A 576716-nucleotide genomic window follows, 5' to 3' on the forward strand; every position below is an offset into this window, starting at 1 on the left:
GATTGTGTTGTAACTAGCAATTTAGAAAGTGCCTCGTGCGAAAGCATGATTGCAGATGAAAGCAGAGATAAATCCAATGGCTCTACATTTCCTTTTCATTGCATGAGTATCCTGTCTGTAATTTAAAGTCATTAATAGTAACAGGAGTTACACATCTGTATGTCAGGAGGTAACTAGAATCTCACATACAGTGCCATGCTCCCTCTGAAATAGGGAGCCAATGTAGACACAGCCCGGGTGTAGTTCCTGACCTTTAATAGGTTCATTGCATAGTTGATGACCCTTGAACAGGATAGGTGGTGCTGATAACAGACTGACTAGGGTGTAACCCAGAGACACAGCAAGAGTTTGAGAAAGGAAAGAAGGACAATCCAGGGAACAATAGATCGGTCAGACTTACCTCAGTCCCTGGAAAAATCATAGAGGGGATCCTCAAGGAAACCATCCTGAAGCACTTGGAAAAGGGAAAAGTCAACATGGGTTCACCAAAGACAAGTCATGCCTGACCAATCTGATTAGCTTCTTTGATGAGGTAACTGGCTCTGTGGATATAGGGAAGTCAATGGATGTGATGTACCTTGACTTCACCAAAGCTTTTGATACAGTATCCTGCAATATTCTTGCCCACAAGTTAAGGAAGTATGGATTGGATAAATAGACTGTAAGTTGGATAGAAAGCTGGTTAGATGGTCGGGCCCAATGAGTAGTGATCAATGGCTCGATGTCTGTTTGGTAGTCGGTTTCAAGTGGAGTGCCCCAAGGACTGGTTCTAGGGCCAGTATTGTTCACCATCTTTATTAATGACTTGGATGAGGGAATGGATTGCACCCCCAGCAAATTTGCAGGGGACGTTAGCTAAGGGGACAGATACATTGGAGGGTAGGATAGGGTCCCAAGTGACCTAGATAAATTGGAGGATTGGGCCAAAAGAAAGCCAATGAAATTCAACAAGGACAAGTGCAGAGTCCTGCACTTGGAACAAGAGACTCCCAAAAATTGGTACAGGTTAGGGACTGACTGGTTAAATAGCAGTGCAGCAGCAAAGGACTTGTGAATTAGTGGATGAGAGGCTGGATATGAGTTAAGTGTGCCTGTGAAGCCAAGAAGGCTAACGGCATATTGGGGTGCATTTGGAAGAGCATTTCTAGCAGATCTAGAGAAGTTGTTATTCCCCTCTGTTTGGCACTAGAGAGGTCACATCTTGAGTATTGCATCCAGTTCTAGAACCCCTCCCAGTATAGAAAGGTTGTGGATGCACTGGAGGCAGTCCATCACAGAGCAACAAAAATGAGTAAGGGGCTGGAGCACATGACCTCTGAGAGGCTGAAGGATTTGGGCTTATTTAGTTTGCAGAAGAGAAGAATGAGGGGCGATTTGATAGCAGCCTTCAACTTCCTGAAGGAGGGCTCTAAAGAGGATGGAGAGAGGCTGTTCTCAGTGGTGATGGATGGCAGAACAAGGAGCAATGGTCTCAAGTTACAGAGTAGCAGGTAAAAGTTGGATAGTAGGAAAACTATATCACCAGGAGGGTGATGAAGCACTGGAATGCGTTACCTAGAGAGGTGGTGGAATCTATATCCCTAGAGGTTTTTACATCCTGGCTTGACAAAGTTCTGGCTGGGACGATTTAGTTAGGGTTGATCCTGCTTTGGACAAGGGGGGTTGGACTTCAAGAACTGCCAAGTCCCTTCCAGCCCTAGGATTCTATGATTCTAAGTTTGGAAACACAGATATACCGTATATACCCGTAACTCCCAAAACAAAGGTGATGCAAACATATAAAAGGCAAATAATGACATTTTCAGTGACTCCTTACACAGCATAAATGGCACAATTCATTGCAATTGTACAATATCGGTGTTGAAAGGTCTCACAATTACATATGGCATCACACTTGCCAGAGAAATTTTTTTCTCATATTCTCTTCAGTTGTGGAATTCTCTTCCTCCACTACCAAAGTGCCTTGGCCCAAAGCCCAGGACAGGCAAGATTCTGTCCAGGAGCTTTCCAGTGGGACCCAGAGATTTGTTTCTAGTTCAGACTGTAAGATGCTAGTTTCACTGAACTCAATAGCAAAATTCTCACTGATGTCAATGAAGCCAGGGTCTCATCCATGGCCTCTTTATGCACAGAGAAGCTGTCTTCATACTTTTTCAGAGACATTTAGAGTAATGCTTATGGGGCTCAATTCTGTAGCCACTGATTACATAAATAGGTAACTCCAAGGAAGGGTTGCAAAAACATTGTCCCAATTATTTTTTTAAAAAGTGCCCTAAGCATTCCTTAAATAGTTTTCCTGTAGCTTAGGTGCTATACTCACAGCTTTTTATCCCCCGTTGACATGTCTGCCATCTCCGTCCATCTGATTACATTTTCAGTATCAAGAGTCTATTACATGCTTTAATCTGTGTGGCATTTCATATTCTTGAGTGCTACTGTTTGAAAAAGGATTGTGTAGCTGTACAACAGGGCAGCCTGTCCCTTTAAGGGCCAGAAGGATGGGGCCAGGCAGCCCATGGATGCATCTACACTACAAGATAAATTTGAATTTATTCATTTTGATTTTCCAGTTCTGGAATGTATAAGTTTAAGTTTGACCATCTTCACGGCTCACGTGCTCCTCACAAAGTCGAGTCATTGCTGCCACACTCAAAGTGGCTAACATCAACCGTCGCAGTGGTGCATTGTGGGAAGCTATCCCACAGTTCCCTCATCCTCTTAGCATTCTGGGTATGCTCACTGGTCTTGACATCATCTTCCCACATTGCATTTATCTCATTCCCCTCTGGATACCTAAAAATATGCCAAGCCCTGGAAATAATGCAGGGACCCTCTAAGTTAAAAGAAAGAGGATAAAAAAAGTCTAGGAAAAAAGAATTTTTGGTTCCCCCCCGCATTACATTGCCAACATGAGTGCAGCGACTGTATTGCCAAATGACCATCCACTTGTCCCACTTCCCATCATTGCATGCATGTGAGCCCTGAAAATAACACAGGGTCCTGGACTGTATTTTAAAGTGAGAAGAAAGAGGATAGAAAAGTACAGGAAAAAAGAATTTTGGGTTCCCTGTTCATTATTTTAGTACTGGGGAGAGTCTTTTGCTTTCCCGTGCGCTATAAGGCTTCTGCACAACGACTTTGTTCTCAACCGGCCATCCACTGAGTATTCCACCTCCCATCATTGCATGTGATCCCAGCATGGCATCATGGTGAGTACGGAGCAGTAGGCACATCCTTTTATTGGCTTGGGGGCTGCCCATGTGATGTGGCTGCGCATGGGAAAGACCCAGACTGTGGAGCACCTGTCAGGGAGAGAAGGGGGTTCAGACACAAATGTAAACTGCTGAGAAGAAGTTTCTCAGCGTGTTAGGCAAGCATGACCCCTAGCACAGCCTTGTTGACATGTGGTGCGGCGAGGCAGCAGCTGGTGCCAGGCAGCACAGAAAAAAAACCGTGTACAGACAGAGCTGCAAACTCCCTGCAGGGCTATTTCAATAGGCAGATGCACTCACAGCACTAATAGTAAAGAAAGAAAGAGAGACATTTTTCAGGTTCTCATACTAACGTGAATCCACACCTAAAAGTTTGCTGCTCCCGCTTAGAAATTCAGTGTTCCTGTTATTGGAGAGCAGTGGCCAGAGCGGAGCTCTGAGGGGTGTGTGGGTTACATATGGGACACCTCTGGAGGCTAATAATGTTGATTTTAAGATGTGCTTCCACACTTGCTTTTAATCAAATGTCTGAATTCGAGCTTGACGCTATACCCGTCAGGTAACCACAATTTTGTAAGCTTGGTATTAGAGCACCCTCAATCGAGCTAATGGTATTTACAGTGAAGACAGCCATGTGGTAATATCAGTTTACCTGCCTTAAAGTTGACTTTATTTCATAGTGCAGATGCAGCCTATGTCAATTTCAGACTGAGCTGGAAATGCAGATACGGAATGGTTATGAAAACCTAGCAAGTGAGTCAGTTGAGGGTGGATGCAGCGTGGCACTATTTCAGGATCAGTACAGGAAAGAAGCTGTCAGGTGATAAATTCTAGGAGTTGTGGTTGTGTAGAAAGCCTTAGATGAAAGTTGTTTGTTTCCCATTTATGGTCATTTGGACAATAAAGGGAGCCCACAGCCCAAGGCTAATGACTAATTTATTGTGGCTGGTAATTGGTGGGGCTGATGAAAAGGGAAGCCATATTACAAGCTAACCAAAGGAGCAGAAGTAAATGTCGCTGTCTGAAATTGTAGTCAGTTAAGGAAACATGACGGCACAGATTTAATAAAATTATCCTACTAGCTGTCCTAACTGAATCGTTATTGGCTGTATCGTCGCTGGCTATGGAAAAAGCCTGTGTGGGTGTGACAGACCAGTAAGCAAGATGACTCAGTAACTTCAGAGCCCTGGGATTCTCTACATGCTGTACACTGGGGCCAGCACTCTACTGATGGCATGAGGGGAAGTGCAAAATTCATTAGAGGGCAAAAATATTGCACAGATGGCAGTGGCAGAAGCTGCGGCAGCACAGACCAACCCTGTGTAGCCACTATTGGCTGGTGGTTGAGGAAGCAGTGGTGTATGCTTTAGTTCTGAGTCACTGATGTGGCTGATTTATGGACACAGCATATTGCAGACAGCAGAAGGGGAAGATGTGTTGTCAGGTCAGTTCTTGCCTAAGTGCTGGGGCAAGAAGGAGAGAGAGATCCGTGATGAGCAGGTTTTGAGTAGTACCACGTGTGGCCCATGAGTGAAAAGGACACAGAACATTTTAGTCCCATATTATGAATCTGCTGAGACAACAGTCCTGTAATCATATAGTTTCTTGTGCCTTTCCTATTAACTCACTGCCTGTTACCTAGTCTATGGCTCCCCTCACACACAGGGCAGTCAGACTCCTATATTTGTATTGTACCTTGCTTTGTAAAGAAGTGGCCATGGGGAGGTTCTGGCTGCTGCTTCCTGCAGTCCCTGTGGAGTGGGAATGGCAAACTGCAGCCACTGGGAGCTAAGGGTGGGGGAAAGGGGGAGCATGCCTGTGGAGTATCAATGTCAGCAAAATGTCTTGCGGCATGCAATTAGATTACCCTGATGTGCTGCATGTACCAGGCCTAACCAGATAGGGATTACATAAACTGCCTTGGAAGCCTTTTCCAATTCTGACCTATCTGCCGTTAGAAAGCTTTTCTTCTATCTAATCTCAGCTTCCCTTGCTGCAGATTAAGACAATTACTGCTTATCCTGTCTTCAGGGAACATGGGGAAAAAATCCATCACCATCTTTATAACTGCCTTCATAACGCCATACTTTACCAATCTACCACCAGCACATTCGGATAAGAGGGCAAACTTTTAGAATAAGACAGTACTTGACTCTGTGTTTATCTTGTGTGTTTCAGAAGTGGAGAGAGAACAAGATGCCTTTTGTTTTGAGTTTTGGGTTTTGGTTTTTTTTTTACACTTTTGCTATGCCCCATAGATAAAAATGAGGGTATTCAGAAGCTCTAGGCTTGACAAATCTGAAGGGATTTTTGACAAAATACTAAACTTTCTTATCAATGAATACAATACTTTTCTCTGACTCAGTAAAAGCAGCTGCTCTCGTGAGTACAGTAACTTCTTTCTGATTACACAGGTCTTTCTTTTCAAATAAAGCAAGAGGAACTGTTTAAAATCTCTGAGGGCTTGTCTAACGCCACAGCTGGGGCTGTTTCCTGGCATAGAGGGGCAGACATGTGCTAGCTGAGGTCAAGCTAGCATGTTTAAAGACAACTTTGGGGCTCTAATATGAGAGGACTCCTGAGTAAGTCCCCTGCGGGTTGAATAGCGGCTGACTTGAGATGCCACCTGTACTACATGGCCAAGCTGCATATTTAGCACACTAGTCTGAAAGAAAGTAGGATAAGTCTGTTTCCCCAGCATAGCCCCAGCTGCTGCATAGGTGTACCAGTAGCACAAAAATGTGCACAAAGAGGAGGGGACAAACATACTGTGTTGAGTACCAAAGCTTTATTTTGTTAGGCAATTAATACCTTTGTTTCTTGCTGCACTACTGTCCCAACGCTTGTCTCGGTGCGGTGCCTGAAAGCAGATTGGCGCAGGAGATGGAGTCCTGCCTTCATGGCCTGCTGTGCATCAACAGAATCTCTCTGCTGCCGCTACCGTGACCAGGCTGCCAACTCTCCAATTGCACAGAACCAAACGCTCCTGCCCCCCACTTCTCCCACCCCTTCTCTAAGGCCCCGCACACTACGCCATTCCCCATCCCTCTGTAGCTTGTGCTCCCCAACCTCACTTGCTCATTTTCCCCTGGCTGGGGCAGGGGATTGGGGTGTGAGAGGAGGTCAGAGCTGCAGTGGGGTGGGGGGGCTCTGGGGGTAGAGCCAGTAATGAGGCATTCAGGGTGCAGAAAGGGGCTCAGGGCTGGGGCCAAGAGGTTTGGATTGCAAGGGGTGTAGGGCTGGGACAGGGGGTTGGCGCACAGGAGAGGGTATGCAGTGCAGGCTGTGAGCAGCACTTACCTCATGCAGTTCCCAGGACGTGGGGACACGTCCCTGCACCTCCTAGGAGGAGGCGTGGCCAGTGGTTCCATGTGCTGCCTACACCCAGAGGCATTTGTTCCACAGCACCCTTTTGGTTCTTGGCTAATGGAACCTGGAACTGGTGCCTGTGGGCAGAGGCAGCACCCTCGTGACCTCAATGCCTCTAGTCTACACCATCCACTAAAGTGGAAAGAGAATCCATACATCTGTATGCAAGGGAACCAGAGCAGCTGAATGTTCCTTCCCCGCCATGCTATTCCCCTCTTAGCTGTTGCATGCTGAGGAACAACAGGAGAGGACTTCAGAATTCTAAAAACTAAGCCGGCTGGTTTTTTTTTTTTTTTAAGCAAACTGTCTTTAGAGGTGCTGCATTTGCAGCTTGTGTTCTAGCCGTGTCACGTGCCCACCTCAAACTATTCCCTCCTGCAACCTATGCTCCTCTGACCAGCTTCCATGCAGGTTGCTACGCTCACCTCATGACTGTATTTGTTTTGCCACAATGAACTGGATCCTGGTACATTTCAGTATTTTCTCTGTTTGCTGCCTGGAGAAAACAGATGGTGGGATGAGAAAATGTGCCTATGAACCAAGAAATCTAAATGTGTGCCTCTGAGCCTAACGGTGCCCCACTAGATATAGTGTTGATAATAGACTATATAGCTGTCTTGCTTTCAGAGGCAGCATTATGCATTGCTTATATGGTGCCTCTAGTACTGTATATTGTAGCAAGTACTGTTCTAAACTGAGTGTTCTATTTGACTTTGCAGGAAAAAAAAGCCAAATCCAATCTAGCATGTGAAATTTAAGCTTTCTTCTTTATTATGTAAGAGAATAAAACTGAAGACAAACATGATAGCCAGTGCTTATCTGATTCATAGTTCCTTTCACTAATCTTTGTTCATCAGCTAACTATGGAACTGATGGGCATAATACAGCAGGTAGTCTCTAGCTTACATGGTAGCTTAATCTCTTCTCATAAGAATAGCCCTTGATAGAGCAGCTCTTCTTCTCAGATCTTTATCATTAGTTTGCAGGCAGGGAAAAGCACTAGCTTTAGTTACAGCATTACTGTCTGTGTGTCATATGGCACTGCAATCCTTGCTTGTACAAGGTTGTTGTCTTACCTTTTCTTTGTAGATATCTCTCTTCTGTGTTTTGAAGAGAGGTTCCTATGTGACAAGTGATTTGACATGAAGAAGAATTTGTCTAGCAATGACAACCTCCGTCACCTGTTTGCAGTGTTGTTGTAGCCATCTTGGTCCCAGCATGTTAGAAATACAAGGTGGCTAAGCTAGCATCTTTTACTGGACCAACTTATGTGCTGAGAGACAGAAACTCCAGGCTCAGTGTAAGACTGAAAATTGGTCATCTTCACCAACGGAATTTGGCCAGATTAAATTACCTCGCCTATCTTGTCACTTCAACATCTATCATTTGAGCTCGTGTAATGATACTGATATTGACTAAGCACTGTTATACAAAACTGATGGCTGGTTGTATCATGTGATATTGAGGCACAGAGCTAAATGGAGTGTATTCATAACAAGGTCTGCTTTCTATATCAGTAAGGGATAAAACATCTCACTTTCAACACTAAGACCAAATTCCAAACACTGTGCAATCAGGAATTTAGTTTGGCTCAATGCACCTTCTAGCTTGGGGTTCCAAAGTTCTGATTTGGGGATTTAACTTGGGCCAGCTCCTAAAGATATGTTTCATCATAATCTAACTGAAAAGGCTTCTCACATGAAAACAGCTGGCTTGCTTATCCAGATTATTACAGACAGAGGGAATAGGATGGGGAACCGGATGTCTCCAACAAGAAGGCATAATTTAATGTCTTTAGTAAAGAACAAAGGAAATACAAAGCACAGAACAATCACCTTGATTTGTGCAGAGATTCCATGAAACCCAGGAGTGCTTTTGAAATACTAGGACTTGGAGACAAGAAGGTGGGGTGACTAGAATACAATGGTCCTTTATATGGGGCAGGAGGGTATTGCCTTTCTTTCAGATGGGGCTTGTGATCAAATAACATCCCATTTCCACAGGATTAATTTCACCTTTATATGGTAATGAATTCTAACACCAAGGACTTGATTAGCAGGTTGGGGAGGAAGATAGAATTCCCTCTGGACAGTACTGGAAGGGTAAGAAAAAGGGTTTTGGTATCTAGTCATGTAACATCCTTCTTCTCTGTAACTGAGCTCATGGGAGTCTAGTTCTCTAGGCTTGACAAAGCATTCAGATGAGCTATGTTATGCAAACTATTGTCTTGATTTTGATTTGATTCTTCTCTGCTTTCAATATCTCTTGTTTGTAAAGCAGACAACGTTGTGTAGGTATTTTGCGCGACCTGCCTTTCCGATCCCCCCTCTCCCTACCAAAAAAGGCCAAGATCTTCCACCGTTGTGGAGACATAGTGAAGGCAAAAGGTATATGGAGTTTAAAACCACTCTAACAGTCTTTGCAAAAGGGGGCCGAGGTGTGTCCTTACACTGTGCAGCAAAAGGCCAACTATAGGCCGCATGAGGGGATTAACCAAAGGAAGTGTGATTTTGAGGAGATGCAGGTGACAGATATTTTGCCCTATCTCCCAATTGCTTCTGACAGGCTGCTTTGGGTGGGGGAGGGAGCAGGGATGGTCATATATATCCCTTGCAGATCTCAGAATAATAATGTGGTGTGACAATTCTGTTCAATTGACGTAATACAATAGCAGGTCTATTATGTAACATTATACTCCTGGTAGTTTCTAGACGGCAATCAAATCAGGACCTCGTTTTTGCAAAGGGCTGTACAAACATACACTGAATCACAGTCCCTTTCTGAAAGAGTGTACAACTCTATAACCGGTGGAGTCAGTGCTGAAACACCCACGGACTGCAAGGGCGCAGGATCAGGGCCTCAGTGGCTAGGTGGATGAGAAAACAAGTGGGTCAGTGCAAGGTAGAGGAGATGGAGTAAAAAGGTTTAGCAAAGCAGTACCAGTAATCATGACTCATCAGTTGGCTCACACCTGCCTAGATGCTTCTGTTTCCCTAAATTATCGCTAGTCGGATTCACTTTAACACCCCCTCACTCCCCTTCCCTGTACCTTGACGCTTGCCATTAACTGAATGGGCTGTATTTGGTGACCTCCACAGGGGCTTGTCTACGTGGTGAGGCAGGCTATGTGCAGCAAGCTGGGGTAGAAATGTAGAGGGCACTAATGTGTCAAGCATGGACTGGCCACCAGGCCCTTGCTACTGTGCGCTCTGCTTTGCTGTGTGTCAAAACCAGACAACTTTTCATGCAGGGCAGCAGGTTCTGCATGGTTGGTTAGTATAGGACAGTGTCGTTAACTGTAGAAAGACTTACACCCCAACATGTCAAATGCTAGTTGTCAAACAAGCCCCGAGAAACATAACCATGGTGGATCGCTATCTAATTGTGTGGAGAAGAAATTTTTTCCTTACAACATTTTTGAATTTAATTATGTCACATGAGAACCCAAAGGCCTCTGTGGCAGAAGAAAGCTGCCTTCTGTCTTGAATGATTCACTTCAAACTAATATGCAAAGTATGGGAATTGGAAATGACAACTTCTGAATCCAAAATATGCTGTGGAATTAGTCGGTCTTATTTAAAAAGTCATGAGTGATACAGTTACCTTCTAACTGATGTAGATGGGTTCTATGGATTGTGCTTTAGAAACAATTTCCAGTCTGTTCTGAAATAAAAAAACATGAAATTATCTGGAAGTGCCCCATCATGGCACAATCTCTAAGGAACATAATGCAAAGAATCCCAGTTCCGTGGAACAAAGGGGTTTAGCAGAAGTTATGCTCTTCCCCTACTACCCATTGCCGTTGACTCATTTTTCTCTCCCCAAACCAGAGCCAGATTCAACGTATCTCAGGCCCTTTACAATATGACCCTTCAGTCTTGTTTTTAAAATCCCACTGAATGAGATGTGACCCAGCAGTCCGTCACTGCAGTCCTCCTGGTAGGAGCTGCGCGTTAGTTTGCAATCACCCACCTCCACAGAAAAATAAACACACTGTTAGGTATAGTTTAAACAATCTGCTGTCAACTACAATCCACCATATGTAATGGGAGTTTCAAACTCAGTTTTTCGCAGAATTACCTTGTCTCTGTTCCCACTTCCAAGCCCAGACCTATGTTCCTGATATCAGCCTCCATCCTTACAGAAATTTCTGTAAGAAAGATTAAGATGCCACAGTGAATAGGTCACCTTATTTAGAGCTAAGTGGATACTGCCAAGTTTGTGGATTCATCTAGCAACTGCACCAAGATGTAAACAGATGTTTGGGGCTGGGCAGGGGGTGGGAAGGGTTTAAACAACAATCACTGTGGTCCATGTCCGCTATATAGGGTGACCATATTTCTCCCCTGCCCAAATATGGGACAAGGGTAATGATGTTGTCCCAGCCAAAACAGGACAGATGGTCACCCTATCTGGGTGCCTGGAGGTGGTTGCCCTGAGGGGGCTGTCACCCTGCCAGTGAAGCTCCCAGCTTCCCCTAGCTGGAGCAGCAGCACAACAGCCTCCTGGCTCCCCCAGCTGCGGGAAGCTGGGGGATGGAGCAGCCACGGCTACGTCTGGTTCCTGGCTCCCCCAGCCAGGGGGAAGTTGGGGAACAGCCACACTGCCATGGGTGAGCCGGGGGAAAGTTGGGGGGCAGTTGCTCCACTATGTAGTCCAGATCCTGGTTCTCCCAGCCAGGGGGAAGTTGGGGAACAGCCACACTGCCATGGGTGAGCCGGGGGAAAGTTCGGGGGCAGTTGCACCACCATGTAGTCCAGATCCTGGCTCTCCCAGCAGGGGGAAGTGGGGGCAGCTGCCTGAAAATACGGGGCAATTAGTCCCTTTGACAAAATAAATCAGGACGCCATCCTGGCATCCCAATACAGGATGGACGGTCGCCCTACCTCCATACTGTGACTAACCCAACCATGTGGGCTTGGCAGAGTAGCGTCGGCCTATGGCATATTCCCACTTGCAGGCTGGGAATAGCCAGTGAATCCACTTCATCATAGGTCCACCAACCTTGCCCTCACCCACCCCGAATGTGTCCCTACCCCCTGCCTTACTGGAAAGCAGAAAACATCCCTGGAAAGTTGCTGTTTGGCTGCACGGACACCAGGATGACCCTTGGCACACACATTCACCCCTCTCCACCATACACATGCTGCCTGGCACCCTTCACTTCCTGCCCAGAGGAGTTACACCCCTTTTGCTGTTGTCAGGGCTCTGTATACTCATGGGCAGCTGTAAGGGCAGATTTGCTCTTATGGGCATTTGTGTCCGAGACCCACTAACGCTCATAGGTTGTTCTTGTAATACTGGGTTAATACAGACTGGTAAAACACTGTTTCGCTTACAACAGGTGTTTCTGTCCTGCTCTGCAGTATATGTTCCTAGAGAGAATTTCTGTGCAGCCGTATAAATACTCTTTTTAGATTCTGGGCTCACATCTCAAATTTGACGAACATTTTTAGTTTGTGTCCCAATTTTTGTTTGTAATTTAAGGCCAGATGGAAAATGGAAGATGCAGGTGTATTCCTTCCCCTTGGAATCTATCTTAAACTACACTTGCTCTTTTTCCTGAAAGAGGAAATACTTCCCAGAGTGCTGAAATGATTCATTGCAAACTGAACCAGGTATGTCAGAAAGTTACTGTGTCAGGGGGAGGGATAGCTCAGTGGTTTGAGCACCAGCCTGCTCAACCCAGGGTTGTGAGTCCAATCCTAGAGGAGGCTTTTTAGGGATCTGGGGCAAATAGATTAAAAAAAATCTGTCAGGGAGGGTGATAGGTCCTGATATGAGTGCACGGGACTGGACCTGATGACCTATGAATGTTCCTTCCAGTTCTCTTAGATGGGTATATCTCCAAAGACTCTTGTGTAACAATATTTAAACCAACAAAAGCAAGGAAAGTCAGCAGTTAAGGTTTCATTTTGTGTTAATTCTCCAGTCTGACTAGCTTTGTTCTGAGGTCTTAGAAAAGCAAATGATCCAAAGCCCTGTCATCCATTAGGAAAACTTTCAGGCTTTCCAAGGTCCTGATTCAGCAAAGCACTGAAGCACACATTTGCCATTAAGTGTGTGAGTAGTTCCATTAACTTCCTGGGGACTACTCACAGGCTTACCGCTAAACACACATTTAAAGTACTTTGCTGGACTGGAATCAGTTGCCAATGATACGTCACACCTAGCTTCACACTTCTCAGAAATCAGGTTTGTAAATAAACTGCCAAAATGCTGACTTTTATGTAGTAACAGCTACCTGGGCATCTCTATTAATGCCTGCCTGTGTGTGCAGGGCTTCAAAAAAAACAAAAACAAGCAAACAAACAAAAAACTCCAACTGTTTAACTTTCAAAGCGGGGCAGCTTAATCCAGGATGTCGCTGCCCCACATTCGGACAAGCCACTCAGGGTAAAGTCACATAAGATGACACATCATGCCTAAAGGCCCAATTTGGGTGTTCTGTTTAGGCATCCACGTTTACAAACTCCGCCCCCCCCCACATGCCATATTTGCAACATTTGAACCTAGTCACTTGCAAGATTCGCTCTTTTAGTTTCGGAGGGGAAGCCATGTTGCAAAGGCACATCTGTAACAGCAACGAAGGGTCCTGTGGCACCTTACAGACTAACAGAAAAGTTTTGAGCATAAGCTTTCGTGAGCACAGACTCACTTCATCAGATGCATCAGAAGTGAGTCTGTGCTCACGAAAGGTCATGCTCAAAACTTTTCTGTTAGTCTGTAAGGTGCCACAGGACCCTTCGTTACTCTTCTAGTTGATACAGTACATTATTTCATATCCGGCACTCTACCAACCAGACCTCTCCAATAATCAGCATTTTAACCATAAGTAAATTTTAGTTATGTTTTCTGTAAGTACAGTATAGTGAAAGTAAATACAGCAAATAGTATAAGTTTACAGTGTACAATACTACTGTTGTCGGTAAATAAAGTACTCTGCACACATCTTGGTTTGTTTCTTAATGCTTAATCTTGTTTTTCTGTAGTGTTGTGCATAGCTAGGTATACCTCTCTGTTGTCCAGAATACTTAAATATCCAGCAACCTCCTGGTCCCAGGGCTGATGGATATGAAACAGTTTACTGTACTTAGTAGTCAAAGATGTTCTGCTTGCACCTCAGCTAGCTTTTTCTGTAGCACCAGGAATACGTCTGCTTGGTTACTGTATAAATAACTGTTAGCTAAAAATGCTTTTGGTCTGTACAGGATCACTTTTTCTAATGAGTGACTTGGTTATCCTCAGTACCCTAAGAGTGTAGTAGGCATCCTTCAGTCTGCATAGACGATGGATCGTGCCCTTTAAAGTTTCAATTGAGGACTTCATTTACAGCGTCTATTGTGACTATGAAGACCCACACAAGAGTGACAGTCCTTGCTGCATCTCTTGCAGATGTAGTGGGTGTCTGGCAAGTCCTTAATGTGCTTTCTGTGTGCTTGCTTCTTCTCTGCTAGCTGTCTGATCCTCATCTTGCCCTTCTGAAGGCCCTTGTGTAACCCCTGCCTCCATCTGCTGCGGTCATCTGCTAGTTCTTCCCAGTTGTCCAGCTCGATGTCTACCTCTCTGAGGTCTCTCTTGCAGACATCTTTGTAGCGCGGCTGGGGGTGTCCGGGAGGTCTTTTGCCAGAGGCTAGCTCACCGTACAGGATGTCTTTTGGAATCCTTCCATCATTCATCCTGTGGACGTGGCTAAGCCAGCGGAGTCGAAGTCACCCTAAGAGTGAGAGATAAGAGATGCTGTACTGTGCCTTTGAGCTGTTACACTCTGATGCACCCCAAAAGAGTAAACCTCAAACATGCAGCAAAAGCACAACATGCAGGCAGATTGGCAATCAGAACATGTAACAGCCACAGACGGATTAGGTTAGCAAGTCTGCACACACCCAATTTACATGCACACGCACTCAGTGTTCCTGCTGCTGTTTTAAGGCCGAGTTCAGGGAATCGGAAGGAGTATACATCAGTCTTCAATCTCCTTCCCTTCTCCCCCGAAGTTGAGTGGAACTTGGCTGGAGGCACCACATTTGCTTGAGGGTCATAGATGATACCGCTGATCCAGCTCAAGGGTTGTGTGGTACTGTGGTGCATTTTCCCCAACTGGCCCCGTGATAACATATGCAGAATGAGCCTATGAGTCTGTTCCCCGTTCAGTAAACAGTTAACCATGACTGTGCCGTGTGGGAAAGGCACTCATTGCCTTCACTATCCTGCAGCCTGAAAGATCACTCATGAATATGGAAAATGCCTGCAGGCCCTCCCTGAACATATGCAGTTTCTCCGGGGTAGCATGCAAGGAGTCTTGCGTAAGTATGCCTATTGAAATGCTCATCTTTTCTAGTCATGCTAGTTGGCGTTGCAGGTGGTGAGGAAGTAGGATGAATGTTTTCCATTAGCACAGAGAACTTGGTTCTTATCAGTCACTTGAAGAGCTAGTTAAATATTGTTTCTCCAGTATTTTTACAAGGTGTGCTGGAAAAAGCATATGAAGCAGGAACTTAATGCAACAGGGAAGGGTATATCTTGATGTTCCTCCAGCATATGAGCTAAATATCTCTTCAGCATCCCACTTCATTGAGGCTAGTACACAGCAGATTTAAAATGTATTGTACCAGTACTTGCCAGCTTTCGGACTCTGATACAAAAGGTGTTCCATTATCTGACATAAAACTCTCTCTTGTAGGCTAAACAGTGAATAGAGGGGTCAGATGGGAAACAAAATTACGAATGCAAATGAGTAGTGTGACTAACAGTCTATTACAGGTAACAGGAGGTTTCCATGCAGTGTAATTGAAGGGGCAGTGCTATCCGCTGCAATTCTTTGCCAAGGTCTAGCTGACTGCTGGTTTTGAAGGAGCCAGAGAAATTAATTCTGTGCATTGTTTGAGAGCATAGCTTGTAGGAAAATCATGGAAAAGAACTACAGGCAATGTCTTCAATGTAAAACATTTCAGCCAAGGCTATTTGTAGAGCACAGAGGATGCAGCTTCACCCACCGTTTGCAAGGTCTACAGCTTCCAAGCTTTTAAAATCACTGTAATCAGACAAGCGTTCAGATTGTGAACTAACCCAGATGGTGAAAGTTAACTTCAGCACCACATCCACCATGCATTTCAGCCATGTACCATCAATCTCCATAATAGAGGATATCTGCTCCAGCACCTTTTCACATATGAAGCTTGTACGAAAAGAAACATCCAGTTCCTGGGTAACAGTGGTCTTGTATGCATGTCAGGCTTCTATGGCTGTGTCTACACTAGCCCAAAACTTCAAAATGGCCATTCTGAAGATTACTAATGAAGGCCTGAAATACATATTCAGTGCCTCATTAGCATGTGGGCGGCCATGGCACTTTGAAATTGCTGCGGCTCGCTGCCGCATGGCTCGTCCAGATGGGATCCTTTTCAAAAGGCTCCCGGGAACTTCAAAATGCCCTTATTGCTATCGAAGAGCCGTGGTCGCCTGCATGCTAATGAGGCGCTGAATATGTATTTCAGCGCTTCATTACTAATCTTTGAAATGGCCATTTGTATGGCTATTTTGAAGTTTTGGGCTAGTGTAGACGTAGCCTATGTATGCTATTGTACTGCAGTAAATTTGCTTCATGTCCTCCTTTCCCAAGCCAGCATATAGCATTTCTAATCAGGCAGGCAGGAAAATTGGCCAAATGACCCATAGTCCCACAGTGAAAACAGAGAGGTGCTGACACCTTTTGCTGCCAAGGTCATGTAGTAGAAGTAGGTATGTATGAATCTGAGCATCAAGAGAAGGAACAGCTGATAGCTTAAGTGTAGGTTCAAAGGCGGCAGCTTTCTGAAACTCAGACACCCTTTTGGCCTGAGGCCTCTGAAATACAGTAAACTCTTTCATGCCCCCTTCTTTAAATCCTCCTCTGAAACCCCCACCACTCATGCATCTGACAAAGCGGGTCTTTGCCCATGAAAGTTTATGCCCGAAATATCTGATAGTCTATAAGGTGCCCTAGGACTTCTTGTTGTCTTTTCAAGGAAGTCATTTTGAGGCACTTGGAGAAGGGGAGAGTGATCAGGAATACTCAGCACGGATTCATGAAGGTCAAGTCATGCCGGACCAATCTGATTAGTTTCTATGAAGAGATAACTGGCTCTGTGGAGAGGGGAAGATCAACGGATGTGATTTATCTGGACTTTAGCGAAGCTTTTGATACAATCTCCCCCAGTATTCTTGTCAGCAAGTTAAAGGAATGTGGATTGGATAAATGGACGGTAAGATGGATAGAAAGCTGGTTAGAAGGTCGGGCCCAGAGGGTAGCGATCAACGGCTCGATGTCGGGATGGCAGTCGGTTTCTAGTGGAGTGCCCCAAGGTTCGGTTCTGGGTCCTGTTCTGTTCAACATATTTATCAATGACCTGGATGAGGGGTTGGATTGCACCCTCAGCAAGTTTGCGGATGACACTAAGCTAAGGGGAGAGGTAGATACGCTGGAGGGTAGGTCCAAAGTGACTGACAAATTGAAAGACTGGGCTGCAAGAAATCTGATGAGGTTCAATAAAGACAAGTACAGAGTCCTGCACTTGGGCTGGAAGAATTCCAAGCATTGTTACAGGCTGGGGTCCAACTGGCTCGGGAGTAGTTCTTCAGAAAAGGACGAGGGAGTTGTAGTGGACGAGAAGCTGGACATGAGTCAACAGTGTGCCGTTGTAGGCAAGAAGGCTAATGGCATATTAGGTTGCATCGAGAGGAATGTTGCCAGTAGATCCAGAGAAGTGATCGTTCCTCTTTATTCAGCTTTGGTGAGGCTGCATCTGAAGTAGTGTGCCCAGTTCTGGGCCCCCAATTATAGGAAGGATGTGGATACACTGGAGAGGGTCCAGCAGAGGGCGACCAAAATAATTAGGGGGCTGGAGCACATGACCTATGAAGAAAGGTTGAGGGAATTGGGACAGTTTAGTCTGCAGAAAAGACTGATGGGGGACTTGATAACAGCCTTCAACTTACTGAAGGGAGGTTGCAAAGAGGCTGGAGAGAGGCTGTTCACAGTGGTCACGGATGGCGGAACATGGAACAATGGTCTCAAGTTGCGGTTGGGAAGGTCCAGGTTGAACATCAGGAAAAACTTTTTCACTAGGAGGGTGGGGAAGTACTGGAATGGTCTACCCAGGGAAGTAGTGGAGTCTCCATCCCTGGAGGTGTTTGTCTCGCCTCGACAAAGCCCTGGCTGGGCTGACTGATCGGTTTGGTCCTGTTTAGAGCAGGGGGCTGGACTCGATGGCTTTTTTAGGTCTGTTCCAGCTCTATTGTTCTATGATGCTATGCTATCTCGCATTCTGTTACGGGAACTCTCAGATAACTGGCATTTTTACCATAAGTACATTTTAGTTACGGTTTCCATATGTACAGTATAGTGAAAGTAAATAGAAATAAATTCAGCAAATGGCTTAACATGGGATCAAATCAAGATTGTCGGTAAGGATCACAAGAGATGGAGAATGACAGTGTACAATACTACTGTTGTTGGAAAATAAACTACTTTGCATACATTTTTGTATGCTTCTCAATATCTAACCTTGTTTTTCTTTAGTGTTATGCATTGCTAGGTATACCTCTCTAATATCCAGAATATTTGAATATCTGGCAACCTCCCTGTCCCAGGGATGCGGGATATGAAAGAGTTTATTGTACCTCACATTTAGCAATCATGATGGCATCAAAAGTTAGTGTTTCTGTCATCTTCCGGCAGATAGTCATTGACTATGCTAAGCACAAAACTCTCCCAGATAATGAACATCACATTGTCCCTAAATTCACAGTCCTGGACCAACCACCACAAAAGAGACGCAAAATCAAATTTAGCTTTATTGGGCTGACTTAAAAAAATTCTTTCCTCTTTATCGCAACAGATTCTACAATCCCAAATACCTATTGCAGTACTGCACATTTGTATTAAAGGAGGAGTTGGCTTCAGGCATCCATTCTAAATACCAATGCTAACCAGTGTTCCCTCTACTTTTTTCCATCCATGAGTGGAATAAATTTTACGTGCACCAATGCATGTGCAGATGTTCACCACTCTAGAAGCACCTGCGGCTTGCTGTGGACTCTCTGATAATCAGCTGGGTTGCATCTGAATCTCTCCTGGGTGCGAAGTGCTAAGATTACAGGGAACACTGATGCCAGCCCAGAACGAGCAATTCTACAGTAAGGGTAACCTAGTAGCATTGGAGAGCTGCGTGATGGGCAACACTTCATTCAGCATTTTCAGGACTGTGCGCAAATGAACTGCTGAAGGATGTGCAGGACCTGGAAGCATGGAGTTGCAGGAGACAAGCGCTCATCACCAAAAGATAGAGTGCATTGGAGCACAACAATAGCCACCCCTCCCCGCAGAAGCCAAGATGGGCAAGTAGGCTTTCAATCAAAACGTGTAATAACGATGAACTTATTAGTCTGCAGCAGACACAACAGCACCACGAGTCCAAAGAGCAGATATGGAGCAGCAAGCCCTGAGTTGCTGTGCACATGCACACACACACATGGAGTCATGAATAGGAACGCTGAGTTCAAGGAACAGGAACACACGCCAGTCATCACAGCTTTCTCAGAATTCCGTGTGAGAGCTTCCAACCCTCCGTTTCCCAGGGCTTCGCATGCCTCTCTTTTTGTGGCAAGGCAAAGGAGCAGAAATTGTTTTCACATCTAAAAACTTGCAAATGTGAATTGGCTGGGGAGCACAGTGACTCAAAGGAGGCAGCCAGGACTCCACCCTTGGCTGCCAACTGGCCATGTGGGTTAATAAACTGCATTCAGTGGAGTGTAGGAGTGACGATACATCATAGTATTCCTCCCACCCTATTCTTCCCTCTCCCCATGCGTTGGCAGGGCCTAGTTATCCCACTGCACAATGGTACATAATTCCATGGTAAATCCCCCAAAATTCTGCAACAATTAATTTATTCTATCTCCATAAAGTAACCTACATTCTCATACTCCCTGTGCAACAACAAAAACACTATGGCTTCAGAAATAATCACTGATACAGCACCAGTCAATTATTTTTAACAAAAAAAAAATTGTTTTTTACTGTGCTTTCTGCATGGCCCATCTCCATACACCTTGGTTGTCTGGTTTCCCAGATGACACAGCTGAGAACCACCTCCTCTCACTTCTATGCTAGGGAGGGAAGGATCTTGTTGCCAACCGCATTTGCTCATCTCTCTGGGCATTGCATGTTGTGCTGTTCTCAGCCAGGCCAGTTGTCCACATTTCTCCGCTGCTTGCCCTTGTTGCCTGGTTCGAAACTAATCCAGCTCTGCTGCCTGACTCCATGGTACAGTGAAGGGAGCATGCAACATAATCAAACTAACTGTCCCTTATGGGGAAAGCCAAAGAGCAAGAGAGGGCTGGCTGCAGGCTGGATCCTAGCAGGACAGGGAGAGGGAAAACAGAATTTCAGTTGACTGGTTGCTTTTTGTGCAGGTGGGGGAGGGGGGCATTGTATGGCTATAGAATTGCAGCATCCTCTGGGCCCTGTTTAAGATGAACGGGGCAGACCACAGTTCTCAAAGATACCAAAAACTTGGGGAGAGGGCATTGCATTGCTTTTTTTTTTAATATTTGACTCATGCTTTTGAGGTTTTCTTCAAGGAAGCAGGCTAGCAACATACTCTTTAAACATGAAAGCTAAGCTTCTAAAGCACCAATCTGTGGGGCTGAGTAAAATCTGTAGCTGAGGAATTGCAGGATCCATGACCCTCTGGCCACTGTATGTTTTAATGGCACAGACTAGCCCTGAGTTGTCATAGCTGTCAACTTTTTTCAATTTAATGAATCTCGGAAAGGCCACTAGTCTCTCCTATACCCATGGGGCAACAAAGGAAAGCATAAGAAAACTTGTAAGACTGATACATGCCCTGATTGTATCTAATATTATAAGGTAGCTCTGATTAGAGCATCCTCCTGATGCTCCTTTTCACTACAAAGCAAATGACTCAAACTTTGGGGAAAAAAAAACACGTTAGTTTGACTTACACATTTGAAAGTTCAGGTGCTGCCAACATGCCCTTCTATAAACAGGCAGGAGGGCATCTAATGAAGTGATTTACACATGTCTGTAATCTAGCCTGAGATAATCTCTTCATGGTTGCCAAAACCACTTAAGCAGTTAAGCTTTACCCTGTAAGACTGTCGTGCTGGTGCTGGGCAGCCTACAGCTGGAGTACCAACTGCTTCCACAAGGATCTCAGACAGAATAATTCATGCATGCCATATGCCATCTTTGCTCAGAACTTGGCACTGGGCAATTGGTTTCCTTTCTTTAATGCCAGCTTTAAATAAAAGTCATCTAAAGGCATCCCTTCTTCAGTGACATTTAAACAGTAGAAAATTAGGTTTGACAGGTGACAAAAGGTAACAATTACAGTAAATTTTTAAAGAAAATATGACCTGCTTCAGGGCTCTATTAGTTATACTCCTTCTGACTTGAAAATCCTGATCGGTCAGCCATAAGATAATTACAATAAAAGTTTTTGGGCCTGGACAAATTGCCTGGCAAGGATTTGGTGCTAGATCCTTGAAAAGTAGATGAAGAGGGATGCCCCCACCCCAGATTGGAACAGCCTGAGGAAAGTATTATTCTGAAATGCTGTTGGTACTGTCTCTAGATTGTACTAATCGATAGTAGTAGTGGGGTAAGAACAGATTCATCCCTGGTCAATGTAACTAATGCTACACCTGGGATGAATGTGGCCCCACTTATAAAATTGGTCATGACCCTCCTATGCGGCTCTACACCGGATGGGAGTAGAAACTCCATGAAATTTCATGCAGAGAATCTGGTGGACTCCACCCTGCTTTCACTTGTAGAACTTCAATTTATCTGCACTCCATGGAGCCAAGAATAGCTGAGGAGAAACAGGATTTGGATAGGGCACTTGTCCTTTCCATCATCCCCACTCATGGGATCTGCACCCTTCCTCTTAAAGACACATCAAAACAGCCATCAACGTTCTTTCGATCATCAGTACAATGGGCATTTTTGTGCTACTCATGATCACCTGCCCGGGTTAGGTCAGGGGTCGTCAATCTGTGGCTCTGGAGTCACTTGCGGCTCTTTGAGGAGTCACTTGTGACTCCGGGCGCAGACTCCTCTGTGGCTCTGGAGGCTGGAATTAGGTGTAGTGTACATCCGGTTAACTCTCTGTCCAGCCAGGTTTTTACAAACTCTGAAAATGTCCAGGATTTTGCTCAGCCCCTGCCAACTCTTTCTGCAACCCCAGAGTTGTTCCTGGGTTGTGTTTGTCTCTGCTCAAAGCTGCTCCAGCTAATCAGTAGGGAGCGAAGTCAGAAACAGAGTGGGCAGGAGTGGAGCTGTGCTAGGAGACGTAGGAGGGTCCCCCCAGCTCCCTTTTTGTTTAGGGAAATAAAATCTGTGGAGGACGGGTTCAGGCTGGGTGCTCAGCCCTTCCAGCCAGCAGTGTGTTTGCAGCCCAGCCACTGCTCTCTCTGGCATGGTCAACATCCTCCTGAGGGGGAGGGAGGTGCCAGACTGGGCGCTCAGCCCCTCCAGCTGGCAGCATGTTTGCAGCCAGCCCGCCCAGGCATTGCCACTCCCTGGCAAGATAAGTCCTCCCTTGTGGGGCAGGCTCAGGCTGGGAGCACAGCCCAACAGGCAGAGTGCTTGCAGCCCGGCTGTGAATGGAGGCAGACAGTCTAGGGCTGCGGAGAAGCAGCTCAGGGAAGGCTATATTGCTACAGTTACTGCACAGAGCGGCCTTGGCCTGATTGCTGTACAGTTACTGTCAAGGCTTTGGACTCGGAAGCAGGGGAGAAGAAACAAAGTATTCGGCTTGGATGGCAAAAGGGTGCTCACGTTCACTGTCTCTTCCACCTACTTCCTTAGGTCTGTGGTGATCTAAGGTTCAGGGTCTGCCCACCGCTGATGGGCTTTCACCTTCGCTTCCTGCTCTTGGCTGTAGGTCCCAGCATCTAGCATGCATCAAGAGCAAGTTTGCCAGAGGCTGCTCGTGGGGATCAACCAGATAAGTTTTGGTTCACTCTCCCAATAGCTTTGTGAGACAGGAATTATTATCACGCCTGTTTCACAGATGAGGCAACAGAAGCTGAGAGTGAGCCCGGCCTCCCAAGTGCTCCAAACCAGTGTCTGAAAAACCAGGCTTGGCTAACTCTGTTTTGCTGCCAGTGTATTTTGAGAGCCACGCTCAGTCGTGGTGTGCTGTTTACGGACTGCTGCTTACATTGAACCAATGAAATGCTGGGAAAAGCATTCCTCTCCAGCTGCCTCAGCTTCTGCTCTAAGCACTAGGCAGGGGGCCTGAAATTTCATAACAGGAGCATAGCGCAATCAGCGTCCTCCCTGTGACCTCTGCTGGCTCCCCTCCTGACCCCCACCATTGGCAAGGGAGCATGGTGCGTAACTTACAGGAGACTGAAGCTCGCTTCTGGGGCATTGGACGAGCGGGGGGAGAGGTCCTGTTAACTGCGGGGACAAAAAATGGGACCCAACATAAAAAAGTTTGCTGACCCCTGCTGTACTGTAGGCACTTAAATTGACCCCCTTTGCACCACCAGTTAATTTCTGGTAGTCATTGCCACTAGATAGGACTGATCTTGGTGCCTACTGGGACTCAGAAAAGGGTTAAATATACAGATCACATTACAAATTATTGTGTGCGTGCTGTTCTTAAAATAGGGAAGACAAGAAGTACGGTTTGTCATTGTTTATTAAGGACTGTCTCGTATTGACATGCACCGCGGATCCTGAAGTATTGATTTTGTAACCAAATTTGAACAAATGGCTCTTCTTGCTGATTTGGTTGCGGACCCCTGCGATAGGCATTTTCTCCCACCAGTGCAATATACAGAGGGTGATGAACTGCAGGTTTTTCTACTTCTGGAGTATTAGACAGTTCTTGCTTTCTCTCTCTCTCTCTGTCCCCAGTGACCCCCGCTCCACCTCCAGGCTTCTGTGTCTTCTTATCTGCTCCATGTCAGAATGCGTCTTTTTCTTTTTTCTGAATGTTTTAGCCCCTCAGTACAAAACAAAAGCTACCCATTCAAGCCTAGCTTTGTACTCTCTCTCTTACCATCCGTATCATGTTACCTTCTGGACCACTTGGAAACATTTTGATGCGTTCAGTTGATCATAAGCATATGCTTTTCGTTGCTGGGAACCCTTTGGCCATGGCTACACCAGCCCCCTCCTTTTGGAAGGGGCATGGTAATGAGCCACTTTAGCAGATGCTAATGAGGTGCTGCCATGAATATGTATGTGATTTGAAAGTGCCTCTTTCAAAATGCAAGCCGCCTGTATAGCCGGGGGCCTTTCAAAAGGACCCCCGGACTCCGAAAGCCCCTTCTTTCCAAAACCAAATGGGAAAAAGGGGCTTTCGAAATGGGGGGGGGGGGTGAGGGCATTTCAAAAGGCCCCTCTCTACATGGACAGAATGCGTTTTGAAAGCAGCGCTTTCGAAATGCATGTGGCTGTCTTTATGCTAATGAGGTGCTGCATATTCTTAGCAGCGCCTCATTAACATCTGCTGAAGCAGCTCATTACCATGCCCCTTCCCAAAGGAGGGGGCTAGTGTGGTCATGGCCTGTGAGATTGGCACTGGTGAGGCCACATCTGTAGTATTGTGTCCATTTTTGGGCCTTCCCAGTATAAAAAGGATGTGGATGTGCTGGAGCAGGTTCAGGGGAGGGCAACAAAAATGCTTAAGGGGCTGGAGCCCATGCCTATAAGGAGAAGGTGAAGGATCTGGGCTTATTTAGTTTACAGAAAAGACTGAGGGGTGATTTAATAGCAGCTTTCAACTGCCTGAAGGGGAACTCTAAAGAGGATGGAGAGAAACTGTTCTCAGCGGTGACAGGTGGCAGAACAAGGAGCAGTGGCCTGGAGGTGCAGAGGAAGAGGAGTAGTTGAATACTAGGAAAAACTACTTCGCCAGGAGGGTGAAGCACTGGAATGTGTTGACTTGAGAGGTGGTGGATTCTCCATTACTAAAGGTTTTTAAGTCCCAGCTTGACAGGGTCCTGACTGGGATGACTTATTTGGGATTGATCCTGCTTGAAGCAGGGGACTGGACTAGAGGTCCCTTCCAGCCCTAGGATTCTATGATTGTCCTGTATTCCCAGCATAACACGTTCAAGAACAAAGTATTGTCTAGTGCAGGGGTAAGCAAACTTTTTGCGTCAGGCCCCACTTTTTGTCCCTGTAATGAGCAGCCCCCGCCCCCGCCACCCGACCTGTCTGATGTAATCCAAACTGATGGAAATTTTGGTTATGTTTGTATGAAAAAAAACCTTTCAGCAGGTGTCAGAAAATAAGTGTAGAATGTAAAACTTTATTAATTGCTATATACATGTGAATACACATGCATAAAAACAGTGATGTATTTCAGCATTTTTAATGAGCTGCTTGAGCCTGAGACCCAGCAGCTGATTGGGCTGCACCCCTCTTACAAAATTTCACACCTCCCTGAAGAGGCCTGCCCCGCCCCCCCCGCACACCCCTGTCCCACTGTGTGAAGTTATTGCTGCTTACTGATACAGCAGAGCTCAAGTGAGACTTCTTTTCCACAGTAATGTCTTTGTGTACTTTCATAAAAAGGGCTTGCTAGTGACTTTGGAGAAGGTAGAGCACAAAGATAGTTCAAAGCAAAGTGAGGAGAGGGGAACACTAGAACACAGCGTTAGTTTGCGTTTGCCTTTTCATGGCTAGTAGGGTTGGGTCTCTTTAGTAACCATGAATGAAATTACTTCCTCTTTTCCAAGACATGAGGTTGACTATTAGCAACTGATACCTCTGAGGCACCTGCGTGGATCTGTGCAGAAAACTAAAGTTGTTCAGTTTTAGTTTGCCTGCAATGAGATGAGTATTAAATTGTGCATATGCTGGGGAATCCTTTCGCTTGGAAGAGCTTCAGTTAAACTTCATCGCATCATATCTTCCCTCACCTGGAGTCTTACCAACACAAGCATGACTAGCGCAATGTGCACAAAAGCGCCAGTTAAACAAGTTACTGAGCAGTCTTCTCTACTGAGGTGTTGATACAGTCCAGGAGCAAAAAAACTCCATAGCATGCTTCCTTTGGCTATGACTGGCAATCTTACAAGTGTAATCGGTGTCCTAATTAAATTTGACAGCTGCATTGCCACCAAACTGATCAGATGTCAGCTGTAATCATAGAATGTTATTATTGGTGTCCGGGTTCATAAATATATTAAATACCTTCACCATATCAAGCTGAAATATTGTCACTTTCTCTTTTACATGAATCTTCCTCAGAGGTAAAAGAATGAGGAATTTGAATAAAATTGCCTCTGCAAGAAACAAATCAAAGGGCAAATCACATTTAGGGGAATAGAAAGAAAACTCAGTGGTTTTTATATGCAAATAAATTCAGAAGGATATCTCAAATGGTATCATTACAGAAATTAAACTCTAGATAATACTTACACATATTTATAGCAATAAAATATGGAACCGGAACCATTATGCAGCAAGAAAATTCTTGGTGACTAGGCAGAGGAGTCACTTAGCTCACAAATTAGTCCACAAAGACAATGTGCTTCGTATTTTCTTCTTTCTTTCCCCAGCACCTTTGGGGGGGTTTTTCAGGGGCACACTTGAACAACGTGGAACTGTGTATATTGCAAATAAAATATCCTCTTGGGGCAAAAAATTTTGCACCAGTCTAGATTTTAAAAAGGTAAAAAATGAAATAACAATAGAAATGATAAGAAGTAGAGAACAGCTCTGCCAGGTACTTAGTGAAAACTAACGTGTAAAATGGAATAAAGAATGAAACATTGTGTGATGTTTTGATCTTGTGTCTTTCAATATGGAATTAAAACATCTGCCAGATCAGTAGTACCTCCTCCCTACCGGTGCTCACCAAACAAAAATAATACATATTTCATCCAAACTTAAATTGGTATCTCTTCCTAGTTTGTCTTTCCTTTATACTGCTTGTAATAATTGTACTGGTTGCACAGGTCTCCTGTTTACCTTCTGCATGATTCAAGATGGCATGCAATGTAAGACGCTATAATTGTTTTTTTTTTTTTTTTACTTTGCACTCTTACTGCATTGATCACATGTAGATTTCTTGTGGCTGAAGGAATAGGTGTATCCGCTTGGTACCAATCTAATAAGTGTTTTAGAACAAAATGCCCTTTCTATACAAATTTGACCAGCCCACCAGTGGAGAAGCTGCAACCGCAACTTGAAATGTCAGGACTTGACAGATCATTTAAGAAGCTGCAAGAGAGAGCACACGAATTGGTGTCTGAGCCTCCTTGTTCCAGTGATTGCCCTGACCTGTGAAACTAAAGAGAGCTGCCGAAACACTTTTGGTTTGATTTGTCATCAAAGCAGATGTGTCGCTTCTCAGACAAGTGACCAGTATTTATGGTAGTTGTAAGAGATTGGTCTGAGCTTTAAGCTTCAGATCCAAGGGTTAGATGTAGGCTTAGGTGCAGTTAGACCAGAGACCAGCAAAAATATAGCCTGCAGGCTGCATCTGGCCCACCAAACCACTGGATCTGTCCTGCCACTGTCCTACAGCTCAGCTGGAGCCTCTGTCAGGCTCTTGCATGCTGCTCAAAGCAGCCAGCTGTGTGGGCCATGTGTTTCTGTGCACTATGTCCCCCAGGGGGAGGGGGAGATGTGTCTTCGCACTGCCTCCAGCATAGTCTTGCAGCTCCCATTGGCCAGAAACTGGGCAAGGAACACGTGCTATGCGGAGAAGCACATGGTCCTCACAGCTGGCTGTTTTGAGTGATGTGCGGGACACAGCAGGCAGGGAGTCTACTCTAAGGTCCTGCTGGGCTGCTGTCCAGGAGCTGCCTAAAGTAAGCACCTCCTACCCCAAGTCTGCACCTGGCACGCTCCCTACCCACAACCCTCTACTTCCTCAGTTGCACCCCTGCTCCAGATCAGAACCCAAACCCTCGGCACCCCTCCTGTGCCCCTCCTCCAGGTCAGCACCCTTTCCTGTACCCAGACCACCTCCCAGACTCCATATCACCTCCTTCACTCCACTCCCCTGCTCAAAGCTTCCTTCTGCCCCATCCTCCACCCCAGACTCCGCACCTTCTCCATTAATATCATGGACAAATGTGGCCCTTGACCGCGTTCCAAATTCTTGCAGTGGCCCCCGCATCAACAATTGTTGCCCACCACTAGTCAGACAATAGGTAGTCTTTTAGCAGAAATTCTTGTCTCTTCCTTCTATTCTTTCTGAGCACCTTCCTGATCTCCACCCCACTTCCCTTCCCCATCTCGGCACTCCTCGTGCAGCTAGGACCAGAGAAGCTCCTGCCTGAGTTGCAAAAGGGCGGAGGGGCTGTGTCCTTCAGCAGCATTTTACATTTGTGTGCCCCTTTCACTGGAGTTAGAGCTTTTCTACCTGCTACCTGTAACTGTAAACGCAGTGGCCCCAGTTCTTTGTTGTGGAACCAACATGAGCCTCTCTGCCTGTAGGATTTCCTGAGCTGTTCAGTAAATGTGCCTTGAGTCGTCATAACTTCACTGGGAAGGGCAGGTGCTCAGTCCCTGTAAAATGGAGCCATTTATTCAAAATGCCCATTGTAAGGCATGTGTTTGAAAATATGGCTTATTAACATGTCTGTGCCTTAGTTTTCGCCACCTGCAAGATACCTAACCGCTTCTGTAATGCACTTTGTAGATGGCTCCTTTGAGGTAAATATCACGTACAAATTATTATTAGTGATAAACTTAATGTTCCTGCTGCCTGTATCACTACTGCTGACTGGCGGTGGGTGGTCAGTCGTGGTCTCCCGTTGAGAAGCTTCACAGGGATTGGGAAGGAGCGGAAGTACTGAGCAGCCCTACTCTAATGGAGATGTTAGATATGAAGTGCGGATCAGTTCGTTGCCTTGCAAAAAATGGTTCCAGTTTGAGCTAGATTCCAACTTGACTGGGTCTCCACGCAGGTACCTGGGCAGATTGGTTTGGAGGATATAGCCCTTAATCCGTAGACTTCCTCCCACCGGATACTGGGAATGAAACATTCCATTGGTTAAGTTCATAAGTTCACTCTTGTAAATTAGAACTTATGAGAAGTGCATAATTTGTGGGGAAGAGGGTTTGGGAGGAAAGAATCCAGCCCATTTATTGATAAACCAAAGGAAAAGCTGTAATATATGATACAATACACGTTTACCATGTATAAAATCCAGTGACTCTCCAATTCATGTTTGGTTTTCATTTAACCCAATTCAAATGCTGTCTTGTATATCAAACATTGACTGAATGGTTGCTTATGTGCTGGAATACCGCCTCTGAGGAGTATATCAGAATAACCAGTCCATGCCATATTAACTGTAATCAGCTGTGTACATACCGTCACCACCCTGCTAGCACTCACAGAAGATTTTTGATCAAAGCCCTTGAGTTTTTAATCATCTTCCCAGAGATGAATGCTTTTTGTGAAATGAGTTAATGGAGGTTCCTCTCACAAATGGATATGATGGTTCAGACATGAGGAAATGCTGGAGCTCAGAATTCTAAAACGGTTATCGTGAGCATAGACAAGCCTACAGTGGTAACACAACGGGGCCACTGTCCATGAAAAAGCAAAATGTGTCTTCTCTGTAGAGCAGCACATTCGAAAGGCTGCCACAAAGCATCCCTGTGAGGCACTAACCCACCTGTTATCTTCCTTTAAGGTCCTCTGGAATCTCTAGCAATGTAGTGATGAGGGAGAGGTGTAGTCCCAAAGGGTGTTTTAGAAATAAAAATAGGTGGATGGGAGAAAATAATATAAAAATACCTTTCCTGAGTGTGGCAATACAGTAGGTGCCCCAGTACTAAGGTGTCAGTAAGGATCTGCCTCATCTGGGAGATGAGCTGGGGCTTCATCCTCTTTTTTTTTTTTTTTAAACTTAGAGTTTGGACAAAATGACTAGGAAACATTTTGCTGGAGATCACGCCAGCCACAAACTGCTGTCAATGAGTGTCTTCTCTGGCAGCTCCCAGTAGAATAGCTGACTTGATGAGGTAATGCAGAGCAGCTGATCTGTTCAGTGGCGAAGGAACAATTTTTAGATGGGAGGAGCTGATTTATGGCCCCTTTTACAGCTTTTCATGCCCCTCCAATGGTTGCCAACTCTCCTGGCCTGGCCTGGTTAGATCCCTTTTGTGGCAATGACATTTGGTCCATCTGATCGGGAGAGCTGGCAACCCTAGCCCCTCAGGCTACATCTGCGCAGCAAAGTTATTCCAAAATAACAGCCATTATTTCAAAATAAGTTTGTGAGCACCGACACTGTACACAGTATATCAAAATAAATTCGCAATAGAGGGTGCATTATTTCAAATTTTGTAAACTCGTTTTGTAAATCTCAATGACTATTTTAAAAAAGTAGGCACCGTTAAGACACGGAACAGCACTGTTTCTAAATAAGCCGTAATGGAGTCCAATGGCATTATTTAGGAATAGGCATTGTGTCTGGACATACTGAAAACCCTTGAAATGTGTGCATTAGAGTTGCACTTCCCACACTGCGATGCAATGCATTCTGAACTTAATGCCCATGGAAAATGAGTGGATTGAGGTGGGGTTCACTGATGGATATCAAGATCTAGAGAACAACAAGAAGTTCTTGAAACTACAGACCAACACGGCTATCCCTCTGATCTAGATCACAGCAAAGATCTAGAGAGTAGCACTGCGGAGTTGTTTGCAGCACCAGAGTCACTGCAAAGCATGGAGTGCAGGTTCTGGGCTCGAGAACCAAGTTCAGGCTGGTGGATCGCATCATTTTGCAGTCATGGGATGATCAGCAGCGTCTGCAAAATTTCCTCCTGGCTAATGCCACTTTCCTGGAACTTTGTGAAGTTCTGTCTCCAGCCCTGAAGGTCAGCGATACCAGAATGAGACCAGCTTTGATGGTTGAGAAGTGAGTGGCAATTGCTCTGTGGAACTTTGCAACACCAGACAGCTACCAGTCAGTGGGCAATTAATTTGGAGTGGACAAATCTAGAGTGGGGGCTGTTGTCGTCCAGGTAGCCAAGGCAATTGCTAAGCTTCTCCTGTGAAAAACGGGGAGGAAGAGGACTGCCGCATGGGCTTCCTAAAGCAGCACTGGATTTTAAAGCAGGGTGCACCAGGATTCAAAAAAATAATTCAAAATCACTGCAGGCGCACTTGTGAAACAGGGCAGGGTCTGATTGCCTGCTGGCCCATGGAAGAGAGGGAGCTTGCCACGCCCTGATTTAAAAGTCATTAAGGCTGCATGAGTTTTGCTCTGTGCTGGGTGGATCACAGGCAAAAAATCATTAGTGACTCATGAAACTTCTCTTATATTCTAGGTTACCAAAGAAGATATCAGCCTCCTTAGAATAAGAATAAGGGGTAAGGAAAGATTGTTCGTTCTGTCTGGGTACAGTGCTGGGAAGTTTGCAAGAATGCTCTGTGGGGCCATGATTTCAAATTACTCATAGGTGGCTTGGTGTGGAAAGAGGAATAAGTCAGGTCTCCCCCAAAATCTCATGAGGAGAATCCAAAAGTGCCTGTCTAAGACCTTCAGTGAGATGTCCAAACAGGATCAGCGCTCCAACCCCAGAAATATTAACAGGCTGTTCTACAGGAAAGGGGCATAGATCCTCCCCGTGACGATTGCATCACACTATTATCAGTAGGAAAAAAGCACACTTACCAGAAGTGCCCTCTCTAGCATTCCAATTTGCCTCTGAATCCTCCTCCTAAGATGAGGGGATGGGCTGCAAGTCCAGAAACAGCTCCTGGCTTGCAGGATCAGCTTCTGCACTTGACTGCACCCTACTGTTGTCCACCTCTTCCTTGTCCAACAACTCAGACCCCACTTCATCATCCTGATGATCAACACATTCTGAGGAGCCCATGCATTTTCTGGGGGATGAGGTTGCATCTGTCCCCAGAATAGCATGAAGCTCATCATAGTAGCAGCATTTCTGGAGAGGTGCCTCAGACTGATCATTAGATTTTTGCACATTTGGTAGTTTTGCCTCAGCTCCTTGATTTTTAACACGGCACTTCTGAGCATCCCCGGTGTACCCTTTCAGAATCATGCCTTGCAATATCTTCGCATAAATATCAGCACTTCTTTTTCTGGCTTTGACTGCAGGAAGATAGCTTCTTCACCCCACACTGTGATGAAGTCCAAGGTTTCCTGGTTGCTCCATGCTGGGGCTCTTTTGTGACCCTGGGAACTCATGGCTACTAGGTGTGCTGCAGAGGTGTGGTCCTGACATCTGCTCACCATGCTGGCCAGAGAGGAAAGGAAATGGATTCCGAATTCCTGGGATGATGACCACTGCTTCCTGTCACCTACTTCCTGCTCACCTAAGCTACGTCTACACGGGGATGCTACATCGAAATAGCTTATTTAGATGTAGCAACATCGAAATAAGCTATTTTGAAGAATAGTGTCTACACGTCCTCCAGGGCTGGTGCCGTCGACGTTCAACGTCGACGTTGGGCAGCACCACATTGAAGTAGGCGCTGCAGGGGGGCGTCTACATGCCAAAGTGGCCCACATCGAAATAAGGGTGCCAGGAACAGCTGCAGACAGGGTCACAGGGCAGACTAGCACTTCCGGGGCAACAGCTAGCTGCTCCCTTAAAGGGCTCCTCCCAGACACACTCAGCCTGCACAGCACGCAGTCTGCAGAGCCACAGGCATGCACACCCCATCGAGGCAGTGTGGATCCCCAGCAGCAGCAGCAGCAGCAGCAGCAGCCAGAGGTTCACCCACCCACCCCTGCAGGAGCGGTGAATGCCCTGCTCAATGCAATGGAGGAGGCAGCTGATCACCTTCTATTCGCAGAAGAGGAGCTGCCCTCAGGGGAGGAGGAAGCAGCCCCAGACCTTGCTGCCCTCCGATCCCCCCGCCCCCGCCGCACATACCGCCGGCTGTGGAGCTACCCCACAAGCACTGACTGGTGGGAGCGGCTGGTGCTCGGCGAGTGGGACAACGAGAGCTGGCTCCAGAACTTTTGCATGAGCTGGCAGACATTCCTAGAGCTCTGCCAGTGGCTCACCCCCGCACTGAGGCACCAGGACACCTCCATGCGGCGTGCCCTCACGGTCGAGAAATGGGTCGGCATCGCTGTCTGGAAGCTGGCCACTCCAGACAGCTACAGATGCGTGGGGCAGCAGTTTGGTGTGGGCAAGGCCACCGTCGGGGCTGTCCTCATGGAGGTAAGAGGACCCAGGGAGGGGGGGGAGCCTGGGGGGGAGCCCTGGGACGGAGGGCAGTCCTGGGGGAGGGAGGCCTGGGGTGGAGGGCAGCCCTGGGGTGGAGGGCCAGACACACCCTGCACACCCCTCACTGGTGCTCTCCCATGTCCTTCCCCTGCAGGTCATCCGAGCCATCAATGCCCTGCTCCTCCACAGGCTCGTGCAGCTTGGGGACCCGGATGCCGCCATCGCGGGGTTTGCCAGCCTGGGCTTCCCAAACTGCTTTGGGGCTCTGGATGGGACCCATATCCCCATCCGTGCTCCGGAGCACAGTGGAGGACGCTTCCTGAACAGGAAGGGCTACCATTCGGTGGTCCTCCAGGCCTTGGTGGACAGCCAGGGCCGCTTCCTGGACATTTATGTTGAGTGGCCTGGCAGCACCCACCATGCCCAGGTGTTCAGGAATTCAGGCCTGTGCTGTCAGCTGGAGGCAGGGACCTACATCCCCCAGCGGGAGGTCCCTGTGGGGGACACCACCATGCCCCTCTGTGTCGTCACAGACGCGGCATACCCCCTCCGGCCCTGGCTCATGCACCCTTACATGGGCCATCTGTCAACCAGCCAGGAGCGCTTCAACACACACTTGAACCATGCGCGCCAGGTGGTTGAGTGCACTTTTGGCCGCCTCAAAGGGCGCTGGAGGTGTCTCCTCACCCGATTGGATGCAGGCCCCACCAACATCCCCCAGGTTGTGGGCGCGTGCAGTGCACTCCACAACCTGGTCGAGAGCAAGGGGGAGGCATTCTTCCAGGGCTGGGCTGTGGAGGCTGGCAGGGCTGACGTGCAGCCACCCACTGCCCCCAGTTGCCAGGTGGACCTCGAGGGGATGCAGGTCCAGGAGGCCCTGCGGGCCCATTTCGACCAGGCCACGGGGCGAACGCTGGCAGGCCCCCCCACTGCACCCCCCCATCCTCCACAACACTCCCTGCCCCCCACGCCCACACCACAGAGCACCCAAGAGCACCCCCCCGCAACTTTTCTTGCAAATAAAAATGGACCTGTTGTTTTTGAAACCAAAAAAACAGTGAATTCTCTTATTATTAATACTACAAATATATATATGTATATAGTAGAACAAAAGGGGGGAACTATTTACATGGGGGGACAGGTACCATAACAAAACAGGGGTCTAACACAAACTATATACAAATATATGATGGGGGATATGTACAAAGTGGGGGGGGCCACGTCCTCAGCCCCACACCCCTCTACTGTCCGGCGCCCGGGGTTGGAGGGCGCAACCCTTGCCTTGGCCTGAGCCCTGGCCGAGGCTGGGTGGGGGCTGAGCAAACCGGCAGGTATGGCCGGCGGGTGTCTGCAGGCCCCAGGTCCCCCTCGGCGGACGGCCCCAGGGTGGCGGACGGCAGTCAGAGCAGCGGGTGGAGCGGCGGGCAGGGCAGGCAGAGCGGTGGGCGGCACAGCATGGGGGGGCCAGGTATTCCGCTATGCGCTCGAATGTACGCATGAAGGCCCCCCATGCCTCCTGGCACCAGGCCAGCGCTTGCTCCTGGAGCTCTAGCCGCCACTCCTCCACCCGCAGGCACCGCTCCGACACCTCCAGCTGATGCTGGAGGGTCACGAGCGGCTGGGGGTCTGTGGCCATCCTCGGGGGGTGGCTCCACCATTGGCCCTGTCCTGGGGCTGGTCGGTGCTCCGCCGAGGGGCTGGCCTGCAGTGATGGCCCTGGTGGGCTCTCCAGGACCACGGAGACATCGCCGGTGCTCTCTAGGCCCTCCGACGGTGCAGCTGCGGAACACGGGGGGGTGGCGGGGGAGAAGAGTGGAGACAGCCGTTAGTGTGGGCCCTGAGCTGTGGCCCTTGTCCCCCCCACCCCTCTGCTGCTGGTTCCCCGTCCCCGTCCCCGTCCCCGTCCCCGGGAGATGCTGCTGCTGCTGGGTGTCCCGCCCCCCACCTCACGGGGGACCCTAGGTTCCGCTCCCCCCATCCCCAGGGATGGGGCATGGCACTGTCCTGCTGGGGGGCAGGGGCTGATGGACTCTTCTGAGGGACATGCCACTGCTGTCCTTGGGGCCATGGTCATCTGGGCATGTGGAGGGCCCTGGTTATGTCTCTTGTCCCCGCCCCTTAACCCTGGGGGTGTGCATCGGGGGGGGTACATACCTGATGGTCCACTCCCACGGTCGGGGGACACCCTCTGGGCGGACGCCCTGCTGGAGCTCTGGGATGGGATGGTGATGTGGAGCCCCCTGTCGCTGGAGGAGGATTCCCCCTCCTCCTCCTCCGGTGTTCCAGGGGTGGGCTCCTGGGGGGGCTCCTGGGGTGTGGGGCTTGCCTCCGGGGCGGACTCCGCCTCTGGGGCCTGCTGGGGCTCATCGGTCGAGGTGTCAAGTGTGGCTGGTGGGGAGGAGGTGTACCAGGGGTCCAGGATGGACCTGAGCTCCCTGTAAAAGGGGCAAGTGGCGGGGGTGGCCCCAGATCGGCTGGATGCATCCCGGGCCTGGGCGTAACCCTGCCGCAGCTCCTTAACCTTACTCCTGACATGGTCAGGAGTGCGGGCAGGCCGACCCCAGGCAGCCAGGCCCTCGGCCAGCCGAGCGAACGCATCTGTGTTCTGCCTCTTGCTCCCCATTACCTGGAGCACCTCCTCCTCACCCCAGAGCCCCAGCAGGTCCCGGATCTCGTCCTCCGTCCAGGAGGGGCCCCGCTGCCTCTTCACAGACTGGCTGGCTGTCTGGGAGCCCTGGCTCCCCTTGGGGGGGGTGCCCTGGAGGCACTTGGGGGGCTGCCTAGCGGCCATCGCTCTGGGGGTGGTTGCTTGGGGCTGCAGGGAGGCGTGCAGGCTGGCCACGTGGCAGTGCTGCCGCCTGCATGCGCTCTCAGCTTCCTGCACAGGAAGGCAGGGGGCAGGGAGCTTTAAGGGGCTACTGCACGTGGCGACCATAGAGCTCGGGGCTGGAGAGAGCGTCTCTCAACCCCTCAGCTGATGGCCTCCATGGCGGACCTCGCTTTTTCGATGTTGCGGGACACGGATTGGCTACACGTGCCCTACTTCGACGTTCAACGTCGAAGTAGGGCGCTATTCCCATCCCCTGATGGGGATAGCGACTTTGATGTCTCGCCGCCTTACGTCAATTTCAACTTCGAAATAGCGCTCGCCCTGTGTAGACGTGGCGGGCACTATTTTGAAGTTGGCATGGCTACTTTGAAGTAGCTGGCACGTGTAGATGCGGCTCTAGAGAGCACCAAAGGTGAAGCAATGACCAGAAAGGACACATTGAGGGGAATTGTGGGATAGTTTCAGAAGCTAATAAAATCAATTTTAATAACTCTGCTGTCTCCACTTGTATGGGTCAACATTTTAAGAGTTACTCCCTGTGAATTTGGCGTTACAAAAGTCAAACTTAGAGCCCCTTAAAATCAACCTATTGAGTTCTGTGGCAAAAACTGGTGGGTTATAAAACCTACCTAAGACCCCTAAATTTAACTTAATCCCCTAGTGTAATTCTGGCCTTAGAGAAGTGAAATGGAAAATATTGATCACCTACTCTAAAGATGACATTATTTTATCACGGTAACCTGGATTTCTCTAGTTCATGTGTGACCATCTGAACTAACATTTGCATATCTAGAATCGATGTGTCAGGATCAACTTTCTTCCCTGGTGTAGATCTGGGATCTTCGGGTTTGTGCGGACATCCCTTACACCACACGTCAGCCTGGAGTACCAGGGTCGACAGCTGAGCCCAGAGAGAGAGATTTTGCCACACCTTAGCACATATGGCAAAATCGATCCTCAGAAGATCGATTGTGGTGCGCCCCGCCCCTGGCTTAAGTATAGATATACGCTCTGAGTAAACACCATCAGGGGAAATTTCCATTGATGTTGAAAGATTCAACAACACTCAGCTGATCTTTACCACACACAGGCAATACTGGGCTTTCTTCAGTTTCTCTTTATAAAACAATTAAAAAATACACTAGTTACCAATACCTTTTGATGCAGCCCAGTGTCTTACAAAGTTAAGATCTAAAATAATGCTCTCCCTGGGATTTACACATGCATGACATCAGGCACTAGCAATTTATTTAATCAATTAGTGCCTTGGGCAGAAACTTGGAAATTTAGTGGGCTTATCAGAAGTTTGTCTTTTCTTGTAACATGAAACTAAACTTTTAAAGACCTGAGCCAAACCCTCATTAATCTCGCATTGAAGTTTAATGTAGCCTAAAGCAAAGATATAAATGTTTACTTGTAAAGCATCTGCTTTCATTATTTCTAACTAGAAATTAGAGCAGATGAAAACCTTTGTGGATTAGAATTTTGATAATGGCCCCTTTAAAAAGAGCCTCCTAGCTGGGTGTAGCTATGCTGGTGTTAAGAACCCAGATACTCCTCTGTAGCTTAAGCCTATCTCTGATTTAATGCAATATTATGACCTGATCGAACGTTAAACATGCTCACCGTAATTCCTTTTTGTATAATAAATATTGCATTTATTTATTGCACCAGAATGTACTAATGGGTTTTCTACTAGACTATATCCAAACTGATGGGTCTTATTTATGTTAATGAAATCGCCAGATGGCATTTAAACTCAACAGTAGACTGGGATTCAAAAACGAATGTCTGCAGTTCTTCATCATGCATGTAGCTAAATCTTCAAACTGGGACTTGACAAACTTGCTAAAGAAATTATGAAATGCTGCAGAATATGAGGTGTCCTTTTTCTTTTTTTTAAGAAAAAAATAAAGCTTGGTTTCTGTGTGCTCCTCTTAGAGCTATAATATAAAACCCACCATCTGTAGACTTTTTGTTCCTTATACTTTTATTGTATAAGAAATCCTTAATTTATCTTGGCTATTAAGCAGATAAATTCAAGCTGTTCGAAACCCACAGAGTGCGTGGTCAATATACTGTGGAGTGCTAGTGGTCACATGGTTCAGATGTCTGATCAGCTCCTCCCAAAACAGATTCTGTTTTCCAAATGGAGCAGGAACAGAGGAGCATTGGGCGGGGGACGGGCGGGGGCAGTGGAAGAGACATAAGGACATGCTGAAGGGACATATAAAAAAGTGCAGCATTGGTGTGGACACTTGGGAGAAACTTGCCCAAGACCATCCCCAACAGAGAAGAATAATCCTTGAGGGGGTGGTACAATTTGAGAGGTTGCGCCACAGTGCAGACAAGGACAGGTGGAAAAGAGCATTAAACCCCCACTCCAACAGCAACTAACACCTGCCTCTCCTGTGATAAGATCTGCAGCTTCAGAAATGGGCCGATCAGCCATCAGTGAACTCACAAATAGGAGGGTGACATGAAGATGTCCGACTCGTTATTGAGTGACCTCGGAGAGAGAGAGAGAAGAGACTGTACTTATGGGAAACATAGCTAAAATGTATTTATGGTTAAAAAGCCAGTTATATGACAACTCGGGATGATGGAATGCCAGATATGAAAGAATTTAGTGTAGTGTGTAACCACTTTGAGCTAGTGAGCGCAAATGTATGAGCACTCAGATTTTGTTGCCCTAACTAACACACAAACATAACCTGAGATTCGCATAAGTATTTGTAATGTTCTGTAACATGCTCTGCCACTGGGATTTTTTTAAGGACTGTGATAAATTCCCCTGGCCCCTTCACAAAGCTGCAGCCCATGCAAGAATTATGCCCAAATAAATTTGTATATCTTTAAGGTGCCACAGGACTCCTTGTTGTTCAAACCAATGGAGTTCATTAATGCAGAATGCATAATGGACATGGATGGGGAGGGGAGTTCAAAATTTCTAACATTCCCTGTAGTTATGTTGCCTCTGAAATTTCTAAGGCATCCAGACCAAACTGATACAGCAGCAAATATCTCAGGGTATGTCTACACTTAGGAATAAAGTTGAATTTGTTAAAGTCAAATTTTTAACACTGGATTTTATAAAGTGGAGGTTGAGTGTCCTGACCAGCTGAGAAAGTTGATTTAGTATGTCCCCAGAAAGGTGCCTGAGTCCAACTGTGGACACAGTACATTCTGGGCACCTGTCCTACAGTTTCCACGCCTAAATGCATTTTGGGATTTTGTTCTGGTGTCTTATGAGGAAAAAAGTCACCGCAAGTGTTTCTGGGTTTCTGATGTCACCATCCCAGAATGCATTTTCTTCACTTCCCACTTCCACCTGGAAAAAAAAAATTGCATTTTTGTGCACCATTACAGACACTAACATGGATCCTGATACATTTAAAAGTTTGATGCAGTATTTTGTGCTCAGTTCACACACTGTGATGCAGTATCTTCTGAACATTATGCCCATGCATAACAAGCTCACTTTTGCTGTGTCCATTGATGGACATGAATCTTTGATGAGAAGAACCTCAGATTTTCTGGCAGCTCTGGAGTCACTGAAAAGCATGGAGCAGAGGTTCTGGAGCCACAAAGCCTGCACAAAGGGTGGGACTGCATCATTTTGAAGACATGGGATGACCAGCAGTGGTTGCAAAACTACCGCATGCATAAGGCCACTTTCACAGAACTTTGTGAACTTCTGTCTCCTGCACTGAAGCACAGCGATACCAGGATGAGACCTGCTTTGACAGTTGAGAAGTGCATGACAATTGCTTTTTGGACGATTGCAACATCAGACAGCTACTGGTCAGTGGGCAATCAATTTGGAGTGAGCAAATCTAGAGTGGCAGCTGTCTTTATACAGGTAGCCATGGTGATCAGCATGGTTCTGCTGTAGAAGATAGCAACGCTGGGGAAAGTGCAGGAGATAGTGAATGGATTTGCTACCATGGGGTTCCCTAAATGCAGTGGGGCCATAGATGGAATTCGAATTCACATTCACATCCCCATCCTGGCATTCGACCACCAGGCCTCAGAGTACATTAACTTCAAGGGAACTTCTCTATAGTGTTGCAGGTGTTGGTGGATCAAAAATGTCATTTCACCTACACTAATGTGGGATGGTCAGGAAGGGTGCGTGATGCACGAATCTTTAGGAATTCTGGTCTGTTTACAAGGCTCCACAGGGGGCACTTTTTTCACAGACCAGAAAATGAACATTGAGGGAGTGGAAATGTCCATAGTGATTTTGGGTGACTCTGCTTATCCCTTGTTTCCTTGGCTCATGATGCCCTACGCAGGCACCCTGGAGTAAGGAGCTCTATAACTACAGGCTGAGCAGGTGCAGAATTGTGGTAGAAAGTGCCTTTGGCCATTTAAAAGTGAGGTTTAGGTGCCTTCTGACCCACTTAGCCGTCAATGAAGTGAACACTACCATGTCCTGATGTATTCAGTGAGGAAAGTTTCATGCCTGCGTTGGAGGCCAAGGCAGAGGTCCTGTAAGAAATTGTCAACAGCTGACCCCAAAGGAAAACAGGAAAGCACAGAAAGATGCACTGAAAATCAGGGATGCCTTGAAAACCATGACTGCAAATGAGCATGTAGGGCATTAAGTGCCCCCACAATCATCCTGTTTCCTTGCCCTTTACGAAAATGCCCATAAACCACAAGACAGCCATCACCAAGCACCAAACCCCAAAGCATGTTAGCCAATAAACCAAAGTCTTTCTTCAAAAATATAGTGTGTTTATTTAGGGGACACTAAAGTAAGGGGGGGTATAGGAAAAAAGGGTTCTACCTTAATGGTTAGTCAAAGGTTAGCCTTCTGGTGGGTGTTGAGGTTGTGGGGCTAAGAAGTTGGGCTCTCCATGGCCTTCCTCCCCTCATTCTTGGTCCCTGACAACAGGAGGGTGCCAAATGTGTGGAGGGATGGGGGTGGGGGGAATGGTTGATGGAGGGTACTGAGCCGGGGCAGAGGACTGGGCTGACTAGGTTGAGGGAGCTCTAAACTGATGGTGCATGGAGTGACTGGGGGATTCAGGGCCAGGAGCAGGGGACTGGGTTAAGGGAGGTCTGCAATGATGGTGCCTGGAGGATGCTGTGTCTCTAAAAGGGGAAGGTAATGTGTATGGGTAGGGGGACATATAACAGTGTGTTTGTGGGGGAGGGAATGTATGGATCACTGACTCTAGCAGTGAGATAATTAATTCTGTCTGCCTGCTCCTAGTAGATCTGTGCAATTGCAGTTTCTCTCTCTCTGATTTCAGTTACTTTGTCTGCTTGCCATAAAGGACATGCTTGATTCATGCATTCGTTGTTGTGACTCCATCATTTGCTTCCTCCAGTCACTAACTTCACTCTTTTCTTTTATCAGAGGGGTAGCCTAGTTAATTTGTATCTTCAAAAACCACAAGAAGTCCCGTGGCACCTTAGTGCATCTGACAAAGCAGGGCTTTGCCCATGAAAGCTTATCCTCCGAAATATCTGCTAGACTATAAGGTGCCACAGGACTATTTTCTTTTGAACCTGCTTGCATATAGTTCTCCAACAAATTATTCTTGATCTTCTTCCTCCATGTTGTAGGTAGCTGGCTATCTGCTGAACTGTGCACTCTTGGTCTTTTTTCAGGGTGGTTTGATGATAAAACAAATTTAGAAATATGCATTAGCAATAGCAACATTTTTATCTTTACTCAAAACAATGACCACAGTCACAGAAATAATGGCTGCTTGTCTTGTATTGAAGAACACATTGCAACTGCAAGGTCATGCTTGTAATTTGTCAGGTAGAAAAATTCATGATTCCAAGCAGAATGCTTTGAGCTGATCCACAAAAGAGGTTTATGATCAACACTATGGCAAACTGTCCTTGGTTTCTCTGTTCATGGGAAAAAAAATTATTAAAGCAATGCCAGGGTGTGGGGGCAGAGGCGTGGCATGATGTATAGGGATGGCTTGGCATGTCCCAGGGATGCTGGACCATGAGGGGAGCAAGTGTAGGCTGCTTAAAGTAGAAGCCATATTTTAAATTCCCAAGCAGCTTCTGAACAAATTTAAAAAATCATCATAAGTCACTGTGGGAATGCACGTGAGCTAGGGGAGGGTCCAATCACCTTCCAGCCCTGCAGGGAGGGAGGTGGGGGGGTTGCCATGTGCATGATTACACACATGCCTTGGATTTTAAAGCAGCTGCACCAGGAGCTGCGTGAGTCTGCTCTGCACTGGGTAGGATGCCAGGCAAAAATCATTTGTGACTCATGAAACTTCCCATGTGTTCTAGATGGCCAAACAAGACATCAGCGTGATTACACTAAGGAAAAGGGATAAGGAAAAGTTGCTCATTCTATCCTGCTACTGTATGGGAAAATTTGCAGGAATGCTCTGTGGTGCCATGATTCCAGATCACTTACTGGTGTCTTACCATGGAAGCAAGAATATCTCGTGATGGAAATTCACAAATGCCTATCTAAGAGCTTCAGCTCTTTGTCCAAGCAGAATCTGCACTCCATTCCCAGGCACGTTAACAAGCTGTTCTAGGAAAAGGGGCATAAACCCTCCACAACATGACTGCAACATACTATTATCAGTATAGAAAAAAAAGCCTGTTTACCAGAAGTGCCCTCTCCAGGATCCAGGCTGGACTCTGAAACCACCTCCTGAGTTAAGGGGATGAGGACAGCTCCAGCTCTAAGAAACGCTCCTGGCTTTCAGGGCACAAGTCTAAGCTGGACTGCAACTTGCTGTTGACCACCAGTTCCTCAGCAGCACGTGCTTGAACACTCTGCCCATGACCAGAGCTGTTGATGCCACTTTTAGGGGAAGAGGTTGCTTCTGTCGCCAGAATAACGTGCAGCTCGTCACAGTAGCAGCATTTCTGGGGAGATGTCCCAAACCGATTGTTGGCCATCTTATATTTCTGGTAGTTCTGGTGCAATTTCTCGATCATCATGCCGCACTGCTCAGTATCCGTACTGTAGGCTTTCTCAATCATGCTTCGTGATATTTTGCCATAAATATCAGCATTCCTTTTGCTGGATTTGGGCTGGCTCACAATAGCTTCTTCACCCCACACTGAAAAGAGGTCCACGATCTCCTGATGGCTCCATGCTGGGGCCCTTTTGTGATCCTGGGAACTCATGGCTACAAGATGTAAGAGGTGTGCTGCAGGGATGTGAGCCATACGCCTGCTTGCCACGCTGGCCAGAGACGAAAGGAAATCGAATCAAAATTCCTGGGCTGATGAACTCCGCTTCTTGTCACCTATTTCTGGCTCATCTGGAGAGCAGCAGGGACATGGCAACGACCAGAAAGGACACCGCAAGGGACACCGTAGGACAGTTTCCAGGGCTAATAAAATCAATTTTAAACCTGGTTAATCTACATTGTTTTAGCTCAACATTGCAAATTGGATCTTTTGAGTAATTTGATTGGGAAGTCAGCAGTACAGAAGTTGGCATGACAGCTTCTAATTGACTTACGGAGAGTTTTTAAAATCAACCACAGAGCCTTAAATATGACTTTTTCTCCTAGTGTAGACCAGGCCTTAGTTAAGTGCTGTTATGCCGCTAAATGTGGGGGGTCATATTGTGGCTTGAAAATGTATAAAGCCTTCATCACTGATGAATGGGAAGACCCATATGCAGCCTCTGGTCAGCTAGTTCAGCTGAATTAAAAGTTAGTTCCCAGCTTGAAAGCCTGGGTCTCTCTAGAAATGTTTTCTGTAATAATCACTAAGAAGCAATAGAGAGATGCTACATGTGAGTTTCTTCTGCAGTTCTCCTGCAACCTTATTCCCTCCAATGGAAAGCTGTGTAATTTTGAACAAAGGGAACTTTTAAAGACTCCCTTGAGATTCACGATGCACAGCACACATTTTCTTGCCTCTTATTTTGGTAACTCGTTTTTGATGAGGCTGAGCAGCAAATAAGGCCACCTCTGGATAGAAATAAATAAATTACATATTGGCTTATCTGGAAGTGCACCAGGAGACCTTGTTTCTACCTCTGGATTCTCCACTGACTTTATTGGCTAAAGCCTACATCTTCACAATTTGTCCTCTTCTGGGGGCACTTAGTCCTGGGTGTCTGGAAAATCAGAACTCAAAAAACTCAGGCTCCAAAAATCAGTGGATATTTCTGAAAATGTTTTTCAATTTCTGCACAGAAGCGTTCACCCAATTGTGCACTTTGTTTTCCTGTGTAATTATCACAGCTACATGCACTAACCGCTGGTTAGATTCATAAAAATGCTGGTATCCTTTCAGCTGCACTCCCTTGGGATTCCTGTGTCATTAGCTCTAAGAAAGAATGCTTAGGCACACTTGTCTCCAGTGTCAGAACTTAAAGCTATGAGTCAGAGACCCCAGTCTCCTTGAAGCATCGTTATTAATGTTAGTTGATGGGTAAGCTGTAAATGTAATTTTATTAAAATCTCTTCTTAAGAATGACTCATACATAACTGGAGAATAAGTCATTTTAAATGCTGAGGATTTCCCCACAATGGTGACGCCATTCTCTTGGGAAAAGTCCATAAAAACCTCACGATATTTTAGAGGTTGCATGATACAGACAGCAGCACTATGGCTTTGAATTGAGTGCTTTCAGATCGCCCTCCGTGGAGTCCTGCTCCTGGCCTGATTTGTATCAAAAACCCCAGAAGCAGTTAATGGAAAAGACCCAGAGTGTTAGATCCCACACTCCACCACCACCTGCCAGAGCAGGAACATCCCCTACATTGTCAAGTTTCAAAGTCCCACTTCCATTGGGATACTATTGTACAGCCAAGACAAATCATTCTCAGGAAGTCTTCCTAATACCCTTCTTTTTTCCCTCCCCCAGTCAAGTGAGAGCTCCAGCTGCTACTCTCAGTTCAGACCTATGCTTTGGGCTAGATAGCATCTGGCCCATCATGAGTTTGGCTCAGCAGGGCGAAATTTGCTGCCCACTATCAATACCCATCTCTTTCAGCATCACTGCTTCCCAGGTGTCTCCATGCCATGGAATTAAATGTGTCCTGAGGTTCTTCCCCAGATGAATTGGTATGCAGTTTCCCAGGCTGAATCTCGCTGTATTGTTTGCTGCCCTTTCTAGGTTCTCTAATGGTGGTTCTGTGTCCTGAGAGGTGCCTGTACCTCTACACTTTCATTAACCTCATTTTCCCTCCAGACCCCTCACCTCTTTGGTATTCTTAATGAAGATAATAAATAAGCCTGGAACCAAACACTGATTTCACCCAGACACTTTCCCAGAACTTTACATTTCGTTTCTCTTCATGACTCTCTTCCTGGTCACTGAGTCAGTTTCCAGTGCATCTGACTGGCCAGGGCACATCTCCAAATCAATCTGAATGAACGTTCAAGATTTGATGACTGTCAATCTGAAATGCTTTATGACCGATGAAGCTTCAGTGTACTTCAAATCCATTGGATAGCGTCACACGAAAGGAGGGCTCTCCTCATAGGTGCTGGAGCTAGCAGTGGGGGGAGTGCGGCATCGCCGCTGACTTGAAGTGGTTTCTGTCATATATGAGGTTTGCCGTTTGATTCACTAGCTGTCAGAACCCCCACTATACAAACTGTTCCAGCAACGTGGGCTCACCTTGTGATCCAGATCAAGATCATTCTCCAACACCTATGGACAGCTATGCATTTATGTCTGAGTGGCTTGCTGAACCCTTTAGATAAGTAACAGAGAGGTCGCCGTGTTAGTCTGTACTCCAACCAAACAAAAAAGCAGAAATGTAGCACTTCAAAGACTAACAAAATGATTTATTCGGTGATGAGCGTTTGTGGGACAGACCCAGGATCTGAAGAAGTGGGTCAGTCCCACAAAAGCTCATCACTGAATAAATCATTTCATTAGTCTTTGAACTGCTACATTTTTGCTGCTTCCTTTAGATCAGTGGTTTTTCAGAGGACACTACTCATACTTGGTTGTGGAATGTCAGGCACTTGGGTCCCCTTGCTGTAGGGGGACAAGGAGGGTGTTAAGGCAGGCTTTCTGCCTGCCCTGACACTGTAGTCCATGCTGTGCCCTGGAAACAGCCAGCAGAAGGTCTGGGGTGGGTCACTAGAACTTTGTGCCTTGCCCTAATCATTCCTGGCCAACTTGAGGTGGGGAGATGGTGTCTGCCGGTGAGAGCTGGGTGCAGAGCGACTTGCACTCCTCTGCCTCGGAGCTGCACCTGCAGAGGTCACTTCCAGGATGCAGCAGGGTCCAGGGGCCCAGGACAGTCAGGAAGTCACCAACCAGAAGCACTGGAAGTAACTCTATGTCCCAGCACCAAGCCCCCTCAAACTTAGTGCTCACTCCTGCATCCCAAGCCCATCATCCTTGGCCCCTCCCTGGAGCCTGCATTTCAGTCAGACAATAGAATTTTTTTCAACTGAGTCATGAGGGAAAAACGTGTGAAAACCCACAGCTTTGGGTGAGTTGTGACCCACGCAATAAGTGCTGACAGTGCAGACCTGGGACCCCTTCACGGCCGGCACAAAGCTTCCATGCCCATGACGTGACATGTAGAAGGGCACGCTCAGTGAGGGGTGAAGATGAAGAAAATCCAAGTATAGGCTGAGGAGATGAGAGGATGAGGGCAGAGATTGTCACAGCTTTTCTCCTGCCTTGGCTTTGGTTTTTGGTCTGGTCAGTGGAAGAGCTGTATCAGCTCCTCTGCAGCAAATCACAGTCTCTGCCACTGCCAAGCTGTGCCTGCCTAAACTACTGCATCCATGTTAAAAAGTGGGGGTCTGGTACTCCCGGGTCTGGTACTTCTAGGATGTGGGGACCCGAAATGGCTTTTGCCTGGGGCCCCAATAAATCTTAATCTACCTCTGGGAGGCAGAGGCTGCCTTTTTGTTCTGGGGTTGTAGAACACCTAACACAATGGGGTCCTGGGCCCGGATTGGGGCTCTTAGGTATTGCCCAATATACAAACTTTTATGAATGCTCCTACTAGTAGTAAATCATTCCTAGAGTGGCTGAATACAACCTGCAGAACTTCCCTTTCTTAAAGGTAACTTGCCATTACTGAGCTGTAATCTAGCAGCACAAAGCCATGTACAGGATCCGTTCTAGTGGCAGCATACTACTGCACTTCTTAGAGGGTGGAGACTTGAAGTCTCTTAATAGGTGCAAGGCAGTCATGAACAGTCTATCAAGGCAGGGGTGAGCAAACTTTTTACTTCCCCCCTACACCTTTTTATTCCTGCAATTAGCTGGGGGCCAGCAACTTGTTGTTAAAATCCAAACCAACAGACATTTCTGTTACGTGCATAAGAATAAAAAAAAAGAAAAACAAACCCCTTTTGGCACCTGCAATATACACTGCAATGGTGCAATTGGAGAGAGGATGTTCACTGTACAGATGGAGGCAAAGCACATTTGAAGAGCACCTTCCCCAGCCCTCCCAGGCAGATATCAAAACAAAAAATCCGCTGTTTAAATAGCTCTCCCAAATTTAGCTGCTCCGGGTAGTTATCGACAGTACCAAGAGCTTCATGCTGTTTGAAGAGGTCCTGCCCACTTTTCTAGCCCTCCCGGGCAGCATTTTAACATAAACGAAAGAACTAAACAAAAGATCAACATACTGTAATTGCACTTGAAAAAAAATCCTGAACTCTCCTGGGGAAACTGAAACCAGGGGCTATGCCAGTGAAAGCTTACCCCAGTTCAGCTGCCACTGCAAAATGTGAGGTGGAGTGGGGGCAGAAACTACAGCAGAGACTGCAGGGGGCAGGGAGGCAGGCAGCTGAGCCAAGAGAAGCTGCAGGGAGGGAACCGAAGGCCCCCGCAGGGGGAGCAGGGGACCTGCGAGAAGCTGGCAGGGAGGCAGGCAGCTCGTGAGCACAAACACAGTACAACTGTGCACAGAAGCTACCGGGAGGGAGGAGCAGGCCCCTGCAGGGTGAGCCAGTTGTGCTGCATCCCCATTTTGAAATTTCATGCCCCCCCCCCCCAGAGGGAGTGTACCCCAACCAGTTTGCACACCTCTGTACTAAGGGACACCTCCCTCGGCTTGTGGCTTCAGTGGAAACGTAACTGACAGAATTACTGAAGCGACAACCTTCTTACTGCCAGACATTCCGAATTTTATCACAGACTAACCCTTTGACCCAGTTACTTCAAGTGGGATGTAACTTATAACGTTGAATCCATATTTAGGAATAATGTTTTCTTTTATGGAATGCAATAATTACAATTTACAAATGGCTGATCTGTTCCAGTAACCTTACATTGGCATGGTGAATAGCTGCTCTTCAGACATCCTTGCAGCTGATATTAGGGTACAGTTTTTCTCAGTCCCTCCCAAGGAGCATGAGAAAACTCCATATAAGAATGTGGTATTTCCTATGACATAACTACATTAAAACAGAAACAATTCCCTCGTATACATGGTGATAGCCCTCCATGCCTGGCTAGTATGCTCCAAGAAGAAAGTTGGTTTGTTTTCACTCTTTGTTTCTGGCGTTCTCATTACATCTGGGGCCTAGAAGACCAACGCAAACATGATAGGGTCCAACTATCTATACTGCGACCACAAAGACAAACCTACTGGACAAATGACATTGGATTTATAATTGGATGCGGGTAGTAGCAAAAAGCACAAGACTGCTCCTGAACAATCTGTCTAATGTATTTCCTCAGGTGCTTGTATGGCCCCCCCATCCCTATGATGAGAACCACACAATCAGTACTGCACTGAGAACCAGCTAGCAAGTGCACTGAGGGACCTCTGGCAGTGTTGCTTCAGAATCAGCAATTTTGAGGTACCCCAGAGGCATCACTTCCAAAAGATTTGAGACAGTTTAAAGTGGAGGCTTTTAAACATAATTGTAAGAGATGTGCAGGTGCCAGTCACACTGAGTTCCAAAACCTTTTCACAAAATGAGTGTTAAGAAGGTACTAAAGAGAAGGCCAGATTCTCTCCTGGTGTAGATTGGCATCGTTCGGCTGAAATCACTGCAGCAGCACTTAATTATTCCTGGCGATGATCAGGCCTGTAGAATATAAACAGCATAAGATTTGGCCTCAGTGTGAGTATAATAACTAAACAGTTTCCCATTTATTTTAACAACAAAGGAAATATAACCATTTACATGAATATAAAGCTTTGTATCTTGCTTAATGAAGTTGAAAAAAGTAGTGGAGGCACAATCTGAAACCTAAATATTATATTCTTTCTCTCCCAGGACAGTTGTGCCCTACCCCAGCTCCTGCTGCTGCTGGTGGTGGTCAGTTGTTTTGATTCCACTCTTCCCTGAATCAGCACTGCTGCTAACGATACCATTATAAATCGCTCCCAAAATGCAGCCAATTCCATTTTTGTAGAGCCCACGTGTGAGACCTACAGCTAGAGGTGAAAGGATGTGCACATTTATGAGCATTACCTTTACAGCCTCTCTCCCCATTGACAGTCATAACCAGGAAACCACTGCTGAACTGTAGGCTACATCCCCATATCGAAGGTTAAAACCTTATAAATATGATTCATTCTTGGAACACCTTGAATTCCTGTTTCCTATGACAACAGTTAGTACCCAAGCAGTGCAAAATGCCCTGAAGCCCCTTGTCCAACTGAAACTATCCAAGAATACAATCAAAGACAGATTTCCACAGTTTGCAGACTTCTTCTCAGCTCTCAGTCAGCCCAGCAGGATACAGCATACTCACAGCCTGCAAACCAGCAGGGTGTGGAGCATAGCTTTCTGCTACAAGCTAGGAGTTGGCAAGCCAAAGGCATATTTTAAACTGCTTCCTCTGGCAAGTGCATAGCTAAGATGGAATTGTTTTTAAATATGGATTACAGACTTCACGAAGATCTGACTAATATTTTTATTTCTTTAAAATCCTTCATTAAGAACACATGAGGTGTCCTTTTATTATTCTTAAGCTATTTAATGTACTAAGGTCTTCTGGGCCATCTTTCATTTGCTTCAGAGTTGTGAATTTAATTGGCTGTTGAAGTTTATATTGCTTTTCAAATTTGCTGAGGGTGCATTAATGGAATTAATGACAAAACTTTTACATAATTACAATAAATTATTGGCTAAAGGTGCTTTCCAATGTTCTTTTAGAGAACTAATTTAAACTAAGTAAAAAGCATACATTATTATTTCAGAGCTTTCAGCTAGAGAGATAATACAGGTTGCATCTCTCTCATCCAGCACCCACAGGACCTGACTGGTGCTTAGGGTTGCCAGATGTCCTGCAATGTAAGGGACAGTCCTGAATTTCCCTGACAAGTCCCACATCCCACACACACACACACACACACACACACACACACACACACATATATTACATTTTCACTCACTTGTCAGGCTTTCTAAACTTTTTAAAAAACATTTTTGTTGTTCGCCTCTGTTGCATCTCTCCAGTTTGTTCCTGTCTTTCCTACTTTGGGGCACCCAGACCTGGGCACAGTAATAAAACAATCTCAAAATATTTTACAGATTTAGAGCTTAGATAGATAGGGATTATTCGCAACTGAAATACAGCTACTTTGGGTGGAATGGTGTATGACACAGCTTTTTAAGAAATAAGAATAGCATCTTCAGCTGGTTAGCAGGAAGAACAGGGAATCAAATGAAATAAACTGGAATTTAGCCAGATCACCAGGATTAAGAGTTTCCTGCTCTTATAAAATGTGTCTTAACAAGCTACCAAATGCCATACTGCAGTATTGGGTCAGCACCCGCAGAAGTGAGAGAATCACTCCGTAAATTACCATCAAAACAAAGTTACTATCAGCAGAAGTGGGTCTGTCCCATGAAAGCTCATCGCCTAATAAATTATTTTGTTAGTCTCTAGAGTTCTATTTGACTGCTTTTTTGTTTTGGTAGAATACAGACTAACATGGCTATGTCTTTGTCACTCAATAAGTTACTACCACCTATCACTGTCACCAAAGCCCCTGGCTGATCCGTGGAGTACTGACCAGCACAGACACTCTTGGGCTTATGATATGTGACATGATTACCTCCAATGCAACCAGACCATCTCTGGCTGCAATGTTAAATATATCACAAGAGATAGTAAACAGATATATTACAAATTCAATTTAAAAACAACTTTGCTCTTTCTTAAACCTACCTAGACGTTGCCGGTAACTCTAAACCACTCCTGTTTCACTGAAGAGCCATGCCTCATTTTGAGAGATACTATAGCATGTGAACAGCCCTTGTGGCAGCAAACCAAAAATAACACCCAGTCCAAGATTTCCATGAATCATTTGTAAACGCTAGCATCCTTCTTCTTTCCCTTTAGCCAGCCACAGTTAGGTTGCATCTGACATCACGATATGCAAAGATAGGCAGCTCACTATTCTTTCACTTGGAAACCTCGGCTCCCAACCTATTCAAGAGCAATAAATGATTCTGGTAATATCATCCTTCTCAAGCAGATATCTGTCTACATTAAAACACCATCTTAACCATTCAGAGAAGGGGAGACCCAGGACTGTAATAGAAGGAGTACTGCTAACAGAGAATGAAGTGATAGACCCAGTTCCAGAGGAGCCTCAGGTCCTAACATTTATACTCACCCAGTTACCAGTGGGGGGGAAAGATTGCACCTGTGGTTATTTTGTTACTTGCATATCCCAAAATAGGATCAACTGATTTACTGAAGTACATGTCCTTCAGTCTGTAAATCAGAACGCAACACTACTTATAGTACTTCAGCAAAATATGAAAGAGCACCTACCTCCCACAAGACTCCTGGAACATAAATTAAACAGGGCAAGTGGAAGACATGATCCAAAAGCTGAAAATAACTGAATTAAAAGCAGAAGTATCATATCGCGGGGGAGAGAAATGCAGATTGACAGTTGTACAGTGTTGATGGAAAGAAGGTTAAGGGCAAAGAGCTAATGCACATATATAGATATGTTCTAGGAATTATTCTGGGGAATTTTATGGGCAGTGTCATACAGAGGGCAAACTAGAATATCACAATGGTCCCTTCTGGCCCTGTAATCTTTGAATATATGTAACATGCAGCTCTAGAAAGAACCTGCAGCTAAAGCAGAAGACACAGAAGAAAATTATTTAAAGTAACACCTTGTCAATGGAAGGGACATATTTAATCAAAGACGAGTGAAGGTAAAACAAATGTATACTATATATAGAACATTAAGACTATAGCTGTTCTTATTCAATAGACAAATGACATTTGTGTTGCATTAATGTATGTCACTGGGCCCCAAACTAGGGTGGTGACCCCAAATAGGGGTGAGCAGCAAACAGAGTCACGGCTCTCCATAATGTTTGATGGTGCCATTTTGCTCCTCATAGTGTGACCTGACCTCAGAGGAACAGTGCATGTGATGTCGTGGTACATGAAGGCTGTCTTTTGATTAAGCAAACTGTCACCCTCCACAACTGTGAGGTCACACTATGCTGAGCATGGCATTTTGATAAGAGCTAAATCGTGTCTTCCATGCAGCCTGACCTTGCTTGCACCATTCACAGGCAGTCATACCATGTGGCGGATGCCATTTTGTTTTTCAAAATGGCATCTTCTGGGCTGTCTGCAGTTCCCAGAAGGCAATACTTTGTTGAAATGGAGGTGAGCTGACAAAAAGGTTTGGGGATCTGGTTTAAGTTAAATCTTGATTCTAGTGGGGTGTCTTTCAGATCTGTTCATATCAGTGTAATGTGCACTTACCTCTACACCCCTTACCAATAAATAAAAATGGAACTAGGATGTAAAAAATTGTGCCGAAATAGAAATGGAATTCGGCGCTTTCATCTGATAGCTAATAGGCTGGTGTAGGACTTGTTACCTCTTGCTCATTAATTTTAAGAAAGATCTAGTAACTCATGGTGAAGTTTTTCTCTAAATTAAGTTTGGGCATCTAAATTTTCTGACACTTATTCACCTAAAGTAGTGTTAGCTTTGCTCCTGCCTCTTTGCTTTCACATACACGTTTTGCTCTTTTTTTGTCAGAAGGCAGACATCAGACTGTGTATGTCTCTTCTCTCACAGGGATATGCCTTAAGATACTCAGTTTTTCATTTCTTTGTTTCCAGCAGCCGTAAATTCAGCTAAGACTTCAATGGAACCTGATGGAGTCCAGGTTAACAGCATTCAATATGCTAATACAGAAAACATCACTTTCATGAAGCAGCTTGTGAGAGGAAACATGGTCTAATAGTTTCTGGGAATTACAAATATCTTCCAGGCCTTGCCAGCAGCTCCCTTTCTATCCTTTAACAAACCACGTAGAGAGTTTAATTACTTTGTAACCTGTAAACTTTATACTTCCTCTTATTACAATAGCATTTGCAATTTCTTAAAGGGTGAAGAATTAAAGAAAAACATTTTCCCTCTGCTTCAATTTTATTGTCTACATTTGACACCACTTTGTCAATGTCACCAGTCTGTAGCTGGTGAGTTCACGTCTTGGCTCTCACACTAGTCTGCAGATCTGACTCTCATGCGCTGATTTTTGTGATGGAGTCTCATTGGCATACACTTTACCAGGCCATGAACAAATCTGAGGCATAAGAAAGACATTCTTTAATAGGTATGTGACCCTTTTATTAATGCCAGATGCCTGCCAGAAGGGTCAGGTTTAACTTCTGAGGGGTTTCCTGTTAAGGATACAACCAACTGGCTTGAGCCCCCACCTAGTGGCCTGGGACAATTTTACCTCACATGCTGGGTGCCTGTAAAGCAGTTCCCCTCCACCCCCCCTGCAAGCACAGAGTCTGAGATAGAAACAGCTTGTTTAATGACCATAACCTACCCCAAGGTTACAGTGACAGATGCAGTATATTTAAGCAAGGAAGAGAGACAAACCTCTTTACCAAGATACCATCCCCATATGCAGTAGAACCAAGTCTTTTGCTGGGGCTCTTGGCCCTTTACCCCACACACAGTTACAGGGTGCACCTCCCGCGGTGCAGTTCCGAACCCAGAGCCCACAGATACGTCACCAGGGCAGTACTAGCTGTTCACTTGTTTGCAGCATCCCCTTGCTGCCACCTGCTGGCCGCTGGCCACTCCTTTTACTGGCTGCCCGCCGGCTGCCATCATCTGCTGCCGCTCCTACCAGCCACATGCCAGTCCACCGCTCCTTCTACCAGCCGCTTGCCGCTCGCCATCGTTTGCTGCTTCTTTTACCGGCCGCCTGCCGGTCGCCATCATTTGCCCCTCCTCCTACCAGCCGTCCGCTGGTCGCCGTCATTTGCCGCTGCTCCTACCGGCTGCCCGCTGGTCGCCGTTGTTCCTTCTACTGGCCGCCCACCAGTCGTCATCGTCCCTCCTACTGGCTGCCCGCCGGTTGCCGTTGTTTGCTGCTTTGTTTAGTGCCCGCCTGCCGGTTGCCGTCGTCTGCCGCTGCTCCTACTGGCCGCCCGCCGGTCTGCCGCTGCTCCTACCGGCAGCCTGCCAGTCGCCGTTGTTCTCCACTCCTCCTACTGGCCGCCCACTGGTCCACCGCTGCTCCTTAGCCAGGTACTCCTGGTGAGCACCTCTTGCTCTGTCCTTGCAGGCACTACTATGGGAGTTGTGCCCGCATACCTCAGGCACCCATTGGTAGTTCAGGCTACTTCTGTTTAGAATTCTCAATTTTCTTGTAGGTTTCAGCACAAAGTGCATGAATCATCAGGGTGCTCAGGTATTGGTCCCCGGCCCATCGTCTGCAGTATTCTGCCAGTACTTTAAAGAGACTGGAGTTGGTACCTATTAGCACCGACACATCAGAGATCCCCTTGGGGTTGGGGCATATTAAGGAACCTGTGTCTACCTCCTCTATTACCCCCCCGCCACTTCTTCTGGGAACTCTAGGTGCACTATGATATATCCCGCATAGGGGTATTCATTCATGCTGAGTCCACACAGGCTGAGACCCGTCAGTGGCTGGATAGGCAGGTGCCCAAGCCTTTGTTGATAGAATGACTGGAATATGATAGTCACTTGAGATCCTGTATCAAGTACAGCTCTACATGTAGATAGAGCCCCCACCCTACCATTAATATTTTGCTTTAGAAATTTCTTTTGGTGAGTCATGTTGCTCTGAGCCATACCCAGAGGGCAAAGTCACAACACTTGTGTGGCCCCTTACATTTTATAGGAATAAGTATATGAACTATTTCAATGTCAGAATGATTTTTTTTTGCTCTTTCCAGTCCCACCGGTGTCTATTAAAGCCAAATCTATGTTGATTCTAATTTGGCTGTATGTTTTTTCTAATTATGGGAAAAGCCTTTTGCAGTTTTAATTGATTTCTCCTTCATTCGGACCTATCATGCTATATTGCAATTATATTTGTGTGTTCAATACATTTTATCAGTGAATTTAATTCTATTTCTTTTGCCTTTTTGATTTTGTGCTAACTAAAATTTGGAAAAAACGTTGTGTAATACCGGCAGCATTTTTCTTTAATATTTTGCAGCCCTTGGGTTGAGCTTTTTATTGCAGCATGAACTTTGAGAACAGGCTCAAGAAGAGTTCACTTATAGTACAGCCAGTAAGCACCACGCCAGGTGAGCTTGCCTGCATTGTCATTAAAAATTAGTATTTTTAGTAAGAGAGGTTTTTTTATCTAACTTGCATGAAGATAAATTCTTGCAAAATCACAATGATTTTAAAGTGTAGGAATGAAAACAAAATAGGATTCATGCAGACGGGTTTGCACAGGTCTTGCAGATGCAAACGCAAAATCTTGTTGCTTTTTTTTACCGTGATGATGAATAAATCACAGAATACTTGCCCATCAAAACAGTTCTCCCCAGTTTGACTCAGAAAAGAGAAATTTTGCAAGACCATTATCTGTCTGTCTATCTATGGCTATGTCTACACTAGCCAAAAACTTTGAAATGGTCATGCAAATGGCCATTTCGAAGTTTACTAATGAAGCGCTGAAATACATATTCAGCGCTTCATTAGCATGCAGGTGGCCGCGGCACTTCAAAATTGATGCAGCTCGCCACCGCGCAGCTCGTCCAGACGGGGCTCCTTTTCGAAAGGACCCCACCTACTTCGAAGTCCCCTTATTCCTATGAGCAGATGGGAATAAGGGGACTTCGAAGCAGCCGGGGTCCTTTCGAAAAGGAGCCCCGTCTGGATAAGCCGCGCGGCGGCGAGCCGTGTCAATTTTGAACTGCAGCGGCCACCCTCATGCTAATGAAGCGCTGAATATGTATTTCAGTGCTTCATTAGTAAACTTCAAAAAGGCCATTTGCATGACCATTTTGAAGTTTTTGGCTAGTTTAGACATGGCCTATGAAAATAAACCTGAGTTTCAGTATTAAAGCAATGGCATGGAGGGAGTGTGTGTGACAAATTTTTTTTTTGTGGTAAGAAGAACAACTTTTCCTCTCCCCTTCCGTTAAATTTTGCTTGTATTGATCATGCTTAAGGTAGTAATATATTGCATATTGAACCTCCGTGAATATATTTGTGTTCCAGGAATAATATTGACTTTATTTCTCCTTCTATTCTAAGCATACTAAAATACTTCCTTACAAAAGTGTTTAGTCAAAGAAAAAAAAGGGAAAAACACATTTACTTAATAGAACCAAAGATTTTACAAAAAATCAGTAAACCCTCTTGTTGTTACAACTGTTCCACTGAGTGTGGTCCAGGAATAATTCTACAGTTTTAATAATTTATGACTATTTCATGTGGAATGCCTAAAGTGTACCCGAATCTAGTCAACAGATGGTCTATGACAAGAAAGTAACAGAATCCCTGCCTGGAGTAGGGCTACTGATATCAAGACTGGAGCAGTAACACTATGGTGAAAAACACCCATGGGACATGAGGCCTTTGATTTATATTTACTGGTTGTACTGTAATGCCGAGACACCCAGCTTGGACTGAGGCCCATTGGGCTAGGCACTGCAGATACACATAGGAAGAGACAGGTTTCTCTTCCAAAAGTCTTACAGCTGAAATAAACAAAATGAAAACAAAACGGAAAGTATTAAAGATATCAGAATGTGTCTCAGACCCAGTTGGTTTCTTTAGGGAAAGCGAGAGAGGGAACACCAGTGCAAATTAATTGGGAGCAGAGTTTCTTGCCTATGGAGCAGTGTGAATAATACATAATGTTGAATTTTTGTTGGAAAAATGGTCAGATTTATGGAGCAAGATGAATGCTGAGGGTAGCAGTAGCTCAACTGCACACAGCTGGGGCCTTTACGTGAAAAAGCAATAGCCTTCTGTCCATAGTGGAAACAAAAAAAAAAAAATCTAGAAGACAGTGAAAAGTTGCGGGAGATACAATCTCCCTCACTTCCCAGCAAGCATTTTTGAAAAAAAATATACTATGCTATAAAAATGTGTTAGAGTTTGGAGGAAGCAGAGGATGGAGGAGTATATTAAGGGGCTGAAAACAGGTATAATGGGTGGAATGGTTTGCATCTTCTGGGCTGCCAGCTGAGGTGCACAGGATAACCCTGAACTTGCCTTTTCAGACAGCTTGTGCTCCCTTTTACCTGGGCTTGCTGGGTTCAAGCCTCTGGTATAGACATAGACGTCTATTCTGGGAGGACTCAGCATCCAGAGGTTCACCCCTTAGGGCTACAAAATTCTAGCCACTCACCCTGCCAGTTAGAAATCACATAACCCGGGTTACGTTTAAAACCAGAAATTAATTAATTAATTAATTAATTAATTAATTAATTAGGAAAAGGTGTCCTTTAATTGGGCAAAGAAGTAGCAAACAGAACAAATCAGATTACTAAGAAAATATTAGCAAGCACACAATCTAAGCTAGATTAATTAAAAACCTGGTTATGTATAATAACATCTCACCCAGGTTATTGTTTCTGGTGGAGTCCTTCACAGCCCAGTTAACTCTCAGCCTGGGTCCAGCAATTCTTCTCCCCGCCCAGTTAGAATAGCTTTTTCCAAGTATACCTATCTTTGGGGAAGGGAGGCAGGGTTAAGGCAAACTGAAGACAGTAATTGTTTTCCTCCCTCCACCACATATAGATTTTTCCATGAGGCAGAAAACTTTTGATTCCTCCCATTTGCCTGTGGAACAGTTAAGGAATTCAAGACGCAGATTAGTATCAGGTGACCAACTCAGTTGTACATGAGTGAAAAGCACTATAAAAAGTTCACTGGAAGGCCAAACTTACATGCAGTCCATTTTTCTTGCTGATGGGCCATGAGCTCTGCCTGGTGTTTCCACTATAGTCCCTAAGTGTCAGAAGTTAGAGTGACCTAAGGCAGAAGGTATGAAATACAGATTCAAAGGTCAGTCTTCCTAACTTCATATACAAAAATTAGACATGTACATGAATGGGATAACCATATTCAATAAATCTTAGCCTTTCCCATGGTACCCTACTTGAACCATCTTTCAAAAAGCGTCTCAGTTATTTCATATCGATGTTATCAGCATATTTGCATAAAGCATGTGGAATGCCACATCACAGTGGGCGAGGAGGTGTAGATGACAAAAGCAGCAGCAAGGAAAATAAGTGTTGTGTGCAAGGAATATCAAACTAAGGATTTTCTGTCGCATTCGGTTACTGTAAAATGAGTGATATAAACACATCTCAGGCCCAAATTCTGCTCTGTTACACTGAAGTAAACAGTATATAATGCCACAGATGTCAATGGAATTACTCTGGATTTATACCAGTGTAACTGACAGCAGAATCTGGCTCAAAATGTGTAAACAAGCTGAACTATGGCACAGAATCAGTCATGATCTCAACGGCAACACTCGTTTTTATGGCTTATTACAACAATCTGTACCCCATTAATCCTCCTGTGTTCTATGATGTTGGAGGTGTTAATTGCCCGTTTCCTGAAACATTATCCCCTCATGCTTTACAAATCTTGTATTTGCCTCAGACATTGTGATTACCTTTCTCAGACCGAGGAAAAGCTCTGTGGAGCTCAGAAGTTTCTCTCTCTCACCACCTTAACTGATACATTTTCCCATCCCTTAAGAAAGAACTGTTCATTGGAGCTGTATAATCATAGCCCCTTACATGCCAATCGCATTTCAAATCTTTCTGTATGTACTCTTTGTTCACAGTGTTGTAGCTATGTTGGCCCCAGCATTTTCAAGATACAGTGTCTCCTTCTGACTGGATGCAGACCTTGCCCAGCCAATTGATAGCAGCCTTAGCGCTACAGAGCCCTTGGACTGCCATCAGATCTGGTCAGAGGGCAGTGTCGGAGAGATGTAACATAGGCTTGTAGTAATGAGAGGGCCTGACAATCAGGCTTCGCGTAAGGCCTGAGGCCTGGAGAACATAGGGTTAACTACGCTAACATAAAAGTTAAGCTGTGAGCAAAACTCAAGTCCTGCTCACAGGAATTTGACAAAGACATGGCTGATATTGCAGAAATACGCATATCTGGTAACAGAACATGTTGCTTGGTACCAGAGATAATGGGACATGCTAATGGATAGTGTTGTTTTTCTTGTATCACCTTCTACAAGGTAATAGGTGGTATCTAACTATGTCAAGGGGTGTTAATCATATACATTTAAGGGGTTGCACTTGGAATATGTAACGTAGAAGCAATTTGTTTGTGCCCGTGTATAAAAGTGTCACTCAGAAGGGCTGCGTCAAACGACCGAGGGAATGATGGAACCCCCGTGCCATCAACTGAGTCGCATCCATTGTCAGGGTGTATGCACGTACTAGTGTAAACTGTTGATGTCTAATCTAGACATCCAGGGAGCTAGAGCCCATGTGCCAATTGACAATAAACCTGGTTCCTGTGCCCTTGTACCTTGTCTGGTTGGTGTTTTTTGGGGCTCTCAGAAGTCTGCGGTGTGGGCTAACTGCAGAGCATGCACTGCATTCTACAGAGCGCACACACACACAGCTGAACGATTATCAACACAGAAGAGAGCAGAACAGATTCCGGAGCACCACACCGGTAACAGCGTCTGACTACATTGGTGACCCCAACCATTGATCTGGTGAACAAGCGAGACGTCCGCCGTAGGTATCGCGATCTAACATGACTGAAAAGGGAGCAAGGGAATCCCTCATATATCCCTCCCTTAAAATCCTCACAGAGTTCAATGCTATCTGCAGGGGAAGGGCGGGGGGGGGCGTCCATATGAATTTACAAAAAGAAAGTGGGGACACTTGGACGGGCATATGTAAAGCAATGATAGAATCTGAAGCTCTAAAGAATAGTAACAAACACAAAAAAACCAAAACTTTGCAAATGATGGCAAAGGCTGTGACAGGGCTTAAACCACGTGTCACTCTACCTGCCTCCTATGTGAAGGAAAAAGACAGAACGAGAAAGGAGGTAACATAGTCAATACATCACTAAAAAGTGCTAACCCTGCAGGCAGGGCAGCAAGCATTCTAGACAAATAACATTTTCCTCCTTTAAGTGTTCAAAAAAATAAGAGATTGAAAATAGCTGTTAAGAACTTGAAAACAAAAAATGTGCCATCCCCTGTTAATGAGCAAAAATATCAAAAAACCTTCAGATGCTTTTCTAGTGCCTGAAGGACAGGAACAGAAATAGAAACAGTTGGCTTTAGCTAAATTAAAGTTTGAACATGGGACAATTGTAATGGATGCTGCACTGGGGCTATACTGAATGACCCAGTTGGACCACCCTCTGTTGACCCCTGGGCACTGGCTACTGCACTAAAACCACCACCTTAAGGCATGAACCAGGTTTTGAAAAAATATCGGCCAAAACCTAGGTCAATTCCTGTTTAAATGGGAAGAATACCTGGTCAAGGAGAGAGTCAGCCTCCTCACAGTTACCGCCTCAACTTATTCCTGAGGGCTCCCCTGTAAATAGACTATTAAAACATACACAACATACTGCCCAGGAGAAAGGGATGTCTTTAAACAACCTGGCTTAAAAAGGGGGAATACAGTAACAAAGCGTTTAACAAATAAGTCAAGGGCACCTCGAACCAGAGGGTTAACATACAGGCTCAACGTTTTAAAGATTAATTAATTAACTGCTTTAGTAGGGGCTGTGGGGGCCCTCCTCCCTCTACAATTTGAATAAGTTTGGCACGGTTGCATGAATGTACACAGCTATTAAAGACAGTGGGAATTAATATTGCCCAAAACCAATGTTACACAAACTTTGTTGTGACCATTAAGCAGCCATACTCTGAGTTTTCATAATAACGGTGTGCAAATAGTTAAACATGGAGCTCAAAAGCATTTTAAATTATCTGGTGTGATTGCTACTCTTAAAGGAACAGCAAAGCTGCCAGGGGAACCTCCTGCCAAACTGACAGAGAGGATTCAAACATACCTTAGGATAACAACAGGGGAAATCGATACTGAGGATTTAAAACACATGGCGCTGGATGCACTGCCCCCTCCTCCCCGCCCCCGCCCCAAAGTGGTGGAATGAATGACTGCATGGTGTGAGACTTGTGAGAATTTATACCTTGGAATGACTGGATGAAAAAGGGGGAAATTCCTTTTAAGCAACAGGAGGGAACCCCTGTGCATGAGTTAAAAACTCAGTTAACACAGAGAGAGAGAGAACAGGATATTCTCCTGGTGGCTGCGGCTGAGGTTGTGGAAAGACAAGAGGCAGAGGAGTGAGTCAAGAGAATGAGTGGGTGCTCCCTGAAATATTAGAGCAGGAGAGAATGAGAATCAGCAGGCATGCATGATGAGCAAAAACAAATCTAAGAAGTCGGAAGGGAAAAGCTGTAATAAAAGTTGCTAAAGTAAATATGTTGATCTGTGGATTGCATGTGTGCTGTTGCAGGGAGAGAAAACTTAATTGAAGCAAAAACTATAAAACTATTGGGAATGATTTTAAATTTTCCAAATATGTGTATTAAACAAATTTTTATTGCAACAAAGGAAATTGATGATGTAACTGATCCCAACGGGACTTGCTACTCAGATTGTAAAAGCAATAAAATTAAGACAACCCCCGCCATCCCCCGTGCCAGAAGGCTGGGAGGATTGAAATATCTGGGCAGCAAAACTCCTCAGATACAGGAAAGGTGCAGACCTCAATAACATTAGAAGGAGATGTGCCTCTGTATATTAAATAATACCCCATAACCTAGGAAGCTAAAGAGTCATTGAGACAAGTCACTGAGGAAAAGGAAAAATGAACACTAATCCTCAGTGTTCAGCTCCTAATGCAGCACCACGTTGGCTAGTCAGAGAACCTGATGGTACATGGAGATTAACTATTGACTACTGAGGGTTAAATAAAACTGCAAAGCAGGGCGCTTCTGTAGTAGCTGCCCCTGAAATGAAGTGGTTCACAGTGCTTGATGTGACAAATGGATTTTGGAGTTCACGTCTGAATCCAGAATCTCAGTACTGAGCAGCATTTGTGTTCCTGGGGGTGCAATACTGTTGGATTGTTTTGCCTATGAAGCACTGTGATGCATCCACATTGCTGTGAAAATATGTGGAAGAAGGAAGGATTGTTGCAAACAGAAAAAATGGAGCAGTATGCGGATAATATCTAGGTGGTCAGAGAAACAGAGCAAGAGAGAACTTTCAAACTGTAGCCAAAAATATGGTTTGAAATTTAGCTCCTCTAAGTCCCAGTTTAACCAGAAAGAAGCAAGTATCAGAGAGGTAGGCGTGTTCATCTGTATCTTTGAGAACAACAAGAAGTCCTGTGGCACCTGATAGACTAACAGATATTTTGGAGCATAAGCTTTCATGGGCCCCCACGAAAGCCTATGCTCCAAAATATCTGCTGGTCTACAAGGTGCCACAGGACTTCTTGTTGTTCTCAGAGAGAGGCAGTATCATGGAATCAAAGTAAGTGAAAAGGGGAAGGTCTGTTAACCAGAAAGAGTGAAATGCATTGTTCACCTTCCGATGCCCATGGGCACTTCATCACTGCAATCACTGACTAACTTTTGGTGGTTTATGAAGAGAAAGCCAGTTCCTTGTATGCGGTCCTCAAAAGCACGCTTTGGACCTGGACTGAGGCATAGGAGAGCTTGAAAAAAGGGATAATGGAGGCACTGACATTGGCCTCTTCCAAAAACAAATTCTCATTCTGTTTGTATCCTGGTGGAAAAAGAATTCTGTGATGTTAGCATGATCACACAGGATACTGGGGCTGGGGAAAGACCTACTGCATGCTACAGCAGAGCATTAATGGCTCCAGAAAGTAAATTGGTAATCTGTAGAAAAACTACACTCACTGCTTATTGGACACTACAGAAAGCCCAGAACCACATTATGTACTATAAGTGAAAAAAAAAAAAAAAAAAAAAGAGTCCATGTAGCTACATAATCTTATAGGAGAGAGAAGCATTTATTTGTTTTTTATTTTCACAGGTATGCTACCACTCTGGCTTTGGATGCTGTTGAATGCAGCGTGGTTTATCCACCACCCAGAGGGACTCTCTGATTCCGCACAGATTAACCAGACCTTTGCAGTGGTCCGGAATTTACAAACTGAGACCTTACCACCTACCACTATGATTTAGACTGCAAGACAAACCCACACAGTTGGAACTGTTTTACAGTTGCTGTGTGAAACAGAAGGGAGGCAAACAAGCAAAACATATCCATGGAATAAGGCCACCTGATCTTAAGATGGCAGGAGGATGGACAGTTGCAAATATAAAAACTTCCTGTACAAAAAATTGATGAGACCAGAAGACATGTAAAAGAACTGACTTTACAGGAAAGTATATGGGAAATGTATGTTTGCTGCTGGATGGTTCACTATGTTCTGAATTGTGACTGGTCTAGTTTTTGTTTATTTGTTTCTACTGTAATCTTAGTAAGGTTCCAGTAACACCTCCAAACTGCATACGCCTCCTTAACAGGCAAACATACCAAATAAAATTAAGCGGCAACAAAATCGGCCACAAATACTGAATCACACAGCCATCCTAAAACACATGCAAAAACAAGGAATAAGTCATATTGATCCAGCGTTTTTACACTGTGTTAAATTTGACAAAATACCTAAATTGCATGCTGTTACATGCACTGGCAAGCGAAAAGGGCTAGATTGCAACATAGAATTAGGAAAGGAATGGAAGTAGCTGTTAACACCACCGTTGTGGAAAACCATCATTTTTGGAATTAGGTACGTGAATTAGGATTAAAACAACCGAGGCCCAACACAGATGATTAATAAGTAATCATAAGCACTCATGTTTGTTTATATTCACATTTATACCTTTTACTCACATTTATGTGTTGTATAGATATATCTGATGTGCCTAGTCACATGGCAATATCCCTTTTTCTCACTCACTTACTTATCCATATATGCATTCACATAGCACTATCCCATGCATATTATTTACTCACTTTTAGATTTATAAAGGTTTGCCCAGTTTGTCAATGTACATAATAGGGGGCTGGCACGTGATGGCATATATAACATTGGTTGAGGTACAGGAGAATGAGCCCCCGATCTTGTAATCAACATGGTTAGGTCCAGTGATGGTATCTCCAGAACAAATATGTGGACAAAGTAGGCAAGGGGTTTGTCACAAAACACTTAACATCCCCCACCACCTTCAGTTCCATGTATTAGATTTGTCATTTTTTATTGCAATTTTTTTGTACCTCTGTATTATATAATTGAGTCTGGATTGGCAATGCTGTAGATCTGAGGAAGTGGGTGTGTCCCACAAAAGCTCATCACCTAATAAATTATTTTGTTAGGCTTTGAAGTGCTACATAGCTACTGTGTTGTTTGTTAGAATACAGACTAACACAGCTACCTCTCTGTTACTATTCACAGGAATTTGGCAAAGACAGGATTGATATTGCAGAAATACGCATACCTGGTAACAGAATAACTTGCTTGGTACGAGAGATAATAAGACATGCCAACTCAGGTTCAGCACAGGGTCAGAATGACAACATGCTGGATAGTGTTGTTTTCATTGTACCACTTCCACAAAGTAATGGGTGATATCTAGCTACATCAAGGGGTGTTAATCTCATAAGTTTAAGGGGTTGCACCTGGAATGTGTAATGTAATGGTAATTTGTTTGTACTTGTGTATAAAAATGTCACTCAGAAAGGCTGTGTCAAATGACCTCAGGGATCACAGAGCCCCCGTGCCGTCAACTGAGTCGCATCCATTGTCAGGACATATGCATCTACCAGTGTAAACCATTGTCGTCTAATCTAGACATCCAGGGTGCGAGAGCCTATGCACCAATGGACAATAAACCCGGTTCCTCTGCCTTCGTACCTTGTCTAATTGGTGGTTATTGGGGGCTCTCAGAAGCCAGTGGGATGGGCTGCAGAGCGCGCACTGCATTCCAAAGAGAGCGCACTCATGCAGCTGAAAGCTCATCAACACAGAAGGGAGAAGAACAGATGCCAGAGCACCACACCGGTAACGGCATCTGTCTACAAGTCTCAAAAGGGTAGCTGTGTTAATTTGTATTTTCACAAAGCAAAGCAAGCAGTCCTGTCGCACCTTAAAAATTAACAATTGTATTTATTAGGTAATGAGCTTTCACAGGCTAGACAAACTTCTTCTGAAGTAGAATCTAATAAATAAAATTGTTAATCTTTAAGTTGCTACCACAGAACTACTTGCTTTGTTTTGAGGTTTAACATAGTTTGTCTAGTTTTGGCCACAGCCGTATGTGGGATCTTCTCATCCCCAGGTTGGAAGGCTGTCTGCACAAAGCTCCTGGCCCATTCAGAATCCATACAGAAGGGCCCATGAGTAGTTTGGCAAATAAAAGAAGGGCACACAAGTGGTTGGGTCAGTTCTAAGTGTTTGGTTTGAAGTTGATGTTGGAAACCATTCTAATGTCACATTAACTTCACAAAGAACCCGGGGTAGGGAAAGTGGGCTGAAAGTGGGTGCCGTGATCTTTTAAGCACCCTTTTAAGCAGTCAAAACGGTCTGTATATGGCTGTAGGCTCATACTTGCCATGAGCTTTTCAACTACTCTTGATGTTGCATCCTCACAATGGAGGAGTGATTTTGCTTAACGTAAGGAGGCCATGTACTGGTGTAGGGCAAAGTGTCATAACTTCAATGCTCATAAGTGAGTATATGTGTGACTCAACCAACTTGGTGTGAGACAAACAGAGACCAGACCACAATATTCCACTGCAAAATAACAGAGGCTTAAACTAGATTATCCAGAGTTTGAGCATTTGGTTCTTGTGGGTCAGTTTACTGAGAAATCTGGTAAACATCACGTTAGCTGCAGTTTTCCTTAGGTGAGTCAGATAAGTGAGACATTTACCTAGGGTTAGATTGGGTGGGCTTTGTGTCTTGAGCAGTGTCCATTGAGAAATGGAGACAAGGTACATGAAATAATAGCTTATAGTTAACCACTGTCTATTGGGCAAAAAGACAACCTTTCTCTCTCACCAATAGAAGTTGCTCCTATAAAAGATAACCAAGCCACAGTCTCGGCTACTTTATATGCACACTTGGGGCTGTGCATGTATATGTGCATAATTTGTTATTATATAATATCTGTCATTCTTCATATCCCTATTGCAGTTTCAGTTTTCAACAATAGAAATGTTCAGCTCCACAGGGCAGCTGGGGCCAAGAAAGGGAGAGGCCTTAGCGACACCCAAGATGAACAAGACAAAGAAAGCAGTTTGGAGGAGGAGGAGGAGGAGGAGGAGGAGGCGGCAGTGGCAACTAGGAACAGCAGTAGTGTTTTATATACCAATAATCTACCAAAGATTATGTGATTACCGTGAATGGGGTTTCATTTAAATAAAAAAAGAAGAAAAACAGCCTGCTTACCATGGCAACCTTTTTTGTTATATAGTTCATATGATTCTGAACTTAACAGAGATACATGGCGCTTTGCTCAAGAAACACCCACACACATCTTTGCAATGAAACACTGCATTTTGTTACAGCTTTTTAGAGGAACAGACATGGGGATAGACATCGATCATTTAAAGAAACCATTTCTGGCATCCTAATGCAACAGTTTTTTTTTTCCGTTTTGTAGGGTTACGCATTTTAATAAATTAAAATATGTCAATTGTGAAACAACAAGAGGAATAAATAAAGAGAGAGTGTGTAATTTATCGGACTCATTCGGCCCTGTCCCTATGTTGCGTTTTGTAGAAGGGAAGATTGTGTGTATCTGACCCATAGTCTGTTTAAGTCAATTGAAGACTCCTATTGACTGCAATGAGCTTCTGAGCAAACTGAATGAGTATAAAGCATTAAAAAGCATGGAAGTAGTCCTAAGAGTCATTACCATCATCACTATCATCAATAACCATGGGCTCAGCTCCCGTTGGTGTCTGATGCCTCTCTAAATATTCCTTTCCATCTTTCCCTGTCCGGTGCGGGGTGGCTTAGATTCTGTAGACTAGCTGTACACCAATCTACTACATCATCTATTTATTCTCTGTTGGGGGGGGGTGTCTGCCTCTCCTATTCAAACTGTCCATTATGCTGAGTACCAGAGTCTTGATTTTTCATTCATCGTCATTCTGCAAATATGCCCAAAAGAGCTGTAGCTTCCGTTTTATAACCTTCTGCAGCAGGTTCTCTTTCGACTGTATCTTTCTATGTAATTCCTCATTGGTGACCTTCTGCATCCACCTTATTCTTAGAATCTTTCTATAATGATGCCTTTCAAACACCAATATTCTTTTTTTCGACTGTTTTGTTATCATCCATGTCTCACATCCGTACAACATGCTGCTGAATACACACGTTTTTCAAGATGCCCAGCTTTGTTCCTAAGCTAATTGCGTTGAGTTTCCATATCTTATCCATCACCTTCAAATTCGCTCTTGCTTTTGCTATTCCAGTCACTATTTCCTTCTTATAGTCTGGATCATGCATTGTGTTGCTCCCCAGATATGTGAACTTTTCTACACTTTCTAGTTCACTACCATCAACACTGATCTTCCTTTCTATGTCCTGATCTCCAAATACCCTTCTTTTTGTTTTATCAATGTTCATAATCAGTCCGTACCTCTTCCCTTCTTCGTTTGGCACCTGCGTCATTTTCTCTAGCTTCTCCTCATCTTCCTCAATGGTAACTATATCATCTGCAAACCTCAAGTTGTTAATTATTGTCCCATGCACAGATATCCCTTCTACCTCTTCCTTGATCTTGTCCATTGTGCTCTCCAGATGTGCAATAAAGATACTTGGTGATACTGAATCTCCTTGTCTCGTACTTCTACTTATTTTAAAGCAACTTCCCACCTCCCCATGTTCTCACTGCTGCCTCCGGATTGTCATTGATATCCTTCAACAGCCATACCAGTCTGCTATCCACTCCATACAACTCCAACACCGCCCAAGTCACTTTCTGATCTATACTGTCAAATGCCTTGTCAAATGCTACAAAGCAAATGTGTACATTCTTGTTCTTTCATCGAGCTTTCTCTGCTATCAGTCTTATTGCCAGTATCTGCTGTATGGTACTTCTGTCTTTTCTGATCCCAGTTGAGTAGTCCTCATTCAATGCCCAACACACACATTTCAAAATGGCTGCATCTTTGGATACTTTGGTACATTCTGAGATCAAAATCAAGATGATGCTTATGCATATATATTACTTTTTACACTACTGCCCCAGGTCCTGCCTGGGCCAACTGTATTAGAACCTGTGCAACTATCTCAAGAGAAATGGTCTTTACCCAGTAGAGGTTATTATTTAAGATCTGATCCCCTCCAGGATCTGCTAGAGCAGATATTTGGGATTCTGCTCAGGTACTGTCGTCAGTGCTAGCAGGTGCAGTGCTGGTTGGAGCCATAGTTCCACAGACAGATGAGAGGGTTACAACTGTAATATGTACAATTTTTCATAAACTATTTGTGGATATTTTTAATAGTGAAACAAATCAATGAACATTACAGAGTGGTGCTACATTACTTGCAGGTTCTGACACAGCTCTGTGGCTATTCTGAGTCCTTAAGAATGGAAACATTCCAGCCTCCTCCTGGCTGAATGTCTTGCTGCTGGCAGGGGACTTGGACATGGAGAGACTTGATTGCTTACTTCTTTTCTAACTGATTCAACTCTTGGGTTTCAAAAATTAAACTGGCTATAATGGGCTGCTCTCCCTGAGCTACGTCTCACAGGTACTGCCTGCCGGCATTAATGCAGGGAGACAATGGCGGCACTTTGTGGCCAATCACAGTAAAGAAGGCTGGCCTTTTGAGCTGTAAGAAGGAATCCTGAAACTGAAGGGGAAAATGCTCGGCCTATGTCTACACTAGCACCCCCTTTCAAAAGGGGGATGCTCATGAGACACTTTGAGACATGCTAATGAGGCGCTGCAATGAATATGCAGCACCTCATTAGCATAATGGCATATGTTGCACTTTGGAAGTGCCGCCTTCGATCGCACGTGGCTCCTCTACACAGGGTCCTTTTCAAAAGAACCCCTCAGAAATCCCCTTAGTCCTATAACCAAATAGGAATGAGGGGATTTCGAAGTGTGCTGGGTCCTTTAGAAAAGAACCCCCTGCAGATGAGCTGCGTGCAACCAAAAGCAGCACTTTGAAAGTGCTGCAGCCACCATTATGCTAATAAGGCATTGCATATTCTTTGCAGTGTCTCATTAACATATCCCGAAGTGTCTCATTAGCATCCCCTTTCGAAAGGGGGTTGCTAGTGTAGAGACAGCCTCAGACACACAGTGGTTTACTGCATACTTCTTCATGGGTGCAAGATGGATGAATATGTCAAAAGGAGATGCCCTGCCCCATTTCCTTGGTACCTCGCTCCAGCATCTGGGCAAAAGGGCAACTGGGTAGCTTTCTGACAACAGCGGAAAGGGAGGGAGCGTGTGACGTGCCAGATCAAGGAGAAAGGCTTGTCCAGGAGTTAGGGTCATAGTCTGAGCCATTAAATATTTGGCTTCAGTGCCTTGTTCTGTAACAGACTTCCTGTGCGATCCTGGGCAAGTCACTCAGTCTTACTGTGCCTCAGTCCCCCATCTGTAAAATGGGAATAACAGCACCTTCATGCTTCGCAGTAGTATTGTGAGGGTAACTATATTTAAAATTGTGAGGTGCTCTGATACCGCAGTGGTGGGTGGTCATAAACGTACCCCAATTTTTTAAAAAGGTCATTTGCACTCCTAGAGCCACAGGGCTGTCTGAGGCACAGAGCTACCTGGGCGTCCATAAAAAGCTGTGCTTCAAATCCACAAATGAGCTCAAGGATTCTTTTGAAGGGTGATTGTCCTTCTCTATCACTCCCATTAACTGGTAAATTTTGCCTGTGCTCTTGTGATTCCTCCCACACTAGCTGACCTATTAAATGTTAACCACTACTGATGGTAGTAAAATGACAGCTCAGGAAAAAAAGATATGGCTCCACATTGGTAACATCCCTTCCCTTGAGTCCTGGAATACTCTAAACTAACCTGGGAGCAATGCAGGGCTTATGGCTTTTGACTATCAGGACACAATTTTGTATTTAGATTCCTTTCTCTGATTGAAGTTAGGCTTCAAAGAGACATCAGCCACCACCAGAATGTTTAACCTAAAACATGTGGTTAGTAGCCTCATTTTTGTTGTTTGCTGATTGCAAAGTGATAGCACTTTGTTCAGAATTAAAGCATAAGATGGATACTTGGAAGAGCTGGGGGTGGGGAGGGGGGTGTCGCTTAATGACTGTGGCCTTTAGTTACCTGTCATTGTAGCAAATAACAACCACTGTTTTTTTGGTTTCACATCTCATGTGGGGGTGATTCTCCCTGAAATCTCTTGAGTGGTTTAGGAGTTGATTGATGAATGTAAAGTGCTTTGAGAGCATCAGATGGACAGTGCTCTAGAAGTGGAAGATATTATTTCGAGCAGGAGTGGCAGCGACTGCTGCAGTTAAGGTTGTATAACCACTTGCAGTCTGGACATCTGTTTTCCAGGCTTGGCCTTTGCATTGGGATGCTACACATGTATGTATAAAAAATGTTGCAGCATTCTGAGAGTGCAAGAAGAGGCTAAACATATGCATCCCCCACTATAAATGTGTGACTTTTTGATCCACTCCAGCACCAAAATGACTAAGACTGGAAAACTAAAATTTGGCAGTAACTACACTGTCACTGTAGCCATGTGTCTTGAAATGTTAGGGTGAAAACTGGGTTTGATTTGGCCATGATTTGTGTGCTGCTAGTTGGAAAAGTGCCACTGAAATATTTTTCCACAAGAATTTCCCAGTTTTGATTTTAACAAACTCCTTGCAGTGAACTTGATTTTGACAAGTATCTATCTGAAAGGTGCCACAAGACTTCTTGTCGTTCTTGATTTTGACAAAGCCCTGCCAGAAACCACACATTACCCCGGCCAGCTCTTTTGTGTTTGGCTTACTGTGGGGGAGGCCAAAATCTCCTCTGGGGACTTTCCTACCAGCTTGCCCACCCATCTCCTCCGCACTCTTCCTGGCAGGCTGCTGAGGATCCAGGCTTCTGAGGGCTACAACCTTGCATTTAAAAAAAGAGGCCAAAATTTTGAGCAGTGATAGTTTTAGGCAGAGGAGGATTAGGACTTTTTTGGGGCCCTGGGTAGAAAGAACATTTGGCCTCTCCACGTCCTGACACCCACGCCCCCTGGCCAAGAAAAAGCCTGAGACGGACCAAGACAGCAGGTGCTCAGGGAGCCCATGCTGCTGAGGGGAGCCCTGTATCTTTCTCTTGCCTGGTGGCACTCATTGAGTGGTGGAGGGGCCTGAGGATTCAGCCCAGGGGCTGTTCCCAGGCACACCAGCCTCCTCCCCAGGTACGTGGAAGATCCCTACAACAGCCTGGCTCTCCATAGCCGCCATAGCTCCTTGAACAACTCTTACCACAGCCTACCTCTTGCTTCCAGGCTGGCCAGGGGGCAGGTGGGGCACAAAGGAGCAGCCCTACCACTCCTACACAGGTTCTGGCACGGCTGCAAATTAGATGGGACTCCTGGGTACATTGGATGGTGCTCCATGGCCTATGCATTAATCTGCCACTGGTGCTGATTTTGGACAATGCAGACAGCAATGTGTGTTTTTTTTCCTTTAAAAAGTCATGCATGGCCACCAATCACCGCAATCATTGCAACGTACTAAATGCCACCGGGCTGCCCCTTCTTCCAGTTCCTGTACTAAGCACAGCTCAGTTTGGCCTCAAGAATTCTGCCCATGAGTCCGACCACCACAGCTCTAATGAAGGTGCATTTGATTTTGGCCTCCCCCTAAGTAAGCCAAACACAAAGGGGGGTGACTAATTTATAAAGACAATTCTGATACCACATTTCCGCATCGAATATGACTGGTCTGCTTAGACAGCTATTTTGGATAGCTGGGCTCATTCCCTGTCACCTCTCTGCATACAAATCTTTTCAGAGAGTTGTGCAGAATTAAAATCCAAACCAGAAGGGGCCTGCTGGTGCTTTAGAGCCAGTTCAGGGGCCAATTTCAAAGACTCTGCATTAAAAAAAAATCCTTTTCTCTTTATAAATTAGTCATTCTTTCATTAAATATATATAAAAAAGTGAAGGTTTTGTGTGTGGTACTCCGCTAATAATAAATGTGCAGAAGCAACACACACAAACCAAGCTCTGAACTTGGCAGTGGCTATTGCTTTCTATTTTTTGCCTTGTTACTTAGCACAGGCAACAAACTGAAAATCTCCCTGGTGACCTGTACTTTCCTGTCTATGGGGACGGAGTTGAGGGCAAAGCTCTGGCTAAAAGATGAGTCAGTTGCGCTGTAAACTAAGCTTTGCTCTTGAGCCCACAATGTCAAATGCCATCTCTCTGCTTGGCAGTGAGGCTCCTCTCTGGTCTGTCACCTGTTCGCGAGGTGTTATCATCATTTGCATGTCAGGTGGGCTTGTCTTGAAAAGCAGAAATCGCTAAATAAGGACAACTGACCTTTCCAATCAGGTGAGGAGGGGAGGGATAGCTCAGTGGTTTGAGCATTGGCCTGCTAAGCCCAGGATCCTTGCTGAGGCCACTTAGGGATTGGAGCAAATCGATGTCAAGGATGGTGCTTGGTCCTGCCAAGAGGGCAGGGGACTGGACTAGGTGACTTCCCAAGGTCCCTTCCAGTTCTAGCCAATGTGTATCTCCAATTACTTTAACTTATTGGGACTTTTCAGTTTAGAAAAGAGGAGACTGAGGGGAGACATGATGGCGGTATATAAAATTATGACAGGTGTGGAGAGGGTGAACAAGGAGAAGTTATTTACTTGTTCCCATAATACAAGAACTGGAGGACACCATATGAAGTTAATGGGTAGCAGGCTTAAAACTAATAAAAGAAAGTTCTTCTTCACTCAGCACACAGTTAACGTGTGGAACTCCTCGCCAGAGGAGACTGTGAAGGCTAGGAGTATAACAGAATTTAAGAAAGAGCTAGATAAACTCATGGAGGTTAGGTCCATAAAAGGCAATTAGCCAAGGGTAGGAATGGTGTCCCTGGCCTCTGATTGTCAGAGGCTGGAGATGGATGGCAGGAGACAAATGGCTTGATCATTGTCTTCGGTCCACCCCCTCTGGGGCACCCGGCACTGGCCACTGTTGGCAGACAGAGTACTGGGCTAGATGGACCTTTGGTCTCACCCAGTAAGGCTAGTCTTATGTTCTTATGTGAGCATTTAAAAGTTCCTCTAATTCTACTCAGGCTTGTACAGAGCTTGTATAGTCAACAGTGTCTGAAATCAAAAAACTCACTGTGTGGGTGCGGAGTTGAAAATATAACAGCACACGCACCAATGCTGAGTTCCTAGGCGCAGCTGCTCTCATAGGCCTATTTTAGTTTCTGTGTCTTGTCTCCAGTTTCATGGTGACTTCGAGGAGCCCTTCCAAACAGCTGTTGCATTCAAAAAGAAAAGATGCTTTGTTCCTGACACCACTGCTCTAGCCTCTTGATGTACTAACTTAAAAACCCATGTAGTGTTTCCTTTAATATCTGCTTTTCAGAATGTGTGTGTGTGTGTACCAGTTGGAGTTAACTGAATCTCACTCAGACTTGACATTGGGATTGTTGTTATTTATAGTAGCCTAATTTATTTAAGATATGGCTAGTTCAGACAAATACTTATCTTAAAGTTTAGAGGTGCTTTGGGGTCTTAACAAGAGTCTCAGTTTTCCCATCAAGAAGCATCTGCTGTGTTTATACTGGTTTGCCAAGGGCTGTGACAGTTTGGGGACCAAGGGGAGCACCAATTGTGAAGCAATAGCTTTGGACTTTATCATTAGAGGTTTTGCCTCTTTTTAAAAATGACTTCATAGAATCCTAGAAACCATAAAATCCTCAGGAGGTCATCAACTCCAGCCCCCTTCCTAAAGCAGGATCAACCCTAACAAAATCACACCAGCCATGACTTTATCAAGCCAGGACTTAAAAACCTCTTCAGGCAGAGATTTCACCACCTCTCTAGGTAACGCATTCCAGTGCTTCACCATCCTCCTAGTGAAACAGTTAATTACGGGCATTCCTGCATGGTTTTAGAGCTTCAGTTGCACATTGACTAATCTGTTGATTAAATGAACTTCTGAGGGGTACACTAATATTTTAAGCTACAAAAGTGCTTATTAAATTACATAAAAGAGAATATTCCTTCATTGCTTACTCCTGGCAAGACTTTTTCTTTTCTTTTTTCTTTTCTTTTCTTCCCCGCCCCCCATATGTAGTAAGGAAAATTTTCCAGGTTGTGGTACTAATTTAAGAGTGGTTAATACCCATTTAATTTGGTAGTTACTGAAATAAAGCTTAACTGAAAAAAAAAGGCAGTCGGGAACCAACTAGTGTCCACACAACCTTGGTTACATCAATTTAATTAAGTCAGTTCAGCACTGATTCCCTTAAAATCCATGCATTGTCTGTCTGCAGAATGAGGCTAAATCACTCTTCCCTGTTTTTCAGAGGGAAATTAACGTTTTGAGCTCCTTTAACAATACTAATCTCCTGTCCTGTGATCAGCAGTGTGTCATGAGTTGATGGAACTTAGTTGCTAAAAAGAAGAAGAAAACTTGCTCCTATGCCTTGGCTGTCCCCATTCAGCTCTTCAGCTGCCTGCGTTGGCCTGTGTAAGTGTAGGAGCGCAGGAGGGCATGAGCACGTATGGGTTTGTGCCCGGAAGCTGGTTCCTCCATTTCCTTTAATCCAGTTGTGGCATTTAATAAAATCCATCTGAGTGTAGCCCCAGGGTAGTCTCTGGAGTAAAAACAGGTAACAGTTACTCCTTAGGGCATTGGAGCAGATCATCTTCTCTAGTGCTTTATGAGCATAAAGGGCCTGATAGAAAACCTGTTGTAGCTAATGGGCATGGATTAGCTTCACTGATATTTGGATCAGGTCTCCAGACTAGATTCTTCCTCTGCTGTGGCGTAAGGGAGAGCAGGATCTGGCTCCTAAACAAGTTTTTATTCTCTAGCCACATCCATGGACTATGCTTAGTCATGCCTGCATGGAGACATTTCCCAGCAAAGCTATACAATTATACTGCTATATAAACCCAGTTCCGGGCTAGGAGATTTTTATTCTGAAGTAACTCCCTGCTAAAGGAGTTCCACTGATATAACTGTAGTGGAATAATTACTCTGATGTAGATATGATGAGAAATGTCTCCATATAAACAAGCTCTTAGATCTTGAAGCTATTTGTTTTGCAAAACTAAATATCATGGAATTATTCTTAACGACTCTCAGCTGAATGCCTGTTTTTATCCAAAGAGCTGCCTTCTGTTTTATACCAGACCTATGCTTTTCAGGGTGATGCAAGAGTAGCTCTAATGTGAAGAACGATGAAAACGCTTCATTTCCATTGTAGTATATTTTGCTTGCACACACAACGACCAGGCCCTTTCGGTCAGAACAAGCTTTTTGTATTACGGCCATACAAGAAGGAATGAAAGTAAGAACCCAGGGTGAGATCACAGGGCATGATCACAGTCTCATTAGCAGACTGCCTGTGGACACAAAATGAAAGCTGCCTTTCACTAGGATGGGGATTTCTTTCCAGTTAAAGGTGCTGAACTCTGAGAAGAAGTTATGAGTGGTGCAAACGGTACATTCACCCTGTCAGTAGTAGGTCTGAAGAGAAATTCTTGCTGAAGCACAGCATAACATGGAAGTATGGGGAAACCAAGCTGCGTGCTAGGGAACAGGGTAACAGCATATCCCAGCAGGCACTCAAATGTCAAATGCACAACTAAAGCGGCCTGTGGAGTTCTGTAACATAGGCTATGGCTGCATTCATTTTTTTAAGGGATGCTGAGTCCGTAGGCTACAGCTCTGTAGTGAAGGCACAATGGGCTTCTCTTATGCTCAGGCCAATGTGGTTCTCAGTTACTGCATGTGCTTATGCTATTCTCCAGGGTCCCAAACAATGCTTCAAATCCCTGAGAGTGACAAAACTGTGAAAAATCTTTCTCCTTGTGGGCTTTTTGTCGCTGTGGTGACATTTTATTTCACAATATAATATTTGTTTTGTATTTTTCAGTAAGTGTTATGCCAATTCGTTCCAAGAGAAGCAATTCTACGGCAACCACAGGAGATGGAATTATGCCTTCTTCTCTCTCAAGTAGCTTAGTGAGAGACACTATTCATCTGCCTGGTGATAAGAAGGCAAAATGGGTTTTGAAAAAACATCCAATTTGTTGGCATTGTTTCTTTTCTTCCTACCTACTGCAAACCTGCCAACTATTCAGGAAACATTAGGTTCATTTTAAGGGCTCAGGATTTGTTCTTCTACGCCTAACCTTGTGCATTCTATTTCAAGAACTCTTCAAGGTGGCTAGTTTAGATAGATATTGTCTATCTTACATTACACAGCTCTCAACAACCCTGCTTTCTGCATTGCTTATTGTACCCAATCCACTTTCAGGAAAAAAACAGGGTGGGATTGTCTCACTGTTATTTCTTTTTTTTTTTTAAAAAAAGCTCTGGATTACATTTGTTGCCTTGTTGCAGCTCAATATCATGTAGATATTCTGTTTAGATTAAATTATAGCTTCTTGAGTAAAATAGCCCTCAAGAGATGACCCCCTTCCCCCGGGGAAATCAGATCTTAGTGGCCGTAACAGCTGGGACGAGAAGATCAAGTGTGAACTTTTCTGGGGGTGCAGAGAGAGAGAGAGAGAGAGACCCCAAAAGGTGAGCACATGGAAACAGGCTGTTTTCATAGAATCATGGGGTTGGAGGAGACTTCAGGAGTTCATCAAGTCCAACCTCCTTCTCCAAGCAGGAGCCCAACTAAATCATCCAAGCCAGGATTTTGTCAAGTCTGGACTTAACAATTTCTAGGGATGGAGACTCCCTCCAATATGTCACCATCGTTTCTGTGATGGGGTGGGGGGGGTCACAACTGGACACAATACTCCAGATGTGGTCTCACCAGTACCAAATGAAGGGGAATAATCACTTCCCTAGGTCTGCTGGCAATGCTTCTTACAATGCACCCCAATATTGCATTAGACTGCTTGGCTACAAAGGTACGCTGTTGAGTTGTATCTAACTTTTCATCAAGTGTAATCCCTGGTCCTTTAGTGCTGTACTACTGCCTAACTAGTTGGTCCCCAGCCTGTAACAATGCATGGGATTCTTCCGTCCCAAGTGCTGGACTCTGCACTTGTCCTTGTTGACCCTCATCAGATTTCTTTTAGCCCAGCCCTCTGATTTATTCAGGTCAGTGTTGGAACAAAGTCTGGACACCACGTATGAAGCAAGCAGGAGCGTTTATTACACACAGTGCTGGTGGAGTGCCACTTCACCCATCAAGACTCAGTGGAGCACTGCCAGACAATAGGTTACAACTGATTATATAGATTATTAGCGGGGCAGGGGGAACTACATCCTGGGTGTTACCCAGGCCTGGATAGGTCCTAGCAGCAAGATGAAATGTGAACCATAAACCAATAATCTAAAACGGTTACAGAGTATCCCTGCCCATAGCTTATAGAACATCTTATCTCTAGTACAGGTGGTTTTTCTTAACAAATGATTTAAACAAAGCAGACGTGCAATAACATCTGTGTGTCTGACCGGATGGATGATGCATCTGCAAGAGTAATGATGGCGCCTGCACAGGGGCACATCATTATCTAGAAGATTAAAGCAAAAGCAAGATTTAGATCTAGAAGATCTAGAAGATTAAAGCAAAAGCAAAAAACAGCATTGAACAATAACACATTTGTTTTGAGTACCAGACTGGGATAGCAAATGGATGATGCTATATGCTGGTTCTTATGTGCATGGTCTCTTCTTGGAATGGGGTTGCCGGGGCAACTACCCCTCCCTTCAAACTCCAAGGCCCTGTCCACGTTGTGAGTGAGATGGGGGGACAGGGACAAGCAGGATAACCTTCCAATCATGCTAACTGAGTTTTTGAACTACAGGTTTATAGGCCTGCTCCAGACTTTACGATTCAAATAGGGGGTCTTTAGCAGAATACCATAACGTGCCTCAGAATTTCCATCCTATGGTCACTCTAGACCCTACCTCCACCCTCCAATGTATCTACCTGTCCCCTAACTCAGTGTCATCCTCATTCTTGCTGAGGGAGCAATCCATCCCCTCATCCAGGTCACCAGTAATGAGTTTTGCAACTGATCAATACTCCACACTTCAGTTTTTCTGTATTCACTGGAGCATGAGTCATTAATTTAACGGCAAAGGGTTTCAAACACAGAAACCTAGTTCAGTCCTTAGGAGGTGCAGCTTTAGTGTCTGGATGTTTCAGCAAGCTAAGCACACAGATGTTAGAAGCTACTAGCAGGGGCTCAGCACTTCCTGAGATCATGTTGGTTATTTCCATCCTCCTTTTTAATAATCCAGGTCGACAGGAATCAGCATTTTTTCTTTGGATAAAATAGATTCCATGTAATTCAAACTGCAAAGCGAATAACAATGACAGAGTTTTGGAGCTTGAGGAATATGCCCACAATCATTTGAAAGTAAGATCCTGCACCAAGGCTGTGGCTGGTTGAAAGTGATCTGTCAACAGTGTTTGTCGTTAGATAACGGCCGAAAAACCTTCTGTCGACAGGTCGTGGCCAGACAGCAAAGTGGACAGCTCTGTCAATCTGCTTTGTCGCCGGACAGCAGTCAGACTGCCCAGATGCTCTCTCAGCAAAATGGTCCCCTCCCTAGAACACCACCAACAGGGGGCGCATGGCCGACTATCCCTTCCGGGAGCTCCACCAAGATATGCCCTTAAAGCCCCCCACCCCCAGATGCTTGTTCTCTGCCCATGGTAAGACATGCCTACCTCTGCAAGGACCAGCACACCTGCTAGAGCAAGGCTTCGATGCTTTCTGAGAGCCACAGCTCTTTCCATTGACCGACGGTGCCACACCTGGTGCACCTCCTGATGTCTAGCCTCCTGGAGGGTGGGGTTGACACTACTTTTGAGGCACTCGCCATGGCTGCTGGACAGTCACACCTGCTCCCCTCCCCCCCCCCCGCCCCATGGGTGGATAGGCAGATCTGGAGGCCCTGCATTAGTTCAGACTGGTGGGACTGTCTGGTCATGGGGCAGTGGGATGACCAGCAGTGGCTCCAAAACTTCTGCATGCAGAAGGCCATGCGCCTGGCTCACCTCCGCCCTCCAGAGACAGGACACCTGGCTGTGACCTGCCATCCCCATGGAGAAACAGGCTGTAGTTGCCTGCCGAAAGATCACCACCCACAGCAGCTACCGCTTGGTGGGAAGTCAGTGTAGTGTGGGGAAGTCCACCGTTGGGGCTGTCCTCGTGGAGGTAAGGCACATTCAGGCTGCAGTCCTGCACAGAAGTGGTGTCCCACCATATGGGGACCATTGGGAAGTGGGACCAGCGGCGCGAGGAGTATGGAAGCCCTCCCATGCCGGGGGGGAGCCATGCTATCCCACCCTCAAACAGCCCTGCTGCTGGTGGGCGGGGGCAGCCTCACGGGCAGGTAGCTCTCAGAGAGCTAGGGAGGGAAGGGGGCAGGGACCTCCCCTCCCCTGCAGGGGCCCAGGGCCACCCTCCTTCAGTCCCTGACTGTGTTTGGGTCCCCTACCTCTGCAGGTCATGGTGGCCATCAACACCATCCTGCTGCAGAGGGTCATCCAATGGGAGACATGGACACAGTCGTGGCTGGATTCACCACCCTAGGGTTCCTGAATGGCACTGGGGCCATCGACAGGACCCACATCCTGGATCCATGCAGTGGACCACAGCGCAGCCAAGTACATAAACGTAAAGGGACTCTTCTCCATGGTACCGCAGGCCCTGGTCAGCCACTGTGGACAGTTCATGGATAGTTCTGCTGGGGGGAGGCGGGGTCAGGCTGGGCACATGACACCTGGGTGGTTCGCAACTCCGGCCTGTCCTGGAGGATGGAGGCAGGCACGTTCATCCCCCGCCATGAGCTGGTGGTCAGGGACATGCACGTGCCGCTGTGCATTGTGAGGGATATGGCCTAACCCCCTCATGCCATGGCTCATGAAGCCTGACACTGGCTAGCTGGGCTCAAGCCAGGATCTCTTCAATGCCTGCCTCATCCAGACGGAGCGTGCCTGCAGTTCTGGTCACCCACCTGGATACTGAGTGTTCTGTGCTACACCCCATAGTGGTGGAGAAGGGGGGAGGCCTTCCTCCCAGGGTGGGGATGGGCTGCCAGCCACAGGTACGAGCAGCCAGGTGCACAGCCCACCCACCTGGCCCATTGGGACGGGTTGCAGAGCTGTGAGGCCCTGAGGGAAAGCTTCTCCCATGGCTCCCAACAACCCACTCCCAGACCCCACTCACAGCAGAGGCCTTGGGCGCACAGCCCTATCCCAGCCCCACAACAAGCCCTCCCTTCTCTCCTCAGCCCGAACCCTTGCCCAATAAAGAGGGACACAGGTGAAGTGAATAAGTAACTATTTCAATGAACCAAATAAGAATGTGTGAAAAAGAAATGGTGCACTAGCAAACTATGTGCAAAACCATTGAACAATATACCGGGGGGCAGGGGGAGGGCTTTGAGATGGCGGTGGGGGGGGGCTTGCATGCAGGAGCAGGTGCTGCCTCACACCTGTGCGCATGCCCACATGCTGGGAGATGCACTGCCCTTGTGTCAGCCTGCTTCCAGCTGGGGCAGGGACTCCCCCCAGGGCCTGGGGCTTGTCTGGCCATCCGGGAGGCTGGCAGCAGGCTGGCTGGCTCCTGTGCGTGGGGGGGCTGGCTGCTGGGCCCAGGCAACACACACTACCTTGCACATCAGTCCACGTGCTGGGACCACAGTGCGAGGTCCCACCTGAGCTGGTCATGTGACACACACAGCGCACCTCATCTGCACCCACCTCCCATGCCCTGGGCTGTGTGATGTGTGGGGTACGCACCAAAGGGACCCTTGCCCAGCTCCAAGGATGCCAGGAGGTGGCCTGGTTGGTGGAGACCAGCTCCAGGCTTATGACCAGGGTGCTGCAGCTGGCCTCCAAGGCCATGTCCGCCTCTGGCTCCCCAGCGGTTGGGCCTGCTCCTCCTCCTCCTCCTCCTCCTCCTGTGGGGGCTCTGGCTGTAGTTGGGGGCCCCCAGCACCATATCAATGGCACAGGCTGGAGATGATGTGTCCCCGCCCCCCCCACCCCCCGGATGCCATGCAGCTCCTTATACTAGGGGCAGGTGGCAAGTCCTACCCTGGAATATTGGCCAGCATCCTGGACCTGGATGCAGCCCTGCTGGAGCTACTTCACCTTCACCCAGCGTTACTCCATGCTGCCGGGCAGGGCTGGGGCGGGGGGGGGGCATGCCACCATCCAGACAGTGGCCATCCAGGCATAGGCGGCGGTGGGGGGGCATTCTGGTGCTTTGCCTTGGGGTCTTGGAGTAGCTCTTCCTCGCCCCACCAGTCCAGGAGGCCCTGCACCTCATCTCTGGCCCAGTCGGTAGCATCTGAGACCCCCTGACTGCTCCCTCAAGGACTGCTGGGGCGGGAGGGAGGTGTCTTGGAGTGGCTGGAGTTCTGCCATCTGCAAAGGCTCTTGAGAAAGAAATGGCTGCAAGCCTGGGCAGGGGGAGGGCGGGGGGGGGGGGGGGGGGGGCCAGGGCTGAGCAGGAGACCTGCAGGTGCTACTTCTGCTTCTTCCACAGTCTCAGCTTCCTGCCACAGGGCTTCTTCCCAGGCTCCCTGCAGCCTTAAGAAGGGCCGGAGGCAGGTACCATACAGCACTGATTGCTGTGGACAGGGTGTCCTGGGGAGCGGGATATGGCTGTTGACAAAAGTGCTGTGTTCTGTCGCTTTACTGTCAACAGAACACCCTGGGACTCTGGACGTTCCCTAGGGTTTTGTTGAAAAAAAAACACCCACGTGCTTTGTTGACAAAACCCTCTAGTGTAGACATAGCCTTAGACTCCAGCCTACATACATGTGGTGCTGGGGACGTGCTTTCCAGCTTGCATAGACAGCCACACATTAGCTTTCATTGAGCCGGTGCACTGACAATAGGAGTATGGCTTGGGTAATTACGAGCATCGACACAGGCTAGCGGTCCCCCGCTGTGTACACACCCAGACCTTAGCAGTATAAACTCAGGGCAACTAGCTTACGGTGGCACTAGCTGTTTCCCAGGCTGCTGCAGTTAAACTGCAGGTCTGAGCACCCTACCTGATAAAAACTGGGAATCACACCCCTCCCCCACACAGCACCAGGTGTACGTGTTGGCTAAGGTAGCAACAGTACCATTTAATGTCATTAAAATTCCGCATGTTATTCATCATGTTTTAGAAAAACCAAATCCCTTTCCTCTTAACCAAGTAGTGTAAAATAAAACACCAAACTGAATAGTGTACAAAGCTGACTGCTGCTTAATCTCTGAGCTCATGTTTTTGGTTCACTTATTTTGCACATACTATCTTGGCTGGACGAATTTGTTTTCTATTTATGACTTGCAGCAGTTACAATCAGATGTTCAGTTTTTAATAAACTGGCTCTTTAATAATGGCTCCTGGAGCATGAGTGTTCTAGAAAGGGGCGTTCCTAGCCGGGCTGCTGAACTCATTCTGCAAGAATCCTCACACCCGGGCAGTAAAATGGATTATTTTGGTGGGGTTTAGAAAAGTCACAGGGAGCGGTTTCTCACACTGGCTAAGCTTTCAACATTATGGGCTGATTTTCAAGGGGAGCCATTTAAGCAGCATGTGCCAAAAATGCATGTACAGAAAACCCACATTTTAGATCACAAATCTGGTAATAATACAGGTAAACTGGCATAAACACATGCAGGTGCCAGGCTTGAGTATGCAAAGATAGGTTTTGCATGTGCAATGGGTACTTCACAGACGCTGGCCTTTGAAAGTTGGTTATCTAACCTAGCTTTCTTACACCCTGGTTGCCTTCACTATAAGCAGATCCTGCCATGCAACAAACATTCCCTGCTGTGGGGAATGAGTGACTGTCAGATGTGCTGATCTGTTGATATGTAATGTGTATACAGCCGCTGTTAATGTTTTCAATTGGACAGCAAGTTGGATTACAGTACGTATCTTTTGACTGGGACTTGAAGAGTGTTGTGGACAGTGTTGGAGGCTATATGAATACTAGTGAAAAAGGGGTAGGTTTAGAAGTTGAAACACGAAAAGAACAAATTAAAATTTACTTAGAAAAATTAGATGTCTGCAAATCACCAGGGCCTGATGAAATGCATCCTAGAATCCTCAAGGAGCTGATAGAAGAGGTATCTGAGCCTTTAGCAATCATTTTTGGAAAATCATGGGAGACGGGAGAGATTCCAGAAGACTGGAAAAGGGCAAATATAGTACCCATTTATAAAAAAGGGGAACAAGAATAACCCGGGAAACTACAGGCCAGTCAGCTTAACTTCTGTGCCAGGAAAGATAATGGAGCAGGTCATTAAAGAAATCATCTGCAAGCAATTGGAAGTTGGTAAGGTGATAGGGAACAGCCAGCATGGTTTTGTTAAAAACAGATCATGCCAAACCAATCTAATAGCTTTCTTTGATAGAATAACAAGCCTTGTGGATAAGGGAGAAGCGGTGGATGTGATATACCTAGACTTCAGTAAAGCATTTGACACAGTCTCACATAATATACTTATCAATAAACTACTCAAATACAACTTAGATGGGGCTACTATAAGGTGGGTGAACAACTGGCTGGATAACCATACCGAGAGAGTAGTTATTAATGGTTTTCAATCCTGCTGGAAAAGTATAACTAGTGGGGTTCCGCAGGGGTCTGTTTTCGGACCGGTTCTGTTCAATATCTTCATTAACGATTTAGATATTGACATAGAAAGTACACTTATTAAGTTTGCAGATGATACCAAGCTGGGAGGGGTTGCAACTTCTTTGGAGGATAGGGTCATAATTCAAAAGGATCTGGATAAACTGGAGAAATGGGCTGAGGTAAACAGGATGAAGTTTAATAAGGACAAATGCAAAGTGCTCCACTTAGGAAGGAACAATCAGTGTCACACATACAGAATGGGAAAGGACTGCCTAGGAATGAGTACAGCAGAAAGGGATCTAGGGGTTATAGTGGATCACAAGCTAAATATGAGTCAACAGTGTGATGCTGTTGCAAAAAAAGCAAACATGATTCTAGGACGCATTAACAGGTGTGTTGTGAACAAAACATGAGAAGTCATTCTCCCGCTCTACTCTGCGCTGGTTAGGCCTCAGCTGGAGTACTGTGTCCAGTTCTGGGCACCGCAGTTCAGGAAGGATGTGGAGAAATTGGAGAGGGTCCAGAGGAGAGTAACGAGAATGATCAAAGGTCTAGAGAACATGACCTATGAAGACAGGCTGAAAGAATTGGGCTTACTTAGTTTGGAAAAGAGAAGATTGAGGGGGGACATGATAGCAGTTTTCAGGTATCTAAAAGGGTGTCATAAGGCAGAGGGAGAGAACTTGTTCTTCCTTGCCACTGAGGATAGAACAAGAGGCAATGGACTGAAATTGCAGCAGGGGAGGTTCAGGTTGGACATTAGGAAAAAGTTCCTAACTGTCAGGGTGATCAAACACTGGAACGAATTGCCAAGGGAGGTGGTAGAATCTCCATCACTGGAGATATTTAAGAAGAGTTAGATAGATGGCTTTCAGGAATGGTCTTGCAAGCGCTTGGTCCTGCCATGAGGTCAGGGGGCTGGACTCGATGGCCTCTCAAGGTCACTTCCAGTCCTATTCTTCTATGATTCTATGAAGAATAAATGGAATGTGGCAGTCTTTCCCTTTAACTCTTATTATCAGCTACTTAAGGTGTTTAGGGCAAATGGGTTATGTCCTGCTGCATGCTTAAGTGTCACTAAATGCAGTGTTTATTTGGTACTATTACACATTGGGGAAATAAAACTGTGACAGTGGATGTGCATCAAGAGAATATAGAATATGTCATATTCACAATGAACAACATATGGAGGCATTAATAAGCGTGACAGGTTTGGGGCCTCTTGGATGTCACTAGATGTGCCGAGATACCACTGAGCTCAACTTTTCTGTCAGCCTGGGCACCCTTCAGTCCTCGCTTGCTGAGACAGGCCCTTAAACCTCCTCTAGCATGCACACAGGTAGGGCCATGCTCAAATGCAGGACAATGCAGACACTGAGATCAGCTCTGGGAAGGCTGTTTAAGGGACTTGCCCTAGCATGCAGTGCATGCTTCCCTCAGGGTGTAACCTCCAAATTATATGAAATTTGCCTCCTCCCTCGATGTGGAGGAAGATGTGCACAACTTTCTGCCTCCCCAATTAGCAATTGGGTTGTATTATAAACAGGAAATGTCTATTAGTTACAAAAGGGGGATTGTAAGTGATTGACATGGTAGCAAACAGAACAAAGCAGATTACTAAGCAGAAAAACAAAGCATGCAAACTAAACTTGACTAACCAAATAAATTGGTTACAAATATTAAATTCCTCACCCTAGATATTGTCTTAGGTAGATTCCTTCACAGGCCAGATATCTTTGCAGCCTGGGTCAATCTGTTCTCACCCTGCCTCTCTCACCCTTCAGGTCTTGGTTCCAGTGTTTTTCAGTGTCTCTTCGGGTGGGGAGACAGAAGAGAAATGAACCAAAGACCTTGATTGTTTTCCTTCCCTACCTTATGTAGGGTTTCCATAAGGCGGGAGCCCTTTGTTTGCTTCCCCCACCTCCCAGTGGAACAGTTGAGCAGGCCAAGATGGCATTCAGTATCAGGTGACCAGCTCACCTGACTTTATAGGATCACAACACCCATGAGTCAAGACATATGGAGCACATGCAGCAAGGCCAAGTCTTTTCACTGGCCATTGTTCTCACCTATGGGCCATCAGCCCTGTCTGGCTTTTCCATTGTTGTACATAAAATGTTAGCAATGGTGTCACCCAAAGTAACACTGGACAGGCCTACACTTCAGCGGGCCATCGAATTAAAGTACACAATTCTAACTACGTTAATTACAAAAAAGCACTCTAGTAACACTTTAAAGACTAACAAAATAATTTATTAGGTGAGCTTTCGTGGGACAGACCCACTTCTTCAGACCATAGCCAGACCAGAACAGACTCAATATTAAGGCACAGAGAACCAAACATACTCTGTACCTTAAATATTGAGTCTGTTCTGGTAAGGCTATGATCTGAAGAAGTGAGTCTGTCCCATGAAAACTCGTCACCCAATAAATTATGCTGTTAGTCTTTAAAATGCTACTAGACTGCTTTTTTCTTTTGATAGGATATAGACTAGCACAGCTATCTCTCTGTTACGTTAATTACGTAGCTGGGGTTAACGTACCTTAATTCAGGCTTCTGCACTGTCTCCACTAAGGGAAAGCCACAGGAGCATTCACTTCCATCGACTTCCCTTACTCCTAATGAGGGCAGGAGTACTGGTGCTGATGCAGCCACCCTGTAAGTTTGATTTAGCGCATCCCTTCTAGGCATGCTGAATCGAACTCTGGAAGATCAACTGCAGTAGGGTTGATCTTCCCTGCAGTAAAGATGTACGCTTAGTTGGAATACATTCCTAACTTCAGATACAAAAATGATACATACATACAAACAGGATTGGCCTATTCGGTCAGTCAGCCTTTCCAATGATACCTCCTCACATGAAGTATAGCTAGGTTAAATCATATTCATATCAGAAGCACATTTTCAGAAAGCTTATGGAGTGTCATGTCATTATCAATACATGGCAAGCTCAATGCCTATATAAAAGTCCCGGTCTGGACTTTGACAAAAAATGGAGGAAGCAAGGGTGAGCTTTCTTCTTGGAAAGTTCTCAGGCCATGTCTACACTATGAAGTAGAGTATTGTGTTACTCTGAGGGAGGCCAGCACTGTAACTGAAAAGTCATCTATCCCCACACCAATCTTGTCCATCAACGTGTGGATTTTTCCACCCACGCCCACTGAGGCACGGGCAAATACGCACCACCAGAAGACACAAAAAAGCTTAGTTGTGGGTGCACTGCTGATCAGCTGGGCAGCATTTGAATCTCTTCTGAGTGGGTGCACAAGCACATAGCTTACAGGCAACATTGCCTGCCACCCATGAGTCCTTCTCCTGTGCCAGGCTCACCTGCGTTTGATAGGTGGAATTGATTGGACTGCGGTCAAGTCAAAAATAGGCCATGGTCCATGGTGAAGCAGGATCCCCCAGATGTCTGTCCATATACTCCTTTTCTGCCTCCTCACCGTTCATGGAAGGGGCCCGACCCTGAGGCTCTTCAGAAGTATCATGGAGCCTTGGGGTGGGATGTCTCTGCCAATTATGGGATGCAGCAGTTGGTAAGAGTGGCTGGTCTGTGGTTCTGGACCAGCTTGATTGTTAATCTCCCTGCCCTTGGCTTGCACGCAGTGCTGTTGCTGGGCCCTGTCAGACTACTTCTCCTGCAGCACCTGAGCAATATGCTTGTAGATGCTGTTTGCACAGCTTGTTTACACTTGTGCCTAGACAGACTCTTATTTGTACAGGTCCAAGAGAGCCAATATCTTCTGCCTATCACCATGGTCAGCTGTGTAGTGCACTCAGGGCACTCCTTGTGCTGGCCAAGCCAGGCAGTCAGGAAAGGGAATTTAAAGACTTTTGAGACTTTAAGGTAGGAGGAATCTTCTGATCTCCACAACCCCCTGGGCTGTATAGCTGCGTCTACACGTGCACGCTACTTCGAAGTAGCGGCACCAACTTCGAAATAGCGCCCGTCGCGTCTACACGCGTCGGGCGCTATTTCGAAGTTAACTTCGACGTTAGGCGGCGAGACGGCGAAGTCGCTAACCTCATGAGGAGATAGGAATAGCGCCCTACTTCGACGTTCAACGTCGAAGTAGGGACCGTGTAGACGATCCGCGTCCCGCAACGTCGAAATTGCTGGGTCCTCCATGGCGGCCATCAGCTGGGGGGTTGAGAGATGCTCTCTCTCCAGCCCCTGAGGGGCTCTATGGTCACCGTGGGCAGCAGCCCTTAGCCCAGGGCTTCTGGCTGCTTCTGCGGCAGCTGGGAATCTATGCTGCAGGCACAGGGTCTGCAACCAGTTGTCAGCTCTGTGTGTCTTGTGTTGTTTAGTGCAACTGTGTCTGGGAGGGGCCCTTTAAGGGAGCGGCTGGCTGTTGAGTCCGCCCTGTGACTCTGTCTGCAGCTGTGCCTGGCATCCCTATTTCGATGTGTGCTACTTTGATGTGTAGACGTTCCCTCGCTGCGCCTATTTCGATGTTGGACTGAGCAACGTCGAAGTTGAACATCGACGTTGCCGGCCCTGGAGGATGTGTAGACGTTATTCATCGAAATAGACTATTTCGATGTCGCAACATCGAAATACGCTATTTCGATGTTGGCTGCACGTGTAGACGTAGCCTATAGTTCACACTGGTGACCAGGGCAGTCCGTGTGGGCATTGTGAAGTAGCTGTTGGAAGACAAGTAGGGTCACCATAAGTAACAGAGTCTCCACTTGCAGTGCATTGCCCTAAGTACAGGAGCTCTGTGCACAGGACGGTGAGGTTACTATGGCTGTGTAACAGTGCACTTACAGCCATGGGAGACCAATTGGAGTGTAGACACCTGCACAATAAAATCAATGTACCCTGCAGTGCATTGAGCTGTGTAATGTACACCAGGCCTCAGCAATGTTTAGCAAACTGCTGCTAGAAAATGTAAGCTGGGCATGGCACTTTAACCTAATATATGCGCACTGCTTAGTGACTCCCAAGGTGACAAGCCAGGGCTTCGTCTGTGCTATCCTCTCCTTGCTGTTAATAGCAGCACAAGCCTTGACTTGATGTTATGTGATAGCTTACACTGGTATTAATTGGGAACAGATGTACCACATTTTTCAAATGGTCTTTAAAGGCCCCTTACTGCACACATATGAAGGATATGTACTCTGCGATTCAGGATCAGCTGCTTAGTAAGCAAATGCCAACATGTACACGACTGGTTTGAAATCCTATATTTGTCACGCTCCAGACAACCCGCTCTTAGTCTTTAGCTCGGTTAGCATGTGTGTGGGAGGGAACCCGCCTTTCTCCAGAGTTTAGTAACAAAAAAGTTGATAGCTATGAAAATCTAGCTGCATGTAAGTAGACAGGCTGCTGAGGTTGTACGAGCTGCCCCAATGAAAGTGGTTTTAATATTTAAATTGTTTACACTGGGAATTCTGCGGTATTTGCTACCAGGAGATTATGGCTGGCTATGTGCATGTGGCGGGCATAGTCAGCAACCAGGGAACCTTCTCCTTCCCTTCACTCTGCAGCTGCTTTGCCCCACCTGCAAATGGTGTGGATTTGATATGCTTTTTATGCTGTCACAAATTACAAAAAACATCTTCTAATACGGTGATTGTTTATCCTGCAGTGCAGGACTCCTAATTAGCATGAACACTTTTTCCTTTGCTTGTTATTTGAGATCAGTTTTGTTTTGGAATCCAGGCCACAGATTTTCCTAGGAGAGTAACAGCTTATTAAGTCTCCCCTCCCTGCTTGCTCTCCAGGGACAGTGATATCAGCTCCGCAAGACTCCAAGGACTCAAGTTTCCAAATAAGAGTTTGAAAAGCAAAGGCAGTTGGTGTAGAAGGTGACAGAAATTGAGCGAGAGCCAAGCGCACTCATATTATTCAAAAATCAAAGGGGAGGTACAAAAGACTGACTAAATTACTGTTCACTGGCTCATAACTACGATTAACAAAGCTCTAAAGCAAGGCTAAGAGAGCAGGTTACAGTAAAACTGGCAAACTTTGATTCAAGAGTCCTCATAGTTTTTATAACCTTACAAGTTAAGGGCCAAGAAAGACGATGGAAGCCACTGAGCTGATTCCAGTGGATTGGAGATCAGGCCCCCACAAAGCAGATCTTGAGCTGATATCAGGTGAATTTTGTTGAACTATGTTAACTCACTTTAGCTCATGATGTGGTCCTAACAAAGAAAACTGGGGGGAAGAAGGGGCTGCCGGAAGGAGGGTTTCCTTCTAGATCCCCGTGGCCATGTGTCTCTATGTGTACTTAGAAGTCTGGAAGAGCTTCTTCCAGACTCCGAACCATGTGCCGCTATGCTAATGAAGTGTGGAAAATTTGCATCTGCACCTCATTAGCATCTTCTGGTTAGCTCATTAGCGTCCCGCTCCTTCCGGAAGAAGTGGCACATGGAGACACAGCCTTTCAGATTGTTGCATGTAAGGTGGGGAACATAAGATTTCTGTCACTGTTCAGTGAAAAAATATCGGCTTCATTTACCTGTGGTTGCAGAGGAAGATTGCAAAACAACATCATCAGGCTTGAGGTACTGTATTTGAGGAGACACTCATCTTTGGGGACATGGCAGGCAGGTTAGAACTGCTATTCACTCATAGACATTTCAATAAGCAGTCGGTTTTAAATTTCCATCAAAGCTCCACAAGACTCTACCTAGACAAGAATGCCTGGTGAATGTATACATACCTCTTGGTCACCATCCCTACACCCCTTCTCCAGCCCTCTGCTCCATTGCTGGGGGCTGCCGGACTTGGCTATGTGCCTGCTCAGGCAGTGGGATTTGTATGTGCTACTGCAACTCCCTTGGTAACAGACCTGCTGATGTGGTGCAACCTGCTGCTTCCATGGTTAGGCTAAGCCAGTCCACGGAACAAGAGAATACCATGAGCTTGCACCATGGGATGTGCCCCATGTGCCTAACAGAACAGGCTTCAACTAGAAATGGATGTTCACCAACAGACACGTGAACCCCTCCAGCATAAAGCGAGACTATAATCAAAGTTATTGGCACAGGCGTGGTTGACTTCAGTGATCCAAGGCTCATGGTCAGTTTGCAAAACACTTCCTTGAGAGGCCAGAAGACTGGCTTGGGAGCATGGAGGCCATGTTCTGTTCCTTGCTGTGCTCTCTCACTTCTTCATGCCTTTTCCCTCCCTTCGTACCTGTTTTGTTTGTCTTGCCTATTTAGACTGTTAAGTTCTTCTGCACACAGCCTGCTTTCTCTGTGTTTATGAAACACAGTGAGGCCCTGAGCTTGGCCAAGGTCTTTAAGTGCTAGAAACGCTAAGTATAAAATTACTTTCTGGCCAAAAGTGAAAACAGATTATTGCTGATTTGCAGGTGGAGTGAAATGCGCATGAAAGTGCTTTTGCACTTTACAGTCAAATTGATGCAGGGCTCCTTTTATACTGAGAGACACCCCGAATAATTAATATTGCTCTTCATAAAAAAGTGAAATTTTTACAAACTCGATTGGAACATATTCCCTGCTTTTCTCCCCATTCATCATTCTCTGCTATACAGCATTACTCCCACACAAAGACACCTCACAGAAGGCAAGTGCTTTGTTAGCAAATAAAGGGCTCCCTTTTGGTGGTCTGTCATGTGTTGGCCGAGACAATTATTAGCAAGTACTGAAGGATTTCAGGGACAGAAGCACACAGTAGTTGAATACAGACAATGCAGGCAGGCACCTGGAGTCACAATGACTCAGACTGCTTAGCAGGCTGGTGGGAGATAGCGTTAGCACCGCCCCCCTCCCCCACGTAGCAAAAGGAATCAAAATGGAGGAGGTGTCTTACGCTTTGTATGTTGATGAGACACACTGTAGCTGGACATCAGGCTCATGGGGTGGTTATGCAGAGGCTTTATGTATCGTTCTTTAACGTGCTGACGGATGTCTGACAGCTTGAAGTCTGCATTAGATAACCACTTTCACGGGCCATCTGTATATCTGTTCAAATTTGACTAGTTTAGAATAGACCAAAGATAATCCATGGACATAGTGAATGTGCCTAATAACATGAAAGAAAAATCAACAAATATTCTACATGTACCTCCATGAAATGTAGATCATTGTTCCTTAAGATTTTATTTTCTTAGCTGCATTCAGTGTAAATAGAGCTAGTATGCAAATTAAAACCTCCCTGGGCTTTTGAACAATAACATTTTTGACTAAAAATACTCGTTGTTGGTTCAAATTTCTTAAACAGATATAGAAAAAGTGGTGCATCTTTTTGGGCACCCCAGGGAATATGTGAGTCTTTCACCTAACGTATCAGTACCAGTATTATTCTTAGTTTACTTTTATCTCTGAGGCTGATATATGTTCTAAAGGAATGGTTCTGGTGCAGACAATTTTTTTAAACTGTATTTGACAGTTGAGTCATACTACAATGCAATCTGTGTCTAAGCCCAAACGTTAGCTACTGGCGAGTGTCTGTTACAGGTTCTTGTTTGTGTCCAGCCCACAGAGAAGGAGTCTGTTACAGACCCAGTTAGAGCCAGAGCTCTTTAGCACCTCAGGTCCGCAGTTCAGTCTTTGGTACATTGCCCAAAATGGCAGCTGTCATAAGCGGGGCCACATCTAGGATTTAAACAGCTGTGGGCCTCAAACACTCAGGGCAAAGAAACACATTCCTCTTCTCTCCTCTGTAGGCATAAACCTGAAGAAGAAACAATGTGGTTCTTGAGAGTGGCATAAGGGTGCCCAGATCTATGACAGCTTCCTGTACACCACTCCATTCAGAAAATGTCTGAAGCAGGGGCAGTTAGGAGATGTTATGTGTTATCCTCACGGCCTTACGTAGGTGGTGTGCAAGTACTGCTGGAGGCTATTGCAGCTTCCTGTGGGAGCAGTGGCCAACCCAAGGCCTCGGTTTGAGACCCCACAGAATCCCTGACGATCTCTGTTTTGGCAGTAGAACTCTCTTCCTTCTCCCCTAAAGAAGAGAAATGGGACAGAGCAGCTGGCCAGCCTCAGCTGTTGAAGAAGAAAGCCTCTAGAATAGGCATGGGCAATAACTGTTGATGGGAGGCCACTCCAAGAATTTGGGAAGCGTGCAAGGGGTTGCACTCTTCCATGATATTAATGGAGAAGGTGCAGTGTCTGGGATGGAGGTTGGGTACAGAAGGCAGCAGAAAAACAGACAGTAGGAGCTGAGAGATTTTGGAAAGGGTTGGAAGCAGCACACAAAGCCTCCCCGGCGCCCGTAGCAGAGCACTCCAAGGAAAGGAAGCTGTTCAAGCAGCGGCTGGCTGCTCTGTGCCTGAGGTGGTCCGCGGGCTGGATCCAGTGGTGTGGCAGGCTGGATGCAGCCTGTGGGCCATATTTTGCCCATCCCTGCTCTAGAAAATAAAGGGAGCTGGAGGCCCATATGCATATGCGATGCTGATGGATCCAGGATGTTGGCAGGAGGGATTGAACCATACAAGTGACTAGTAGCTGCCAGACTAATAAGTGACTGGAACATGCATTTTCCTTAATATTGATACAAATAACTAAACTAGAATGTTACAAATTTCATCAACAGGTAAAAATCTTTACTTTATGGAGGAAATCTTCGTCCTGATGTCTGTCTACATACTAGCACTATAACCTCAAGGCAAAACCAGAGGAGTTAGCAGCTCAGAAGTACCACTGAGCAGGATGATAGGAACATACACAGAACAAAAGGAAGCATGTTTGTTTTCAACATAAGAAAACAGTTAAAGAAAAAAATTAATCCACTGCAGTGTCAAATACATGTACTTCAGGGGACTAAGGGTACGAAGCCATGCCAGCAAGAATCTTTTCACTGTTTCCAAGGGACTTTAAGTCACAAGGGTATGTCTATTCCGCAGTTAGAAATCTGTGGCTGGCCTTTGCCATCTGGCTCAGGCTTGTAGGCTGTTTATTGGCAATGTAGACATGCAGCCTTGGCCTGGAGTCCGGCCTCTTGGACGACGCAAGGTGGCAGAATTTGGGAGCTCAGGCTGGAGTCTGTGTCCAATGCTTACACAGCAGTTAAACAACCCCTTAGCTGAAGCCCAGGTCATCTGGCACAGGCCAGCTGGAGGTTTTTAGTTGCAATGTGGACATACCCTTTGTGGCGTAAGGGCTCCTCGCCTTTAGGTTGCTCATTGAAATCCAGCCCACTTAGCTAATTGCAAGCAGAAGGCATTGTCATCTGACAGTGGATACACAACTTAAATTGGCTCAGAAACAGCCCACCCTTTCTAAAGGAAAAGCACTTTTAGAGCACAGCATGTATCATTAACTTTCTACAGTCGTTCAGGTAAATAAAATGCAGTAACAGTGATGCTATTTTATTGGTTCTTTCAATATAACCATGTACTTCTATGGTCCTCATCACCATAGTATCAGGGCACTCAACCACCACTCCTGAACTGTCCTCACAACATTGCAGTGAAAAAGGGATAGGTATCGGTCCCATCTTATCACCAGAGTACTGAGGCATGGAAAAATTAGGGACCAGAGCCACAAACTGACACAAATCCAAAACACAGAACCTTAAGCTCCCCTGCTTGGAATTGGATTGTTTAGTAGCACACCCTGTAGTCTATTGCTACAGAGTCTCAGAACAGCCCTTCAGAGATGCTGGCTTGAAATAAAAGAATCATATAACCAAACATACACAAACAGTGAATTAATGACACGTTTTATACTCTACATAACGTATTTCAGTTGGGCCCCAGGACACCTGTAGAGGACTTAGCTAACTGGAGGAAACTAGAAGTACCTAGCTCAGCGGCTGTCAAAACCTGTACGCACCTAATGTCTTTAGCAGGAGTGTAGTCATGGGTGGGCTGTGACCCACGCACTCTGCATCCAGGCCCATGCCCCACCAGCTCACCCTTTGCAGCAGCCAGAGAGCAGGATTGGAGCACAGGGGCTTTCCCCGCTCTGCTCACCCAGCCAGTCAGGAAAAGAGGCCAGGGCACTGGGGCTTACCTTGCCCCATCCTGTCATTCCAGCCAGAGTGCAGGACCAGGGCTAACCCCACTCTGCTCTGCTGCTCTGGCAGAGGCATGGAGATGGAGTTTACCCTGATCCCCTCTGGCACTCCGGCTGGGGAGTAGGAAGCTTTCCTTTCCTGTCCTGCTCCCCCCCATTCTTACCCACCCACCCAAGTGGGCTCTTCTGGCTATGCCACTGGTCTTTGAGATGCCTGTCACAAAGGCATTTAGGCACCTAACACCTGTTGATTCCAATTGGGATTAGGCACCTAAGGGGGCCTTTGTAAATCCGTCCTCGGTCTCTGCCAGTAAAGTCACTGTGGCACTTAAATTGTGGCTGCTGGGTAGTGGGCAGGTGCACAGCCAGCTGCGTACTGATGCCCTGTTCATACCTAGGATGCTCAGACTAGGCAGTGCCCTGCCTCTCTCACATGCGGAGCCTGATCTTGTAACCGTAGTCAAAGATCACGGCTGACTGGGCCTTGCACTAAACAAAAGCAGAAGTGGTCCCCCCTCATCCACCATCCTTGTTCCCTATAGTAGAGATGTGCCAAGTGGAGGGCAGCATAAAATCTCACGGGGGGGCGAGGTGGGGGGTAACGACTCAGCATGATTGGCTGTGGGATCTCAGACTCAGCCATCTCACTAAAGTGTTGAATTATGTTACTGTTTTTATTTATGTGGATCTGTGCCCTTCAGAACAGCATGTTAATGTTTCTTGGCATGGAGCGCTTCTCTTTTTTGGAGATCTCCTCCAAGGCCTCATCCAGGCTCTCTTGCATTTTTTTCATAAGGTTCATGGGCAGGCCTGACTTCTTGCGGCGTCCATGGTAGCACACCTTGCCGTGCCAGGCAGCTAGATAGCCATATGGTGTCATGGCATCACGCAGCATTTTAGCAAATTTTCCAGACTTGTGGTCACACAGCATGAGCAGGTCTTCTTTGTATTTGCTAGTTTTAGGAGGATGATGTCTTCTTCGGCAACCTACAGAAGCATGGGAATTTCATCAGATTTTTTTTTTTTTTTACCATGCTTCCTGCCCTTTTATTTTTCCCTGAAGCAGCTGGTGGATGCTCTGTTCCCCACCCCACAACACGGTTTTAAGGCACTGCAGGGCGTCTCTCCTCCCATGTCCCTTTCCACCCAGCACTTCTTTTTACTTTACAGGGATCCCCTTGCTCATTGGGGAAGATTGTTCCAGGACTGACCGAAAACTTTCTTCTCCTGCCCCAGGACACCTGACAGCTTTCCCTGCTTTGCAGCCCTTCCCTTCCCCCCGAAAAGCAGATAATTGTTTATCGCTTACCATATCCACAAAGAAACGTGCTGGATAAGTGACAGTAAATGTCTTCTGAAATGCACACTTAGCATCCCATCCTTAATAAGCCTCTAGCGCCTTCCAAAAAGAAACTTTCCCTGATAGTACACACAGAGACCCATTTGAAAGCACATTATGTGAATTGTATCTTAATTTTAACCTTCACTTTCCAGCTGCCATGCCCAGCATGGGAGACATGTCCAGAAAGAGAAACAGGTACAAGCAGGATGTCATTCTGCAGCACATGGAGTGGAATGAAGCAGAACCCAGTAAGCTGACAAAGGACATTGCTCAGTGGCACCATAGTACAGCTCAGTGACACCAGAGTCAAGCTGAGCAGCAGCAGAAAATGGTGGATTTCCAGCAACAGTGAGAAGCAAAGCAGAGTGAGTCTGTGGCAAAGTTCATAATGGCAGTGACTGAGCAAACGGAGGTCCTGTGCTCCCTGCTGCAGCTGCAGAGGAACTCTGAACACAGCATTGCCAATCATGATTTTTCCAGTCTGGGAAAAAAGTCCCATCCAAGAGCTTGCTGTACAGCTCAGAATTTCATGCATCATGAACCCTCCCTGATCATCCAATGGTGATGTCGGTGAAATGACCATTGTGATCTACCAATCCCTGCAAAACCATTGAGAAGTATCCCTTTCTGTTTATATACTCAGAGGCCAGTGGTCCAGGGCTATGATGGGGATGTGCATGCCATCTAGTGCCCCATCACAGTTAGGAAACCCCTGGGCAGCAGCAAAGCCATCCACTATGGCCTGTAAATCTCCCAGGGTCCTGGTCTTCCTGAGGAGTCGCTGACAGATTGCGTGGGCTACCTGCAGCACCACAGACCCCAATGTAGATCTGGCCACCCGAACTGATTTGCCACTGATGGGTTGGGCTTTGCTGTGCTTCAGGGCAGGGTCAGCACAGCACAAAGTTCCATAAAAGTGGACTTGCACATGCGAAAATTCTACAGCTACTGCTGATCGGCCCAGAACTCCAAAATGATGTGGTTCCACCAGTGTGTGCTGGTCTCACAAGTCTAAAACCACCACTCCACTGTCACCAATGCATCCAGGGCAGCCAGCAGCTGAGAGTTCTTGGACCGCAGTCTTGAAATTTGCTCGTCAAAATCATCATCACAATAATGAACCATTGAGCTTTGTAGTTGAAGGCAAAATTGCGCAACAGCCAGTGTGGTTGCCAGAATGATGTATGCTATGAGTTGACGCATTTGGAGATCCATGCTTGCGCTGGCAGAGAAAATGCTACAGGAAATGGCATGATCTCCAGTTCATTTTCATGCAGTTACAGGGTGCTCTGAATTCTGGGACAGTGCTCTGCATTCTGGGATTCAAACATGAAACACCCATGCATGTTGGAAAAAATAACCCAAATTACACGTACTACATGATGGGGTCAAATTTAGCTACGACAGATCAGGAAAGGGATCTTGGAGTTATAGTGGATAGTTCTCTGAAGACATCCACGCAGTGTGCAGCGGCAGTTAGTAAGGCAAATAGGATGTTAGGAATTATTAAAAGAGGGATCGATAATAAGACAAAAGATATCATACTTCCCCTATATAAAACTATGGTACGCCCACATCTCGAGTACTGCGTGCAGATGTGGTCTCCTCACCTCAAAAAAGATATATTGGCAATAGAAAAGGTTCAGAAAAGGGCGACTAAGATGATTAGGGGCTTGGAAAGGGTCCCATATGGGGAGAGGCTAGAGAGACTGGGACTTTTCAGTTTGGAAAAGAGGCGATTGAGGGGCGATATGATAGAGGTATATAAAATCATGAATGGTGTGGAGAAAGTGAATATAGAAAAATTATTTACCTTTTCCCATAATACAAGAACTAGGGGACACCAAATGAAATTGATGGGTAGTGGGTTCAAAACTAATAAAAGGAAATTTTTCTTCACACAGCGCACAGTCAACCTGTGGAACTCCTTGCCCGAGGCGGCTGTGAAGGCCAGGACTCTATTAGGGTTTAAAAAAGAGCTTGATAAATTTTTGCAGGTCAGGTCCATAAATGGCTATTAGCCAGGGATAAAGTATGGTGCCCTAGCCTTCATAACAAGGGCAGGAGATGGATGGCAGGAGATAAATCACTTGTCTTCTGTTCTCCTTCTCTGGGGCGCCTGGCATTGGCCACCGTCGGCAGATGGGATGCTGGGCTTGATGGACCTTTGGTCTGACCCAGTATGGCCATTCTTATGTTCTTATGTTCTTATGTTCTTACAAGGAACCAGGGCTAGGGCACTCTAGGATAGGTACCCACAATGCACTGCTCACACTATCCAACTTGCATAGGGCAATGGGGATGTGGAAACTCGACGTGGAAAAGTGGTGGGCTGAATTTCAAAAAGTGTTGTGGACACAAATGCAAAGTCACAAGAATGAGGTTAAAAATCAAATTTATTAAAAAATCAAATTTCTCAGTGTAGAGGCAGCCTTATTTTTTTGCACATGCCAAACGTTTTTGTTTTTCTTTTTTGCCCATATGAACATAAGCAAAACTTCCATCGGTTTGGATTACATTAGACAGGTTGAGGGGAGGGGAGCCCTGCTAAATGCAGGGACAAAAAGTGGTGCCCAACATAAAAAGTTTTCTCACTCCTGCCCTACAGCACAGTAGTGAGAGCACTTAGTCAGGAGACAGGAAATAAATCCTCCCCGACTGATGCAGAGCAAGAATTTGACTAGGTCTCCCTCTTCCCAGGTGAGTGCCGTGATGCTGGGGCAGTCTGGGGTGGTCTAGTCTCTCATGGCCACTGTTCTTCTCTGTGTAAGAAAGTGTGTGAGATTCTAAGGCCCAGTGCTTAGACCACTTCATGGGCGAGTTAGGTTCCAGTCCCTGGTCTGATAGTTATTGAATATATTTTATAAAGTTTGATTTGAAATTATAACCTTTATTCTGAAGCAGAGCAGCTTCAAGCAGAGAGCCAGAGAAACCAGCTCTCTTGAATACCCCATAGGCCAGTGCATGCAAGTCTAGGTTGGGAATCCGAACCTGAGGCTTTGAATCTCTGCTCTACATTCGAGACAGTGTTTGATACTATGGGCCAGTATGCTGGGTGAGTGCTGTAACCACAGGCTATATGGGAGCTGCCCCACCTCCTTGTTTTGCAAGGAAGGGCTTAGGCACCTAACACCAGGAGAAGATTCAAAACTGTGGATACCAAGCTAAGGACAATGTTGAAGTCTGGGCTTTACTTAGGCACCTAATTCCTTCTCGAGGAGCAAGGCTTAGGGTGCATTCCCCTCCCCTCAGCATTTCCCCTTCGCTATCTTAGTCAGATCCTGCTGAGCTGGCTGGCTTCTGGGCATGTAACGCTTAGATGCCTAAAGTGTATTGTATAGGGAGTCCGGGCATCTAATTTAGGACAATGGATTCCACTGGGTGATAGGTCACCTAAATGTTATGAGTTGTAACACTGACCCTGTGTCCACTTTGCAAATCTAGCCCTAAACTACTTGCTCAAAGTCCCATGGTAAATATGTGTCAGAATCAGGAACTGAATCTAGGTCTCATGAGACCCCATTCACTGCATTACTGCATGGCCATAATTCAGGGTTGGGGAATCCCCAGCCTGCAGCCCAGACCCAGATGTAGTTCACCTGAATCCACACCCTGAGGTTTGGGGGCCCCCTTCCCAGCATCTAGCCTGTGGAAGCCCTGAGCCTCATGGGCTGGAGCCAGGCAAGCTGGGACTGGATCTGGCCCAGGGGTTCTGATAGGATGCCGGGAGACAGGAAGTGGCTCTGTGCAGTGCTTCTGTCATTCCCCCAGCTCAGGAGAGTGGGGAGGGAGCAGCAGCAGCGGCAGGGTGGCCTGGAGACTTTGCCCCACTACTAATTGGCTAGAATTCCAGGCAATCAGAGCAGCAGAGAGTGGCACCTGGAAGTAGGGTGGGAGGGGCATAGAGCCATGTGTGTCCAGGTGTGCTACACAGGTAAGCTGCACCCCTGTCACCGAGACTGTGTCCCCCAGACAGCTCCTGTACCCCCTTCCTAACCTGACCCCCACCCACTTCCTGCACCCTCCTTCCCACACTGACTCCTATATGCCCACCCTCCTCCTGCCCTCCCACATCCCTCACACTCACCCTGAACCCCTTCTTTCCAGACCCTGCACCCAAATCCTCCTGCACCATTCCTCCCACCCAGACCCCATACTCCCAGCCTGCTCCTGCACAACCCTCCTGCCTAGACCCAACACAGACCATTCCTGCACCCTCCATCTCACCCTGACCCCACAGTCCAAGCCCACTTCCTGGCAGTGCCTTACCACACTGAACCCCTCATCTTTGGCCCTTCCCCAGAGCCTCAAGGGGCCCACAAAACGTAACAGCGCTCGGCCCCTCAGGCTGGTGTGCAACAGGAACGAGGGAAGGGTCTCATTTGTGTGGACCTCGATTTGTCTATGTGGCAGTGGCCTCTGACCCCAAAGAAGTTCCCCACCCCTGCCATAATTCCTTCCCTGCGTATGAGGCACACCAGCTTCCTTGCTCTTTTCATACTACAAAATAAAGCATTTTATTTAAAAAATGGAGTACTCGTCTCTTCTGTTTGGCTGGGGCTGTGAATTCATTCAGTTCATTCAAATTCATTCAATTACCTGTGCCACATATCCCTTTGAAAGTTGCTCCAGACCCTGACAATGTTGTCAATGTGCCTGTATGCATGATGACATATCTATGTCTTTCACCTTTGACTGTCTCTTAAATCAGAGACAGGCTCAAAATAATCTTTGCTGCCATGTTGCTATACATGCAAGCGAGTCTTTGTCGTGGTGAGCTAATTGGACAATTCACATTGCAATTCTTCCATATCAAATTTGCAGCAAAATGGCAGTTAATGCCTTGGGACTTTAATTATCACAACCAAACACTCATTCTGCACATTTACATGCTTGGGCAATTTTACCTCAATAAATGTAACAGCCCCTGTAACCACAATTTAAGTGGCATTCAGTTTAATTTTGTAACAGTTTTATCCTGGAGGCAGCTATAAAAATGTGAAAACCAGCTCTGATGTATTGCCTACATATTCTCATCCATTGCAGCCTAGTACACAGTAAGAATATAAATATATTTTGCTAATGATGGAACTCCCAAAAGTTCTATTCTTGGCATTCAGTGATTTCTTAGCCTTCTCTTCCCAAGGCAACAAAGTATATGGTAGTAAAATGCAGTCTTTCAGGTAATTTGTCACACACATTCCATTCTACCTATGTTTCCTAACTAGCGGTTTCTGTTACACAAAGTGACCCGGATACTTGAAAGAAAACCAGAGATCAATCAAAAAGGGCAAAGAAGATGGTTATTAAACGGCAAAACTAACAACAAAATACTTTATTTGGGTATAAACATCTGTGTTTGTACAATTTATATTTATTTATCCAGTTTCATAATGACAAAAATATAATTTGTATTGGTGTTCTACAGAATTTAGTTCCCATGGACTGATTTTGATATATGGCATGCTTGTGCTGACCCAACCCTCTTATCACCCACTTTGTTACTATTTATTTATATTATGGTGACACCAAGAGGCACCAACCAGGGATCAAAGTTCCATTGTGCTAGATTCTGTTCATGCTAACCCACCAAAAAGAAGGTCCCTTCCAAAGAATTTGCACTTCAAGGCATTTTTGCATGGTATTAATGGTTATGCTGCTACCGTGGGCTCAGATAACACTATTTGTTATATACTCGCCGGCTGGATGGATGTAAACAAATTTTGGAGACTGACCAATGTGTTTTTTTAATTGTCAAGCCAAAAATCTGGCGACCTATCATGTCTGAGACATTACACAAGGGTTAATTTGTTTATGAACCTAGATATTGCTGTATTGAAATATAACATCAAAAAGCAAAAGGAGTGACCTATGGAAAGGAAAATCAAATAAAGATGCCTATCTTCACTAGCTAATTCTACAAACAGCAAATAGGAAAGTTGCAGATTTATTTTCAAGTAAAATAATTGGTTGAATTTTATTTTTCAAGTAAAAATTCTTCTAAAATGATGTAGCATTTTTAAACGGCAAAGTAAAAGCACATGGTTTCTTTTCCTCAATACAGGTTGAACCTCTCTAGTTGGGCACTCTCTGATCCAGTAACATCCATGGTCCAGCATGATTTTAGTTAGCTGGATGTCCACTTACGGGCATTGCCAAGTTTCCTGCGGTTTCATTACATTTGTTTACAGCCACCAGCCCTGGCTCTCAGTATTCTGTGCTGTTATTCCACTGCAATTTACCCCAAATGTCTTGTAAAAGCCCAGGAAGCAATGGAAGTGTTGGTAATGCTGCTAGACAATATTCATCTCTGCTGGTTTGGCAAATTCTCTGGCTTGGCACCTGTCAGGTCCTGAGGGTGCCAGTCACAAGAGGTTCGACCAGGAATCCCCAAAGAAATTCAGAGTAGTATTATCCAGAGACCTTCAGGATGCTTGGTGGTCTCTGTTAACTGAGCTGCTAAGTACTGTGAGACTAATTCCTAATTTACAAAAATCGATACCCATTTTGCAGGCAACTCGTACTAATAAGGCCAAGACTGATTGGCACATGGGCTGACTTCAGGGCTCCTCACGTCTAGTAGCGATTCTTCTACAACTGGCTTGAGGCTCAATAGCAGGGCTCTTTGTGGAACCTGCACAGCTGCCACCTTTGCTGTGTCCTTGCCGTGGTGAAGTCCACGTTCAGGAGATAGTCACATGACAGCTCACGTAAGCACTAGAGTAAGGTCTGTGGGAGATGAATAAAGAACAAGCATCAGATATTTTCCTCACTCATGGAATTATGGCTTAGCCAGAGTCCCATAAGCTAGACTATAACTCAAGACACAACCCTGAGCACCAAGGGGCGAATACATTGATGTGCTCCAGGTAGAAACTGTAACTCAGGCACCTCTGAGTCATTGCTCCACCCTGCTTCCTCCTTGATTTGACAGTGAGCTGAGGTTGGGGTGGCCTACATTAAAGTTGTTCCCATTCCCTGCCTTTCCAAGGCAATTCTCCACCCATATTCTCTGTGAGGAGTATGTTGGCATTACCCAAGTTCCCAGTAACTCACACGGGGGTGGAAGATGGATTCTTTCTCCCTTTAGTCTCTTGCATGGGTATGTAATGTGAGTCACAATCCAGCCCACTGCTTTTTGCATACATTCCGCATTCTAATGCACTAGCCATTCCCAGAACAGACTTTCTATCCAACAGTCTAATATATTAAAAGAGGTCTTTGTATAAAGACTATAACTCTTTTACATAACATCAGCTAAACTCAGATCCAAGGGGGAAATGACAGAAAATAACATCTTCCACCAATCTGCCTGTTATTTAGAAAAAGCTTACTGTAGAAATGTCATGGAAACAAGCTGTGCTTAGTGAAAAAAACCCAGCATATCGCATCACACTTTCCCCTTCAATTTTAATCTTTTCAACACAAGGACAAAACAAAGCAAATGTTAAATGTTTAGAAGCAAATGTTTCTAAGGAGGCAGTGAGGTGATCGCTGTAGTTTTGCCTGCTCAGTGCTGAATCCCATGCATTTCAGATGGTGATCTCTAGACGGAAAACAAAGTAGTGTGATAGGTGAAGACTGAAGCATGGAAATAAATACTGCCAGTGCTTGGGAAACCACGTTAGAAGGTCTATACCCGATGGGGCACAAGCAGCTGTGACAATTATGAAGATCCAACCGAAAGAGGTACTGAGGTACTATGAATTTGGATTCAGAAAGTTTAATATTGAAGATTTGCTTGATCACCCACCCATATCTTATTAAGCCCCTAAACTTTAGGCACCCCAATGGTATCTGTTTACCTGGTCCCCCTAATGCCGTCCTTGGTGAAAGCAGAGTCCCAGCTGTTTCTTCTTCTGCCACCATCTTCAGAGATTCCTGAATCATAGTGGGACCTGGAGAGCCAATTTTTTTTCTGCCCATTAAAGAATGGGTGGGCTGGCTGGCCAGCCAGAAGCCAGATCTGCTCTTTTAATCTCCTTGCAGAAACTGCTTCCTGGAAGGGAGGGCCCAGGACCCAGCATCAGGATTGAATGAGATGTACTAATGATTAGTTAACATCCATTCCTCTCACAGAGGAAGCTGTGTTAGTCTGTATCTTCACAAAACAAACAAACAAACAAGAAAGCAATCCCATAGCACCTTAAAGACTAACAATAGTATTTATTAGGTGATAAGCTTTCCTGGGACAGACCCACTTCTTTAGAGCTGGAGAATAATAACTGATGACTGAGTGAAAAAAATTTAAAACAGAGAAAAAAAAATGAAAGAATGAAGGAAAATGAGTGTTCATCATCCTTTGTCTACCTTGTGTATTCAGAGTGAGTTTTCAAGATAATGGGTAAAGGCTCTGCAATGACATTAGTCGATTCCCTCAGTAGCCTTGGAGTCATTAAATCTGGACCCATGGATTTGTGTATGTCTAGCTTTGCTAAATAGCTCTTAACCTGTTCCTTCCTGACCAAGGCTGCCCATCTCCTTCCCAAACTGCACTGCCTGGTGCAGTAGTCTGGGAGGTGACTGTGTCTTTGAACATCGTTATTAATGACTTGGATGTCAGGATAGTGAGCATAATGATCAAGTTTGCAGTTCTATAAATCCAATAACAGGCACTGACATACATATAATCCTGCAAGGGAACGCTTGGACCTCCCTTGACATTCAGTAGAGGATTTAAAAGTAGCCATTCCTATACAAAAGAATTTTACCACAAGATTACAGAGGGAGACATCTGAACTGGAATTCATTTGCAAATTTGACACACACAAATTTGGACTTAACAGAGATCTCAATTATCTTAGGCTTTACAAGGGCAATTTCCCCACCCTTGACGTTCACAGGAACGGCACACGTCCTACTTAATTTGCTTCATCTACTGGTTCTAGTAGCGACAGTTAACCTCTTTTTTCCCCTTCTTCCTTCTCCTCCCCTGCAGTAAAACCCCTGGATTTTAACTGTCTACTCCAATAATCTGAAGTGGGTCTTAGCCACAAAAGCTCACGACCAAATGCATTTCTTGTATTTAAGGCACCACATAACTGCTTATTATTTTTGAAGCTACATACCAACACAACTACCACAGCTCTAAAGTCTTTAACTGGTTATCAGTTTAAAGATGGAGTCCTTCAGACCTTGTTACCTATGCCTCCTACACTTGTGGGATGCAGTGGATTATTTCTGATCATCCCCTGCAGTGGTGGTGGTGGTGGTGGAGAGGGGTAGCATGGAGGCAGTTAGGGTTTCCATAGTAAATGGCAGTCTGAGAAGGTGGCAGGGCATAAATTTGCTGTTTCTATGGCAAAGGAGCAGCAAGTTTTTAGTGTCTTCACAGCAATGGCAGAGTCACAGAAATTCCCCTCAAATGTCCAAGTCAGACTACATCAGACCACATCATCTGCCATTGGTGTTCATTTTCTTCCAGCACTCTGTCACAGATCACACCAGCCCCACAGCAATCTCTGTAAGGGTGGGAAAGGTCACTTTGGTGCTAGATTGCCAGTAACAATAGACAAATTATTCACCAACATGGAACTCGCATCCCCTCATATGTTGCCTCCCACTTTGCTTCACTGGAGTGTATAGGAGTTTAAGAAAGTGTCTTACGCATTGAGAGGCCAGATCTGTAGGGTGCAGGAAGACATGTCATATTAGCTTATACACTTGTCTAGGTGTTTCAGTATGTGATTTACCGCAGTTTAAACTCCCTTACATATTGCCAAATTAATGTAAAATGGGCTTAAAGAACTCCAAGTGTAGGGAAGTCAACAGTATTATAGGCATTTTACACGTCACCTTTGATATGTGTCCCAAAGAGTTGATTGCACTTACCCAGTTGTGGTGCTATAGCCATGCATACAGCAGCTTTGAGCCTTCTGTCTGTGGCTGTCATATGACTTCCTGCTATCAAACCTCAGGAAGGAGACATTTTCCAAGTATTTCCCCACCTCGTCTTCCACTCTGTTCATGAGTCTCATGCCTTACAAGCATCACTCTGATAGGCTGTAAGAGCTGTTTTTTGCCCATTGATATTTCACACTTCTGGCTTTAGGAGAAACCCACTTTGAAGTTAAGTTTCACCTTCTTGTCTTGACTTACCTTTCCTCAGCTAGTTTCTTTCTATCTTTTTTTTTTTTAACTGTATGATTCTGCTATGCTGGCAAAGATGATTTGGTTAGTTGATAGCACTTTAGTTAGAAAACAAAAAGGCAGAATAAGGTTAAGCAATTTGCATAATGATGTCCCAGGAATCAGAAGCCAATAACCCCATTCTGTGAACTCTGAAACACAGGCTGGGGAGGACATTTTGTAATGAGGGAGTGAAGGAACATTATTGCTTGACATGAGTTTATGGGTCAGAGCTATGGTACATATAACCATGCCTATCCTCTAACATAGATGAATTCAGGCAAAAACAAATGTTACAGTTGTGAAAATCATTCTTAAAAAAGGACAGAAATTGCTAAGTAGGCCTAAGTCCTGCAACTTCATCCATGTGAGAAGATTTTTACACCCCTGGGGAGCCCTGTAGGGGCAAAGGGGTTGTAAGCAAGTGCCGTAATGCAATTATGGGTAGGAAGTTGGAGTACCTGGTCTATCAGGAGTACCATAAAAAACTCCCACAGCTTGTTGGCTTTGTCCTGACCCTGAACCTTTAGGAAAAGGTGGCCAATGAATGCATTGCCACCTTCTGTGCTGCTGCATCTGGTTCTTGGGCTTACATTGAGCACGCCCTGAAAGGGAACCTGTTATTTATGTGAATGAGGACAATGTGGTTGCTCAGGGATAGCTACGAAGCCCAACATTTTCAGATTCAAAACCCAGGCCTATGCTTAGGCATCTAAACAGATGCACTGAGCACCTGCAGTTCCCGCTGCCTTTAGCTGAAGTGTGTAACTCAGCTGCTCTGACAATCAGGTGCCCACATTTTGACACCCAAGTTTGAAAGCTTAGCTTCAGTTAAAGATGAAGAAGGACTCTCTTCCCCTAACACAAGGAACAAATTTTAAAACCAAATAAATATAACTACAATAGCCCACGTTAAATTTCTTTGCTAGTTCTCTTCCAAGAAGACCAGTCCTGTCCTAAGCAACCTGATTGCCCAGATCTTGATTTTTTTTTTACCTCAGCTCTTATTGCCCTGCAATAAGAGGAGAATCCCATCCCCTGCTCCTGCATCAGAGATATGAAGTCTACTCCTGGACCCTATGGTAGGTGCACTAGCTTTTCTGTGACCTACTTCAGATCCAACACCTCCATCCCAGACAAGCAGAGGGATGCATTGAATGACCCTACAGGCACCTAAGTCCTTGTATAACCCAGCACCTCTGAAAACCCAGCACTCTCTGGGACAGCAATATCCATGGTCCAGCAGGACCATAGATGCTCCTGTACCAGAGAGCCCGAGGGCAGCAGGGCCAGCCCATGGCTGGGGGAACAGAATTAGCAGCCTGGCTGGGGGTAGTGTATGACTGGGGCCAGAGCCCCTGTTACTTACAGCAGCCTGCAGCAAATGGGGCCACGGCTCTAGTCCCTGTGGCAGTGGGCAGGGAATGCATGACCAGGGCAAGAGCTCCCTGGCAGTCATGGCAATCCAAAGGAAGCAGGGCCATGGCTGGAGTCTTTGTAGAAGTGGGTGGGAAATGTGGGGCCAAAATCCCCGTGGCAGCAGGCAGAGAATATGAGGCTGGGAATCTAGAATATTTTGTAGAGTTGAAATCATGTGACCTGTCTATTAGCAAATACACCCGGCCCTTTTCAGGCGAAGAGATCACCCAAACAGTTGAGAATAAGTCCAAGCTTCAGAGGAGATCAGTGACAACGACAAACAATGTGGTGAAAGTGAAAATTTAGATTCACACCTGACTGGAGAGGAAAGCCCACGTGTGAATCTCCACACACAATAGCCAATAATATGAAGTGAGTTGGTGCAATCTGCTAAGAAGTAAAACAAGTGAAGGATATACTTAACAGAACACAAACTACAGTCCTACAAAGATTTACACATACACTTAATTTCATATACTATAAGTAATCTCATTCATTTTATTGGTCTACTAACAGCATGTAAAATTCAGCACTTGACTAAGTCTTTAAAAGAACTGGGGTCTTGGTGGGGTGGATGAATACAAATATCTGAAGGATAAGACACCAGCATAGCAACAGAGAGAATTCAGATCAGACAGCAGTGAAAAGATACATGAAAGAAATAGGCTTTGAAGAAGCAGCGGCATAGGGTATGTCTGCCTTGCAGCGAAACAGGGCTCTGACTCTGAGGCTATGAAAATGCAGTGCAGACAACACGGCTTGGGCTGGGTCCTGGGCTCAGGAACCCCAGGATGGGGAGAGGATCTTACAGTCCAGGCTCCATACAGAACATCAACCCTGCAATTTGATCTTCCAAGTCGGCTGACCCACACCAGCCCAGGGTATTTTACTGCAGGGTAGACAGTCACTGAATTGAGAGTGAAAGAAACAGAAGAATTGGGACTGCACTGAGGGCTGTACCATACACGATTCCTTAAAAATTGTAATATACTAGATTTATTGTGCGCGTTGCTGTAGCTCTCCTTTACGACTTGCCTTCAATGATTATTTGTCATTGCATATTTTTAGCTTTGGAAGATGTTTTGCAGATCTGTGACAGTGCCACTTTTGTATTTTGGTGAATGTAAGATGCTAAACAACTGAGAGGTGAAAAAAATTGCCTGCTCTAGTAAAGATTTGAGAGATGGGGAGGGAAGGATAGAATGAGATTCAAAACAAGAAAAAGTGACAAGTAATTCATTTGGGAAGTGAAAACCAGAGGCACAGATATAGGAACAGATGATTTAAGACAGGACAAGAGACAAAACACAGCCCTTAAACAGGATAGACTTATGTACCTGCTTAAACGCTTTCCTGAATGTTGGCAATACATAGGGCAAACACTTTCCTTCCAGTTTTACTGCAAAAAGCCAAGACAAAACAATAACCAACCTGGGGCTTCTAGTAAATAAAAAAATTGACCTTCAGTGCTCTGGGTGAAACCATCATTAAAAATACTCTATCTGGTCCCAGTCCTGCAATTCTTGCTCATTTGAGTAATCTTGTTGAAGTTAGTGAACTTACTTGAGTAATGTTATGCAGGTAAGTCCCCTAACTTCAACAAGATTACTCAAATGAGCAGAGTGGTAGGGTCACTGATGAACTGTATGGTATAAATAGGCCCTATTCAACTCATGGTCCATTTTGGTCAGTTTCACAAACATTGGGTTTTAAAAACCATGAAATTTCATGGATTTCAGCTATTTTAATCTAAATTTCACAGTATTGTAATTGTAGGGGTCCTGGCCCAAAATGGAGTTGTGTGCAGGCGGAAAATTCTTGTAGGTGGAGTTACAGTACCTCTACCCCTACTCCTGAATCGCTGCTGGCATCAGTGCTGCCTTCACAGCTGGGCCCCTGACAAGTGGCGGCTGCTGGCCAAGGGCCCAGCTCTGAAGTCACAGCCACCGCTGATAGCTGCGCAGAAGTGGCTGCTGCTGGCAAGTGGCTGTCTTCAGAGCTGGGTGCCCAGCCAAGAGCAGCCACCCTCTGGGTACCCAGTTCTGAAGGCAGCACAGAAGTAATGGTGACTATGCTGTACACCCCTTCCCCCCACAAAAACCAACCTTTGTGCCCCCCTCCCTGCAACTCCCTCATGGGTCAGGACCTCCAATATGAGAATCACTGCTCTCACCCATAAAGTCTGTAGAGTATAGGGTAGAACCATACAAAAGATCATATTTCACAGGGAGAGTCCAGATTTCACAGTCTATGCATGATGTGTTTTTTGTGCAGCAAAGGCAGCAGAATTACCGAGTGCAGTTTCAGTCACCTTACTCTACACACACACACACACACACACACACAGAGAGAGAGAGAGAGAGAGAGAGAGAGAAAGAGAGACAGAGAGGCAGCAGAATTACTGAGTGCAGTTTCAGTCACCTTATTACACCCCTCCACCCCAGACTTCATGTTGACAAATGGGGGAGAGTCAGACATACACCAAAAGTTAATGAAAATCTTCAAAATAAGACCTAGGGCTTGTCTATACTACCACCATCCTTCGAAGGAAGGATAGTAATTAGGGTGTTGGGAGTTTACTAATGAAGTGCTGCGCTGCATACGCAGCACTGCATTAAGCAAATCCCCACCCCCACCCCGTGGCAACTCCGAAGTTTTAAACTTCGAAGTACCAGCACTCGTCTAGCCGCGGTTCACACCCACTGGTACTTGGAAGTGCTGGGGCAGCATCGAAGTCCCTTTACTCCTCAAAATTTTGCATGTGAGCCACGGCTAGATGAGCGCCGGTACTTTGAAGTTCAAAACTTTGAAGTTGCCGTGGGGGGGAATTTGCTTAATGAAGTGCTGCATATGTATGCAGTATTAAGAATAGTTGAGAGAACGGAATTTGTCCAGATTAGAGAAAAACAGCCAAGAAGACACTTGATAATATTTTACAAGTGCAATAAAAAAGTTTTATAAGCAAAAAAGGAGTCGTCATTCTTGCTTCCCCAAGATGACAATAAGTAACAGGTCTATACCACATCTGAGGACGCTTCAAATTCAATACTAGGAAAAATGCTCTAATAAAAGAAATCAATTAAAGAAGGGAACATCACTGAAAATTTTCAAGACCTGATTTTATATGTAGCTATTACACATTAGAAGAAATATTAGGATACGGTCAAAGCAGGGATAGGACTGACATGACCTTCCAGAGGTCCCCTCTAATCTATATGATCTATGAATACTAACTTCAGAATAATAGCATAGAGCTAGTAGAGCAGCAGCAGTATATAACTGATTGAGGACTTAATTCAGTTTTTCATTTTGAACCTTGAAAGAGATAAACACAGAGTTGGTAACCCAGACATAGCTAAGAGCAAGTGCTACACTGAAATGAATGGGATTGTAAATACCATACCTGCTGCCCATTACTAATCACCACAAAACACCACCCACTAATTATTGGAAGCCACATTGTGACATTTGGAAAAGCTAAATAAATTACAGCAAAGGTTAGAGAATTCTAAATTATTCCGCTCTCACAAAGGTGGAATATTTCTTCTCACCACGACCAAGCAATCCCTCCAGACTGCTTGTATGTAGTAAGAGTCATTTATGCACAGGCAACAAGAAAGTAATCATGTAACAATAAGCATACAAACATACAAGCTTAACTATATTTTGTACTACTTTAAGGACTAGGAAAGATTTTTGTGTTTTGGAAGAGGAGACTAGCTATTGCATGTTGCTCAGTTTGGGTACATCAAGGATTTTTGCAGGGGGAGGGGAGCCTCCAAGAACTTGCTAAGTGGTCCCGAGTCACACTTCCCGATAATGTTAGTGGAGGAGGTGTGGGGTCTGGGATGGAGGTTGGTTGCAGGAGGGAGCTCCTGGCAGGGATTAGGGTGCAGGAGGGGGGTGTGGGATTTGGGTGTAGGAGGGGTTTTGGACCTGGGATGGAAGTGCAGGGTCCAGGAGGAAGTTATGACCTGGTGAAGGGAGTTGAGGTACAGGAGGAGTTTGTGACATGGGGCAGGGGCATGGAAGGGGAGCCAGGCTCTGGCCCTTAGGGAGTTCTGGCCAGTGGTGCAGTAGGGTGCTCAGGCAGGCAGCGTGTCTACATACCATGGTGGCTCCATGTCACTCAAAGCTGCTATTGGCAAGCCTACCTCTGGTTTCCAGTCAATTCCAGATCCACTGCTCCCCATTCCCAAAGACAGATCCCCACTCCGGCATCTGCTTCTGGGAACCACGTGGCTGGGGCGGCGGCTGCGGCTGCGGCTGGCAGACGGTGTGCCTGCTCACCTGCTGTGCTACAATACATTCTCCTTTGGCTCCAACCCAAAACATCACAGCGGCCTGGAGGAAGTTGCTTGGTGGGCCCACACCGAGGCACATCCATCCCTTGCTGCATGATTGCTTCTCTCTACCATAACTATCAGCTGTTTAAAAAAGAGCTGGATAAATTCATGGAGGTTAGGTCCATCAATGGTTATTAGCCAGGATGGGCAGGAATGATGTCCTTAGCCTCTGTGTGTCAGAAACTAGGAACGGGTGACAAGGGATGGATCACTTGAGGACTACCTGTATTGTTCACGCCTTCTGAAGCACCTGGGATTGGCTGCTGCTGGAAGACAGAACACTAGGCGGATGGACAATTGGTCTGACCCAGCCTGGACATTTTTAAGTATGTTTTCAACCTATTGGTTTCTGAAAGTGAAGAATGAAAGGAAGAGATAGATAATAAGACAGAAAATATCATAAAGCCTTTATATAAATCTATGGTACATCCACATCTTGAATAATGTGAGCAGATCTGGTCACCCCATCTCAAAAAAATACATGAAAATTGGGAAAAGGTACCATGGCCACAAAATTATTAAGAGTGTGGAAGAGCTTACATGCAATAAGATTGTGATTTTCAGCTTGGAAGAAAGATGAATAAGAAGGGATATGATAGAGATCTATTAAATCTTGACAGGTGTGGAGAGAGTAGATAAGGAAATGTTGTTTAATTCTTCTCATAACACAGTTTCACTGGGTAACTCCTGGCTCTTAACAGACATCTGGTTTAAAACATGTAAGAGGAAGCACTCTGTGAAACACATAGCCAACCTCTGGAATGCTTTGCCATGGGATGCTGTGAAGGCCAAAACTATAATATCCTTCAAAAAAGAATTAAATAAGTTAAAGGAAGGTCTGTCAATGGCTACTAGTCAGAATGCTCATGGCTGCAAAACCATGCTCTGAGTGTTCCTTGTCTCTACTTGCAAAGAGTTGGGAATGGACAACAGGGGATGGATCATTTGATCGATCACTATTCTGTTCATTCCCTCTGAAGCACCTAGCATTGGCTACTCTTGGAAGATAGGGTATGGGGCTAGATGGACCATTTCTCTGACCCAGTATGACTATGCTTATGAGAAAATAATTGGAAACTACACAGGGACCTCACAAAACTTGCTTCAGCCATATACCTTGTCACTTAAAAACTACTGTGTGCCACCTAAAGGAGAGGAGCTTAAGATCATTATTACTCTAGTTTCTCTTATGGCAGTGCTACCAAGCAGCCAGAACATTTATGGGGAATTCAGGAGACCTGGGTTCTATTTCTGGCTACATCACTGGCCTACTAGGTGACTTTGATGTTCCCCATCTGCAAGATGGGGACCTCCTTTTGCAATGCTTTGAGAGCTACTGACAAACAGCACTATATAAAAGCTGGGCATTCTTACTATGGGTTCTTCTAAAGCTGTTGTGTCCAACACGCTGGCCGCTAGCCACATGTGGCTGTTTGGATGGTTAAGTGTGGCTAGTTAGCTTGAACAATAAATATATCTTCAGAATAATGTGGCTAGTTCACTATAGCTGTAGTCCCTATAGTGGCTACTGCTTCAGAACTTGTTGGATACCACGGTTCTAAAGAACACAGTAACTTAGATGTTTTTCAGTCAGAGTTGTTTCAAATACAAAAGTTCTTATATGCAGTATGTTATCAGAGGCAGGCAGAAATATGCAAAAATGAGATAGCTTTCATATTTTTGGGAAAAGAGATCCAGTACTTAATTTGGAGATGTGGGTGGCCAGGTTTCTGAAAAGCAGGTCAAAAGGGTCTTAAGGTGGGCAGCCACGTGTAACCACTCAAAATCAGACACCAATTTACAAAATGTTGGTCTCAAACTCCATGCATAAAAAATGTGGATTATTAGCTAGAATCCTGAATGGGCACACAAAAGCATTCTGGCAATTACGTGCTTTTAACATCATGAAACAAGCACAAGGCTCATGGTTCATAGTTTGTTGCCATGAGCAAGCTGACCAGCATAAGTCATCTGTTCAGAAGAGGAGTAATAAATGCTCTGCAATCTATTCTAACTAACAGCCTGTGCCAAGGCATGGCTAATGATCCATCACTATGCATGTCACACAAGAGTTAGCTCTTGTAAGGGTAGCATGAGGCCCTTAACTGGGCAAAGATGAAGCTGCTTAGTAGTGGTCTGGGTTTCCCAATCCTGAGGTGCTAAATGTGACAAGCAGTGAAATTCTCCAAGCAAGAGCGTAGTCATGAAAGGATCCATCCTAAAAATGTCCTTGTTTTTCCAAGATGAGAATAGCAATTCCTTTTAAATGTTTTCCAAAAAATAAATTCTGTAGAATGGAGCTTACAATCTTTTAATATAACCTCAATTTCCTCCCACATGCATAGAGTTGATATGTAGCTCTATTTAATGAATATCTTTTATAAAAGCGTGAAATAGATATACTTACCAATCATCCTCAAGTTCTCAGGTGTGCTACATTCCAATCAATAAAGATGATACCAACATAGCGAATTAAAGCTCCCTGCAGCCTGTTTTTATAAATGGGAACCATCCATGTAGTAATCTTTTGTTTCACACAGACAATTTACTTGGGATTGCCACTCATGAATATATACAACAGAAAAGCCAAAGAGAACCCTTCCTGAATGCCTACCTATGCTTTTCAAAGTATGAAAGAGACTTCGTTATTAGTGAATGAAAGGAAACAATGGAATACCCACCAGCTGAAGTTCATCACCTGGAATACTAACTTCCAACAGCTGTTTTATAAGCATCATGAAGAGCTTCTTAGGTTAATCCTCACTTTATCTCTATATTGGCTTCCTAGAGCTGCAGTTGAAATCAGAGGGGTTATCTAAATGCAACATGATATTTAGCAATGTACTGCTACTGCACAGTAACTTAGGCTTTTCTGTGTTGCTTGTACCCATCATCCAAAGATATACAACCAAACAAAACCCAAAACAGAAGCCACACATCCTTTTGAAAGGCAAATAGAAAATGCAGAATAATTTAAAGGAACACTATCATCTCTTGCTCTGGAAATACTGTATCTGCTATAGTTACAAGTCACTCTCAAAAAGATTATACTGTAACTGCATTAATTAGAAATAATTTCCCCCCTGTATGTTTTTACTGTGCTTACTTTTGTACATTTGCAGCATTTTATGAATATTCAATTTCACTGTATAGGAAGATAAATAGTCGTTTTCTCACCACTGAAAAGGGCCTTTATAAACAAAGAGGCAGGCAGACACCTCCTCTGCCCAATAAAAATAATACTTTTTTAAAAAAAATTGTCGAACAATTTATAAAGGATATAGCAGGTTTTTTTAAAGAAATATTCACTTTTTTTAAAAAAAAATCTAGCTAACTTTAGTGGTTATACATATACAAACTGCTTTAATGTTCATCTAGCAATTATTTTCTTCTTCTCTGAGGGAGAGGTTAGAAAATCAAAGCCCATCTCTGAAAGATAATAAAAGCATAAGCTCTCTTCTTCTTTATTTAGAATCATCTTCTGTATTTGGCCTAAAATAATGGTTAATAAATCTTTAAGAATGTTACAGCCAAAGTGACCAAGCCAGTATGTGCAGAAATTAACTTTTTTATTATATTATATATTGTAGTAGTAAAGTTGTTTGAAGTGCATGAATAAAAAGTTAGTGAAATTACAGGAGGAATAATCTATATAGCAATAATAGGTGCATTCACTTTGCATCTGACAGGAAAAAAAAAATCACTCATTTTGGCCTAAAACTGTGTGTTCAGGTTTCCAGGATTCTGACATCAGAACCAAGATAACACTGATTAGAACGGTAGGGCTTTACAATAAAAGCTAAAATATCGACCATATGATGGCAAAAAGTCTTTATTTTGTGGTTAACGTATTCTCTTCTAGCTACTCTCTGACGAAGTCGGTGGTGCTGTGGAGGAGGATCTTCGTCTCGACAAAGATCGTGATCTCTCAGCACTGTAGGCAACATGCTTGTCATAATTTTGTATCTGAGCTTCCAGGAAATCCCTCTGTTGTTGGCTGATTGTCTGGCTAATCAGTCCTGGGAGAGCTTGAATGCTACCAATTAAGGTTTCCAGTTTAGTTTCCAGAGTAACAATCCTCTTCTCAAAATCCTCACTTCTTTCATTTAAGTCCGAAATCATGTCGTACATGATGTTTTGAGTCTGAAAGGAGAGGATGTAAGCAGAGCTTTACACCTGGTTTGCAAACATTGCAATACGAAGTGTTATTCCAATAGGATTACTGAAAGGGTTTTGTTTTTTCCCTGCCCTTTGCAGCTGGTACTGAAACAAAAAGGTCAGCATGAGTGGAGGACTGATGATATTATAACAAACACCTGCTTAATGAAGTAATTTTACTCAGGGCTTCTGTACAAATCCCCTCTTGGGGCAACACGCTAGGACTAGAAACTGACATTCATTCCTTCATGAAGCAGACTTAATATCAAACTGTTGATGAATTGGGTAAAACGGTAAACCTGTCAGAAATATGGAGGTTTAGAAATTTGCTACTCTAATAACAGACTTATTCAACAAGTGGAAGAAGACCAGAATTTCCATTGTCTATGGAATAAATTCTGGTATTATTAACATTTTCTATTCTTGTGCTAACTAGACCTTCATACTTCTAAGCAGCACGTTCTCCTTTTGATAAGCACATGGAACTTTTGTTGGTATTAATGGAACTCATGCTGACCAAGGAGAAAAACATACATTTAAACTACAAGCATCCCTCCCTCTCCCTCCCGCCCAGAAAACAAAAATGTAAATGATAATACAGGCGATTTGTTTATATGAAGTGCTTTAAAAGCAACCAGATGCTCTATCTTAAATATGAAACACATAATTTTTATACTTCATTTTCACTGCTACAAATGAAGGGTCTACACTGGCTCCTGTTGAACCAAGGATCCTTTAATAAAATAGAGTTTAATTTATTTTCAGAGTTCACTAGCTTTATGAGGAAACAGAAAAGATGTGCCTTGAGGATTAGAATTTAAAAATACATTTATATTTGCATGACTGTACTGCTAAATCTCTTTATGAAACACTATTCTTTTTCATTAATATTCTCTCATTTTGCTTACTCTACTGTATTTATTCTTATGAGACTGCAATGCTCTATTTGAAACAGAGGTAAGAGTTAAGATGGAGTTAAGTTTGTCTGTGTCCACAAGAGGCATGAGTTCAGTTAAGACTTAGGTTTAGACATTTAAAGTGATGTGAAATGAAAATCAAAACTTGTATTACCTTGCAGGCAAGTTTACTGCAGTGACATTTATAGCACACAGAAAGGGAATGGGCTATGTACGACGCAAGGCAGTAATGAATCAGCCCAACATCCATATTCTTTTTTTGCTGTGTAGCGTTCAAGGGTTCATGACTCTTGAGGACAAGCTACTACATATATCTCCTATGGGCAGATTTGTTGTCTTTATTAGTTGACGTAAATAGGGAGTGCTTCAATTGCAAAGTAGTTAGTTGGGGCCCCTCCTTTTACTTTTAGTTCTGGCAAATCAGGGAGTTTTGCATTGCAAATGTGGGAGGCATACTGAAGCATTCATTCTTGGTGATCATAAAGGCAAGCCCTGAACAAATGTGTACTCAAAGTACTTGGGACAGAGAACTGAGATGATATTTATTTAGAAAATATACACATCTTGCTAGTGACATAAGAGGTTCAGATTGAGCAGCTGCTAAAGATACATATGCTGATGTGAAACCTTGCACATTGTGGCCCCAGTTATGTGCGTCTGATTATTCTCTGCAGAAAGCACGTAACATAATTGTACATTGCACTTGAATAGAGCCTTTCACTTGAAGATCTCAGAGGCTTCTACGAAGTTTAATTAATCAAGCTTCACAACACACCAACCAAGTAGGTAAGTATGGCTCCTGTTTTACAAACGTGGACCAGAAACAGATGTGAAGTAACTTGCCCAAGGTCACTCTAGCAGTGCTGAACATGAACCTAGAGCTTCTGATTGCCAATCCTCTGCTTCAACCAGCAAGCTATACCCCCTCTCTTATAATATGAGGAAGACTTGACTCTCTCACATACATAGCATCACACAAACACGGCCCATTCCTGAAAGAGGCTAAACATCCACAGCTCCATTGATGTCAGTTCTGCAGCTCTCAGGAGCAGGCTCCATGTTGTGTGCATTATTTTAAAGGCTTTTCCTTTTTTCCGAAGCATCAAATATTTGCCACTTCAGACACAACATCTGGTACCGATGAGGCCATATCTGGACTACTGCATCCAGTTTTGGGTCCCATGCTACGGAAAGGATGTTGACAAACTGGAAAAAAATCCAGCAGAAGGCAACAAAATGATTAGGGGCCTGGGCACATAATTTAGGAGACCCTGAAGGAACTCAGCTTGTTTACTCTGCATAAAAGAAGAATGTGGGGTGATTTGATAAGAGCCCTCAGCTACCTGAAGGGGAATTCTAAAAAGGCTGGAGCTAGGCTGCTCTCAGGGGCGGAAGATGACAGAGTAAGAAGCAGTCATTTCAAGTTGCAGTGGGGGAGGTCTAGGGTGGATATTAGGAGAAACTATTTTCCTGGGAGGGTGGTGAAGCACTGGAATGGGCTCCCGAGGAAGGCGGTCTCCATCCTTAGAGGTTTTTAAGACCAGGCTGGAAAAACCCTGGCTGGAATAATTTAGTTGGATAAGGCACTGGATTGGATAACCTCTTGAGGTCTCTTTCAACACTAATCTTCTATGATTCTATGATACTGGATTTAACAGAATTTACCACAACAGATAAGACAATCAGTTTATTTTCCTATGACACACTGGGGAAGAATACGTATGTGTACCTGTGAACTACAGTGGAGAGAGGAATCTTCTATTCTGAACTGTTCATTTAGAATATAAATATTAATTTACAAAAGAACAAATGAAACATTTGATAACTGCCTACTAACCTTTGCCAGGTCCACCAAAGTGTTTGCTTGATCGTTCAGTTTCCTTTGCTCCATTTTTACACTTCTTAATCTAAAAAGGCAGAATTGGAGGTCAGATACTTTTCCCCCCATCTTAGGTCTTCTAAAGAGCATGCATATAACTTACAAGAACAAATAACTGCATGAACAATGCCTTGGGTACTTTGTGTAAAGTCAGAACTGGTTATGTGTCTGGTACAATGAGAAGCATGCTTCCTCAACACCGCAAAAAAAGAAAGAGCAAGAAAATGTGATGTCCTCAAGACTGCTATTTGTCATGGTTAAAGTTGAGTTCAAAAAGGGAGGTAAAGATTTACTCATATTGTATGAAAGAAAGCCAAAACATTCCTTAAAGCCTCAGTATCATGACAAGTAGATATAGGAAGAAACATAAAACTGGTCAGATTTCATCAATTCTGCTGTAACAGTCAAGAATCTTCCTATGCCTACATGACTAGATACAGGTATTAGCCCTGTTCAGTCTGAAATGGATTGGGTTAGAAGGTGTTTGAACCTGATGAAGATACAGTGATAAGTGAGTTTCTTTTTAATTAAAAAAAAACTTTTATCTGACCAGCAGCTAAATAACCAGAATATTTGTTAGAGGTTGAACTTCTCTAGTCCAGCCTCTCTTGTCTGGCAACACCTGTAATCTGGCATGATTTTAGTTAGGTGGATGACCACTTATCATGGATTGGCCAAGCTTCTTGCAGTCCCAGAAAGTTTATTTTCAGCCACCAGTCCTGGCTCTCAGTGTTCTGTGCTATTGTTTAGTTCTTATTTACCTCTAATGTCTCCTAAGAGCCCAGTAAGCAGTGGAAGCGTTGATAATCTCCCATGCTTTGGCAAATTCTCTCTTTGGGCCCTGATCAGGTCCAGAGGGTGCCAGACTAAAGAGGTTCAACCTGTACGATAGAAATATTGCTGTCCCACTGAATTTAACTTAGAACTTACCTTGCCTTAAATTTTAAAATATATATCAAACATGTTTTTCAGTGTTGTGCTGTTAATATGTCAGTATGTAATTGCACTGCTTAAACTAGAGCAGTTTAAAATATCCTGTATTTTTGACTCTGCATGCTTGAGTAATTCCATTAAATTAATTACAGTTATGTATACATCAAGAGAGGAAATGCAAATTTTCACTTTCTCACACTGTACTAGGAAGAAAATCTGAATGCTTTATTAAAAGGCCTGTACTCCAACAAGGCCTATGCAAATGAACAATTTTAATCAACTATTTTGTAAACTCAAAAAAGTGAGACAGAAAGACCCCTTTACTCATTTGATAACATTAAGTTATATTACTAAGCTTTACTGCAAATGGAAACTGATCAAACAGATTAGCTGACTCTTTTTTTGGTGACAGAATGAGTCATTTAATAATTTTTTACACAAAACACAGAGGTGTTTTGTATCCCAAATGTAAATTTCAGAATATAAAAGCGTTTAAAAAACTTGACTTTTGATTTCTAATATACAAAAAGTTAGGGGCCTGAAACTCTTATCACTTATACTGGTTTTACCCTGGGTTAACACCATGGTCGTCAATGCTCCTGGGTTACATCAGCGTAATCGAAAGGAGAATTAGGTCTACAGACAAGATAATTTCAGTTTTCCTGGTAGAGACTCAAAACTCTACTATCAGTGAGATTTTTGCAATTAATTCCATTGTTGGGCAGCTCTCTCCATATGATCAAGGCTACAAAACTTTTTTCACAATCTTCCCTGTCACAAACTCAGGTTTCCAGATCAAGCTAGGGAAGTGGTTTGCAGCTGTACTCATCCACAGTAGGTTTATGAGAGTTTAAACACTTAGGTGAAAATTGTTTGCTAAGGTTTCACCTTTAGCTGACAACTACAACTGGGCTATGCAGCCACATCAAGAATCCTAATGGATATTCTTAAAGGAAAACACTATTTTCAAAAAAGTCACAGCACATGATACAAGTGGAGAAATATCATGCACTGCAACTAGCATGCTAGACATGTATACGTAATTAGGGAATAGATTTCTGTTCAGTGGCAGTTCCTACTTTTTGGAAATTTCAACAGTGTGGACTCAGGAAAGTGACTCAAGTTGCAATTAAAATAGCAATGAAACATATAGGAGCTGGAAGATTTATTCTGTGTCTCAAGTCAGAATTTTTATATAACCAAAAGATTTCAGGAATTTTCCAAAATCCACAAGCAGCTATCAGATGAAGTTTGTATTCGGATCTTTGCATTAAAAATGAACTTGTACAAAGGTTGTGATTTCCAATTTCATGCTTGAAAGAAAGCTGTGAAGAGTGAAATATCCCACTGAAGGTGTGTAATAATTTCTGTTCCTGAGGTAGCAATCAGTTGTTTTCAGATGATAGACATTCAGTTGGTGGACTAGCTAGCTCCCGTGTTTGGGAGGGCAAACCCAAACCTTCATTGCCTGATGGAGCTTCATCTTCTGAAACACAGTTGGTGCACAGAGCTAGAGATAAGCACTTTTGGAATATGGAAAACTCCTGAAGAACGTGAGTTAAACATTACAACCCTGAACAGACTCACTCAAGGCATTTTTCGGAGATAAGCACGTAAAGATTTGACTGTAAAATTATAACCTTGGTATTTTGTCGGGACTTTTTTCACACAATTGAAAACGTACATATACATTTTCTTTTCTAGCTTCTGAAGATTCTATGTATGTTGTGGAGAATCCAATTGCCAATTCTTTACACTGCAGCACACTGGACTAATCTTTGTGCTGACTTAAAGCCCATGCAATTCCATGGATAATGGAACAGCAGAGATAACGGCTGACGACAATGAGATAGCAGTGTGTAAATCAACACAAAAATTTTGACCCGAGAGCTGCAAAGGTACATCTGTTACATAAAGATCATTCTTTAGCTGCAAGAGCCAGATTAAAGGAAGTTGGCAGATTTACTTTTTTCTTAGAATACAGATATTCCAGTTCCTTCCTTGTGAACTTCACTTATCACAGCAAAGATTATGACTTTGGATCACATTTCCACGCCAGCAATCAGACCATTAAATTCACAAATAAAGAATCTATTTGTTGCATGCAGACAGTGGTAAATTCTGCAAATTTGAAAGGAACAGCCCATACAACTTACTTCCGAGCTCTATTTTCATTTTGTTGAAATAAAAAGACAAAACAAAAGAAAACAATCTGTAAAATACACTAGAACCAATACAGGGAGTGGTGTTCACAGGCACATAGTAGGTTCAGTTCAGCAGGTCCCATGGTTTCACAGTAGGCTTCTACGGATCAGCAACAGCCAGGGGTTAAGCCTGATTTGTTTGCACAATAATGATAGGTTTGCAACAGCATTACACATCATTAAGCCTTCCATTACTTTCCCGTTTTACTTTATGCCTGTCTGTGACCCATGGCTCCTCTTTTTCCATCATACAGACTATACTATCCATTAATTATGTACAGTGAGTCCTATGATTCTCCTTCCTACTGCACCTGAGTTAATTTACATGAGTTACTGACACAGAGCCAGAAACAATAATTTCACGGATTTTGTCGTTTTTATGCATCAGAAAGGTTCATTTACTTTGACCTCTTGTACAACACAGGCTACAGACCTTCAGCTATTGATTCCTGAAATTAGCCCAACAATTTGTGGTAGAACAAGAGACTGTCTTTTAAAAAAATAAAATCTAACTCAGAATAAAGATGGATATGGGATGTATTGCCATGAATCAAAAAAGAAGAAAACCAAAGCCAAAACATTTCATCATCCCCAGGTACGCTGACTAAAAGAAGAAGAAGAAGAAGAAAAAACCAAACCAACAGAAGTTGGAGCTGTACTCCCAACACTGCATGCACAGAGGAAACCTTCCAATCTTTCATTAAAACATAATATAAAATGCAAATACCCTTCTAAATCTGAAGCAAAGTGCTTCAGGGCAAAAGGAAACTCATTAGCATGAGCTCTCAGAGCAATGGACTGCTATGATGATTAAAAATGATGACTGCAATCCAACTGAACCGCCTGCTGAATAGTTGAGGCAGATGCTGAACAAATATCTACACCCTGTGACCCTCTTGAGAGTTCTGAATGGCGTGTAGGGCCGCAGACTGAGCCATGTGAACTTTATATTTTAAATTCATTTTTTCACATTCATATAATAAATGGCTAAGCTAAAGTGAAGGAAGACCCTATGTGGTCAAAGGACAGGTGTAAAACATGAGTGCACGACCCACAGCCCCAACACCCCTCCATGATGCACAGGATGAGAAAGCTGCATAAATACATTTTAGAACACATTTTCTTAGCCTACCAAATCCTGAGTTTCTATGGGCTTTTTTACTACTATAGATGTTTACAACAGCTCTACATTTAAACTTGGAACTTTGCTAAAAGCTACAATGTGCAGTATTTGTAGAGTATTTAAAATATTCAAAGACTGCACAAATATTAACTCATCTGCAGGGAGGCAAATATTATCCCCAATACACAGATGAGAAAATTAAGGGCTGGACTGCGCTCCCAGTCCTTACACTCACACAGAAAGAGGACTCCCCTCCCACAGACCTCCCACCTCTGAAAAATGAGAGTGAATACATGAGCCAGCCCAACACCCTCCCCTCCTGTGGCTTGGACATGTGAAGACACAATTTGGAGGGCTTTGAGTGGGGGAGCGGGCATGAGATCACACACGCCCACACTAAACCGGCATGTAGAAGTTATGAAAAATAAAAGCCAATACAACCAGAGGTTGAGTTAACTTTTTTTTAAGCTCCTCACTATGTTAATGAAGTTCTGCTCTGGGCAGTCAACAAAGGCTTCAACTGGCTGTACTGCCATGCATCCGGAAAGGTCCCAGAGCAGGTGAATGTGCCAGACCGCCTCCCAAACTTCTGGGCTCTGCAATTTTGGGGACAGAATTCCTCTCAATCCACACAACTCAGGGAAATCTCTGTTGGTTGGAGGAATGCTTCTCCCCAGGCACTATGTCTTTACACTTAAGCTCAGAACTTACTGATGTGAGGAATCTAGTTGGGAGAAATCTTGGCCCTCCCTACAACTTCCCAGGTGCGGATCTGCTTTATGACACTTACTGTGAATTTTAGATCAAATAGCTAGAACATGACAGAATTTCATGGGTTTTATGATGATGATTCAGCTTACTACTTACTACGACTGAGCCCAGGAAAGTATCCGGTCCAGTCTCTGTCTTTATTGTTCCTGATTGTTGACTAGTGTTATTCCCTGGACAGTCTAGACAATGATCTACGTTAATGCTGGTAAAAAATGTCTAGGTGCCATCTGGGAGCACAGCAAGCTTTCTTCCCAGATGTCAACAGGTAGTGTAGGAGTCAGCTATACGAGTTATACCAATATGGTCTCCCCCAGATCAAGGAAATCCTCAGCTGAGGATAGCAATTAAGTTTGTATCCTTTTTGAGACACTAGAACAGCTGTAAGGGCCAGAGAAGCTAAAGGATGGTCCATTGTCTTTCCATTAAATATTAGCTGCAGTAATAGCCTCTATTTTAAAGTGGCTAGATTATGCTAACATGAAATGATTAAAGTATTTGCTTTAAATGACACTGACATACTTGCTGCATTTCTGTTTTCTACTGTGAAAAAGGAGGCAACTGCTTTTAACTAAATTCATACAATAGTAACAACAAACTACTAACAACATAAAAGTCTCCATGCTATTTTATGAAGCATGATAGAGAATTCCAGGAAAATGTTGACAAAAATTCAGATCATAACTATACAGGACATATACTGCAGCCACTATTGCTTCTGTAAATAAACACTACTCTAAAAATCTTATTTTGCTTTATTCTAAAAGAAAGAGAAAATTCAGAACCCAGAGAAAAGTTCTGGGTGAGGATAGATAAATCTGGACAGAAAAACCAAACCAAAATAGTACTTACTGATGAATAGCTTGCAAGAATTTGCGTTGATGTTTCCTTACTTTTGCATGGTCTATCTTTTTAACCAGCTTTGTATTTTTATAAATTAACCATGTTTCCCTGAGTACATTGGCAGCTGCATTTTTCACCTGTTTAATAAAAGAAAACACCAGGCTCACAAAAGTAGCATTAATGTCTCTGATTTTTTTTCTGGTGTACACCATCTTTCAGAAGTGATTATGGTCCTATCTGTGGGTCTGAAGCTACAGCAGTGATGCAGGAAATGAGATGGCATGACCAGGGACAATGAAGCTTCGCTAATAAATCTATGCCTCTTCTAAAAGTGGTACATCTGACAGCTTTCTTTGTGGCTGAGAATCCCATCTGCATCTAATAGGAACCTCATTCATTTGGTGCTCTCTATGTGTAAATTATACGAAGCACACATTAAAACATTAGAAAGCCAGTATTTTACTGGACACATCGTACGGGACCAAAACTGGATTTCTCTATTACAAGTTTGTCTCTTCTGGTCACTTCCCTCTTGTAAAATTTCTCCTTCTCACTTCTAAAAGTGATTTAGCAGTTCTTCACTCTATAATACACTCTAGAGATGCTCAAATAGGAGTTTCTCTTTTATGTGTTCTGGTTTTCCCATTCTTGTCCCTCCAACACCCTCTGGGATATGCACATTGCCAAAACTTTATAGCTATGTTTACTATAGGTGATTCATGCCTGCTTTGTGTGTTTTCTAAAATGAGAACCTCTGTGAAATAATATTCACAACATAGAACGTAGGGATACCTTTCAATTCTCTGGGCCCTTTGATGTCCCCTGTGTCGCACTGACCATACTTACAGGCTGTGTCTTCACTAGCAAGTTCTTTGGAAAGATTTTTTGAAAGAAGGGGGCTCTTCCAAAAGATCTCATGGAGCATCTACACACAAAAGCGTTGTTTTGACAGTAAATTTAAAGAAGGCAGCGCTCCTTTTGAAATAGAATAATAGAATCATAGAACACTAGAACTGGAAGGGACCTTAAGAGGTCATCAAGTCCAGTTCCCTGCCCTCTTGCAAACACAATCTAGACCATCCCCAACAGGTGTCTGTCTAACCTGCTCTTAAATATCTCCAAGGGTTGGAGATTCCACAACCTATCTAGGTAACTTATTCCAGTGTTCAACCGTGTCTAATCTAAACCTTCCTTGCTGTAGTTTAAGCCCATTGCTCCTTGTCCTATCCTCAGAGGCCAAGGAGAACAATTTTGCTCCCTCCTCCTTCTAACCCTCTTTGAGGTACTTGAAAACCGCTATCATGTTCCCTCTAAGTCTTCTGTTTTCTAAACTAAACAAGCCCAGTTCTTGCAGTCTTCCCTCATAGCTCATGTTCTCTAGACCTTTAATCATTCTTGTTGCTCTTCTCTGGACCATCTCCAATTTCTCCACATCTTTCTTGAACTGCGGTGCCCAGAACTGGACACAAGACTCCAACTGAGGCCTAATGAGCGCTAAGTAGAGCGGAAGAATGACTTTTCGTGTCTTTCTCACAACACTCCTGTTAAAGTATGCCAGAATCATGTTTGCTTTTTTTTTTTTTTTTCCTCCAACAGCATCACACTGTTGACTCATATTTAGCTTGTGGTCCACTATGACCCCTAAATCCCTTTCCACAGTACTCCTCCCTAGACAGTCACTTCCCATTCTATATGTCTGAAGCTGATTGTTTCTTCCTAAGTGGAGAACTTTGCATTTGTCCTTATTAAACTTCATCCTGTTTACCTCAGACCATTTCTCCAGTTTGTCCAGAGAAATTGCTCTTCCTTTCCTGTTTCAGGAAGAGCGCCCCCTTTTGAAAGCTTCTTTCCAAAGAAAATGTGTGTAGACACTCCACAGGCCCTTTTTGTCGAAAGAACAGTCCTCCTGGGGTCTGATCTTTCGACCCTTGGCCCTTTCTTTTGCAAGGGCAGGGGCTGTGTGAACGGTCTTTTTCGAAAGAGCGGATCACTCTTTTGATCTGCTTTTTTGCGTGTGGACGCACTTTTCGAAAGAAGTTCTTTCAGAAGAGATCTTCCAGAAGGGCTTCTTTCAAAAGACCTCTGTAGTGTAGACGTAGCCAGAGAGAAATATGGACAAAGCACTTCAATGTATTGGTGACTAATATTTTAATTGCTAGGCTACTTCCTAAGGTAAATATAGAATATTCAGTTATAACTCTTATCTCTCTTCTCCCTTTCTATGTTCGCCTCTATCATATCTGCCACATTCAAGCTCAGTCACAGTATACAGAAGGGAGTAATGTTGGGCTGTAACTGGATCCTGCAATTAGTAGGTGCTCCCGGGGCAATGGTCCCAATTGTGTACCACCATAGTCAATGGGAGTTTTGTCATGTTCTTCAGTGGAAGCAGAATCAGTCTCACTGGACTGAAGTCCTTACTCCGCTCTTAACTTTGGGCAGTCAGTTTGTGACTTGTGGCAAAATTCAACTCGTGCTATTGTTCTGCGATTTGACAAATATCCTGAAAGAAAAGGTTGTTGGCCTTCCTTTGTACTGTATTATCCGAGTGGCTGGGGCTGTAGCACAAGTATGCTGTGAGGCTACCTTAAATATTACACTGAGCTGATACTTGGAGATGGCAGATGGAGTGGGGATAAAGACAGGCTAGTGAAATGTTACAAATCACAAGAGTTAGCCAATTTGCATGAATTCATTTCCCTTCTTTCATTTTGAAGTGTTGAATTCCGAGGTGAAAGTAATTTTAATTTCTTACTGGTACTGTTGTACTACACCTCCTGGGGGTGGGTGGGGGTAGAGGATTCATGGCAGAGGCTGGGGTTGTGATACTGCAAGTACCTGTAAGAAATTGAAGTTACTTTCACTTCTGACAACCACTGAAAATCAAGGAAGGAAAATGGACTTGTGCCAATTTGTTAACTCTTATGATAAGGTGTCGGGGGTGGGGGTGGGGGCTCAGGGCAGGATGCGGGGATGTTGGGGTGCAGGCGTCAGGGCAGGAGCTAAGGAGTGTGAGGACTCAGGGCAGAGGACTGGGTTTGTGTGAGGGTGCCAGATTCTGGGTTTGTGAGGAGGGGCTCAGGGCAGGGGGCTGGGAGTGTGGGAGGATCTCAGGGCCAGAAGTGCAGGGGGCAAGAACGCTGTTCAGGCAGGGTAGAGGGGGCTCAAGCTTCCTTACCCACAAGATTCATACTAGGAGGATGCTTGCTGTTCTCTGTCAGTTTCCTAACTCTCAGAGAGTGAGAGGGAAGCTCAGAGCATGGTCACTTACTCTTCTGCTGTGTGTTTTGCTCTGGCTTCCTGAGGAGAAGGAGAACAAACCGCAGCCTCACTGTATGAATCCAGGGGGAAACCTTCACGCCCTCGCACCTCCTAAATGGCTCACTGGGTGGAGGGATCAGGGCACTCTCCAACCAGTCAGGGAGCACAGCCCCAATGGGTCCCTCTAACCTGCTTGCCCTTGCCCAAGTAACACATGGGGGTACACTGGGTTACTTTCCCCTCTGAGCGTTGTTATCAAAGAAACAAGGTAGGTGAGATAATATCTTTTACTGGTCCAACTACTGTTGGTGAAAGCTTCTCTCTCTCACCATTAGAAGCTGGTGTAATAAAAAATCTCTCACCTACCTTGTTCCTCAGTGTGAGCAGTGAGGAGATAGGGAGAGTTTCACCTCCCTATTACTCACGTACGTGGTTGACATGGTTCAAGTTCTTAATATCTATGTGACTACCGCCAACTTCTTCCTAATCTGCCTGGCTGTTTTTCCTTGATGTTTCTCTAAGATGCTTCTGGGTCTGACTGAGCAGACTTTTTTCACATAAATAATCCCCCTGAAATGAAAGAAACTAATCAAATGAAAAGGATAAACTCTTATTTGTTCCCTGTACACGCATATTTTTCCATGGTTATTTTTAATCAATTAAGAAACAATATTTTTCTGATTCAATTTTAGCTTCTCTCCATGAAACATCTTTAATGGATGTATGAGATTGCTTCATTATTGTTTCAAAAAAGTTTGTGAACATTTTAAATCATATTTTTAACATATTCTCTTGTGTAAGGAAGTTTCCCTTGTTCTTTTACACAAAGCAACCCTTCTACTTGTATTTCAGGATTTCGAACTATATCAGTCAATAAATTCATATAATTTAATAGAAGTACAAGAATTACATATATGCTGTAATTTTCCTCTCATACGCTCCTGAAAATACAATCTAATTTAATACATCATAAACTCTTTGTTCAGAATGATATTCTGTTCTTTGCTTGTTACTCAGTTACCTTCCAGCTTTGTTCTAGTTTCTATATGCCCCTGTATGACAATCTTCAGATCTACTGCCACTGCACCTCCACCAAATCCTCATCAGGAGGGAGAACCTGCAACTTCTGTTGAAGTCAATGGAAGTTCAGGTGCTCAGACAGCACCTAGAACCTCATAGGAGAAGGCCCATAGGTAAGCACAAGAAAGAAAATTATAGGGTTTTTTCCCCCAATCACTCACAGAAATGCATTAAACAATATTCTTTTTCAGTGACAAATATAAAGGTCCCAAAGGTATAAACTTACTCTTTTCGTTAGTTGGGTATCCATCATGAAATTATGAACATGTTTTTCAGCTTTGGTAAGTTCTAACTTCCTTGCAACCACAGCTACTACCAGCGCAGTGCACCCAGCACCCTGAAAACAACAATAAAAGAAACCCTAAGGAGTTACTCCTGTGTGTTTCAAAAAAGATTTTTAAAGAAGTTTCTTCCTTCACTGAAGAAATATGAAAGGCATCAGATGAATCACCATTACTGATAAACGTGATGAATATAGTACAGCTATTTTAGTTCAGGGTTATTTAAAGAGTCTGTTACCATAGACTGGTAAACTGTCAAGGCACCATCAATTGCTTACTGAAGAGCATCATTTTAAAGTCATGATTTTTCCTTTAAGGTTTCAAAAAAGGATATAGATTTTAGAACACATTCAGTTTCTAATGTCTAAACAAGAGCAGCCAGAAACAAACATTTACAATTTAACATATATCCATAAATGAATCCAGAAAGGCACGTTCATAATCCTTGATTCTGCAGCTGCTAGAAGAAAGAAAGACAGCATTAATACCTCGCACAATAAAACCAGAATCAAAACAGTTTGTGAATTCTGGTTAATTTCACTAAATCGTTTTGGACGAACAATAGAAAAAAAAAATCAAGAAAAATCTAAGTTTAGTTTTGACATTTTCAAACAGTCAATTTTTTAAATTTGAAATGCCCATCTGTTTCAATTTTTACTGTGGTTTTATAGGTGGGAACAAAGATTAAAAACCCCTGAAAAGAAAAAAAAAATTCTTTTGGGAAGAAGAAAATATCTAGTTTGGCTCACACAAATTTTTCCCACTTTTTTAGATTGCAAATAAGCTTTTGAAAAATTCCTCTTGGGTCATCCCAAATGATTTCTATGCCCTCCCACTCACATTTTTTTGGTTTGGATAGTGAAACCAAAGATATTTTTTTGAATGACTGTTTCTATGTTCTCTTCTGACAAAAAAATACTTTTTCTACAAAATTATGTTCAGTCCATTTTACCACTTTGAATAACACATGTCTTGCAGAAACAGAGAAACAGCTTTGTAACTGGGCTGGATGTTGTTTTGTGCCAAGTATATGCATATTTGTAACTATAAATATTGTTCCAAGTGCAGCCTGGAATAAGCAGGTACAAATCCCATGGAAGAGAAATATAGTGGGGTACATTATGTTTCAAATGAGTAGGAGGCTGTAATATGTAAAGCAACTAGCAGGAGGGTATCATATAAAGCAGTCACCAACTACAAATTAATCCACCAACTCCCAAACAGCCCCGTTGTAATACACCTGACAACATCTACAGATGGTTCCCTATCCCCAGAAGTTTTCTGAAATTATATGTATATATATATATATATATATATAATGTGTGAGAGAGGGAGAGAGAGATTATTGGCCCTATTTAGAGCCACCAGTGAACCTATATCAGTGCTACCCCAAGTACAAGTAGGCAAAGTCTCTCTTTGAACTTTGCGTCTTACCCTGGTTTCACGCCTATTCTTGCCTCCAGTGTTCCTTAGTCTAGATTTTTCCACTTCCCTCACTCTCTCTTTCTTCCCTCCAAAACAATCAATTCCGCTACTCCAAAAAAACACAGATATTTCTTCAATTAATTAGCTCCCCATAAATTCACGTCAGAGAATTTACTTGTCCCATACAAAAAATCCACAATGAATTCACTTGACTCCCTCTTTTACATAGACTCCTCAGTGAATTCATTTACCTGCTTCTCCCCATGTACTGAGAGAAGCCAAATAAATTCACTCTCACTATCCTGTCTTTCAACAGTAGCCAAAGTCAGGTGCCCCAAAAAAAGAAGAGGAAACCATCAAGTGATTGATATTCTGTTGCCAATTCCCACCTTCCGGCAAACAGAGGTCAGGGACACCATCCCCGTCCATCCTTGCTAACAGCCAGATGGACCTATATTCCATAAACCGATATAATTTGTTTAATTCTGTTATTGACATATAAAAGTCCACCCACCTTACAGAATTGTTTTTGCCTCAGTCTCTTGCCATGTGTTTGCTTAGTACAGATTTCATTGTAAATTATTCCATTTTATTGCATAACAAATAATCACAGAACAGAATGAAGTATGACCAGATATGCAGTTAAATATTCCTATCTAAGTGTTCAAGAAGCTCAGTAATTGCAGGGCAAGATTGCAAATAGCACATGTATTTTATTTAATGCAAGTGCGTGGCTCTTGCTGTCCTGTCATTTATGCATTACAGGGATTTCCAGCAAACTATATACTAAAACGATGATCTGCTATGATTTTTCTAGTTTCCAAAGCCGTGTCTACACGTGCACGCTACTTCGAAGTAGCGGCACTAACTTCGAAATAGCGCCCGTCACGGCTACACGCATCGGGCGCTATTTCAAAGTTAACTTCGACGTTAGGCGGCGAGACGTCGAAGCTGCTAACCCCATGAGGGGATAGGAATAGCGCCCAACTTCGACGTTCAACGTCGAAGTAGGGACCGTGTAGCCGTTGCACGTCCCGCAACTTCGAAATAGCGGGGTCCGCCATGGCGGCCATCAGCTGAGGGGTTGAGAGACGCTCTCTCTCCAGCCCCTGCGGGGCTCTATGGTCACCGTGGGCAGCAGCCCTTAGCCCAGGGCTTCTGGCTGCTGCTGCTGCACCTGGGGATCCATGCTGCAGGCACAGGGTCTGCAACCAGTTGTCGGCTCTGTGGATCTTGTGTTGTTTAGTGCAACTGTGTCTGGGAGGGGCCCTTTAAGGGAGCGGCTTGCTGTTGAGTCCGCCCTGTGACCCTGTCTGCAGCTGTGCCTGGCACCCTTATTTCGATGTGTGCTACTTTGGCGTGTAGACGTTCCCTCGCAGCGCCTATTTCGATGTGGTGCTGCGCAACGTCGAAGTTGAACGTCGACGTTGCCAGCCCTGGAGGACGTGTAGACGTTATTCATCGAAATAGCCTATTTCGATGTCGCTACATCGAAATAAGCTACTTCGATGTAGGCTTCACGTGTAGACGTAGCCCAAAAGTGTTAAAAGATCTGCTTAGCTTACGCGTTCACACAAATGCAGCTTTCACCCTCTTTCATAGAAGTCAATGGTAAATCTCCCATTGACTTTAATGGAAACGGGTCTTCCCAGGTTCTGATCAACACCCATGTTTTCACGGTATGAGACAATCATTCATGTAGGGGAAGACGATGACCCTGTGCTGATGCAGGTGGGTGGCCACTACCACCAGAGTCTTGGAGAACACCCTGGGCATTGTGGAGAGCCCAAACAGGAGGGCCAGGAACTGTCAATGGTGGGACCCTACCGCAAACCAGAGGAAATATCTGTGCGCTGGATGGATTGTGATGTGGAAATAGGCATCTTGTAGGTCACGAGCTCACAGCCAATCATTTCTGTACTGTGCTGGAATAATGGTTGTGAGAGTCGCCATCTTGAACCGTTGGTAAAAAATGTATTTGTTGAGCCTCCTGAGGTTGAGGATGGGCCTCAACTCACTGTCCTTCTTTTGAGTTAGGAAGTTCATGGAGCAAAGCTTCCTGCCCCAAAACTCCACGGGGACCGGCTCGACGGCACCCAGATGGAGCAGGTGCTGAACCTCTCGCTTGAGGAGATGCTTGTGAGAGGGATCCCTGAAGAGGGATGGGGTACAAGGGCAGGTGGTGGTGGGGGAATTAGAGGTAAACAGGATATAAAATCCCTGCATCATTAGCTCCAGGACCCACTTGTCTGAGGTAATGGCAGCCCAGCAGTGGAAAATGGGGTGGGGACAGAAGTGGAACGGATGGCATCCATACTGTGCAACGGTGGGACTTCCAACCACACCCTCTAAACTGCTATTTGAATCGTTGAGGGTGGGACGCTGTGGGTTGTTGGTATCATCGCTTTTGGGGTCTTCATTGCTGGGACCTGTGCCGCTGGCGAGGTTTAAAGCATTGCAGTTGCTGCTGGAACTGCTTCTGTGGTCTCTGATAAGGAGAGTGGCAGGCCTGCTTGAATGGGGGGCAGCGTACATCCCTACTGTATGCAGAGTGGTGAGAGAATCCTTCATACAGTGAAGGACCTTGTCTGCCTTTTCATTTAAAAAATGGTGCGTGTCGAAGAAGAGGTCCTCCACCTTTTTTTGCTGCAGGTCCTTGGGGACCCCCGAGGGCTGAAGCCAGGATATGCACCTCATGTCCACAGCAGAAGCCATGATCCTACCCATCATGTCTGCCACGTCCACTGCAGACTGAAATGCTGAGTGAGCAATGATGTGCCCCTCACGGATGACATTCATGAGGGCTGGGCGCTGTTGCGCAGATAAGGCAGGGTTCAACTCCTGCAGTTTGGAGTAATTTAGATGGTTATAGTCAGCCAGCATGTCGGATGAATAAAATTTGCACCCCATGATGTCCCACTTCTTACTCAACTTGTCCTGATGGGTGGAATGAAAGGACTTGGTCTTAATGCAGACAGCATCCACCATCGCTGAATTTGGCTATGGGTGGGTAAATAAGAACTCTGCATCCTTGTAGGCCATGAAGTAGCGCTTGTCAGCCCTCTTGCTAGTAGGAGGGATGGATGCCAGTGTCTGCCATGTGACGTTGGTGGAGGTCCATGATGGCCTCATCCATCAGCACTGAGATCCTGGAGGAGGAAGGAGGCTGCAGGGTGTGGAGAATTCTGTATTGTTTAACCAGCACCCCCTGCAGGCCCCTTTCCTGGGCCTGGGCCACCCATTGGAACAACTCCTGGAATGCCCTTGTGTCATGTGCAGGGTGAAGTGACACCGAAAGCACCACGTCGTCTGGTGAAGATGAGGAGTGGTGTATGTGTGGGGGGAGACTATCCTCAACCACTGACAGGGAATCCTCAGAATGCTGAGACGGTGCATACATCACCGGTGTGGTGGACTGTGGTGACATGGAGCAATCCCTGTCGCATTGGCTCATGAGGGTATGGGTAGTGGTGCACAAACCACAGTGGGAGCAGCTGCAGGGAGGCCATCCTCCCAGTTGGAATGCTGTGATGAAAAGACACTCCTGCAGTCAGAAAAGCCCCTTCCTGCGCTGAGTGGGTTTAGCTTCCAAGCCCTTCGAAAACCCCAAGCGTTGAGACAAACACGGGGATGCAGGCTGCACCTGAAGCACGCATTGTGGTAAGCTGGGCAGTGCTGGCATCACGCACACTCTCAGAAGTGAGTCTTCATGGTGCCATTTCAGTGCCAGGCCACGATCTGGTGCCGGGGGCTTTGGCAAAGCCGTATCCAGGTACTGCTTCTGTGCCAACTCCAGCACCCATGAGAATAGGGCGGTGCCTTGGCCCTGGACTTCTGTGGTGCTGAGTCTGGAGACTCGTGCAAGCAGTGTGGAGACTTGCAATGGTGCCGCTTGCACTCCAGGCCTGGCACTGAGGACAGGGTCTTGGTTTTGGAGGACCTCTAATGCCTGGGATAGAAACAGCCAAAGCCGACAGTGCTAATGGTGCTGAAGCTGGCAGAGGCGCTGAGTGTTGGTGGCTCAGTTCCAAATGCGCTCTCTTTAGCAGTGCCAGCTTAGATGGTGTGGGGGATACTGCAGCAGTCTTTCCAACTGGCGCACCCCACGAAGACCATGCTGGAGGCCAGGAATGTGCTGGAGAAGGATCCGCCATTGCGGGTAGGGTGCCAACCGAGGCAGAAGAATGCACGGAGTCCATACCCTTGGTTTCCCATGCCGATTCCTTAGCAGAAGGCTGCTCCGGGGTCGGTGGCTGGAGGGACTTTTTGTAGAGGTAAATCTTGAGCCTGTTGGCCCAGTCCCTCCTGGGCCTCACCATGAGGCTGACGCAATGGTTGCAGGACTGGGTTTGGTGGCCCTCGCTCAAGCACTTGAGGCAGGAAGCATGGCTGTCAGAGACCAGCATGGCTTCTCTGCACACTGTGTATCGCTTAAATCCCAGGGAGCCAGACATGCTGATGACACAGCAAGTATTCCAAACGCTACTAGTGATCTAAAGAACGTTTGTTTGGGTTTTTTTGAAAGTTACACAGGACAAACAACTTGGAGGAAGGGTATGAAATACTAAACTAACCAACTCTTTGGTCTTTCAGAAGAGAAAGCAAAGCTCCATCAGCAGTGAGGACAGGAGAGAAGGAATTGAGAGGTCCACACCGTGCACGTGCCAGATAGGACACTACTACTGCACACGCACTGCATGGGAAACCACGGCTAGAGAAGAATCTCTGAGCGCCAGCGTGAGGATGCACCGACACCCAGGGAGGAGCACTACTCGAAGAAGAATTGATCTGTGCAGGGTTTAGGTATTTGTTACAAATATGGAGAGCCTAATTCTTTACGCATTTGCACCAGTGTAAATCATGAGTTGCAATCCTGAAGTGCATGGACTTGCAACATTGAAAAATGGACCTAAGTGAGGGAAGAATCACACCTGATTATCAGAATGTAAGTTTCTGGCATCTGTCTGGATCTTTGAAGGCCTACAACCTTCCAGTCTAGTAGAGAGTTAAAATAATATTTAAAATTATTATTTTGAGGTACCCATAAAAGTGAAGCACGGACACCTTCCCCGTCAAAAAAATTGTACAGGCTTCCGTCTTCAAACTGGATCGCTCCCTAGGTGCTCACATCCAGACTGTATCTAAATCTAGCAGATTCTTTCTGGATGGCATCTGCAAGATACAATGTTTCCTACCATCTACAGAACTAAAACTCTTGTCGTTGGTCTCGTCATCTTAGATCTCTATTACTGCAACAGCCTCTTCTCTGGAAATTCAGTTTTGCCCCACTCATATCCATTTAGAATGCTGCTGCAAAGATCACCTCCCTAGCTCATTGCTTTGGCCACCTTGCTCTCCTCACCTTCATCATTGCTACTGCATTAAACAAAAGCTGCTTGTCTTCACATTTCAAGCTTTGGTACCAGCCATCCCATCACACCTATTTTATCTCACTAGTACGATGTATCAAACAAGTATCTATGTGATTTCTCTTTGTTCTCAGAGGAGAGCCTCTAAACATAGGTAAACCTACCTCATTATCCTACTTCAAATCCCTCCTTAAAATCCGCCTTTGCAGTGATGCCTACAAAAACAAAAAACCAGACAAGGGTTAGGCTGCCAGTATTCTGAGCCCATTGCCTATCACGCTGACCAGTCTCAGTTTTTCATTGTACTCCTCCCCACATCTGTCTGTCTCCATCTTTCGTCTACTGTCTGATACTTAAATTGTAAGCTCTTTTGGGGCGAGGACTGGCCTGATTTACAGCACCGAGCACAATGGGGTTCTGGCTCAAGACTCAGGCAACTAGGTGCAACTTTAATACTAATTGTAATCATCAGCAACTTCTGAGCAGAGCACAATAACAAGACAGCAGCTCTGGTGGGAAAAGGCCAATATCACCCAGAGGAGCCAAGGTTACAAGACGCGGTTGAGATGAAAAGTCTGGATCAGTTTCCAAACTCTCTTCAAATACAGAGGAGTTCAGACATGTTTTCAACTTAGGCACGATCTAAGGAAAGGCCAGAACTGTAGTGCTTTGATCAGGACATTTACAAAGTGCTGCGCGTTTGGATCTAGGCTGCTAGTATGGGCTCAGGTTTAGTGACAGCCAACAAATGATGCTGGCAGCTCTTAAATAAAAGGTTAAAAAAATCTACAATGCTAAAATAAAAATGAAGAATCAACATAAATGAAGTATTTCTATGGATGCTCCATGACCACAAGAACTGCCTGATAAGTACAGAATAAACCCAGTTTTTAAATTTGATCTGAGAGAGAGAGGGCCCAGATTCACTTCCTGATAGTACCAACTTTTGCAGCAGAGAGTCTAGTAGATGAGCAAGGGATTAACATTTTGCAAGAAACATGTACTCTACCCTGTACCAGGCAACATGCAAATGGTGAGTGGTACTGACTGAGATATGGTCCACTGATTCAGTATTTCCCAGTGGTGGGGCTCCTATGGAATCTCTGATGGGTTCTGAACTTTTAATGTCCACTGCAAAGAGTGGTGGAGGAAAAAGTCCTTGTCTTCCTTGGAGACTTAAGACTTCTTTCGCTCTGGCTACAGCTACACTAGTTTTGTTGACAATTCCCTGGTTTTGTCGACAAATCTGGTGGAGCATCCACACGCAGAATAAAAAACTAGTTAGCATGGCTATCTCTCTGTTACTACACACACAAAATTTGTTTTCTCCACAGTATGTCAACAGAAGTCAGCGCTTTCACCAACAGTGTTCTGCCTCTCCCAGATGAGGAAGTGTGCTTTTGTTAACAGAAAAGCTGTATGGACACTCTGTAGGACCTTCTGTTGACAGACAGGGCTTCCAGTTCACCAGACAGCTTTGTTTGCTGAGCTTCCAGTCCACCGTTCTGTCGAGAGAGGGCTGGGCAGTCTGGCCACTCTCTCTCAGCAGAGCGGATCGCTCATTTGATCTGCTTTCGTGTATGGCCTCACTCTCTCGACAGATGTCTTCTCGGAAAATCTCTTACGATAGCAGCATCTGTCGACGGATGCTTCTAGTGTAAGCGTAGCCTCTGTGTGCAAAACTCTTTGCAGGATCGAGGAGGTGCAACTGCCTTCCCTGGACCAGAAGAAGTGAATCTAGCTCACTCCCAGTAAAAGGAGGGAAACGTCAGTTTTGTTAATTAAAGAGAGCAGCCACTCTCACTGATGGTGATCTGCAGGTTTCTGACAGTCACATGACCCATTGAGTTTAAACGGAGTTTTCAGTTCAACCAGCCACACCTACGTGTTCAGACAGGCACCTACTCACATGCACATGTAGATTATTAAGCATCACAGGTCATGTACTACTGGGAAATAAAAAGTATGTTCTTTAAACATACAAAGCATCAGTTTTCCCATACCATGCAGCCAACTTCACTTCATTCGAGCTAGTAACTATAGACCTTTTTAACTTGCTGAAATTTGATTTTGACTCCTAAGGGCTTCAGCTAGCAAGCTAAACATTATTTATTTCCTCCCCATTTTACGCTTCTGCATGATACGTGTGTATCTGGTGCATACTGGGTAAGAAGAAGGATATCTTTGGAGGAAACACAGTGTTCAGAATTCTGAGGTCATTGATATCTATCATTAAATTCTCAAATATTAGCTTGTTAAATTCTTAGCACAATCATCTTAGTAGTCGATATAAAATACCACTAATGTGCATGAGAGACATTTTCCCTTGCTCAAAGGAAAATGAAGCTCTTAGAACTTTGTTTCCATAAACGAATATGGGTAAAATTTAAAAATGGTAAGAAAAAAAAGATATTGAAGATTTCCACCAACACTTACAAATGAAAGGAGGGAAAGCCTGGAGTAAATCTTTAATTGACAATGCCATGTATTTTTATTTTGTTAAATAGGACACAAAATTGACTCCTTTCACTTCAGTCAAACGTCTGCCACTTGTTTTAATGATACATTCCTTGACCATGACTCACTGCTTTACATTTTTGCACTCCAAAGTTACAGTATTTAACTGTATACAACTCAGTTTTCTAAAAATCAAAGGTGAGTTTTTAATTATGATGATTTAGGGTAATTCATGACTTCACTGTGCATTATGCATAAATGTCAGTTCACAGCAAACTGATATTTATTTTCTCTTTTGTTTTGGGTTCTTAACAGAAAATCTGTACCCAATGTTAACACTGTTGCTAGATTCTCTTCTCTCTCTTTCACTACCTATCTTCCATCATACATTAAATGCCACAAAGCTATATTAATGGGATGATAGTGTTAAAATTGTGCTACATGCATTCCAAAAAAATTATGAAATTCAAAGTTATTGTTTCCAATGCTAATTCTCTGAAGTATTTTCTGTTACATTATATAATGGCAGTATATTTTTTCTGCTGCAATACATATCTGCAGGCCCAGCCACAATGAGGGAATTTCAGTTAAGGGGCACAGGGTTGAGCCCATAAGTGTTTGCATGTATTTTCCTTTAAAGGAAATGCAAGTAAGGCCTAGAATCATAGAACTGCAGGACCATAAGGGCACTTGGTAGGTCATTTAGTCCTGCCTTTGGCATTGAGGTAGAACTAAGTATTATCTGGGCCACCCTTGAGAGGTACTTTACCTTACCTGTCAACAACCTGCAATGATGGAGATTTCCACAATCTTTCTAGGTAATTTGTTCTAGTGCTTAAATGCCCTTACCATTAGGAAGTTCTCCCTAATGTCTAACTTAAATCTCCCATGATGCAAATTAAGCTCAGTACTTCTTGCTTGTCCTCAGTGGAAATGGAGAACAATTCAACAACTTTGTACATACTTAACAAGTACCATGTTATGCTTCAGTCTACTTCTCTCTACGCTAAAAATATACTTTTCTTCCTCCCCAATCTCTCATCAGAGGTCATGTTTTTTAGATCTATTATCAGTTTTGTTGTTCTCCTCTGAACTTTTTCAAATTTCATAGAATCACAGAACACTAGAACTGGAAGGGGCCTCGAGAGTCCAATCCTCTGCCCTCATGGCAGGACCAAGCATCATCTAGACCATCCCCGATAGATGTCTATCTAACCTGCTCTTAAATATCTCCAGTGATGGATATTCTACAACCTCCCTAAGCAATTTATTCCAGTGTTTAACCACCCTGACAGTTAGAAAGTTTTTCCTCATATCTAATCAAAACCTCCCTTGCTGCAGTTTAAGCCTATTGCTCCTTGTCCTATCCTCAGAGGCCAAGGAGAACAAATTTTCTCTCGCCTCCTTGTAACCCTCTATGCGGTACTTGAAAACCACTATCATATCCCCTCTAAATCTTCTCTTTTCTAAATTAAACAAGCCCAGTTCTTTTAGTCTTCCCTCATAGCTCATGTTCTCTACACCTTTAATAATTCTTCTTGCTCTTCTCTGGACTATCTTCAATTTCCACATTTGTCCACCTCTTTCCTAAATTACAGTGCTGAGAACTGGCCACTCCAGTGATCACATTAATGCTGAGTGGAGTGGAAGAATTACTTCCTCTATCTTACTTTCAACACTCTTGCCAATGCATATGAGAATGATGTCCCTCCCCTTCCTTTTTTTATTCCCAGTGTCACACTTTTTGTCTCATATTTAGTTTGTGGCCCACTATCGCTCCCAAGATCACTTTCCACAGTACTTTTTCAGATAGTCATTTTTTGTTTATAATTGCGCAACTAATTATTCCTACCAAAATGTAGGACTTTGATTTGCCCTTACTGAACACCACACTATTTATTTCAGATCATTTCATAGCATCCTAGGGCTGGAAGGGACCTCAGGAGTTCATTGAGTCCAGCCCCTTGCCTAAAGCAGGATCCACCCTAACTAAATTATCCCAGCCAGGACTTTGTCAAGCCAGGACTTAAGAACCTCTAGGGACAGAGATTCCAACCAGTCTCTAGGTAACGCATTCCAGTGTTTTACCCCACTCCTAGAGAAATAATTTTTCCTAATATCCAACCTAAACCTCCCCCTCTGTAACTTGAGACCATTGCTCCTTGTTCTGCCGTCCATCACCACTGAGAACAGCCTCCCTCCACTCTCTTTAGAGCCCCACTTCAGGAAGTTGAAGGCTGCTATCAAATCACCCCTCACTCTTTTCTTCTGCAAACTAAATAAGCCCAAATCCCTCAGCCTCTCCTGATAGGTCATGTGCTCCAGCCCCCTAATCATTTTCATTTACCTCCGCTGGACCCTTTCCAATGCATCCACATCTTTTTTATACTGGGGGAGGGGACAGAACTGCACACAATACGCCAGATGTGGCCTCACCAGTGAAGAACAGAGGGGAATAATAGCTTCTCTAGATCCGCTGGAAATGCTTCCCCTAATGCCCCTCCCACGCAATATGTGGTTAGCATTCTTGGCTACAAGGGCACACTGTTGACTCATAGCCAGCCTCTCATCCACTGTAAGCCCCAGGTCCTTTTCTGACGCCCTGCTATGTAGCCAGTTTGTCAAGATCATTTTGAATTCTATTGCTGTCCACTGAAGTGCTTGCAACCCCTCTCAGCTTGGTATTGTCTGCAAACTTTAGATGTAGGGGACTACCAAATTTGCCACTGTGAAAATCACATCATGGATCATGAAACCTCTTTTTTCTTCATGAATTCTGGTCTCTGGTCCCCTAGCACTGAAGGCACAGCAGAAAGCAGCAAACGCTGGCTGGTGCCCACCTCTACAGGTAGCACTGCTAACAATGGAGAAGTAAGGATAGCATAGTATTGTGGAATAAATGTGTCTGAAGTTTGCAAAACTGTGACAATGATCTTATCATATACATGCCCCTTTTCCTGATTCTCTCTCTCAAAATAGATCACATTAAAAATACTCCAATTTTTTTTTACTTTAAACCCAAAGCAGAATACTTCTGGAGAATTAAGAACACCTGAAAACAGTAGAACAGAATAAAAGTTCCTCTAACTGCACAAGCATTGAGGAAACCAGTTATAAAGAGATATGTGGGGACACATTCTTTAAAAGTACGCAAAACCTGAGTATGTTTGATTTATGTAGGGGAGTCCCACAGAGCTTGAGGGGATGGAATTATTTCCCCACAGGGATGAAGAACATCTGTGCTGCATCTCCTCCCTGGCTTCCTTAGCCCATGGGCCTTAATGGTATCTAAAGGCCTTCACAGCCATCTATCCCATTCCCAGTGCTTTCTTGGTCTTCCCCCAAGCCCCTGTTTGGAAGCATGGTTTGAGGCTGTGCAAACCATTCTCCTTCCCATGTAGCGGAAACACAGCAGTTCTGTTGCTTTTAAGGTCCTAAACATGTATGAGAGAGAAGGTAAGGTGTGCCCTTTTAAGGCAAATACAAAAAGAAAAAAAAATCAAAAAGTTCTTTAAATTCTATGCATATCTGATTTACTCCTGGATTTTGTCAGCTGCTCATCAACAGGACAGGCCTGAATATTTGTGCCTTACCAGAGATTTTCAATTGGCTCTTAAATTTAGTGAAAGCTAGCATGTTAGCATCAGTTTGCCACAGCTGTTTTCTTTGTGACTATTCCTGATAACTGTTCACCTCTGTGAGGAAAGGGCTCATGACCCAGCCCTTAGAATGTGCTATCTAAAGATTTTCCTCCTCCTCTTTCTACTATACAGCTTAAGAATGTCTTCTGTATTAATTTGGTTCATCTTTAAGCTTCATGGGCTCTCCAGCACAGGCATTTATTTTAATAAGAATGGCATTCAAGTTTTGCAATGAGCCTTACTGAAGATGCTAAAAAATAGTTGTTTCAGGAACACAGACCTGGAAGGGAACCACTGTATCACCCGAGTTCAGTCCTTTGCTACTGCAGGCCACCGTATTGTATAACTGACAAGATAACTGTCTGAAAGACGCCTTCAGATAATTATTTGGTTACAAGCAACCCTCAATCAAGCTACATCAGACATGTGTGGGTATCCCACGGTACAGCAGTTACCACACATTTCATTCTCTCCATTATTTTAGAAACATAGGCTCTGACAGAATAGGTCCATTAAATCCAGTATCTTGCTCTTGCAGTGACAAATACATGGTACCTCAGAGTAAGGCAAACCCTCTTCTCTTTACCACCATAATGTCCCCTCCTACTCTGCAGTGATGCATGTCAGAGGAAAATACTCCTTCCTGATCCTTGCAGCAGGATTTTTGCGTATTTTCTCTTGCATGACTACAAAAATGATAAATTATATCAACATATTTTAGGGGTTTTACACTATTAAAACTTTGAGAGATTTGGGAAATAATGGGAAGGGTCATTAAGTCAAAAAGTTAACATTTATAACCATTAAAGCACAACCTATCAACATAATGTTGAAACAGACCAAAGGAATATCCTTAAATGAAACTCTAATAAGCTCTCAAGTAGCATTTTCCTTACCTTGCCTCTCAATATATTTCAGTTATTAGCAACAGGAGTATTGTTAAGTCAGCTTGTGTGCGGTGAAATCAACAATCACCAACAAAGTCAAATCCGGCCAAGCGTACTTATACTCATTTATACAGTTATTTACACTGACTTGCTGACCACCCATGAGACTGAAGTCCAAAGATCACTATGTGCGCAGGAAGGAGTATTTCTATTTATTTGTTCTAAGTTTACTGGCCCTTAATTGACATGAATACATCCCCTGTATGAGACAGTATAAAAAGCGGGGACTATTCAATTTCATTTGCACCTTTCATCCACATTGAATAGCTCTGGCACACGCTCTCTCTCTTCTCCTTTCCACACTGTAATTCTATGTCTTCCGAACTCCCATCGAATGTACGTCTCCCACCAGCACTAACACTGTTCACTTCTCTTCTTCGACTCTTTGGAGCTAGCTTCACAAAGAGGGCTCAGGCTCAGCAATGCGGTGTCTAGCGTCAGGTGCTCTGCTACTGAGTGGAATCCAGAGTTCCAAGTCAGAGACCCAGGCTCCCTATGAAGGGCATGCGGGGAGTTAGGCACCCAACAGTGAGACTCCCAAAAGCCAGCATTGTGTGGGTGGGTGGCGGGGGGAGGGTGAAATAACATCCTGAATCTTTTTCAGTTTCTGGGGCTTTTCCTATCCTCCACTGTAGCCCTTGGACAGTGGGAGCAGTGCAATCTCAGGTGACTGGCTTCTGCATGGTGACAGGTGGGACACCACAGTGTTACAGTCGGCTTGCCAGGGTGTGTATGTGCGTGTGAGAGAGAGAGAGAGAGAGACTGTCACAAAGTGGTGGGTTCAAGTGTAGCTGGTGGACTAAGTAGGGTCTAGCAGTGCTCCAGGCACACTGGCTGAATGCACTCCCCTTCCACACGTAAGAGGTCTGACTATGCCTGGGACAGCACATGCCTCCTCACATCTACTACCTCTGCCATGGAGGAGGTACTCTATTTGGGATGCTAATTTGCACCAGGGTCCCTTGGTCTGACACAGGCTTTACACTCTCTCAGGTTTATAGTTCAACTGGCACCAATGGCTCGGATGAAGTCCACTCTGGAACCACCCTCTGAGTAATTTGAAGTGGCTATCCCAGTTAGGTATAACTTTAACAAGTAAAACCTACCTCATACAACACAAAGGGACCTTGAGAGGTCATCGAGTCCAGTCCCCTGCACTCACAGCAGGACCTATCATATCCCTGACCAATTTTTTTTCTTTATACCTAACCTGCCCCAGACCCTTTGAAAGGCCTCCTCAAGGATTGTACTCACAACCTGGGGTTTAGAAGGCCCTGAGCTATCCCTCTCTTTTTGGGGGGAGGGCTAATCCCAAGGGGGGGGACCGCAAACCCAGGAGTTCCTGGCTCCCAACCCACTGCTCTAACCACTAGGGTATGCTCCCACAGCCTTTGCAACCTCCATGTAGCATACTGTGATGTCTGTGTTACATTGGTTCTATGTTCCCATCTACTGCACTCATGCACAGTATTTCTAAATGCACCATGCTTCTACGTGATGTTGAAGTGATAACGTGATAATCGATTATGTGTCACTTCTCTCAATTCCTGAAGTCTTATATCCTCTTCATGCTTTGCACATACTGATATTTTGTTTTTTTAAACTGCTCCTGCACCTAGAACCACCTTTTAAAATGCATCTAGTTTTGATAATTTCTGAGGTCTCCCTCCAATCTTCAGTTACCCTTGAAGTTCAGAGTCTATCACAGGGTTGCCAATTTTGAAGATTTATTCACCTCACATAATTTTTAACTCCTGGACATTCCAAGACTGGATGGTTGCCATCCCTAATCTATCAACGTATACTAAAAGTTTAGGTTATTTTCTGGCAACAGGTGTGAGTGGGATTTAAATGATGCCATCTAGTTCAGTCTTCCAAGACACTAAAATCCATCTAGAGTCTTACACTGCTACATCACTAGTTTTAATATCGAAGACAAACTTCAAACAGTGTGGTTCTTTAACACATCATTATTAGATATTAACTCTTGGGGTATGTTATAACTGCTCTTATACCTCCTCACCACACCTGTCTCCCATTATTAAACAGGCTTCAGTTAGTAACAATATTTTCCATTTTAACCTACCATTTACTTATTTCCCTATCTACACCTTAGCCAGAGTTTCTGAACATCCAATTAAATTACGTACATATCACAGCTATCTACTAATTTATTCCTTTTTTTCCTCCAAAGTTTAGTCATGATTTTCCTCACAAAAATGTTGGTGAACTCAAGTGCTGCACTAATCGATCTTTTAATTAGACTACCAATCACTTCTATTGAAGTGAGGTGAGGTTTGGCAGCCGGTAATTCCTGGAATCTTGCTTTTTTCAAAACAGACAAAATATTAGTAATTTTCCAGTCTACAGAAAGAGTTGCTGTTTTTAAGAGGTTGTGGCTAAGTGTTGTAAGCACTTTCTCTTGGGATTCATCATGGGGGGAGGGAGAGCTCCCTTGTAAACACAGGGTTGTGAGTTCAATGCTTATAAGGGTCTGGGGCAGGTGAAATTTAAAAAAAAATACTGCGAGGGATGTGATAGGTTCTGCTGTGTGGGCAGGGGACTGGACTCGATGACCTCTCAAGGTCCCTTCCAGTTCTATGAGCTGTGTGTATATCAAGGATCGCATGCTCATAACTGTGCGCACTACTTTATGCATTACATCCTGCAGAATTCAAGCACGAAAACCGTCTGCATTTACAGCATGGAAATTTCTCTAGTTGCTCCTGAGCTGCCCTCCGTGAGATGTCAGTCTGTCAGAGCCAAATTTCAACTTCCCTTAAAAGGCACAGGGGACAGGAATTTCCATATTATCTTATTTTAATGTCACCATTTTTTTTCAACCAACTCTCTCCTTTTCAGCAGCTTCGAGTGTTTAAAGTCCCTCCATCCCACGCATCACCGTGCTATCTGAGACTGACTGTATCAGTCACATTTGAAGCCTTAGAGCTTTTCATGCATTTGGAGAATTTTTTTATTATTTACTTTATCCCTTTGAATACTTTCTTCATACTTCCTCAGAACTTTATGACCCAAATTATCAAAAGGGGTCTTACTTGGCCTGGCCTCCAACTGTGTGTATAACTTTGCATGCAACCACTAATCGTTGAATGGTAATTTAATTTTTCACCAAATGCAATAAAAGCAACTAAGGCAAACTGTTTTATGCTTGCAGGATGACAAATATTGCTTATCATTCCAGCCTTACGTGTGATTAATTAGACTATGGAGAAAGATACCTGCCACAATTTGGAGTGTGTTTTTCATTATTTATTTTTTTCCATGTTCTTACCACGATAGCTATACAGCAGACCTTTACCCACCAAAGTCCTAGAAAAGAGTCCTAATGCCAAACTCAGCTTTGTTAGCATAAACCAGTGGTAACTCCACTGCTGTCAATGGTGTTGTGTTGGTGTAAAAGATCAGAGCCAGCGGCAGTGCACTTACCACTCCTTTCTGAGGATAGGAAGCCCATCACAGGAGTTCCGTATGAAAATTACTTCTGCACTAAAGGATTTTTTTCATTTTGCAAATATTAACCATATTCCAAAGTTGGCTTTGAATGCGCGTTTGGATTAATTTAAAGCCAAAGTTTGACTCAGTAATTCTTCTAACAAGTAGGAAGAGGCAATGTTTTATCCTTCTTCAATACGTGCAGCATGAACCAATCAGTTGCTGTTGTTTTTCATTTCTAAAAGGGAGTGGGAGATTGCTTCTTTTCGGTTTCCCTCCATACTTGTGAGTGATTCTTTTCTCCCCTCTTCTTCCGAATCTACGCTGACTCCCCTATGTCAATTTTTATTTCCATTCCCCTCCTTGGTATCAGATCCCGTATTGTACAGAGGGGGACCGTGAAGCACCCTGGAAGATGGGAAATTTGAGCTTGCCTTGACACACTTTACAGAAGCTTTCTGTTTCACTCCTTGCTCTTCCAGGTGTGCTTTAAAACTAAATTGCCAACTGTATTTTAAAATAATCTGCATTTCCCAATACTAGCAAACTTTGCTAAAAGAACCTGAAGACTTTCTTATCTCAGCCACTCTAAGTCAATGACAAGAAATCTATGGTAAGCCAAAGAATAGTAGGCTTAACATCTCCAAGCCTTCCTGAGTGCATTAGTCTACTTCACATTTTAGAAACAGATGTAGATGTCATTCTAGGAAAAGAAAAAGGTATTTTCCAGATGAATTTATTTGCCAGAATAGGCAGGCTTTTAGAAAACAACCCTTAGTTTTCATTAGGTATGAATCAAAATCAGAACACCTGTTTAGTATGAGGCAGATGTTCAAACTGCATATTTTTATGCGTGAATACAAGAATAGAAAGTTATTTTAATACCATAAAAATATTACAGTATATAAGGTTGGATTACCATTGGTGCTGATTTAGGGCCAATTTACATTACATTTAATGGGTACGTTCATGAACAACAATTGCAGGGTCATTCTGCAGCAAAATAAGATCAAATGAAATGCATGTCACTGTCATTTACTGCGCTACCCACTATTTGGCTTTCACTGAATACCACTGTCAGTTATGATTCATTCGCCAAATATTAAAATTAGACATTAGGTACAACCTTAGCAATATAGTACAGTATATTAATATAGTAATAAACATCACTTTAGCATTGTACTCATGGAAAATATATAAACCTACTTATTAGCAATATGTGAACCACCTTAGAAAACTCGTGTGCAGAAAAATGGGTTACGGGAGACTGCCACAGTAACGTTTTTATATAAATAACTTCTTACGTTTAAGAAACAAATTTGCAATTATAATTTTGTTATTACTGTTCTACTTACATAACTCAAAACACAAAGCAAGATCCATAAAAAGGCATTGTCATCACAGCATAACCTTTAGAGACAAGTTCCACTGAGACTCGGATTCGCAGCATTACAGAGGGTTAGATTCCGACTGTCATGCTGAAATGCTGCATTTGCCTGTAGAATGGTGAATACTAACTTGTGCCAGGATGAAAGATCTGGGGAGTGGCCCAAAGTAGTCCGCAAATTACTGAAAAACTTGGAAGCATTTTATACCACCATCAAGTGGGAGGGACAGCACAGTGGTTTGAGCATTGGCCTGCTAAATCCAGTGTTGTGAGCTCAATCCTTGAGGGGGCTGTTTAGCGATATAGGGGAAAGGGAGAGGAAGGATGGTGCTTGGTCCTGCCAAGAGGGCAGGGGACTGGACTCAATGTCCTTCTGATGTCACTTCTAGTTCTATGACATGTGCGTTTCCATATAATATTATTATCATCAAGAAGTGTTGTTTTAAGCCAGTAATCTTGCGCTAGAATCCATTTAACTGAACACATGGCAAGATTCATGAAGAAAGTCAGGGACACTTACCATTATTCCAGTAAGTAAACAGACTCCTTTCCCACAGTATGTATTAGGTACCATGTCACCATACCCAATGGATAGGAAAGTTATTGAAATCAACCACATGGCTCCAAGGAAGTTGCTGGTGACATCCTGTTGATCGTGATACCTGAAAGAAGGAAACGTAGCAATCACTCTCTTATAAATACTTATGCTAAATGTCTGTGCCTTTGAGAGAGAGCTTTCACTAGCAGGTGTCTTGGCTTTCCTTATCAAAGCTGAAGTGCTATTTTTATTTGTGTATTTAATTGTTTCTGAAGACAAGCAGTTGCCAAGATTATATAAAGCTCAGACACAGCCCCACAGCTGAAGTGTTTGTGTGTGCTTTTTAGCTGGTATACTTTCACTAGCTAACATGGTGGAAGCCTTTGGCTGAACAATTCTTCTTTCTCCTCCTTCCCTGTGTACACGCACTTCACTGGGGGCAAATTCTGCAGCTCTGCAGGTGCTGAAGCTCACTACGCACTGTAATCTGCCACCTATATGGAAGTAGCAGTGGGACTCTGTAGGTGCTGGTGAGGCCGGGATATAGGCTGAGGGCTGCTCATCTCACCAGTGACTGGCACAGCTCTGTAAGCAGCAGTTCACCATTACACTGACATGTCCTCACTGAAAAAACTGAAGCAGTCTGGCATCGTCACTCTACTTTATTATGTTCAAAACAGCTGTAAGCATGCTGTTGCCTGGCAGTGCATTTCTACTTGATCCTGCAAGTTTTATGTAAGAAAAGTAAATATTCCTTTCTGATAAAAATCACCTACTTACTATACATTTACTTTCGCTGATGTGCGTTTGGTTAAAACATGTTAAAACAAAACCACGATTCCCCATCACTAGCCTCCAAAGAGACAGTTGCAGAGAGAGAGTTAAACAATACAATCAATGGACCTTACATGACAATGGAATACAATCAGCAATGAATCCAGGGCGATCTGCATTCAGACCAACCCTTGTTGCCAGCGCGCAGTCTGAATAAAATGAATGCTCCCCAACGAAGCTGGTGGCGATTAGGCAGGTGGTGGAAGAGCAGATACTCTCCCTTGCTGTTACTGTGGCCCTTAGGGTAGGGGTCTGCAACCTGCAACATCGGAGCCACAGGTGGCTCTTTAGGGACTTCTTTGTGGCTCCCGACGCTTTAATTGCAAAGTAAAAAGCAACAACAAACACAACCCTCCTGATAATCTTCATAAATGGTGAACGTCTAAAAGTCCAACAATGAAGAACTCTATCCAAATAGCAAACAAGAGGGCTACATCTGCAAAAGAAGCCTCTGTCAACAGAAGTCGCTGTCAGAAGGGATTTCCTGGCAAAACTGCTGTTGACAGATTGCATCCACATGTAAAAGCAGACCAAAAGAGTGGTCTGCTCTGTTGACAGAGAGCAGCCAGACTGCCTGGCCCGCTCTCAACAGAATGGCTGACCGGCTGAACCAGAAGCCCTGTCTGTCGACAAAAGGGCCCTGGAGCATTTATATGGATGTTTTGTCGACAGAACACTGTCCAGAGAAGTGTTATACCTGAACGGGGAGAGGTACAACACTGCCAACGGATGTGCTGGGTTTGGCGAACAAACTGTCAACAAAGCGCATTTTGTCTGTAGACACTCTGTGGTTTTTTCCACAAAAGGCCAGTTTTGCCAGGAAAAACCTCTCGTGCAGATGTAGACGAGATGATCATGAAACATCGGATAACTCCCCCTTTAATATGTGCAGTGCATTGTTGGCTATGACACTGTATCTGTGTTTTAGATGTCAGGGATGGTGGTTGGTCCTGCCAAAAGGGCAGGGGACTGGACTAAATGACCTCCCGAGGTCCCTTCCAGTTCTAGGAGATGTGTATCTCCAATCACATTACACATTTGATCATGTTGGTAATAAAGTCTTAAGTTTGAAAAGGAAAAGGAAGCTGCAGCATTCCTGCTGTGAAGTGCATTGTGCATTTTAAGAAAGAAAACTGAAATTAAGTGTAAAGTAAAACTGGCATAATTGAAGTGGGGTTGGAATGGCTTCAAAAGAGAGGAAAATCAAAGATTTTTTATGTCTCATTTGCAATGAGAAATTCGCCAACAATAAAAATACAACCTTAAGAGGCATTTTCTCAAAAAACACACTACTATTGCCGAATGGTATCCAGCTGGAGATGCCAGGATAAAAAACGTGGAGGCGCGGCTATGCAAAGCAGAGCAAAATAAGAACACATTTGCTAAATGGCTGAAATCACCAAGTAGCATAACTGGGGCCAGTTCTGGGGGCAACTCAAGAGATGGTGAAACGAGGAAAGGCGTTTGCAGATGGCAAATAAATAAAAGAGGGTTTATCAATGCATCAGAGCAGCTGCACAGTGATTTCAAAAACAAACATGACATTGTTCAGAATCTAGCATCCTCCAGAGATAGAGAAGGTTCAAGGGTGAAAGTCAGAAAGAGAGTAGGACACACACACGTAAAGTGTGAGGAAATAAAACATGTAAAAACTTTGTGAATGTCCTGCAGTAAACATGCATAGAGCATTACAAATCATTGTGTGTGCACTGTTCCTAAAATAAAAGTTATCAAAAATATGATTTTTGACGCTATTTATTAATGACCATCTCGTATTCATGCACATTGCGCCTCTTGAATTACTGAGTTTTATGCCAAATTTGCAAAAAAAAGGCTCTTCTTGCTATTTTGGTTGCCGACCCCTGCTTTAGGGTAACACTACAACTACAGCCTACACTGGTAGGCTGACCAACATGAGTAGTTTGAGCTGCTGTATTCTAGCTCTGCTGTCCTCATGGCCTACCCTGAGCCACCGTCTTCACTGGGAACAAGGATCATTTGTAGAGCTATGCTCCATGAAACGCACATGCCCACTGACTCTTATCACAAAAGCAATTTCCTTAGCTTTATTTCCTTAAGAGTCTCCCATGCCTGTGGAGGTAGGGAATGCATCAAAAGCTCTCTCCTTTACAGAGTGCAAACCTTCACTGCACAGTGATTTCAAATACGCCACAATGAACATTTTTAACAGCACAATTATCAATGGTAATTTTCCAGATTTCACTAGAGAGGCACATGTTAATTAATAAGGTCCATCAGACAATATATTCATTAAACCTGTCCGCATCTAGATTTAGCAGCGTACCACTTTAAGGACCTGTTCACATGTTTTTATCTGGTTGGCTCTCAGCAACAAGCTGAGTGATCTCCGGGATTTCCCACTCTGGTTACAAAAGCAAGGAACAAAAGAATATGCTTAAATTTAAGTGTTGTCAACTCTTGCAATTTCACCATGAGTCTCATGATCATTGTTCCCTGCCCACGAGAGATTCCGGAGCCACTCAGCTGATTAGCAGAGAGCCCACAGCTGCCCACAGCTGGCAGCATGTTTCTACTCGTGGTGCACATAGTGCCTGTCTCGGTGCACATAACAAAATTTATTCCATGTAGACATGGAAAATTAGAGGGAACACTGCTGATGATACTTGGTGTTTTCATGATGGACCCTAAAGCAATATGGCTCAAATCTCCACATGTGAGAAAATGTCAGCTCTCCTAAAATAAGAAAAGGTGTTAGCCCCAATGACTGCAGAAAAGAAGTTTATGCAGCTGACAAAAGCTAAAGCCATAAGAAAATTGTTAGTCTTTCCAGTGCTACTGGACTCCTTGTTTTTGCTGTAACAGACTCACACAGCTTTAGTAATTCATCTTTAAACACATGCTTAAATCCCACTCATTTTAATAAGACTACAGGTTGAACCTCTCTCATCCGGCACCCTAGAGACCTGACTGGTGCTGGAAGCGAGAAGTTGCCGGACGATGGGAGATTAATATTTTCTAGCACATTACCAACCCTTCCACTGCTTACTTGGTTCTTAGAAGACATTTAGGGGTAAATTAGAGCTAACAGCGCAGAACACAGAGGGAACCGATGGGCAGGATCCCCTTCACATCCCTTGCCATCTGCAGTTCCAATTGTGCTTTCGCTTTCCTGATTACTGCCTGGCATTCTCCAGCCATATAGTTATACTCCTCCTTAGTCAACGGTCCACCTTTCAATTTCTTACATACTGTTAAGAATACCTCTGTTAAGCCAAGCTGGTTGCCAGTTGCCTACCATAACTGCATTTCTTACAGTGCAGCGGGATGGTTTGCTCCTGTGCCTTTAGTAAGCCGTCTTTAAAATACTGCCAGTTCTCTTGAACTCTTTTCTCCTTCATCTTCATTTCCCAGGGGATCCTGCCCGTCGGTTCTCTCAGGGAGTCGAAGTCTGCTCTTTTGAAATCAAGGGTCTGCATTTTACTGCTCACCTTTCTTCCTTCTGTCAGGATCCTGAAATCTACCACTTCGTGGTCGACAGAGGGCCCCCCTGGAGCATCCACACTTGCTTTCTGTTAACAGAAGCAGTTGAGAGAAGCATTCTGCCTCCTGGGCAGAACGCTGTCAACAATAGTGCCACGTTCTGTCAATTTACTGTTGACAGAATACATTTGTAATGTGGATGCTCTGCAAATTTTGCCAACAAAACACTTTTGTATAGACATAGCCGAAGAGTGAAAGGTCAGATGAGCTCTGACCATCGTATCTCTCCTGAGCCTGCCCCTGAGGGAGCCAACTGGATTGGAGATCACTGTGGTGAGGGCAGCTGCTCACCAGCAGCTGGAATTAGCTCCCCAGCATCACCCATTCACTGCACAAAGGCCACTGAATTGCATTTGCTCAATATAAACCTGGGCTGGATTCTGAATGGCAGAACTAGATGTTAAATACACCACAATCCAATTGTTTTCCACTCCCCTAAGGTCTGAGATCTCTAGCACATGACCGTGCATTCACCAGTGAACAGTTTAGCTGCTGCCATATAAAAAGTTTAAGAAAACTGTAGCCATACAAAAGGCAATGGTTAGATAACATTGTCCTAACCCAGTTTTGCATAGTGGATTTTGCATAGGCTGTCATCACAACATAAGCAAGCCTGGAGAAGAATCACCCATTTGAAAGCAAGGGTAAGTGCTAACACATTTTAAACCCAGCTCTAACACCAACAAGAATTGAACTTAGTGAGACATAACTGTCCCGCTCCCACAGCACCAAGGGTGACAAATGTTTTTCCCCCGATGTGTGGGTATCCTTGGCTGGTGCAAAGCAGACATAGGCATCTTTTGTTTGCAACATCTTCTCCTTTGCCATGTGAGTACACTAAAAGAAGGGAGGGGGCACAGCCTGAACACATTTAACTCAGCCACTGTAATGCACTCGAGGGGGCAGTTACACATGAACACAAACTAAAGTAGTCCTGAGGCTGCTGTAATGATGCTGAAGGCTGAAATGATTTTCCTTTGCAAAAAAAAAAAAAAAAAACACCAGAGTAGGTGTGCTCCTTCTCACATTAACATTGAAGAGTTTTGCCACTGATTTCCAGAGGAGTCGTGCTCCGTCTACACTAGGAGATGAAATCAACTTTAAATAAATTTGATTTTTTTTAACCTCGTTCTTATGAATTCGAATGTGTCCTCAAAAGTTCCAGAAATTTGACCCACCGTTTCTCTGTGTTGATTTACCGTGTCTCCATTGCCTTATCCAAGTTCAACTGCATGGGTATCTATCCCATAGTGCCTTAGCCCTGTTGCATTCCAGGGGTTTTGTCCCACAGAGATGTTGGGGGGAAAAATTGCTGCATTTGTTTGTGGGAGTTTGATGTCACTATCCCAGAATGCAAAGCACCGTCCCAGAATTCAGAGCACCCACTAACCATGCAAAAATGAATGGGAGATTGTGCCATTTTCTCCAGCACAGCACTAGAGCAACCATGGATCCTTGAATGCTTCAAGTCATTGCACAGACCATTACGGCAACTTTCCTGAATGTCGTGCACTTTTCCTTTCAGCTACAAAGGGAGATGAAGATTGAGGATGATGATGACGATTTTGAAGAGGAAATTGCTCAACTGCAGTCCAAGAATTCAGAAATGCTGGCTGCCCTGGACAGTGGTTTGGACTCATGAAACCAGCACATACTGGTGGGAACACAACATTTTGGAGTCCCCCTCTCCCCAGAATGATTTCTGCTCTCCACCAAACGTGAACCAATAAAAAAGACTGTGGCTTTCACAGAAAGAATGCTGCTACTTGTGGGGTGCAGGGTTAAGTTGCAGAAAGAAGGATGGATGTAAAGGGAGGGTTACTCACTTTCACCAGAACATGAGCAGCTGTGTGATCAGCCCTCTCCACCCCCGCCCAGGTGCCTCTGACTTCAGTCCTCTGCAGACCTTGGCATTGAGACAGATAACTGTACTAATGACCCTCTCCACCTCCCACCAGAGTCCCTCTCCGGACCTTGGCATAGCAGAAGGCAGCTGTGCTATTGGCCCTCTCCACCCCCGCGAGTCCCCACAGTGTTTTGTGCACCCCACCCACACATGGGTACCAAAAAGAAAAATCACACTGTGGTCGTCATCCACAGAATAAGTTTATTTGGGGTCAGGAAAGAGTTAAGTGGCAGGGAAAAGAATGGGTGTCAAGGATGGTGGAATTGTCTCTTGCAGTGGCTCATGGGGGTAGAGCGGCAGACTGTCCTCGCCCTCACTCCCTGTATTTGGGGACGACGACGACGGGGGGGTGGGCAACCTGTATTCAGGGGAGTCTGGGAAGCAGGAAGTGGAGCCTGCAGCGCTCTGTAGGCAGTCCCTCTGCAGCTCCAGCAGGACCTCAGTTTGATTGACCATTTCTGTAATGAGCTTTGCCACGTCGTCCCTTCGCTGCACTGTTTGCTCTCTCTTGAGCTCAAGCACAGTCTGCCGCCACTGTGCTGTGTCCCTTTTGCTCTCCATGGTTTCTGCATGAGCCTGCTCCATGTGCTGCAGGATAAGGTCCTGCTTGGATCTTTTGCACTTCCTTACCCTATCTCCCACCCTGGGGATACCTACTGGAAAGCGAAGGTCGAAATTGAGATACAGTTCACACAAAGCCCTTACCCATGGAATGAATGGGTCTCTGTATTTACCACAAGTAAAACTTTCTTTGTGCAAGGCTTCCTAAGGATGACAAGGATTCAAACTATGCACTGCATAAGCCATCATTTTAACAACACTATTTGACTGCGCTTCTTGGGGAGGACCCAACCATGTCGCCCACTCTGAATTTTGACACTTCTGGAGGCCCGGTTTTGGAGTCCGGGATGAGCTGAGAGGAGTTGAGGGGCCAGGAGGAAGAGGTCAATGGAGACGAAGGCTGGGGCAACCTGTAGGGGCCCGAGGAAGCTCTTCCCAACAGCCTGGAGCTCAATGGAGAGGAGGGCTCAAATTTACTGACTTCCTGTGACCTGCTTCTTGCACACCTGGACAGCAGAGGAGATGGAAGTGGCCATACATTGCAGGTAACTGTGTAGCTTTGTGGGATACATACAGAACACTTACAGAGGCTAAGAAATCTGATTTTTAAGACATGGCCCTTCCACACCAGCCTTCATTTGGACTTTTAAATTCAAACTTGAGGCTACACGCAGCCGCCTTCCACGATGTTGTATCAATATTAGTGCTCCCTAAATTGAGCTAATGGTATTTACAGTGAAGACAGTGATGTAACATCGAGCTAAGTGCCTTAAATTCAAATTTGTCTCATAGTGTAGACATAGGATCAGATTCCTCAACTAATAAAGCTGCAGTAATTCAAGACGCCAGGTTCCTTACCAAGTCCAGACCTACAGAGAGGCTGGCTAGATCTATAAAGCAGCCATGTTTCAAAATAACAGCTGTTAGTTTGAAATAACTATCCTAGCATCTACACAACAAAACCACTCTATTGAAGTAATTTCAAAATCATGGTCGGCTTATTTTGAAATGGGTAAAGTGCATTCTATGAGGAATAGCACCTATTTGGAAATAGCTATTTTGAAACAGATGCTGTTAAGACAGGAAATGCCTGGGTCCAACGGCTCTGGGTTGAAACAGGCTCTAGGTGTGTCGATGCTGTATTTCGAAATAGCTAAGTACTATTTCAAAATGCACGCTCGAGGGTAGCAGCATTATTTTCAAATAAAATAGTCCAGAACAGCTCTTCTGGAATAGCTTATTTCCGAATAAGACTGCTATGTGGACACACCCTCTAATAGTAGTGCTCTCTCTCTAGTGTGGCTCAAATCAATATCAAGAGCTAAAATTATTTTCCTACATAATTGCATTTGCATTTGGTGATATCTCATTTTTTAATATCAAAAATATTCTGGGATCAGCTTTTTTGACAGAGAATATAATAGACTATTTGCACGGTAATCATAAAAATAAATAAAAATATTAGCTTGAAATAACTTGTCAAGCCAAATATAGTTTTGTTAAATTGTAAAACTTAGTCAAACAACAGCTGAAAATGTGTTCAGTCTACTCAGTCAGAAACCTGTTAAGGCTCAGATAAGACCCTGATTTATTTAACTATTGAAATTCTCCCAGTATAATAATTCTTTGTGGCTGTTAAGTGCCTTTTCATCTTAAGTTAGACAGGAAGATTCCCCCACCCCCCAACTCCACTTTTTAGTACAATGTTGCTCACAGATAAAGCTTTATTTTTCCACCATTTCAAAATCAAAATCAAAATCAAATTATAATTAAAATAACTATAGGCGAGTTGCCTCAGGGAGAGGCCACACCTGCTGCCTACACGATCTAGTTCTGGGGCTCTGTCCTGTGTTCAGGTGTCAGTGGGCTGAGGTCTGGCTTCTTGGGCAGGCACCACAATCAGTTGAGCCCCAAAGTCAAACCGCCCATGCCCGGGTGCAGTGTGGGGCAACAAACAACCATTCAATACACAAAGCAGGCCCAGGTCCTGGGGTGCTGGGGAGGGGCAACAAACAACCAGTCAAGGTACAAAGTGGGCCCAGGCCCTCACAAGCAGTGAGAGTGGAGCCACCCAGGCATGTACCCTGACTAGTGTGTGTGAGGGAGACTGCCACCCACCAGTTAGGAGCTGCAGGTGGACACAGGCCCACCCACACCTCTGCATCCCAGCTCAGGGCCCTGTTGACACCAGTGATTTGCCATCAGGGTCAGCGGGGCTCCAGACCAAAACATGCCGACCCCTATTTTCTAAAGGGCCACTTCCAGATCTCTGCCTCTCATCTTTGGGGTAATGCTAGTTGGCTTCTCTAGGGTGGGTAAGGTACCCCACAGTGAGTAGTTCCTCCTCCCGGTCTTCCAGCAGGGGTCCCAGGGGTCCGAGTCAATCCTCAACCTCCTGGTCAAACACTGGTTGGAGTCCTGTGGGTCCTGGGGACTGTGGTGGCTTGGCCACAATTGGGAGATACTCCTCGGGGTCATCTGGCAGGTGTCCCAGTGGTCCAGGCCAGTCCTCAGCCTCCCAGAGCAAAGGATCCTCCTCCCAGCCCAAGAGCTCAGAGCTTCGGTCTAGCCTCCCTGGTGGTTAAGCCCCGACTGAGCTCTGGGCTGGGGTTTTTACACGGGTAGCCCCACCCCTTGCCTTTCAGGCAGGTAAGGGAGTGAGGTTAAATTCTGCTCCCCAGAAAGCAGGGAGGGATTCTTCCCCTTCTGCGTCAGAAGCGGCCACAACTGTTCCTAAAGGAACATACACCATGACTCAAAAGTTTGTTTCCACGAAGTCAATGGAAGAGTCTTCTGTCAATGGGCTCTGGATGGGTCAGATGGTTTCAAAGTGGTTGACGTTCTACTTCCTTCTTTTTTTCTGTTATCTTTTCTGGCCTCCTACAAAGATTTATCATCAACAGCAAGATTTTTCTTGCAAGACAAATAATTTCACAAATATACAGGGTGTTAAAGCATATGTCTGCAACTCACACAGATGGAAAAATATAGCAGTTATAAACAGATCAAAAGGTAAAAGGTATAGGCACGTGGTATGGTTTCCTGCCAAGATCTCTATAGGTATTGAGGTCAAGGTGTTGCATGTAACTATAATTTCTCTCTCTTTAAATTATTTGTCAATATAAAAGAATATATGTAAAGCAACAAGGACAAGGAAATACAAGCAGAGGAACATTCAAAGACATCAATAATCGGCATCTATGTGCCTTTCTGTTACGGGAATGGAGATAGCTAGAAAGTAAAAGACCAAGGAAAGAGAAGAAAGTGGCTGAGAATGGACAGGGAGCCTCCATAAAGCCATCAGCAGGGAAACAGGAGGCTGAGAAGACAAATGTTAGACAATTATTATAATGATATTTACATGTAAAATCATTTTCAGTGTTAAAGATAAATGGGGAAGCACAGTTGGATATTCAAAACTGTCCAGATGCCATTGAAGCCTTTGGGAGTTAGGTGCCTACACACTTTTGAAAACACCACTAACAGTGGCTAGGGTAATGGTTAGCCTGAACATAGGAGAAATAAAGACCACTGGCCTGCTTTTCAAAGGTGCAACTTGCAACTTCCAGGAGTTTTGAAATCCCACCAGAGTCCTGAGACATCTGAAGTTCTTTCCATTGTTTGTTAAGGAGTCTGTCAAAAACTAAATTTTCGTACCAGTGCTCAGCCTTCGGGAACAAACAGGATCTCCACTTTTGCAAGAGAAGCCATTAGACATCAAATGTTGCCTGAAGGACCCAGAGTTTCTAAGAGTTCAGAAGACCCATTTTAACTGTCAGTCCTAATATGGAAGGTCAACACTTTACATCAGTCATATCTAAAATCAGTGCTTTTTTGTAAAAAACAGAGAGAGAGGAGCTGGTACTCAGCTGGATCCCTGCCCCCCTCTCCTCTCAGGGTTCCAGCGACTGGGGCTGCCCAGGGGGCTCTGCCCCCAACCAGCTCCCCACTGTGAGGCTGCCAGGAAACCCTGCCCCTCAACTAGGTCCCTGGGACTGGAGCTACTGGTGGGGCTCCCTTCCCTGGCTTTGGCTGGCTCCCCAGAGACAGAGCTGCCAGTGGGGCTCCACACACCCTGGACAGCTCCCAGCCCTCGGGCTGCCATGGTGCCCTGGCCTCGGCCGCGTCCTGAGGGCTACACCTGCCAGCGGTGCTCCATGCCCCAGCTGACTCCCCCTGCCACCCAGCTGGGGCTCCCAAGGTGTCGTCACGAAGTTCTGGCTGGTATTGGCACAAAAAAGCACCGTCTAAAATAAAATTGGCCCCAGCACACACATCTTTTTCCACACTGTTCACAAGACAGCAGCACAAGAGCACAAACACTGATGAATCACAGACTTAGCTGACCCAACCGCATCTCTGCCTTAAGTACGTGCGAATGGTTCCTGTATACTAAGGAGCATCTGCTGTGGAACCACCATTAACTGTAGATCGGTTGAAGACTATTTAATATTAGTGACAAAGATTATTTCATTAAGATGCAGTTAAGTGCATCTTTCAGGGAAGCTAGTTTATCAAGTCTTATTGCTGTTTCCTCCACCAGGAAGCACCATGTACCATATGAGAAGGCCTTGCATATTCACCATCTCCTTAAGGAGTTTTAATATATAGCGATGACAGAGCAGTAAGACCGGTTTGGTGTTCCAGAACATGCTTTAAATGTAGGTGCTGTCAAGAGCATTCTTGAGATTGTACAGGAGAAGATCCTTTATTAGATTGGATCAATGACAATTTTCAGCTTCTTACAGTCTGCCCCCAGGTCTCCTGGAGGCCTTTGGATATGCTGGCTTGAGTTAACTCGGACAGAGTTACAACTCTTTGTCCTACTTCGTGTTTCCATCTTGTTTGTTTCCAGTACGAAGGGCTGAGTTTCTCCAGAGAATAGAATCCTCATGCAACAAAGGCAGTTTTACGACTACTTATGACTACGTCCATCTAACTGCTTTGTAATCTGGGATGCAGACCCTGGGCATCTAGCACAGGAAGAAAATAAGGACTGTTCTGAATTCTAAATAGAGTTCAGATTCACATATATTTTTACACAAGGGAATGGTCTTTTCTTGGCTGTACCGAGTGCACTGGCTATTTCAACACGTACTAGAGAGAGGTGAACTCAATGTAATATAAGCACATTTTTTCATGACATAGATTTCACCCCTTCTTTTCCTCTTTTAGGAGGTTCCAAAAGACAGAGTTATGAGATAAGACAGAATTTTTAGACATTCTGCTAAGTATGGATATAACACTTTTCCCCACGCCCCATTTGGAAATAATTGTCAGTTTTCACTGTTTACAACTATATTCTGTACTGTAATGCTTGTGCATAATCACAATTCAGTAATATCTACCCTTTTAGTTTCCTTTTAGAGTTCTCCTTGGATAATGCAAATGAACTTACTCGTCATTATTCCTGCAAAAGCACTATAGTGCTGCTCATAAGACCATCTAAATATTGATAATCTTATACAATTATCATATGTTAAAATCAATTATGAACAACAAACCCCCTCATGGGCCGCATATGTGAAACTGATGTGCAATCATCCAAAACATCACTATTCAAGAATAGCGGTATTTTACTTCACTATAGTGTTCAGTCATTGTAAATGACCACTTTTACCACTGTACTTTCTCTAGCAAACACTTAGAAATATTTATATGTATCCAAACAGTGACAGAACTGCAATTTCAGCTGAGTTTGAGCTGAACAGTGACAGCATACAAAATTCAATTGGTCATTTAGTGCAGGACATAAAATGGAATATATTTCAGATATGGAAGAATTGTTCCTTTTGGCTGCATCTACACTAGCAAATTCTTTCGTGCAATGCACTCTTTTGATCTGAAATAGAAAGAACGTGGCTCTTTTTCTGGGAGCCCTCTTCCTCTCCCAAATCAGTCAGAGCGCCTTCTTTCAAAAAAATAAATAAATAGATAAAAGGGCAGTCCTTATGGAACTGGATTTTTCGATCCCTAGCCTGTTCGTTCAAAAAAGCAGGGGTTGCATGGGCGCTCTCTATCAAAAGAGCGATCGATCTTTCGATCCACTTTTTTGTGTGTGGGTGTGATCTTTCGAAAGAAGTGTTTTGCGGAAGATCTCTGTCAGAAGAGCTGCTTTGGAAGGAAGGAGAGCTGTAATATAGACGTACCCCTTGATTTTACAGCTTGCTTGCTTTCACCAAACATACACAATGTAACACCTAATCAGCAATAGGAAAAACTCATTCCTCAAAGGCACCCTTTCAGGAGAGATTTTATAATTGGGTTTTGATGACACATTTACTAAGTTAGATGCCCCACTCGATCCAGCTGTTATTTCTCTATTGGTAGATAACATTTGTTCTTATGTGTTACACTGGGTTATGCCAGTGAAGTCATTCTGCTCAAGACAAGACACACCTTCTGCAAACATAATGCAAGAAAAAATACATACAATTTTATTTAGTGCTAAGGAAATATTCTGAGAGCCAAAAATAGAACTGAAACTGTCACCCCAGTGAAGTAGACTTTTCTGCTGTCCCACTAACAGAACAACTCTAGAAAGCAATGTTGTAATAATCTGCAAAGGGTGACATGCACAAGTAGAGGATGTTCTAAGGACACTGCTAATCAGTCCCTTTGGAGGCAGCAGGATCACAGAGGAGACCTGTCTCCAACACAGGCAACTCCTCTTTTGTGTACTCTAAATACCCCCTAGTAAAGAGCCAGGACTGATGGCTGTAACACACTTTATGGGAACATGGAAAACTTGTCCACACCCATGACAAGTGGAAGTTGCTGCATGAGTGTCAAGCTAGACAGGTTCACTCTCTACTAAACACAAGATACAGGACTACTCCTGTTGTGAAGCAATTCCCACATACTATAATCCCAATGCAACAAGAACATGAGAAATCCAAGCATGAGAAAGGCTCCCCTATTTCCTAATGCACTTCTGCCACCAATAAGTAAGATCCATTTGTGTGCTCTGGTCCCACTCGTTAGGAGCATGAATTAAAAATGTCATTGGCTTATTGAGGACCAACCCTTGGAGAAACTAAACAGGTTTTTTGTCACAGCTTAAACCTCCCCCTCTGCCTCACTGAGGACAAGAAATGGGAGAGGTCTTCTCCCAATTCATCCCCTAACATACCATCCACGTGCTTCCTTAATGATGATGAGAAATAAGGCTTGCTCTCCAAGCCCAGGTAACTTTCCTGAGTTGCGAGAGGAGTGCTCAGTTACACAGCAGAGCCAAAAGTTATGCAAAACTCTCTCTCTCTCTCTCACACACACACACACACAAATGAAATGGTATGTTTACTTACATTTTGACACAGCAAAAATATGAATGTCAGCTTTTCACAAGATACAGTTAATGCTAAGTCAAAGTCTGCACTAGATTTGTTGATGCAGCTCTTTTCCTGACCCGAAGCACTGGAAAACATCTTGCCTCGCTATGCTCAGCACTTCCTCCTCTGGCAGAAGGGAGGGGGAGCAGCCTCTGGAGTAAATCAGTCCCACACCACAGAGCTTTCACTCCTCACTTGGGTTTTATTTTTCAATATTTCACAACCTGGGCCTCATGGTTGACCCAAGCAGTAATCTTCAGCCAAACAAACAAACAAACAAAAATATTCAAATCACAAAACGGGAATCTCTCTCCACATCTCCTCTCCGGGATGCTGCCTTGCTTTGCTGGCTTGGGGATGCCAGTCCTCCGAACAGGCAGGTACCTTGGTTATCCCCACCTCCTAGGGAGGAAAGCAGGCTTCCAGACAGGAGAAGCTTTTTCTCACTGATGTAGTTTGTCTTTCCTCCCTCTAACTATTTTTATTATTAAAAAAAATAATAGGCAGCCATTAACTGGGCTCAGGTGTCCCTGTTTGACCAGAAGGAACCTCTTTTTACCTCATGGGAGAAAGACCTTTACCATAGGGTTCACAGACTGCTTTCCACCACCCTGTTGCAGCTGTCCAGCCTGACTCTCACAGCTCATAATGAGCTTGCCAATTTAACAACACTCTTACAACTACAGAATGCTCTGTGTTGACTTCAAGTAGATTCAGATAACTCAGATGAAATCTTGGCTCCAAAGAGGTCATGAGCAAAATTTCCATTGATTTCCAATAGGGCTAAGATTTCGCCTCATTTTGGATCAACAAATCAGTCTTCTAAAAATGTTTTCCTGTCCTAAAATATAGTTGCACTCCAGTAACTGTGAGATGTTTATTTTTATGTCGTCTTGGATTCAAGTTTTTGGCACATATTTTGAGCAAAGCTTCATTTTTAATTGGATTATACACATTAAAGAAGTTTCATAATCATTCATTAAAACAACTAATGAAATTAAAGCTAATAAAATTAAACTAGAGTTTATTTTTCCTTCTTAAATATTCTAAAGAGTGATCATGATCTATGTTGATATTTGTAGCTAAAATTTAATTAGCTAATATTAGTTAACTTTTATGACCAGTATGTAGCCAATCAACATCCATTCAATTTACTTATTCATAGCTGTTCTTTCCCAAACCTCAGGCAGTTTGTCTGTTTCTGCTAAACTCTTTGGGACAGGGACGGTACTTCCATTTACCTTAAAAAAGCATCCCCCTTATTTTGATCACCACTTGAAACAATTAGTAACAGTAATAAAATAAGGTTAGTCTTGAAAAATTGAAATACCATACCATTCAGATTTGCTTTAGACTTGGAAATGCTCGTTAAACTGGCAACAACACAAAGCAGCAGAAATGAGACTAACAAAATAATTTATTTGGTGATGAGCTTTCATGGATTTGATGATGATTTATAATGATTTATTTAAAGACTAACAAAACGATTTATTCGGTGATGAGCTTTCGTGGGACAGACCCACTTCTTCAGATCAATTTCATTTCTAATACAGACTGACATTTATAAGTATAGAAGATAAAAAAAAATTCAGTGAAAACTGATGAGTCAAATAGGATTGAAGGAAGGGGGTGAGAGGTGGGGAATGTTAATTGTCTTGTCTGAGATAATTACAAACATCAAAGGAAGTGAAGCAGTCCTTGTAATGCATGAGGTAGTTGATGTCTCTGTTCATACCACGTGTTAATGTGTCAAATTTGAACATGTACTCTAACTCACAAATCTCTCCCTCTAACCTGCTGTTAAATTCTTTTTGTTCCAGGACACAAATTCTCAGGTCTTTAGCAGAATGACCCACTCCACTGAGCGTTCAATGACCGGCTTACGTGTATTGAGTTTCCTGATGTCTGCTCTGTGTCCATTTATTCTTTGGTGAAGGTTTTTATCTACAATCTATTCTGGATCAGGATGCTACACTCTAGAAGGCTCTAGGTGATTGTCTGTACTGAAGGACGTGCCTCTCTCTTAACCTGAGAAAATTCTCACCAGCTATCACAGGCTACACCACAGTAATACGGATCCTGGGACTTTTACTTGAAACAAGCCCCGCTGCCAACTTTGTCCACATATTTATTCTGGGGATAACATCACTGGATCTAACCATGTTAGTTACAAGATCTAAGGCACATTCTCACGCACTTTCAGCAGCGTTATATATGCCATTATCTGCCCACAATGCCCTGCCACTAAGTACATTGGACAGACTGGGCAAAACCTCAAGAAACTCAATACACAACCTGGTCAGTGAACACTTCAGTGGAGTGGGCCATTCTGTTAAAGACCTGAGAATTTGTGTCCTGGAACATAGATAATTTAACAACACATTAGAGGGAGAGATTTGTGAGTTAGAGTACATATTCAAATTCGACACATTAACACCTGGTATGAACAGAGATATGAACTATCTCATGCATTACAAGGACTGCTTCACTTCCTTTGATGCTAGTAATTATCTCAGACAGGACAAATAACATCCCCCCCCATCTCTCACTCCCTTCCTTCAATCCTATTTGATTTGTCAGTTTTCATTGAAAATTTTTTTTTTTTTTTGGTCCTCTGTACTTATAAATGTTAGTCTGTATTGGAAATGAAATTGATCTGAAGAAGTGGGTCTGTCCCACAAAAGCTCGTTTCTGCCGCTTTGTTTTGCTGGAGTGCAGACTAACATGGCTACCTCTCTGTTACTATGCCAGTGAAACGCACAATGTTGCAGTCAATGGCTGTTGACTTCAATGGCGCATGACGATTATGTGCATGTGTGAAATTACAGGGATCACTACATTACAACGAAGAGGAAAGGGACTGAGAAAGTAAGTTAGGCCACACAAGGGGAAAAAAAAGAAAAATTACATGGTAGAGAATATACTCACTGCTAAACTCACATTAAAATATGGCTGCAGAAGATATAATGACATAAGCTGTAGAAGAAAATTAAAGTCTGTTTGTAAGGAATGTCATGGAATTTATTTTCTATAGCTTGAGTAGTTTGTACTACAGATTTTTCAAAATAGCAGAAAGGTGCCACAGTGTCATTCTGAGTTCATTAAAACAGTGTGAAGCAGCAATACAAAACAAACAGAACTGTATTTTGCCACCTTCTGTGCCTCAAATTACATGTTTGGACAATAATATAATGTAAAACATAATTCTATTACAATATGTAAACACATACAGTATTTAGACTTGGTACATTACTGTATACTCTACTGATTAATTTTCCCAAATATTAATGACTACAGCAAGGAGAAAAGGAAATTATTATTTAAAGACAGTCCACTTTGGCAATGTTAAAAATTGTATATAAGAATTCATATGATTTAAAAGGTTTTGAAGAGCTTAATAGAATATTTTAAATTTTCAAGCTTCTTTTATAAACCATGTGAAAGTCTCATTTCAGGAACATATTGTATGAGATTTGGAAAAAGGAATTATATCACCTGCATTTACTAAGAATGAGCTGTAACGAAACTGAAAAGAAAAATTAAAATGGATAAAAGGATATAATATGACATAATGCATAATTAACCTATGTAATTTATTGCCACTAGATACCACTGAGGATAAGAGATTAACAGGATTCAAAACACATCTGACAGTTATATATATAATGAGAAAATTCACAATTACGTTAGTGAGATAAAAATGTATAAATAATAAAAATCTTGATGTTTCATGGCATATGGCAACCAATAACTGTCAGGGATTAGGAAGAAATTTTACCTACAGGCATGTTTAATGGATCTGTTAATCTCTTCAAGTTTCATATTTGACCTAGCAGAATTAATGTTAAGAATAAATTCTAGCATTACACACCCAACACAACCTTCAAAGCAGATGAAGGCAGCTTCAGTGTAACAGGAGAGTAATAACAAGGCATGATCCTTAAAAAGCAGCACAGTGGCTAGACAAACTGGAAAGCAGGGATGCTTTCAGGGAATGAGAAAATGAAAAAGTTGAATAGGCGAACAGGAACTGAACTAGTTTGGACATAGCACTGAATACCACCACTCTGCATGATTGTGGGATCAGACCCTGGTGAGCACTCCTGAGCAGAGAGAGGAATCATCTGGTATAACTAGCCAATTATAATGAAGAAATGTGAAAAGAATATCTGCACTTTGAAGAGAATCTGAAAAGAATGAAATTAGAAGTATCTGCCTCATACAGACTGGATGGCCAAGAAGGTCAAGAAGGGAAAAAGAGATTTTATATATATATATATATATATATATATATATGTGTGTGTATATATATATATAATTTTTATAACTTATAATTTACATATAAAATTTATATAACTTATAATTTATATATAAAATTTTCTTTGCTGTTCCCTTGTCACAAAGAGCTTTCTGCAGTTGTTACACATGCTGCTTCTTTTGTTTTAGTTTCCATTCTCCCAGACTGATATTTTGCGATCACCATTCAAAAGGAGCATGAATTACAAAATCCCTTCCCATAAGGTGTGGCCCAACAGATACATGAAAAATGCATCATGAGAAACAAAGTACAAGGGATGAAGGTAATAGCAAGGTACTCAAAAATTGCCCCTTATGGAGTATCTTGAAGTTTCCTCTGAAGCATCTCTTATAACATAACTCGTGTCTTCCTGTGACTACTGCATGGATTTTTTGTTGTTTTGTTAAAGTGACATGAAGGACCTATTTGAATGGTGGTTTCATATGGCATAATACACAGAAGCAAACGTTTTCTCCATGGGCTTTGGCCATCCTCTCAATTACATGGATGTGAATCATGAGCAATTGAGAAAAAATCAGGTCCTCGATTTCTAACAAACAAAAAACCCAAAATAGGGTTCAATTTACACAAAAGCATGCAAGAAAAGAAATGAGAAATTTTTGTTTAAAAGAAAAAAAACAAAATGCTAGCTCTTTAATTCTCTTATTCAGAAATTATAGGTAAGACAATGCTGCCTATTGTTAAAGTTGCTTGATACCTCCATTCACAAGATCCTGTTTTCAGTTGCTTATTACTTTGCCAGACTTTAGCTACGTGGTCTGAAATATTTCACAATGAGTAATTAGAGGCTACATCATAATGCATATGCACAAGGGAGCAAATAACGTACAGGCAGCCTTAATTCTGGTCCCTCCTCATATTTGAGTGCTAGATTCTGCAGCCTTAACAATGCTCTTCAGATCTTGTGTGTGTGTATGCATCTCACTTTCTGCTCCATTAATGATAGTAAGTAGCATAATATTAAAAAACTGCATTAACTAAAACTATTATTTGCAAAATATGCTTCAATTTCCCAAAGTCTGCAAAGGTATGTTAGCATTTTAACTAATATGTCTCAGTTTAGGAGTATCTTGTCAGTCCAGAGTCCCTTAATGGATTCCACAGTGAATTGTTCAGCAAATTAGCTTGCAAGCAATATACTCCTTCCTCATGTTCCTTTGCCTTGAACTTCATGTTTTCTCCAGGTATATTCTGCTATTATTTTATAGACAAATCCCTTTTTAAAAGGACAAGTTCTTTCAAAGCTAAAAATCAAAATAATTTCAGATCCAAGAGGCTGCTTCAATCGCAAGTACACTAGAAAAAAGCATGAATCATAATTCACTTAAAATTAAACCTACCAGTGACATTTTTTCTGACATAATATTGCAAAACCAGGGCAAGTTTACCCTCTCCTTTCTGCCACATGGAAGAATCATGCAACCAAGCTAATGCTGTGGTTTCTGGGAAGATTCTGTGACAAATGCATGGTCTCCAGGGTGTTTTTCTGCTATGAAACTAATTTCATATGTCATCATTCATTATGCAATTATTTTTTAAATTCCTTGTTTTTCCACAATAACAGCAAAGCCCCATGTATTCCATTCCACACAAGGTAATAAAGTAGAACCTTACAGTTGTAAAATGTAATCTGAGCTGCCAAATTCTGTACTGCAAAATTAAAACAGTTTTTACTACAGGTTGAACCTCTTTAGTCCAGCACCAGCAGGACCTGACTGGTGATGAACGAGGGAATTTACCAGACCACGGGAGGTCAATATTGTCTAGCGGCATTATCAATGTTTCTGCTACTTACTGGGCTATTAGGAGATATTGGCTGTGTCTACACGTGCACGCTACTTCGAAGTAGCGGCACTAACTTCGAAATAGCACCCGTCGCGGCTACACGCGTCGGGCGCTATTTCGAAGTTAACTTCGACGTTAGGTGGCGAGACGTCGAAGTCGCTAACCTCATGAGGGGATCGGAATAGCGCCCTACTTCGACGTTCAACGTCGAAGTAGGGACCGTGTAGACGATCCGCGTCCCGCAACGTCGAAATTGTGGGGTCCTCCATGGCAGCCATCAGCTGGGGGATTGAGAGACGGTCTCTCCAGCCCGTGCGGGGCTCTATGGTCACCGTGGGCAGCAGCCTTTAGCCCAGGGCTTCTGGCTGCTGCTGCTGCAGCGGGGGATTCATGCTGCATGCACAGGGTCTGCAACTCGTTGTCGGCTCTGTGTATCTTGTGCTGTTTAGTGCAAGTGTGTCTGGGAGGGGCCCTTTAAGGGAGCAGCTGGCTGTTGAGTCCGCCCTGTGACCCTGTCTGCAGCTGTGCCTGGCACCCTTATTTCGATGTGTGCTACTGTGGCGTGTAGACGTTCCCTCGCAGCGCCTATTTCGATGTGGTGCTGCGCAACGTCGATGTTGAACATCGACGTTGCCAGCCCTGGAGGACGTGTAGACGTTATTCTTGCCACATCGAAATAGGCTACTTCGATGTAGGCTTCACGTGTAGACGTAGCCATTTAGGCGTAACTTGCAGCTAAATAACAGCACAGAACATTGGGAGCCTAGACTGGTGGCTGTAAACAAACATTACAGGACCGTAGGAGACTTGGCCACACCCACGATAAGTGGTTGTCTGGCTAACTAAAATCATGCCGGATTACAAATGTTGCCGGATGAGGGAGTGCTGGACTAGAGCGGTTCAATCTACAGGGCAAGTACATTTTCAAAAGAAAATTATGCAGAACAGGAAGGGAGAACAAAATCTTGTTTCCTTCAAAATTCACTAACAAAATATTAACCCAACATCTTTCCTACATAATACAGTGTTAATAACCATTTTACATAAACCTATGTACAAAGAACCTTTTAACTAACTTTGGGCCTGACCCAAAGCCCAAAACACATAAAGCCAAATAGAAAGTTTCCTACCAACTTCTCTGATCTTTGTATCAGGCTCATGTCTTATACTACATTATTAGGGCATTTCATTATTCAAAACAATTACTGCATTAATCATTTGTTTACTCTTTTTAAAGGGAAATGTTTTATTTATTTTTATGCTTCAACAATCCATTACGTTGGAAACTAGGCAGATTTGCCTGAATATTTATAAGCTATTTCTGAAGATGTATACTGTTTACTTGCAAAACATCTGAAAGTCGTGCCAGATTTCATCAACATTCTGCCGCCGACATGGGGTTGACATTAGTATGTGTAATTTCATGGAATGTAAGAAAATATAAAACACAGCTATTAGATACTATAACTCAGGAAACAAAATAAAGCAAGCACATATTTGTAAGATAAATATTATTTATATGTTAATATGAAACTCTTTAGCATATTACTGAAAACTCTTTTTAAAATTGCTGTTTTCCTTCCAAATTTTTATCACTACAAGAAGACATGAAAAATATTGATGAGGAGTGACTGTCCAAGCATGACCTGGATTTCATATTTAGCTGTTCAAAAAGAAAACATGCTTGTCCTAGCAGTTTTGCAGTTATACATAATTGAAAATGTACAATCTTCCAAAGTGGAGTCAAGGGCCCAATTGCCACAGGTATGAAAGTGGGAAAAAATTAGAGTACTGGGCTGAGAGAGCATGTCACCATTTCTTCTGCTGGTCACTGATGCTTACTATAAAACAAAGGATGACACTTTTCCTTTTCATCTTCAGTTCCAACGTGCAATCCCAGAACATACTGATGGGTAAGTGGAAGACAGTGGGTGCTAATTAAATTCCACCAGTCCAGAATAGGTTGTTCCAAGCTGCAGCATACTAGTATTTTTTCCATAGCCTTTCACGGATGTCTTTAAACAATACATAAATATTCTATTCCTTAGAATAGATGAGCATTCATTTTCAGAAGATTAGGAAACATGTCTCCTTCTCTAGGCTATGTCTAGGATTGAAGGAGTTTGTTGACAAATCCCACAAAGCATCCAGATTTCCAAGTGCTTTCTGTCGACAGCAAGTCAACAGAACCCACTGCTTTTATCAACATCCATACCCCGCTCAGCACGAGGAAGAATACTGCTGCCAACAGAAAAGGCCTCTGGGACACTGTGCAAGCCTGTTTGCTGTGGTCCTGGGTGGCTGTTTTGCCAATAGAGTTGCGTGGCAGTCTGGCTGCTCTCTGTTGACAGAGCTGATCACTCTTTCCATCACCCTTGCGATCTGAATGTGATCTGTCGATGGATGTTTTGTTGCAAGGTATCTTCCAACACAAACTTCTGCAAACAAATCCCTGTAATCTAGACATAGCCTTTGTTAAGACTACTACACCCTTCTATGACTAGCAGATTAACAATCTAAAGCACAAACAAGATTTAATGAACTTCTACGACTGGATAGCATAGAGTAAAATACAAAGCACCTCCAACTGCCACAGGTGTTTAAAAACAAATGCTGCAAATGGGAGAAATGCTGTACTTTCGGTCCTACTATCAATAAACATAACCTGTTTGTATTGCCTCCACTGATAGCAAGGTAAAAATACCGTGCTTATTTATTGCACATCTCCAATATCAGATCTGAAGCCAAAAGCATTATCCAGCCAGACGCGTTTAATAAAAATGAAACCACTTCAAGTGATTTTCATGTCATACTAAATACCCAATACATCTATGTTGGCTCTGATCTATCTATATTTGGGTTTTATAAGCTGTGTCTACACGTGCACGCTACTTCGAAGTAGCGGCACTAACTTCGAAATAGTGCCCGTCGCGGCTACACGCGTCAGGCGCTATTTTGAAGTTAACTTCGACGTTAGGCGGTGAGACGTCGAAGTCGCTAACCTCATGAGGGGATCGGAATAGCGCCCTACTTCGACGTTCAACGTCGAAGTAGGGACCGTGTAGACGATCCGCGTCCCGCAACGTCGAAATTGTGGGGTCCTCCATGGCAGCCATCAGCTGGGGGGGTTGAGAGACGCTGTCTCTCCAGCCCGTGTGGGGCTCTATGGTCACCGTGTGCAGCAGCCCTTAGCCCAGGGCTTCTGGCTGCTGCTGCTGCAGCGGGGGATTCATGCTGCATGCACAGGGTCTGCAACTCGTTGTCGGCTCTGTGTATCTTGTGCTGTTTAGTGCAAGTGTGTCTGGGAGGGGCCCTTTAAGGGAGCGGCTGGCTGTTGAGTCCGCCCTGTGACCCTGTCTGCAGCTGTGCCTGGCACCCTTATTTCGATGTGTGCTACTGTGGCGTGTAGACGTTCCCTCGCTGCACCTATTTCGATGTGGTGCTGCGCAACGTCGATGTTGAACATCGACGTTGGCAGCCCTGGAGGACGTGTAGACGTTATTCATCGAAATAGCCTATTTCGATGTCGCCACATCGAAATAGACTACTTCGATGTAGGCTTCACGTGTAGACATAGCCATACTGTGACTACCCTAGCATCTGGGCTAGTGAACTTGACAGAATCTTTGGCTCTTCTCCCTTTTCCTAGTAAAAACCTCTGCTTGGGGTGGAGTTTTGATTTGGTTGGTTATTCAATTTCTTTGACAATTTCAAATTTCTTTTACTTGCTTTAGGGGAGTGCAGCTAGAAAAGGTGCCATTCTTGTGGGGGTGCAAATGCTTTTTCGAAAAGGAAGATTTTGCAGTGTTTTCTGCAAGTGACCAAACATCATAGTCTCGTAATCACCTCTGGAAGTTTGTTGATAGTTAGAATGACCAAAAAACCTTGTTGTCAACACTCATATACTTCATACTAGGCTTTGCAACCTGCAGTGTTCATTCATTCAGTGATCTTATGCAGAAACTGTATGTGATATGAACCCACCTCAAAGAGGTCAAATATTAAATGAACATGAAGACAAATTTATAGTATAGGTTGATCCTCTCTGGTCCGGCAACATCCACGGTTCAGCAGGATGAGCCCTAGCCAAAGGCTGCCAGCAGCAGGCAGCCCTGACAGTTTGAGGCAGGGAGCCCCTGAAGCTGGGGGTGCAGAGTGCCGGCTTCTCACAGGGAGCCCCCACAGCTGGGGTGGTGGAATCTACAGTCCCAGGTTGTGGAGCCTCCAGCTGCTGGGGCAGGGAGCCCCACTGGCTCAAGTGGAGCTGGACTGGAGTGTCCTGACCTCTCCCGGTCTGTCAAACTCCCTGTTTCAGGACCATTCAGGTCCCAAGGGTGCCAGACTCAGACCCGTGTACTCTCTTACCCACAAGAGATGGTTTGTCTAGCCTGGCTGTATTACCCACTGACGTGGCATTATGGAGCTGTCCGTATTGCCTATACAGACCTAGATATGGAAGACTTGTTTCTTCAGATGGGTCAATCCTACTCCTTTCACAAGGTCAAATTCAACTTAAATAGAAAAATTAAATGAAATGTCTTACTATTGCTTGAAAGAGTTGGCTTTCTGAAGTACAAGACTTTACACACACAACAAGAACAACTAATTAATTCAATCAAGGGTTAAAAAAAGTGGTGCTATTAAAAAGAACTAAATCCAACATATAAATCATTTAATATTGGGCTGCGAACTTCTAGTGTCATAATAGTTTCATCTTCCCTGTTTCCTTAAGATACTGGAGATCACCATTTAAAAAAGACAGAGGTGATAGAAATCCTCTTTTCTATTTTTCACGCTACTTTTAAATGAATTATGATCAGTGACCTACAGGTCAAAGGATGTCTATCACATTATCAAAAACCCAGCATGCTGAAGAATTCTAAAGACAGAAAACAGGTCAGAATATTTTTGTTTGGGAGAGCTAAAGAGAATGTAAGATAATCATGTTGTTGCTTTTCTTTATATGTCCCTCACCATGCTTGACCAGCGAGACCGATATTTCAAAGGAGGAAGTAGAAAAAGCAGTGAAGCAACTAAAGAAAAACAAGAGCCCTGGAAATGATAAGATCATGGGAGAGATGATCAAATATGGCAGAGAAAGCATGATTCAGGAAATACACCAACTCTGTAATATAGCATGGAAAGAAGGGAAGGCACCTAAGGAACAGTCAAGATCTGTGCTAGTGACAATACCCAAGAAAGGAAGTACATTGGAGTGCAAGAACTACAGAACAATTGCCCTAATGAGTCATCTAGGCAAGGTGCTGCTGAGGATACTGACTGAGAGATTAAGATCGCAGATAGAAGAACATATAGCAGACGAGCAAGCAGGGTTCAGAAAAGATAGAAGTACCATACAGCAGATATTGGCCCTAAGACTGATAGCGGAGAAAGCTCGATGAAAGAACAAAAACATATACACTTGATTTTCAAAAGACATTTGACGGTATAGATCAGAAAGTGACTTGGGCATTGTTCAAGTCATACGGAGTGGATAGCAGACTAATATGGTTGTTGAAAGATATCAATGATAATGTGGAGGCAACGGTGAGAACATGCAGGGAGTCGGGAAGTTGGTTTAAAACAAGCAGAGGTATGAGACAAGGAGATCCAATATCTCCAAGCATCTTCGTTGCACATCCGGAGAGAGCGATGGACAAGATCAAGTAAGAGGTAGGAGGGATATCTGTGCATGGGAAAAGAACTAACAACTTGAGATTCGCAGATGATATAGTTATCATTGAGGAAGATGAGGAGAAGCTAGCGAAAATGGTGCAGGTGTTAAATGAAGAAGGGAAGTGGTACGGACTGATTATGAACATTGGTAAAACAAAAACAATGGTATTTGGAGACAAGGAAATAGGAAGGAAGATCAGTGTGGATGGTATTGAACTAGAAAAAGTAGAGAAGTTCACATATCTGGGGAGCAACATAACATATGATCTAGACTGTAAGAAGGAAATAGTGACTAGAATAGCGAAAGGAAGAGCGAATTTGAAGGTGATGGATAAGATCTGGAAAAGCAAAGCAATTAGCTTAAGAACGAAGCTGGGCGTCTTGAAAACGTGTGTATTCAGCAGCATGTTGTACAGATGTGAGACATGGCTGATAATGAAAGATTCAAAAAGAATATTGGGGTTCGAAAGGAGTTGTTATAGAAAGATTCTGAGAATAGGATGGATGCAGAAGGTCACCAATGAGGAATTATAGAGGAAGATACAGTTGAAAGAGAACCTGCTGCAGAAGGTTATAAAACGGAAACTACAACTATTTGGACATATTTCCAGAATGAACAATGAACGAAAAATCAAGACCCTAGTATTTGGCTTAATGGATGGTTCGAATAGGAAAGGCAGACTCCACAGAGAATGGATAGATGATGTAGTAGATTGGTGCAGAGCCAGTCTACAGAAACTAAGCCACTCTGCACTAGATAGGGAAAGATGGAAAGAAATAGTGAGAGAGGCATCAGCCACCAACGGGCGCTGAGTCCACGGTTATTGATGATGATGATGCTTGACCAGAAGTTACATTACGGGAGCTATCAAAAATTAATTTCAAAATTCGGTAACTAAAAAAATACTTAAGATAGTCGGAATAGGACACAAAATTCCACTACATTTTGAATGTTACTGTTTTACAGGCTTGAAAGAGATGGAAGCAAAGAGAAAATTACAGGACATGTAGTGCTTTTGGTCTACAAACAGAGGGTCCCCCATGCACTATGTAGGAAACTTACTGGGCATAAGGACACATGCAGAGCAGAGTGGAGTGGAGGCCAGTGGGCAGGTCAAGGAAGAAGTAAGCATCCCCTTTCACATTCAACAGAAATTTCCAAGAAATTTAGCACAGACCCCAGCTGTATTACCTTTCCACTCTCCGACTTACCTCCCCTTTAAAGTGGGGTGAAGGGGGCAGCTGAGGTCAGGGAAAGCAGGGACAGAGCTGCTGTCCAGACACAGGGTGTCTGCACAAAATGTCCCAGCTCCTTGCAGCTCTCACTTTCTTCCAAGGAGAGAAGGGGAGCAATGGAAGGATACAGAGGAAACTCCTGGCCTGAGTTGCCAGCCCTTCAGCACGGATATTACCAGATGGGGCTACAGTTCAGTAACTGATTTTAAGTGCTGTGAAATCATAACCATACTTTACATTTTTACAGACCCTTCTATCTGAGGACCTCAAAGCACTTCGTCGTATTTAACATTACAACCCTCCTGCTGCTCAGAGACTTCTTTCATTGGTACTATCATCCAATGCTTTTTTTTTAATTAAAAAAAGAGGAGTTGCTATTCAGCTGGCTCGGCACCCTGCCTCTTTCCCATGGCTGGGGCTTCTGTTCCAGACCCACGCTGACAGAGCCCTGGCGGCAGCCCCAGCCATGGGAACCTTGGCCAGGGGTGGGGGACACTGCAGCCCCACAGCTGGGGGCTAGCTGGGGTGCCGAGCCCCGCTGGCAGCCCCAGTGGGAAGCCCAGCCCAGGGGCAGGAGGACTCCAGCTCTGAAGCTAGCCGGCAGGGGTGAGGAGCCCTGCCAGTGGCTTCAGCGGTGGTATCCCTGGCTGGGGGGAAAACATTGGAGTGGAGGTGCCGGTACGCAACATTGGCACAAAAAAACCCTGCTATTATCTACACTGAAACTGCAGCTTTAGCGACTTGTTCAAGGTCACAGAAAATCTGTGTCAGAGCCAGAAACAAATCCCAAATCCTAACTTCTCATCCAATCTTTTAATCACAGGACCATATTCTGTATATTTAGTTAGCCAACCAACTTCACATTCTGCTTTTTTATTGAAAGTAGACTTTAGCTAAAGAGTTCACTTTGATGTAGCATTTATGCAGGAGAATGACTGCATACTAACTGCATTGAAAAACAGGCAGCTAAAGACCCCTTTAAAGTCTTGTATACAATTCACTGAATTTGGGTTATATTTTGGAGAAAGTGAAAATGATTCGTATAGTTATGGTGTACTTTGTGTATGTATTTATCGCATACTGGTACAACAGACTTGTCAACCTGATTATTCAGCTCATAGGTCACAGACCTTTATTCTCAAAATAAATATGAATCAGACAAACATCTCACCATAGATACAGTGAATGAAGAGTAATGATGGTCAGCAGCTATGTGGCTACCAGTACAATTAGTAATGAAACCAACCAAAAGAACATAGAAGGTGACCTATGCAACCTGGGTGCAGATGCCATTGCTAGCAAGCAAACACGCTCCAGTTTGGTAGACGGCCTTCAGAAGTAACACGCATAATAAAGGGACAAGTTTCAGAGGGGCAGCCATGTCATTCTGTTTAGGCAAAAACAACCAGGAGTCCTGTGGCATCTTGAAGACTGACAAACTGTCCAAACAAATTGGTTAGTTTTTAAGGTGCCAGCAGACTCCTCATTGGTCAAGCATAATTTGTGTCCAATGCTGGGGTACAGGGAGAAAAAGGAGCAGAATTAATACCACAAGTGTTTAGTGAGCTGTGACAAGCCTCTCCAGTGTTAAATGATATACATATAACATGTAATTTGCTTTTGAATTGCTTGGAAGGGAAGACCTACTGGGAAAAGAATATTACATTTCCAGAGGAGTTTGAACAGGCCGGGATACAATTTTAGAAGCCTGTTATTAAAATGAGGTCTGATGGCTTTCTGAAAAGAGGACTGAATAGAGGCAAAGCCAAGACAGAGTGACACATTTTAGGGTGAGATTTGTTCTGAAATTGCACTGTTCTGTCACTGGTGATTTCGCACTCCAAAAACTGCATTTTTATCCAAACTTCCAGGGTATCTAATTTTTGCTTTGAAAAATGGGAAGCCCTAGGAAAATCACCATTCCTCTGACATGTCGCAGTAATGAAATTTCAAGCGGGAGGGGGAAAGCAGACTTCTTTGAAATGTTACTTTTGTCACAGGTGAGGGACAAAGAAATATTACTGTAATATTGGCTCCCGTACTTCTGGCTGTTTCTTCCCCGAAGGCTGATGCACTGAAGCATATGGAATCGGAGGTCTGACCACTCGTTCCCACACCCGTTATGAGGGAAATTATCTTGCATTGCACCCAAATCAACAAGGGTTAACGGCAGCAAACTGAGTACCGACATTTTAGATTCGGTTTGCTTGATCCTGGCTCAGAGCACGAGACTGGGCCTGATGACTCCTCCACTGCTGCATTTCTAAGATTTATGACCGATGTTCATTACTCCATAGGGTCATAAGGTGTCTCTGAAGGAAAGCGAAGCCAGCAGGACACAATTACCATCCTCCAGAAGTACCCATTCAGGACGGGTGCTGGTGAAGGGGCATTGCTTAAACAAGGAAGGATACATACAACTGCATAAGCCAAACTCCATCTACAGCAGCATGGGTAGCATGTTCCTCAAAAGCCCACAGCGCTGATGAGTATTACGTCCTTTGTGCTAGAGCCAACACACTATAATACAATGTTAACCATTGCAATGAGAAGCAGCTGGCAAGGGCACTGGCACAATTATTCATGGTGGGGCTGCAGAGAGCAGCTGAATCAAACGGGAAACCCTACGCATAAGGGAAACCGCTTCAAGTCAGGGGTTGCTGCAGTATCCCCTGCATGCCTAGTTCCAGCACCTAGGGAAGCTGGACCCCAGGAACAGCTGGCATGACTGGTCACCAACCATCATAATCGTAGGAGGAAGATTTTGAAATTTTCCCTTCTCTCTGAAGGGGTGTGGGAAGCACAGGGCTTATGCTCTATGTCGAAGAGAGGTAGAGAACGAATGATCCAGAGGCAGAGAAGTGGGCCAGTCCAAGCCTGAGTTTCCCCGCTAGCGCTGCAGTTCCAAGTGGCAGGAAGAGAAGTTTAAAAAAAAAAAACATCTCAGATCTATTCATTTCAAGGTCAGAAGGGACCATTGTGACCATCTAGTCCAAGGGTAGGCAAACTTTTTGACCCAAGAGCCACATCAGGATATGAAAATTGTATGGAAGACCAGGAATGTTCATGAAAATCGGGGGTGGGCTGCACGAGAGCTCTGATGGGGGTGTGTGTGAGCAGGCTTTGGGCTGAGTCTAGAAATGAGGAGCTCAGGGCATGTGAGGGGGTTACAGGCTGGGGCAGGGGACTGAACTGTGTGTGTGGAAGTAGAATGAGAGCTCTGGCTGGGGTGGGGCCAGGGATGAGGAGTTTGGGGTGTAAGCTCCAGACCGGGACTAAGGGGTTTGGAGGCTCGGGGGGGCTTTGGGCTGGGGCAAAGGGTTGGAGTGGAGGGGTGAGGGCCCTGGCTGGGGGTGCAGTCTCTGGTGTGGGGCTGGGGATGAGCAGGTTGAAGTACAGAAGGAGGTTTCAAAGCTAGGGCCAGGGGCTAGCGCATGGGGCAGGTGGGCCTCAGGGATGCAGACTCCCGGCTGCAATTAACTCCTCAAGCAGCTCCTGAAAGCACCAACATGGCAGATGAAATTCATTGCTGAAACATGCAAAATAATGTACATATGATAATGATGGGTTCTACATTTTCAGTTATCACTCAAAGATATCTCGTGGGTAGCTCCCTGAAAACACCTGTTCCATGTGCAGCAATCTAAAAGCTAACAACATTGGGAGCATTTAGGCAACAGATGGATAGTAGGACATAAAATAACATACTGCCACTTTCCAAATCCCTGGCACATGCCTTGAAGGCTGCATACACTTCTGATCACCTCATCTCAAAAAAGATATAACAGAATGGAACAGGAGAAGGTAGAGAGGAGGGCAAAAATAATGAAGGGCAGGGAACAATTTCCTTACAGGGAAAGATTCAAAAGACTGTGGCCTTTTACTTTGGAAAGAGATGACCAGGAGGAGATATGACAGAGGTCTATAAAATCATGTGGAGAAAGTGCACAAAGAAGTGTTATTTGTCCCTTCCAATAACACAAGAACCAGGGGTCAGCCCATGCAGTTACATGGGCAGCAGGCTTAAAAAGAAACAAACAAAAGGAAATACTTCTTCCTGCAATGCATTCAGTGGGGCCCACAGACTTGACAGGCCCCTGGGCAAGGCAGGAGATGGGAGGCAGCTTTACACACCCAGAAGCGGCAAAGGCTCGAGAGGATGGGGAGGAGCTGGGGGTAGTTCTCCCCAGGCAGTTTTCAGCACCGCCTGAACTACGCTGCACAGGACTCTATCAGCAGTCTAAAGGATCCATGGTGCCAGTCATCACTGCTGATGCACTAACAGTGGCAGCAGCCAGGAGCCATGGGATTTTTGGAATCACTGATCCCCTGCCCCCCAGGGGAACAGCCCCCCATCCCACCCCAGTTAGCAGGCCTGAATGCACTAACCTGTAGAACTTGTTGCCAAATGGTGGTGTAAAGGCCAGAGCTACAATGGAGTTCAAAAAAGGATTAGATAGGGAGCATCTATACACTTAAAGCATTTTGTCAACAGAATCTCAACAGAACTCTGCATTTGCCTCAACAGTGTTATCCATCAAAATTTGAGGTATAAGATTCTGTCGACAGAAATGCAGCATAGCCACTTCTGTCGACAGAGATGACTTCTGGTTGCCGGGCAGCCCTCTTTGCAGATCTGCCGTTCCACTTTCTGGTACCAGAGAGCAGTGCACTCTGGCAGTTCTCTGTCGACACAGCAAGTTGTGTGTAGATGCAACCCACTGACAGATGTCCTGTCGAGATTTCCCTGTCAACAGTAACTTCTGACAAAAGATGATTCTAGTGTAGATGTAGCCCAAGAATCAGTAATATTCTGCACACTCATCTCTATCAGAACATAGCTGACATTCAGAAGAAATCAAACCAGCAGTCATGTAGCACTTTAAAGGCTAACAAAATAACTTATTAGGCGATGAGCTTTCGTGAAACAGACCCACCTCTTCAGATCTGCCCACAAAAGCTCATCACCTAATAAATTATTTTGTTAGCCTTTAAAGTGCTACATGACTGCTGGTCTGATTTGTTAGAATACAGACTAACACGGCTACCTCTCTGTTACAATTCAGAAGAAATGTTTGCTTTAGTTTTCTATTCTCCTTATTAGTATTATTCATTTGTATCACAGCAAACCCAGACATGGGATATGTTAGGTGCTACATAAACACAGAAAAAAACATGGGAAGCTGTTGGGGGCCAAGACCATCCAGTAGTCTGGAAGTATTTATTTAGCTTTTGTGGCACTAATATCTGGAGCTCTCCATTTTCAAGTCTGTGGGTCCAAGCCTGATCTCAGTGAAATGAATTGAAGTTTTGCCATGGAGTTACAATAGAACAGGATAAGGCAATGGTTGTTGCCTTAGAGTAGGCTGATGGTGGTTTCTATTTTCAATGCTCAGACTGTAATGGTAATGCTTTTGTAAAAAATCAGCATCCTTGCACTGGTCCTGATTAGATTTCTGAAGTCCATGATGCTAGAGATACTATTAGATCTAAATGTTTTGTTGAAGTGTGTGTTTCACCATTGCTGTTAAAGATGTTATGGAATGCAACATTGCTGTTGGGGACATTACAGATTCAAAGCGAAAATTAAACAAATGGGAATTAAATTTCACATCTGATGCCTACTTCTATACCAGCCTGTAACGTTTGTTTGATGTTATGATCACACCATATTAAACTATTCTCTAAATGAACCCAAAGACTTGGAAAAATCTATATAGTGAATTATAATTTTAATTTCTGTTTTCACATATTTCCATTCACACAGTCTTGTGCATAATAATTTATTATTTGTACAACATTGAGGTATATATAGTATTTTACAGAGAAAAAGAAGCAGGGACTGTATCCCATTCATTGCTCCAAGAACCTCATGTTCTAAATCAGAGATATTGATGCCAGATGTGATGAAGGTATGTTATATTTTTGGATTCCTAAGCCCACAGTGTGAGCATCAATACGTACTTACATGCTACAGTAGTTAGCATTTGGGAATGCTTATCACTTCTGTTCTGGTGGCAACAGTTTTACATTTAGATCTTCCATGTGAAGACATTTAGAGGGAAAACAGTGAGCAGGAGCTGGAATAGCATTAGAAGAATGACTTGTGTGGCACCTTCATTCGTGGAAAGGTACACATGGGACATCTAGTACAGTTCCAAAACTTCATTTTTGTACCGTACTGCCAAGTTTTCCAGAGCTGCAAACAGCTATATATTTTAAAGAATGACAGTCTAAATTTTGACTTAAGATCAATTGAAAAACAGCACTTAATGTCTCTTCAAGACTCGCGTCTGGCTAACATCTTTCAGAAACTAACCAACTTAACATCAACACCACGGCCACAATATGGACTTATTTCTAGTAATACTTAAAGTGGTTAATATGCATATATTTAAGCTGTATCCATCTCCTCCCAGCTGTTGTATGTCACTAGTCTATAGATTGTTAACTCTGTGGCAGAGATTGTGCCATCACAGGTGCTTGTGTAAGATCTTGTACCTTCAGGCCCTCAAGGCTGTACAGTAATATGAACATTAAAAATGGCTGAACTGAACATATTTCTTCAAACACTTTCTAGGAAATACTGGGAAGGTAGTCATCGGTACGAAACTGGATCCTGCTCTCAATCTGGCTACTGCAAGAAATGTGGAAATTAAAAAGAAGAAAATGTGTTTGCAAAGCAACCTGTAAAAAAGAGGGTACATCAGAGGGTTGTCATGAGCCCAGACAGTCATAATGTCCAAGACTACAGTAGCAATATGGACTGTCGGACCCTTAGGCGATGGAACCAAATACAACTGATGAAGATACCGAAATACGGAGAAGAGGGTTTTTTTGTTTTTTTTAAACAAATATGTAATGTGTTCCTTTCAATTCATCTACAGGTTAAACTTCTCTAGTTCAGCACCCTTGGGACCTGACTGGTGCCGAACGAGAAAATTTGCTGAACCCCAAGAGGTCGATATTGTCTAGCAGCATTAACAAAACTTCCCTTGCTTACTGGACTCTTAGGAGATATTAGGTGTAAATTACAGATAAATAGCAGCACAGAACACTGAGAGTCAGGACTGGTGACTGTAAACAAACTTTATGGGAACATGAGAAACTTGGTCACACCTTTGGTAAGTGAATATCTGGATAACTAAAATCATGCTAGACTACAGATGTTTCCGCATGAGAGAGTGCCCGTGTAAGAGGGTGAGAGCAAGGCAGGGGTTAAACAGGGCCTGTTGGCCCAATCAGCCCCACCCCCATTCACCAGCAGCCAGTGTCAGGCTTGGAGGCAGTACAAAAGAGGAGAAGCTAGCCCAGTTCAGGGCTGATCAGCCAAGAGACAGGAGTTGGCTCTGACACAGCAGGGCCCGAGCCAGAGCTGCCACTTGGTCGGCCGCCGCAGGGCAGACCCTCAGGACCCTCTCCCAGGTACAAAGGGAGGGAAGCCCCTTCCAGGGAACCCTCTCCCACCAGAGGGGGGGAACTAGGTTTTCGGGGCTATGCCCCAAACTTAGCTAACAGGATTGCAGGCGGGGCTGAAGACCCACACCCCCGGCCCCAGCAGGGGGGCCTGGTCACCAGGCTACCCTGTCACTGGTGGGAACCGCTCACAGCCAGATTAGTGAGGTTCAACCTGAACTTAAAAGTAATAACACATACTGTATGATTTGTGTACAGCAGTTTAAAATTGTTTAATATAGACAGACAATCCCACCATAACGTTACTGAACACCATATACTTCATTCTTTTGTGCACAATGTACACGCCAACTTAATGACTCCTCTACATGACCCTGTGGAATGTGTGCACAGGTGACATTTCAAAATCTCTTCATCTGGAAGTTTTTAAAAAGACAGAGTCTGATCCTCTTGTTTGGTTGTTTGGAATAAAAAGCGTGCTAAGAAAAATGATGCTGTGCAATTTGCAAATGACACGTGCGTGGAAGCACTAAAGATTATGTCCAGAATTAATTTGCTAGGGTAAAGACTACCCATATATACATATTTGTGCCACCAAAGAGGCAGGCAAAGCCTTAGCCTAACTGAGTTTCCAATGTTAATGCACGAGTAGCCCATGAAAATGCAATCCTGAATCCCAGACCAGATAACTCATAATAAGAGCAAACAATCACCTGACACAGATTTGTGAGAGGCAGACATTGCATTTTGGGTAAATATGATGTCTACTTGCTGAGTAATACTGCTCACACAGTCACTCGTGCTGTTGGAATAGATGTTACCCTAAGTCACAAAAACCAGGAAGCTCAGTCAAATGAACAGAGATGTTTGGGGTTGAGAGCCTCTAACTGCCATTAAGTGGAACATCGTGCTTGCATATTGAGTTCTATATCCATAATCAATATGACCCATAAGCCGCATCTACACGTGCTGCCTGCTAGTAGCGGCGCCAACTTCGAAATAGCGCCCGCCACGTCTACACGTGTTGGGCGCTATTTCGAAGTTGAAATCGACATAAGGCGGCGAGACGTCGAACTCGCCATCCTCATGAGGAGATGGGAATAGCACCCTACTTCGACATTGAACGTTGAAGTAGGGCACGTGTAGCCGTTCTGCGTCCCGCAGCGTCGAAATAGCGGGGTCCGCCATGGTGGCCATCAGCTGAGGGGTTGAGAGACGCTCTCTCTCCAGCCCCTGCGGGGCTCTATGCTCACTGTGTGCAGCAGCCCTTAGCCCAGGGCTTCTGGCTGCTGCTGCTGCAGCTGGGGATCCATGCTGCATGCACAGGGTCTGCAACCAGTTGTCGGCTCTGTGGATCTTGTGCTGTTTAGTGCAAGTGTATCTGGGAGGGGCCCTTTAAGGGAGCGGCTTGCTGTTGAGTCCGCCCTGTGACCCTGTCTGCAGCTGTGCCTGGCACCCTTATTTCGATGTGGGCCGCTTTGGAGTGTAGACGCTCCCCTGCAGCGCCTACTTCGATGTAGTGCTGCCCAATGTCGACATTCAACGTTCAACCTGGAGGACGTGTAGACGTTATTCATCAAAATAGCTTATTTCGATGTAGCATTCACGTGTAGACATAGCTGTAGTGACAGAACTGTTATGGACACAGTGGTGCCAGCACACATTCTATTACGTACAAATTTTAAGGTATGGATCTTGTCAGTAGAATATACTTATCACAACCTAACTATACATATCATGTTTGTTGTTATTTCATCCCATGAGCAGAGTGCTTGTAAGAAGCACAACATAAAGATATTACGGGAAGTTTTTTTTTTGAAAGCAGAAACTTCCACGGAGGTAGTACCATCGTGATAGGCTATTACAGATTCAGCACAACTTTTAGCCAATATTTAACATACAAGGACACTTTGTATGGTTGGGACTTGGAATTATACTTTAAGGTGAAAACTCAAACATCTACTTATAACTGTTAAAGAGAAATCATCCTAAATCAATGCATATTTTTAAACAAGAAAGACTAACTGAAAAAAATATGCACATCTTGGGCCTTGGAAACACCTGTGAGAAATTCTGAAACAAAGAGTCTTATATTTGAGAGAGTCTTTATGTCCATCTGTTTGTTCAAGGACTCCTCCTAAAGACTAATAAAAAGGACCACCAAATTTCGTAGACAGATTCCTTTTATCACAGGGGTCTTCAACCTGTGGCTGGAGCCACATGCAGCTATTAAAGGACTTCTTTGTGGCTCCTAACACTATAGCTGCGTCTACACGTGCACGCTACTTCGAAGTAGCGGCAGTAACTTCGAAATAGCGCCCGTCGCGGCTACACGTGTTGGGCGCTATTTCGAAGTTGAAATCGACGTTAGGCGGCGAGACGTCGAAGTCGCTAACCCCATGAGGGGATGGGAATAGCGCCCTACTTCGACATTCAACATCGAAGTAGGGACGTGTAGACGATCCGCGTCCCGCAACATCGAAATAGCGGGGTCCTCCATGGCGGCCATCAGCTGGGGGGTTGAGAGATACTCTCTCTCCAGCCCTTGCAGGGCTCTGTGGTCACCGTGTGCAGCAGCCCTTAGCCCAGGGCTTCTGGCTGCTGCTGCTGCAGCTGGGGGTCCGTGCTGCATATACAGGGTCTGCAACTAGTTGTTGGCTCTGTGTATCTTGCACTGTTTAATGAAAGTGTGTCTGGGAGGGGCCCTTTAAGGGAGCGACTTGCTGTTGAGTCCGCCCCGTGACCCTGTCTGCAGCTGTGCCTGGCTCCCTTATTTCGATGTGTGCTACTTTGGCGTGTAGACGTTCCCTCGCAGCGCCTATTTCGATGTTGGGCTGAGCAACGTCGAAGTTGAACATCGACGTTGCCGGCCCTGGAGGACGTGTAGACGTTATTCATCGAAATAGGCTATTTCGATGTCGCTACTTCGAAATTAGCTATTTCGATGTAGCGTGCACGTGTAGACGTAGCCTATAATTGCCCGGTAAAATAAAAAAAAATCCTCCTGACTATTTTCGATAAACGGTGAATGTCTAAAACCCCAACAGTGAACAACTCATGTCTAAGCAGCAAACGATATGGGATCTCGAAATGCTGGATAACTCTCCAATGCAGTGCAGTGTGGGATATGAGACTGTAGCTGTGTTTTGATCGTGTTGCTGCTAAAGTCTTGATTTTGGAAAGGAAATGGAAGCTTGTGGCATTCCTGCTGTGAAGGGCAACATGCATTTTAAGAAAGAAAACTGAAGTTATACAAGAAGTAAAAACGGCATAATTATTAAATTATTATTAAAGTGGGTTCAGGAGTGAAAGTTGGGAAGAGAGTAGTGCAAGCATACACGTGTAAAGTGTGAGGAAACAGAACATGTAAAAAGTTTGTGAAACTGTGTGTGCTCTGTTCTTAAAATAGGATTTACGAAGAATAAGTTTCGACATTATTTATTAAGGACCATCTTGTAATCACATTTATTGAAACTCTTGGGTTACTGAGTTTTACTAAATTTGAAAAAATTGGCTGTTCTTGTTATTTTGGTTGCTGACCCCCTAAAATGACCTGACTCAGACTGTGCCTGGAAAATGGGATGGTCCTGGAATGAAATTGCTTCTCAGAAAACCATCCAGAAAAAAAGACAGCTACTCTGAATTTACCAGAATGAATGGATGATTCACTCCCCTATGCCAGAGAAAACTCATTGGATTGGAAGGGAATTTTTTTCATACATGAAAGAGTTTATAAAATGAATTAATACACACTCTAGATGTAATGTTGCATTAATCCAGAGAGCAGAACTGAAGGGTTTTATTTCTTTATAGCAAATATTTATGGTTGAGGTAGAGGATAACCAAAGTCTTGGTTGTGATGCAGATAGCACTCTCTGATGTGTCCAAATCACAACTTGCTTCCCTCCCCACGACACAGAACTCATTCAGGAGGCAGGTGAATCATGGTAAGTGGAAATTTAGCAAAATATGAAAAGCACCGATGTTACTGCTCAAAGAAACAGCCACCAAAAGGCGGAATTCAAAGCTGCCCCATTTATTAACATCATAGAATTACCAAGTATCATACGATCAGAGCAGAATATTGTGCATTCACATTCTGGGCCAAGAACCACAAGTCCACTGGCATAAGTTGATAATGTAAGCATGGCACTCGCATTTGTGCACACAGGGCATGATGCTGCACCTCGTGATATCAACAGTAATTTCCATCAACTTTAATAGGGGGAAAATCTGGGTACTCGTTTATCACGACTGCACAGGCAAGACAAAATAATGCATTACCCATTATGAGCTGGGTGCTGCAGAAGCAAATCCACTCTTCCCCCACTCCCTCATTATTTGCATGCAGGGATCCTGGCCCTCCATTCTGCAAACAAAGTCAAAAATATCCTGATATGAAATTTGTTACATGTTTCAATTTACATTTGTTCAACAACCCCCTCTCAAATGGACAATAAACCAACAAATAATGAGAGAGACATTAAATGTTTACTTCTTGTAGAAGGGTGAGGTTTGAGAAACCTTAATTAGTCCCCGCCACTCCAGCCCCAACAGAGGGAACAGACTGAGGCTCGGATAAACAGCCTGATGCTCACTTGGTGACTGAACACACCTGCCAGCCTCTTAAGTAGCAGCTATAAGGCAAAGTGGAAGTGAGATGAAAAGGGGGTGGTGAGGTGAAGACCAGGACAAGAAGGTCAGGCTCAGACAGAGGTAGGGCTTCCTTAGTCTGTTGCTGGACAGGCCTGTGGCAGGTCAAGCTGTTGTAGAAAGCCTGTATACAGATAGAAGCTGGTGGTGGGGACTTGACCACAACTAAAGAGCACAAGTGTTACCCAAGCCTGAAGTGTCCTTGAGTCTCTGTGAAGAAGAGGAGAAGTACTGAATCCAGAGGGGCATGACATGTGCCCTGTTACATTTCTGCAAAAGGGACCATGAATAGGGACCCCCTTCCCTCTCCAGAAAAACTCTGGCTGGTAAGCCCTCTTCGTGAATTAAGCAGCACATACCCTTACCACGTGAGCGTGTTGTCTCCTTCGTAAACTGCAAGTAATTCAATCTTGTAACAGCAATTACAAGAAACCCCTTTCTCTATTTCCCAGGTTAGCCTTTGATACAGCCTAGTTTCCTTCCAGTGGTCTCCAGCTGGTGGACTACCCACCTCATTAACTCACCAGGCTACCAGCAGGCATCACAGCTATGTTCTACTGTAATCATATCTAGTACTTAGGGTGTTCTAAGTGACCAGGGTACTGACTTCCATTCAGCCCAATCTGAAGCTGTTAACAGCACCTTGTCACAGACATCATGAAATTTATTTTCCTATGTGAGCTTAGCTCTTTTCTGTTTTTGAGTGTCAATTCAAGAAAATAAGACACTGTAAAGTTTTTGCTTCCATGTGGTCTTTTTGGACTCTAGAAGTTGGAGTCTACTGAAGATTCCAACTGCCTTGCTGGAATATAAATAAGTTGGCAAGACACAGATTACTGTATACTAGTTTAATTTATTTAGAAATAGCATGTGCATGAGCTGAAGCGCTAGAGTGAAAAAACAAAAAGTGCACCTTACAACTTACATGACTTTCTGAATCTCAGGAAACCACTGTGGAAGCAAATACTCAACCAGACCTGGTTCTCATTCTTTCCTCCCAAAAATAATGAGGCAAAAGTTTGCCAACAATGTGTACAGTAGAACCTCAGAGTTATGAGCACGACAGTTAGGAAATGACTGGTCAGCCTCATGTCTCATTTGGAACTCCAACTATGTAATAAGGCTGCAGCAGAGACAAAGGGAAAATGTTTTAACAAAAAGCAACAAGAAAATAACTGTTTCTGTGTTCAGTTTAAATTCAATGGCTAAAAGCAGCAGTTTTCTTCTGCATAGTAAACTTTCAAAAATGCATTAAGTCAATGTTAAATTGTAAAACAAAAAAGATTTGCTCAGAGTTACAAACAACGTCCATTCCCAAGGTGTTCATAATTCTAAGGTTCTGTTGTGAACATGCTGAACAGGTGCAATATATACCTATGAAAGAAAGCTTTTGCCAGAATACCATGTAGCACTTCCATGAATGAAATTAGCTATTCTGGCAGAGCACTTTTGCAAGCTTATTTAGGGCAAAGATTATTGAAATCTCTGGGTTGATTTTGAACTTTTCCAGGTAAAAATCACCATTTGTGTACCGAAACAAAGTAAAACCAAAAGCATGGGCACGTAAGCAATCTACAAAACTTGAAAAGAAACATAACTATCAATCCTGATTTAAAAGATTCTCATTAAAAGGGAGAAAAACAAGAACACCTAAAAATACAATATACTTTTTCAGTATTCCCTTCATATAAGTATCAGTGTTTGAAGCCTATGAAATCTCTCCTACGAAACACAGCTCCTCACAGAGTTGGACTATGCAGATAGGGCACAGGGCCAAATTCTATGCTCATACTGGAGTTAACTTGTAAATATCTAAATATAAAATTTAGCCTACTGTCCTTCAGAAGTGATTAGTATGTTTCAAATGCTGTTACGTTCTTTTTGTAGCTTACAAAGTAGGTCAAGTAGCAGGAGGAAACAGATGGTAAAGCCTAAGATTCCCCATCCCCACCCCACCAACCACCATCATCATTTGAATATACAACTCTCTTGAATTAAGAGAACAAAAAATACCAATGAATATTGAAAGAATCTGACATATGCTTCAATACAATCATGGGCAACAAGACCTGCAGCACCTTACTGACTAACAGATGAAGCTGGTCTTTGCCCATGAAAGCTGATGCTCCAAAATATGTTAGTCTATAAGGTGCCACAGAGGGTTTGCTGCTTTTGAAGACACAGACTAACTTGGCTACCTTCGATACTAGTACAATCATGGATATTCTACACTTTTTCCTCAAGGATATAGCCCTTCTGAGGCAAAACACTGCATTATTAAGAATATTTAAAAGTAATCAAAACATGTTATACATTATGAAGCAAAGGAACTCTGCTCTAATGCTAAAATTTATAATCATTTGAAAGAAGACTTCAGATATTACAATCTAAATTTTGAACACAGAATAAGGATATTATAGGAACATACAGAATTTTGCAATCCGATTTTAAAAAAAACAGTATCCGTTTGATAACATGGCCACCTTTCTTTCTGTAGGAGAAGATCAACACGTTTTGTGGAAGCCAAACTAAAAACAGATTTTTGTCCTTGAGAGCAGCTGTGTACTTCTGTGTTTCACTCTTCTGTGGATTGGTAATGAAGTATTTGCGATTTTGCTTACCCACTGTTTAGAGACCACAGAAACAGGAGTGAAGATAGGACTAAAACTGTGGAAATGATTGATTCTTTTGTTTACTATCAGTTCTGAACACTAGGGAAAAAGATTTTAAAATTAAAATTAACCCAAAATACGGAGTGCGGAGTGTTTGGCATTTTTTGTTTGTTAGTTCTGCAAATCAAAAAACTGGAGGTGGGGGACAGAATTATTTTGGGTTAAAAATGCCTATTTTCAGGTGTTTTAACCTTTTAAAAAAGCAAAACGAAATTCACGAAACTGTTGTAGTAGAGCCATCCCTTACATTCAATAGCCCAGCAGTTAGGCTGTGAGTTCAAGTCCATCCTTGGCCTAAAGCAGAGAAGAAATTTTAACCCAGGTCTCCCGCATATCCTTAGCCACATTGGTAAAACATTGACCATAAGATATCCTATGGCTGGTGTCACAATCTCTCCTTCTGAACTGATTCACCTTTGAAAAACTAATTAATATTCATTAGTAAAGATCCTTCACTTTCATACACATACTGTCAGGTGAGTGCCCACACCACAATGCCACAGAGTTATTCTCACTCAGTCTGTCCCAGTAAATATTAAAGTACGTCATGCAAAATAGAGTGACATCAGTAGGACAGACTGAGAGTGATTTACTGCAGCGTAATCCAGTCCCCAGAGGGGAGGGTAATGGGCTTGAAAACTGACAAATTCACAAAATGTTTCAGCCAGCTTGCATCTGCAGTTTTCAGCAACAGAAGAGAAAAAACAGACACATTTTGTCCAGCTCTTCACTAAAATCAATAGTTACACAAGCATGAAACAGCATGAGTAAAAGGAGATTCAGGACCCAAAAGATTTTCCAGCTTTAGCTGACTAAACTAAAACCAAAAACAGGGACATTCATTTAATCTGTTATAAGAAGTTGCACAATTACATATTAAGGAAAGCAAACAAAAAAAACACTTTGGCAGATGCTGTATTGAATGCACCATTTCTGGTCTGGTTAAAGGCAGGCAGTGTCTTGTTCAACACTTTCCCTGAGATTTTGTAAAGAGAAGGTTATTCACCAACACATTACTCTCTTGTTTGTGATCTTTCATTATAGTGAGAGTAATTCCAAAAATCATGGATAATAGAAGAACATGTGCATGCAAACAAGTGTTCTAATGCTCCACCAAGTTCTGGCAAAAATAAGTATCCATCATCACTCCAGAAAATAATCAAGGGAATAATCTTAAAAAAGAGTGGAGTCAAATTCACCATTGGTATGAACTGCTTCAGCTCCACTGCCTTCACTAAACTACATTAATTCTTTTTCCTTCCAGCTCTACAACAATATGGTATGTAGTAATTTGCCTTTCACATTACACTGACAGCCAGTTCAGTTACACTTCCAGGATTCCTCCGTCCCCAGAATGGTTGTGCATATAAAGGTAGTGCTTCAGTTACAATGCCCCTTCCCTTTTTGTTGTTGTTTTGTAAATAAACATCACTAGTGTCTACTGGTAACTTTTGCAAATGAAAATGCTTGTCTATTTTTAGTTCCTTCATGTGTAAATATTTTAAAAGCACTATAATTTACACTTACAGTAATTAACATTCACCCTGCAACATTCAAAAGTAAAGTTGGAATGAAAAGAAATGATTTGATCATTCATAGCACTGGTGCACAGTCATACATCAAGGGCATGTTAGATCATTGTCGTAATGAATATTTTATGACTGCTTTTACAGCCTTTAAAGAAACCTGATCACAAGTAACATGTTTCACTTTCAATCAAATCAAAAGGAAATAAGAGATTCTGCACTGAATGGACAGTGATGGTAAAGAACAAGAGAAAAATTTCTTGCATATTCTTTTTGATGTTGTTTAGATAAATTAGCTTACAAAAAAAAAGAAAATTTTGGTTTAATTAGTAGCAGCAGCAGCATTTGTATTACTATAGAACTTAGAAGCCTTAGTCATGGATCAGGATCCCATCGTGGAAGGTTCTGTATGAATAGAACAAGAAGACCCCTACCTCAAAGAATTTTCAAATAAGGTATACAGAAGTTCATGTATTTGTAGAAAAATGAAAGACCGGAGAGCAAATACAGAGGAAATCCAACTGAATACACACACACAAAAGACAGAGAGCAAATAAATGTTTGAGTTAACATCGAGCACAGGACAGACTCTGAATGAGGAAAAACAATGACATAAGGTTCTTTGTCTGAAATGGCATCACAGTTAAAAAGTCAAGCGAGAGAGACACAAATGCAAACAAGGTGCCAATGTCATGATTAGGAAAATGAAGTGGACCTGATTCTGCTCTCAGTGAAACTACTGTTAACTCAGAGAAACTCCAGTGACACCAACAGAGCTATTCTGGACCTACAGCAGTGTAAATTGGTGTTTCTTAAACTTTTTGATACCATGGAACAAACAGTAACTTTTTATGAGGAACAGCCATACATTTTTAAAAGAAAATTGTTATCAGACAAAAAAAAAAAAAAAGAAAAAAGAAAAAGGCAACCCATACAGTATACAGCGAAAAAAAAAAAAAAAATCATCAAGTGATTTAAATCAGGTATCATAGCGATGAAGAAGTAACATTGTATTGGTTTTAACAGCACACCTGCGAGTCGTTCACAGACCACCAATGTTCCACAGAACAAAGTTCAAATGACAGTACACATTGGCTCAGAATTGTTTTTACAGAGATGCTGAAATATACTCACGGAATATTATAGTTACTACTGTAGCCAGTACGCCATTTTAAGCCCTCTTTTTGATCCTCCTGTGTGTTGGGGAAGTAATCTCTGTTCAGCCTTAAAAAAGCTCATACCTCATCTCACAATAAAAGGGAGATTTTATTTTTCAAGCTTGAAGCAAATTTACCACATCAATCTTCAATTACTAAATTTTTAGTATTTTGTGTGTTTCTAACTTTTTTTGCTAAGGCTGAAAAGATTTACATTTCGTCTGTTGTGACTGACTGCCGGAAAGAAGATACATTTCAGGAAAAGGCAGAATGATATCTGTGTTGAAAATGGTAAAAAATAAAAAAAAAAATTACTTTCACACTTGAGTAATGGACACTGTAAGCAAAGGCACTGCAGATTAAGATTCATATAACCTTCTGCAGGTTCTCTTTCAGCTGTATCTTCCTATAGAATTCCCCGTTGGTGCCCTTCTGCATCCATGCCATTCTCAGTTGTGCATCAGACTGATACCTGCTGGTGAGATGCAAGTATTCAGCGCTATGCCACATGGGCAACTCTAGAAACCACAAGTGGTCAGTCAGCAACGAAGAGTCCTGTGGCACCTTATAGACTAACAGAAAAGTTTTGAGCATGAGCTTTCGTGAGCACAGACTCACTTCATCAGATGCTGGTCTTGGAAAGTGGTCAGTCAGATTTCCAGGGCTCCATATGAAGCAAAGATGTGAATACTCTTCCATGCTGATCTTCCATGTTCCTTCTGCCAGCTTATCTTGAAACCTTGCTTGACTGCCTACAACTCAATAAGCATTACCTGCCTGCTCTTTTTTTGATTCATATGTAATGCCCCTAAAGATGACCTTAAATTGCAGCTTGTAAAATGTCTTATGCATGCACTAACACTAATAATTTGCTGAGAACTGACTGTGCTCAGTGCCATACAAAACATGAAGGAAGCCACAGTTCCTCCTTAAACATCAGTTTAGACTAAGAAAAAACCAAAGGATAGTCTAAGTAACAACTGATCTAGAGACAGAGGACAACGAAGTTGTCTGCCTGTTATCCCTGGCCAGTTTCTACTCAGCCCTGAAGCAGTTCACCATGGTGATCACCTGTGTTTCCTTCCCAGGCATGAATGGTCCCACTCAAACTATCCACTCTATTTCCCTTAAGGTCTAGGATGTGACTACTGATTGCTCTAACTGTTAAAGCCAAATAGGACAACTTAGTAAGCAGCCATTCAGCTCCTGCTTCTATTGCTAATGTGTGTACTCTGTATTTTACAACAATTACATGAAAATCTGTTATGTCTTTTCTGTTTGCCATGACCTATTCCTAGCTCTGCAAAAACCTTCATAAGTGCTATGGGATGGGGATGATGAAGTCTAACCTGCATTCTATGATATCTGTTACTTTTTTGGTGTGCCCTCTTTCCACTCACACTATTTTGCACTAACAGGACCAGTCAGGTAATTGATACGACAGTGGCAACTCTGAGAATTAGGTTACGTCTACACTACAAAATAAGTTCGAATTTAAGGCAGTTGGCTCAATAACTAGAACACCACTGTTTTCACTGTAAATACCATTAGCTTGAATTAGGCGCACTAGTATCGATATCTTAATACCGTCGGACTTGCGGGACCTTGCAGACACCACAGGGACCTCTTCAACTGGCTCTGCAGCCACAGAACCCGGACACCTCTGCCAAAAATATTTTCGGGGGCTTGCTGCCCATTGCAGACACCTGCTGCTTTTTGAAAAAATGTTCGATATTTCAATTATAAAATCTTTCCCTAACCTTTCCTATCCTCCTTCTTCATGCTTTGCCTCCCCACCCCAAAAACAAAGGGAACAGTGGGTGGAGGGCCACTTGAGATTCCTATTTCCATGATAAGTTCAGTGTAAGAGATTTCAGTGCCATCATGCTTTGGGAAGAATGCGGTAGGAAGCCCAGAATTTGTCTTCTATCCTTTGCTATCCTCTTTCTTCATGATTGGGCCACCCGAAAACACATGGAATAGTGGATGGGAGACCAGTTGAGAAGACTACAGACACTTTGCTGCCCACTGCAGACACATGCTGCTTTTTTGTAAAACCTTTGATAATTCAGCTACAATTTTATATGGAGATACACATGTCATAGAAATGGAAGGAACCTTGAGAGTCCAGTCACCTGCACTCGCACCAGAGCCTAGCATCCTTCTGGAGAGATTTTTTAAATCTATTTGCTCCTGATCCATACATGGCTCCCTCAAGGGCTGAGCTCAAAACCCAGGGTTTAGCAGGCCAACACTCAAACCACTGAGCTATCCCTCCTCCCCAGCAGGGCTAAAAAGCAATTCACTTAAAGCAGCAAGAAATTTCTGTTAATTTGGTGATCTTTTATGATGCGATGCCATGCCCTTCTTTTCCCTCCTTCCTCCTGGAAAAATGGCTTTTTGCTTTCCATGGAAGTGGAATGAGGACAATGCAATGTGGGAAGATGACATTACATACCCAGAACCACTGGCGGGGCATTTTTTTCCCATACTGCTCTAGCAAAAATACCCAGAATACTACAGGGCTCAGGGACCTGTAAGATAGGTTCCCAAAATGCACTGTTGCAACAGTCAATGTTTGCCAATTGAGTGTGGCAGCAATAAGTCAAATCTGTGGGGAGCCTGTGGGAAGGTGAGGATACTCACACAAATTTATAAAAGCCAGATTTATAAAATCAATTTTAATAAATTCAGATTTATTTCATAGTACAGATATACTGATATTTGTGGAACAGAACAGTCACTGTTCCTTTATTTCATCATCTCTCATCAGGAAAATAACCAAAATCCTGACATAGTTTTAATTTCTGCTGAAAAAGAATCTGCCAAAATAATAGTTAAAATGTTAGACTGCCACATATAATGTCAAGTAAAACAATAAAACTCTTTGTAACTGCCATGTTTATTTTCTGACATACTTAGTAAAACCTATAAGAATAAAGGTTCAGTCTATTTCTGATGCAAAAATCAGCATATGTAAATTGAACATGTTTTTATCCATGTAAATTTTTGATACACAATGGATCAAGCCTATTAAATATAGTTTCAGATACATCATATCTGGGGATTATAATTGCATTAGCCTCAGAATGGACTCTCCAATCTAAATTGTCTTCTCCAGCTCAAGCTACAGTTATATTGATGAATATACAAAAGAGGATGAAGTTAGTTTAAAAACACATGCCTTTTAGCATTCTTTGTCCGTGACACTTTCACATTGTACTTCATTACAGGGTGGGTGGGGATTCACAATATTTTAAATTTCACTATTAGGAACTGGATCGGTGACATTGATTCATTGCAGTTTTTCTATGAAACATAATCCCTTCAGGAGAAATCCATACCTTAATGTGGAAGAAATTGGCCATGCAACTCCCATTAATGATAGGAAACAATTATCCAATTCCTGATGCATTAGGCCAGAGTTTTTAAAATTCATAATACTCTTGGAAGAATTCTGTGCCAAAAAATTAAGAATTCTGCAAATAATATTTTAAAAATCTGCAAGTTTTATTTGTCAAAACAACAATACATAATCCTGCCAGTTTCAATTATTTTGGTAATTTATTTCAAAATAGCTGTTAGCAAGTATGCCTGTAACAATACATATGCACACAAAAATTCTCCCACAAGTAGAAAATTGAAGAACCCCATAGATGACAGTCACTTCCTGTGTCTCTGACTCCCTACTCCTGTCCAGAGCCCATCCAGTGAGCTATACGCCCACAGCTGTTCCCTCAAACTCCCTCCTCTCTAGAGTTAAACTGCACGGACTCCCCTGCCCAGACACCTGGCCGCCTGCCCGGCAGGATCCAGAGGAATAAACAGCCATCCTGATGCTTAGTCCCAGATTTGCATAGAGAGAGTTTCCTGTGCCTCAGCACACGCTTGGACCTGAAGCTGCCAGGAATCCTCCTATGCCCTAGCTCTCACTATCACCCCCAGCACTGTCTTCTATCCGCATACTTGGTCCAGTGGCCTCCAGTGGTGGCTACCAGTAGTGAAGCCTATTTCTGGGAGGGGGAAAGACCATTCTGCGTGCATGTTAATTTCTGCAAAATTCTGCTTCGCACAGTGGTGCAGAATTCCCCCAAGAATATAATATTGACAAGGAGAAGCCAAACTCACCTCTGGATTATCTCTACTGAGAGAGGGGCCGTTATACCAGGTATAAAGTTAACCCTATAATTATTCTACTGTATGTTGAGTTGGTGTTTTAAAAAAAAAAAAAAAGCTCAGTGAATGATCCAGCCTTGTGCCTCCATTAATTATAGTACATTCAAGAGCCATAAATGCTATTCAAATTTTGCAAATTCTGTCACTGAGTCTCTGTCACGATATATTTGCACTTTGGTCTGAGTTCAATGGAACTAGATCATATCAGCAAAATTGCTCATGTGCTTAAGTGCTTTTCAGGAACGTCAGTGTTCTTAGTTAGCAACTTTTTTCTTGACAGCACCTGGCTTTATCATAGCCGGCTTTGAATTTCATTTAATACAAGACAAATAATCTGCTTGGCTCAACTTGGGCAGCCACTGGGCAACATCCCAGTTGAAAGGAAATTGAGGCAATATGACAAAAAGGGACAAATTGGGAAAAATGAATTGTGCTTGAAAAGTATTGTTAACATTTTCAGGAAGAGAAAGGGACTTTTACTATTTAAAAGACATTAACAATAAGTTATTCTACCTGTCTCAGCTGAAAGGACTATTTTGACAGACAATAACTAACATTTGTAGAGTTGAATAATGACAGAGAGATAGCTGTGCTCTGTCACTATTCAACACCCACGGCACTACATGTAGTATGTAGCCACACTGGACCCAGGAGCTGAGACACACGGTAGTTGAGGTAACATCTTTTTTTGGACCGTCTTTTGTAGGTGGAAAGTACAAGTGTCTTCTAAAGAAGAACTTTCTATTGATCAACAGCTTTACTGGACCAGCATGGGTTGGTGGTATAAGTTATTATCTCATCTATCTTTTCTCTACCGATAAATTACATGCCCTGTGTTCCTTAGCATGTTGCTTTCAGAACATACTCCGATAATGAGCTACTCTTGGCATGCCACAGTATACCGTACATCTTCACCACAGCACTTGGATCACTGACAATCCAAATGAACATACATTATTTCATTGCTACCTTTTTAAAAACCTCAGGACATAGAAAGACTGGGATAACAAGATAACCCTCATATTTAGTTTATAAAATCTGCCACTTTTCCTGTTAACCTAACTGAGAGGAAATGTGACAAGAAACATTCAAAAACATGTCTCCAGCAATTGGCTGCCAGACTGAAATTGCAAAACTGTTTCCACAAAGAGCACATAGGCAAAAGGTTAGAAAGCAATTAAGCAATTAATAGTGGAAGTCTAGGAAATAATTTCAAAGAAGGTATTCCAGTATGAGTAACTGAGGGTTATTTCAGTGGAGGGCCTGACAGCCAATCTCTGAGATTCTTCCTAATTTGTTCTAACAAACAGCCCTTCTCTCACTCACTCAATTCAGCCCACTGTAGTCAGAAATTACCTTGCTTATCTCTTTTTTAAGGGGTATTTTTTGGAAATCACATTACATGATGTCATGATAATGATTTGTTCTGTACCTGCTCAATGTCCATTGGTTGCTGAAACTTGAAACATAAATTAACAAAAGACTACCAAGTGCGCTTATTCTGGACTTCATAAGAAGGCACCAACCAATGAAACTCCTCCTGATTTCCTCGATTGTTGTATTTGCAGTTTCTATCACAATAAACTAATTATTTGTAAACATAATACATTCAATCTAACCAAATAAAAGGATCTCAGCCTATAAAATACATTGGGGTTACACCTTTGATTTTTCATTTTATTACAGGATGCTAGAATTATCAGAAAAAATAACTCTTTTTCATTGGAGTTTTGCATTACCCATTTATTTACATCATTGTCAATAATGTAGTAAACCATAAGCTAAAATGACTGAGACCTAATATTAATGCAGACTTTCAAGGACTCTTGTTAAAAGTAATTTTTATGGCACTTATTTTCTACTATCCACTCAAATGTTCTAGGCCACTCATAATAAAGCACTCTAAAGTAGAATGAAATAAAAAACCCTTACATCACAATGCTATAGCAGAAAACTTTGACAATTTAAACATCCCTTCCACAGGCCTTTGAGGTCAAGAAATAATGAATTCCAGAAAGCCACGATACAAAAAGCACAAGAGACAAAAGCACAAAAAGACATTTATGTTTCTTAAATATACATAAAAGAAAACAGAGACTTACCTTTCACAAGCTCGGACAGTCCACGCAGCAATTATCCATAATGAGATACTAAAAACCAACAGTACAGTTCCCGGACATATTGTCATTAAAGTCTTCATAACAAAACGCGTATTGAAGTTTATCTTATTTAGTGCTCCAATGCTCCTAGATGAGGCATCTGTGAAAAGTTTGCTATGCAAAAGCATAACTCTGGCAATAAGATATAGTCTTAAGAACATTGGTATAGATAAAATAATATCCACATCAGCTGTTGTTGTAGATGGAGCATAGGTAAAGGCAAGACGAGCTGTCCATGTGAACGTATAGTTCCCAGGTATGGGATGTATAGCACACACCAGTATTTCCAAGCAGATGAAGAAAATACGCTCGTAAGTCATGGCTATTCTCCAGTCATCTGCTCCATTGTCCACCATGAACAACTAAAACAATAAAATATAAGATCTACTTTAGTAAAGAGTTAACAGACCTCTTTTTATATATATTTTACACACACACACACACACACACGAGTAAATGGTCATCGGCAATATTACAGCTGACAATGTATTAAAATGCAAATATGTCAAAAAATTATTTGCTAACCCACTATTATGGAATCACAGGTATAACTACACAGCCAATACATAATTTTACTTAATCTACAAAGAACTTTTATATAAAATGGAAAATGATGTAAAAGGATGTTTATATACAACTGAAATTTACTCAAATTCTCACATCATCTATTTGTAATTTTGATTAAGACCTGTATATACTAATAGGTAAGTGCTTGCTTAAATTCTGCACACTGTGAACAGTCCCACTGAAATTGATGGGACTACTCATGATATGCAAAATTTAGAACGTACGGAAAGCTTTATCAGGACTGTGGCCTAAATTATGAATTTTAGGCCCCTTCACTTCAAAGGCTTGCTTATGCGCTTAATTGAAGCGCATGAGAAGCCTCAATGAGTTCAGTATGGCTAATCACATCCTGAAAGTTGCACATATTGTGTAAGTAAGCCTTTGATGATCTTTTGCACCTTAATGGTATATCAGATGCTTCACTATGTTTATCAACTACACTTGTCAAACCTTACCAACTAGAGCAATACCAAACCAAAACCAAAAATTCACTCAGAGTGAGAAAAATTGATAATTATAACCTGGAGTTAAAGTGTTTCACATGCAATAAACAACCTCATGGCATTTCATTTCTTTCGTGATCCTAACTGGCTAAGACATTTGACACACAGACTTCCCACTTATTTGAATTGGAGCTATACAAAGAAGGGTTGCAAAATCAGGTTCTATAAGCAGTTTTTCAGGAGGGAAATACATGACTCTAGCGTCTCATCCCCCCATGAGGCAGAGAAAGGAATGGCTGGTGCTACAAGTATAGTAGGAACCAAATTATTTACTGTATGGACAGTATGTAAAAGTCCTTTCCGTAACTGTAAGATGAGAATCCTTCTTAGCTAAGATAAAGTTTTTTTTTAAATAGATTATTAGGATTTTTTTAGCTAATTTTACAAACCACCATAAATTTCTAATAGGAAGCTGCAGGACAACTATGAACATGTGAATGGCACCCCTAAACAATGTACAATGCCTAGCAAACTCAGTTGCTTGAGCAATTTCATCTCTTCACAGATCAAGAGTTTAAATGGTCACCTGAACGTCATGTACTGTTACAGATTACATACATACTGAAATTCCTCCTAAGAATTCACTCAGCATGCAATTCAGAAAAGGCCACTTGCTCTTTGGGTTAAGACACTGCAAACTATAAATTATGCCATTACAATTCTGAGGGGCACACAATTAATTGCAAAAAAAAAAAAAAAAAAAAAACACAAGGAAGTCTGATAGTTGATTGAGCAGTCCATAACACTGAAATATTCATAAATCAAACATTCAAAGTTACAATACAGACAGAGCATACATCAATCTAATTATTGTTCAACAAGTGTACATGACAAATGGTAACAAATGCATCTCCTGAGTTATCAATTGGACTGCTTCCACTCCCATCTATAATCACACAGCCATGTCAACTACAACAATAATTTATATGAAAATCTAATAATAGGAAAAAATTAATGTCTTTATAGCTGTAAAAATCAGATTTAGTAGCTGAAAATAGGGTTGGGGGACACTTACCAGCCCACTCTATGTGGACAATCTATAAGTCTTCCACAAACCACCATGGCCCAAACAAGATTCAAATACCGATGCTTCAGAAAAAGGTTACTTAATGTTTCCATAGCATATTTATGCCGTTGCCTTCCATACAGAATCATGTCTCAAGGATCATATTGTGCACTGAGTTGAGTATGGACCTGGTGACTTTGATTAATGAATTTGACCAATATCTTTGCATTGCAGTTAAACAGGGGGTAATGTAATATACACAGAAATTGGCATTTTATTCCATATACATGTGATTACATATTCCATATATTACTTATGTTAAGTTGCATTTCCAGAACAACAGTATTTGAGTGTAAATATGTTCTGATCTTGATATTCAGAAGAGGAGTTGTTGTTGTGTGAGAACAGCTAACAGCACGAGCTAATACAGACCCACATTTCTGCTCTGAGTTATGTAAGTGTGGTGCTGATTAAGTACATCTTTAACTTACAAGTCCCTTTAAAATTAATGAATTATGCCTGATCAACAAGCAGAGAACACATTCCCGCTGTGGAGCAGAATCCTGAGGTCTATACAGAGGCATAACTCACATTCAAATCAGTGGGAATTTTGCCCCATGTGGATATTAAATTTGATTGCATACAGACTTCCGCATGGAACTAATAATTAAAAGAGTGCTTGTTCACTACAAACCTGTGGTACTGATCTTTTTAACACAAATTTCTATTTTCCTTTCATTTGCGCATTTCAAGATAACATAACAAATTTCCTTTATCTGCCTGTGAATTCATATTGAGACTTGAAAGGTGGATAAGGATCTGGTAGAATGGGAAAGTACAACATATCATACTGAAAGGTGAACTGTCAGGCTGGAGGGAGGTTATCGATGGAGTTCCTAGGAGATCAGTCGTGGGCCCATTCTTATTTAACATTTTAATGAATAACCTTGGCTTAAAAAGTACGTGTGTGCTAATAAAATGCACAGATGACACTAAGTTAGGAGGTACTGCCAATACAGAGAGGAACCAGATGACTTTAGCAACTGTAGTAAAAAAGAAATGGGATGAAACTTAATAGTGTAAGGCCATGCACTCAAGTACGAAGAACTTTTGCTACAATCTGGTTAACATACGAAGTTGAAGAAACAGGAGAGAACGACCTAAACGTATTGATTCATTACAGGATGACCGTGTGCTGCCAATGTGATGCAGCCATGAAAAAGGCTACTGCAATCACAGTATTCATCGGTTGAGGTACCTCCAGTACAGATAAGGAAGAGTGATTACCAATTTACAAAGTATTTGTGAGATTTCATCTGAAATAGTGTGTGCAATTCTGGTCTCCCATGTTCAAGAAGGAGTAGTTCAAACAGGAACAGGAGCTGAATAGGACTACTAGCATGATCTGAGAAATGGAAAACCTTCCTGATCTAGGCAACATCTACACTAGAAGCATCTATCTAGAGAAGTTACTGTCAGAAGAGATGTTCCAACAAAACTCTTGTCGACAGATCACATCTACATATAAAAGTAGACCAATCTTTTGATCTGCTCTGTCAACAAAATGGCCCCCTGTAGCACCTGTTGACAAACTGCATTTTGTGTGTAGATGCTCTGCGAACTCTCCAGTATAGATGTGGCCTATGAGAAGAGAGCTTGCTGCTGTCTATAAGTACATCAAAGGGATAAACATGTGTTAACTAACATGAGTTTAGTTAAGCACCACTGCTGACACTAGAACAAATGGACATAAATTGGGCACCAACAAACTTAATCTTGAAATTAGATCAAGGAGTAAGTTCTTGAACAGCCTCCCCAGGAGACCAGTGAGGGCAAAAAACCTAAGTGGCTTCAATACTAAGCTTTATAAATTTAGAAGGGAATGGCAGGATTAGATTGGTACAGTGGTAGTCCATGTATGACGATATAGTAATGAATATCCCCACTCGCCTTAGCAGGGACCCTAAACAGGGAAAGCCCTGAGTTACTATACACATTTCTTTCTCTGAAGCCTGACTGGTGGTCTTACTAACATAGTCAAAGACCAACTGATCACTATATTTGGAGTACAGAAAACATTTTCCTTCAGGTCAGATTGGCAGTGGTTTTTGCCTTCCTCTGCTACACTGGGCATGGGTCACTTCCTGGTATGAACTACAAGACATAATCTGTTCTCTGAAACTAAACATCTTTAAATCATAATTTGAGGGCTTTAGTAATTCTGCTAATGTGTGTGCATGGGGCCTATTCCATGAGTGGGTGAGTGACATTCTGCGAACTTTGATATATAGGAGGTCAGATCAGATGGTCACAGTGGTCCCTTCGAGACCTTATGTCTTCGAGTCTGAGTCTATATAAGCATTTCAAACTTGGCATGAAAAAGTTAATCCTATAAATTTACTTACTAAAACAGAAAAAAATCTTATTGACTGCAGGCAGCTAGGCAGGCTAAAAGCCTTCTCCCTGCCTTCCCCCCAGTGGTGCCACTGTCAGGTTAACAGCCATGCAGCTGGGGGAAGGCAGCGAAAAGCAGCCAGGAAACTGAACAGCCTTGGTGGGCTGTTCAGTTTCCTGGCTCTGCAAGGGGAGGGGAGCCAGGAGCCAGGCTCGTGCCTGGTACCCAGCTGCCCTGAGCTGCAAGGAACTGGGAAATGGACCAGCCATGAGCAGCATGGCACAGAAGTTAGGAAAATCTTTTTATTATGGTTAATTTCATATAAGGCCACTGTGAATCCAACACAAACTGCATGGCAAAACAAAAAGAAGTGAATCAAAACATAAACCAGAAATGGCACTGCACCTCAAAAATATTCCTCTTGTTTGTGTATTATTCTGACCTACACACACCATTAAGGACAAACTTTTCACTCTGGACCCACTAACTCGTAAGGGTATAACCATCTGTATGCAAAAATCACACCATTTATTCAAATTGGGCAATCAGACAAGCAAATTCATCATTTGTATGCATAAATGCCTAATTTGCTTGTAAAATGGTAAATTAAGGGAACAATTTGAAAATGTATCCCTTAATGTCATCATGAAAACATAATTTTCTGCATCTTACAGTTTATGTAAATTTGATGCTATTAGGCAAAATTACACAAAGTGAGTTTTCCATGAATGTGAACATTGTGCCACATGGATCAAAAAACGTTAGGCTGAGGCAAATAACGGTGCTGGGAGCACAAGTCCATTTAAGACAATACTATGTCACTTATCCAAATGATAACATCTTTTTAATTATATGCCAGGAGGAGACAAAACACTTGAGGGCTGATCAGTGATGGTCATTATGGATTAGATTTCCAAACATGGAGAGTGCCAAGGTCTACAAATAAATATGCACCCAGAGTTCTATTCTTAGTTGTTATGTGTTCACACATATTGCCAAATGTGCATGCAAATACCTAAACAGGTGTTTTAAATAAAATGTGCATCGTTACCTAACTTGTGCATACATTAAATACATAGTCCTGGGCTGTTTTGGAAATCTAGCCCAAATATTTTTGGCACATTTTGTAGAAGGAGGAAAGTTAATCAGATGTTCTGATCACTACACTTAAGATTTCATTTTGTCCACCCAAATTTCCCATGTTTTCAAATGGATACAACATTCTTCTCCACTTCCTCTCCTGAGCTGTTCTATAACATGGTTTTTCACTGTTCAGCGGTCAGGGCTAGTCTGCACTACAGATGTTGGTCAGCCTAAATTGTGCTACTTCAGTTATACGTGTTATGTAACTGATGTCAAAGCACTTTGGGTCAACTTAAAGGGCTGGCTATATCATGCTGTGACAACAGGAGATGCTCTCCTGCCAGCTTGCTTTACAATTCTCAGGGAGCTGATGTACAAAAGTTGATGGGAGAATGCTAAGCCATCAACTGAGTGGGTCTTCACCAGACCAACTGAATCAACCCTACTGCATCAATCACAACAGTGCTAATCTGTAGGTATAAACGTGACCACAGCTTTAGCGCCATCCTTTATGAAGACAAAGATGACTTTAATGGCTGGCTCTCTAGAGTCCCAAGAGGCCAGTACTGCAGCCAGCACTCACTGGGACCCAGGCAATCCCCCATCATGCCATCTTTCCTCTGAATATACTCAAGATAGGTGCAGACTCTGCAACAGTGGCTCTATGCAACCCAAGAATTCCTCCACACAAGGAGAACTGTCAAGATGCTGGATTTTTGCAGTAAATAAGATATGTTAGCAGTGCTGGAAGATACAATCTTTAAAAAAACTGCAGTTCAGTGGTGAGTTAAGTGATTCCTGTAAGTCTATAGAAATATCATGAGATCAAAGAATTTAGATGAGTTTATTATTCACAAAGAGGTGGGTTTTTTTCAGCCAAAAGCAAAAAGATTTAGTACAACCCATAATCTCCATTCTCCCAAAATAAAAAAAAGTAGATCATGAGCCAACTTATTGAGCACATTTTTTCTGGATTCTTGCAGGAATCATCAGTTTTAAGCATCCTCATATTTGTTGTCAATAGGGACTTATTTATCTAGATGAATTTTTCACATTTTCCAACCAAATCACAGATTCAAATATTAAATCCTTCACCTAGGGACACCATCTGGATTTGTGACACTCCTTGGACAAGTAAGTAAGTGACTGAATTAAGATCATCCACTAAATGATTTTTCATCAGTGGCAGCTTTACTACAAATAATTTCATTTAATAGTTAATCTAAGTATAATTTAAGGCAAATACAGGGCTTGTTTCTCACTCATGGGAATATACATTGTAGGGATAAGAAGCTCTTCTGGTTTCAGCCTTTGGAATGCTTCCACGAGGAGAGAGAATTGAGGGTTATTCTGCATTAACTGAGAGATCTAAGAGACATGGAAGGGCCATTCATGAAGATGTTCTTTGTCTCTGCTGAGTTGTGACTGCCCTTCAAAAGATGTCGTTGAGTAGAAGCAGAAACCACACAAGTTAACACAGCCACCAGCATAACTAGGGTTAGCTTTTCCCAGTCCAGCAAAGGCAGATTAAGCACAACTGCTCACTTTTCTGCAGTCTCTTCTCCCCTTCAGCAATGAGATCAGTACATTTCTAAAATGATTTCACTTCTTCTGTGTCAAATATGTTTATCTTTGTGTTTAAAAGGTCAGGAGAAGGGAAAGGCATTTATCCTTCTACGCAGTTACATATAAGTTACAAACCATGACATTGAATTTGATCTTAGCTGCAAAGCATTAATTCTCAACACAGCTGACGAAGGATGGGGAGAAGGGAAGCAAACATGGCTTTAAAGCAGCGTTTCTCAATGGGGCACAAGCAGCCTTCACAGTACACAGAGGTCTTCCAAGGGGTATATCAACTCAACTAGATATTTGCTTTGTTTTACAACAGGCTATATTAAAAACATTAGTAAGGTCAGTACAATCTAAAAGGTTATTCAGACAATGACTTGTTTCTACTGCTTCATATACACCTTACACTGAAATGTAAGCACAATATTTCTATTCCAACTTACATATTTGATAGTAAGATGGTAGAAAGTCAGTAAGTTTCCAGTAGTGGTCTCTCTGATATTTCTGCATGTTTTTTTAAGTGAGTAGTTTTTAAGAGAGGTGTAACTTAGTGGTATGCAAAACAAATCTGACTCCTGAAAAAAGGTACAGTAACCCGGAAAGATTGAATGGCATTTGTTTCAAGACCTCAGATAACCTTAGGACCATGTTTCTCAATACTTAAGGGTACACAAGAGAAGTCTGGAGGTACTCTTTTTTTTTTTTTTTAAAAAAAAGGGATACCTTATACAAAAGGTTGAGAAGCACTGCTTTGAACCATGTTTCCGCCTCCCTTGATGCCGGAAGTTAGCAAGGGCCAAAGCAGTCCCTATCTGAAGTGCAACAGTCTAATAGCTGCTTCATCTTCTACTAGAGTGTAATGGTTCCTCAGGAACTAATGAGGATAACTGGCGTTCAGCATATACTGCCTCCATCACACTCTGTCCCCTAGTTCCACCTCTGACCTGCTCAGAAACTCTCCTTTCACCATGGAGAGAGAGGCTCGCATAGAGCCACGCATACCAGTTTTGCAACACTGGGCAGTGGAATCTCCAAGGGAACTTCCTATTACCCAGAAAGGCAGTTTAAGTTCCTTTTAAGTTCCTTTGGCAGAGGGGTTGGCAACCAAAATAGCAAGAAGAGCCATTTTTTTTCATATTTGGTACAAAAATGTCAATAATTCACGAGCCACCATGCATGTGAATAGGAGCTGATCCTTAATAAATAACATAAGCCTTATTTTTTTGTAACCCTATTTTGAGAACAGTGCACACACCGGAAATTTCAAAGTAGTGGTGCTTTAATTAAAGGGAAGAAGATTCTTTCAAAGACGGGGTTTACGTTCGAAAGAGCAGCACCTTTACTTTCGAAAGAAGTGCTTTTGAAATTAGAATATGCAAATGAGGCACCAGATATGCAAATTTATACCTCATTTGCATTTCCAATTTACCTCACTTGCCTACCTCTTTTGAAAGAGGAATGCAAGTGTAGACGCACCCACAGTATCATATCCCACAATGCACTGCATATATTAAAGGGAGAGTTATCCAACACTTTGAGATCGTATGTTGTTTGCTATTGAGACATGAGTTGCTAATTGTTGTGCTTTTAGACATTCACGGCTCATCTACACGGGGGTCCTTTTCAACAGGACCCTGCCAGCATCGAAATCCCCCGATTTCAGCTGACAGAAATAAGGGGATTTCAATGTTGGCTGGGTCCTTTCGAAAAGGACCCCTGTGTAGACGAGCCATGGGCGAGAAAACCGCGAAACTTGAGGTGCTGAAATGAATATTGAGCACCTCATCAGTATTCTTCGCTTTGGCCATTAGCATGGCCATTTTGAAGTTTAATAATCAGGAGGGTTTTTTCTTTTAAACTTTGCAATTACAGCATTGGGCACCACAAAGAAGTGCTCAAAGAGCCACATGCAGCAAACCCATGCTTTGGCACATCTGGAGCGATACATAATGCAGGGAGATAATTACACACACTGAGGATTATAATAAAACCGTTCTAAAAACAAAGACCAAACGTCACCTTGTCTTGCAGACAGTACATCATCCTGTCTAATTTTGTCAGTACGTTAATTAGTACATTAGTAATGTCATGGGAATATTAGGTTTGATTCCATAACTCATGGGAAATGGAACCCCTACCCCCTCAAAATCAGAGCCCCTCTCTTCCCAAGGGCAACCTGGCTTCTCCCCTTTTGGGAACAATGGAATGAAGTGACCATTTTGAAAGTGAGCATCCTTGACAAACAAACAAACTAGACGTGCATGTGTACAGGAATGTGAAGGACAACAATTGTAAGAAAACGGAAGGGGAATGTTGAAATCAGGAACTAGAGGAAACTGGCCAATTTATTTGTGGTGCTTGCATTTGCCCCTCATGAAATAATGCAACCAGAACATACTGGTGAATCCAATCCTAAAGTTACAATAATGGGGAGGAAAAGTACTGTTGACACTAATATATTCAGCTCATTAGAAATACATGTAATATACATTTTTAGTTTCTTGTTTACATATTATTTGTTTTTTTAAATGTCCAAGGAAATTCCCAAGTAAAACCATGTTAATTTGGAGATAAGGGTGAAGAAACACCAATGATTTTAGTGTAAAAACATTACAGCGATATTATAACTATTTTAAAAATAAGTATAATAAATCCAAGAAATTCTAAAGATAACAATCAACTTAAAGGAAAGTCAAAGATGGTATATTATAAAAATATAAAATTAAAGCACCTTAACCCTGTCTTCTAGAAGCACCAAGGGGAAAAAGGAAACAGAAATCTGATTTATCTTTACCAGTTTTTAATCTACTCTGGAACTATACACGGAGTCATGCGCGAAGCACAACTGCATGATTATTGTACATGAAGATTACTTCATCCCGATCAAACTGGTTGGCAAGTTGGCACAAGGCTCCACTGACTCTAACAAATTATGAGAATTCAGAGTTGGGAATGGGTCACTTGATGACTACCTATTCTGGTCATTCCTTCGGGGCATTGTTGGAAGACAACTGAGACAGATGGACCTTTGATCTGACCCATTATGGCCATTCTTACGGCTCTCCACCCAGTCATCCATGAAAAGCAAAAGCACAGTAGCACCTTAGAGTCTGCTGGCCTCAGTATGGCTGAAGTGTAATGTGGGCAAACCAGGGACTATACAGGATCCTTATGTCCTTCTACTTCACTGTGCTGTTTCATACAGCAAGTTGCAATTTTGCCAGAAAGCAAGACTTTCAATAGCAGGATCAGATAAATGTGGAAGCAGAGGACACATGATGCATTCCTTTACATATTTAAAATAGTTTCATCCTGCACATTACCTGTAGGTTAATCCATCAACAAAATCATTACCAAACCCACATCTATCAAGCATTAAAAAGGAAATTCCAGCCCTCTATCAAACACCTTCTCAGCATCAAAGGCTATTGCCATTGCCCGGTTGTTGACATTTTTATTAATGTTCAGTATCAACAAAAAGTCTAATGTTCTTATTGGAATGCTTCACCTTTATCAATCTTATCTAGCTTACATACATTATCCCACGGAAAACAGGTTCTATTTATCCTCAAAGTCAGTAACTTTGCAACAAACCATACAATCACTGTTTAAAAATGAAATTGGACTCCGGTAAGAGCAACTAACCCAATCATTTGCCTTACCTTCAAAAGACAGATACAACTGAATTTACTGTTTCAGGAAATTTCCTTTACACAAACTCTATATTCAGCACACCAGCTGAGACTAGGAAAAAGCTCACTGTCTGGCAGCCCAGAAAAAAAAAAAAGTCATGTAGAGGTGAAATTTAAAATCACTTACTGTCTGCTATACAAAGTGTTTATCTGATTTCAGACTCCTAGGTGCATTGACTAACACATTTGACCTGAGGTTGAAAGTAATAATTGCTCAGTCTTTCCTGTTTCTTTGTAAATGCCACCAAACAACAGCAGAAAAAGAGTATTTTGGCAGTGCTAATTTTCTGCTCTGGCTCTACTCAGCCAGTACTACCAAACTGCCCTTGGGAAGGGGTCACATGTCTAATTATAAATGGCTACAAAATACAAACAGATAACCACGCATTTTCTTATCTGTCAACCAAATCTGAGACTCAGACCACCATCGTACAGAAATCCTACATTTAACTTTGCTGTTTCAAATCACCTCGGTGTTTGAGAGATCACAACAGAATGGTGATTTTGCATACACAACTCGACACAAGATGTAATTCAGTGCTATCTTGTGTTATTGCAGGCTAGACCCATGAAGAGGGGGCCATACAGTGCAGCACAAGCCCAGCAAGCTGATCAGGAGCACGACGTTTTGTAACAGTAGTGACCAAAGAGAAGGAGTTCTACCATACTGCCATTTGGATGCAGAACATTTCTTCTCCAGGAGCTATCCTTTGTGCACAACCCCACTGCTTTAGCTGCACTCTACTGTCAAGATTTTGAGTCAGATCAGCTCCTAGCACAGAAATACTGGCTGCAATGAAAACAGTATGCGCAGAGCAAAGAATCAGACTCTTAATGCGTTCTCATGAGTTTTGAAGAACCATGCCCCAAACTGACGGCTCTGTAAGCATAAAAAGGCAATATGAGTCCCATCAGTTTGTATACTTTCGTAAATACAAACGTTACCATGGAGAGAGGTTTGCAAGACACATCTCAGACGTGCATATTAAGCCCCATCTATGCAGCACTCCCCTTTCAAAAGGGGAATGCAATGAGTGAGATCGAAAATGCAAATGAAGCACGGATTTACATATCTCACGCCTCGTGCATATTCTGGCATGATTTTGCTTCCAGAAAAGCCTGTTCCAGAAGCGCAAACAGCCATGTAGAAGGGCTCCTTTGGAAAAAATACTGAAATGACTGCAAAAGAAGGGTTCTTTCAGAAATGGAGGTTTTTCCCCCAAAGAAACCCCACCTACATGCTGGCTTTGCTTCTCAAAAAGCCTCTTCCAAAAAAGCAATCATGCCAGAGTATGCAAATGATGAATGAGATATGTAAATCCATGCTTCACTGGCATTTTCCACCTCACTTATTTGCATTCCCCTTCCAGAAGGGGAGTGCCATGTAGACGTGACCTTAGCGTTTAATCTGGGATTTAAGATAACATGGATGATCTTCAAAAATACCCCTGAAGCGGTACCAGTGAATGCTGTTCAACGACTCACCATAAAATCTGCAAATGCAAATGGTGATTGTTATACCTATTTCACTAGGTGATGCAACGTTAGGTATTGTCCTGCCACACCTGAACACATGGCCTTTGGCCTAATTTATTTACAACCTGAGATGTTGGTTTTGCATGTGCAAAATTTGTGGGGACAATTTTAGAGAATGGGTCAAGGCAAGTTCTAATGACTACAATGTTACAAGGTGCCTCAACACCTGGCTGTAATCACACAATTGGCTGCTTGTTAACTAATTTACTCAAAAGTATAAAATTGTCTTCCTATCAGAGAGAAGCATTCATTATCTGAAGTACATTGATGTGTTTGATGAGATAGAAAAGTTGAAGCACTGGCCCACAATTCTAGTCAAATGTATCACACACATTGGTCAAGAATAGGTAAAGAAAGACTGCCTACGAGAGTCCTCCATGACAGGTACCACAACGTTGTGGAGACTTAAACAGATATTTATAAAAGCAATCAAATGGTTCAGGAAGGTTTTCAACACTATATTACTGGAATGTTTTGTACCAGTGACCTACCTAGGCCAGTAATAAAATATCATGGAATCTTTTGCACGGCAATGTTATTTTGTAGGGGATGCAGTGTTGGGCCATATGCCATGCATATCAGTTACGGTAAGTTATGCTGGACACTTGCGTCTCAACTATGGCACATTACACAAACATTCATGATAGTATCATCTTACTGTATGTCACAGTCCAGATATCATATTGCAGCCAAAGTAGTATTTGTATGACATGCCTCTCATTTCAGCGGCATGTATTTGGCTGAACACAGGAACGGGTGCCAGAAAATACTGAGTTCCAGTCAAGGCTCTCTCACTTATTCCTTCACTGGCCCTGGACAAGTCACTTAAACTCTTAGCATCTGTTTTCCCCACATTGCATTATCAGGCCTTGAATGATTATCTAACTTGTTTCCTTCTCTTTTCTTTTGAATTAAGTTTCTTTTTAAAATAAATATAAACAGGTGAGTCTACATTAGGAACTGACTGCAAGCTTAGGCACTACTTCAAAGTAGCCAGCAGAGAGTCTACACACATTTTCCCTTACTTCTAAGTTAACTTCGAAGTCCGTACTCCATTCTTGGGAACGGAGCAGTGCCCTACTTTGAAGTTTAGCTTCAAAGTAGGGTGTGAGTAGATGCTCAATGAAGTAAGCAACTTCCAAGTTATTTTTGTAGTGTAGACACGACCAATATGTTTTATTGAGGCTCCAGTTGGACACTGATCAATGACAACTATTACAGGGACTATTCTAGTGAAGAGTAGAAGAGAAATGTGTCATATATTCAACTGTAATATTAAAATGGTATATGCATGATAGACACATAGTTTAATTTTTAAATTATCTGTACCATCAGTTGCAAAAGTCTAGTTCAAAATAAATTGATGCTAAGTAACAGCAAGTCCTTTATGTTTTTGTATTCTCTTTATGGTATACTATGGAAGCTTCCATGAACAGCTCTGTAAGTGTTCCCGAACACTAAACAACATCACTGCTATTCCAGTTTGGGCCCTCTCGCAAACTATACAACTATAGAACTATATACAACAACTTCTACAACTATAGAAGTCAAATCCAATTCAAAGGCTAGAACACTACAGTTTAGTAGATCAGATACATACATCTCATAAATTAAATCACAGAAACATAGTTCACATTTGTTGGGCCTGACTCTACTTCACAAACTTCACTTAAGACGGAGGAAAAGACAAAAAGCTGCAGTGAAGGTAATGACAGTAAAATCAGTCCTATTGTCTATACCTACTGGGTGAACAGGATAAATGCATATCCTAAGAAAATAAAAAGTAACTTATGGACCAGATCATCAGCTGATATAAGTACCCATAGCTCCACTGACTGCAACTGAGCTTGAAGAATTCACACAAGTTGAGGATCTCACCCTCAATTTCCAAACTGCTTTGTTTCCAGCTAGTGTGATAATATTCTTGTCAGTTGCTCATACTGTGGTTAAGTAGTAAGTACGGTATCTTGCACATCATTACCATGACAGCCACAAGTGAAAGAAGCTCACAATGGTGCATTTGGGTGGACTAGGCTAGATGTTGAGATGTTTTTCTGTCTGATAAACAAAACTATTACAAATAAGCATCCTTGAATACAAACGTAGTAGACCTCAGAGGCTCTCATTCAATCAGTGTTAGCTGGAAACCTAGACCAGGTTATTCTCTTCCCTTCCACTTCAGCCCCCCACCCCCTTTTTTATATATATCTTGCAATTACAATGGTCTGATTTTCAGAGGTGTCAAGAACCTACAATTGCTATGAACTCAACATGAGAAATGGGTGCTGTGAATTCTCCAGGAGTCCCACTGGCACAGATGTTCTGGAGGTAGCATTAGGACATTCATGCTCCACCTTAGCCAATACCACCAATCTCAAATGTCACACTTGTCAACTTCAGACTTCTTGTGAAACAGCGATTATGAATATGTTATACCACTGCAATCTCCCCCTGTAGGATTTTTGTGAGAGTGCAAAATAGTTAACAGAGGCCTTCTGTTCTAATTTCTCATGCACTGCTATGAAAAATTTCTGTGTATAAATTATAACTTCCAACCTAAAAATCATGTACATGGAGGTGGAGTAGAACAGTATGTTCTCTCTCTTGGAAGAGCCCTTAATCATCTCTCTATATATTTTAGAGTGCACCTGTCTGTCTGTGCGACATTTGTTCAAGAACTCGAACTATAAGAGTGACGCTTCCTCTCACTCTAACTTAAACCAATGGTAGGGTTTAGTTGAGAAAATGAGAAATGCTGGGAAGGAGCTGTTTTCCAGAACACGGAGAGGGAAGGGACAGAGGGAGGTGAAAGGGAGGGGCACAGACAGGCAGGATGTGATACAAAGAGCGGTCACTGGGGGCAGATGCAGCATCAAGACAGAGGCCAACAGGGCTGGGGCTCCGCCATCTTGCCTGCCAGAAAGACTGGGTAGCTCCCCCTGCCCCTCACATGGAACACCTACAGGCTGCAGAAGGAGACAGTCCCCAGAGTCTGTCTCCCCCAAAAAGCCCAGAGACCATGTTAGCAGGTAGAATGGGCATGTCATCCCACCGAAGCCTGACCCCGCCAGACAATCAGCAGGCTGCAAGGGGGAACCCCCAGAGCCTGGCTCCCCTCCAGGCTGCCTGCAGACTACAGGAAGCAGTCACCGAGAGCGTGGCCAGCCCATGGAGTGCCCCACCAAACAAGTTATAGGACAGCAGGGCCACTGAAGGCTGGAGATAGCCCCAAAAGTGCCACCTCCCTCAGACCAGTGCAGGGCTGTGTGTGTGGTGGGGCAGCTAGAGGTTCGGGTCAGCCCACGGAGTGCTGCTCCGCCCACACAACAGGCTGCAGGATGGGGCAGCCACTACCCCAAGCAAAGATCCCCTGGAGCAGCTGTAAACGTGGGGGACAGCAGCAGGCTGGGGGCCGTACCCAGAGTGCTGCCACCAAACAGATTCCAGGCGCAGGGCGGGGGCGCATCTGGAGGTCACCACTAGGCTGCAGAGCCCCATCTGACAAGCAGGCAGCCCCAGATCCCACCCTCCCAGGAGAAGCTGCTGGCTGGCGAGTGCTGTCCTGGCCCCCTGGGAGGAGTTGCCAGTGGAGCAGTGCCACCCTCACTGCCACAGGTGGCCCCAGTAACCTATCCCCCCCTCACACCTCCTGGCCCCCTGTCCTGAAACCCCTGCCCTAAATTCTGTACATCCCACCTGTCTCGACTCTGTAGCCCCACCCCCTGCCTTGAGCCTTTGCCAACCCTCTACCCTAAGCCTCTCACCCTTTGCTCCTTCTCACCCAGACTTTATTTTCCTTCAGTTTTGAAAAATACTACCACGGAAAAAAAGGGATGTACATTTTTCATTTCTTTTCAAATTAGTATTTCTGTTAAAGACCCAAGCAATGCAGGGCTCATCTGCTGGGGGTATATACTGCTGTTTAAATTATGTAAAATAATGTTTGGGCAACATACTGGTATACAAAGAATGAGTGCCTCACATATTGTATATCAGATGCCTTGGACACTTTTGTAGTAAATAATTAATCCCAAAATAGAATAAGCAAAAACTATCAATAATTCATTTTAATGTATCCTATTCATTTGAGAACTATAGAACCAACAAGCCACAGAAGAAAACTGAGTCCATTAATTCCAGTTTTAACCACACTGTTAAAGAATAATAGACTATCAATTTAAAATCAGCATGGAAGCATATTCTTTGGCACGGTAGTGAAAGCATGAAGAGGTATATGCATGCTTAATGTATCTGACATATACCTTGCAACTCCAGTTACAGTGTCATGTGAATGCACATTTTCACTTTCAGGTAACATAAAAAACTGGTAGCATTCTCTCCCATAAATATAAACAAACCTGTTTGTCTTAGCAGTTGGATGAACAAGAAGCAGGACTGAGATGACTTGCAGGCTCTAAAGTTTTACTTTGTTTCACTTTTGAGTGCAGTCACATAAAATAATAATTCTACCTTTATCAGCTGCACTTTCATAATTGAGATTGTACTTTTGTATTTGCATGGGAGAAACTGAAAATACTATTTTTTAAATATTTTACAGAGCAAAAATATGTGTAATAATAACAAAGAGAACACTGTACACTTTGCATTCTGTGTCGTACTTGAAATTGAAAATACAGAAAAGCATCTCCAAAATATTTATAATAAATTTACCTTGGTATTTTATTATATTTAACAGTGTGATGAAAAGTGCAATTAACATCCTTTTTAATCTCTCAATTAATTGCAATTTTAATCTACTTAATTTATTTTGCATCAATTGCGTAAGCTAATTGTGCTTACCTGACAGCCCTAATCACTTCTGTTTCTGACAAACTGAACTAACTACTCAATTATTAAAAAAATGCAGTGATTCAGTGCCCAGTTACATTGCCTAATTCATTATATGTTCAACACCACCTGCCAGGGCCAATTTTGCCTTTTTAATATTATTTTATTTTTAGTTGTCTCACTCCTCAAATGAGACAATAACAACAACAACAACAACATTAATCTGAGCTATTTCCTCTTCCTCTAAATTTTCAATCAAATGCTAAGAGAGCAAAAAAAAAAAAACACTTGACCTCACAGTGTAACTAAAGAGTTGTAAAGGTCACCTCTGAAACCACAATTCTCTACTGCTACAAACGAAGCACTCCAGAAAATTTAGCCAATGTGCTTTTCATTTACCCTATGCTGAATCAATATTGAATAAAAATTCCTGTCTCCCTTTCCCACCACAGCTTTCTCAATTACTTGATGGCTTCTCCCTCTATTGGTCTTCCTGCCACACACACTTATGCTATTAATATGTGACAGGTCTAAAAATGCCAACCACCCCATTTTGTGGTAAACCAACAGCAACACACAATTAATTTGTGGTGCAGGTCTACGCAGACAGCAAGCAACCATATATTACCCTTCCATTACGTTAATAATGTAAGAACCTCTGTGTGTGCAGAACTACTGCAGAATGATGTGCATACATCATAGGAATTATGTCTCATTTCATTGAGTTTGAACAAAAGTGGCAAAATTTAGAACCCCAGAGTTAAACTTTTTCTAGTCTTATTTACAATAAAAAGGAAGGAGAAATCAAAAGTGCTTCCATCATCACAATCAAGATCTATTTTAGGGACAGGCTGGATATGGCTGCCAAAGCCTTTCAAATTGGCCTGCGGCCTGCCCTGTTGGTATGAAGCTGGCTGTTCCCTGTGGCTCTCTGGGCTACGGAGGGGGAAGAGTTTTGTGTACTACTTTCACCACCGCAGAATTTCTGAGCACTTATTGGATGGAAACTGGCCAATGGGAGCTGTGAGGTTTTGCTGAGGGTAGGGACAGTAAAGCACAATCTCTCAGCTCCCAGTGGCTAGTTTCCCCAGCACAGAGAGCTACATGGAACAGCTAGTGGGCTGGGGCTGTGGGCAGGCAGGGAAGCCTTCCCGTGAGAGTGCTGCTGGCCAGGAGATGCTTAAATAAGCATCTCCCAGCCAGAGCCTCTGGCACCACACCGTTTCCTGCACCCCAATTCCCTCCCAGAAGCTGCTCCACCTCCTACATCTCTTCCCCAGGCCAGAATCCTCTCCTGCACCTATACTCGTTCCTGGACCCTGCATCCCAATACCCTGCCCCAGGTCAAAACCTCCTCCCTTCACCCAAACTCCCTTTCAGACCCCACATCCTATACTGCACTCCTACCCCAAGCTCCCTTCTGCACCCAACCTCCGTCCCAGACCCCACACTCTCTCCACAGAAAAGTGTGGCTTCTTCACCACTTCCCAAAATCTTAGAGTAGCCTCCTGCACCCATCAAAAATTATTGCCCATCCCTGGACTACAACATATCTCAAAGGTCATTGTTTTCATTCACTCTCCCACAGTTTTCTTGCATTTATAACTTTAAAGTAAGCATTCTATTTAACCTAAAGTCCATTTAGAAAACATTATCTCATAGATCATGTATAATTGTAAAAGTAAATCACTAGACCTGGGGAACTTTCCAAGTCCTGACTTTCTCAATGGGATTATTAGGTAAGCTGTAGAATGATGACCCTCTAGTTTGCCTTTGGCCAATAGGAAAAAAATGCCTGTTATTCTTACCCTACCTATCTCTACAGGTGACCATCCGTCCCGTATTGGGCAGGACAGTCCTATATTTGGGATGCCAAAAAGGTGTCCCTACTTATTTTTTTAAAAGGGACTCACTGTTCCGTATTTAGGCCCTCCCCGCTCCCACACTGTCCACCAGCAGCTGCGGAAAAGCCTCAGGAAAGAAGGAGAGCATGGGCAGCTGCCACATCCCTGCCGCTTCCCACGGCGGGCTGGTGGCTGCTACTTCCATGGGGGTCCCGGGGCAGGCCAGCGGCTGCCCCCTCATTCCCGGCTGCCCAGGGCTTGTTGGAGCAGGGAAGTGCCACCCCTCCCCCACATATCTCCTTGTCCCAAATATGGAACAGGGAGATACGGTCACCCTATACCTCAGAAGTATCCTTTACAGACTTTTGCAGTCAGAGAAGTACGTACCCAATATCAGAACTCTAAAAACATCATTGAGTATACTTTCCCTATGGAGATATACATCTTCCTCTGAAGAGACGATGGTTTCTTTGAAGAACCTGGAATCTTATGGAGCTTTCATGAGCCAAAAGCCACAGAGCCTTCTGTTACTTGGATAGTGATACTAATGCTTATTGCATAATCTCCCAATCACAATGTTTTCATAACAATATGGGTATGATGCAAACAAAACAAAGGAAGAAAACAATGTTAAGGCTGTCTACACCCTGGACACTGCTATTTTTATCTTGTTCGCATAGATGTAAACTATGAATAAATGTCCTGGAGTCTGCTGATTTGTGCCAGTCTTAACATGGCAGTGACAAATGTAATAATTTATTGTAAGAGATCCCTCTTTAACCCACTGGAAGTTTAAACTCCTGCACAATCACTGGAAGTCTATTTCAAAAATGTATAGGCTTAAAAAACGCACTCTAAAATTTACAAAATATCCAATCATCTTCCTCTTCCTAATACCCCAAAAATCTAATATTCAGGAAGCCTTGATCCATGTACATTTATTGGACCATAAAAATGAATTTGTTTTGCTAATGGGTTTAGCACGCACGTTCAAAAGTCATGAATTGCTATTCAATTACTAACAAAAGTCCATAAAAATGTCATTTAAACGTTGCAGTAGCAGGACCATTTTGAAATGGAAACTGGAAATTCTTTATAAATGATGTTTACATATATCTTCCGTTTAGTACATCAAGACATAGGATATCATAGCCAAGTACTGCCAAGAGAATTTCCAATACATAGAGCTGTCTGCGGTGCTGAAAGAAAACAAACCAACCTCTGGCATGAAGACCTACTGCCCCTCTGCATTCTCAGTATGGAGTACCTGTTCTAACAAAATAATCGTCTAACATTTCTCAGCCCAAAGACTGTATTATAAAATTTCCTCCAAAAATAACCTTGTGAAGGAAAATTGTAATTCCATTAAAATGGGCTTACCAAATATCCTTAAAATAGAATCCTTGTGAAGTCTGGACTGGTAAACTGCAGAGTTTGGCTTTATTGCCAATCTGACTGCTTTCCTAACAGAATACATCAGAACAAACATTTAAATTGGCAGCACACTGTCAACTTCAATAGATGAAGGACCGCACTAGACACTTTTCAGACGTCCTATCAGCTGCAGCTCAAGGGAACAAAAAATTAAGAATAAGTTTTGATTCAAGTTAGTAGGAATTTTAGGTCATCAGGTGCCATCAGGAGTAACTTCTGGGAGCAGAAGCAATTTCTAAACTTTCGTCATTTGTCACACAATACTCTACGAAGTGTTTCACTGAACAAATACCAAGTAGTATTCTTTCCCTCCAAATGTAAAACGTGTCACACTACAAACAGAATATTGATATTCTTCCAACCCCTAGAATATTGTTTGCTTTTTCAGGGAGTTCCTTTTAATTTGCACTGTACTGACTAGCACAGTCTCAACTCTTCTCAGATTAGAGCTAGAATGGAATTAATGCCCAAACAAACATTAGGTTAACAAAAACCAGTGAATTGAAACAACCCTCCAGGAAAAACAACCAACCAACCACCACCAAAACAATAAAGTCTTCATTGTCAAGTATGGCACATCTCTAAGGACATAATCCTGTAGTCGTTACTCAGGATAAACTCAACAACGTTAATAGGAGTTTGGCACTATATGTATTCCTTCAGACCAGAAATGTAACATTTATTTATATCCCAAGTCATCAATGGCTACTTACAGTAAACTCTTTCATATCTGGCAGCCCTGGAACTGGGAGGTTGCTGGATATTCAAGTATTCTGGATAATAAAGAGTTATACCTAGCAATGCATAACACTAAAGAAAGACAAGATTAGCTATTAAGAGACAAACAAAAATGTATGCAGAGTGATTTATTTACCAACAACAGTAGTATTGTACCCTGTAAACTTATTCTGCATTGCTGCATATATTTGTATTAATTGTCACTATACTGTACTTATGGAAAATGTAACTAAAATTTACTTACGGGTAAAATGCCAGGTATTGAAGAGTTATGGAAGATAAAATGCCAGCTATACAAGAGTTTACTGTAAATGGCTTTTTATGTTGCAGGGTATGTGTTTTTTTACAGAAACATGAATAAAAGTTTTAAGTGGGTTGCCTCTAAATCGGGAGAACATGTAATGTTGTCATCTTAAAGGTACTTTAGGGCCCTTTCCCATGGTCTACAAAAATAGATCATCTTCATTGCCCAGCTGAATAAACTGAGCCCTGAAGATCTGCCATTTATCCAGAACCTTACAATGATTATTGGCAGGTTATAGTACATGCTTAATGAAAAGAAACTGCATCACTATTTTGCAACTATGATTTTTTTTAAGTCTTAATATTAACTTTGATTAAGCTAGTAAATGGTGTTACTCATTCTACAGTACCTCATTTACTGACAAACTCTCTAAGAGGGCCATTAAAACAGAAGCACTCAGAGAAATGCAACAAAAAGTTGCATTTTTAATTAGCCGTGAGAATAACAAATCAGTCACTGTACAGCACGGCTTGCCAACACTACATTTCAGAAATAAGGGACTGTTTTCTTACCACTTCCCTCAACTCATATTGTTAATAAGAATAAGCAGTACTCACCTACATTCACCAAGGTTATTTCTTGCTGCTTTTTGCAGCACCCAGCAACTCCCGATCTTGTTGTGCAGAGATGAAAAAAATAAGGGGCATCCTTTACAGTTAAGGGACTGTTGGCAATCTTATTATAATGTCTATGATTTCATACATATTAGCTGAAGAATGGAAGTCCTGGATTTTTTTTTTCTGTAATAAACGGTGAAGACACATGCAGAAAGACGCACAGGTTCTAGCTTTACTACCAACTGTAGCAATTATTATTTGCAGACATTTAACCAACAAAAGTAAATTTCTTGTCCTTCTATACAATTAATATTAATAAAAAACAAGGACAAAAAAACAGTGGTATTTCTTTGATCTATTGTAGATTATTAGATTCAATTTACCAATACAATTCTAAGTATATTCTCTACAGAACATTAACTTCTCTGAACTTTTGAAATATTTAGACTGGTTTTTTATTATCAATTATTGTGATTCGGGCTGTAAGGGGTTTTTTTTTGGGGGGGGGTTGAAGGCAACAATTTAAACTATGTTATGGTAATTATTTCATGAACAAATGTTTGAGTACTTTTGATTTTTGTTCTACTGTAGTTCAGAGAATTTCAATTTTTTCAAAATGAGGTATACACAGATAAAACTATCAAACTTTTAACATTTCCTATTTAAAGTTTCTTAACAGAATTACTTTCAGTAACTGAAATGTCTAAGAAGATTGTTTTTAAGTAATTTTTTACATAATGCACTCCTACAATTTTCATTCTGAGAAAAAACTGGGGGCGGGGAACTGTGCATAACAGAAATATTAACATACATTTGTATAGGCTTCTGAAGTCCTTCAGTAGATTATATTATTTCTGCAACAGCTAGTCAAAAAGAATTAAGTTAACAGATTTCTAGTGCTATCATCTAAGTGGAAAAAGCTAGAGCCTGATTCAGAAATGGGAATTTTTCATGTATAAGGACTGCAGTATCAGGGTCCTATTTTGCAAATGGTCTTAGATAAAACAGTATTCTTTTACTCTAACTTTAGCAGACAGAAACCTGTACTTTATATGACAATTACATTATGCATGACTCAGTGGGTAATGTCATATCATTTATTGGTCCAAGTTTGGTATAGGTTAAAAGCTTGTCTCTTACACCAACAGAATCTACACCACTGACCTCTCTCTAATATCCTGGAACCAACAGAGCAGCAACAAGTATATTGTAGTTCCTCTTTCAGTAGTCCACCCTTTCTTTGTGTTAATACAACATAAGAAAGCTTCTTTGTCCTTGAAAATATTCACTACCGCTTTAAGCCACAAGTCCTCCACAGTAGGAAACAACAATTAAATACATCAAGGAATAAAACACCAATGAAAAATTAATGTGGATATTATCACGCTTTGATTATAAAGCCCAATCTTTCACTCCTTTGCTGAGCAAAATCCCAACTGAAAACTTGGCTTATATATGAGAGGAATTCTACAGGTCCTGCAAAGCTACATGTTTAAAAACTAATGAAGGCACTTCTTAGTTAACCATTACATTTTCCCTCACATATCTTTACTAGATGCCTATAATTTCTGTGGCATTAAAAATCCGTTTACAGTCTCAACATTCTACAGCTAGTTTTATTTTTCCCCAACTATTGCTTATCTTAGGTGTTTAGGGCAGCAGGATGAAGACTTCTCTCTAAAAGTGACTGAAATCTCCCTACAAATAATAATGTGATCTAATGAGGATGTACGGCTTTGCATAACATAGCTCTAAACACTGGACAACAAAGTTCCTCTGACAGCACAAAACAACCAGTGTATACAGGACACTCTATTCGGTCATTCAGAATAAACGATTATACAGTACATTAAAGCTACGTTAAAAACACTTAGTAAGAATATTCATTTGTTCTATTTAATCTCTTTAAGGTACCTTTCAAACGGGCACAGTAAACTTGAGCTGAAGCAAAGCAAACCTTCTGAAATACCAGAAAAAGATTCCCCAAAAAAAAGTCACTACTCACCAAAAGAATCCCTTTGGAAAACTGAGTCTTTTCATTACCTATAGGTTTAATGTCTGGTAATTTATAAAGTGCAACATTACCTGAATTTCCCTTGCGTGGTATACAATAATAAGACCAAGCAGAATAATCGTGGAGAGGCTAATAAGGCATTTTAGAGCTAATGAATACAGCGACTCCTGCAACAGAAAAACATTTGAGTGTCCATGAAGAGGGATGTACTTTTTGACCTTCACCTTTCTGAACTGATGGGGCAAAATCTATCTTGCCTAGCGCAGACCGGGGTTACTGTCTCAACCGCTCTCTGAAGCGGGAAGAATCGGTGCCCCAAATCAACCCCCTTCCACTGTCACCGCTTCGCAGCAGGTGCAGTGCTGGAGGGACAGCCCGCAATGGGAACCCCGCTAACTCTGGGGGCGGCTCTAACCAGTCAGCAAACGCAAAGGAACTGACCGGGGCCGATCGGCTGTTCCAGTTGCGCTAAATCCCTTCTCCCCCCGCTCCTCCGCCCTTCCCGTTCATCCCCTCCCGGGCTGGGACGCCCGTAGCGGAGGAGCAGCGCCTAGCGCACAGGGTGACACTGGGCCGGGAAGGGAGACGGCACGTGCGGCGCAGCTGGTGGGCGGGCGGGGCACTGCAGCCGGGCGGCGAGCGAGCGGGGCAGGTACCTTGGTGTAGGCGCCCCAGGACAGCTCGGTCTCGATGACCATCACCACGATGCCGAACATGCCGAAGATGAGCGCGTAGTCGCTGAGCCGCTTGCGCTTCTCGAAGAGCGCGCGGCGGTGCCCCAGCTTGTAGCCAATGTTCTGGTTCTTCTTCTTGCTGGACTTGCTGCCGCTGTTGTTCTGGCTGCTGCCCCCCGCGCTGCCCCCCGGCCCGGGGCCGTGCAGCGCCAGGTTGTTGGAGTTGTTGTGCTCCGGCTTGGACACCACGATCTCCGGGGCCGAGGCGGCGGCGGCCGCGGGGCTGGAGAACGGCGGCTGCAGCGGCTGGGACTCGGAGTCCAGTTCCTGCAGGTTCCTGCGGGACGAGCTCAGGTGGCTGAGCGGCCGCATGACGCCGCCGTTGTACCTGCAGCTGCTCATGGCTATTTCGGTGAAGGGGTTGCTCTCCCGCCGCTGGTGGGGCTGCGCGGGGTGCGGGTAGGCGCTGCCGCTGCTGACACTGCTGCTGGGGCTGGCCGCCTGCTGCTGCTGCAGGCTATGGCACTGGTGGTACGGCGGGTGGTGGTGGTGGTGGTGGTGGTTGTGGTGGTACGGGTGGTGGGCGGGCTGCCTGGCCGAGCCGGCATGGCTGGAGGGGGTCAGCTCGCTCACGTTCAGCTGGCTGCCCTGCCTGGACGAGGCGGCGGAGGAGGAAAGCGGCGAGGAGTGGGTCCGGAAAGCGCCCGACAGGGGCGAGGAGGTGCGGAGCAGCAGGGACAGGTTATCCCCCGCCGGAGCTGCGGGGTAGGAGCAGTTGTTGCACTGGAGGCATGGGCTGTGCTGCTGCGGCTGCTGCTGGAGCAGGCTCGGCTTCTCCTGGCTCGGCGGCGGCAGCGGGCAATGCAGGTGCGAGCGCTGCTGCTGCTCTGAGCAGAAGCCCGGCTGGAACTGCAGCGACGTTTCCATGTCAGAGCTGTTAAAGCTGCAGGAGGACCAGGCGGTGGTGCACCCTGCGCAATGCGTTATGGTCGGCAGCGGCGAGTCCTGCCGCCGCCACGAAGGGCCCATCCCGGCGCCCGTAGAATCCAGCCGGCGAGTGCTATTGGTCGGGCGGACCAAAACAACGGGCATGACGTCACCTGGAGGACGGGAAAGCTGCGGCGTGAGGGGAGGGGGGCGAGGGGAGAACCCCAGGAGCAGCTGTTGCTGTCGCCGCCAGGCAACGCGAGCCCCACCCTGCCCGGGGAATTCCATCTTCCCCGCAGTGCAACGCAGCCCGGGCGGGGCAAGGGAGCTGCATGCGCTGCTCAGGCAGGTAAGGGCCCACCCGTCCATCTGCTCCCGGGGGCACGTGCCCGGCGCTCGCCCGTCCCGCGCTGGAGCAATGAAAACACCGGGCCAGGAGTACCGTGAAGAGCCTCAGTCCTCCTTCCCAGCCCTCATCCCGCCCTCCCGCGTCCACCCGGGGCGTGTGCGACCCTTCGCAAGCGCGATCGGCCGCCCTGGCTAGCACAGGGCTTCGTCTGGCTTCCCTCCGGCTGGGGGTTCGGCAGGCAGGTTTGTGCCCACCCCACCTGCATTGGAAGCCGGGGGAGCGCAGCATTGCAATGGTCCATTCGCCGAAGGCGCAGCTGCCAGACAAGCAGCGGGACCGGGGCACCGCCAGGATTAGGGCAGTAGCGGCCTGTTCCAGGGAGGGTTGAGCGTGGGGATTCCCCCCTGCCCGGGAACTCTTTGGGGAGGAGTTCTGGGCCACTGGCGCGCTTGGAGGCAGAACGACAGGGGATCCCGGCACCGCCGCGGTAGAGGCGGCGATCCCGACCCTGCCCGGGTGTTGGCTCGGATCCCGCAAGCGCGGGGCCCTGGGGGGCGGGAGGCGGGGGTGTGGAGCCGGGCGCGTGGCGGTGGCTAACGGGCACCCAGGGCTGCGGCGATGCACAGACAATTAGCCTGAGGTATAGCCCCCCACCCCCGTGCATTGGCCGCCTGGGCTCGAAGCGCCTCCTGGAGGGGGGGTTCCCCGCTCCTAGCCGCGCGCGCCTGGACCCCGCCCGGCGGATTCGCTCACATTTACGCTTCTTCCGAAACATCGGGCGCCGCGAGCCGCTTCTTCGCGTCCCCGTCTTCGGCCGCACCGCTGCGGGCTGCGCGGAGCACCGGAGAGGCCCTGCCAATGGCCGCGGGGAGCCGGCCAGCGATCCCCGGCAGCCTGGAGGGAAGGCGCGGCGGACTCCTCTTGGCTCTTGTCTTCTGTTTGGGATGGGGCTGGCCCCCTGCCGCTCCTTCCCCGCAGCCCTGAAAGACAGGCAGGTAGCATGACTCTGTGCCTCTAGCCAGCGGCTCCTGCTCTGCCGCTCTGTGAGCTGAGACCAAGCATGACTGTGAGAGAGTAGAGAGCAGACCCGAGCTGTTTTCAAAAAAAAAGGGGGGGGGGGGGGCCTGTCCCTTGATGCACATGCAGCCACTGAAAGGGTGAAATTCTGACTCCCATTAAAGACCCTGGAAAAAAAGTCTTGCTGATTTCTATGGGAGCAGGATTTGCCCTGAAGTTCAGGCAACTAAGGCAAGGAGAAGTTTCAGCCACATGCATAAAGGTTTGCAGAATTGGGGTCCAAAACTGCACTCCTTCAGTAAATATATCATTTATGTGATGTCAGCGGCCTACTAGCAAAAGGAGTACGGCTGTGAGTAAGGGTTTGCAGGATTGGATCCAGAGGCTTAGATTACTAAATGACCAATATACTGCTTTAAAAGAAAGGGAGCGGGAGCAGGGGAGAGGAGAGAGGCACAGAACTGACAAAGCTGTAAATGGATTTCACACTAAAAATAAAGGGATATGCTAAAATAACTGTTTTGTCTAACAAAATTCCAAACACTTTTCAAAACCAACAACGATAAAAAACCTGAAGGATTTTGCAATGTGAACTTATTATTTTGCATTGAAAACTTGGGAGAAGTCAGTCAGTAGAAGAGTAGTTGGTCAGTAGACAAGTCACAGGGTTTTAAAAAAATCTGCCAACAATAGTCCAAGAAAAGATTTACAGGATGGAGATTTGTTCTAATAGGTCCAAGCCTTACTGTGAAACAGGATCATTTTCATTAAGTAATTGAATTTCTGACCTGGATCCAATTTCCTGAAATTCTATTCTGCAATAACTCTAATGTTGGCCATCTACTACCATTTTGCCTTCTTTTCCCAAGTGACTTCAAGTGAATAATTCATTTTAGCAGTTCCCTTAGATATTTTAATGTCTGAGCCAGATAAAGTCTCTATTTTGCATTTACTTAGAGAGAGGAAAGAATCATGAAAATGGTAAGTGATTCATTTATTATAGCGGTGATGCTCTCACTGCTGTAGTTGAGGCTGTGTCAGCATTTCCCCTGCGTTGCTTGCTTCCAACAACCACAAATTCAACTGTTAAATTTCTTCTGAGTGTCTTGATCTTAGACGGTCACAGTCTCTAGAAATCTTCATTTTTTTCCCTAATAGTTTAGGGAAAGTGTTTGTTCAAGGATCTAAATTATAGAAATGTAGGAAAAAATTGTTGGTAATAATAGGTTATTTTGTTTGTTTTTGTTTTCTTGGTAGGTATTTTCATCTCACAAAATAATTAGATTTCCCAATGATATTTTGTGCTTTAATGGATTCTGTCTTTGATAATTTTATTGAGGAGGAGGCACTGGGAGAGGAGTGGTGAAGTTTTTGAATAACTAAAGTAGGAAAAGCAAATTTACAGCAGCTATTCAGTATTCTCAGCTATAATATGGTATATTGCTTTTAGGACGCAGATGTTGCAAATACATATTCATAGCAGTTTCACTTGTGTAATAACACTTTATGGTTCTAAAAACCAATCACAGGATTATTGCAGCAACCCACAGATTAAGGCATTTAAGTATACTTACACATGATTGTAAAATAAGTGTTTGTAGATATCAATTTGTATGATATACAGTATCATACTGTCTGCTAAAAGATGTCAACCTTTTAGGTTAACAATCTGGTTTTGATTAAAGTCCCTTAATACGTATTTGAATGAAAGATGATATTTCAATATTCTGTTACGTCCTTCTGCACCTTCAAACGTTATTAATATGTATTTGAGTTACATAAATCCATTGGGTCAAATCTCACATATTTGAGTAAAAGGAATAGTTTTACTTTTAAGAAACAAACATTTAAAGTAAGCAGCATTATAAACAGACAAAACAAAATCCAAAGATACGCCAACTTCTTCAAGTCAATGGCTATATCTACACTAGAGAGTTTTGTTGACAAAACCCATGGAATGTCCACTTTCCCAAAGCATTCTGTCAGCAGTAAGTCAACAGAACGTGGCACCTCTGTTGACAGCATTCTGCCACTCCTCCATGAGGCGAAACACCAGTCAACAGATTCTGTCCACAGAAGGATGATTTGGATGTTCCCCTCTGTCGACAGACAGGTCTTCTGGGACACCAGGCAAACCTGTCTGCTGTACTTCCTGTTGACCATTTGGTTGAGAGCGCGGCCAGGTAGTTCAGCTGCTCTCTGTCGACAGAGCGGCTCGCTCTTTCAGTATGCTTGGCAGCCTGGCTGTGATCTGTCGACAGAAGTTTTGTCAGAAGTTTCCAACAGAAACTTCTGTCAACAGGTTGCTCTAGCGTAGACCTAGCCACTGTGTGTAGTCTGCAATCTTGAACGTATGATAATATTTGGATTAGTACACAAAGGCACATCTCAGGGGTTATATTTGTAAATCTCTCCGTGCATGGAAATTCTATATGCAATTGAGTACCAAGAAGGTTATTTCATGATAGTATGAATTAAAGAATGCACACAGTTTAAAACTTTGAAGTTTCTTAGTTTGTCAGTTCATGTCAGTGTTAATGTTACCATAATATGCTTTTTTCTCATCTTCAGCCTTCCTGACTACATCTGTTCTTTTATTCCCAAAGACTTCATATCTTGTTTATCATGTGCAAATCCTAAATATGCAACTAAAGCTGCAGATTTTCTGTGTTTTCATCTAATCTGATAATTTAGTTACCTGATAAATTATAAAATCAGGGGAAAAAAGGTAATTTTAGTAGTGGAATGTATATGTAAAAGCTTGCTGTGTTCTGTAAAGGAGAATTAATGTTATTGTTATTTAATATTCTTCATGAACATCTACAAATCCCATTTTTAGTGTATTTAATGTCAACAGATTGTGTCTGTCCTTAAAATTAGGTCAAGCACTCTGCTGTTACTAGCTTTTGGAATATTTTATGAGCTAGCTTGCTTGATCTTTTCATTAAGACAATAAACAACTGAGCATTTTCTTGTTTAACACAAGAGGGCATACTAATATACTCAACATATGATAAAATTAATGAGCTGCAAGCTTTTGTTTGTTTCATTTATGTAGGGATTATTTTTAATTCACAAATTTTAAAAGTCTAAAATTTTTAAAAAATTAGCTGGAGCTTACTTTTCTAAAAGCTAGAAGAATGGACCCCCCAATCTCTCTGTCAAAGATGCAAAAGACCAAGAATAAAAAGGCACCTCTCATCATAAGCATTTTTGAAACTATATGTAAGAATGGGTGAGTGTAATAGCATTTTAATAGTACAGGTAAAATGCTAATTGAATTACCTTAGTATCGGAAGGTCACTAGTTTGTCATAATGCAAAATTGCTAAAATGGTTTTATAAAAGGCACGTGCTAAGCTGAACAGCACGTGTGCCAAGAGTGACAGGCGATTGGATTATTATTGGCACGTGAGGCGGGAGCACACAGCGGCCGGTGCATATGCAGGGGTCACACGGCTCTGCACAGGCTTCCTGACAGCCCTTGGTGCAGCCCCAGCCCAGCTGCCTGCACTCTGGGCACGGTGCCTCTGGCCTGATGCTGCCTGATCCATGTCCTGCTCCTTGGGGGACAGACCCAGCCCACTGCAGCCAAGTAAGTGTGTCGCAATCCCCTCCCCAGGCTGGCTTCCTTCTCCGCAGCCGAGCCACTCCTGTGCTCCCCAGCTCCATGCCCCACCGCAGTGGGGAACGTCCTGGGCAAGTTTCTAGAGAACTTTGCTCCCTCCCTTCAGCCCCAAGGACCTGCTGGGGCTGGAGCCCAGCCTGCCTGCACGGTGCAGGTCAGCACGGAGCTGCCAGGAGCACTTGGCTGAGCCCCTCCACCCCCCATTGAGGTAGGCGGTTAATTTCAGCAACGTACTTGGATGTTGTGCTTCCCCAGAGTTGCCTTGTTCCTCCCCCTCAGCTTGCTGGCCCCCAGTACATGCCAGCCCTACTTCTGCACACCTGGGCTCTCCCTCTTGCCACCAGCCACAGTTACACAGTAAAACTCTGCATCTTTATTAATGAAGCTGTTGTAAGTAGGACTATTAGTGATTTTAAAAAGTATCCCTGGCATTCAGACCGTATATAGAGATCAAAAGGTCAAATTCCATGTGCAGTACAGAATAATTATTAGAGATTTCTTCATTTAATCATAAAAATATTTATTTTCCTATTAAGCTGGCTCTCGCCCCTGTTTTAGGTCACAATGCTGATATTCTAGAGTTGCCATGTTATAGGGAGAGATTTATTTTGGAATTAGTTTGATAATTAGAAAAACATCCTGTTTTCCATCTGGCTATTCTAACAGCAGTAATTGCTAAGACAAGATCAATACTTAGGACAAAGCTACCACTGATAACATGTGGAGCCCAACAGATATAGAAAAAAATACCGCTAGGTTTATTAGATCAGGAAAATGCTAGTTTAAGAAACTTAAATAAAATCCCTATCATTGTTTTAGCCCATAGATGTTTTAGGAGGCACATAAAGATAGCTACTGTATGAGAGCACTTTCACTGAAGTTATAAATAGTTATTTTGATCTGCAGTCCTTATGAATGCAAAACTCATATTCAAGCCAATAAGAATTTTTCGTACTTAAGGATTACAGGATACATGTTTCTGTTCATCAGGACAGGAAACAAAATAAGTTGGAAAGGCTGAGAAGTTGCACAGAGGCTGAAATTGATAATATGCAGCATACTTTTTAGCCTTCTCACGCCATGAGTTTCTAAACATCACTGAAAGAGAGTTGGATTCACTATTAAAGGGGGCAGAGATATATGTGCGTACAAAGAATTAAACTGTTTGACTAGAACTCAGCACTAACATTCTAAGCAGTAGCTTACTGCAAATGCATTCCATGAGCTCTATCAACTGAAATACCCTTGGGACTTATTTAAAGATGAGACTGAACAACATTATTTAGCATGTTGATTGTCACTGAGATCTTAAATAGCAGGACCTTGTGCCGATATAGTTCATGGTCGTCCAAATGAATAGTGGGCTTTTTGCAGATGTGATGTCATACTATAACTGGGCTAGATTCACACCTCAGCTGTAATCCTTTAGCTGGATTGTGACTTTTATTGGTGAGTCCTATTAACTTCATAGTGTCTTCTTGTACTAGTAAATGCTTACTAACACAGGTAAAGGTTGTATCATTGGGCATTCAACAGGATACACATTTTAAAATTGTAGAAAAAGTGGCTTTTTCAGCACTGTAATTATGAGATGGATCAAGAGCCATTACTAGTTGTAATGGGAAGAAACAGGTAACATAACTCCTGAAGGAGGCAATAACAGAGAGAGATACAAAATAAGATACATAGGTAAGGGGAAAATACTTAACTGAGACTTGAAATGGGATCCAGAGAGGGAAAAGGATAATTATTAAGATGACAGGAACTGCAGAGGAAAAGGCTTGTTCACACAATGGTGAGACTGTAAGAAAATACAGAGATGGCTAGACCAAAAAGAGGCGCAAAGGAATGCTATCATTGCAGTAATATAGCATGGAGAGTTTTAAAAACAAGGTCAGTTTTCAGCCGGATTCAGAAATGAATAGGATGCCAGTGGAGGTTTAAGAAGTGAATCTTTGTTGTGCAGCTTCATACAAGTGAATGGGAAAGAACGTTCTGCATATATTAGAATCCACAGAGCTGGGATTTGCAGTCATAAAGACCAGTTGATGCAGTCAAGAAGAAAGGAGAGGAAGGTGTGGATGAGAATTTCTGCAGAGGTGGAACTGAAGCAGTGACAATCATAAGCAAAGTTATAGAGAAGTCCTGTGGCACCTTACAGACTAACAGAGATTTTGGAGCATATGCTTTCATGGCAAAGACCTGCTTTATCAGATGCATGACTGTCTCTTTGATCAGATGTATGACAGGGGGTCTTTTTCCACGAAAGTTTGTGCTCCAAAATATCTGTTGGTCTATAAGGTGCCCCAGGACTTCTTATATCGGAGGGGTAGCCGTGTTAGTCTGGATCTGTAACAGCAACGAAGGGTCCTGGGGCACCTTATAGCCTAACAGAAAAGTTTTGAGAATGAGCTTTCGTGAGCACAGACTCACTTCATCCGATGCTGCATCTGATGAAGTGAGTCTGTGCTCACGAAAGCTCATGCTCAAAACTCTTCTGTTAGTCTATAAGGTGCTCCAGGACTTCTTGTTGTTTTTGAAGATACAGACTAACTTGGCTACCTCTCTGAAAGTAATAAAGGTGGTGATGACTGTATTTAGTGACCTCAGAGATCTGGGAGAGTGGGTTAAGGATGTGGGACAACCCGGAGGTTGCAGAGATATGTAGCGTCTGAATCACAATATAATTTTTTTCTGGGGCGTTGGGTAGGGGGTGGCTCCTGAACCTCTTTTCCATGAGAAACACAAAAGACTTTGAGCTGAAGGAAGTTGAGAAGAAGCCACACATTTACGTGGGCAAGGCTTTGCACTGCTTGCCATGTAAGCTGCTCCCTGAACACCACTTCTGCTTAAATAGTAATGCTTTTAAAGTATTGTAATAGCAACTTCACACTTTTGAGATCTCACATTAAAATTTTCTTCAGTCTTACCATTTTTGCCTTATTAATTCTCCAACAATTAAATGTCCTTTCACATGTTTGTTTTTGACTTAATGAAATAATTGACCACAGAAGAACATTTTAATCTTAGTTCCAGTTGGCAGATGGGGTGTTATGGTCTATTCAGCTTTTGGCTTCCTTTCTAGGCAGCTGTGCTGTGAACATCCTCTCTGAGTCAATCAATGCCTGACAACCAAGCACAGCCCAGGATGGGCTTTTTTTTTTTTTTTTTGGCCACATGGGACCCCCTCTCTGTTTTTTGTGTTCCTCTGCCCAATTAGTTGCTAGTTAGGGTGAGAAGATTCACAAATGCCTGCCAGAAGTAGGTGTTCCATGAATGGATCCTAATAATCCTTAACAGGACAAATTGCAACTCAGCCATGCTGTGATAAAGCTGCAGCATTAGGCCATTTCTAATATGCAATACTGCAATCAACTGCACAGTAAATGTTGTGTTCTATTGTTTTAATTTGTAAATATGGAATTATTTACAGTGAAGATTTTGAAATTATTTTTCTTTCTAATATTCTTCATTAAATTGATGGTAAGGTCAGCAGGTAGCTGTGGAGAACTATGACTTTTTGTAAAAAGTCACTGGGCTTGAGTCTGTTCTGTTGTATGTGGATGTAGAAAAGAGGACCAGGAAGAAAAGCCCTGTGGGTGCCGGCAATAGTCCATCCAAATTCCGAACAAGGAATGAGACTAGAGTAAGCAGCCTCACCTCCCTCACATCTTCCAGCAGAACTGACCAAACAGAAGATCTGATCCAAAACCAATTGAAGTAAGTATAAAAGTCTCTATCGTCAATGGGCTTTTTTATCAGGCTCCAAAGGAAGGAATGTACCTTCTTACCCCTCCACTCCAGCAAGCTTTGGAAGATTTTTGACTGCAGATTGTTCAAACAGTGAGTTGTGTCTTTAGGGTACAGTTCAGGTTGCCCATGAATAACCTGCACATTTTTAGGAAAATCTGCTGCAGTAAATGTACAGACCTAGTGACTGACTTATATCCTGAAGCGTATCTGTAGTGAAAAGAATGAGAAGCTTCCTGTTTGTAGAAATTATGAAATCTTGGTTTATGCAGAATTGACACACTTCAGTATCTCATGAAAGATAACACATGCAGAAATTGCTATTAATAAATCAACCTTTTGCACTCTAGTTGGGTAAGAATACTAGTATGCACTGCTTCTCAGGAATGGGTAATTGACAATTCCAACTAAAGTTTTTATATGAAGTTACAACATTGAATAATCTTACAGATGGGCTATGTCCAGAAGATCGTCTTTCGCGAGAGTGCGTCCACACCCAAAAAGCCAATTGATCTTTCGATCTGCTCTTTTGAAAGACAGCGGCCACACGGCCCTGGCCGCTCTTTAGAAAGAACGGAGCAGGAAATGCCATGAACAGGGTTGCATGGCTTCCAGGCCCTTCTGGGAGCCTCAGCCAGCTGCTCCCTTAAAGGGCCCCCTCCCCTAGGCTCCCTCCTTGCACATACTGAGGCTTACCTTGCCCCAGACAGCACAGCAGACCTTGTGCAGGGACCAGGCGCTCAGTCTAGAGCCTCGTAGATCGGCAGCAGCTACCCAATGAGGACATCCTCGACACTGTGGTCTGCCTGCTGGCCATGGTAGTTGTTGCTGCCCTCCATCTCCTCGTGCACCCCAATGACCCTCCCCCAGGTACTGCCCACCATGACCCCACCCCCCAGTACCTCCACCACTCACCACCATTCGCAAGGGACAGGGCAGTGGCAAAACAAATGAAGTATTTTTCTGAAAATTTAAACCTTGTGTGCAGTGAGAACCGTGCATTTAACTGTGTGTATGGCTGAACGGGGATAACTATGTACATTGTTGAGGATATGAGACGGGGGTGGGGGACCTCAGTCCTCAGAGAGGGTGAAGGGCTGCGAGCCACAGTGGCTGTGGAAGCCCCTACCGTGTCCCCCCACGGTCTGTGGTCCCATGGGCACTGGGATGGGGCCAGGACTATGGGGAGGGAGGGGTTCAGTGGGCTTGGGTGTGGAGGGGGTGGGCGCTGCCTCGGTGGGGTCTGCTGTGGCCATGAGCCAGTGATTGAGGTCCTGCAAGACAGCAGGGGGCGGTCAGGCAGGAACAGAGCAATGAGGGCAAAGGCAGCAGTGGGGGACGGGGCAATTAGGGGGCAGCAGTGGGAGGCTGGGCAGCACCACAGCCACCTCATCCCAGGCCTCCTACCACCAGGCCATGTCGGCCCTCTCCAGTGTCAGCCAGGCCCGCAGGTTGGAATTTTGCTGGCAGAGGGTGGTCACCTAGGTGGTGTCCCCGTCGTCCCACCTGTGGAGACGTAGTCTCCAGCCACAAGCCCATGCGGGCATCATTGATGGGCGGGGAGGTCCTAGCCCCCTTCACAGCCGCTGGAGGACTCAGTGGCTCCTGGACAGGGCTCGCCTGGCCTTTAGGCAGCACAGCTGTAAGGATGGAAGGAGAGAGGGAGAAGGTGCATCAGTCCTGTAGCCCAGCCCCATCGGCTGTGCCCCCCACTCCCTATGGGCCTGCCCCTCTGGCCAATTGCCTGGCAATCCTCGGGAATCCCAGGCACTGAGGGGTCCCCGCATGGGTGGGGCACACACCCAGTGCAGTCCAGTCCCCCAGCCCCTGCCCAGGCATGCAGCTCATGGTACTGTCTATGGCAGCAGGTGCTGAGTGTCCGCAGTGGCCATCTCCACAGGCTGGGAGGTACAGCCATCCAGGATGTGTCTGTGCTGGGGCGAGCGGCTATGTGGCTGGCCTGCTTATAGGTGTAGCAGAGGCAAGTGCCACCTCCCCACACCCTGGCGTGAGCAACGCACCGGGTACCTACCAGAGGGTCCTTCAGGGAGGTCCGGGAGGCCCCTGCTAGATGGATCCTGGCTCAATGGACCTGAGGAAGGGATGGTGATCACCAGCACCCTGTTGTTGGAGCACTTCTGCTCCAACTCCAGCTCCAGGAGGGTGGTCTGGGTTGAGGGTCCGGGCTTCACCTGTGGCTCGGGCTCTGGCTTGGACACCACAGTGTTCAGCACCTGGGCAGGGGAGCAGCATCCCTGGCCCCAAGGAAGTTGTCCAGCTCCTGGAAGTAGATGCAGCTGGTGGATCCTGCCTCTGAGTGGCCAGGTGAATCCCTGGCTCATGCCTTTGCTGCCAGCCCACTCTCAGCTTCCTGCCATGGGTTTTTTGGGTCCCCGTGTCTTCAAATGCGTCTGGACACAGGGAGCTTAAAGCTCCACTGCTGCTGGCCGGGGCATCTCCACACGCCAGCTGGCTGGCACCATGGAGAACTCCTCTTTCAAAAGAGTGGCCTGTGGAATATCTACACACGTTTTCTTTGGGAAGAACGTGCTCTTCCCGATCCAGGCCTGGAAGAGCGCGTCCGAAAGAAGTGTTGTGTTCTTTCAATTTACTTCTGAAAGAATGCCTTTTGTGCATAGCAGCTCCACAGGATCTTTCAAAAACACTTGCTAGTGTAGACCCAAGCATGAAGTGTTAACGTGTTCTACCTTTTACACTAAAATCTCTGTTATCCTGTGCAGATAACCACCCGATTGTGTTAACCGGCATGTGGGGGCCAGCTGCCACGGGGCCAGTCACTGTAAAACTGTCAACTAATTTTACTATTAAATGGAGTGTGGATGTCCAAATTCTCGTGCGGTCTGTTGTTTTATCATTTGACATAAGATTGTTTGATTCAGCAGTGTGGCTGTAATTCTTATTCCTCAACAAACCTTGGATATACTTCATTTGATGCAGCCATGAAAAAGGTTTTTGTAATCCTAGGATGCATCTAATGAGGGATTTCCAGCAGAGAGATGGAAGTGTTATTACCGCTATATATAAGGCACTGATGAGACCCCATTTGGCATATAGTAATTCTAGTTTCCCCATATGTAAGAAAGATTAATTCAAACTGGAACGGGGCAGAGGAAGGCTCCTAGGATGAGCACAAGAATGGAAAATCTGCATTATGAGAAGATACTTCAGAGCTACATCTACACAAGAGTGCTACTTCCAAAGAGTGTCTTTTGAAAGAGAGACTTTGAAAGACGCTCCTTTGACATGTAGCATCTACACATGGTAGCCCCTCCTGTTTATAAATTGGACAATTTTTGAGCGACATCGAAAGAGCCATGTGGTACACTGAAAGGGGCCACCCTGGACATGGAACGAGAATGTCTGCACTTACCAGCAGCCTCTCTCGAAAGAAGGGGCCAGGAATGGCTGCAGACAGGGTTACAGGGTGGATAAGTCCTTCCAGGGCTGCAGCAAGTCGGTCCTTTAAAGGGCCCCTCCTGAACACACTTGGCCTGCACAGCATGAGGCCTGCAGACTTGCAGCAAGCCCCACAGAGACAGTGCCCACAGGAATGGACATGGACCAGCAGCAGCTCAGCACCCTGCTGGCTGCCACCAGCAGAGTGGGAGCGCTGCTAGCCACAGCTCCAGTGGCCAACCAGAAGTTCCTGGCAGGGGATCCCCCTGCCCAGGGGCAGAAGGGGATGCCGCAGACCATCAGGCCCTCCTGGCCCTCCCCCCCCCGCGTGCTCTGCTGGCTCTGGAGCCACCCCACCAGCTCCAAGTGGTGGGAGCAACTGGTCATGGGGGAGCGGGACGACGACTTGGAGAAGAGGGTCGTGATAGCTGTCTGGAAGCTGGCCACTCCAGACAGCTACTGCTCCGTGGGACACCAATTCAGCATGGGCAAGGCCACAGTTGGGGCCCTCATGATGGAGGTGAGGAGGCCAGGGCATGCACCCACTGGAGTGTGGGGGGCCAGGGAGGGGCCTGGGTGTGTCCAGGGAGCACCAAGGGGGACCAAGCACAACCCATACACCCTCATAGGTGCCTATGTCCCCATGGAGAGCAAGGGGGAGGCCTTCATTCGGGGTTGGGTGGTGGCAGCCAGCAGGGTGCTAAGCTGCTGCTGGTCCCTGTCCATTCCTGCGGACACCGTGTCTGTGGGGTTTGTTGTAAATATGCAGGCCTCATGCTGTGCAGGCCAAGTGTGTTTGGTAGGGGCCCTTCACACTGCTGCCCGGCCCACTGGGATGGGATCTGTGTTTGGGAGGTCCTGCGCCAGTACTTCGACCGGGGGCCCCAGCGAGCACCGCCATAGCCACCCTCAGCAGGCCTGCCACGCACTCCCCGCACCTCCTGCATGCTTCCTCCACTGACATCACAATTCCCCCACCGAGCACACGGCACACAGATATTTGAGAAAAATAAAACAGTGTATTACAAACTACTAAAACCGTGGCTAGAACATATTTGTCAACAGAACAGCAGAGATAACTATATACAGATGGAGTGGGACCTAGGTGGCCTGGGTGTTGGGCCATCACTCCAGAGCAGGGCTGGAGGGCCGTGACCCGTGCCAGCTCTGGGTCCCGTGGCCCACCTCATCTTGGGTCTCCAGCGGGGATGGTGGGGGCAGGGAGTATGGGAGGTATGGCTGGGGATCAGCCTCAGGCCAACATCAGGCCCAGTAGGCTCCTCTCCTGGGCGGCTGGCAAGTGAGGCCATGGCAGGAGGGCAGCAGGAGGGGGCAGCTGGGCAGGAGCTCCCAATACAAGCCCGCAATATCTTTGAAGATGGCCATAAAGTCCTACCAGGCTGCCTGGCACCTTTCCTTGAAATGGAGGCGCTGCTCTGCCAGCTCCACCTGGCGCAGGATGGAGACGGTGATGTGGGGGTCCTCAGCTGGCCACCTCTTGCTCCGCTGAGAGCAGGCCTGCCTCGGTGCTGGGGGTACCTCCAGGCTGTGGCTGTCCCTCGCCTCCAAGGGGTTGTCTGGGACCACAGACGTGGCAAGACTCGCCTGGCCCTCGGATGGCGCGGCTGCAGAAATGGGGGGAAGGGAGAAAAAGGCCATGAGTACCAACCCCTGCCCTTTGGCCCATGCGCCCTGTCTCCCTATGGGTTCCAGGTCCCTGTCCCTGGGTACGGTGGACAGGTGGGTGGGTCCGCTCCTACCCCCACTCTCCAGAGGCAGAGTGGTGCTGTCTGTGGAAGTGGGTGCTGATGGGCACTGGCAGCTGTGACGCCATCCTGGGGCTGTGTTCTGGCTGGGCCCGGGAGTGCCAAGGTCTGCCGAGGGTGTGGAGGGTTCGCGGTTGTGTATGGTGCTCCCGCCCCAGGGGTCTGTGCCCTCTGGGGTACATACCTGAGGGACCACCACCGAGGTTGGGGGATGCCTGTCAGGGGGATGCTTGGCTGGAGGTGTGAGCGGGGAGGTCAGTGACCAGCTCCCCATCCCCGCTGGACCACTCCACTACCTTGGATGCCTGGCTCCAGCCCTGGTAGCGTGGGGCTGGGCAGTGGTCCCGGCTCCTGCTCCTTGACCTGCTGGGGCTCTGCAGCCACAGTGTTGAGGACAGCCGGCAGGAAGGTGGTGTTCTGGGGGCCCAGGATGGCCCTGAGTTCCTGGTAGAATTGTAGAATCATAGAACACTAGGACGGAAGGGACCTTGAGAGGTCATCGAGTCCAGCCCCCTGCCCTCATGGCAGGACCAAGTACTGTCTAGACCATCCCTGACAGACATTTATCTAACCTGTTCTTAAATATCTCCAGAGATCGAGATTCCACAACCTCCCTAGGCAATTTATTCCAGTCTTTGGCTACCCTGACAGGAACTTTTTCCTAATGTCCAGCCTAAACCTCGCTTGCTGCAGTTTAAGCCCATTGCTTCTTGCTCTATCCTCAGAGGCCGAGAAGAACAAGTTTTCTCCCTCCTTATGACACCCTTTTGGATACCTAGAAACTGCTATCATGTGTCCACTTAATCTTCTTTTTCCCAAACTAAACAAGCCCCATTCTTTCAGCCTTTCTTCATAGGTCAAGTTCTCTAGACCTTTGATCATTCTCATTGCTCTTTTCTGGACCCTTTCCAATGTCTCTACATCTTTCTTGAAATGCAGTGCCCAGAACTGGACAAAATACTCCAACTGAGGCCTAACCAGCGCAGAGTAGAGTGGAAGAATGACTTCTCATGTCTTGTTCACAACACACCTGTTAATGCACCCCGGAATCATGTTTGCTTTTTTTGCAACAGCATCACACTGTTGACTGGTATTTAACCTGTGGTTCACTATGACCCCTAGATCCCTTTCTGCCATACTTCTTCCTAGACAGTTGCTTCTCATTCTGTATGTGTGAAACTGATTGTTCCTAAGTGGAGCACTTTGTAATTGTCTTTGTTAAACTACATCCTGGTAATAGGAGAAGCAGCGGGAGCAGCCCCCAACTGGCTGGCCAAGTCCCGGGCCCAGGCATAATCCTGACGCATCTTCTTAACCTTACTCCTGACCTGGTCAGGAGTGCAGGCAGGGTAACTACGGGTAGCCAGGCCCTCAGCCAGCTGGGCAAAGGTGGCCACGTTCTGCTGCTTGTTCTGCATCACCCAGAGCAACTCCTCACTCCAGAGCCCCAGCAGGTCCTGGAGCGAGGCTTCGCTCCAGGAGGGGCCATGCTTCTTCCTCCCCCCACCGCCCTCGGACAGACCCTTGGTAGCCCTGGTGTCAGTCGGAGGGGGAGCCCTGGGACCACTTGGGTGGCTGGATGGTCGCCATCCCTCTCCGTGGGCTGCTGAGGGTCGCTCTGAGGTGTGTAGGGGTACCACGTGTGATGGCTGCTGCCTGCATGCTCTTAGCTTCCTGCCATGGGGTTTCCTGGTCTGTATGGCTTTAGGAACCATTGTGCCCACAGACCATAGAGCCCCACAGGGGCTGGGCAGCACGTCTCCATGTCCCAGCTGATTGCTGCCATGGCGGACCCTGCTATTTCGAAGTAGCGGGACGTGGAGCATCTACACATGTTTTTCGAAGTTAGATGTTGATGTAGCACCCTATTCCTATTTTCTGGTTGGAATCGTGGTTTTGATGTCTTCAGCACCTAACTTCAATTTCAACTTCGAAGTAGCGCATGGCCCGCGTAAAGGCGACACACACGACTTCAAAGGGGCGCCTGCTCTTTCGACATAGACACAGCTAAGGAGCTTGACTTGTTTAGAATAATTAAATGGAGGCTGAAGGGAGAGATGATAGTTCTCTCTAAATAAACACCAGGGAAGAAAAAGAGAAGTTATTTAAGTTAAGCGCCACTGTGGGTACTAGAACAAATGGATATAAACTGGCCACCAACAAGTTTAGCCTTGAAATTAGACCATTTCAAACCATCTGAGGAGTGATGTGCTGGAGCAGGGTTCCTAGGGGAGCCTTGGGGGGCAGAAAACCTAACTGATTTCAAGACTGAGCTTGCTAAATGTGCGGAGGGTCTGGTGTGAAGAGGTTGCCCGCAAAGGTTTGTGGCCTTTCTGTGACTGCTAGTATGAGATATTTCTCATGACAAAGGTAGGGTAGTAGCTAAGGAAGAGTCTGCATTACAACACAGTGTCTGGCAGGTGGATCTTGCCCATCTGTTGAGGACCCAACCAATTGCAATATTTGGGGTCAAGGAGGAATTTCCCCCCAGGTCAGATTGTCAGTGACAGGATTTTTTTGCCTTCCTCTGAAGCCTCGGACATGGATAAGTTGCTGTTATGAACTAGTGTAAAAGTGTACATGGCATAACTGGAAGTCTTTAAATCATGATCTGAGGACATCAGTAATTCAGCCAGAGGTTATGGGTCAGGTACAGGAGCATGTCAGTGAGATTCTGTGGTCTGTGAAGTGCAGGAGATTAGATGATCACAGATCATTAGATTAGATGATCACAGTGCTCCTTTCTGGTATACCTCTCTCACAGACCTTCAGAGGTCATTGAGTCCAGTCCCCTGCACTCACAGCAAGACCTGTCACCATCCCTGACCGTTTTTTTTTTTTTTTTTCAAATCTATTTGCCTGAGATCCCTAAATGGCCCCCTCAAGGATTGAACAACCCTGGGTCTAGCTGGCCAATGCTCAAACCACTGAGCTATCCCTCCCCACTTTCCCCGGTCTTGCTTTATGATTTAAAAAAAAAAGTGAAGTGTGCTCCATAAGTGTCCATCCTGTCAGCTCCAAGAAATGCAGCTGTTAAATCATTGCTAGTTTAGGGCTATTTTCCAGCATTTGCTTGTGCTCATTATCAATTCAGTAGAGGCACTTAGCTGTGGCAAGTTTGCTCTTTCATGGTTCAAGAGGAAAATAGCTTTTGAATAATTTGTGGTCTCATACCAATTTTTGCCTAGAAAATAAAAAGCAAAGAATCTGCTATTTGGAATACAAATGCGAAGGTGCATTGTTGACTTAATGGAGCATTTTTAAAGGGCCATGCAGGAAAGGTTCTTCTAAATATATTCACAAAATAAATATGTAGATTTTTCTCCCCCATCTTCCAGCAAATTTCTTTTTAAGCTGGTGAGAAAAGTTACCAGTTAATCAGTCTTCCGTGCTTAAAAAAAAAAAAAAAAAAGGAAATTTGGCAAGTACAATTGTGATCTTTCCATACATGTTGTTTCCAGTTTTTTTCAAAGGGCATGGATTCAGTTGCAGTGCGCTGATTAATTTAATTTTTACTGTCATAATTTGGACCTATTTAACGACAGAATTGCAATGTCAGTGTGTGTGTGTCCACTACATAAACACATTGTACGTAAGGTTGTAGTTTATGCATACTCATATTGTTTGATTAGTGTTGGTCTCAACAAAAAGAAGAAAAAGTCAGAGGAGAAGGCTGGTAAACTACTCAGTGATAATTAAATTATGGCTAAAACCAACACGGAGTGATAAAAGGAACAATCATGGTCAGGTAAATGTCACATACAATTACAGAGTTCTACAACTGTGAAATATGTGCATTGTAACTGCAGTCTGAACATTCTTGCATGCACCCCTTGCCAGGGTAGAACCTTCATTTGCCAGCATAAAACTGTCACTTCAATGTACAAATGAGTATTGTCACTTGCCAAATGGATAACTGCATTTAGAGATGAATAGTTATGCATATAGCTCCCAATAGTTGAACAAGTGTGTCTTTGCTCATACACAGGTGAATTTTGTGCAAGCAAGATGCTCACCTGTGTATTTTGAAGATGAGTTTAGATATCTACATTTGAAATTTTGGCCCAAAAACCTGCGCCAGAACTGAATTCATAGCTAATAGCCTCCGAAACAAGACTGTAAATCTGGAACTAGTGAAGAGGGCAGAGCACTAATGCAAAGGTTACAGAGTTTCTTCTAAAATACAATGGGCTACTCTTCCCAAAGTATGTTTTCCCTTGTGTCCACGTTTTTGTGCCTACATGTCAACTGTAAGTATAAATCTGAACATGTGAGTTTCTAGCTACCTGATTGAAGGCACAGGCAGGGTTGGGGGGAGGGGCCGGGGGTGTTAAAGCACAAGCACATATAACTGCAGGGTTTTTATTACTATAAATTATGCCTGCTCTGAGACCAGGCTGAACCTTTGCTGAAAATATCTGCCCCCCTTTCCCATATGTTTGCAAAAAAGCAATCATGATTCTGGGATGCGTTAACAGGAGTGTTGTAAGCAAGACACAAGAAGTAATTCTTCCTCTCTGCTCTGCGCTGATCAGGCCTCAACTGGAGTAATGTTTCCAGTTCTGGGTCCCACATTTTAGGAAAGATGTGGAGAAATTGGAGAGAGTCCAGAGAAGAGCAACTAACATGACTGAAGTCTAGAAAATATGATGTATAAGAGAAGATTAAAAAGAATTGAGTTTGTTTAGTCTGGAAAAGAAAACCCTGAGAGGGGACATGACAGCAACTTTCAAGTACCTAAAAGGGTGGAGCGAGGATGAGGGGAAAAATTATTCTCCATAGCCTCTGAAAATAGGACAAGAAGAAACAGGCTTACATTGCAGCAAGAAAGGTTTAAACTGGACATTAGGTAAAATTTCCTAACTGTCAGAATGGTTAATTACTGGAATAAATTGCCTAGCATAGTTGTAGAATCTCCATTATTGAACATATTTAAGAACAGGTTAAATAAATATCTAACAGGGATGATATAGATTGTGCCTGGACCTGCCATAAGGGCAGGAGACTGGACTTGATGACCTCTTGAAGGCCCTTCCAGTTCTAGTCTTTTATGGGTATAAATATCTTTGAATTTATTGAATTTATTATTGAATTTCTGAGAGTGAATAAAAACTAGTCAGAATTGTAGTAAACACCAGGGAGTGACAGCTATCTGCAATATTAAAGGAACACGTGGGTGGGTCTGGAAATTAAAATTGATACTCCAGTTACTCAGAAAATACTGAAACTCTAAAGATGATCTGAGATGGAAGAAATGGCCAGGAAGAATAAAATTCAGCCATTCCAAAATAACTATGATAGTAATTTAAAAAAATCTGAGATAGTTGGGAATTGAAAAGTGTAATTATGAGAATGAGAGGTGATGTTTTATCCAGAAATACAATATGTTGACAGATAAAAGAAACATGTCAGAATGGTATGTCAGCAGCATTGAAATTCTCAACAAGCAAGGCTATTTCTCATGTATTTAATGCAATTGCAGGTTCTGAGAACAGACAGTCCTGTAAAATAAGAAATACTACCACCCTTATGCCTCAGTGGATGGGGGAGAACTGACTGGAACCATGTGACACACGAGGTAACTTCCAGCCCCTTCCCTCCACCTCAGAGTCTGATGTCTGATATCCATTGGCCAACTGGGAAGGAGAGGGGCTGATTGGCCAGTATTTCATAGCTTCCAGAATGTTATCTAAAATGAGAGCTATGTGGTGCTTCTTCCAACTACATTCTATCAACCACACCCTGAACTAGGGGTGGACATCAGACTTGACAGATGCTATGGGTCATGCTACTCATCCATTTGGTAGTGAGGATGGAATACTTTATCATAGAATCATAGGCTGGAAGAGACTTCAGGAGGTCATCAACTCCAGCCCTCTGGGCCAACTGGCAGAGGACCTTGCAGTCTTTCACTGTTCTTGCACCACCTTCAGGCCACAGTGATTTAAGAGCCAGCTTGTGTTCTGCTTCACAGATGCCTCTTCCATCTGTCTTGTAAAAGATGCCCTGATTCACCTACAGCAGTCAGTGCAGCACCCTGACTGCTCCCCTCTTTGCAGCTGTGGGACAAAAGACATCCTGAAGGGGGCAGGAGGAAGACAGGACCACCCTCCCCATATATCAGCCTGTAGCATTGGCCGCTGTGCTGCTAGAGGGGAAAGGCTTTATCCTTTGAAGCAGCACAGTAGTAAGTAGGCTCCTCATGGGGTGTTGCAGTTCTGCGTGGCTCTCAAACCAGAGCTGTGCATTAAAAGTACAGCTGAGCCCTAAGAGAGATATTTCACAGGTATGTACAGAACTAAGAATTCCAACCACACTGCTGTATCCAGAAATTCACAAGCTTGTTTTGCATCTGTACGGCAAGGAGACAGTGCTGTTGCTTGGAAGGTTACAAGAAAAAGTTGATAAACGAGGGGGACAATCCGTATTTTCTCTCATTGTCCTAATGGTCTGTACACCCCTCTGTAGAAGATGATTGCACCAATTCAAATGCTGATTTACAGGTGACTTTAAATAACTGCATTCTGATCAAAGAAAAGATGCATTCTAAGATAATTTCATACTCCATTAGAAGTAAGGAATCCTATCAAGTCAAGAGAAAAAGAAAAAATGCAATATATGAACATGTTTCAAGCATGTGAATGAGTGATTGAGGTGGAAAATAATGAAGATACATTGCTATGAAAGACATCTAATACTCCAAGTTCTTCAATAAGTACTTCGTTGATCAAAGTGTCTAATTATATTTAAATACACAATGCTCTGATACAGTGATCCCCAGATGATGGGTCCCTCAGGGCTGCAGATTAAAATTTAGGGGAATCCAGGCCAACTCCCTCAGAGAGCAGGCAGGGGGTGAGGGAGGGCCACTGCCCCCCACATGCTGGCTTCAGTCACAGCTCTGCTCCACCCGCATCCAAGCTGCAGCCCCAGTCACAGAGCTCGTCTGTCCCCAGCCCGGCTCTCCCACCAGCCACAGCTCCACTCTGCCACCTTCTCTACTCAACAGAATCTCAACTCATTCTCCACTTGTGTGCAGACATACATGTGCATCAGTGTTCCCTGTAAGCTGAGTGCTTGGGTAGCCACCAGGAGAGATTCAGATGCTGCCCAACTGATGAGTAGAGCACTCTTATCCTCCCCCAGCTAGCAGCTTGTTTTTCCACTGGTGGTCCACATCACCACATGCCTTGGTGCATATAACAAAATTTTTCCCATGGGTGGAAAAGATTAGCAGGAACACTGATGTGTATGGCCACTTTTCAAGAAGTAAGCCTTGAAGGGAAAAGATGCAGTCATCAGATGTGTGACAGAAATGTCTGGTCCAGCAACCCACAAAGTACAAACAAAGGGGAAAGAACAGTAGATAAACTGAAGTGGGGGAAAGTGGAAATTTAACGAAAGTAGTTTCAAGGACAAGGAACAAGAGACAGGAAATAGATATTCCTTCTCTTTCGCTGGAAAACAAGGAAGGTCTGATAAAAGACTTTTCCGTTCTTTTTCCTCTCATAGGAATGAATATAATAGCAACAGATCTTCCAAACTAAATGAAGCAAAGCCAGTGAAGCCTCTGGGTTTCTCCAAAGAGCCTTTAGGCCCAAATTAGCTAGTTAAATCTTCAAACCCGAACAAGCACAGATGAAAGGCCATAGAGCATTAACCACAGAAAGTTCTCAAATATATTTAAGAAAATAGGAACATACTGGAATTGCCAGACTGGCTCAGATCTGACATCCCTCTATTCTGATGTCCTGTCTCTGGCAGTAACAAGTCCTAGATTTTTTCTAAGGAAGATGTAAAAGCCCCACTGGTGGTAGATCTGTGATAAGAGTCCTCACACTAAATCTCATCCTGATCTCTAGGGATTTGCCTAGATTACAGTGATTTGTCAGCAGAAGCTTTTGTCAGAAGACATCTTCCGACAAAACTTCTGTTGACAGATCGCAGCCAGACAGCAAAGCAGATCACTCTGGCGACAGAGAGCGGCCGGACTGCCAGGCCACTCTTTCACCTGCATGGCCACCCAGAACACTGACAGAGACACTTACATGGCCAGCAATCCCTTCTACGAGCCCCAGCAAGACACATCCTTAAAGGGCCCCCCTCCCCAGATGCCCGTTCCCTCCCACTGCTGAGACGTGCCTACCTCCATAATGGACAGCACAGCTACCAGAGCAAGGCTTGAACAGTTCCTGGGAGACGCTGCTCTGTCCAGTGAGCCATGGTGCCAGAGCAGCCCCTGCGCTTGTGCCGATCCCAAGCAGAGGTGCTTCAGCACCTGCTGCACATCCTCATGGCCATCCTCCTTTTCCTCAGAGAAGGGAGCCTGACACCACTTTTGAGGACCTTACCATGGCTGCTAGATGGTCCCCTTCCTCTGGAGGTTGCGACAGCCATCAACTGCGGAGAGTTGTCTTTCTGGGAGGCATGGAAGCAGTCCTGGCCATATTCACTGCCCTCATGTTCCCAAACTGCATCAGAGCCATTTATGGGAACCAGATCCCAAACTGTGCCCCGGATCATAGTGTGGCCAAGTATATCAACAGAAGGGGGTATTTCTCCATGATGGTGCAGGTTCTAGTTGATCACCATGAACAGACCACAGATATTTATGTGGAGGGCAGTGTCAGGCTGGGCAAACAACAGCTGGGTTTTCCGCAACTCTGTGCCAGAGGATACAGGTAGGCACATTCATCACCCAGCATTAGCTGGTGGTTGGGGATGTGACATGCCACTGTGCATGGTGGGGAAAGCGGCCTATGCCCTTATGCCATGGCTCATGAAGCCTTACATCAGCCAGCTGGACCCAAGCCAAGCACTCTTTAATGCCCACTTCCAACAGGCCCGGATGCAGATGGAGTGCTTCTTTGTCTGCCTCAAGGCGCGCTTTTGGTGCCTGCTCACCTGCATGGATGTGGCGAGTGCAACACAGCCCTACCCTATCCTCACCACGAACCCCCCTTTACCCCTTTGCCTTCCCTGACCCCTGCCCAATAGACATGTATGTGGGAGTAGTGCTTAAATAACTAGTTTACTTAACCAAAGAAGACACATGGAAAAGAAAGTGCATTAATGAACTATATACAGTAAAGCTAAGTGCAAAACCAGTGACTGTGTATGGGGAGGCTTGGGATGCAGATACAGACCATGGATGGGGAGGGATTGAGATGTGGGGGGAGGCCATGAACCTGAGGGGGAATGGGACCTTGAATGGTGTCAGCCTTAGGATCCCCTCACGTTCTACGTTTAGGGCCCTCACCAGGGCTTGATTGGGGCTGGGGCCAGGTGGGGATACAGAGGTGGTGGGGCTCTGACAAGGTCCAGGTCACCAAGGGGAACAAGGCAACAGGCATATCCCTGAGCCACTGCAGGTTGGCCATGATCCTCTGCAGGATGGCTGATGAGGGTGGCAGTGCGGGGTGGGGAGTGGAAGCAGGAAGGAGGGGATGGGGTGGCAGCTGCGGGGAACTGGGCCCCCATGTCCCAGCAGATGCTGGTGATGTCATCAAAATGGGACATCAGTTGGTCCCAAGCCCGCAACTGCCACTCCCAGTTATCCTCATCTGCTTCTCCAGGAGCTCTGCCATCCTCCATAGGGTGGCATTTTGGTCCCGCTGGAAGTCCTCTTGCACAAGGCGATGGCTCCTCCAGCTACAGGGTTGCTCTGGTGTTGGGGTGGGGCTGGCCTAGCCCTTGAATGGGGCAGGTCCAGCTATAAGGAAGACAAGGAGGAGAGACAGTGAGTCATTTATGAAATGCAGCTCCTGAGGCCCTGGTTCCCACAGTAAGCAGTGACCAACGCTCTTGGGGCCAAAGGGTGGGAATGTCATGTGTGGCCTGCACAATGGGCCCTGCTAAACGGGAGCTCTGCAGTGCCTCCAGGACTGGGCTGACTGCACTGGCACTCCTCCTGTTTCCCCTGCTCAATGAGTTATCACCCAAGGGGGGTGTCCAGCTACGGAGCCGGCCCTGCATACATGACGGATGAACCGGAAGCATTCCCAGCCCTCCGCAGGGCCCCCACACACGTTCAGCTTGCAGCACTGTCCGCAGCAGTGGGTGCTGACTTGCCTGAGGGCAACCCTGCATGCCAGGAACTACACTCCTCAGTGTGTCTGGGGTCAGGCCAGCACCCTTGTGGCTAGCCCACTTCCATCTGATGCAGAAACTGGCAGAGCCTCCTGTGCCCTGGGACTTGTCCAGCCTCCCAAGAATCTGGTAGCAGGCTGGTGCCTGTGCCCACGGGGCTGCCTGCTGGGTCCAGGTGGCACACACAATCTTGCACATCATTCCACATACCGGGACCAGAGCACGAGGTCTTGCCCGAGCCACCTGGGGGATGCGCGCAGCACTCCCTGTCTGCTCCCGCCTCCCATGCCCTGGGGTGTGTGATGCCCAGGTTACTCACTGGAGGGACTCTCAGCCAGCTCCAAGGAGGTGGCCTGGCTGGTGGGGACCGACTCCAGCATTAAGACCAGCATGCTGCTGCTCACCTCCGAGGCTGTGTCCGCCTCTGGCAGGGGTTATGTCACAAGAGTGCTGTTCCTCCAGGGGCTCTCGCCGTGCGGGGTCCTCCAGTGCTGTGTTGATGGGACACATTGGTGGTGATGCGTCCTCCCCCAGAGGATGTCATCAAGTTCCTTGTAGTAGCCCTGGCGAAATTCTTTAATCTTTGCCCAGACCTGCTCCATGCTACAGGAGGAGTGGCCTCATTCTGCAAGGGCAATGGCCATCCGGGCATAGCTGGGGGCATTGCGGTGCTTGGCCTTGGGGTCAGGTGGGTCTCTTCCTTGCCCCACAGGTCCAGGATGACCTGCACTTCGGGCCCAGTCCAGGAGGGGGCCTGCCACTTGGTGCCCTGGGAGGGTCCTAGGGTATCTCGGGGTGCTGGCTGTCTGGCACTTGCAACAGCTCCAGTAACAGGAGTGGCTGTGAGAGTTGTGTGGACAGCAGCCTGTAGCCCTGCTGGTTCCTTACTCTCAGCTTCCTGCCACAGGGTTTCCCTGGCTCCCTGCAGCTTTAAGAGGGGCCAGAGGCGGGGATCATACAACACTGACTTCTGCAGACAGGGTGTCCCATGGGGCACCTGCGCATCACTGGGAGGCCTTTTCTGTCAAAAGAAGGCCCCCCAGAACATCCAGACCAGCTTTCTGTCGACAGATCTGTCAACAGAGGTGTTCTACCTCATGGGGAGCAGAGTACAACTATCAACTGCATTCTGTCATATGTTCTCTCATTGTCCTAATGGTCTACAAGCCCCTCTGCAGAAGATGATTTCACCAATTCAAATGCTGATTTACACGTGACTTTAAGTAACTGCATTCTGATCAAAGAAAAGATGCCAACACAATGCCTTGGGGCTCTGGACATGCTATATATGGCGTTAACAAAATGCTAGTTTTGTTGACAAATCCCTCTAGCGTGGACATAGCCTAGTGGTTTTGAGACTGGTTCAAGCCCTGAATCATTAAGTTTTATGTCCATTACAAAGTTTGTATTTATTAATTACAACAGTTTTGGGTAGTCTTGTCATCCATACAAGTATCTCATTCTTTCTTGAATCTTGCAGAGTTCTTTGCCTCAGTGACTTTCTATGATAATGAGACCCACAGTTTACACTTGAAAAAGTATTACCTTTTCATCAGTTTTCAATGTAATGTTTTAAAAGAATCATTGATCTTCTCATACTTGTCTTATGAGATAGAAAGAACAGAAGTTCCCAAGACCCATTCTATATACCATTCATTATTTTACATACTTTTAGTATGTCTCCTTTTATTTATCTCTGCGTTCTAAGGTAAACAATATTAATCTGTCCAACCATTCTTCCATCCTCTGATAATTCTTGTTGACCTTCTGTCAACCTCCTGCAATTCTGAAATATCCTCTTGTAGAGGAGTGACGTGTGCTGCACACCATGTTCCAGATGAGACACCATTATCATTTTCTTCAAACATCATATCATTTTGTTTACTATTCTTGCAGATTGAGCAGAGCTTTTTCATTCAGCTGTCTATAACAACACCCATATCCCTTTCCTAAAGAGGTATCTCAGCTCCAGTCCTTTATAAAGATATATTTTATTGCTGCATTAAGTAATATTGGTCATAATCCCAACACTTCCCTTTATAGGCTGTTAAATCAAATTCTTCTAGAATGAACAATTGAAGAACCATTAAAGACAAACAAATACCTGAATGTAATGAATGGTACTATATCCTTTTCCTATTTAGCTACAGTCTGAGCTTAATTGTGTTCCTTGAAAGTTTGTTTTAGCTTTCCCCCCCTGTAATATGGAATACAGTCGGTAATAAATCTAGCTTGGTGCTACAGGATTGCTTAGTAGACCTATTTTTTTTTCTCCTGATGAGAGAATTAATTCAACTCATGGGTGCAACAAAAAATAATTTGGCTCAACTATTTTAGCAAACTGTAGACACAGTACACAAACTCAAAGCAATGGTCCAAATCTTGTGAAGCTTTGCAATGTTTTTATCATTAATAGGAAGCATAGGTTATTAGTAGTTGTGAAAATAAGCCCACTTACTTAGTTACCAGAGTGTGCGTTTAAAAGCCTAACTTAAACACCCATTTTTTTAAATCCTAGCCAGAGCTTTTATCCTGCTGTCATGTACATATGAATGCTTTGAATCCAAAGGAAGCAGCGTCAGTATAAGACATATGGGATACTGTAAGACTGGCTTCCTTGGATGTACAGTAAACTTTTTCATATCTGGCAGCACTGGGATCAGGAGGCTGCCAGATATTCAAATATGCTGGATAATAGAGAGGTATACCTAGCAATGCAAAACGCTAAAGAAAAACAACATTAGATATTAAGAAACAAACAAAAATTATGCAGAGTACTTTATTTATCAACAACAGTAGTATTGTATACTGTAAACTTATTCTGTATTGTTCTATTTATTTGTATTTATTTTCTCTATGTTGCACTTATGGCAAACCTAACTAAAATTTCCCTGTGCTTAAAATGCCGGTTCTTTGAGAATTCTGGATAGAATGTCAGATATGAAAGAGTTTACTGAAGAAAGATGGACTACATTTATGTTAAGCCATTTTTTAAATGATTTAGATGTTCAAACATCTTTCATAAAGCTGTGGAGAAGATGGATGATAAACATTTCGTTCACACCTTTTCAGAAGAAAATTTTGAAAAGTCAGTAGTTCCTTCTGAACGCAAGAAATCAAGGGCCATTGCTTCCCTGTAATATTTTCCTTAACAATGCTTGTTCTGTTGAGCGTCGAAGGGATTTTTATAATAGGAAATTAACATGTATGCTTTTTTCTGTAGGGCATTTTCAGAGGCCTAACCAGAACCATGGTAATTCAGAGACAAAATAGTTCAAAAGAAATAATAAATGATTGATGTCAGATGTGAATGAGAAGTAGAAAGACTTTCATTAGTTTAAAATAAACACAACATAGATATAAATCAACATGGTGTACCTTACCTGGCTAACTGATGGGTCTCAACATTTATTTATAAACAAGGCGTCTCGTGGATTTGTTCTTGTTCCTGTGCTCTAGAACACTTTTCATTTTTTATTCCAGGACAGTGATGAAATCATAACTGATAAAGTTTGCAAACAACACAAACATTTGGGGAGTAATAAATAATGAAGAGGATGGGTCAGGGACACAGAACTATCTGGATCGTCTGGATGCAAGCACAAAGTCTACACGTTTTGCTACAGCTAAATGTATATATCCATGAATAAAGAATCTAGGCCTTGTTTACATGATGGGGGACTCTGTCCTGAGAAGGAATTACCCTGGAAAATAATTGGGGGCCATGGTGGAAAAATCAGCTAAACTTGATCTCCCAGCCATGTGTCCCAAAATGTTAGTATGGTCTTTGGATGCATAAACACAGGAATCTCAAGTATGAGTAGAGAGGCTATTTTACTTACTGTACAGTAGACCCTCTATTTACGCGAGGGTTACATGCCCATGCACCCTCGTGTAACCTGAATTTCATGTCAGTCAGGGGCACCTTTTTTCCCCGGCAGAACACACATTCTGCAGCCAGGGGAGCAGCAGGAGCACCTGAAGCTTCTTTTTGAATGTTAAGTCCTGGGGCTGGGGGCAGATGGGAAGGGGTAAGCCTGGAGATGGGCTGGGGCTGTGGGAGTGGAGCAAGGGGGTTAAGCCTGGAGTTGGCTAGGGCGGTGGGGGTGGGGGGCAGGGGGAAGTTGAACCAGAGCTGTGCATGGGGGGAGGTGTTAAACCAGGGCCGGGAGTACCTGCAGCTGCTGCTTTCCCAGGGTTCCAGGGCTGGGAGCATCCGTGGCTGCCGCTTTCCCAGGGTTTGGTTGCAGCTAGGAGCCATGCCCCCCCCCAGTGGGTGGTGAGCCAGGCCTATGCACAAATGGTGAGCGGAGCAGGGGGAACATTGACTCAGGGCTGTGCAGGACTAGGGGGTTGAGCCAGGGCTGAGGGGTGGATAGCGGGATTCTGAGCTGCACTTAAACTCGCATTAATGCAAGTTAAGTGCAACTCAAAATCATGCATTCCGAGGGTTTTCTGTACTTACTACTTAGCATTGGTCAGACCGCTGCTGGAGTAGCATGTCTCAATTTGGTGTCAACAGTTCAAGAAGGATATTGATAAATAGGAGAGGGGTTTCAGGAAAAAAGAAAAAAAGCCATGAGAATGACTAAATGGTTAGACAGTTTAGTTTTAAAATTCTTAATATGGATAGTCTTAAGAAGTAAAATACGTTTAGCTTAACAAAGAAAAGTTTGAGGTGACTTGATTAGAGATGCTACGTATTTCATAATAAGTTCTTCATGTTAGCATAGAAATAGATCCAATAGCCAGAAGTTCAAGACAGATTCAGAATGGAAATAAAGCATACATTTTTAGCAGTGTGTTTAATTGTCCACTGAAGTAATTCATGGAAAGTAGTACTGGATTCTTTATCACAGGCAATTTTTAAATCAAGATTATATATTTCTCTAAAAAGATGCTGTAGGAATTATTTTGGGGAAGTTATAGCCGTCGTTATGTAGGTCAGACTAGATGATCACAATGGTTTTTTAGGGCGTTGGTATCTATGAATCTACAAAAAGGTAAGTATAAGATTGAGAAGCATAAGGTAGCGATATATATTCGTATAAAGAATCATTAAGTTTTTTCCTTGAAGATATGTATCTAAGGAAGGTTGAGAACAATGGACCTTCATTATTATCTCTTCTCCATCAATATCAGTGCTTTGTGTTGCTTCACACATGGAATTTCACCCTCTCTTAAAATTAGTTGCTTCTAAGGTCTCGAATAGGATCCCGAATATACATTTTGATGCATTTTTTTAACCCAGGAATGTACTAGGCAAGGGGATTTAGACTGGAAAGCATTCCTTTTTTCTTACTTGAAACAGATCCTTATTTTAGCTACCTGGCATATCCTGGCACTTTTACAGTTGCTCAGAATAAAAGCATGACTTGAAAGTGAGCTTGTGCAGTTCCAAAAGTTAACTATGTTTCTGGAATAAGAAGATGAAAATGGGTTGTCTCTGGAAGAGAACCTCTGTCATTCTAAGTATATAAAGGACAAGGCAGTGATAAAAACCTGGTTTCATTCAAAAAGATCTTTTTCTTCTAGTCATATTACCCCTTTAACAACAATGGTTTCTCTGGAAATTGACTGACAATCTTACCTGCCATATCTCTGTTCTGAGACCGTGCTATTTGTTTTTTGCACATTCCGAAACATAAAGGTGACTTACGGTAGCACTCCAGAAGTGCATCCCTGCCCATACTAAATGGGGTTCCCCAACATGCTGTCTCCCTGCCCCTGTGGGTGGTTCTTCCTGCACCTCCCCTCTCCCTGCAGGCACCAGCAGCCTGCAACTAAACATTTTTCAATAGACTTAAGAAAAAGGTATTTTCCGCTGACAGTAAAAGATTAGCATTCTGGTTCTTTTAAGCTTTCATTGCTGAACCAGTTTCCTTTCTCTTCAGTTTCTGTGGACTCCTGCAGCCTGTCTGTCTCTCTGTTTGAGCTTGTTGTGGTCTCTTCTGGCATCAAGTTAAATTGCCTGTCTCCAATCAACTCCTGCCATCTCCTCCTCGCTTCTCTCAGTAAGTCAGTTTGGTGTCACATATATAGCAAAGCTTGATAAAAATGTCAGCGATTACTTGTGGAACAGCGAAGAATCACTGGAGCATGGAATGCTGTTGGTAAGAGTAGGGACCATTGAGAGGGAGTGAAGGGTCAGATCTCAAATACAGTTCACGCTTTTACATTTGAGCTTATTTTTACCTTGTTTTAGACATAAATTTGAAATGGCTTCCAATTCTGTAAAAGGGGTTTTCATGGACTGAATGACTGCTGTCGTTCCATATTTTCTTTGTCACTATTTAATGGTTGTTTGGCAGCCTATGCAAAATAAGTTGGTGGTTCCAGGCCATTTGCTGGTGGACGGATTTCTCTATCACAGTTTAATTGGCCCTTTTCGGTGATATTAAGAATGATGGATCCTCTTGCTCTTGCTCCAGTTCACAGTAAAAGCACTTAAATCTCATCTACATCTGTGAAACTACCCAGTCTTTTTAACAATGGTCCTCTTCCATTCCATCCATGGTAGCCTCTTTGGGAGTTCTAAAGAGGACAGGCCAACAGCGACTGTAGGTATTCTAACCATTGTGTCAATTACATCCTGGTCTGAGCATGGTTAAATTACACTGCTTCGAACACTGGTGGCAACCATGTCCCTCCTTCACTGGGACTTCTAACACTGATAATACAGTGGGAGCAGAAATGGTGGTAGTGAAAGTGAGATATACTAAGTTCACATTGCTGTACTTGTATATCTGTTTTGTGGCTAAGTAAAGGACTTGTTTACCATTTGTTATATGACAATTTTTACCATACCACATTCACATTAAAGGGGAAATACCACTTTCATACATAAAACAAAACAGATGTAAATTTAAGTTGGTGCTTCAATTAAACTTAGTGACTAGCTTCCTAGCCATTTTAGATGCAGGCAAACATTAAATTATATCTCTTTTAAAAGTCTGTGCTCTTTTAAAAACTTTTTAAAATAAGGAGTGCAAAATTATATGTAAATAAACAAGAATCTGAGTTAAAAACAAATAGTGCTCTCTTCTAAATAAGTAAGCTGCCATTTATCCAACCACAAACCATCTACATATTATATATGCTATAAAGTACAGTAATCAGCTGTTAAATATTTTTTTATTTAATAATGTTTATTAAAGGCTTCATTTGTCATACACCATTCAAATGCTGCTCTAAAGATGGGATTATTTATTTCCTTGTAGGTTTTTCTATGATGAACATCACCATAGTACCTGTATGCTTCTCAGACATGGAATTTATTTTCAGAGCACTTCTGTAAGGTGCAGTGGATGCATTATTCCCATTTCACACAAAGGGAATGGAGGCACAGAGTGATCAGGGTCAAAAATATGTACTAACTTTGAGCTCCCAATTTGACACACGCCAGGACTGAGTTTTTTCAGAGAACTTAAAGTTAGACCTGCATGTCATATATTCAAAGCATAGCTCCCACTGACTCCAGTTGCAGCTCTGAGTGCTCAGCCTTAATCTGTCAAGTTGGACACCCAGAAAGAGAAGAACACGCAGGTTTCACACAACCGGTGAGAAATTTGGCAAAGTTACTGAAACCAAGGTATGCTTACATGCTCACATAAAAATGCTTGGGCAGAGGCAGGCATAGAATTCAGTTCTACAGAACAATAATCAGTTCCTTTTACCATTAGATTCTTCTTTCTCTGTCAGTAGTCCTCTGCTCCATTTGCCACTAAAGCAAATAATTGATCTTCTCCGTTCAAGGGCCAAACTAAAAAATCCAGACCAAAAAAGGCTCACCTGAAAGTCCATTTTCAGGTTTTTTTTCTTGCCAAAACGAATACGCTACAATTCAAATAGTGTTAAACTTTCATTTGAGCTTGAAGGAAAGTTTCTAGTTGGGAAGGGGGAGTTATTTTGAGGTGCTTTTCAACTTTTTTTTTAAGTCCCTAATTTTCCCAAACAAAATGCTACAAGTTGAAACTGCCTTTTCTGGCACTCTCCCTGACCACTCCCGAACCAGGTAATTTGTTAGACAAGGGGAGGTCAGTGCCAGGCCCTCTGCTGCTTCCAGCTGTAATGCTCCACTCCAGCACTAGCAGAGGGGCCGCCATTGACAGAGTAGGGCAGGGGAGGCAGAGGCAGGGTGCTCCGGAACTCAGGGCCAGGACTACAACCCCCAACGTCCAGTTTCACTCCTGTCCCCCAGCTTCAGGGCTCCATAGTGACCCTGATTCTCCATCCCTACACCTCCATCCCTTCCCTGAGCTTAAACACGTTTCCTGAGAGTGTTCCAGCCCTGGAGCATCATGGATGGCAAACCACAGATATTGCCATATGGGGGAAGTCTGGATTACCCGGTTCCAACTGTATTTAGAAATGAAAAGCTAAGATACTTTGTTTCAAAATGACGAAAATGTACCGTAAAATTTTTTAAAATTTCCAATTTTTTCAGCTAAAACTGATTGCCAAATTCATCTGGAATTGGCAAATAGTTTAGGTTCCCTGAAAAATGTTTTACAAATTTCCTACATTTTTTGCACCACTTTATTTACTACATATTTCTTGCAGCTAAGAGCTAGGAGTTCTGCAAACAATGTCCTGCCCTGCAGAACCTGGTTTAATTCCTAGGCCCAGATCATTCCGTGTTCTGAGGGGAAAAAAGTATCTGATTACATAATTAAAGAATGTATCAGTGTACATGCAGGAGGAGGTTGAATCAAGATCGTACAGGCCACCTTAATTCTGGCATTTCCTAAACACATGAAAACAAAAAAGCAGTCATGTAGCACTTTAAAGACTAACAAAATAATTTATTAGGTGAGCTTTCGTGGGACAGACCCACTTCTTCAGACCATAGCCATACCAGAACAGACTCAATATTTAAGGCACAGAGAACCAAAAACAGTAATCAAGGAGGACAAATCAGAAAATAATGATCAAGGTGAGCAAATCAGAGAGTAGAGGGGTAGGGGTGGAGGGGAAGGGGAAGAATTAGATGAAGCCACGTATGCAAATGAGCCCCTATAGTGACTCAGAAAATTCCCATCCCGGTTCAAACCAAGTGTTAATGTGCCGAATTTGAATATAAAAGGCAGCTCGGCTGTCTCCCTTTCAATAGTGGTGCGAAAATTTTTCTTCAGTAACAAGCAAACTCTTAACTCATTAACAGAATGGCCCACTCCATTAAAATGTTGACTAACCGGTTTGTGTATCTGGAGTGTTTTTTGTCTGTTTGGTTTTGCTACATTAACATTCTTTTAGTGAAGGACATTGTTTCCATATGATCTCAGAAAGGCAAGGGGAGAAGAGGAGAGAACAAACCATCTATGAGAGATGTTATGTTACTAATGCGCTACGGGAAGAGACTTAGAATACGTCTACAAGCAAGTCACCCAGCCCAGCTAGACTGATTGGGGTTGCAGGGCTCATGCTAGCACTCTATAAATAGACAGGACTTTAAAGTTGCATTTGAGGCTGGAAACTGGGCTTTGAAGCCAACTTTCCTTCCTAGGCTTCTGCATCTGAGCCACAACTTCAAAGAGCAGTCACTCTACACAGCTGTTTGCAGAATGCTAGAGGAAGCACACATCTGTCTGGGAGGCATGCTATCAGAGTTTGTGTAGACATACCCTCTGATAGTGTGAGGAGGAGAGCAATATACGGGCCAATAAGGAATAAAACACAACACTCCTTGCATTAAAAGTAGTCTCCTTCTACGGCACACAAAATGCAGACACTAAGATCATGCTCTTTGCTCACCATTTTGCTCACATTTTTCAGTCCTCCTTAGGCACCCAATTTTCCGCAACAGAGTTTGGGCTTCTTGTTCAAGGAGCTGTATAATTGTGACCCTGCCTATTTCTCTGTCCTTACCTCTTGTTACTTCTTACCCCATTACCATCCTTTCCTTCTGGCAATAATGCCAACCTATTTGTCCATGTATGCCACAAATAACTTCATGGGTTTTTTTTTTTTTTTTTGCTTTACCACCTCCCACATACAGAGTTCTCATTGAGCCACAAAGCCTTTCTACCTTCCCATTTCAAACCATCTGGCTATCTTCAGCATCTGTGACATAATCACTATGCTAACTGGTCAAGTTTTCCACTGGTTTATTTTGCTTATTTTGAATGAACAGGCTCAACTATTGAAAGGAAGGGTCTATGTGGACAAGGACTGACACTGGGAACTCTCATGCTGGGAAAACAGAGTAAATGTGTTAATTCAGAGACTGTGTCTTCCTCACTATTTGGAAGATGCCTAGGAAATGGTGTGAGGAGGCTTTGCTGCTATCCAAATAGTAAATACCTTTTTGGATGATTGCACCTGTAATATCAGCGAAGTCCTTTGATTTTGTTACTCCTCCCGTGCTCAGCATGTGACCAGGTGAAAATAAATATACCCTTAAATAGATCCCTTTCATTTTTAAGTGATAAGGTATACCCCCTCTGTACACCGATGCCTATTTGTAACTGAACACAACACTTTCGTAAACTTTTATAGCCCCAGCATGAGAAGGAGGTGCAGTGGATAGGGTGCGACAAGGATAGGGCCACATATGACAGCTTTATGCCATACCTGCATCTTCTTCAGCCTGTTGTGTCCTCTTTATGACTGCTACACACCATTGTAGTAGTGTATTTGTGGCAAGAAAACCAATGCCCCCTGCATTAGGGCTGAATGCTGAATCACTTCCTCTGACAAAGCTCAAAAAGCGTCAATAGTCAAAGCCAAGCCTCTGTAACTCATCTCCTACAAAATGTACAGTGCCATGCATGCCACGCTAATAATAGGGCTTCTTTTCCAGCTGTGCTATAGCTGCAGTGCTATAACTAAAACTAAAATAGACCATTTTGTCATTGGCTTGTTCACATGAGAAAAGAATACAATAAGCCTATTAATTTTTCTTAGCGCTGAAAATGGAACACAAGTTTGACATGCTTTGTAAGGTTATTGGTTTGAATGGGAGTTTTGAGTAGGAATTGAAAACCAGGTTTCTAACTAGCAAAATTAAGTACATTAGGCCTGGTAGTGTTATTCACAATTCCACATAATTCCACTCATTAAATGGAAGAATGGAGAAGTCCAGCTTAAGATGAATACATGCCATAATAAAATGCACTACAATCTTATTTTGCATTAAACTGAATGACCAGATTTCAAAGTGGAGGCACTTGTCAAACGGGGTGGGGTTTTTGGGACATCTGGGAGGTTCACACGAGTGGATGAGCAAGTGGGGAAAGGATGTCCATTTGTTCCCCTTTGTACAGCTGCCCACCTTTAACTCAGGCTAAGGATATGTGCAGGTAATAGGCTAAGTGGATCAGATGGGAACATGCAATGATCTTGGGGAACGTGGTCCTTGAAGCATACATCACTCTTGTACAATTCAGTGCCTCCCACCTTTATTCCAAAGGTTTCAGTTTTTGAACATTAAAAACTGGGGAGAGGGAGAGTGGTTGGGGGAAACAGTTTCAACCTTCATAGTTGAAATCAATTCTGTGGACAGAAAAGGTGACTCAGATTCCAAGGAAAAGAAATAAGAATTGGAGCCGTGTTTGAAAATGCTGATCTTATCCAAGACGAGCACTTCTGTCTTAGAAATGCTTACAAAACAAAGCAACCGAAATGGAGTACTTTAAAGACTAACAAAATGGTTTATTTGGTGATGAGCTTTCGTGGGACAGACCCACTTCTTCAAATCCATTCACTGAATATATCATTTTGTTAGTCTTTTAAAGTGCTGCATTTCTGCTACTGTGTTTTGTCTGAGTACAGACTAACACCGTGACCTCTCTGTTAGAAATGCTGAGTTCATGAAAGTTGAAACCCACTTAATTTGCCTTTATTTTGAATTCTCTCTCATGTCTAACAATAGGTGCATAAATAATTTTTAAGGAAACTATTGTGCCTGCCATCTTGCCTTGAAAGTATCAGGAAAAAAAAGCAGAAGCTGAAATTCTCCAACAGTTGTTGTTGGACTGTTTACATTCTAGAGACGTGAGCCATTGTCTGACACTTTACTTGGTTTGTTGCATCTCGTTACTGGGACAAGTCAAAGACAAAATTTTCTATTTTAGTTTTAGTTACAATGTCTCCACATTCAGTGGGGCTGAAAAGAGATCCCTTTTCTTTGAGCGTCCCTCACTACTGATCACTTGGGATGGGCTACAAAGGTTAATAGTTGGCTTTTTCTATTACACAGGAGAGGGAGAAATTACAAAGAAAGAAGAGGACTAGATAGTCCATATTGGTTCTTGCCCTCAAGTCAGCAGCTGTAAATAACAATATATCTTTTTTCCCCTCACACTCTTTGGATAAAATTCTTTCAGTCGGTATTTTGCCTAACTGCTACTTTTTGCTGAACACAGGAGCTTGCTCTAGGTAATTACATTGCCTTCTGTAGAAAATAACTGTTTTAAAAACCTAATCCTTACTTACTTTGTTGCCAGTATTTTCAGTCAACATTGATTCTGATTAACCAACTTCAGACATTTTAAAGAGGTCCAAGTTTCAGAAAGTGAACACACACTCAGAATCAGACTCCTCAAAGATATCTCAGACTGGACTCTTAGGCTGAATACCCGCAAATCATTAATGACTTAAGAGAATCGTTATCTCATTTGTTGGAAGATCACTGTTGTAAGCATTTCTCTCTGCCATTTTAAAAATCCTTTTGGAACTGTGGATATGAGCTCTTCTCATTTCTATAAAATACAAAACCTAATTCCTGCACCTCTAAGGACTAGGTAAGGTGGTCAGCTACTTACCTCAGTGGATGAGCAGCTAGCCAGATGGAAGGAGCATTCTGAAGAAGTGTTAAACAGACCACCACCACCAAACCCACCATAGCTAGAAGCAGGAGACACCCTAGACACCCCTAGACTAGATCCACTGCCCATTGAAAGTAAATGGGAAGATCCCCATCTATTTCAATGGATGTCCTGTAAGGTAACCTAAGTGTATATATAATAAATTTTACACTGCCTTCTTTAGAACAGTTTTTATACAAACACACACAATCTTTTATGGAAAGCGATTGTCCTTAAGAGTACATTTACACCTAATTAACATCCACATTTTGCCATCTTCTCTAGGCACACACAAAAAGAGCAGCAGATACAAGAAAGCTTCCCATCTTATGTCATGCTCTTGCCCACCAGCTAGGCACAGTCCCAGTCCTCTGTGGTCTGCTGAATTTCTGTTTTTCGATATGGCCAGATCCCACCAGAAGCAGTGACTGAATAACTCCAACTCAGCCCACATCTCTCCTGTGATTGGCTCCTAATAGGCAAGAGCCAATAGGGGTGTGCAAATGAACTGCTAATATTTTATTTATGATTCATCAGCAGAAGATTTAGAGACAAGTCAAAATATTTTCATTAATTCAAGTGAGAAGGAAAACAGAAACCAGGATTTGTCTTCTGTTATCGAGCACCCTTCCCCCATCGTTGAATAGTAAATTACATGGATTAGGTTATGTGTTCATCCTTACAGATGCACTAAGTGGTGCAGTACTTCCCAAATAAGATGTACTACTGTTAAGATAATAGCTATACATTCGGTAGTAAATATAGTAGGCAGAGCTGAGAAAGAAAAAATTATTTCCTTGATTTTAGTAATTACAGCTAATTCAACAATCAAGACAAGTGTTGCTGCCCTTTCTTTTAAATTAATAGGAATCCTAGTGCTGAAAGAATTAGTTTAGTGTTTGGACCATTAGTAGATGGAATCATTAACAGGAAATTGCAAACCACTGAGCTATGCTTTGTTACAGTTTCACAGACTCGTTAAACTGAACATCTTGTAGTTTATTGCAGTGAAATACTGTGTCAATAATATTTCAAAATAACTTTCATGACAAAGATCTGCTAATATACATGATCTGAATTGTTGGCATATTGTTAGTACCGTAGAACCAGACAGTTGATGGGATTTTGACTCCTGAGTACCTAAATCCCTTTTGAAAATGAAATTTAGGTTCCTAAATCAGTTCGGTGTTGCAACACAGAGCACATCAGTGCCTTTAAAAATCTGGGCCTAGGTGATTTAGACAACTAAATTTCATTTTAAAAATTGGCCTAGACACTCAGGTGATTAAACTTCAGTAAAAATCAGTAAAAACACACTTCAAAATTTATCCCTAAACTATGTAATGGTGCTGTATGCTTACACCTAGTTGCATTTCAGGACAGGATGAAGCGATTCCTGCATAAAGTTTAGGCTAACAAGCAAAGTGCTTTGATATTCTTTGAGATGAAGTGATTTGTACAAATGCAAAATTATTTCCATTGCTTTAGTTCTCCAATTACACGTGATCACCTCTTATGCTATCAGTATAAACTAAGTTATGGAATATCGTGCACTCTGCAAAAGTAAACTCATATTTTCAGATATCTTCAAGGTTTCAAGCATTTAGTTCAACTATGTTTAGAAAGTTATTGAATATTGGAAAAAATACCAGTTATTAGAACTGTTTCTGTTCCATAATGCTATATGGGTTAAATATATTAACAGTCATTATTAATGTATATTGATACTTAATAACCAATTGCTATATGATTTTTATATAATCATTGCAATCTAAGATATCATTATCAACTTTTTTAAAAAAATCATATTGGCCTGAGTAGTTTTACGTATTGCAGTTTTACGTATTGCAGGTTTTAGTAGTGGGGGATTCCATCATTAGAAATATAGATAGTTGGGTTTGTGATGACCGGGAGAACCGTATGGTGACTTGCCTGCCTGGTGCGAAGGTTGCGGATCTCTCGAGGCATCTAGACAGACTTATGGGCAGTGCTGGGGAGGAGCCGGTCGTCGTGGTACATGTTGGTACCAATGACATAGGGAAGGGTAGAAGAGATGTTCTGGAGGCCAAATTTAGGTTACTAGGAAGGAGACTGAAATCCAGAACATCTTTGGTGGCATTCTCTGAAATGCTTCCAGTTCCACGCGCAGGGCCAGATAGACAGGCAGAACTTCAGAGTCTCAATGCGTGGATGAGACGATGGTGTAGGGAAGAGGGGTTTAGATTTATTAGGAACTGGGGACACTTTTGGGGTAGGGGGAGCCTATACAGGAAGGATGGGCTCCACCTAAATCAAGGTGGATCCAGACTGCTGGCATTAAACATTAAAAAGGACATAGAGCAGTTTTTAAACTAAGAGGTGGGGGAAAGCCGATTGGTGCGGGGGAGCACCTGGATCGGACGGAGACTTCTCTTACACGAGGCTCCATAGACAGGGATTCCCTAGAAGTTAGTCAGATAGGGAACGTGGGAAATAATATATGGGCAAGATCAGATGTGAAACAATCGTGCATAAAAAAATCCACCACGTCTGTGAAAGGCGGACATATAAATAGTGGTAGTTTTCTAACATGCTTTTACACTAATGCTAGGAGTCTGTCTAATAAGATGGGTGAACTGGAGTGCCTCGTATCGGAGGAGGAAGTTGACGTGGTGGGCATCTCAGAAGCATGGTGGAATGAGGACAATCAGTGGGACACTATCATACCGGGATATAAATTATATCGGAAAGACAGAACAGGTCGTGCGGGTGGCGGAGTGGTACTATATGTGAAGGATAATATAGAATCAAATGAAGTAAAAATCCTAAAGGAATCAAAATGTTCCATAGAATCATTATGGATAACAATTCATTCCTCTAATATGAATATGGCATTAGGAATATATTACCGACCACCTAACCAGGACAGTGATAGTGATGCTGAAATGATGAGGGAGATTAGAGAGGCTATCAAAATAAAAAACACAGTAATAATAGGAGATTTCAATTATCCCCATATTGATTGGGTGCATGTCACCTCAGGACGGGATTCAGAGATTAAATTTCTTGATGCCTTAAATGACTGCTTCTTGGAGCAGCTAGTACAGGAACCCACAAGGGGAGAGTCGATTCTCGATCTAGTCTTGACTGGAACGCAGGATCTGGTCCAAGAGGTAACTGTTACTGGACCGCTTGGAAATAGTGACCACAATATAATAACTTTTAATATTCCTGTGTTGGGAAGAACACCGCAGCGGTCAAACACTCTGGCATTTAATTTCAAAAAGGGGAATTACACTAAAATGAGGAAGCTAGTTAAACAGAAACTAAAAGGTAGAGTAATTAAACTAAAATCCCTGGAAGCTGCATGGAAACTGTTTAAAGACACCATACTAGAGGCCCAACTTAAATGTATACCCCAAATAAAAAAACACAGTAAGAGACCTAACAAAGAACCACCATGGCTAAACAGCCATGTTAAAAAGGCAGTGAGAGAGAAAAGGGCAGCTTTTAAAAAGTGGAAGTCAAATCCTAGTGAGGAAAATAGAAAGGAACATAAACACTCCCAAATTAACTGTCATAATGTAGTAAGAAAAGCCAAAAAAGAGTTTGAGGAACAGCTAGCCAAAAATTCAAAAAACAATAGTAAAATGTTTTTTAAATACATTAGAAGCAGGAAGCCTGCTAAAACAGCAGTGGGGCCCTTGGATGATAAAGATATAAAAGGAGCGATCAAGGAAGACAGTGCCATTGCGGAGCGATTAAATGATTTCTTTGCTTCAGTCTTCACGGCTGAAGATGTTACAGAGGTTCCTAAATCTGAGCCAGCCTTTTTAGGCGACAAATCTGAGGAACTCACTCAGATTGAAGTGACATTAGAGGAGGTTTTGGAATTAATTGATAAGCTGAATAGTAACAAGTCCCCAGGACCAGATGGCATTCACCCAAGGGTTCTGAAAGAACTCAAATGTGAAATTGCGGAGTTATTAACAGTGGTTTGTAACCTATCCTTTAAATCCACTTTGGTACCAAATGACTGGAAGACGGCCAATATAACACCAATATTTAAAAAAGGCTCTAGAGGAGATCCTGGCAATTATAGACCGATAAGTTTAACATCAGTACCAGGCAAATTAGTAGAAACACTAGTAAAGAGTAAAATTGCAAGGCACGTAGAAGAGCACGAATTGTTGGGCAAAAGTCAGCATGGTTTCTGCAGAGGGAAGTCGTGTCTGTCTAATCTATTAGAATTCTTTGAAGGGGTTAATAAACATGCGGACAAGGGGCACCCAGTGGACATAATATACCTAGATTTCCAGAAAGCCTTTGACACGGTCCCACACCAAAGGCTTTTATGTAAATTAGGTGGTCATGGGATAGGAGGAAAGGTCCTTTCATGGATCGGGAATTGGTTAAAAGACAGAAAACAAAGGGTGGGAATAAATGGTAAATTTTCACAATGGAGGGGGGTAACTAGTGGTGTTCCCCAGGGCTCAGTCCTGGGACCGATCCTGTTCAACTTGTTCATCAATGATCTGGAAAATGAGGTAAGCAGTGAGGTGGCAAAGTTTGCAGATGACACCAAGTTGTTCAGGACAGTCAAAACCAAAAGGGATTGTGAAGAACTACAAAAAGATCTCAGCAAACTGAGTGATTGGGCAGCAAAATGGCAAATGAAATTTAATGTGGGTAAGTGTAAGGTAATGCATGTTGGAAAAAATAACCCAAATTACACGTACTACATGATGGGGTCAAATTTAGCTACGACAGATCAGGAAAGGGATCTTGGAGTTATAGTGGATAGTTCTCTGAAGACATCCACGCAGTGTGCAGCGGCAGTTAGTAAGGCAAATAGGATGTTAGGAATTATTAAAAAAGGGATCGATAATAAGACAAAAGATATCATACTTCCCCTATATAAAACTATGGTACGCCCACATCTCGAGTACTGCGTGCAGATGTGGTCTCCTCACCTCAAAAAAGATATATTGGCATTAGAAAAGGTTCAGAAAAGGGCGACTAAGATGATTAGGGGCTTGGAAAGGGTCCCATATGGGGAGAGGCTAGAGAGACTGGGACTTTTCAGTTTGGAAAAGAGGCGATTGAGGGGCGATATGATAGAGGTATATAAAATCATGAATGGTGTGGAGAAAGTGAATATAGAAAAATTATTTACCTTTTCCCATAATACAAGAACTAGGGGACACCAAATGAAATTGATGGGTAGTGGGTTCAAAACTAATAAAAGGAAATTTTTCTTCACACAGCGCACAGTCAACCTGTGGAACTCCTTGCCCGAGGCGGCTGTGAAGGCCAGGACTCTATTAGGGTTTAAAAAAGAGCTTGATAAATTTTTGCAGGTCAGGTCCATAAATGGCTATTAGCCAGGGATAAAGTATGGTGCCCTAGCCTTCATAACAAGGGCAGGAGATGGATGGCAGGAGATAAATCACTTGTCTTCTGTTCTCCTTCTCTGGGGCGCCTGGCATTGGCCACCGTCGGCAGATGGGATGCTGGGCTTGATGGACCTTTGGTCTGACCCAGTATGGCCATTCTTATGTTCTTATGTTCTTATGTAATTACAAGAAACAGATTAGATTATAATCAAATGAGATTATCAGAAAAAGATAGTGTTTTCCATTTCTTTATGCGTAATCATTTTTCCTAAGACCCTGAGCAGTTACTTCAGCTGTGAGTAAGTACGCCAACATGAGCAGGCAGACTTATGTTAATAGGACTCAGGTTAATGCACTGAAAATAGCAGTGTCCATGCTGATGGTCAGGTGGCAATTCAGGCTCTCGTGCCCACCTGTTTCTGGGTCTGAGATTGGGTGGCTAGTCCATCTGAACCGGAGCTATAATGACCATACTAGTTTTAGCATGCTAGCCCAAGCTCCAATGGCATGAATCTGTCTTCCTTGGCTAGGAGGCTCATTCCCAGTTCAGTGCAGGTATATTCACTGAGGCAGCCACCTTCTTGTGAAGTCACTGAAATTACTCATTTGAGTAAAGCATGTTTTTAAAATGTGTAAACACCAACAAAACTGAAGCATGATTCACTTTCTCCTTTTCTGTGTACAGTTCTTTTCTATTTCAGCAAGTAAGAGAATTTTTTAAAAATAGGAAAATAAGAATAAAGCTGAATCTGCTTTCAATTCTATTCAGAACTGAATCCATTTCCCTGTGATGGTGCCCTTTTTCCGATCCTTTTCAGTTGATTGGAAGCCAGGTATTTTATACTGAAGACCAAAGATTTATTTAAAACTATGTAATCAAAATTTAGTTATGTATTCTGGTATTAGTGTATTAAAATGGTGATATATAGGAACACAAAACTGCAAGGTACATCCTGGTCAGTCCTCTTCTATCCAAGTCATTACTACCCTATAGTATTGTTTATGCATGTACCATGCACTATTTTAGTTCTAGCTTGACTGTTTGCTCCCACTTCTCCTTTTGGAAAGCTATTCCGGAAACTTACTCGTCTGAAGGCTCAGAATCTTCTAATTTCTAGCCTAAATGTATTTATGACCAGTTTATGCCTATTTGTTCCTGAGCCAAAATTGTCCATGAGAGTCAATGCTTCTTCTAAACCCCCACAGTACAAGGGTGGGCTAAGTGCCCCCCATGGGTCAAATCCGTCCTGCCAAACTGCTGGATTCAAACTTCCACCACCGTCCCATGGCCGACTAGGAGACTCAGGCTGGCTCCCTGCCTTCCATGCCCCTGCACATCAGTTAAAACGGCCCACTGAAGCGACCATGTTCTCTTCACGCACCGCCACTGCTGCCCCAGCCCGCATCACATCTGTCAAGCCATCATGCTCTTCTCTTGAAATTGACAAGACTTTTGAGAAATAACATCTCCTCCCTGCTTGAAAATGACCATTTCCTTTGTCAAGATGGGAGATCAGAAATGACAGTAGCATGCACAACAGAATGGACTCTCCCCAGGTTCAGTACAAATCCTGCAAAGGGCCGAGCACCTGCAACTATAGCTAGTTAAGCAAATGAAACTTGTGACTACTCATTCTCTCTCAGGATTTGCAGACTTCATTGTAATCCAAGCTGTTGTCTGCGTATTTAGTAAGTAAATGAACATAAAGTATATCCTGCAACTACAGTTATTTGCCTCTTCCTTAATTCTTCTTCTCTCCCTCTTTTTTTTTTTGACAAGAAATAAGAAAAATGGAATCTTTCACTCCTCTGATCAGAGGCAAAAAGTAGCCATCTTGCAATACAATCTGTTCACTTGAAACACTTTTCACAAGCATTATAGGTAGCGTAAGGTCATACAAGCTTTTGAAAATGTTCATGTTTGTGTTAGGAGCATTTTGCAATTACATACTCATTGAGAGGCAATGGCCCATACGTTCAGTGGTATAGACTTAACTGTATGGCAGTGAACCTAGATTTAAGTAGCAAAGCATTTCAGTTCTCCCCATTTAGTATACCTTGATCCACTGTCCTAATTTGTTGCCCTCTATCCTCAGCCACTTAAAATGCATAAAGATAAGGTGGGAGGAAGCTTAGTGTTCTTCCATTAAACTCTTTCATATCTTTTTCATATACCATCTTTTCCGTTTATCATTCTTCTGTTCCATTTAAACTTAGTGTATAGTACAGCTGAACAATTCAGTGAACAGTGACTGAACAGTCAGGATGCTGTCTGCTTCACTGTTTGAGTTTGATTTTTAATCAGCATTTTCTGTCTCTCAAGCAGCTTGTCTAGTGTCATGCAGTGTAACGCTGCTCTTAAATTATCATTAACACTCTGGCCCCTATCTACACTCCCTTGTTTACCAACATACACAAAATGCGTCACAATGGTGTAATGAAATATTTTAGAAAAATGAAAACAAAACAGACTTGTGTGATCACAGAATCACAGGGCTGGAAGGGACCTCAGGAGAGTCATCTAGTCCAGCCCCCTGCTTCAAGCAGGATCAACCCCCATTAAATCATCCCAGCCAGGACCTTGTCAAGCCAGGATTTCAAAACCTCAAGGGATGGAGAATCCACCACCTCTCTAGGCAACGCATTCCAATGCTTCACCACCCTCCTGGTGAAGTAGTTTTTCCCAATGTCCAGCCTACATCTCTCCCTCTGTAACTTCAGACCATTACTCCTTGTTCTGCTATCTGACACCACTGAGAACTGTTTCTCACCCTTCTTTTTAGAGCTCCCCTTCAGGAAGTTGAAGGCTGCTATTAAATCACCCCTAAGTCTTCTCTTCTGTAAACTAAACAAGCTCTTGACCTGCTAAACCCATGGTTGTGAGTTCAGTTCTTGAGGAGGACATTTAGGGGATCTGTGGCAAATAGATAAAAACAAACAAAAAAAACCAAATGTCAGGGATGGTGACAGTTTCTGCTGAGAGGGCAGGGGACTGGACTCGATGACCTTTGAAGGTCCCTTCCAGTTCTGAGGGACAGGTATATCTCACAGGTATAAATCCCTCAGCCTATCCTCATAGGTCTTGTGCTCTAGTCCCTTAATCATTTTTATTGCCCTCCCCTGAACCTGCTCCAGCAAATCCACATCCTTTTCATACTGGGGGGCCCAAAACTGGACACAATAGTCCAGATGTGGCCTCATCAGTGCCAAATAGAGGGGAATAACTACTTCTCTAGATCTGCTCGAAACGATCCTCCTAATGCACCCTAGTATGCTGTTAGCCATCTTGGCTACAAGAGCACACGGTTTACTTATATCCAGCCTTTTATCCACCATAATCCCTAGGTCCCTTTCTGTCATACTGGTGCTGAGCCAGTTGGTCCCCAGCCTATAACAATGCTTGGGATTCTTCCACCTCAAGTGCAGGACTCTACAATTCTCCTTGCTGAACCACATCGGATTTCTTTTGGCCCAGTCCTCCAATCTATCCAGGTCCCTCTGAATTCTCTCTCTACCCTCCAATGTATCTACCTCTCCCCCTAGTTTTGTATCATCAGCAAACTTGCTGAGGGTGCAATCCAGTCTCTCACCCAGGTCATTAATAAAGATGTTGAACAACGCTGGCCCCAGAACCAAGCCTTGCAGCGCACCGCTTGAAACCGACTGCCATCCAGGTATTGAGCCATTGACCACTACCCATTGGGCCTGACTGTCAAGCCAGCTTTCTATTCATCTTATAGTCCAAGGATCCAATCCATATTTCCTTAACTTGTGGACAAGAATATTGTGGGAGACCATACCAAAAACTTTGGTGAAGTCAAGGTATATTACATCCACTTACTTCCCCATGTCCACAGAGCCTGTTACCTCATCATAGAAGCTAATCGGATTGGTCAGGCAGGACTTGCCCCGGTGAATCCATGTTGGCTACTTGTGATCACTTTCCCCTCTTCCAAGTGCTCCAAAATGGATTCCTTGAGGATTCCCTCGATTATTTTCCCAGGGATTGAGGTAAGACTGACCGGTTTACAGTTCCCTGGATTGTCCTTTCCTTTTTTAAAGATGGGAACTAGGTTTGCCTTTTTCCAGTCATCCGGCATCATCCCCGATCTCTAAGAGTCTTCAAAGATAATGGCCAAAGGTTCAACAATGACATCTGCCGATTCCCTCAGTACCCTCGGGTGCATTACATTCAGACCCATGGACTTGTGTACATCAAGCTTTTCTAGATAGCTCAGAACTTGTTCCTTCCCCACAGATGGCTGCCCTCCACCTTCCCATACTGCATTGTCTAGGACCATGAGTGGAAGTTGACTTTGTCCATGAAGACTGAGGCAAAAAAAAATTGACTACTTCAGCTTTTCCTACATCATCTGTCACTATGTTACCTCCCTCATCCAGTAATGGCCCCACACCTTCTCTGATAACCCATTTATTGTTAACATGCCTGTAGAAACCCTTCTTGTTACTCTTCACATCCCTTGCCAGCTGCAGTTCCAATTGCACTTTCGCTTTCCTGATTACTACCTGGCATTCTCCAGCCATCTGTGTATACTCCTCCTTAGTCAACTGTCCATATTTCCATTTCTTGTATGCATCCTTTTTGAGTTTAAGCTGACTAAGGATATTCCTGTTAAGCCAAGTTGGTTGCCTACCATGTTTGCATGCAGCAGGATGGTTTGTTCCTGTGGCTTCAGCAAGACTTCTTTAAAATACTGCCAGTTCTCTTGAACTCTTTTCCCCTTCATCTTTGATTCCCGAGGGATCCTGCTCATCAGTTCTCTCAGGGAGTCAAAGTCTGCTTTTTTGAAATCAAGGGTCTGTATGTTACTGCTCACCTTTCTTCCTTTTGTCCGGATTGTGAAATCTATGATTTCATGGTCACTGCAGCCCAGGTTTCCACCCACTCCTATTTCTCCTCCTGGTTCTTCCCTGTTTGCAAGCAGCAGGTCAAGTTGCGCACAGACCCTGGTTGGTTCCTTCAGCACTTATACCAAGAAGTTATCCCCAACATTCTGCAAAAACTTCCTGGATTGTCTGTGTGCTGATGTATTGGTCTCCAAGCAAATGTCTGGATGATTAAAGTCTCCCATGAACATCAGGGCCTGTGATTTGGAAGCTTCACTTAGCTGCCTGAAGAAAGCCACATCTATCTCATCTCCCTGATCTGGCAGTCTATAGCAGACACCAGCTACAACATCACCTCTGTTACTTCCACCTCTAAGCTTAACCCAAAGACACTCAACTGGATTTTCTCCCTCCTTACACTGGAATTCTGAGCAATCAAACTGCTCCCTCACATAGAGCGCAACTCCTCCTCCTTTTCTTTCCTGTCTGTCCTTCCTAAAGCATTATAACCTTCTATGACCATGCTCCAGTTATGCGAATCGTCCCACCAAGACTCCATTATTCCAACCACCTCATACTTATTTGACTGTGCCAGGGCCTCTAATTCTTCCTGTTTGTTCCCTAGGCTTCTGGCATTAGTGTACAAGCATCTTAGAGAAGGGGCCGATTGGCCCACTTTCTCCTCTTCACCCAGGAAACCCGCTTGATTGTTCCCTCCTCCTTCCCCACTTACCTCAGGGCTTGTGTCACCTTCCGCTGGTGACCCTAGTTTAAAGCCCTTCTCACTAGGTTTGCAAGCCTGTCCACAAAGATTCTCTTTCCTCTGTTGTGATGCTATTGATACTAGTCGCTAGTGGCTAGATGCTAGTGGCTTTTGGACTTTAGAGGAATTCTGACTTGTGAAGCTTGCTTCTGTCTATTACCCACTTTATAACTAATTGGAACAGCGCCCTACCAGCAGCAGCATGGAAGTGAGGGTGATAATACCAATATCATACCAACCTTACTTCTGCACTGCTGCACCGCCAAGAGCTGGTGGCCAAAGAGTGGTGATTTATGCCATGCCATCCTTACTTCTGCACTGCTATAGGGTAGTGGCTCTGCTTCAGAGCTGGACTCCTAGCCAGCAGTTGCTGCTCTCCATGAGCCCAGCTCTGAAGGAAGCACCACCCCCACCAGCAGTGCAGAAGTAAGGTAGTAGTAATACAGCCTCTCAATTCCTGTTGGAGGCTGGACCTTTACAGTTACAACACTGAAATTTAGGCCCCTAAGTACAAACTTTAGATTCTCAGAACCTCTGTTTATCTCCTACCCATCCCTATCGGCACTGATGTTTCCACAGGTTAAGTCCTCAAGAGGGCTGCTGCTGGGTGTGTGACGAGTCACCTCAGTCTTGACCCCACCAAGTAGCCTAACACCTAAGTCATGCCTAAGACTCAAAGGGACTACCGCCCACCTGTCTTGTTTGCCGGGCACGAGCCAGTGAAAATCCTCTGATGCAGTTGCAGAGCATGTCTGCAAGAGAAGGAGGTGGTTTCTTCCTTGTACCCAATAGCCCAGTGGCCAGAGCACGATGTGGGATACCTACATTCAAATCCCTTTGCTCACAGTGGTCCCTTCTGTGCCTGGAATCGATGACACCCTAGTCCACCTGAGGTGAACCAAAGGCTTGGCCCAGATCTCCCAGGTGAATGTACTAACTACCAGGCTAAAGAATGTTCTGGGTTCTCTTTCAGGAAAGTGTGCACAGCTGTAACTCTGGAGTGAAGGGAAGCATCTTCCTCCAGGTTGGATTTGGGTGCTCAACACCCTTTCAGGAGTGGGATTTAAGCTACAACTCCCTCCTTCGCATTTTCTATAGGCTAGTTTAGGCAGCCCTCCATTCAGCTTGCTGGCTTCAGTGAACCCTGTTCTATGCACCCAACACTCCCAAGAGCAGTGTTTCTCAACTGGGGTACATGTACCCTTATGGGTAGCCCAAGGTCTTTCAGGGGGTACATCAACTCATCTGAACATTTGCCTAGTTTTACAACAGGTTTCATAAAAAATGCTAGTAAAGTCAGTACAATCTGAAAGTTCATTCAGACAGTGACTTGTTTCTACTGCTTCATGTGCCTTACACTGGAATGTAAATACAGTATTTCTATTCCAACATATTTATTTGATGATAAGATGGTAGAAATCACCACGTTTTCAGTAGTCATCTCTCTGTGACATTTTTGCATGTTTTTCTAAGTGGTTTTTAAGAGAGCTGTAACTTGGTGGTATGCAAAACAAACCTGACTCCTGAAAAGGGTACAGTAATCTGGAAACGTTGGCACTTGTTTCAAGACCTCAGGTTACCTTAGGACCATGTTTCTCAAGCGGTGGTACACGTACCCTTAGGGGTTCGTCAGAGAAGTCTGTGGGTACTTAATACTTTTATAAAAAGGAGTACCTGATTAAAAAAAGGTTGAGAAACAGTGGTATTGGAATCCTGGATGAATTCAAGCTTGTGAATTCAAGTTGGTGACAGGGTATCTAAAAGTCTGGCTCTTCAGTGGTCAGCCTAAATCTTCTCTGTTAATCAGGCCCTAAGTCTCTTAATTAGTCCACTATCTGGCTATTGAGCTGTCCTTCCTAAGACCAGAGGTCACGCTGGCAGCTCAGCAACAGCATTGAGTCAGATGCAGATGGATGACTTCTAATGAGTTTATAGCATCCTTGGTGCCATCAGTGCCCCCTACAAATGTGAACTGATCTGCCCTCTTCCCAAAAATCATTTGGGTGGCTGTGAGAGGATGATGAATACCTGACAACTTTAAGAAAAGATAACAACAAGCTTTTGAGCCTTGCTTCCTACTACATTCTGTTAAATGGGAAAGAGTATAATTTAGCATCTGAGGACTGCAAACACAGGCTACAGAGATTTCAAGCAATGTCTGTCCCATGGCAAGTGTGGTTATATCTACTGCGATGTATATGCTGAATTTTACGTGTGTGTGTATATGTGCATTCAATGTGTTAAAATATTATTAATGCTTAGAAATCTTCAGATGAGGACCAAGATAAACATACATCACTTCACCAATATGTGGTGTCATTATTGTTTTCATTTAAAATTACAGATTTTCAGGTATAAATTAAAAACATGTGTACCTTGTGAAAGTCCCTGTGAGTATGAGGGTGAACAATCATACAAGTATTCAATTCTATATTCAGAGAGACAAGGGCTTACAAATTATTTTACCCATCAATCTATTTTAGTCAAGATCAAAAGCTCTCTCGAAAAGACCACAGTTGTGAAAAACTGTGGCCAAAGTGAACCAATTACTCTTGATGGATCAATTCAAAAGTAAAACACAGCAGAGACAAAAGAAAACCCGCACATTTAAATTATCCCAGAGTAAAAGGTTATTCATAACAGAGTGGTTGATTGTATTCTATGTTGCTTGAAGCAAGAAAAAAAATGTACAACTCAGATCAGTATCTCAAAAGATGTACATTGTCACTTATTCCCAGAGGCTGCGTCTATGCTACATTCCCCTTTCGAAAAAGGGGAATGCAAAGAAGAGATCAAAATGCAAATGAGTAATGGATTTACATATTTTGTGCCTCATTTGCATGTTTTCATGCAATCTTGCTTCCGAAAGAGGCTGCTTTTGAAACAAACACAGCAGCTCAGATAGGGTGCCTTTGAAAACAAATCCAATTTTCGAAAGAACCCTTCTGATTGTGTTTCAGGAAGAAGGGCTCTTTGGAAAATGGGGTTTGTTTTCAAAGGAACCCCATCTGTACTGCTGATTTTGTTTCAAAAGCAGTCTCTTTCAGAAACAAGATTGCTCAAGAATATGCAAATAAGGTACAAGATATGTAAATCCATGCCTCTTTTGCATTTTCAGTCTCACTCATTTGCATTCCCCTTTCAAAAAGAGAATGTGATGTAGATGCAGCCAGGGAGAAAGGAGCACGTTATACTCCGAGTTGAATGGGAAAGAAAACTAGATTGTTGCACATGTGGCTAAGAAGTAAATAGCAGACTTTCAGTAATACTACAGTAAATTCTTTCATGTCCAGCATTCTATTATCTGGCACTCTCAAATAACCAGCATTTTAACCATAAGTAAATTTGAGACATTTTCCATAAGTGCAATATAGTGAAAGTAAATACAAATAAATACAGCAAATTCAGTATACGTTTATATATTGTTGGTAAATAAAGTACTCTGCATACATTTTTGTTTGTTTCTTAATATCTAATCTTGTCTTTCTGTAGTGTTATGAATTGCCAGATATACCTCTCTATTGTCCAGAATATTATCCAGAATATTTGAATATCCAGCAACATCCTCTTCATATCCAGTTAGCTGCCAGATATGAAAGTTTACTGTATATACAAAAGAGCAATTTTTGCCTTGTGTGAGGTATAGCTACCTAGGTCAGGGAAGTAAGCTTCCAAGCCCACATTGACAGACGTGGTGTCATGAATGAGTAAGGAAGGGTTTAATCTCTTCCTGAGGTAATTTGATCCCAGGTGAGCCAATGGGAGTGGAGTGACTTTTTTGAACTGAAAACAATTGCAGTTTACGGGGCTTTTGTCTGCTGGGATGGCAGAGAGATAAGGTGGAAGAAGAAGATGTCTCCCAGAAAATTGGAATGAATCTCATAAATATCCTGACCATGTCAAGATCAGCTATAGAGATGTGAATAAAAGATAAATGTATAGTTAAATGCGATCAGGTTATGGTTATTTTGAATTTGGTTGGACTAGATACCAGTTTGTTTACTACTTGACTTTTCTTGTTTGCTGTCTGTTTCTTTGTAGTTGACGACAAGTATCAGAGAGGTAGCCATGTTAGTCTGTATCTTCAAAAATAACAAGAAGTCCTGTGGCACGTAAAAGACTAACAGATATTTTGGAGCATAAGCTTTCGTGGACAAAGACCTGCTTCGTCAGATGCATCTTTGCCCACAAAAGCTTATGCTCCAAAATATCTATTAGTCTGTAAGCTGCCACAGGACTTCTTGCTTTTGTTGCTGTTTGACATGAGATTTTTTCTCCCTGTAACTTTTAAGTTGAGTCCCAGGGAAATATTTTTCTCTGCGTGCAACCCATGATTTAAATTTTCTCGTTTTGTGAATAAATCACTGTTGTTAAGCAATGGATCTGGTACCTGTATCATAAGAGTCTGCATGTTTATGCCTTAGACAAAAAGATTAGCTACTAAATTACAGTTTTTGTGTCTGAGCTCTCTCAGGAGGGAGGGTTAAGAGCTTGGGGTGACGCTGGGAAGATACTCCCAGGCGTGTCTTCCTGGGTTAAGGGGGTTTTTGTTTTACCTGGGTGGTAGCAGCCTAAATTCCAGGGTCCAGGGGATCTGTGACCTTGGGAAGTTTTCAAGTGAAGTCTGGGTATAAGCCAGGTGTTAAGTTTTTGCAGGCCCCCACTTTCTATACTCAGAGTTTCAGACTGGGGACAGAGCCCTGACCCATGGGTTAACTGTGGAGACTAAGTTTTGAAGCTGCAGCTTGGGCCAGAGCTCAGACTCTGAAATCTACCTTCCCTCCCTTGGGCCTGAGCCACAACAAATGGCTGCCTAGATAGCTGTTTTGAGAGTGCAAGCATGAGCCCCACTAGCCCAAATCTTTTGGCCCAGGCTGGGAGACTCACTGCCACAGGAGGTGTAGTCTGATTCCATGAAGAACAAGTGTTTTTTGCCCGAGGCATTCGGGTTTACAGAAATGTTGAAATAACGCATTATTTTAATATATTTTGAGTAGTTTTAATTAATGACTCTACAAATAAGGAGAGCATTAGGCAACATTAACCATAGACATTGCTGCCAGCCCCGTCCTATAATTCATATAATATATAGTGTGTGGAGCAAAAAAGGGAGTTTCCCTAGTTTGTAAACACAAAATACACACTTTCCGAAAGAGACAGGCATTTAGAAGTATGAGCCTAGATGTGTCCTACCTGGAACTCATTATAAATCATTTTGGTTTTTAAGGATGAACTGTTTCTGAATAGCTGACATGCCCACAGATTTTTGTCTGTAATAGGCCAGTCACTTTTTGTTCTGTTTTTTTATTGAGGAAATATTTATTTCATGCTATAGTGAAAGTCCAGCTCTTTGTAAGCTTGATCCTAAAGGCTGTTTTTGGTTGTGCAGAGAGGCAAAGAGCTAGAACTGATCACCCAGTGTGTGCAGTACACACAAGCTTCAGCAGCGTAAGCAACCCACCATCTTCCTCTGCTGAACCGTGCATGGCTCAGGAGACATAAGAGCATGCACACTGTGGGAGAGAAATAGGGCTTAGGTCAGGGATAGGCAACCAGGTATAGTGGGTGGGCCACATAACTGGCCCTCTTTTACTTCAGTAGACTGCAGCAACCCATGGCCCACTGGGTTTCCACCTGCAGCCACGTGGCCTCACTGTGCCCCCTTCTCTCACACCTCCTGTGCACTGGAGCCCCACACTTACTTGTTCCTCCTTGTCCCTCCCAGCACTGCAAACAGCTGATTTGCAGCATTCCAGCTCTGGAAGGGCGGAGGAGCAGCAGATAATTTGTGGCTCCTCCTAAAGGGCTGATAGGAAGGTGGGACGCTTAGGAAGTGCAGGGCTCCAGTGCCCCAGTGTGTAAGAGGCACGTGGAAGAGGGGGCAGTCTGCGGGCCACGAGTGGCATCCCAGTAGGCTGGAGGTTCCCCACTACTGGCTTAGGTGCTTAAATGTAAGCCAGTGAATGTTACTGAGCACCCATATTTAGGAGTTTGACCTTACTCTTGCTACCACCCACCAGCAGTAATGTCTTATTGTTCATGTGTTTTTGTGTAGTGCATCACAAATGCTTCAGAAGATTCCCAAGAAATGCATATTATGAGCTAGACCATCACCTGGTGCAAACTGGAACACGCACTGGTGCACTGATCTTCATGCAATTTTCCCGTGCTATGCCGACTTCAAATATATTGCTGCAGACAAGTGTGTAGAAAATATATCATGAGTCCTTGTTTATAAGTTACTTATTTTTTTTAAACTTTTCACCATCTTCAACCCATGATTCATAAGCAAAGTGGTTACTATCTCTGTATAATATATATTAATCTAGCATGCAACTGTCCATCTCTGGATGCTTAAAATTTGCCAAAAAGCTAATAGCTGTTTAAAAACTCATGTACAATATAGTGCACGTTTTCTGCTTTAATTCTTGAAAACCAACATTACAAATTTCTTCCTCCCACTTATTAATTTCTTACTTTATTTCCTATAATAGTTCCTTAATTGGCTTTAGAATAAACCATATTTCCTGTTTCTGACTCATATGAGGTGCTGTTACTTTTGGTATGGAATTTCTCTCTCTACGTATTTAATTTTACAAAATTACCATTTCAATCAACTGAATATTTTAATTATTTGCATACGTTATTCTCTGATCAAGTTACCTATTAAAATGCTAATACATCGTTACATCTTATGAAAGGAATTCTATATAGAAAACAGTCTTAACCGTAGCACTTTTGCATTTTAGATAGGTTTTTCCCTAATCCAGTGGCATTCAATAGGAGGTCAAAGCTCGCCACACTTGTAGTTGTCGTCCTTCAATATTCGCCACATTATATTATTCAAAACTTTATTAAATATTAGAAAAATAAATACCTTCTGGCCCTTGAATTCTCATGTAACTGTGAGGTGATGTAGGCAACACAACTTGTTACAGCAGAGAAAGGCTAACTACGGAAAGGCTTTGAACCCTGCGAGGCCTGTAACAACCACACCCTGACACGGCTGGGAGTGGCGTAGCTCTAGCTGTTCCCTGCAAGAAGCACACAGACATCAGTGCTGCCCTCCACCCTCCACATTAGAAGTCATGATATCAACCCCCCTTCCATGACGTGCCCTGCAGTTCTCACTTTCAGCACAAACAGCATCAGTGCCCTCAGGCGTTCCCCACTGGCTGGCAGGCTGCCCACCATGTTGCGCCTGTGCTGATCATCTTGAGCATGTGTGATGAATGTGAAGAATTATTATTTCTCATGAGTTAGCTATGCATGCGTTCGTCACAACAGCATTCTATTCGCTACATGTGGCAAGTAGCAAACATACTGGACACCACAGCTCTAATCTCTTACTGGATTGAGTTCCCCTAAATACTGAATCACATGACTATCTGAAAATAGCATGCTAATTTACCTGCATAATCTTAATATTGGCTGCAATCAAAATGAGAATTTTTCCCTCTCATTACTCTTGTAAAATATCAGGAACAGTTCATTTTCAGTTTTTATTTTGTTTAAAATTTTGTAGGAAAATAGTTTTTTTTAAAAAAAAAGTTTAAAATGGGTAAAATGATTATGTGCAAAACATTAATTTCATTTTTGTGTGTGTAAATATCAGGATTAATGTGCGAATGGGAGGACAAAAAAAGCAACAAGAGAAAAGTAAGATTACTGGACATAAGAACAGTTTAATGCTCTGGTTTGTTTCGTGAACTGTACCTACACCTATACAGACTAATTTATTATTAACATAAAAACATCTAGTTAATGTAGTGTATGAGATATCCTTAATATAATTAGTATACGTATGCACTTGTGTGATCCAAAATTCAGCTGAAAGTCAGTAAAAACTGAATAATATATTTTGTAAAATCCAGGACACTAGCATCCTGGAATAGTCGAACATGACCAGTATTGAAGCCATGAGCCTTTACCAACAACTTTGGTGGACTGGACGTGTGGTTCGGATGTCTGATCAGCATCTCCCAAAGCAGATTATGTTTTCAGTGGTGAGGAAGGATGGATGAGCATTGGGGACCAGAGCAAGCATTTTAGGAACATGCTGAAGGCACATGTGAAAAAGTGCAGCATTGGTGTGGCCACTTGGGAGAACTTTGCCCAGAACCGTTCCCAGTGGAGAGCAGTAATCAATGAGGGGATGGCACAATTTGAGAAGTTCTTCCATAGTGCAGATGAGGAGAGGTGGACAGGAAGAAAAGAGCAGCAAAAACTGCCCCACTCCCTTCCAACAGTTACCAAACACCTGCCCCACCTGCAGTAAGACCTGTGGCTCCAGAATTGGGCTGATCATCCATCAACAGACTCACAAATAGGAGGTTGACATGAAGATGTCCTCATCATCATCGAGTGACCGCCAAGCGAGATGAACCTGCTGTACCACGAGTTAAAAACCAAATAGCTATCAGCTAAGAGACTGCATTCTCCCTTGTCAGTGGTCTCAGTGCCTCTGAAGTTACACATACAAAATATTAAAATACTTTAATGTAAGTAAACAATTCTTTGTAACCCTAAAGTCCAAAAAAAGTTTACCAGAACAAAATGTTTCAAGGTTGGAACATCTCAAATTTTCTTTCACACTTTTTCCCCTCAAATTTCATCAAAAATCAACATATTCCTTTGTTATGTTTGTTTTGATTGCTGCACAGGGATTTTCCAATGGAAAATTATTCCATGAAAAGGTGTAGTATGCTCTAGTTTTCATTTCCAGCACAAACCTTTCTTCTGTAAAATGAAAGAAAGATGGTCCCCATTAATAAAAATAGCAATTCTATAGAACAGTGTTTCCCAAATAGTGTTCCACAGAACCCCAGGGTTCCATGAAGTGAAAATGAGGGTTCTGAGAGAAAATTCTATTACAAAAACCATTTTGATTAAAAATAATAATTTAATATTTAAGCATTTATGAATTTTATTAAAACAATTTTCATTTGGGTTTGCCACGATGTGTCCCTGTGTCATGTCAGCTTCGTCAGAGAGTGGGAACTATGATGTCACTACTCAGCCCTGCTCACCCAGTCAGTGGTGCGATCACCTGTTATATACCACTGTAAATCTCCACACTCACTTTCAGGAGGCATGGATCATTTTGAGGCGGCTTATGCCAAGAAGATTCAGCTGTATCAAGGCATACAGTTCATCAGTTGTTACCCTTTGCCACCACATACTTGGGCGAAACTGGATTCTTGAATTATGCAGCAACAAAAACAAAATGCAGAGATCGACTGAATGTAGCGGCAGATATGCAAATCCAACTGTCCGGTATTAAACCAAATATAAAAAGAGTTTTCCAAGAAAAGAAGAAAAAAAACACTTTGAAATGAAAATTGCCAATATAATGCATATTATTCTTTGAGATTTATTTTTTGTACACATTAAATGTGGTTTTTGTTTTTAAATATGTGCAATTAAACTAAATGTTGATCTCATGACCTTGTTTAGCATTTGTTTATTGTTACCCTTACTTATTTGTGGTCTACTGTTTCAGCTCATACAGGACAGTTATTAGAGGTTCTGCAAAATTCTTTTGAGTTTAAAAGGGTGCCATGGCCAAATAAAATGGGGAAGTACTGCTATATAGGCGTAGATTTGACAGAATCATGTCGTAGAAAACTAAAGGTTTCCGGCATAGGGTGTAGTAATCATTAATCAGTTCTCAAAAGTCTTTTTTTTTTTTGGAGGAATAAGAGAAAGAAGTGTGTGGGGGTTACTTTGATTTTCCATACTCTGGTCTCCTAAATCAATCAATCAATCTAGCAAGCTACAGAAGTGTATGATAGTACACTTTATATGTGTTCCCTTGACACACACCCTGGAATAGTGAGGAAAGAGGTCTGTGTAGGTTAGGTAATGCAGCTTAGCTTTGCTATGTGAAGCAAGCTGCACTATATGAAGTTGAGTAATGTGATACTGAGGAGGACACAAAAAAGCATTTTTATGGAGAAAATTGAAATGCTACAATCTGTATAGAAAAGACCTATTCCATCATTCAAATTTTGTGCAAATGTGAAGAGAAGAGCCATGAAATATATGGTGGAAGATTGTTCAGTAGAAGTCTTCACAAGAGACTTCCAACATGACCATGCTAATTGATAGAAGTGTTTCAGGGAATGACGGCGTGTGTTTTTGTACACAGAACTCCTGTTTGTCCATAGTAATCCACAACCAGTCAGGATATTTCTTAATATTGCACCTGAAGAGCTATAACCACAAATAGAAACTGACACACATACAATTGGTACAGCTAGATTTGAAATTATGGTCCATGTACTGCAGCTACTGTTTAAAACTGTCAGCATTCAACCTGAGTTACCACACTGTAGTATTTAATGTGTTGGTCACTATGCGCAAATTACATTTTGATGGTGACCACTGTATACAGGCCTTGATCCATAGCAGCACTGTCAGAACGTGAACTGTACAAATGTTTAATCAAAGGCAGACTCTAGTAGAAGAGAAGCTGGTCACAGGGATAGGGAAAGATAGCCAACTACCATCACACAACTGGGGATGGAGATTAACAGGCTGCACACAAGAGAGGATGGAACAATCTGAGCCCAGGGTGGAAAATGGGAACTTTTAAATTAATATTTTATGTTCTTGGCAGTCAGTAGCATTAGACAGGCAGAAATAAGCATACATATGAAAGCAGCTAGCTGCTATGAATTGCATACTTAATTTTATGGATTTGACACTGCCAACCAATGCCAGGGAGTTCCAAGTGATGCTGATGTGCTATCTTTACCACATCATAGAATCACAGAGCTGGAAGGGACCTCAAGAGGTCATTGAATACAGCCCCCTGCTTCAAGCAGGATCAACCCCCAGCCATGACTACGTTAAGTGGGGACTTAAAAATCTCTGGGGATGGAGATTCCACCACCTCTCCAGGCAACGCATTCCAGTGCTTCACCACCCTCCTGGTGAAATAGTTTCTCCTAATATCCAACCTACTACTCTCTTTCTGTAACTTCAGACCATTGCTCCTTGTTCTGCCATCTGCCACCCCTGAGAACAGTTTCTCTCCATCCTTATTAGAGCTCCCCTTCAGGAAGTTAAAGGTTGCTATTAAATCACCCCGTCTTCTCTTCTGCAAACTAAATAAGCCCAAATCCATCAGCCTCCTCATAGGTAATGTGCTCCAGTCCCTCAATCATTTTCATTGCCCTCCGCTGAACCTGCTCCAGCACATCCACACCCTTTCTATACTGGGAGCACCCAAAACTGGACACAACACTCCAGATGTGGCCTCACCAGTGCTGAATAGAGGGGAACAACAACTTCTCTACATCTGCTCAAAATGCTCCTCCTAATGCACCCTAATATGCCATTGGCCTTCATGGCTACAAGGGCACACTCTTTACTCATATCTAGCCTTTCATCCACTATAATCCCTAGGTCCCTTTCCACTGTACTGCTGCTTAGCCAGTCAGTCCCCAGACTATAACAATGCTTGGGATTCTTCTGTCCCAAGTGCAGGACTCTACACTTCTCCTTGTTGAACTACATCAGATTTCTTTTGGCCCAATCCTCCAATTTACCCAAGTCACTCTGCATCCTATCTACCTCTCCCGCTAGCTTGGTGTCATCCGCAAACTTGCTGAGGGTGCAATCCAGTCCCTTATCCAAGTCATTAATAAAGATGTTGAACAACACCACCCCCAGAACCGAGCTTTGTAGCACTCCGCTTGAAATCAACCGCTATTCAGATGTTGAGCCTTTGACCTCTACCTGTTAGGCCCAACCATCAAGCCAGCTTTCTATCCATCTTATAGTCAATGTATCCAATCCATACCTCTTCAGATTATGGGCAAGAATGTTGTGGAAGACTATCAAAAGCTTTGCTGAAGTCAAGGCATATCACATCCACTGACTTTCCCATGTCCACAGAGCCTGTTATCTCATCATAGAAGCTAATCAGATTGTGAAATAAACAAGTAAATGAGAAATCAAGACTTTAATATGAAATTTATTGGGTTTTAAGAGTTTGTATCACAGTTACAACTTTCTACGAGTAGGAGTTTAATGTTCTCGTTTGTTTGGGGCATTTTAGCTTTTGGACATTCTTTGTGCTAGTTGCCTGGAGGGTTCTAAAATATCAGTTCTTTTCTCAGGAGATTCAAGGGATCCATTAGATCAGTGGAGGGCAATCTGTGGCACAGGGGCCACATGCAGCCCATCCAAAGTCTATGTGGAGCCTGCAAGACATTTTTTGTTACTGTTGTCTATGTGCATGATTGCCAGGTTCTGCTGATTTCTGTCCATGTAGTTTTTTCTCTATTGGTATTACAGGTTGAACCTCTCTCGTCTGGCACCCTCAGGCCCTGTCCAGTGCCAAACAAGAGAATTTGCTGAGCCATGTGAAGTCGGTATTGTCCAGCAGCATTAACAACACTGCCACTGCTTACTGGGCTCTTAGAAGACATTTAGGGGAAAAATACAAGTAAATTACAGCACAGAACACCAAGAGTCAGGAATGGTGACTGTAAACAAACTTTATGGGACCACAGGAAATGTGTCCATACCCATGATAACTAAAATCATGCTGTACTACAGATGTTGCCAGACAAGAGAGTGCCACGTTAGAGAGGTCCAACCTCTACTAAAGTGACCACATACAGCACAGGCATGTGAAGTGAGTGCTGTGCCGATTACACAATGGACTATAAGAATCATGCATTCCCTCTTCATGCAATCAAAGTTTTGCTACAGGTCAATCAGCATACTGCTGAAATTCTACGTGTGTGAGCGCAATTAGCAACACTATTATATCCCAGAAGACTATTGGTTAGTACAATTTTGCAGCCCACTAAGAAACAGGTGGGCAACTTACATGGCCCACTAGCTAGCCGAGGTTGCTCATCACTGCATTAGATTCTTCAAATTAACAATTAGGCCATTCAAAAATATTTGCAAATAGTGTTATATAACCACTCTATAAATAATATTATATGCTTTTTAGGTACTGCATATTTTTGAAATTCATTGAATTATTGTTGATTGCGACCTGAGTCCATAAATCAGCTTACTTTTGCTTGAAAGTCAGCATTATTTGGATCACAGCTTGGCCAAAGCTGACAGTAATTACTGTGGATCTTGGCTGAGTTTTAAGTTGGTTATGGGTTTAGTTGCAAATGTTTTGTGGTGTTGGGAGATTGATGGTTTATGAGGCAGAATGGTGCACGTGTCTGAGCTGGAGAATAGTAAAGGAGGAGGACCTACTGGCATGTGCATTGCTGCAGACTAGTGACATCTGAATATAGGTCCAACAACTGATAGGTGATTTCTCTCAGTGCTCGAAATCACTTAAGACCATCTCTGAAAAGGAAAGCACTTAAACACGTGCCTAAGTGTCTTCTTGTATATAGCTGCTTTCATTAATTAGGGTGTTCTTCCCTTGCATTTGATATAGCAGAAAGAATTGGAAAAGCATCAGGCCAGAGGTAACTCCCCAGGCTGAGGTTGGGCAGCTAGCAGTGGCAGGTTTCTTTCAGAGACAGAGGTATTTTGTCTGAAAGGGTTGTGAAGATAGTTCACATTTTAAACATACAAACTAGGGAGAGAGGTGGCTGGGGATTGTCAGAGGGATGGGGGAGTGAGGGGAACAAACAAACAGAGGCACCAAATAAACAGGCTTTGAATCCAGAGTAACTTTTTGCTGGAGGGGAGGTTGGAATAAATCGTAAGGGAGCCCTGACAGATCTGATTTGACAGGGAATTGTTTTTAAATGCCTATTTTTTTTTAAAAGATTCAGACCCTGCAAGTGTGCATATTAGCAGCCAGGAGACCAAAAGTGCATTGTAAGTGCAAAGTACAGTAGTGGCCATCTTTGTCTTTGCTCTCCCCTTCTCTCTGATTATTTGTCATACATATTGCATCTAGTTAGAGTGAAAGCTCTTCAGGACAGGGACAGCGTCTAATTTCATGTGTGTTTGTACAGCACCGAGCAGAAAGAGGTTTCAATCCTGTCTAGAGTGCTGGAGCACTACAATAATAGCAGTTATTGTTACTATGGAAACTGATTTTTTTTTCTTGGTTAGCTCCACGTCTGTCTCATTCTGTACTTGCATGAGAGCTGTTTTATGATTATTCCACAACTCTCTAGGAATCACAAGTGAATTATTCAGCTTGTTTGCAATACACCATTGCAGTAAATAAGCTTGTCTACTGTAAGATACTACACTCATCGTGGTTACAATATTTTTTTGACCTAAGTGAATACATTTTTGATCGAAACAACATTAAGGTGCCATAGAGTGATTGAACTTTCCAACTGTGAGAGCATGGAAGCCTGTTCATGGCTACAGAAGGGGTAGAAACTGCACATTGTGCCTTACTAGCCCATCCATTTGGAAAAAGCTCACAAAGGCTTTTTCCCCCCCTTTGTAAAGGGTTGAGTTCTTGTCTCACAGACCATTAATTCTCATTCAGCTATGTTCTCTGTTCCTCTTCTGTAACTGAGGAAAAAATAATTGCACCCCACGTGTCGCTCTCAGCTCACATACGTGGCAACTCCTCCTTGAAGGCTGTGTAGTTAGGAATTATTGTCACTATGTAAAAGATGACTACACGCAGCACCATGCAAGTCACACAGGTAAAAACACTCAGTGCTCAGAGGAGTTTATGACTAACTACTTGACAGACACGGTGAAGCTGGCATACACTAGCAGAGCCAGAAAATTTAGAACACCACTATTTTTATTTCTTTCGTGACTAGGTAGGGGTAACCGGCTAATGGAATAAATGAGCCAGTTTTCTCAATCTTGCCAAGTTGGCAGTCCATTTGAGATTCAAAATTTTAGTGCCCCCCCATCTATTTACTACTAGCAGATACACTCGGTATCTGAAGTAATTTTTTTAAATAAATGAAAAAATGGACATACTTTACGTCAGTGACTGTATTCTTCAAAAACAAAGGAAAGGGAAGGGTGGCATGAGGGATCAGGGATGAGAAGGGGCAGAGAGCTGGGAGGTGTGGGGGCTCAAGGCAGAGAGTAGGCATGCAGATGTCAATGCAGGTGGGAGGTGCAGGACTCAGGGCAGGGATGAGGCAGTGGGGCTTACCAGGACCATCCCTGGGGGCAAGGGTGGCACTGATCCGGTGGCAGCTCCTCCCAGGGGGTGGGGCAGTGATCCCCAACTAGCAGCTCTTCCAAAGGGACCGGGTCTGTGCTCCCTAGATGGAAGCTCCACCTGGGAGGGAGAAATCCAGGGCTGTGTGCTTGTGGGGTGGGGGTTGGGGCTCAGCAGGCTGGCCTCAACTTCCAGTTTCACCCTACCCCTGCCTGCAGCCTGTCTGGGGTGGGAGGTAGCACTCTGTGGGCAGCCCCTGGGCAGCTGCTGCTCCCCTGGCCTATAGCTGCTCTATAAGAGGCATAGCTTGGAGCAGTGGTCCTTCCATTCTGCAGCCTGTTGTGGGGCAGGGGACAGTGCTTTGCAAGCTGGCCCTGGCCTCTAGCTTCTCCCTAACCTGCAGCTGGTCTGGGAGAGGGGTGCTTCAGGGGCTACCCCAACTTCCAGTGGCCCCTTCCACCCTGCAGCCCGTCGGGGGCGCACTCTGGAACCTAGCCAGGCTTCAGGCGCTGCACCCTGCTACCAATGGCCCCTCATCTCTGCTGCCTGTCTTGGGGGGCAGAGCCAGGCTCTGTGAGCTGCCCCCTTCCCTGCAGGCTGTTGAGGTGGAGGCAAGGCCCTGGCGCTGCCCCCCAATTGAATGGCCCTCCATGCAGCCTGCAGGCAGGTGGGGTGGGAGGTAACCATGCTCCTGGGGCTGCTCCTACTCCAGAGCCCTCCTTCCACAGCCTGCAGGCTATTGATATGAGGGCAAGGTTCTTGGGGCTGCCCCGCTCTAGTGGTCCCTGTGCACCCAGCAAGCTGTCAGGGTCAGGCTCCAGCGCAGCCCAACCCTCCAATGGGCCCCTCTGTGGTCTGGAGGGACAGGGTTGAAGGGATGTTCCCTCCCCCTGCAGCTGCCCCAGCGGCCAGCAGGCTCTCCACAGGGTGGAGCAGGGAAGCTACTTAACCTAGTCTGGTGGCAGGGAAAATGAAAAAGAACCCCATTCCTGGCACTTTCCATTTTCTGGCCACAACCAAACCCAGTCCTTGCTTTAAACTGAGGTAGAAGGAAGCAGCATACCAGATTTGGTGGTCCTAGCTCTTACTGTTTAGGGGATATTCTTGAACAAACAGACTCACAGATGCACAGATTCATAAACAGGCACACGTGATCTAAAAATATATTGATAAGCCTTTGTAAACAGCTACAGCTACTTTTCACCTCGCAAACTTTGAAGGTTTTTGCTACCATGAAGTTACACTGGTAATTTTATTTTCTTTGATTTAGAATTGTAATGACATTTAACTCCTCATGAGCCAGTGCTTAATTTGTGCCAGGACTTAACAGGTCACGGTCCCAGTGCTGCTGGACTTTCTGCCTCAGTTATTAAAGTAAAAACATTGCTTGAGCACCAGCACCTCTTTCATTACAAAGTAAGCACTGCTTGAAGCTCTTACATCAAATGGGCCATGGCCTACCACTTGAGAAATACTGCAGTAAAGAATTTAAATGAAAAGGTGAGAGGAGTTTGGCTTATGAGGAGTGGAAGGTCATTCTGTTTGAGGAAACTTGTATTAATTGTATGACCATAAACTCTCTGAAGAGACTAAAATTCTTGCTACAAGAAAACATGAAGATTTCTTTTAAGACTATAGGGTAAGAGAGAAAATATATATGAACATAGGGCTGATGGCACAACAGCAGACCATATATACAGTATACATGCTAGCAGCTGAAAAGCTGGTGATCAAAGGATCCCTTGAGAGACAATTCAATAGCTTAAGTCTATCAGGCTGCAATAGCAAGGAAACCTAATAGCAAGGGAAGCTGCCTAAGCTACAAACAACTAGCCTACATGTTGCCAAAGCAGGAGGATTTTTGTTGGAATGGTCCCCAATGGTTATCAGCTTCAATTTCAAGTATAATCCAATTTAAATTAGGTATAATTTAACACATTGTAGTTAGCTTCCTAGGCTGTGATTCCATTTCCCTGTCTTCACAGTGTGTATCTAAATGCATCTAAATTTACAAAATTTCTACTGCTAACCTGGCTGTTTCAGTTAGCAAATAAATAAATAAATAAATAAAAATTATAAGGTGGCAATATGTCTGGTAAGATTGTTGAAGAAAAAGAAAGAGCACTGAGTTTTCTCGATGAGATATACATTGGTCTCTGAATATTTTGATTGAGAACTTTCTTAACAACTAAAATACTGCTTGTTTCAGTTGGTTGAAGTTTTAGGTAGGGAGAAACACTAATTAAAACCTCATGGTATGTTTAGGTGAATCATATGACTGAAAATAAATGGTATACTTATTTGTAATTTACTGATTTATCTTACCAAATAGGTGATTTTTTCTAGTCATAAAAGGCAAAGCCCTTTTAAGACTTTAAATCAGTATGCATTCCATTCCGATAACAGAATGGCAGTATTGTAAATTCTTCTAAGGTGCATGACTGGAGTTTCATCCAGGAAATTTATCTGGCACCACATTCACAGAATATAAGGGATTGATTCTGTCATTTAAGAACACAATTCAGTGCATTTTGACAGATCAATGATTGGCCCTTAAATATTCTTTTACTGTTGTTGGTACAGATGTGAAAAAGAAATGAGGAAGACAGCTTTATTGAAGTAAAATATTTGACAGGGGATTATAAAAGGTGATCTTATATTGCAGCTACATATCCAAATCAAGAACTCACAACAAACTTGGGCAGGGAACTTATTTACACATTCATTGTCACATCGTTGTGGCTATTGCTGTTGAAATATCCTTTTCACATGTGAAGGGCGAAGTCATTTCTCTTTTGGGGCTCAGTCCTCCTGCATGGTGGGAAAATCCTAGAGACGAGTCAGATTTGGTATTTCACTGTACATATGCCAACTTGGTTGAGATAAGTGATTCTGTGCAGCGATATTCACAAATGTATTAAAAAAATTAAATTCACAAATTGGAGTAGCTTTGGGAATTGTCTTCAGATTGCTGCTGGCTCACAGAAGGTTTTCAAACCTTACAGCTTTTTCTGGAGTTCCAAGAGCAGAGCTGTGCTTGTGAATTGTAAACCAGGCTGTGCTTTGGACATCAGAATTGCTGTTCAAAAGTGTAAAAGCTTTTGTAACAGAAACCCTCAGAATACGGTATTTTGTGTCTGCATCCATTTCAGTAACTCACAATTAGACTGCATTCCTTTCCAGCTGCTCAGAAACCATGACAATGGTAATTATCCTCCTTCAGACTACCTCTACCATGGAGCTTACAAAACACTCAACAATGGCTAAGCATCTGTCACGCCAGGATCTCTGCTTATTATAATGATCAGCGTCCTCTCTGTTGCCTAGTGATCCCCCTAGGTTGCATCTAACTGTTGTCTCATTACTATAAGCTCTTTGGAAGCAAGGACTGTCTCTTTCTTGGGGATCCACATTGCCTAGCCAATAGGGCCACCACAGCCTCTGGTGTAGCTCTCTAAGATACAGTTACAGATGGAAAGATGGCTGAAGACTAAACACTAACCTAAATGAAACACGAATGTGAGTGGTCTGATGCAGCCTGCAAAAAATCTACTCTGCTCACTTTTCATTGTAGGTAATATTTTATTTCACTTGTCATTTTTATTGTGGTCCACCTAAAGGCCCTGTAAATAATTAAGACGTATTTGATTTAGGGGACTTCAGAAGGGAGAAAAATCTGTATAAAAACTGGCATGGAGGGGGATTTACTAGGGCCCCACTTCAATCTTTTGTGTCTGAAGTTTAGAAACTATGATTTAGCCATTTGGAAAGGGACTAGGGGAAAAGCTGAAAAAATTGCTGGAGTTGTCTACAGTGCACCAGGGAATTTTGTGTGTATGTACTGACCCAAGCATATTTTTCAGCAGTGTAGTGCCTGCTTTATTTTATTTGCAACATATAAATATACTCCTCTGGCTTGGCCAAGCTCCGCTGGCTTGGCCACATCCACAGGATTAATGATGGAAGGATCCCAAAAGACATCCTGTATGGCGAGCTAGCCTCTGGCAAAAGACCTCCCGGACGCCCCCAGTTGCGCTATAAAGATGTTTGCAAGAGGGACCTCAGGGAGGTAGACATTGAGCTGGACAGTTGGGAGGAGATGGAAGATGATCGCAGCAGATGGAGGCAGGAACTACACAAGGGCCTTCAGAAGGGTAAGATGAGGATCAGACAGCTAGCAGAGGAGAAGCGAGCCCACAGAAAGCACAGTAAGGACCTGCCAGACACCCATTACACATGCAACAGATGCAGCAAGGACTGTCACTCTCATGTGGGCCTTCACAGTCAACGCTGCAAATGATGATCCCAAATGGAACTACGAAGGGCATGATCCATAGTCTATGTAGCCTGAAGGATGCTACTACTAACATATAAATCAATTAATTCTAGTTACTCCCTGCTTTATTAATTGTTCTAAACATAGACTCAAGTGGGTGGAGGAAATGGCTCCTGGACTTTTCAGTAGGGTACTCAAAGACTGATACAACAAAAATTCTTGGTAGAATATTTTGGACTAAGTGATCTTACACGAAGGTAAGTAGGGAACAATGCCTAGAAGAAGAGTCCCTGAATTCAGGGTTCCCCTCTGAAAATACAAGTTTTGTCTCTACCTTTACAGATCATTCTTGAGACAAGCTTTATGGCCAAAACATCACTGTTGACTTTTCAGTTATATGAGCTGTTTACAGCTATATATAATATGCATAAATCCTTTGATTTCTGTTGAAAGTAGCATATTGGTGAAGGAACCCTGTTTTAAATAGCCATAACCTAACCCATTTGACAAAATATGTTGGTTTTATAAGCATTTACAGACCAGCAATATTTTCTTCTGCTAGACCTCCCTACTTACAACACTCATTGCCTTCTGAACAATTTATTCTGCAAGGAATCATCATGATGAATCACATATGGTAGCTTACATGAAAGAATCTATTATATTTGTCTGCCCTAATGAAATGAAAAATGCATTTAGGAGTTTTTAAAACATATACCCTCCTTAAATTGCTGGATGAAATGACCTGAATAGCTGATAGATCTGCTCTCTGTTGGCCTGTTATGTTTTCTGTTGCATAACTTGTTCCTAAGACAGACTGTGTAGTACTTGACATCTCTAGTATGATTTTTACCCTGTCCCCTACAGTGAGTCACTGTTATTCTAAGAGCAAAACTCGCTGAAGATGTAAGGTGGACCATGGCATTTGCTTCACTGCTTTAAAAAAAAAGTACGTGTTTTACCTCAGGATAACTAACACTCATGAACTTTAGTTTTGCCATGAGGTAAACTTGCTAAGGTCAGCCCCTGAAGGAGTTTTAAGGCTGTTTATTCACAATAAACTTAAAGTGGCTGGCCTTCATTGTGATTTTACCTCAGGATAGCTGATGTATGTTGGTTACCTACTTAGCAATGAAGATAAGGCCTTATTTGCCAAATGTCCCACACCATGGTGAAATCTATAATAGGTTAGATAGTTAGGGGAAGTAAATGATGGTTAGAAGTACAAATATAGTTGAAAGGGGCAGAAGCTACAGTATCAACGAAAGCAAAAGCAGGTTTATGGTAGGGGAATTATATTCCATTCTTACTTAAATATAAATTGCAGTGATTGCTAAATCTCATCAAGCACTAAGAGTCTGCTCTTGTGCATGTTTTTGTACAACAGTATGGCTCAGTCATAGCTATTCAGTAACGTGCTGTAAGGTGAGGGGGAGGTGAACAGAGGCAGATGTTAAGGGAAATGTATTCAGCAGCAGCAGCACCTTTACAAAATGCTTCAGGATGTGCTTCCACAATTACCAGAATCCAGGGACACATGCAAAGATGTTTCCCAAATCATATCCCAGCACAGCTTTTGCCTAGCATTGAACACACCAATCTCTCTCCTGCTGCTCAGAGCACTGTGGTCAGTTTAATGAGAAAGAACAAGCCCATTTCCCAAGAGCAGACTCTGGAGAAGGTCACAGGCTGCAGACTCAAGAAAGTGATTGCATGGTACAGGGGAGGTATTGAGATCAGGTTCAGATCTGTGGTGTGTCATTTAAGGCAGACAAGTGTGACAGGACTCAGAGTCAAGAGTGAACTGCTGTAGAATCTGGTAGTGAAATCAGAACCAGGCAGGCAGCCTGGTGGAAGTGTCCAGGAAGGCTGGGAACTAGTGACATTAGGCCAGATCTAGGAAGTGACTTAGATGTTGCAATCCTGCATGTCTCAGCAGTGAAACTTTTAGGTATCTAGAAAACCATGGGAACAACCAGGCAATCCACAAAAGTTATGTGCTTATACAATGAATGGGGAGAGGCAACTTATTTGACTTAAACCCTTGTACTCTGAGTGGGGCATAGGTCATTTACAAGTCTCCTCCACTTCACTGTCTTTGGACAAAACTCCTAGCTGACTTCAGGAGTGCCCCAGTTCTTGTCCTTCAGTCTCAGTAGACCTTCTCCGGAGTGTCTTCCTCTTTTGCATTTTCCTTGCGAGTTTCACGTGAGATCTTGATGGACTACACTGGATGGTGTTTTTCTTAATGTGGCCTACCCATCCCCACTTTCTTCTCTTGATTTCAATGTTAAGTGGTTCTTGTCCTGCTCTGTTCCAAAACTCCTCATCTGTGACAAAGTCATGCCATTTGATGCGAAGGATGTACCTTCGGCATCTGCCTATGAATGTCTGTAGCTTGTGATTGGAAGACTTTAGTATGCCAGGCCTTACACCCATACAAGAGCACACTCTTCACATTTGTGTTGAAGAGCCCCAGTTTCGTTTTCACAGATATTTGTGAACTTCAGATGGAACAAAGCCTTGAATGCAGCTGTTGCTTTCCCTATCCTGGCACTGATATCATTATCTGTTCCTCCATCGCCGCCCATAATACTCCCCAAGTAGATGAACTGCTTCACATCTTCTGGTCATCTCCTCCCAGTGTGATGGTGATGGTTTTGGAATGGTTGATGCTCATTGTCTTACTTTTTCCCCTGTTAATGCTCAGTTCGGTCACTGAGGCAGTTTTGTCTACCATTGCTGCCTTTTCTTCCACGCTTACATGTCGGTGTGAAGGGAGGGCGACATCGTGAGCAAAAGCAACATCCTCTGGCTGTTTGAGAAGTGTCCGCTGAATGCCCCATTAATGGCCATCTTTTGAACACCTCATAATCCAGTCCATCGTTATCAAGAACAGGAAAGGGGACAATAGGCACCCTTGTCCCTCTCCTGAGAGTTGGCACAGAGGGTTTGTATGTTGAACAAATCACCTAAACAATTTTGGATGGGATGCCACAGAGTTGCAGAAGTTTCAAGTGTCTCTGTCAAAGGCTTTTTTGAAGTCTATGAAGGTTATGTACGGGCAGTGGCGGGGAAGGGTGGAGTTCCACTCAAGTGACTGTTCTGTAATCACTCAGAGTTGTTACTTGGTCAGTACTAGCTCTCCCATGGGAAGCTGGCCTTTCCTTTCCTGTGCTGTCTATCAATTTCTGTCTTCATCTCTCCAAGAGAATCCTATTGAACACTTTTCCTGGAATAGACAGTAACCTGATGCCCCTCCCGTTCTTGCATTCTTTCAGGTTGCCTTTCTTTGTAAGCGTAGGATAAACATGTTTCCAGTCTTGTGGGCTCTCCTCAGAGTCCCAGCTAGATTATACATCATATTGACTGATGTTTCACAGCAGAAACTCTGAGAAAAGTGACGGAATGAAAGGACAGAAAAGCAGCAGTCAACAACAGCAGAACAAGAGCTGCCAAGGTGGAAGCTCAGGGACTGTGTTCAGAAGCCAACAGAGAAGTTAAAAAAAGCTGCAAAACAGGATCAGAAGAACTTTTTGGAAAACCTTGAACAAGAAGCAAAACAAGCTGCAGAATAGAGACACTTGAAAGAGGTGTATGACATCACAAAAAAAACAGCTGGGTCATGGCATGCGGGGGATCAGCCAGTACAAGATAAGGAGGACCGTGCATAACAAGCCCAAGCAAGCAGCTCAGTAGATGGAAGGAACAATTTAAAGAGCTACTGAACCACCCTGCCCACTTGGAACCTCCAGAGTTACCACCTGCAAATATACCACTGCAAATTACGAGCAGCAGACCTAAAAAAGAAGAGCTCAGAAAAGCCATTGCCCATCTGAAAAGCACCTGGTCCAGACAACATCCCTGCAGAATGGGGAGAGATAGGTTCATTAAAATGCAATCTATGGAACCCAGCACACTAGGAGGGGAGCCAGCTAAACTAGTCAGTGAGAATATTGACAAGATAGGTGAGTGCTAAGCCCAACTTCTCCCATGAAGCTGGAAGGCTTAGGTAGCTATAGGGAGGTGCCTATGCTGACTGACTGGTGCATGGATGGGAACCAGCTGCCTGGATTCAGGTTTAGGCTCTTGTGGGTATGAGCTGGGCATTCACTATGATCTGGCCAGAGAAGGAGAAAGTGGAAGCCCTCCTGAAATGGGAGTTGGGATATACGAGATCATGGCAGAGAATGGAGAAACTCAGGCTGAGGTGCAGAAGGGAGATCTCTGTTCAGATTTTTGCTCCCAGGAGAGTGGCCTAATCACTGAGCTATGAGATATATCAATGATCTCCTGCTGAAGTATTTATCCACAGTGATATAATCATTAGCCAGAGAGGGAGAGTGCATGACTAAGGTCAGTGGTCAGGGCACCCATTTTGGAGGTGGGAGTCATTGGGTGCAGTCCCTCTTCTCCAATCACACTTTCATTATTTACACAGAGTTTAATAGCTTCAACAGGAGAGATTGAGGAAACCCCACTCCACATCACAAGATCCCTTAACTCAATGCTTACAGCATTCTCTTGAGAAAAGATTTAAACAGAGCTCTCCCTTCTTGTAGGGGACTGAACATGGGCCTTCTGTACCCTAGGTGAGTGCTCTAACACTACAGGCAGCAGATTCTGCCAGTATTTGAACAGGGTCTTCTTCAGCAGGCATTCTCAGAAGCCATCAAGTCCATAGGTGTCTCCCCACCCCACCGCCACTGCCCTGGAGAATTGCTCTGGGGCACAGCACATCTGGATGGAGACAGCATATGCCCAGAGGTAGCAATGCAAGTGCCAAATCAGTTATGCTGACTGCTGGTTTCAGAGAGAGTTCTATGCATGGAGCTAACACTGGAATGTAATTTTGTGGATGCAGTGTAATACTTTGCAATAAGACATGCAGTTGCTCCCAGAGTCTTGAATAGAAATGAAAAAAAATTACTTTTTAAAAGCGACAAAGCTGTGATCATTAACAATTCTACTGAATGCAGCATGGTCCTTCTTGCTTCTTTCATTTTTCCATGCTTTAAGAAAGGTGATGCGAAGTCATCTGATCTTTTAGTGTTAAAAATAGAGAGCTTTTAACTTGGTTGTTTGGAATGTTGAGGGGCGGGGGAAGAGCAGACGCATAATTAACACGGACCCTTTCAAATGGAAATCGCTGAATAAAAGATTTATCCATGATAACAGAGGATTTGAAGAAACAGAGTGCATCAAGGAAGTGCTTTTTGAAATGCTGATGCATATGGGCACCCTGTGAAATAGATTTTCATTATTAAAGCATGTCAACATCTTGTGTTCACTTAGCCTGCTTTCCTATGCTATTACGTGTGCATGTTTTAAAATCATTCATTTCATAGTTTGAATTGACATTCATCATGAATGCCCCTAGGATTAGTAACCTATCATTTTGCTGACACAGCAGGTGTGTTCTGTGCAGACCCTTTCTTCAGGTTGTATCTGAATATTAGAAACGTTAAGCAACAAAATTATATTTAAGTGTGTGTGTACATGTGTTGTTGTGCAAGTGCCTATAAAATCAAAATCAAATTATTCTGGGATTTCAAGGTTTCAGAGGTTTATAAATCTAAACAATCACTGTTGGTTGACACCTGACATTGCCATTTTTCTTTAAAACATTGCAATTTATTTCTTCTTTATATAGTAGGTCACAATGGGATTCATTTTTGCTCAGAACAAGTGTCTGCCAACCATAATTAATAGAAAGTGACAATTTAGCGAGATGAATGTACTGGGCTTAAACAATTACAAATGCTGAGCATGTTTGGGATTTTCCCTCACCTACTTCTCACCATTGCTCTATCATAAATGTCAGCTGTTCTTGGGGATTATTTTCTAAGCTTTGTCTAAAGGAGAGTAATTTGCACTGCTGTAACTACATGATTTGTTGCACAAGTGCACGACCTTCATACAGACACACTACACTGGTGCAAAATGAAGCTTGCACTGGTGGGATTTATGCCTTATCCCCAATATATTTTGCTTGTAGAAATGCAATACAGAAGGGATTTCTTGCAGAGAAAAATGGCCCAGTGCTTAGGGCACTAACCTGACCATCAGGAGATCAAGGTTCATTTCCTGCTGTGTCACAGATTTCCTGAGTGACTTTGGGCAAATCACTCAGCTTCTCTGTCACTAAGTTTCCCATCTGTAAAACATGGCATATAATATTTCCTAACTTCACAGGTGGCCTAATACCTAAAAAGATTATAAACCATTCCATTACCATGGTAATGAGGGTTGCAGCAGTACACAGTATGGAACAGTGACATTAATAATTTCTACGTATGGATCACATGAGTAAGAGTTGCAAGCATGTGGGACAACCACCATTTACTACAAATCTTTCATTATCTCCATGAAAAGCTAGAGGGTACCTCAAAATCTGTAGAATCTTTACCCAGTGCTGAGCAGAAAGGGGCCTGACCTCCACACACTACTGTAATAAAAATAAGAAAGATTTATTAGAGCTGATCATAACGCAGTTTCCAATTTGTGGGTAATTCTGACTGCTCCAAATTTGTTTTCATTACAACTTGGAGAGGTTGAAATTATTTGCACAATAGCAGTGCCAGGTCTGAAAACCAAATGTTTTGTTTTGATAAGGTCAAAGCATTTCAGTATGGCAAAATATAAAAAGTGACTATTTATAAACCATTTTAATGTTCTATAAAATAATTGAATTGATAATATTGAAATGAAATATTTTGACATTATGAGAATGGAATGAGAAAGTCAAAATAATTCATTAGGACTTGTTCCATTCTTCCATGGTCTTGTATCAGACGCAGATCACCTAGGTCAGAGAATGTGGTCCCTGGGGGGTTATTCCCATATTTAGACTCTTACATTTACTTTTGCGTCTGTAATGCTTACATCTGTGTGCTTATCATAGCAAAACTTACCAGTATCCCCAGTCACAGGCACACTGGTCTTTCAAGCCACAATCCTACCTCTAAACCATATGTCTATTAAAAAATGTAAGTGGTTTGGGCGGGCGGGTGAGGAACATGATTTGTATCATACCCAGAAGACTAACACATCTGAATTCCTGCAGGCTGATTGCTATAGCAAATTACAGGGCAGCAACTTCCTCCATTAGGAACAGAGTGGGTCACACCCTGAGAACCATGTCAATTGCAAGTACAGCACCTTGCCCAAAAAAAAAGACTGTTTCACTGGTAATAATTAAGTGGCAAGCTGGCTGTACAATCATATAATTTCTTTAGGCAATATACGACCAGACTTTTAGAGGCTGTAATTCAGTGTAGATCCTGTGTCATCTCAGTAATTTATACCAACTCTTGTTCTGGACTTGGACATGTAAGAAATAACATAGGGGGAAAAACAGATTTCATGGTAAGTACTCCTAAAGAGAAAAAATAGGGTTTAAGTACTTTACACTCTGGAATACAAATACGGTTGGAATATAGATAATATAATAATAAATTATTATATAATAATAATAAATTAAAATATTTTTAAAAATCAAAAGACATAATTCAACTGCACAAAACAAAGTAAGCCAAACCAGAGGTTTTCCATTATTACTACTTTACTGGATGAAAATCATTTGTAAACTCTGAGGGTTTTCTTTTTAAATGCTTTGTGTGAGAGCAGATTAAAAGTCTGTGCAAGATATGTAAACTTGGATGCGTGGGGGGTGGGGGTTCAGAGGGGTATTTAAAGTGTGGGGTCCCAGTAAAGGGGGAGGGCCAGAGCTGACAAGGTCTATTCAGCAAGGTGGAAATGGCCCAGTATCAACACCTCTTATCAAAAGAGGAAAAAACAAGTCAGATCAGACAGAGGCATGTGAGCCATTGTCAGAGTCTAATGGGGAGCTATGAGCACCCAGAGCAGAGAAACTGTTTTTGTAAGCTGCGAGCCACTCCAAGTCTCTGTTTAATCCTTGGTTAATGTAGTCAAATTTGCAAATAAATTGCAGCTCAGAGAGTTCTCTCTCCATTTGATTTCTGAAATTTTTTTGTTTCAGAACTGTCACTCTTAAATCTGCCACTGACTGTCCAGGGAGATTGAAATGTTCTCCCACAGGCTTCTGTACATTACCGTTCCTGATGTCTGATTTATGTCCATTTATTCTTTTACGGAGAGACTGTCCAGTTTGGCCAATGTAAATTGCAGTGGGGCATTGCTGGCACATGATGGCATATATTATATTAGTAGATGTGCAGGTAAAGGAGCCCCTGATGGTATAGTTGATGTTAGGTCCTGTGATGATGTCACTGGTGTAGATACATGAACAGAGCTGGCAGTGAGGACTGTTACAGGGGCTGGTTCCAGGCCTAGAGTCACTGGTTTGTGATTTGTAGTGGCTCGTGAGGATTTGTTTAAGGCTGGCAGGCTGTCTGTAGGCGAGGACAGGCCTGCCTCCCAAGGTCTGTGAGAGTGAAGGATCATTGTTCAGGATGGATTGCAGATCACTGATGATGCACTGGAGAGGCCTTAGGTGGGGGCTGTATGTGATGGTCAGTGGTGTTCTCTCGTTTTCCTTGCGAGGCCTGTCTTGTAGCAGGTGGCTTCTGGGTACCCATCTGGCTCTATCAATCTGTTTCCTCACTTCCTTAGGTGGGTATTGCAGTTTGAGGAAAGCTTGGTAAAGGTCTTGTAGATGTTTGTCTCTGTCTGATAGATCAGAGCAAATATGGTTGCACCTTAGTGCCTGGCTGTAAATAATGGATCATGTAGTATGCCCTGGATGGAAGCTGGAGGCAAGTAGATAAGCATAGCGGTCCATGGGTTTTTGGTATAGAGCGGTATTTATGTGACTGTTGCTTATCTGCACAGTAGTGTCCAGGAACTAAATTTCTTGTGTGGACTGGTCCAGGCTAAGGTTGATGGTGGAGTGGAAACTGTTGAAATCATGATGGAACTCTTCAAGAGCTTCCTTTCCATGGGTCCAGATGATGAAGATGTCATCAATGTAGCGCAGGTAGAGGAGGGGCATTAGGGGATGAGAACTGAGAAAGCGTTGTTCCAGGTCAGCTATAAAAATGTTGGTATATTGGCATACTGTGGGGCCATGTGGGTGCCCATAGCAGTGCCACTGATTTGAAGGTATAATTTGTCCCCAAATCTGAAATAGTTGTGGGTGAGGACAAAGTCACAGAGCTCTGCCACCATTTGTGCCTCGGTCTCATCAGGGATAATGTTCCTAACAGCTTGGAGTCCATGTGGAATCTTGGTGTAAAAGGGTCTCTACATCCATGGTGGCCAGGATGGTGTTTTCAGGAAGGTCAACAATGGATTGTAGTTTCCTGAGGAAGTCGGTGGTAACTCGACGAAAGCTGGGGGTGCTGGTAGCATAGGGTCTAAGTAGAGAGTCCACTTAGAAAGGAACAATCAGTTTCACACATACAAAATGGGAAGTGACAAAGTAGTACTGCAGAAAGGGATCATAGCACATCTCACTTGAAATATGAATCAGTGTGACAATGTTACAAAAAATGTAAACATCATTCTGGGATGTATTAACAGGAGTACTGTAAGCAAGACATGAGGTAATTCTTTCACTCTACTCCGTGCTGATTAGACTTCAGTGGTGTATTGTGTGAAGTTTTTGGCGTCACATTTCAGGAAGGATGGGGAAATTGGAGAAGACCCAGAGAGGAGCAACAAAAATGATTAAATATGTTGAAACCACAATATATGAGGGAAAATTGAAATAATTTGGTTTGTTTGGTCTGGAAAAGAGAAGACTGAGAGGGTATGTAATAACAGCTTTCAAGTACAGGAGGGTCTCAATATTCGTGAACCTAAGATTCATGAATTCAATTATTCATAAGAGGCAACAAGCAGCTGCTTCCCTGGGACCCCAAGCAGGGAGCACCGGCAGCTGCCACTTCCCTGGGACCCCAGGCAGGGAGTGCCAGCAGCCAGGGGCTACTATATTAGCAAAATTCAACATTCAGGAGGGTTCTTAACACAGAACCCTCACAGATGCTGAGACCCTACTGCACCTAAAAGGTTGTTACAAGGAGGCAGAAAAGTTATTCTACTTAATCTGTGAAGATAGGACAAGAAGCAATGGGCTTAAATTGCAGGAAAGGAGGTGTAGGTTGGACATTTGGAAAAAACTTCTTAAGTGTCAGGGTGTTTACACTCTGCAACAAATTGCCTAGGGAGGTTGTGGAATCTCCATCACTGGAGATATTTAAAAGCAGGTTAGACAAACACCTCTTAGATATGGTCTAGATCAGTGGTGTCCAAAAAAAATTTAAGGATCAGCACAGCCCCGCCCCAGAGGCAGGTACCTGCTACCTCACCACACCCCTGCAAACTGCCAGTGGCTCACTGCAGGCCCCCACCACCACCAGGCAAACCTCCACCAAAGGCCCCCCACACATACACAGCCACCACCACCACCACACCTGGGTTCGTGCCACAGGCAAAGTCACCTCCGCCACCATGTGCTTCTCCCACCAAGTGGTGGAATGCATGCCTGGAGTGGGCCGAGGGCGCTCCACGTGTGCGGCTCTGACGAGAAGCTTCACCACACCATGGTGTCCAGTTTGCCACATGTGGTGAACAGAAAGTCTATTGGACACCACAGGTCTAGAGGGTGCTTGGTCCCACCATGTGTGGAGGGGCCTTGGCTTGACTACCTTTCTAGGTTCCTTCCAGTTCTCTGGTTCCATGACACCAGAAACACAGTTTTGTTACTGGATTCCCAATTTACTTCAATGAGTTCTTCCATCCAGGACTCATGTAATAAGAAGCCATGTTTTGCCTTTAAAACATCTCAAGCAACCAGTTACGCCATTATAGATTAGTAATAAAACCAACTCTTATAATGGACTCTTGGGTTGATTAATTATTAGGGTTAATGCCGTCACATAGATATTTCCCCAAAAATTCTGAAACGTGCAGAGTTACAGTTATGACTCCCAAATAATGCACTCCAATATTCCATCATATCAGGGTGTTTGGATACCAGCTTTTCACAAACTGACATCCATCGATTAATCATTTTTCTCTGCTTCTCCTTCCCATACAGTTTAGTGACAGAAATTTTGTTTAATTTCTACCAACATCAAAAATATAATTAATGCCTTTATTAAGCTCTGCTATTGTATAAGAGATTAATTTTTCTTGTCTCCACTATATTGTTGGTTCAGAGGAAAAATAGGTTAACATATACATATTTTAGGCAGTTTGATTTAAGATTAAATTACAGCAGTAGTAATTATTCAAGATATGCCAAAGATTCAGAACAAATTGGCCACATCCACAAATAACTCCCTAATCAGTCTTATCCTTCCTATAAGTTATTTTGATAAGAGAAATTATGTGTATTTTATAGCTCTCTAACTAAACTGGTGGAATCTCTGAAAGGAACACATTCTTTAATAAGCGGCCATTATTACAAAGCCCAGATTTGCTGATAGTTTCCACCAGGTGGTATTTGCAGGAGCAGTTCCTTGCTGTTTGCAAATCTGATTTATTTTTAATTAGATCATTGCTGTCGTCACCAGGGCTGCCATTTTAATATGTATCTGATTATAAATGCAGAAGAATCATAGCTCAGCCTGAGGGGGAAAAAAGCACCAAGGACGAACCTGTCAATACGTTCGTTTAAAACAATAACATAAAAAACAAGCATGAACTTAATTATTAAATCAAAAGGAGTTACCATGAAGATACACTTTCTCCTCGTCATTTGATACTAAATAAAGAAAATATTGACAAGATCAAAACTAGTTTGAAACTTCGCGTCATAAGCCTAACTCTTTCAGTTGGTGGTATGCTATCCCCACATAGTGTAGAGAACAACAAGAAGTCTTGTGGCACCTTATAGACTAACAGATATTTTGAAGCATGAGCTTTTGTGGGCAAAGACCCGCTTCATCAGATGTATGATCTTTGCCCATAAAAGCTTATGCTCAGAAATATCTGTTACTCTATAAGGTGCCACAAGACTTCTTGTTTTTCTCAAAGCTACAGACTAACACGGCTACCTCCCTGATACTTGTCACGTACTATAGAGACATCATCATAGCTCCTACCCAGTAGTCCAGATCACCTAACGCTCTAATAGCAATTCTCTACAGCAAAGGGATAGATGCAACGTGAACAAATTCGACTCTTGCTGTGAGGCAGCAATGGCATCCAGGGAAAAAACTTGGAGGATTTCCCACTCCCCTTAATGCCTGCCTCCCTGGAGAACTCTAGTGCATAGCCTAGTGACTAGTGCTCTGTAAGAGTGTGAAACTTTGAGGACTGGACTAGGACACCTCTCAAGGTCCTTCCCAGTCCTACAATTCTATAAGCAACCCTTGTGTGAGAGCCAGCTTTAAGAAGCAATAGCTTCTATTGTTCTTTGTCAGGTTGTTCACACTGTTAATAGTAGACGAGCTGAATGTGAAGTCGCCTTAGTGAAGACATAGACCCTGCTAGATTCCATCCAGCTGCAAAAGAAAATCTGGAACTGCAGCACTGCCACAATTTCAAACTGTTATAAAAGGTCATTTTGTTTGCTAACGACACTTTCTGTACTGGGGGGCCCTGTTGCTGGCATTGATCTGAATGTTTTTGTTCATTCAGGGATGGCACAGCAGTATTTCAATTGCTATGAGACAACTGCCAACGGGCTCTCTACCAAAGGGTGCAAACTGACTGAAATTCAGAACACGACTCAGTCTACAGTGATATTTGTATTTCTGACAATGTAAGAGACACCAGGAGAAAGACTGAGGTCACCAGGCAGGCACTATTTTGCGGGGAGGGGCTATTGCACAGCCTCAGTGTATAGTTTAAGAGAAAGCTACAGACCAATCAGATGAAAGCTTTTACAATCTTCAGCAATTCATTCATCGGTGTCACGACGACAATTCTGAGCAATGAACAAATTACCTGCTGTTATACAATAATAAATGTGAAACACAGACTAGACTTTTCTGTAATCAAAAGATCACTCTTTCTTATGATGCTTTTGAAACTAATGTTCAGTAATAACACAAACGCAAATCACTTTTAAATCTGACTTTTAGGGGCAAATCTGACACTCTCGAAAGACTGGGATTCCACCAGGGAGGACAGCTCTGTATCATGGTGGGTCCCTCCTAGATCCTCCCCAATCAGACTTGCTGGGAAATGAGTTCAAGCAAGGCATCACCCTGGTATCCTAGCTCGCTCCACCTCAAGCCAGCTCTAACGACTTTCTATCTTGTACCAGCTGGCTCTTGGTCAGGCATCCAAGGCCACTCTCACAATCCATCCAAGCAGACATCATGCCACTGGGGGTCCCTGGCACATGTTTCACTAGTAGAAGATAAGCCCTTGAGGAGACCTGTTTTTATTGAATGTTAACGTTTTCAGTTTGTTAACTATGCTCCTTAGATATATCCCAGAAGTTTTAAGTTTTATTGTGTGCTTAAAATTTTTGAAATATGTCACAGCAGAAGATTTATACAGGATTTATTAAGTCCACTTCCGTATGCTGAATGCCCTCCTATTAGGTTTTTGAATCCCCTTTATGACACTACACATAAGTTAAGTATTTTGGTCTCTCTTCTAGTATAAAAACAGTCCAGAACAGTACATACACTACTCATCACTGATGTCCATGTTGTTGTGACAGTCCTGCGGCTGTGTAAATGAAGTGTGTGCAATGAATTTTCACAGTGTATATGCAAGTAATATAGGATTAATAACATCAATAATTAACTGAACAGGTGGTCGGTAAGTGAAATCTAAGCTCGGTGAATGTGCCCTGCTCATGTTTGCATGATTATGATTTCATTAATCAGAGTGCTAATGTTATCTAAACCTGTTGCATATGTCCTGAAACACATGCTAATTAAGAAGTATTTGCTGGTGAAAAATTCTTTCTGCTACACTTAAAACAAAGAGGGTCTGTCTACGCTAGAGGCATCTGTCGACGGAAGTGACCGTTGGAAGGGATTTCCTGGCAAATCTTCTGTCAACAGGTTGCGTCTAGACATAAAGTAGATTGCAAGAGTAATCTGTTCTGTCAACGGAGAGCAGCCAGACTGCCCAGCCCTCTCTTGACAGAAAGGCCAACCAGAAGCTCTGCAAACAGGGCTGCCCAGTGAACCGGAAGCCCTGTCTGTTGACAAAAGGGCCCCGGAGCGTCTACGTGTTATACCTGAACGGGGAGAGGTATAATGCTGCAGGTGGACATGCCAGGTTTTGTCAAGAAACTGTCGACAAAGCTCATTTTGCATGTGGACGTTGGGAAAAACCACAGAGCAAGGGCCCAATTTTGTTGGAGAAAGCCTCTTGGTGTATACATAGCGAGAGAGCATATAGATATAAAGAAACATCTAATCTGAGGACAAGTCTTATACCACATTAAGAACTGATAAGTTTAGTTTGTTTTTTGATAAAGTAACAGCATAACCAGAACAGTTTCTCAGAAGTCTTTTCCAATGTATTTGTTTTATTTCAAAGTGACTACAACTGCACCTTAAGCCTCAAGCAGCATATGAATTCTAGCCAAGCTTCTGAACAATGCGTGTAAAATTAAAACTGATATATACCGCTCTGGTAAAATTTACAGAATTTTACAATATGAAACTGATGGGTCACAACAGTTCATCTTGAAAAACTTATTCACTTTAGTATTTTTTTTTAAATTTCTTCAGTAAGTCTCTTCCCACTAAAACGAGGAATGTTCTTAGAGTGAAAAATTAGGTCTGTGTTAACATATCAGATGAAAGACCAAAAGCTAAATCATGTGTATGAACACGTACATGCATCTTATAGACTGCATGCTGTTTGGGATGGGAACTGCCTGTCTCCGTGCCTAACATTTTTGGGTGCTACCACAAAAGACGACCATTGAACCAGTTTCTTCTGCCCATGCTTCAATGAACAAGAGTGTGAACACTAGTTTGTATTCTGTCCATTTAGCTGAGCCTGATCAACAGGCAAAAAGAGGTTCTCTAATAGATTGACTACTCCAGCATTGTTAATCACATATGTCTAGGATTATGGTGAATGTGTTGTTAAATAAACTGAAGTGTTTTTGATGCTTCTTGTTACAAGTCAATACATTGCAATGAACTCGTAAGGGAATTTAGGATTTTGGTTTGGGGCTAGCATCTGGCACAGGTCATGCTGAGAGGACTTAGGAGTGCCACACAAGTAATCCTCTCGACCTCTGGAGAATATGATTAAATGCCTAATTGTAAATCGGTAGCTTCCCTTTAATTGTCCACTTAACCTGACATTATTGAGGTGAAATAAATTGCTTCACCATGAAGTTAACTTCTTCAGGAACATGAGGCTTAGAGGACATTTAACATCAGTCAAAAATATGTGGAGCATGTGCAACATGAGTAGAAGCTTCTTTTCTGTATTAAGATTGGCCATTCATTCTTACCCCACCTCCAGCAAAAACAAAGCCTCCTTAGAAGTTAGCAAATATGTTAGCCGAGTCAAGATGCTGAGTCCCCTCACACAGAATTGTGTTAAGTTGAAGGTGAGGACACAGCTGTTAGGTTTCCTTTTCTGCCTTTTGTTTCTACAACATGATAGACTTATTAAATAGTGTGAATTATCACACTGCTCTTAGCAAAGTGGGCATGCAGCTCTAGTAGTCTGAATTCACAGACAGATATGGGGGCTGTTGCAGAAAAATCATTGAAGTCATCACCTTAACACACAGCTGAATATTTTAAAAATAAGGTAAATATTTTACACTAGCAGACAGACAAACCAGAATACAAGTTGGTGATACCATCACTCTCTACAAAAGCATCTCTGTCTCTCACACACACAGAGGTCTGTTTTATGCAGCACTGGGCAATGTGTCACAGGAGCAATGACATTGTTTTGGAGAGAGTGCAGTAAAAAAAAAAAAAAAAAAAACTATGGAAAGAAGATTATTGGGACTGAGGAATAAATCAATCCTAGCTGAGCCAGAGTGCCAAGAGTGAAAGTCTTAGACCTGCCAAGTGCCAATCTTAATGAAGTTTCAGTTTTTGTCTCTCTCTTTCCTTTTCAGTCTGTTTTACCTTCCCCTCCAGTTTGTTTCCCTTTTCCCCCCTTTCAGTTTTTTCTTCTTCTTCCCACTTCTGCCTCCAACAGAGGACTCGCCTTTGCCTAGCCAGATATTCTGTTCAGGGAAATGGCATCATGTGTGTTAGGGGGACACAGATGTACCATCTCTTAACAAATGGAAAGTTAAAGGAATTAGTCGTGTACACCTTGAAAAAGAAGAATTTGAGGTTGCCTGCTAGACATTTGGAAAATGAAGAGGGTTGAAGCTCTCTAGTCTGGCACTCTCTGGTCTGGCAACATCCATGGTCTGGCATGATTTTAGTTAGCCAGATGTTTACTTATCAGGGGTGTGGTCAAGTTTTCTGCTGTCCCATAAAGTTTGTTTTTAGCCACCACTCCTGGCTCTAGGTGTTCTGTGGTGTTATATAGAAGACATTTAGGGGTAAACTGGAACTAAGAGCCCAGTAAGCAGTGGAAGTGTTGGTAATGCTGCTTAACAATATTGACCTCCCATGGATTGGCGAATTCTCTAGTTCAGCACCAGTCAGGTCCAGAGGTTGTTGGGCTAGAGAGGTTCAACCTGTCATAGTAATATGTTGGTAAAACATGTAAGCCGTGTCTACACGAGCCCCAAACTTCAAAATGGCCACGCAAATGGCCATTTCGAAGTTTACTAATGAAGCGCTGAAATGCATATTCAGTGCTTCATTAGCATGCGGGCGGCCGCGGCACTTCGAAATTGACGCACCTCGCCACTGCATGTCTTCTCCCCACGGGGCTCCTTTTTGAAAGGACCCCGCCTACTTCGAAGTCCCCTTATTCCCATCAGCTCATGGGAATAAGGGGACTTTGAAGTAGGCGGGGTCCTTTTGAAAAGGAGCCCCATGGGGACGAGACGCACAGCGTCGAGGCGCATCAATTTTGAAGTGCCGCGGCCGCCCACATGCTAATGAAGCACTGAATATGCATTTCAGCGCTTCATTAGTAAACTTCGAAATGGCCATTTGCGTGGTCATTTCGAAGTTTGGGGCTTGTGTAGACATAGCCGTAGTGACAAAGGGGTCAAAATCTATGGGACAAAGTAGAAATTAGGAAGCTAGAAATAAACAGAAGATGTATGAAGTCACTTAAAGGGAAATATACCTAGGGAATCATTGACTAGAAAGATACCTGAAATAAAGACAACAGGTTCAAACTGAAACACCCAACCTAGACCCACTGAAATCAAAATAATTTTACCACTGCATTCAAAATAGTCTGGATTTCATCCTTTGGTCCTGAAAATGCTCTCATGGTATACCAATGTCAATTCAAGAGTAACTGGCAAAATCAAAATCAGCTCAGAAGTCGGTAGGGCAAGATGGTGATTGTAAGCCACTGCCTACAAGGAGAGGAGGAGGGTGTGGGTCTAGGAGTGCAAGAGAAACATGCACAGTAGCTTTATAAAAGGTAAAGCCAGTATTCCCCAGGATCAAACATTTCTGCCACCTTCTTCAGCAAATATAGGAACTTCGTGTGGGAGTCCTCCATGCTTATGGGCCAGGAGCACAAGGATCAGGATTGTTCCTAGTCAACTCAAGGAGTGGAACTAGGTCTAAACAGGAACAAATTACTACTACTCGTTTTATGGGAGGACCCAGAAGCCCCATACTGGGATCAGGTTCTCAATGTGCTTGGTATTGAGCACATACAGATTGAGAGAGTCCCTGCCCTAGAAAGACAGAAAAGACAACCTATGGATATGAAAAAAGAAGCTTACAAGTGAGGAGCATAGATTGTAAATCACAGCCCCATGGAAGTCAATGGAAAACTCCAGATTTTAAAACTTGGACATGGTACTAGTCAAGTCAATGGTAATTTGCCCCTGACTTCAGTTGTGGTGTCAAAGATCACATAGCAAGTCTGTGATATAACTGGGAATTTCACCTAGCTCTTGAGCCTTAGTCTGGCGTTTTACCCACCAAACCATTCCTTCCTCTCTCATAATCTTTTGTGAAGCACAGCAATGACATTTATTCATTTAAACTTAAAATAAAAAAAATCTGATAATGTCCTAGTTGTTTCTTGGAAGAATGTGGCCTGTAGTTTTAAGCATCCTTTTAGAAAAAATGATCATACAAGTACATGAACTTTTTGAAGAAGAACAATGAGACTTATAGCAATTATTACGGAAAAGACTGTTTCTCAATAATTGCTGTAAGATCTAAACTGGGTAATTTCTATTTTAGAAAAAGACAGCAGATACAGTATGAAGGGCTCTTAGCACCTTAAAATAACCATAGAAATAAATAACTCATGAGTTCTTATATCTAATATTATCTCATGATTATTTTCATCTATAGTTCTTATTTTCCTTTGTAACGTACTTTGTGAATAATTGAATTAGTAAGACTGAAGCACAGCACAAAGAGGTTAAGTTACTTGACCAAGGTCACATAGCAAAGCTAGGAATAGAACCAAGGTATCCTGATTCCCAATCCTTTTCCTAGTCACTGGACTTCATTGCTTCCCAAATGTATAACTCCTGTTGAAGCCAGTGAGAGCAGAAGCAGATCCTCCTGTTCGTCACTCATGTTCTATTCATGCACGTTTATGTAACACTCATCATCAAGCTGCAGAAGAAGACTCTTAAGCAGGGTCCCAGTTACTGCGATAGTTCAGTGCCCGTGTGCAGCCCCGATAACAGCAATTGCCTGTCTGGCCAGCTGAAAGTGTAATAATAAGAGGGCCTGACAATGGAGACTTGGTGTGAGGCCTAAGGCCTGAACAACAGTCAGTGCTTTGCAAACATAAAGCAAAACTAAGCTGTGAGCAAAAGGCAGGTCCTGCTCACAGAAAGTTGGCAAAGACAGGGCTGCTGATATTGCAGAAATACACATACTTAGGAGGTACTAGACATGTAAACATTTCAGGAAGATGGTAACAGGACATCTCGCTGAAGAAATAGCTTGATACCAGTACACTGCCCATAGATAACAGGGATATATCAGCTCAAGTTCAGCACAGGGTCAGGATGACATCATGATGGATAGTGATGTTTTGATGAAATCACCATGTACGAGGTGATGGGGAGTATCTAGGTATGTCAGGGGGCATCAACCTAATACATTTAAGGGTGACACCTTGATACATAACTTATTTGTATCTCAGATGGGCTGTCTTTGTCCAGCCAAGGGGATAGTGGAAACTCCTCACCACTAACTGAGTTGAGTCCATACCAGGGCAGACATTTGTACTAGTGTAAACTGTTGACAACTGGTCTAGACGCCCAGAATGCTAGAGCCCGTACCTCATTTGACAATAAACCTGTTCCAGCGCCTTCACGCCTTACCTGATTTCTAGTTTTTGGGGGCTCTCAGAAGCCTGTGTGTTAGCTACCTGCGCAGAGCCTGCACAGCACTCAGAGAGAGGGCACATGCATGCAGCCAAATGGTTATGAACACTGAAGGGAGCAGAACAGATGCCAGAGCACCACACTGGTGGTGGGGGCCCATTCCATTGATGTCAATGAAATTTCAACTGTAGATTAAAAGTTATGCTATGCCTTTCAGTTCAACAGTAAGCTGTTCATTTGGGTGAAATGCATGGACGTGTCTCCCCCTGGAGTTCTATAATAGATTAGGTATGGACTTGACCATCAACCTGAGGCCTCAGTCAATTTCTGTCATTCTTCCCAATTCTGGATGCAAATGTGGGAAATCAGTTTTCATTGATACCAGCTGGTTCACATTTGTTTCATGCTTTGCACAGCACTCAGGGTTTTTTTTTTGGTTGGTTTTTGTTAAAATAAGTATTTGATAACACACTTTTTTGATTGCAAGGGAAGTGGCAGCAACATGTCTAGTGACAAAAGATGAGGTAGTGAAACAGGATCATGAGAAAGAGCTGAAAGAATTACTTATACAGTTTTAATCATATTATGATTATAGAACTAATATGATTACACTGATTGTTTTTATTTCCCATTGGTATCCTACAAGATGTTCAGTTACATATGCATAAGCTTTAATGTGCATAAGCATTATCAGAGAAGTGATCTTTGATGAATGAAACTGATGCATTTCTAGCAGGTTAATAAATACAAATATAATGTGAAAGCTTTTGATCCTGTTTGAATACTCAAGCAATAGGCTGCCTTTGATTTGAAATTGAAATGTAAGAGTGGTCATAGGAAAGTGACAATCTAGAATGAAAGCCCAGACCTGGGTTCATGGAAAGTTTATAATGTGACTACAAGACAAAGCTAAGTACAAAGCCCAAAATCCAAGAGGAGAATATTGCTGGAGTATAATATGTTAATGAGCTGGAAAGATCAAGTATCAGTGATAAAAGTCTTTTGTGAGCAGATGATCTGCACTATAAAAAGTAATAATAACAGAGAAAGCCGTGCTAGTCTATATACTATCAAACCAAAAAAGTAGTCAAGTACCACTTTAAAGTTAGTTATTCTGTTAGTCTTTAAAGTGCTACTTGACTGCTTTTTTGTTTTTATAAAATGTAATGAAATGGATACCTGTTCTGTATTTTTAAATAATCCAAGATTATGAATAATCTTTTGAGTTTTATCATTTATTTTTAATTTAAAGTAATAAAAATATTTATCTCCCAGCTGTTTTGCACAGTGGAAATAACTTCTGTTTGAAAAAAAAAACCAAGCAGTTACTAATGTGGGTAACTTTCCAGTCTTCATCAAGGAAACAAAAAACTAAGAACCTTCTAAGATTGCTGTCTTTACTGATTTGAAATACGTATTAATTCCACTGAAGAATGTTAGATTAGAGGGTATTTTCTGTTGACTTGGTTGTATTTTCTCTTAGTCAAAGACCTAAATTGTATAGCATAATTTCAACCTACTCCTCAGCAGATAATAAAATGAGCCTTTTAAAGCATCATGTCTTCAAGAATAATTTACTTGCAGTGGCAATAATTGCCTAAATTTAAATGTCCCAGGTGGAAAGTTACAGTAAAAATGCATTGTATTAATTATACAGAATTTAAACAAATGAATTCTGACAAAGTGTTTGGTTGATCCCAAAGGCTCAAAACTGCCAGCCTTATATATGTTGAACAGTACTCCACTATGCAAGCAGTCCCACTGATTCCAATGAGACTTTCTGCAAGGTAAGCTGTTACTTGTTGCGAGAATCAAGCACATAATAATTACTATTGAAAAGAGCACTTACTACACTCTTACAAAATAAAGACTTGGAAAAGGAAGGGACTCCTTCCTTGCACAAGACAGAGAAAGTCACATTGTCATAGGAAACAGAGCACAAATAGAATGAATTTCAAATAGTAGTTAGAGAAGTTTTCAGAAAAAAGTTGCACTACAGTCATAACCTACAGAGAGTAATGCCATGAAAATTATGTTGGTTCAGTTCTTTCCTGTTCAAAGCTGGTAGGAAAGTCTGATTGGCAATGGCTAAATTTTCATACTCAGATAAAGATAACTTTGAACTTACCTGTTCTAGCTCTTTCTCCTCATTCAACAGCGTACTCTCCTGACAGCTTTGTTTTTCAGTTTGGGCTCAGCACAAGGGCTGCTATTCCCAGACTCTGGGGGCTAATTGCAGACTGCAATTTCATCCGCCACACACAGCCTTCTTAGTGGTCAATTCAAAAGCTTCCTCATAGGAGTGAGTAGGAGAGAGGGAAAAAAAAACACCGCAGGTTCACTTCATTCAGTCCTGATCTCCAACCGAGACTTTATCCTGTGCATTCAAATAGTAGGTTTTCCTCTTCTTTTTGGTGTGCCAGGGAGGCTGAAGAAAAACAGCTACACCACTGCAAGTCAGCGAGAAAATTACCTTCACAAACAAGGCTTATTAGAAGTTCAAAAAGAAGTGTTAATAAAGCCTCCAAAGATCTAAAGAAACCTCTTCCAAAGTCAATCACCTTCTACTGCTCAGGGGAGGAAAAAGCAACTTCTGTGCTTCCAAGGATGCATCAGAGAGGAAGGTGGGTTACTGAGGAGGAGGGGCCAGGCTATAGAAATGTTTGTGTGACTGACCACCCTGGTTACCATTTTTTCCTTTCATCACGCAGACTTCCACCTGCATGGTGCCTGCAGAGAGACACATACTGCTACAAACTCACACTCAGCCAGTTTTAGTCATCACACCCTGGAGAGGGGAGAGCTGTTTGGCTGACAACCCAGCTCCACCACATGTGCATTACTAGTATAGTTTTGCTCTGCAGCCTGCTGTCATAGTTGAGGACTACTGTGATGTAGCCCATTTGATATTCCCTGACAGCCTGATTTTTCCACAGGATTTCAATTTCCATACTGTAGTTGATTTACTTTCATGCATTCCTCCCTCCTTTGGGGCATAATCCTGCATCTCTGTGTCATTCATTGGCTGAGGAACCCCTAGAACAATGGGCGGCAACCTGCGGCTCATAGGCTATATGGGGCCCCTCAGGATTCTTGGGGTGTCCCACAAGACATTTTGTTTACCATTGTCCCTGTGCACAGTTGCCAGATTCTGCTGGTTTCTGCCTGCATAGTATTTTTTGTACTGCTCATTGCTAAAGTGACATGCCCATAAAGCCAGGGCACGTGAAGCGAGGTGCAGGCCGGTTACACACAACGTTGACTGTGAGAGCCATGAGCTCCCTCTGCATCCAATCAAAGCGCTGCTAGGGATCAATCTGTAAGCACAGTTAGCAAAACTACTCTGTCCTCAGAGACTGTTTATCAGCTTAATGTCTTGGTTATGTCAGTCTTGCAGCCAACTGAGAGGAAGTGGGGAGGGGCATTCATGCAGCGCACTCACTGAGCAAGGTTGCCCAGTGCTGCACTAGAATAAGACAGTAAAGAGACACAAGGTAGAACTATTTGCTAGGGACATGATTTAGACCTCGGTATTCACTCTGAGCAGTACCTCGCTCTCCAAGTTCTTCCACTGATTTCAGTGGGCCTGCTTACCACACAATGGGACTTCTTCTTCCTCTGGTTTTAAAGTTTTACTTAGTGCCAGAGGAAAACGTCTGCATGAGACTGGAGACAGTTTATCCACAGAACAGATACAGCAGAAGCAGCGTGATCTTTCACACAGCAGTTACCTGCATACCTCAAGTCTGACTTGAGTGGATGACATCTTCAGGAGAAAGGACAATTCTGTCCCAACATGCATTCAATCTGTGACTGCCCTGCTAAGACTAAAAAGCACACACCCAATTGTGCCCTGAGTCAAAGCCCATGAAAATGTGCAACACCCTTCCCTGACAGCAGGTGTTTTGGATCAGGCCATTTATGCCAACTCTGATAGGGCTGTTTGTGATATGCACACCTGTGATGTGAATAGGAAGCAGACTGACGTGGTCAACTTTTTTCAGATAGGCCAGTGAATAGTCGAATTGTAACTAGTTTTAGCATGTGACATCTGAAGTAGTCTGGATTTCAACTGGTCACCCAAGTTCTCTGCTAATAGTTACAGCAGTTCATTTCTCAAAATCTAAATGATAAATGCATTTTTCTGGTTATGTTACGTCAGGTTTTTTCTGTTTTAATTGTAGAACTAATTGATTTTTATTCAAATTACGCAAAGATCATACTCACATGAGTTGAATCATTTTGGTTAGGGGCATATTCTGTACATTTTCATATGCCTTTCCTTTTTGTTGCTTCCAGTTACAATTCTTTGAAGGCATATTGAACATTTATACTAATCAGGGTATAATGGCATACGGCTCTTTTTGAATTAATGATTGGTCTGAATCATAGAATCCTAGGCTGGAAGGGACCTCAGGAGGTCATTTACTCCAGCCCTCTGCTTCAAGCAGGATAAGCCTCAACTAAGTCATCCCAGCCAGGACTTTGCCAAGCCGGGACTTAAAAGCCTGACTTACGTTGCTGTGGGGGGGACATTTTTGAAGAACAGTGAAAACATAGAGTAGAGAGAACAAGTGAATTGATGAGAAATGTGTAATGTTTCATTGCGTGGTTTTATGATGGCATGAACAGAGTCAGATATTGCAATGCAAAGATAATTTAACCATGAGTGGGAGATATAATGGGCCAGGGGCACCTCTGCCATCCCAGGCTGCAGCTGCTGCCCTGTTACACTTTCATTTATGTTCAACGAAAAGATCCATGTGCCGGATAAACCATGCTATAAACTATGTACAACATAACTATGTAAATGTTTGCAAAACTATATCCACGGGGGGCATGGGACAGGGGGCAGCAGGCATCTGAACTTGGAAGGGTATATGGGGGCTGTGACCTGTGGGGGAGTGGGACCCCAAGCAGCTTCAGCCATCAGATTCCCTCCCACCATGGGTTCAGGGTTCCCTCCCACCGTGGGGTGGGCTGTGGGGGGATTGGGCTCAGGAGGGGCAGTCTGGGAGGGAGTGGGGGAGGACTCAGCTGGGGGTCTGAGGGACAGGGGGGCTGCTGTGGATAGAATCCACCAGGCAAGGTCCAGGACAGCTGGGGTGAAGTCTGGTACAAGGAATGAGGGAGGGGAAGCAACAGCAGTAGGGATAGTGGTGCAGCGGGCATGGGTGGCTGGGCCAGCTGGTCCCACCAGACAGCAGTGATGGTGTCTAGGTGGGACATCAGCTGGTCCTATGCCCACGCCTGCCACTCCTGGTCCTGTGCTCACTGCACCTCATCAGCCCACAGTAGCCACTCCAGGACGTCAGCGGCCAGCCCAAGGCCCTCATGGTCCTCCTTGCCCCAGCAACAAGCCCTCAGGCCCTGGGCCCACCTCACCACAGTGGGGCACTGACACATCCCAGCACTTGTGGTCCATGTGGCACACCCAGCTCCTCCCTGGGGCTGGCTGGCCCTGGTGGGGAGGTGGGGCTGGGCTGGCCCTCTGATGATGCAGCTGTAAGGGAGACAAGGAGGAGAGATGGTGAATCCTTCCCACTACATGGCCCCTGAGTCCCTGTCCCACATCCCCCCATGAGCTTCAGCCCCCACCCCTGGGCTGGGAGAGCGGGATGTCCCCGGAGCACAGGTAGTCCTTGCCACATGGGAGGCGGGGGGTCTGTGGCACCCCAGGGACTGGGCTGTTCCCTGCTCCCCCCTCACTCAACAGGCTGCTGGTCAAACGGGGTTATCTGGCCACTGTCAGGTCTGCGCATGGGTGGTGGGTGGGCCAGGCATGGCCTGGTCCTCTGGGCGACCCCTCCCCACACTGGTGTGACTTGGGGTGCTGTCCACAGGTGCGGGTGCTGCCTGTCTCCTGCACGCATGGCCAAGAGCCACAGTCCCTGGCAGTGTGTCTGGAGTCAGGCCGTCCCACTCCCAGACGTGTTGGGGTGGGTGGTCCCCTTTCCTCCAGGTGCCCCGCCCCCAGTGCCCAGGCCCTGAGGCTGTGTGGTCAGACCAAATGAGACATGCTGCCTTGCACATGTGTGCACATGCTGGGCTCATGGGCTGGGATCCCACCCAGGCTGGTCTGGCGGGGCTCATGACACACACAGCCTGCACCCACCCTCCATGCTCCGGGATATGTTCCCCATGGGGTATTTAGTGGAGGGTCCCTTGAATAGGTCCAGGGAGGCCCTGGAGATGCCCTGGCTGAAGTTCCTTAATTTTTTCCCAGACCTGTTCCATGATCTGGGCAGGGTCTCAGTGCACCACCAGGGGGATGGTGACCCGACGGTACCCCCAGGTGTACCACCTCTTCTCAGCTAGGTCCAGCATGGCCTCCCCGGACCAGAGGCCCAGCAGATCCCATATTTCTGGCTCCATCCAGGTTGAGTGAGAAATAAGCTTTTCCCGCGTTCATATACTGTACAGTTGAGGGAACTATGAAGTGAATAAATGACATTGTTCTTTCTGAGACCAAGTTTTCTGTAAGGACACAAAGAAAATTTTCTTCTGCACTTGAAGAGCAAAACCACTTAAAAAAGTAAGTCACAAATAGTTCTTAAATTATTATAGCATTACAGACCTATTGATCAGAATCCAGCTTCACTGCTGCCAATACACAACCCCTCACCCCATCTGTGCATTGTCTACCACTTAGAAGATGACATTGGAGCTATGTCTACACTACAAGTTAAATTCAAATTTATTAAAATCAACTTTGTAACTCTGTGTTTTATAAATTCGAATTTGAGTATCCTCGGCTCCCCACAAAGTCGACTTATCGCTGCCACACTCAGTAGCCAAACATTGACTGCTGCGGCAGTGTGTTGTGGGAACCAATCCCACAGTTACCTCAGCCCCATAGCATTCTGGGTATTTTCACTGGTGCAGCATGGGGAAAAAAATGCCCTGCAAGTGGTTGTGGGTATCTGATGTCATCTTCCCACATTGCTTTCCATGGGAGAGGAGTGAGGGCAATGCAAACAGCCATTTTTCCAGGAGGAAGGAAGGAAAAGTAGGGCATGAACAAAGATTGCCAAATTAACTGCAGTCTCTTGCTTCTATAACTGAATTGTTTTTTATAACTGTAGCTGTAAGTGAATTACGAAATATTTTAGAAAAAGCAGCAGGTGTGTGTCTTCTCAACTGGCCCTCCAGCCACTGTCCCCCACCACCCGATTAGCTATTATCCCTGAAAGTAATATAGGAACAATGCAAAGCTTGAAGAAAGAGTAGGCTAGTATAGGTTTGGAAAAAATAGATTTTGTGAGGCAGGGGTTTTGGCTTCCCAGTCCATTACACAGCTTCTGTGCCCAAAGCTTGAAGCGAAAGGATTGCAAAGGTCAGGAAGAAGATTTTGGGCTTCCAAAACAGGATGCGGCTGAAATCTCTTGCTTTCATTAGTGCAATATCAAAAATGTTACAAAAAGTAGCAGGTGTCTGCAATGGATTTACACTGCAGCACGGTGTCCGGGTCTTCTCAGCTGGCTCTCCACCTATCCTTCCCTGTGTTAAGGGGGCCAAATCTTGAAGCAAGAGGATAGAAGAGGTTAGGAAAAAGATTTTTGGCTTCCCACTACAGTACACGGAGGTGCCCCACATGGGGGATGGGGCTTGCCAAATTTCAACAAGCGGTGGTGTTCAGGAAGAGGATTGACAGACCTCATCTCATGGATGGGGGTTGGGTGGACTGGAGGACAAAGGGCCAGATGACATAGTCCCTGAAAATCTTTTTGGGTGTTGCGGGGGAGTGTGGGGACCACGGCTGCAGAGTGAGTTGAAATATTCCCCCGGCAGCTGCAAGCCCATGAAAATATATTTTGGGTGGGGGAGGGGATGGGGATCTGGGCTCTGTAGCCACAGAGCCAGTTGAAATGTTCCCCCGAGTGGCAGCAAGACCACACAAGTCTTAGTGGCCGACAGAGACGTCCCCCGGGTGACAGCAAGCCCCCAAACATTGTAGGCGTGGGGAGCCAGTTGAAGCAGTCCCCGCCGGTGGCAGCAAGCCCCCGTAAGTCTTAGCTGCTAGGGAGAGACTTCCCTCAGTGGAAGCAAGCCACTGCAAGTCTTACCTGGCAGGGAAGACATCCTCCTGTGGCAACAAGCCCCCAAAAATATTTTTGTGGGGATGGGAGGGGGCAGCTGAAGCAGTCCCCCGGTGGCAGCAAACCCCAGGAAGACAGCCAGCACCCGAAAATCTTTTCTTCCCTTGGAGCCCTCACCATGCACAAGGCTGGCAGCATGGTCCACACTGAATGGCAGGCATGTCTATTTACTGGATTGGGGGGGAGCCACTTGATGTGGTTGGTCACGGGAAAGACCCCTTGCACAAATGTAAACTGCAGAAAATATATTTCTTGGCCTCTCTTTCATGCACGACCTCCTCCCCAGCTAACCAGGCATTAGCTGCCACATGGTGTGGTGGGGCAGGGGCTGACACCACTGCAGAAAAAAAAAGTAAGTGCTCAGCTTGCAGAGGTAGAGACAGAGCCATGAACTCCGTGTTGGGGCTATCTTGAATGGATAGATGCATTCACAGCACTAAAGAAAGAAAGACATTTCTCAGCCTCTCATACAAGTATGACCCCACAGCCATGAGCTTCCTGGTGCCGAATTCAAATCTGGGGGCTTCCTGTTACCTAACTCCTGCCCACCTACAGAACATCAGAGAAGGAAGCAGCCAGAGCAGAGGACTGTGGAGCATTGTGGAATACATACGGGACACCTCTGGAGGCTAATGAATTTGATTTTAAGACATGGCGCTTCCACACTGGCCTTCATTCAGACTTTTAAGTTCAAACTTGATACTACACCCTGCCGGTTTCAACAATGTTATGATATCGATATTAGTGCTCCCTAAATTGAGCCAAGGGTATTTAGAGTGAAGACAGACGTTGTAGTATCAAGCTAACTGCCTTAAATTCGATTTTGTCTCATAGTGTAGATGTAAGTACATGGTGCAAATGATGAGTCTTCTATTACTTCCCTTAGGAAATTACCACAACGCCAAACACTCACAGTATGCAATGTCTAAATATATTTCTTTTTCTAAATATTTCTCCAGTTGCTCATGACACATGTCACATCCTTTTAAACGCTATCCTTCTCACCCCAGCTGCCCACCTCAGCATTCAGTATCTCCTATTAATTCAGATATAACTCAAGGGGAGTGAGGGAGTTTGGAAAGTGGTAAAGTAATTTCTTCTTTATACTCAGGAAGCAACATATAAGTACCTGGATCTCTTGTTCAGACTACCCAAATGCCAGCTTAGTCTCTGACTCTGAAATATGAATCACATGGTCACACAACTGCAAAGCTGCATCTACCTCGCTTCATAGGTGTTCTGTAGAGCACAGGAGGCATCCACCTGGTTCTGAGGTGCATCGGAGCCTTAGTCAAAGGTACTCGTGATCTGACATATTTCAAACTTCCTCGTCAAACTGAGCCATCCCAAAACTGGCTAATCCTCTCCCCTTGGGTCATCTGCTGCCTTTCACCCCAAAGAACTTTATTCACCCTTAGCAGTCTTCAGACAGTTCTGGAACCAGCTGAGCTTGAGAATAGCTCAGGTAACTGATCAAAGGAGAACATCACATACACATATATTAAAGAGCAGCTGCAGTTAAATAAAAACAATAAAGGCTTGTGTCCAGGTTGAAACAAGCAAGTGCAAAGCTCCAGCTTGGTTTGCTCACCCTTAGCCGCAGTCTCACTGCTATTCTATGATTCATTCATCTTCTCAAATCTGAAAGGTTGATTCTGTCAGGTATTGGAATAGTTCTAGTCCAGAGGTAAATGTTCTCGTCCTAGAAAGTAATTCAGCTGCCACGTGAGCTAGCAGTCTCCTAGGAAGTACGAAGGAACTACACTGTACCATAATTATTTTGTCAATAAAGAGATTCTAATTGTCTTGAGTGGAGTGAGGGGAATATTGACGGGTTTGAAAAATATTGAAGAAATCATGAATGCCTGTGATTGGGCTAATGAGACCCATACCATTTGTGCAACCGTTTCAGCTTCTTCTTTTCCTAGTCCCCACTCTCCAACGGTGAAAATAAGGCCCTGCAAGTCAAAGTTCTCAGACAAAACTTGAAAGTTCTGATTGTTTCTGCATTTTAGGGGTCTGAAGTCTTCTCTGATATAGGGCAGTGTAGGAAGGAGCTCCTGCAAGCTGTATTTAGTTTACGAAGAAATGGCTTCGGACCAACCTTTTTCTAAAATGCTTACCATTATCCAAACAGGGTAAGCATGGTGAGGAGGGGGGTCTTCAGAAGTCTCTGGATGTGGCTGAGGTAATGATGATGTAAAAAGGAACTGTTTAAACACATTAAACTCTTAAGTACTTTTTTAAATATATATATAAGGAGTCTGCATGAAAGAGAGGCCCAGATTAGCCACAGCAGGACAAAACTGCTGGTGCAAAAAATTACCCAGGTTTAGGGGGATTATTTAAAGTAGGAACTGAGGAAGAGCTGCCAGAGAGCACTCGGATCAGATCGAGGTCGCTCTGCATTACGCAATGGATAGAAAAGACCTGATAACTGAGCTGGGGATGGGGGCAGATTGGAACTCACAAGCAAATTATTGAATAGTAAGAACGTGCCATACAAAGGAATTAAATAATTCATATATTTATATAAACACTAATATATATACTATATAGAAATGTTGGAGGTTAGACGAGAGTATCACTATGCTTGGAAGAGTCCTTAGAATCTCATAAGAAAACATTAAAGTCAGAAGAAGTCATCTGAGCACAGAATGTTGAGGGAGTTAAAAGTAGAGCTGAGTGAATAACTGGCTTTCCAGTTTGGGTTGGCTGCACTGGAAAGCTCAACATGAAACATATTTTTTCTTCCAAAAACGAAATAAAAGTAATGGCACCTCAAATACATTTTATCTATACAATTTGTTTTTTTGCAGTTGTTATGGGAGGATTTTTAACTTAAAAAATCTAAATTTTAAGATGAAGCAGCATTATTTTGAATCAAATCTCAAGACATTTCAACTTTTTCATTTTTATCTCTTATTTGGCCAAACTGTTTGCCAGCTTTGACCCAAATTCAAATAGTTCTAGTCACTTCAGAATTGTATTTTTGCAACAAATTGCCCCAGTTGGGGCCAGGGGAACCCTGCAGTGGGGAGCAAGCTATGGCGTGGAGCCCAGCTGTGAGCTCAGCAGCCATAGAGATACCAGCTGGGGCTAGGGGAGCTCCATGGCAAGGAGTTAGCTGGGGCATGGAGCCCCACTGGCAGCCCTGCAACGGTAGGGACTCCAGCTGGGACTGGGAGCCAGCTGGGACTAGCAGCCATGGTGGGGATCCCCCAGCCAGCCGGCAGCTGCAGCAGGGGCAGGGATCCTACAGCCGGCTGTGTCAGGGAAGCAGGAGCAGGGAGCTCGCAGCCACAGTGGGGGCAGGGAGTGGAGCTGCTGGGGACAGCGGGGAGCCAGAGCCTGCCAGGATACCCTGTAGTATCTCCTTAGAAACTTGCCACCCCCCAACACACTCACCTGCACTGCTCCACGTGTAGGCAATAGGAAGTCAGGGTGGTGGTGCCTGTCCCTCAGGCAGGTAAATGGGAGGGGCTTGACCCTCCCTCTCTGCTCCCCTGCTTCATGGGGAGGGGAGGGGCAGGGCTGAGCTCCCTCTGGGTGTTGCTCAAAAGTGGCTCACATGCCAGTCATGGCACACATGCTGGGGATTGCCAACCCCTGACCTAGATCACAGACCCACAACCATGCCTGGCACAGCAGAGCCCAGCTGCTGGCAGCCTGCTCTGGGGACCCCCAATGGCAGCCCCCGCACAGGGGGCCTGGTAAGGGAGACCCGCTACAGGAAGTCAGCTGGAGTTACAGAGCTCCACTGCAGGAAGCCCAGCCCTAGCACTGGCGGGGACCCTGGATGAGCTGGGGGAGCTCTGCAGCCCTGCCACGGAGAACCCCTGCAGCCCCACTGCTGGGAGCCAGCTGGGGAGTGGAGCCTGCCAGCAGTAGGGATCCTGGCAGCCCTGCGGACTCCTGCCAGACAAGGGCGAATCTGGCAGCCCTGCGAGGTACAACCTGTACTTAAAAACGAGGGCTGTCAATGAGTGTGTGTTAAGGCCTACAATGAACTTATCAACTTTTTTAGAGTGTTAATTCTGTCCTGGGTTAATCGCAGGCATTAACACGCGTTAATTGACAGCCCTAGGAAAAAGAAAAAAGCCTGGTTTAGTGCTGTGAAGCTACATTAAAACACTGACTGAGAATTTACAAAATACTCAGATAAACATGGAGCTATAGAAGCTAACCAGCATGACTTCTGTAAGTGAAAATCGGGCCTCTCTCAGCAACCTGAATACTTGGGTATCTTAAATATCTTCTTGTGGGATATTTTTGATGCAGAGAAGCAACTGACTTAATTTCAAAGATCCAAAGACTCCACTCAGGATTGGGGCTTCAACGTGGTGGCTATTGAAACGACACAGAAGAGAAGATTGTTCTCTGGAGTTACAATTCGTTCCAAAAGCCTTTGGCAAAGGCCTTCACAAGAGGATTTTCATTCATTGTTTATTAATTTCCTGTGGATGAAGCACAAAATGCACACTTCAGATCACCCAATTCCAGACACAAAAGTGGGCGAGGTTGAAAACAATGACATCCCTTCAGCACGCATGAGGCCGCCAGTGAGCCCTTCTCCATCCAGGTTGGTTGGATCAAATGCATAAAGCTGGCAGGCTGATATGCACTCTGGTGTCTGGAATTTATGGCCAAGCTGCCTGAGCTGCTGTTGAGTCACTTGGCAAGACAATGACGGCTGGTTGGTCTGATGCCTGACATCCTTGTTCATAATGTGATGCAACCACCATATGCCTTCAATATGTCATTGCTGTTTAATGTCAAAAGCATCCAACAAGAAGATATAAACACTTATGATTAAAGTTGTGTCATGTACTAGCAACTGGATAATGGCAGAAAATAAAAAGAATCAATAAATTGTCAATTGTCAATATTCCAAGAGGGTTACAAGAGGATTACAAAAGATTCCATGGCTAGCCTGGGTCATTTAAAATAGTTACCAGTGATCTGGGAAAGGGGATGAACAACGAGATTGGCACAATTTGCAGTTGCTAAAATCTTATTTAGGCTAGCTAAGGCAATAGAAGGGTTTGAAGAAATATTGAAAGACCTATCACATCAGGTGACCATTTTTCCCAAAGGGAAAACAGGACACTCCTGCCCACATGGGACCTGCCCCAGCTCTCCTTAGGGCCTGCCCACCTGGGGCCAAACTGGGGTCCTCCTCATCTACCCAAGTGCATGGCAGCCTAAACCCGCCTGCCATGCACCATAGCCAACCCAGCCTTAGCTGCTCTTCTGAACCCACCCTCCCATATGTGGTTGGTGTTGCTTCTGCCTGCCTCCCTCCCCCGCACATTCCCTAGTGCCCCGATGATATATGGTGTTCCTGTATTTCACGTCAATTAAACATAGGGTGAGTGTAATCCTATTTATGTCCTTCTGCCTGTAGGATACTGTTCCCACGCAGTTTTGGAATTCATTGTTAGCTCAGCTGTCTCCTCCTTCATTGCCTCATTTTACTAGTTTTGGTACCCTGAGGTATTTTGATAAAGGCGTCAGCTCCCATTATGCCAAGGAAAGTGTTCATAAGTATGTGGGATAGGTCAAGGCCACATGTGCAGCAATATTCGTGGCCACAGAATGCCTTCCCAGACCAAATGTGCTAAAATAAATTGTTAAAAAGCCAGTAGCATCTGTGGCATTGTGGCAAATGGAAAATGGGCTAGACTCTGGCCAGCCCACCACCCCATACCCACACTCCACAGCTGCAGGAAAGCACAAACACGGCATTTGTGCCAGAAAGTGAGGGGAGGAGGCAGAACCTTAGTTCTGCCCTGTTACACCACACACAGAGGGCAGTGCGTACTGCATTTCTTTGTGGGATAGAAACATCACCCCGGCATGATGGGATGGTCCAGGAGGCACTGTGCCCCAAAGCTCTTGTAGACAACATGCACCAGTATCTTACTGACTTCAAATGCCAGATATAATTTTGCTGCTGGTTAACAATCTGGGAAAACTGCTGCAGTTTAGGTTTATCTATTATACTATTAGCTATTATGCCATGTCGTAGGCTGGAGTCAGACACAGTGGGTCATTAAAAAAAAAACCAACAGAGCTACAACATAGGTTGCCATTTTAAGAGTTAGGAGCTGTAGAGCACTGGACACAAGACATTCTTAAAGTGGACATTACTAATAGACATTCCCTTTGTAGCAAACAGCAGCTCTGTGCCTGCAGCATCCTATCTTTGGTTTTCGTGGCAAAGGGTGAGATGCAAATTGCATTAATTTAGTGGTAAAAATACAATCTCTCTTCCATTTCCTGGGTAGTGGGATGAACCTTTCTTCTCTTCCTTGCCACTCCCCTTCACAGCTGCAGGCCTGTGTGTATGTTACAGTTTGAATTCCCACATTGTGCCTAGGATTGATGCATTTTCTCTTTTGGCTTATGGCCTCCATAATACAACCATGCTGGAACTGTGAAGAAATAGGACAAACATGATGCGATTTCTCACCCACCCCAACACTATCTGTGCACTCAGCATCTTGGTGAAGGGTTCTCTCTGTTGTTCACTCTTATAGGCTAGTCCACACTAAGGTACAATGGAAGCCTGTTAAACAGTGAAAAAAAGAGAAGTTAGAGCCTTTTCTATGCACCTGACCTCATGGGCTACCTGACTTCCCGTAGTTCATTGAGAAGCCCGAAGTAGGAAGAGTCATTCTACTATCACTACCATTGCTGTGCTATTCAGTGTTAATGATTACATTGTATCCAAAGAACAACCTCTGAAGAAGTCTGGTGTCATTATTAATGCTGTATGAACCAGTCCAGGTTTAGCGGAGTCAAGGAAACAGGGCCTTTCTGGGCGTCCACTCTGAGTTATACCTGCTCCTCCTGAATACACACATCCTGCACTAGGGATGAGGATGGATGGAAGAAAGAGAGGGGAAGTAGTCAGGAAGTCCCTAGCTCCTAGCTTTGCTGGAAAGGGAGAAGTATTTGAGGAATCTGTGATTACCGTATCTCATTTTGAAAGCAGCTTGGCAGCAGCACCAGAGCACAGGATCCGTAAGTGGTTCCCCATGTCAAGCCCACAAAAGCCCTCATGGTACCAAAACCCAGGCCGGAAAAGTTCCATCTCAAATCCTTGTCAAGTGCTGTCATTAGTCCTCACTAGCCATTGATGACTCAAGGAAGTCAACAATCTGGCAGGATTTTCACATGACATTTAATGAATATTTTGTGGGCCCTTTGCACCATCCACTGCTCAGACATCAGTCAAGGAAACAAGGATGGGGTGGAGCAAAAGTTTCATTGTCCCATATGTTGCAAACAGAGACATGAATTTTAGAGAGGCAGTGCTTTAAACATCAGGGGCTATCTGTTTGAAGAGCCAGGTGGAGAGGTTGGGTGGGCTCTTTAAACAGCTTGTTTAAACAGGATGTTGCCAGCAGTGCCTGGGGTGAGGGCAGAGCTGGTGGGAGGATGGAGTATGGGCAAGGTTGTCAGAAGCCAGAGTCAGGCTGCTGCACTCTTTGCTCACACTGAGAAGGACAGAGTGGGCTGTGTCTCAGATAGTCCCCCCACCACACTGCTGGCAGGTAATAGGATTGGGAAAGGTAGGGCACAGCCCTATAGCAGGGAATGGGGGCAGCCACTTAGGGGAAGGTGGGTACAGCTGCTGGACAGTTGCCCTTGGCTTGATAGCCCACGTGTAGCACAAACGGCAAGAGTCTAGAGTAGAGGGCAGCTTGGCCCAGGCCAGGGGTTAGGTCCTGGGTTTGGAGGAGTCCCATGAAGGGTGGGGGCAGGACTCAGGAGGGAGTAGACACAGGAGGAAGGTGACAAGGAAGGTGACTCAGAGGAGGGCTGGATTAACTCTCATGGAGGCCAGGGCTCTTGGATTTGGTGGGGCTCCCTAGGATTGGAGTTAGCACAAAAATTGTGGGTTCAGAACATGGGTAGGCCAGAAGGCTGGGGTGTGGGATGGGGTGAGGGTGCTCCAGCTAGGAGTGTGGGCTCTAGGATAAAGCCTGGGTTGAAAGGTTTGGGGTGCAACAAGAGGGAGCTCCAGGCTGGGGCCCAGGTGTTTGGAGTGTGGGAGGGGGCTCAGCCTGGCCCACTGATAGAGGAGGGGCAAAAAGCAAGTGCCCACTACCACAGGCCATTTTAAATAGCCTGGGTGCCCCAGAACCTTTTCAATTGCTCAGGCTGGTGTGGCAGGTGGAACCCCCACTCCCTTTAGGGAGGCTACCACCCCACTCCATTCTTTCTGCCTGTGCCTTCCCTCAAAGGCCAGAGCCACGGCCTTTGAGAGAAGATGGAAAAAGGTGAGGTTAGGGGTGAAATAGCGTGTGGGGTAGGGAGTTTGGCTGCTCCACTTTGCGTAGGTGTTAATGGCTTAGAAGGGAAGGAATTCTTTTTACAACATAATTCTTTTGGGGTTTTGTAGCTATCGGAAACTGATCAATTTTTTTTAAAGTATTGTGTTACTTTACTAACAGCTGTATGATAAATTAAAAACTGGAAGAATTTTACCATAAATCCTGTTTGTTTGACTCTTCAGTTAGACATGGATTTCCAGATAAGTCATTTCCATCAAGTTTGAGCATTTGTTCAGGAAGGGGTATTGGAACCATTAGGCTGCAGCCCTTATCTTAATCTGATCCTGCCCTGGAGAATGGCAGAACTAGCAAGGCCAGGACTGTGAAGGGGTGACCCACAGGCAGCAAGTCGGAAACAAACAGGTGCCATGTGGCCTGGTCATCTCTGGGGTGGAGAGGGCAGCTAGGGCCCAGTTAGATGGGAGATCAAGTCACTGTTTGGGACAGAGAAACCCATGATGGGAGATGTCAGACGGAGACTGCAGGAGGCAGCATGAGGGCAAGGGGTGAGGATTTCCAAACCTTTCAGTGCTGTACCTCTCATGGGGGCTCATAAGTTACAGGCTCTCAAAATCATGTTTACAGAGTGGGGTATTAGAATGTATGCATTAGTCGTGTGCAGATCGGTGGCAGGCTGGAGGGTTTGGCAAAGGGTTTGGCATAGTGTGTATGGCTATTAAAAGGTACGCTGTGCTATATTGAATTCAGTGGGGTTTTGAAAGGTGTCAGGTGAAATTAAACATGGGGCAGGGGAACTGACCTAGTAAGTTTCATTCTCTTTTAACACTGCTGAAAAAATAACAAATGTCTTACATTGTTCCAGCACCCAGCCCCAGGGCTCCTCCTCCAGTCCTCATTCCTGCCCCCTATCCCTGACGCCTGCCCTCCTGCACACACACCCAGCCCTGACTTCCAGCAGCTCACCCCCACACCCCAGCCCTCCCCCACAGACCCCCAGCCCCCTGCTCTGGTGCCTGCACCTCTCTCTGTCACCACCAGCTCTCCCACTAGCAGCCCACACTGGAGAACGGCAAGAGGAGGCCAAGGCAGGAACTGCTACACAGCAACAACCCCTTAATTGTAAGTCTATATTTTTAAATTTTTACCCATTCTTATTACACTAATGCAGTAGGTGGCTGAAATGGGGGCTCAGTCAACTTGATGTTATTTTGAATGCTTGTACTGCACAGTTCTGATGGATTGCTTGCCATTGAACCGGCTTAGCTCCAAGCCATTTTACCAGAGCCCCTGTATTTCACATCGGGAAATACGGTCACCCACCAGGGACAGACCTCATGATCAGCATGGCTGCGCCCAATCCCTTGTGTGCCTGCCTGCCTTCCTCCTCCCTCTCTTCATGTTGAAATATGCCACACACACCTCCAATCCTTTCCTGTAGAAGACAAGCCTCTATTTCTTTTTTCTCCTTCTATGTGATGACTGAAGCCTCAGAGAACCCTGAAGCATGGCTACTGTGTTACGTTAGTAGAGGAAAAGCACTGTGGGTAAATAGTTTTTTGGAAACCTTTTCTTTAGAAACAAATAGTTCATAGGTAGAGTTACTGCATGAACGTGACATAATGGGGCAGGGGTGTAAAGGCAAAAAGGGGTTCTCAAGCACCAGGGTCACAGAGAAGAATTTTAACATCTCCACTTTGTCTACCAATTCTTTAGCCCAGAACCCAGTGAGATGGTTAGGCACGATGCAATGGGGTTCATCCCTGCCAGCTGATAATTGCTACTGGGGACAATGTGCCTGTGACTGGGTTAAGCTGTAAAGTTACTAGTGCAAGAAATTTAGAAACACAGGCCTCATACCAGTTAAAGAAGAGCAGGCACAAATATCTGCCACCCACCAACATGTGTGTGAAACTATCTGTGTTTGCTCTGTCTTTTGGTTTGCCAACAAGGGCGGGATTGAGCGGGTGGGAGGAGGAAGGGAGAAATTAAACAAAGAAAAAAAACCCCAAGAGCCTGCCATTTATTTAAAGGAAAAGTCAATCCTATTTCCCTCCCAGCGACCCACATGGCATGGCTCACTCCTTCGCATTCTCCATGTTATCCTCTGGGAGCTGAGTCAGAAGCGGAAAACAATGTTTTGTAGAAGGGAAAATCACATCCCTGTGGAAAGCTCAAGTAAACGGGCTTTGTAGAGGTGATTAAAATAGAAACCTGGCACTGAGGCAGACAATTCTGCTGCAGCCCATCTATTACAGTCATCTCCTACTCTGCAGCATTCATGTCTAGTGGATGTAGTCTATGGACTCACTGGCTACTGTCCTGCTCACAAGAGCACAGACACACGCCCCTTCTGTGCAGTGCCATTGCAGAGCTTGGCAGCGCACAAAGAGATCAATTTTTGCCGTATTTTGAGTGTTCTCCTCCCCCGTGTTTGTGGAACAATCTGTTGGGCTCAGGCCTTTCTGCTGTCACAGAAGAGGCCACTACAAAATAAACTGCAGCAATGTAAGGGATCTACAAATCTGCATCCTAAGTTTTTTTTTTCTCCATGTTGTGAGCTCATTAGATATCCCAGTGAAACAACAGATATAGTCTGAAATCACTTAGTATTTCTGTGGGTCATGGTGCAGGGTAGCATCAGTATATATGACAGTTAACAACAAGGAGCCCTGTGGCACCATAGACACTAATGCATTTCTTAGGTCATGAGCTTTCGTGGGTAAAACCCACTTCATCGGATGGATGGGTTGGAGTGGAAAACACAGAGTCCAGGGTATATATAGCAGAAAAAAAAGGGAGGAAGGATGGAAAAGGAAGTGCCTATCATTAGCAGAACCCAGTTAATGAAAGAAATTAAGCTGGATGCGTCTCATTCATAATTTCACCCACAAAACCTCATGACCTAATAAATGTGTTAGTCCCTAAAGTGCCACAGGACGTCTTCTTGTTTTTGAAGTTACAAACCAACACAGCCGCTCTTCTGAGACTTATTACAGCTACTGACATTTGGCTGCCCCTCTGAGAGCTTAAATCAAACAGTTGTAGTCCCATTTAAGCAACACATGCTAAGAGTTAGGCAGGTGCTTCAGTGCTTACTGAATACATACTTATTTTAGCTCGGACTGCCATTAGTTTTAGTGATGACTATCCAGTCTACTGTCCAATAATCTGAGGAAGGAGGTCTTACTCACAAAAGCTCATTATCTAATAAAGATATTAGACTTTAAGATCCTACATGATTGTTTGTTATTTATCCAGGCCCCTATTGGAGCTGTTCAATAGTACATGTGTTTTTTCTTGCAGCCACACCTAGCAATGATTTACAAATACTCCAAACACTTCAGTGGCTCCATCAATGTGACACAAGTCATTGCAGAAAAGATCAGCATCCACCTTATGTCACTCAGCATTCACACTCTGTTTCTTAGCTTTTGCTGCAGTGGGAAAGCAGAGTACTAATAGTAGAATCTCTCTTCCTTGTGAAAAAATGCTTATTGTATTTGTATCTACACAGGGAAATGGGTGTGTATTAGAATAATTCTCTAACAACCAAACTCTTTCAAAAACGAGAACATAGATATCTCACCAACTCAAAGCACTCAGTATAATTACAAAGGCAAAAGGGATAAAGTCAAAGAGCTTAGAGATGAATTCTTAATTACTGTAGTTAATAAGGCCATTTATTAAGGATTATAATTTTATTAACATTGTATTATTTGTTTGAAGGTCAGAAAAATGTGCTTTTTAGATCATCTTGGGACTGTAAGCACTGTAAAAATGTTACCATATTTAGCCTAAAAACTAATGTCAGGATTAATGCACCATTAATTTGTGACATTTTATAGGTCCATTTAGACATTGGGCCTTAGTTTTGCCATTCATAGCTGTGATCTTGAAAGGTAACAGGGTGTGTGGATGAGAGCGGGAATATTTTCTTTGGTTTATATTGCAAGAAAATGTAAACGCTTGCAATCTCCTGCTTCGTCCAGTTGAGGAAAAGCATCTTAGATATTTGGTAAAGGGAATCTGTTGGACTTCTGTATTTAAGCATTCATTTAAATCCAGCTCAGGACAATAGTAATATAAAGGTATTAGTTACTGACAGTAACTTGCAATATGTGAAAAGAGTTGGTGGGCTCAGTCCAATTTGCTAGTGGACAGACGTCCACCTTACATACTGGTTACCCACAAAAGCTTATGCTCCAATACATCTGTGAGTCTACAAAGTGCCATGGGACTTTTCATTGGATAACAAAGTGGAGAATATGCTTGTAAAAATTTATGAAGGAGGGGCTCAAACAGTTTGGAGGACAGGATTAGAACTCAAAGTGACCTTGACAAATTAGAGAGTTGATCGGAAATCAACATGATACAATTCCATGAAGGCAAGTGCAAAGTACTGTATTGAGAAAGGAAAAATGAAAACCTCAGCTACAGAATAGGAAATAACAACATAGGTTGTACTTGTGCTGAAGGGGGTCTGGAGATTAAACATAAGGGCCGCATCGACACTAGTAAGTTCTTTTGGAAAATCTGGCCCTTTTTTGAAAGAACACGCGGCATGTCCACACAGAAAATATGCTCTTTTGCTCTGAAATGAAAAGAACACAGTTCTTCTGGCAGCTCTCTTCCACTCCCGGATCAGGAAGAGTGCTTCCTTTAAAAAGAAAAAAAAGAAAAACAAAAGCGTGTGCAGATGTTTTTTTGATAGAGCAGTCCTCATGGCACCTGAGTTTTCGATCCCTGGTCTGCCTTTTGAAAGAGTGGGGGCTGTGTGGATGCTCTCTTTCAACAGAGCAGATCACTCTTTCGGTCCACTTTTTTATGCATGGACACACTCTTTCAAAAGAAGTTCTTTCAGAAGAGATCTTCCAGAAGGACTTCTTCCAAAAGATTGCTGTAGTGAAGATGTAGCCAAGGTCCATTTATCTCTCAGTTTAATATACTTCAGTGTTGGGGTAATAAAGATAGCATTAGCATTTGTAGATCACAAAGCATTGCACAAAGGTATGACAACAGTACTTAAAATAACATATTAAAACTAATCAAGGGACAATTCTTTCCCCTACCATGGTCAACATGGATCAGTTTCTCCTGTCTGTAAGCGGGGTGGGGGTGGGGGAGTTATCAAGAGTCTTAGCAAAGACTTGCAAATTTTATATTTGCAATCTGTTTCCTTATTTTTCGTTTGTTTGTCTTTGTTTTTTGTTTCATTTTGTTAGCATTTTTCTGGTGCATATTAATTATTGCAGACCTCTGCCAACACGTGGTGTTAATATCCAGAAGCAGTCTGTTTCAAAAGGGACACGTCAAAGATTAAATTAAAAGAAGGATGACATTTCAGAGGCTGCATATTCAATGACAAATATTATATTTAACAAAAAAAAGTCATAGAAAGATTTCTAATCTCCTGACATACCTAGACTTCTGAATCACTTGGAAACAAATTCAACTCTTTCAAAGATGTACAAGCTTCATTTGCAAAATACTCACGTGACTGCTGTTGATCTGAAAAAAAAACCTAGTACCCTTTTCCCCTGACACACACACATGATTTGTACTGTATTTTGACCTCTATTTTGTCAGGCTATAAGTGTGTAGGTAGGGTGACGATAAGCACTTCTGCTTTTCATGGGCCCTATTCAGCAATAGGTCTCAGCTTGCATAAGAAAATGTAGAAGAAATCATAGAGTACTATAGTTTTCTTGTCCCCCTCAGTAGCCAACATCTCTCTCTAAACTCCCTCTAAACCACAGGATAAAATTCAGAGGTATTGGACAATATTGATCTACAATAAGACACTCATTTACCTTTGGAACCTCTTACAACTACTTTTAACTCTAGTAGCATCTATCAGTCCCCTTGTACTAGGTGCTGTACAAACTTGTAGTGAAAAGCCTGTTGATGCCTTACACGGTTAAAATTTGAGGTTTATGGGAAGACACACAATGGGTATAAATGAGACAAGCAGGGTTGGTTGCACAGGAGCAGCTAATAGTAAAATAAACACACTTTTTCTCTGAGTGGCCTTGGGAGTGTGAGTTGATACAACTTATACCTCAGTGCACCAAAAGAAGCTAGCTTGGGAATACGTAGCACAATAAGGCTATGTGTACACAGCAGCATTATTTTGAAATAAGCTATTCAAGAGAGATTTTCCAGAACAGCTTATTTCGAAATAGCCCATCTGCACACAAAATGCATATTGAAATAGTATCAGAGGGGTAGCAGAGTTAGTCTGTATCTTCAAAAACAACAAGAAGTCCTGTGGCACCTTATATACTAACAAATATTTTGAAGCATACGCTCCAAAATAGCTCTTAGTCTAAGGTGCCACAGGACTTCTTGTTTTTATGAAAATAGTGCTATATCTATGCTGGAATAGACACTAACCCTCATACAATGTGGTTTACCAAATTTGAAATAAGCCATCCGCTATTTCTAAATTATTTTGAACTAGCAGTTGCATCGTGTAGACGCTCACAGTTATTTCAGAATAGCAGCTGTTATTTTGAAATAACTTTGCTGTGGCTCCTCTTTGCAAGGACTTGACCAGAGTAGCTGTGGTGGAATAATTAGGATTATATCTTCTTCGCGTGTTGACAAGCCCTTAGAGAGCCGAACAGAGCATGTTATACTTCATCTCTGTATTTGAGTTTAACACACAGCCAGTCTATTGGATCAAAAATGTAGATCGTCATATGAATTCCTGATTAATGTTTATAGCCAACATCTGTGAAGTTCCTTAGACATCTCACAAAGTGGTCTTATTTGCAGGGTTCTCACTGGTGGTTGTGGGTGCCCAGTACCTCTGAAGAGCAAAGCCACTTATTGTCCAAGATGGAGTTAGAAACCTAAATTTTAGATACCCAATTTCCTATGTGTCCATCCTGTGCCTGATTTTGGCATTTGAAACTAGGACAGATACCCTACTTATTTATCTTGCGACCCTATGGAGAAGACCTATAGAATTTAATTGTTTGTTTAAAAAAAACAGTGCCACAGAATTTAGTAGAGAAACACAGCAATTCTGTAAGATTGCTCAGAAAGCCTCTAAAATGTTAATGTACTTATCCCCAGTTAAGAGCATTCAAATATGTGATAGGTCCCTACCTAATGCCCTAAGGTGTATGTGAAATGACCTCATTCATGTCCAAATACAGTATTGCTAAAGCAACTGGCCTTGAACACTTCGGGAACTTGACAGAGAACCCTTTTCGCTACCCATGTTTTGTTTGAGGCTTTCAGTGCCCACTTTAGTCTTAAATAAAATGAATTTGAAGTAGTTTTTTATGCATTTGTATCTGTATTTACCTTCCCTTGTTTGGACGATTTTAATAGCTTCTGCTTTCTGTCAAATGATTGAACTTTCTCAGATGACCTATTTTTGTAAGCAATAGAAGAATTCCACTAGAGCAGAACCTGGTTGGACCACAATAAATCACTTGGCACCTTTAAAAGAAGTGTCCCAAGGACTTGAATAAAGGCCATTGCAATCTGGTATTTTATCACAGGATGCACTAGGCTGCACGGTGTGCTGTATGTATCCATCTGTCACCTGTTCAAATCCCCAGTCTTGCAAACCCTTAAGCACATGTATAACTTTATTCATACATGTAGTCCTATTATGGGACATTTCACACTGATAGCACTACTCAAAGAAGGTACAAACATCCATATATGTTTGGAGGATTAGGCCCCAAAATGTCCAAGCTGAAACAAGATGCCCAATGAACCTAATGGGATTGTTGCCTGAGTAAGGAATTAAAACTAGCTTGTACCTTCCTCTTATGTGCCAGGTAGGTAAGTAGAGCAGTGGCTGAAGTCTCTGTTCACCACCTTCCTGTGTGGCTAAGACAGAACCTTCCATATCCCAGCTTCCAGGAAGAGTAGAACTCAGTTCCCTCCTACAGTTCCTATTAGCTGTAAGACGGCAGGAGGGGAGTGGTTGCATGACTCCCCCTCACCAGCATCAACACACACACATTCATTCAGTGGAACCAGCTGCACACCACATCCTATAAATGACATAGTGGGCTATTTCTACCCCCCAGCACAAGAGGGCCACAATGTCAGATTTGTACCTCAGTAGGGTATCTCTAAGGTGCAGTACTGCTTCCAGGGCTACTCCTGGGGCAATCTGTTGTGTTCAGAAGGCACAGAATAGACCTTAGAAATGTGTTCAGATTTTGGCAGATTCTTCATATCTATGGATATTTTTATTAAGTATTCATTTTTCCTAATATTTCAGACCATATAATTGCTCAAATGTAGGCATTTAGAAACTGTTTCTGATCCCAATAAGGGAAAGGCATGTTTTAACCTACGGTTTGACATTGACTGAAATCCAGTTCCCACCTCTCTGCCCTGTCCCTAATGCTGAGCAATACAGATCTAACTCTGTATATCTGCCTAGAAGAATTTTGCAGACATAGCATACCTGTTTTCTGATACAGCTACTGGTTAACTGATGCATGTCTATCATAGGTAGCAAAGCAAGAACTAACGATCACAAAAGTAGGTGCAATTTTCCATTTTCTACTTCACTAGCAAGTTATCTAAGTGGGTCATCCTCCAAAACAAATTATAGCTAATGGGGGGTCGTGGGTAAACAGAAAAAAAAAGAGGGACTTACTAACCTCCTTATAATGAAAATCAAAACAGAAAACTGCAATATGTCATTCTATAAACATCCTTCAACATCAAACATTTGTACTGCTACTCCAACCACCGAAGTATGCACTTAATATAAAATGGGCCAAATCTTAACATCAATGGGATTTTGCCTCAATGAGGGCAGAGTGAACCCCAGATCAGGATATCAGATATGTCCCATGGTGTTCAAATATCAGATATAATGTATTCAATGGATAGCACAGAATTATAATCTGAAAAGCCTGATTTATAATTAGTAGACATCAAACAATTCTTTGTACTTTGTGCTTTCATCTGTCTTGTCTCAATATACAAAGATACTCTCTGTCTCTTCTCTTACCTTTGAATTCTGACATGTACAAAAACACCCCCAAAAGACCATAGCTTTTACTTATCAGATGGTATGTTAATTTGCTGCATCGTGTCCAAACATTTTGCTCTCAGCTTTGTTTATTTTTCCTCTGAAACCTGACAAGTTGCAGGTTGGTTATCAAGCTACTCTTCCATAACAAAATATTATTATTTACATTTTTAGTCAGGATCACCCCTAAGAATCAAAAGGAACTTTGCAAAATGCATGTACATAGAATCATATTACTGAAATACAACTCCAACTGGGTTGGAATCCTTCTGTCTTGGACTACATAAAGCCATGCTGTAACAGCAACATATTTTAGAAAAATTAGGGAAGAATTCATCTTCTTTACCTCTAAGGAATTATGCAAGCAAATGCAGCTTACATTTTCATATAGATACTTGTCCATGGATCTTTGGCAATCTGTGAAGCTATCTGGGCACCCTCCCTGAGGTCTCTCAAATCATTGTTTGCCCTTTCTTCTTTTCCAGTTGGCAGCCTTTTGGAAAGCTCTTTGAGGGCAACTACCCCCAGGCAGAAGGTTGGCTCATCAGCTTCCATTCCCCCTGCAAGACAGGCAGATCTGTCTGGAAAGAGGACCAATTTCCTGGCTGTTCAGCTCTAAGGGCTTAGTTTCCCATAGCCTATTGCCCCTTTTGGGGGAGGAATAGCTCAGTGGTTTGAGCATTGACCTGCTAAACCCAGGGTTGTGTGTTGAAGGAAGTGGTCCAGGTAGGGATCATCAAACTGTGGAAGTAAATGCATGGTTGTGCAACTGGTGTTGTAGAGAGGACTTGGGTTTCTTTGCCTATGGGATTCTGTTTTGAGAACAAGGATTGCTAGGGAGAGATGGGATCCACCTAATGAAGAAAAAGAAGAGCATCTTTCTGGGCAGGCTTGCAAACCTAGTGAGGAGGGCTTGAAACTTGGTTCATTTAAGGATGGTGACACAAGCCCTGAGGCAAGTGGGGAAGGAAAAAGGAACAACAAAGGAGGACCTCTGGTTCAAAAGGAGAAGGTAGGCCAATCAGCCAACTATCTAAGGTGTTTGTACACAAATGTAAGAAGCCTGGGAAACAAATAGCAAGAATTAAAGGCCCTGATACAGTCAAAGAAGCACGAGGTGGTTGGAATAACGGATACTTGGTGGGATGACTTGCGTAACTGGAGCATGGTCATGGAAGGGTATAAACTGTTCAGGAAGGACAGGCAGGGGGAGAAAGGAGGAGGAGTTACACTATATGTGAGAGAGCAGTATGATTGCTCAGAGCTCCAGTATATGGAGGGAGAAAAGCCAGCTGAGAGTCTTTGAGTTAAGCTTAGAGGAACAACAGAGATGATGTTGTGATTGGTGTCTCCTATAGACTGCCAGATCAGCTAGATGAGCTAGATGAGGATTTCTTCAGACAATTAAGAGAAGCTTCCAAATCACCGGCCCTGGTTCTCATGGGAGACTTTAATCATGCAGACACTTGTTGGGAGACCAATAGACAAGCACACAGACGATCCAGGAAGTTTCTGGAGAATGTTGGGGATAACTTGCTGGCACAAGTGCTGAAGGAACCAACCAGGGGCCATGCACAGCTTGACTTGCTGCTCACAAACAGGAAAAAACTAGTAGGAGAAATAGAAGTGGGTGGCAACCTGGGCTGCAGCAACCATGAGATAGTAGATTTCAGGATCCTGACAAAAGGAAGAAAGATGAGCAGTAAAATACAGATCCTTGATTTCAGAAGAACAGACTTCGACTGCATGAGAGAACTGATGGGCAGGATCCCTTGGCAAATGGATATGAAGGGGAAAGAAGTTCAGGAGAACTGGCAGTATTTTAAAGAAGGCAAAGGAACAAATCATCCTGATGCAGAGTAAGAAAAGCAAACATGGTAGACAACCAGCTTGGCTTACCAGGGAAATTCTTGGCAAGCTGAAACTCAAAAAGCACATGTACAAGAAGTGGAAACTTGGACTGATAACTAAGGAGGAGTATAAATATACTGCTTGAGAATGCTGGGGAGTAATCAGGAAAGTGAAAGCCCAATTAGAACTGCAGCTAGCAAGGAAGGTGAAGAGCAACAAGAAGGGCTTATACAGGCATGTCAACAATAGGAAGGTAATCAGAGAGAATGTGGGGCAGTTACTGGATGAGGGAGGTGACCTTGTGACAGATGATGTAGGAAAACCTGAAATACTCAATGCTTTTTTTGCCTCAGTGTTCTCAGATATCAGTTCCCAAACTACAACACTTGGCAATGCAGTATGGGAAAGTGGTGGGCAGCTCTCCATGGGGAAATAATAGGTTAAGAGCTACTTAGAAAAGCTAAAAGCAGACAAATCCATGAGTCTGGATTTAATGCATCCAAAGGTCCTAAGGGAGTTGGCAGATGTCATTGCAGAGCCTTGGCCATTACCTTTGAAAACTCGCAGAGATCAGGAAAGATCCCAAATGATTGGAAAAAGGCAAACGTAGTGCCCTTCTTTAAAAAAGGGAAATAAAGACAATCCAAGGTACTATAGACTGATCAGCCTTACCTCAGTCCCTGAAAAAATCGTGGAGAAGATCCTCAAGGAATCCATTTTGAATCACTTGGAAGAGGGGAAAGTGATCAAGAGTAGTCAACATGGATTCATGAAGGGCAAGTCGTGCTTGACCAATCTGATCAGCTTCTGTGATGAGGTAACTTGCTCTATGGACATGGGGAACTCAATGGATTTGATATAACTTAACTTTAGCAAAGCTTTTGATACAGTCTCCCACAACATTTTTGCCCATAAGTTAAGGAAGTATGGATTGGATACATGGACTGTAAGATGACTAGAAAGTTGGCTTGACAGATGGGTAACGGTCAATGGCTCAATGTCTGGGTGGTGGTTGGTTTCAAGTGAAGTGCCCCAAGGATTGGTTCAAGGGCCGGTATTGCTCAACATCTTTATTAATGACCTCAGCAAATTTTCAGGTGACGCTAAGCTAGGGGGATGGGTAGATACATTGGAGGGTAGGGATAAGATCCAGAGTGACCTAGACAAATTGGAGGATTGGGCCAAAAAGAATCTGATGAAGTTCAACAAGGACAAATGCAGAGTCTGTACTTGGGATGGAAGAATCTCAAACATTGTTACAGGCTGGGGACCGACTGGCTAAATTGCAGTGCAGCAGAAAAGACCTGGGGATTACAGTGGAGGAGAGGCTGGATATGAGTCAACAGTGTGCCCTTGTAGCCAAGAAGGCTAACAGCATATTGGGGTGCATTAAGAGAAGCATTTTCAGCAGATCTAGAGAAGTTATTATTCCCCTCTACTTGGCACTGGTGAGGCCACAGCTAGAGTACTGCATCCAGTCCTGGGTCTCCCAGTATAGAAAGGATGTGAACACATTGGAGTGGGTTCACTGGAGGGCAACAAAAATTATTAGGGGTGTGGAGCACATGACCTATGATGAAAGGCTGAGACATTTGGGCTTTTTGAGTTTGCAGAGTAGAGGAGTAAAGGGAGATTTGCTAGCAGCCTTCAACTTCCTGAAAGGGGGCTATAAGAAGACAGAGAGAGTGTTCTCAGTGGTGTCAGATAGCAGAACAAGGAGCAATTGTCTGAAGTTACTGAGGGAAAGGTGTAGGCTGGATATTAGGAGAAACTATTTCACCAGGAGGATGGTGAAGCACTGGAATGCATTACCTAGGGAGGTGGTGGAATCTTCATCCCTAGTGGTTTTTAAGTCCTGGCTTGACAAGTCCTGGCTGGGATGATATGGATTGTTCCTGATTTAGGTAGTGGGCTGGACTAGATGACCTCATGAGGTACTTTCCAGCACTAAGCTTCTATGATTCTATGCTATGATTCTATGAATCCTTGAGGGGGCCACTTAGGGATCTGGGGCAAATAGATTAAAAAACATCTGTCAGGGATAGTGATAAGTCCTGATGTGAGTGCAGGGGACTGGACTCTGTTGAAACACACGACTTCTCTGAGTTTAGGCGGCTAACATTCAGCTTTATTGAATTCAATAAGGCAACAGATGAGCCAAACTGGACACTAGTAAAACCAGATCCAGCAAGGCTGCTTGATGCAGCTAACTCCAGTATTTTATACCCTTACACAAAAAAATCCCAGCGTCAGAGGCAATTAGTTAGAGAATCGTAAATCACTTTCCAAAGAGAAACCGTTATCAGCAAGGAAGAACAGGTACAAGGGAGCTAGATCCCCAACTCCAAACAGTTCATTAATGCATTCCATAGAGCTCATCCTTCCAGCCATTCTCAAACAGGCCAAGGAAAGGACAGGCTCCTGTGTGCATGCAGAAGATAGGTAAGACAGCATGATCAGCAGAGTTTACCTCTACTTCTCCTTCTGGTTCACATTGCTATCAGTCAGCACAGCTTTGGGAGCAGTTTGTCTTGTCACAGAGTTGACACAGCTGTCTCCTCATTGGTTGATCTACCTCTGTTACCAGCAGCCTCTCTTCCTGCTCACTGCACAGAAACCACACACACACACACACTCTCTCTCTCTCTCTCTCTCTCTCTCTCTCTCTTTTAAGCTCCTCCCCTCCTGGCTGAACAAGCCTTGCAGATGCATCTCAATAGTGAGGAACAGAGCCAAAGAAGTTCATAAGTCTCTACCATACCAATGGAAGGATGTGTTCCTTTTACAACTAGTGGACCTATTGTAATGAATTGGGTGACTCCATCCAAATATTTAAAAAGGAGCGAGCTCACCTTGTTATAAACTTAATTCGTAAACCATTCAAATGCAGTATTAGACCCTAAATAGATTAGGTGAAGGCTATAAGGTGGGATGGAGGATGTTGTCAAGCTCTCTGGAGTGGCTCACAGCTATAAGTGCCAACCTCAGGGCAGACTCAGAAAGGAGGGTGGACACCCCACACCGGGGGTACATTCTATAATTAGATTTCACCAACCCAGCAACCAATGTGAACTCCTGAAACACTAACCGTCTCACCATGGACTGTCCACTCCATCTTGCCACCAAGCAAGCTGGACTTAGTGATAAATGATCATATGTACCAAGGATCACAAAATATTCAAGCTACTCCCAGTCTCAAAGGACTAGTCACTTTCCCCAGCTCATTTTGTCTCTCAGATCTCACCCTAAAGACAACTTTTGTCATCAATTCTATAGTAAACTACATAAGGATTTATTAATTAGGCCAAAAGAGAGGACTGTTTACCAAGTTAAACAGGAAGCACATGTGAGTTAACATGTGGTTCCGAAAGGTGACAGATGTAATAATCTATCCACTGAATGTTAGCTCAGTGGACCCTGGCGAGCTCTACTTTTTTCTCCCTAGCTGTAGCCCCATGAGAGTTGAGACAGCACATAAATGAAAAAATCTCCATGTCAGCTTCCCAAATTCAGACTGACAGGATGCGCCCTTCTGCCTAAAGCCTGTGTACAGACATTTAGTAAAGTCCGTGTACTTGAATGCTTCACAATAGCTCACTTTGTCTTACTAGACCCACTTAGGCTGGGAGCACCACTCCTCCTTGTCTGAATTCAAAGCAGGCATTTTTTCACAATTAGAAAGCAAAACTTGCATGTTACCTTACCTCATGGAGTACAGACATTGCAAGTAAGATTAATCCATGCAACCATTTATAAGTATTTTATAGCGTGTAAAACATATCCTTACTAGGCTAACACCTATATTTAACAATACTTACATACAGATGAACAGGTGGTTTTCAGTTTTGTGTTTGTCAGTTTAGTGTTTGTCAGGCCTACAGCATCAGCAAAAGCAGGCATCTGATCTACACGCGTCACAGAAGCATACACCGTTTCTTGAGGTCATGTTCGTTAGCATCATATTGAAAACTGGACAAAGAAACACTCCCCAGACAAAACGGAATGATTGCAAAAGGTTTGGGAATTTTTTCACCCCTAAAATTAAAGCCTACAGACAGGACAAGGAAACAAATGAACAAACAAAACCACCAAAATACCACAAACAACCACAGATCCTAGGATCTGGTCCAGCAAAGTAACATTAAGCATTCAGAACATTAAATATCTAAGTTGTTCCATTCAGTTCAGTGAAATTAATCACATGTGTAAAGTTATAAATATGTGTACGTTCTTTGCTGGTGTGAGACCCCATGGCCAGCTATTCAAAGGTATTTAGGAGCCTACAAGATAAAGACAGGGGCTTTTGAAAAATCCTAGAATAGAATTAGAACAAAATAATGCTTCCAAGACCACTCAGGAAGCGTTGATAGCCTTAATTGTTCATCTTTACATGCATATAGACCTCTCCACTATATTGTATGTCTCTTCTCTCCTGGCATTCATACACAGGGATATGCATTTGAAATAGTATGACTACATTGTCTCTCTTACATTTTCTCTGCTTTGTGGTCTATTTAATAAAATTGAAACGTGTTAATAAGTATGAGTATATGAGGAAATGAGGCTCACAATTTCTGAAAAGGTTTGCAATGTTAAAAGACTAGCAAGATAGCCTAGCAAGGTTTGATCTGTCCTACACTGTGAGGGTGTGTCTACATGGGCACAAATCTTCGAAATAGCCATGCTAATGGCCATTTCGAAGATTACTAATGAGGCACTGAATTGAATATTCAGTGCCTCATTAGCATTAGGACACTTTCAAAAGTGCGCGGCTTGGTGCAGCTTCATGGGGGTCTTTTTCAAAAGGACCCCGCACCTTTCAAAATCTCCTTATCCCGATCAGTGGTTGGAATAAGGCGATTTCGAAAGGGGTGGGTCCTTTCGAAAAGGACCCACTTGTAGCCACGCCGAGCCATGCACTTTCGAAAGTGAGGCTTTCGAAGCACTGCAGCCGGAAGGGTCCTAATGCTAATGAGGCACGGAATATTCAATTCAGTGCCTCATTAGTAATTTTTGAACTATGGCTATTTCAAAGATTTGTGCCAGTGTAGACACAGCTTGATTGGCTATGTCTACACTGAACCCTAGTGCTGACAGTTTGATGCAATGAGCAGCCTCAAAAGTGCAAAATGGCAAGCTATTTGCATATTCAAGTGTCTAATGTGCATATTCATAAGGCTAATTTGCATTCAATGGCAGAAATGAAGCAGTGTAGACATGGTTCTGTCAGCAGAAAAACCCTTTGTTGGCAGCCCCTTATTCCTGAAAAAAACATGCATAAGGGCCTGCCAACAAAGGGGGTTTTTGGTGGCAGAACCACATCCATGCAGCTTGATTTCTGCTACAAAATGCAAATTAGTCTCACGAATATGCACATTCATCATATGAATATGCAAATGAGCCACTACTTTGCTTTTTCGATACTGTTTATTTGCATCAAACTGTCAGCACTAGGGCTCAGAGTAGACACAGCCATTAAGTTCAGACCTCAAAAACCACACAAACTATGCATTTTACCAAACATTAGTTAAGAATAGTTCAAAATGGAGAGGGAGACCTCACTCCTAAAAGTTTGTAAATGCTAGCCAACCTAGCCTCAACTTTGAATTTCTAATGTGGCCCAAAAATCAGGTGCATCTCATGAGTGAAGTTTATATTTTAAATAAGTTTACATATGACCAGCTGGTATGAAGCAGATTTGTAGAGGAACCCCAGCCCAAGATGTAGTTTTTCACATTATTATTTGTGCGTGTTTTCAGCTGCATAAATGACATGTACAATTAGCCAGCCCATTTGGATGGTATTGGTGCACACTATGGATTTTTCACATGGAAATTTGCATTTGCAAATGAAAATTTTAAAAACTGTGTGCCAACAAATACATCAACTTTTGACTTTTGCTCCTTCTGCTTACATGCTGTAATGGCAATATACATCTAAAAATCTGAAAGCTTCTTATTCTTCCCCCATCCCACACTTAAATTACATTTTTAAACCAAACAGCAGATGATCTTGAAAGAAAATAATCCAAATCACACAAGTACTATAATTTGTTACTACAGACAAGCTTTTTGACTTAATTATGCCCCTCTATTTTTTACAAGATATTCCTAATATATTTGTATAGATAGTAATTACAGTATCTCTCCTGATTACATTCAGCTTCATGTTATAGAGGTAATGGATTTATTTTTCCATTTCCTTTTTTGTAATTTGCTGCCTCTAAGCCATGTTTCAGGATTACAGAAATTGTTAGGTTTTGAAACTTAATTAAGCACACTTTTTCTTGTACTAAAATATATCACGGAAAGGCTTTATAAAGAACAGTAGACCTGCATGTTTCTACAAATATGCAAGAAGAGAATAACTGTGTTGTTTTCATTAAGGCTGTGTCTACATTGGAGAGTTCAGTTGACAGAAGGGGCCTTCTCTCAACAGAACTCAGGGAGGCTGTGTCTACACTTGGCCAAAATTTTGAAAGGGCCATGCTAATGGCCTAAGTGGAGAATACTAATGAGGTGCTGAAATGAATATTCAGCACCTCATTAGCATGTTGCTGGCTGCATTTTGATCATGCACGGCTCGTCTACACAGGGCCCTTTTCAAAAGGACCCCGCAAACGTCAAAATCCCCTTATTCCTATCAGGCCAGAGCCTCGTAAAACCTTCTATCGACAGAGTCTCGACAGAACTCTGCTTTTGCCTCGACAGAGTTATCCCTCAAAAATTTGAGGCGTAACACTCTGTCAACAGTAACAGAGAGGTCACCGTGTTAGTCTGTACTCCAACAAAAGAAAGCAGCAGACACGTAGCACTTTAAAGACTAACAAAATGATTTATTTGGTGATGAACTTTCATGGGCCAGAACCACTACATGGCTGGGTCTACACTCGAGAGTTTTGTCAACAGAAGGGGCCTTCTGTTGGCATAACTCAGAAAGGGTCTACACACTTAACGCATTCTGTTGACAAAGTCTCGACAGAACACTGCATTTCCCTCCACAGTATTATCCCTCAAAAATTTGAGGCATAACAATCTCTGAACAGAGTACTGTCGACAAAAAGTGCAGTGTAGACACTTCTGTGGACAGGGAGGGCTTCCAGTGGCTGGGCAGCCCTCTTTGCAGAGCTGCCATTCTGCTTTCGGACACCAGAGGGCAGTGCAGTCTCATGGTTCTCTGTCGACAGAGGTTCTGTCGACATTTCTCTGTCCACACAACAGTAACTCTACAGCAGGAACCAATCCCTGCAACAAACCTCAGTGCTAATTCTGCTCATACATCTACACCAGCAATATCATCACAGGACCTAACCACATCAACCACACCATGGGAGGTAGTAACAGAGAGGAAGCTGTGCTAGTCTATACACTATCAAAACAAAAAGCAGTCAAGTAGCACTTTAAAGACTAGCAAACCATGGGGGGCTCATTCTTTGGCACATTTACTAATATAATATGTGCCATCATGTGCCAGCAATGTCCCATTGCCATATACATTGGCCAAACTGGACAGTCTCTATGTAAAAGAATAAATGGACACAAATCAGATCTCAGGAATGGTAACATACAAAAACCCTGTAGGAGAGCACTTCAGTCTCCCTAGACACTCAGTAGCAGATTTAAAAGTAGCCATCCTGCAACGAAAAACTTCAAAAACAGACTCCAAAGAAAAACTGCTGAACTGCAATTCACTTGCAAATTTGACACCATCGACCAAGGATTGAACAGAGACTGGGAGTTGCTGGCCATTTACAAAAGCAGTTTCTCCTCTCTTGATGGTCACACCTCCACATTGGCTGCTGATAATGGACCACATGCTCCATGACTGAATTGACCTTGTCAGCTCTGGCCTTCCTCTTGAGTGGGACTCCCTCCTTTTTTTGAGATTGTGTATTTAGACCAGTGGTTCCCAAACTTTTCCGTACAGGGACCCATTTTGACAATTCAGGAAGATTAGTGACCCAAGGCAATTCAAAAATGGGGTAGGAGATGGACCATAACTAGCTAATTTTGTGCCTGAGGCAAGAATATAAGATTGTGCTCCCTCACGTTCATATATTCATAGTACTTATTTCACAGAAAAGGGGAAATATACTAATAAAATAATAACACTACATTTACTATCAGAGTTGTGGTGGTGGAAAGACACACATACCCAAACTGCTCCCCCGGCTTAAACCCAACACTCAGGGACTAGGGGAGTCACACTCAGGGGCTGGAGGGGTCTAGGGGAGTCACACTCAGGGGTTGACGGGCTAGAGAAGTCACATTGAGGGGCTAGGAGAGTCACACTCTGGTTGGAGGGGGCTAAAGGAGTCAGACTCAGGCACTAGGAGTCATTCGGGCTGGATGGGTATAGAAGAGGCTTGGGGAGTCACACTGAGGCTGGAGGGAGCTAAGAGTGTCTCACTCAGCAGCTAGGAGTCACTCACATGCTGGAGAGAGCTAGGAAAGGCACAGGGACCCCCATGGCTGGAAGCTGGCTGGGGCAGAGCATTGGCTGACAGTGCCAGCTGAAGGAACCCTGCTGGGGGAACCGTATCTCCTGCAGAGGCTGGAAGCCAGAGAGCTGATCAGCTCTGCCCTCCTCCCAACCTCCAACTCAGGCCCCCACCTTACCTGAGCTGGGCGTTGCTTCTCAGGTATGCTGTTCTCTGCCCTGCAGCTGAAGTGGTTCTCAATGTAATTGATTGGCTTAACTGCCTGAGCATGAATGGCATCTTAATGGCCACCTGTGGAGCTGCCCAGACCAGCCAGTGACCCTTTGGAAAAGTAACTGCAACCTGTGTCTGGGTTCCAACCCATAGGTAGGGAAACCATGGTTTAGACCCTCCTCTGGAATCCCCACTCATGCATCTGACAAAGTGCATCTTTGCCCATGAAAGCTTATGCTCCAAAATATCCGTTAGCCTACAAGGTGCCTCAGGATGTCTTGTTTTTGCAGATACAGATGAACACAGCTACCCCTCTGATACTTGTCACCATGCAAGAGTAAATTGCATGGCATTGCATACATACTACTGACCCTTTGCAGTACGGAACGAATTAACTGATCACACTGCATTAGTTTAAATTACCTTTTTCATTATTACAGCAGAGTGATACTTCTGTAACCATGCACAAAAAAAAGAGAGAGAGAGAGAGAGAGAGAGAAACTCCACAAACAACTGTCATGTGCAAAGACTCTAAATTTCAGCTTTTCTAGCTGTGACTTTCCACAGGATACAGACTTGGGCAATTGCTGCCTATTTTTAGCCACCTTTATCTTGTTTTATGTTCAGCTTTATTATAAAATCTATGCACTACAGCAATGACACAGTGTTCTTTCCCAACAAACCTGCACAAAGGTATTAGCAACACTTCCTTTGAGACTCTCTTGCATCCAGATGACTTGAATCTTTCCCCCTTTCTCTCTCCCCAGTGCTAAGCTAGGGGCTTTCAGCCCTGCTCTGCATAAAGACGTCCTCTATAAGCTAGGCATTTTTTGATTACAAGAACTCCACGGCATTATGACTAACGAATGGGAAGCTCAAGAGGTTCAGAAGTTCTGTTCACATAATCATCTGAACTTTTTAATACATATCTCAGCTTAACCAAAACCCTCTAGTTAAGTGATCAAACTGTCAACTTTACAAAATCAAGATGTCTGCTGAGACTTTTACTATAGCCTCAATTGTGCCAGGTAGTTTTTGTACTCTCCAAACAAGTCTGCCATTTCCCGATTATCAAGGGGTGAAATTTCACAGAAGGCAGAAAACCAGTTTGATCCTATATCGTCCGCAGAGCCAATTATGAAAGCACTTTATTATGTTCTACCCCTGCTTGGCACAGCATTTAACTTTAGCATGTATTTAAATACTATAACTTTCAATGGAACTTTAGCTCATGCTGAAACACTTTCCCGAACACATAAGCTATTTTTCCCAGTGAATTTTTTCTGTCAAGATTGTGGTAACAGATTTGAAATCAATGAAAAAATCTTGATAAAATTTAGCTCAAGAAAACATGATTATGTGCAACAAATGTGTTGTGAGAGCACAAACGTGACTCAGTCAGAAGTGTTACAAAAATCAAACCTAAAAGGCTTCCTACCACTACACACAACAAAGGCAGTTTTCTCGGATTCACTTGGAGTATTTCTTTTAGAATGGCTCTTGCCTTGCCATGCCATATGGCTTCCTGATTGTCCTAAACAGGAGCCAGCTCAGCTCAGTAGTTATTGTTGACTCAGCATTCACCAGCCTGCGGACAGTTATTAAGGCCTGTTATGGCTGTCCCTGTTTGGCGGTCAGAAATACTTCTTCCACACACTACTTCCAATCAGGAGGCAGCAATAATTCAGCTGTCGGAACTCATAGTGCAAGGAGGAGCTTCCTGCCACTGCTCAAAGTCCCAGTGGGGCATGTGCAGTCACATCCTACCCGCTCCTGCACATTGGCAATGGGGCTGCATATGTTACAACATATGTAGCAAAAACAACTGTTCCGGGTTCTCCCTTGCATTACAGAAGTATAATGATGTTCTGAGCTTATCTATGCAGACTGCCACCCTCTGTCCCAAACTTAAAGCCATCAGTCTTACTAATACTAAGGCCCACAATAAGGTAATAAGGCTGGTGGTATGATTTCAATTTGACTTTATTTACTGTGTGTTACAAGCAAAGGTGGCATGTGATTTCGCTCATCAATACCAACTCCTTGAATGCAGTCAAGTCCCCTGATTCATGCCTGTTGCTCTAAGTCAGTCCTGGAAAGACTAGAACTGCAATGCAGGAAGATAGACTGAATGGTCTAGTGGACTGATTTTTCCATCCGTCATCATCTAGGATTCAATCAGTGATCAAGACATGATGGTAACTGATGGCTTTAAAGGGATTAGAAACCAGGAATTTCTAAAATGAGAAAACAGAATACTTCATTCATATTTTGCTTTGCTTCAAAATGCTCTTTGAAACCAATGTGCATTATACTGATGAGAAATCAGCATGAGAGGAGCTTTATTTTCCTTAGGGAATATTCCTTTCAAAACTGCCAGCTTCAGATATTCAGCTAAATCGATAAAATTTATCTTATTCAATGTGGTGCTGCAACTTCAGGCACATTTAAAGAAACAGGAAACCTTCGTAAGTGGTTTCTCTAGTGCACATCTATTTAAACCTACATTATTGCGTAAGTCTATATAAGATCGTTTAGCAATCTCAGAAGCGAGGGCGTTCTTTATTGAATTCATCTGCTGTAACAAACATCACTGAAGCAAAACACTGTTTTTGTGTAACAGGGGTGTCCCTACCAGGCACAGGGAAACACAGATGTATGATCCCATGGGTTTTGTTTGCTTGAGGATGGCAATTTTCAATCTGTAACTGTGTCCAGGGAGATTAAAATGTTCTCCCACGGGTTCCTGTATGTTGCCGTTCTTGATGTCTGATTTGTGTCTGTTGAGTAGAGACAATCCAGTTTGTCCAATGCACATGGCAGAGCAGCCATACAAAATAACCAGGAAGTGGAGAATATGGGGCATTCCTCATAACCATTCAACTCACCTGGGAGGTGGAATACTCTGGTTCAGTTCCTCCCCTGCCTGTTGAGAAAGGATTTAAATCGGGGTCTGGTGAATGTTCCAACCACTGAGCTATGGCAGCCTTTGCTTAGGTGTCTAGCTGCATGACAGGAAGGCCTTACGACACACACCCATCATTACCATCTGCTATAGACTAGTTTAAACGCCTTCCAAACTAGTGCGCTGGCTTTTGTGTAACCCTTTCTCTGATGCTTCTTTGTATAGGAATTTACGTGCTTAGGTCAGGGCCTGTGAATTCCAGAGACGTTCAGAGCATCTACAAATTAGGTGTTACAACATTGAGTCCTTTTGTAGATCTGGGCCTTAATAGCTGCAAAAAATATTGTCTGTGAAGCACGTTGGGATTCCACTGCCTTATATTTCCTCTGAATACCAATGGGATTTAATGAGAGACTTGGGATTAATTGTTATAGAGAGAGAAACTACCACTTCTGCTGGCTGAGCTAGCTAAGCTCCTCCTGTTGGTCAGTATTTTGAGATCAGAAAGTTTCATGTTGTGAATTTTGTGGTTCTAACTATAGCTGCACACTACTGTAATCCTACAATAGAGCCATGCAGAGTGTCACACAAATGGATGCATAAAACAAATAAGTATAATTGCAAAGTAAACCCCATAATAAACCTCTTAAGCCGAATAAGCAGAGGTGGGAGGGGCCGGGGGAGATCATTTGTACCTTGCTTGGAAGGTAAGGCACAGCAGTGGTTTTAAACCTTTTTCATATATGGATTCATGCAACATTTCAAATGGAGGGGTAATGGCACCACGCAGCATTTTAGCAAATTTTCCAGGTGTTTGGTCACACAGAGTAGCTGTTCTTTCTCTATTTCCGTTAGTTTTAGGAGGCTGATCTCTTCTTTAGCAACTTGTGGAAGCATGGGAATTCGCATCTGGGTTTGTTTTTTTTTTTTAAATATGCTTCCAGCCCTTTACATTGGCCTGCAGCAGCTGGTGGGAACTCTGTTCCCCACCCCACAGCACCGCTTGCAGGCTCTGGGGGGGCGGTTCCTCCCCAGTTCCCTTTCCAAGCAGCATTTCTTTTCATTTTTCATGACCCCTCCCTGCCGCACCACATTGCTGCTGGGCTCTGCTAGGCATTTCCCCTTCCAATCCCCCTTCCCCTCAGCATTTCTTTTGATTTTTGCAGGACTCCCAGGCACCATGCAGCTGCAGGTCTCTGCTGGGCAGCTCCCTCCCAAGTCCCTTACCAAGCATCATTTGTTTTCAGTTCTCAGGAATCCCCCTGTACCACACAGGGGATTTCTCAGCTGTGCTTTTTGTCTCCCATGTCTCTTTACATCCAGTCTTTCTTTGGATAATTTTTTTCTTTACATTATTTTTACGGTGCATCAAAGCCCCACGGGCAGCCGTCCATTTGTCATTGCCACAGGACACCAGCTAGGACACCTGGCAGCTGCCCCTACTTTGGAGACCCTCCCATTCCCATGAAAAAAGGACAATTGCTTATAACTTACCATATCCACAAAGCAATGTGATGGCAAGTGAGGTATTGTGAAATGCACACTTAACTATCCCCTCCTTAATAACCCACGTGTCCTTCAAAAGTACACTTTCAGTAATAGTACACAGAAAGACCCATTCATTGCACTTCAAAGCACATTATGTGAATTGTGATCCTAATTTTGACCTCCCTTTGCCAGACCCAGTGTCTGGTGAAAACCAGGAGATGCAGGAAACAATGCAAATAAGATATAATCCTGCAGCACATGCAAGACACTCAGACAGAGAACAAGAACTTGACAAAGGATGCTGCACAGTGGTGTCACAGTATAGCTGAGCGGTGTCAGAGTCAAGTAAACTTTAATGAGAGAATGCTAGACCTGCAGCAGCGGCAATTGTCAAAGATGAATGAGATCATGGCAAAGCAGACTGAGGCCACAGCAAAGCATGCTGAGATAGCAACAAAGCTCATAACAGCCTTTTCTGAGCAGACAAAGATCCTGCTCTCCCTGCTTCAGTTGCAGAGGGACTCCCAACCCAGCAGGGCATCAGATGATACCCACTGGAGGTCGCTCACCCACCATCATTGTGGTCCCCGCGCATGGGGAGGGAAGGCAAGGCTACCCTGCCGCTCCAGCCCAAAGGATCATTGCAAGAGGCTATTCAAGCACCCTTGAGAAGTCTTCTTTTCCCAGCCACTTAAACACCTCCTAACCCCAAAATAAAATTATTCCTTTGAACTTGGTGTGATTTCTTTTCCTGCAGGAGAGAGAGAGAGAGAGTGTGTGTGTGTGTGTGAGGGGAAACGCAAATCAAAATGGGTGGCGGGCAGGAGAGGGAGTGCTGCTGAAGGTACAGCTGCCCAGTGAAACTCCCTTGTCCGCAGCAGACATGCGGCTCAGGGAACCAAGTGGCAGTGGGAGGGGGCATGCCACTGAAGCCACAGGTGGGCAGTGAAACTCCCCTGTCCGTAGCAGATGAACGGCTGATGGAACCGGGTGTTGGGGGGTGCTGAAGGCGCAGCATGTTCTATTTATTGCAACTTAACCCCCTCGCACCAAAAAAGAGCATTCATTCATTACGGCATGGTTGATTTATTGGCATTATGGCAGAGACGTACATAGGTAACGTGTGTTACGGATCAGTCATAAAGCTGTTTTTTAAAGTGTCCCTTTTTTGCTGTATCCTGACCATGGCTACTGGTGGATGGCAGTGTGGACAGCTGTGAGTAAGCCCTGCCTATTGCCTCTGCTTCAGAATCCCAGATAGATGGGAAAGTCTCCCACCTTGATTCATACATCGTGTGCAAAATAGCATACATGGTAATAATGGTGGGGACATTAGCTTCAGAAACGTCCAAATGGGTCAATAAACATCTGAACCTCACTTTCAAACATCCAAAGGCACATTCCACCACCATTCTGCACCTGCTCAGTCTGTGATTAAACTTTTCCTTGTTGAGGTCCAGGGCTTCTGTGTAGGGTTTCATCAGGCAGGGAAGCAGAGGATAAGCAGGGTCGCTCAATATAACAATGGGCATCTCCACCTCGCCAATCTTGATTTTCTAATCAGGGAAAAAAAAATCCCATCCAGGAGTTTTTGATACAGTCCTGAATTTTGAGGTATGTGCACACCATGAACCCTTCCTGACCAGCCAATGTTGATGTCGGTAAAACAACCTTTGTGATCTACCAACCCCTGCATGACTATGGAGAAGTACCCCTTTTGACTAATATACTCTGAGGCCAGGTGGGCTGAGGCCATGATAGGGATGTGCATGCCATCTATTGCCCCATTGCAGTTAGGAAACCCTTGGTCAGCAAAGCCATCCACTATGGCCTGTACATCTCTCAAGGTCACAGTTTTCTTGAGGAGATGCCAACAGATTGCCTGGCCACCTCCATCACCATGCAGATCTGTCCACTCTGATCTGATTTGCCACTGACCGGTCACTTGGGGGTTGCAAACTTCCACAGTGCAATTGCCACTCGCTTCTGTACCATTAAAGCCTGCCCCATTTTGGTGTTGCCATGCTTCAGGACAGGAACCAGTGCATCACAAAGTTCCATAAAGGTGGACTTGCACACACAGAAGTTCTGCACCCACTGCTGGTCATCCCAGGACTCCAAAATGATGTGATCCCACTAGTGTGTGCTGGTCTCTCAAGTCCAAAAATGCCGTTCCACTGCCATCAATGCAGTCAGGGCAGCCACCAGCACAGTGTCCCCAGACCACACTTCCAAAATGCCATCCTCCTCCTCCTCCTCCTCCTCCTCCTCATCAGCAGCACCACCAGCACCAGTAGGGTAGACAAGCATCATTGAACTTTGGAACTGAAGGACAAATTGCACGACAGACACTGTTTGCCAAAATGATCTGTGCAATGAGTTGAAGCATTCATGGATCCATGCTTCTGCTGAAATACTGTGGCAGGAAATGGCGCGATCGCCAGTTTTTTTTCACACTGTTAGTGAAGCGGTGTATTCTGGGATAGTGCTTGGAATTCTGGGATTCCAACATGACATACCCACAAGCAATAGAGGCTAAGGCACTGTGGGATAGCTACCCACAATGCAGTGCTCATGCTGTCAAACTTGCATAGGGCAATGGAGACGCGGAGAGTCGACACGGAGAAAAGGTGGGTCGAATTTGTGGACACTCTACTCAAATTCATGACATCAGTATTAAGTATCTCAGTTTATTATATATTCATTTTATCTTGTAGTGTAGACCCAGCCTTCGAGTGTCATAGATAAAGACTAGGCGGAACAGATTGTTTGGCGTAAGTAATGAACACATTTCAAGGAAGCATTCAACTTTAAGTGGACTGTTAACTCCCATATGGTCAAAGAGAGGAATGAGAGAGGTGGGCAGCAGCTGGGAGGGAGGTTTTTAGTGGGTTATAGCTGGGTGTAGGAAGGCAATAATCCCATATGCCTAGGGTGACTGTATTTCCCTATGCTGGATACAGGACACCTGGTAAAATTACTCATCGTCAAGTAACTTCAAAGGAAATCAATGAGAATTGTGCAGTACAAACATTCCAATTTATACCAAAAGTTGGCTGAGCCCGTTAAAAAGGAACACTGAGAAGCTGGAATCTGGGAGTTATGTCCGAAGGAGGCCTTGTGCACCAAGGTCATAGAATCCTAGGGCTGGAAGAGACCTCAGGATGGTGCAAGGAACTTGACTGCAGAGACTTCAGCAAATCCAGCCAGAGAGGTGGCTTAGAAGGGGAGGAGCAGAGTCACGCCTGGCTGGAGGACCTAGAGAAGGGGCAGCATGTGACGAGGATGCTCATCCCCTTCCCAGGGACTGCTACAGAGGCTGCAGGTTTGGGGAACAAACAGGCTGGACATAGCTTCCTCCCTGCAACTGCAGAGCTTAACTGAGGGGCAGAGATGCTTCCCTTTGCCCAGTGTTGGGGGGTGGGCTTCAATACATGGAGGGCTTGGCTCCTCCTTTCAGCATGCCAGCCAGAGGGTCTTGACCTTTCCATGGCTGCCACCCCTGGCAGCGGCAATGGGGGGAATAAAGGAGCCTGTTAGCCAGGCTGTCAGTGAGCTAGTGATTGTCTGGTTTCACCCACAGAGCTGCCATTGAAGCATTTAGTTCATAAGGTACACCACATATTGTGGTAGGTATACCTAAGACCCAGAGATCATGGATGGTGTATTGTGGGGGGTGTTGATCATGGTAGCAGTGGAGATATGTCTGCTGGTTTTACATCTGTTGTTCTAGAAATATCAGTCTATAATCCACTAACAGCTACTCACCACACCACAGCTGCTACTTCTCCCCACACTCCTGTTTTTTCCCCTATGCCTAGAGGAGTGTTAACAGGCTACTTAAATTTCCAAAATCAGAAGAAGAGCTGTGTCTTGCAAGCTCGTCTTTCTCATGAGTTACTCCAGTAAGAGACATTACCTTACCCACCTTGGCTCTCCACTCTCCTGGCACCAACATTGCTACAACAACTCTGCATGAAGGAATAAATGGGACAGTTATGGTGCCTGGTCTTATTACAAAGGAAATAGCTTTGGGGTTTTTAAATGTATATATGTATTCAGGCTAGGGTGCTTAAGGCCTGTGCATGTGTGTCCATTCCTGATGTGGAAATAAAAGTGCACAAATTTAAGTACTTTCCTTTTGTCTGCTCCACAGAAACTGGGGTTGGACTGAGCAATTCTGAGACCACCAGTACATAGAAGTTTATCCTCAGAGATGACCAACATGGGTATTCTCACCTTCCATTACTTACCCGAGTTGGAGCACAGGCCACTGTCAGATCACGCTAAATCGTATAAATATACAGGAAACTCTTTCATATCTGGCACCCTAGGATCGGGAGGTTGCCGGATATTCAGATATTCTGGAAAATAGAGAGGCATACCTAGCAATGCATAACTCTAAAGAAAAACAAGAGTAGATATTAAGAAACAAAGAAAAAAATATGCAGAGTACTTTATTTACCAACAACAGTAGGATTGCACACTGTAAACTTACACTGTATTTGCTGTATTTATTTGTACGTATTTACTTACGCTATACTCTACTTATGGAAAATGTAACTAAGCTTTACTTATGGTTAAAATGCCGGTTATTTGAGAGTTCTGGATAATAGAATGCCAGAAAGAGTTTAGTATATATCCCTCCAAGAATAGCCTGGACTTTCACACTGGTTCTCAGCAGATTTTGGAAGCATTTCTAGTGCAAATGAATCACTTTACAAATGCCTGAAAACTGCTAAGTATATTGAAAAAGTTAGCATTCATTTTAAAGAAAAATGTGTTACAAAAGTTGTTCTTTGTAGTTTAAGACTAGATCCACAGGGGAACAGATGAGGTTTAAAGAGGAAAAAAGTTCTGTGCTGAACCAACTAAGTGCAGCTATCTAACAAATGTCTCCAGTGAAAACTACTGAGAGTTTCCTCGGTCTATAATCCCCTTCTGTATCAAAAATAACTGAAAAAGAAAAGGCTTATAATTGCCTGATATTTTATAGGACGTATCAACTGAATGTTTTAGCATTCCGGTAAGATCAAATAAAGATCTTTATAGGAAGAAGTTCACAGATACCAGACGTTTGTCTGAGTGGAACAGTGCCATTTAGAAATTTCTCCTTTTGTGGATATTGTGATGCAGCAAACCCTATCAGAAGTTGAGCTATTGGCAGCTACTTACTTGAATATGTTTTTATGTTCACAGTTTTCCCATCACACCACACTAATTTTAAGGGAAAAAGTATCATAGTACTACCATGATGGCTGAGCAACATAGAACTTTTCAAACATGACGAATTATTGCAAATTGGGTATAGAGTCATCCACTTAGCCCAAGAATTGCCCCTTTTTATGAATTTCTCCAATTCCATTCCAATATTGAGTATGTAAAGGGTCTTCGAGAACCGGGACATCTGTCCTAAGACAAAGCTCCTTGTATACCATGCAGTGGTTGTTCCAATGCTACTATACGCATGTGAAACCTGGACAACATACAAGAGTCATCTGAAGGCACTTGAACAGTATCATCAAGGTTGCCTTGGAAGAATCCTACATATCTCTTGGGAGAATAGGTGCACGAACACTAGCGTCCTGGAAAAGTCGAACATGACCAGCATTGAAGCCATTATCTTCCATCAACAACTTGGTTGGTCTAGTCACGTGGTTCGGATGTCTGACCCACACCTCCCAAAAAGATTCTGTTTTCTGGATTAGATCAAGGGCAGAGGAGTATTGGGGGCCAGCGGAAGCAATATAAGGACATGCTGAAGGCACACGTGAAAAAGTGCAGCATTGGTATCGACACTTGGGAGAACTTTGCCCAAGACCATCCCCAGTGGAGAATGGTAATCCATGAGGGGATGGTGCAATCTGAGAGGTCCTGCTGCAGTGCAGACAAGGAGAGGCAGAGAAGAAAAAAGAGCATCAGAAACTGCCCTGCGCCCCTCCAACAGCTACTAACACCTGCCCCTTCTGTGATAGGATCTGCGGTTCCAGGATTGGGCTGATCAGCCATCAATGGACTCACAAATAGGAAGGTGACGTGAATATGTCCTACTCGTTATCAAGTGACCACCAAGAGAAGAGAGGTATCTGGCTCCCCCCATCACCTTCTGTACTGAATCAAACATCAGCTACCTGCTTCCCATGCAAGCTGCTTCACAGTCTCATGCCTACCTCTGGATAGTGAACGAGACTCCCATTCACAATGTTAGTCTGTGTTGCCCACTTATTAAATTGTCACACAAACCCCTTCGTGCTCTCTCCCCAGCTGCCTCTCACTTTGGAGGGCACTCCCCAGAAATACGCACAAAACTACCTTGTCCTCATCCTTCGAAGCTCTTCTTAAAACTCTGCTCTGCCAGGGTGCCAGAAACACTTGCCACTGGTTAGGCTACTTTTGTACTCCCTTGTTTACATCCATCTGTTGCCCCTTGTCTTAAACTTAGATTGTAGATTCTTTGGGGCAGAGATCCCACTGTTTCTTCTGTGCTTGCACAGCACCTAGGATCAGGGGTCTTCCTGGTCCACAACAAGGCCCCCTGATGCTATAGTTAAAATTAACAACTTTTTGAAAACTACCTATATTTGTGTCTTTTAGTGTTGGGTTTGGTAATTTCACATTAACTACTTGCTGCAGAGGACACTCTATCCTTGCTGCAGTGCTACTGACGTCAATGGAATTATACCAGGCATGAGTTTGTCTATTCTGCCTAATGTCCCCTTAAATCACAACATGGATGGACTAGCTCAGTCACAGACTCTTGTGTATTTTGCTATTGACACATGTAGAGGTGCGTGTTAGGGGGTTCGCCCCCTCCAGCCTCACCATAGTCGAGGAGCTGCCTGGTTCGGGTGGGGCAGCTGTCACTATGGGGTTAAGTTCCCTTTTATTGGGCTGAGCAAACAGGCAGTAAGTAAGCACCTTGCCCTGGGGCAGGGTGGGGCAGCAGTCAATAGGAGGCCAGTTCCTTCCCACAGAGCTGAGCAGGCAAACAGTGAGTAAATAGCTTGCCCTGGAGCTGGGCGGGGCAGCAGGCAAACCAACAAGCCAATGTGGGTCTGGAGAGGTGGAAAGCTGCTGCTCTGTGGGGACAGGGAGGGAGTGCACAGGCCTACCCACTCTTATGCAAGCCAGCCCAGGGCCCTAGCAGCAGCTGGTCAGTGTGGATCCAGGCTACAACACACTCACCTTGGCTCTGGTGGGACACCTCCAGGGCTGCTTGCTACATTCACCTTCATCAGCGTGAAGTCCCACTCAAGGTCATCCGGGAGGTCGGGCAGGTCCAGGTCTTCCAGGTAGGTGGAGGACAGCAGGTCCAGAGGCTTGGGCAGGTGCACATCCTGTGGGTAGCTGGCAGCAGTAGGTGCAAAGACTTGGGATGGTCACGGCCTTCCTGGTAGCAAGCCTGCAGCAGGTCAAGGGGCCCAGGTAGATCGGGAACCTCTGGGTAGCAAGCAAGCGGCACGTCTAGACACGCTTCTGGGGTGGGGTCAGGGCAGCCAGCTGATCAGTCTGCCAGTCTGGCAAAGGCTATTCAACTCCTGTCACAGGGCTCAGCAGACAAACAGTGAGCAAATACCTCTCCCTGGAGTAGGGTGGAGCAGCAGGCAAACCAACAAGTCAGTGTGGGTCGGGAGAGGGAGAAAGCTGCTGCTCCATAGGGAGGGGTAAGGGGGTGCAGGCCCATCAACTCCTCTGTGCCCCAGCCACGGCCTCTGGTCAGCCCTTTTAATTAGCTCTGTGCCCCGCCTCTGCTGCTTCCTGCCTTGCATGTCAATCTCTGGAGGATGAGGCAAGGGTGCTCTGGCTCCACCCGCCAAGGCCTCCGGGATGTTTCCTTTGCTTTCTGAGGTGGGAGAAGGCCACAACACCTCACGACAACACAATAAACTAAACAGGCAAACACAGGCCTCCTCCCATCTGCAGAATGCACATCCCTCCTTCAGACTCTAAAATGGCTTCTTTCCTTCCATAGGTTAAGATCAGACATTAAGAAGAACTTCCTAACTGTCAGGGTGGTTGAACACCAGAACAGGTTACCTAGGGAGGCTGTGGAATCTCCATTCCTGGAGATATTCAAGAGGAGGTGAGATAGATACCTATTGGGGATGGTCTAGGTGGTGTTTGGTCCTGCCAAGAGGGCAGGGAACGGGACTCGATGACCTCTTGAAGTCCCTTCCAGTTCTAGTGTTCTGTGATTCCATAGTCTCCTCCAACCGCCCGTGCACTGCAGGTTTTATTCACCTCAGAGCTAATGAAAGCATGCTAAAGTTAAAGGAGACATTTGCATTGACTTATTCAGACAGTGGCTCAGGGCCTTCATTCCCCCTCTCACGATTACTGTTCTCCAGGGCAATCATATAATACACCTTATTCCTTTCTTAATGCCTGGTCTACACTAGGAAATTTCTCTGTCACTCAGGGGTGTGAAAAATCCACACCCCCAAATAGTGCAATTAAACCACAACCTAACTACTGGTCACTAGGCTCAGAGGAGAATTCTCCCATTGAAATAACAACCCCTTCTTGGGGAGGTGAAGTGCCTACACCAATAGGAGTTCTCCCACCAACACAGGTAGCGTCTTCACTGAAGTACTGTGCAGCCAATGACTTTGTTGCCAGCTCCCGTGTAGCATTTTGAGGGAGTAGAACAGGCCCAGCCAGACAAAAAGGAAAACAAAAACAGTCCTCTTACCGGGCAGGTTAGAACACGGGTATGCAAGATTCGGCCCATGGGTCAGAGCTGGCTCACAAAGCCTTTTAATCCAGCCTGCGGCCCACCCCTGTGGCAGGGAGCAGCACTGCTCAAAGCAGCTGGCTGCTTCCTTTGGCTGTCTGTGCTCCAGAGGAGGAAGAGCTGTGTGTGCTCCCCCTACCGCAGCAAAATCTCTCAGCTCCTACTGGCCAGAAACAAGCCAATGGGAGCTGAGAGATTTTGCTGGGAGCAGGGGCAGTGCAGCACAATTTCTCAGCTTCCATTGGCTGGTTCTGGCCAATAGGAGCTGAGAAATTTTGCTGTACGTGGGGGCCGTGTTGTTAGCCGGTGGCCAGGTAATGTGCGGTGAGGTACTCCCCTGGGTCCTAAGCAACCCAGTTTTTTACTGTTAGAGCAGGCAGCTCCTAGCACATTCACCCACGGCCAGGCTGTAGTAACCAAACGGTTAAAGTTCTTTTGTTGTGCCGGCTGTGTTGCAGTGACAAAAGGGTTAACAAAATAGTTAGGCTCAGAGCTTAACTAGTTACAAGTTTATTTAAGCTACAGTTATAAGCGTGCGGTTACAAAAGGCTATTGTTTACTTCTTATATGCTAGCAAAGTACAGGTGTTAACAAGTTACGTTACAATTCAATACAAAGATATCTGTTATCATTTAACACAATGATATCTTGGCACAATGACATCTAGTTACAGAGCTCTAATTCTTTAGCTGTGCACAAAAAAAAGTCAGAGACCTAGCATGGGTGTATTTTACCCTCTCTGCGTCTCTCGATACCAGCGTAGCCAAGCTGGATCGGTCACTTAATTCCGACGGAAAGACGAATACGAGGTTGGGCGTCCCCAGCTGTGGACCTCGGGAGGCAATCACCTGACCCGACCAGCAGGAAGTTGGTCGAATGCACTTAAAGTTAGAGTTCTGCTGGACCCATCTTTTATACCCCCTTTTGGGTTACGTATTCTCTTTTTTATTTATGGTGCCAGATCATACTGGTTTGTCTTTGTGACTTCAGTTTGTTACAAGGGCATTTCTACTTAGTTTGCACTTGTAAGACAAGAGATAAACAATTTAGGAGTACAGGACATTCTTTTGTGCGGGCGGGGCACGTCCCCTTCTGAGTGATTGTGTGTGTGCATCATATTGATCAATGCCAGCTGGGGTGATTTCTTGAGGGTTCACCCCCGCTCCTCTCATGTTGACAGTCTGGCCTGTTAGCCTTCTAGCTGTACTTTCTGCTTCTCAGGGTCACGATAAGCCAGCATATCTGGGCCTCAATGAGGGCATCAAAGACTGTGCTGTCAGCAGCCATTTCCGTGCCCTGTGTGCTCCTCAGTGGGGGGGGCAACAAGCAAGCTGGCTTGTAAGGGGGAGACTCTGTCTGGCTACATTCCACCCCCTGATGCACCACACTACATCCCAGAACGCAAGGTGGCGGTGATGCCAGCACCTTTTGCCCTCCTTGGGGGAAGTTTAAAAGTGCCCAATGATCCGATCAGTATGTGGGCTATCGCGGAACTGGCTAGGATCACTTGTCAGCTCCATGTATCGGATTTGCGTGGAGGAGATAGCCACATCAATGACAATGCACAGTGTTATACAAAACACAACTACACTGATAAGAACAATCAAAATAGTGGTTACAATAGAATGCAGGAATGGAGTAAGAGAAAATTTTAATTGTTGAGCTAACCATTTTAACCATGAGATAGTTACAGCATGTGAGATTTTAACTGCATCTTTGATGGCAGATACATCCTGTTTAATCTGTTCTGAGTGTTTACCTAAAAGCGGCAAGATTGGTTAATTACAGCACAAAATCCTCCTTGTTGGGCCAGGACTACATACTTTGAGACCCACCCATCGCTTGCTGACACTCAGACAGAGAACAATTAGACAGGAAGGCAGATGGGAATTATGGTATAATTCAGAAAGTTCAAACCAGTTACCTCTACCCACACCAGCTTGGGTGGGAGGACAGGACAGAAGGGCCCAGCTTAACCTTGGAGCTTCCTCGCACGCGATGGCTTCCACTCCGAGGAATTACAAGCAAGACACTCAGTTCCACGAAAGTTTAAACCGGTTACCTCTACCCACACCAGCTTGGCTAGGAGGACGGGACAGAAGGGCCCAGCTTAACCTTGGAGCTTCCTCGCATGCGATGGCTTCCACTCCGAGGAATTACAAGCAAGACAATCAGTTCCACCCTCCCAGCACCCGGAACGACAAGGTTGTCAGGGACTCAAATCCCAGCAAGCCTCATCCCGTTATGGGGTACAATAACAAAACCAGAACCAGAACTTCCCACCAATCATTCAGGTTCAGAGGGACAAACTTAATTCCCAATGTGGTAGAGGAGTTCAGCAGGGTACACATCCAGCAATCCGTGGCACCAGCGGTGGAGACGATGGACTGGATGGCATTCCTGAGGGGATGCTTAGGCGTGGCAAAGGTCAGCGAGGTTGTCAGGAAGATGACGAGGAGTTGAGGTGCCATGCTGTCATCTGGGTTGAAGGTAGCTACAACACAACTAGGCTTATAGCAATTACTAAGAGTCTATTAGTATTAATATGGCATCTAGCAGCATGCATATATTATATACATTAAAGTTCTTTGGTGTGTACTGATGTTACAGGTGGCCATTGCCTTGCTTCCTTCCAGGGAGGTGTGTATTCCAGGTGGTTTCTTCTTTTCTGGAGAGAAAACACAAGGTCAGCCGGTCTTGGATGTGATCCAAGCCTTGGTAATGGTTATTGGTTCCCTTTTAGGGTCTAAAGCAGTTCACACCCCCACCTTTGTATGAGTGCAGTACATGAGTCTGTGTTTACAGGCTAGGGTGTTTAATTACAACAGTATCTCCAGGATTAGATTTGGAGTCCTTGAGTGGCGCAGCCGAAGTTTGAGGAATTTTTCCCTGTAGGGAAGAATCCTCTGCTGATTGGACTGCCCGTAGGGGTTTGCTCATTGTTTAGTTGCTGCACCACCTTATCCATCCTGTTTTCCCAAGTGTCAGCCGTGGGCTTCAAGTGGCTTTTTAACAGCCCATTCCAGCGCTCGACTATGCTGTTGGACGGGGGTCGGTATGGGTGGTGGTAAGTCCACTCAATTTTATGCTTAGTAGCCCACTCTTGTACTACTTTGTTTTTAAAGTGTGAGCTGTTGTCAGACTGGATTTCTCAAGGTGCTGGGACAATTGCTGTTAAGCTGTTTAGTCCCATAATTGTGAACAGTCCTGTTGCCAATGGGGCAGGGTATGCAAAACCAATTCCTGAAACAACTTCCATTCCAGTCAGGAGGTACTTACACCTTTGCCTGGTAGTAGGAAGTGGGCCAATGTAATCAACCTGCCATGTTGCCCATAGTGTTTTCCCATTTATTAGTCTGACAAATCGTTGTCCTTCAGCTATGTGTTTTTAGGTTTTAGCACAGATAGTACAGGCTCGCAACAGGTCTCTGGCCTGTTGGTGAGTGATAGGCCACCCCCTGATATGTGCTTGCCGCACCAGCTCATCACTCCCTGTGTGCCCCAGAGTCTCATGCAGCCATAGATACAAATGTTCCCAATCTGCTTGGGTGGCAGAGATCTGGGCTGCTGCATTTGCCAGGTTATTTAGCTGTGCAGCCGGGGTGTTATTCTTTTGGTGTGCTGACACATGTCCTATACTTAAGGGTTGCTCGGTGGCATGGTGGTACTCACTAGGCATTCCCACCTTCCATAGGGATTCCTTAATTAAGGTGGAGTTTTGTGCGGTATTAGCTTTCCAGCATGGACATTCCTCTACCCATCCCGAGAACAAACAAACAATAACCAGCACATTTTTAAAAGATTTACATTTGGGTAGCTGAATGAAGCTCATTTGTAACTGCAGGAACAGTCCTAAAGGCAGAGATCTGGTTGCCAGAACTGTCTTTACAGGTTTGCCCACGTCATGGGCTTGGCAGACAGGGCAAGCCAGACAGTTGTTTGGGCTACTTAGGAGAATTTGGAAGCAAACCAATTTGCTTGAACAGCAGTAATCATCCCCCTGCTTCGCTTACATGAGTCAGGCTGTTAATAAGATAGGCACAAACATAAAATACAAAACCACATTCTTCATTTTAAAAGGAGATTCATGATGTTTAGGTTGTTCTTCAGTAACTATCAGCTTTTCCTGTATCTGAAAGACAAAAGAATACTTTTCTACCCCCTTTGGGGTGGCAGGTTACATATTGGAATACTCCATTTACAAATATGCTCAGTTCTTTTTAAACTCTGCAGGCTACTCACTCTGAATTTTCTCCAGACCCTTAGAGTTAAGGACTTACTCACTTACTCTTAACCTCAAATCACATGCTTATTTTCCAAAGTGACATGTTATTGGATATTACCATTTTAAGTATTACAAAAGGGATTTAGATCCTTTGTACCTATATTGAAAGGTGTCCATATCGGAAGGCGTCCCCTCCTTATGGATGCACCAGCAGGACAAACAGACAGACAGATAGACAACATTGAACAAAACTCCATGACATGACACAAACACGTGTTAGCAAAACAATTAACGTGAACAAAACTCCATGACACATACACATACACCACAACATAAATGTTTACATAACTACACTTTGTAACACAAAGAGTTAAGAACTTGAACTAAAGCTTTCAGAGTTGGGCAGTTTCTTCAAGGTCTCATAACCTGGGCTTTTGTCCAAGGAGCTGTATCTCACAGCCAGATACAAAACTACTCCAATATTCCTTTTTCCCTAGTTTACAAGCAGTTCTCTGCTTACAGAGCTGCAACCATAATTTCTCTGATTGTCCCCAGTACTTTTCCAACATTTCCTCGTCCCGCTTAGGTTCACCCCATCCTTCCCGGGTGAATTCCTCCTCTATGTTGGGGAAATCCATGTTGTTTATCATGACTGATTTCATTTTGTCACTGTGGTACAGCCTGTGTCACAATCCTGCCGACTACGCCAATTCTGTTAGCCGGTGGCCAGGTAATGTGCGGTGAGGTACTCCCCTGGGTCCTAAGCAACCCAGTTTTTTACTGTTAGAGCAGGCAGCTCCTAGCACATTCACCCACGGCCAGGCTGTAGTAACCAAACGGTTAAAGTTCTTTTGTTGTGCCGGCTGTGTTGCAGTGACAAAAGGGTTAACAAAATAGTTAGGCTCAGAGCTTAACTAGTTACAAGTTTATTTAAGCTACAGTTATAAGCGTGCGGTTACAAAAGGCTATTGTTTACTTCTTATATGCTAGCAAAGTACAGGTGTTAACAAGTTACGTTACAATCCAATACAAAGATATCTGTTATCATTTAACACAATGATATCTTGGCACAATGACATCTAGTTACAGAGCTCTAATTCTTTAGCTGTGCACAAAAAAAAGTCAGAGACCTAGCATGGGTGTATTTTACCCTCTCTGCGTCTCTCGATACCAGCGTAGCCAAGCTGGATCGGTCACTCAATTCCGACGGAAAGACGAATACGAGGTTGGGCGTCCCCAGCTGTGGACCTCGGGAGGCAATCACCTGACCCGACCAGCAGGAAGTTGGTCGAATGCACTTAAAGTTAGAGTTCTGCTGGACCCATCTTTTATACCCCCTTTTGGGTTACGTATTCTCTTTTTTATTTATGGTGCCAGATCATACTGGTTTGTCTTTGTGACTTCAGTTTGTTACAAGGGCATTTCTACTTAGTTTGCACTTGTAAGACAAGAGATAAACAATTTAGGAGTACAGGACATTCTTTTGTGCGGGCGGGGCACGTCCCCTTCTGAGTGATTGTGTGTGTGCATCATATTGATCAATGCCAGCTGGGGTGATTTCTTGAGGGTTCACCCCCGCTCCTCTCATGTTGACAGTCTGGCCTGTTAGCCTTCTAGCTGTACTTTCTGCTTCTCAGGGTCACGATAAGCCAGCATATCTGGGCCTCAATGAGGGCATCAAAGACTGTGCTGTCAGCAGCCATTTCCGTGCCCTGTGTGCTCCTCAGTGGGGGGGGCAACAAGCAAGCTGGCTTGTAAGGGGGAGACTCTGTCTGGCTACACGTGTGTAAAGCCACACCCCGGCCCCTGGGCACAGAAAGCCACATGGAACAGTGGGCTGAGAGGGAAGCCTGTCTGAGAGTGATGCTGGCCAGGAGCCAACTAAGTAAGCACCTTCTAGCCAGAGCCTCTTTTTGGCACCCCACCTCTCTAGCTCCCTCCCAGACCCTGCACCCCCCTCTAGCATCCAGGCCAGAGTCCTCTCCTCCACCCATGCCCCCTCACTGAACCTGCACCCCAATCATCTGCCCCAGATCAAAACCTCCTCCTTCACCCCGGTCCCCTATCATGAGTTCCCCTTTACACCCAACCTCCATCCCAGACCCCACACACCCTCCATAGAAAAGTGTAGCCCTTTACCATTTACCAAAATCCTCAAATGGCCCTTCCATCAAAAAAAAAAAAAAACATTGCTCACCTCTGTGTTAGGATGATCTTAACATCCTAATTAGGTGAGATATGAGCAGAAACATGAGTAGGAAAAGATGTAAAAGAAAATTAAGAAGGTTAAAAACACAGATTCCTAAAGACAGCTCTGTTAGTGTCAAGTAAAGTAAGAAAGAAACTGGTCTATTGTAGGAGACAGTCTGGTCTAGTGTAGCAAGCCCAGGGCCATTCAATGTAGCATCTGAATTCCCAAGATGATGATACAATAGTCCAAATAAACAATATAATATGCTGCCAAGCACAATGCCGCAAGAGAAATGAAAAGAATTCTTCTTCAGAATGCACATTCTAAGTGCTTTCTTCTAGAAGTATCCATTTATGTTCAAAAATATATTCCAGTACATTTATGGTTATGAACACTTAAAAATTATGTGTAATAGCTGCAGCTGCAACAAAGTATTATAACCAATTACCAACATGGCATATACAGCAAGTGCAGTAAGCACTTAATCCTTAAAAAGCCCTAAAATAGACTTATTCTTGCCAACTATTTTATAACAATGCTGATTTTTTAAAAAAGGGATTGATAAATTATCCATTCTAAATATAAGGGGCTGACCATGTGTGTTTTCTAAACCATCCTTCATATTTGTCAATACATAGAAAACTTAGTTCTACTGAATCTCAGAGGGGTAGCTGCATTAGGCTGTATCTGCAAAAACAGTAAGGAGTCCTCTGGCACCTTAAAGATGAACAAATTAGGTACAAGTTTTTGTGACTAAAAAAACACTTTGTCAGAGGCATGGAGTGGAAATCACACAAGTGGGGATGATACAGTTTTCCACAATATTCTTGCCCATAAGTTAAGGAAGTTTGGATACATGGACTGTAAGGAGGATAGAAAGCTGGCTAGATGGTTAGGCCCAACAGGCAGTGCTCAATGTCTGATTGGCAGTTGGTTTCAAGTGGAGTGCCCCAAGGGCCAGTTCCAGGGCTAGTAACGTTCAACATCTTTATTAACGACCTGGGTGAGGGGATGGATTGACCCTCAGCAAATTTGTGGGTGACACTAAACTAAGGGCAGGTAGGTACATTGGAGGTTAGTGATAGGGTCCAGAGTGATGTGGACAAATTGGAGGATTGGGCCAAAAGAAATCTGATGAAGATCAATAAGTACAAATGCAGAGTCCTGCACTTGGGATGGAAGAATCCCAAGCACTGTTGTAGGCTGGGGACTGACTGGTTAAGTAGCAGTGCAGCAGAAAAGGACCTGGGGATTACCATGGATGAGAGGTTGGATACAAGTCAACAAAGTGTCCTCAAAGCCAAGAAGGCCAATGCCATATTGGGGTGTATTAGGAGAAGCATTTCCAGCAGATCTAGACAAGTTATTATTCCCCTCTATTTGGCACCAGTGAGGCCGCATCTGGAGTATTGTGTCCAGTTCTGGGCTACCTAGTATAGAAAGGATGTGGATGCATTGGAGCAGGTCCAGTGGTAGCCAACAAAAATGATCAGGGGGCTGGAGCAAATGGCCTATGAGGAGAGGCTGAGGGATTTGGGCTTATTTAGTTTGCAGAAGAAAAGCGTGACGGGTGATTTAATAGCAGCTTTCAAATTCCTGAAGGAGGGCTCAAAAGAGGATGGAGAGAGGCTGTTCTCAATAGTGACTGATGGCAGATGGAGGAGCAATGGTCTAAAGTTACAGAGGGGTAGGCGTAGGTTGGATATTAGGAAAAACTATTTCATCAGGAGAGTGGTGAAGCACTGGAATGTGTTATCTAGACAGGCGGTGGAATCTCCATCTCTAGAGTTTTTTAAGCCCTGGCTTGACAAAGTCATGACTGGGATGATTTAGTTGGGTTGATCCAGCTTTAGGCAGGGGCCTGGACTCAATGACCTCCTGAGGTTCCTTCCAGCCCTAGGATTCTATGAGTTTATATATAACACACACACACACACACATATACAAAGTAACTCCTTTACTTATCCAGTGTAGGACCCGATTTAATGAGGCCAATTCAGTCAGGATGGATATGGCCCTTGATAGGCAGGTTTAAATACCAAGACAGGGAAAATTGCCTTTGTAGTGGGATAACCATTCTAACTCCTTATTCAGTCTTAATTTGATCATGTTAAATTTGCATATTAATTGCCACTCTGCAGTTCCACTTTGTAGTCTGGCTTTGGAGAAACAGATTTAGTGTTTCTATGCAGTAGATTAAACAAAGTTATCATAACTGTAGCAGTGTTTTTATAGTAAAAGATTATATGTGAAAAATACCAGACACATCTACACTCCTTTAACCTGTGACATTAAAAACACCAAAGTTAATTGTTTCTTACAGGTACTGAGTGAGAGCACAGCAAGATTTTGAGAAACTGCTGGGGAAAGATCCTCAACTAGTGAAAAAGGTCATGGCTCTGCTGTTAAAATCAATAGAGCTATGATGATTTATACCAGTTGAGGATCTTCCCCTTCATGCTTACCACTCTTTAATAGTGAACACAGTCGCAAGTCTGAGGATCAATGACCCAAGTAAAAAAGGAAACTAGGATTAACTGGGAGGTTGAAATAGATGTAAATGGATTTTAAGGAGCAGCAACTTCAGTGGAAACAACCCAACTTGTTAAGAAGTTGCATTTGGAGTAGCATATTAGGAGAAGTGGTAAATTCACCATCATTTGGAATTTTTCATTCAGGTCTCACCTCTTTCTAATATATACTTTTAAGTTCCTCCAGAAGTTATTAGCCTCAGAAGCATTCATTAATGGAGTAGAGATACTACAGTGACAATTGTTACCTTAATTTACATTAGAGAGACCACCTCGGGTTACAGGAGTAAGGATTTATTGATTGAGGAATAAATACTCCACTATATTCACTATACAGTTGACTGAAGAGGACAGAGCTGCCACTAGAGATTTAAGCTAAAGAGGGAACCAGCTACCCCACACACACACATATTCATTCTTGTCCTCAGGCACTCACATACTTACACAGGCATGTGGGTTGCAGAAGGAGTGAAGGCATGTTGGTTCTGGAGATCTGTCTGCTGATCATGGCTGGGGAGCTGGTCAGGAGAGAAACTGGCTGCAGGAAGACAAGAGGAGCTTCTCAGAAAGAATCTATTGCCTCATGCTCTCTTCTTTTATTGCCTCTGTACAATCCCTGTGACTCATCCACATTCGTCACCACGGGGCATGCCCAGACTTCCTTTGATCCCGCAGAGCAGCAGTCTCCTTTGCTGAGCCTTGGCTGGTTTGATGACTCATTACCTGGCTCTGCATGCTCAGCCTTGTAGTTTCTAATCCCAAACCCTCAAAATAATCTCCACTCACACACATACTCGTATCGTAGGGGAGAATGCTGTTTAGAGCTTAGTGGATGGGTGTTAAAAAAGGATTACCAAGTTTTCAAGGCTGAACAATCACCAAGCTTACAGTAAATTTCTGAACTTATAACACAAAGTTGCAGAGAGTTAAAGTTGCAAGATTTTACAAAGATTCCAGAGTTGCAAGGTCTAAGATTATGAGTCTGCAGGTCTGAAAGCACCACCCTGTCAGAAGCAGCACAGAAGTAAGGGTAAGAATACCACACCATGCTACAGTTACTTCTGTGCTGCTACTGTGTAGCCAGACAGTGGTGGCTGCTGACTGGGAACCCAGCTGTACAGGCAGCAGCACAGAAATAAGGATGGCAATACCATATCAGGCCATACTTACTGCTGCACTGCTGGTGGTGGTGACTCTGCCTTCTGAGCTGGATTCCTGACCAGCAGCTGCTGCTTTTCAGATGCTCAGCTCTGAAGACAAGGGGGCTGCAGGAACTGTGGGTTAGGTGCCCACAATACACTGCTGCCATAGTCAAAGTTAGGCAATCTGACGAGGACACAATAGGTGGACTTTATGAACGTGTTTGGACGCTCAACTATGACTTTATAAAATCTAATTCTAAAATGTCAACTTTAGTAAATTTGACTTTATTCCCAAGTGTAGACATAGCCTAACCTTGTAACCCTTGACAACTCCTCTCTGGATCAGGACCCCTGCAATCACAATGCCATGAAATTTCAGATTTAAATAGCTGAAATCATAAAATTTATTATTTTTAAAGGTTTGTGTCCATGAAATTCACCAAAATAGATTGTGAATTTGGTAGGTCCCCAGTTAGCAGTTTCTAACTCTGGGTGCCATCTCCGGGAGTAGCTAACAGTGATTCAACATTGGTCTATGTTGTGGGATTTTGTTTTCTAATGGATGGCTTTATTCTGAAACTTGGAGCCCTTTGTGGGCAACATATTCAATTTAATTGGCTATTAGTAAGACAAATAAGGCGATGTTTCCTTGATGTACTTTTCAAATGACTGAGCAGGTTATTGGTTTAACTATTATCTCAGACATAGTGTAAAGACCCAGTGAGTGAAAGAATTTAAAAACTGAATCAATAACATCACTAATGTCACTTTGAAGTTTAACACTTGAAAGATGAGAACAAGCAATACAGAAATGTTAACAGTTCTTTTAAGCTTAAAAGCGGACATTATATTAATTATCAAGCTAGACAAAAATGACTTGATCAGTTTCACAAAGCCTTATTTCTTCAGCAGCTTGACATTTGTTTATGTTAGAAGAGACTGCTAATAAAGCAGAGAGTTACTTGAAAACCTGCCCAGGGGACTTAAAGAATTCACTTCAGATAGCATTTCACTTCTATGTGAACAACCTTGTTTTAAAGGGAAACTTCCAGTAATTATGTGATCTAAACTGTTCATTATTAATCATGGAGGTTATTTGTTTGAGAACAAGCACTTCTAATAAAGAAAAAACATGTTCTTAACCAAGTTAGAAATATAAGGGTCTGTCTCTACTCTCCATCTGTCTTTAATTTTTAAGTAGAGTGAAAACTCAACCCTCTCCCAGAGTCTCCTGAGCCCAAGTGTTAGGCATCAATAGAATCACAAGAACAAGCTATAGAGCTGCCAATTGCCTCATCCTAAATTCAGCCAAGTTGTGAAATTAATTTTGGTCCCTTTCTTTGCATACATAGCAAACCCAATGGGAAAAGCTGACTAGAGTCGCTAAAAAAAGAACGAGGCTTTTGAGTCAAACTGCTCATCCCAGTATGCCTGCAGTCATGCTCAAGAGTTATTAAAAACGTAATTGCGCTTGCGTCTGCATGTGCAATTTCTGCAACTGAACATAATCAGGCGTTTGGACTGTATTCATCTGTTTTTAAGTCACGGCTTTTGGCAGGTTTTTGGAAGCTTCAGAAAATTTTGTAAGTCTGCTTTTATATTGTGGCACCAGAGACACTTTTTTCAAGTGTATATTTTTAGCTGTCTCTGATACCCTTCAATATATAGGAAAGAATGGAATGGCACAGGCTAAAGAGAATTTATGAACGAGCACAATGTGCCAGCTGACACTGGAAGAAAAACACATTCTTGCCTCCTTGCTAAACCTCCTTCTAAGCTTGGTCATTACTCACCTGGCTGTCACAATATCCCAGACACAATTCCCACTGTTTCATTTATTTGGCTCAAAACTGGTCAACATCAGCAATTTCAGTTCAAACCCTTTTTGACCCTCACTCAAAGTAAGAACATAACCATGGAACTGGTTTTCTCCATGTACGCTATCTTGTTGGAGCCCTGGTTGGCTCCAGCAACACAGCATACAGGGGAAAAACCATCATGATACCAACAAGATGGGCAAGGTACTATCTTTTATTGTCTCAACTTCTGTTGGTGAGCAAGACCTCATCCCTCTTGTCTCTCTATTTTTGCATGTGGCCATTTATCACAGCTGTCTGCCCTGTCATCGGTGTGTGTGTGCTGTCACTAATTGTATGCACGTGAATGATTGTGACGGTGAATGTTTGTACATGTACTTCTCAGGCTTCCTTTTTTTTAAAAAAAATGGCCTGTGTTGCTGTCTCTGTTATTTGACTGACCAAGGTGGTAACTTGCCCAGGGCAGTGGAGCCATCTCACACATTCACTCCACTATTTATTATTTGTATTGTGGTTGCACCTAAGAGCTCTAGTCTCTGACTCAGACCATATTGTGGAAAGCACTGGAAAAAACAACAACACACTTCATAGTCCCTGGGCCAAAGATCTTGCCCTCTGGAATTAGTGCATCTTTTCTGTGTCTACAGAGAGACTTCCTTCATTTAAATTTACCAAAATTTCAACCACCTGTGAGAGTTAGGGGTCCCTCCCCTGCCCCACCTCATTTGTATAGTTGCAATCAATGGAGCTCTGGAAATATTCTCTCTTTTCTGTGAGATATATCTATACATTGTTATCGTGGCTTTCAGGAGAGGTAGCTACCATTTTCTGAGCACAGCTGATGCAAAATGTTAAAAAGGAACCAGACACCCCTCTTGTCTTTCTTGTTTTGTGATTACCCTTAAGCTAACATGAAAGGCACTAAGATTCAAAATTTATAATTTTTTTTCTATAGGGAAAACTATAATAGCAATTAATCCAACTCATTGGTCCAATAAAAACATATCTGTTCTCCCAGAAGCACACAGTAGATGTCTGTACTATACCACTACTTGGTCCCAGTTAAAGGGAAAATAATCCAACATGACATATTAAAGAAAAGGAAATTTGACACCCCTTTCCCAGTATGTTACTCATACCCTGATCATTTATTTCCTCCTGACGAGCTGAGTGAAATATTTTCCCACCTTTTAAAGGGGGCTTCTAGAATCTTTGCTTTCATTTAGTGTGCAGGAAAACATAAGTGGCTACAGACACTGTCCAAAGCATGGATCTTTATGGTCAACAGTTCTGCATTTTAATAGGGAAAAAAACTGCTTTCGTCTCAAATTATGGCTGCCAGGCTCATTGTCAGTGCAACAGAAATGTGTATATGGGGTCCTTTTTGAGAATGAGAATGTTCGATTGAGTCTACCGAAATTGTGCTTTCAGCTACCTGTTTCTCTTAACAAAGCAGCCTACTCTTAACAGATCAGCCCATCTGCTGCTTCTACCGGGCGGATGATGTCATTTCTCAGGATTTCAATTACAAGGAAAATACACTGTTATTTCAGAAGAGCCAAACAGTTTCATTCTGTGAGGCTTCTGTAGTTATGCTGCAAGTGGTGCTCATGCATGAAGCAGCAGTGACAGCACTGGTGACAGAAATTTGCTGTTTAGCCACTGAGCATGTGCAGTGCAGGAAGCACCAGTGCAAGCTACCCAGGACTGTGCTCACTAAGGGTGTGGCTACTCAAAATTCCTTTTTATCTTCATTATTCAGTGTATGGCCCAGGCCTATTTATTTCCTGTATAACTTGCACTGGAAGCACAATTATTCATTTCTTCTTGGGCTTTCCTACAGCGCTTATCACCAGAATAGCCAAGTGTTTCACATACTTTTCTGCCCTTGTTCCCTAACAATTCCTGCTCCTATCACTCCCAACCCATCATTTCCTTTGGCCTATGAACCTGTCTGCATGTGCCTCTCTCACTGGGTACCTCCTCTGTTTATCCCAGCCTGTCCCCATTTGCCCCCTCCTCCTACTTTCAACTGCTTTCTCCATTTCTCCTATTCTGACTGGTTCTAAGAAATGTCTGAAACTTTAAAAAAAAAAAAAAAAAAAAAAATCAGCCTGAGGCAGACACCTGGCCTGGGATATTTCATCATGAACAATAAGAATTCCCCCCCGCCCCCCCCAGAAAGTTACAAGCAATTAAAAACAACGTCTAAAATGACAATTGTTAAGCAGCTTTATACGTATTGCAGCTAAGGGAATTTTATATAATGTATACACACATGCACACACCACATTATAAAAATGTTATGCTTTAGGTTAAGAAAACTGGTGTAAGTAGAAAATAGATGTCTAATTGTAAAGGTCCACAAATGATTTTAATTATCTGTTGCATTCATAGCCAACTAAGAGACAGTGCTTTTTCAAAGTATCTAAATATTCTTGCAGGATGCTTTCTTTTAGAGTAATTTACTACCTCTTTTTGGTTCATCTCAGGAGATTTTTCTTATCCTTGGAAAGGGAAATATAAAGGAGAAATATTCCTGTTTCAATGTAACTGTCTCAATATGACTTTCAAGGAACATTAAGTCTGTTCACGTGCACCTCTCAGAGACAAATTTCAGAAACAGAAAGCACCAGACTAGTTCTGAAATTATATTCATCTCTCCACTGACACACAGAGGCACAGAGCTATCCACGCACAGCCCTTGGACATGCTGAGAGGCGTACCATGAGTGAAGGACAAGGCACACCAAATGAAGGCACAGGAAATTAGATTCTAAAACTGACATACAATATCAATAACAGCAAAGGTCTTACGCCAGCAAACTCAGGCCCAGACATACACCAAGTGCTGCCTCATTCCATCACAAATCGGAGCAGAGGTTGAGCATCTACACAATTAATTGTACAACAGTCAGTCCCATTAAGTTTAAGCATATGCTCAAGTGCTGTGCTTTGGGTTGCAACTTTGGCAAGTTCCTGCATAGCAAGAAGCCTAAAGTCTCAAGGCTCTTGCATGCCCTTTCCTACTCTCCCTCTCAAGAGTGCAGGGTAATATATGGGCAAAGAGTGGGCATATCTCATCAGCCAATGTTTCTCTTTCTTCTCCCCCACCCTTTCATGTCCTGCTTCAAGGTAGGAATAATGTGGTAGTTGTGAAGAACTCTTTTTACCATAGGTGAATCATGGTAGCACTCAGGAAGTGCCCCATCCCTTTGTCCCCACCAAAATTGGGAGCCTCCTTCAGGCTCCCTCCCCTGTTCCTCTGAATGGCCACCCTGCACCTCCTCCCCCAGCAGGCACCAGTCACCTAAGCTTTCTATAACAACAGCAGGCTCTCCAGGTCTTTTTCATCACTTTCTAACCTTACACTTACATATGCAACACTCTGTACCAGCACTGTGTGGGATCCACCCCAAACGACAAATATTTCCACTACCTGGCTATGTCTACACGTGCACGCTACATCGAAATAGCTTATTTCGATGTAGCGACATCGAAATAGTCTATTTCGATGAATAACGTCTACACATCCTCCAGGGCTGGCAACGTCGACGTTCAACTTCAACGTTGGGCAGCACCACATCGAAATAGGCGCTGCGAGGGAATGTCTACACGCCAAAGTAGCACACATCAAAATAAGGGTGCCAGGAACAGCTGCAGACAGGGTCACAGGGCAGACTCAACACCAAGCCACTCCCTTAAAGGGCCCCTCCCAGACACAGTTGCACTAAACAACACAAGATCCACAGAGCCGACAACTGGTTGCAGACCCTGTGCATGCAGCATGATTCCCCAGCTGCTGCAGCAGCAGCCAGAAGCCCTGGGCTAAGGGCTGCTGCACACGATGACCATAGAGCCCCACAGGGGCTGGAGAGAGAGCGTCTCTCAACCCCTCAGCTGATGGCCGCCATGGCGGACCCCGCTATTTCGATGGTGCGGGACGCAGATCGTCTACACGTGCCCTACTTCGACGTTCAACTTCGAAGTAGGGCGCTATTCCCATCCCCTCATGGGGTTAGCGACTTCGACATCTTGCCACCTAAAGTCGATTTCAACTTTGAAATAGTGCCCAACACGTGTAGCCGTGACGGGCGCTATTTCGAAGTTGGCGCCGCTACTTCGAAGTAGCATGCATGTGTAGACACGGCCCCTGATTCATTCATGATTATGTGTGCATGTTAGCCAGAGCAATCCTATGTACCATGCTGCTTGTTATATGAAAGAATTGATCAGGGCTGTACGCTATAGTGAATCCCACTTGAAGCCTTCTGAAGTTTAGATGCCTTGTGCTCCGTTCTTGGCTTTTGTTGAGAAACTTGTGATTAAAAAAAAAAAAAAAGAGCACTGAAGAAACCACTCTTCTCTTCTAAGTGTCCTTGAACCTTGCCACCTTTCTTTCCAATAAATTGTTTGAACTAAGATATAGGATTTATGAATGAATCTGTGAAAGACCGAACCTTAGGCTAATGTACAGTAAATGGGTAGGCTTATCAAATTTCATTAGCGGGGTGCTACAAAAAAGAATACACTGAAGCTTTCTTAAGGTATAAGCCTTCCTTTAGCTCAGCAGAAACCGAAAGCTGAATTATATGCTTGAATAGTTCCCAAAATGAATTGCAGATTGTATATTCAGCTGTAAATTTCACAAGTCAGGCTGTGTGAATTAGGCATGAAAGTAATCCAGGGAGTCAGAGAACCACCTGAACAATGCAAATAATGGACGCAGAATGACTTGTAATGGCAGTATATGCAATACACTCCTCAGGAACAATGTCCAAACTGTCCAAATCAAAATTTAGAGAAAAGTTTTGAGTTTGTCAGGGCAGGAACTTTATCTTCTTATGCAATTGTACAACTCCTCACACAATGGGACCTTGACCAGAATCTGAACACTACCACGGGGGAAAAAAAAAAAAAAAAGATATACTTCAGATTTTTTTTTCCATTTACACTGTGTGAACAATATAAAAACAGAAAAATCAGTAGTTGTTTTTGAATAAGTTATTTGTGATTAATTATTCAATATTTAACTTCTATGACAGTCTGGGTGATTTGAATTATTTTTATGATAATTACATGTACCTGTTTGATTGCCGTTTGCTACAGAGGTTCAAAGGATTAAATCATTCCTGAGCTCACATATTTTCTAAGGGAAATCAAGAGACAACGGTTATAGACAACTCAATTACTAGTTGTTAATTTAGAATATAGGTGTCAACCACTTTGAATTTTTGCCTCTGCCCAGGCTGGGATCATCTCCCCTGGCTTAGTACCCAGCCTGCAGTCAGGAAACCTGGAACAGAATTTAACAGCAGATAAAAACCTATAGCCCTTGACACTGGGCTTGGCAGAACACCATTTGCTAGAACTGGGGTTGCTGAGATACATAAGGTCTGCTTCTACTTTAAGGAAAATGTTACTTTTTAGGTAAGACAAGATAAAGTAGATTTCTTTGTCATTTTAGCCCTTTTCCCTGATGGTTACATTCCAAGTGTGCAAGGACTTTGGGCTTACCATCAGCCTAAAGAAGACAAACGTACTCGGTCAGGATATTGCTGAATCTCCATCAATCAGCATTGACAACTATATGTTAGAGGTCGTCCACAAGTTCGTTTACCTCGGGTCCACCATCACTGACACCCTGTTGTTGGACACTGAGCTAAATAGGAGGATCGGAAAAGTGGCCACAACTCTGTCCAGACTCAGCAAGAGAGTGTGGAATAACAACAAGCTGAACACTCACACCAAAAGGCAAGTCTACAGAGCCTGCATCCTCAGCACCCTCCTTTATGGCAGCGAGACTTGGACCCTGTATGCCTATCAGGAAAAGAGGCTGAACGTCTTCCACTTGCGCTGCCTCAGGCGCATCCTTGGAATATCATGGAAGGACAGAGTGACCAACACAACCGTTCTCGAGCAAGCTGGAATCCCAACCATGCACACCCTCCTCAGGCAGCGTTGACTCCGCTGGCTTGGCCACGTCCACAGGATGAATGATGGAAGGATTCCAAAAGACATCCTGTATGGTGAGCTAGCCTCTGGCAAAAGACCTCCCGGATGCCCCCAGTTGCGCTACAAAGATGTCTGCAAGAGAGACCTCAGAGAGGTAGACATCGAGCTGGACAACTGGGAAGAACTAGCAGACGACCGCAGCAGATGGAGGCAGGGGTTACACAAGGGCCTTCAGAAGGGCGAGATGAAGATCAGACAGCTAGCAGAGGAGAAGCAAGTGCACAGAAAGCACAATAAGGACTTGCCAGACACCCACTACATCTGCAAGAGATGCAGCAAGGACTGTCACTCTCGTGTGGGTCTTCATAGTCACAATAGACACTGTAAATGAAGTCCTCAATTGAAACTTTAAAGGGCGTGATCCATAGTCTATGCAGACTGAAGGATGCCTACTAGCTACATTCCCACAGCTAAATACAGAATTTTGTTTTAGAGAAGTTATTCTGAGTCTCTACATTTTGATTACTGGTGTCAGCTTCCAAAGAGAAGACTCTGGCATGTCCCAAAAACTAGGTGGACCTCGTAAGGGATGATGGTTGGTAAACTGTTAGCTGGGGACCCCGTCTGTAAGTGTGAAAACTATGGGATTTGTGAAGAGGAGCAAAGGCTCATCTATCACTTGGATGGGAGAGAGAGGCTGAAGGAGAGTCAAAGGTGCATCTGACCTTGTAGCTATAAACACCTATCTTCCAGCTGAAAAGAGATTTAAAAGTGGCCCCACTTGCCCAATGGGCATGTATTGCATTTTCAAAATGTACAGCTTCTTCATGCCAGAATTTTTGAAGGACACTCCAATTGCTTTTCTAGATTGTTTAGAAGAACAGCCCACAGGTTGCATCTTTCTAGAGTATCAGGCAGAAGCCGGAGGCAGTGACTGGTGCAGGAGTGGGGGGGTCACACTTGGGGTAGTGTGCTCCCACCCTGCCAATTTTTCCCAGGGTTTGCTAGCACTGTTTAGTCATCTGGTTTCACTGCACCCCCTGGCTGCATGGCAGCTGTGGCACAGGGAGGAGCAGTGGCAAACAGCAGGGAGCTGCAGGAAAAGCCTCTGCTTTTGCTACTGCCTCTCTTGTAGAGCTAAAGGCAGCGGCCTCCCCCTGCAGCTCCCAGGCAGTTGTCCTTGCCTCGCAACATGGAGTTGACACCTGGGAGCTGCAGGAAGGGTTGCTGGGACTCAAGCTGTTGCTGGTGCTGTAACGGTAAGCTTTAAATTGTGCCCGCACCACACACACACACTCAGCAGGCAGAACCCCTTGGCCCCATCAACCCGTCACAGAGCAGAACCCCCCAAACCCCTCCCCCACACTCTGATAGGGTGAGAATGAAGAGGGGGCACGGAAGAGAGCTGCATGTGGCTTGTAAGATACAATTTGGCTAGCCCTGCTCGAGAACATGGGTGGGGTCTGCATCTGGACCACAAGGCTCAGGGCTCCTCTCCAAGGGATCTGGCCTGTGGTGGGGTGGAGGGTTTGGAGCCCTGAGCCTCACGGGCAGGATCAGGCAAGCCACAGTCCAGATGCAGACCATGGTCTCTTCCGGGAGCAGGAAGCAGCTGCTGGGAGAAGGGAGGGAAAGCAGCAGCAGCCTCACCAGCCTGCCTGGAGGCTTCCTCCTGCTGTCGTGATTGGCTGGAATTCCAGCCAATCAGAGCAGTAGAGGGCAATGCCTGAGAGCAGGTGGGAGGGGGGTGCAGAACCACGTGCGTATGGGGGTGCTGTAAAGGTAAGCTGCGCCTCCGTCACCCAGAACCCACAACCTCAAACAGCTCCTGCACCTGCTCCCATCTAGTCTCCACCCAGACCCCTCCCTTCCAGACTCCACACCTCAAACCCTCCAGCACCCTTGCTCTCACCTAGACCCCCTCTCCCAGTTAGACCTCTGCCCCCTCTTACAACCCCCGCCCACCTATAGCCCACTCCTACACCCTGCTCTAATCCAAATCACCCAGACCTAGCCCACTCCTGCACCCTCCCTCCTGCCCAGAACCCCAGTTCCCAGTGTGCTCCAGACCCCATACAGCAGGGGACCACATCACAGAGATCTTTTTGTTGTTTCTCACTTCTGTGAACCCTGGCTGACTTGATTATGGGTCAGTGGCCCTTGACCCAGAAAAGGTTCCCCACTCCTACTCTAAAACTATGTAAAAGTCACAAACTGTTATTTTAAGAGTGAAGGGTCTTGGCTGCAGAGTAGCTCTCTTGACAATACTCTTGGCAATCTTGTTCATTTGATTACAAGAGAGGACTCTCCCCAACTTGTGGATGTGTAAAAGACACAAATGCACCTCTTGAGAAATAAAAACATAAATCCTAAATAAATTTGGTTAAATACACATTACTATCTCCTGTAAGGCAGAGCTTATTGTTGATAGGTAATGAAAAGAGTTATCTTAGCTGTTTATTTTCTAAGACATAAAACTGGCACTCTAATTAGACACTGGAGGGTATGACAGGGAAATTAGCAACAGGTTGCCTTTTTTGTAGAGATTATAGTTCTTACATATGCCAGAAATATAGATTTTTCTTCAGAAGTGCTGTCCTCAGCCTAATTATTAAGAGGGAGGCAGAAGACTGGCTGAGGGTGTTACAAGAGATACTTAAAACAAATACCTTTGAAAGATTTATGGCTGTCAGCTAGCTGCAGTCAGGGGCAACTACTTGATTGCACACACTGTTATGTGCACTAAAATTAGGCAAGACAGTGACAGCCCCCTTTTTTTTCCCACTTCTTCATCTTCTGGTAGATGCTGATACAGATAGAAATTTAGGGTTACCATATTTGAGCTTACAAAAAAGAGGACACACTGAGAGGGAGTGTAACTACCCTAGACATCCATTATCTTGCATACTATCCCAGGCCTCCAAAAATAGAGAAGACACCAGGTTGGGGCTACAAGCCAGCAAATTTTTCAATACAAAACAAGCAATATCAGCAAATACACCAACAATTAAAAAGGTCCTAAGAACACAGCACAATATCAACACAGACTAAAAAGAATTAAGATTTCTTTCCTCTACTGGAAAGCACAGTCTTAGTATCAATAATGGATTTTCTACCAAGTTCCTACACAAGCTCAGAAATAGAAATTGGCTTCAGTCTATGAATGAGCAAAGTAATTAATCAGACTCACTAGCGCTGTTAGCATTGACTTCTTAAATCCTACCTACTGCATAATACAATCAGTCAATCAAGTATTATTGCATATACAACTGGGCTTCACAGACATATATAATCAAGTAACAGTAATAGAGAGATTAATGAGCCAAAACAGATGCAAATTTCTCCATTAATTGCAACAGAAATAATCCTCAAAAACTATTGATATCTATATCTAATTAAGTTTGCATAATATTCAGACTGAACACATTCTCGAAAAGGAATGTCAGTACATTCTGATGCCAGCAACCAACTTTTCTACTCTTTTGGAAACTAATGATCCTTAGGAAAGATTTGTTCTCTAAAAACTTTCACATACAAGTAATACCTGAGTGTTGAATCTTGTACCGGCTAAAGGCTTCCATTTTCACCACATAAACATACTCTGTCATTCACGCGAGTGCCCACTGATCTGCCGATTAAAACGGCAAACTCCATTGCTTGGAATCTCAATGAAATGTAGGGTCTTCTGCATTCCACTTTTTAAACCAGTTTACTGAAATATTTTCTTTGCTTCAAAAAAGGGGAAGGAAACCCACAGGGGAATGTCAAGATACCCTGGGCCGACACCTTCGTTACACTCTGATCCCTTTCTGCCCTTGGGTATTAAAAAAAAGACTTAAAGGGAGCAAAAAGAGTCACTCCTGACCAGATTCAGAATTCACCTGGTGCAGAAGGTCTCTCTCACCAGTGTAAAGCTGATAATCATTTTTCCTAGCATAGGGACACATTGGGGACATGCCAAGAACACAGTGCATAGGCTAGCCTATGATTTCTACAGATCTTAGCAATCAGAATAAATGAGGATATGGTTCCGCTGCTGTTAAAAACTCACAGCTGGCCTGTGCCAGCTGCCTAGAGGTTGTTTAATTCTGGTGTAAATGTTCAGGCTGTAGAGCTCTTCCACCTTGCAGGGTCTTAGAACCCAGGCTCCCAACCTTGGTGTGATTGGCTACAATGCAGTTAAACAGCCTCTTAGCCCAAGTCAGGGAGTACTGGCCAGCCACCAGTGTTTAACTGCAGTGTAGATGTAACTTAGAGTGCCTGAAGCTGCTCTGACCCTGACTGCCTCCAGATATAGAGCATGAAGTGGGCTGGATTTCTGCTTTCTTCGTTCCCATGCCTGCCCCAAGCACTGGGAAAGTAGAAATCAAGACCCTGAAGCTAGCATCATCTTCCTGTCTGTTATCATCTTGGGTTCATAGTTTGGCAAAGACAATGACTAACAAAATAATTCTTTCCTCAGCTGTCCAAGAGCAAGCTGAGGTACTGAGTGCTTTATGAGTGTCATCCAATTATCATTTTTACTAGCTTCTTATAAAGCAATACTAATAATTTGAGTCCTTTTCCATTAAGATGTCAAATGATATATTTGAGTAACATGCCAGTTAAAGAAGAAGTTAGGCCCAAGATTTTAGCCAGAAAACTATTTTAAACAGAATCTAAGGCTAAACAGTCCCCCAGAGCCCATGACTCAAACTTATATGGCATCCTTGAAGGCACCTTGACTTGCAGAAGTTATCCATAGTAAAATTATGCACATCCACATGGTTCAATTAGCCGTGCTTTTGAAAACTAGGTGTGAAGTCTTACACACACTACTGGCTGTACAGAACTCTCCTGGGAAGGAAAGATTCTGCTGACATGTATGCTTCATTTAAATTACTCTTATTAGTGTTTGCAGCTGTACAATTTAGCAGCAATCAGGACCAGAAAAGAATGAATGATGAGATAAGAGGCTGTCATGACCTTAAATTATATCTGTAAGTAACAGGGAAAGAAGAGTAACATTACTTATGTTTTAGGTAGGAACAGCAGAAGATGTGCAGATATTGCCTTTTCTATTTCTTTCAGAGAAACTACCGACCAAATAGTCAATTGTCACCTGAAAGGAAATAAAAGTTTTGTTCAACAAGGGAGGGGGAAAAGAGTGTGTTCAGTATTTACGAACCACTACTGAACGCCCAGAAAACACATATCCCAAAATAGTTACCAGAATATGAACAGTGAATCCAATTAACGCTACACAAAGAAGGGGAACTTCCTTCAGTCAAACTCACAACTACTCATGGGAACCTCATGAGCTTCTGGCTGTGGGAGATAAACTCCCAGTTCCACCTCTTTACCCTGAATCCCCACTTCTTCCATGAACCTGGAACCCAGAGCCCCCTCCCCATGGCTGCCACTCACCCCACCCCTCAGGCTGAGGGAGCACTGCAGCCCCCACCCATAGGACGCCAGGAGGGAGGGTGTGCAGCATTGTCACTGCAGTCTCCCTGGCCCCTGGAAGGTGTGTGGTTTGGCCATGAAGTGAGGCCCTAGGACTGGAGTGTGAATGGGGCTATGGCTGGCTGTTTGGGGAGGCTCAGCCTCCCCTACACGCAACTCATGGCTGTTCCCTGTATCCACTGCTCGATCCCAAAATAACAGCCTCCCCAATAATCCCAAACTCCTCAGAAATCCCATTCATTCTTCTTCTTCTTTGAGATTGTGCTTCCCTACAACCATCTCAGGTTCTCCTACCTTCAAAGATTTGTTCTGTTGTCCAAAAGGTGTAGTAGTGTATTAACTAGCCCAGTAATCACTTTCTACATTAAAAATCAGCTCTGGAGCTTTTCTCAGTTAGGCGTCTCCCAGAATGCATTGTGCCCAGTAAACCAACACACTCACATACGTCAGCAACAAGTAGCAGAAAATTAGTGGTGTTTTTCAACTGGAAAATTGTGAGGTTCATCCCAAACAAATCATAAAGGTTTTGCTGGACCTGCCCTTTTTTTTTTTTTTTCAATTCGTTGTTCTCTCTCCTCACAAAATTGTGGGGGAATGGGTTTTGGACACCCCACACTTCTCCCATTTTGGGCTCCAATCCTGCAGTCACCTCTGACTAGAAGTTCATAGCCATACTTGGCATCGTTCAAATTCCTCAATGATCTGGAAATGTCTTTGAAGCCCTTGACATAAATGGGAAATGAAAAAGCCCCTGGAAAAGAATTTTGCGGATATCCTCTTAAGACTTGTTAAACCATACGATAGGGTAAGCAAACTGGCAGGCAGCTAAGTATAGGCTCTGATCTTGCAAATACTTACTCGTGTTAAACTTTAAGCATATGAACAGCACCATTTACTAATCTGGATTTCCCATACACTTAAAATGAAGCGCACACAAAAGCAATTGCAGGATTGAGCTATAATCTTTCAATAGTCTTTATACTAGGATCACCGATAGTGGGGTAGGGGGAGCAAAGTGGGCAGCTGCCTAGGCGCCCACCAATTTAAAAGGGCCTGGGGCTCTGGGCCACTCCTTCTACCACAGCAGCAGCAGCTGGAGCTCTTGGCCCTTTAAGTCTCTGCCAGAGCCTCAGGCAACACTGAAGGCTGGCTGGGGGAAGTATGGCATGGTCTGGGCGGGGCTGAGGGCCGGTACCATTGCTGCTCATTCATGGCTCTGAAGTTATTTTGGGGCATTTTAGGGGAAATAGACTCCCAAAAATACAGACTGGGGTCATCGGCTATTCAGCCAACACGTGAAAAAGCATGGATGAGGAAGGAGGTTAAGATAATGAGTCCAGATTCTCAAAAGTATTTAGGTTCCTAACACCTACTGATTTCAACAGGAGCATAACATACTGGTGCCTCTGTGTACTCCCAAAGTGGTAGTTATGGAGGGGCAGGGGCTGTTGTAGAACCCCAGGTACCTTAAAAACAATAGAAAGGATTGGAAACTATTGTGGGAGGCTTAGTTTAGTTTATACCAAATATGTGTGCAATGTCAGGCTGCATTGGTTCAGTATTTGAAAAAGATTCCTCTCGTGTAAATATTAAGTATTGTGGTCAAATATTAACACTGTAAAGTTAGATTTCTTACTATCAACCAGCTAAAAGGAAAAACAAGGGGCAGTTTTATTTGTCTTCCAAGTCTGAGCAGGTCCTGTAGCAGTATGTGTAATTCACAGTGCTTTGCAGTTTTTACCCAGTAGTACTATTTTTATTGCAGGATGCCTGATGAAAGTTTATAAGAATATTTTTTGACTCCAGCACAAACAATGAGGTGTTCTATGTAAGCATATACTGTGAGAAAAGCTCCCACAAAAAGGCGAGGGCTAGAACTCAAACTGCAAGGAAGTATTGGATTTATAAATTGAATAAGCAAACTGAGGCGAATTTTTCTTGCACTATTACAGTAAATCAGAAGCATCAAACTGCAAGTGTCCTCATAATGCACTGCTTTCTGGAAGCATTGTCTTTAATTGATTAGGACAAAATGTGTGCAGGTTGAAACTCTCTCATTTGGCACTCTGCCATCTGGCAACATCCCTCTTTGTTTGTGATCACTCGGTCCCAGGGTGCCAGATGAGGGAAGCCGACCTGAAGTTTTGCATTGCTTGCTAATGGGCAGTCAGCAGACATGAAATGGTAATAGCATGAGTTTCAGAGGAAGCAGTACATCCTGCAAGTTGAGGATTCCAGGCAGCAATCTGTAGTTCAGGTACCCAGGCAACTATTTAATTCCATCTTTTAAATGGTAAACTCTATTTTGCCCTATACCTGACAGCAGAACAGTCACTGACAGTAAACTGCCTTTAAATGTCAAGGAACCACATCAGAGAATGGAAAATACTGAAGACCTGGTTGGTCTTTTAGTCATTTTGATTTGAGTTTGTCTTTTGGGGATTGTTTTGGCCATAACACCGTAGACATTTCTCTTTTGTGCCACTTAAAACAATAAATAGTCAACCTCCCTTCTTCTTCCTTCAAACCAGAGGGGAAATGCAAAACTCAGAGGACATTTGAGCCTCATCAGGATGGAGTCAATCCTGCAGAAACCAGAGAGACATCCAATCTCGACGAACCCTAAAGGGTGTGACAAGGTAAGGCTGGGAGGTGGGTAAGAACAAGAGGGAAAAGCAGGGCAGGCAAACAAGCCGAGCGTGAGCAGCTGGGGAGGAAGCTGCCCCGGGGTCAATTGGGGCCAGTTGGTCCCACTTAAGCCTGCTTTTAAAAGAACCCTTGCCCAGTAGGCAGGGGGGCAGAGCAGAGCGACGCGACGCGACGCGACTTTTTCAAGGGGCACCAAGAGGAAGAGAGGAGTGCTCAGCCACAAGGGGCTAAAGACCCTACCCAGGAGACCCTGAGATCTGGTGTAAGATGAAGCAGGCCAAACACACAGGAGGAGCCAAGCCAGAATGGGGGACAGGTTGCTGCTGCTGCCATGGCTACTACCTGGAGGAGGTACGGTGTGGAGGAATCATCTGGGGAAGTGGACCAGGGAAGAGCTGTGGTGCTCATAATGAGGGGAGCCCTCCCTCACCACCAGCAGCCACACAGGGTCCCTGGTTTGGAACCTGGAACAAGTGGGTGGGACCCAGGTTCCCCCCAGAGCACCATGTCCCCCCACCCCTGTCTCAAGGGCACCGATGTCCTGGCTGTAGGACAGTGGACTAAACAAGGGCCTGGAGGCCTGGGAGTCAGGCCAACGTTACCACAAGGGCAATTGTGGCCTACTGGAAGGCAGCCATCTTCAAGGAGCCCATCAGAACCTGTTTTGAAAGAGCTCTACATATTTATGCACAGGGCACATGGATGCCAAAGAAATTTCCCAGCTTCCATTTTGTATTCTTAACCTCCTTTTTGTGTCCATGACTTTCTACTTATATAAGCAGGAGTCACTTCAACTGACAGCTGCAGGTTACTTATTATTGGACAATGTAGGTCATATGCCCGGAGCTGAGAGATTCCTGAGCTGAGCATGCCTGGTAGAATGTAGAGTGAAATGAGGTACAGTCATGAAGTAGCTCTGAGCTGAGCATACCCAGTAGTAAAAATTGGGCCTGATGGCCTAGACCATGAGTATCAAAGTCAGATGAAGTAATTGTGTCTCTAAGGCAAAACTACCACAAGTGAGTATGGGCAGAACGAGATAATGATGGGCAATAAGCATGTGCAGCACAGAAAGTGAGAGGGAGACAGAAAGGTCACATAGTCTCAGCCTGAACTGGCTTGAGCCAGCTCAGTGCTGCTTTGACCAGTTACCAAAAATGAGACGCTAGAGATAGTGAGCATGCTCAGTATGAAGATAGGTGAAATGTTAGCTAAGCAGGTCAAGCAAGACTGCCCAGTAGAGGCTAATGACCAGTGAAATCATATATAAGGGAGCTGATTGAGAGGTTGGAAGACTGCCTGAGAGAACAGAAGAAGCCAGCTGCTGAAGCCAGCTGAGCAAGCATCAACAAACAGCGAACTGCAGCAGAATAAATTGCTAGTGTAATCCTGATAATTCTAACTATAATATAATATAGTCAACTATATTTAGTGGCTATGGCTATAATAGGGCATTTTGTTAACAAAACCTGGGGAATGTCCACACTAAAAATGTGCACCCTGGACAGTGAATTGACAGAATGTAGCACTTCTGTTGACGGCCTTCTGCCTCTCTGCCATGAGGCAGTACACTTTTGTGGATAGAATCTGTCAACAAAAAACCTGTGTAGAAGCTCCAGGGGGCCCTCGGTGGACATACAGGGCTTCTGGGTCACAAGCCAGCCCTGTCTGCTGTGCTTCTGGTTGGCCATTCTGTCGAAAGAGCAGGCAGGTAGTCCAGCCTCTCTCTGTCAACAGAGTGATACACTTTCATCTGTGGCCACGATCTGTTGACAGAAGTTTTGTCAGAAGATATCTTATAACAGTAATTCTGTCAACAGATTGCTCTTGTGTTGACATAGCCAGTCTGTATATGCTTCAGGTGTGTGTATGTGTGTGTGTGTGGCTGACCTGGAATTTACTTATGTAAAACTCAAAGTACAATCTAAGAACCTGTTGTCAGTGGTCAATTGTGAGCTGGCCATCTGTAATAGGGGTCAGTGATTATACAACAGTTCCTTGAGTGGAACTCTCCCCTGTACATAACCTTCGTAGACTTTGATAAAGCTTTTGACAGCATTGATAGAGACACTTTGTGGAAACTGCTGCAACACCAGGGCATCCCATCCAAAATTATTTACCTGATCCATTCAACATATGAACCCTCAATATGCCAAGTTGTTCACAATGGTGTCTTGACAGAATCCTTCAGCATACTCTCAGGAGGGCAATAAGGGTGACTGTTGTCACCTTTCCTGTTCTTGATCACAGTGGACTGGATTATGAGGTGGACAACAGATAACCATCAATGGGACATTCAGTCAATACTTTTCAAACAGCTAGAGAACATTGATTTTGCTAATGTTGCCCTCCTTTCACACCAACATGAAAGCATGGAAAAAAAGATCGCAATGCCAGACAAATCTGCCTCAATGACTGGACTGAGCATCAACAAGTGAAAGACCAAGACAATGAGGATCAACCAGTCCAACAAAAACACCATTACACTAGGAGGGGATGAACTGGAAAAGCTGCTGAGGATCAACCAGTCCAACAACAACACCATCGCACTGGGAGGGGATGAACTGGAAGAGGTGGAGCAGTTCACCTAGCTGGGGAGTATTATGGGAACAAGTGGAGTAAAAGACAAAGGTATCAATGCCAGGACAGAGAAAGCAACAGCTGCATTCAAGACTCTTCATTCCATATGAAGTTCACAAATAAGATCTGTGAAAATGAAATGGTGGCTCTTCAACACAAACGTGAAGAGCCTGCTCTTGTATCGATGTGAGACCTGGTGTACTAAAAAGTCTTTAAATCACAAGCTACAGACATTCTTAAACAGATGCCTGAATTACAACCTTCACATCAAAAGGCAAGACTTTGTCACAAAAAAGGAGCTTTGGAACAGAGCAGGATAAGAACCACTTGACATTCAAATCAAGAGAGGAAAGTGGGAATGGGTAGGCCATACTTTCAGAAAACCATCATCCAGCATAGTCCAGCAAGCTCTCACTTCAAACCTGCAAGAAAAACATGAATGAAGAAGACCTTGGACATCGTGGAGATCTACTGAGATTGAAGGAGAACACTGACCTGTGATGTTTCTAAACTGACACATTATTCCAAGCAGCCAATGACAGAACCTAATGTTATTCTTGTCAATTTCACTGCTGTCCACCACTTAATATTATCATCTTCAGAACATCTAAAGCAAAGCTGTCCTGGAGCCCCAGACCTTTGGAGCTTGGAGTCCCCAGCAGCTCTCCAGGGCTGAAACCTGCATGTAGATCATCAAACATTCATCCAATCCAATCCATTTTTTAGAAACACATTGGATTCTACACATCAGTATCTTTCAGCAAAATCTTGTTCCATCAGAAACTTCCTAACCAGCTCTATTCAAAAGTCTGGAGCATCTGAATCAGGATCTCACCAGAGTGTTTATACAAAAAGTGAAATCCCTCCAGTAGGTCCATGGGGCAAATCTGAGGTGGGCAACCCCTCTCTGCTGTATTTCAGAGAGCTCCAGATGCTACTCACATAATCAGCACTGATTGCCATGGATCTTTAATGGGCTATGTGGCCTGTACATTTTTAGCCCTGATCCCACATATACACCTACTGTCTGAAACTCTGTTGAAATAATCCTATCAGGCTATTTATGGTGGAAACAACACTCATCCCTTCAGCAGTCACAGCTCTTTATCATAAAACAGTAGTTGTATTTTATCCCTCTGCAATAGTTTTCTTCACACAGCACTTCCTAGCTATAACAACGTTTACCAGTAGGGCCAGATTCACTGAAGCTAGTGCTGGGATGTGCATGTTATTTATCACCACACAAGCCCCGGTGGGAGGCCAGTGACACTAGCAGCTCTGCCCACCCTTTGGCTTTTCTGGTGAAATGCAGCTTTAGGCTACAGTCAGACTTCTACCCAATTAACCCCAGTTCTAGCCCCCTGCTAGGAGATTGCATCAACTTTCTGCCCCACAATCTTCACCCTCTATAAACTCTCTGGTGCTGGGTCCTATGCAGAGGTTTATGCTGGTGAATACTAAATTTAGCCGTAAGTATTATCAGGTCTCTAGCTAAGACAAGTACTTACTAGAAACAAATTGCAGCCCTGCTGCCCATGCAAAGGTACCAGTGTGTTAGTGAGTTTCTGTTTCCAAGTCCGGGTGGCTATTTCACTGCATACGTTATGGTCTTGGGCCACAACATCCTGCTTCTCCTGATTGTTTGTGAAGGTGTATTGACCAGTGTTATTCTGTGGAATGCACAGCAGAGGGGATTTAAGGTTTCTTCACTGTTTATAGAATGTTTTGAACTCTATGCAGCTGGGCAATCTTTTCCTTGCCTCAGCCACAGCAGAAACTGTTGAAATGAACCAGCTGATTCATAAACTGAAAGGGCGAACCCCAAGCAAAAGGGATGTTTCTGGCTCCCAGAAGGGGAGAAATCAAGCCCTGGATTGCTTCCTCTGTCTGCTTCTTTTGCTGGATGGGATCGTGGACCTGATTGTTTCCCTCTTGCTCCAATCCCACAAGGCACAACCTGTGAATTTCAGAGCTTGCGGCTGCTGGGTTTGCTTGTGCTGATGCTGGTTCTGTGAAAAGAGGGGAAGATAAAGGAACAATCTCACTTGCTGTTATCTATTCACAAGCCAAAGAGACACTAAACAGGCTGTTTTAGAGGTGGCAATTAAATACTCCCTACAACCATTGTTAGGGCCCTACCAATTTCACAGCTTTGAAAAACATGTCAGGGACCATGAAATAAGCCCTCCCCTATGAAATCTGACATTCCCATGTTCCTAGGCATGCCCCAATAAAGGGGGTGGGGGTGTCCTAGCTTCACCTGGGAAGGGAAAGGCCAGGACTTGTGCACACCTGTTCTGGACAGGGGGAGACCAAACCCACTTTCAGGTGCCTCCCCTGCCACAGGATGCCCTATGGGACTGGCAAGCAACCTCAGAGGCTTGTAGAATTGTGTTTGATTTTCTCTGTGCTGCTCGGAGCACCGCAGCAAAGGAGGCTGTCAGCTTTGGCTGGGTAGGGAAGGGATCGTCCCCTCTGAAGGAAGCACAAAAATGAGGGTGACAATCCTATGATCCCCCTACAACAGATTTGAGACCCCCAGAAATCCCTTTGTTGGGTCAGGAATGCCACAATCACAACATTGTGAAATTTCAGATTTAAACATTGGAATACATGAAAATGTATCAATTTTTAAAACCTTGGGCCATGAAATTGACCATAATGGACCATGAATTCGGTAGGGCCTTAACCATAGTATACTGAGGAAGGCAGCCAATTCATAGTCTCACTTTTGATCCTGAAGCTTTCATACACACAGCTACAGAGGCATAAAATCCAGAAACATACTGTCAAGGCCACTTGAGAATGCATGTGCTGGCTTCTTGGCAGTAAGCGTCCCCGGGACTAATAGCCAGATGCTTGCTGCTGAGGCTGATGTTAATTAATCTTACCTAGGATTTCAAGAATATATTCTTGAAGAACTTCAATAATTGACTTCTTTTTCTTGGTGGTAAACACTGATTTGTCCTCTGCTAGGGGCCTAATTCTTCCTAATCCTACTAAGGAAAAACAAGCAAGCAATCTACTCCTTTTGTTACAATAGCAGAAAAACATAGAGTGATGTGATTGCTCCGTCGAATCCCAACTCCACAATCTGAATTTTCAAAACACTCCCCTTCCCCCCCTTTTTTTTTTAAAATTCTTGGAAAGAACCACATTGTCCCATCTACATTACACCAGACAAAGCTACCTGTTTGCTCAAATACATCCCAGACTTGTTACTTGTGAAAGACACTTAGCAAGAACACAAGGAAATGAAATTTGGAAAATGGAACAAAACGTGGATGCAGCTTATAAGCTTTGAGACCTACAGTACTCTCAGCCAGCATGTTTGAAGTTTAAGGAAATACTATGTTTTTCAAATCTACTGCTATTGCTAGACAGGCCATAAAATACTAAGTCTGGTTGTTAATTCCTTCCCACGCATTTCTTGGGTTCGAAATAAATGAATTAGGTCATGAATTCAGGTAAGGCAAATATTAATTTTGGAGTTAAAATCTCAATTTGCCTCAAATTCTGGAAAGACTCAGGAGCAGATTACATAACATACCAGTAGAAATTATGTAGGCAACAGTCTACAGGTGCAGGGGTTAGCATCAGCTCATTTCTTACTTAGCCTTTATTACAGTAACATCTCATGTAGTATGTGTGGACCTAGAGGCATAAACAATGGAATCCTGATTCTCCTATAACTCACACCAGTTTTAAGTTGGTATACACAACTCCCCTTGAGGGAGCTGCTTCCACTTGAGACTGCTGAAACAAGAGAATCAGGCTCTGTAAAAGTAGGCCCCCATTTGTGAGTCGCTGTTACTACATCTGCAGAGCAAAGGGACTCACACAATGAGCAAGGGCAGAACTTTCTCTGGAACCAGAGGAGAGAAATGAGCTTGACGTTAGTACTTTTACATACTTACTGACTTCAGATCTGAAGAAGTTGTGATGGAGAAGAAAATGCGCATTATCCTCAGCGATGCATGTGTGCAAACATGAATTAACTTGTATGGCAATAATAAAACTTAGTAATGTGTAGTGACTAAAGTAAATCCTCAGTTTAATGGACCCCATTTTAACGGACTTTGGAAATAATGGATGCTGTCCACCGCCGCTCCCCATCCCAGCAAATAAATGCTGGCAACTCAACAGAGCTGCCAGAGCCAGAGCCAACCTCGCTGCAGGCACCACCACTGAGGCCACCTCAGTGGCTGGGACCCCTGGGTCCGAAGTAACTGCCAGGGCCACCACAGCGGCAAGGGCTGCCACAGCTGGAGGTGCCACCGGAGCTGCGGGGGAGGGGCTGTGGCAGGGCGCGGGAGCGATCCTTCCCCAGCCTCCTGTGCGCAGAGTGTGTCGCCACCCGGCCACGGCTGCCTGCAATGGTGCTGAGCAGCAGCTGCAGTGTCGGAGGCTTCTGCCCACTGGCAAGCTGGGGGAGGCAGCCATGCTCTGCCTTCACACGTGACTGGAGGTGCCGCAGTGCTGAGCACATCGAGAGCCATGGAAGGTGGAAGGAGTCAGGCCGGCATGCAGGTTCTTTCCCGGTAATTGGGAGAGGGATATGGAGGTGTGAGGGGAAGAATGGGGCAGGAGGGGGAAGGGAAGAGGGGCGGCCAAGAGGACAGGAGTGAGTGACGGGCTGGGAAGGTGAGTGCATAGTCATACAGTATAACCAGTTGGATTAATGGACTTTCAGCGTTAACAGACACCCCTTCCCCCCATCCATCCATTAAATCAAGGGTTTACTGTAAAATCCTTGTTTGAGTCCAGTCCCTCCCCTGACAGTCTGAATCAAAATTTTTCATCCTAAATATATTTTCAACAAAAATAATTCATCAATTAAACTAAATTTTGTTTTGTGGGAAAACATTAATTTTGTAACCTACCTTCTCTTGCTCCTCATTCATACTTCTTCTGGGAAAGGGAGTTAAAAAGTACAACAGTACAAGAAGGAGCTGTGTTCATAATCAAAACTCTTCGCAGTTCTACAACTATATTGTAGTTCTACAACTATATTGAGATTTCTTCATCCAACTCCACAAAGCTTTGCTTTTGGGATGGAGGTGGATTTTTTTTTTTTTAATGAAACACAATGATCATTTTTCATTCAGCTGTACTGACTGCGTATTTCCATGTGCCTTTCTTCCTTACTTTTCCCCTTCTTGTGCCTTTTGCCATGGTAATTTTTAACTCCATCTAACAATGCATAATGATAATACAGATACAAACCCTACAAACCAGGGAAGGCAGAATTCTAGGATGTTCCCTATCTGTACTCTCACCCTTGTTGAGCATGTTTCCGTTGACGGTTACTGGTGCCACTGCCCTCACTAAGGTTTCCTTTTGACCTCCAATGGATTAGGAAATATTCTTCACACAACACATCTCCCTTCCACACAAAATAACACACAACATTCATCGTCAATTTAGCAACTATTTAGGGTTCACATATGAACATAGATTAAATGATGTATTTGGGGAGAAAACACAAGGTCATAAGTAAGTGGCTTGTGTTTTGGTTTCAACCCTTAACTATAGTGAATATTTTTGCAAGATTATAATTAATTGTGATTGCTAGTGCAGTTCTATGAGATTCACTGACACAAATTCTCTGAGAATTTATATTTATCTAATTTATTGAAACAGCCTTCCATGCTATTCTGTCAAAGGCATTCCTTCCTCCAGAGTAATGGCTGTAATTGGAGTGTTTTTTGGTTTATCAAGTTAATTAGATCAATAAGCAGCCTAATTTTATAGTAGGAAATAGGAACAGTACTTTTTTAGTGCTGGTACTGAGTACCGGCACCTTGTAGCCCCAGCCACCGGATTGCTGGGTGTGGGGCACAATGGGGAGCCAGCTGAGTACCAGTTCTTCCTTTTTTACAAAAAAAGTAGTGAACAGGAAAATCTATTTTTTATTATTTTCCATTTGCTTTTTAGATAATCTCCTGCCTGAGAGAAAAATTTCCAGTTTTTTTTTTTTTTTACAAAGCTTTTAGCCAATTTCTTACTGTCTACACTAAAAAGCAAAAAGGAAGAATCACTATTGCAGTTCTGGGCATTTTTTCCAAGAATTAAGTAACATGGTAATAAATAGTTTTCTCACAGTAGCAGGACATGTCTTGGAAAGATTCATCATACATTCTGCACTGGATTGGGCAAAACATATCTCTGAGGGCTTTACAAATCCAACTGGCAAGGCACCGAGACTTGCTGTTCTTCCACTAATGATAAATGTTATTGATCCCAGGACCTTAGGGAGCTGCATATTGCTTTCCAAAGGGCTTTCATTATTATAAAGGTATTTTAAAGGCCTGATAGCTTCTCATCACGTATCAGTGTAAACTGCTCTGAATTCTGTCTTCTTTATATTCAGCATCCTGTCATGTATGTTTATATCTATTACTTACGTTCCTCCTCTGGTATCTGCTTTTTCAAATCCAGTGAAGCACAATCCCAATATCTCTGCTTTCACCTACGGAGAAAAATTGTGCAGAAAATCAAAAAAATGTTGAGCTCCTCAGACCTTAAGTAAAACCAGCCCTATGATGAAAGGCTGTGACGATTATCTCCTCTTTGCCTACCTGTGACAATTTCCTGACTGCTCTTCAATATGCAGTAGTTTACAATTGTGCTACAATCGAATTCCACTCAGTACGTACCCTTGTCCCTTGAATACGTTCATTCATTTAGCAGGTCGGTCTCTCTACAAAGGGTTGGTTACAGTCGGTACTTATTCGTGCTGGTCCTTGCCGGTACTGAGTACTGGCACATTGGCAGCCTCGGCCATGGGATTGGCTGGGGATGGAGGGCAGGGAGATGTCTGAGTACTGACTCCTCTATTTTTCACAAAAAAAGTGCTGGTTATAGTGTTCTATATCTGAAATAGTTTTGCTTTGGCAAATATCAGATATATTCAGGTACATATCCAATTATAGAATTGGGATTTATTTTATGGTGCAGGGTGATCATTTTCTTAAATTCAGTACATCATTGATATTCCTTTGGAGTGAAATTCACTGCTGTGCTGAGGGTTCACACAAAACCCTGTGCAGCACTTCACACCCACGATAAAAAAATTAAGTGAGGTTTAAGTGGTGTGCAGAGATGAATTTCACTCTATGCAGGGATTTCTTTCTGGAAGTGACAACCATCATGGTAAGCACCATGCCAACGGATATCTAGCAGTTCACGAATAGGCAACAAAACACTATTGCTGAATCTCCCAGTGCTCATCTCATTTATGAGCATTTGGTATCATGGTGATATAGTGGTGTTGGCAATCCCAGTTATAAGCATCTGCAACTGGCTTGACACTTAAATCAGACTTAGTAGCCAACGATCTTAGGATATGTCTACACTTACCATGCAATCACTGCGCCACGATCGATCCTCCAGAGTTCAATTTTGCTGCGTCTGTGGAGACGTGGCAAAATGGATCTCTCTGGGCTTGGCCGTCAACCCTGGTACTCCACGATGTTGTGTAAAGTAAGGGACTTCAGCATGAGCCCAAAGAGCCCTGATCTACACCAGGGAACAAAGTTGATCCTGTTACACTGATTCTAGCTACGCTAATGGCATAGCTAGAATTGCACATTGGGGATCGACTTTGTTCTCTGGTGTAGACCAGGCCTTAGAAAAGGCACAATTACGTAATGATGTTTTGACACCTGGGAAATGCAGCTCTTTGCAACGGGCTGAGTTTTATCAGTGAATTCCCTTAATTTGTATAGTTTCTTATGCTGAAAAATTAGATCACAAAATGGAATTGCATCAGTTATATTCCTGAATAATTTTGTGCAGCACCACAATGATCTGTTTCGATGGAGAGTCTCTTTCTAGGATCTAGTGTCCTTCTTACTTTTCAGACTGCTGCCTGATATTGCCCTGATGTTTCTAAGTTTCAGTCCATTATCACTGGGGTTTAGGGTGCTGAAACTGGTGCCTTTGTGAATGGAGTGAGAAATTTAAGAATGTAATTGTACAATCTGAGGCTTAAAGCAGATCCTGAATTTTAAAGTGATTGTTCAGCAGGAAACAGTAGAGAGGTCTGGGACTCCAGGGATAACTATTCCTATGCAATGTCCTGAGTAGCTCAGTGAAGTTGGCTTCCATGCCACCTCTGAAGTCACCTGACAGTGAAGGGAAAATACCTGATCACCCCTGAAAAGGGTGTTGCAGACTGCAGAACCTCTCACCACAGGTTTGAAGTACAGATTTGTCACTCAGGCAAATATTCCAAAAAACCCTGGGTTTGCATCAGCTCAAGAGAGGGCAAATTACCTAGAGCTAAAGAGTTGTGCTTATTCCTTAGTCATTCATGCTAAATATTTAACTGAATCACTGTTCTTTATCTTCTTTTTCAAAAGACTGATTATACTATTGAAATATTTGATTATGATCTCCAGCTTTATGGTCTCAAACCTAAGCAGCAGTACCCTAGTGTTTTTGTCTGTCGTTATTTGACTGTGAAACTCACAAAAATGAATTTTGTGATTTCTCTTTCAATTAGCACTATTTCCAGAACTGCACTGGCATCATCAATTATGTTAGTGATCAAATAAGCTGTTTTGACATGATAAATTAGACACATTAAACTTCTGTTCTTAATTAATTTGTTTTCTTCAAAAGAGCGTAAAAAAATCCATGCTTGCCACATGAAAATAACAAATCAGCAGGAAAAATTACTTTCAAGTTTGTGAAAGAAATAATAAACTATGGGAAATTCAATAAGTATCACAAATTGAAAATATCTGATATTGTCCCTTTCAGTATGAAATTAAAATAAAATAGTGTACATAGGAAGCAGGAAACCTTTACTTTAGCTTTGGAGGATATTAAACCTCAGTAAATAGGTTAAGGATGGTGTGATGGAAGAAGCAATGTGCAGAAAAGGCCCAGATTCTCTTTTCACTGAGCTAAGTGGAAAAAAAGGATGGTGCTCTGAAATATTTCTGAACACTCTTGTAATAATAGCATTCCAGAGTGATGACATCCTTCTCAAAATAATTGATGAACTGTGTGTGCAGAGAAACATCTGAATCTGCTGAAGCTGTACCAGTAATTGCAATTTTACACACACACACACACACACAGAGAGAGAGAGAGAGTTGCTTTTATTCATCACACACACACAGACAGTTACTTTTATTCATTTTATGCAAGAGTCAGAGAAATTTTGTTTTCAAAAGCATGACAAATATTCACCCACGAAGAAGTGGTCTTGTACTTATCTGGAAAGTTCTTGTGGGAATTCCATATCATCCATAGAGGGGGATGCCATGTGATTTCATTTAGGTGACAGTGAAAATAGTAAAGCACTCAGGCTAGAGCAGATGAGAAAATTTCTATCCAAATGAAATTTTGATGAAGAACAGACTTGTACACCACATCCTTTGAGGCCCCCTTGCGGGAGGCCTCATGGTCTTGTCACACCCTGCCCCAAAAATGGACAGCAGAGAGAGCCTCCAAACTGCCAAGAGTGGTTGTATGGGCACAGCCAATCTGGCCCAACAGCCTACTATAAGAAGAGCCACAGCATGAGAGGGATTTCAGTTCCTTGCTGACAGAGCTATGGAACCCTGGAGACAGCAGAACTACCAACAGCTGGAAAGAGCAAGAAAGAGCCCTGAGCTGGTTGCTGGGACTCCAGGAGGATAAGACCCTGAGGCCTTGTGTTCTTCGGCTATTCCTCTTCCACATCTCTCTTTTTCCCACCTCCTTACGCCTGAATTTAAAAAATGTAAACATGTAACTGACAGCGCAGAGCCAATCTTTCATCAAGTTCATTTGTTTGTCATTTGTGTCCTCATCCTCAACATTTCATCTGTCTGAGTCTTTAGATTGTAAAATCTTTAGAACAGAGACGATCTTTTTTTCTGTGTTTATACAGTGTCCCACCCAATGGGAACTCTTTCTGATGCCATTGTATAAATACCAAATAATAAGTCCAACTAAGTCTTCAGACTACCTTACTGGGGAGTAAACTGTTGCCTAGACTTTGTGCTGGCCTGTTGCAAAGGGATGAATTTCATCCCTAATAGACAGCGAGAGCTCAATCCATAGCCCATGAAAGTGGCCACCCGGAGCCGCTGGAGCACTGCAGCCAGCACTGAGGCCAGCACGCTGGCCATGGCCTCAATGGGGGGCAAGGGGCTGCTCCAGGTCCATGGGAGCCCAGGGCTCCTCCTTCACTTGCTCTCCCTCTGCGTGCCTGGGGATAGCTAGCCGGCCCTCAGCATATGCAGGCTGAGGCCCAGGGGTGGGAAAGGCCTTTAAACGGGTGGTTGGCGATGGCTCCAGAAGGGCTCGTCCACCATGCAACCCACCCCATAATGTTTCCCGGCCATGTACTTTCAAAAGGGCTCTCTGGGACGGGTGGACGTTTTCTTTCAAAAGTGCAGTGGGGCCTTTTGGATGGGCGGGTTGGACCTTCACTCCTTGTTTGCCAGCGTGGATGCTCCTTCTCAAAAGACTGTCATTCAGCATTCAGTTTCAAAAGCCATCCTTTCGAAAGGGCATGGTAGCGCAGCGCAGCCTGTGAGAAACCTTAGCTTTTATTGATCAAACAGACTGTGCAGTAGGGGATTCATCCCTTCCTGTGAAAACAAAGGCTTACCCAACTGCCTTAGTTCTAATCAGGACAAGTGAAAGAAATTAATGTTGTGTCAGGCAGCAATATCTCAGCTGAGCATCAGACTGGAAAATAGACAGATAACACTGGAAAAAGATAATGATGAAGAATAAAAGCAACTGGAGTATATGCAAGGCTCTATAACTTTATTTTACACACACACACACGTTGGTAAGCAGCTGCTGAGGGGTTTGACTAGTAGCACCATGATCTCTTCTGAAATGATGCTGCCACAGTAACTACCATGAAGAACCAACCGTCTGTGAAAGACCACTCCTATCAATACGTGAGTCCCTTCTCTGTGGATTACGAGTTATCTACAAGTGCCATAGACTCCTAAGCCTCCGATGTTTTGGAGGCGTTTTTTTAAACACAACGCAACGAGATGATGATGGTGCCACTTCTGGCCTCTTACTGTGGATATTACCACAAAAGGGGACTAATCTGGTACTATATTTTTTACAGATATTCTCTCATGCCTAGGCTACTCCCACCACCTCATGGTCTTAAATCAGAATTCATGCTATTTGTTTACATTATGTATGAAACTCAGGGTAGACAATGAAAATGGATTAGGTAGAGGTTAACAGCCTCACTGAGCACCTGGGGAAGGCAGGTGGCCTTGCTCTACACTCCCAGAAGAGGCAGGGCCTTAGTTAGAAGAAGCGGCCAGCTCTCAGCACCACCCAGCTCACCAGGCACCTCCCCCTCCCCAGCCCTCAGCACTCCCCTGAGTGTGCTGTGCAGAGCTTCAGCAGCAGTTTAAAGGGCCTGGGACCCCAGGGTAATTTTTCCCATTATCCCCTCCCCATTGACAGGCCTGGCAGCCAGTCAGTTTCACTTCTGGGCTCAAGACGCTGGCACAAGGCTTCAATGCTACAGTAGCTTACAATAACAGCACAATAACACAGCCCAGGCAAAGAAAAGCTGTTTTTTTCCCCCTGAGGTTCCATTTAATGCAAACCGTTCATTTTATGCTCACTTTTGTAAAACTTTAAATAAAAAACATAGAAATTGCTCCAAAACTACCTCACAGCTTCCCTTCCCTTCATGACTACTTGATGCTACTGGGGATGTTTGATTTGCTGACCTATGTTCTGTCCCTCGAGCTGCCCCCCGCCCCTAGTGGCTTTAGAACACTGTCGGTAAGCTTGCTGCAGCACTCTAGCTGATTCCTCTGGCTGTAGGTGATCCCTTGCATTCTCTGTCCATCCAGACAGCCAACATGCACAAGAGAAACCAGAAGTCAACCCAAAATGATACTCCAACACCACAACAACGTTCTCAGTACTAGGCAGCCGATTCCTTCCCTGCTCTCCCCCTCCCACCCCAAGCATGTCACTCACAATAAAAAGTTTGCAATATATAGTTTTGAAACTTTTCAAATGATTTGAAGATAAGACACTGGTAAAGTAATGGCAGAAGGCGAACTACATTCAATAAAGCTGAAGCAGCAAGTGGGTATTAGTCCATATTACATCCTGTTAGGAATAGCTCCGGGTTCACAATGTACGAGGCATACAAATCACACACCCTAGGTTTCCATACAAATTGGTTTAAAATGATTTTCTATAGAGCTCTTTGGTGCTCATGTACCATCTCCACTAGCATCAATTGCTACCTAGTATAGTCACCCAAGACCATGCTCAACTTTTCTATCTATAGTTGCCATGTGCTGGACAAATAGCTTGGAATATAACCTGTCCGGCTGCGAAATGTCTCCTTGCCCCACCCACAGCACAGTGGGGATAATCAAAATTTGGCCATTTATGCAAAATATGTTCTCTTTTTTATAGTTATCTGATGACACCATTTAAAGGAAATATTAATAAATATAGTGGATTTTCTGTGTTACGCGCTCTTTGTGAATATATACATATAAGCTGTGTCTACACATGCACAAAAAATCAAAATAAGTGGCCGTTTTTCGAAAGAGCGGGAGGAGTGTCCACATGTGTAAACCTGTCTTTCAAAAGAAAATTGAAAGAACGGGGCGCAGACTTTGAAATCCGAACCCCAATCCAGTATCAGGAAGATCACTCCCTTTCAAAATAATAAATGGAAAGAGTACACGTGTAGACTGTCCACAGTCCGCTTTTTCAAAATACGGGTCCGCCATGGCGCCAGTCAGCTGGAGAGTGGGGCCGCTCTAGCCTGCAGCAGCGGGGCTCTGTGGTCCCTGCGTTCGGCTGCCTTAAAGCCCCATGCACGCAGGAAACCCGTGGCAGGAAGCTGAGAGTATGCTAGGAGCAGCCTCCCCACGTGCTCCAGCCACATGCTCCAGCGCCGCAGCATAGCCAGCAGCCAGCCCCACCCTGCGAGCCCCACGGCTCCCCCCCCCCCGAATCCCTGCAGGGCTCCCAGGGGGAGAAAAAAAAAGGGACCCCTCCTGGACAAAGCGGAAGCTGCGGGGCCTCCTCGGCCTATGGAAGGACGAGGAGGTCCTGCACCACGAGGGTCAAGCAGCACAATGCCGCTGCCTTCACCCGCCTGACGCAGGGCCTCCAGACTACGGCCACCGGGAGCTTACCACAGAGCAGGTACGATCCAAGGTCAAGGAGCTGCGGCAGGGCTATGCCCGGGCCAGGGACCAGGCCGGCTTCTCCAGGGCAGTTCCAGCAACATGCTCCTACTACTGGGAGCTCCGGGGCATCGTGGGGCCTCAGGAGAGCTTCCCACCCCCCGCATTCCTGGACACCTCCAGCGAGGAGCTGAAGAGGAGCAGCCCGTACCGGGGACCCAGGAGGGCGAGGGGACCACCGAGTAGTCAAGTGAGGAGGGGGTCCTCACCATCATCATCCCCTCCCGCTCCTCCAGTCGGGCGACCAGGAGCCGGCTATCCCCGGACGTCACTGAGGGACCCTCCGGTACATACAGGGAGGGGCGCACACCTGCTCCACAGGGTGGGGGTGATGCAACAGCTAGTTGCCTGCACACAGGACCAGTGATCCTGGACCGTACACAGGCCAGCCCCCACATAGGATGTGGCACCCCGCGGTGGCGCACCAGCAACGCCCAGCACCCAAGCTCAGTGGACAGTGCCGCAAGCTGCACAGGGGTGGCGGCCAGGGAGTGCCGGACAGCACCTGGGGCCTGCACAGCACAGGCCAGGAAGGGCCAGGGGCATGAGCAACCTCTGGATGCACCCCCAGGCTGGGAGGCCTAGCCCGTGGGGGAGCAGGTTGGTGCCCCTTGGGGGGTCAGTGTCCTTGGGGGGGCCCCATGGGGTGGGCTCGGGTGGATGGGTGACAGCCTGGTCCCCTCTGTCTAGGGCACATTACTGACATGCTGTCCTCCTCTCCATACAGCCGCACCATCCACGGGCCGGGAGAGCCCTACACTGTCCATCATCCCCAAGAGCCCCCCCGCAGCCCTCGGAGGTGCCCAGGTACCACCCCAGGCAGTGCGCCGCCGGGGCTGTGGCCAGAGGGCCCCCTGCCAGGCCGAAGAGGACCCAGCCAGCCAGAACCAGGCCAAGGTGGCCGAGCAACACTTGTGGCTCACGCAGGCCAACATGGAGTGGCAGAGGGCAGCCTGGGAAAGGCTGCTGACCACCCTAGAGGACATTGGCCACACCATCTGGGACCATACGGCCACCGTTGCTCACCTCCTGGCCCCCCCCCCAGTGTTTCTTTATTGTTCACCACTCCGTGCTGTGCTCCTCAGGGGGACGGTGGGTGGTGGTCATGCGGGTGCAGTGCTGGTGGGGGTGGGGACAGTGAGTGGCGGATGTGCATGGGATGTGGGTGTGCATGTGGGGCAGAGGTGGCTGTCAGCAAAGGCCTGCCTGAGCGCCTCCCAGATGCAGTGGCCATCCCGGTGGGCCTGGTGGAGGGGGGCAGTGCCTGGCTGCTCATAGCCGGTGCTGGCCATAGGGCCCCCTCCCCAGGGACATAGGCATTCCCCTTCCTTCCACAACATTGTGGAGGACGCAACAGGCACCCACCACCTAGGGCATGTTGAGGACCCCGACCTCCAGGCTCGTGTAGAGGCACCTCCACCGCCTTTTTAGGCGCCCAAAGGCCCGCTCCACGGTGTTGCAGGCATGGTTGAGGTGCTGATTGAATGCCTCCTGGGTGGGGTCAAAGTGTCCCATATACAGCCTCATGAGCCACGGCTGCAGGGGGTATGCCGCATCTGCCACCATGCAGAGCGGCATGGTGATGTTCTCCGCCACTGGGATCTCCCGCTGGGTGACGAAGGTGCCGGCCCCCATGCACCGGCAGAGGCCAGAATTCCAGAAGACCCAGGCATCGTGGGTGCGGCCGGCCCAGCCCACATAGATGTCAGTGAACCGGCCCCTTGCATCCACCAGGGCCTGGAGCATCACCGAATGGTAGCCCTTCCTGTTCACGTACTGGCCAGTGCCGTGTGGCGGGGCACAGATGGGGATGTGTGTGCTGTCCAAAGCACTGATGCGGTTCAGAAAGCTCAGGTCCTGGAAACCAGCAATGGTGTTGTCCAGATCCCCGAGGCAGATGACCCTATGGAGCAGCATCACATTGATGGCTCTGACGACCTGCAGGGGGGAAGAGGGACATGTGCTCTAGTACGGGTGTGGTGGCCATCTCCCCCGCCTCGGGCCCATTCTGCCCTCCTCCCATCCAGCCCCTCCCCATCCAGCCCCTTGGCCCCCTCCCATCCAGCCCCCACCCCGTCTAACCCCTTGTCCCCCTCCCATCTAGCCCCCACCCCATCCAGCCCCTTGCCCCCCACATATCCAGCCTCTGCCCCATCTGGCCCCTTACAGTGGAGGGTTCCCCTTGCCCCAGCCCCCCCACCCACCTGGCCCCACCTTACCTCCATAAGTACAGCCCCGATGGTGGCCTTGCCCACCCCAAACTGCTGTCCCATGGAGCGATAGGCGTCCAGGGTGGCCAGCTTCCATATGGCGATCGTGACCCATTTCTCCAGGGTGAGGGCTGGCCGCATGCAGGTGTCGTGGTGCCGGAGTTCGGGGGCGAGCCAGTGGCAGATCTCCTCGAAGGTCTGCCTCAACATACGGAAGTTCTGCAGCCACCTTTCCTCGCCCCACTCCCCTAGCACCAGGCACTCCCACCAGTCGGTGCTCTTAGGGTGGGTCCAGACATGTCGGGGCACACGGGAGGGGGATCCCAGCAGTGCCTGGGCGGGGAGCCCCGCAGCCCCAGTGGGATCTCCCAGCCACCCGATGAGCTCGGGTGCAGCTGTGGCGATGGTGCACAGCAGTGCCAGCAGGGCATCCATAATGAGGGCATCCTCTTGCAGGAGCTGTCGCTGGGCCTCCATCGTGGGCTCTGCCAGGCTGGGAAAGGCTGGGCAGCACTCGGCTCGTGCGGAGGGGAGGGCGGAGGCAGGTGCCCTTTAAAGGAGGCAGCTGGCTGCAGCCCTGGAAGTGCTTGTCGACCATGGGACCCCATCCGTGGAGTTTCCTCCCTCCCTTCTTTTGAAAGAGGGCTTGGAGCTGTGTGGACGCTGTCTTTCAAAAGACCTGCAGTGGCACTTCGAAAGAGCAGATCAAAGTGCTGATCCAAAAAAAACGGTGGCAGGTGCTCTCTTTCAACAGCCGCTATTTTGAGTGCCGAACTTCAATTTTCGCCCTTTCAAAAGGGCGCTCACGTGTAGACCCAACTATAGAGAGAGAGAAAAAGTAACAATTGTTTAGTCTAAGCAAGGGTTAGAATTCACTTGCTCAGAGATACTCAAAAAGCAGAGGCAATAAGGAATTCTTGCCACTGACACAAATAATTACCCATGCTAAATTCTGATACAGCCTGATGCCATATTCTACGTGGATTCTGTTAAGGATTTCTGATAGCACAGTGCTTGCAGGACAGATCCAGTTCTGCTTCCTCGAGTAAAGAGGATCACAGGAGCATGGAGTGCAAGATTCCAACAGATATGAACCCACAACAGTAAAGGAACCAGTAGAAAACTAGTGACAAAGGTAGATGGCAGGCTAAACCTATTGTGAAAATCCATTTAATCGTTCTCCAAATTCATGTTACTTTGCAGGAAGGAAGACAGGCCTTACCTTTGCCCTGGCACCTCTCCCTTCTCATGGGCACACCTCCTGTGATTTAAAAGGAATACAATTCCTTGCTAAAGACTCTTCTTGTAATATGGTAAGTGCTCCCTGCTCCAACACTCAGCTCTTCACAGGATCTAAGCCAGTAAGAACTGTGGTTAACTCCTGTCAGTGGAACCATGCTAAGAAAGGAGCAGAGATGCTACTGTATCTGATCACATGCTTGATGTGTGATAAACATCAAAAACCTCTTCATCTCTGGTTCAGTTTAATTCCAAAATTTCTTTAGTTCAGATGTTGAGCTATAAAAACAAGATCAGAAAAGTTACAATTTGAAAGTGCTGTTTGGCCTATCTTACAAGGTCAGAGAACCTATGGATTTCAGTGCTTCTTTCATATTTATGTAGAGACGGTACAAGTGTTCCACCAGTGTTTATTGCTGGTACTTTATTGACAGGACTTGTCAAGCCACAAGGGGTTTTTGTAGGAAAAAAATATAGTTTGATATAAAAGCATTATCCTATTCTTCTTAAAATTCTTGTCAGCTAAACACCAGCTCTCAGAAGGACCATCCATGCGCAGTCAAGCAGCATATCAAAATATGGCCCTGATACAAATCCTTTTTATGGGCCTTGTATTATCTGCAGATAATCTACACACAAAGACACAGATGTTTTAAGAATAAATAGCTTAGCTAGATAATAAAATCACTTTTAGATGTCACAGTTTAATCATCAACACTGCATTCCATGCACAATTCAGAAAGGTTATACAATGAACTAATAAGAAGGTACCAGCCAGGAATAGTTCCAGCAAATAATGCGTCAGATTTCTAGCTCACTCCGGCAAAATAGCAGATTAGCTGGACCTTCCTAGCTAGGCATTTTCCCCTGCACAGGGGTAGTCAGAGAATGGTGAGCTACAGCTGTTCATGATCACTTGAGGTACATCTGCACAGCAAACAAAACCAAAATCCCACAACTCATCACACTGAGCCTCAAAGTGCTGGTCAACTGACTCAAGATGACAGGGCTTGTGCTATAAAACTAATAAAAGCAGCATAGCTGTGGCTTGGGCTGGAGTCCCAGCAAGTAGGGAGGAGTAAGAGGGGTAAGTCTCAGCATCAGTCCAAATGCGAACATCTAGACTGCTATTTCTAGCCCATAGTCCAAACGAAGACCTTGCTTTTACCATACAGATGGACAATTGGGTAACGTATCCCCAGCTTCTTTAATCTTTGCAGAATCTGGCGATGGTGTAGACAAGACCCCAGAATCAAGAAATTGCGACCAGCTCTAATGACCTTCCAGTGGGTAGAAGTGATAATCTGACCACAATCAGTCTTGTCTACATGGTGTGTGATTCTGCAACAGAGGTGGGTGAGTTTCTGTCCATACATGCCTGTCATAAACTTGCTGGCAAGTACAAACTGAAAGTCTCCTAGCACACATTAACATAGTCCCACTTCAAACTAACATTTAATGTGCACCACCAGTGCGACACAGGTCAGTTACGGCATGTCATGCTACTGTGAGCAAAACTACCTATGATAGTTAAGTCACAGGCGCACCACAAAGAGTTACAGAAGGATCTCTCCAAAATGGGCAATTGGGCACCAAAATGGCAGATGAAATTTAGTGCTGATAAATGCAAAGTAATGCACATAGGAAAACCATCCCAAGTGTACATATAAAATGATGTAGTCTAAACAAGTTTTACCACTCAAAAGAGAGATTGTAGACTCATTGCAGATAGCCACTCAATGCGTTGCAGCAGTCAAAAAGCAAAGTGAACATGAGGAATCATTAAGAAATGGATAGATAATAAGACAGAAAATATCACATTGCAACTGTATGAATCTATGGTAAACCCACATCTTAAAGATCTGGTCACCCCATCTTAAAAAGATATATTGGAATTGGAAAAGCTTCAGAAAAGGGAAAAAAAAAAGTGAAGAGGGATATGGAGTGGCTTCCGTATGAGGATGGTGAAAAGAGATGACTATAGGGGTATACATTTGAGGTCTATAAAATCATCACTGGTGTGCAGAAGGCAGGTTTCAAAAAAGAGCTAGATATATTCATGGAAGATAGATCCATCAGTGGCTGTATTAGCCAGGATGGGCATGTGTTCCTAGCCTCTGTTAGTCAGAACTTGGGAATGAGTGTCAGAGAATGGACCACTCAATGATTATCTGTTCTTTTCATTAGCTCTGGGACATCTGATATTGGCCACTGTCAAAAGACAGAATACTGGTCTGGATAGAGCTTTGGCCTGACCCAGCATGGCCTTTTCTATGTTCTTATGAACTTGAATTTTCACACCTCCAGTGCTGGCTAAAGCACCATGTAGACAAGTCATATGAAACATAAAGAGACAAGGTGGATAAGGTAACATCTTTTAGTGGACCAACTTCTGCTGCAGACAGAGACAAGCTTTTGAACTATGCAGAGCTCTTCCAGCAGTCTAGCATTCAGCATCACAATCTCTATAGACTCAGACACTTTAAAACCAGAGGGGACAATGTGATTATCTAACCTGAACTTGTGCACATTGCAAGACCCAGAACATCACACACACCACAACCAGAGAAATAGGCCCATAATTTCTAATTTAGTGTGACCTGATTTTCAAAGATTCTGAATACCTTAAGCTCCCTTTGACTTCCCTGAGAGCCATCATCCATGAAAGTCAGACCAATTTTGTTAGGGTGATTTTGTAATGATTTAAGTACATTGCTTTAAGCACCCAAAATCCAAACTGTGGGCCTAAACATCTACTAGGTAAAATCTCTAAGATTATAGAAATGTCTGCCATACTTAAACAAAGGAGTTCCCATTAAAAATACAACTACATGAAGTGAGCGGTAATTTTAAATTCTAGAGATAGAGAAGTTCTAAAATGGCTTTGCAGAAAGCTTGTTCAAATAATTTATCAATCACATTATGAGATCTGTGTAGAGTTTGCTAACTGTCTTGTTCAATGGGATGATATACTGACACTTTTCAAGCAGTCGGGAAGCAGAGAGTCACTCATTCATTTTATATGACCCAGTTACTTTTCAGACCATACCAGCATTCCTTATGTTACTGTAAAGCATTATCAGTCTGAAGTTATGGTTTACTATTTTAATGGTTTCATTTGAAGATCACTTAGACCTTAGAATGTGTGTTGATTTTTCTAAGGCTAAGAAACTAAATTAAAACAAAACTCTGTTGAGCTATTCTGGATTTCCACCAGACAAAGCAGAATTTAACTCATTGTCCCTGCTTCAAAGACCTTATTATTTAGAAGTTCATCACAGTATTTCTCTGCACAGAGATACCCAAATTAATTTCAAGAAAAGTTACATATATGAAACTGAGGGCAGTTTTGAACCCTAAATAGTTTACATTCTGTCTGGAATCAGATTAATTTAACTAAATTAAAAGGGACTCTTAGACCTCTGAGTATCTGTCAGATCCCATGGCAGGGATCCCACGGCAGAATCTGTGCCTATACCTTCAACTAAGAATAAACGAGAATTTGCAATTTCATACTGAAAGAGCAGACAGTGTGCTTTAAGAAAAAGAAATCTATGGTAAATAAAATTTAAAACATTACATTTTTATAGATTAAACTTTAAATATCTTACCCAGTGAGGTTGACACTAGATCAAACTCTCAAGAACAAGTCATGTATTCCCGGTCGCTTCAAGTCAAGACTGAATGTTTCTCTGGAAAATACGTTTTTACCCAAAAATTACTTATGTTGTAGTCACACACAGGTTATGTGGTTCAACACTGGCATAACCGGTTGAAATTAATGGCAGGCAGGAACAAAAGGGCTCAGTTCTTAGGGAATTCTCAAAGAGCTGTGGGACGGAATCCTGATTTCCACACTGAAAAACTCAAAGGGTTCCATGGGTTTAGTCCATGTTTGCTGCTGTTCTTCCTATTCTGGAGTAGGTAGACATGATCTTGGGGACTTATTTTCATTTTGAGAATCTGGATTCTGCCCACTAGCTCTTCAGGAGTTTCATGAGACAACACCTGTTTATTCAGGCTGCACTTTCTCCAGTACTGAACCAATAATAATTAGAGGATGTATCCTCTACCCTGTCTCGGCTTAGCTATGGAATAGTTAAAAACATGCTTTCTAGTATCTCATAGATCCACAAAACACTGCAGAGCACATGCAAGCATACCAGACCAGACTCATCCTGTTCCTCTCCTTTGCCACACTGAACAATACAAATGTGCACTGAGAACCAGCTGGGTATCTCTCTATCATGCCTCCATTTCCTCCCTCTTTGGTGTGCTGAGGAGACCTGAAAGAGAGGACTCTCAGTATCTAAATATGAAGAGGTGAGATCTGCTGTAGGAGGGTCATTAATGTTTTTGCTCTCTCTCATCCCTGTAAAACAGAAATACTTGAAGCCATTTTATATGTGCATTCAAGTTGCCTTAGCTTCTCTTAAAAATTGAAGAATCTCTCTCTCTGTCTCGGAACTCAATCCATGGCCTCCTTATGGCCCCATCAGCATACAGCAGCAGCCCATGTGACATCATCAGAGCCATACAGGTAATATGCCGATTGTCCAGGTGGCTAACATAACACACTGATCACAGCATACGTGGTTCACAATGGTAAATAAATTGAAAAGCACAGAGAGAGAAAGCATTTATAGCTGGAAGAGAGCATTACCTTAAAGAATCACATGGCTCCTTGCAAATATTACTCAAGTACCTCTATTTTTTTTCAGTTCTGTCCTTTGTTAATTTTTCCTCATGAGACCTTTCTAATATACCCGTCTTGGTAGTATCTAGACACTGAATCAAGGGCTTTTAATCTGTCAGTGTCTCTTTGTATGTACTGCAAGGGTTACACTACGGAACAATTTTAAACTTTACTGTTGTATGCTGCTTTTATTTGAAAAATAGTTAGGCCCTCCCTTCATTGTTAGTTTCATGCTATGTTCTCCATTCCTTTCAGAGTCTTGGTGCAAAAACTGAAAGGAATTATCTATTCTATTGTAATGAACTACTTATATTAAATCTTCCAGAGCTTCATTTGTCACAAATTACTTCACTGCAGGACTGCATTCGTGCTGCCACTCAGTGGTAGCAAAGAGTAAAAAAGGTAAGTTAGAAAAGTACAGTTTCATATTTGAGGCCAGTTTTTTGTGTGGGTTTGTAAGACATACACCCACCTCACGTGGTAGCAGTAGCATATGCCAGCTATAAAGTCACATAGAGTTAAATGCTGTTCGGATTTACTTGAGGCATAGATCAGGAGTGATTCTATAGCCGTCTGTGAAATTACTTTATATTTGCACTGGTGAATTTGGCCTTCTATGATTTTTTCAAGGTTTAATTAGCAAAGTCACAGCCCACAATAAACAGAATAAATTGGACTTTCTCCCACAGTTACCCAGCAGTCATCTGAAACAAATTCTGCTCTCATTTTCACAGGTGTAAATCCAGAAATTTCATTGGTTTCAATGGAATTATTCCAGGCCTACCATGGTACAAGTGACAGCTGAATTTGGCCATTTGTGTTCTGTTGTAGGTGCACCAGGACATTTTTTGTCTTTTTATAAGCCTGACTCATGCAGCAAATCAAGCGACCCCTAGATCTTTCACCTTCTGATGAACTTATACATGTCTGTCAGGGTCCTATCAGCTTCAACTGCAGCAGCTGTTCCATTGCAGTGGCATAGCTAGAAGTCAACAGGCAACTGAAACGGTTACTTTCAAGCGAGGAGGCAGCTGCCAGACATGTGTAGTTAAATTCCTGACACATGCCGTACATTTTATACTTTTCCTTTGCTCAGCAGATATTTAAGAGTACAAATTCTCAAAACCCTCTGCACGTTCTTTTAAATGTCGCTGCATATTTGCAGGTCACTGCACATTTTGGCTGAAGATTGTCCATTTAGAAATCTAATTCCTTAATTGTTTCGAAAATTCCAAACTCAAGCTGCAGCTGATGTGGGCAGCTTCTTAGTGATTTCAGTGTTTTATTTCCAAAACAAAGGAATACCAGCTGGGCTCCACATATAGCTGAACTGTTTGTGATCAGTGCAGACTTGATAAGATGTAAGTTCAAACACTCATCCACATCTGCACCCCTCTGTAAAATTGCCATCATCAAATTCTTTGGAGGAGGCGAACAAGAGTGGTAAAAGAGAATGAAAGAGAAGCAATTGTGATTCTCCTAACAAATACTCAGTGACATTGAGAAGAACATGGAGGGCGGGCTCAAGAATCTGCACACAAAAATATCTGCTGACCAACAGAAATGTACATTAATTTCCAAAGTGTGCCAGGAATTTAATTACACATGCCTGCCAGCTGCCTGCTGTCTCTCTGCTTGAGAGCAACAGGTTTGGTTGCCTTTCAGCTTGTGGGTATATTTTACTACAGCACTACTCTCCAATATGAAGTCTCCCTGCAACCTAGTACTCCCACATAGTCAGTACCTAGGGTAAGGTTTTGGCAGATTTTTCTCTCTCCTTTTACCCTTTAGCCAAAAAAAGACATTTTGGTATGTTCATAATGCTACTTATATTTTTTCCTCATTTACCTGTACATTATATGCTCTGTAGATCCTACTGCTATTAAGCACCTTATAAACACCTCCAAAATAGCAATAATGCAATAGGTGGGCCTAGTAAAATCAGCCTGTGTTAAGAATTCCCCAGATGTGATACACTACGTCTACATGGAAGAGCTATTTCGGGACCTGCACCAGTTATTTCAAAATATTTTTCTGAAATAACAGGCACCCTATTTCATTATCGCTATAGTCCTCATTGCAGAAGTAAGAGATGGTTTGAAATAGCACTCTATTTCAACATTTGTCACTGTTTAGACAGCACCAAATGCTGAAATAGCCTATTTTGAGTTTAAGCTGTCATGTAGATGTAGCCATAGCGACCAATTTAAAATAAATCAATCCAAAGATCAACTAAAGAAAAAGCCTTCTACGATGCCCTGAATATAGTCACATTCAGATCTGGGTCATGTAAATTGAGTTTCAAAGGTGATGACTCTCCAGTCAGTCCTGGAAAGCTGAGTCCCAGTTAACAACAGTAACTGCATCTCCCAGGATCTAATTCTGAAGGCATTCTGTTTTCTCTTTCAGATCACCTCTGCCTATCCACTCCATTTGCATGCAACAGCTGCAGATAGGGAACTAGGACTGTGTAGCCAGGTACTTCCTGAATAATGCATCAGCTGTCAAATCTCAGTGATATTCAGGTAATGTGTCATTCAATACACTAATCCCTAGGATTAAGAGGTACAAGTTTACCCACATCTTCAGTAATCCCGTATGCTTCATTTAACACCTCCCAAACTGTTGGATCCAGTAGAATAGTTGTATGTCAAACATAAGAATGAGAGCATGACAGCAACTAGAAGGGAATGTCTTGGCTGCTTTACTATTGAAGAAGGGATTGTGTCTAGTAAATCACTCTGTCTCAACTTGTTGTATAGTTACGGGAGCAACATAAAGGAACTCATTGCCACAAATAGTCAGTGAGGCCAAGAATTTAGCAAGATTCAAAGACAACTAGAGCTTGGAGAGGCATTCAAAGTCTTGGTGTCAGGGGTTAAGTGGATCTGTAACTATTGGGGTTATGAGGAGGCTTTCATGAGGACAGTTTAATCCCATATCAATCTGTACCTTCCTCTAAAACAATCATCAGTGATTGAATACTGCCTAGATGGGTGCTGGGTCTGATCGAATACAGCAATTCCTATCATCCTCAGTAAACACCTTCCTAAATACATTGTGGTTCTATACAATGGCAATAGCTGAGTTTTCCAATCAACATGTCACTCAGGGTGATACACTTTTATTCTATTTGCCTGATGTTCCTCTAGTTTATTACATGAATAAGGGCTAAATTAAGGGAGAAAATGTTCATGGTTACTTTACCACAGAGATGGGAGTTCATGGATATATGTTAAAAAAAGATCAGTTAGTTAATTTTTACAGCAACTCACACAAGCACTTTTCTCAGATGAAAAAGCAGTCAAGTAGCACTTTAAAGACTGACAAGATAATTTATTAGGTGACCTTTCGGGGGACAGACCCACTTCTTCAGACCATAGCCATACCAGAACAGACTCAATATTTAAGACACAGAGAACCAAAAACAGTAATCAAGGTGGACAAATCAGAAAAAAAAATTATCAAGGTGAGCAAATCAGAGTAGAAGGGCAGGAGGGGGAGGAAGTCAAGAATTAGATTAAGCCAAGTATGCAAATGAGCCCTATAGTGACCCAGAAAATTCCAATCTCGGTTCAAACCATGTGTTAATGTGTTGAATTTGAATATGAAAGAGAGTTCAGCAGCCTCTCTTCGAAGAGTATTGTGAAAATTCTTCTTCAGTAACACGCAAACTCTTAAGTCATTAACAGAATGACTTAAGATCAGACCCATCACCTACAGCCCCCAACTCAAACTACTGCAACGAATTATTAAAGACCTATAACTTATCCTTAATCAGGATGCCACACTCCAGAAGGCCCTAGGTGACAGGCCTGTTCTCTCCTACAGACAACCTCCCAACCTTATGAGGATTGTCACCAAAAGCCACAGTCTGTACCGCAGGAGTACCAGTCCTTGGACTTTTCCTTGCAACAAAGCCCACTGCCAGCTTTGTCCATATATCTTTTCTGGAGATACCATTCCTGGACCTAACCAGGTGGTTACCTAACGAGTGGGTTGAACCGAGACTGGAATTTTCTGGGTCACTATTTTGCATACGTAGCTTAATCTAATTCTTGACACACACACACACACACACACCCCGCACTTTCAGCCCCTCTACTCTGATTTGCTCACCTTGTTAAATTTTTTTCTGATTTGTCCACCTTGATTACTGTTTTTGGTTTCCTGTGCCTTAAATATTGAGTCTGTTGTGGTATGGCTCTGGTCTGAAGAAGTGGGTCTGTCCCACAAAAGCTCACCTAATAGTCTTTAATGTGCTTGTTAGTCTTTAATGTGCTACTTGATTGCTTTTTTGTTTTGACAGTATATAGACTAGCACGGCTTTCTCTCTGTTACTTTTCTCAGATGGATTTTCAACCGGTGCATGTCACGCATGCAGTTGGGGAACCAGACCTTTGCAAAAGTAGGTGGTTTATTTTCAGAAGCGTCTTGTCAAGAGGAAGTAAAGCTAAGGAATTTGGGCTACCATACTATGATTTAATGCTCATGACTTTATTTATATGCACTGTCTTCTCTTCTAAAAACTCAGCAACAAGCTTTCATGCTCAAAGTTTCACACTAATCAACCTTCCTTTGCTAATTAACAAGCATATCCCACAGGTCCCACTCCTACTCATCCCTCATTTGTACCATTTAATAGCTCTTTATTCACATAGGAAGCTTTGCAACCAAGCAGAAAACCCAGAGCAGGCAAAAATCAAATTATTCCTGAAATTAAGATAGGATTATTTTTTCCAAAACCATAATTTAATATCCCTCTTCAATATTTGCTCCTCCAACACTCCTCATACACTAACCCATTACTTGCACAGCCCACTTGCTTTATTTTTTCCAGTCTTTGTAATACACGTAATGGAAATAGAGGTCATTGGGATTCCTCCACACAGAGCTTTAGAGCTGCAAGTTCCCAGTTATTGTACACGATTGCACTGCAGAGCACAGGACCTCAGACCCTGCAGGCCCCTGGAAGACCTTCACATCAGAAACAGAAGCTCTTCCATGTAGGTTGTACAGAAAAGTTGCTACACTGCTGTCTTCATCTTTGTGCCTGAGAGCCAAGCACTTCAAGCATTAGGGTAGGACCGATGCGTAGGATGCACAGGCAGGGCAGACTATGTGAGGAGGCCTTCCATGTGGCCAGGCCCCCACACTGCAGCCATGGATGTGCATGGGTTCTGCTCAGCTTGGGCTTTTGGAAGATGTGGTGGAGAAATGAAAATTGGCACTTGAAAATTAATTTCTGTAACTTCTGGTACTGCTGCACGTCATTTCTATTGCATCCCAATCGATCTTGAGATTAAAAACCCTGTACAAATATCTCTGTAATTTAGGGTAGCCAGTGAGTCTGAATATTTGTTCTAAATGGAAAATCTGATTACCAGGACAAAGCACAACTACTGGTTATAAACTAATTTTACTTAATAATTGTAAGTATTTTGCTATTTACTTCTAAACCTCATAAAATGGCAGTGATGCCCATTATATCCTTTATTGTAGATTTGATTCCTTAGTGAAATTAAATACATTAGATGACCACTACTTTTAAAACATAAACACCATCCTAGCTGCTGTCTAAAAAAAAATCCTAACCATGTGCAACAGACTAATGCAATTTCATATCAAAATTGTATATGCAGCACATCAAAACAATGAGGGAATCTAGTCCCACCCTAAACAGTTTGATGGCTTGTACAGCAATCCCCTGGTATGTGCAATTTCAATTTGCACTTAACTCACATTAACGCAAGTTAAGTGCAAATGGAAAGCGCTCCACGTAGGGGAAGCAGGGGAGTAGCCCTGTAAGAGCAGCTGTCTGCCTGATGGGCTCCCCCAGCTGTGGGAGTGTTGCATTCCTTCGATTTACTTTTGAAAAACACTTTTTGTGTGTAAACACACCGTGGGATCTTTTGTCAGATCTCGCTTCTTTTGAAAACTCAAAAGAACTTGCTAGTGTAGATGTAGCCAATTATTCTAAACATTCTAAACAGTTATTTTGACTACTGCCACACACTGGGTCTGTGCCTACACTAGCACTCTTCTTTTTTCAAAGAGGCATGCAAAGGAGGGAAATCAAAAATGCAAATGAGGTGCAGATTTACATATCTGGCACCTCATTTGCATATCATTTTTTCGAACGAAGGAAGGCAGTATAGACACAGCTCTTTCAAAAGTAAACCCCATCTTTGAAAGAACCCTTCTTTCTTAAAAAAAATGGGGTTGACTTTCAAAAGAGCCACATCAACACTGCGTTTCTTCTTTCGAAAGAAGAATATGCAAATGAGGTGCCAGATATGTAAATCTGCACCTCATTTGCATTTTATTAACCTCATTTGTATGCCTCTTTCAAAAGAGGAATGCTATTGTAGACCTAGCCTGGATGTTTTCAGAGAACTGTCCACAAAGACTCCAAGATTCCTCTCTTGAGTGGTAACAACTAATTTATTCCCCATCATTTTATATGGATAGTGGGGATTATGTTTTTCAATATGTGTTATTTTGTATTCATCAACATTAAAATTCCTCTGCCATTTTGTTGCAGTCAACTAGCTGTGTGAGAGCCTTTTGACACTCTTCCCAGTCTGCTTTGAGTTAACTAGAGTAGTTTTGTACCATCTGCAAATTTTCCACCTCACTGTTTACCCATTTCTCTTGATCATTTATGAGGATGTTGAATAGGATTGGTCCCAGTAAGAACTTCTGGGGGGCATCTCTAGTTACTTCTCTTCATTCTGAAAACTGACAAAGTGTTTCTACCCCTTTAACCAGTTATCTGTCTATAAGAGAGCCTTTCCTCTGAGCCCATGACAGCTTACTTTCCTTAAGAACCTTCAAAGAGGGACTTTGTCAAAGCAGTCACTCACAGCAATACCATTGCAAGCTGTTTTGGGGGAAAGAAATGCTTGACACAAGTAATCAATAGTTCACTCTTAGAAGCAGCAATGCACTAGGATAGACCAGAGGGACGGGTGGGAGGAATCTCAATTTAACAACTTGTCCAAAGGCCTGTTGTGCTAATGTCCAGCACCCTTTTAGTAGGAACACATCTAAATCCTAGCATGTAACATCGCCCTATAGCCGTCTGGCCCAAGAAGGCAAGAATGGTGCCCAACGAGCAATTTCTTGTAAGATTAAAAGTGGTTAAAATTTCTTTCACTATTAGCACATCACTTTTTAAAGTATAAAATTTTTCACTGATAAATGATGGTAATTGAAATGGCTTCTATCTTGTTGTGTGCAAAATATTTCTATCATTAAAGTAAACTAAATTCCCTTTTAGCACTGGAAAAGCATTATAAAGCATCCCTACTCTGTGAAAGTAGTTTAAGGTTCTCTGTCAGAGGAAGGCAGTTGAAGTCACACTTATTTTATTCTATATAAAGTGTGATATAATTTTCTAATACCGGTTTGCTCTACATATTCTACAAACCATTCATTACAAGCTTATCAGCAGTTGGTTACCAAGTACCCAAACATAACAAGTGAATACACCTCTTAGGGACAGCTCAGCTCTACATCCATTACCTCTGGAGTTGGGCCTACCTCGTAACAATTGTCCCATGAATTAAAATTCTAATGGGACAAAATCCAATTTCCTTCATGTGAGTCTGGCTGAACTGTAGGAGCAAAGGAACTTTCATGGCTGTGAAGATGAAATTATGTATAAAAATCTTCACGGACGTCAGTCTGCTTGATATCCATGGCAGCAACTTATGCTAGATTTTTTTTAAATGCCTTTATTAACTGCATTTGTGGCTATCATCTTGGTCTGGACTCTTGAGAGACCTCAAAAGCTAAATAGAAAGGGGCCAGGTCAATATTTGTAAGGAAAACCTCAAAGGAAACGCAAGAACCCTATAAAGTAACTTGAAGCTGACAGAATGTTCTGGTTTGCTGTAGAACTCAACACCCAGTTGCTGCAGAAACCAGAAGTCCTTTCTTGCCAAAGAGAAAATGAAACATCACAGGAGCAGCTAAGGTTAAGGAATCCCCATGTGAATTTCTGTTCTGGATTCCTCAGTTCATTAAGTGCAGCAATGTCAGTACATTATTCAATGTAATAAATAATTTAAAAACTAGCTAAATGAGCTTCTATTTACCTCTAACTATAAACACCACACCTCTAAAGTCCAGTGCCTCAGGACAGAGCTAGAAGCCAGTGATGCTAGATCATACTGCGAGCCTGGGAATCCCCCTTTTCTAACAGCGTAAAGCTGTAGCACAGGGAGTTCTGCTAGTCACATCAGCAAGCCCAGGATTTCATGTGTGGTTCCTAGCCTTGCACAGAAATGAGCTTTGAAGAGATGACATTTTTGTGCAGCGAAAAGCCAGCAATTGAACAACTGGTCTTGAACAAGAGTAATTTTGAGCAGGAAATACTACATTTGGACATGAGCGTGCACTATACCACTGGAATGACCAGAATTCAGATAATAAGACAAAGGCTATACATTTATCTGTAAAAGTGAGACAAGCATAATGGAAGGAAGTGTTGTAAGTAGTTCAGTCTCAGGTTTATGAGAGCTGGACCATATATAAGTGAGCAGATATTCAAAGTGTACAGGATTCAGTAGTGCCAGATCCAAATTCCTCTACATTGTTTCTCTAAGGTGATGATAAGCACAATTGGCAATTTAAAAAGAGAGGGGTAGAAGAGATAGGTTGCTGTGTTACTTTTTAACTGTCCTTTTTAAATGACCAGCGTTGACAATATTTACTGTTGCAAAACAGCATGGTGCTTGAAAACAGTACAGATAGAACCTGTCTCATCAGGCACCCTCAGCACCTGACCAGTGCCAGATGAATTTGCCCGACCATGGGAGGTCTGTATTGTCTAGCAGCATTACCAACACTTTCGCTGCTTACTGGGCTCTTAGAAGACATTTAGGGGTAAATTAGAGCTAAATAATAGCACAAAACACTATGGCTGTAAACAAATGTTTTGGGACCACAGAAAATTTGTCCAAAAAAGTGGTTGTCTGGCTAACTAAAATCATGCCTGATTACAGAAGTTGCCAGACAAGAGAGTTTCAGATTAGAGAGGTTCAATTTATGTTACAGAATGACTGGAGTGCTCAACTGACAAAGGAAGTTTCATTTATTGGGATGAAAACAAATATTTCTAGCAGACTTTAAAGCACCAGCTACGTTCCATACATTTTTTACAAAAGACTGCTTTCTCAACACAGACAGCAATACATTAATATTGTAATCCTTGACTGCAATGAATGTTTAGTGTATATTCAATATCATATGAAGAAGAAAAAGGTTATTTTCCCCACTACAATGGCCTGTAAACAAATTGATTAGTTTGCAACTACAGCTTGTTTACACTAAATGAAGACAGATGCATTTACATGCTTGGTAAAAGTTGCAAAGAACAACAATAGGGATAACAATAGCATTGATTACAATTTGATGCAGATCTGACTATAACGTATGGAATAGTCTGATTAATTCTTCCAGCCCCGCATATTAGAGAAATAAAATAAAATGAAATACCAAACACAATCCAAACTATTTCTGCCATTAAATTAACTCTCTTCTCATTGCTGCCAAAGGAAGGGAAGCCATTTATCAAATTGAAATGTAAAACTCACTTATTATAAAAAATATATATATTCTTCATTAAGTTGTACAATGGTATCCAAATACACTCTAATTTTGGATGGAACTTGTTTTAATTGTTAGGTCTTTTCTAACTCAGTTGGGATCTGAGAAGGTAGCATGCACTGATATACCTGACGTTTAGTTAAAAAAGGAGTAATTTTAACATGTTCCCGAAATACATTATATATGTCTCCTTTTTTAAGTGACATTTTTTTCATTCCGGTTACAAAGCTAACTATGTGCCTGGCTCAAATCTACTTTCTGTAATTCAGAACAAGCAATCATTTTAATAAATATTTTTGGAATTTTTTCAAAGGACATCTAATTGGCCTACCACTATCCTTTGATAGGCCAGGCATTTGTGTACGAGTTATGTGCCTGGACTCCACACAGTAGGGTGACCATATTTCCCTATGCTAAATACAGGACACCTAATAAAATTGCTTGCAGTTAAGTGAGCTCAATGGCAATCCATCAGAACTGTGCAGTACAAACATTCAGTATAACATTATGTTGACTGAGCCCCCATTTCAGCCAAATACTGCATTATTGTAACAAAAATAGGTAAAAATTAAAAATACATACCTATAATTAAGTGGTTATTGCTCTATAGAAGTGCCTGATGTGTCCTCATCTTGCTGTTCTCCAGAGTGTGGGCTATTAGTGTGAGGCCTGGTAGTGTGTGAGAGAGAGATACAGAAGCCAAAGAAGGGGGTTGAAGTGCGTGGGGGAAAGCTGAGGGGTGTGCAGAGGGTAGGAGGTGGGGAGTGGGGCAGGAGTCAGGATAGGAGGCTGGGAGCAGGGACGAGCCCTGGGACTGGGTGCTGGAACACTGTAAGCCAGTTGATATGTTTGCAGCAGTATAAAAAGGGAATGAAACCTATGAGGACAGTTCCTTCCCAATCCCCTACACCCTCACCATTTTGTTTCAGTGGAGTCAGTGGATTTACAACAGATAACTTATACCCTGGCTTTCAAAGTGAAACAATATATATTATTCCATACCCAATACCTGTATTCAATGCAGCACAGCATACCTTCTAACATCCATACGCACTATCTCAAGCCCATTGCCAAACCTTGCAACGTGCCTCCAGTCTGTACACTACAGACCTACATTCTAGTACCCTACTCTGTAAACAGGATTTTCTGAGCTTGTAACTTATAAGCCCCCATGAGAGGTACTGGAAATCTTCACCCCTTGCCCTGTTGCTGCCTCCTGTAGTCTCCCACTGAGATCTCCCTTTTGTGTTTCTCTCCCCCAGTGACTTGACCTCCCATCTAACAACTGGGCTCAGCCTCCCCTTTCCACCCCAGAGATGTCCAGGTCACAGGGTGCCCATTTGTGTCCTACTTGCTGCCTGTGGGTCACCCCTCCCTCCTCCACTTTGCAGTCCTGGCCTAAATAGCTCTCCCATTCCCCAGGGCAGGGCCAGATTAAGATAAGGGCTGCAGCCAAATGGTTCAAATACCCCTTCCCAAACAAAGGCTAAAACTTGATGGAAATCACGTATCTGCAAATCCAAATCTAACTGAAAAGTCAAACAAATAAATAAGGTCTATGGTAGGGTTCTTCCACTTTAATTGACCAAGCATCAAATAGTAAAGTAACCCTGAATATTTAAAAAAAAATTGATCCATTTCCGATAGCTATAAAACCCAAAAAGAATTATGTAGTAAAAAGAATTCTTTCCCTTCTAAACCATTAACTATGCAAAGTGGAGCATCCAAACTCCCTACCCGCCCCCCACACCTATTTCTTCAATCATCTCACCTTTTTCCATCTCCTCTCAAAGGACTGGAGCTGTAGCTCTGGCCTTTGAGGGAAGGCACAGGCAGAAGAAATGGAGCAGGGGGGTTAGCTGAGCAATTTAAAAGTGTTTGGGGCTTCCAGGCCATTTTAAATTGTCTGGAGTCCTGGGCACTTGTCCCCTTTGGCCCACTTCCATCAGTGGGCCAGGCTGAGCCCCCACCCGCATGCCAAACCCCTGGGCCCCAGCTTGAAGCTCCATCCTGCAGCATCCCAAACCCTTCATCCCAGGCTTTAATTCAGAGCACACACTCCTAGCTGGAGCACCCTCTCCCCATCTCACACCCCAGCCTTCTGGCCCAGCCTAGAGCACCCCCTCCCATATTCTGAACCCATGATTTTTGTGCTCACGCCAGTCCTGGGGGCCCCACAACATGCAATACACCTGGTCTGCAGAAGAGTTAATTCAGCCCTACCAGCCCTCCTCTATGATTCACCTTCCTTGTTCCTTTCTTCCTGTTTCTGCTCCTTCCTGAGCCCTGTCCCCCTCCTTCATGGTACTCCTCCAAAACCAGGATCACCCGTGTGCCCCCTGGCCTGGGTCAAGCAGCCCTTTACTCCAGAGACTTGATGGTTTTTGCTGCCTGTGGGCTATCAGGCCAAGTGCCATGCCTCCCCTGCAGCTATCCCCACTTTCCGCCACCCCCATTCCCTGCTATAAGGCTGTGTCCTCCCTATCCCAATCCTATTATCTGCCACCAGTGTGTGTGTTTGGAGTGGGAACGGAGACACAGCCTACTTTGTCCTTCTCAGGCAGTGTGAGCAAAGAGGGCAGCAGCCTGGCTTTGGGTTCTGACAACCTTGCCTATCCTCCATCCTCTCTCTCTCTCCACACACAGCTATCACCCCAGGGACTGCTCAAAACTGCCTGTTTGAAGAGTCCACCCACCTCTCCAGACAGCTGTTTAAACAGGCGGCCCCTGCACCTTAAACCACTGGCTCCTTAAAATTCAGATCCCTGCTTTGCAATATACAAAAAAAGTCTTTTTTTTTTTTTTTTTTTTTTTTAAGTCAGGAGTTTCTCCAGGGAGCTAAAATAAGGGACAATCCCAGCTAAAACAGGACAGATGGTCACCTTAACCCGCAGCAACTTTGAGTGGACAGAAGGCTTACTGGTTCTTCAGTTCATCAGTGACACTAGGAATTGCTCTGATGTTCCACTACATCTTAATCCATTTATGGGATGGGACATCCTGGACCATAGCACCATATAGGCTGATTTCACCAATGGTCTCCTTAGATAAAAATAATAGCCACAGATCATTGGCTGCAGCTGAGGAATGCACCATGCAGCTGAGGAGAAGGCAGGCTACAAAACCTGCTGCTGGCTCTGATTATGAGTTTGCTCTGCGCTTGACCATCATGCCAGCCTGACTGCAGAGATAAAAGCAGCAAAGGAGACCCTATGGTCATTGCACAACGCTGGCTTCTTCCTTAGTTTGTGTTTAAATCTGACTTCTAGGCAACCTTACACCAGCAGACTCTTTTCACTGATTTTAATATGAGTTGGGTTGGGCCCTAAATGGTCAGCTGTGGGTGAGAGCTAGTCTTAGGCCCTGTAGTTCCTGCATCACCTCTTTAATTTTTCATCACTCAAAATTATTTTCAAAAATAGTAGCATATACAGACCTAAGCAAAGCTATAACCAAATGTCTCTAAGAGTGAAAAGGCGGAAAGGGAAGGCACAAGCCTTCAGAATTCAATTGAATTCTGCTTTGATGTTTCTAGATATATGACAGAGGCTATTAAGAGAGAATGTGTTCTCTGAAGTAAGTAAAGGATGAGGAAACTTCCTATTACCAGGCACACACATAACTAATTTCTAAGTGGATTGGCTCAAACTACATATATCAGTGCAGTAATTTATCATTTTATAAATCATTATTTAGACACTGTGTGAACGATAAACTACAATATGACAGACAGTGAAAAATTCAGTCAGTTCCTAGCATCCAACCTACCTGGGTTTACCCAATGGAAATGTCTATTTGTAATTTCATTCAGAATATTAAAAACCCATGCAAGTGCAAAATATGAGTTTAGCATGCATATCTATCTCTTTATTTTCCAAAGTTGCTGTAAACTATTAGAATAAAGGATTTAACTCAAAAAAAAATATCCAGGAGCTAGGGGTTCTCAAGCATTTTCCATACTGCCGACTACAGCTTAATAAAGAGATGGTCTCTTGAATACCTCCCCTTCCCTCCTGGATTGTGTGGCCACATACCAACAATCAGAGAACAGCCATGTGGCAAATGCAACTTTTTCTTAGCCGAGGTCTACACTAGGAGATAAAATTGATTTTAGGTACACAAATCCACCTACAAGAATTGAGTAGCTGGAGTCGATGGATCTCTAATTGATTTTTGCTGCTGTCCCCACAATGGGAGGCAATGGGAGAAACCCTCCTATCGACGTCCCTTACTCTCCATGATTGGCAGGAGGACTGGGGTTGACAGCAGCACCAGGACAGTTTGGTTAATGTGGGCCCACTAGGCACGCTAAATTGAACTCTGGAAGATCAACCACCAATTCATCTGTCTTCCAATAAGTGTAGATGATTAGATTAATTAGATGAATTAGATTAATTAGACTAATTAGATGAAAGAGCAGCACTAGGCATGTACTTATGCATTTTAGGACATCTTTTAATTAGTTTAAACAGCAGGAAACAAAAAGAGTCAAGCACCTTGCAACCAGCAAGCCCTTCGCAGATCAAAATTCGGTGACCTCTTCACTACAAGCATCCCGAGGAAGAAAGACTCCTCGCAAAGGTGGACATATGCAGTAAAATGACTCCAGTCCATCTGGGAAGATGGTGGGGAGCTTGTGATCATACATCCGGTTGTCGGGCTGGTTATACCTTCTTCTGCAGACCTTGCAAAGCCCCCAAAAGATCAGAAATACAGGAAATCTTCTTCAGACCTGAGGTAAGCTGGGCCAGATCCACAAGGAGATTAAAATGTGACTTCCTTCCACAATCCAGTCCAGTAATTAATCAACTGGGATGTTGTGGGGGGAATCTCCTGACCCAGTTTCTCCTCTGTCTGAGAAGGGATCTGGACAGGTATCTACCAACTTTCACACTAGTGCTGTACCCACTGGACAACAGCTCTTTCTGATACCTGTCTCTTTCAGTGAAGCCGTTCCAGTTTGTACAAAATAATTATAAGTTATTTTGGCCATGACTGACCCCAGTCCTGAGGTCTTGCCACTCCCACTAGATGCAGTGACTGAGGAATACATAGGCAAAGGAGTGAGTAGGCCGGGGGTCAGCAACCTGCAGCTCCACAGCCACATGTAGCCACTTGCAACTCCGAGCACTGCTGCCGCTGAATCCATGGGCGGCTGCTGCTTAAAAAGAATTTATTTATTTAAAAATAAATTTTGTTTAAGCGGCGGCAGCTCTGCAACCGCTGAGCATTCGGGGCGGCAGGGAGCTCAGAAGTGAACGCTGCCCAGCAAGATGGCCGCCCCACACTGACAGGAGAATAGGGGCAGTCGAGCCTGCCCCTGCAGGAGCTATGCAGCCTGCCAAGAAGGTGATGGGGAGCAGCAGAGGAGCTGCACATGCTGAAGCAAGTTAATCCATTCGAGCGGGGCAAGGTTAGGGCTCAGAGGGGTTAAGACTGGGCGGTCAGGGGGGTTGGAATTTAGAGGGGTTAAGCTTAGGGGTGGGGGAGGGAGGTTGGATTCAGGGGGCTTAAGCCTGGGGGCAGGACTCAGAGGGGATAAGCCTGGGGGGGGACAGGTTTGTGGCGTGGGGAGGGTAAAGTCTAGGGATTGGGAGAGGATTTGGGGGCTGAGGCATGTACGGCCTGGATATGGGTTAACAACTTTCTAACTGGTACACGTTATTGTGTGCGTGCTGTTCTTAAAATAGGGGTGACAAAAAGCACGTCTGATGGTACTGATTAAGGACAGTCTCATATTCTCGTGCATCGTGGCTCTTGAAGGATTGATTTTGTAACTGAATTTGAAAAAATATCCTGCTCTGTCATAATAATACGCTACAGTATGAAATATTTAGCTGGAAAAGCATCCCATAAAGTACGGCACAGTATTATATAACCTGGAGCTTGAAATTCTTCAAGCTGGCACCAGAAGTACTGCCTGGACATTTAAAAATGAATGTATTGGGAATCCGTTGCTACTTCACTTCAAATATAATCCGAAATTTTTTGTCTTAGCTCTTGCAGCAGGCAAGATTTTGATAAAACTAGTTACAGCTCTAGAAAAAGTATAAATCCAGTGTCCCCACTCCTCTACACTCTGGCAATGTATTGCTATTTTGTTGCAGCCGAGTAGCTTTTCCATATGGCGCAAAATGTACAGAAATATTTAGAAGAAAGCAAGCAGAATTTAAAAGGCAGTGATGGCTTAGCTCTCTCTTTTTCAGTCTTCTACTTTGAACATTTATTTCTCCTTTCTTTAAAACTTTTAGTTTAATGCAATTGATTCATAAAACGTTCAGGAATGAAGGAAAGAACTACACTGTGGCTAATGCATTGAATGGGAAGTCAGGTGATTTGGGGTTCTGTTCCTGGCTTTGTAACAAATTTCCTATGTGGCTTTAGTATGTAGAGTGGGATTTCAATAAGGGTTGTTCTTACTCACTTAAAAGCTTTTGAAAATATCTCACTCCAGCATCTCAACGTGCCTTCGTTTCCTGAGCTGTTACTTTACCTCAGCGGAGGTTTAATGCATTTTTTTTGTAAAGTGCTTGGAGATCTTTTGATTGGAGAAACAAAGAAAGTTGAAGTATTGTTAGTCTGCAGTAGTGGGGGTATGGAGAGCAACTGGGTTTGCCAATTGCTTTTCTCAGCAATGTCCTTGTTATCCCGTTCACAGCCCTCAGTATCCAGGGACATGATTTGCAAGCCTTACAACTAGCAAGACAGATCCTTCCTGAGCTCTGGCGAGGGAGATCAGAGGAGGTCTTTAAAAGGCTGCTACAGTGTCCCCGCCCCACCTCCCGCTGGTCAGTGGAACTCATTAGGGTATGTCTACATTACACGGAAGATTGACCCACTGAGGGTCAATCGTTCAGTGTTTGATATCACGCGCCTGGTAGGGACACATGAAATTGAACTATCTGGGGTTGGCAGTTGACCCTTGCACTCCTCAATATCGCAAGGAGTAGGAGAGGTTGATGGGAGAGTTTCTCCTGTTGACCTCCCTCTGTGAGGATAGCCAGGTAGGTCAATTATTGATAAGTCGATTCTAGCTACCCAATTGCCATATCTTGAATTGTGCATCTACAATCGACTTTAATGTCTAGTGTAGACCTGGCCTTAGAGAGTCACTCCCACTACCCTTGCTCCATGCAGTACTGAACGCAGATATGGGGGCCCAACGTAGAAATTTTCCAGCTTGCCTTTCTGTGGGACAGCCTCTGACTCTGCCCCTTGGCTCACCTCACTGGAAGAGGAAGACTGAGGCCATATTGTTTTGTTTCTCCTCTCTGGAGCTAAAATTATAGGGGTTCGCATGTCATAAGGGAGGCCATTAAAGAGCTGGAAGGCGTAGATGCAATAATAGGTGTCTCTTCGTAAAAGCTTCCCTCTTTGTAAAGGCCAAACAGCTCCACCCTCCTATTCAAATTAGCTTTGTTGGTGGTAAAAGAGTAAGTGGTTTATAATTTGACCAAACATCCAAACCTTACACCTGGTTTCTGTCCCTGTATTTAACCAAACCAAAAAATCCTTGGGGCCCTGGCGCAGCCAAAGGTGGTAGGGGAAGGAAGGAGTCTGCCAGCCAGGCACCTTATGGGCTCAGTGCTCTGACTAGGGGCCTGGCTGAAAGAAGAATACGGAAGATCAGGGAAGGGCGAAGCAGAGAGAGGACAGTGAGAGAGAGGAGCCACATAAAGGGTCAGTGGGTGGGAGGAGAGGTAAAACACAGCCAGTTGCCATCCAGCACCTGCCCAGACTTACCAACCACAGCAGCTTGCAGGCAGGGCCAGCTAGAACTGGGATGGAGTGCAGAGCCTTGCTGACTGCGAGCTGGCACTCAGCAGCGGCTGCACTGATGAACCAGCAGGACATTGGCTGGCCCCACATGCTGCATCTTCAACCCACCACCAGCCTTGCAGGTGGCGATCAGTGATCCAGCTAGCAGCAGGCCTCGCCATTACCGATGGATGAAGAGGGAAAATATGGGATTATTTTCCCATTTTTTGAAAAAAAGTCAGGACATTTGCTGGAGAGCGTAAACATGGGACTGTCCCTCTAATAACAGGATGTCTGCTATGTGCACCTGCGTGTGTATCAAGTCTGATAACCACAGCCCATATCCACTGCTATTGTGGGGTTCTACATGGGATCTCACATTAGCATTACTACAAAACAAAAAGCAGTCAAGTAGCACTTTAAAGACTAGCAAAATAGTTTATTAGGTGAGCTTTCGTGGGACAGACCCACTTCTTCAGACCGTAGCCAGACCAGAACAGACTCAATATTTAAGACACAGAGAACCAAAAACAGTAAGCAAGGAGGACAATCAGAAAAAGACAATCAAGGTAAGCAAATCAGAGAGTGGAGGGGTGGGGGGAAAGGTCAAGAATTAGATTGAGCCAAGTATGCAGCCGAGCCCCTATAGTGACTCAGAAAGTTCCCATCACGATTTAAACCATGTGCTAATGTGCCGAATTTGAATATAAAAGTCAGCTCGCCCACTTCTCTTTCCAAAACGGTGCGATAATGTCTCTTCAGTAACACACATACCTTGAGGTCATTGACAGAATGCCCCATTGCATTAAAATGTTGACTAACTGGTTTGTGGATCTGGAGTGTTTTGATGTGTGTTTTGTGTCCGTTGACCCTTTGTCTAAGGCAGTTAGAAGTCCAACCACAAAAGAAGAAGAACTCTGCGTGGACTCCCCCTGAGGGTCGTAGTGAAAGTCTGGACTTCTACGTACAGTGCTTCCGCAACCGTGGACAGACTTCTAACTCCCTTAGACAAAGGGTCAACGGACACAAAACACACATCAAAACACTCCAGATCCACAAACCAGTTAGTCATCATTTTAATGCAATGGGGCATTCTGTCAATGACCTCAAGGTACATGTGTTACTGAAGAGACATTATCGCACCGTTTTGGAAAGAGAAGTGGATGAGCTGACTTTTATATTCAAATTCGGCATATTAGCACATGGTTTAAATCGTGATGGGAACTTTCTGAGTCACTATAGGGGCTTGTCTGCATACTTGGCTCAGTCTAATTCTTGACCTTCCCCACTACCCCTCCACTCTCCGATTTGCTCACCTTGATTGTCTTTTTCTGATTTGTCCTCCTTGCTTGCTGTTTTTGGTTCTCTGTGTCTTAAATATTGAGTCTGTTCTGGTCTGGCTCTGGTCTGAAGAAGTGGGTCTGTCCCACGAAAGCTCACCTAATAAACTATTTTGCTAGTCTTTAAAGTGCTACTTGACTGCTTTTTGTTTTGATAGTGTAGAGACTAGCACGGCTTCCTCTCTGTTAGTATTTAGCATTAGTACAGTTAGACCCTGATAATGACACACAGGATGCTATTACTAGCATGTTTGAGTTCATAGCATATGCCTTTGTCTCTGCTTTTCCTCACAATGAATTTCTATCTTATAAATTACATAACTGAAAGCAAAGTTAAGTGGTTTTGTCAGTATGCAGCCAATTACTTCAAGTACACGTTTGCCCAGAGTTGTTGTTGATCAGCCACATAGGAACTGTATGCAGAAATCTATAAAACAAACAAACAAACCAACCCAAACATTGGGCTGTGCTTGGGAATGATCTGTTTTCCAAGCACAGCAGTTTGCAGTGGGCAAACACAGCATCTTTCAGAAGCAGTCAATAAAAATCAGAACAGAAGATTTCTGGAAAACAGAGGGAATTCTCTGCATTACAGGCACTGCTTAACTTGTATTGCTCTAGAATTGGGAAACCAACTTCCTCATATTCCTGTATTTCAAACATATAAAATAACTAGTATTAAGATTCAAGGCCCATTTATCTGATGTTATAGGGCATTGCTCAGATGACATGCTTAACAGGATCAGACCCAAATAAAGACCTCAGACCACAAGAAACTGTCTGCGGTTCTGGTTATTTGATACAGAGAGACTCATATTAAAAACTATTCTAATTAGAAGAACTGGTCATGTGAAACATGTGCCATTAGTTTCTACCATACATATTACTAACAGTATTAAAGCACAGTCTTGCTTTCCTTGAATGTTCATTGAGCATTCTGAGAATACAATGCAGTTTTATAATGTGTGCAAAGAATGCAGATCTTGGCTCCAAGCTACCAACTTATTTTTATTTCTCACACCTACTGTCTTATTTTTTGTTCAACAATATGTTCATTTCACAACAGAAATATAAGCGGAATATTGCAAATTGTCACAGAGGCAGGGGATCTCTCTTTGCTGTCATTCTTTACATTTGAAGCAACGTTTTTCAAACATTACGCCTTGTTTAATTTAGGTAAATCAGGATATTTCGCTAACTCTAGAATATTGGGAAATAAATCTGTAATAGCAGAAGAAATATTTCAGTTTGGGATAGTCCCTGAAAAACTATGGATAGCTTTTAGTTGCGAGTTGCATGCCTGTTTCCCCCTCTTTGTAAGACCTGAAGGCAAAAAAAAAGATCTCATGTGTCATTGTCTTGATTTATTGAAATCACAGTAACACAGATCGCTGGTTGGAATCCACATGGCTGCAGGCAATAAATGTTTCTCACCACAATTAAGGCAAGTGTTGCCCTCCCATCACTGCAGGTGAGCTTCAAAGAGCCCCATATGCAGCAGAACTCACAGGGTTCCACTCTGCCACAGCACCGTGTGAGTAGCACAATGTAAGAGAAGTACAATCTGGGAGGGGGTCTGTTAACCCTCAATGCTGGAGGGATTTCCTCAGTGTAACCATTAGCATCAGATTAAGAGAAAGGCGTAGCCACATAGATCCCTTTGAATCCCTCCCCCACAGCAGTGGAGGAACTAGAGACCCTACTGCAACCCTGACACTGCAGTTGTGACTGCAGAAAGAAGGTGAATTTCATCCCTTTGCAACAGCTACAGGGTCTTCCATTCCATTTGATGCAGCTCAATCCCATTCACTCAGAGTGGAGGTCAGGACAGAAAGCTTCACACACAAATCAACTGTAGAAATGCCACTCATGAGAACAAAAGAGTTAAGGGAAGTACGGAAAGACTTGGATTTATCAGGATATACTTGGAAGAAAGATGAATCCAGCTAGGTGAACTGATAAATAAGTCATGTGTTTCCAACAAAGACATGTTGACCCATCTTAATGGCTTATGTTGCTTACTAAAAATATTGTAACATGAATGATTCTGTTTACATTTAATATAAAATCAGCAACAACTAAGTGCCTTTTAGAAATAGACAGCGGTATCTTCTTCCTTCAGTGGGCTACACAAACAACAAAAAAACCACTGCATCTTTCAATCTACTTGATGTCAATCCTTTTTTTAAAAAAAAAGAAAAATCATAATAGCTATACTGGAATTCATGCTAAATAAAAAGGAAATCATTCCCGCTTGGACAACTGGGGAAAAATTGTTAGCAGGCAAAACCAGAACAAAAGACAGTAACAGTTTGCTGCAATGGCAAGGTTGAGATGGCAATAAATGATTCATTAGTATATATGTTGACTAAAGCGAAGGGTCTGACTTCATCAGCAGGACCATGTGCATTCTCTTAAAATGAAATTCCTCTTTAAATTATTAACAGTGAAATTGGATTTCTGACACACTGCAAGCGCCATGTTAAACATAACAAAGGGGATATTTTGCACATGCTTGACACTACAATGCAAATTTCCTCCAGAGGAAATATGCCACAAGTCACGTTCTTCTCCACAAAGCTGCAGAAAGATTTGGTTTTTAACAAATGATAATTTTATCCTTTCCTTCCTCCTCAGTCCTAGAAAATTGCTAGGTATGCTGAAAAGAAAATACAGCATATAAGAGCTCCGCCACCTTGTTAAAGAAAGCCCTGCATCCATTTTTCATTCCTTGCTCCCCTGCCCCTTTTCTTCATTAGAATGCAAAACCATCCAGAGGAGGGAATTTCTTGCTTGCTCGTTCACTTGCTGGAGGGTTGTTCCTTAACTGAAGGGTTATTCCTCAGCTATTCTGTTTATAGATTGCTTTCAGTTGCTATTGGGAACTCACCATTTGCTGTTCAGCATTTATGCTCAGATAGCCTCCTGGGTATATTCCATTTTCATAAATTCTGTGAATGGCACAGAGACTTCTTCTGCCATTCCATCTGCATTTTGATTTCTCCTGCAAAATCATCTCCCATCACTGTTTTCCTTTTATGGTAAAAACAATTGTGGGTACCATCAGTAAGTTTATAGTATAAATAAAAATGAAGCAAACTAGCTTGTCATTCTGGAAGGCTTTTCATTGCAATCTTTTTATAGCATTAGCAGTTTACTGGCAGGAAAACTACCCGTCTGTCTGATATATGTATCAGCAGCAGTGCATGGCAAGAAATGAGATGCTAAATTTATTCATGGAAAACAACTGCTCTCACTCAATAACATTTCATCATATTTTTTTTACTGAGCCGCTACAGAACCATGTAGAATAGATGTGTGCTGTTTGGTTCAGACCTCGAAGGATGCTTCAGTTTTACTGCTATTGCAGTCCACCTCAAACACACTGCACTGCCATCTCTCACCTGAACTACTGAAGAGAAAGGTGAATAAATTCAGTTTTCATTAGGCTCAATTCACCACTCTAACACGACACGTGCACCTGGTACTGAACTAGGAGAGGCTGAGAAATGAATTCCCCAGCTCGGTTTCAGCCTGATCTAAACAGCCTACACTGGCCCCCACACAATGACGTGTTGGGTGCGGAAGAGGGCATGTCAGGGATAAGAGAAGGAATCTCTCTAGTGTTGCAATAGTGAGGATCCTGGGTGGCTCTGGACTGCAGAGAAACTCACAGACAACCCCCAGGAAGCTACCACAAACTGAACCAAAGGGCTCGTTTTCAACTCTACCCTCCCCGCCTCCTAGCTTTGAGCTCTCTCTTCTGCCTTGTGCTTTGAGGAGAGCAGAGCCCAGAACCTCAATCTGAAAGCGTTCCTGTTGACTTCAAGAAGAGCAAGTTCAGATCCTGATGCCAACTGCTGTAGAAAACAACCAATAATGGTGACAAAGGGAGCAAGATCATAGGAAAGGACCTTTCCTAGTCCTCTGGAGCCATGATTCTCTAGTGCATAACCAAGCCTTGGCAGAGCTGTTTATGTCCATATCTTCCTGATCTCCCTGAGAGCCCCACAGCCCAGCAGCAAAGCAAGCACCTGTGTTGACAACCTAAGTCCATATGCCAATGACTGAGTAAGCATGGAGACTAATTTATTCTCTCCTCCCAGATTCGTCCAGGTAGGGCAGGACTGCACCATGTTTGCAAGGTCATGTTGGAAAATTGAGGACTTCAGGCTCCAGAATTGTCAATCCTGCACATTACAATAGCACTAACTATTTTCAATTTAAAAAATACCAGTGATACAGGCCAATATTTCTCACTTGCCTGGTGATAATCACATAGATATTTTGCACATGCTTGACATTACAATGCAAATACCATACAGGACTATGTCAATCTGCTGAACCATAGTGTGATTTACTCCTGGTCCTTTGAAGTGCCATTAAACAACTACAAACACATGTAATTAAACTAAGTGAACTAAGCAGTTTGCTGTGGTAGTGAAATCTGTTTTCATGATGCCCGTTCTGCCTAGGATAACTTTTCAGAAAAAAAGCATGAAAAATACTCTTTACCACTTCTGAATTTGATATTTCTGAATTACCAGTTTCTTCCCTAATTTGATTTCTGCTGTGATTTTTCAGCCAATACAACTCGGTCCTTGCAACCAAGATCTCAACTGTGTTCCCACTGAGTTAGCAGAGTTTGGAAATTACTTTCAATATGAGCATACCCACAGATCTGCTCACATTACTCACTGCAGTGAACCTACTCTCAGGAATTGGGATAGCAGGAGTTAACAGTAAATGTTTGTGTAAAAATGAGACTTTCCTGAACGTTACTTGCATTTAAAAAGAGTAGATCTTACAAGTACTATTATGGATGTTTTTTCTCTGCCTCAAAAGGACAGCAATATCTTTCATTTGCCATTCAACTAGACTGCCACTACAATACTGGGTATTCATCAGATACCAATCCTGTGCTCAAAGGTCACCCCATTTGCAGATTTAAGGCCTATCATGTACAGCAATTAGTACTTACTCTACCAGTTTCTAATGAATCCTTGTAGTTAAAGCAACAGTAGAAATCTGACTTTTGTAAATTAACATGTCCAGTTGTCAGGAGACTGCTTATATTCTGTTTAAAGGCACAATGAACAAACTCCATTGCTTTTCATGATTACTGGAAATTATGTTTACCTTGACCATTGATCCTTCAGTTGTGAAAATTCTGAGTGACCAGGTTATCGTAATACATAAATGTCTCACCTGCTCTCTCTTTTTATCCTTTCTAGACCTCACATCTGAACATGAATATGGAAAATTATTTTGCACTTTCTTCTACCAGGAGACAGGGTTGTAACGTTCAAAGCGGAGTAGGAAATTTAAAAACATATCTCCCATTAGTTTGAATGGAATTAAAAATTTAAATGTCTCAGTCCCATACATGGTTTTGAAAAATCTGAACCAGACACAAGGAACTAAACACTTTCTTTCAAATGACAGCATGCATGCAAAAGAAACTTTAAAATTATTATTTGCTACTCCCAAATGCATGTAGAATTTACTACCACTATTGTGTTGCAAGTATTAGATCAGTTCATAGATGCGGTTTTCAAGAAAATTAACTATTCACAGGTCCAGTTCTGGCCTCATTTACTTCACTGGGGAAAGCGTTAGAGCTCAGTGAGGGCCCTTTTTTTATCAACAACAAGAAATAAATTAATTTCTACCCATTCCAAGTTTGGCTTTAATAGGGTCTCAAGCCCTAGTGAAAACAATGAAAAGAAAGCTACTGACATCAAAACTCTCTAGGTCAGGCCCTTATTGCACAGTGATATGACACGGTGAATTCTCTGGTCACTTCAGAGGACATTTTAAACACAGATATCATGAATAATGGGCACAAAAGTTGGTGATGCAGTCAGCAAATTCCCTGGACTGTCTTAGAAGGTTTCATAAATTTGATGCCCACAGATCCCCAATAAATGGTTTTCAATTTCAGTTGCTTTAACTGAAAGCTAATTCATGGACCTTAACAAAAGCACTCAGGCCATAAACCCCTCTCCTAAGATGTTCAAAGCTTTTTATACCTTCCTTTTTTTTCAAACCATCTGAAGTTTGAATATGGCCTTTACAGATGACCGTGCCATACTGACATTAGCCTAGGACGTGAACTCAAGTCCCTACTCTGCAAGAGACTACCTGCGTGTCCACAGTCATTTAACCTCTATGTGGCTCAGTTCTCCCTCTGTGAAGTGGAGGTAACAATACTACCCTATCCTCTGGGGATTTTGTGAGATCTCATATACCCTGGTAAGAGGTATGTATGTGCCTAAGATAGGTTGGCACATGCATTCACATAGTGACAGCAATAGCTTTTCAGTAACTCCTTAGGGCAGTGTTTCCCAGCCTTGTCAGTAACACGGCACCCTTCAGTGAGATAAACAATTCCATGACACACCCACCTTTTTCAGCTGAATTGATTGTTCATAAATGTCATATTTACTTCCATTCACTGTGGTTATGGTCTTACTAGAGAGGTTTGCAACATAGTAGAGCATATAATGAGTTAAACAAGGACCAAATGCATTAATGTTTCAAATCCACCACACAACCAGCTTCAACAGGGAGCACAGACCCGTTTTCAAAATCTGCTCAATGCCACGCTAGGGATGATGAGCAAGCGAATAACCACTGAAAGCAAGCTCCCCTTCTTGCTAGCCTGTTGGAGCTAGGACATAGCATTTAAACTGAACCCCAGCTCCAACAGGCTTCTGCCCTCCCTCCTTCCCCCTTGCCACAGCAGGAAGAGGATAGGCTCCTCACCAGCTTGTTTTGGACAGGAAGCAGCATTTCAGCTGCCTCTCCGTGTGAATGGGACCCTGTGACGTCAGCATTTCCCCTCACAGTGCCTCTGCAAAGAGCCACCACAGAGGTGAAATTGATGAACCCTGTGCTAGCTGGGACTCAGGCAGCCTTGCTGCTTGAGACCCAGCTGGCGTGGAAGTGGCAATTCCCCCTTCCCTCCCCAAAAGTGTCTCTACAAAGAGCCATGACGAGGGGAAACTCATGATTATTTCATAGCACACTTGGACAGGTCTCGCAGCACTCCAGTGTGCCATGGCACTCTAGTTGAATACCACTGCCTTAGGGTCTTCCACAGAGCTAGAGCCAGCAGGTGAAACGGGGCACTCTACAGACCATTGCTATTGTTTAGTATTTATATTGCACTAGTGCCAAAAGAGGCCAGTTGGGATTGGGGCCTTATTTTTCTGGGTGCTGTACAAAGGCACACCCACCATTGGAGTGAGCACTAAGGGCATGACTTGATTGAAATGTTTCCCTTCCTGCCCTTCCGTGAAAAGGCCGTGAGGGAGGACAGGCATGCTGGTTCAGAACATCAGAGTGGAAACTAAGTCCCTATTTTTTGAAGCTTTTGGGGGTTGAGTTGTATAGAAAGTGCTCCACATTGTTAATAAGAAACCAGGAATTGCAAGTATACTATTTAAATTGCAAAATTAATACGTTGATTAGGAAAAATTCAGACACCAACACAGACCTGACACCTGTATCTAGCAGCATGTTAGTTGTGCCTTTTGTTTCAGCTATATTAAATAAACGGCATTTTTTCTGCTGGAATGGCACAGAATGGCATTCCAGCACCTTTTTTCCCTGGGTGTGGCTGGGAGCCACTCTGGGAGCCACTCTGGGAGCCGCTCTGGGTGGCTAGTGCATGGCTGCACTGCGCAAGGAGCCGTTCTAGGCAGGTCGCACAAGGCTGGGCCACGCTAGGCCGGGAGCCACTCTGGATGGCTCATGCATGGCCGCGCCGCTTGAGGAGATGCTGTGGGCGGTTTGCTCATGGCCGCACCACACCAGAAGCCACTCTGGGCAGCTCATGCATGGCTGCTTCTTGGAAGGAGCCAGTGTGGGCAGGAGAGCTGGCGGGTGAGGGGGTTAAGCCTAGGGGCAGGAGGCAGCTTGAGGCTGTGGGAGGGGTTAAGCCTGGAGTCAGGAAGTGGGGGCAGTTTGGGGCTGCAATGGGATTAAGTCACCCGGGGATGGTTTGAAGCTGAAGAGCTTAAGCTGCCTGGGGGTGGGAGTCGGGGGGTTGAGTTCCAGCACCTATTTTCAGGAAAAAAAGCACTGACTAAATAATAGCAGATTTACACAGGGGTGCTCAGGTCTTTAACTCAATTAAGGGTTCTTGTTTTGTTTCGTGTTGTTTTGAGGGGGGCAGAGTTAAAATGAAAATGTACGTGCTTTATTTAAACTACTGCATTTTTCAAAAAGGAAAGGAAAATGATGTTTGTATCAATAAAAGAATTAAAATGATTCAAACAAACAGACAGAGCTTGTGGGTAGACAAGATTTGCAATTTTTCTGTCTTTTGCTAGAACAAACAGTCTCTTTCCACTTCCCATTTGCAAAGTAGCAACGTACAGTTGCCCATGTCCAAAGCCATCTGTGCTGTCTCCCTCTCCCTCTCACACTCACACACTAGTGGCAGGGGTCAGCCTGACCCATTTAGTTTTCTTTTTGTAGCTTGGAAAGCGAGTACATAGGTGAACAGCCAAAAGACTCTCAGCTTAGTTCCTAGTTTCCCCAAAACTGATAAGAGATGGCTCAGGTAGCGCCAGCTATGCAGACACCAGTGGTCAAAGAGTTAAAAAACCACTGGTGCCAGCCACCTGAAGCCAGCCAATACCTCCAAATGACTATGGACCTAGGACGCAGGAGAGGACAATGCCCCTCCCAAAGGTGAAAACACTCTAAGGGAGCCATATGTGTGTGTGTGTTTTTCAAGCCAAACCACGTTTACAGTTTTGCTATACCCATCTCCAGACTCAACCTATGCAAGCCATCTTCCTGGAAAGGTGTAGAGAGAAAGCTGGGAGCAGGGATATAACTGTGAATATGTGGAGGTGGGGAATTTGTTATATTGTTGATGTTGTAATTTTTTAGTTATGCTTCACCCTTTTCTTCTCCAGACCTTTTCTTTTTCCTGTGCCCTTTATACACTATTGTTTGTGTGTGAGGCATTCCATATGCTGGAGTTTGTAATTTTGTATTTCATTTCTTGAGAACTGGGTTATCTTCCTTGTATTATTTTATTTTTGTTGAGTAATAAAGAGGGGGGGGAAAGGACTATAGTCAATTTGGTTTACAATAACATTTTCTTCTAGTTTTCAAATCTTAAGCATTGGCTTAGCTGTGCCAAAACAGAGCATGACTCCAAATTTCTCAGTTTTATCTCTTTTATTGTAAGTCTTACTGAGCAGCAATCCTATTCCAGGTTCATCTGATTTTCTGGTTCATCTTGGTTAAGTCTCTTTCAACATTTGCTCACTTCTGTCTGTTTTGAAGGCTGTACATGATTTGGTGATTCGGTCTCTGCTCTGTTTGGCGTTATGAGAAGCAGTCCCAGTCCAGGCACATCCTCTTCTCCTGGCACAACCAAACCCTTATATTGCTTTAAGTTATGATAAGAGGAAGCTGTATATTGAATTTGGTGGTCCTCTAGCTCTTACCATTTGGGAGGCACTCTAGGGCCGTTTCTTCGAAAGTGGCATGGTAATATGCGGCCTGAAATATGCTAATGAGGCATGGATGCAAATTCTCTGCACCTCATTAGCATACGGTCATGTGATTTGGAGTCTGGAAGACCGTTCTTCCGGACTTCAAAACGCTGTGTAGAAACGCGGCCCTGGGGGAGCTTCCAGAAGGAAGTCCTTCTTCCAGAGGCCCCTTCTTCCCAAAGAAAGTGGCCTGTGTAGAAATGGCCAATATGAAACAGACAAACTCTCTAAAATATATAGTTGATTATGGATATGGCCTAATGGGGAAAAATGGTCTCCAATCCAAACACTTCTCTCTCTTTCCATATGCAAGAGCCATGAAGTGCACACTAAAAGGAAGCAGCTAGTCTCTCAAAGAATTAACACTGTCTGTTCCTGTACCTTAATCTAAGACTGATAAAGATTGGAATACATTGTGGTAACACTGGCAGGATTACACCCAAATTTCCCTCAAAGCTGTGTGCTTGTGCAGCCAGTCAGAAGAGATTCATATGCAGCTCAGCTGATTAGCAGAGCATCTAGAGCTACATATTTTGTTTCTACTGGTAAAAATTTATTCCTCACGTAAATGGAAAAGATTAGAGGGAACACTGATTACAACCTGTTTAAGAACACACAAAGCCGCCAATGGGACTGTGCTATATTAATAATGCCTCAGAATTATCAGCGGGTTATCCATCTCTAACTATTTTATCTCGATTATATACTGTCCCCGCTTTTTCATTCCTTTAAGTTATTTCTGTGAATGGGAAAAATAGGCGACAGAATGGTGGTACAGGGCACATGAAATGTCTAGTATAATGCAATGAATACAGTATACAAATATCTGATATATTTATAACTATTTAAGTGATAACAACATAACATTCATATTTCCCTCACATTTCTACACTTTGCCATGCAATGAAAATTTGAGAAAAGAAGAATTGGTAAAAAAAAAAGTTACCTGTTTAACCTCCATTAACTAACTTCACCAGTGCAATTTCATAGAATCCTGTGTCTGGAAGGAATCTCAGCAAGCCATTGAGCCCAACCCCCTGCCCAAAGCAGGATCAACCCTAACCCCAGCCAGAACTTTGTCAAGTGGGACTTAAAAACCTCTAGATATGGAGATTCCACCTCCTTTCTAGGTAACACATTCCAGTGCTTCACCACCCTCCTGGTGAAAGAGTTTTTCCTAATATCCAACCTAAACCTCTTGCTTTGTAATTTGAGACCATTGCTCCTTAATCTGCCATCTCTCACTACTGAGAACAGCCTCTCTCCGTCCTCTTTAGATCTGCCCTTCAGGAAGTTGAAGGCTGATATCAAATTACCCCTCACTCTTTACTTCTGCAAACTAAATAAGCCCAAATCCCTCAGCCTCTTCTTTTAGGTCATATGCTCCAGCCCTGTAATCATTTTTTGTGCCCTCTCCTGGACCTTCTTCAACTAATGCGCATCCTTTCTATACTGTGGTGGGGGGGCAGAACTGGATAAAATACTCCAGACACGGCCTCACTACTGCTGAATAGAGGGCAATAAAAACTTCTCTAGATCTGTTGGAAATGCTCCTCCAAACCACTCCAATATACCATTAGCCACTGTTGTCTCATATCCAGCCTCTCATCCACTATAATCTCCAGGTCCTTTTCTGCTGCCCAGCTATTTAGCCAATCAGACCCCAGCCTGTAACAATGTTTGGGATTCTTCTGTTGCAAATGTAGGACTCTGCACTTGTACTTGCTGAACCTCATCAGATTTCTTTTGGCCCAATGCTCCAATTTGTCTAGGTCACTCTAGACCCTATTCCTACTCTCCAACCTATCTACCTATCCCCCCAGTTTAGTGTCACCTGCCAATTTGCTGATGGTGCAATCCATTGCCTCATCCAGATCGTTAATAGAGATGTTGAACAGTACCAGTCCTAGAACTGATCCTTGGGGCACTCCACTTGAAACCAACCACCAACTAGACATAGAGCCATTGATCCCTACCCATTGGGCCCAGTCATCTAGCCAGCTTTCTATCCATCTTATAGTCCATTTATCCAATCCATACTTTCTTAACTTGCAGGCAAGAATATTGTGGGAGACTGTATCAAAAGCTTTGCTAACGTCAAGTTTAATCACATCCATTGACTTCCCCTTGTCCACAGAGCCAGTTACCTCATAACTTACCCTTGTTGAATACATGTTGACTATTCCTGATCACTTTCCCCTCTTCTGAGTGTTTCAAAATGGATTCCTTATGGATTCCCTCCATGATTTTTCTGGGGACCGAGGCAAGGCTGACCGGTCTGTAATTCCCTGGATTGTCCTTCTTTAAAAGTGGGCACAAAATATGTCTTTTTCCAATCATCTGGGACCTCTCCCAAAATTCCACTAGTATTCAAAGATAATGGTCAATGACTCTGAAATGGCATTTGCCAAGTTCCTCAGTACTCTTGGACGCATTAAATCTGGACCCATGGATTTGTGTTGTCTAGCTTTTCTAAATAGCTCTTAACCTTTTCTTTCCCCACCAAGGGGCTGCCTACCACTTTCCCATACAGCACTGCATAATGCAGTAGGCTGGGAGCTGAGCTTGTCCAAGAAGACTGAGGCAGAAAAAGCATTGAGTACTTCAGCCTTTCCCACATCATCTGTTACAAGTTCCCTTCCCTCATCTAGTAAGGGCCACACACCCTCCCTGATCACCATATAATTGTTAACATGCCTGTAGAAACCTCTCTTTACCCTTCACACTCTCTAGCTGTGTCTACACGTGCACGCTACTTCGAAGTAGCGGCACTAACTTCGAAATAGCGCCCATCGCGGCTACACGCGTCGGGCGCTATTTCGAAGTTAACTTCGACATTAGGCGGTGAGACGTCGAAGTCGCTAACCTCATGAGGGGATTGGAATAGCGCCCTACTTCGACGTTCAACGTTGAAGTAGGGACCGTGTAGACGATCCGCGTCCCGCAACGTCGAAATTGCGGGGTCCTCCATGGCGGCCATCAGCTGGGGGGTTGAGAGATGCTCTCTCTCCAGCCCCTGCGGGGCTCTATGGTCACCGTGGGCAGCAGCCCTTAGCCCAGGGCTTCTGGCTGCTGCTGCGGCAGCTGGGGATCCATGCTGCAGGCACAGGGTCTGCAACCAGTTGTCAGCTCTGTGTATCTTGTGTTGTTTAGTGCAACTGTGTCTGGGAGGGGCCCTTTAAGGGAGCGGCTTGCTGTTGAGTCCGCCCTGTGACCCTGTCTGCAGCTGTGCCTGGCACCCTTATTTCGATGTGTGCTACTTTGGCGTGTAGACGTACCCTCGCAGCGCCTATTTCGATGTGGTGCCGCGCAACGTCGAAGTTGAACATCGACATTGCCAGCCCTGGAGGACGTGTAGACGTTATTAATCGAAATAGCCTATTTCGATGTTGCTACATCGAAATAAGCTATTTCGATGTTGGCTTCACGTGTAGACGTAGCCTCTCACTGTTAAACAGATCTGAAATCTGAACTTCATCATACCAGAGTTTTCAATTCCATATAAACCCTCGTGGAAACAAAGAATCAGGTCTTACATATCTCACTATTCAACACTGGCAACAAGATGTCAGAGATACAATTTATAACTTCAGTGAAAATTCTGTTCATGTAGATGAGAAGATAAAGATGTCACATATCAAAAGGGTGGTCATTTAAATAACATAAAATGAACCCAGCACTGGATTTGCATACAAATAGCCAAAGGTCATAGCAGAAGTTCTTGCAAATCTGCTGTATAAACTAGAAACTGTGGGGCCAGTCAAAATGATCCAGCCAGCACAGAACAGAGTTCAAATTTTTGATGCTGAATATTTGCAATCAACTACTCAAGAACCTATGGGTATGTGTACACAGGAGTCAAGAGATGTGACTGCAGCACACGTTGGCATGCCACAGCTGCACCTGAAAAGTTTTAGCTCATCAGCTGCACATTCATTATTGCAGAAGCTGGCTTGCTAAAAATGTCAGTCCCACCCAGGACCGTAGGTACATACTTAGATGGCTAAGCTGTGCTACTACCAATTCACCACTATTTTGAGCTAGCTGTCTAGATCAAATCCAGCTCAGGTATGTCTACAGATGCTACAGTCTCACCTCCCCACAGCAATTTACAGGCTTACCTTAACTGACGTAAGTGGTGCCTGACCTGAAATCTTTTTCACCCAGAAGCAGAAGAATGACCCATGGAATATAATTCAATCTGTTCATTTGATTGAATATGCAGGGCTGGGGGTTTGATGAGATAGTGCTGGGGAGGCAGGAACCCAGCTCAACTCATCCTCCCCATGCCAGCTGTTCCACAGCATAGCAGCCAAACAATGTGTCACCCACTTCCTTTTGCTCCTGTCATTTGCAAAAGGTGAAAGAAGAGAGGTACAAGATGAACCCGGAAGAAATCAGGATGTATTTCCACTAAGCAGAATATAGCTTTAAAACTACAACAGGCAGAAAAGCAGAAGCTAACACATCAAGAAGCAGTAACCGATGTGGGTCAGCTTTAACCTGGTATTAGTTTTCAATTCATAATGATGGTGAAGCAGACAAACTGCATATATGTGAGACAAAGTATGAACTACAAAACAATGGAGAAGTAACCCTGTATTGGAAAATACAGTACTCTGTGTGCTTTGGGGCTTTATATGTTGTAATCTAAGGTATTCATCAGACTATTTAAATCTCTTCGTTGGCAGATTTACTGTCTGACTAACAATTCTGGCAGGCTTTCAAGAAGGTTAGATATGAACTAAAAGCAGGTAATTTGAATTAGCTGTGTTTGGTCTGAGAGCATCAGTAATTCAATACCAGCAAAATATGCCTTAAAAGATTTTAAGCAATCCAATTGTTAGGCTTAGAGAACTCTCAAGTTAGAACTCCCTAACATAAGAATTATAAGAGCAATTTTATGCATGAATAAGTTCAAGTGACAGTTTGCACTTTAATTTATGTTTGAAAAAAGGATTATTTTCCTAAGAATTTTACAGCTAATGCATCTAATATTTGATTTCTTGGCGTCAGAGAGTGTAATATCACAATGAAGAGAATCTCATGTTGCTGGTCTTTTGGATGAAAAAAATCAGTTGCAATTGCCAGAATGATTGCCGTAGAATACACTGGTTCTCTCTGCATCTGCGTTCTAGAAATAGTTTCTTTGGCACAATCTTTTGCCATATGGATTACAGTGAGGTTAATTTGGGGAATGGGAGTAAACCTAACTCGCAGAGCATGTGCCCAGTGTAGGTAAGTTTGTACGCATTTTGTTATAGTAATAAAGTTCCAGTGGAGCTACCAATAGTAGACAGGGCATGGTTATGTTTAATCACTGATTTGTGCTATATGATGGCTAAAAGTACCTATGCCCTAATTACACAGCAGGTCTAACCATTTGTAGATGTGGTGGAGCTGTCATAATGCTGCAAAAGGCTTAAGACTTTCTCAGTGCAGATGCATCCTCATTTAAAAGCTTTCTGACTGTTTACAGTACTTGGACTACAAGAGGGCCAATGGAAAAGCAACACTCTACAGCTGTAGTAGAATGTCCATCCCCAGAGGTTATTAAGTCCCAGCTTGAGAAAGTGCTGGCTGGGATGATTTAGTTAGGCTTGGTCCTGTTCTGGGCAGGGTGCTAGACTCAGTGATCTCCTGAGGGCTCTTCCAGCCCGAGGATTCTATGATCTGTGTTTAGAACTACAAGTCTAGATAAGAAGACTTCTAATAAAACATTTTTCTTCCATAGGTCTTAGACAGCATTACAAATTTGGGTCTACTTTAAGAGAGGAAAAAGATGTAGGCCAACAGGAGGGGGAAAGAAAGGAATTAAAGGTGGATTAACCTGTCACTTCTTGAGAGTGCAGGAACTAGATTCAGATACTGCCTTGCTCCTTAAACTGGCTGAAACCAGAGCTTATGAAGCTGGTGTATTTAGACTCTGGAGGGAGAGGGTGGAACCTGTGCGAGAACTTTATCTGGTGTAAATTGGCATAAATCCATGGATTTCAATGCAGTGCTGATGACCGACAACAGCCTTATCTCCAATAGTAACTACACAGTAACACCCTCTGCTCAGTTTTTTAATACGTAAAATAACACGAAGTTAGCATTCCTGACCACCACCGCCAACTGTTTCTTCTAGTGTACAAGTCCTGTCCCCTGGTACAAGCCCTGTACCAAAATGCTGTCAGACCAAACTCATTATTCGGCTTCATTATTTCCAGTTGCGTGATTTGCAGTCCCATGGAATGAATAATATCTGATGCATGGCTACAAGCTCAACACACCATCTGATCTTTGGGCTATGTTGCAAGGCTCATCACTTTGTACCGAAGCTTTCGCATGATGGGGTGCCGAATCTTCCTCAGGGTGTGGAGGTTCTATTTTCCCTAAAGGCAGCTGTGGGGAGTAGGACAGGAAGAGAGGGAGAAAGTCTGTGGGGTTTTGTCCCCTAGCCAAGCTGCATGCTATTTTTGTTTTCATACAAATAGAACCTTACCCCCATGCAGAGCTCCTTGCAGGGTCAGGATCCTGTTAACTTGTATTGTTTCAAAGAAACAGGGAGGCAGAGAAAGATAATGTTGATCACATGAAGGACCAACATTTATTTAGAAGTATTCAGCTGAAAATACAAAACTAATTCCTGCTTTTTATGTACTATATGTGCCCCTGGATTTTGACTGACAAAATAAATACACAAAGTAATTAAATGATAGCCTAGAGCTATGCACATAACAATATTTTTCCGCTGCAAATCCTATCTTTGAAAAGAACTGAGCAGCTCTGGTCATGGGACCGCTCCATGCACAGCTGGTATAACTAGCAACACTTATAAAATTGTTTATACTGCACAGTTTATTCTCCAGGCACACTTCTGCTTGACCTCCTTCCATAAATTATATTTACTATGCACATTTTGCAACTGTAGAAAGGAAATAATAAATCCTCCTTGAGTCTTCTTATCCTTATTGCAACCTCATTTTAAAAATCTTACCACTCATCTATTTGTCTATGATCATGTATTCAGAATAATCCTTGCGCGTGATTCCCTACAAATACATTGATTCTTGAGGAACAGCCATTTCTTTCCGTACACAAAAGGGCCTTGTTCTCATTTATACTAAAGACTCCTTTACAAAAACATGGCAAGGTACATATGCCTTAAAGTGGACATAAATTAAATCTGCATTTGCTTTAAGGCATCTTTACGTCCCCAGGCCAGTGTAGAGGGATTCTAATGTAAATGATAATCTAGTTCAAAGCCTGACGTCTATTTTATTTCTTTAAGCTTATCTTTTTCATGGAACTGTGTCACATCTGTCTGTTAAATGCACTGTACGGGAGACCCCTGTACTCCATGCCAGCCACTCAACCCATCAGCTCAGTTGGGCATCAGCTCAGCATCAGGCTCCGAGCGGGGACAAAGCTTCATTCAGCACATTAGTGACCAATACATAAACACAAGCTCTCTGATGACCTTCAGAGCTAAACTTCAGCTGTTTGGCGGGCACGCCCACCCTACTACCGCTGCTCTGACAGGAACAACTGAGGTCTCTGCAGCATATATTAGCTGTGTCTAATTCTACTGCCTCCTACATCTCAGAACCTTTTCCCGAAATGCTATCCAGGATCCTGCCAAACATGGGCTGTGCTGCATGAACCATTCGCTCACAAGCAGGAGCAGCTGATTGACTGAATCCTGGCTCATCGCTAGGCTTGAACAGATAGAAGAAAACAGCTTTCACAGCCAGAAATGACTCAGTGGAAAAGCCATTTAAAATTGTCAGAGCTGAAACCCTTTAAACACAGGGATCTGAGAAGGCAAACAAGGTCATCTGCAGCACATCATAAACCAAGCACCAGAACAGCTCCAGGAGATGAAGCTGCTCGGGACTGTAAGAGATGCACCATAAATCGAAAGGCAAACATGCTGCTTCAGTTTCAGTGGATGTAGTTACTCTGAGTAAGATGCACGTGCAGCTCTGCGGCATGAACTGTGGTGGTGGACTCACCCAGCTCGTAGGTGGAGGCATGCCACCTGCGATGTGGGCACATACCCAGCACAGATGCAAACATAAGTGTTCCTATCTGCTGAATGTAGGGATCCAGCCCTACATTTTGATGCTCAACTGACCAGCAAAGTCCTTTTGTACATCCCCTAAGAGTCAAACAGAGCAGGCACAGCTGGCATCTGCAATGCCTACAGTACGAAATCCCTCCACTCTCCCACATTAATAACATGGAACAACAATGTATGCATCGTAGAAGAAACCCACCTCCCGAACAGATACATTTCTCCATTTCAAAGAGCTTGGTTTACTTGCCAACGCATTGGTATAATTCTACTTTGTAAGTGACCAGTGGATGACATTTGGAGTGCTGGATTGGATTAGTTTTACGTAACGTTGTCATTTAGATCTTTTTCCCAAAGAGTCTCTCCCTAACTGTTTTATTCTCTCCAACTGTGTATGAGACCAATTGCCCTTCATCGGATGAATTTACATTGTGCCTAGGTAATCAAAACCAGAAAAATAGTGAATATGAAAGAAACCTAGTAAGGTATTTTCCAGGTGATAATACCTTAAATCTTCCCTGCCTTTTTCACAGAATTGTTATTTTATTGTTAAAGAGCTATAACAGTATGGTTATTAAAGCTCCTCTTACCCACACTCTCCTTCCTACTAGTCTAGAGGAGAGCAATCCCACTGCAGCCAGTGGACGCATTAATGGTATAAAGCCATTGGGGCTGCTACCCGCTATCTAATTCTCAAGAACCAGCAACAGTATTATTTTATCCAAATCCATTTCAGCTACTGCAGTACATTGAACTCCAAATCAACAATAAGACAATATTGAATACATGATTATTAAATAAACTCCACTTATATGCAATTCTGAAACACAGAAGATGTTTTAAATATAGAGAGACAGAAGGGAGGGATAAATTAAACACTAACCCATTTGCAATATCCAACATATTGGACTGAAATATAATGGCTCCTCCAGTATACTTGACACGCCAAAAATGCAGTATCTATTCTATTATGACGATGATGATTATTTTATTATATTAGCTGCATTATGGTTTTAGCCCAAAAGGGTACTATTATCATGATTCCTTGCTATACCTTTAACAATGTTTAGTTGGTTTGATCAGTACTTTCTTATTAAAGGTTTCAGAAACTGTATCCACAGAGGCATTTGCAATTTATGTTCCCAGACCTCTTGAGAGTATTACGGTTTTTCCAAAAGTAATTTTTAAAGCACAGCAAACCCGTGGGAAACTGTTGTTTGAAAGATTATAGTAACCAGCATACCATTACAGAGAGTTTCCGATTGCCAGCAGTCTGAATCTCCAGGATAATCACTAGCTGCTTTCTCTCATGTGCTTCTTTATTATTATTTTTTTCAGTGCAGCATCCATCGGATTTTAGTATTTTTATTACTTTTATTCCTTGTTTCATGTAAAAGGTTTCTGGATGTGAACCCTTCCCTTTCTAGTTTAGCCAGAAATTTGACGATACGGATTAGGACATATAAGTTTATCAAGTTGAAATTCACTAACCTCTCACAGACCCTGTGTGTTCAGACTCCACACAGAGATAGTGCAGGAGAGCTGAGTGGGTGAAATACGCAAGGACAGCAAGCATGCAAAGCTGCCATGCTAACCACTCTAACCCTATGGCACCTAGTGCAGCATCAGGGCTGAAATAATGGTCATATCCCTTTTGAGTCCGTTGCGTGGATTACAAAGGCCCCTGGTCACCCACCAACATCGTGTCCTCTGCACTGACCTATATACAACTAGAACAAACACTTTTCCTGAGTGAGGTGGCTAGCACCCTACTGGGGCCACACAGTCAGCAGACTGTATCCTCAAACTCTAAGTATGGCTTAAATGGCTTAGAGAACCTTCCCCCAGTCCTCTATTCCCAAGCTACATTTCATCCTCAGTGCATACTCATGTTTCTATGGACTCCTCAGGGGGAAAGCTTGTTACTCAGAGTATATTCTGTACTGCTGGATGCACATGAAGAAAATTCTTACACAGTTATTGAACATCCACTTGCAGTAGTCACTGAGCTACTACCTAGTAATGACAGTCTGCACTTACAGACAATACCCCATAAAACTTGGGTTTGATTAATAGGCACAAAGGAATATGAGATTTAGTAAAAAAAAAAAAAATACAAAATATGCAATGTAAAGAAAACTATAACTCCCGTTTTAAAAGCTTCTACACACTTTTTATCCTGGAAAAAAAACAATAACGCTGCTTGTAACAGACAGAATTGCACCATGATGCTGAACTTTCTGCTCATTCATTTCTAGTCAAAGTTCTACAGCAAAGGGGATACATCATTCCTTCAACAAGAAAGGCTGATTGGAAGAGGTCAGTTTCTGAGATCTACACATCAGGAATGGGAAACCAGACAAGTTCTCTTGGTACAATGAACGTAGGCCTGGCCCTCCCATATGACAAGCAAATCAACAGCTGCATGCCTGCTACCCATGCCATGATTCCTTTTGCAGGCAATTCCCACCTTCTCAACAACAAAAACTTAACCTTCCCCAAAAGGTGCAAGTAAAATTCAGTGATGGAGCGGCGTAATAAATCATTCATCTGATTCCGGTGGCACCTAAGAAAAACCTCCATATCTCATGCCCTCAAAATAGCTATGTGGCTGGTATCCTGGCAACAGGTGAGCCATTATGATGGCATGTTTCCTACGTTGCTCAAACTGGCAACAATCTTAAATGCTAGATTGACGTTCAGAGAAGTTAAGAATTTGACCAAACCTTCATTCAATTTTAGGTGAACTGAAGGGGGAAGTGTCAGACTATCATCAGAAAAGCTATACTTGCAACATTTCCAGTCATAACAAGTGCAGGAAAATCTATTCTAAGTTTACCATCTAATTCTGACAGGTACAAGATGTTGAAGCACAGAAAGTACATAGCTGGTAATATAGGATAAATTTACCTCACTACCAGTGATTTTGGCTGAGAATAAAATGAAAGTGAGAAGTGTTTATTTCAGTTTAAAACTGAATATTTGGACCGTGCATGTACTAAAACACAAGGGTTTATAAACAGGAGAAGTAATATTGATAATTCAAAATCAAGGATGATAGTAATTGCCCAGCACTGCCCATCATAAGCACTTTTTTTCTGGTCTTTATAAGTTTACCCAACTTTAATTGTTTCAGGTGCAATTTTCTGTGCTTCAGGTTTTCCCCAGGATAAATTTTCAGTAAATATAATTCAGCCATCTGAGAATGAGATAGGATAAAAACATGCTTTGCCTGTGTCAAAATCCTTTGGCAACTATTTGTCTGACATGCTCTTGTACCGCCAAGCTTTGGATTCAGTAGTTTATTGACAAGAATGGGGCCTTTGTGTTAATATGTGCTTTTTGGCATTCCCATCAAAATCCACTCAGATCTTGCCAAGTAATAGGTCACTGAAGAAACTGCAATTTACATATCCACTCTAAATAGATTTTAGCAGCTGAATTCCACCAGTTTCCCAGTACTAGACATGCACCAGCCCAGAGTTGAGCAAGACTTTTCCTGTAAGAGTAGCTCTGGGCTGATATTGGCCATATCAGGTCTGCATAAGACAGGCATCCAGTGAAAAGACGGTGTGTGATCATGTAATTAAAGACTATCAGAATGCATAGTCAGAAGGGGGCTGAATTCAGTTTGCACAGGCAACTTTAACTGTGGCATTTCCTAACTTCTGATTTTGCAACCTTCATGTTCTTTCTAACCTATTTTTGCATAAGTAATTGCCTAGGTTTTGAAAAAAAACAAACTGGAAAAATAGAAGCTCTCTCCTTTGGCGTTATATTGAGATCCACATGGTTCATCAAGAGGATTAACATCTCTTTATAAACGAGATGTCTACCACTTAAGGAAATAGTATTTAGGCTGTGAAGTCAACTCAGCTGTGCACCCCAGGCCAAATTTTTGGAAAATTTCAGCGGAATATAAGAAGAGCCGTAGCGGGTCAGACCAAAGGTCTGTTTAGCCCAGCCCCCTGTCTTCTGACAGTGGCCAATGCCAGACGCCTTAATGGAGTAAACAGAATGGGTGATTATCAAGTGATTCCTCTTCTGTCATCCATTTCCAGCCTCTGACAAACAGAGGTTAGGGATACCGTTCCAACCTATCTTGGCTAACAGCTACTGATGGACTTTGCTGACTTTCATGAATGTTGTTTCTAAGAATGAACCTAGGGGAAATTATGTCGTTTTGTCCATGTGAAACAATTATGGTGAGCTTTTTGTGTAACTGTTTATATATTGAGGAAAATGATGACACAGCCCCTAAAACACAAGAAAATATACTTCATACTTTAATATTTCATTAAGAGGAGATTTTTCTTTGGGGCTATGGGCCAGATCCTCAAAGATATTTAAGGGCATAGCTCCCATTGATTTCAGTGGCAGTTAGGCAATGAGGCCTTTAGAAACCCCTAATGAGTTCAACCTACAACTTTCTGTTAGGCCTGGGGTCAGCTACCTTTCAAGTTAGACAGCTGAAATTTGACCTTTTGACCTCTACATACATACTTTTTAAAGTCCCTAAGGCTATGTCTACACAGCAGCGTTATTTCAAAATAATCCATTCTGGAATAGCTATTCCAAATTTGATTTTAAAATAACGCAGCTACACACAAGAATGCATTTCAAAATAGCACCAAGCTTTTCCAAAATAGTGTGTACCTATTTCAAAATAGTGCCATTGGATGCCATTATGGCTTATTTCAAAATAGCGCTATTCCATGTCTTATTAATGCCTATTTCAAAATAGGCATTATTCCTCCTGCAATGAAGCTTACAAAATTCAAAATAACTTGCCCGCTATTTCAAATTTATTTTGAAACAGCGTGTGCGCAGTGTAGATGCTTGCAAAGTTATTTCAAAATAACAGCTGCTATGGCCGTAGCCTACTAGTCTTATTTACAACAGCTTCATCAGTAAGTGAATAAAGCCCAGGCCTGTCTCCTTGTGCATAGTAAAAAGAGAGGATTTGAACAGGGATCTCACACCACCAGGCTGCTGAGTATTCTGATGAGGAGCTCCACATCTCTGCTACAGAAGCTGTTCATTTTGAGTAGACACTGGATCGGAAAGACAGAGTGACTCATAAGTCCAGCAGTTAGGGCACCTACAGAGGAGGGAGACCCAGAGTACCCCAGCTCCAGTGACAATTTATTATTGATACAACTGAAACCACTTCAGCAGCAGTGAGAGAGGGAGCCCTACGTCAAGTATACCCCCACAGCAAAGAAGGACTGATGAAAGCCTTCACCAAACCTTGTTGGGAGCTGGCAGGGGCAGAGCCTCAAGTAGAAAACTCCTGAATGACAGAATTTGCCAGACCAGAGGAGGTCCAGGGCTTTTGCCCCAGGCAGCACCAGCTTCCCACTGCCCCAAGACTCCAGACTCCCTGGGCTGCCATGGGGCTCCAGCATCATGCTCCTGGAGCTGCCACAAGGCTCTGACAAGAAGAGGGTGGGGGCTGTGGTGCTGGGCTGCAGTGTGGGCTTTGCTGCAGAGGATCTGCCCCAGCCCCATGCTGGGGGCTCTGGCCCCCTCCCATGCTGCAGAAGGTCTGTCAAGGGCCCCAGCTGAGGCCCCAGCCCCTGCCCTATGAATGCAGGTCTGGTGGCAGACCCAGGATACTCTGCATGGGGGGAGGAAGGGTGTGGCTGAGCTTCCACCTCATGTATCAAGGTAATTGGTTTGCATGTCACTCTGGGCATGCATACAAGGGACTGCTGACCCCTGCATTAGACTTTCTAGGATGTCCAGGCTTTTCTCTTTGAGTGCGTCTACACTTGTATTCCTCTTTTGAAAAAGGTATGCAAATGAAGTCAATTGAAGATGCAAATGAGGGATAAATTTGCATATTTGGCACCTCATTCACATATTCTACTTTCAAAAGAGCTGCTTTCAAAAGAAGAAAGCCAGTGTAGACGCTGCTCTTTCGAACGTAAGCCCCATCTTAGAAAGAATCCTTCTTCCCATTAAATAAAGGGAAGAAGGATTCTTTCACAGATGGGTTTACTTTCGAAAGAGCAGTGTCTATGCTGGCTTTCTTCTTTTGAAAGAAGCTCTTTTGAAATTAGAATATGCAAACGAGGTACCAAATATGCAAATTTATCCCTCGTTTGCATTTTTGATTTACCTCATTTGCATGCCTCTTTCAAAAGAGGAATGCAAGTGTAGATGCACCGTTTCTGTCATACCACCACCTGAGAGTGTCAAAACATCCATGTAGCCTTCCTGTTTGGACTTCCAGCTTCACATTTGCTGAACCATATGACTGTCATAAAAAGATTCCTATAATGTTCATCCATTGGTAGTCATAGAGACATCACACAAAGATGTTCAAGTTCCACTCCATCCAGAAGAGTAGATGTACAATCAGAGACATCCATGGTGTATTATGGTTTCTTCATCTACCACTTACTAAGCCTCAAAAAGGGCCATTAATCATCTCATGTATTTGTCAAAAAAAATTATTGTGGGCACTTTATGTTTCTTATTAATTTAAGAGCCATCCTAATCCTGACAAATGTCCCTGAGGAGCTGAGAGAAACAGCTAATCCATGGTAAAGTTAATGCACTTTCATTACATACCTACAAAGTTTTGATTAATGAGTGTTCAATTTCCATCCTTTTACAAGCATGGAAAAATTATTTTCAACCCTCATTTAATAAATCATGCTTATTGCGAGCTGTTTAGTTTTCTTCCTGGTTGCCGTGACTACAATATTTCAGATAATTATATTTTCTGGTGTCAAAACTGTTTTATGCTGCCACACCTATAACAGCAGATGGATTTGTGAATTCCGTAACAAAGCTGCACAAACTGTATATTCACAGAAGGAGAGGTTATGCAGAGACAATTCACAAAGCTGTGGTACATCAAAATTGTTCTGAATTCATCTGTTAGGAGCAAATAGGATAGTCCTCATACAGTAATTTATAACAACCTACTCATAGCAACAGGGCACAAAGCTCACTTAATGAAGTCTATAACTCTCCATATGAAACCTTTCCAGCCTATCATGATTAGTAATTATCCATAAAAGACAGCAATCAGCATAAGAAATATAAAGGAACAGTCAAGATATTTTTAAATACTAACGTCAGATATACTTGGGGGGGTGGAGTGGTACAGGAATTACAAAACACTTGCCAAAGTACTGTAATTCACTGTCTACAGAATAACTGCAGCAAAATGCCTTATTTCTGACCACCATCTTCTCCACACACATAACCAATTTGCAAAGGAACACAATGTTCTCACAATGTGGAAGATGATCATCCTCCAGAATTACACTTTTGAAAGATACCTGAACATTTGTTCACCCCTCATGGTGGTGGCAGACTGGTGGAAGCTGGCAGGCAACCCAGCACACTGATTATTTAGGCACCAATCACCTCCCATGGAGAAGGATGATTGAGTATATGCAGCTACTGAACTGATCAGGCTGGGAGGGTGGATGATCCAATTAGCTGCCAACTTAGAGGAGTAAAAATGACACAAGAAGAAATTGAGGAGAGAGGGTCTGGGCTAGGTGAATCTGGTATGCTTTGAGGTCTTATGGGAGAAGAGCTATATTCTTCCCCCGTGAAAAAGAGCAAAAGGATGAGAAACACTGTAAATATTTTGCTGCTCAGACTATATGGATGTTGATGAAAAATGCAAATAAATTCACACAAAATGCCATTTTGAGATCCTAAGAGGTTTCTGGGGCATCAGAGGACAGGAATGAATAGCGTGCCTCATTATGCATAATATTCTGAGAAAAGAGTGATAGCGCAGTCCCCCTCCCCTACTGAAATTCTTGCCTTACTTAACTTAAAAAATAATCACGAAACAGTTACTTGAAGCTTGTGTCTTCTGCATCCTAACCAGAGAGAGGACAGGCACATTTTGACTCCTGAATGTACTCAAAGAAAACTAAGAGCAATGGAGAGGAAGTGCAGGAGTCTACACACACCCCTAAAACTCCCACCGCAAATTTGTTCTTAAGTGTGAAGCACTTTGCCAGTACAATCCCTTCCTTCCGTGGTGTACAGCTCAAACTGTGTAGCTCAAACCCACTAATGGACGCTATCTCACCACTCTGAGGAACACAGTCTTCTGGTTAATAGGCATGGAGGCGGAAGCAAAGAGAAATGAGAAACGACAAAAAAGCAAAACAAGAGACTGAAAAAAATACACACAAAATTGACCCCAAAAGACATACCCAGAAGAGATAAAAATGAGATGAGAGAAATAAAGAAAATAGAGAGAAAAGCAGATGAGAGACAACAGGAGAAAAGACTTGAGAGAATGAGGTACTCTGGCGGGACATGGGAGATGAAGACAGGACCCACATCTCATTTATCGCTAACAGGGACTGGCCACAGTCCAGTGGCTGAAACGTGAACCTCTACATTAAATGACCAAATGCTCACAAACTCTTTGTTAACTAAGAAATATCATCCCCATTTTAGAAATGGTTGAGAAGTTACACATTTTGCCTATGGTCACAGAAGAAGAGATGGGATTAGAAAACAGGAGACGATGTCAGACCACTAGACCAGGCACTTCTGTCTCACTCATTTAATACTCACTTCTCTCAGCACTGTGCTAATGTCTCTGAGGTCACCATCCTTGGTGTTGGCAAAGAAGGAAATGGATTGACTTGTGATCCCCAAGAAACAATAGGAAAAATAAATAGTTTTTGACAAATGGAAAAGAGATTAAGCCATCAGGGAAAGAAGATTCTTTTCCAGAGCCAAGGAAGGTGTTGCAAGGAGCAACGTGTAATAAACAAAAAGAAAAACTATTTAACAAGAGCACTTAAAGGTCCCTCCAATATCTCTGCTGTGTTCACTCCAACTGTTTTTCAAATGAGAACAGTTGGCTTCATAATTTTCCTGTAAGCATATAATTTATGAAAATAAAAACTAAATCAAAACTACCTTGATGAAAAAAATGAGTTATAGAAATATCTTTATCCACTTTTACTATAATCATGATTTGAATGCTGCCTCATGTGTGAGTTGTTGACTCTTCTTACTATTCAGGAATGAGACGGACAGGTGTGACTGATCTATTGCTCAGGCTCTCCCTAGTAATATTTCCAGAGTCCTTGTTAAAACTGCAATGAGAAAGTGGTAATTACCTCAGAGAGTGCAGATTGGATGAACCCCAGGACAGTCACTGTAAAATTCACAGTGCATTGAAACACTGGGAGTGAAACTGAATTTGCAGAGAAGTGCAGCTTTACCCAAAGCCAACAAAAAATGATGTTTCTAATTTTCATTAAATCAGATTTATTGAAATATCATTAATGTTGGTGGGATTCAGCACTGCTACTCGTTCAAATAATCTCCGCTTTTTGATAGAAAGCCTCAACTCAAGTCACCAAGACACAAACCTGTAAAAAAACAGGATTTAAAAAGTCTGCAAGGGATGGGTAATTCGACACTAAGACTTCCACTGCTGGGGCAGTAGCCCTGAGCCAGCAGTGAGGGAATTTATTACTGCCTGATGGCTGTTTAGTGGCCTGCTGTATGGAATATGAACTGATGGCCTCAGCTCAGACGCTTAGTAAACATGTTCAAGCATTACAAGTCCCCTTCACAACTAACATTAACTGGCTTTTATTATTGGTGACCCTCAGAGAAAGGGGCTCAAGACTTCCAGGAAGTCTGATCTACCCTGATCTTAAAAGTAGCCCCTTCAGACCCAGGCTGAAATATATCCCTAGGGCAGTACATGAAAGCAAACTCGCATGCTGCTTGAAAGACCTTTAAACAAGCTGGAACACAAAGGCACACTTTCTAAATCAAATAGGCATATGGTAAGACCAGAGATACCTCTTGAATGAGAACCATAGCCCACCTGTTTTAGTATGGGGAGGGTGCAAAATATTCCCGCTTATGGCTCTCATTGGGTTAGCACAGGCTTAGATACTCCCTCTCTGGGTCCATCACACGTATATCAATCAGCTAAGCCACCCAGCTAAAACAGTAAATGTCAACTACTCATGGATAATGGATCACAATCTGCCCACAATTTTTTATAATTAATTAAAGCATAAATTACTTGTGGAATGTTGGTGACCAGGAAGTGAGCCTAAACTTGTCTGATAAATTATTAACTGTAAATTATTCATTTGGCACTAGTTATTAATCTGGAATCTTCACAAGCACTAAAATTACACCATAAAACTCCTACAATGTTGCAGATTCCAAAGAACTGGCGGTACCAGTGATTTAGACCACGGACCCGCACATTTGCCATCACTCTCCTCATTTATGATTAAACAAATCAATGCCTGAATTCATGCTAAATTAATTAAGGAGGATTAATATGTCTCTTTCCATGACAGAAATACTATGAGTCCAAAAGCAAAACAATTCCAAATGTACTAAAGCAGTTCTCTGAAAGAAGTAGATATTGTATTTCTCATTCACCAGATAACCCTAAGAAAGCAACATGATGGAGAAATAAGCAAAATGGCAGTAATTTATCAAGCACATGAAATAATTTGATCAAGTACTGGGTGCCCATTTAAAACTTTCCATTAAAGTTTCCCATCAATAATGAGATGAAATAGGCTGCTTTCCTCCACTACATGCCAAAAGAAAATTAAACCGCATTTTACATCAGTCACCCAAACTACACACTTGGACAAGACCAGTAACATTCATTGTATTTTACCCCAAAATTCTTCTACCTCCAGTTCCAACAGAAGTATTTCTGTGGGTTTGATACCTGTGCTTTCCTGAATTAATTGCTAGCAGATTAACAGGTGGTTTACTTTTCTGAGCTCTCTTGTTATCAGTGCTTAATTTGAAATGAAAGAAATTCTGGAGTTGAAGCAATTAGATACCAGGGCTCAAGGAATTTTTTCCCATTCATAACTGATACAGCAAGCCCAGAGGTGCTGGAGTTATGAATTGCCATGCATAGAGTGGCTGGGGCTCAGCTGTAACACAAATTAAGCACAATTTCTCATCCTTCTTGGTAGCATCCTGTTTTATTAATGTGTACATTGAGGGATGTTCCAAAAAAGTAAAAATTCAGCAGATAAATGCAATGCATGAGGTTATCAAAAGTGAAACAAATAGAGGGAGAGGAGAACGGTTAGAAATTGTGGCTCATTATAATGTGAAACTTGGAAATTACTTTTAAGCCCACAGTATTCACCACTGACTGAAAACACATTCCTGAACTGGTTATCAAGGTTCCTTCATGTATTTTTGCAGAAAATTAAACACTATTCCTATTATATTTTGTTAGGTTTCCCAAGGAAAGTGATAAAAGCCTCATTTATTTGAGTAATTTCAAAGTGAACTGAACAAAGAACTGGAAAACATAGCCAATAACTTGCAATAGGAAATTATAGCGCCAATGACCTTATAGGTCTGTCATCTTCACATCTAAAGGGTACATCTATACCAGAGCTACAAGGTGTGATTCTCAGCTCAGGGAGAGTTACCCACATTTGTTCTGATCAAGCTAGTGCACAAAAAATAGAATGTAGGTGGGGCAATGCAAGTGGCTGGAAGGGTTTAGGAAGAATATACCTAGTGTTTTGGATGGGCACATAACTGGGGCAGCTACCCTATCCCAACACTTTCACTCACTGGGCCAGTTTTAGCAGGTGAGCTCAATCACAGGCCAGGTATGTCTCCTCAGCCTGGGAATTACATCTCCACCTTGAAGTGTATACATATCCCAAGTCAATTTAGAAGTACACATTCATCTTCCCCCCTTTCAACTCTTTTTGTATTTTTTTAAAGATGTAGCATCACCATTTTTAGTACCTCGTTTCCAACAATCAACATGCAATTTCCCATTTTCACAAACTTCATAGCATGAATTAAAAACCTTCTCCATAGACATTACTGTTTCTGAATGCGTTTTTTCCCACTATGTTTCCTGCACAAAGTTGAAATTAGGATAATCAATGCACTTCCGTCTTCTGTGAAACAAACAAGCTCTGCTCTTTCATTGTCTTCTAGGTGTCACTGCCCAAACTGAACACTGTCTGGAGACTGATTCTAACTGGTAATCAAGAATTACAACTCTAATGGTTGGACTGTGAAGAAACCCAATATTTTCATGTATCACAGGAAAAAAACCAGTATAGTTAAATGTACTGAAAAACAGAAGGCTGCCAAACAGATCAAGATCATGCAAAAAAAACCACACCCTAGGATTACACCAAAAATGTAATCACTTCCTGACTTGTTCTTTTGACCAAATTTTTCACTTGTGTCAGCAAGTATTAGTGTCAGCAGTTATGTCAGTGCTGTTCATTGATACAAATAATAGCAACAAACTGTTTAACTGGTTGCAGGGCCAGTGTCCTAGCCAATTGGCAGCCCCAGGCAAATTTTGATGGCCCCTTGAAAATGGCAGCCCCCACAATAACTCAGAGCCCAGTGCTCTGCCCCAGCCCACACCCAGCAGCTGGCCCAATCCTGGAGCGCACAGCATGTCAGGGGCTGTCCCGGGAGTGGAGCACCATCTGGAAGCACAGGCAGCACAGCGGGGGCCAGCCCAGAAGCAGAGTGCCCACTCGGGATTGAACAACACAGGGGAAACCTGGCTGCCAATACAGCAGCCAAACCCAACATGCTGGACTGGCTTATTGGCAGCCCCTTCAAAGTGGCAGCCCCGGGCAACTGCCCGGCTCGCCAGCTCCTAAGACTGGCTTGGACTAGTTGGCATTTTCCTATACACTCGCAAGAGGTTACACTCACAAAACCATGGCCACCACACAACTGCAAATGCAATTGCACCAATGACTGATAATGTGGTCCTTGAATTTAGTTTGTGTTGAGAGAATTACACTCCTTTCAGGCTGCAGAGGGCTACAGAGCTTTTACAGCAAAGCGGAAGAACTTCTAGCGTTCAGGATTTTCCTCAGAATCCTGCATTGTCATCAGAATCCACCCTGGGCCCAATTCTGTTCTTTTTCACACCTGTTGCTGTTCCATTATATTTAATGTATTAAAGCTTTTTGGAATACACATATAATATACGGCTTACTCTGAATCTGACATTTTACAACATAGTGAAAGCAAATTTTTGCAGAACTTAGTCTTGCTGTGAGTGCAGGGGGCTGGCCTAAATGACCTCCTGAGGTCTCTTCCAGTCCTATGGGTCTATGAGTCTATGATGTCTTCCATCAAGAATCTTCTAAAGATTATTTCTTCACCTAAACATTGTAACAGTAAAAAATTCTAAGGATGTTATTGGTTCTCTTTCTGACAGAAAGCATAAAAACATCCGTAGTAAATGAATGGATAAGAGTTTATTAAACTTGTCTTCCATCATTGAGGTGGGATAAAACTGTGCCAAGAGGGTGCTTTCTTCTAGCAGGAAGTACAATGCTTGAATTATTGAAAGCAATGAAATTGCTCAGATATAAAACTAAGAGCAGAAAACAGATCTTCATCTTCCTTCACTCCAGACTTTCCACCAAAATATAAACTCTAAATCATTTTTTCTCTCTTTCTTCCAAGCAAACTTCTTCTCAATAGTTAACCCATTAATTATTATTTATTGCAGCAGCACAAAGAGATTCTGATCAGGATCACTTTGAGACACCATGCAAACACATAGGCGGCATCTACAATAGAAGCATCTGTCTACAGAAGTTACTGTCAGAAGACATGATCATGTCTACAAAAGTGGATGGATCTTTTGATCCACTTTGTCAACAAAAGGACCCCGGAGCATCTGCGCAGCTTTCTTGTCTATAGTTTATGACAACAAAATGCATTTTATGTGTAGATGCTTCACGAGTTTTGTTGACAAACCCATTTTGTCTACAAAACTACCTAGTGTAGATGAAGCCCTAGTGTGTACCTGGCCAGAAGAGCTTACAGTCTCTTTTAAGACAAGACACTACAAGCACAGCCATCACCAGTGTCTGGTGGGATCAGTTGGCCCAGACACCCATGGCAGCAGCCCCTGCTCCCCTGTCAGCACTGCTGCTGCACCCACTGCCCTGCCCCTGGCAGCCACCCCCCAAGGCATGATAGACCTTGTCCGGTGGGTGATGGCCATGCCTGCTCCCCTGCCCCCAGGTCCTCTCACTTTCCCTGCTGAGCCTGACCTTGCTGCATCCCCACTGCTGCTGTACCTCCCCGTGCTGCCAGCCCCAAGCTATGCCCGATGGGGACCCCAAACCTGTGGCAGGAGGGTATCCCAAGGCCAATGCTGCTCAGGGTCCCACTCTCCCCCAGGGTCACAGCCCCCACACCCCCAGTGCCAACCCCTGCTCCATTCTATATAGTTATATTTTCTTGCAGATTGTAAGCAGTTTTTTTCACAACTTTTATTTTGGTCACATTAATCTTTTAAGTAAACATGTCATTTGACCACCACCCTTCTTTAAAGTGTCCTTCTTTATTGAGGAGGGGTTGGGGGTGAGGGGGTGAAGGGAGGGTCCATAGTGGGGATGGGGTAGGGCTGTGGGCCTGAGGCTTCCACCGGGGGTCCCTGGGAAATGTCATTGGGGCCATGGGAGAAGTTCTCCCTTAGGGCCTCCAAGATCCTCAGCCTGGCCCAAAGGGCCTGGAGGACCAGAGCTGCACTCAGCCGCTCATAGGGGTGGGTGGCATCCACCCCCACTGGCAGGAAGGCTGCCCCTATGCCCTCCACTATGTTGTTGAGGGCACAACAACAGGCCACAACTTGGGGGACATTGTGCTCCTCTATGCCCAGCCATGTCAGAAGGCACCTAAAACATGCCTTGAGAAAGCCAAAGGCACAACTCAACCTGGTTCCATGTCTGGTTGAGTCATGTATTAAAGCGTTCCTGGCTTGGGTCCAGGTGCCTGGTGCACAGCCTCATGAGGCTGGGTATGTGGGGGGTAGGCCACCTCCCACACCATACACAATGTTATGTTCACATCCCAACCACCAGATCCCAGTGGGGGACAAAGGCGCCTGCCTCCATCTTATGGCATAGGCAGCAGTTGCGAAACACCCCTGCATCATCATGTGTCCAGCCTGACCACCCAACCTAAACATCCATGAATCGTCAACCACAGCCTGCAGCACAATGGAGTGGTATCCCTTCTGGTTGATAGACCATGCCACACTGTGATCTGGAGCACGGATGGGGATGTGTCCCCTGTCAATCTCCTTGAGGCAGTTGGGGAACCCCAGGGTGTCACACACATCCATGAAGGGAATGCAGCCCAAGAGTGCCTTATCTGCATGAGGATGGTCCTGAAGGTGAACTTCCCCATGAAAATATGGTTCATGACGGAGTGGTAGCTGTCAGGGGTGGTGAGCTTCCACGTGGCGAAGGTGATCTTCTTCTCCGGGGGGTGGCAGGCTGCACCCAGATGTCCTGTCTCCAGGGGGTGGGGATGAGCCAGATGCAGAGTTCCAGGAAGGCGCCCTTATGCAGTCAGAAGTTCTGGAGCCACTGCTGGTCATCCCACTGACTCATGACAAGCTGGTCACACCAGTCAGAAATAGAGGTGTACCTTCACACCTGCCTGAGCACATAAGAGGACAAGCACAGGTGGGCCCATGTGGCAGATCTGGTGTGCTCCTCAAAGTTGATGCTGGGCTGGTCCCCCTCAGAGGAAGAGGAACGCGACAGGATGAGGTGCAGCAGAAAATGCAACACCTGTATGTGGGGCCCATGCAAGTCCCTCAGGGGCTGCTCTGGCACCATGGCTACCTGGAAAGTGCAAAGTCTGTCTCAAAAAGCATGTGAGCCCTGCAGTAGCTTTGTTGTCCCTCAAAAAGGTAGGCAAGTCTCAGCACGGGCAGGGAACATGAGTGGAAGGGTCCCTTTAGGGGCGCTCCTGGAGGGGGCTCCCAAAAGGGCTTGCTAGCCATGCGACCCTGTCTGATGGGCTACCAGGGTCCACTCTGTCAAGAGAGTGGCCGGGCAGTCTCTGTCGATAGACTGGATTGACAGAGTGATCCTCTTTGGTGTGTGAATGCAACCTATTGGCAGAAGTTTTATAGGAAGATCTTGTCCAACCATGACTCACCCACGTAGACGTAACCTATATGAGCAGTAATATTATTCCCATTATTCTCCAACACACTTCAGCAACTGGGGTGAAATTGTGGTTGGATTGACTTCAATAAAAAGAGGATTTCAACCCTAGGGCAAGAGATATCATCCAAGTTCAGTCCAGAAACGTACATTGTTCTTCCTCCTTGACACTACTTTCACTCTTTTTAAAAAGGTTTTTAAAAAGACGCTTTGATCCAGCAATTCTGTCAGATCCATACTCTACTTGTCTGGATGAAAAATCCTTTGTGCTCTACAGTTGCTGATTTGCTAGCAGTTTCAGATCACTGGTCACACCTGCACATCCAACATCCAGTGATCTTTCTTCTGTTCCCTCTGTCTGGCCTTTTCTCTGATCAGACATTTCTAACAGCTCAGGATGATGTCATCACTACACTCAGAAACCTCACCCTGGCTTTTCAGTCAATAGTGGTTCCCAGAGTAATTGTTGGTATGAGCATGTGGCAGTCCAGAGCCCACCTTCCTTTCCTATTGCTGTTTTTGTACCACCACCTGTACTGTGCAGGCGTAAAGGCCAGTTTAGTTCTGTGATCTACACTTTATACTGTAAATACAACAATTAATTCATGGCAAGTCAGAGTAAAAATAGCAATTAAAGATAGAAACTATAAAACCATCAATAAAATAAGGGGACGTCAATTACAAATTATATGGGCTGAGAAAATGAGCCTGCTCCCTGGGTTTCAGTGGGGTTACTCCTGATTTAAGTGGGTCTAAATGGGATCACAATGAAGGGAGTGTAAATGCTGGAGTCACTGTTGCACATATCCCTTTTGCCCGACACTTTAGTGTATGGCGCTTGCATTTATTTTGAAAAAGAAAAACAAGGTACTTACGACTTCGTGCCACCTGAGGAGCGGTTTCAGTCATGCTGTTCTATGCTGAGGCTTTCTTGCTGTAGATCCTAGGAAGCATGTGCAAAAGCTGTACAAATATAGTGTGTCTCTCCTATCCCAGAGCTCTGCTTGCTGCCAGGGGAGAAGCAGTCTACACAGCAGTTATGGTTACCTGATTCCCGTGGCCAGAATGCACAAACTTCAGCTACATTTACAGCAGTTGCAAGGTTACTCTTCATTATACCAGTAAAGATATCCATAGCTGAGGTCTCTACTCCTGACATGCGGCAGACCCAAGAGAGATAGGATGGGTCAAACACTCAGGACTCAGCAATGGTACAACTCCATCAGCAGAGCTCCCTCCGGGGGGAATTTTCCAACAGCCATATCCTGCCAGATTACGGCTCCTTTGCCTCACCTGAACGGCACAAACAGGCTATCAGTCACTGAGAATCCGGCCAGATTTTCACCTGGAATATTTTTCCCTTTGGAAACTGATGCTGTGATGGAATGTTTACCCCACGCTTGCCTGGAAAGTGGTTAATGCAAAAGGAAAATGAGGCTTATCATCTCAACAAGACAGAGCTGAGGGAAATCTGTTAATCCTCTGAACGACTGCGGGAACAAACCAGAGGGGGAACAAACTAGAGGACGAACAAGCTGGGCTGGGACTACAAAGACAGGAAATTGGCAGCTAAGGGAGTGGTTGAAAAAGTCTGAGGTTACTCCCTGGAAGAAGTGTTTAGACAGAGAAAGGAAAAGTACAGCTACTCAGTGGAAGGAGGGAGCTAGGAGACTGGAAAGCCCAGGGAAGAGTACAGAGGACCAGGTCTCAAAGAAAACAAATCTTAATGCCTTGCTAGCAGGTCTCCGAGCAGGGGGAAACCAAAGCTGAGTGCAGACCTGGGTTCCCTTATCAGGCTCTAAAGAAGTGATGCCTTGGGACAGTGAGAGAAAAGACTCCCTGAGACTGTTAGGGGGAATGGGCTTGGATAGCTGGCTGGAGCGCTGAGTCACAAAGAGGCAGCAGCAGCTCATGAAGTGAGAGAGGCTGAGGATGGTGTACACCCGTAGGAAGGAGTGTTGACCTCACAAGCTATTCCCAGAGCAACCAAAAGACCATACTAGTAGTGAGTGGACATTCCATCACAGATGTTTTCTCAAAAGCTGGTGTTTTCTGCAGGAGGAAAATGTTATTTTCACCAAATGTTTAGATTTTTCTTTTCTAGAGAATAAAAAGTCATTGTTTTGAAATTAGTTTCTCTAACAGACAAAGTGAGTGACATACTATCTTGTACTGAAACAACTGCTGTTGGTGAAAGATATTTTTGTGCTACACTGAGCTCTTCTGTTAAAGCTTTGCTCATGTAGCTCTCCGTCTGGGATTCTCACAGTTGGGCAAAAAGTACGCAGGTTGCACACTGAGTGCCTGTGTGCTATGTAGCCAGCCTTAGTTCAACAACTCTCATCCTGTTGGTCTATCTACAGCCCCACTCTGATTTCCAGAAGTCATGGTTACAACCGTTAAGTGACCCCAGCACGCTCTTAGTTCTAAATTTCCACAACTCATGTGCCCTGAATTGTCCAACCCTCTACTGCCTCTCTAATACCACTGCAGGGACAATTCTGCAAACAGGTCTGTTTTGAAATGACATTGCTTCCAAATGTTTTGAAACAAAAAATCATTCAATATGTGAAATCATTGTGTTCAAAAATGTCTAGCAATTTTTTTGAAAATTTTCAGTCTGTGAGATTTTTGATAGTCTGACTTTCCAATCCAATCCCTTAACTGAGATGAATTCCGAAATGTAAAAATTTCCTTGAGGGTAAAAATTCTGTTTCCCCAGCCAGCTCTAACTGGCATATTTGCAAAAATCAATTATCTTCACACATTTAAGAGGTTTGCATGGTAAGTATCTTAATCAACTAAGTTAATCAACTAAGTTTATATATGAAGAAATTAGGACACATTTTTTCCCAATGTCACACAAAGTATTTAACAAAGCCAAAACTAGAATCTGGGTATTCTGTGTTTTGAAGCCAAGACTAGCCTTCCATCCTACTTCCAGTGCCTACTTACAAGCTGCCAAGACAAAAACAATTCTGCCATTCCATTTGCCTCAGAAAGTGATATCATCACAATGTGCCCCAATACAAACAATGAGGCAGAAAAGGAAACCTGTTCCTCCTTCTGCTCCACAGATGTCAAGCAGAAGCTCCAACTGAATTTATCTGATTCTGTTGTTGGCTTCAAGTGTGCATTTGATTAACCAAAAGCACTTTTGCTCTCTTGAGAGCTATATCTGTCCTGCTGTATCGACCCACATGCCATACTTCCTCTGAGTGTACCTGCGCACAAACATATTTTTCCACTACCTTTGACAGGTTATTAATATTGCCTTAGGTTACACTTCTGCTCAAAGCAGTATTCTTTTATCTCAAGTAATAACTTCCAGCAAAAAAAGCAAACATATGTCTGATTTTTCATATTCTTATTTTTGTATTTTGCATATTTAATTCATGAGTTCAGCTTACATTTCACATTTTCATGCCACCATTCTGTAAGTTATGTAGCAATACCATCCTCTTCCAACCCTACCCAATGTTTAACTATATAAGTGTGAACCTTAACCTTCATTCATGTTTATGGGGTAACGTTGTACCCTATAAGCATATATATTGCAATAACTCACTAACTAGTGTCCCACCAGCTATGCTGTTTCAGGATAATTACACAATTTAGTGAAAAATATAAATTTAGCAAACTTTTTTCACTTTCAAAAGTATGTGGGGTACAAGTGTACCCCAAACATGTTGCACTGTCAACCTGTAGTTTCAGTAGTTCAATTATGTACACATTTCTATCTGGTGAGAATCCTGTGTTGTAATTTCTAGTATATGCCAAAACCACTGGCAGTGGTTGCTGCCTACTGTCACTCCCAAATACTCCAGAAGTGCTGGACCCTTCTAATCCAGACTTGTCAGGCATCCTCCATACAAGGTGAACTGTGAACTAGCTCTCTCTGCTTAATACTCTTGAGAAGATTTTGTAGATATTATACTCCAAACACTGTGGACTCAGAAGCCTCTTGATGAGACTTTCTATGCTGTAGAATTCAAGATGACAAATAAATGGGCCTGATCTTACACAAATAATTTGTAACGCAAAAGTGAGTTGTTGTGTGAGGTGTATTATATATTAGAAACTTTGAAAGATCACTCAGAGTAGCTCTGAGAAGACCATTTATTTATTCAGCTTAGTCTTCAGACAATAAAGAGCCTGTATTCAGCCCAATAGGAGACTGGAAGAAAATGTTGTTGAGGATAACTTCAACATTATTCAGCTTGTTGAAGACGTGCTCAGTGAAAACATGACCTATGTTGGAGCAGTCCAATGAAACAAACCAGATATACCTAGTGAGATGCATCCACATTGCAGATGACAGTAAGCGTCATTAGTGACTGCTGGGTTTGCTAGGGCGTTCACCTATTTCCAAAGAAAAGGCAAGTTGGTATTAAAAGCTACCGACAATGCATCATTCCAAGGTAATAGAACATGGCAAAGAAATCCCATATAAAATTCTCCACTACAATGACACTAAAAGTTGTGTTCATAACAGGGACCATTTTGCAAGAAAGTTTACCTGCAGGTGCAAGATAAATGAGTAGTTAATGGTTCTCTTCTTCAGCATCCTTGAGGTTGCTGATATCACAAGTTTCTTCATTTGGGCCAGTAACAATTCTGACATAGAAAGCACCCGTTCCTTGTTAATCTAAGAGATCAGCTTGCAGGTGCACATATAAAGAGAAGAATCATTGATATCAATCATTTTACCATGTCCATAAAAGCAGCACTCTTGTTGCTTGGCAACAGTTGAAAACCCACCACCACAGGTAGCATCCCTGTAACCTGGGCGTGTGTAGCCGCTCATGAGAAATTGGATGCTGCCCAGCTGATTAACAGAATGCCCACAGTTAGGCTTTTAAGTTTTTATTACTGGTGCACTCCACTTCTAAAATATTAAATTGGTCTTAGCTTTCAAATTCATTTGGGGGAACAAAAGTTTCCCACAACACTGTTAATGTAACTTTTTTCCTGACACAGGATTTCAAAAAACGTTTCCTTTCTAGCACATAAGAGACTTGGTCTTGGTTTCTGAATGCATTTGGATACAAACCTCCCCCACAACAGCTACTGTAATTTTCTTGCTACTGGATGGGTTTGGGCAAGATTTTAAAAGTTTGAGTGCTCAGGTGTGAAGGCTGTTTTCCTAAAAGCGTCCTGAGGATAGAATGTCTCCATTTCCAGTATATTTTGGACAACAGTGGATCAGAAACTTACCTATATTATCTGTGGAACTTCCCCTTTTAATACCAGCAGTTCTATTACTTGTTAGGATAGGCAATGACTGGCCCAGGTTGTATGGAGCAGTCAAAGGGAAAGAAAAAGACTTCACAGATGATTTTCCATAAAAATATTTCAGTGGGCCTGTCAGAGAGACCAAGATGCTGAACAAAACAGAGGGAACCAGATGCAGCCTATGCTGCCTTCCAAGACTTAGACAAACTCTGTGAGAAGGGGAAGAGGGTTAAATACGATACACCACAATCCTTGTCAGCTGACAGCTACCATTCTCAGAGCTTTCAGAGGGCTCTGGTGATGGAGATGGGATGCCATTAATTTCTTACAAAACAGTAACATTGATCACGTAAGGAGGAGGATTACAGCTCACACACAGGCCCACTGATGGGGGGAGATACAGGGAGCAACTGCCCTGACTCCTGGTGATTCAAACGAGCCCTGGACTCCTGGCTACCACCTCAAGCCCTTTAAATCTCATCCAGAGTCCTGCATGATGCACTCCAGGCAACCCTCAGGGCTTCCTGGAATAGGCACAGTGCACTCCAAACACTGCTGCAGGGCAGGGGGGGTTGATCACCACAATCTGGTTGGCACTGAGAGCTAGCTGCCTGATCCCTTCCACCTGAGGCCCTGCCCTTTCTGTGAGTGTACAGATGGTTCCCCTCCCCTCCCCATACACACCCCTTCCCAGCAAGTCTTTTGTTTCCCCCGTGTATAGGCAAGTACTACCTCCCATCCGATGCCAGTCCTGCTAGGGAAGACCTGAGCCCTCTGGATGTATGTAGCGCTTCACAGGCAGAAACCTAGCTGAACTGTAGAGCAGCAAGATGGCTCCCTGATTATAAATGGGAGTAGTCAAGTCAAATAGTTGACAGACTTGCAGCAGAAGTGCCACTCCTGAATCCCACCCAGAGAGGCCACTGCAACAATTCTGCCCACGTTTCCTCTCCCAACAAAATCTTCAGCCACAGATGTGGCTTAGCCCTACAGCCAAGTCATTGAGGGCAGGTCTACACTGCAAAAGACCAGCAGCTGTGAGTGTCAGATCCTGGGCAGTGCAGACAGTCTCATTCGGGTGGGAACTAAGGCTATGAAACCCAGTGGGGGAGAAGGGGCGAGGGGCGTCTCAAAGCTCCAAGCCTGCAAAGTGTATTTTGCCAGACATAACAGTGAGAGACTTCAACACTTTCCAGGGCAGCAGAGTGCCCAAGATGAAGTCCAACGCAAAACAAAAACTATTTCTGTCCTTCTGAGCTTACTGTTCGCTCCTATTCTTTAAGGAAGACCCCCAACTTGTACCAGTTTGCCTTAAAGCCCACCAACAGGTTTCTGGTAAGCAAGCAGGCTGACATTTTGTCAGGCCTATCCTCGAGCAGTGAGTGTTTTGCAGATCAGTTTCTAGTCGATTGGTAGCTGTAGCCAGGCTGCCCACAGCTCATAAGCTGCCAATCTGCTTTCCTTCCCGATTAGCCCACAATGACCTGTACACTTGCTTTTTAACCTCTCCTTTCAGGCTTAACACAGCTGTAGTAGGACAGGATTGATTATGCCCACTGCACCTCATTAACCATTTCCTAACTAATCTGGGATTCCTATACCCCACCAGAGTCCTCTAAAGGAACATAGGAGTAAGATTTTCAAAAGCACCCTGCATTTGTCTGCTCTCATTGAAGTCACTGGTAAAATTATCATTACCTTTCATCGGAGCAACATTAGACCAAACACAGCACTTTTGAAAATCCCACTTCTAAATTCTGGTCTCTACCAGGCTCACAAATGACTGAAAGCAGTCAGTGCTTGGCTATTATGTAGTCATAAGTTGACTGTTCATTAAACTAGAACAGTTTTCTATCTGACCGTAGGATGGAAATTTCTGAGGCAGGCTATGGTATTCTACTCAAGACCCCGTATTTGAACCCTAAAGTGTGGAGTAGGCCTATAATCCCATTGTTCGGAAACCCAGTTAGCATGAGTGAAAGGTTACCCCCACTTGCCCCCCCTTATTTCACTCACAAGACCCAGGAAAGGTCATCCCAACTCAGACAGGGCCTTGGAGTTCGGAGGGAGGGATCGTTGCCCTGGCAACCGCATTCCAAGAAGAGACCATGCAAGTGAGAACCAGGATGTAGCCCCATCCCATTTGCTATCCCAGGCTGGTACATAAAAACAAATGTGTTATTGCTCTATGCTGTTACTGTCTCTTTTGCTTTAATCTTCTAGATAATGCACCCCTAGATGTGCCTGTGTGAAGGTGCCATCACTACTCTTGTAGACACATCGTCTATCCAATTAGACACATAGATGTTATTGCATTCTGCTTTGTTTTAGTAACTTAAGGAAAACGACTTGTACTAAAGATAAAATGTTCTATAAGCAAGGGCAGGGATACTATGCAATCTTTTTAGATTATTGGTTTATTGTGCTCATTTCATCTTGCTTCTAAAACCTATCCAGGCTTGGGTAACACCCATGATGTAGTTTCCCCCTGCCCATCAATAATCTATATAATCAATTGTAATCTATTGTCTGACAGTGCTCCACTGAGTCCTGACGTGCAAAGTGAAACTCTGCGAGCGCTGTGTGTAATAAACCCTCCTGCTTGCTTCATAATTGGAGTCCAGACTTTGTCCCAGCACTGACCTACTGCATACCTATTTTCCAAACATTTATTTTGCTAACAATTTTACCATGAAAATCATCCCTTCTGAATTCAGTGGAGCAATGGTGTGTAAAGTTATTACATGCCTAAGAGTTTGCAGAGTTGGGCCTTTTAACAACATTATTCTCCATCCATTTACCACCTCAGTTATAAAAATAATTTCACACGCACACTATCAATTTTGTAGTAATTTGCATCTTGTTAATCTTACAATAATTCTTTACATTTAATATGTAGATATGACTATCTTTACCATGTAGCTGAAAGACGTCCACACCTATGGACTACCATTTCAGGGTTACCCCTTCAAAGCATCACAACTTTTCACAATAAGCCACAGTAATTAAGCTTGGCATGAAAGTATGTGATTTTTTTTCATGGAAATAATCTTCAGAATCCAAAATTTCGTTGCTCTTGCTAAAAATGGCAACAGAAGCTGCCCTTTATTTGCCAAACATTTGAGAATCAGTCATGTTTCATGGTCAGTAAGGTTTCAAATTTCTACTGGAAAGCAATGTTCCAGTGAAGGTATATTCTCCTTTCTGAAGGTGTGGCCAGCCACTAATATTTAGTCCACAGTGTGTGGTATTAATCCACAATAATTTATCTTTATCAGGCAGAAATGCTTCAAGATACAGTAACCCATTAATCCTGATTTCACACTGACAAAACGTATTGCACACAGAGCCAGCTTCAGCAAACAGGGAACATTATGAACACTCATTACTTCTGTTATTACTATTTTTTATTTTAATTATATACTCTCATTGTTGAAGTTAGTCTGGTTAGATTCTTGCTGCTCTTAGAAGATTATTTCATTATATATAGAAAATATTTTAAAATATATTGGAATGCTCCAGATTAATCAAAACCACAATCAATCATTATTAGAACTTGAATCTTAAATTAATAGTTTTCCTACTTCATCTACTTTTAATATGCACAGTTCACTTCTGGTTTCTGCTAGTTAATACAACTATTTCATATTCATCCTAAATTTCTTCAGTTGTATTCCCTGAGATAATACATTTGACTGTGGTTCAGACTCATCTCTCTAGAGAGCAACAGTGATTTTTGTATATATATTTGTGCATATATATGCGCACACACATGCTCTCTCTCTCTTCCTCCTCTTGGTGGCCACTCGATAACAAGTAGGACATCTTCATGTCATCCTCCTTTTTGTGAGTTCACTGATGGCTGAACAATCCGATTCTGGAGCCGCAGGTCTTATCCCAGAAGGGGCAGGTGTTGGCAGTTGTTGGAGGGGTGCAGGGTAGTTTTTGATGCTCTTTTCTTCTTCTCCACCTCCCCTTGTCTGCACTATGGTGAGACCTCTCAAATTGCTCCACCTCCTCATGGATTACCGTTCTTTGCTGGGGACAGTCTTGGGCAAGGCTCTCTAAAACATAGACACCGATGCTGCACTTTTCCATGTGAGCCTTCAGCATGTCCTTATATAGCTTCTTCTGCCCCCACCCCCCGCCCCTGCCCCAACCCAACCCTCCTCTGTCTTTCCTCCAACTCAGAAAACAAACTCTGTTCTGGGAGATGCTGATCAGACATCCGAACTATGTGACCAGTTCAACAAAGTTGTGGGCGAATGATAATGGCTTTGATGCTGGTCATGTTCGACTCTTCCAGGACACTAGTGTTCATGTGTCTATCCTCCCAAGCGATATTTAGGATTCTGCTGAGGCAGCATTGATGATATTGTTCAAGTGCCTTCAAATGACACTTATTTGTAGTCTGGGTTTCTCATGCATATAGTAGCATTGGAACAACCACTGCACGGTATACAAGGAGCTTTGTCTCCAGATAGATGTCCCAGTTCTCAAAGACCCTTTGTCTCGGGTGGGTGAAAGCCCAGCTTGCAGCTCAGATGATGCTGGATTTCCACATCAATGTCAACTTCATCTGAAAGATGACTTCCAAGGTATGGGAAGTGCTCCTCATTTTCCAGCAGTTCTCCACTGACTTCAATAGAAGTTACAAGAGATTGTCCCTTTGGGTGATGGTTGGTGGAGCATCTTGGTCTTTTTGATGTTCAGTGTGAGGCTGAGATTCTCATATGCTTCAGTGAAGGCACTTAAGATGGTCTGAAGGGCTGTGGCTTGGTCCATAAACAACTTTGGTAGCATTGAAGAAACCTCTTGTATCATTGATACCCATGAGATGCTGGAGTTCTTGCACCTTCTCAGTCCACAACTGGTTTCTCAGAGTCCTTGGTTTATGTTGGACTTCTGCCTTGGCCTTGGCATCTGCTTCTCTCTTCCTTGCACAATTCCTGTCGCTTTCCCATGCCCTAAAGGCTTTCCTTGTTGCCTCAATCAGGCATTTATTTTCCACATCATTCTCATCAAATCAGTCCTGGTGCTTCCTGGACTGGTTTCTACATATTGTATGTATAATATGGAACTGCAGGTCTTATCACAGAAGGGGTAGGCATTGGTAGCTGTTGGCGGGGTGTTGGGCAGTTTTTCACGCTCTTTTCTTCTTTTCTGTTTCTCCTCACAAATTACTCCACACTCACAGAAGATGAGTTTGACCCAGAAGTGTATATCTAAACAATTCTGAACCTTGAGGAAGTTTAGATCAAGATCTGAACTCCACAGCGAGGATCCACCTCAAATACCATGCATCAATTTTCTACAAATATAGAAAATCAGAAATCAACCTGGGAAGGAAAATGATTGCCAAAATTTGAGCTACCATACACAAGAAAAAGGAGGTCACTAATGCTGTAAAAACCAAGCCAGCACATGATGCACCTCAGGCCTACACCACTTAGAATTTTACAAGTTAAAATACAGACCTTACACTGGATACAGAAAGTCATTAAAAACAAATGCTCTTTGGTTTAGGAACTTTCTTTACATTTATATCCAATACAATGTCAGGCAACAGAGCCATGTAAAGGGGAGTTTAAATAATGCCTGGGAACCACTCTGAATCCCATCAGGAGCCCAGAAAGGGCACTTAGAAAAACCCTTTTCTTTTCTTTCATCATGGTTTCCCAGCTGTGTTTCTCACTGCTCCCTTCCCTTCATGTTATTCATGATCTTGAACTCTGACTCATGAGTTTCCCTTCATACAGTTTTGAGTTTCACCGAGTTATGATAATCTTTCACCTGATTTTTCTGAGTTTCACAGGGATGCTAGTTAGTTCTGCAATAACAAATGAAAGTCATTCCCAACCTAGCAATTCATTTATGGAAACTGATGAATTCTTACTCTCAGCCATGATTTCTGCCAGAATACCCCAAGAATGGTACTTCAAAGCACACGCTGGACAGGCCTGCGAAAAAAATGATCAGAAAAATGTGAGTGCCCTGCAAAGTTTCTTGAAATATGTTAAGTTCAACCATGTTCTTAGAGAACAATCAGTGGTCAGTTCTCTTACTCACACTTCTGAATGTTCCTTAGACAGTGATTTGATTTGAGATTTTCCAGCTTCAGAGCCTCTCACACTCATAGAGTCTCTGAGTTGGAGCTCCAGCCCAATTCCAAATGTTTACACAGCAATTTTTCACACCAGAGCTTGAGCCCAAGTCAGCTGGCCTGGCCCAGTTGCTTTTTTTTTTAATCCCCATGTAAACATACCTAATGCAATTGAGCTTTTCACCTGAGGTGTGGGATGCACAGGATATTTACTCGAGGGTTCCTCAAAAAGGTCTGGGGACACCCAGAATGCGGCCTGGCTGGAGGATGACAAGTTCAGGGTGATCACAAGGGTCCCATTGCTGGAGTTGTGATCCAGGGGTGGCTCCGGTTCTGGGCCCTCATCTGGCTCTGGCTGAGGGAGGCCTCCTCACCTGTATCCACAGTGGTGCGGGGAGCAGTCATCACCCCTCAGGAGGCTGTGCAGTTCCTTGAAGTAGGGGCAGGTCCTGCCCCTGATTGTCTGACTGCATTCTGAACCAAGGTGTACCCCTGCCTCAGGTCTTTTACCTTTGCCCACACATGCTCCAGGGTGGTGGCAAGCCAGGCATAAGCAGGGGCATTCCTTCTCTTTGTGGTGGGGTCCAGGAGTGTGCCTTCTCTGCCCAGAGGCCCAAGAGGTCCTGCAGCTTGGGCTTGGTCATGGAGCTTCTGACTGTCTCCCATCTGTTCAGTCTCTGCTCAGGAGGGTAAGTGTGAGGGTCTGGCTATCAGCAGCCTTTCTTCCTGCTTCTGCCTCTCTCTCAGCTTCCGTCCACAGGGTGTTCAGGGCTCCTTCTGCCTTTCAGAATGACCAGAGGCACAGAGCATAGAGCTGTGACTGCAGTGGACTGAGTGTCTCCCAAGGCCTGCTGGCAAGCGCCATGGAAGACCTCTGTCGACGAAAGAGTCCCCCTCCACTCTAGTGTCCACACGGCTGTTTTGTTGACAGATTCTGTCAACAAAAGTGTTCTGCCTCATGGGGGAGAGGCAGAAGGCTGTTGACAAAACTGCTGCTTTCTGTCAACAAAACACATTTTGTGTGTGTGTGTGTTGATGCTCGGTGAGTTTTGTTGACAAAACTCTCATGTAGACATGGGCAGAGTGGCCAAGCACTAGAATATATGACCCAGGGAGGTTGTGGAATTGCTGTAATTGGAGATTTTTAGAGCAGGTTAGACAAACACCAGTCAGGGATGGTCTAAGATAATACTTAGCCCTGCCCCAAATTCACTAGCTCTCTCAAGGGTCCCTTCCAGTTCTTTGATTCTATGAGCATTCCCTAACAGCATACAGACAGTCACTCAACGCTATCCTCCAGGTTCTCTCAGAGACAAACAGAACAGTTGCTCATGCACAACTCCATCAATTCTATGATGCACATGGCTTATCGAGCAAGGGCTGAAAAATTGCTTGTTTTTGAGGAGCAGACATGCTATTCTGTTTCAAAGAGATGTTCACAATGTCTATCAATGAGTCCCACTAGCTCCCCAGTAGGTGTTATTACCAAGAAAGGGTAGTCTTCCAGACAGGAAAGCTGCATGTTTGTCCTTCTTAGAAATGTCCCTGGTAAATAGCTCCTTGTGAATCCAAGCAATATTATCCTCAGAGCTAACTGAAGATTCTTCACCATTTCGCTGATGTTCTATGCATAGTAATTAACTAGTTGGTTATAAGCCATAACGACATAAACACCCAACTCATTCTGCTTCAAGTGTAGGGGACCGGAGTAGATGACCTGTTGCAATCCCTTTCTGGTACAACACTTTTATAATATGAAAGTAACTGTCAGGTAGGTACATATAAATGTGAAAGACCAAGTCCTCTAGCTAAACCATTAAGTTCTGCTTCAGTGGGCATAGAGCTTAAGCCTGCAGGTAGCCTGAAAGTTAAATTTATGTGGACTGGCAGGAATAAGGAGATAAAAGAACCAGGGAATGACATGAAAAATGGCTTTTTACAAGATATCGGGGGGGTTTGCCAGGACATAAAGGAAATTGTGTTATTTCATTTGCACTCATACCTAATGAGAATCCCCACAAGGATATATCATGCATTTTAAGAATCCCAGCAACAATAATGCAGAATTCCAGCAAGTGATAGTGTCACTGATCAAAGCAGGACATTCATAGAGTCAGAAGATCCAAGTTCCTCCTTCTTCAGCTTTCAGGTGAAATTCTGACTCTTAAATGAACCTGCTGTCAATTCAGAGAGTACACACGTCTGCTTTCTTTACAGCTGTATCGGTCTTGCTGATATTGATTCACTTTCCACATTTCTCTACAGGGATCTATACAGGAATACACATGAAAGATTGGATTCTTGTTCACGTGAACGCATTTGGGTATTATCACAACTTGGAGTGCATTTTCCAGTGAAGTGTTGTACTTCAGTAACTATCACCAACAACAGACATGGTTCTTTCTCTTTATACACATGATGTATATGATTACATTATTTATCAGGCTTGGTTTTGACTATTCACCATTTTTATAGATTACACTTTAATGAAATTGGAAAGTTACAGAAAATAGTATCTGTATTTTATGGTTCCTGTTGGTGCATTTGCAGATTTTTTACTGGTTTCTAATTACATCAATTATCTTGGAATGGTAAATGAATGACTCATTAACTAGGTCCACTGAATAAATATTTGCAGATCATCTACTCAAAATTCTAGGAGTTCAGCAACAGACATACAAAGAATTCCTATGATTTAATGAATAGTTAATAAATTATGTTATTAACTGGGCAGAATAATGAGAAAATACTTATAACTGGAAAACTTAGCCCATGCAACTTGATAGTCACAGATCACACTTCACTTTCTGCCTTGTGGTCCAGTTTATACAACTCAGTCATCATATTCATACCTCCAGACTCAGAATGCCAAGACAGGTATTGCTGTCCCCTCATAAAAGGAATTAGGAATGGAAAGTGCTTTGCTGTAGTGTCTGGATTTTTAACAATATTGTGCTAATAAGCAACCTATGCTGTCTGCAAGCAGCATTAACCATAAAGGAAAGGATTATAAAAGGAGCCTGAAAGGTAAAAATGGAAATTTAGATGAACATATACCATAAGATATTAATGAAAAACAATTCAATGCAATTTCTGATTAGCGCCACTTTCAGCTCATAAATATTGCACATTATTCTTGCCTACAAATTATTTCACACCAGTCTCACCTGTACACAATTTGCTGCAAGCTCTCTTCTCCTAGCTGTTCCAGATTCCTCATTCATTTCCACTTGTGCCCCCTTGTCTTGTTTCAAATTAGACCACTTCTACGGATGAAAACAGCAAAGATCCACATAAGCACCAGGTCTCAAAGAGCTTCCTATCGTCAAAGATTTCCTCAATCAAACTTTCTCCCACGGGGCCATTTTAATGTGCTTTTATGAGAAATGAGGTTGGACTATTATCCAAATTCTCTCCAACTTTGTCATTGATCATTGAATCTGGACGTAAAACAACACCTAACTTTTACAAATGGGCTTATGCAATTAATGGTGAGTCACATTGAAACCCCCAGCCCATGGACTCCTGAATTAGCCTTAATTGATGAATATTCATTTTTCATCTAATGCCACTGTCTCTTTGGGTTCCTGGGCCTTGTCTTAAAAGCAGGGACATTTTGCGTAAGTATTAAATAATTAATGTATTTATTTTTATATTTTCCTATAAAAAGCCATAGAATGAATGCTAAGAAAAGTCTACCCCCCCCTCCAATGTAACATTTGTATCATATCAGAAACAGTACCTGATTCTCCATTACCTGGTACCCTAATTTGCCCCCAAGTGAGTGAAAATTGGATGTAATGTGCACCCATTCTGATTTGGTAGCATTTTATACCCTGTTAGCTCTCGTGTAAATAGCTACGTAAGGTGCAAGAAAATAGTGTCTGGTCCCACATCAGTCATTTCATAGGCAGTGCACATTTTATTTATTTACAAAAGATGACTGCTTAAAAGCAGCTCTGAATAGCAGCAGGTGCAAAGGTGTCATTACCTCCCATGGAAGAACCACTCTCATTGTCTGACTTTCAGCCTTTGTTGTAGGACTTACATTTTCACAAGGGAACAAGGCAGGTTTCACAAATCTTCCTTTCCCTTACCCTCCTCCAACTCATAAAATACAGTAAATTAAAACAGACACATGCCTACTCTTATACAATTTTCAATTTTGAATGAAGAGTTGACGGCCTATTTTTCCTCCCAAACATATGTAAGATAACTTTGTTTAATTACATATATGCACTAAAAGCAATACTATCTCTCCAACTTTCAAGGTGAAATTTTAATTCAGGTCTTTGTCCCAAAGTTTAGAACACGTTGGGCTCATTCATATTATTAGTAATGACATGGTGAGTTAAAAGACTGATTTTTTTTTTTTTAAATCCAGACTTCCCTTTTCTACCCACAAATACTGAAGGCACAACTTTCTGGGAATAAACAAAGGCACAGAGCCAACCTGTTATCTCATTTCTTGGCATACAACTATTCCTATAATTGTTTGTGAGCACAAAATGGCAAGCCCTAAAGGTTTTTAAATGCCTTAATGTTTGGAAGTGATGGATTTGCTCCATTTCTGCTCATTTTGAGACTGTCTATAACATGCACTACTGAGTTTAGCCTCCTCTGGTTTCATGTATGCGATGAGCTCACTAGAACTCTCTGGAAACACAGTTTTGCTAGCTCTGAGATTTTGGAGCTCTTGTGCCAGAAAGCTACATGTGCCTGTAATAAACTAGCACAGAAGTTAGAGATGGAAAAGACCTATTGGACCTATCTTTGCCAACACAGGATTTTTCTCTGTAGTATATGCTATATCTTCACAGAAATAGAGTGATAATAAAGTCTCCAGTTATCTTGTGCTTTGAAATCAGCTACAGTAGTACCAAAGTCTGAGTAGCAACAGCATCAAATAGCTACATATTAATAAAAAGTCTCCTGCAAGGGCCTAAAATTACTGTGCTGCTCCAATTGTATGATTGTGTGATTTTACCAGTTTTACCTAGTGTAAATCCAAAATAAAGCAGCAGTGAATCAGTTCATTGTTTTAACTATGGAGAGCAGGTACGAGTTCAGATGAACTCTTGTTTCTTCCTGCCCCAGATAGGTATATCCCCTTCCTCTGATTAACGTTTCATCCTCTGCCCTTAGCGATTTTGATGCAGGAGGAGGTTAGCCTTTGTTCCTGTTTTAATAAGGTGGGGGAAACTGATATCATAGGCAAGGATCTGAATTTTTGTAACACTAAATATTTGTGGCAGGACTTTGCATAGATGTGGTCAAGGCAGCAGTAAACTACCAGTACCAATTTAACCATGAAACCACACTTCTGTTCCTATATTGTAGGAAGGAAGTGAAATTAATCCTTGAAAAGAAGACTTCATTATTTACACCTTAAAGAAATTATGTGTTCAAGAAAACAACTCTTTAGTATGCAACTACTTTCCAGTTGACATAATCACTGGTTTTTAATATTTCACTTATTCGCTTTTTCAGATCTTCCAACTTAATTTTTTCAGACAACTCTGAAATTAAATGCTGTGTTTTCCACATTTAATGGTCTGTGTTCATTCATGAAAGACAATCCATTGCTGAGATTAGAAAATATCCATATATTCAGACATCTCATTATTTTGAGTTTCCTTGTTATCTTTAAGGTGAAAACAAGGTTTTCTTTAAGGTGAATGCTGAATGTTATACAGCAGTCATCTTTAATACTAAAACCGTACTAGAGATTAACGTTGTATAATTCTCAGAATGACTTATTATGGTTTTTTAAACAAACAGCTAAAGGAGAGCTTTGCTTTTTGCTCCTCAACACACACTAACAAATAATATATCAATTTTGTGGGGAGTTAATTATTCTAGAAATAAGTAGATGAATGCCTCACCCTAATATAAAGTAGGAAAACTGATTTTTAAATTTAAATAAACACTTGACATTAATAACTAAGATGTTAAGTGAGTGAATCACTACATGTAGTGATAACTGCCAAATGGAAATACTCATTATAAATCAAAAACCCCAACTGTCAAAATGTACCATTAATTTCGTACAGTATATAAAATGCACTCATTTTAAAGAGGCAAGCCAAGATGTAGTGCATAGTATCATGGCTATTCATTTCATAATCTTACAGTTCAATTCGTCTAGTAACAAACTGATTCATTTCCAAGGTACGGGTAAGTAATTCATCTCAGAGCCATGTGAGTGTCATGTTTTTACCACCTGTGAAATATACTTAATTCAGGTTTACGTTATGTACCTAGATTTTTTAGGTTCATATATGACAACCTAAGTAATTTGTAAGCTTTCGCTAAACTATGCACTACAAGCATGCCTGATACATAACTGACTAATCGGAGAAGGAGGTGAATCTATTATGCCCATAACACTTTCTTTGCTTTTAATAAAAATAGAGCAAGTTAAAGAATTCTGTCTTGGTGTGTGTGGATTCTTCAACACACAGCAAAGCACACTTCAGGAATGCCAAAAGGGTTTCAAATAAAATTCACACAAATTCTTAATAAATTACGGAACTGAGAAGGCTCAAATTCTACTTTGCAAGCCCTTTCACAAAAACATTATCTATTCTTTGGATTACTGTATCTTTATTCTTTCTTGTCATTTATTAGGTTTTGACAGTCTGACACTATCCCATATAAAGTACGGCAAATACTTATATATGCAAATACCCTCCCACTTAAAATCCCATTCTGCATTAGCTTCAGCTTCCAGATAGATTCAAGGTGTAGCCCTCTTCTTGAGCACTCTGCAGTACGCTAGTCAAGGAGTGACAAAGATCAGAAGTTTAGTAGCAAAATCAAAATCAGTGAAGCAAGGAAGAAATTTTCAATTCTCAGGACACACTTAAAAGACAAAAAAAAAAATCCTGGTCACTCCTGCTATTGGTCATCTAAAACAGCTGGGGATCCAATCACACCAAGATGCAAAGTTTGGTTACAAGCTCGCCTTGGGCTATGTCGGCAATTTGCAGCTGCAGAAGACATAGCCAGGTGTGGAGTGCTGGTTGAAGTCTCACACTCCAAATAAAAGCATGGCCTTCCCACAATCCCTGAGAGGAATTAGTCAACTGAGTGACTACCTTACAGCTCTGGCATAGGCATCTCCTCCTTGACACCATCACTGCTACAGTGTCAGCAGCTGCAGAGGGGAGCAGCAGACCTGTTTGAAACACTGCAGGAGCATCACATCGAGTGGTACTAAGGGCTGACTGCCATTGGCCCTGCCCCTTCCAGCTGAGGCTCCACCTTTTCTGGGGACACTCACACCATGCCCCCATGCCCACAGTGGCTGTTGGCCCTACTGGTTGTGTTATAATGCCATGTGATACCACTACCGTCTGCTTGTACTGCCATTATCTGGATTGATGGTGTCCATCTCACACAAAAAACAGGGCCTCATCCCGAGCTGCCCACTGGTGGACACAACCAGAAGATACTTAGATACTGTGGTCATGGGCGCTGTATAAGAACTCTAATCAGTAGAGTGGATTATTTCGTCAGCTTTAATAATTTATGCTCCCTGTCTGTACCACTTGAAAAAGTGTGTTTTAATAGAGCTTCTCTGCCTAGGTCTTTGTCAATAGCTCAACATTACACTGGAACAAAATCAAAAAGGTCATTAACTTGAGATCTAGAGAACTGCTTTTATAATCTGGAGCACAGTTCTATAGCTACAGCAAGCCCTGAGTGCAAAATTACATGGGAGAGGACTTTTTAAAAAAAAAAAAAATCTTGATTACTTTACTGAAAGCACTGGTCTGTGTATACAATGGGCTAAAAGCAGAAAGCACAGTTCACAGATCTGTGTAAGTTTGCTGTGTTTACCTAATCCTTCATTCTGGCCCCTCACATCTATTGATAAAGACATACATCTGAGGATTAAAATCCATGTAAGGACTCTTCTTCCTTTGCTTAAACAGGTGCATTGATTCTGATAAAGACAATGATTGAAAAGGTACATGGGAAGCTATTTATCTTTATTATGTAGCATCCTTCCATTGTTGACCATGCCCTCTTGGCTCCTTTGCCCCGCATGGAGAATTTGGAGAATGAGAAATAGGGATATAAAAAAAAACAAGTACAATAAATTAAGGTGACAGCATAATGATCTTGTATCATTCATACCTTGTGGTATATTTTTAAAGCCGTGTACAAACTACAGAAGACTCACAAATCTCACCTACACATGTGCACAATCCTTTTATGGAATGGTAGGGATATGAAATGTGTTGTTAGTATTTGATTCATAGTCCTAATACCCTTTATCAAGTGGACCCTTGGAAAGATCTTATTCTGCAGTATATTAGCAAGTTATTTTAAGTTTTGAGTCATTCGTTGGGGATATGCAGTTTGTAGGCTACAGAACATGGCCAAAATTCAGTATCATTCATAAGATTAGACAAGCATATTCTTTTAATATTATGGCAGTTGAGGGTAGGGGAAGAGGATTAGAATATGATAATTTCCCAGTAGTGTAAATCCCAAGCAATTACATTTCAGTTCATGGAATAACTCCAGGTTTGCACCAGGGTAGCTGGCCCAAAGTCTTATTTTATGATATCTATGTGCAGAATCACATGCCCTGTTTTAGCCTAAATTTGCCCCTTGCAATGATTTAAATGCCAAAAAGATGGTGTTTACAGCAGAATGATTACGGTATATTAGCTATCTCACTGTAAAATCCTAGCTGAAACAAGGCACAGGTAATTTTTACCGTGAGGTGGCTAGGTGAAATCATCTGTATAACTCTGGCTATGGGACTGACATCGCCTAATTAATGCATTGTGAAAACTACCTGCACTTTTGCTTCACTAAAATTTCCTACAAGGATAATTAATGTGATTTAGTTACCCACTGTAAAGATACGTCTGGTTTTAGCAATGAAGAATTGGCCTCAGATGTGCTTGGAGCCCTCAAGCTAAATTCAAATAATTCATAAATATCTGAAGTCAGAATTTGATGCTGTGTTGGTCTAAAATTAACATATTTTCCGTTTATTTTGTTCTCCCTCAGCCAAAGAAATCGATTAGAAAGTAATGATTTTTAATTAATCAGCCAACCAACTGAATGGTTTGAAAAGCAAAAAAATGAGGTATTCCCTTTCCAAACAATTATTGAAGGCAATCAGAAATGTGGGGAAAAAAACATTTGCCCTTTTTCTTTTTACTGGAATCCACTATCACATATACTGCATATCAGAGCTTTTTTTATGCCAGTACTTGCTGGTACTGAATACTGGGACCTTGGCAGCCCCAGCTGCAGGATTGGCTATGGGGAGGGTGTGGAGGGAGCTGACCGAGAACCATCTTCTCTTTAAAAAAAAGAAAGAAAGAAAAAGAAACACTGGATGTTAAATGTTGTTTGCTAATTCATATATGATCATGCTAAAATACAAAGCAAATTAAAATAGAAGGACCCAAGACAGCAATTGTGTCAGCTTTAAACCGCTTTTTGGGTACAGAGAGTCCTTAGCATTCCATTTAGCTGGAGACATGAGTGAGGAATATATTTCTGTAGAATAATTGACCACTTTAGACATACGACTGGATGAGACTCCCAGCTTTCTGTTTCATGTTTATTTTTTTTAAATGCTCAACATGCTACTTTCACTTCAAAGTCCTGATTCCATTTTGGAATGTGTTCATTCAATTCATTATTGTATCATTTATATAACAGTAGAGCTTAGAAGACCCTCCCAACCTCAAGATCCCATTGAGGGAGGTACTGTGCAATACCAAAGGTCTCATGGGAAACAAGTCTAAGGGCAAAAACAAATGAAGGCACTTGACAGTTTTTCAAAGAGACATTATTAAGAGTGCAAGAGCAAACTATTCTACTATGTAGAAAAGACAGGAAGGATGGCAAGCGATCACTCTGGCTTAACCATGAGACCTTGAATGATCTAAGACTCAAAAAGGAATCCATCAAAAAGTGGAAACTAGGTCAAGTTACAAAGACTGAATACATACAAATAACAGAAGTGCGTAGGGGTAAAAGTAAAGAAGGCCAAAGCAGAAAGCGAGGTCAAGCTAGTGGAAGACATAAAGGGTAACATGAAAACGTTCTACGATATTAGAAGCAAGAGGAAGACCAATGACAGGGTCAGACCATTATTCAGTAATAGGGTGACCACATTTCCCTGTCCCAAATACAGAACAGGGAGATATGGGTGGGGAGGTGCAGCTCCTCCTGCCTTCACCAGGCCCCGGGGAGCTTGTGCCCCTGGGAAAGCAGCAGCTGCGGATACTCCCCACCTGGAGCCCCAGAGAAGTGGCAGCCACAGACACTCCCCGCCCAGAGCCCTGAGGAAGCTGCAGCTGCAGGCGCTCCTCACCCAGAGCCCCGGGGAAGCGGTGACCATGGGTGCTCCCACCCCCACCCTCCGTCCCCGAGATCCTAAACATGAGACAATTCAGCCCTTTTAAAAAAAAGTCAGGATGCCTTTTTGGCATCCCAAATATGAGTCCATCCTGCCCCATACGGGACGGTTGGTTACCCTATTCAGCGAAGAGGGAAAAATAAGGATGCTTTTAATTTGATCTGAACGGATTTGACTAACATTGCATCAGCCTCCCAGAACCACCCCAGTAACAAAACAAAGCAAAGGAGCATTGCTAGGCTAAACCTTCTGGTTTGCTTCCACATGGACTTGGCACAGGGGGATGTTACATTTACTCCATTTACTCCATTACAAAAGGACAGTTTCCCCCTCATCGTTTCACTTTGTGGAGAATTGTTGGAGGAAAAGCAAAATTGTGGATGCAATGACAGATTTTAATATTTTAAAGTACTGACTGGCTGCCTAGTACAAAACAGTGTCTTTTCAGCCCTAGGAATAGTTTTGTTTTGTTTTTTAAATATAGTGCTGTTCCTTTCTTCAAAGGTTTTTCAATAGATGTCCTTCAGACAAGGTGACAAAATTCCCTTCTGCTTCTGTCTGTAACCTCTGTGTTGCAAAATAAAGATGACTTAGAACATCTTAAAGAATAAGGCCTACTTAACTCCAGCATAATGGGCATTGTTTTCTTTTAACGGGTGACCTCCCGTTATCCAAATCCTATGTCTCCCAAATCAAATCATAGCAACCAATATCATTCATTCCAAATAGTGATTAGTCAAAAGCTGGCCTCTCGAGACCTCTGGATAATTGAGCTTCACTTGAATAATAGGCCCTACCGTCCGGGCGTGCATGCGTGTGTAATTGGAGAGTGTGTAATAATTGGTGAATTTGCCTACACAGTTCCTCTTTCACATGTATGTGCTGAAAAGCTATGTCTACACCAGGAAATAAAGTCAAATTTATTACCATCAACTTTATACCACTAGATTTGACAAAGTCGATGGTGAGGGTACACCCGTTTAGAAATCCAACATAGTAACCATCTCACAGGTCCCGCACCGTTGCATACTGGATTGCTATGGCAGTGTGTTATGGGGGACAAAAATGTGCCACAAGTGGTTGTGGGTGGCTGATCTCATCATCCCAGAGTGCATTGCCCTCACTCCCTGCTCCCATTGAAAACAAATTGCCAAATGCATTTTCGCATAACTTTCCTACTGTCTGCCCCTGGCACACGCCATTACAAGGCTGGCAGGGACAAACCGGAGAAATGTAAAATGCAGAAATAAAAAGCTCAGAAGTTTCAGTTTGGAGCTACAGAAAAGTTGTTTTGGGGTATTGTTGAAATGCTTCATTTTGATATTGTTATTTTGATTCATTTGGTTTTAACCCGGCAGCCACATGGTGCAGAGTGCAGCCGGAGAGCATGGCAGCCACGCAGAGCGATGGTAGGGCTTGAGTTGGAGAGCCTGGGCTTGATTCTTGCTTCCTACTCACCTGGAGAACTGTGGAGGTGAAAGTAATGGTCAGAATCGGCACAATGGAGCATTGCGAGCTACTTCTGGAGGCCAATAAAAATCAAATTAAATAACACTATCTACACTAGCATTAAGGCGACCTTGTAAATTCAGATTTGGCATTACTCCTCATGAAAAAGCTGGAGTAGAAAAGTTGAGCTCAGCGCGCCCCCTCCCCTTTAAAATCAACCTAATGATATTTGTAGTGAAGACAGGTACATTATAAAAATCAACCTAATGCTCCAGTGTAGACATAGCCTAAGTGATTATTTGCAAAGCGCTTTCAATAAAGGTGTTATTTCATAGATATAAAACATCAAATAATAAAGTAAAAATATATTCTATTTACTTCTATGTGTTTGTCTTTCATAGCAATACCTTTGCAATATGTTGCAGAGACCCACAAGCTAAAGATTTGCTTTTATTATAAGGATAGGAAGATATTGTGTCCAGAAACTGGTCCTTCTGCTTTTCTCTCTATTCCTGCTTCGAAAATATCATGAGACCAGGGATTCAGAGAGATCTTAACCCAGGACTTGCTCATGTCTAGGCAAGCCAGATCATGCAGTGCCTCCAACAGCGATAGGATGAATAAATCCAGAGTGACAGATGTAATCTACAGTGGCGGAATAGGGAATGTCCTCTATTACTTATACAGTAGCATCTCAATATCTGCGAACTCAATTATTCGCAAGCAGCCAGAGCAGCTGCTTCCCCACGGCTCTGGGGCAGAGACTGCTGGCAGCTGCCGCTTCCCCTGGGGCCCAGGGCATGCGTGCTGGCAGCTGCAACTTCCCTGGGGCCCCAGGGAGCAGCAGCAGCCGCAGCTTCCCCAGGGCTCAGAGCCCCCCATATTCACAAAATTCAACATTCACGAAGGTTCTCAACAAAGAACCCTCACAAATGTTGAGACCCTTCTGCAATTATAAGACTCCAGGATAGTCCTTAGGTGGTACTGTAAACTGAGAAAAAGCTGTCATTGCACCTACAATTTTGTTTTATCTTGCAATAAACCACCACAAAGTGAAATGATGAGGTGGAACTGTTTTTCTGTAATGAACTAAACATAACATTTCCTTGTGCCATTACCGTCCATTCCAGGAAAAGTGTTCAGTAGGATTCTCTTGGAGAGAATGAAGACAGAACTTGATAGACAGCTCAGGGAAGAACAGGCTGGCTTCCAAAGCAAGAGATCTTGGGCTGACCAAACAGCAACTCTCAGAGTGATCACAGAAAAATTGCTTATGCCGGGACCAGGGTTTGGCCGAAACCTAGCTGAAGTATGTGAGCGCACTGGTCACCCTTAGTTCCACATAAAGGTAAGAAGCAGTTAAGCTCCTTTTTGGAGTCAAATAGATAAAAACAAATAGAAAATGCCACAGGCCACACAGGGAGAGCCAGTAAGGAGATGAGCTATTTGGATGGAAGTGTTTCACTGGATACTGAATGCCAGTGCAAAGGGCTGGATATTGTTTTGATAGAGCCGCATGTGTGCGCAAGCAGAAGCAGCAGGAACACCACAGAAGCCGATAAGACAGCAAAAAGCCAAAAACAGCCAGAGAATCACTTGTACCATAAGCCTGAGAGAAATCTAAGAGAAAACTTGGGGGACTGAGTGCTGGCAAGAAAAAAAGGCTCAGAATATGCACAAGAAAATGGTGATTCATACTGTACTCTGGGAAACTGGACTTCGTGAATGTTCTCGGTAAATAACTAGAACTTCAAAAGATATACCTGACGATCAACAGTGTCTTCTCCTAATGTCATCAACCTGCAAGACTTTGAATAGTAGTTAATCATTCAGGTCAAAGGGGGTAAATTCCTACTTGGACTGCAGATTTCACAGACCGTGGCTTCCAGGATCAGATTTCAAGTACCAAGAAAGGAAAAAAAAATAATTTCAAAATCCCCTTATTTACTTTTAAAGCTCCCCTTAACCTTACCACCAATTGCCTAAGAGACCTTTTCAGAATCATATTTGCTCTGGGTTTACACATCACTCTGCTATTTGCTCTGCCCTTTCCTTATTTTGAATATTTCAACAGCCAACATTAGAGCTCAGTCAACAGCATTAAAAGTTCAAGCCAAATCTCTCTCATTTTGTTCTTCTTCTGGGATTTTTTTGCACATAGAACTCTCTGTGACTGATTGTGTTACTACTGCATTTATTTCTGCATGGTGAGAGACTCACTGTGAGGTTTATTCTTGACTTCACCTAGGCTGAAATCCTGGTTCCACTAAGGTCAGCTGGAGTTATGCCAGTATTTTATTCCTAATTAGATTAAGAAAAGTCAGACTTGACCTAACAGCAACCTCTCTTTCTAGGCTAGGCAGACCCCTGGAGAACTGAAACTCCAATTCCTTGCACCTTGCAGTTTTGAAACATGAGTGCAATACCATCAATGTGATCTGGTAACATTTCAATTTACATTCACATTGCACAGGCAAAAATGACGATGCAAGTTTATGGGCACTGGAGATCATAACCATAAAGAACTATGAAGATGGTGGAATTTTGGACTCTTCTGAGCCAGCGATTGTTAGAAGATTGTGTCATGAATTTGATGGTAGAATATGGCTTGATGTGTTTCATTCGAGAATGACTATGCCAGTGTCTTTATGAGCATGCCCAGTGCATACCAAAATTTCTCAGAATCAGAAGTCGGAGCAGATTAAATCAAGTACTCAATTAGATGATAAAGATTTGTACTCTCTCAATGAGAAATCCAGTTATTGACTGCATGATTAAACATCCTTGTTTAGAAAACTACCTTCATCTTGCTAACCAAGTTTCTCCCTTCACAATATACCTGATGGTCTCTGCCCCAAGAAGTGGGACTCCTGGGGCTTCTCCTGACTTGTTCCCCTGTGCGACTCAGTAACAGGCTGTTGTTGTATTGTACATTAGCGACTCAAACAATTTAAAACAGAAACGCTGTCCTGTAGCACTTTTAAGACTAACAAAATAATGTATTGGGTGATGAGCTTTTGTGGGACAGACCCACTTCTTCAACTCATAGCCATACCAGAACAGACTCAATATATAAAGCACAGAGGTCCAAAAATTGTTATCACGGTTGACAAATCAGAAACATTGTTCTCAAGACTGGCAAATCAGAAGAGCAGAGGGGCAGCAGGAGGCGGGTGTGTGGTGGGGAAGTTAAGAGTTAGATAAAAACAAAGTATGTAAAAGAGTCCTTATAATGGTCCAGGTAATTGCTGTCCCAGTTCAAACCTTGTCTTAATGTATCGAATTTAAATATAAATGACAGTTGTGAGCACTCCCTCTATAAAAGACTGTTAAAGTTCCTTTTCAGTAAAACACATACTTTCAGGCCATTAACAGAATGGCCCACTCCATTAAAGTGCTGGCTGACAGCTTTGTGAGTTAGGAGTTTTTTCATGTCTGTTTTATGTGCATTCATTTTTGTCGAAAAGTGTTTGCAGTCTGTCCTATATACATGGTGTGTGGGCATTGTTGGCACATGATGGCATGTATGATGTTAGTTGAGGAAGAGGAGAAGGTGCCCGTGATTCTATGAACAACATGGTTAGGTCCAGTGATGGTATCTCCAGCATAGATATGTGGACTAAATTGATAACAGGGATTGTTGCAAGGAAAAGTTCCAGGATTGGTATTATTGAGGTACAGACAGTGGCAGCTAGTGAGAATCCTCATAAGGTTGGGAGGTTGTCTATAGGAGAGAACGTGCCTTTCACCTAGAGCCTTCTCGAGTGTGGCATCCTGATTAAGAATAGGTTGTAGGTCTTTAATGATGCATTGAAGTGATTTGAGTTGGGGGCTGTAGATAATGATCAGTGGTGTTCTGTTATTGGCTTTTTTGAGCTATCATAGAGAAATTGGTTTCTGGGTATTCGTCTGGCCCTGTCAATTTGTTTTTTTACTTCTCCCAGTGGGTAGTTCAGGTTTATGAATGTTTGGTAGCGATCTTGTAGTTTTTGGTCTCTGTCAATAGCATCAGAGCAGATGCAATTGTACCTAAGGACTTGACTTTAATCGATGGATCTTGTTGTGTGTGCAGGATGAAAGCTAGAAGCCTGTAGGTAAGTATAGCATCAGTGGGTTTCCAGTGGAGTGTGGTACTGATCAGGCCATCAATTGTACTGTAGTGTCCAGAAAAATGTCTCTCTCGTGTGGAGTGGTCAAGGCATAAATTGATGGTGGGGTGCAGATTGTTAAACTCTCTGTGGAGACTTCTCTCGATTCTCTTTACCATGGGTCCAAATGATAAAGATGTGATCAATTGCCTACCTTGATAACAATTTTTCTGATTTGTCCACTTTGATAACCATTTTTGGACCTCTGTGCTTTGTATATTGAGTCTGTTCTGGCATGGCTGTGATCTGAAGAAGTGGGTCTGTCCCACGAAAGCTCATCACCTAATACATTTTTTTGTTAGTCTCTAAAGTGCTACATAACTGCTTTTTGCTTTGATGGAATACAGACTAACGCGGCTATCTCTCTGTCACTATTCAAACAATTTAGAATCATTAGATTGTCAGACTAGTTGCTTCCTTTCAGTCAAATCTTAGCTTGCCTGAGAGGGGCTCATCTCACAATGTAAGGGGCATAAAAAGTATAATTATTGTCAGTTATGGCAATGCACAAGCAATGCTGTGCTTTGTGCTCAAACACTGCACATATTTGACAAGTGCTATGTTTACATTCCTGAACATGCTTTTTAAACAACTCGGTCGATTTCCTAGTTCCTGATTTACATTAGTGTAGATGAGAGGAGATTCAGGCACATAGGAAATCATAAATCCCATATGATTTTAGTGCAAGGAAAGAACAGGCGAAACCAAAGGGGAAGCAACAAGTGATCTGATGTCAAGAATATTTTTTTTCTCGGCCAAATTACAGTATGTGTGCATTATTAACATGCATTTACATGACTAATGTAGGAAGAAATTTCCATGTTAAAACATGCAATAATTTTACTTACAGAAATTAATCACTTTTATGAATGGTATGCACTAGTACTGAACAAAAAAAAAAATTATTAATCCCTAGTTGTTGTATAAGCAAGCAGTCGGGGGAGATCTTTTCTCTCAGTCTCATCTCACTTTTCAACACTGTCCTTTCTACACTCTGCAACCCAGATTATCAACTGAATTATGGCCTCTTTGCTCATTGCTGATGGTACAGAGTGTATCAGAACCCACTCTAGCTATCCATGAGAGGATAACCCTAGTGCACACAGTGCAGAGCCAAGGAACTAACGCTTACACTACCACTAGCTCCTTGCAAATGGGGGAAGGAGGGCTCGGACAGGACTTCCTTCCTGGCATCCCATTGTTTTCTGGTTGCCAAAAAAGCACTTCAGGGTCTATTGCAGCCTGGGTAAGAGCACAGCAAGCAGAAGACAACCATAAGGTAATGCCTGAAGGGTGATATTTAAAAGTATTTCAGCCAAGACTCCATCATGCAAGACACAATAACCAAAGGATTACTTAGAGTTCATTGCACAGAGATATCCTGAGACTCACAAAAGGGTCTATGAAGCCCATGGCCATGCATCCCTAGCTTTTTTGGGAAGTTCCCTTTATGACTCATGGCTGGAGCCAATGAGGTCATCTCACTGGAGGGGCCAATTCCTATGCACACTGTAGGCAGCCCATTGTCTGAAGGATTCAGAACAAGAAGGGCTATGGCTTCACCCCTGGGCCCCTTGCTATTTCACAGAAATTTACATCTGTCTTTCCTCCTTCCCACCCCAAAACTGTACCTTTCTGGGGATGTTCCAGGCCAGATCTTGAAAGGGACTATGGCAGGGAGCCTCTGCCTTGATTGCCCAGTTTGTAAAAGCTCCCCCCATGGAAAGGGGCTTCTGTTCTATTCCACACCCCCTATGCTACCAAGAGGAAATCTTAGACCTGATATGGAAACTCCTCTTCTCTGCCTGGCAGAAAACACCAGCCCCACAAAAGAGATGGGAGATGTACATCTGAGCCAAACTACTAATTCAATCCACAGCGGCAGTGAAAAGCATGTCCCAGAGAGGCACTAAGGAAACTAAAGTGCAAAATGCTAAAAGCCCATATGAAAGAATTTGATGCATAACACTGAAGTAAATGGATGTTGCAAAATCCCTCCTATAAAGGAAGATGATGAAAAATGTAAGAGACAATAGGATCATTACAGCAGGAGTCAGGCACAGAGACATAAACTAATCTATGAGACACTCCCATCTCCAGACAAGGGGACAGTCATCAGAAAAGCAAAGATCAAGACTTCCAGAAAGAATCAAAGTGGGCAACTGTAGAGGTGTCAGCCCGGGGAGTGCCAAGGGCAGAGTGCACCACAAGACCTCTCCAAAGTCTAGGCGCTGTCTCATGGACAACCACCCAGCTCCACTTGGATGACGTGGCACACCACTGGGGTGTACCCAGGCACAGCTGTAAAGATCCTCTGAAAGGTCTGCAGGAAGAATCAGGCCTGCTTTTGCTGTTCCTCCATGAGCGGCGGGCCAAGCAGGGGCTCTGCCAGGTCCTCCTCCAGGGTACATGGGGCCTGAGCTCAGGCTCTGGAGGGTATGGGTTAATTAACCACCATATCTATGGCCAACCTTTTGAATGGGACTTCTACCAGGCCAGAGGCACCAACAGAGCCCAGGATACCCATGGAAGGGCAGCCAGCTGGCACGCCAGGCGGAACTGCAATAGGTCCGTTCCTCTTGATGGACCCCCAGCCAGGAAAACTGGGTCAGGGTTTGGGCTGGCATCGTCTCTTATATCTGCCGCCAGCCGTTTGGGACATCGTGGGCCAACCTCATCACAGCATGATGGTGACAGCAGGGGACCAGAAAATGAGTTTGAAGTTCTTGGGTGCAATGATCCCACTTAACTCAGTACAGCTGATCCTCCCATAACTCAAAGTGAGGCCACTGGCTCACCAGAGGGGGTCGGTCACAATCCCATCTATTGTTCATACACATGGCTCAGCATTGGGTCCTCCCTCCGGTCCCGGCAGAAGTCCATAGTCCACAGGACGTTGGGGTCATGTTCCTGCACAGGCCCCTCTGGTTCACTGCCCAGTCCCTCAGGGTGGAATTCCGGCCTATCACTCTCTAGGGCTGGAACACCCTTCCACTGGGGGGCCTAGGGGTGAGTGAAAGACACCAGTGAATCGGGGCCACTCCCACCCCAAGACCACAAGGTACACCAACTGTGGGGCCAATCAGACCACCATCAGGTGCGTGACTCCCGCTATGGTCAGTGAGACACAAGCATTCAGGTATGGCTGTGCATCCCTAGGTATGCACTGCAGCCGAATCGTGCCCAGCCTGGGGATGGCCTGCAGCCAGGGGCTCGCCTGCAGCCAGGGGCTCTGGTGAACCAATGTCTGTCCACAGCCCAAATCCGCAAGCACTAGTGTTGGGTCATCACTGACTACCACCATGATCACGACTGTGGGGACCTGTCGGGGCCAGCCCTGGCTTCCCCAGCCCATACTCAGACAAGTCGCATTCCTGGCAGAGGTGCCATATTGTCCACAGACAAAGCAAGGGCCACGGTCTTGGTGACCTACACAGGCAGGCCTTCCCACAGGGGCTCAGAGTGGGCTCTGGTTGGCTCCCATACTACCCAGTTCAAGGGTCGCCGGACCCTGTTGAGCTGGGGGCCTCAGGAGAGGGGTACTGTTCTGGCTTGCCAACTCTCAGGGGAGGCTTCAGTCCAGGTACCCCACTTCTCTCAGAGCTGGGGTGGTTGGATGCTGATGGTCAGCCCCAAGTGGCAGGGTTTCCCTGGTGTTTCAGTGGCAAGGAAGTCCTCCATCAGCATTCTGGCAGTGAACAATGTTGCAGGCTGGTGGCCCAGAACCCAGGCTCATCCTCGTGGTGGGAGGATGTGTACAAATTGTTCAAGAAGGACCTGCTCCATGGGACCTGCACCTACTCCACAGGAGTCCTTCTGGCTGGTTGCAGACATCGCCAGCACGCAGCTCTCAATTCTTGAGCCACACAGCGTGGCCACACCCCTGGAGGGTACATCAAATTCCAGAACTGCTGTCAGAAGGTCTCTGGGCCGACATCCAGTGCATCCAGGATCGCCGTCTTCACACAGTCATAGTCCAATGCGTCTCCCACAGAGATACATCCATATTCCCACTCAGCTGCCCCCCATCAGGTATGGGGCCAGGAGGGTGGCCCATTGCCTGCAGGACCAACCCACCACCAGCACTACTCACTTGAAGATGCTGAGAAAGGCCTTGGGGTCATCATCCAGCCCCATCTTTGTAAGTCTGACTGGCATAGGGGGTCTGTGCAGCTTGGCGGGGTCTCCTGGCTGAGCCTCTGCCAGGCAGGGCAGTAACATCACCAGCTGTGGCAGGCATTGCTGCTGTGCCCCTAGCTGCTGGAGAGCTGCTGTTGCTGGAGCTGGGCAGCTTGCTGGGTCTCAGCCAGGAACTTAACCAATATATCAGTTTCCATAGTTCTGGCGGGATTCGGTCTGGGTCTGTCCCCTTCTCACAGCAGGGGCACAGGCCCATCCACTCCACTGTGCTCCAGCCCAGGACCCTAGCAGTGGCTCATTCCAGTAGCCAATCAGTGGGGATCCAGGCCAAAACACACCAACATGGACTCTGGTGGGGCATTCCCTAGGCTGCATCCTACCTGTACCTTCCTCGACAGAGTCTCACTCCAAACCGTCTGGAAGGTCAGGCAGCTCTACATCCTCCAGGTAAGTAGCCACCAGCAGCTCAGGAATCTCCGGCATGTTTATGGGATCAGGGTATTGGACTGGTGGCAGCACTGTAGGCTCAGGAACTTCCTGGGGTCCCAGGTAACTGGCAGCCAGCAGGCTCAGGCAAGTCTGGGACATCTAGGTAGCTGGCAGACAATGAGTTTGCGGGCTCCAGCAGGTCAGGTCCTTCCCAGTAGTGAGTCTGCTGTGGAGCAGAGGGCCCAGACCTCTGGGTAGCGGGCAGGCAGGCAGTAAATATGTGCTTCTGGAATACTGCCAGGGCAGCTGGTAGGCCCACCTGGCCAGTCAGCCCCGCGTGGGGCCTTCAGCTCCTGCTCTCAGAAGCCCAGCCAGACTCTCCTGCTCAGGTTAGAGGTCGCCCTTTTAATGAGAACTGGGCCCTGACCAAGGCACTTCCTGCCTCCCCTCTCAATTTCACTGGGGGAGGCACAGGTGTTGTGGGACCACCCACTGAGGCCTCCATGAGGCTTCCCCTACTTCAGGGGTGAGTGCCCCCCACCTCCCTACAGGATAGCGTATGCTCCTCCTCCACTGCCACCCCAGCTCGCCCCCCACCTTCTGCTCCACTGGCTACCTGCTTGCTTGCCTGCTGACTCTCTCCCACCTAGCCTGCTGCTGCTACACCCACTGCTGCTGCAAGCGGGGGTCTGCCAGCTGACCCCCATCTCCAGAGGGAGAGAAGAGGGGAAGGGACCCCACCACCTCCCACGTCAGCAGAGCCCTGGGGTTCTCCCCTGGCCGGTTGCTGCTCGCTCACCACTTCTGCTATCTGAGCCACCCACTGTTGTGCTGAAGAAGCCACCGTCCCTGGGCTCGTGGAGGGCATTAGTGACACTGGTTCCTGCTCTTGGAGTGATCGTAACTTCCATTTGTGAGGGAAGCTGGGAAGCCCTCCCCCAGCCCAGCTACCCTTCACCACCACCACCACCCTTAATGTCCCCTCCACCACCAACCACCCCAACTTACCACCTGGACTGCCTCTTCACCCCTCCGTGGGGCTGCTCACCACACCCCTTTTCCACCTGGGACTGTGCTCAGCAGGAGCGAGTGAGGGACTGCCCCATGAGTCCCCGTGTGCCCCCTTTTCCCTGGGACTTGGATGCCCTGCTCTAGCTACATTTGGCTTGGGGTCCCCCACCCTCTGCTTCCCCCTGCAAGAGCTCGCCCCCTGGATGTCCCACCCTGAGTTAGCTTCAGTTTGTTTTCCTGCCTTGCTCCAGCCCCAGAGTTTGTTTGTTTGTTTGTCTGCCCTGCCCTAGCCTGAGTTTGTTTCTTCTCATCCCACCCACACCCAGTAGGTTTGGTCCTGCCCCACCCTAGTACCTGGCTGCCCATTCCCCTCCGCCCTTTTGAGTTCACTTCCCTGCCCCTGTAAGCCTGCTGCTGGACCTGCCCCACCCAGACCCCACTCAATTTACTCCCCTCTCTCATCTCCTGCTGTTCCCTGCTCCCCCAGCCCCTCTGTCAAAAGCCCTTGTGCCCCCTGCCTCCCTTTTTTGAGTTATAACCCCCTTCACTGCACCCCGCCCCCATGGGTATTGTGTCCCGTTCTGGGCCCTCCACTATAGAAAGGATATGGAAGCATTAGAGAATGGTCTAGAGAAGGACAGTGAAAATGATCAGGTGACTCAAGCATGTGACCTATGAGGAAACGCTGAGGGATTTTGGCTTATCATTTGCAGAAGGGAAGAGGGAGGAGCCATCTGATAGCAGCCTTCAACTTCCTGAGGGGGGCTCTAAAGAGGCTGCAGAGAGGCTGTTCTCAGTAGTTTTGATTGCAGAACAAGGACCAATGGTCTCAAGTTACAGTTCAGGAGGTATGTTGGATTTTAGAAAAACTACTTCACCGGGAGGGTGGTGAATTCCTGGACTGCGTTACCAAGAGATGTGGTGAAAACTCCATCCCTAGAGGTTTTTACATCCTGGCTTGACAAAGTTCTGGCTGAGATTATTTAGTTATGGTTGATCCTGCTTTAGGCAGGGGATTTGACCTCATGACCTGCTGAGGTCCCTTCCAGCCCTAGGATTCTATCATTCTGGAAGTCCAGTGCTACTAGAATTTGTGCAGCCCCCTAACCTCCAGAATAGTGCCAAAAACTGAGGGCTCAGTGTCTGGAATGGGGCTGCCAGACAGTGGAATAGAGGTGCAGAATCTGGACTCCTGGTAAGGTACAGGAATGGGTTGAATGTTGGGTGTGAGATCTGGATCACAGGTGAGGTACAGGATTTTTTTTTGCAGGGGGTCTGGGTGGGAGGTATGGAGCAGGGGATTGGGGTACTTACCTAGCATAGCTCTTGGGGTGAACAGATGCTTCCATGTGGTCCTGCATTTGCAGGATCCACCTTCTGCCATTCCCATTGACCATGATTCCTGTGGGGTGGAACCTACAAGTGAGCAAAGCTGTTTCTTCCCCCTCCCCACCTCCAGGCAGGCACAGCCACAACACACAAGAGCTTTATTGGCTGCGCCCCAGAGCCCTGGGCTAAGGGAGCCCTGGACTGCAGACCCTAAGCCCCTTTCACAATCCAGCCCTGCTGTGGTTAGAAAAAAAAAATCCCAGAACATCTTTCCATGCAACTGTCTAGTGACACCAACTACAGAAGTTCCATCAACCTCTTCAACAGACGTAGCCATGCGCTTTACTTGTAGTGCAGCACTGGTCCAGGAGCCATCAGCCAAACTGTACCATCTGAGCCCATTATGGATTCAAGAGTTTCTTAAAGGAGGAGGAGGAGGGATTTGGCAAAGGAAGAGGTACACTAAGGGGGGAGGAGGGTCTCTAAATGGCGTCAGTTTTCCTTCACCATTTACATCTTTCTAGCATTGGCTTGTGTCTTATTCTTTATGACATCTGCACAGTCGTTGGTATTTGACTCTGGCACGGTTATTAGCAGTGTCCATAAGATTCTTTTTCCAAATGATTGGTGGCTAAAGTCCTTTTTACAATATGTCATGGAATACAAAGCCTTTAATCCCAAATTGGACACTTCTGCTTCCAGTTTCATAACAGTGCAAAGCAGACCTAATTAACCTTCATTTAATCAATACCTCTTTTTCCCAGTTGTGAATGGAATACAGAGCATCAACCCAACCACATTCCTTCTGCTCACATCGAGGGGAAAGAATTACTGATCAGATGAAAAACAATTCATTCTGATTTCCACAGTTTGTCTGGTGAAAGTAAAAGATGGCAGTGTTTCAGATTAAAGTAACTATATCTACTGCTATCCTGACAATATTTTTTAAAGAGGCTCTTGCAACACATTATCCTTTCACCTGCGGTCAGATGTGTTTATCATAGTGCATATATTTGCAGTGAAGCAGGATGGGACCTGGAGGAATCTATTCAAATATTTTTCCATTTAAACAAAATGTTTTCTCCTAGTCAGAAACAAGAAGAGAAAAAGAAGTACTATAATAAAATACATCTTTCAGTAAAGATTTCTAACTTGATTTAAAAATATATTTCACATATTAATGGTAGAGCAGAGTTACTACTTGTATAATTTAAGTGTGAAGTGATGACCTTAAATAGAGGGCAAAGGTGTACTCTTTTGGGATTTTCTTAAAAAGCGTATCCACTATTTGATACAATCTGATTCACTCTAAAAGTAAAATATTTGCTTTTTAGAAGCTATGTTTAGTAGTCCTATGGACAAGTCATCTCTGGCAAGGATAGGCAAGCACTATCCAGAGAGGAATGAACACTGCCAGCAAAAGGGAAATCATCCCAACTTTCCTTTCAGTTTTGTTGAAAAATTTCGTTATGGGCTATATTGTGGACAAGAGAAGTCTAGTGTTTTATACAACCCAAACTGTCCAATATAAGCAGTCCAGTAGCACTTTATAGACTAACAAAATAATTTATTAGGCAGTGAGCTTTCGTGGGACAGACCCACTTCTTCAGACCATAGCCTTACCGAAACAAACTCAATATTTAAGGCACAGAGAACCAAAAATAGAAATCAAGGTTGACAAATCAGAAAAATATTATCAAGGTGAGCAAATCAGAGAGCAGAGGGGCAGAAGTGTGGGGGAGTCAAGAATTAGATCAAGCCACGTATGCATAAGAGCCCCTATAATGACCTAGAAAATTCCCATCCCATTTCAAACCACATGTTAATGTGTCAAATTTGAATATAAGAGAGAGTTCAGCAGCCTCTCTTTCCAAACTGTCATGAAAATTCCTCTTAATGCCTTAAATATTGAGGCTGTTCTGGTATGGCTATGGTCTGAAAAAGTGGGTCTTTTCCCACGAAAGCTCATCGCCTAATAAATTATCGTGTTAGTCTTTAAAGAGCTACTGGACTGCTTTTTTGTTTTGATAGTATATAGACCAGCACGACTATCTCTCTGTTATTGTTCAATATAAGAAGAGACATACTGGGTCAGACCAAAGAGACATCTAGCCCAGTGTCCTGTCTTCCAACAGTGGTCAATGCCAGGTGCCCCAGAGGTAAATAAACGGAACAGATAATCATCAAATGATCCATCCCGTTGCCCAGTCTCACCAGCTAGCAAACAGGCTACAGATGTCATCCCTGTTCATCCTGGCTAATAGCCTCAATTAATTTATATAGTTATTTTTAACTCTGTTCTAGTCTTAGTCTTCACAGCATCCTCATAAGAACGGCCATACTGGGTCAGACCAAAGGTCCATCTAGCCCAGTATCCTGTCTGCCGACAGTAGCCAATGCCAGGTGCCCCAGAGGAGGTGAACCGAAGACAATGATCAAGCGATTTGTCTCCTGCCATCCATCTCCCACCTTTGACAAAAGGCTAGGGGCACCATACCTCACCCCTTGCTAATAGCCATTTATGGACCTAACCTCCCAATATTTATCGAGCTATTTTTTAAACTCTGTTAGAGTCCTGGCCTTCACAGCGTCCTCTGGTAAGGAGTTCCACAGGTTAACTGTGTGCTGTGTGAAGAAAAACATTCTTTTATTAGTTTTGAACCTGCTACCCATTAATTTCATTTGGTGTCCTCTAGTTCTTATATTATGGGAACAAGTAAATAACTTTTCTGTATTCACTTTCTCCACACCATTCATGATTTGATATACCTCTATCATATCGCCCCTCAGTCTCCTCTTTTCTAGACTGAAAAGTCCCAGTCTCTCTGGCCTCTCCTCATATGGGACCCATTCCAAACCCTTAATCATTTTAGTTGCCCTTTTCTGAACCTTTTCTAACGCCAATATATCTTTTTTGAGGTGAGGAGACCACATCTGCATGCAGTACTCAAGATGTGGGCGTACCATAGTTTTATATAGGGGAAGTAAGATATTCTTTGTCTTATTTTCTATCCCTTTTTTAATTATTCCTAACATCCTATTTGCTTTACTGACTGCCGCTGCACACTGCGTGGATGTTTTCAGAGAACTATCCACTATAATTCCAAGATCCCTTTCCTGATCTGTTGTAGCTAAATTTGACCCCATCATATTATATGTATAAATAGGGTTATTTTTCCCAATGTGCATTACCTTACACTTACCCACATTAAATTTCATTTGCCATTTTGCTGCCCAATCACTCCGTTTGCTGAGATCTTTTTGAAGTTCTTCACAGTCTGCTTTGGTTTTGACTATCCTGAACAGTTTGGTGTCATCTGCAAAATTTGCCACCTCACTGCTTTCCCCTTTCTCTAGATCATTGACGAATAGGTTGAACAAGACTGGTCCCAGGACTGACCCTTGGGGAACGCCACTAGTTACCTTGTTCCATTGTGAAAATTTACCATTTATTCCTACCCTTTCTTTCCTGTCTTTTAACCAGTTCCCAATCCATGAAAGGATCTTTCCTCCTATCCCATGACCACCTAATTTACATAAGAGCCTTTGGTGAGGGACCGTGTCAAAGGCTTTCGGGAAATCTAAGTATACTACGTCTACTGGATCCCCCCTGTCCACATGCTCGTTAACCCCTTCAAAGAACTCTAATAGATTAGTAAGACACGACTTCCCTTTACAGAAACCATGTTGACTTTTGCTCAACAAATCACGTTCCTCTATGTGTCTGACAATTTTATTCTTTACTATTGTTTCTACTAATTTGGCCGGTACTGACGTTAAACTTACTGGTCTATAATTGCTAGGGTCTCCTTTAGAGCCCTTTTTAAATATTGGTGTTATATTAGCTGTCTTCCAATCATTGGGTACCGAAGCTGATTTAAAGGATAGGTTACAAACCACCATTAATAGTTCCACAATTTCACATTTGAGTTCTTTCAGAACCCTTGGGTGAATACCTTCCGGTCTCAGAGACTTGCGACTGTTTAGCCTATCAATTAGTTCCAAAACCTCCTCTAATGATACTTCAATCTGGGACAGTTCCTCAGATTTGTCATCCATAAAGGACGGCTCAGATTTGGGAATCTCTCTAACATCCCCAGCCATGAAGACTGAAGCAAAGAAATCATTTAGTTTTTCCGCAATGGCATTATCTTCCTTGATTGCTCCTTTTATGTGTCTATCGTCCAGGGGCCCCACTGCTTTTTTAGCAGGCTTCCTGCTTCTAATGTACTTAAAAAACATTTTACTATTGTTTTTTGAATTTATGGCTAACTGTTCCTCAGAATCTTTTTTGGCTTTTCTTATTACATTTTTACATTTAATTTGGCAGTGTTTATGTTCCTTTCTATTTTGATCACTAGGATTTGACTTCCACTTTTTAAAAGATGCCTTTTTATCTCTCACTGCCTCTTGCCTCTGGCAAGAAGTTCTGTAGGTTGACTGTGCGTTGTATAAAAAAAATGCTTTTTTTGTTTGTTTGAAACCTGCTGCCTATTAATTTCACTTTCTGACTCCTAGTTCTCTTGTTATGAGGAAGAATAAACAGTACTTGTTATTTACTTTCTCCATATCACACCAGTTATGCTTTTCTCGACCTCTATCATAAGCCCCCTTTGTTGTCTCTTTTCTAAGCTGAAAAGTCTCAGTCTTTTTCATCTCTCGCCATAGGTAAGTCATTTCTTGCCCCTAGTAATTTTTCTTGCTGTTTCTGAATATTTTCCAATTCCCATATGTCTTCTATGAGATGGGGTGACCAAGCCTGCCTGGCGTATTCATGATGTGGGCGTACCATGGATTTGTATGGAGGCAATGAGATAGTCACTGTCTTATTTGCTATCCTTTTTAATGATTCCTAATTTGCTAATGATTCCTAACTGGATTCCTATTCTATCTGCTTTTTCGATCACTACTGCACATTGAGGGGATACTTTCCGAAAACTATCTCAAGTGCCTCCAAGATCTCTCCCCTGAGTGACAATTTAGACACCATCATTTGAAATGACTAGTTGAGATATTTCCCAATATGCATTAGTTTGCATTTATCAACATTCAATTTCATCTGCCATTTTGTTGCCCAGTCACACAGTTTAGCGAAAGACCCTTTCCAAACTCTTTTCAGACTCCTTTGGACTTAACTATCTTGAGGAGTTTTGTAGCATCTGCATTTGCCACCTCAGTGTTTACTTCTTTTTCCAGATCATTTGTGAATATGTCAAACAATACTGGTCCCAGTACAGACCTCTGAGGAATACCACTATTTACCTCTCTTCAGCCATGTCTACACTAGCCTGCTACGTCAAAATAGCAGACACAACGTCGAAGTAGCATGCGCCCTGTCTACACACGACGCACACTACTTCAACGTTGAAATTGACGTTAGGCACGGAGATGTCGAAATCGCTATCCCAATGAGAAAATGGGACTAGCGTGTTACTTTGACGTCTAACATCAAAAAAGAAAGTGTGTAGATGCTCTGCATCCCACTACTTCAAAATAGCGGGGTCCGCCATGGCGGCAATCAGCTGGGACATGGACATGTGCTGTCCAGCTCTATGGTCTACGCGCACAGTGGCTCTTAAAGCTGCACAGACCAGGAAACCCCGTGGCAGGAAGCTGAGAGCATTCAGGAAGCAGCCATAACATGTGGTGCCCCTACACACCTCAGAGCGACCCCCAGCAGCCTCCCACCAGTGATGGAGAGCAGCCAGGCACCAGAGCAGTCCCAGGGCTCCCCCTCTGACCGACCTCAGGGCTCGCAGGGGTCCAGGCGGGTGGGGGTGAGGGAGAAGTGGGACCCCTCCTGGACCGATGCTGAGTTCTGCAATCTGCTGGGGCTTTGGGGCGAGGAGAAGGTGCTCTGCATAATGGGGAGCAAGCGGTGGAATGCAGCTGTGTTCGCCCTGCTGGCCAAGGGTCTGACCACCGAGGGTCACTCTGCCCGCACTCCTGACTATGTCAGGAGTAAGGTCAAGGAGTTGCAGCAGGGTTATGCCTGGTCTCAGGACTCAGCCAGCTGGTCGGGGCTGCTGCAAATGCTTGCCCCTATTGCCAGGAGTTCAGGGCCATCCTGGGCCCCCAGGACACCTCCTCCCATGCAGCCTTCCTCAACACCAGAGCCAAGCAGCCCCAGCAGGTTGCAGAGCAGAAGCCAGGACCGGACGCCAGCCGCATACCCCAGGAACAGAGCTGGAGCCAGGCACAAAGCCAGAGGACTGGTCCAGTGAGGAAGGGGAGCTGGTCATTGACCTCCCCTCCCTCACCTCCAGCCAGGCATCAGCCTGACAGGCAGCCCCTGACCTCAGCGGTGGACCCTCATGTATGTACCACACAGGCCACATACCCCCAGGTCATGGGGCAGGGGCACCATACACAATCGGGGGCCCCACATACCCCTGGCAGACCCCGTCCCACTTGGGCCAGCTGGACCAGAGCCCTGGGACTGCAACATGGCCACCAGTGTCCATCAGCACTCACTCCTGTGTACAGCACTGTGCCCTGCTCCTGGGGGCAAGGTATGGGGGGTGGACAACACAAAGGGGTCACCCACGGAGCCACCAAACCCATGGATGGGGGACAGGGGACAGGGACTCAGCATCCATGGGGGAATGGGGGGCATGGGCCACTGGGCAGGGCTCGGTACTCACAGACTCTCTCTCCCTTCCCCCCTGTTTCTGCAGCCACACCAAACCGAGGACCAGGAGAGTCTGGCTGTGTCCATGGTCCCAAACAGCGCCCCCAGAGGTGTCAGATGGTGGCCACCAGGAGGAACCACCAGTGCTGGGATGGGCCTGCTCCCACCAGCACCAGCAGTGGCCAGCTAAGGACCCAACATCACCGCCTCCATCCGGTGACAGGTGAAACTGACAGAGTGGTGCCTCTGATTCAAGGAGAGGGGGGGCTACCTGGTGCCAGGCAGCATGGGGGGGACTTTATGGTCAGCTTCCAGGACCTGGTGGCCTCATACCAGGAGCTGGTGGCCCAGCTTCCCCCTCCTTCCGCCCCTCCTGCCATGGCCCCACCTGTCAGTTCCCTGGAAGAGAGGCCCACTGGGCCAGACTGCTGGTCTGGGGCTAATCCCAAGCTGTATCTCCCCATGCTTCCTGCCCTTACCCATTCCCACTCCGGCGCTCCCCTACTCCCGCCCCAGATTGACAGGTCAATGGCTGGGCCATCCAAGGGCCCCGCTCCTATAAATAGTTGACCGGCCTCATGTACTTCATTTTCTGCACTGTTGTTGGTTGAAGCATGTTTTTTTCTAAGGTGCACATATTCACAATAATATACATTTCTGTTCTCCCACATCCCTGTGTGCTGTGTGCTTGCTGGGGGGGGTAGCATGCGGGGAGGTGGGAGGTAGTGTGCAGGAAGCCTGCTGGGGGTGGCCGGGGCAGCACTCACTGGGGCCCCTGTTCAAAGTACTGCCACAGGGCCTCTTGGACATGGACCCCTGCATGGCTGGTCTGGCAGCTAGGGGTGGTGGCTGGCTGAATGTAGCCTGTGCCGGCCTCGACCACCCAACCCTGCACAAAGGCATCCCCCTTACTCTCTACAACATTATGGAGAGTGCAGCAGACACCCACATCCAGCCAAAGGTACGCTCAACCCCCCGGCAGGCATGCTTGAGCTGTGTGTTGAAGCACTCCTGGCTGGCAGTGAAGTGGCCCAAGTATGGTCACATGAGCCATGGTTAGAGTGGGTATGCCGCATCGGCCACCAGGTAGCAGGGCATAGTGATGTCCCCCAGCGGGATCTCCTTCTGGGGGACGTAGGTCCCCACCTCCAGCCAGCAGCACAGGCCCAAGTTGCAGAAGACCCACTCGTGCATCCAGCCAGGCCAGCCCATGTATATGTCCTGGAACTGGTCCCAGCTGTCCATCATGGCCAGCAGGACCACTGAATGGCAGCCCTTCTGGTTTATGTACTGTCCCCTGCTGTGCTCCGGGGCATAGATGGTGGTGTAGATACCATCAAGGGCCTTGAAGAAATTCAGGAACCCCAGTGCGGTGAAGCCCGTGATGGCCACATCAAGGTCCCTGGTGCGGATGACCCTCTGCAGAAGCAGGGTATTATGGGCGCGGACCATCTGCGGGGGGGGAGGGGGCATGGGAAGGGACATGGGCGACCCTGAGGGTGTGCAGGGTTTCTCGAGCCCACCCTGGCCCCCAACGCCAGCCCCCCACCCAAGCCCCCTCCCTGGGTCCCCGTCCCAGCAGATGCATGCCCGGGCCTCCTTACCTGAATGACAACGGCCCCAGCTGTGGCCTTGCCCACTCCAAACTGGTGTCTATGGAGTGGTAGCTGTCTGGAGTGGCCAGCTTCCAGACAGCTATCACGACCCTCTTCTCAACGGGGAGGGCGAGCCGCATCCAGGTGTCCTGGTGTCTCAGGGTGGGAGTCAGCCACTGGCAGAACTCCATGAAGGTCCGCCACTGTATCCAAAAATTCCAGAACGATTGGTCATCATCCCACTCCCCCATGACGAGGTGCTCCCACCACTCAGAGCTGGTGGGGTGTCTCTAGAGTCAGTGGGGCACCCGGGGAGGGGTGCCCAGGGGGACCCAATAGGCTGGGGCATACCCTTCTTCCCCTGGGGGCGGGGTCCCCTGCCAGGAGCTGCTGGGTGTCTGCCCATGCTCTGGCTAGCAGGGCGCCCACTCCGCCAGTGGTGGCTAGCAGCACATCAGGCTGCTGCTGTCCCATGCTTGTGTCTCTGGGCACTGTCTGCGGGGCTTGTGGCAACTTTGCAGGCCTTGTGCTGTGCAGGCTGAGTGTGTTTGGGAGGGGCTCTGTAAAGGCGCAGCTTGCTGCAGCCCCAAAAGGGTTTGTCTGCCCTGTGACCATGTCCACAGCCTATCCTGGAATCTTATTTCAAAAGGGGCTGCCTGCATGTGTGGATGCTCCCTTTCCGCGTCCAGAGTGGCCCTTTTCGACATGCTGCGTCACTACTTTGACGTTTCACATCGATCGCACCAGCCCCAGTGCATGTGTAGACACTATGCATTGAAGTAGCATATTTCAATGTCTGTACTTCGAAAGACACTACTTTGAAGTAGCACTCTAGTGTAGATGTAGCCTTCATACTGAAAACTGACCAATTAGTCCTACCCTCATTACCAAACCATAAGACCACCTTCCATCTTAGCCCATGATAGCTTATTTTGCTTAAGAGCCTTTGGTGAGGGACCTCGTCAAAGGCTTTCTGGAAATCTAAGTACACCATATAGCCACTGAATCCACCTTTTCCACACATTTGTTGACCCCCTCAAAGAAGTCTAGTAAATTAGTGAAACATGATTTCCCTTTACAAAAATCGTGTTGACTATTTCCCAATAAATTATGTTCATCCATACGTCTGACAATTTTGTTCTTTTAGTTTCATTCAATTTGCCTGGTATGACTTGCTAACCTGGTTGGGATCACTTCTGGAGAACTTTTTAAAAATTGCCGCCATATTAGCTCTCCCCCATCATTTGAGGCAGAAGCAGAATTAAACGATAGGGTACAGACAATAGGTAGTAGTTCCGCAGTTTCACTTCGGAGATCCTTCAGAACTCTTGGGTCAATACCAGCTGGATCTGGTGATTTATTACTGTTGTGCTTACCAATTTGTTCCAAAACCTCCTCTACTGGCACAGTTCCTCACATTTGTCCCCTAAAAAGAATGGCTCAGGTTTGGGAACTTCCCTCACATCCTCAGCCATGAAGACAAATGCAGAGAATACATTCAGTTTCTCTGTAATGACATTACCAACTTTGAGCGTTCCTTTAGCCTCTGGTTCACCCAGCGTCCCTACTGGTTGTTTAGCAGGCTTCATGTTTCCCATTTTTTTTAATGGTTTACTATTACTTTTTGAGTCTTTGACTAGAGTTTCTTCAGAATTCTTTTATGGACATACTAATTTTATTGTTACAATTCACTTGCCAGAGTTTATGTTCCTTTATATTTTCCTCACTAGGATTTAACTTCCACTTTGTAAAAGATGCCTTTTTGTCTCACTGTTTCTTTTACTTTGTTGTTTAGCGCAGTGGCCCTTTTTTGGTTCTCTGTTTTCTTAATGCAGGTCATAAATTTAAGTTGGGTCTCCATTACAGTGTCTTTACAAAGTATCCACGCAGCTTGCAAGCATTTGACTTTTGGCATTTTGCCCTTCTAATTTCTGCTTAACTAATGTCTCATTTTTATGTAGTTCCCATTTCTGAAATTAAATGCTACAGTGGGCTGCTGTGGTATTTTTCCCAGCACAGGGATCTTAAATTGAATTATGTTATGGTCATTATAACCAAACAGTCCAGCTATATTTACTTCTTAGACCAGCTCCCATGCTGCATTTAAGAATAGATCAAGAATTGTCTCTCCTCTTGTGGGTACCAAGACTAGCAGCTCCAAGAAGCAGTCTTTTAAGGTGTCAAGAAATTTCATCACTGCATCCTGTCCTGAGGTGACATGTACCCAATCACAATAGGGATAGCTTAAGTCCTTACTGAGTGTTTTTTGTTTGTTTGTTTGTTTTAAATTAAAGCTTCTCTAATCTCCAAGAGCATCGCACAGTCACTACCACTCTTCTAGTCAGGAGGGCAGTAATGTATTCCTACTGCTATATCCTTACTATTAGAGCATGAAATTATTATCCCCAGAGATTCTATGTACTGTTTGGTTCATTTAAGATTTTTATTTCATTGGATTCTACACTTTCATATATAGTAACACTCCACCACCAACACAACCCGTTCTGTCCTTCCGATGGATTTTGCACCCTAGTATTATTGCATCCCATTGATTATCTTTATTCTACCAAGTTTTTGTGATGGTTATGATAATAATCTCATTTAATATGAGGCACCCAAGTTCATCCATCTTATTATTTGGACTTCAAGCATTTGTATATAAGTACTTTAAACACTTGGTCACAATTTAGCTATTTGCCATTTCATGATGTAAATGAACAGGATTTCTTTTCATTTAATTATTTATGATCAGATCCTACCCATATTTTATTGTCTTCTATCCTCTCCTCTTCACTAGGACATACAGCATCTACATTTATAGCCCCTACCCTGAGGGATGTCTCTGTCCAAACCACATGTTCCTCTGAACCTGTCACTTTAGTTTAGATAGAGCCCATCCTTCCTGTATGGGAGCCCCTTTTCCCAAAAGTTTCCCCAGTTCCTAATGAATCCAACCTCTCCTCCTTACAGCTTCTCTTCCACACATCTGCACTTCTGCCTGTTTAACTGGCCCTAAGCATGGAACTTAGAAGCATTTCAGAAAATGCTACCATACAGGTCTTGAACTTCAAACTCTTACCTAGCAGCCTAACTTTGCTCTTCCAAGACCTCTCTCCTATCCTTTCCTATGTCATTGGTAACCACATGTGCTACAACCACTGGCTTCTCCCTTGAACTACACATAAGTCTACTTAGATGTCTTGAGAGTGCCACAAACTTTGCACCAGGCAGGCAAGTCACCATTCAGTTCTCCCAGCCATCTATGTTTCTAATGATTGAATCCCCATAACTATTATTTGTCTTATCCTGATAACTTGAGTTCCCCCCCAGCAGAGTCAGTCACAGGGTCCCCAGCCAAGGGGCAAGGAGACCTGCAGCCCCACAGCTGGAGCAGAGCCACCTGTGGGATCCCTGGCCAGGGTGTGGGGAGACCCTGCAGCCCTGTGGCTAAAGCCTTCTCCCTCCCTTTCCCCAGGGGTGTGGCTGTCTGACAGCCACACAGCCGAGGGAAGGGAGGGACAGCCGCACAGCTGGGGAAGGGAAGGAGAAGGCTTTTAGCCTGGTTTCCAGCTCCCCATGAGCTGGTCAGGTTCACAGGTCCTGCAAGTGGTGGAGAGCCAGGAAACTGACCAGTCCTGGTGGGCTGGTCAGTTTCCTGGCTCCTGCAAGCCCAGGGGAGCAAGAAGCCAGGCTGCAGCCTTGGTCCCAGCTCCCCTCCACTTGAACAAAAATTCAAGTTACACTGGGGTTAAAGGAACGCACCTGTGTAACTCGAAGGTTTACTGTATAGTTCAAGTAGGTAGGTTTTTGGATAAATTTTAACTTGGACACTCACCTCTTTCCTAAGTTAATACAGAGTAGAATGCAAACGGACATATGTGGGTGTTGTCTTCCATTAAGTTTCATAAGTAACTGAGAAAGAATCCACAAGCATCTGGGAAGATACGCCAGGCATGGAGAGGACATAAGCAATTTTGTTTTGGAGCATCAGCAATATGTACTCTAGAATGTGTAGTGGCCTGGCTCCCCAGACCATAAAATCATAGAAACATAGGGCTTGGAAGAGACCTTGAGAGGTCATCAAGCCCAGCTCCCTGTGCTAGGCCTAGACATCCCTGACATGCATTTGTCCAACCCAATCATAAAGTCCTCCAATGACAGAGATTCCACAGCCCTACTTGGAAGCCTATTCCAGAGCTTAAAAACCCTACAGTTAGAAAGCTTTTTCTGATATGCAACTTAGATCTCAAACTGTGCAAAAAGGATGACTCCTCATCACCCTCCACCTCCTCACGCTTTCACCCAGCATGCTTCACAATAGTAAAGCCACAAAGTGGCCTTATTATTGTCCTTTTCATACCCAGCACTCTCATATTCATGGTGACAATGGATGTTAAAACTAGAGGCCTGTAAAGGAATTAGACATGCTCTAATAGTTGTGTATCTATGGGATGATGAGTCTAGTATATGTTGTCATAACTAAATCTTCAAGTTGTTCTAGTATCACTTTACCGAGCCTGGGTCATCATTGAATATACTTTGCTTTAGAAATGACTTAGTTACAAATACACATTGCAGAAGAGATTACGTGGTTTATGTATACTGGTACTTCTTTATCCGTGCAATTACAATGGGAAGAAAGGAGAAGAAGCTGGACACTCATTCTATAAAACAGACTGCAGAGACATTTTATATTCACAGAATCCCTGGTTGGTGAAAGACAGTTGTTCTTGGTACATGTTCTGTTCAAAATGCTACACAGACAAAGCTATTTGCAGTGCACTACAAGTTTCACTGGTTTTACAAAACCCAGAAACCAAGCTACATATTCGTGAGCTCCACCTTCTGGTACTTTATCAGCAAGCTTTTTCTTTGTAAACACTAATCTTATTTCTATAGCTCTTCTGTAACCACTAGATTTAAGTCAAAGGAGAAATGCTGATTTTCACCAGATGATGATCTGACCCAGGATGTCCATGATTAATTTTAATGATGTTTGAGAGTACTATAACATTTCCTTTGTTTTCAGCTTTCTTAAAGTTTTATGTAATCAAACACATCTTAAAAAGAGGCATTTAAAGGTAAGCTTACTTTCATACCATTATATAGCACAGAAACATATATTTATTTAGTGTAAGCCTTTCAAATAAAAGGTGTGCCAATTATTTTCTGTTAATTCTGAGGCGTGTTATCTAATTTGGGCATTGTAGAATCATAGGGTTGAAAGAGACCTTCAGGAGGTCATCAAGTCCAACCCCCATTCAAAGCAGGATCAATCCCTAAAACGTACACACCCTAATTTTCTACTTAATCAATACATGAGACGCCATACGGGGGACCTCCCTTTAGTGCTGGGACCCAGACCATGGAATCAAAAGCCATAACAATTTCAAACAAATCCAATTCAAACATTTCCACATCTGAAACATTTGTCTCTCCCACTGCACTTTAAAACAGGACACCATAAGGAGATCTGTACCTTACTGTGTATTGCAAAGCTGAGCTTGGCAAGGCTCTATAGGGATAACCAGATGGGGAGGAGGAGAGAAAAGGGGGCTTGGCCACTGGGTCCACCACTGCTCAAGAACAGCACAACACTTTCTAAAAGCAGCAACAGTAGTGCCCCACTGTACATTTGAAAGTATCTTAACAACTAGTGAGAAAAGATAATTGACTTAATAATCAGTTCTAGGCAAAATAAAGAAGGAGTTGTGGGAAAAAATAATGTTTCCCCTTTTTTCAAGATCTGAAATCTAAATCTCCAATATGCAACTCAGTGACAGAAACTGATACAAAGTAGAGCACTAGACTATAACAAACTCCTGGACTGAACAAAACTATCACACTAGCCTTTTGTTTCACTGTAGTCTCCCACACAGACACAGTGATCACAAACTAGAGGTGGAGAGTGGAGACATGCAAACAACTGCGTAACCTAAAAAGAGACAGGGTAGTGCAAGCCATATGACAGAGACGAGAAAGCAACCGGGGAGACACTTTCTACTCTATTTTCCAAAATGGGAGGGAGTCCAAGAAAGAGACAGGATTCTCCACGAGCAAGCCACAAAGAGAAATTGCATACCCCACAGGGGACAGCAAACTGATGCACAGCATCTTTCCAGCGAATTGGAAACAGAGAATAATGACAAATAGACCTAGAAGATATAACTCCACACCCATTAGGAAGTCACAGCGTAGATAGGTGATCAATACTTCTAGTGCTGAGCATCCAAAGTCTCATGATTTCTGTATTATTTTTAAATTTTAACAAATACAGCACTTGTCATATGAATATTATAAAAATACCTACCTCTTTTTTCAATATACAGCAAAGCAGCTCTCAAAGCACTTTACAAAGGAACTCATCATTTTTGCCATTTTAAATATGGGGCACTGAGGCAGAGACCAGTGAAGTGACTTACCCAAGGTCACAATGCAGGCTAGTATCACAGCTGGGAAAAGAAATCAGGTTTCCTTAGCCATGCGGTCTCTGAAAATATATTATTGATTTGAAACACAGACTTGCCAGCATTTTACTTTTGAAAGACTATTACAATGCACAATTACTACAAAAACTTTTGGTTTATCATCAGCCATTTCCCACATTTCTTTATAAAAAGCTCTGTGTCCTAACCTTGAATAGGTAAGCACTTTGGATTGTCCTGATTTCTTCTTGTCGGTGACATCAGGAAGAGTGTTGGCTTCTTTCCTGATAACACTGCTGAATTGTACAACCAGAAATTCTCTTGGGGTTTTATACCTCAGATCACAAACATTGCTATGTCACAAACAAAGAAGACAGAATGATACTCCATCACTTGTAATTAAATTTGGACATGAATAATTCAAGAAAGCAGCCAAATTCTTATGGCATTGGAATGACATGAAGAAAATTAATACCTGCCCAAATTCTTGATATGTAATTTCCCTGAAAGTAGTTATACTAAGTAGAATTAATTCCAACAAGTGATTCTGGAAGTGCATACATCTGTATTAACTTGGCAGCAAATATGATCTGTCCTCCAAGCCCTCACCCACCCACAGTGCAGGCCTTGAAAGGCAATGAAACTCATGGTGTCTCTCCCACTGCACTTTAAAACAGGACACAGAAAGGCACCATAAGGAGATCTGTACCTCACTGTGTACTTCAAAGCTGAGCTTGGCAAGGCTCTATAGGGATAACCAGATGGGGAGGAGGCGCAGGGGGCTTGGCCACTGGGTCCATCACTACAGATATCCACCATCCCAAGCCCCTTGCATGCACTGGGAAAAGGTGCACGCACTGTGGAGGTTACTGCAGTCCTGAGTCCAGACTAATGACCTTAAATCAGCTGCAACTCTGCAGTCCATGGATAGGAGAGAGGGTTCCACGTGCCTAGAAAGCACCAGTTTAGACATTGCATTGTTCCACTGTAGGGCAAGGGTCTCAGAGCTTGAGTTACAGCCCGAGACTTAGTGTTCTACTTATTTTTTGGCTCTAGGTAAAATAAAGATCATATTATCAATAAACAGCCCAAGAATCTCTACAAGGAGCCACATCTCATACATAAAATGAATTCAGAAATCTACCAGAGAAGAAAAGAAAAATGTTTCTGTAATTTTCAAGCAGTTGACTAAACACATTTTAGTGACAGTATAACTTAATATTTATACACTCGCTAAGGCCACGTCTACACTCACGAGTATTTTCAAAAAATCAGGGGCTCTTTCTAAAGATCCCATGGAGCATCTACACACAAAATGCCTTCCTTGAAAAGTAAATGAAAAGAACCCAGCGTTTCTTTCGGAGGCATTCTTCTGGTCCTGGATCGGGAAGAGCACCTTCTTTTGAAAGAGTGTGTGTAGATGCTCTGCGGACAGGAGTCCTCCACGGGGCTGGCCAGCTGGCACATAGAGATGCCCTGGCCAGCGCTAGCAGAGATCTATGCTCCCTGTGCCCATCTGCCTTATAGGTGCAGGGAGCCCCAGAGACCCTACAGAAGGAAGCTGAGAATGTGGTGGCAGCAAGATGACAATCCTCACAGCCCCATGCCTTCAGACCCACACATACAACACAGATCCCACTCATGGCATCCCCAGGAGGTGGCTCAGGGGTCACAGGAGCCCACCTGAGCCACACTTCATGGACTAAGCTGGAGCTCCAGAACTTCCTCAGACTATGGTGGGATGAGGAGGTCCTCCTGGAAACATCTAGTAAGCAGCAGACCGCACCCACATTTGGGCAGCTGCCCACCAGCTTGGCCAGCCAGAGACACCCTGCCCAGAGCCAGAAGCAAGTGCACTCAAAGTTGAATGAGCTGAGACAGGGCTGTACCGGGGCCCAGCACACAGACAGGTGTTCAGGGGCAGCACCTGTCAGCTTCCCCTTCCACCAGGAGACACACAGTCTCCTTGGGCCCCAGTACACCACCCCCACACTCTCAGTCTTCAACATTGTGGTGGATGAGCCACATCCTGAGGCGGTGGTAGAGGCGCAGCCCTCTGGCTGGACCACCCTGCCGGACACGAAGCTGGACCCACCCTCAGAGGACTTGAATGGCAATGGGGACCTCATCATCACCATGCCCTCATACTCATCCAGCTAGGTGACATCCAGCAGGGCATGACTGGACATTGGCGAGGGACCCTCTAGTAAGTACCCGGTGGGGCGCACACTTCAGGGAGTGGGGAAGTGGCAGCTGCCTCCACCACAGCTGGAAGCAGGCCAGGCACATGGACGCCAGCCCCGGTCCAGTCACACCCTGGAAGGCCATGCCTCCCCCGCTCACAGAAACAGCCGCAGGTAATACTCAGAATAAATAGTAATTCATTCACACCTTACTCTGGAATAAATTGCAGAACGTGCAAGACTGTGGGAAATCAGGCTGCCGGATTTATTTTTGAGCCTTATCGCAGCCTACACAAAAACCTGGAGCAAATGTTTGAACTACATTAAATTTGGTGTAATAAATCTCCAGGTTTCATAAATACATAAAGCCTGATACTCATATCCACTGGTTTTATACAGTGTTACTCAACTGATCACAATGGAGCTATCCCAAAATCAGAGTCAATCTAAGTTGTACCCAAGTAGCCAAGGCCAGAATATGTCCTTCACATATTTTAGATTTTTGTCCTGAATCTATGCTCCTCTGAGATTATTAAAAAAAAAAAAAATACATGCAGCTGCATTTTAGGAACTTCAAAAATGACTCTTGTGCCTTCCCATTGTCTCTGCAGCTGCTAAACAATGAACATATGCTTACATCTCTGCCATTGGTAATTGTGATTAGCATAAAAAAAGGTTAGCTATGATAAGTCATGACTTAAAAACAAGCTGTTGTTGCTGTAGTGCTTACATTTTAAAAAGCCTTGTCAATTACTCCTTAATTCAAAACCAAATGGGAGAAAATGTTTCTCAGTCAGGAAAAGATAAAATTAATAAAGGGAAAACAATTGTTTTCAGATTTTCTAAACGTGTATTACAAAAACTTAAGCACTCAGAAAGGTACTGTGATGGCAGCATAGATGCTATATAATAATCTAAAAAGACTAATATGCAACGATTATGACTTCTGTAAGAGATGATATGTAATAATTTAAGACCAATGAGATTCAGCAGTTTTAACAACACTCAGGCTGCGTCTCCACTAGCAATTTTTTTTGGAAAAGGTGGACCTTTTTTGAAAAAACCTGCAGAGCATTTACATACAGAAAGCACTCTTTTAATCTGAAATTGAAAGACCACAGCCCTTTTATTGGTGCCCCTTTTCTCCCAGATGAGGAAGAGCAGGTTTTCCCGAAAGAGTCTTTCAAAAGAAAAAGTATGTGTAGACACTCTGTGGGCCCTTCTTTCAAAAGAGCAGTCCTCAGGGAGCCAGACTTTTCAATCCCTGGCCCATTCTTTCAAAAGAGCAGGGGCTGCATTGACACCATCTATCAAAAGATCAGATGATCTTTTGATTGCTTTTCTGTGGGCGAGCACAACATTTTGACAGAAGTTTTTTTCAGAAGATCAGGAGAACTTCTTGCGAAGGATCACTGCAGTGTAGAGGCAGCCTAAGTGATCTGGTCAGTGAGAGCAAATTACTGTCTAGTGGATTACGAGACTTTCCAGGAGAAAATATTATCTGCTTGAAAAACGGGACTGTGGGAAGAACAAACAGGAAGAAGAAAGTGACCTCAGATAAGGACACCCCAGCTCACTCTTGAAAGACAGGGCAAAGCTTTTGGCTTCGAGGAGCTTACATCCCATCTCCAATAAATTGAAAGAGGCCGAGGTGGGTTTCACTCAAAGAGAGGAGAGAAGTGCAGACAGCCTGGTAACTATGAAAGTTACTACAAGCAACAAAGCACTTAAAATTATTTGCATATAAAATCTTAACAAGTAATTTTTAATAACCTTCTAAAACAATATAGCTTCAATTTTTATTTCCATTAACAGCCAAAGGCAGTTGCAAAGGTAGAGAAGCACTGAGGGGGACTGTACAGCAGCAAAGATTTTCCAAGGGAACTGCCCACGTAGATGCACTCTGCACCTTTGGAAATCCCTATCATCTTTTTTTATATAAAAGCTCTCTTTGCTGAAAAATGTGCTCATGGGATCTTCACATCCAAATAAAAGCCCCAGTGCTTGAGGAGCAAATATGCTGTGCTCCAAGTCCTAAATAAGGGTGGAGGTGAGAGACGGGTTGAAATGTTGAACTGGGGAAAAAAAAGGAGGGCTGCATCTCAGTGATGACCGCACCACTGGGATTGACTGATATTACGAAACTGGTGTAATTGTAGCCGTGGCTCACACCACACTACTAACAGGAGGGATAGGATTACACCCAAAAGAAAGAGAAACACCCCCTGAGGTTTTTCTAACTCCCAGCAGTTATCTAAAACAGCCCACGGGTTGCTGGTATTCATTGGCTGTTATTTATCCTGATTTCTAAGAGCTGTTATCTATCCCTGGGAAGTGAGAGTTGAGAGTTTCAGTGGATAGGACTTAAGGGTTAATAGGAGAGTGTGACGTACAGATACAAACAAACAAACTGTCCTGTAGAACACGAGGTTCAGCGGATCACACTTCCCAGCTGAGGCAGCTTGCTTTCAAAACTTCCCAGTCATTGGGTCAAAGCCCTTTCAGGGGTTCTGGAGTGTCTTTGCCTCAGCCTTACACATGATCCTGACAGGCTTATGAAACTAAAGACATGCATGCAGTAATACACATAACTATGGCAGGGTACTAAAAGGAAAACCAGAGATAAAAATGCAAATGCTAACTTTTACTTACGCAGCTGAGCAGGTACAGGAACAAAACAACAAAACACTGCTATCTAAGCTATACTGTTACTAATTCCTTCCTGGTACCAATAGGTATTCATGCACTACTCTGTGTAACTCGCGAGCAGGCGGGAGGAGTGTCGAAGGGTGATGAGTCCTTGTCCCAGACAGCAGCCGGTCTCTCCAGGATTCATGAGTTCCTCTCCTTCCTTACGGTGTTGCCCCACTTTATGGTCCTGCCATCTGCTGGCTCCACCCAAGGCCTGACACATCACATCCTTGTTGCTTCTGCTTCTCTTCGCCTGCAGCCCCTCTCAGCCCCCCCTCCCCATTTTACACAACCATACATCTCATGCTTATTTTTTCCTTTTAACGTACGCAGTTGGCGCCTCTGGGCTGCTAGGTCAGAGGCCATGGATCTTTCCTGTATAGGTTTTTCCTGTTTGTCACTTGTAGACGGGGGGAAGGCTGCAGATAGTGCAGTCTGCAAACAATTCAGTAAATTCTGTTGCTGACTGATTTAGACTTGCCCATTTCTCTTGGTTCCTCAGTTCTTGGTGTGGGGTTAATGGTTTAGCCTGTTTGTGCTGAGGCTTATTTCCCTATAACAATTTAAAAGGGTCTCTGGACCCTGCCTCCACCCCACGTATCTCACCACATTGTTCAAGTGCTCATGCAATTCACCCTAACATGCCCGAGCGTGGCTGTTCACTTAAGGGTCACCAGGTAATTTTGCACACTGCTAAGGTCTGTTTATCAGGCCCTTGCCACTGGAACCAACAGCATAGATAATCTAGTGAATCTGTTAAAATTCAATCTTCATGAAGCAAAAAAGGAACATAGGAAATGAATAGACCAAGGCACTGACTGTGCAAGGAGAAAACAGAGGAACTGCTACATCTATGCAGAGTCCCACTGAAGTCAATGGGGCATCACATGGATGCAGAAATTTAGCCATATTAGTCTATGTGGGATCAGGAATAGTCCATCTTTTCCAGTCTCTAGCAAGAGTTGGTACCACATGCTTCATGAGTACCCATCTGTACACTAATCAAAGAGGGAGAAGGCATTTCCTTCAGATTCCAACTGCTGGTTAATTTGTGCCTGGAACACAAACTGAGAAAGCCCCAGACCTGCACAATCCACCTCATGAATTAGTTTGATCCAGGGGAAATTCACCACAGGTCAAATCCAGAGGTTCTTGGAGACTTTTTGTTTACCCTTTATTCCCAAAGGAATTTTGGCTGCATGAAAACTAAAGCTTTTGCTCCAAAATATCAGTTAGTCTAAGGTGCCACAGGACTTCCTGTTGTTTATGAAAACTAAATATATCCTCAGGATGTGGCACATGGTGAACTAATGTCCTTTTCACCCAATATGTTGACCTTGCCCAGTATGCAGCTTATTTACCTGAACTGAGCACTAGACACAAGAATTGACCCCTAATGCTAAGTTATCTGAACAGTGATTGTGCTAGATAAAAGAGTTGGAGCTGGAAGAAAATAATTTATTTCTTTTTTGTCTGAGTGTTTGAAAAGATACATGTACACTTTCTCCCTGGTCTCACTGATTTTAAGGTCAGAAGGAAGCATCACGATCAACTAGCCTGGCCTCCAACACATTGCAGACCACAGAGCCTCTTTCCTCTCCTGAACACAGTGCTGAGAGTCTGATGTTCCTGAATCCTAATTCTGGTTCTTCCATTGATTCACTGCCTATGTATTTAGCATGCCTGAAAGCACTGATTTTCACAAGTGGCCCTCTGAAGTCATTAGTTGCTTGTATATGTAAAGGTCAACAAAATGTGGGATATGAGCCTTTGTGTTTCAGTTTCACCATCTGTAACAAGAGCATAACAATTTTTTTTTAAATTAGAGATACACATCTCCTACAACTGGAAGGGACCTCAGGAGGTCATGTAGTCCAGTCCCCTGCCCTCTTGGCAGGACCAAGCACCATCCCTGACATCTATTTGCCCCAATCCCTAAATGGCCTCTTCAAGGATTGAGCTCACAACCCTGGGTTTAAGCAGGCTAATGCTCAAACCACTGAGCTATCCCTCCCCTCAATGTGTCAGCACTGTTGTAGCTGTGTCAGTCCTAGGGTATTAGAGACAAGGTGGATGAGGTAGTATCTTCTATTGCACCAACTCCTACTGTTGAGACGAGCTCTCAGGCTACATAGACCTCTTCCTCAGTTATGTTCCCAAGCCTGAAGAAGAGTTCCGTGTGGCTTGAAAGCTTCTCTTTCTCACCAACACAAGTTGGCCCAGTGAGTAAAGATACTATCTTACCCAACTTACCTCCATAATAATATGCAGCCTCCTAGTCCATATTAAGGGTATGTCTGCACTACGCAGCTTTTGTTGCTAAAAGTCAGCCTGTGTGAATGCTGTTAGTTGGTACTTTATCAGAAGGTTTCACTTTGTCAGCAGGAAAGTGGTCCCACTGACAAAGCCATATTCACATTTGCACTTGTTGCAGCAAAACTTTGTCTTACGGACAGGAGTAGGGGAAAGGGAGGTTAAGCACCTGTGCAAAACAAATACTTTGTTGATCAAGTGCAAGTGGAAACATACCAAATGAGTGCCTTTGTCCAGTTTAGCTTAACAATATCCTCTTCCAAAGGCCAAGTGTCCACACAGGGAGCTTGTGTGCAACAGTGGTTCTGAACAAGCTATTTCTGGCTCATTCCCGGAGTAGACAAGCTTTTAAACTCATATGAATCAACAGGCAACAGCATTGGAGGTGGGTATTAGAGGCAAAGGGAGGCAATGCCTCCCTGAATCTTAGTGCTCCACCTCTCCCTTCTTCCTCTCTCTCTTCTGGCAGCTCCTGAAGGCTCCCACAGCAGGCTTTTGCAGTTTGCAGACTCATGACTCTTACCCTAAAGTGGATCTGTTGACTTAAAAGTGAAAATGCTTCCAACTTGTCAGACCTATGAACATAACATTGAACTTATGAAAGAGCCATTAACCGGGTAATGAAGCTATTTAACAGGCATCTGTCAACTCTGAATTTGCTGACAAAAACAGCTGTGCATGAATTACTTTGTCTACAGGACAGTGACATTGTAAAATCAAGCTAATGGCCTTAAATTCAACTTTACTGTGTCGTGTAGACATAGCCTGGCTTGTTTGTTTGCCTGCTGTTCCACCCTACTCCAGGGCAAGCTATTTATTCACTGTTTGCCCACTCAGCCCTGCAGCAAGGAGCTGAGCCTTGTGCTGACCAATGCCCAGCCGTGACCCAGGGCAAGGTGCTTACTTACTGTTTACCTGCTCAGCCCTGTTAAAGGGGAGCTGAGCCTACCATGGACTGCTGTCCACTCAAGTTACTGCTTGCCTGCTCAGACCAGCAAAAGGGGAACTGAGCCCCATAGCGACTGCTGCCCTGCCCTGATCGAAGGTGGCTCCCAGACTGTAGCAAGCCATTGTGGCCTTCTCCACCGAGAGAGGAAACCCCTAACATGCCTCCGCATGCATTAAATGTGGAAAATTCACAAGAGAATATTAGGAGACAAGATGGAGGAGACAGAGATTCACTGTCCTCTATCTCAACTAATTTCCAGAAGACTATAGGGCAGGGGTCAGCAACCAGCAGCTCCAGAGCCACTTGCAGCTCCTGAGAGCTGCTTCCACTTAAACAAAAATCTAACTTCAGTTGCCCATCATTGCGGATGAATTTTGGTTTTTGGTTTAAGTGGCAGCAGCCTCCAAAGCCGCTCAGCAGTTAGCTGTGGCAGGGAGCCCAGAAGAGAAAGCCGGCTGGACAGGGAGCCACCCCCATGTGGGCAGAAGTCTAAGCTGGCAGGAGAGCTGGGGAAAGGAAGGCCGAGCCTGCCCATGCTGGAGCCACACAACCCACCAAGGAGGAGGAGGAGGAGAAGATGGCGGGGAGCAGCAGCGGGATGCAGTGGCCACTATAGAACTGTGGATGCTGGGGCAAGTTAAGCCTGAGGGCAGGAGGGGAGGTTGGGGCTCAGAGGAGTTAAGCCTGGGGGCAGGATGTGGTTTTGCGGGATGGAGGGGGTAAAACCTGGTGATACGAGGGCAGATTTGAGGGTTAAGGAGGGTAAAGCCTGGAGATAGGGGTAACAACTCTCTAACTGGCAAAAATCTCTGAGTGCACTGTTCTTAAAATAGAGGTGATAAAAAGCTCAGTTTACTCTATTTATTAAGGGCTGTCTTGTACTCGTGGGCATTGCAGCTCTTGGAGGATTGATTTTGTAACTGAATTTGAAAAAATTGCTCTTTTCACTATTTCGGTTGCAGACCCCTTGTCAGAGAGACTCTAGGAACTCTTGTGAGCAGCATTAATTTTTTTACTGTTTCCAGGGAAAGGAAAAGAAATATTTCATTTAAAAATAATTTAAAAAAAAATCAAAATACATTAAAAAGAAGGTCTGAAGCAACACGAGAAAGACAATAGACCTCTTTTCATTGACTAATATGAAGTGTGTGACAAACAAAGCTTTTCCAGTGCAGAAATATAACTTTTCAAGGACAAAAGCAATATAAATGCATTTTAGATTAATAAATATCTTTGATAATATTGAAAAGCTTCTATGCAAAATGTAAATGGATCCAGAGCTGCTTGTGATCTGGGACGGTAATGCCATAAAATCCAGAAAGTGATTGCAGTCTTCAAAGTTATTTCCTCTAATAATAACTTTAAGTTTTACTTTTACCAGGAGTACATAAATAACCCCTCTGCAGAGATGAGTAATTCTACATTCTACAGAAAGCAAGCCTACCAAAGCACATGCATTAAGAAAATTTACAAATATTTGTGAATACACAAGAGGTGCAAATTACTTTGTTTTCATGTCACTTACATTTCTGTGCTATCTCAAGCTGCTAGCAGCATAAATTAGAAGCAAATCCTTACTGCTGATTTACAACCCAACTTTCAGATAAGCCAGCTTTACCAACTTTCTTTAGCTACAGCTATAACAAAAAGAAAAAAAAAGATATTCAATAAAGTTATCGTGCCCAATAAACTGGAATTCAGATGTGCTCCCTGTGTGCTTTGTATGATGGATGGCCTAGGGCTATACCACTCCCACAGAGCACCAGGGGCACTCTGCCTGACAGATGTAGATGTCTTCCAGAATTCCCCCTTTCCATGTGTACAGGCAGCATACTCTGCTTCTTGTACAACCAGCCAACTCCAGTGGCCACTGCACAGATTTGTAGAGCTACGGTTCTGTCCGTTCTCTGTCCCTCTCTTTGGGGCACTGCTCACCCCAAAGGCAGGGGATGATTAGAGAGTAATTCTTGTGAGAGGTCAGAGGAGCTGGCCTTCAGAGAAAGGGAATCTACTGGGCCAAGGAACTTTGGAGGTGGGGGAGACAAACTGATTAGGGCTGGAATAGTGGAACTGCTGGGAAAAGAAATTGGGAGCCAGGATAGGAAACTGGGGTGGGGGAAGTGGGGGGGAGGAGGAAGTGAGACTGGAGGAGGGAGAGAAGGGGAAGTCTCAGAGGTGTAGCCAAGTTAGTCTGTAGCTTCACAAACAACAAGCAATCCTGTGACACCTTAGAGACTAACAAATAAGCTTTCCTGGTTAAAACCCACTTTTTCAAATAAAAAAATTAGCAGATTATGAAGGCAAGGGAAACTGGGATTGGCTGTGCAAAGAGACTGGGACTATATAAACTCAGGAAACTGGGAGAAGGAGCTACGTAAATCAGATGAGGGGCTAAGGAAAGTGGGACTTGGAAAGAAGACAGGCAGCCATCGTGGGAAGGAAGACCGGGGCTAAGATAAGGAGCCCAGTGAGGGAGGCTGATACTGGCTGGGGAAAAAAGACTAATGGGGATGAGTAGCCCAGGGTAGGTGCAGAGAGAGACATAACTGGCTCAGAGACAGACTGGAGGCAACACAGGAAGAAGCAGACAGGGCTGGGGGGGAGGGTCAGAGACCAAAGTGTGACTCCTCTTGAACCTAGAATTCCAATCAAGATTGTGGAGTCTTAACATCCCTCTGTCTTCAGCAAACAGTGACAACACCAGCAAAGTGTACCTCACACGCCCCTCTAGTGGCTAGTCTACAAAGCCTAACATCCTATCACCATCAGTTACTCCATTAGCCCCCAGCCCCACCTTCCAGCTCCCCACCTGCTGCTCCCAAGGGATTTAAAAGGGTGCAGGGACTCCTGACACTACCACTGGCTTCCTGTCTGCTCATTCCACGTGGTTGCTGACACATCCCTGTGGCTCCACCTCTAACTTCTAAACAGAGAGCCAAATCTATCTTAGGCCCCATAATGAAGGTCAAATGATTGTGCAAGGTGTAAGTCAGGAAAAGATACAGCCAAGCTGATTCCTGACACAACATACCACACATACAATGGCACGGAGAATAAAGGCACTGCACATCCAACAAGCTCAGGTCTTAATACACTATGCAGATGGCAAGGCATAGCTTAGGCAAAAAGGGTAGAATAGAGTGCCCTTTGTGCCCAATCCCTGAGTTATATACCCTGCATGTCTTTCTAGTCACACTCACGTTGTGCCTCCCTCCATCCTGATGGCTACTTTTAGCACCATAGTGCCCCACTGCCTGAGCCTTTCCCTGCCAAGTGCAGCTTCACAACACAGTAATAAAGGTGGACACAGCCTGCTTTTCTCAACTGCAAGTAACTTAGGGTGATCATAACTCTTGATATTTGGGAGTTTTCTTATAGCCCTCCATCCCAATTTTTCACACTTGCTACCTGGTCACCTAAATGTAATTACATGTGCCATGACTTTCAGTCTCATGCCACCATAAATCTCGACGTGGGTATTAACATGGTGTGGTTATGTTATATAAAGAAAGAATGATCAGTGGAGATCATGGGTATATAGACTATACAGTCATAGCATCCTAGGGCTGGAAGAGACCTCAGGAGGTCATTGAGTCCAGCCCCCTGCCCAAAGCAGGATCAACCCTAACTAAATCAGCCCTACACGCACAAGAAGAATTAGAAGCCCTGGCACAATCAATGAAGTACGAGGTGATTGTAATAACGGAGACTTGGTGGGAAGACTCGCATAACTGGAGCATGGTCATGGAAGGGTATAAACTGGTCAGAAAGGACAAGCAGAGGACAAAAGGAGAAGGAGTTGCACTGTATTTAAAACAGCAGTATGACTGCTCAGTGCTCCAGTATATATAGTGAGAAAAGCCCATTGAGGGTAATTGGCTTAAGCTTAGAGATAGATGTACACAAATCCATGGGTCCAGACTTGTCGTTGAGGAACCCCTCCATGAGTTTTCCAGGATTGTCCTCCTTTCCTTTTTTAAAGATGGGCACGATCTTTGCCCTTTTTCAGTTATCCAGGACCTCTCCCAATCTCCACAAGTTTTCAAAAATAATGGCCAAAGGCTTCGCAAATGTGTCAATTTCCTCAGTTCCCTTGGATGCATTAAATCCAGACCCGTGGATTTGTGTATGTGTAGTTTTTCTAAACTCCCAGGGCCCGTGACCTGGAAGCTTCTCTCAGTTGTCTGAAGAAAGCTTCATCTACCTCACCCAGATGATGCGGTGGTCTACAGCAGACACCAACCACAACATCCCCTCTGTTGTTTCTATCTCTAAGCTCTGCATCCATAAGAGATCACATTTAATATTAAAGCGCTGTATGCACTATAATGCACTCCCCATGCCAACTTCAAACAAAATTAAACTGAACTTGCAGAATTTTACAATTCACTTTCCAAATCGTTTTAAGGAAGTCTGTCAGAGCTGCACACAAAAACCTAATGTTCAAGCAGTTCTGCAGCAGTATCTGTAACTGTAACCACTCCCCATATAGTTTAAATATAATGTATGAAAGGAAGTGAGACTTTAAATCTACAGATGGAGCTGAATCAATACCCCAAGGTACAAAAACCAAACTTTACAGAGATTTGAAATTTGGGTCCAAATTGTGCAGACTGGGCTCATCAATACTTCTTAAACAAAAGAAAAAGTGAAGGCTGAGCTGAGGGACTACACTCTCTTTTCTAATGCTGATAGGGAAAGAAGAAAAACATGTTTTCTTTGTTATACATGCACAAAAGAAGAAAAAAAGAGCGTTGAGACTCCTAGTCATTTTCTACCTTAGAAATAACAGGTGTCTACTCTTCACTTCAGATTTTGCTGTTAGTCTTACTTGAAAGGCCTGATGCCATGGACATGAAGTTTTCTCAGTCATTACTTTAGCAACCGGAGATGCTGGATCGAAGAAAAAAAATTATTCTGTTTACTCTGAAGTTAGGTTACATATTTACAAATAAAAAAAATAATTTCCCAACTCAATTAATCATATTTATCTTCTTTGGCACCCGCAATTTTATAAACTCCACAGTTGTCTAGCCACCAAGGAAAGCTCCAAGAGAACAGTATGTAAGGCCTGAATTTCTAATATAATTAAAAAAAAAAACCTGAAAAACAAACTTCTCTTTTGAAAAGTGCATCAGGTCACCTTCATACATAATAAAGAAGCAAAAAAGGGCAACTTCATTTTTTTCACTGTAGATAACCTTTAAAATGGAGTGCTTGAGAGCATTTAGAGTATTAATGGAGAGTTCCTAGGTAAATCAGTAGGGAGGTTAGCTTTAATGGGCTAAACAATTAACCTTGGAGAACCTTATGCCACCTAGCCCAGATAAATTAATGTTTTTGATTGCTTCTGATGAAAAAGGGATATACAATGTCAAACATTTGACATAAGTTCACCCTAAAGTAAAAAAACAGTAACTTGCTGCATTATAATTTATTGTACCTAAAAGCACAAGTCAATACTATATAAATCCAGAATAGGGAATACATTTAAAGCCTTTGATTGCTACTTGGACTAGTTCTAAAACAGCTCAGCTCCATAATTACAGAAAATTCTTACAATCCGAGAGCTCTTTGGAAGTCCCAAGCAGAGAGATTCCACATCGCTTATCCATTCTTACAACTAGTAACCAACATTTTAATTTAAATTGCATTTCTATTGCATTCAGAAAAGTTATACAATTGTAATCAATAGTTTAAAAATGTACAAAGACAGCAAAGTTTAAAAAATTAGATAAATGTGCTAGCATTGTTATGAAAGTCTTGCACAATAGCGAACCACCCAGGGTGAAAATGTCCCTGGGCTTCCCATCTTACAGTGCTGTGCATCAGAAATAACTTCATTAATGGCAATGGAATTAAAATGGCATAAGGAAGGTGAGAATAGGACCCAATGTCTTTTACAGCAATCCTAAAAGTCATGATTTTTGTCACAGACAATCAAAGTGAAATGCTTATTTTTTTTAATTTGAAATGACTTTTCATTTCAAAATGTCCCTCGTTTAAAAAAACATAAATGAATGGTTAAAAAAAATGAATCAAAATCCAAACAATTTTTAAGGAAAAATTTTCTTCCACGCACAAATATTTTCCTTCAATTATTTGGAATTGCCATCAAACAAACCACACAAACAAATCTATTCTTCACACATCTCTATTGACCGCTGTAGCTCCAATAGGTAAGGTAAGTGCTCCTCACATTTAGCATTATTTTTCTACTAATGAAAAGCCTGAAGTGAACAAGTAACATTTACTCACAATTGTTCCTTCTCTATCAGAGGTAATTTCTCTTGGATAATGACAGTACCAGCTTCTAGGCCAAGAAATTCCACATCTGTTAATGGAGAGGCAGCTTTACAAAAAAAAAAGAAAAGCAGCAGCAGACTCTTTTGGGAAAGTCCAGTCTGTCTGTTTACCTTTTATTAACTATTGAAACCATTTATTCAGTGTCTACATACTTCATACTATACCCTGAGTGGGTCTGAAGTACTTTTTATTTCATCTCCACAACCACTGCACCTGCCACTGTTGTAAATTCACTCTGCACAGACCCTACCAATTAGATTGACTAAGGGCCTGTCTTCACTACCCAGAAGATTGAACCGGTCAGGGGTTTGATTTTGCACGCCTAATAGGGTCACACAAAATTGAACTATCAGTGGTTGACAGTCAACCCCTATACTCCTCAATATTGCGAGGAGTAAGGGAGGGTGATGGCCAGGTACGTCGACTGTAGATAAGTCAATTCCAGCTACGCAACTGCCATAGCTCGAATTACATATCTACAATTGGCTTTAAAGTCTAGTGTAGACCTGGCCTCTTCTCCTGCATTCTGGAGAGTTTCAAAGCAGGTATCCGAGGTCTACACTGTGTGTTTAGATGGGCCAAACTGGATCCCTCAAATTTCGGGAAAGGTGAGGCGTAAGAGTTTCAAGTCTCCAATTATTATACGCAAACTTGTGTCATAATATTTCCAACAAGACCTGGATTGAAATCTAAACTTTCCTGAAGTTTTACTGTCCTGACAATGTGAAGTATGGGGATATAAACTGGGAATACAATTTAGAGGCAAGAACAGCCCCAGATGTTTGTTTGGCTGTGGTGGATGGAGTGGAAGGGAGAGAAACTTAGATTTTGGTGTTTTTTTCCCACCAACAACCTCATCCACGTAGACACTAAGGCTACGTGTACACTAAGAGAAATCTTCGAAATGGCCATTTTGAAGATTACTAATGAGGTGCTAAGATGCATATTCAGCGCCTCATTATAGCATGCCGCCAGCCGCGGCTCTTCAAAATTGCCACGGTTCGTTCCGACGCAGCTCATCCAGACAGGTTCCTTTTTGAAAGGACCCTGCCAACTTCAAAATCCCCTTATTCCTATTAGCACATTTATATCTTATATTGTTCCAGTCAAAATAAAGTCCTCATAGCCCAGATAGTAATAAGCGGATTTCAAAGTGCCTGGGGTCCTTTCGAAAAGGACCTCCTTCTAGACAAGCCATGCGGGAGTGAAACGTGGCAATTTCAAAGAGCCTCAGCCGGCGGCATGCTAATGAGGTGCTGAATATGCATTTCAGTGCCTCATTAGTAATCTTCAAAATGGCCATTTGCATGGCCATTTTGAAGATTTGTGCTAGTGTAGACACAGCCAAAATGTGCTTTATTCTTAAACCTACTCCCCAGCATCAATGAACTGAGAATTTCCAAAGGATTTGCTTTTTTCCAACCTCACTTGTAACTGTACCCATTATCCTGAGATCAACAAGGAGCCCAGTGGCCCCTTAAAGATTAACAATATTATTAGGGCATAAGCTTTCATGAGTTGCAACTCATTTCATCAGATGGATCAGATGTAGGGATGCAGAGTGGGGAATGTTACATCAAGGCTAATTCAGTCAGGGTGGTTGCGACCCACTTCCAATAGTGATAAGAATCTGAGAACACCTAAAGGGGAAAATTACTTATTGGAATGAGAGAGCCTTTCCCAGTCTCTATTCAGACCCATTCAGATGAAGTCAAAGTTTCATATGAATTCCAGCACAGCAGTTTCACATTGCAGTCTGTTTGAAAGAGGTTTTTTGCACTTAAGTATGATGCCTTCCAAGTTTGTGATAAAGTGAGTTGCAACTGAAGGAAGCCTATGCCCTAATAAAATTGTTAGTCTTTAAGGTGCCACCACACTCTCTGTTTTTTGCTGAAACAGACTGACACCACTACCTCCCTGAAACCTATCCTGAGATCATTCTTCATGCATTTACCCCTGCTATTTCATGAAAACACCTTTCAGTAAGTGTTTAAAATGGACTTATCACTCTGAGAATAATGTAAATTATTGTATCATTTTATTTAGGTTGCCTTCTATCATACATGGGAGACAGTTTCCTATGCATTCTAGCTCTATGTCGTCTGTTATAAATTGGGAATGAAGCACCAATTAAAAATAACTGCCCCATGGCTTCAAGAACACCAAGAAGTCTTGTGGCACCTTATAGACTAGCAGATATTTTGTAGCATAAGCTTTCGTGGGTAAAGACCCACTTCATCAGATGCCCACAAAAGCTTATGCTCCAAAATATCTGTTAGTCTATAAGGTGCCACAAGACTTCTTGTTGTTCTCGAAGCTACAGACTAACACAGCTGCCTCTCTGATACTTTACTCCATGACTGTCTCTACACTAGCCCCCATTTTCAAAGAGGGTGTGGTAATCATCCAGAGGGGAGAATACTAATGTGGTGTGACGAATATGCAGCACCTCATTAGGCTAATTCTTCCCATTGCAACTTCGAGGTTGCAAACTTCAAAGCGCTGGCATGCCAAGTAGCCATGGGCACTTCGAAGTACCTGCACAACTTCAAGTGCCCTTTCTCCCAAAAACTTCAAAGAAGGGGGTTAGTCTAGACACAGCCCATGAGTGTTTTACTCACAGCTTGACAGAAATTGGCAAACAAATGGCTAGTTCATTCTTTACAGAATTCTTCCTGCCACTTCAGAGGCCTCATGTTCCAGCGCTCTTCAGAAGCAAATATACATCCTCTGGTGATGATCTAAAAAATACTTTTGACATTTCCCTTTTTGGCAAGGAATCCCATTATCTGGAGCCCAAGTGAACATATCTATTTTTAAAATAAAACACACAGCTCTTCCTTGATTGATCTCTGAGCTGCAGATTTCATTTCCCCCCTGTTTTTCGTAGAGCTTAGTTTATGTCCCAGTTTTGTAGCTAAACATACGCAACTTTTCTTGATATTTCTTCCAAGCACAACAGACATCATTCCAGACCAACTGTAACAAGAGATGGACTCAGACCTGAAATACTCCCAAACAACCAAAAGAGTCCAGATCCTGATTTAAACTTTGCAGCTTGTACCAGTATATGTCCCAAAATTCCAGACATGCATACACCGGAATGGTGGAAAAGTTTGGAACTAGATTCACCTTCACACTTGGCATCTTGGACCCACTTCTGTATGTTAAGGCTTCATCAGAGCAGAGCCAGATTCACAAGCCTGGTGAAATCTGCAAACTTTCCATCCCCGACAAGCTGTACCTATCGAACTCACCACAAAGGAGGTACAGTCAGGTAAGACAGAATGCCTGGAGAGTAGTCAGGAAGGAAAACTTATTCATACACATGTCATAGCATCATAGACTACGAGGCCTGGAAGGGACCTCGAGAGGCCATCGAGTCCAGACCCCTGCCCTCATGGCAGGACCATTCAAGAGCTTACTCGCAATAACTTCACTCAGATGGACAGTTCCCTTTGATCTTTGATAGACAGGTAAGTCTGAAAGCTTCAGAAAATATTCCATTTACACACAAGGTGAAAGGTTATTTAAAAATGTAGTTAAATGGCCATTTCCTGTAAGACCTCATGGCCTCATTTTCAGAACAGCTACATGCTCACAACTCCCACTGAGCTCAAAGGGAACAAGAAGGGCTCAGGAATTGGTTACAAGAGATTTTGACTGCCCTGCACACATGAAGGAGTTTGGAAAAGCTCATCTCCAATGTAATCATGAAACAACTTTAAGTAAAACCAAAAGTAAATTGTCTTTTTATTCCCAGTATTGGTTTCGCTCCGCTGGTATTACATTAAATGCAGAGAGTGTGACTAACCTCTGGTGCTCAAAAATCATGGGGATGAGTTCAGTACACATTCCCAGACAGGCAGACCCATTGAATTCACTAGCTGGTTATTTGCCACAGGCTTCTAAGTGCTGCAAATGAAATTCGCTCAAAAGCAACTTTGGCACTTTGGAACCCAAGCTGCATTGACACTAAATGGATCTGTCTATAGGCAGTGTGGCTAAGCATGGCTTGGCAGTGCTCTGCCTCAGCTTTCCTTCCCAGACTGCTTAAGAATTGCACAGAAGCTCTCTTGTCCAGTATGCCCTGATTTATATCATATGTTGTTCCAGTCAAAATAAAGTCCTCATAACCCAGAGTTACTCCTCTTCAGCCCTGGCAGGCATCTTCTCACCTGGGCTGTGCTCTCTGCTCAACTTCCCTGCTGTGTGCCTTGGAGCTATTTGCAATTGAAGCAGCTGTGGAGCCTTGTGAAAATGTTACCCTTAGGGTGCATCTACCCTAGGCCTTCCTTTGAAGGGGGCATGCTAAGCAGGCAGGTCGCAGGAGGCTAATGAGGTGCTGCAAGGCATATCTTCAAAGCACTGACAGGCAGTGTAGCCACAGGCGCTTTGAAGTAAGCGCCAAACTTCAAAGTTTTGGGAGTTAAGGGAACTTCAAAGTTCGGTGCATACTTCAAAGCACGCGTGGTGATGCTGCCTGTCGGCACTTCAAAGACAGAAACTTTGAAGTTCCTGCAGTGGCCATTATGTTAACGAGGTGCTGCATATGCATTGCAGCACCTCATTAGTCTGCCCCGACCTGGCAGCTTAGCATGCCCCCTTCAAAGGAGGGGGCTAATGTAAACTCACCCTTTGTGTCTCAATATTTGTATAAAATACAATGGAATCTCAGATCTATTCCACATACCTAATTTGGAATAGGAGTTTCCAACTAGATAGGTACCTGCAAATGTATTTTTAATTTAAAGCCTTCATTTAGCAAGACACTTCAATACAATCCTAACTTAAAGCAATGAGTAGCCCCAGTACCTTCTTCTAAAACTCTTTGTACGAAGTAGCTCTTTGTCTCTCTTTCCACCTATTTATATTGCCGTTAATGCCATGTTACCTTAGCAAAAAGGAACCATGGGCAAAGACTTCTGGAACCTGCTCCCTGAGGATGGCATTATCAGCTGCTACATCCAACGTGGTCAGCACCATAAGGTCTCACAGAGGCACCCTGGATGGATTTAATCAAACATCACCCATAATAAACACTTACAGCTTAAGAACAGAGATTAGTTTTAGAAAACATGTTTTCTCGAGTACTTTGGTTTACCAATATTTCTGCTTTTGCTTTGTAACTCTCCATTATGTTCTTCTCTCTGCTGCTTCAGCATGCTTCTTTATGGCTACGTCTACACATGAAGCCTACTTCGAAGTAGCTTATTTCGATGTAGCGACATCGAAATAGCCTATTTCGATGAATAACGTCTACATGTCCCCCAGGGCTGGCAACGTCGATGTTCAACTTCGACGTTGGGCAGCACCACATCGAAATAGGCGCTGCGAGGGAACGTCTACACGCCAAAGTAGCACACATCGAAATAAGGGTGCCAGGCACAGATGCAGACAGGGTCACAGGGCAGACTCAACAGCAAGCCGCTCCCTTAAAAGGCCCCTCCCAGACACACTTGCACTAAACAACACAAGATCCACAGAGCCGACAACTGGTTGCAGACCCTGTGCATGCAGCATGGATCCCCAGCTGCCACAGCAGCAGCCAGAAGCCCTGGGCTAAGGGCTGCTGCACATGATGACCATAGAGCCCCGCAGGGGCTGGAGACAGAGCGTCTCTCAACCCCTCAGCTGATGGCCGCCATGGCGGACCCCGCAATTTCGATGTTGCGGGACATGCAATGACTACACGGTCCCTACTTCGACGTTCAACAACGAAGTAGGGCGGTATTCCCATCCCCTCATGGGGTTAGCGGCTTCGACGTCTCGCCACCTAACGTCGATGTTAACTTCGAAATAGCGCCCAACACATGTAGTCGTGACGGGCGCTATTTCGAAGTTAGTGCCACTACTTCGAAGTAGCGTGCACGTGTAGACACGGCTTATATGTCACCAAAGATGTACATCTCCATACAAGATCACATGGAAAAAACTCTTCACCATTGCATGCCTAAGAGAAAACATCACAGTCACACACCCAAGACATCTTTTCCCTGCATTGTTTATCATGCCCAATGAAAAGGAGCTCCGGAAACTTCTAACTTATGATGCCTTGTGACTAACAATCAGACTAAAAAAGATGAAGATTATGGAAAAAGGTGGGTTGACTGTACCAGCAGTTTTCATGCCAGGCATTGGGTTGCCTTGCTGTAGAGTGACCAGCAGGGTGCTAAGACAGGCATCCTGCCTGCCTGCACTGTGAATTTTGCAGAACAACTGAAAAGACAGAAGTAGGCCTCTCTCTCTATAGATAGATAGATATATCAATCACAGGGTTGTTGCTCAGAAGTATAGAATCATAGAATTCTAGGGCTGGAAGGGCCTTCAGGAGCTCACAAGCATACGTGTGGTCCAATCAAATGGAAGATTTCCTCAACAGAAGGCAGCATTTAGTCCTGCAGGCAGAGTAACCAGCAAGGGCACTGCAAAACAAGGAAGAAAGCCAATTTGGGTATCTCCAACTCCAGAGGAGGCAAGCAACCGTTTTCAGGCTCTCTGCATGGGTGCTATGATGGAGAATGCTGTGGCAGAGACCTCTGAGGGAAGGCATCAGAAGATCCCACTGACTGGAGGGCCTGGGATGCATAGTTCTGGGGATGGGGATTCTATGACCACTACCACTAAGGGAAGAAGATGGGTGGTGGTGGTTGGGGACTCCCTCCGAAGAGGGACAGAGTCATCCATCTGACATCCAGACCTGGAATCTTGGGAAGTTTGCTGCTTACCAGGAGTTAGAATCCAGGAAGTGGCACAGAGTCTTCCAAAAAAATCAAACCTGCAGATATTACCCCTTCCTACTTCTCCACATAGAAACCATTGACACAGCAAAGAACGAACTTGAGCAGATCACTGCAGATTATGTAACTCTGGGAAGAAAGATCAAAGAATATGGAGCACAAGTGGTGTTCTCCTCCATCCTCCACGTTGAAGGAAGGAGTCCCGGTAGGATGGACAGGATCCTCGTGGAAGCCAATCTGAAAGAGAAGGGTGTTCAGGAGAACTGGCAGTATTTTAAAGAAGCTGTATTGAAGGCACAAGAACAAACCATCCCGAAGCACAGTAGGAAACGCAAACACGGTAGGCAACAAGCTTGGCTTAACAGGGAAATTCTTGGCATGCTCAGACTCAAAAAGCATGCATATAAGAAGTGGAAACTTGGACAGATGACAAGGGAGGAGAATAAACATATTGTTGGAGAATGCAGGGGAGTAATCAGGAAGGTAAAAGCAAAATTGGAACTGCAAGTTGCACAGGATGTGAAGGGTAACAAGAAGGGTTTTTACAGACTTGTTAACAATAAGAGGGTGATCAGGAAGTGTGTGGGGTCATTACTGGATGAGGGAGGTAACCTGGTGACAGATGATGTAGAAAAAGCGGATGTACTCAATGCTTTTTTTGCCTCTGTCTTCACGAACAAGGTCAGCTCCCAGACTACTGCATTAGGCAATGCAGTATGGGAAGGAGCTAGGCAGCCCTCAGCTGGGAAAGACCAGGTTAAGGGCTATTTAGAAAAGCTAGACATACACAAATCCATGTGTCCAGATTTAATGCATCTAAGGGTGCAGAGGGAATTGGCTAATGTCATTGCAGAAACTTTGGCCATTATCTTTGAAAACTTGTGGCAATCGAGAGAGGTCCCAGACGACTGGAAAAAGTGCCCATCATTAAACAAGGAAAGAGAGACAATCCAAGAACTATAGACTGGTCAGCCTTACCTCAGTCCCTGGAAAAATCATGGAGGGGATCCTCAAGAAATCCATTCTGAAACACTTAGAAGAGGGGAAAAAGTGATCAAGAGTAGTCAGCATGGATTCACCAAGGGCAAGTCATGCCTGACAAATTTGATTAGCTTCTGTGATGAGTTAACTAGCTCTGTGGATGTGGGGAATCTATGGGTATGATATACGTTGACTTTAGCAAAGCTTTTGATACAGCTTTGCACTATTCTCACCTATAAGTTAAGGAACCATAGATGAGACACATGGACTGTAAAATGGATAGAAAGTTGGCTAAATGGTTGGGCCCAGACGGTAGTGATCAATGGCTCAATATCTGGACGGTGGTCAGTTTCAAGTGGAGTGCCCCAGGAATCAGTTCTGGGGATGGATTGCACCTCAGCAAATTTGCAGATGATACTAAACTAGGGGGATAAGTAAATACGTTGGAATGTAGAGAAAGGGTTCAGAGTGACCTAGATAATTTGGAGGATTGGGCCAAAGGTAATTTGATGAAGTTCACCAAGGACAAGTGCACAGTCCTGCACTTAGAATGGAAGAATCCCAAGCATTGTTACAGGCTGGGGACCAACCAATTAAGTAGCAGATCTAGAAGTTATTCGGCACTAATGAGGCCACATCTGCAGTATTGCATCCAGTTCTGGGCCCCCCACTATAGAAAGGATGTGGATGAATTGGAGCAGGCCCAGTGGAGGGCAATGAAAATGTTTAGAGGGCTGGAGCACATGACCTATGAGGAGATGCTGAGGGATTTGGGCTTATTTAGTTTGCAGAAGAGAAGAGTGAGGGGTGATCTCATAGCAGCCTTCAATTTCCTGAAGGGGGCTCTAAAGAGCATGGAGAGAGAGACTGTTCTCAGTTGTGTCTGGTGGCAGAACAAGGAGCAATAGTCTCAAGTTACAGAGAGGAGGTATAGATTGTATATCAGGAAAAAATTATTTCACCAGGAGGCGGGTGAAACACTGGAATGTGTTATCTAGAGAGGTGGTGGAATCTCCATTCCTAGAGGTTTTTAAGTCCTGACTTGACAAAGCCATTGCTGGGATGATTTAGTTGGGGTTGATCCTGCTTTAGGCAGGGGCTGGACTCGATGACCTCCTGAGGTCCCTTCCAGCCCTAGCATTCTATGATATTAAAAGCTCTTTAGTCATTGCATGTAAGTGAAACGTTAGGCACTAAGAAAGGGGCACCCTTTACAATGAAAGGGGGATATTTGGTATAGTGAGGGCAAATGAAGTTTTTCAAGGGAGAGAGGTGCCCTTTCTGGAAGGCACATGCTCCAGGAATACCTAATCTGTGGATCAAATGATGGCTGCTAGCTGGATCAGGCCAGGCAAAGCAACAAGTACCATCAACCTAATAGCCTTCGAGCTCCTCTCTGTTGCAGTCAGCACTGCCAAAAACCGCAGACTAGGGATGGATGGCTGAACAAAAGAATAAGAAATAAAAATAACACTTTGTAAAAGTGTGAAGTGCAACAGAACACCCTCCAAGTATTATTAATTCCCGTTTTACTGATGGAGGAACAGATGCAGTTGGGTGTGAATGGCTTACAGGTGACTCAGTCAGTCAGGGACAAAACCAGGATCAGAATATAGGGGTCCCTAGCTCCCAACCTCAAGCCACTACACTATGAACACCAGTTCAATATATACTGAAATACACATACAATTCACCTGTTAACCTACTCTTCTGAGACAAACTGCCAGATCACAGTTCGGTAAAACTCTTGTCCATCGGGAACTCTCAGATAACCAGCATAATATCAGCAAACTCTGAGCCACCATGTGGCTTTCCCCTCTTTTTTTTTCTCCCTCCCAGACAGTACTGGGTTGCTGCACGAGCCTCCCCAGGCTTAGTGGGTTCATTGGTAGCTCTCTGCTTGGAGCTGCCGGGCAAGTCCTTCTGCACTGTAGCTGCTCCTCACAGCATTAGCCAGGGCGTTCTCAGGTCCCTGGTGTCCAGGCAAGAGGTTGTTTGCAGGGCAGCAGTCAGGGGCTCCCCGTGCCATGCAGCAACCTCTGAGCCGCACCAATGTCTCCCCACGCTATGCGGCCATGTGCAAGCCCTGCCAGTGGCTCCCACTGTCCCCACCAAAAGGTAAACTGGGCAGTGGTGGTGGGAGCCAGTGCTGTGGGGGCAGGAGGAGTTGAACTTTCTTATGTGGGGGCCCTGACTCCTGCTTATGCCTAACCTGCCAGCTATTCTCCATTAACCAGAATATTTGCATATCCAGCAACCTGCCGGTCCTGGGGTTGCCAGATATGAAAGCGTTTACTGTATATAGTAAACTCTCTTTCATCTGGTATTCATTCAGCGAGATCTCTCAGATATCCAGCACAAACATGCCACTTTCTGCCCCAGGCCCAGCTGGCTCCCTAGGGCTGGAGCCGCAGGCATTCCCCTAGCCCCAGGCTGGCTTCCCAACCCTGGAGCAACTGGCTTCCCAGCCCTGTAACAGCTGGTGTTTCCCTGGCCTGGTTGGCTTCCCAGCCCCGGAGTGGCCAGCATTCTCCCAGCCCCAGAGTGGCCGGCATTCTCCCAGCCCCAGAGTGGCCAGCATTCTCCTAGCAAAGACAAAGTCCCAGCTGCTCTCTGTTAACCAGCATATTTGTGTATCTAGCAAAACTTCCTGTCCCAGGGTTGCCAGATATGAAAGAGTTTACTGAATGTCCTAATCAGATGACATAGTCTATATAACCTTTACCAAAAGAAGACATTCATCATATGGTTCCAAGAAAGCCACAGTTAACTGGTTTCTCTTGCATCTGATATTTTAAAGCAAGAAATCTGTATAGGACAAAAAGCCTACGCAATGAGAATAGTATTTTGATCTTACGTGTGAGAGCAAAAGCAGCTCAAAGCAGAAGCTTTATTTGTCTGAAAGCACCCTCTATATTATCGAGAATGCTTTCATGAGCAAGGAGTGATTAATGATACCAAATTTTCATGTCAGGGTTTGGCTGCCAGAAAGTACTTGTACTTTGAGTTACCAGAAACAGAGACAGAAATAGAGCCAAACAGTCACAACTCATCTCAGTCATTTGCAGGCAACAGTATGTGACAATTTCCATCACTATCCTTATGGGCGATAAATTAATAAAATAAGGGAATTGTGTCTATTCTCGACACACACATTTCTAAAACCGTTGAAGTCTGTGGGTCCTGCAGAGTGAATACTGCTGAATAACAAACTTCAGACTACTAAGGGACCACTAGAAGTTTGAGTGTCCAAGATTATGTAAGGCAACACAGTTTGCCTGGCACTTTCCAGGCAACAAAGAAAACAAGGTCCTTATCCTGAGGCTTTTATGACAGTGTCTTGTCTAGAACAGGAAAATTGCATTGAAGTAACGACATCAATGCAATTAAGCCAGTGCAATCCCCTAATGCAGATGCATTACACCAATGAAGACTGATGTCTGCACAGAGGAACACCATCCTCTTTTACCAATGCAAACTCCGTTTTATGCCTTTGCACTTGGGGATTGCATTGTCACATCTGCACTGATGCAAATAAGTATAGACCAGGGCTAAATTAGGTAGATAACATTGAAAAGAAAACAGAAGAAGACAATGTGAGACAGAAGAATGTCTGTAGAGAGGGAAAACATACTGTCCTGGAGAAAGCGTTTTATTTTTATAATTAATATCAGGCAGGAAAGAAGGTGGCCTGGAGGAGGGAAGGAGACTGGGGCACAGAAAGAGAAGCTGTTCTAGTCAAGAAAAGTGACACAGAGCTTTGAGTGGGAGATGTCAACAGGGGATCAGCTCCTAACATTAATATGGCTGATTTACACCCGCTAAGGATCAGGCTCCAAAAGTCCAGAGTTAAACGAGATCCTGGACCTGTATTGGTCCTCCTGGAATACATTCCTTCAGTTAGCCCATTTTGTACCAACCTGTACATTTTATTCATATTAAATTAAAGCAACAAATCCTGGAATTATATTACCATCTGCCTGGCATCAGGGAAGAACAGCACTGCACATTGTGCCTTTTAAATGCACTTAGGAGACCTCCACCAACATATTTCTCTTCCTTTTCCTCTTGCTTGAGTATTTCACACTCAGGACAAGGACTAAAAAAATAATCATATTTTAAAATACCAGGTGAACTTTCATCCTTCCAAATCAATTCCATTTGCAGCTGATGCCTCATTCCTGTGCATGTTTCTTTATTTTTAATGTTTCCCTTTATTAAAGAACTGGGGTGCTTCTGAACAAAGACACCAGAATTACAGAGATATGGTATGGCTACAGAAACTGCACTCACTGAATTGTTTCCTCCATAAGCACATCTGACCTTCTTCATCTCTGATCTGAAATAGTAAGCCTGCGGTAAAAAGCTATGGCATTCAACAAACAACTAAATCATTTCATCAGACTTTAAATGTAAATTTAAAAAGTTACAGAAATCTGGGAGTTACCCAGGACTGCTTTTGCTTATTTGCTTCTTTAGTGGTTCACACACCGTATCTGTGAACAATGGTATTTTATTCTTCATGGCTAGCAGCTTTCATAGGAAACTGTTAAAAATTAGTCATAAAAAGGAAAGGCTGCAGCCACTGACTGTCATGAACAGCAGCTGCAATGTACTGGCATTTCTATGCCTGCAGTGAAGGGCACTTTGGAAGACAAAAGGTATTTCCCCTCTGTGAAGCAGAAAACCCATCTGTTATTCCATCGCAGTGCAGAGCCAGGGAAATCCTTCAGAAATGAGAATTCTCCTACCAGAGATCCCTGCATGCATTCCCCAGACAGTCCTGCCCACGCATATCAGTTACACATTTCTTGTCTTTTTCGCCCTTTCTAATTGCTCCAGCAGTGCTAGGCAGAGAACAGTGCCTATGATTAAAAACCCGCAGGAGGCTGCCTTCAAAGCTGTCAGAGAGATTTTTTTTTTAAAAGCTGTAACATTTACTGCAGCAGTCCAACTACACTCAATGTATGATAATTGCACTCACTATTAAAGGGTGGAGAGCAATTGTTCTCAATTGAACATGTGGTGTGGCGGGTCCCATTTTTCCAAGGCCATCCATTTTAAAATATAAGTAGATTAAAAACTTGATCAAACTATTGCACCTTGACTCAACTACATTTCCACGCCTGAGTGGTACTACAACTGCTACGCAGGTGGAGCTGAAGGAGACATGGGGCAGATAAGGCCACCAGTGTATACCTGCATGCTGATTTAGAAGAGTCACATGTTATCTCCAACTTGCTATGTGGCTTTTGAAGAATTCAGGAATTTGGAAAGCAGTTCAGCACAGGATTTGGACTTTTGGGCTCAGATTAATTGGTTCAGCATCATAGCTCTAGCACTGCTAATGCCTCGTGCATTAAAAGAAGCAGAAAGCCAGCACTTAGCCAAATGTGCAATCCCTTACAATAGCCATCTTAACACAAGCGTTTACAATAATGTCACTACAGTGGGTGTGAGCTCTTTTTGTAGAATACTGCACTACTTTTTCTCTCTTTAAAGAGGCACTATATGTGAAAGAAAAAATTGTATCTTGACCACTGCCACTTATGCTTGGAATCATCCAAACTGATTGTTCTTACCTTACAAAATTGCAAAGATTAATAGCAGTCAGAAGATGATCCAGACCCCTGAGAACTAAGTGCATCTTTCACACCTGAGCTGGGCAGGGGAGAATGGCACACAAGCACCACCACTGAGATTGCAGGAAAACTGCAGGGGAATGCGGTAGAAAGGAGAAGTCAGCCAAAGGGACAGGAATACCTGGTGGTGCTGCAAATCAGAGCATTGCAGCAGTCGCATAAGTAGAAGAGAGAAGCAGGAAAAAAAGTCTAGTCATGTTTTATATGTTAAAAGGCAAACCAGATACTAAGATAAGGGACAGCAACGAAGGGTCCTGTGGCACCTTATAGACTAACAGAAAAGTTTTGAGCATGAGCTTTCGTGAGCACAGACTCACTTCGTCAGATGAAGTGAGTCTGTGCTCACGAAAGCTCATGCTCAAAACTTTTCTGTTAGTCTATAAGGTGCCACAGGACCCTTCATTGCTGTTACAGATCCCGATTAACACGGCTACCCCTCCGATATTTAAGATAAGGGAGAACTTCTCTGGTGAAATAGGGGATAGAATGTCAATTTATGAATTTTGAGTATTTCACGGATTGCACTTTTGAATTTAAATATGTCCTTTGGTAATAGAAATAATTATTTAACACTAGTGTCCCCAGGCAATCCACTCCTATGCTGTTATCTGCCAGAAAAATAAACTTGTGTAAAAGTGGGTGGTTGGAACACTTGCCTTGGCCAGGTGCAGATCTAAATGAAAGAGTGACTGCTAAAATGACTGAGGGAAACAGAAGTCATCACGAAAAATTCCTCCCCATTCAGAGGAGAAGCAGAAGTCATGGAGAGAGTTAAACAAAATAGTTGACTACCTAAAATATGATGCCAGAAAACACATTGCAAAAGAAAGACAAAAAATGCACAGAACCACCTACTGATTTTGCAAGAACCTAAAACCTTATGATAGAAAGAAAAGACAAAGCAATCCCCTCAATGGAATCATGAGTGTCATACAAAAGGGAATTTGAGCAAGGCAATCATATTTATGTGGCTTTCAACAGAATGCAATGGTACTTTCACTTTTTGTTTTTCTTTCATGCTCAGCCTAGTAGTAGCTGAGCTTGTCAAAGGTTTGCAGGAGGGGGAGCTCAAAGAGCCTGATACATACACCTAGTCTCAATCAGCATTTACCACACCTGCAAAGTCTCTGTGCTTGATGGAGCACAAGGACTGCTTTCTGCACATACCTCCAGAGGCAGACAGTGTTTAAAGGCAGGGGATGGGGAGAAAGGCAATAGCTCCATGTCTTTGCGCTTCACCGGGGCGCACCAGGCACACCTGGAGACAAACTGAGGTGCACGCACACACGCACGCTGTGCATGGACCTAGTCTCTTACAGTTACTACAGTTCTGGTAGAAACCTATGCAAGTAAGTCAGGAGACTTAACTATCCAAGGGGCACCTTCAAAAATCAGAGGGAAAAATCCTCCTCGCTTTCACAGATGTAGCCGCGCAGGACCCAGTTGAAATGGGGGGTGGGGCGGAGGGAGCAGCTAAGGCAGATTCTGGCAGCTTATGCAGGAAGTGTTGTCCACAAAAATATAGTTCCATGAAGAGAACCTGAATCCAAGCAGAGAGTGGTTGCATGGATCCAGGGCAGAGACAAGCCAGGGAAGAGGAGGAGTTAGGCCACTGCATTTATGACTGCATATCCACTGGCCATTTTCTCTGGTAGCAGCTGTGAAGTCTACGACATCCGCAGGCTTCATTAACACCTCTCACCCACACGAGACTCCCAGAGCACACCATCTGTGCAACCCACATGCTCTGGGCTTACTCGGAGTCCATTTGCTTAGAGTTTGCAATTGTTCTGCCACGTTTGTTAATTATCTTTGTGTCCTAAAGCTTCACATTATTTTCTATAGAAACACACTGATGTTACAAATACAAGATTACAACTTGAAAGCAGGGTCAAGTAGAAGCTGTAGCTGAACTGGGAAAGAGAGACAGGCAACTGTTATGCAAGCATGAATATTGGCAATAATAGCAAAGAACAGAGAAAATGACTGGCCAACCAAAATACAGCTTGTTATAGGTGTTTTATTCTCTTTGTGTTACTTCCACCATAAAAAGAACTAAAAGATCTCAGCTCACTCAAAGACAGGGATGCGAGCTACATGTTTTAAAAGGGCAAGTCATTGAAATATCTGCAGCTAGCGGCTGTGAGGCAGGCCAACTGGGTAGCATTTCTTGCCAAGACTTTTGGCCTTAGCGGAGCACTGCCAAACTCACTGAAGAAAAGCAGGCTGCTTCATAAGCGTTTGTATGGTTGAGATAGAATCTGAAATTATAACAATGGGTTTAGAGTTTAGACAATAAACTACTGATGAGTTGCACTTGCGTTCATCCAATCTATACGATCACAAGTAAAAGGTAACATTTAATTTTCTTTTATTTGTAATTGTAAAGACTGTTTAGTCTGACACTGAACTCAGGCTGGAGAGATCATCTCCTGCTTGTCAAGAAGATATTGTTAATTGTCCCTTACACTGCGAAGACACTATTTGACAAAGGGTTTGTCCTGTCAGCTTAAATTCAGGAAGAAGGAAATAAAAAGACCTGACAAGTAAATGTTTTAATTTTTGCTATTTGGACTCTCATAGGGAACTATAAAACAGAAGCAGAGGTTCCCCAGGGTCAATATGGGTTAATCTAGAAAGACATTCAGAGCTGTACATCAATTCCGTTACCTTTTGGAATCACTGATTAACTCATTTGTGCATAGGTGCTGCCCTGCTTTAACCTTGTAAATAACTACTTCCTTTCCTTAATTAATAACGCCTTTAACTTTTACTTTACTAGAAGACAAAGCTTTTAGCCAGTCCTAAGGTATAAATTGACTTGGACTAAGTGACTAGTCCTTTTAGACTGGGTGTAACCTGAATATTTTGTGATCTTTGCTATATGGCACTAAGCACTAAGTTCGGCTGGTCTGGGTGGCAAGATAGATTGAAATTCTGAGACAGACTGTGACTCCAGTGTAAGATTGTTATAGTGCTTTATGAGTTCACACATTACTGGGCTGGGGACATCTAGTTATAGACCAGGGTCAGCAACCTTTCCAAGGCAGAGTGCTGAAATTTGACCTTTTTGACCTCCACGTACAAGCCGAGTGCTGGTGACACTTTTTAAAGTCACTAATGGTCCTACTTACAACAGCTTCATTAGTAAATAAATTTAGTGGCACAGCTTGATCGTTTAGGTGGTCAGTGGTAGCATTAGTTGATCTTTTGTGAATCCACAGGCAACCTGGCTTTGACCAAGCTCTCAGCTGTATGGGGAAGGGGCGTGGGGTTGAGCTCTCAGCTCACATACCGATGAAAATCAGCTCATATGCCACTGTTGGCATCTGTGCCAGGGGTTGCTGACCCCTGTTATAGACAATACAACCAGTTTCAGATCTCTGTCCTGCATCAGAACCCACTGCAGACAGGTGATAAGCGGCTCTGAGAAAAAAACAGAACAAAAAATATCAGCTCGCCGTTGTATGCTAGAGATATAAAAGTGTCAGACTGGAAGGGACCTTGAGAGTCATCTAGTCCAGTCCCCTGCCCTCAAGGTAGGATTCTGTGACAACTAAGCCATTCCTGATAGGTATTTCTCTAATCTGTTTTAAAGCCTCCCGTGTCAGAGATTCCACCTCCTTAAGCAATTTATACCAGGACTTAACGACCCAAGCAGCTTGGGAGATTTTTCTAATGTCCAACCTAAACTGCCCTGGCTTCAGTTTATATCCATTGCCTTTTATAGAATGACGCTCACTCTTCATTTCTTTGGGACGGTTGGGAGAAATCCATCCTCCCACCTAGTCCTTTCAACCTGGAGTTTTGTATTTAAGCATATCCAGCATACGTATTTGACTGCAGCGAACACCTAATGCCCACTGTAATCCTACAAATGGGGTCTTCATTAGTACAGAGAATATACAGGAGAAGGGGTTGTCGATAGGGCAAAGATATACTATAGACCTAGGTGCTGGAACTGGGGATACAGAGGGTGCTGCAGCAGCCCCTGGCTTGAGGTGGTTTGGATCACTGGTTCTCAGCACCCCCATTAGAAAAACTGTTTTTGGAACCCCAACAGGAGACAGGGAGCCATAAGTCAACACAGTCCAATTTTGATGATCACAGTTTCATGGGAGGTAGTGTGGTTACAATGAATATGCTTGGTTAATCAAAGATTCAAGTAACCAAAGGCATCGCCAACGTAACTAACAAATACCAGGGGATATGGTGCTGTTCTGCACTGTGTCATGATGCAAGAGTGGCACGCGAGCCGATTCTCATCGGCATGTGAGGTGGGAGCTCACCCCACACCCCTCCCCCATGCAGCTGGGAGCTTGCTCAAAGCCATGCTGTCTGTGGATTCACAAAAGACCAGCTTATGCTACCAACCACCACATGAACGGTAAAGCTCTGCATCTTAGTTTATTTACTAATGGAGCTGTTGTAAGCCGGACTTCGCAAGTAGACTATGAGTAACTTTAAAAAGAAAGAACTGAGGGGGCTGCCACCTCCTGGGGTGGGAGTGCTCCCTGGCAGCGGGGGACAACTGAGACTCCCAGGCCCTGGGAATGGGGCTGCCATTCCATGGGGGACCTCCCCGGCTGCCCCAGGCCTCATGGTGCTGAGAACAGAGCTGCAGCCCTCCCAGTGAAGCTCCCAGCTTCCTCAAGGCGCAGGGAGCTGGGAAGAGGGTAGCAGCCACACCAGTCTGGCTCCTGGCTTCCCCGAGCCACAGGGAGCCAGGAGGCAGACACACTGGTCTGGCTCCAGGCTTCCCTGAGCTGTTGGGAGCCGGGAGACAGACGGTAGCCACGCCCCCGATTGGGGAAAAGGGCAGCTCAGCAGGGGGCCCTAATCTGGGGCAATGAGTCCTTTTGCTAAAATAAATCGGGACATCTTTCCAACTCCCGAAATATGGGGCTGTCCTGGCCAAACAGGAGAGATGATCATCCTCATACTCAATCACCATTGAAAGGTCATGAAGCCTGAGACGATGCCTTCCAAACAGTAACATAGTCCCTGCAGACAAATATGGGCAGTGGGTATGAGATTATGCAATGTCCTAGAATGCAAAATAGGCATCAAATCCATTGACTAAAGCAAACCTATTGAACTGAACAGGAAAGAGCCTGCCCTTCATTTAAAAATGAGAATTTCGGACAAATTGTTGCTTTTAGCCACTGCCCATGCTGGGTGTGATGAAAATAGGTTGTTCGCCAGTGTCCACTGCCAGGACAATTGGCAAGAAATTGGCCTTCAGGAGTGTTGCGGAAGCACATGCTGCTACCTGTGTGTTCTCCGGCCACCAGCTGAGCTCGGCTCCCATCTTACCACACTACCCCTGAGCTCGTGGGACACAACACTCCAGCTGGGAGAGCACAAGACTGGTCTTTAACGCCCTTGCTCCTGCAACAAAGCAGGAAAGCTGGGAGTTATTTATGCTAATTCCCATGCTCAGTTTGCAGGGATGACAATTTTTCTGATTTTTCCTTGTGTGGTATCTCAGTGATTCCATAAAATGTGGAAATCCCCTGAGCCATTGTCCAGACTAATTCCACTTTCGGGAGCTGAGCCTCCTTTCACTCCCATTGGTTTCTTATCTGCACAGCTGCATGAGGCTGCCGCACGCTGAAGTGAACAAAGCTGGTGAATGGGGACTACCGCTCAATAACAGAGCCGAGCTACAATCCACCACTACAGCTGCCAGAGCTGTAGAGCTGCCAGAGCCGTGCTACAACCCCACCGCTGAGATGGGGTTCTCCTGCTACCACCATTCTTGTACAAGGTTACTGCCAGGCATACAGACTTAGGAAGTTCCCATCTGTTCATCTTTGTGTAGTATGCAGCATTGGCCTCACACAAACACATTTACGTGGCCGGTGTATGAAAGCCACTGAGGAGGTGGGCAGGGGAGAGAAGGAAAAGTGGCAAAGCTACCAAGAAGGTTATTGACTGGAGTTGGGCCCCTCAACATTCAACCGGTGCTCTTGAGGAGTGATGAAGGGTCACTTTGCAGGCTAACACTCAAGCACTGTATTGCGTCAGAGAGTGGGGGTCAGGGCTTGGGGGGCACTTCTCCAAAGCTGTGCATAACAATGAGAGCTCTCTCAGGAGAGGCTTTTCCCCTCTGCAGAGCAATTCTGCATTTGCTTCAGGAAGTGGCTGTTCTCATCCTCACAGACCCCCAACCAAGACTCTTTTTCAAGCACAGGGACTGCAGTAGCCCTGTGAGCAAGGGATGTGCAGGCAAGGGATGGACACAGGGGAATGGCAGTGTGGTGTAAGGCCCATACCTTAGGCTATTTCCATTACTCTGGAGAGCTCCTGGATGCGCTGGTATGTTTGCTTGTAGCTGGCCAGTTTGAGCTTATAGTTATGCTAAATTAAATCAGGTCATATGAGAGCTTGAAGATATGTTAACAAAATGCCAGCTGTAAAATAGAAAAACAAGATGAGTGAGGTACTATCTTGTTGGACCAGCTGAAAATTTAGTCTCTCTCACCAATGGAAATTGGTCCAAAAAAAGATATTACCTTCACCCACCTCGTCTCTCTGATAAACTGGAACTGACACAACCACAAGACTTCATAATACACATATTTGTAAATTGCAGCAGGAAAGCATTGTACTTCAAGAATTAGATTTGAGAGGTATTTGGCCTATACTCCAGAACACCATAATATAAGCAGTAGAGGGACTTTTTACTTACCAGACATTGCTTGTTTTTGAAACATAAATCCTCTTCTGCTTCTACTACTTGGACATAAAATGTCTATGCCTCTGTAAATCAAGGATGCACATTACAGATGAGAACTGCAGTTTTTACATACCAAATAGAAAAAAGCCAAAGTAGAAAAAAACGGAAATTTTATAGATCTGTACTATTTTTCTGGCAATGAGCTAGATGCTGCAATGTATAAACACAAAAGGGAATCATAATCCCTGCCCCAAAGAACTAACACTATTAAAATGACAAGAAGTCCTGTAGCATCTTATAGACTAACAGATATTCTGGAGCAGAAGCTTTCGTGGGCAAAGACCCGCTCCGTCAGATGCATCTGATGAAGCAGGTCTTTGCCTATGAAAGCTTCTGCTCCAAAATATGTTAGTCTATAAAGTGCCACAGGACTTCTCGTTGTTTTTGAAGATACGGACTAAGTCAGCTACCCCTCTGATATTTGTCACTATTAAAAAGAGTGGTCATTTGTGCAAATTGCTGGATCCAAAAGTTATGATTATATCTCTGTAGATTTGTTGGAGCAGATTATGAAGTTACGAAATCCTGCAATCGGTTTTCAGTGCCGTCTTCCTACGATCCCAGAATAAAAAAATTCAGCAAACTTTGTCCCTATATAACATAAGATCTTCGTGCCTCTCAGATAAAGTTAGTCATTCATCCTTTCCACACTGCCTGCAGCCAAAAACTTGGAGCTATAAAACACACCAATATTTTTCACTTATTTACCTTCATGCAGCAAATTGTTTCCTGACTATAAAGAGAATTCAAAGACTGCAAAGAAGAAACCAGGATTCTCAAACTACTTTGTAAAACAGTGGTGGTAAAATTTGACTTTTTGACCTCTAGGTACAGTCCAAGTGCCAGTGATATTATTTAAAGTCACCCATAGTCCTGCTTACAGTAGTAGTAGTAGTAGGTATCCTTCAGTCTGCATAAACTATGGATTGAGCCCTTTATAGTTTCAGCTTCATGAATAAGTAAGTTAATCATAGAATCATAGAAGAGTAGGACAGGAAGGGACATCGAGAGGCCATCGAGTCCAGCCCTCTGCCCTCATGGCAGGACCAAGCACTTTCTAGACCATCCCTGAAAGCCATCTATCTAACCTCTTCTTAAATATCTCCAGTGATGGAGATTCTACCACCTCCCTTGGCAATTCATTCCAGTGTTTGATCACCCTGACAGTTAGGAACTTTTTCCTAATGTCCAACCTGAACCTCCCCTGCTGCAATTTAAGTCCATTGCCTCTTGTTCTATACTCAGAGGCAAGGAAGAACAAGTTCCCTCCCTCTGCCTTATGACACCCTTTTAAATACCTGAAAACTGCTATCATGCCCCCCCCTCAATCTTCTCTTTTCCAAACTAAACAAGCCCAATTCTTTCAGCCTTTCTTCATAGGTCATGTTCTCTAGACCTTTGATCATTCTCGTTGCTCTCCTCTGGACCCTCTCCAATTTCTCCACATCTTTCCTGAACTGCGGTGCCCAGAACCGGACACAATACTCCAGCTGAGGCCTAACCAGCGCAGAGTAGAGCGGGAGAATGACTTCTCGTGTTTTGTTCACAACACACCTGTTAACGCATCCTAGAATCATGTTTGCTTTTTTTGCAACAGCATCACACTGTTGACTCATATTTAACTGGTGGTCCACTATAACCCCTAGATCCCTTTCTACCGTACTCATTCCTAGGCAGTCCTTTCCCATTCTGTATGTGTGACACTGATTGTTCCTTCCTAAGTGGAGCACTTTGCATTTGTCCTTATTAAACTTCATCCTGTTTACCTCAGCCCATTTCTCCAGTTTATCCAGATCCTTTTGAATTATGACCCTATCCTCCAAAGAAGTTGCAACCCCTCCCAGCTTGGTATCATCTGCAAACTTAATAAGTGTACTTTCTATGTCAATATCTAAATCGTTAATGAAGATATTGAACAGAACCGGTCCTAAAACAGACCCCTGTGGAACCCCACTAGTTATACTTTTCCAGCAGGATTGAAAGCCATTAATAACTACTCTCTGGGTACGGTTATCCAGCCAGTTGTTCACCCACCTTATAGTAGCCCCATCTAAGTTGTATTTGCATAGTTTATTGATAAGTATATTATGTGAGACCGTGTCAAATGCTTTACTGAAGTCTAGGTATATCACATCCACCGCTTCTCCCTTATCCACAAGGCTTGTTATTCTATCAAAGAAAGCTATTAGATTGGTTTGACATGATCTGTTTTTAACAAAACCATGCTGGCTGTTCCCTATCACCTTACCAACTTCCAAGTGCTTGCAGATGATTTCTTTAATGACCTGCTCCATTATCTTTCCTGGCACAGAAGTTAAGCTGACTGGCCTGTAGTTTCCCGGGTTATTCTTGTTCCCCTTTTTATAAATGGGTACTATATTTGCCCTTTTCCAGTCTTCTGGAATCTCTCCCGTCTCCCATGATTTTTCAAAAATGATTGCTAAAGGCTCAGATACCTCTTCTATCAGCTCCTTGAGGATTCTAGGATGCATTTCATCAGGCCCTGGTGATTTGCAGACATCCGATTTTTCTAAGTAAATTTTAATTTGTTCTTTTCGTATTTCAACTTCTAAACCTACCCCTTTTTCACTAGCATTCTCTATGTCAGGCATTCCTTCAGATTTCTCAGTGAAGACCGAAACAAAGAAATCATTAAACATCTCTGCCATTTCCAAATTCCCTGTTACTGTTTCTCCCTCGTCACTGACCAATGGCCCTACCCTCTCCTTGGTCTTCCTCTTGTTACGAATGTATTTGTAAAAAGCCTTCTTGTTTCCCTTTATGTTTGTAGCTAGGTTGAGCTCATTTTGTGCCTTAGCCTTCCTAATCTTGCTCCTGCACGCTCGTGTTGTTTGCCTATACTCATCCTTTGTAATTTGTCCTAGTTTCCATTCCTTATGCGATTCCTTTTTTAGTTTGAGATCATGCAAGATCTCCTGGTTAAGCCAAGGCAGTCTTTTGCCATGTTTTCTATCTTTCCTACGCAGCGGGATAGCTTGCTTTTGGGCCTTTAATAATGTCCCTTTGAAAAACTGCCAACTCTCCTCAGCCATTTTTCCCCTCAGTTTAGCTTCCCATGGGACCTTACCTACCAGCTGTCTGAGTTTACCAAAATCTGCCTTCCTGAAATCCATTATCTCTATTGTACTGTTTTCCGTTCTACCCTCCCTTAGAATTGTGAACTCTATGATTTCATGATCACTTTCACCCAAGCATATTTCCACTTTCAAATTCTCAAAGTTAAGCTGCAGAGCTTTACAGTTTAGGTGGTGGTCGCAGCATTAGGCAGTCTTTTGTTAATCCACAGGCTTTGAGCAAGCTCCCGGCTGCATGGGGGAGATGGGACAGGGCTGAGCTCCCGCCTTGTGTGCCAGTGAAAATCTGCTCACTTGCCACTGTTGGCGCACGTGCCAGGTGCTGTTGAACCCTGTTCTAAAAGAATCTTCTTCTAGAAGCTGCTTGGAAGAGTCTTCAGATTATAATTTCATATTTAATTCTTCATTGAGATGTGATAGATGCCTAGTAAGAAAGGGCCAGGCTATCAGAAGTATTTAGATCTAATGATGCATGCAGATAAATGCTTTGAAAAATCTCAAAGATACCTATGCACTTTTGAAAATCTTACTAGTCACCTCTCTGCATTTTCTGGCATCTAGATTGCTTTAAAAGTCTGTTCCAGAAGCAAAAAAAATATTGTATTAAAACAATATAGTCTAGCTAGAAAAAAAATGGATGCTTATTGAAATCAAAATATCCAAGGAATCTTCATTCACCATCCAGAAAGATCCAGTAACAGCTATTGCCTTTTTAAACAATAGAGCAGGGGTTGCAATCTCTGGAGAATTATGGACCTGATTCTTCTGTCACTTACAACAGTGTAAGACAGGAGCAACGCAACATCCAGCCTGCACCACCATGTGGGCCTAAGCATGGCAGAGTGCACCAAAGCGGTACAGTCTAATGGCCCTGAATCGGTGCTGCCGGTGTAAACTAAAAGACATGTCGCTGGGGGGATAAAAGATGAAGCCTTTCCAGAAATGGCACTACCGGCGAATTTCCGCCTTCTTTCAATAAAACCAAACAAAAACTAAGTCACAATGCCCAATTCAAACACAGACAAGCTCATATATTTGAAGTCACGCTGAACACCTAGGCGCTGCTCAGTCAATGCTAACTTGAGACGCATGTGGACTGTGGATCCAGAATTGAAAGATTCCAAATCCAAGACCAGATCTTCAGCAGCTACGACTTCTGTAGCGCCACTAATTTAAGAGGTGCAAAGCATCTGGTCAGAGTTCCTCTGTCCCGTGGAACTCTCGGATGGCACAGCCATCTGGCAGAGGCACCTTACATGCCCATTCCCCTCTCTCGCGACAGAGAGGGAAGAAGCAGTATTCTGGCGGTTTACCTGGGACTGAGCAGGACTGGGAGGGGGTAGAAGGCTTGGCCACATCTGATTTTCCAGGGACCTTACACCAGTGTCATAAATTAGGATTACTACTTTGCAGCCCAGCTGGGCAACTCTGAATCAAAGAGCAGCAAGTTGCTCCATGTGGCTGCCTATCTCTACTACAAGTCAGGTCTCAGCATTGTTCTCCCGCTTCTGTGAGCGGATTTGCTGGACAATCAATTACAATTAAGCTTCCCCGTCTCACACACACACACACACACACACGTAACCCTTATTTCGCATTCTCTCAGAGTCTGTCCTTTCTTAAAATCCGATATCTTTGCGCAGCTTATCTTTGCGTATGCCATTGACAGCCTATCATATCTGATTCCATTATGGTCATTCACCCCAACTTCTGTTGTATTTGTGATCAGCAGTTTGTTCTCAAGCACTTAAACCAAAATAGTATTTATTTGGCCTAGCTGCTAAGCAAACTATAAAAAGAAACATAGCCTTGAACTATTATTCCAGAGACGTGTGTTTTTCTTTGACATTGGAAAGAGTAAGACATGAACATTTTCAGTCAAACTGAAAAATTCTGACTAATGTTTAGTCCTACAAGCTTTCTCATCTCCATAATATTTTCTGCACTTTTATTTTCTTGTAATCAGGTCTTTTTATATAGTAACATTTAATTTCTCCTTCCAACCAAGCTCTGAATGTAACTGTTATTTCTTTTTTCAGTTATGTTGTCCTTCTACAGCCCTGACTGTCTACATATCCATGTGGGAAGCGGGTCAATGAGCCAATTTTCAATAAAAAAATATCCTGCTGTAACCTTCTTGGTGCAACCTTTACATTTACGTGTTACATGTGAGGCCCATAGAATCCCATAGGACTATGTGGGTAATAACTAATCAGTCTGAATAAAGCTGGTAGGATTGGAACTTAAATGAGCATATCTCAGTTGAGCTTTTATATCCCTGTAGCTTAGTTTCAAAGTCTGTTGGAATGCACTTCAAACTGCAGTCTGCTATTTTTGTATTACTTTAGAAGGTGAAGGAAATCATAACAACTAATCCCACTTTTTGGATTCTTGAACTGACTGTTTCTGATTAATAAAACAATGGAAACTCAGACAATGTGTGAAGATAGCGCTTTCTCTTGACACTGTATTCACCAGTCATGACACAACAAAGAACTAATCCAGCACAAATACTTTGGCTTTACATTCAACTGAGATATCTAAGAGTTTTAAGCTGTACAGTCCTGAACATCTCCCACAGTATGTTTATCTTCTCCAACTCCCAGAGAAGTCAATGGGAAACGAAGGAGCTGCACCTTGTAGCAGGTCCTTATCTCATATTTCACTCACATAAGATCAGTAGTAGTAGGCATCCTTCAGTCTGCATAGACTATGGATCGCGCCCTTTATAATTTCAATTGAGGACTTCATTTACAGCGTCTACTGTGACTATGAAAACCCACACGAGAGTGACAGTCCTTGCTGCATCTCTCGCAGATGTGGTGGGTGTCTGGCAAGTCCTTAGTGTGCTTTCTGTGCGCTCGCTTCTCCTCTGCTAGCTGTCTGATCCTCATCTCGCCCTTCTGAAGGCCCTTGTGTAACCCCTGCCTCCATCTGCTGCGGTCATCTGCTAGTTCTTCCCAGTTGTCCAGCTCGATGTCTACCTCACTGAGGTCTCTCTTGCAGACATCTTTGTAGCGCAACTGGAGGCATCCGGGAGGTCTTTTGCCAGAGGCTAGCTCACCATACAGGATGTCTTTTGGAATCCTTCCATCGTTCATCCTGTGGACGTGCCAAGCCAGCGGAGTTGACGCTGCCTGAGGAGGGTGTGCATGGTTGGGATTCCAGCTTGCTCGAGGACGGCGGTGTTGATCACTCTGTCCTTCCATGATATTCCAAGGATGCACCTGAGGCAGCGCAAGTGGAAGACGTTCAGCCTCTTTTCCTGGTGGGCATACAGGGTCCAAGTCTCGCTGCCATAAAGGAGGGTGCTGAGGATGCAGGCTCTGTAGACTTACCTTTTGGTGTAAATGTACAGCTTGTTGTTATTCCACACTGTCTTACTGAGTCTGGACAGAGTTGTGTCCACTTTTCCGATCCTCCTATTTAGCTCAATGTCCAACGACAGGGTGTCAGTGATGGTGGACCCGAGGTAAACGAACTCGTGGACGACCTCTAACGTATAGTTGGCAATGCTGATTGATGGGGATTCAGCAACATCCTGACCGAGTACATTTCTCTTCTTTAGGCTGATGGTAAGCCCAAAGTCCTTGCACGCTTTGGAGAACTGATCCAGCAGTTTTTGAAGCTGGTCTTCTGTGTGAGACACTACAGCAGCATCATCTGCGAACAGCATGTCTCTGATGAGGACTTCTCGCACCTTAGACTTAGCTTTCAGCCTTGCAAGATTAAACAGTTTCCCATCAGATCTTGTGTGCAGCAAGATGCCCTCTGTTGAAGATCCAAAGGCATGCTTCAGGAGGAGTGCAAAGAAGATCCTGAACAATGTCAGAGCAAGCACGCATCCTTGTTTGAAGCCACTCCTGATTCTGAAAGCATCCGATAATGCGCCGTCATATTGGAAGGTTCCTCTCATGTCTTTGTGGAACAACTGGATCATCTTGAGTAACCATGGAGGACAGCCTATCTTGTGGAGCAGTTTGAACAGACCATCCCTGCTGACCAAGTCAAAGGCCTTGGTCAGGTCGATGAAGGCTATGTAGAGTGGCTTCCTCTGCTCCCTGCACTTCTCCTGCAGCTGCCTTAGAGAGAAGACCATGTCAACGGTAGACCTCTCTGCGCGGAATCCGCACTGCGATTCGGGGTACACTCTTTCAGCAATCTTCTGGAGTCTGCCAAGGATGACGCGAGCAAACAGTTTACCAGTGACGCTTAGGAGGGAGATTCCACGGTAGTTGTTGCAGTCGCTTCTGTCTCCTTTGTTCTTATACAACGTTACAATGTTAGCGTCGCGCATATCCTGTGGAACCTCACCCTCTTTCCAGCACAGGCACAGTAGCTCATGTAAGGGTTCCAGGAGTGTGTCCGCAGCACACTTGATTACCTCCGGTGGTATACCGTCCTGGCCAGGAGCCTTTCCTGCTGCAATGCTGTCGATGGCTCTCTTCAGTTCATCCACAGTCGGTTCCTGATCCAGTTCGTCCATTACTGGTAGGAGCTCGACGGCATCGAGGGCTGCGTCAACCACAACGTTCTCACGTGAGTACAGCTCGGAGTAGTGCTCAACCCAGCGCTCCATCTGCTTGGCTTTGTCAGAGATGACTTCACCAGATTTGGATTTCAGAGGTGCCATCTTGTTCTGGGTGGGTCCTAATGCCTTCTTCATACCCTCGTACATTCCTCTGAGATTACCAAAGTCAGCACAGGTCTGGATGCTGCTGCATAGCTGGAGCCAGTGGTTGTTGGCACAGCGCCTGGCTGTCTGCTGTACTGTTCTTCTGGCCGCTCTAAGTGCTTGCTGGGTACTCTGGCTCGGTGAGCGTTTGTACTCCAGGAGTGCAGCACGCTTCTTTTCAATGACTGGAATCATCTCATCGGAGTTAGCTTCAAACCAGTCGTTCGTGTTTCTAGCTCTTCTTCCAAACACCGACAAGGCAGTGTTGTAAACTGCATCCCTCAGATGTTGCCATTTGGATGTCACATCGGCACCCCCAGGGCCACTTCGCAGATTTTCCTGGAGGGTCTCTCTGAACTTTTCAGCTTTCTCCAAGTTTGCCGTCTTTCTGGCGTCAATGTGGAGCCTTCCAACAGGTTTAGAGTGGTACAGCTTTTGGGTCTCACCTTGAGCTTGGAGCAAACTAGCGAGTGATCTGTATCACAGTCAGCACTATGATAGCTGCGTGTCAGAAGGACGTTTCTGAGGTTATTACGCCTAGTGATGACCACGTCTAGTTGATGCCAGTGCTTCGAGCGTGGGTGTCTCCACGACACTCTGTGCTGTGGCTTCGTTTGGAAGAATGTGTTTGTGATGGACAGATTGTGGTACATGCACAGTTCAAGGAGATGCTGTCCATTGTCATTCATTTTTCCCACACCGAAGTGTCCTAAACAGGAAGGCCATGAGGCCCAATCAGCTCCAACTCTTGCATTGAAGTCACCCAAGATGTACAGTTGCTCACGAGCAGGTATTTGCGCTACAGCAGCACTAAGCATGTCATAGAACTTGTTTTTTACTTCTGGTGTGGCGTACAGGGTTGGGGCATAAGCGCTGATCAGGTGGACGGGACCGGCGCAAGTTTGAAGTGTGATCCGAAGGAGTCTTTCTGATCCGCCCATGACTAATTCCACCATTTGTAGAAGGGTGTTTCTGACAGCAAAGCCAACACCATGCTCTCTGGGTTCTTCTTGGGCTTTATCCTGCCAGAAAAAGCTGTAGTTCTTTTCCTTTAGAGATCCCGAATCTGCGAGTCGCATCTCTTGCAGTGCAGCGATATCAACTCGGAGCCTCTTCAGTTCCTCGTTGATGACAGCGGTCTTTTGGGTGTCACTGATGGCCTGAAGATCTTCAGTCAAGCCGGTCAGCATAGTCCGCACATTCCAGCAAGCAAGCTTAAATTGTTGATGTTTCTCATTTCTTGTTGATTTTCTTATTGGTTGCCTGGTGCCCAAATTTCAGTCACTTGTCAGGTTCAGGAACCTTAAGGCTCACGCACCCAGCGAGGCAGGTGAACTGTGGCGGGACAGTACCCTATTGGCTGGGGGCTGCACAGCTTGAGGCGGGCGGTGACTGTCCAATGAGATTCAAGGATCTCTCCCACCATCGAAGGCAACCCTTGGCGCTCATTCTCTACGCCAATCGAGCAAGAGCTTATAACTGGTATCTGTTGCCTCCCATGTTGATGCAACGCTGTTCAGCAATGCCGGAGTACCTCTCCGGGCGCGAGCCTGGGCACTTATTATGGAGACTCTGGGCTGCCCAGACACCAGTGTGCCCCTCTCGGCTTTCCTGATATAGTCCAAAGGAGAGGATAACCTCCAAGTCTGGTACCAGCTCAGCTGCAGGAGTTGCCGGGACAGTGCCAGAAGTTGACACAGAACCGCCTTCGGACTCCACTCCGGATTTTCTGTCAGGGTTTACTCCCTTAGCCTTGTTCCTTCCCAGGATAACCCACTAGGCAGTGGGGTGTAGAGAATGGGGTTAAGGATCCCACTACTTCATACCTCCCTGTCACCACGAGTCACCATAGCTCCCTGTGGAGCAATGACCTCATATCCCCGGGACCCTCCTCCCCACCTTTCTCCTCCCCCGCCCCCCCCAGCTTCCATCACCATAGGACTCTCCCCAACCCACTACCCCCATCTGCTCCCATGTCCACCCTCCTCACTGCACTGGCCCCTCTCTCCCCAGCTGCTCTCAGTGCCCCCAGGTCCACCTTCCCCCATCGCTCTTCAGGCTCTTCTCTTCAGAGACTCCTTTTCCTGATAGTGCTGCCTTGCAGGGCACAGGTGGAACACCATACCTGAAAAGGACATAAGATCACATTACCAGTTAGGCCCAGTAGAGACAGTGTTTTTCCCCAAGGTCTAGTTTATACATGCTTTTAAATTTCTAGTATTGGCCAAGAATACTACAGTAGTGAATAAATGTAGATGGCAAATTGGCTTTGTTTTATGGATTTACAAAAGGACACTAAAAGCAGCAGGCAAAACCCTATCTTGCTTCAAAGCTGGAATTCCAAAATAACTCAGCCTGGGAAAATGAGCAGTAGATTCATAAGATCCTTGAGGTCTTCAGTGTCATATCTTGCTGTTGAGCAGTCCAGTGACAAGATAAATTCTTTATTATGTACAGAAACTTTCTGCTATTCTGTGTAGCTGCGGCCTGCAAATGGCTCTGTCCTGTACCCAGCAGCAAAGGAACGTCCCAACAAACTAAACAGACTGCAGCTAGAAGCACAGCAGAAAGCATGGCATCTCAGTGCTGTTTGTAGTAGCATCCATTTCCTTTCTTTAAATTCCAGAATTAGAATACTATTCAACTAAACTATAACAAATACAACAGCTGATTAGCAACCCTTCAAGCTGCTCAAACAAAATGTAACACGTCTCATCAGTCTCTTGGGATGTTTTAACGATCTTCCCAACCTGCTGTGCTGCAAACTTTCTTCAATCCTTGTCTGTAACTGAATGTAACTGGGATCATGGTCAATAGTGGGCTCCATTCATTAATTGATTTTACTTAGTATACATCTGCTCTCACTTCATTTTTCCAAGCAAAGTTGTCAGGTATCTTGGCAGATGCTTATGATTCCTTCATTAAGAGATTTTGCCTTCATTAATGACCAGAGTATGAGCAAGATGCCTCTTTGATCACTGTAGATTCGAACTTGGCAGCGTCCATCTTGACAAATTCTCAACAGGGCTTTGTTTTCTCCCTGAAAGAGGTCTTGCTCCTTGATTGCAATCAGAGAAAAGATTCCATTTTTTCTGGTAGACTCCTTAGTCACTCTTTGTTTTTCTCCCATATCTGGTAATCAAGCACTTACAACTCTGTTGCAGGGCAGAAGGTCATTTCCACATTGCTGCAGTGCAGCTCCACAGTTAAGCAGGGTTAAATGCACATAAGCTATCGCATTCATTACTTTTTTGAGCAACTTTTCCACTATACACATCTCACATTCAGCTAATCCATTGGTTTGAGAACATCTCAGATTGGAAGTCTCATGATGAAAACTGCATATATGAGCACATTCTGGGAATTCCTATCCTCCAGTTGTGTTCTACTGGCAGTTACTGCAGGTCGTGGAATCTCATGACGTGCAAATACAGACAATGTGCCGCACAACTGTTGTTTTCATGGTATCTTCAAGAATACATAGATAAGCTTTTCGCTCAACATGGTTTAGCATGTAGAGCAGTGGTGCCCAAATCGTGGGACACTCCCTCTACAGGGGCACCACAGGAACATTTGGGAGGCATATGGTGGGGCTTGGGGTAGCCCCCACAGGGGTCAGTGAAAGAGCACCATAATTCTAGACCTACCCCAACTCCAAACCACTCCACTACCCATTCTTACTTCAACCCACAGCTCCATGCAGCTCCCCAGTCCTACTCTGCCTCCAAGCCAAGGCCAGGCCCGATGGGAGGCAGGGGCTAGGAAGAAGTACCATGGTTCCAGTTCTGCTCTGCCCCCAGTCACACTCCATCCCCATCTCTAGCCCCATCTCCTCCTTCAGCCCATGCCCCTGTACTGAGGAAGCCTTGGCTGTGCAGTAATGGAGGGTGACCACATTAACTGCATTAATAATAAGGGGAGTGCATGACTGGAAAAGTCCATGCACCACTGTTTTGGATGAAGGGAGCAATTTAACTGTCATAATACACATCAAAACATCCTTCCAGTAAGCAGTGTTCATCAGAAGCAACTGTGCCACTTCCCTGTAGATGCTAGCGTATTCCCAATGTAAGAATCACCAGGCAACTGTGGCATTGTAATGTTGCATCATGTCTTCATGAGATAAAGTCTTCGTTACTTATTTTAATGTCAGAAAAGCCTGGGCTATAAAGGTGTTAAGATTTTGTGCACATTTTTTTCATTACCTATGAACCAGGGTGCTGCTCCTGTGGATTTGAAGCCCAGTCAGCCAATACCTCTGATAATATTCTCCATTTGGTAGTTTTCATCAAAAAAGTGACATGTTCTTTCAGATACATTTGAACTACTGCTCAGAAGCTTTAAATTGGTCATTGAGGCTCTGAAACCAGAGTGAACATTTCAGTACATTGGATGTGAAAGTCTTCCATCAAAGGAGGCCATTTAGCTGGCTCTTCTCCGACGTTAATGACAACATTATCCTTTTTCACTACTACTTTGTCTAGCTTCTGCGTGGAGAGCTGGTAGGAAAAGTGGGTCATCTCTTTCATTGTACTTTTATCCTTCATTTGAGGAACTCTTGCCTTTTTCTTCTGAGGAAACAAGTCCATGTCTGCTCTTCACTATCGTTTTCTGAGAAATACAATCCAGCATCTTTGTCATTTTAAGATACATTTTCAGAAGTAAACACAGATTTAACCCAAAGCAAAGAGTTGCTCCAGATTAAAAAACCTCTGGCACACATACGCTGTAAGAGCAAATGTATCCATTTCAATCACTTAAAAGTTCTGGGTATTTGTGATGCATATACTGTTGTTGTGCTACATCCATTTGTTTAAAAACAAAAAAAATTTAAGCACAAAGGAAATAGGTTAAAATATAAAAACTAAGACATCTGCACTCATTGACATTTGCAAAGTCCGAGGATACTATTGCAAAGTACTAAAATATTTTTGTGGATTACTGTGCCTGGTGATTTTCTGTACAATACTGAAAGAGAGGTTTATAGTACTCTGTTTATAACTGAACCAGAAAATACTATAATTGAAAGTTAACTAAAAGCAGACTTATTGTGTAGATAATACAATTTTCATCTGGAAGTCAGAAAAGGGAGGGTTGGGGAAAGTTGCATAAATTCTTTGTGCATCTACAAATGAAGAGCTGTAGTGATTATAAAAAACAGCTAACTCCAGATGTTGATGTTTCCAATGAAGAGATGGGTAGATATAACTTTTTGCAGACTATTTTTTACAAGAAAAAACATGTTGAACAGAATGGCATCTGCTGAGCTGCAAGACAAGCTATAGTGCTTGTTTTATAACTCTACAAATATACGTTACTGCTACTCTTTCTGCTTCCTATCCTTACCAATAATGATACATACCTTGACTGCAGTGTGGTCTGTTTAATATAGAATCAGCAACTTCTGTCTGTATTTCACCAGGGCAATATAAAACCCCATTTTAACTATGGTTGTGTTTAGTACTTCAACAACAAGAACAACAAAATCCCTAGTATTATCCAAGATGTATAGGGACTTGGGTATTTGGGAAATAACACTAACTAAAATTCAGAGAGCAGCTGTTAGTCTGTTTCAGCAAGAAAGACTAAGAAATTTATTGGGGCATAAGCTTTCATGAGCTACAACTCACTTCTTCAGATTTTCTTTGCTCTTGAAGCATCTGATGAAGTGAGTTGTGTCTCAGAATATCTTACGTCCAATAAATTTGTTAGTCCTTTAAATGTCACTGGATTCCTTGTTCTTTTTAGTAACAAAAACCTTGCTTACCTTTTAAGCCAAAGGCCCAAGTACATGTGAAAGAAAACAACATAACTATGTGCCAGCACCTTTTCACTGTGAATAGATGGCAAACATTTGACATACCTATTTTAAAAGTTACTTTTGGTGCATAAATTGTTGTTTGTGATGTCAGAGGCGTACACAGTGAGCTTCCACTCAGCAACAATCCCATGGGAAAAACTTGTGACACTTTAGGAAAGGCAGGGGATACAGAGGTGTGGTATTGAGAGGCTGTATTTTCTTTTGCATTTTTAAGTTTATTTTGTTGCAAACTGTTATGTTTTGAGTATTTAAAATGCCACATTTTTTTAATTCTGTGGAAAATGTGTGTGTGGAATTGTTTACATGGGGAAATGTGCTGGTATTAAAAATGTCTGCTTTTTGAGGAAATCTTAGTGGTTGAAATAAAACAGATGTATGTGGGTAGTGTTTGTTTTAGAGCCAGAAATGGATTTTGTAAAACCAGCAGCATCTCCGCTCCCCCAAAAAACCCACCACCTTCTCTAGCAACAACACGGTTGAATCCCAGTAAATATATTTTGATTATTTGTTTGGGTGTGTAATTGGTTTTGTTTATGCAACTGCATAGGCATGGTGGGTTTGGGGAGAAAGATTATAGACTTACCTTTCTTTATCCCCAAAAGTTGTAAAACATTTACATGGTGATAAATTAGAACATCTTTTCCTAATCAGGGCTGGGCAACTCTCCTCAGGATCCCATAGTCAGAGCGACAAAGACACTGTGAGCAGAATCAACAAAGAACCAAGAATTTGCTTTTATGGGTTAAACATCAATGCCAAGTGCAATCATCAGACAAGCACAGAGCAAGACTCAGGACAGATCTGCATTACAGCAAAAGGTCGAATTAAAGTACACAATTCCAGCTACATTAATTACAGAAAATGTTTGCTTTAATTTGAAATATGTCATTATTTCCCTGTTGCTACTACATGCTTTTAGGCTTTTTTGTTGTAAGATATGTCTAACAAACATGTCCAGTAACATGGCTCTCAATCTATTTTATTTAAAAGGTGTAACTCTCTTGAAAACACATCAAGATGTTCCCTTAAACCCTCCATTTTATCTAAGTCCTTGCAACAGAAACACTGACAGTCAAAAGGCCTTTTCACAAATATTTTATGTAAAGATACAAGTGTTTTATTATATTTGATCTCACATATTTGAGGAAGGAGTGAACAAGTTACCTGTCTCTAGTAGGACAAGTTAAAGTCTGATTCCTGCGAATATCAGAGGTGGGGAATTTGTCCTGGTAAAGCATAAGAGAGTAAAGATGTCTCATCAGGCCAAGGTTAAATGTGTCAAATTTGTAAATTAATTCCAGTTCAGATGTCTCCCTCTAATCTTCCTGTAAAATCCTTTCGTAGAAGAATGGCTTCTTTTAAATCTATTATTGAATATCCCAGGAAGTTAAAGTGTCCCCCCAAAGATTTGTGTCTATTTCAATTCCTGATGTTGGAATTTTACCACAAGATTCCAGAGGGGGACTCAGAAGGGTAGCCATGTTGTGTGAATTATTTTCTGTCCTTGACCAGTTTAACTTGTGACCTTTTCCCTTGCTGATTGAGCTAGGTAGGCTAGCCACAGTTCTCTGCTGCTCTGCATTTCTCTAGGCTTTTTGTCTTTGTTCATTCTGCGTACTGCCTTTTTCACTTCATTGTCATGACCCCTGTCAGAGGTAGCTAATAAGTCTGAACTCCAATCTACAGGTGTAGAAGCTGAAGCAAAGAGGCTAAGGCCCCACGGGGGTTTCTCATGTGAACATAAGCAGTTAAGCACAGATCTAAATATGTAAACTTAGGAACTTGAAATAAAGCCAAAAACGTTCAAACCCTGGTCTGAGGTTGGTGAAACGTAGTCGGTCACAGAGCTGTATTTATCCCTGTGCTGCCTGTCTCTTGCTTAGTTCCCTAAGCCATGATGCCTCTCATGCTATTGCACTGCCCTCCATAGAGCCCTGGGTCACCCACTGCTCAGCAGAGAAGCTGGCTCAGCCACAGGTGAGAGAACACTTGCAGCTCTCCAATGGACATCAGGAGTAGCCTGTGTGGACTGCCTCATTCAACCTGGGAACTTCTGGGAGGGATGAACTCAATGACCCACATTCTGGGTTTGGCCCTTACAGCCCAGACTGTGGTGACTGTGAGAGAACTCGGAAATCCTGTGTCATCTCAGGAAAATACCTGTGGCAAACCTGTAATCCCAGTAAGTGGTTTGCAGCAGATACATTGTCACGAAAAAAAAAAAAGGTTGGGAAGTGCCTTCTCTCTCCTCCCCTCTTTTTCTTTAAATGAAGCCCCATTTTCTTGAGCATCTCTTCTTTCCCTAGTCAAAGAAGGCCTGCAACTGCCAGTTTTGTGGTATCACAGATGTCAGCTCTGAGAAGAGCTAGAGATATCTTCTCCACAGCACAATGCAAGAGAGAAGCAATGGTGGTGACAGTGCCTCCTAAGAGCTGTCACCAAGATTATTAATGGGGGGGGGCAGGAAATTTAACATTTGTAGTACAGTCAGTCAGATTAAGCATCATCTGTTAGCTGGCCTAAGTGAATAGGAAAGCATACAGGTGTGCTACTTTCTAGTGTACTGGACTAAAGACAAGTGACAGAGTTAGTTTCTTTTTCAAATATGCCTCTCCTTTATTCTTAAAGAAGAGACCCATGCAATGAACCAAAGCCATTTCTGTCAACCAAACGGCATGAAAGGAGACAAGCAAAAACGTGAGCTAAAGAAGAATTACCACCTCTAGGTTATACACTATTTACAGATTTCAGACAAAAAGCGATTGCATTTTTTAGAAATCAGTCTGGTCATTTTTAGTTCTACGCTGCTCAGCTTAAAATGGCAGTGACTGTGTTACTTTAGTACTTTTTCAGTTGAATATAATTTGAGAGAGGAAAACAAGGCCAAAGCAAATAAAGCTGACACATACATGGCACAAAGGTAAACAATTAAAAGCATCGCGTTTTCCCTTTGTGCATGTTGCATTACGTGTCTAACATGCACAAAAACAAAATGACCAACACAAATGGACTAAGGCACTCTTCATAATATAAGCCTCCATGCTGCATTTTAAATGTGAAACTTCAGGGGAAATCACAGCCACTCATGTGCCCAAAGATAGGTAGGTCTTGGCCCCCTGCTTATGTTTAGTCTGAAAGGGGATGCTTCTGTGTATCAATGGTTGTAGCTGATGTGATTTATCTTCGTGAGCTAGATTTCTAGCACCATCACTCAACTCACTTAAAGAAACCAGGAGGACGTGTGGTAAAGTGCAGGGAGGAGATGAACTGAACCTGGCAGCCACTGAAGAGATTGCAGTGCAGAATGTCAGTAAGAGTTCCTGTCAGTCTGAAATCCAACACCTCTCTTAATTTGACAGCAGGAATTCTAGGAGGATACAGTTAATAAGCTTAACACATAGCTCACAGCTGTAGCCCTCAAAAGCAGGAAATATAAGCAAACACAAAGAAATAATAGGAAGAGAATCAAAAACCCTGAAGTCTGGTGAGTTTGCTACCTACATGTCTGAAAGACAGACTTACATTAAGAAGCCCTGGCTGAGAAAACATAACATTTTGCCTTGAGAACACACTGACCTGAGAAGAGATGTACTGTTACTGTAGACTGAAAAAAGCCTGGACTTTAGTATTGGGAAATCTAGTAACTCTTGATTTGTTCTATCATGTCTGAAAAGCCTTTTGTTACCAATTAGTAAAACTGAATCTACACCAAATAAGCTGCCACCAGACTTCAGTCTGCAGCTTCCTGTTTGCTTAAATAGAAATTCCCTCAGACACTCCAGTTTTTCTTGTGCCACAACCAGTACCCTCCTTACACAGAGGAGAGGTCATGAAAAATAATCTCACCGAACTCAAACGGGTTCTTCCAGTCTGAAAGGACCGGCCACATTCCCATGTCAACCTATACCTCAGATCTTACCCAAAAGAGCAAGCTGTCCAAATCCTTTAGAACCTAAAATCTAAAGCTACATCTACAAATGGCCCTTAATTTCAGAAGGGGAGTGTAAATGAAGCAGGTCAAAAATGCTAATGAGGTGCTGATATGAATATTCAGCATCTCATTTGCGTAATGGCAGCCACCCAGAGCATCAAAAGTACTGCTTTCAAATTGCAAACTAGTAATTTAAACAGGGTTCCTTGGAAAGAATACCCCAATTTTGAAAGCATTCTTCTTCCCAATTTTTTCAGGGAAGACGAGTGCTTTTGAAATCAGGGTTTCCTTTTGAAGGAACCCCATCTACACAGCTAGATATTTCCTGACAGAACCTCTGTCTACAGAACACGTCCATACCTAATAGGGGCTCTGCCTGTCACTGCTCTGTCGATAGAGAGTGGCAACGCTGCCTACCCTTGTGTCAACAGAACAGCCAACTGGAAGCTCTGCAAACAGTGCTGCCCAGTGAACCGAAAGTCCCCTCTGTTGACAGAGGGCCCCCCAGAGTGTCTACACTTTTTTTCTGTTGACAGAATCTGTCTACAGAAGCGCTATGACTCAAACTTTCAAGGCCTACCTCTGCGGGGAAAAAGATTGTGTTCTATCGATAGATTCTAGCCAGAATGCATTTGTAGCGTGGACGTTCCCTAGTTTTGTCAACAGAAGGCTTCTTTTGCTGACAAAACTGTGTAGCGTAGACACATCTATGGACAATATTCAAAGCAGAAGATCACTTTAAAGATGCCAATGCTCTGAGTTTTTTAAAAAAAATCAAATATTCCAGATGACTATGACCACTCATCCGCCAAGTCCTGAATTTAAGTTTCAGTACTTCCCCTGCAATTTTTTTTTGTAAAAATTCTATTAGCAGCACACTTTACACAGAATTTCCTGTTGTTTTTGGACTTTAGAAGTGCACTCTTTCATAGCTTGCAGGCGATAAAGGGTTATTTAGAGGTTCAAATAAAACTTGAGCCTATAAACTGTTTTAAATCCTGTTTTAAACCCTTTTTTTAAATGAAGTTGACCCCTGCCATCATGAATTAAATTAGGCTATTTCACAGATAAAATGATCTTATTTTCCAAAGCAGCCATCCATAAAATTGAGTCTTCTAAGTACTTACTGAAGCATTTTTAATTGAGACTTCCTTTAAAAGGAAACTGAAGACCAACACAACAAGGAGTTAAAACTCATTATATTATCCAATTTTTAGGAAAGAAATATTGGCATGTTAGAGTTCTCTTGCTTTTCATAGTGAATGCTTGATTCTATCAGTTTTGAAATGAATAGAAAAGAGAATAACGTTCTTCTCATATTGTTTCTAGCAAAACTTGCTTCTCCCATGAGTATCAAAAACCCTTCTATTTCATTTTTTACCAATCTCTACTAAATCCTACTCTAAAAGTTAGGGGATGAAATTCAGACCATTCTGAAGTCACTGGCAAAAATCCATTGATGTCAGAGGACCTGGGATGTCATCCAGAATCTCCAGTGGGAGGACTGACTAATTTTGAGGATTTAGGCAATCAGGTGAGTAATTAAGCCTGTATTCTATTTCCATTGGCATAAATGGAACTTAAATGCAGGTTTAAAGGTTGAGTGCTGTCCTGAATAGGGATAGTTTCCCAAACTGAGGCCTGTAGCCTCAAATCAACCCAAGTTGTTTCTTGCCCTGTCCAGGGCGGTTAAGATCATCAGTTTCTCACTCTCCTCCTTTTATGCACTTGAAATCTTCCATCACACCCCAGTCTTTTTGTTTTCCAGGTTAAGCAGGCCATTTTTTTTCCCAATCTTCCCTCACAAATTATGTTTGTTGCTCTTCTTTGGACTTTCTCCAATTTATCCACACTTTTCCTGGAAGGGGCACCCAGAACTGGACACAGTGCTCCAGCTGACACCTTATTAGTGTGAAGTAGAGGAGAAGAATTACTTCACACCTTGCTTACAACATTCCTGCTAACACATACCAGAATGGCACTGATTTTTGTGACAATATTACACTGTCGATTCATATTCACCTTATGATTCAGTGTAACCCCCAAGCCTCTTGCCACAGTACTACTCCCAAAGTAGTAATTCCCCATTTTGTTGGTGTACAATTGATTCTTCCTTCTCAAGTGGCATAGTTTGTACTTTTTTTCCCTCATTGAACTTCATCCTATTTACTTCAGATCATTTTCGCAGATCATTTTGAATTTGAATCCTATCGTCCATAGTACTTGTCATCTCTCCCATCTTGGTGTCATAAGTTTATTCTCTATGCTATTATCCTCTCACGTTGATTTGATTGTAGAGTCAGACACTAGCTTATGGTGTCTGCTTACGAAAACACATTACAATGAGTACAGATTTGGTCATAATTATTTCAGAGTATTGTGGGGGAAATGGGCACTAAGTGTAAATGAATCCAGGGAAAAGAAAATAAGTTTTACAGAGCTAGAGGACCCTGGAATTTGCCTTTTGACTCAGTGAAGTCACCAAGTCCTGTGTCAAAGAGCAGGGGGAAGTCAAAGCTGAAGTTCAACCTGCTGGATTTAGTTCTGTCTGTATATATAGTACCAAACAATGCAGTACACGTTACTAAATCATATTTAACAAAACTTGGTACCATTTATACAGCCAAGAACAAACCAGGCTACCAAACTGTTGAGGGAAACTAACATGTTTTAAAATATCTCCTAACCCACTAGTGTAGCTAACATACTGTTGAGGCACAAAGAGAAAAGCCCCAGAGACAGGAGCATGGCAATCTTCCGGACAGCTGTTGACCTTTCCGCATGATTAGTTAGCGACCCCAGAACAGATAAAGACATACACAGCAAACACCTGCCTCTCTCCAGGCAGGTGATCTTCCCAATCAATGACATTGCCAACATTTTATTAGCCTCCTCCTGGATAATGAATCACACTATTTCTGGGTGCTAACGAGTTAATGAGTTCTGCAGAAAACCCATTGGACGAGCCTGTTATTCAGTTACGTTTATCCTGTCAGTAGCTAGGGTGAGATGGTATGCACAGGACTGAAGATGCTTCCTATGCTGACATCAGAAAAACACAAGGAGAAACTGCAGGGTGGCATGGCAGTCTCTATTTGCCTTTTAACTAATATTAAAGGAAGTCTTAGGAAGAACTTAAAAGAGGGAAGTATCAGATATGGCAGGATTTCCCCTCTTGTCACAGTACCAATAAGGCACATGAAATTGAGCAAGATGAACTTTTTGAGTTACTTTATGCAGCAGCATTATCTCACCTCAAAAGGATGGCTTTTGCCCTGTTGAACTGCAGAACAAGAAGTAGGGAAAATAGGTTCTGAACATTTGAACTACTGAGAAGTGTTTTCACTTTACATCTCAGAGTGCTTATTCTGAGCATAAGCTTGTTAAAAAAATTGCCTGTCTACCCCATACTGTGGGACTAACATACAAATGAAACAGCATCTTTTATCTACTACTACAGAAGTTCGTTAACAGACTGAAGTCGATCCTTGTGCAGTTCTGTTGACTTGACTCATGTTGCATCAGGGCAGTTTTGACCCAGCATGTTCCTTACTCAATAGCTGCCTGCGCTGTTATTATCACAAGTCCTGATACCATACGCATGACAACAATACAAATATAACATTTTGCTTCAGGGAGTCTCACAGCTGACATTTAATGATGTGGAAAACCTCCCTTTTTAAAGAGCAGATTGGTAGCTTCAGAGATATGAGAGAGAAGGATTCTTATTTCTCTTTTGTGACTTGATGAGGTAGCTTATAGACTAACAGATATTTTGGAGCCTAAGCTTTCATGGGCAAAGACCCGCTTCATCAGATGCTCTTGCCCACGAGAGCTTATGTTCCAAAATATCTGTTAGTCTACAAGGTGCCACAGGACTTCTTGTTGTTCTCAAAGATACAGACTAACATGGCTACCTCTTTGATACTTTATGAGGTAGGGAGTTTAATCGGGGTTGGGGGTGGGAACAACCCTTTTGCACTAGGTGAAGGAGAATCTTTTCTAATACTTTACAAGCTCTTACTGGAACACTACTTGCCCAAACTCATTTTATCAGAGCATGTGTTAAGTACTTGAGTCCACAAATCAACTGAGATAAAAGCTGCTTCAGACCTTGCAATGATGAACCTTTTGGCAGTTTGCAGTGTCTTGAAGTATTTAAGTTAGTGCGTATGTCAGGAATGATGTGCTGGTTATCAGCATCAAGGTTGAGAATTCCTCTGAGCTGTTCAGTATTCATTGTGCATCTATGTTTCTAATACATCTCTGCACATTCTTCCAGTGCTACCTATATATAAAATCACTACACCACCTCTAGATGCAGGTGCTTAGTGGCATCGGAACCTGTAGGGATGCCAGGTTGCTGTCTCTACTACATCAGCTGAATTTTTATTCTGTTGGATCACTGATAGCAAAAGCTCCTCTCTGTGAGAAATGAATTACACATTTATCCACCACCTTCCAGAAAATTAGGATTTCCACAGTTCTGCAGGGCTTTTGTTCTCTGCAAAGGTGCATTGGGACAGTTCAAGTTGAGCCCCATTTGCCCACAAAGCTCCTGAGCACTGGTAGGGAGATGATTTAAAATTGAATTGACTGGATCACTGGAGTGTACAGGCCAACACTCAAGTTAGCGTAATTCCTCCTTTGTGAACATGACCACCCTGCAGCATGAATGCAGCATAATTCCACTCAGATGCCACTAGCCCTTCAATACCTTCCTGCAATTCTCTCCCTGGGACCAGAAAGGGAAGGCAATTTGTCTCACAGTTCATAGAGCAGCTCAACTTATTGCAGTGCAAACCCCCATAGTGCACGTTCTCCCCACAGCCTAATGCAGGGGTGGCCAACACGTGGCCTATGGAGCCCGTGGAGCCTCTTCATCTGGCCCACAGAGCCAGCAGCAGCACCATTTTGATAGCCAGCTGTGGGGTGCAGGGTTGGCAACCTACGGCTCTGGAGCTGTATGTGGTTCTTTAAAAAACCTTTTGCGGCTCTGTAGGAGTCCCGAGACGCCCAGCCCTTGGCCTAGGGCGGGCGGCGCCCAAAAAAAGGGTTAGAACACCAGCCCCGCACTCAGTTCGGGGAGGTCAGCAGTTCGCCGTTACAATACAATACAGGCCCAGCCCTCAGTCTAGGGCAGGGCAGCAGTTCACAATAGCAATACAGTACCGACCGGCCCAGCCCTCAGTTCAGGGAGGGCAGCGGTTCCCAATAGTAGTACAGTTGAGGCCCAGCCCTCAGTTCAGGGCGGGCAGCAGTTCGCAGTTGTAACAAACTCCCGGCCCAGCCCTCAGTCCAGGGCGGGGCAGCAACACGAGGGTTTGAGCACAGGCCCAGCCCTCAGTTTGGGGTGGGGCAACAGCACAAGGGTTTGAGCACAGGCCCAGCACAGGCTGGCCCTGTCAAGGAGGGGGTAGGGGGTCACAGGCCCTCCCACTCCACTGCAACCCGGCCCGGGGCCCTGGGGGTCACTCACACAAGACCATGGCAGTGGGGATCCAGGCTGCAACACACTGCCATGGGTTCGGGAGCGTCGTTCCCCGGGCCACTTCCTACCTCTACCTCTACCTCCACTGGCGGAAGGTCCCAGTCCATCTGGTCAGGGGGTCCCACGGGGTCGGTCTCCTCCAAATCATCCACCTTCGGGGGCTCCGGCCAGTCGCTCATCTCAATGTCATTGGGATAGTCGGGCGGCAGTAGCACGGTGGGCCCGAGGTGATCCTGGGCCTGAGGGCTGCAGGGATCCGCCGGGACTCTGGGGCAGGCCGCTCCTGGGGCTTCTTCCAAAGCGGGGGGTCTCCGCCGGCGTGAGGGTCCTGGCAGGTCTGGGAAGTCTGGGTAGTCCCCCTGGGGCATCTGGATCTGGGGTTGTTCGGAGCCACTGGGGGCTTGCTCCTCCGGCCCGGCCGGGCGGCGACAGACCCTCTGCCCTTGGCGCCGGGGAGCTCGTGCAGGTGCATCCTCCCTGCCCGGAGGCCCAGACTTTAATGGGTCCTGAGCCCTGTCCTTGGCTATTCTAGCCCTGGGCCCCGCCCTCTGAGGGGCGGGCCTCTGGTGTTCTGGCTCCAGACCTGCCCACCAGGGCCTCTGCGCAGCCTCCTCTGCCTCCGAGTCAGCAGGAGGCCATACTGACTCACTACAGGCTCCAAATCCTGCCACCACTGACTCCTCCTCTGGCTCCCTGCCTTGCAATCTTGAAATAATCAAACTCTATTTAATTGGTTTAACGGCTGGCATGGCGGCAGGAGGCATCTCACCATTAAACCAATTAAATGGGTTGGCGGGGGGAGGTGTAGTTCAGTGGTTTGAGCTGTAGCCTGCTAAACCCAGGGTTGTGAGTTCATGAGGGGGCCACTTAGGGATCTGAGGCAAATAGGTTAAGAAAAAAAAGGTCATAGGTCCTGCTGTGATAGCAGGGGACTGGCCTCACTGACCTCTGAAGGTCCCTAGCTCACGGTGGGGCAACAAACAAGAAATCCCAAGCCTGGAGCAAGGCAGGGCTGGCCCAGGCCCTGGGGCGGGGCAGGGCAGGGCAGGGCAGCAAACAATAGTCCAAGCAGCCCAGGCCCTAGCTCAGGGTGGGGCAGCAAACAATCACAATACTCTGCCCATGCTGGCAGAGATGGGGGAGACTGCCACCTGATAAGTGGGGACGGGGGGACACAGGCCCACCCCCTCCACCACATCCCAGCCCAGGGGCCCTGGTCGCAGCAGCACAGTCTGCTGCTTGGGTCAGTGGGGAATCCAGACCTCAACACACTACCCATAGTCTACATGGCATCTCAGGACTCCCAGGGTATCAGGTCTGGGGGGCCCAAGTCCAGGCCTACACAGCCTCTCCATTCCACTGCCTCAGGCTGGCTCATGCAGGCTGAGGCCAGTTCTCCCACTGTCTCAGGTTAGCTCATGGTGCAGGCTGTGGCAGGTACTCTGATTGGTCATCCAGATCCATTTGGTCTTCTCCAGGCAGCGGGGCCCCAGGGTGTCAGGACAGGCAGGAGCCCAGGTGGCCCAATCCAGGCCTTGGCCTCCATCAGATCATCCTCCACCTCCCAGTCAGAGAGCACAGAGCCATCCTCTGGCCCCTCTGGAGGCTCAGCCCCAACTGAGTCCTCAGCCCGGGCTTTTATAGGCCTGGCCCCCACCTCCTCACTTCCAGTCAGGTGACTGGGAGGGGCCAGGCTCTACACAAAATGGCTGCCACAAGAGGTCCTCCCCTTCCAGGCAGTTGGGGTGGCCTCCTGCCCCACAACAGTAACCCAAAGGAAATGCTGATATCAACATTTTGTCCAAAATCAACACAAACAATTGGAATATTAAGATTTCCCAGAACTACAAGTACCTCAAAATATTTCAACATTGCAGAATTTACATTTCAACAAAATGAAATAAAAAAAAATTGGTTGCTTGTCTGTCTTGCTTCTCCCGCACCCCCACCCCACCCCCCACATGCACACACAAATCGATGTGTAACTGACTTCCCTGGAAATACCAACATGTATCATGCACCCATTCTTTGGGACATGGGGAATGTACTCCAGCTTGGGAGCCTATGTAACACCCTGATCATGGGCTCCTATAATGAAACTCAGCAGTTCATCCAGAGGGAATTACGTAGAAGAGAATGGAGCATGAGGTTTCAAAGCTACAAATCCCATGAGGTGCTACAGCAGCTACAGAGGATCTTGATTAAAAAAATGACATTAAACCAAAATACTTCAAAATCTTAACAATATTTTGTTGTGGGTTGACTTAACCCGCCCTGAAATACTTTGGATTAGGGATTTCTCACTGTGGGATTTTCCCACAGAAACCAACTAAAAATCATGAAATTTCACCTTTTCTCTCCTTCCCCTGTAGAAGTATGCAATGAATGTTTGCACTTACAAGAAAAATGTTAAATCACCTAAAGAGCTATTTCTAACCCAGAAAGGAAAAGAAGCTGCCTCAGACCCTCCAGGGCGAACCTTCCTCAGATCAGTGTTGTACCGTACACAGAGCCATTCATTTTGCAGACAAGAATGATTGCATCCTTCATCATGGATCACAAAGGCCTGAAACTGGCAAGGTTTCTATACTAAAAATACATCTTAATTAAGATTATAAACTGTGCAATGCTTTACTGCCCTCTTGCTATAAAAGTGCCCTCATTTTGATATGATAAATACCTATTCCACACCTCATACCCTTGGTGATCTCTATGAAAGACTTTAATACTAATCATTATTTTACTTCCCACAACAGTGAGAATTAAATGATAAGGGCCAGACCCTGTCCTCTTATAAGAGTGTACATTCAGAATAATGCCATTGATTTATAGAGGTTTACTCTAGATTAAACATACATTGCTCCCAGTCCTAACCTCCTTTTCCTCCTCCTACTCTGAAAGGAAGAGCAGAAGTGTTTAATGCTATTTGACATTTACTACCATTGAAAGTAATACTGCCTACCTGAGAACTGCACTGTTAGAAACAGTGACTGGTGGCTGCCAGGACATTTCTGTAAGTGCTGCCTGTGCATCTGTTCAAAGTACCCATAATAATATAGGTATATTTAGTCCAACCCATCTGTAGTAGAGAGGTACAGGGTGGAAGATTAAATGAAGAGGAAAAAATGCCTATAGAATTAAATAGGGAAAAATTAAATGAATAGGATTCCACGGCATCTGCTCTATAAACCTGTGGCATTTAATAGCTTGTGATCCTCTCTGGATTTTTATAAATTCAGAGAATTCAATCCATGCTATACACATTTATAGAATTCTATTGAACTGGCTCATCAAGGTGAAACCCGCAGATGAAAAACCACCTACTAGTCATTTGAGTCAATTGATAATCAAGACAGTCTCAGCTAAAGTTCTGGAAATGCAATGGTTTAAAGACATAGACTTGATCTTATAGAATAAATTACCAAAAGGAATTTGGTGGGAAATCCCAGATCTGGGTATGCATAATTTTAAACATTAGTAAAGTCAAACATTCAGGCTAGAGTAAAGTAAGCAGTTGAGTTTAGACTGTGTCTCCTATCAAGGTAAACAGACTCGTATAACAAATAACCAGTATAACAAGGCATCTGCGCTATATAGTCTACCAGCATTTTACCGTATCTGAATGGGAAGTGTTAGGAGCCAATTGTTTCAAAAAGCCATGCTTAAAGAGGAAAAACAGCTAAAAACAGGTTTTTTTCTTCCTTTCATAAAGGCACATTACACTTTTTCTTCCAGCTACAAAAGTACGAATGCATTTTGTTCTTATGCCACATCACTTATCTGCATAAGTCAGGCTTCAAAATCCTTGCTACTTTCCATTCTAATCTTTAATAGATTTTTTTCTGTTGGGCTGGTGTGCACAGAGAGATAAAAACATTATTAATTGTTTGAGCTGTATTGGGACAAAGCATCACTTTATTTAGACAGGTAAGTAGGGTGAAGAAGCCTTACCTTCAGGTCTCTGAGAAAAGAGCAGAGCACATCGTAAAAAAGCAACTGAAGTAAATTTGTCTCACTCAGACATCAACAAAAAACAAAGCATCAGACATACCACAACGACTATTACCAACTTATTTGTTTATTAATGCAATTACAGAGGAATGGTTTAACAAACCTGGAAGCTTAATGCCATGTCTCTTGCAACAGAGAAGAGACAAAGAGCAGTAAACACAATAGTGATTATTTAGGCTGCAGAATACACTTAGACCGTGCAACCCTCTGGATGTCTATGGACACTGCTTGTACAACAACATCGCCACAGTAAGCGTATCTAAAACATGGCTCATATTAAGCAATTACTGGTATAGATTCCAACTACACTACATAACACTTTCAAGGGACCAGTCTCTCCAACAAAATGAAGAATGCATATTGTATAAACATAATGCTCTGCATAACAATACTAAGAGAATGATAGCTAGAAAATAAGGAGTGGCTGCTTTTCTAATAGTGATTGGATCAAAACCAAATTGGAAAAATAGGCTCCACATGATGAGTTTCAAGATTAGAGTGGGAAGGCTGCATCTTCCACTCAACCTTGCAACGAGATAGTTTTGGCCCATAGCACTGAAGCAGTGCCTGGAATGGTCGGACTTCACAGAAGCAGCTGCCCAGCAGTAAGGAAGACATGCCACTCCTAATGGGTCAGAGTCAGAAACGTCAGTGAGGCAAGCCAATATCTTTTCAGTATAAGTGGCTGGGGTGAGATGAGGGGTCTGAATAGCAAAAGATACCCAACACACGAAACAAAGTAGGGTGTGAAATGTTGTGCAACCAGTGCTTTTTTTGGGCCAGTACACGCCGGCACTGAGTACCAACACCTCGGCAGCGCCAGCTGCAGGATTGGCTGGGGATGGGAGGCAGGGAGCTGGCTGAGTACCAGCTCTTTTTTTTTCAAACACAGAAAGCACTGTGTACAACACACAGACAGGGCTGTAGATATGGGTATACAGTACCTATCCAGCATTTATTTGTAGTTGGTATTGCCAGGGCAATCCCCTCCATCACAATAGCCTGCTCTTGGTCCTAAATCTTCTGGCACATGCACCCTTTACCCTTATTTAATTACAATCATGTTGCCTGTCACCCCTCAGGGCAACTGTAATGGTATTTCCCTACATATGATGCAATAAGGGTACTTGTTCTCAGGCTTCCAGCTCCAGCTCGACAGCCAACACCTCTTAGTAGGAGACTTCTCTCCTGCTTTTCTGAGTAGGCCTGCACTGTTTCCTACCTATCCTGTGATCACTCTACAAGCAGACAGCTACTTAAGTTTTCTGTATCACTACTTTTTTTCAAACACAGTGGAGATAGATCGATCAATCCTCAGCTGGCTGATTTCAAATCAAATGCATCCCTTTGGGGTTGTTTCTTTTATAGTATTGGAGAATAAAAGAATTGTCTGAGCACTCAAAGTGAAAAAATCACTATCTCCATTTAATGGCATTTTCTAATTACACAGTTTTCCAAAATTGATCTTGTCCCCATGTTAACCCTATTTTAAAAGGCAGATGAGACCTAGATTCAAGCAATAAACTGTTCAAGGAGGATCTTTTTATTTTGCTGCAGATAGAATGGTGTAATATTGTGTTTTGTCTGCTTAAGGACACTACTTTTTTCACTGAGCTCTTGAATTCCTATGCAGCTAGAGCTTCAAAAATAAGTAAAAACAATGAGAAGTCCTGTGGCACATCATCATAGAATCATAGAACACCTTACATTTATCTTTATTAAACTTCTTCCTGTTTACTTCAGACCATTTCTCCAATTTATCTAGATCATTCTGAATTATGACCCTATCCTCCAAGGTAGTTGCAACCCCTCCCAGCTTGGTATCATCTGTAAACTTAATAAGCGTACTTTCTATGCCAATATCCAAATCATTAATGAAGATATTGAACAGAACTGGTCCCAAAACAGACCCCTGCGGAACCCCACTTGTTATGCTTTTCCAGCAGGATTGAGCACCATTAACAACTACTCTCTGGGTACGATTAGTCAGCCAGTTATGCACCCACCTCATTGCAGCCCCATTTAAGTTGGACTTGCCTACTTTGTCGATAAGAGTATTATGCAAGACCGTATCAAATGCTTTACTAAAGTCTAGGTATACCACAACCACTGCTTCTCCCTTATCTACGAGTCTCGTTATCGTGTCAAAAAAAGCTATCAGGTTGGTTTGACATGATTTGTTGTTTACAAAACCATGCTGGCTGTTCCCTATCACTTTACTACCTTCCAAGTGCTTGCAGATGACTTTCTTAACTACCTGCTCCATTACCTTCCCTGGCACAGAAGTTAAGCTGACTGGCCTGTAATTTCCTGGGTTGTTCTTATTCCCCTTTTTGTAGATGGGCACTATATTTGCCCTCTTCCAGTCTTCTGGAATCTCTCCTGTCTCCCATGACTTTCCAAAAATGAGAGCTAACGGCTCAGCTACCTCTTCTATCAGCTCCTTGAGGATTCTAGGATGCTTTTCATCAGGCCCTGGTGACTTGCAGACATCTAATTTTTCCAAATGGTTTTTAATTTGTTCTTTTTTTATTTCAAAAACTAACTCTACCCCTTTTCCACCAGCATTCACTATGTCAGGCATTCCTTCAGACTTCTCTGTGAAGACCGAAACAATGAAGTCGTTAAGCATCTCTGCCATTTCCAAGTTCCCCGTTACTGTTTCTCCCTCCTCACTGAGCAATGGCCCTACCCTGTCCTTGGTCTTCCTCTTGTTTCTAATATATTTGTAAAAGGCCTTCTTGTTACCCTTTATGCCTGTAGCTAGTTGGAGCTCATTTTGTGCCTTAGCCTTTCTAATTTTACTCCTGCATTCCTGTGTTATTTGCCTATGTTCATTCTTTGTAATTTGTCCTAGTTTCCATTTTTTATAGGATTCTTTTTTTAGTTTGAGATCATGCAGGATCTCCTTGTTAAGCCAAGGCGGTCTTTGCCCATATTTACTATCTTTCCTACATAGGGGAATAGCTTGTTTTTGGGCCCTTAATAATGTTTCTTTGAAAAACTGCCAACTTTCCTCAGTTGTTTTTCCCCTCAGTTTTTCCTCCCATGGGATCTTACCTACCAGCTCTCTGAGTTTACCAGAATCTGCCTTCCTGAAATCCATTATCTCTATTTTGCTATTTTCCCTCCTACCAGTCCTTAGAATTGTGAATTCTATGATTTCATGATCACTTTCACCCAAGCAGCCTCCCACATTCAAATTCTCGACCAAGTCCTCCTTATTTGTTAAAATCAAATCCAGAACAGTTTCTGCCCTGGTGGCTTTTTCAACTTTTTGGAATAAAAAATTGTCTCCAATGCAGTCTAAGAACTTATTGGATAGTCTGTGCCCCACTGTATTAGTGTCCCAGCATATATCTGGATAGTTAAAGTCCCCCATCACCACCAAATCCTGGGCTCTGGATGATTTTGTTCGTTGTTTAAAAAAAGCATCATCCACCTCTTCCACCTGGTTAGGTGGCCTGTAGTA

The 576716-nt window shown here is 43.7% G+C and overlaps 1 protein-coding gene and 1 long non-coding RNA gene across 8 annotated transcripts; one reads left to right on the forward strand and one right to left on the reverse strand.

Annotated features, from left to right (window-relative positions):
- Nucleotides 1–115316: 115316 nt before the first annotated feature.
- On the reverse strand, nt 115317–226489 carry KCNN2 (potassium calcium-activated channel subfamily N member 2). 3 transcript variants are annotated; one of them, XM_074995211.1, is made up of 9 exons: nt 226157–226489; nt 224110–225227; nt 223525–223620; nt 199364–199782; nt 148475–148616; nt 129221–129331; nt 124663–124790; nt 118741–118810; nt 115317–115971 (listed from the first exon to the last, which is right to left on the reverse strand). In XM_074995211.1, the coding sequence occupies exons 1-9, from the start codon at nt 226176–226178 to the stop codon at nt 115687–115689; spliced, it is 2391 nt and encodes a 796-aa protein (XP_074851312.1). In that variant the 5' UTR covers nt 226179–226489; the 3' UTR covers nt 115317–115686. The 3 variants fall into 3 exon arrangements, with proteins under 3 accessions (XP_074851312.1, XP_074851313.1, XP_074851314.1); XM_074995212.1 differs by lacking the exon at nt 124663–124790 and having other exon boundaries at nt 115787–115971; XM_074995213.1 differs by lacking the exons at nt 115317–115971; nt 118741–118810; nt 124663–124790 and adding an exon at nt 128987–129079.
- Nucleotides 225271–461099, forward strand: LOC142013606 (uncharacterized). Of its 5 annotated transcripts, none has more exons than XR_012645731.1 (10): nt 225271–225403; nt 254964–255083; nt 386441–386548; nt 403077–403156; nt 405763–405872; nt 410750–410896; nt 412904–413019; nt 414845–414902; nt 458764–458973; nt 460319–461099. It is a non-coding gene; the product is annotated as an uncharacterized LOC142013606 (long non-coding RNA). The 5 variants fall into 5 exon arrangements; XR_012645730.1 differs by having other exon boundaries at nt 458764–458809; XR_012645732.1 differs by having other exon boundaries at nt 410820–410896; nt 458764–458809.
- Nucleotides 461100–576716: the final 115617 nt, after the last annotated feature.

Source organism: Carettochelys insculpta, chromosome 5, assembly GCF_033958435.1.
Source record: "Carettochelys insculpta isolate YL-2023 chromosome 5, ASM3395843v1, whole genome shotgun sequence".
Classification (NCBI taxonomy): domain Eukaryota; kingdom Metazoa; phylum Chordata; order Testudines; family Carettochelyidae; genus Carettochelys; species Carettochelys insculpta.

Bases quoted from the DNA above. Each gene is read 5' to 3' on its own strand.
- KCNN2 (XM_074995211.1), bottom strand. From the start codon at position 226,178: ATGTTTCGGAAGAAGCGTAAAT. The intron at 225,228-226,156 runs GTGAGCGAATCC...CCCGTCCTCCAG, and splicing joins GTTTCGGAAGAAGCGTAAAT to GTGACGTCATGCCCGTTGTT. The intron at 118,811-124,662 runs GTAAGTACTATT...CTGCCTTTTTAG, and splicing joins TTCTTGCAAGCTATTCATCA to ATTAAGAAGTGTAAAAATGG.